At 38.8% G+C, this 576,716-nt stretch overlaps 1 protein-coding gene across 2 annotated transcripts; it reads left to right on the top strand.

The window, feature by feature from the left end:
* Nucleotides 1-105,341: 105,341 nt before the first annotated feature.
* Nucleotides 105,342-566,291, top strand: DSCAM (DS cell adhesion molecule). Of its 2 annotated transcripts, none has more exons than XM_057426358.1 (33): nt 105,342-105,412; nt 178,794-179,111; nt 184,629-184,775; nt 386,781-386,927; nt 392,933-393,211; nt 395,319-395,594; nt 397,283-397,579; nt 398,395-398,670; nt 412,507-412,785; nt 422,296-422,415; nt 426,944-427,117; nt 461,364-461,560; nt 464,610-464,706; nt 466,177-466,305; nt 471,235-471,402; nt 475,233-475,303; nt 482,240-482,480; nt 483,954-484,100; nt 485,864-486,019; nt 493,097-493,230; nt 506,199-506,352; nt 513,353-513,470; nt 514,281-514,444; nt 517,062-517,160; nt 517,728-517,916; nt 518,713-519,003; nt 523,676-523,852; nt 529,848-529,878; nt 535,520-535,635; nt 538,117-538,266; nt 542,009-542,206; nt 545,609-545,911; nt 565,324-566,291. In XM_057426358.1, the coding sequence occupies exons 1-33, from the start codon at nt 105,361-105,363 to the stop codon at nt 565,662-565,664; spliced, it is 6,036 nt and encodes a 2,011-aa protein (XP_057282341.1). In that variant the 5' UTR covers nt 105,342-105,360; the 3' UTR covers nt 565,665-566,291. The 2 variants fall into 2 exon arrangements, with proteins under 2 accessions (XP_057282341.1, XP_057282342.1); XM_057426359.1 differs by lacking the exon at nt 105,342-105,412 and adding an exon at nt 109,430-109,539.
* The last annotated feature ends 10,425 nt before the right edge of the window (nt 566,292-576,716 follow it).

The following is a 576,716-nucleotide window of genomic DNA, read 5'->3' as shown; positions in this document are numbered from 1 at the left end:
GGGCAGTGGAACCAAACCTCACTTCTATCACATCATTACTTTACTCTGCGTAATACGCTACTGTCAACCATAGCTGTCTTAGTCTTTTGATAGCAGAAAGGTATACAGGTGCTGTTATCTAGGAATAAAAAGCTTTTGTAGGCAGCTTGATTTAAAAAAAGGAAAGGTTCATGTCCACATGCATTTCTTGCAATACGCAAATGAAGGCTTAAGCAAATTCCTGAGGATAAATTTGCTATTGACTTCAATAAGGACAGTACCAGAGTGAGAAAAGTGTAATACATAGGTACCCTCACAATACAGGTACCCTCTGGAGAAAGATGCAGTGGCTCTCAGAGTAATTGTGCATAGCTCTGTTTTTTGGTTTTGGTTTTTTTTTTTGTTGGTGTGAAGATACAGACCAGAAAATAAGGGTTTTCTATTGCAAATGAAGAGAAGATCAAGAATGCAGTTTTCACTGCTCATTCTTCTCCCCAACCCAAAGGACACACATATCCATATGTGTATCCATGTGTTCTCTCCAAAACTGTGCACATGTAAAGACTTTGTAAGTCTAAACCACTACTTTCTCTCTTTCTCTAAGCACGCTGCAAGGAATAAATTCAATATATGTTTAGTTCTGATTTACTTTTTTCAATGGTTAGCATTATACTCCATAGCAGAACGTTAACCATCTGCCATGAATTTTCTTTACTGTTATTCCAGCTTTAATGAGGTCTTTGAAAGATTTTAATTTGAACTTAAATCACCCTCAAGTTATGTCCCTGGACGTTCCAATGTAGGTTACTTACGCTTCACACTGAAATGAGCAGTGCTGCAACCAGGTCTTAACTGGAGAGTTGTACCTGTACACCACTTATGTACAACAAACTACTTTGGCACCCATCATCATAGAAACATGCCAGAGGAAGTGATGTCTAGGGAGAAGTTCATTTTTCTGGTGCATGTGAGGGAAACAAGAAGTGCATTATTTGGAAAGGTGCAAGTTCCTTCATTCTGAAATGTCTCACAAACCAGGGAACCATGAGCTCCCAGAACACTTGGCAAATTAGCTAGGTCTGTATGCAAACCTTGCCAGGGACTAAAAATGAGCTGAGGAAAACTGAGATCTCTTTCATATCCCTGATATAATAACACGTGTCCACCTTCTGAAAGTTTGAAAAAGTCTCCTTATGGAGTAAAGAGGGTGGGGAAACCTAACTTCTAGCCCATTCCTTGATTTTCTTCATCTAATTTTCTGCAGAGTTAAACACTACTTTTTTGGGGGGGGAACAGGGGTTCACTATGTCTTCACACTATTTTCAAAGAGAAGCATGCCAGCCCCACATCTCCTTTTCAGCAGAAACCCATCTGGGAAGCTTTGTAGCTCTGTCACCTAACTTGAGGACCTTCAGCTACTCGGACTTGGAGACCCCATTTTTTCTGTGTTAAGGGGGAAATCTAGAGCTGCCTGTAGAGGATGATACTAAAGTATCTGTCATTTGCAAGTTCCAGTCTCCTGTGCTTTCTATTGATGGCACTTCTGGATTCTGGACTAGCAGCTCTCAGCATCTCACCCTCCGCAGACTTCTTTAGCTCTCAAAAATAGAAAATTGCTCTGAGATTTTTCCTAGAAGGCACTGTGAGTTTGCAAAAATGATTGCTGCAGAGGACCTCAGCTGAATAGCAACCCTTGTGAGTGTGCTGCTAGTCAAGAAAAACAGCTTCAAAACTGTTGTAAAGTGCAACTGTATTTCACTTTTTTTTTTTAATGTATTTCATTATACTCATAAATGCCATGCAGTATTACAGGCATAGATTAGTTAGTAAAGTCAAAAGTGGGTGCCCGCTGTGGCTTCTGGCACTTGTTTGTTATGTAAACAATGAACCACAGTAGTAACTCACTCCTAAAGGTAATGGCAACATATATCAGGCTCCTTGTTCTGTGTACTGTCTGCTCCTCAGAGCTGTCTGCATCTTGGGGCTAGTGTCAGTGGAAGACACTGATTCCAGCTATATACATGTAATATTGAAAAACATGGAAGCTGTAGATGACACCTCCCTCTTCACTGTCAGACCTTCCTCCTGAATATAGCCAGTACCATTTCACAGCAAGAAATGGCCTTGTTATCTAGCTTGAAGAGTGGCAGTGATACAGCCAAGTTGCTGCTTGATCTTCATCTGTTTGTCTTAGAAATTGTTCAAACTTTAGGCTGGGTCCTGCTACAGATCATCCTGTCTCTGGTCCTAACTCTTGAGGGCACAGCTCACATGAGTAACTTCTGTGCCTGGCTTGCATAGACCCACTCCTGGAGATGTGCTTTTGGGCAGGGGAGTTTGGACACTTGTTCGGAGAGGCTGAGACAGCAGCGGACTGGCTGTGGTCCTCACAGCTGCTCAAGTGTACAGATCTGAGGTAGTCCCTGGAGCTGGTTGTTGGAGCCTCATTGGGGCAGGATGGCTCTGCAGTGCTGAGATGTGTGCTGAACACAGTGCTGGCCTCTGGGAGGCTTTGTGGAGTTGTCTGGTCCATTCCTCTGGGAAGGGTAGCTTTAACGTGAACTCATGCTTCTTTTGATTTTGATCACCCCAGGTGTCCTCTTCTGGTGGGAATATAGGTACTACAGTGATGAAGGAAAGACTGGCCTTTAAAAGCTATACCTGACACTATCTTGCAGAAACATTTTTGTCTTTAAAAATGAAAACTGTCTCTTGAGCCAGGATGAATGAACATGGGCAGAAAGATTTTTGTCTTGAAGACCATTTTTCTATGAAATCTCCATGCCCAAATTATCATCAGTTTTTGCAAGAGGCTGGGTCTTTAGTATCCAGTCCCTGGAACAGAGATAAAATGGAGGAACAAATCTCAAATTGAGGAGCTTTTCTTTTCCTTTCTGATCTTCCCCTACCCAGGCAGATGTGGCTCTGTTTGGCTTTTCCTTTATTTTCCGAAAAACTCTACATGAAAAGAGTTAAGGAACCAGCTTTTTGACTTTGGCTTGATTTTTTCTCACTGTCATGGAGAAGCTTTTACATCTCATTTCAGATCCTTACCAGTCATCCATGTGTATTTCCTACATGGGCTGAACATCCCTGTCAGTGAAATGGATTTGCAGGGCATTTGCTGCAGGCCAGATATCAAGCCTTGCAGGTCAGTTCCTCATACACAGTTTCCAAGCTCACCTGGGAAGCAGAGCGGCTGGCCCTGCGGGTAGAGCAGGTTGCCCTTTTTCCACTATATTATTTTTTCTGAGAAGAGCTGCTCCATACCTTCATGGGTAACAGCTTGCTGGTCCACAGAGGTGACCTTCAATGCAGGCTTAGGCCTGGGGAGGCCACTTTTGTGCACAAGCTCTCAGAGAGTGCAAGCTGTCACAGATCAACCAGGTTGCAAACTCCTGGGTGCTACAAATTAGTTTTTAGCGCTTCAGACAGACTGGTCAGGTGTTTTACTTAGCTGTTATCTCCATATCTGAGGTTCTACTGGAATGCTTTGTCGTCAGAAAGCAGGATCCTCTAAATAACCTTGTCCCTGTCTTCTGGAAGTCCCTGTAAACAAGAGGCTGGCTGTGAAAGTATGATTTTCAGTGTAAACAGGTTCACTTTCTGCATCTCCTTTTACAGATTTGATACATCTTACTGTCCTATTTACTCGCAAATGAGAATGAGGCCAAAACCACGCATTTCTTTTTCAGGGTCTCAATGACCTGTAAATGCTCAAACTTGGTGGAAACTGAGAACATCTCATAGGAAAGCAGTTCTGTAGCAGGTCTTTTTCCTGAAGGAAGGGGTATGGTCTATTACAGACTGTTCATGGTTTATACCAGTAATGGCTGGCTCTGCTGATTTAGGTCTGTCTCTAGGTCCCTCTTTATCTGGTACATAGATTTTCCTGCTCCCTCCTCACAGTTTTGCACCTCAGTGGGAAAGAGAATGACGACCCATGACATCGGATGAACATCCTGATAATGTCCACCATCCTGCCTGAATTAACAACTTTCTCATGTGAAAAAATGCAAATGGCATTTTCCTCCTTATCTCCATTCTTCCATCTTTCCATGTTTGTATCAGCTCACGTCCACCCTTATGTGTGGTATCTCTGTTTCACACTATCTGACTACCTGTCATGCAAAGCTGAAATCAGCAATATTGTGTCATCTTTGCTAAGGCATTAATTGGGTAGTTTGATCCAGCTCCTGATGAACCATTTCATGCCACCCACACAAGATATGTTTAAACTAATTCTTGTCTTCCCCACAACAGGGGATGTTAGTTCAGTGCCATGCTTTGCAATGGATAAGAGAATGCAGGATACTGTGGGAACAGGGTCAGGCATGGTCTTTGTCAGCAAACCCCAAACCTGCCCACAATCACGCCATCTTATATCAAAAGAGTACCAAGTCTGGAAAAGACTGACTAAAGGCAGCTTTTGCTACCTGCTTTCTCATCCTGTACAGAGAAAGCTTATAGATCAGAGTATGTGATTGCATAATAAAAGCTACACATGAATAAAGAGCTAGGCAGATTTATAGTTTCATTGGTCCTTTTTGTTCTATTTTTTTTTGTTTGATTCAACAGTGCAAATTTTTGAATGTAATTCTTTTAAAAAAGTCCTGGAAGATAGAAATCAAGTCACATGAAGCCTTACTGAATCCTTTGTACCCATATTCATTTAGATTCCCTTTTCAGATCTCATCCACATGAGCCCCATGAATGTCAGGGAGCAGTAACTGCCTCTTCTTCTATTATCCATAAGAAAAGACTGGAAGACAGGCATTGCTAGGGTGTCATATACCATCTGCCAGCTACGAATGTTTGAAGGATATTTCTCAGATTTTATTTCTGACTTTGGGGAGTGTGGTCACTTAAGAGATGTCACTGACAAGCACAGAAACTTTTTACATTCATGTGCAAAGACAAAGACAGTATGAGTCATTGATGGAGACCTGCCACTTTACAGCTGAAGTCATACTTTCACATCTGCAGGGAGTGAAATATACAACTGGCAAATGATCCCATCTTTAAAATGCGCAAAAGATTCTAACAGGCCTACTCCTCTTACAAAGAATGAGGTTTGAGACACAGATTTGGAAATCAGGCAAGTAACAAGGAATTCCTGTGTTTGTCTGGAATTTCTAGTCAGTTGTACTTTCTTCTTCAAAGAGGGACCAATATATCTGCACATGTCCTGTACACTCACATGGCATGTTGAACCATTCATCAGAAGCTACCACACATCCAGACAGGTTTGCAAGCCAGATGCAACTGTGCAACCTATATGCTTCATTAGGAATTTTGGAGGCTCTTGCCTTGTCTTTTTCTCACTCTAGGCATGTGCATAACTCTGAGATTTTCCAGGAGGCTGAGTGCATGACAAAACCTTAGACATGCACATACACTGTGTCTACCTAGGATAACCCAGTCTGGCAGAGATAGGTAGTCTATTTCCTGTCAGACCTCCGTGTTTGCATTGACTATATACAAAGATCTGTGAAGTAAATGCATGTGATCCACAAAACTGATGTTTGTCAGGCTTTTAAGAGTAAAAGTCTGAGGAACTTAGCCATGCACATGCAAATGAAGATATGGCTGTTTCTAGGCTAGGTTGGAAGCATTAGCTGGTAGCAGTGGTAAGCAGCCCCTCAGCTTTGGCACTGTACCCAAAGCAATCAAGTCTGAGTGTGAGATTCCTCCCCCTTAACAAGAGCAAATACCTACTTCCTGTGTCATGTGATAGATACGATAAATATCTGACTGCAACAGTCATTTGTTCCTGTTCTACAGAAATAAATGCTAGTTTTGTTTTCTATAATAGCTTCTTGAGTGAGCATACACTAACAAGGCAATCAACAGCAAGCACAGAAAAATAAATTCAAGGCAATGTGAAATGATTTAAAGTAATGCAGTTCAAAGGTATGCACATGAGAAAGAAACCAGTCTGTGAGATCTGTGGACAAAGGAGGTGCAGGTGCTGCAGACTCCTGTCTCACCCACTGTCATGATGTGGGATGTGTGGCATTTGGTCCAGTGCTTTAAAGGTCTAACAAAATCTCCTGCTGTACCACATAATAAACAAGAGAGGTGTTGGCTGACTGTGTACTGATTGCAGTTTATGAAATGAACAGCAGGTGGGAGAGAAGCAATATGCATCCTCTGGTAGACCTCCAGCTAACAATACTACATCTGAAAATATGCAGCATGCTAGTATAGAAATCAAACCTTTTATATCCCACTACTTGGAAACAGGGAGAGGTGGGAAGGAGCAGAGTGGTGGGGTAGAGGAAGGGGGAAGGTGGAATAATGTGATTTGTGTAGAAAATTATTTTTCTTTTCAGTATCTGTGGTCCTTCTTTCCCATTTCACATTCATATTTCTCTATTGCATGACAGTTTTGTCAGTCGTCAGCCTTTTCCAAGCAGTCTGCCTCCAGATGATATCTGCCCACCTTGGTGGCAGGCACCTCCCTGACTACTCATCTGTCTCTTTCCTCCTGCCTTTATGTTTTGTCAACCTGTTTATTTCATATCAGTTTCTCTGTGCCCCATCTTGCTCCTATCCTTATGCCTATCCATCTATCTCCATTAAAATCTAAATATTGAATACCAATAACACAGACTGTTTAGGGAGAAGGCAATTTTTGTGACACTTTATGACTGACCGTTGATTTGTGGTCAAATGCAACGGTCATAAAAGAAAGGGCTGTGAATCAGGCAAATGACATAAAATGCACACATCAGCAATTAAAATCAGCTGTATTATCTGGGCACCCAGCAGGGCTGCCTAGTTAAGGCCCTGCCAATGTTTAGATTATTACAACTCTTTACAAGAATTCATGCTGTTCCTCTCTCCTCACCCCCACATCTAATATTTAACCCTTCCTCTCTTTCTGTATGGCTTAGCTGCTTACCCAATGTTTTGATTCTCCCTTGCAAGATACAGCTTCCTCCATCTTTCTTTCCCTCCGAGTCAGTGCAATGCAATGCAAAATTGTCTCTCTCTCCTCCCTAAATGTAGACTGCATTTCTCTACTTTGGGATTCCTGCCAGCAATGTTTTTCTACCTGCCGTGCCCATTTCAAACACCTTCTCCTGGTGAAACCCCACCTGTCTCTATCTCTTTTCCTTTCATTTCCTAACCCCTCCCTAGGTCCCTAGGGAGAGGAATGGCAGAGGAAGCCCTTCTCATCACCTGAGCACTGCAGGCTTCTTTGCAGCAGGTGGGAGGACCCTAGGATTTGTGTGGAGCTTATGGACTGCAGCAGCACCTTACAGGAGCACCGGCTCTGCCTGCCTGCAGCTGCTTGCAGAGAGGCGGCATGGATATGGTGTCTTTCTCTATCACCTTCACGCTCACTGCACGCGCTTGCATCCCTCCTTTCAGCATGCCTCATGTTTCTCCCCTCTGTATTTGACTCCCTCCCACAGGCTCTTCTCCCATACCTTTTTAGTCTCTCTGGCTATTGAGCTCAACCACAGAAATGTGCCTGGAAGCACACGTGCAACCTGCTGTGGGACTGTCCTCTCCATGCTGCAGGGCATTTTTTGCTGCACATCTACCACTTATGATACATATTGAAAAGACTGTGTGATGCACAAATGTTGAAAAGTTATAAAGTACTCAACTGTCTCCTGTCATGATAACATTCCTTCATTGTAAAATCTTAGGCTGCTTTTAATGAAATGATTTAAGAATGGAAACTCATCTAAAATAGTATTTATTGTTGTGGGATGTTTTGATGTCTGGCCACTATACAGTCTTCAAAGTAATTCTGTGCCTGTCATTTTGTGATGTAGATTTCTTTTTGGTTGAGAAGTTGCAAAAGGGGGAAGAAAAAGGGTCTTCCTGCACTCCTTGTGACCATCTCTGGTCAAGGAGTGAATCAGAGATGGCGTCACCTAACCACAGGCAGGTAATGCCATTTGAGACTCTCTAGGGTATACAAAACACTAGCCAAGAGCTGTTTGATCTGATACAAGCCTTAGAAGCAGCATGCACCTTTCTGGTGAGTCAGCTTGGGGGATAGTGACTAAATGATTTCTACTGTCTCTTGCTGCTGAATCCTGCAGTGAGTGTCAAAAATAGATTGTCCTGAGAACATACCCAGATTCCATGCTACTACTTTCCCAACTGGTAAGAAACTTGCTTACAAAGTGCAGGTATGAGCGATTTTAGATTTTTCAGCTGCTTTCCCCATACTAATCAGAACCCCCAATTACCATCCATGTAGCATTCGAACAACTACTGGTCTAGTACTTAAGGGAATGAGAAGGAGGGAACTTTTGAGATGTTTTTAGAAACTCTGGGTGACTTTGGAGGAACGCTGGAGAAAAGCCACCTGCCTCCCAGCAGAACTCTTGCAGGCTCTGAGATTTGAGCCTACATTGATACTCTAGTAACACTCACGGTCTTTGTTAAGGGCAGATCATCCCACTGGCAGAACAGCATAAGGGAACAATGCACCTGCTTGTACTGCCTGTATGGTGCATAATGAAGAGATTTTATTATGTGTTTTGCATGAAATGCTGATTTTTGAATGCAAAGAATATATTTTACGTGGTAAGTTCCAACCTTTCAACTCCTGATCTGGCTCTCGTAGGTATATATTTTACATAACGTACAATTTTCTGGTAGGAGTTTTAGAACTAACCAAAGTAATTAAGGAGGAACACCAAGGAAAAAAATATTTGTTTGTTTGTTTGTTTGATTTTTTTTTTTTCCCTACCCTCTCCTACTATCTAGCATGCAAAGAAATAAAATCACCCAACCAGCTGTGCACCCCTAACCTCACAATTCCTGTAAGTGTATTCTTCCCTTTATCCAGCATTGTGCTTGCATTTCCAGATTTGTGGCTGTCTGTGATGCCTGGCTTCATTGAAATCAGTGCCAAAATACAAATTAGCTACAGTGCTACTGGATCTGATGTTGATGGCAAATACTTAGGTTCTGAATGGCTAGGAAGATTTCCATTTTCCATGTGCATTATTTCCATATTTTGTAGATTCACAAACATATTTTGCTTTAAACTTATCTGTGGTATTTGTTTTGTTGTAGTAGTGGACAGTAAATTATGCCTTGAAACAGATATTTTCAAAGCCCTGAGACCAGCTTTAGAAATGTTTCATAATGTTCTCTGTATGCTTGTTTAGTGTTTGTTTAGATTAAAACTGCTTGTATGAGCTCAGTATTGTGTGAGGTCAAGCCAGAGAGGTGAGGTTCCTTGCTGAGGCATCATTAAACAGACAGGGGCCTTCCTTAGTTTATACTATGTCAAGATATGTTTCAGCAATTTATTTTGGTGTCTTCTTCTCTAGTCCTTTGGTAAATGAATAGACCCCATTGATACAGCAGGTTAAATTAGGTGTATTTCTCTTGAAGGGAAGAGGTTGGCTATCCTGGGTATGTGATACAAACCTGAACAAGTGTTTATGCATCTGCTACGTGGAAAAGTTAACTCAGCATCTGACTACAAAGGGGATATGTTAAACAGTATTAGCTGATACGGCAAAGCAGCTGCAAGGCCCACCTGGCCAAAAGTGTTTCCTGCTCCTTTCAAGTGTACAAGGTGATCATGGCCTCATACCTGGGGATGTCTTGAGGGTGAGGCATCTGTAGCTGGCAGTTTTGCCTCATTAGCATGTAGTTCTACTGCTGTAAAGCAAAGAAGGAGGAGGTGGGGAAGGGGAGGATTAGGGAAGAACATGGCCAAGGAGGGAAGGATGCCAGGCAATAACAGAAAAAACAATTCCAGGGCTTAACTGAAGTCCCAGGAAGACAGGGAGATGATGGCATGGAGGGCTTGTTCTTAACTGGCAAAAGCCTCTATTCCATAAACTAGAAGGGTACCTACCTGGGGAGGAAGGCAAGGAAATGACACTTGACATGTGGTATCATCAGCATGCCAGTCATGAGGCAGGGAGTCAGCAGCACGGTGATTTCAAGAAACTTGCCTCTCTTTGCAACCTTTAGCAGCCTCATCTACACATCGCACTGTTGCAGAGATTGGAGGTACGTGACAACCCTGCTGATGAGGTGACAGTTACACTGATTGGCAAGTTCAGTGGTAAGATTCTTTTGTTGGTGTGCAGGTGGCTGTTGATGTTCCTGACTGTTATTTGGGAAGAGGTGCTTTGCTCCCCTTTTAGTTTAAAGAGGTGGCCAAGTACAAGAAATTAAAAGTCAAAAATGCATGTCAGGAGAATCCTAGATAAGATAAGCCAGGAAAATCAGGGCTACTTTCAGCTAATGCTATAATTTTTACCTGGCTGGGGAGAACAGGGAAAAGGTTAGTCCCAAGGTCACTTCAAATCAGAGGGCTTTGTGAAGCATTGCTACTGTTAGCAGAAGAGTTGAGCTGGCAGAGGAGAGCTGCAGAGGTACAGGCCTATAAAAATACATTATTAAAGAAAATCTGAATGAAATGGCAGCCAGACTGGAAAATAGCAAATAATACATACAGCGTTAGAAATTCATTTCAGTTTTATGGAATATAGCTTGGATATAAATATAAAGCATTACATTAAAATTCATAATAACAGATTATAGTCTTCTTCCCTATCTGTGCCACTGCAGACAGTGTGCTTGCAAGAGAGCTAAGATGAGCAATTTAGGGACAAGACTGATAATTCATGTGGCAGTTATTGGTGACTTCCTCCATTCACCACTTCAAAAGTGGCCAACAAGTAGCACCGCCATCCCTAGTGACAGCCATCCAGACAATTCAGCCTGACATGGAGAATCAAACTGCTGCAGGTCCTGGGCAACACTGAAAGGAGCTGTGCTGATGCGTGATCATAGAGTAGATGGAGACACATGGCTGCCTCAACCTGAACTTCATGTGACCACCACCTTTTGATCTTCTACAATTTTAATGAATTATTTTCTACAGCTGCAATGCATTCCAATATCTATTTAAGATTACTCCAGCTGACCTGGACATGTATCTACGTAAAACAGAAGTAGCAGTGGCACACCTAAGATTTTGCCACAATTTTTCTCTTAATAGAGCTTTACTAATATTTTTGCTCTGTTGCTACCAACCAGAGTTTTTGTACTGTGTCCTGTGCGAGACATAAGGATTGCTTTCTATTTCCCAGAATTTCCTGGATATCATAACTAAAATTGTCAAGATGGGAGGGGAATAGATGATGTAACCCTGTATGTGGGGGGTACTGATGAATACAGATACGTCTTGTTACTGCATTTCCTGCAGTTATGAATTTGAGAAACAATTATTGTTTCTAAGGTGCAATGATGACAGGTGTAACATTTTCAGCTGCCTCTGATTGGACATCATTTTTTAGTTAGTTGACAGATGTGAAAAACTTGCCTGAGGTGTTTATTATATTGGAACAATACTGTAAAATACATTTTATATCCAAACTGCATGATTGCTGGCGTGAGCTCCAAGCTCATGTGATGTTTCTTGTGAAGCTAATATGCAACACAGCTGTTTTTCATTAGAATACTCTTTGATTTAGCAGTGTGAGCAAAGTGCTGCTGTAGGTAATACCTGGGCAGAGGAGTTATTTGAGTTTTCTTTCTCAAAAAAAGACAACAGTGTCATAGAATCATAGAATAGTTAGGGTTGGAAAGGACCTTAAGATCATCTAGCTCCACCCCCCTGCCATGGGCAGGGACACCTCACACTAAACCATGTTACCCAAGGATTCATCCAACTTGGCCTTGAACACTGCCAGGGATGGAGCATTCACAACTTCCTTGGGCAACCCATTCCAGTGCCTCACCACCCTAACAGGAAAGAACTTCCTCCTTATATCCAATCTAAACTTCCCCTGTTTAAGTTTTAACCCATTACCCCTTGTCCTGTCACTACAGTCCCTAATGAACAGTCCATCCCCAGCATCCCTATAGCCCCCCTTCAGATACTGGAAGGCTGCTATGAGGTCTCCACGCAGCCTTCTCTACTCCAGGCTGAAGAGCCCCAACTTTCTCAGCCTGTCTTCATACGGGAGGTGCTCCAGTCCCCTGATCGTCCTTGTGGTCCTTCTCTGGACTTGTTCCAACAGTTCCATGTCCTTTTTATGTTGAGGACACCAGAACTGCACACCATACTCCAGGTGAGGTCTCATGAGAGCAGAGTAGAGGGGCAGGATCACCTCCTTCGCCCTGCTGGTCACACTGCTTTTGATGCAGCCCAGGATACGATTGGCTTTCTGGGCTGCGAGCGCACACTGAAGCCGGCTCATGTTCATTCTCTCATTGACCAATACACCCAAGTCCTTCTCCACAGGGCTGCTCTGAATCTCTTCTCCACCCAACCTGTAGCTGTGCCTGTGATTGCACCAAACCAGGTGTAGGACCTTGCACTTGGCATAGTTAAAATTCATGAGGTTGGCATCAGCCCACCTCAGAAGCGTGTCAGGCTCCCTCTGGATGGCATTCCTTCCCTCCAGCATATCAACTGAACCACACAGCTTGGTGTCATCAGCAAACTTGCTGAGGGCGCACTCAATCCCACTGTCCGTGTCACCGGCAAAGATGTTGAACAAGACCGGTCCCAACACTGATCCCTGAGGGACACCACTCATTACTGGTTTCCAGCCGGACACTGAGCCATTGACCACAACTCTTTGCGAGCAGCCATCCAGCCAATTCTTTATCCAGTGCGTGGTCCACCTATCAAATTGATGTCTCTCCAATTTAGAGACAAGGATGTTGTGTGGGACAGCGTCGAATGCTTTGCACAAGTCCAGGTAGATGACATCAACTGCTCTACCCCTGTCCATCAGTTCTGTAGCCCCATCATAGAAGGCCACCAAATTGGTCAGGCAGGATTTCCCCTTAGTGAAGCCATGCTGGCTGTCACCAAGCACCTTGTTGATTTTCATGTGCCTTAGCATGCCTTCCAGGAGAATCTGCTCCAAGATTTTGCCAGGCACAGAGGTGAGACTGACTGGTCTGTAGTTCCCTTCGTCTTCCATTTTCCCCTTATTGAAAATGGGGGTTATATTTCCCTTTTTCCAGTCGTTGGGAACTTCACCTGACTGCCATGATTTCTCAAATATGATGGCCAGTGGCTTCGCAACTTCATTTGCCATCTCCTTCAGGACCCGCAGATGGATTTCATCAGGTCCCATGGACTTGTGTATGTTTACTTTTTTAAGATGGTCTTGAACCAGATCGTCTCCTACAGTGGGCCCAAGGTCTTCATTCTCACTTGTTCATTCTCTTTCTTCAAAAGACAATGATTATTTTGTAGTGAGCATTTCATAAGACAGGAACAGTGCTAGCATTATGATCTGGAGAGGCAGGAAAAACTCACATTTCTGGTTGTCACAGGTTATGGCATGGGTGTTTTCACTGGAGAACAGTCACAGAAAGGAAACTGCAGCATTTCTCCCATAAATACTGGGGTTATTTATGTATCCTGTTAAAAGCAAACGAACATAGAGGACATGTTTGCATTCATCAGCCACAGCAAAAGGTGCTGTGCAAAACAGGTACAGCGAGTTGTTATTTAAAGTTAGTTGCTATTGCTGTTCTGAATTCAGAAGTGAAGATCACTAGGGAATTCTCATGGGGACCTCCCAACCTTATCATTCATAATGGCATCTCATGAGCTCTGAGATAAGTTCTACCAATTCCTTGTCTGTGTGCACTGATTAACTACTGTGGCTGCAGATATTAACAGTGGAGGATGGAGCCTTCACGCCGAGTCAGGTAATGCTTGATTCCCACCTCGAGCGATGAGCTGGCTCTGCCTGTGCCTTTACACTTCCAGTTTAGTGTCCAGATTCATCAGCTCTCAGTGGATGTTAGCCCAAGGGAGCTCCAAGGGCATTCAGTTTCTCACTAGCAGACCACTAAAGGTCTCTGGAAAGGAAGGCAACTCTCTCCTGCCTATGTATGATGAGCATGCACGAGGCTTTGTGTCTTTGTGTTAGTGTTTGATATGATAATCTCGTATCATTCCATGTCAGTTCATGCATTTTACTTGCTACATTCAGTGAGCAAACATCTAATGGTGGCCAGTTTTGTGAACATGTACGTTAATATCATAAATAAAAATAGCTATTACTGTTTAATCAGCAATAATAACCTTAGAATGAACTGCCTGGAAGATATGAGCTTCAAATGGGTGGGCAGCACTGTGTTGATGAAGAGCACGTGCAATTTAAAATGTTAGCATTGGCTCCATTGCTGGCTATGCAGCTGGGTACATTTTATACTGGACAATGGTCCTTTCTGGGAGAGGTAAAAAGAGTTAGTTCATCATTCAGGGGCTGCATTCAGCAGCACACAATCCACAGTGAGTCACTACCGAAATGTGTGGCAGGGCAGGAAATCACAGCTGTCGGGGGTGATTGCCTTCCATGCAGTTCTGAAATATTCCCCCCACTGCCAGAAACAGCCACTCCCAAGAAATCAAGAGGTGATTTTTACCATCTACTTTGTCTAGGTCTGCATGGCTGAATCAAGCCCAGTACTTCAAGCCCCTGTAGCTGTACAGAGAGCTTTTATAAAATAAAAAAAATACCATGAACAATGGCTGACTGGTGTGTTGACAGCTCCTGTAGGCAGTCATCAGACAGCAGCAGTAGCAATAGCTCTGAGATGTATGAATTGCTCAAATGAATCTTTTGGGTCAATTTGAAACCTAAATTTGAGAAAAGCTAATGTAGCTAATTTCACTGTTAATCAATTTAGAAAAAATATCCATTTAATGCACTTATGTCTTAATACTAAATAATTTCCCTGAACTTCACCAAGGGCCTCCAGTATACTGTACTCTGATACTAAAAGCTCCGTTTTATTCCCCTTCACTTTCAACTTTGAATGTGCAGTTCTGCATTTTCAGAACTGCAGCATGCAGACCACTGATGACATAACGCAGATTAAAATAAATTTAATTTAATGCAGTGTAGATAGTGCAGTGGATACTGCATCTTTATTTCTTTTCATGTTTAATCCTGAAAGATCCCTCCACTCAGATGATACGATTCTTCTCTAGGTGATATTTTGCAGTCTTCAGATATCTGGCTATTTTGCTGGGCATATGCAATTACATAAGAGCCTTGATATAGTCTTATAAATGAAGTAAATATATTTGAGGACAGAAGTGGGGAGAAATTCATAAATACAGGGAACTCTACCTGAGAGTCAATGATTTGATGCGTTACCTGAGTCAGTCATCTAGATGTGGAGGGGCAGCTGGGAGAATATGAGTATTTCTCTACTATTTTTCTACATACATGAAAATGTAAGGATTCACTTATCTGAAGCCCTGGGTGAGTGGGACTACCCCAACTAATGGACAGATGCAAGTAATATGGGTATGACCTCCAGACCTTCTCTTGCTCTGAAGCTCTGTAGCAGAAGTTGCATTAAGAATAAGCTATTGTGGACCAAGCTGTCCATCCATTATGGGATGACTGTACCCACTGACCAGGTAAATCCTGTAATACTGAACTGATCATGTCCTGGTTTTCACTGATTCCAGAGCAGATACATGAGCTGTCAGAAAGGCAGAGACTCATAGCTCAGAAGTGAATATGAACATAAGGACTTTTGGAACCATTGTTAGTTACACAGGATTTGTTTAGCTATGGTCCTAGGAACTTTCGTCATTCCTTTGGGGTATGAGGAGAGCTATAGACATGTATGGATATGTTATCTCCCATATGCTTTTTCAGTGTTATGCAGGCATGGGTAGAGAAAGAGAGCAAATTAATTTGCTGGATGTTTGTTTTGAAGGAATTTAGATCACTTTCCTTTCAGCCTGACAAAATAGCTTACAAATCAAAACTGGAATGTTAAAGGGGATAAACACGTATACTGTCCTCCCATATTACAGAGATGGACTAAAATCATAGGAAATTAAGGGCTAAAGAACACAATGTAGAATGAAGCAAGTGTTGAAAAAATTGTGGCCTGGGAGTTTTCTTTTTGGATGATCAGAGAGGAACAGGACAGGATGGTATGCACACACACTCTGAGAATTAAATCCTCTCTTTTACTCTTTATCAGAAATGACTATTTCTGGAGAATGAAGGTACTTTGTACAAAGAGAAGGGTGACATGATGCAGAATACCTGTAAGCAGAAGCTGTCATGTGGTTTTGATCATTTTGCTGCCGTAAAAAACATCCTAATGCATCTTGTCTTTCAGTAAATAACAATAGTTGTGTCTCTCATTCTGTCTAGTTACTTGCTAATGCTCACTTCTCTTGTGTTTTTCCTGCTGCTACAGATGGGTAAGTTGTGGTGCCAGGTGCCCATGTTCTGGGCTTTCCTGCATGGAATGAAAGAACATATTGAGCTTTAAAGGGGAACACAACACAGTGCTATATAAGAGACAACAGAGTGGGTTTGTGAGGTTGGAGAAGATGTATTTCTTCACTAAGACTCAGAAAGTTACAGTGCAGAAGTAAGCCATACTGTTGATCTGGACTCTGTTTCTTCAATTTCTTTTATTACCCAGTAGTTCTGAAGTTTTTAAGAATACCAGCAGAAAACAGTTGGTTCACCAATCCAATATGCAGTTTTTTTGTAAACATGTCAGACAGTGACCAAACTGCGTGCAATTCCAAATGCACCCAAGGAAACAAGAAGACACCTACTATAGAAACCGCAGGCACCATTTGTCTTTATTTAAGAAATACAGTCTTCCCACTTCTTCCCCTTCCATTTCCACTCCCTTCCTCTTCAAATGAATTCCAACTATCATACTGTCCCTGATTCCATCAGCAGATTTCAGCACAACAAAAAAAAAGCATGTTGTTATTTTTTATGTGAAGTTATTCAGCAACCAAAATGAAATGTCCACCATTCTCACACTGTAAAATTACTTTTCCCTGATAGGGAAGTGAGTTGGGGAAAACATCAATCACAGCCAATATTGCTTAGAATACTTTTTATTCAATTAGGCTGTTATTAGTGAGAAAAACAAGCTGTTATTATTAATAGCAAAGAATTATTCAAACAGTATATTCACTCTAACAGTTAACTTGCACGACCACTTATCGCACAGCTCCCAGTTGGAGCAGCAGCTTTGAGGCCATTTACTCAGAAGCAGAGGGATGTACTGATGTACTGATGTCCTGGTGGCTTCCAGGTAATTTCTTTTTTTTGGGGGGGAGGTGGGGTGGGATAAGTCACTCAGAAGGTTCTTTCTTTCAACATGCATGCAATAATGTTGTAGTCTTTGCATATAGCAGCTGCCACACTCTTGGACGTGGTGTGACTTACATAACCCACTTTAATGTTCATGTGTGCAAAGTGACCTTGAACAAATGCATTGGTCCTGGATTTATCAGTTCTTGCAGATTCAAGAGGACCACTGCCTCCACAGCTTTTCAGTTCATGGGAAACTTTCACTTATTATATTCTCAGTACGTACTCTTTTTGGTGTGGTGGTGTTCTGCAGCTTCTTTTTCCATCCCAACTTATAGGTTCCTATAGTGCCAACTCATTTGGAAAAGTCCTTTATTATGATGAAGAATTACATTGTAAAGTTTAGTGCATATTTTATCAACAGGAAGAAGAACTACATTAATGACATAGATGTAAAATGAAATAGTGGTAGTTATTACATTCATCTATCACTTACACAAAACACTGTGCTGCAATAAGGAGCATAAGCTGACAAAACATTTCTTCAAGCTGTGTTATTTCAGTTAAGTTTCTGCAGGTTAGCATGGCAAGATCAACCCCTTGACTGCTTTCTGTGAGGGCCTGTAATTAGTCCTGGATGAAATGGTCAGATCAAACATATCCTCCAATTCCTCAACACTTTTCTCCTTCCTCAAATGTGAGTCAAATCCAATTCCTTTTTAAGGTTAAAATATAAGAATTAATGTGAAAAGCCAGACAGAAGTGATAATCTACCTACTCAAATTTTGAAAGTTTGAAAAAATTGTGACTGGAAAGAAAAATGCTGCATTTATCTGTACCCTCCAGGGAAATACTGCTTCATTTCACATGTAAGTCTCCTTCCAATATGAAACCACTTCTCTTGGTGAGACTTCCTCAGTGAGAAGAAGTGGGAAACCAGGGTGGTGCTAATGTTTGAAACCATGAAGAGTAAGAGGAGACCAACAAGGTGACTTTCCATAGCAGAAACACTGCCCAAAGTTAGAAAAAGGTGGCTGCAGGACGTAGTGACTCTCTGATCTAGACAGGTCAGACAAAGGAGGAACAGTCCTAGATGACACTAACTATACTTCAAGTTGTCCTCAAGATTGATGTGCAAACTGAAGTCAGGGAAGGTATTGCAGTGTTTATCTGGTTTGTCTTGTTATCTGTGGTAAAGGGCACTTGTGCTAGAAATCCCTGCAAAGTACATATACAATATGCTTCCTCTGAGAATGTTTGTTCTCGGAAGATAAACTGTGTCAGAGCATGCTTTGGATTGCAGTACTAGGGAAAAGTGTGCTTGTTTCCATGCTGCTGCGGTCTCTACAGATGCCAACAGACCCAGATCTATGGGTCTTTGTCTAGGAAGTAAAAAAGAGAACCTGAATGAACAGGCACTGCTGGAGTGTTACCAGAAAAGGAGAAACAGATGAGTACAATTGTCTACAAAACAGGTTAGCCTGATAGGGTGTCAGCAGAAGATGAAGGACCAAGAAGGTGAGAGTACTAGGAATTAGAGAAAAGCCACTGATTTAAGCATGGGAAAACATGTCCCCATAGCACAGATTTGAACAGCTGCTACGTTTTGTGACTACTGAAAGACAAGGCTTGTATTTTTTCCCTGAGGTTTGAGAGACTACTCAAACAATGTACATTTCACTGTCCTTGCTCATCACCAGAACATCTTGACAGAATGACGATCTCTTAATCTGCCAGTCCTTTCCCTCTTACTCTATTTTATGGGATATGTTATTCTCTGCAGTTTTAGACTCAAAACCTAGCAAATGAGTATAGAATCCACTACTGCCCTTTTCTTTTTTTTCCTGCAGATGTACTTGCACACCCATGAGGTAATTTTGAACAGACTGGCTCAGAAGAAAATGTTGCGCCTGTGAATATACATCATGATGTATGTACATTTTCTTAGAATCATGGAATCGTAGAACAGTTATGGTTGCAAAGGACCTTAATATCATCTAGTCCCAAACCCCTCCCATTGGCAGGGACACCACACACTAAACTGTCTTACCCAAGACTCCATCCAACCTGGCCTTGAACGCTGCCAGGGATGGAGCATTCACAACTTCCTTGGGCAACCTCCTCACTATCCTTATACGCCCTCTTCAGATACTGGAAGGCTGCTTGCGAGGAGGTCTCCATGCAGCCTTCTCTTCTCCAGGCTGAACAGCCCCAACTTTCTCAGCCTGTCTTCATACAGGAGGTGCTCCAGCCCCCTGATCATCCTCGTGGCCCTCTTCCGGACATGTTCCAACAGCTCCATGTCCTTTTTATGTTGAGGACACCAGAACTGCACACAATACTCCAGGTGAGGTCTCATGAGAGCAGAGTAGAGGGGCAGGATCACCCCCTTCAACCAGGTGGTCGCACTCCTTTTGATGCAGCCCAGGATACAGTTGGCTTTCTCGGCTGCGAGCGCACACTGAAGCCGGCTCATGTTCATTTTCTCATTGACCAACACCCCCAAGTCCTTCTCTGCAGGGCTGTTCTGAATCTCTTCTCTGCCCAACCTGGGATTGCCCTGACTCAGGTGTAGGACCTTGCACTTGGCCTGGTTTAACTTCATGAGGTTGGCATTGGCCCACCTTTCAAGCATGTCCAGGTCCCTCCAGCATATCAACTGAACCACACAGCTTGGTGTCATCGGCAAAATTGCTGAGGGCACAGTCAATCCAACTGTCCATGTCTCTGACAAAGACGTTGAACAGGATCGGTCCCAACACTGATCCCTGAGGGACACCACTCATTACTGGTCCCCAACTGGACACTGAATCGTTGACCACAACTCTGTGTGCTGCCACCCAGCCAGTTCTTTATCCACTGAGGGGTCCATCTATCAAATTGGTATCTCTCCAATTTAGAGACAAGGATGTCAGTCTCACTTCCGTGCCTGGCAAAATCTTGGAGCAGATTCTTCTGGAAGGCATGCTAAGGCACATGAAAATCAACAAGGTGCTTGGTGACAGCCAGCATGGCTTCACTAAGGGGAAATCCTGCCTGACCAATTTGGTGGCCTTCTATGATGGGGCTACAGAACTGATGGACAGGGGTAGAGCAGTTGATGTCATCTACCTGAACTTGTGTAAAGTGTTTGACACTGTCCCACATGACATCCTTGTCTCTAAATTGGAGAGACATCAATTTGATAGGTGGACCACGCACTGGATAAAGAATTGGCTGGATGGCTGCTCGCAAAGAGTTGTGGTCAGTGTCCGGCTGGAGACCAGTAATGAGTGGTGTCCCTCAGGGATCAGTGTTGGGACCGGTCTTGTTCAACATCTTTGCCGGTGACACGGACAGTGGGATTGAGTGCGCCCTCAGCAAGTTTGCTGATGACACCAAGCTGTGTGGTTCAGTTGATATGCTGGAGGGAAGGAATGCCATCCAGAGGGACCCTGACACGCTTCTGAGGTGGGCTGATGCCAACCTCATGAATTTTAACTATGCCAAGTGCAAGGTCCTACACCTGGTTTGGTGCAATCACAGGCACAGCTACAGGTTGGGCAGAGAAGAGATTCAGAGCAGCCCTGTGGAGAAGGACTTGGGTGTATTGGTCAATGAGAGAATGAACATGAGCCGGCTTCAGTGTGCGCTCGCAGCCCAGAAAGCCAATCGTATCCTGGGCTGCATCAAAAGCAGCGTGACCAGCAGGCTGAAGGAGGTGATCCTGCCCCTCTACTCTGCTCTCATGAGACCTCACCTGGAGTATTGTGTGCAGTTCTGGTGTCTTCAACATAAAAAGGACATGGAACTGTTGGAACAAGTCCAGAGGAGGGCCACAAGGATGACCAGGGGACTGGAGTGCCTCCTGTATGAAGACAGGCTGAGAAAGTTGGGGCTCTTCAGCCTGGAGAAGAGAAGTCTCCGTGGAGACCTCATAGCAGCCTTCCAGTATCTGAAGGGGGCCTATAGGGATGCTGGGGATGGACTCTTCATTAGGGACTGTAGTGACAGGACAAGGGGTAACAGGTTAAAACTTAAACAGGGGAAGTTTAGATTGGATATAAGGAGGAAGTTCTTTCCTGTTAGGGTGGTGAGGCACTGGAATGGGTTGCCCAGGGAGGTTGTGAATGCTCCATCCCTGGCAGTGTTCAAGGCCAAGTTGAATGAATCCTTGGGTAACATGGTTTAGTGTGAGGTGTCCCTGCCCATGGCAGGGGGTTGGAACTAGATGATCTTAAGGTCCTAACTATTCTATGATTCTATGTTGTGCAGGACAGTGTCGAACGCTTTGCACAAGTCCAGGTAGATGACATCAACTGCTTTCTCCCATTCATCAGTTCTGTGGCCCCATCATAGATGGCCACCGAACTGGTCAGACAGGATTTCCCCTTAGTGAAGCCATGCTGGCTGTCACCAAATATCTTGTTGTTTTCACGTGCCTTAACATGGTTTCCAGGAGAATCTGCTCCAAGATTTTGCCAGGCACAGAGGTGAGACTGACTGGTCTGTAGTTCCCTTCGTCTTCCATTTTCCCCTTCTTGAAAATGGGGGTTATATTTCCCTTTTTCCAGTCGTCAGGAACTTCATCTCACTGCCATGGTTTTTCAAATGATGGACAGAGTCTTAGCAACTTCATTTGCCAGCTCCTTCAGGACTCATGGATGGATTTCATCAGATGCCACAGACTTGTGCTCATTCAGGTTCGGAAGATGATCTCAAACCTGATCCTCTCCTGCAGTGGGCCTAGGGTCTTCCTTCTCACAGTCCCTGCATCTGCCTTCCAATTCTTGAACATTGTGGTCAGAGCATTTGCCGGTGAACACTGAGGCAAAGCAGTCATTGAGAACCTCAGCCTCCTCGAAATCCAGGGTAGCCAGTTCTCCCGTTAGCTTCCGGAAAGGGCCTGCATATCTTTCGTTTGCTATATACCTATAGAAGCCCTTGCTGTTATCTTTCACATCCCTTGCCAGATTTAACTCTAACTGGGCCTTAGAATATTTTAGCTTACTGACAGTGTCCTGCAGCTCAGTCACCTGCTGCAGGAGGACCTCCACTCGGAGGACACACCAAGTGCAGCCTTTCCCATTCTGCTCCCTTGCCTCAAGACACAAGTGGAGGCACTTTCTACACTCCAAGGTCTGTGCTGCAGCCTCCCCTCTCACTGGTTCTGTCTGGGTGTCTGGTGTGTTTCCAAGAGGTGATTAAGCTCACTTACTACCAGAACTGGGCAGAGGCAGTAGCATTTTCTACTACTGTATGTGAAAAACATGGGTGTATTGCCTAAAAGAACAGTTTGCTCAGACAGACACAGAAGTTTCCTCATTTCAGACAGGAACTCAGCTGGGGCTGTCTTCTGCAGCCTACACCAGCACCTCCGATAACAAACTTGGTGACTTTCCCTTTCCCCCCTGATAGACCACTCAAGAAATAAGCCTGTGGGAGAGAGACAGCGGTCATTCTTTATTTCAGGGATTCTAACAAATGTGCTGGGGGGATTTGTTGCCAATCTCTAAATCTCTGCCCTCTATACAGTACTCTTACGTGATACTTAGCTGAGGGTTTCAAAACTGTTCTACACAACTGGGTCAGTTACTTGTTTTTCCTGAGCGTTGAAGGGAAAAGCTGCTCAGTCCACATGGTTTAAACCAAATTGGGATCAAAACACTTTACTGAGCTATCAAGAACACTAAATTAGTCAGTGAAACGTTGCATTCAAGTAGTAATACAAGAGGTAAACCCCAAACTAGACACATGAATATTAATAAACATAAGCAAATATCTAAACATCCTGTGTAACAAATGCAGAAGAGATTTCTTCAATTTTTCTTCTTTCCATGAAGAAGACCTTACCATAAGCAGCACAGTAGCAAATGCCACTTGGTGTTTTGGTAAGGAATGGTGAGGAAATCCTGTATGCTCTCCACTTTTCTGCAAAGTTCATGTAGAGGGAACCAAAACCCCTTTCTTTCACCTATGGGATCACCACAGTCAAACAACTGTGCATGGTATAAAAGCTTTTATTGACACATCTGAACATAGAGATTAATGTACACGGACACTCCGCAGTGGTGCCCAGTGTTTGGTCGCCATGGGCAGGGACATCCCCCTGGGCCTCCTGGGCAAAGGCACTGCCTCAGGTCAGCTCCCCAAAGGCCTTTCTCCAAGGGATGCGGGGCGGAGGGGCAGCAGCAGGGCTGCAGTGGGCAAGGCTGTGGGAGCCCTATCTCCGCAGTGTCGTAGTGCCAGCACCCAGCAACGCAGCATCACAATGCTCTGGGGCAGTATAAGGCAGTGTCCTCCCGTGTCCCACTGCCAGAGTGCCTGGCTTTGCCACCAGGACAGAGCTGGCAGCCTGAAGACACCCAAGAGGAAGTCCTTGAGGCACTGGTGGAATTACTTGGAGGGGCAGAGGGGGAAGACTGCCCGAAGCTGCGGGAGGTTCTCTGCTGCAGTTCCAGCTCCTGGAGGGGCCAGGCTCACAGCTCATCTGATGGATGGAAATCCTGCTTCAGTCTTTGAGGAGCTCGCTGCCCTCATCTTCTGGGGAGGTAGTGGCAGTAGCCATAAGAAATAGGATCCACAGATGGCTCAGGGCCCTCCCCCAGTGCTTTGGAGCTCCCACTGCCAGGCACAGGAAGGATTCTTGCCCCCAGGGCTGATCAGGCCAGCGGCATTTTGCTGCTCTCGGGAGCCCCTCAGATGGCTCCAGGCGGAGGCAGAAAAGGCAGAGCCAGTGTCCCCTTAGCCCGTGGACCCGGAGCCGGCCTTGCTCACATGCTCAGGGAGTAGCCGATCGCCAGTGCTGGGGTCAGGAAGGAATTTTCCCCCGGGGCAGATTGGCACCGGTCCCCGGGGGTTTTTTGCCTTCCTCTGAGCACTGAGCATGACCACTTGTCAGGTCTCCTCGGGTCCTGGTGCTCTGGGTTATCGCCTGGTGCTCATGCACCACAAAGGTGGCCCCTCGTGTCCTGCAGCGGGGGGGGGGGGGGGGGGGGGCTTTTTTGCCCCCAGGGTGGACTAGCAAGGGTCCCCGGGGTTTTTTGCCTCCTCCGCAGCCGAGCACAGCCCCTTCATGGGGCTCCTTTGGGATATTGTGTCCCAAAGGCAGCTGCTCGTGCTCCACGCAGGTGACCCTCGTGCCCCCCATCCTTGGGGAGGCAGCGTTCAGCACTCCCAGGGTGGCCCCAGCATGGCCCCGGGACTTGCTGCTGTCCTCTGTAGCACTGAGCACCACCCCTGGTCAGGTCTTCCCTGGCCCTTTCTGGCCAGGTTCTTGCGCTCCTCTCGCACCACCACGGCACCGCTCCTGCCCCGGCTTTCCTTTGTCAGGCTGCAAAGGATGTTCTTTTCCAGCTAACCTGAAGGATGCATAAGCCTGCTGCTGGTTATGCCATGTGCATCGTGTTAACGCTTGTGAGCACCAGCTCTGAGGGATTTAGAAAAAGGAAATATAATCTAAACTAAACTAGACTAAAATTAACTAAAGTAAGATATATAAAATAACTTTATTTATAAATAAATAAAATACACTTTCCACCTGTAACCTCTATTTGTGTCTTTGAAAGTGCTGAAAACCCCTTGACTTCCTAATGTCTACTCTAAATCACCCTGGGCACAGCTCTGAACCATTCCCACACATCCTATCAGTGGATCCCAAGCAGATCAGCACCTCCCTCTCCATTTCCCCTCCTTGGGAAGAGCTGTAGAGAGCAATGAGGTCTCCCCTCAGCCTCCTTTTCTCCAGACCAGGCAATCCCAGTGTCCTCAACCGCTCCCCACAGGACACGCCTTCCAGCCCTGTCACCAGCTTTGTTGCCCCTCCTGGTTGCATTCAAGGACCTTCATATTCTTAATCGGTGGGACCCACAACTGCACCCAGTACTCAAGGTGAGCCGGCACCAGCACTGATTACAGCAGATGATCACCTCTTCCTCCTTTTTTTGCTGTTTTTTGTAACTAGCTGCCAGCTCCCTGTATTACCGCCCTCCTCCTTTTCTGTATGCTCTATGGTGGACGCCTGTGGCCCCTGTTCAGCTCAGGCCTGGAGCAAGCAGCCCAGCTCTCTCAGCTTCCCTGACACCTTTCAGCTACCGCCAGCGTCCCGCAGCTTAACCCCTGCTGCAGGAGGGCCTCCACCAGGGCACCGAGTGCAGCCCTGCCCATGGGGCACCCTCTGCTCACGACTCCGGTGCAGGCGCTCTCTGCACCCCGAGCTCCGCGCTGCAGCCCCCCCTCTCATCGGCTCTGTCTGGTGCCGACGCCGCCACCGCGGGGGCAGCCGGAGCAGAGCTCCCAGAGCGGGCCCTGGCCCTGAGGCGAGCGCTCCCCATCCCTCCCGCTGCCCGCTCGCGCTGCCGACGCCAACCGCCGCGCCACGCGCCCCCTGTGAGTCCCTGCTCGCCTCCCGCGCCCCCTGGAGAGGGCTCGAGGCTCCCTCGGTCGCCGTCGCCGCTCGGAACTGAGGCTCCGGGACGCGGGGTTTCCCCTCGCTCCGGTGCTGAAGGCTCCTCTCTGGAGCCGCTCACCTCCGGGAATGCGCCACGGTGCACAGCAAGGCTCTGCTTGAAGTCGTTTTGGAGACAGGCCGTGGAGCAGAGCGGCTTGCACCTGTGACGTGGTACCGGGGTTTGTTTTCATGAGGGCTTTTGCCCTAGAGCAAAGCCAAAAGTGCCAGATTGGCAACAGGATAAAGTGTTTCTATCGTGTTTGTTGGCAACTCGGCTTACAATGATTTTCTTCAGTCCGGAGATGCTTCTATGAGACTCTGTGATTTGAGAGAAAACAAAAAACACGTTCGCTGCATTGAGGATCAGGCAGGAATGACACCGGTAGAGAAAGGGTTCTGTACCTTGATGCTCCTTTACTTCAGATCCCACGTGCCACAGCCAGCATTCAGTTAAGTAACAACCTTAGCAGTAACATTGACAATACATAGGACAGTGCAGGAAGTCACTCCTTTGGCTCAAAGTAGTTCCAGTTTGCTGCTGAGCAGTTGTTACAGAGAATCTCCAGCACATGGCTGAAAACAGTATAACCTTCACATCCTATGGTGGAAGAGGCCAGGAACAGATTGGCCGGGGAAATATAGATTGCACATCCCTTACGTAGTTCTGTTTCTTGTGCAGTTTGAAATGGCATCAGTATAACTTTGGTATTCATCTGAAGAAAGGCTTAGCTGGGAGAGCAGCTGGCAGTCACTGCTCATCCAACGTAAGCTCTGTCCAAAAAGGCATCAATTTCCAACATCTCCAATCAAAATTTGTTTGAAACAAAAATCAAGCAAAACGGTGTTTTCAAGTTTTTCATGTTGCAGCACATCCAAGATACAGTTGTGTTCTCACAGGGATGTTAATAACAGCAGTAACAATAAAATCACACCAAGAGACGATGAGGTACCATAGCAATGGTTGCACGGAAAGTCAAGATCATTTCAGAAAGGAGTGCTTTGGGAAGATTAGCTTTTAGAAACCTCTCCATTGCCCGGCCTAGACAAAGCCCTTCCAGTGGTTATAGTTTCCCCTTCTAAAGCAGAACAATATTTATAGTAAGAACAGTCACCCACTGGAACAACCTCTCCAGGGACATGGTAGATGTGCCATCCCTGGAGGCATTCAAGGCCAGGCTGGATGTGGTTCTCAGCAACCTGATCTAGTTGAAGATGCTCCTGCTCATTGGAGGGAGGGGTGGACTAGATGACCTTTGAAGGTCCCTTCCAGGGGAAATTATTCTATGAGTCTATGACATGGAAGAGTTCCTCCCGCTCACTGGTGATTTTCCAGATGCAATTGGACATCTGGTGCTAGGTAACCTCACCTAGGCTCCCTTTCCCAAAAAAGGCTGGACCATATGATCTCCAGGGGTCCCTTCCAACCCTAATGATTCTGTGATGCTGTGATGTGTTATCCCTGATATGTATGGGCTGAGGGAGCAGATGGCATAACTGACTATGTCCTCTGTCTGCATCAGCAGAGATGTTAGTACTATCAATAGTTCCTGGGAAATTAAGCTGACAGCAAGCGAAGTGTGGCTTCTGCATTGTTCTGTGAGTAATACACTTTATTGATTAGATTTCTTCACTAAAACATTGGTAGAATGCCTAGTGACATGTCTGAAAGCGGGGTGCTTGATGTCTGTAGTCCCTCCTGCATTGGACTGAAATGCCCTCTGCAGTCAGAAAATCTGAAGCACTTTTCATGGCTGAACACAGTCTGTAGCAGCTCTTTCAAACATTTTTGGTGTGTGTGTCTTTTTGTGATTCCATGAAAAGAGCATGAGCAGCATTTTTAATGAAGCCTTTGTTTTGAATGCAGCATGTTGTATAATAAAGCTGAATATATATATATATATATATTGTTTTTTTTCTGGGTCTGTCATTTCTGCTGGTTTCCATATTACTGCTGATTCCTGTGAGAATACTGAAACTATAGAAAGTGCGCTATATAAATAAACAGATCAGTCAGGTCACTTTTATTAAAGATTTAAGGGGCTCACTTACTGCAGGCTATGTAACTTTTCCTGATACTGTACTCTGCATTTTCCTGCTCTTGGTCCCTCCTTTTCTTTAGTCAGTCTGGGTGAGTGATCCCTTCCACTCCTTTGTCTTCTTCTGCTACTGGCAATCTGCTTTCCCGTCCTCAGCTCTTTCTCTGTATCTTCATTTCCTGGAACACAGTTCTCATGTGAACATTTCAGTCTGACTTTGTGTTTTGTGGAGTTAAAGTCATATATGTCTACAAAACTGTACTCTCAGTTACAAATCCTGCACAGTGGTCTCTCTACAAGACCTGTACAAAACTTTTATAAAAAGCAGCCTTAGGATACAGAAATGTAATTTTCCCATGGCTCAGCCTTCTGGTTGAATCTAAATGAAAGAATGAATGTCAAAGATGATGGGTATGTAGCTACAGTACTTAAGATATTGTTAAAAGAATAGGTGAAGGTAGAGTAATATATGTGTTTCTCTCTTTTGTATACAATTCTACATAGAGAACCTGAAATGCCAGGCAGCGATGTCGTGGTTCAACACAGAAGAAAACAGGGAATTTTTTTTTTGACAGCACTGCCTCATGATCCATTTCTGATAATGTCAGGAGATCCAAGAGGGCTGCAAATCCATGGAGTGATGAACAACCTGGCAAAACCCTGCTGGTGTCTATTCTGTAGCAGGAATAGACATAGGTGTCTATTTCGAAACACTGCATTTGTGTTGTACCTTTCAAGTTGTTATATCTTCACTCCGGGAAGACATTCTCATGGCTCATTTAAGAAGTGGCCTCATGCTGCCGTGGGAAGAAGTGCAAGCTGATAAAGTCATCTGGCAGCAGAGTTTGCTCTTTCACAACTGCTGCTGCACTGGGCCTTAATCCTGTAATTTCTGTTTAGGAGTAACTGCTGGTGAAACCAAAGAATTCATTCACTGGTAGGAACTAGGTGATCTGGTCCACAGTAAAACAGATCTGATTTAGGAGGTACCATGAAGACTCTGTAGATAACATGCCTGGTGTGATTTCTTAAAATCTTATTTCTAGAAGAACAAAGTCTGTAGAAGTAAAGATACCTGTGAAGGTTTCTTCAGTGAGACTTAGAACAGTGTCTATATGATTTACTTTATAGGACATTCATACATAAAATATAAAATGTCATATTTTGATCCAAATTTGATTTGGAAGTGTGACACAAAAATCAGCTTGCTAACTCCCATTAGGACTCTCATTCTTTTGCATCTGCCCTTTGCGTTTCAATAGATTGTCTAGGCTGAAATTTCAGTCAGATCAATCTGAAAGTGCTTAAAAAAAAGATTAATGGAGTCATTTAGTTGTGTCTAAGAAACCGACTGCAAATTTCAAAATACTTTTCATATTTAGATGTAGATATCAACAGTTTTCCTGGGATTGCCACTAAGGATCATAGAGAAGCTGGTACATTAATTCTTTTTCCTACAATCAGAGTATCTTTAAGATGGTGATGTTTGTGAAAGTGTTCAAGAGCCTTAATTAGCATCATGACTGCATTTGACTGACAGTGAAGATGCTGTTTGCTTTATCGTCACACCATCCGTATTCTGTCCTTCAAGTCAGTAGTACATGGGATTATGAAAAATCTAAAGGAAAGAGTTTTCTGACTTTTTTCGTATGGAGACAAGTTCTTTCTAATTAACTCCTGATTATGTGTTTTGCCCTGTTCTTGACAACTTTTTACAAAATTTGACAATTTTTGACATTGTTTATATTTTCCTTTGAAATACTTGACTTTTCAGTACTCAACTGCTAGAACTCCTCCCATCGCTTTCAAGTTTAAGCATATTTAACTGGATGATACTGCCTGGTATTTTCAGGATTACTGTGAAATACAAAAGTTTGAAATGCTAATAAAACCAATCATTTTCTGTTGTTTTTTTTTTTTTTTTTTTTGGTCAACATTTATGTCCCATTACCTAGTCCCTCTGGGGGATACTTTTGAATTCCTTACAGTTTTGTTTGGGGGAAAAAAAAAAAGCAACTTAGGCTGTAGATATTATTTTAAGGGACAGCATTTTCTGTCTTTCTAACAGCTCTTCTGTTTGCAATTCAGTGATGGTACGGATCATCAGCTTTCACTTTTTGCACAGTAGACTGCAAAACAGCTACTCTTGTGTATTGAACACTGAAAATTCAGGCTGGTAATTGTTTTTATAAAGAACTTCATTTTGAGATGCTGTGCCTACCCACCAGAAATTTCTGGTTCCCCTAATAGTTCACAATTCCGTTTCCATTTTCCTGTTATGTATCTGGTGGCTATGGATTTTATTTACTGTTTACTTCGGCAAACACAAAAAGACCCCATCATTCTTTTCCCCATTCATGCATCTCAGGCTTTGTTTTGATTTTTTTTCTTAACTTTCTCAGGAGATGCAAAAAAGATCTCAATATTGTCAGTAATACCCTTTGAATTTTTTATAGTAACTTTCATTTACTAAATGAAAAGATTTTAAAGCATTTACCTGAGTATATACAAAGAACATTAAATGTGTTTTAGAGGGATATAGGAATTCAGCAAATTGGGACGCCAACAATAAATCAAATTCTTATAATCTTTATCCCACTTTATCAATCACTTCTGTGTTTTCTTTTTTTAAGAGAATAATATATATGACTGTGTAAACACACACATGCACACACACACAGATATAAAATCATGGAATCATAGAATATTTTGGCTGGAAGGGACTTTTTATGGTCATCTAGTCCAACCCCCCACTCCAGTGAGCAGGGACATCTTCAACTAGACCTGGTTGCTCAGAACCTTGTCCCAGCTGACCTTGAACATTTCCAGTGATGGTGGCATCTACCACCTCTTTGGGCAACCTGTTCCAGTGTTTCACCACCCCCATTGTAAAAAATGTCTTCCTTATATCTAAGTCTAAATCTATGTCTGCAATCTAAACCCAGCCTCTTTCAGTTTAAAACCACCTGTTTAAAAATGGCAGGGAGGAGTGGGGAAGGGAGAAAAGTAATTTTACCTCAGCCCTGTTCATTCAGAAACAAACCTAAATGTTTGTCAGTGACAGGAGCAAAGTCAAGGTCAAAGGCAGTGGCCACCATATGGGCCTGAGATAGGGCTCCATCAGCATTTGCCACCTGTGCTTGTTTCTAAGTTGTCACACCAGAATTATTACAGAAAGTAACAGCTTTATGTAAGCAGGGGGGCAGAGATGATATTCCTAAAATCAAAGCTGTTGTGTTTTTATCTTCCCATGGTTGGGCAGAAGCCAGAGAGAGAAGATGGGTCTAGGTGCTGACAAATTATCAAAGTAGATGGTTTCTTAGAGAAGTGAGTGCCTGGCCCCCCTATTCAGTCCTCCCAATTCTCCTAGTTGCTTCATCATGCCAATGGTGAGAGCATGGGAAGGGAAAATGGAGAGGAAGGCATTGTCTACCTGGGTCTGGACCACTTCACTCCTTATTCTTGGACACCTCTCTCCAGGGCACAGCCACTGCAGGGGGGCAACAGGGAAAGCTGGCTGGGCACTTGCTGGCTGAAGTGCTTCTGAGGTGCTTTTAGGGAGGCAGAGAAATTTAGTGACAGATGGAAGACAGAAAATGACAAGCACAGCCCTTGGAAACCTTGATAGTACCCCCGAACACCTCCGTTTCACCTTGTTTCTCTCCTATCATCCAAATCCCCTCTTTCCCATTGACCTCTCCATTGGATCTTTCTCTGCAACCGTTACACAATGGAGTCTTGTCAACATGACTGAAATGGACAAAATCAGTTGGTTTGTTCCATATTCTCATGATGGCAAATATCAATATTGCATATACTATAGAAAAGACTTGAGCTTGGTCTGGCAGGGTTACAGGATAAATGTCACCCAGCTGAAAGACTCAAGGAGCCAATTTGAAGGAGCTTTGCTGATACCTTATTATACCCAGTTCACTATTCCTATCTTAAGCCACTTTTAATCACATTGGTTAATACACTAGAGTACAATCATTATAGAGTATACTGATTTCTTTTTTTTTGCAAATGACTGTCAGCAATTATTACTGTACCAAGATGTCCATGTTTTCTTATTCTTGTAACTTCAATTTGTGTACTAATCAAATACACTTCAGTACTAACCAAATACAGTCCTAGTAAGCATCCCATATATTCCAATGGAACAAATATCCAATCTTTATGCTTTTTCTGAAGAAACAAGCAAATGTCTAAGGCCTCAGTTTCCTCTGCTTGAATCTCTGCAAAATTGAAACAACAGAACTAATCAAAGTATCTTAAATTTTGTAGTTTTATTTTTCCATTTCTTAATCTTCACTTGCGTTTACCTTTAAATTAAAGAGGTACGCTGAACAAGGTATTTCAAAGTGAACTCAAATACTGGAAGCCTGCTTTGCCTGTTCTTTTTCTCAAATTACAGATAAAGTAGCTTTCTCAACAGCTCTACTCGCTGCAAAAATTGAAATCAGATATCCCTACAATGTGTTTCACTTGATAATGAGCATATCCCATCTGAAGGACAATGCATGTTCACATTCACATTTTCCTAGTTTATATTGCTTTATGGTATTTTTGTCTTATTCCAGAAATAATGTGGATAAAATGTGAGTATAATTGGTTTAAAAGCCTTTGTGTTAGAACACGTCTGAGAAGGTGGGGTATAACTGTTCGATATTGACCAGATTCTTCTGCTCTATAAGTTGGTTGCTTCCTTCAAGCGTAGACATCAGGGTCCTGAGGGCACTAAAAGGCCTGAATAGCCTCAAATGGCCTCATCTGGGACCCCCACTCTGTGTTTATGGGCATGGAAATCAAAATTCAGACCTACTACGAGGAGAGGTAAAATCCTTTCACAATAAGGAGCAAAAGTCTTGTCATTTGCTGATAGTGGCATTTGCTGATTTTATAACCATTCTGCGTTACTGAAATTGTGCAAACTGCTCTAGCTAAAATATTCCTTGTTATTATTACTATAGCACCCAGAGGTTTAAATCAGTAGTTTTCTGGGGTACTGCTTACTACGTGAACATGCAGTTGGAGACCATCTCTTACTCTGAGACGTTATATGCAAAGTAATGAAAAGTCGAGGAAAGGGACAATCATCACCTTTGCAGGGAAGGAGCACCAAGATATACAAGGTCAAACTGATGCCAGTCAGAATTATACAGATTAAGTTGATCCAGCATTGACTTGAAGAAGCAGATGAAATGAATTTTTCACTCCCTTTAGGCCCTCTTTATAATGTGGGGATTTTTGTTTAGGTTTTTTTTTTTTTTTGTGAATATTTTGTGTGGCTGTTTTGTTTGTTTGTTTGTTTTGTGGGGTTTTTTGTTTTTATGCCTCTTATGCCTTTTTTTTTTTTTTTTTTTTTTTAAGGTTTATACCTCTAGCTCTCTAGATTAGAGAACTCGTTGGAGTGTGGAAATGGAGATGTGGGAGGAAGTGGGAGAGGCCAGGGTATGGTGAAGTCCTTCCTTCAATCCCAGGTGGCTGTACAGCTGGTGAACTTTGCTGCTAGGAGCACAAGAGTGATTTTAGGTCCACAAGCTTAAAAAAAGCCATTGAGTGAACACAGGAGATTTGTTGCATTTATTCTATTTTTCACCTACAGATTTGGGTTAAGACAGTCTTTGTTCCTGATTTGGCAGAAAACCTAGGCTGACTCTGTCAGCTTTTTGACAAACATAGCAAGGTCTCTCTGTGACATAGTGTGTCAAAACTGAAGTGGCAGTAACCTCTGTCAGTGGGAGGTTTGAGACATTTGCTTTCTCTACATGTATAAGGTTGCAAAGTTCAGTTTAACCATCCTCTGCATTGATTCTTCTGGCAGACTCACAGCACACACAAAAATAGGTTACTCAGACCACTTTATTCTTAAAAACCTCCCACAAAACTTTCACTGGTGTACATACAAATATCTGAATGATGCACATCTACCACATTTTCTGAAGTTTCACTCATCACTCAAAAAGCTAAATATTAAATGAGCTTGAGTTTTCTCCTAAAAATTCACTATTCATAAAGTTTCCACTGAAGATCTTCCATTGCTTTGGATCCCTTGCCTGTGCTACTTAGGAAGGTATCTCCATCACTTCTGTCCTGGCTCAGATCAGGAGTCACTTAGTCAGTGACTCCTGATCGCTGTCACAAGTCAGTCAATAACTTGCCTTTCTAGGTTGGGGTAATGGCAAGTGTTTGCAGTGCTAGAGCAGAGGGAGCTGCTGTTCCTACATGTAAACCTAGAAAATTTGCTGCTGCTGCTACTGGGTAAAATTGAAGTCAGCTCTGGTGCTTTGGTTCACAAGGTTGTTGTAAACTTACAATGTTTCTGTTGCACACAAAGAGCATTCTTTTATTGCATAGAAAGCAGGAGAAAAAATAGTTTAGAGAGCTGTTGGTGATGCCTTCTCATGTCAAGAATATATTTTCTCTACCCCAAAAGGGTATATTTTACAGAAGAAAAACAACTCACTTTGTAACGGGTTTCTGAAGATAAGGCTCTGTTTCTTACCTCAGCATGATAAGCCAAGCTGAGCCGTGCAGAAGGGACAGAGAAGTTGGGAGCAGAGACCTGAGCTGACCTTCCCAAGCCCTGTCACAGTGAGGCTGATCCTGCTGGAACTCTGCAAGACACAATACCTGCATGGCTGTATGTGTGTCCTCCTGCAGCCCCAGCAGCAGCCACTGAGGGTGGCCTTGGGAAGTGTGCCAGCTGATGGAGGAAAGATCATTTGGTAGGTGTTGCAGAGGAGCAACTTTACCTGTTACCCGGGACAGAGCTGTGTAGGGCAAGAGATGAGTAATTCTTTGCTGCTGTCGATCCTGCATTGTTAGTTTGGTGGACTGAAAATGGAGGAGTTCTTGGGGGCCAGACCTAGGAGCTGATTGTTCAAAATCACCCCAAAGGCTGCCCTTAGCTTTTGTATGGCTTTCAGGCAGTACCCCTGGCTGTTTGCTGTCATTAACCAGGGCTTTGATGGTTGTTTTCAGTAACGTCTCCTTCCCTTCTGACCCCACAGCCTGGTCACTGCTCAGTCTGTGACTTTTGGGCTTTTTAGTCTTTTTTTAGTCGTCCTGCATTTTCTAATGAGAAAAGAAAGTTCTGTTGCCTTGGTGGAATCACAGCGTGAATCGCTGCCATTATGTTCATCTGTACTTTCCAAGAACACTAAATTTACTTTAAAAAGCGCCAACAAATTTTATGAGAAAAGCCAATCCTTTCATAGGTGCACCAATATACAGAAACTGTTATTTCACATCTGGGATTTCTCTGTATGGAAAGTATACATAATTTTATAACTCATCAACTTTAAGAGGTGCCCAAGAATGCTGAAAATAGGACCATAAATTTATAAGAGATAAAACATTTTCATAGAAAAAGAAAATTCCAACAAAATAAGAGATGCCTGGAGTGTTCTGCCATCCATTAGAAAAAGATATTAAAAAACCCAGTCCTGTCTTTTATTTTATGACTGTGTATAAGAAAGCTAAAAAATTCCCAGCTTCCAGAATAAGAGAAAAGATTAAAAATACACTCCTCCTCATTTCATAGAAAACTGCTCTGTTAAATCTAAAATTTAAATCATAGTGTTTGATTATCAGTGCTCACCAAGAGGATTACAGAACACTCATTAAATCTTATTACAAAGCGAAGTGCAGAAAGTAATTGCACATATTTGTAAGTAGCTTAGAATTGATTAAAAATGCATAAAGAAAGACTGCAAACTTTTCTGCAGGCCAAGGCTGCTAACCCCTCTGGGTAAACACACATCAGTTCATCCCTCCAGTAACCTTCTCTGTTTCCTCCCGGTGTGGCAAGAGAATGAATTCTCCCTGTTTTAAGGATGACAACATTGTACATGTGATCATTTGGGTTGCTGTGAGCAGTAGGAGATAGGGAAGGCCTGCATTCATGTTAGGGTTAGGAAGCTTTAGAAGAAGTTTAATTTAAGCTGTTCCTCAGGCTAAGCCTTTTTCTTCCCTACCCCCATCCTTCACCGAAGGCTGCTTTAAGGCTGCCTTTTCAAAGCAATCTATGGGGAATTAAGTGCTCTGGTTCCATGGATGTTAATGTGATTTTGTGAGCAAATATCCTTTACTCCAGCACCATGCTGAAGCTGTACTCCACTGTGAGGTTTTATAGATTCCTTTCATGCAAAGGAGCTGTGCCAAAGCAAGGTAACTTTAGAAGCTTGTTAACTGGGTAAGTTAGAAGCACACGGGGCTTTCTGCTGGCTGTTAGTTTGTTTGTTTGGGCTGGTGAGTGAGACGGTGTTTCCTTGCAGAGACTGAGCAGGAGGTAAGGCTGGGTGAGGTAAGTGCACTGGCCCTTTGGATGCTACTCGATGGGAAAGCTGACTTGTTGGGGGCACATCACTCACATCAAAAGAGAGTGTGGAAAGTTGTTTAAGCTTAAACCTCTCTATTTGCTTAACTGTGTAGTGATGTGCCCCAAGCAAGGCAGCCTTTGCCTAAGCTGCGACAAATTTGGTGCATAACAATGCAATGAGTAGTCTGAACCTATGCAGTCTGGGTCTCAGCATGCAACTTTGCATTTAAGCAACTCGGATATCTCTTCTGGTAGTGTTCAGAGTATCCCTGAGGTGCTTCATTGTGTTATGGTTTCCCTTTCTTCTTGGATTCGCTTTTTTATTTCGATAAGAGTGGTGGGTGGTATTTAGGAGGAGATAGAGGTTTACCATATATTCTGCTTTTTTCTTTCTTTTTATAAACAGTGTTTTCTCTGATGTAAATCATGCAAAATTTGGGCCTAGACTTTTCAGGAACAGAGCAGTGCCAGTGCACAGGAGGAGAAGAGATACAGTTTTTCCATCATCAGTTTCTTACCACTCAGTAGCTGGGCACATTCAGAACTATGACTGGTGTCTTTAACCTCTGTGAATGAGGCAGAAAGAGGCATGGCCTGGAACCTAGTGTGCAACCACAAGGCAACCTACAATGCATTTTCTCTAGGGTCACCTTTTTGATCACAATTCCCAGAGGCAAGGCAATTTGGTTATGCGCTGCTGTACCTTTTTTCTGGGGATGTGGAAAGGAGGGCACGTCAGCTTTCTTATCACCAGTGCCATATTGACAAATTTACATCATTTAATCTTATTTTCCTCTTTCAAGTCTGACAGTCATGAGAGAACAGAACTGGAGAGATTACAAAAGCTTTTGCTCTTATGTATTCATTTAGAACATCTATAAGGGCTTTTGAATATTTGTTTGTAACTAGGAGGAAAATGCACATTAGTCAACTTCTCTTCAACTCACTGTTGGGGCTAGACCTAGGTAGCTGTCCTTCAATTCAATACAAATTTAAGAACTAAAGCAGGACATAATGAGTTGAGAATATATCTCTTGGAGTTTACTATTGATTTACTGTCTAACATTTCTGAGAATTACCCACTGCATAATCTATAGAACAGAATTATTTCATTGCAGGGTTGCTGCTATCTCTTAAGGTTTTATATAAAGCCTTGAGAATGGGTATTTTTTTTGTCAAAGTCACATAAGAATCTTATCTTGCTTTCTGTAGCAAGAAAGTTTCCTGTTACAAGAAGTGTGGAGAAAAGTTAACAGATGTGCACATCAGCGAGCAGTGAAGGTGTAAGAACCAGGGAGGTGGGCATGGAGGTAACCATGGCACTGGATGTACCCACACCAGCAGGCACTATCCTAAAAGGTCTGAGCACAGTAGGCAGACCCAGGAGGTGATGTCAGAGCAGCCTCTGACAGGCCAATGGGGTGAACCAGGGCCAGGAACCATCCAGATCCAGGAGCTAAAGGAGATGGTGCTGAAGATAAGGCCGTGACATGGAGCCAGTTATGGCCCTAGAGAGAGCCAAAGACAGAGCACAGGCTACAGTGTGTGTCTGAGGGGTCCATCCACAGTGTGAGTTATCTCAGCATAGGGCTGAGATCCATGCAGGAAGCAAGGTCAGAGGGAGGGATGGGGACCTGCTATGGTGTTGCTGGGGCACAAAATCACAGCCTTGGGCTGAGCTGAACCTGGGTGCATGAGAGGTGGTGGGATTCCTAAGAGAAGCTGGTCAGGGACATTAAGGACTACCAGTGCATATAGGTCTCTGACACTGAACCCATCAAAGGCAACAACAATCAGAATATAAATTGAATACAAATGTGGGTTTTTTTCTGCATTCATGATTTTTAAGCAGGTTTTATCAATAGGGAAAAGGGTTACTTCCCAAACCACAGCCTGTTGAAGAACAGAGGCTGCACTAGAAAAGGCTCACTGTATAATTTCATTGCATATGCTTTGCCTTTTTTTTTAGGTAGTGTAGGCTTCAGTGTTGGTGTCTGCTGAATCCAGGTTGCTGCTCTAGACAAGCCTTCAGTCCGACCCAATGTGTCCATCCATATATTCTCATGTCGCTCTTGGATAATATTTAGAAGTGACCTGAAAATAACAAATGCATTGAAATCAAGGAAAACTCATTCACTGAATTTTCTTTGCAGACTATTTACACCAAACAGTGGCAGGATCAGTGATTTTCTATTGAGCTTCATCATGGTGGTTTAAGAGAGATGGTACAAGTCCTGCATGGAGAATGGGAAGTGGAGTTCAGCCCCTGAAGCCTGGGAGCCCAAATGTCCCTTGCAAGACATCCATATCATCCCAAAGTCTTTCTGTTTCCTGTATTTATGTAGTTGTAGTAGTAGCTGGGCAATGCAGGAAGTTCTTTGGGGGGATTATGCCAGTGGGAAACAACCTAGTAATGTGGACAGAACTGTGGACTCTAATGTCATTCGTATGGGTTGGTGTTTGCTACTGATTACATGCAGCTACATACAATCTCATGCTATATCCACACACTTTGGTTCCCTAGGTGTGGGCACTTCAGACATGTGGGCCTCTGTGACCATGGTCTGACTCCACTTGCTGGCACATAGAACCCCATGTACATTAAAAACATACAATAGACAGTCTTCCACTCAGGAAAAGAGTCAGAAAAGGAGTTTAATAAGAAGACAGAACAGGTTGCACTGATTAGGTGCAGCATATGGCCGGCGAGTGTACTGATCAGCAACCAGTTTATACATGACTGACCAGTTTATCACCTTATCTCTCTGTTTTCTCATGATTGTTCCAGCCCAAGCCTTGCTGCTGTGTTCAATTTTTTGCTCCTGCTCACAGGCTAGGAACAGTAATTTAGGAGTGGTCAATGTGAGTATAGCCACACAAGTAATGGTCGTACTATTAATTGTAGAGAGAGGTGAAGTTTTCCCTAGGAGCTCAGTCTTTGTAAATGAATGACATTTAGCTGAGATATATATCATAAAGAGGATGCAGAGTGGTTTTGTGGGTCAAACAAAGGTGCACCTACAACAACTCCCTTCTGAGCTTGGGACTTAATCAGGACAGTGACTATAAGCCTATTCACACATGTCCAGCTTGCCTTAAAACTTCATATTTTGTAGCAGATCAGAGATTTCAGTGGTCCTTTAGCACTTTCAGATTGTCACTCAGTAATGCTTAAGATGTAGAATCATAGAATCGTTAGGGTTGGAAAGGACCTTAAGATCGTCTAGTTCCAACCCCCGACTTACCTTCCTTTCACGTCTCAAAGCAATGAAAAGGCTTCCATGAAACCCCCAAACTGAGTTTGTTTTTACATACAGCTGTGAGAATCCTCAAGCCAGTTGTTGTTATTGAAAGGGATTTTTTCAAACTGCTTTTGGTCCTGATTTAGGAATACTTTTCTATCCAGGAATCTTACTTCGGCATGTGTTTAAAGCATGTGATGACAGGCCATGGAAGTAAGAACTTTTCTATGCATCTGCTTCAGGGTGATTCTAAATCTTACCTTTGCTGGTAAGAGGTGTTCTTTGTTATAGTTTTCACTGCTTTGCATTTTTCTATGCTCACTTATGCTATCATTTGTTTATCAGCAGCCAAGGAGAATGGAGGAAAACTGCAGTTAGTTTAATCACTGCCTGGAGAAAACTAGAAGCTGATCCTGGTATAAATGAGCAGGCATGAGAATTTGCTTCAGTAGTTTTCAGTCCCTTTGGTAATGCAGAATTTTTTTCTGATTTTTGCCAAGGTTTTTTTTTTTCCCTTTTTTTTTTTTTTTCCCTTTTTTTTTTTTTTCCATAATGTTTTTACGTAATCACTTTTTAGATGGCTTATATTTCCTTTTTTCTCCTTTCCAGGAGATAAAACCAGTAAAATCCTCCCCTGTTGAAGTCAGTGGTAAAACTCCCACTGAGTTCAGGATTTTATTCAGGCAAAGAGTTTCTTGCAAATAAGGTATTTAGATACTGCACTCTGGGGTGATATTCATAAATTCAATTCTGTTTCCTCAAAATAAAAATTCCTATATATTAGTGAGCCTCTATGTGGCTCTGACTGACATGCTTCTCCTTGAAAATCGATTCTCTGTCCTGGAACTTGATGCTCTCACCAAACCTCTTAAGATGGCAGTGAACTCAGCTGCCCTGACTCCTTTACACAGTGCCAGTAACACCATCACTGATTTGTAAAGCAAAATCAAAAAAAACCCAACCCATATGAGAGCCTGACAGGACACGACTTGTTCCGTGGCAGTGGAAAGCTCAGGTGACAGAGTGCGATGGCGATTGTCCTTTCTGGCAAGGATCCTTTTGGAGGCAAATGTTCATATATTTGGCTAGTTTACATGGACTGGAATAAGTAAGTTATTTAAGAAGGAAGTAGAGTTACTTTGTGCTTAAAAGAGCTCCCAGGAACCTCCACTGCCATGGTGGCTATTTTTGTGCTGCCTGGATGACATTATACAGCTAGGGTTATCGTGATGCTGATTAAAAGAAGCATCTTTGAAGAGATCAGGCACATTTCAGCTTTGTATGCCTGTCTTCCGTGCAGACTAGTTACCATGCACAGAGAAGTGAACAATGAAAGAGATATGGAAAGAGAACTATAATATGACTTAACCTTTAAAAAATGATGCTGAGTTTGAATATCTGTGTGGCTGCATGCGTCTATGGACAATGCTCAATACATCGTGAAAATGACTCCTCTTTAAGGTCTCTCTGGGTAGGTATCCAGAATGAGAAGGCACACAAAATCATAGGTCATATATGCAAGATAACTGCAATTATAGAGATATGCATTTTCACATGTGCTTACCTACACATACATAGTTCTGACTGCTGATTTAACTGTAAAGCAAGCAGGTAAGTTCTAGCTATTGTTAAACTGCATGTCAAACCTACATAAAATGTGCCTAATTATGCCACATGAGCTATAAAAATAAAATATTAAGTTAAAATAATACTGTACTCTTTATACAAGTACTTCAAATGGAATACATAATACAAAATATTGATTCAAGAGGGCTGCCGTATTGAAAATCAAATGAGTTTTTGCCACTGCTGAGAGCACACAAGCCCAGTGGAATCAGCCTGTTCAACTAATCGTTAACAGCAGTGCTGTTTGTGGCACTCTACTTAACAGTCTGTCAGCAATTCCATTAAAAACCTTATTTTTCAGGGATTTATATTTTGTTCATAAAAAGTTGCTCCAATTTAAAATTAGAAATACAAATACAGGTGTTAAGGAAGAGAACTACCCCACCCAAACTGCTTTTGAGAGATCTGATCCTGGGTCATGAAAGACAGCAAGAATTTTGCCTTTTATGTCAGTAAGAGTAGAACTGGGATGAAAGGTCTTCTGGTGATTAATCGCAGTTAACAGGAGCTTTGTTTTTGACCTTAGCTGAGCTTAGGTTCGCTGATATTTTAATCAGCAGTGTAAGGAACTCTAAGTTCCTCAGTGAGAGGAACTCCTCTCTGGTGCAGGCCTTGGAAAAAGCTTTTCTGATGTGACACTTTAGTAAATTAAGGCCAATACTGCAGCCCAGACTTCAAATCCAGTACAAGTTGTTTAATTCGGTGCCAAAAAGGAGCTTTCCTACTGTAATGCTTATGCTGAAAGTTGGCACCAGAGGCAGTAGACTTCAGGGCAGTGGAGTAATATATTATTTTGCACACTCCTGACTACCTGCAGTGTAACATTCATATGATTTGGCACTCAGCTGGACCAGATCCTGAGCAACCTGATCTGATACTGATGTTGGACCTGCCTTGGAGGAATGAAGCTGGACCAGGTACCTCCCTTCCCACTTTCATTACCCTTTGTCTCTGGGGAGTTATGCACAAAGCTGTAATGTCTGCTGACACAGAGAACTGATCAGATTCCAGTTTAATGTCAGATATAAATATAAAATTTTCTGTTGTTTTAGGACATTTAGAGTCACAGTTTGCTTTGGTCCATAATAGATGTGATTAAGCTTGCTGGAGAAACAGCTTGGCTTGCTGTTACATATCCAAAGTGAGAGATCTATCTGACAAGATGTGGATTTAACTAATTAGTATTTTCTCTCTTTGGGGACCACTTAAAACTTTATACAAAAATTAACTTGAATGAAAGTGTAAAAGTGCTTCTGAAAATTTTGCCCTGTAGCATTACATTAGCAGTAGCACTAGAATTGTGTTTCTGTAACACCAAGCTGCTAAAGTTGCAATGGTGTAATTGAGGTTATCCAAAGGTATTTTTGTTATATTTCTTAGATAGTGACTAAGAAATAGTATGGTAGCTGCAAGAAAGTGATCAAAATTAAGGGACATATAAACAAACTACACCAAAATGCCATAAACCATGCTAGATCTTAATAAGATGCTAATTTACTATTTGCAGTCATACATCACACCAGTCTCTTTGTTCAAAAGAAAGTAAAACTATCAATGTGATGAAAGAAATATCAGTTGCCAAGTAATGAGTTTTTGGGGGAAGTTGGCAAGCTCTCTGAGATAGAGGGGGGAGAATATGACCCTGGGGAAAATTTGAACTATGATGACTTGGTGAACACTATTACTTTACTTCCATTCCTAAAATAGGACTGCAAGCTTGTATTCAAGTTATGACAGATATTATACATCATAGTAAGAAGCTAAAAACATACATAAAGCTGTGTCACTTTGCAATATGGAATATATTAACAATTTTACCTATGGTATAAAAATAGTAATAAAAAAGATGTATTTAGATCTTTTCCTTTTATATTTATCTGTTTACTGTCCCAGAAAGTTTCCTGCATACAGACAGACATGTAGAGAAGTCTCTAAATTTTCATACCACCCTTTCTTCCTTGTCTGCTTGTCTGATCCCTTGAGTACTGCTAGCTCCTAGCCATCCTACCTACCTTTAAAATACTTATTTGCTGCCATCTTTGCTGCTATAATTTCAGTGACTACTGTATAGCTTTGTTGGATTAGATGCTATCCTTTGGTCAGTGTTGAGGTAATTTCTAACCTTGAAAGAAGTGACTGCTTATAATATAAAAAATATAGTTTGTGTGGATTTAATAAACAAATAAATAAATAAACAGTAATTCTGTGCTCAGCCACTTTGCAGTCTTACACCTTCCTCCTGAGTCAGCTACCGTGCTTGTTTGCTCCATCATTATCCTGGCTGAAAAATGTCAGAGTGATGGAGTACCTATGAGCAGCTTCCCAGAGAAAAAAATAAAGGGATTTGCTGAGTGAGCATGAGATGCATTCCACAGAGAATCCTAATATCTGACGGCAAATCCAGGACAGACACAGATTCCCTTGCAAAGAGTTTAACCACTGATGGAAACACAATTGTCGCAGAAGCTAAGGAGCAGAACTGCTTCTTACAGTTTTTATTTCTCTGATGGCTGTGGCCCACATATATATATGTGTATATATATATAAATGTATGCTTATATGTATATATCAGAAAAAATATGTTTATATACACACACATATATATTTAAAAGAAAACCACATCCCCAGAATGTTAGAAAAATTAAAAGGCCCTGAAGTCAAGCCCACAGACCTTACAGGATGCCAGAATTAAGATCTAGTGGTACATATTTTAAATAAGGTTCCCCTCTGTATGTGGAATGATATAATCTTTAATTACATAACTGCATACTAATTTTTCCATGGGCAGGCTTTGCCCTTCAGCACATGTAAGAAGCAGAGTCCTTGGATCGAGGTGAAATTCTTTTCGATTTGGCTGATTTTGGTGGGGATTTCTAGCTGCATTGCTGAAGAATAGTTAACATTTGAAAACCAAAATTACCTTACAAAATATTTCCCTTACTCAGCCTGCCTTTGCACTTCCCATACACAAAAAGGTCAGCTGTAGGGTTGAGATATAAATCAACGATTCGACCCTCTTTTAGTGGAGGGCTACAAGCAGGTATGCATAGCTGGTGCAAGGATAGCCTGGAGGCACCACCTTGCCACAGGTATTGAGTGGGCAAGGAAGAGAAGCAGAGAATTCTGGGTCTCTGTCATAGAAGCCATCATCTTCTGGGCTTGTAAACACCATCTCTCCACCCTTCCTCCCTTCTTCTGTTTTGCCTGCCTCGCAGCTCCCTTCTTTTCCTATTTCTGCCTATTTCTTTATTCCCACCCCCCATCTCTGAGAAGCTTCAAGCCCTGTCATGCGATTTGGCATTTTTCCCTTTTCTCAAGGCTTTGAAACCCCAGTCAACTGAAGTTTTGAGAACAGAATAGAGATACTACCCCTGTCTTCTGTTGCCATTTCTGCTATCTCAGTACCTCAGTAGGAGGGCTAGTAATTTTACGAGGAAATCCCATTCATAACCTCCATCCATATAGTGACATTTGCTCAGTGTCAGTGCAAGCATTTATTCCACTTGGCATCAGGAGCCTGCAAAGAGATGCAGCAGGCTTAGCCCACATGTGGTAATTGTCCAAATGTAACATAGATCATGTAATTTTGCATTGAAATTTTCATTTTTCTTTTGAAATTTTCATTTTTTTCTTAGCCAAACTCAACTCCACAACACATCACTGAGGCTAGAGCAGGTCTACCTTCCTTTGCCTCACCATCATATTTCAGGTTCCTGGGTTTTAATACAAGAATACTTAGAACTTCTAAAGTAAATGGTTACATGTTTATGAGGTTTTGTTGTTTTTTTTTCAAATGGTCAGTTGTATTTGGCTGAGAAATGTTCAAAATGCTTTAGCTGAAACCTCTTGATAGTCTGTGAAGGCTGTAGCCTGGTCATCACAGCTTACTAACATCAAAAGTTGCTAAAAATGGGCAGCTTAGAATGGAAAGTGCTGGGAAATCTTCATTATCTCTAATACTGAATTACCATCCTGCATCCAGGATGGTAATGCACAGCTGTTCAAACCATGACCAACACTGGAGGGAGAGGGAAGGCTTTAAGCATATCTACTCCTGATAGATGTAGGGCTTAGGTTACTTATACATTGTCAGAAACAAACCATTGCAGCCATGGAAGTGCATTCGTCATCGTCATCACATCTTGTGTGCCAAAAAAGAAGCAATGCCATTACTAGGAAGCCCTGAAGCCCTGTTTTACAGCTGTAAAACAATGGGAGTTGACTTGTAATTCATACTGTGTGTAGCAGGAGTGTATTCACATCCTCAGATATCCTTTTCCATGACAAGAGAAGATTTAAGATTTGTGTCCCCCTTTACTTTAAAAAGTAAAAAATAGCAGTTTCCTCTTCTCACATTCATCTGAAATGTAGAAGAGGTGTTCTCTTGTGTGCTGCTTGGTTTCTAGCTTATTAGTTTCTCTGTGGACATTGGTTCTTTTTACTGACAATTACTGTGTTCCACTGATGGCAAAACTGCCAAAATCCTTTGTGGAGGTGGAGAAATTAATTATTTTTGCTCAGGTCTGAAAGCATAAAAAAGGGAAACTTGAAACCTTTGTTCTGCGCAGTTTTATTTCACTCAGCTCTGAAGAATACAGAATGATGCCGTTCACTGGAGAGAGATGTACTGTATTATTTCAGAGGTTTATTGTTACCAATATAGCTTGGGAATGTGCTTTGCTCCCTATGGAAAAAGAACTGTTTCACGATGTACTGTACTTTCTCTTCTGATGTTCTTGGTCCTGCTGGATGCAAGCAGTTTGGATAGGACATTCATTCTCCTAAAAAGTAGATAAAAATTATTCAGTGGATGTCTCCTGGCTGCACACTGATCTTGTTTCTCCCACAGTGGAACCCACAAATAGCTATAGCAATGTCTGCCATCTTCCATGTCTCTTGTTTCCCATAATACCAGGAATCATGCAGGTGAAGGGGAGCTTGCTAGCAAGTTTGGGGTTGAAATTTTGCGTAGAGCAGGGTACTTAAACTGTCTCTGCACTAAAGCCTTCACAGGCAAAAACTGGCATAAGAAACCTTTCCATAGGGCTTGTTTTGGAAGTGCCTAGGAGATGAGGAGGCGTGTCAGTATCATGGGGTGATGTAAGGGAATATGGGATGTGCTGAACTGAATATGAACCTTGCAGAGGTCAACCTGGCCCCTGGGGACATCTGATTCAGGGACAAGACCCACTACCTGACTACTGATCCCACTTTTGGTCATAAACTACAGCAGGGTGATTGACTCTGAGTGCCATGACACCACTTTCAGAGCTGTCCTTCCAGGCGTAATGAGGTGGTCAATGAAATGATGAGGGTAGATGGGGGGTTCTCAGACATATTTTCATGCTTCTAGAAGTAAAGAGGGGTTCTTGGTTTGGTTTTTGTCACCCTTCAGACTATAATAATATGTTTATTTCTGGTTATGCTAGCTTTAATTGCTCCTAAATATCATTTCCAAGAGAGAAACATGTTCAATACAAATAAATGGAAGTTCCAGGTACTGTTCTTCTGTTTTTCAACAGGAACACAAAAGAAAATTTTTAAAACCCCTTGCTTTTAGCCACCTATGAATAAGGAATCTCACCATTCTATGGCTGTGCAGAAGTACTTCTACCAGCTCCTACCCACCTGTCCTTTCCCTCCTTATATTACTCCCCAGGCCTTGCTGTTCAGTTCTGTTCAGCTGATGACAGCAAGACGGATGTACTGCAGCTGCCCAGCTGCAAAGAAAGATCCACCTCTTAGCAGTTGGCAGGTGTCTGATTTTTATGCCTTGTAGTCACATCACAGTGGTGTTGCACACTGTAATGACCATGGCACCTTAAACCTCTAGCCACTGAAAATGAGTTGTGGGCAACTAAAAGATCAATATCTAGTGAGGTCAGATGCCCTACACAAGACTTTCCTTTCTGATATATTAAAACATTACAGACTTTGGGGGTGGGAGGGAGGGAAGACTACTTTCTTATTGTTCAGGGTCTGAGAACAGCTATCTGTCCCCATCAGCTCTTCCTCACAAATGCAATCAATATGATGCTGTTTGTTTGGGTTGGAGTAGTCTGTTGGGAGAAGTTACCCCCAAAGAGTGCTTCTAATTGAGTATTACTTTAGTTAAAGTGGACAAATGCTCATATTCCAATTATGTATTTTTTTAAATGATTGAAGTTTCATTCTAGTTTTCTTAAGCTAAGGCTTACCCATGTTCCCACATACTCCTTTATCAAGCTCTTTATTTACATTTAAGAGCATTTTTATTTCTGATTTAGAATAATTATAGAAATGAAACATTTTGTACTGCTCTAAGAAGGGGGAAATAATATTTTCCTAAAACTGGAATATTCATATCTTTAGAGTGAAAGTAAAAATTAGATTGAAGAGAGGGTTTAGAGCAGTAGGTACACAAACAAGGAAGGGAAAGTAATTTTACAGGGCTTTTTACTTCCAATTGGAAATTATATCCCATAGAAGAAGCTTCATCCTTTCTCTTACATTAGGAAGTTTGTCAGAAAAGTTTGCAGAAGCAGAATTGTATGCCTTGCTCCTCTCATAAATGAATCTCAATCCCTTGTAACCTTAATAGCAAAGGTTACATAAGGATTTTTCAAAATTCAGTTTTCATAAGGAAAAACCCTGGAGAACAAATGATATTAGTCCCAAGGAAATTACTTTTACTGCATGTATGTGACTGTAACAGACTGAGAACAAAAATCGATGGCTTATCCGTACAACAAGTACCCTTGAGATTATAAAAAAGCAGGGCCTGAATAACTTATTTTACTTTCCGGAAGAGCACTGGGACAAACATAAAACAAAGCCAACAAAAAATACCAACCCATTCTTTGTGCAACATTCAGTATTTGCTGCAGCCTTATTTCCCAATGTATATTGCAATGCTGCAGAGTACCTGTTTCTAAGGGGGCACCAATCTTTTCCTCAGGTGCAGAACAAGAACGTGAGAAATGCAGATTTCATGAGTGATCTTCAGTAATTCATTTAATTTTACTGTGCATCAATTCCATACTATAAAACCTGGCTGTTATTTCCCATTCTTTTAAAAAATGTGAAAATTTATCATAAAAATTTTAGAAGGTAAACAGCCATGGAAGGTATATGTAATTATATAGGTATGTAAATCATCATTCTCCCCTTTTTCTGTTTTAGATGCCCTTGTTTGTGATTTTAGTAGAAAATAATGATGTATATGCCTGGACTACTCTGGAGTGTCTGGAGAACTAATTGCGTTGGCGTTTTTTTTCTGTGTAAGGAAATTGGGTTTCTTTTCTGGCTAGAAGCAGTATATAGATAGCAAAAACCCCTAGAAAGTACAAAGGCTGAGTGGCTTGTAATTTTACATGGTCATTTGACAGGGGAATATTGGTCTGCAAATTGTAATTTAGGTCAGTTTCTATCATAAATTCTGTTTTTACTGGCTGGTCTGGGCAACAGATTAATTTTAGTTTTGAGTTTCTGTACAGATGATTCAGCTTTGCCAAAGTAATTTGCAGTGTCCTGCATCTTCTAGGTTTCTGTTAAGTCAAGTGAGTGATTTTAAGGCTGTTCTTTTGCCTAGATCCATTCACAAAAAAAATCCTGGCAATTGCTGTTGTGCCATGGAGTTGTTAAATCAGGGATATTCAACCTGCAACTACTTTTACTGTAAGCACGTAAGAAACGTTGTGCACAAGTTAGTGACTTTTCAGGTTTGACTCATATAGGTGCAATGGATATTTTTTGTTTTTTTTTTTTTAATTTCTTTTTTTTGTTTTTTTCACTGGAAGTTACATTGGTGAGGGGGCTGGCAAAAGGCTTCTGGGACCTATTTGAGACTCTTTAAACATTCTTGCTATGTGGGGCACCATACCTTCACAAAATGATCAAAAGATTTTATTCCAACACCCCAAACTCATTTTCAGTTTGTGGCCACCTAGGAGCACCCAGCATTTGGCCAGACAGCCAAGTGAAATCATCACATGACAGTGACTGGCAGCTTTAATCATTTGAGGTGATGAGTGCGTGTCAGCCTGTCACAGCACACACCAACACTGGGTTGGAATTACATTGGTAGCCCCGTTCCCCCCACCCCCCCCACCCCATTTCAGCTGTTCCTTTTTAATCGCAGGTTTCCTCTTTTGTCTTTCCCAGGCAGCGTTGCCATAGCAACGGTGTCTCTTGACCATCCTGCCTTCCTTCAGTCAGGGCTTACCCCTGTCAGCCTCCGATCAGCAAGGTTTCACCCACCTCAGAAGCTCTCCCTTAAAGATGTTTTCCCAGCATGCACATGAAAAGCTGGTGTACTTTTCTGTTAAGGTGTCTCTGGACACTGCAAGTGGAGCTGCCAGGCTGACACCTGGTTTTATGTTCCATACTGGCACAATTTTCCATGCAAGGTGTCTGAAGCAAGCTGCTCCTGAATAGTTCAGTCAAAACCATAGGTATCTGTCAGCATTTGTAGGCAGTGGTGCAGTATGGTAGACATAATACTCTGGTTCCTTCAGTGTTTGCATCTGTCTTCTTTTAATAAGCCAAGAGTTTTTGTTTTCTGAAGTGACTTACTTATGAGTTTGGCTTACGGAGCACTTATCTCTTGAAAAAAATATGCCTTTCAATATTTATTAGAAAGATCAAATAGAAACAACTGCCTTCCCCTTCCCCAAAATCTCCTCTTTGGATTTAGACTTTATCCGATCCTGATGCTTTTCAGCCTCACTTCATCAAAGGTAGACCTGCAACTTCAAAGCCACTTCCTATTCCCAGGACAGAGTTTTTTCCCAGGCAAGCCATATAAAAATTTATAGTGGGATTTGCAAAAAAATTGCTACTGGTTGCCCCTCATGCATCTTCCTAAAAACTTCTTGATTTATTGCCCTTGTGATATAGATACATTCAGCAGTTGTAAATCTCTCTTCTCAATATGACCCCAGTGGGTAAAAGAACCATTTATAGGGTTTGCTGAATGTATTGAAAAGATTAATTAAAAAAAATTTTCCATAAATATCTAAATGCATAAATTAATATGTTTTGAATGAATTATGCAGCAGTCTGTCACAACAGGCTATTTATACAAGAGATTTCTATTTGACACAAAGTAATGCATCTGTTTATTAAAATAAGTATTAGTCTCATATGTATTACGTGTGTACCGTTTTATAGCTTTTCATGAAGAATCACAAGTTCAGACTTTAATGATAAACTTACATATGTGGTGCAGCTAGTGAACACATAAGTGGGTCTGAGGTGGATGGAAAAGCATATCTAGACAGAAAATATCTGGGGAGACATGATATAATCTATTCTGGATATCCTGTTATTGAACAATAATTTAGCTGAATCTAAGCTGAAACATCTACCAGGGACAGAATTGAGACTGTAAAAGAAAATTATATGCATATCAAGATGTGCTAGTTAACTGAATTTACTGTGTATGAAATGTAGTCACTGGATATATGGGCCATAGATGCTGCCTGACATTGCTAAAAGTGCTGTCCCAAGATACTGCTGTATCTTGCTGTCCAGTAATCCAGTAGATAGTAAATGGAAGAATAGTGATAAAACTAGTTAGAATGGTAGCCTACTACTCTAAGTGGTAGAGTGGGTAGGATTGTACCCAACAAATCCAATAATTTGAAGTGTCGAAACATAATTATAGACTCTAAATTACCTGGTAGAAAAAAGTCCTCAAGGAATTTATTGTGAATAATCCTCTGAAAGCGTCATCTGTTCAAAGAAGAAAGCTGGATCAGAAAAAAAGATTAAAAAAACCCCAAACAACTGGAAAGAAGAACCTTGTGTCTGTACTAAACTCCTTGGTATATGTATATCCTGAGCACTTTACAACTGTAGTAGCTCAGAAAGAACCCCCGGGAACAAAAAAGAGAAGGAAAAGAAAAAGAAAGATGTCCAAGGATGTAGAATAATTTGCCTATTGAGTGTGAATAGTCAAAGAACACTATGTTTTATTTTGGAAAAGAAATAGGCACTAACCAGGGTAACAGAACACAAATGCTGTGACCAATGTGGATAGGGAACAAGTTTTGCTGACAAATGCTGTGACCAATGTGAGTAGGGAACAAGTTTGATCTTTCTTATAATAACAAAACTAAGAGATATCCAACAAGATGATAAGGCTATGCCTTTCACAAACAAACAAACAAACAAGGAAACAAAAAAAAAAAGGAGTTCAAATGTGGCTGAGGTTCTGCTTGGTTTGGTGAGACAGTCCAGGAGAGGAGCATCTCCCAGAGCACCCACCACTTTAGTCAAAGACCTTTCATGCTGCATGATCCTGTGATCTGGTCCCATACAGCTATTCTAGTATACCCTCTGATGTGATGAGATGGAGATAGTGTGTTGCCCTGTATAGGCAAATGTGCTTTTCTCAACAATGTTAAATAGACTGGGGAAAGTGCTCCACTAACTCAGCTCTAATCCTCCATTTCTACAGAGCTAGCCTCAATTTTTATGCTGGTGGCCTTCTTTAGACATAGCCAGTTTCCAAAGTACAGATCTAATTGTTCTTTGAAGATAAGTTTCACAATAAAAAAAAAATGTTTAATGAATTCTAGTATTTCATTTAGCCATGAACTTTAAAAAATAAATTATTTCAATAATTTTATTTGAGAGCACATAAGGTTTCTGGTTCTCATAACAGGAATGTCCCTGACCTATCAAGTAGTGGTAATAAAATGAAATAGAATAGGTCAAATTCCTGTATAACTATACAGAGGTTGAATTTGATTTTAAATAATGCTTCACATCTTTTCCATCAAAGCTCTCAAAGTACTTTGGACTTACATGGCTTAAATCTCAGTTGGGTTTGGGAAGCTTTTTTCCTAAAATGTATCACCATAAAATGGTATTTTTTCAAGTTCATTTTTATAGACTTTTTTCCCCTGTTGCTTTGGGCATGAATTACTTTTCCATTCCTGGAAACTAAAGTCCTGGGTGGCATTCACTGTCTGGAAGTAGTTACAGGAAACAGAAAAAATACAGTTTATTCTGTTACAGTGGGGTACCTATGAAAATATTCATATATGCTGCAGTCCTATTGAGACTTCAGTGAACTGCTATGCTGTTCATTAATTACAGAAGAAAATCAGGTCAAGAAATGGATTCCAGCCCCAAAGATTATTATATTCCTCTTATAGCCATGTTGTGCTAAGAAATAGCATGCCCATCTTTTCACTTTGGATGAATTTCAGTTTGCAGTGTCAGATACTGGTATGTGGTGTGGAAGACTCTAACCTAAGCCAACCTGTAGACAAAAATTCTCCAGGAAGACATAAAATTATACGAGGAATGAGTCCCCTTCTTGAATATTTTTCTGCAAAGCTAATAAGGATTTTAGTGTTGTTTAGAATAATGGCAGTGTAACTTCAGTAGTGATATCTGCTTAAAGATGTGGATGTTTTTGCTTCCTGATATAATTGTTCTCTGAATGAAGATGTGAATGACTTTGGATCTTCATTTTGCATTCAGTTTGGGGGGAGCAAAGGAGAGAGGCAGATGGGAGCTCTTGTTATGTTTCAACTGTTTATGCTGGGGAACTGTAAGTGGGATGTCACATCCTACTTCATCCGTCATAATGAGTCAACGTATGTGAAGAGTTCAAGATGTTCCCTTCAGCAAAGCGAGGCAGTGTGTGCTGGGGAGAGCAACTCCGTGGTTTAGTGTTCACAAATAACTGTAACTACTTAAGGAAATGACAGAAGTACAAACCTGAACAACATAGCACTCTCCCAAAGTCAGATAGCAGTGTTTGGTGAATAATAATGAAGGGTACAATACGCTACCCTCAACTACTGCTCAGTTTTACTTGTTTCACCTCAGCAAGGAGGAAGAAGTAGGAAAGAACCAGAAGTAACAATGAAAATAATTAGCAGTATGCTAAGGGTTTCTTGAAAGAGGAGATTAAACAAGGTAACAGGAGTTCATTCCTTGAATGTATAAGAGAAGGCATGGTAGGTCTGTAAGAGACTGGTCTATAAGGGAAAGTCTGACAGAGGCAATGGACTGAACTCTTTAGTTTAATTTGTTATTATACACTAATGCACTGGCTAACTAGAGTACTATGTAAATAACAACTTACAAATTTCTACCAGGTTCTTTTTTGTTATACTATGGAGCACAAAAAAACGGATGAAACTTACAAGATATTATTAAAACAATGTCCTGATAGCAGTCAAAACAACTGCAGTAGAGTATGAAGAATGGAAGCACTTATTTTCCAAAGGACACAGTTCTATAAGAGCTCAATCCTTGCACATCAGGATATAAATCAAGAACTAATTAAGTGAGAACACAAATTAACTTTCATTTTAGTCATAAGGGTATTAATTGCTTGCATTTTGTAGCTCTGTCTAAAGCCTTGTAAGTGAGACATTGGCCAACGCTGGTGGTGTGTTACCTGAGACATAAGCCAAGGCTGGTGGTGTGTCAGACAGTGTGCAACACTGGCCTGATCCAATATGAGAATTTTCCCAAAAACCAGAGAGCAGTGGGGTTGGGTTGTTCCTATATGTTGCTATGTAATACGCTTGTCAACCAGAAACTTGATGAAGTATGAAGAGGTTGTAGTTCTATTAAGCTTCACGTCCTGAACTGAGATTGAAATATAGAGAAAGGCTTAGAAGGCAAATTCTTAGGATCTGAAGTTTAAGTAAAAAGAACAACATAATTGTTGGGATCTAACTCCAGCTGTCTGATCCATTCTGCATCATATGGAGTTATTCTCAATAAAATATTCTCTAGAGCGTTATCGAATGATACTGTCACTGGCGAAAAAGGCCGTTAGTTAGTCAACATAAATATACCAGGACTGCTGTCCACAAACAGGTGAGCTTGGGTTTGGTACTGAACAGCTGACCTCACAGCTCAGTCTTTTCACAGATTAAAAATCTGAGCATTTACCAGGTTTGTGGACAGGCTTTGCAGACTGCACTGAACAACTTGTTACTGCAGCGACATTGCTGCAATCTATAGAAAGCAAAATAAGCTTGGAGCCAGCTCAAGGTTTCTCAGCAGTGTTGTCAAAGCTGAATGAGGACACCCTCAGGGAGAAGATGATCAATTCTGATGGCAGTGGAGAGTGGAGGAAGATGAACCACTGAGGAGAACTGGATGATGAAGGCTGGAAAAGGTCCACAACTTCAGACTTACAGGTAAAAGAGGGAGAATTGGAGGGGATCCCATGGTTTCTATGTCCCTATGAGTGACCTATGGGGTTCATGGGGGTTGTACAGACTTTGGAAGGCTGTCAGTGCTCATGGGACTATTTCTCTCTCTCTTATCCCTCAGCCTGTCATTTTCTGGAAGAAAATGTCGTACCTATTTACCTGTGACTGCTTCCTGTCTGGTACTAGGTCCTCTTCTTCCTGCCCCAGATGACCATGTTACCTGTGCATCCCTGCCAAAAGTCTCCTCTCATGTCTGTACTAGCGTCCTGTTCCTGACAGGGTCTTGGGAGCTTTTGCTCACCTGAGTTGTTGCTGCTGTGTGAGAGGGAGGGAAGGAGACAGAGCAGGGGCAAGGCCTTCTTCTGAAAGAGGGAAGGCCTTGCACAGAAAGGGCAAACGAGTGAGAAGAAGCCAGACAGGAGAGCAGTGGCAGAGGACTTAGGAGGTTGAACTCAGAGGGTTAGCATAATGCGTTGCTCTAACACCAGACCTTGTCTCTCCCCCGTTTCTCCAAAGCAGAGACCCTGGAGTGCTCAGCTGTCAGCTACCTTAGGCAAATGCTGACTTTATATATAAATCCAGTCTTGTACTTGGCTACATTTATTTGAGCTACAGTCACCCCTTTTGGCTTAAAGCAGTAGTCTAGTTCAACTTACCCTGGCCTGGAACTTTTTTGGGGGTGGGTGGTTGGCTTCAGAAAGGGAAATTAAGGGGAAGGATTACTGCTGCACCCACAGAAAGCTTCTGCACATTGTCAAAGTTGTTTGTCTGAGACTTAGACAAACATCTTGGGAAAATCCAGCCTCCATACTTGTGTGCATCCCACAGTCAAAGCACAAGCACATATTTATCAGAAACCTATCATGTACCAGATGGTAGAATAAAATGGTTGTTTAAACACACTGTGACTTAGGGTAACCTGGCATAGCACATTCTCAAAATATGCCGCATGTGTTTCTTCACAGATCTCAACTAAAGTGTAGCAATGAATAACTTCTTAAAAATCCTGGTACAACAACATGCCTTTTGTTTCTTACATGTTATCTAAGAGTTGCTGCAGCAAACACAAGAAAGGAATCAGATATGGAACTGAGCTTCACTGAATACAATGCTGAAAGAGGAGTTTTCTTTTAAAGCATAGTCCTACACCTGTTCAGTGGGTGAAGTCCTGAAAGACTTGCATGCTAGAATCTACCCAAAGCACTAAACCACCATCGGGTTACCTGGCTGCTCTCCTCTGCAGGCCAGATCTGTGCCCTTCATAATATTCTGGCCCACGATGTACACGAGCTCTGCCTATGCATACTTCTTGGTCAGATGTGGAAAGAGCATGGCTTGTCTGTAGTGGGTTCACATTCCCCTGTTTTGGGCCAGCCTGTGTGGTCAAAATACTCTTTGCATAGCATCTATGCATGAAGAGCAGCCCTCTCTCTCTACCTTATTTGGCTGTGTTGGGCCTGCTTCCATTCATGGGTTATGAATAAGCCACGGAGCTTATTCATAAACCATGGAGCTTCATAAGGCAATGATAGTAGCAATTCTCTTTAATAAGTAAAGCAAAATAAACTGGGGAAAAGGCAACTTTCTCTCTGTTTGCAGCATACCACTGCCTTGTATTAATGGGTAAATATCCTGTGTTTAGGACATGCATATACCAGTTCAGAGCCCTGGATGGACTCCCCAAAGCTTTTTGAGAATCTGCAATATATTAGGCATCAGCTTCCTTGGGGGTGAACTTCTCTGGGCTTTTGATCAAACCAAGTACTCCATAAGAAAATGTTTCTTATAAAATTTTGATATGTACACTTCTACAGTTTCTTAGTTATTTTTCTCAGTTCCTAAATCCTTAAGTAAAAAGATAAATAAAAACATTGCACATGAATATTTGGTACAGGTTTTATTGTTTTCATTTTTCTCTCTATTACATAACTGCTTTTCTCTTCACTTGGAAGAAGCATTATTACTCACCTGTGATTCCTAATCATCTCCCTCACTTCCCATCTCTGCTTTCACTCCTGAGCATGATCAACTAAATTTTCTGACAATATTTTTTGAATTACTTTCCAGGTCTGCTAATGCTGTGGAGGGAATAATGCTGGGAAATAGCAGAGATCAAGCACTTTTCTGTTATCTGAAGAGCCTCCACTACAAATAATGGCCAAATATACTTTTACACCTCAGCTGGTCTTCCTTATAACAAATTTTAGTTGCCAGATTTATTGATGTGATGCCCATGCCAGAATCTGCAAACTCGGCTCATACAATCCAGCTGGTGACAGTCAGAACAAATCTCTCTCTAAACCGAGTGGGCTGGATCTAAATGCAACTGCAAGACAATAAACACGCAATTCTCACTGCAGTTACTTGTACACAATATCTCTCTAGAGAAAAAAAATCCCCAGTTTAAATCTGTCAACAATAGTTTTATCAGTAGGCAAGATTTCTTGTGAGTTGTACCCCATTCTGTTAAGCATATGGTCAACAACTTGCTATGTCGAAGGAGCAATAGCATGTGTCTGTGAAATGCAAAACACCACAGGATCAATTAAAGCAGAAGAAATATTAAACAGGCAGAAATGTATTAGAATGTTCTCTTCTGCCTTTGCAGGGGCCAGGATAAAAGTCTGGATTTTCTTGGATCCATTTAGTCTTTTAACCTACTTGATTACCTTTTTTTCATTAAAAGCACTTGTCTTTGTCTAGTTAATTGCATTGTTTCATAGAATTAATTTTTTTTTAAAGCTGTGTGTCACAACTGCTCTTTCCCTGTAAACTAGTCATATGTAGTGTAAAATGGCTTGGTGCTGTCTGAATGTATTTTTTTCTTTCCCCTGGCTCTGAGAATTAGAAATAAAGATATATCTCGTTCAGGTGATTGCCAGAAGTCATGTAAATATGGTGGCTTGGGACCAGAGGACAAAGAACATCATCTTGATAGTCTCCCAGGCTTTTTATTCTGTGGCCTCCCTGTTTTCACTTTTCTTCATCTGTAACTACAGTGCGGGAGAGGAAAACGTACACAAAATCTAGCAATTTTGCATTTAGATTTTAAAGTGATGATGACTGGGCACTGGAGACTCTTCTCAGGTTCGTGCTCCTTAGGGTAGGCTTTTGGAGCCTAAGGAAAGGGAAAGCCTAGCAGCTATCAAGGTAGACACATTGGTGGGGTAGCCTTACAGACATCTGTGATCTGATGTCATGTCTACAAATTGAAAATCACAGAGTGGAAAGTAATTCATCAAAGGGCAATTCATGGTTAATTTTCACATTAATTGTACCAGAAAGAAAAGAAAAAAGTAATATTATCAAGATCAGTAATAGGATGGAATTAACTGATTGTGTCTCACCAACCTAAGTCGTAAACAAATGTAACACATGGAATTATTGACAAATGGCATTCATGTGATTCATACTCTGTTCCTATCCTATTTTGGGTACTAAATGATGTTGCTGAAGTAGAAAAACAGAGCTACTACAAAGTTTAATAAAGTAATTTAAAATAAAAAATAATTAAATCCAGCAACTTCTAAAACTGTATAGATGAATAACACTTCATGAAATGAAGCGTAAATGAGTGTATGCATATGTGTTATTGAAATATGACTGTCACTAATTTTAACATTATTTCCATTTTTGTCTGAAAGGATAAACTATTATTTGTTCAATATTCATATAATGCAGAACATTCGGGTCTATGATTAGATCTCTTGAGAACTGCAGTAATTAGTAATGGATCAGTAAAAGAAATTATGAGGAATGTAGAGGCCGATGTCTTCAATAAGAAGGATTCCATTGTGGCATTATTTAGGTTATTACTAAGAACACAGAAAACTTCAAACAATATCTTTATTCCACAGTTGTAAGACAAGAGTAGATTATTATTAACATACTTTAGTAATCAGACTTAAAGGGATAATTCAGTTATATGTTTATGTAGTAAAGAAACACTGTCTCACAAAATATAGTTGTCGTAATATCAAGGAGCCTTAAAAATAAAGAAACAAAAGTAAGTAAATTGGATAGTACAATATGGTTACATTAGTAAATATTTTCTTCTAAGAAATATCCTTATTAAATCAAAATATAGGGTTTAGAATGAACATTGAAGGTCATTTCCCAGTTGCTGCTTAAGGTCATACAGTATTTTTATGTGCATATTCCAGAGAAGGCAGAATAATTTTCAAGAAAGTTAGGTTACAATAACTCTGTATTGTATGAATATAAGATTTAATTTAAAAATAATGAAAGCTAAACAATCAGTCCTGTTAAGTACCATATAAAGACAAAGATGAAATAATTAATGTGAAGATTGATCAAATTCTTTCAGTTATTCTGGAGATTAGAGATACTTTTCCAAAATTTTTCAAATGCAAAGCCCATATTACAAAAAGGAGTAAATTCTGACCAATTTAAGGTACAGAAAAGAAAAAAAATAAAACCAAAACCACAAGCCAGAACTCTGAGCTCTTGGTATTTAGTTAGGGTAATCGCTGTCTGGTTTAGTTGGTGAACCAGAATGGAAATATAGCAGAATTCAAAAGAATGTGGTGTTTGCATAGGTTGAATGGCTTCTATAAATAGAAACACAGAACACATTGAAAATTATATTACAATATATTTTACTCTTTATTCAACACAAGCATGAAGGTTTAAGCAGAACTAGAAATTATGAGTATGCAGTCCTTCTTTTGCCTCTTAAGCACACAGCCTGACATAGCCTTCTCAGGCTATGAAATGAGAATTCTGCACAGAAATCTGTTGAGGCATGCTAAAGGTATTGATTTTGATTGAAATCAGAGCCTAGCAGGAATCTGAATTTTGGAAAGAGGGATTTGGATTCCAGTCAGGTGGCTGTTCCAGAAGAATGTTTTTTTTTCACTCTTCAAGGACAATTTTTTACTTCCTTTGAAGTGCAGAAATTCCCAAATCTTTTAATAATAAATGTTGATTCACCTACTCCCTGTCCTTCAGAGTTAATTGCAATAGTCTCTCGCTTGTTTGACCTTGCATTTATCATATGGTTGCCAGTTTATGTTGGTACCTTTGATTGTCAGAAAAGCACCAAAGTCACTAACTCTGCTAGACAAAGTCCTAAATAGGTTTTGAAGAAGGTGTCCCTTCCTTAGAGAAGAGCGTCAAGGGACTAAACACTTCTTATTTGTATTTGGTAGCAATTTGAAGACATTGTCAAATCAGAACAATTCTGACCTCAGTGTCTTTTGATATTTAAATAGTGAAATTGGGAATATCCATCTATTCTTGAATCACTTTTTAAATTGATCTGAATTCAACCCAGTGGTATCAAAGCATAGCTCTTCCTTCAGCCTTTCTGTATTGGTAGTTTTAATTTTTTTTCAGTTTAGCAGTGAACTCAGTTTGATACTGGATAGTGTGTCCACCATTTAGTCAGGGTAGGTGGCTCTGCATATTACCTAAATCAGTTAAGTGCCATATAACTTTCAGAACAGTTAAACTTTTTATGCATTACTCTTCTTTTCCTGTAATGCTTTTAAATCTATTTTAATACTGTTAATTAAATTATTTGAGGATTGAAATAGCATTAGAAAATTATTTTTCTGTGGGAAAATTTGGCTCTGATATTACATAATAATAACTGCTTGAAATTCTAGCATTTTTCTAAGTTTATATCTACCTTTCACTTGGTGCAGCACCCTGCTCTTTAAATTAGAAGTAGAAGGGTTTAATTCCATGAACTAATTCTGATCTCAAGGAAAAAACTTGATCCTGCCGCCTTCTTTTGGGGTAGAAGCCCTAATTCACCTGACACTCTTCTCAGGTGCTTCCATAGTTTCTAACATATCAATAATCCTTGTGTCTTTGTTGCTATGTGGGTCTCCATCCCTTAGCAAGCCATGATCAAAGAACCCAGAATTCTGGGTGATAGCAGGCTCACAGCCGGGTGCTGATCTGTTGGCTCTTTCTGTTTCTTCCCTCATCGTTCCCTGCAATTGGAAGGCTAGAGAAGTACAATTCTTGTGCTCCTGATCTCTTAACCAGTTGTCCTAAGGCCCTGAACTCTCTCTTGCTTGCTTTTGGTCTTCCTGTTGCAACTTCATCACTTCCTACCTGAAAAATCAAGAATGGATAATGCTCTGAATTCTGTACTGGGTTAGGGAGTTTTCTCTTCATGTCTTTAACCCTGGGACCAGAAAGGCAGCAGAATTCCCTAAGAAGTGGGTCTGGTCTGTATATTGGGCCTACTGTTCCCCTCAGGAGAGAGGATTCTACGACAGTGACGTGTCTTTTTTTCTTTATGGAATCAATTTTGTCACAAGGCACAGGCCAACTTAACCTCAGTGACTCCTCCAACCTAGATGAACCATTGCCCCCATCATTCCACTTCCACTGGAAACACTTAGCATTACAAAATGCTCTTGGCAGTATCCTAAGTAACTTGGAAAATGCCTGCAACAATGTTCTTATTTATGTTGCTAATAATATCTCCTAACTCAAATTCTCGGTTTTTACTCCTCATCTTCATAAACGTTCCTGTAGTTAGTACTAAACAATTTGTACCGAAATCCATATTCATCACTTCACCTAGAAGGACCCGTTTGCTGCAGTCTGATGAGCCCGTCTTTCTGAGGCAGTAGAAACATACATGTTTCTACAGCCAAAGGCACACAAGGGAGTGATATTACTGTTCTCATAACTAGTGCTCTTAACTCCTCATCCAGAATGACAGGTATCTACTTATGGCAGGACTGACAGAGGAGCTCAATATAAAAAGGAGACTGTCCATAGCAAGATATCTGCATTCTCTAAATTTGCATCCTCTGTTTAATCATGTAAGCATTATTATAAAATTGGCATATAGCTTGCAGAACCTCTTGCAGTATTACATCATGGAGCTTTGCATGAATGTATAGTTCTTACAGTATAAGAATTTGGGAATGCTGGCTGCTCTCTTAATACAAAAAAACATTTGTGCTTCTAGAGTTGTGTGACTGTACAACAAAAAAACACTTGAGTGTTTACCACACTAATCTAAAAATTTGGGAACTTCTGTGGATCTAGCACTTCCTTGCACGTGTTTTGAATCAAAGGGAGAGTGGCAGGCTGGCTGATTAGGCCATAAAGAGAAAAACTTTCCATCAGATAAAGTAGAATGACTATTTGTTTTAGCAGTTCCTAGCAGCTTGGAGGCATGCCTGTAGCCAGTCACATCATTCTCAGCTTCCTGGGTGCACTTGTAAACACTCATCACAAAAGGTCTCATTCATTTTGGTACACAGAAGATTGAATCAAAGCATTCTTTATAGAACTCTTGAAAAGATGCTGTTGAAGTTGAGCTCTAAGAATAATTATCTTTGAATCTTTGGGCCATTATATATTATCAAAGTATTAATGAAGCAACACAGCCACCTAAACAGTGAGAGCTGAAATTTAGGCATGGAAAGGAAAGTGGAAGAGTGAAAGACTGTCCTTTCTTTTCTGTCTTCTGGAATATTTTAAAGAGACTATTTTTGATCAACAACAATGTCTTTTTCTCCTAGAAAAGAAGATTTACAGAGGTCTAAGCTTTAGCTTAGGTTACAAAAAATCCAAACTAACAATAAATGTAACAGTAACCTTTAAGTGGAAAGGACAGCTGTGTATGAGATACAGTTTGGTAGAGAGGCATACATGATTTAGGTCCAATTGTCCACTAATATAGCTAGTTCATTTTATAGTAAGTAGAGAATGGCAAAATTTCATATTCATCAAAAGCTTTTGTACCAGGAGCTCATTTCATGACAGTTTTGCAGCTCTTGAGATGTGCTGTTCCAGTGACTTCATAGGCCATATCCATTCTGCATCCTGGGCATTGGGTAGACTGAAACCACTGCACACAGAGATATCACATGAATAAGGCATGATGTAACATGATGCAGGCAAACTGACCTCGTGGGCTTCAGACAAGGTTTCCTCCAGGTCAGATTCCATCACAGACTTGCAATAAAATACCATCTTTCCCCACGGTGTTTGGGATTGAAATAAGCCTGGTAAGCTGATTATTGAGATGTGTGACCGCTACAGGCTGTGGCTCATCACTGGCTCAAGAAACTAGGGAACTTGTAAGTAAGTGCAAAGAGTCTTTGAAGTTGCAAATCAACTGGTCCCTGAACAAATGCCATCAATAACAGTGCACACTGCAGGAGAGGCAAGACCTGTGGCATGTCTGTCTTCTCTTTGCTGCATATTAGCTTTGCTTGTGCTATGATTTGAGCAGTTGTTTTTTCACATATTGCAACTGGAGTGACTCCAAGGAAACTGGGAGGTAGTCTTATTGACATCTGGTGGCTAACACATTAGCAAGGACTTTGGCTTCCATTTCTCACTTACCTTCCTGAGATCGTTGTATTGTCGAATAGTACCAGCAAGGAGGATCAGCAAAACTTTACAGGTTCCCGTGAAATCAAGAACTAAGAACTGAGTGCAATTCACAGTGTGTTTCTACTCCATTACATGATAAAACATACTCTTCTCCTCATATTTTTTGTGCAAATGTTGGTAGAAAAAGAGCTTGTGGTTTGATTCCTTTAAGTGTTTGTGTTGGGAGAGCTCTTGTCGCATATGTTCACAGAGAGTGAACATAAAAGGGGCCTGAGGATAGATAAAAAATCTGTTTGACTATCTGACAAATAGTTACAGAAACATTTTGCATATTTACCCATCTTCTAAAAGAAACATATTGCTATGCAACAAAAATGTGTTTACTGTAAAATGACATAGACAGTAACACTTAGAACACACTTGAAAGAGTTGGATTTTGTAAGCAGTTCATTTGCATAGAAACACAAGAGTATTTGAAGCTTAAGAGACAGCATCAAGGGATAAAAGACATCTATGGGGACCAGTCTCCATTAACCTTAGGTTTATATAGTTTTCTTTTCCTCTCAGGATTGAATGTTTAACTACTGAATCAGTTCATGAAATCATTCTGTGTCCTTAAAGGACAGTAACTGCGTTGTCACCAGATTAGTCTAAATTCCTCTTGAACTGATGTTGCTAAATTTATGTAACTTTGTTATATCACTGGCAACTTACATTTCTATCACTTCATGCAAAATAAATTTGTTCTCACTTAACGGGGTAGTGCTCCTTCTCAGTTACAGCCTGAGACCTGCCGATTTTTTACTTAGTTATCCCAATAGCTAGTTGGCATTCATATTCATTTTTTCTCTCTTCTCTGCCAGGCTGTGCCTCAGTGCGACATCACACTGAAGCCAAATTGATGCAGCATATTCAAATTTCAACCTTGTTACAGATGAGAATGCCAAGAGTTTAAAAATGTCAGACCTTTGAGATTGAAGAATGAGATGCTGGAAAAGGAAACTCAAACTCAGCAAGATGATGACTTCTATCTATGGAAGTTCTATGTAAACATGTCTAAGTAGCTAAATGAAAGATGTCTTCAAGCACTAATGACAATAGAAGGGTAAATGTAGGTATTATGATGTGTATAAAAACCTGAAAATAATTTAATCATGTAATTAACAAAAATTCTTCTTCCCAATCTAATACTCTAAAATGCCACATTAGAAAAGAGGCTTTGGAAACCCAACCTTTGTAACAAGTTTAAGTTACTTTTAGTTAATATGAGATTAAATATATTTTGCTCAGGGATTCGTTAGTAGAAAGGAGATTGTCACCTCTGGATAGCTATGTCAGATCATGCCTGGTTTTAGGGTAGAAGGTTGTTACCCTTTCTGTTTAGCTGTACAGCAGTTTCTGTAATTTTCTGCATGTTTTTGTGCAGAATGCAAGCTTTTTCTGCTGGTTGGAGTGCAAAGAGGTTAAGGTTTCCTGTTGATTTGATTGTACAACTCATGGACTTTCAAAGTTGAACTCGAACATAAAAATAGAAATCTCTCTTAGATATCACCCTTCCAGGAAGTATCCAGATTCTTCAATGGTATTTGCTGAGATTTGGGCTATCCCTGCTCTGTGCCTTAGAAAGTGACACTAGAGGTGTTTTAGGCTAAACAGGAGAGTGAATGTGAACCAGGTCTAAGCAGGTAAAGTACTGAAATGGTACATGGTGGATATCCACATTGGAGAAGGTAAGAAACAGCAAGTTAACATTTTCACAAGAAATATTTGTGCTGGCGAACATGATATGATAGCAATATTCTGACGATACATAGAATGAAATGGCTGCAAAAGCATGCCTGTCTTTAAAGGTTTGTAAGAACAAATGAAATTACCATCTATTAGTAGTCACAAGGCATTAACTGTGACCCCATTTTGGAATAGTGACAATCAATCAAGTGGATTACCTTTTGTGTTACTTTAAATTTGTGTTTTCCTACGATTCAAGGTCATCTCTGTTCACAGCCATGTTTTCTTAATCCTTAATATACACACAACAGTTGAAAAGGATGTTGAGAACTGATGTGTCACTAAGATTGTGGTGGCAGTTTAAAGCATAAGGTAAGAATATATGTTGATAATAACAAAGATGAAACATAGGTAATATAAAATTAGGCTAAGGAAGAGCAATTATCACCTTTGTTAGTAGTAGCACCAGTATGCCAAGGGGCTTTCTTTTTCTATTTACAGGGTACATCTTGTCTGCACCAGCAATATACATGAAATGGAGTTCTAGCTAAGAGACATTTCATTTAGAGCAAATACTGAAACTTTACAGATGCTTGCCTGCAGCTGTACAGAAAAGACAAACAGCCTCCAGACAAGCCAGCCCCATAGAGCTTTCTACTTGCTTAGCTTTAGCAAGATATATGAATATCTAAGCAGATGGAAAAAGAGAGCTAGGATGAGACATTAATAGAACCTACCGGGAATCAGGGTCCTGAAGTTGCCAGAAGCGAAGTCTCTTCAACTCTCTGTGTAGTAGGGGAGACATAAGGATGCACAACACTCTGCTGAAACAGGTCACGGAGAACAAGATCCATCAAAGCCCCATCTTGGCAGTGTCACAGGCTGGAACAAAGCGAGAGGGTTGTGCAAGTAGATATAGAAATAATGCATGGAAAGAAAACAGAAGGGAAAACCTGCTCTGTCACAAAATGCCTGAGACATATGCTATAGAAGAAATTTTGCTTCTGTAGAGAACTGTGTGTTTGCACCCCAGAAGATGTTTTGGCCCTGGAATAGTCTAGTTGAATTTTTCCTGGTGTGGATAGACAACAGAATTACCCTAATGCAGTAAGCCTCATCCTCATCTTTATTTCACTTACACTGACTGGACGCAACATAAAGTCTTCGTGGGCATCCCATCTTATTCAAGGTTTGGTTGCTGAGATGCAGGGCCAGCTTACACACAGTGCAGCTGAGGGCTGCCCCTGTGAGGGTGCTGTGATGGCTGATGAATCCCCGGGGTCCAGAAGCATTGGGTGCTCCCCGTGGTGGGTGGTAGGTGTCCCACTGTCCCACTGCCCCAGCCAGGAACAAAGGCAGCCTGAAGATTGTAGGGGACAGCCCCAGGCATGGATGGGCATTGGGCACCTCTCTGTGGATGCAATGGGATGTGTCCCTTGGGTAGGATCAGGATCAGGAGAAAACTGGAGTCAGAACCAGCCCCTCGCTCATCACCACAGGCTTGGCCAATGCCTGGCTGCCAGGCCCAGCCCTGCTGCCCATGAGAACCCACAGTCCTGGCCTGTGCTGCTTCTGACACTCAGCCTCTCTTTACCTCATGGTAATAAAGTTCAAGTGGTTACACAGCTCTAGTCTCATCCAACTGGTGCTTAAAATTTGGAAACTGTGACCTGAAATTCCTCTGCCCTCTTCCTTAGTAGGAAGCCAATGGATACTCAAACTAATTTCTAGCCATAGCTACATAAAGGGTCACTGCTTGAAAGAAACAACATGATCAAATGTTCTCTTGTGTTCCACTTTTCCATTCTCTTTCCTCCTTTGAACTTGAAGACTGTGGGCAATATGCATAATATTTCTTTGTGTAAGTAGAAAACACCTTACTAAGAAAACTAATTAGTTCAGACAGAAGTATCTATGTGCCTTTTTCTATAGATACAGAAAATCAAATGCAAGGTGGAGCGGTAAGTGGAAAAGGAGGGTTTTCCTTGATTTCAGCTTATTTCAGTGAAATTCACTGCTCTGCCAGAAGTAACATCACAGTAATGAGTAATGTCATGGAGGTCTCAGTGAAGTGCAAATTTTGGGTGAATATCATGCCATATTTATTGTGAAACAGAATCGCTGTCTTAGAAAGACTGAAAATGAGCTCTTCTACAACAGAATATTATTTTCTTCCCTTGCAAGTATCATACATTTTGACACACTGAAAGTTGAGAAGAAAAAAAGACAGGTAGATGAGGAATATATAACTTCATTATATCATTTCTGCCAAAGAACATTCTATATGTCAAGAACATGCTATATACCCCTTGAGTGGCAAGAAGAGAAGAGTTCCTTGGTTGAGTTGGAAGTAATCTATTGGAAGACTTCTTCACTGGAGTTGCAGTCAAACAAAGGTAATTAGGTTTCAGAGACAATGTAGTAGATTTTGAAGTTGTGCTATATGCATTTAGGGGACTTTTGGCCTCCCTTTATAATCATGCCTGGAAGATCAGCATTTTTTTGAGTCTCAGATCCATGACTTCCTCTGTGGTCAGGGATTTTTAGGGCTTATATGATTCTAGTACAGGTCAATGACCTAAGTGCTGAGGCTGATTTCTCTCTTAGAGATAATTAAAAAAAATTTCAACATGAAATAAAATCAAATTTGAAATCATTGAAAATACTTACTATCCATTCAACTTCCTAAAAATCTTGTTTGCTGTTTTCCCATGGTGCTATCATTTATTCAGCAGCAATCTAACAGATACTGTGGTGAGCTGGTTTTCAATGTGCCTTCAAGCTGCTCTGTGTTTGTGTGTGTCTGTAGGCATGTGCGTGTACACTCATGTGAAATTATCATCATATTTGGTGTGTGAGCATCATCAGAAACATAATGCATTCTGTCACCTATGTGGGAAGCTAAGTAAAGTATGTGTAAAAACCTACTGGATAAATACATTTTGTGCCATGAAATTCTATCACCTGCGAAGGCATGTGTTAATGCTTCAGGAATACATGCTAACCACAGATAGTGTTGCAGCCTCTAGAAACCTGGAACATGTTTGTGTTCCTGTAGCTCTTTCATTAGCATTTCATTATTTGTTCAGGGCCAGTGTGTTGCTGCTGCTTATCTATATATTGACACGATTGGTTACATGTAGAGCATTTATTTGTAACCAACTTAGTTTGCAAAGACTATTTCAAGATGATGCCAGTGGGGGTGGGGCGTGAAAGGAAGAAAGAGAGAGAATATTTTTAATTAGTCTTGTGTAGGCAGGAGGGAGAGGACAGATGTACATTGTAAATGTATCATTTTTTTTTTTACATTTTTCTTGTGATATCAAGCAGCAAATAGACCAATCACAACTGTCCAGTAGCTTTATTTGTGCTGGTTTTGGGAGACTTTGCACTGCTAAGCACCCTTCTGATGCCTTATTGTTGTTCCTGCTTGACATTCCTTGTCCTTGACATCTCCCTTCCCTTGAATCGATGATGACTGCCATCTTAGCCCTCAGGCTTCTCCACGGCTGCTTTCAACTGAGCTAGCCTCATCCATTATTTCCTGCTGCCCTACTTTTGCCCCTCACCACCCCCTCTTTTAAAGTCTGCAGCAACTTTAATTCAGCTTGCAAGCATGGCTGCTGTGGAAAGCTTTTTTGAAAGGCAGGAGGTTTATGCACACAGCTGAATCTCTGGTGGAAATTTCCTTGCTCTGGTGTGCGGCATTGGCAGGGTATCAAGGGGGCTGGCTGCAACCAGCCTGCACCCTTTCAATGTGGTCTGACACAAAATGGCAGCTTGAGATGAGCACAGTCACTTGCCTGGATAATACATTTAAATATAAAAGCGAACAATTCATGGTAGCAATGTTGTTTCTCGATGGATATGGCTATCATGAGGTAATCGCACCCATGGGGGATTAAAAGCACTTGTTTATTCTTGGTGCTTGATATACCCCAAGGACATGATTATCCCATGCCAGTAGTCATATTTCTTGTTATAGCTTATTGCTTAATTGCAGCATCATACCAAAAAAAAAAAAAAAAAAAAAAAAAAAAAAAGGAAAAAGGAAAAGAATAGAGATGAGGTGAGATATTGCTGAAATCATCATAAGAGCTTATGATAGTTTCTGAGCTGCTAGCTATGTATATTAATTAACCCTTCTCAGAGAAAATCCACAGAGGCATACTTTCAAGAGAGATTCCCCCTGCTTCTCACACAAACAGATATGTGGTATAGTCTCTCTCTTGGTATCTCATGCACTGCTTCAGGCACTTGATGTCAAAATATACCAGCTGAGAATGTAGGATAAGAACAGCCGTAGGCTCTCCTCTGGTCCTCAAGACATTTCAAATCTATACTTTCCTGATTAGTATAATACCCTGTTTCATCAGAAGCACAAATATTTTTTCTCCTAGTCTCCAAATGTGCAACTTTTACAGCAGTACATGAACAGGCTTAACATGAAGAAAACAGAAAACAGAAAATTCACCTGGGAGTCCGAAGATCTAACCTATATTTACTTTTTTCCATTGTGAGAAACATTTAAGCAATTCCATAACATTTATAACTGCACATCTATTTGAAATAATTGAAACAGAAACGCTAAGAGAAATTACATTTTGCTAATCCATTTACAATGGTATAAATTGCTTCTCATAGCCAACTGCCAGGCTGGCTGTTTTATTTAATAACTTTAATACTGAGGTTTCCTGAGGCAAGGAGACAGTTATCCCACCAACTGCAGAAGGTTTTACTGAAGTGTCCCCTGGCTATTGTCCAGGAACTGTGAAGGAGCTTGGCTAACAGGTTCACTTGCATTCCCTGTCTCTGACAAATATAGCTGTTATATGTTTTAATGCAAACTAATTCAAAGTGAAGGAGAAAAAGTCATAAACAATGCATCCCAGCAAATCAAATTGTTTTATTAGTATACAACTGTGGCTGGGTGGCTAATAATTTATAATTATAAAATATGTTATTATTACACTTTGAGAACCTGGGACTGAGCAAATATGACCTTACTCCCCATCAGAATCACAGATATACCTTAAATTTAAAGGACTCTCAGAAAGAAATAATGTGTAGAAGGATAACTCACAAGCATGGTTATTTGATAGTCATTGCTGTATACAATGCAACTGTATCTATAGAATTTATTCCCATACTCAGTAACACCATGGAAGATAATTCTTTCTCCCCTATCTCCATGATGACCTGCATTTGGCTGACTTTCTTTTCAATCTGTGAGTAAACATATTTTCTCTGTCTATGATCCCTTTCTTTTTTTGATGTGTTGGTTTAAGTGGAATCACTCAGCACTGAGATCAGGATCCAGCCAATTTTCCCTACTGTGAACTCTGCAGTACTCTTGGTTTCTTTTGCTCATCATATGAAGGACAGTGTTAGATTCAGGCTCAGCAGCACTGAGCACAGAACTCAACAGCTCAGCACACTGTTAATTGCTTCAGAATGAGATGTGTTAGAGGAGCCCCAGGTTTCTCCAAAGATTGAAAAGTTGCTGACTAACCCAAATGAATCCTCTTTTCAATAGTAAGACTGTTCTACTCTACATGTTTAAATGCTGCAAAACGTTATTTGTTTCTGAGGCTTAAAAGAACATGCACTTTCTTATAATGGGGAAGACTGAAGAGAAAAACTAAATGTGTTTTTTTTCATAAGTCTCTGAAATAGAATACAAAGAAATTAGCAAAGTGTATAAAAATATGTGGAAGTCATGTTTTTGATTAAAAATAATTAAACATTATTGAAAATAGCAGAGACATTACCAGCTATGTTTGTATTTTCAAATTGTATTGATCATAACTGCTAACCATCTATGAATTATATAGGATCATGACTGGTTGTTTGTTTTTTTTTGTTATTTCTCTCAAAGAATTACATTTTTATTTTCAGGAAAGTTGCCCTGAGGCGGACTTGAAATTGTTCTCAAGCAGATAGTATAATTAAGGATTGATCTGCACAGTGGGGAGAAGTTGGATGAATCAGAAACTGACATTTCTTTTTTTTCACTTTTTCCTTGTGACTGAAGGTCTGGATTCCTCTCAGATAGCATAAGACACTTAACTGTGTAGAAGATGTAGAGTTAGGAGTTTAGATATACTTGATTGTCAAGGACTGTCAAAGACAGATAGGTACTTCCAGCTGGCAATTTATCATGTATCTTGTCATTGACTTTAGCAGAAGCCTAGGGCAAATATTCTCCTGACTTAAGACACCTCAGGTAGGTGCCTGAAGTTGAAATGGGATGAAAGCAAGCTGAAAATTTTGGTTTACCTAAGCAGAGACTACCTGCTCTAAGTCACCTGACATGGAAACAGTGAAAAATATTCACACAGCAAATCAGTAGTCACAGAGGGAGGTCTTTGGTTTGCCTTCAGTACCTTGATTTCCTCCTTTAAATGTATTTTTTGATTAAGAATTGTTCAGCAGTATGTCAGGAACTGGGCTTGGGATCCCCATCAAAGGCAGGAAGACTCTAATTTACATGTCTGTAGTTTGATCCCAGCATTTTTATCAAAGTTCATGAAGAAATGGGTGCCTTGTGCAGTCAAAGTCTTTTCTGCAGCAACTTCTGGGCCCTGAGGTCATAGTGTTTCAACATATAGGGATATATATGAAGATTGATATCTTGTGCCTTGTTCCTTCAAGCTACAGTAGAAAATAGTAACTAAGCAAATTAATCTGCTTTACCATGCATTATATATGCTTTGTTGAAAAACTATTTCCATAATAAATCAATTAAAGTGTACATTTAACAAGCCATATGCATTGAGAAAAATATAGTAAGTCTTTCAAAATAGTATCTGGTTGAGATGACTTAAAGATACACCGCAAAAAAAAAATCCAAAAATTGTTTGGGTTATGTGTCACCTATTGAGCTCTTTTTGTGCAATATGAAGCTCTCTATCAATTATGTACAATCATGCTGCCACATGCAACAATAAAATGCAAAAGGCCATAAAATAACAACACAGAATATCATAAATAGCACTTGAGCAGCTTATCTGACCCAAGACAGAGGATCAACAGAGAGATATAGGTCATTATCTACAAATGCTTATGAAATTCACTTTGTTACAATGAAGAGGAAACAGGAAGATATGTCTCAAAATAAACTGGAATTTAATCCAGTGATATTCTGTAGAGTGACCTGATTTAAGACAGTAAACCTCTTGTGCTCAGTGAAGCCCCAAAAACCATCATCAACTTGATACATCTGGTGGTACTCTTGAGTAATACATCTAAATATTGAACTTTAGAAAATATGTGTTATAAATGGACTTTTTCATCAATGGACCTAAGTAAGTATTTCCTTGTAATACCTTTTTTTTTTTTAATGCTATGAGAATTGATCATATCAAAATATACTAAATCTGCCAAGAAAGAAAATTCATGAAGAACAGCTTTTCCTCTGAATGAAAGGACATTTTCTCTAATGGGCTCTTCACAGGAAATTGAGGGAGAAACTCAGTTTAGAACTGTGCAGATCAAAGAAATTGAGGTATCCTGAAATCCCTGTTGTGAACAGAAGCCCAAAGTTTTGGTATTACCTGTTTGACTTCAGAAAACTTCAGTTCTATGAAAATTGGTTTTGCAATATTTTGGCATTCCTGATTTTGAGTTCAAGTTCTAAGCCTAATCTGGCTTTAAAATGAGACAAATTAATTTTATCTAAGCAAAGAATTTACTTAAGAGACTAAGATTATGATTTGGAAAATTGAAATCTCAATCACTTTATTCATTAGCTTATTCAGGTAACAGTTCTCCTCAGTGCATGACCAAGCCCTCACTTGCATCTTCATTACCCAGTTTCTTTCTGGTGGTGCCTCTCCTCTGGCAATGCAAAGTTCTTTGCACTTTCCAGTAACAGTCCAGGCTTCTGCAATAGCCAGGCTGCCAGCTAAACACTCCTTCAGAATATGTTTCTTTAGTGCCATGGCAGGTTTTCAACTTTTTTCCCTGCCTTAATTCATTTGTTCAGTTTAAGTTGCTTTTAAAGCTAAAACCCTTCTGATAACTGAACCCAAATGAAAAATCCCCTTTGTTGCAACTGTTGTTTCATACTCTAGAACAAACTACTCTCTGCTGTTTCCCCATTTTATATATACAATAATTCTTGTGCTGTTTCTTAATGTCCAAGTTCCTTCTGTCTATACAGATGCCCCAAATTTCTCAAGATGAGCATGATATTTAGACCTATAAAATGGACAGAGTTCCCCAAGGAATCACATGTGCCCCAATGAAACCAAAATTTGTCCTTTCACCTTTAGACCATTGATCCATTTAAGTTGTGAATTGAGAGGAAAGAATGGTTATGTGAAAATGACACAAATAGAGGACAAACCTCAGTTCTATGAAGAAAGGATGTGTTGCTGGAGATGCTGTATCAGAACGGTAAGCAGCAGGCCCAGAGAATAGTGGCTATTGGATCACTCTTTGCCACTAATGCACACTAGCTTGTGAATCTGTTAGTTCTTGAGAAAATAATCAGAGATGGACTTGAAAAAAGCTAGAAGTCTACATTTCTGCATCCCTTTGGCTATATTGCAGAAGAAATATTTAGCAACTCTCTTTTTTTCTACTGAAGACAAGCAGTTCTTATATGCTGATTTTAGTAATTTTGTTATTATATACCTCTTTCATGTTCTTCAATGTAATCCTGACCTTCTGAATATTGTGAATAAATTTTGTAACTGTGTCTGTATGACTGCTTCAAATGCAACGCTATAGCTCCTTATTAAATCTTGTGGAAAAAAGAGACCAGGAGAGACCTGATCCATTATGAATGGAGATGTTCTGAGCCATTAAATCAGCAGAGAAGAGAAAATCTGAGGCTAGTGCAGAACGAAAGAAAACCTTGTCACAAATTTGGGGAATTAATTGATTAAGTAGGAAGCTTTTCTAAAATCCTTTGATAAAAGGGATTTACGAGTAATATGACTTGTAATATTTCAGCTAGAAAGTATTTGGTCAAGGAGAGCAGTCCAGTTGTGCTAGGGCATTGGGATATGGCCCTGCACTGAACAAGTGCAACATGGGGGTTGCAGTAGAAGCAAATTAAAACACATCTTTCTGGAATCCAAATCTCAAAAATCTCATAGGAGACATTCTCTTTTAGAATGCATTTCTTTGTCATTCAGTGGGTGTTTACTGAATTGCCATTTTTGGTGTAATGGAAATGTCCAGAGGAGATTTGCAGTACAGGAAGTCTTCCAGCAACGGATTGTCAGGAGTAAGCTGTGGTGTGCAGGGGGTCCTGGCTTTATGCATGGCTTGCTCAGTGCATCTGCTGCAGATCACTTTCCTAGACAGGACTTTTGGTTCAGTTCAGGGACCTGGTCTTATTAAGTAGACCTTCCTGTAATGTAAAAAATAAAGGATGACACAGACTGTGCTGTGGCCAATCTGAAATTTTGCAAAAATAGTAAAAGGAGGCCTGTGTTTTATTAATACACAATTTTTCATTATCAGATTTTTTATTCTAGTTGTTACTATAACAAAAAAATAACTTGTACTGAACTGATATATCTTATTCATATCCAGTATCTATAATAGTTGTAGCCCTTTTAACTGGGATAGATAAATCCATATGCAACAGACTTTGTATGATTCCCTGTACTCTAATATGCTCTTTTAATTGTTTTCTGTGGTAAGATCAGATAAGAGCAGAAAAATGTTATATAGAACTAATGGGAAGGTCTGTGTCATAACAGCCTGTAAATCATGTCAAACATTTTGCTGTGGAACAAGCACATTACATAGTTTAGGTTATCAGTGGGGTTTGGATGTCAGATGTGTTGATGTAAAAGCTTGAGACCCTGGAAAGTCAATATAACTTAGAAGTGGCAGCAAACTCATAATACAGGGGTGATGAGAGATGTTCTTTTGGGTTCCTTTTTTTTGTTCATTGAAAACAAAGAGTTTTGTAGAAATTAATAAAATAAATTATATTTCTGCAGTAAAAACTAAGCAGGTTCCTTTGCTAGTGCTATGACCATTTGTCCGAAGCATGTCTTACTGATCTTTCCAGAAGAGGTCAGGATAGAAAAAACTTTCACCTTTAATGTTGTTTATCATACTAGTGTCTTATCTTTACTACACATGGATCAACCTCAATATATTTTCTAATCTTGCTCTGCAAGGCAATTTTTATTTTCCCCCACCCCATTTATTTTTGGAGTGGACAAAAATGAAGATGAAGTTATGGCATGCCTTATAAAAAAAAACTTCTTTCTTTTAATAAGTTATTTTAATTCCCTTTTATTTAGCCCATGCTGAGAAGGAGGAAAATCCAACTTATTTTTCCTGAACGTCATGTTTCCCTGAAAGCTACTTATAGTGAAGAAAGGTATGATGGTGTAGAAGTGTCAGCTTAAATCAAGGACTTTTTTTGTTGTTCAACCATCAGGGGACAAAGTGCACATATGCAAGGTAATTTCTGGGGACAGTCTTTGTATGGAATTCCCTTTGGAGCAGTTAGCTGTTGCTTACCACAGGGAGAAAACTAATGAAGAAGTCTCTGAATCTCAACATGCTAAGGAGGAAGCATAAATTTACTGTACACCTTAAAAATTAATTTCTTTTCTTTTTGAGGCCTTAAGCAGGCAAATTTTAAATCTGTACTCAATCATATCAGAACATGCAGCTGTGTCTGATTGGTAGGAGAAATTATGATCATCTCAGCTAACGTATTCTGACATAGTTAATAACCCCAATGAAGGCAGACCCAAGGTGACTTACTCACTGTGTATTTTTGCTCACAATATATTAATCAGAAAAGCTCTGCTTGTAGACCAGCTTGCAATTCATCATTATGTTGGACCCAGCAACCTCAGTCTCCTGCAGAAAAAAAAAAAGAAAAAATCTTTGGGGCTAGGTGAACAATCTGGTTTGAATTTTCACAATGCAAATGCATTTTGACTTATTACAATGTGGAAATTGATCAGGGGAATATCCCATTTTCTCTGGTGTGAATGCCATGAAAGCAAGAGCAGCCAAACCTCAGAGAAGGAAGAAGGAGAAAAATACTGGGACAATTGTTCTCTCAGCCCTCTCTATGACATTGGGTGGTATGAGGTGACTAAGCAATCACCCATAAAACTGGGTAAGAGTTAAGTGGAAAACGTGAGAAAGCGTGTGCCCAGCTCATAAGCTCTGATATTTTATGGTTACTGAACACTGTCACAGGGGTCTTTAGAGGACTTATAACAACTGTTGAAGCCAGCTGCCCTTTCAGCTCTGTGGCCAGAAACAGAATCCTTTCTTCCTACATCTTGGTATTGCTCAGAAAATGGTGCTAGAAGATATCAGGCTTGATCTATCTTTGGTTTTGGCTTTTTTTGGTTGGTTATTGCTTGTTTGGTGGGTTTTGGTTTGTTGTTTGTTTGTTTGTTTTTTTTTTTGTTTGATTGTATGGGGTTTTGTTGTTTTTTTTTTTGAGGGGGGTGTGTTGTTTTGTTTTGTTTTGTTTTGTTTTTTCATGGGATTTGTGTGCAGGTCTATGAAGTAAGATTTGCTTAAAAATGTGGATTTTCAAGAGACATTTCAAAATTTTTGGTCATCAAACAGAGACGTGTAGAGTAAAATGTTGCTTAAAACTGCATTTTCAAGGTCAACTCTTATTTCTCTTCCCTGAAACTAAGAATTCTTGCTGGCTTTCAGTATTTCCTCAGCTTCTTGAAAGGTTGAGTTTGAAGTTAGTGATCAGCTCTAAGAAGAAAGATGAAACTTCTTAAATTAGGTGAGGTCAGAAAACTGTAAAGTATACTAATTTTTCAACCACTTTAGCATAAGATGTATCTGCTCTAATAGAAAGTCTAATAGACTCTAATAGAAAGGCTTAATGTAAACCATAGGGTGCTGTTTTCAGTCACTCAGATTTGGCCAAACTTTGTTGTCCTTGAAGGAAATGAGAGTTTTCCCTATAACCTCATTGGAAGCAGAGTTTAATTCACTACTTTGCAGTCCTAAGTTTTCAGCAAGAATTCTAATTTCATGGTCCTGAGAGAAACTCAGGAAAAGTTATACTTTTCATATATTGATATTCTTGGCCAAAATACAAATATCATTGGGTCTACTTAGGGTTCTTTGCAGGACATTGGTGTAAAGATGTGGAGCAGTTCGTGCTGCCTGTCATTATCTACTTAGAGTTTCTGTCTCATGAGATGTAGGGCTGCAAGATTTCAAAAACACTGAAGATATATTAATGTACTGTTTTAAGGCAACTTATGCAGCCTCCTCACTGTCCTGGTATCTCAGGAGTGCTTGATTGTCAAAGCTTTGCAGCTGACCTTCAGGAATCTCTTGAGCATTTAGATGGAGCTGTGATGTGCAAGAGCTTCCTTCCTTAGATGTTGTTTTGACACAACTTCACCCTGAGTGCTCTTAGAGAATGTTTCAGGACAAAACAACCAAGATGGTAAATTCCATGCTTTGGGTGTCGCTACTATTAGGATTGTCTTGGCAATGACAAATCAGCTAATTGGAATATAAAGCATGGTAGTTGAGAAAGTAATTTTCCATGGTTCAAGGTAAAAAATGATTACATAATCCTGTCATATTTATTTAAGGTAAATTATATTGCTGACCTGCTACTAATGTATGTTCTAAGTTCCATAAGAGATAATTTCCCAGAACCTATAGTAAAATTATTGAGAGTTCAAATCTCTAAGGATAGTCATTTCGTTCAATGTAGTGAAATTTCAATGTTTGCTACCACTGTAAAATTTGATTTAAGGAAATTAAGGACCCTAGGATAGAAACAAATGATCCTTAAATAAAGCATACAGTGTCTCAAGATAAAGATGAGATACATTTCTGTACTGGTTTGTTAATAGGTTTATAAATTCTTCATATATTTCACACTGTGCAGCAGCCAGATAAAAAGATGTCTGTTTTTCAGGAAAAAAGGGCATCAACATTCTATTGTAATTCTATAATCATTTTTTCACAACTGTATGAAGTTATTGAGGAAATTTGCCTATTTACTCTCAAATATTTTTCTTTTACTTCTCCCATCATTTCCATACCTGGCTTTGATTATTCGAGTGTTATTTAGTCAAGCCTGTAATTGCTGGGCTTTGCTGAGTACTGTCAAAATAATAAGCATACTGTTATTTCAGAAATCAGACCTGCATATAAAATAATGATTTTGAAATTAAAAAGAAGCTTATCAACAACAACAACAACAAAAGAGTATCTCACTGGTAGATTGGTGAGCTTTCATACAAACATTTTACATTAGTTATGTTTTGGAGGTTTTTTATATTGCCATGTGAATGATGCAGCCCATTACCCAGAGTTTTTCACACATAAACTTTCATCTCTTAGGTCTGAGCTTCCTTTGAATTACTGGAGGTTTATGAAAGAGTGATTCCATTTGCTTAGTTCCTCATGGAATCATCTGGATTTAGGGAAATTTAAAGTAAAATCTGTAGACTGCCTGGGGAATTTTGATGGAAATCTTACCATGGTGAAGACTGCAGACTACTTGACCTGTGACAGTTTTGGTTTGTGTGTTTGCTAAATTTCAAAAGATGTTTCAGCGTTTGTTTTTAACCATAGAAAAACCTCTTTTTTTACAAAAATGTGATTATAAAATTAGTTAACCTAATGTTTGGTCTGAACTTTATCTCTTTCCTCCTTTGTCATGTTTGATTGCTGTCATAGGATGCACTTCTGGCATTTCTTTTATTTCCTTTCTCTCTAGTAAGCATATGTACAGATGTGTTTGCATGTGTGTACGTGTAAGCATTCAAGGTATCAAGAATGGACTTGTAAATCAGGCAACAGAGGAGAGACTGATTATTTCCATCCGTATTGTTAAATATTCTTCTTTGGTATATTCAGTATAAATATATAATGCTGTCTGTTAACTTTTTTCCTTGTCATTTCTTGAAGAAGCATTATACTTTTTGTTTTCAGGAAAACGTAGCTTTGCTTTTATTTTGTAAAGGTACACATCTTTCTGATCTTGTGTTAGTACTTTCTTTTGTATGGTGTATTTCAGTGAAATCATACCCTTTTGATGAAAATGTTTTTGAGTATTTTCCTATAAAATTCAAAAATAAAGAACAAATAAAAGGCTAAAATATTGCGAAGCAGTTACTGAACAGACCATTGCAATAAGCAATATTGGTTTTGAAGCTGATACATATTCTCCTTGACATCACTTTACAGATTTCTAATCCAAACAGACTCATGAACTTAAGTGGAAACTTTGTCAAAAAAAGAAAATTTCAATTATTTTCATGCCTATGCTAAAAAAAACCAAACAAACCCAAAAAAACAGTTTGTCAGATGTAATCAAGATGGAAGTATAAATTAGTAGGTAACTGTGAGCTAATTTTTGAATTCTATGGGTGTTTCGGTGTTTGTTGCTTAAACATTTTGCAAATCCTTGCATCATCAGGGTTTCTTTGTTGTCTTTTTATTTTTCCTAGATTAGCAATGAAACACCTAGTTTCACATAGTGCCTTGAAAGAAACTTAGTGCAGTGTGTTAGTTCATGCAAACCTATTGTTAAAAAGAAAAAAAAAAAGTGGAACTATAAAAAGAGGCCAGTTTAGAAGAAATCATAAACAACAGAACACTTCCTAGATGAACTAACCTGTACTGGTTCAATTAAAAAAATGTTCAACATACTAAAACTTTTGTAAGTTTCCATTTTGTAATGTTCTGAAGTAAAGTAGTTATTCCTTCTTGAGAATCTAATTATTAAGCAAGAAAAAAATAGAAAACTTTTGTTTAGAACACACAGTTAAATCACAGTTCTACGGCTTGGGGGACTCAAAATTTTAACCCCAAATCTGAACAGGCCTGGAGACTGGGGCAAGACTTTTTGACTTGCATTTATTTCTACTGTTTCCTCTACTACAATCATATGACTACTGTCTGTGTACTGGCTTTTTTAAATACACACAATAAGTAAAGCGATGCCAATGTACAGTGCTCATGTACAGCCTTTCTAAGTTTAAGCCTTGATCATGAACTTCTTGTGCCACTGGTAATTTCACTACAACCTTCCATGAAGATCTTCCTGTCTGCCATTAACTTACACTCGTGAAGGTTGACCAAAAAGAAAATATCCCACCTAATTTGGTTGGATATGAGGAATGCAGTACAGGTTGAACCAAGACATTTAAAATAACTAAGATTTCCTCTTCAGCAGATGAAACATTTCTGTCATGTTCACTGTTTCCAAAAGAGACTCAGATTTAGGCTTCACTGCTTGCTTTGGACCCTCTAAAAGGAGTGATGTTCCAAGTGCAGGCAGAGATTATAACATAGCTAATACCTCTGTCGGTTTTAGAAACATGTTTTTGTAGTTCACAGGTCAGTGAGTGCTACAATCCTTCCTTTGTGCCTGACCTCAGAACCTGTGAATCCAACCTTACATTTGTCTGGAGCATTTCATTAATGTTTAGTATGATGCCCCTCATTCAGTCTTTGAAATACTGGGCTTGTTTGGACTCCTTGGAAGAGCACAAAGCTACGCATGCTAGGACAAACACATTTTAGCTTCTATTCACAGGCTCCTCAGATTCACTACAGTCTCAGGAGGGAGACTTAACATATATTGAAAAGGAAGAACTGTGTTTGTCAATACCTGCTTTGATAGGTAAGATGAACCTTAATCTCACACCTTAGTTCCACATTCCACCTCAGATCTGATGAAGAAAGGGTAGCTCATTTTACTCGAGCTGGCTGAGGGTGGCTACAAGGTTAACTCCAAATACCAGTGTAGGTGAATCTTGTGTATCTCCTCTGACAGAGACATGTGTACTGATTTTCCAGCCATGGGTAAGTCTAAATAAGAACTGTGATGTATATGGGGAATCTTCTTGAATTTGATAGCAGTATATCTCATATTTCAGCTTTTTGTCTAGTTGAAACATGCAAACACTGATCAGTGTGCTATGTGTCATGCAGTTAGAGAAAACATGGATCTATCACAAATCTTCATTTGAGGGCCTGTCCATCAGCTGAAGGTGCAAATACTGCTGCTTTTAGTTTTCAAGTTTTCTGTATTAGTTCTTGAACTTGATACAGGTGATGGCCCTTGAATGGATGACACATTCCAGCTATTTGTGTAAGATTTTCACTTGTGGCTAGAAAAGACCACAAAACCACAAGGCATCTTTGTGTTTAGTTTGTACTGTACAGGCAAACCATGTGAGCTTGAATCAACTTCTTAGACTAACTGTAAAAGCCCACTGCTGCCTCCTCTTGGCTGCTGTAACCCCTCTGAAGACAAACCATGGTCTGATATCTCTAGGCTGGAACAGCAGTGCAAAAATTGTGCCACAGGGTGAAATTTGATGGCCCAGATCCTTTAAATCTTTGCGTATCTGTTTAATCTTACTTATCTGAGTTAAGCACAAAGATGCAGAGAAGAACCTAGGCATTAGCAGTGAAAAGGCAGAGTTAAAAGTAGCTAAGTAGTTCAGCAGTTACTGGTGTATTGATTTTAATATTAAAAAAAAAAAATAGATAGGAGTGTTACTCCACGGAGACACAGGCGCAGTTTTGCCTTATCTGGTTGCAAGAGTGTATGTTCTTGGGTTTAGCTTGTTCATCTTTGCCTTCTGACACGCCAAATCACAAAAAAAAAGTGTGAAGTCAAAACATTCAGGCATTTTGGAGGCTGTAGGTTTGCATGTCAGTCAATGACTGTCAGTGGATGACTACGTTCTTACTGAGTGATTACCAATAAATATTCCTGTCACAAATAGTGACTTGAATTTTCTGGAAAGGAATTAATTGCACGAGCAGTCAACTAACAGTTGCAGCTGCAAGACACAACTTAGCCTTTTCTGACTAATAATAGTGCTATACTTAACTGTTCTGAATGCCACCAACATATTTTGAATGTCTGAGAATAATATTCTCCATCCCATCCAAATTAATGTTGGTGATTTCTATAAGCACCTTATGCTGTAAGGAAACTGGGATAAATGATAGGGGAAGGAACAATGTGGAAGAGGGGAAATGTAGGGATATGCTTCTGTTCTTTACGTGGCAATCTGCTGTTATTTTTCAGTTGTTCAGCAGATTGTTATGAAAAGAAGAACGTCTTTCAGTTATCAGCTTTGATCTTGGTGTACTCCACTATGTATGATGATGTGATTTGTAGTAAAATATGTAGTAGAAAAATGTAATTGTGCCAGTTCCTAAAGAAAAAAACCCCACTTTTTTAATTTTTTTTTTGTGATTCCCATGACTATATTCTTAGTATATTTGCTTCCTCTATTGTACAAACAACTCTTAAATAGTATTACTGGCAATAGTACTGTGTAATACTGTCTCTTACACAACACTTCATGTATAGCTCTCCAAACACACTTTGCAAATCAAATGGAGGTTCTCAATTTCTTGAGTAAAATGTAAATGGAATATTGTTTTTGAGGTAAGAACATTGTTGCATGTCTTTTCAGTATGTGGATATGGTAAATCTATATTACATCATATTAAAAATATATTAAAATTAACAGTGCAAATTTTATTTGCAATCTCAGAGACAGCATAAAGACCTGAAAGATTGTATATTCCTGTTCCCTATAATACTAGCATCTACTCCTAAACAAATTGAAAGAATCCACTTCTAAAAAGCAACCTAAATGCTTAATTCAGGTCCCTAATGGCAGTTGTTCTATTTTCATCAGTCGTTACGAGTGTGACCACAATTCTTTTCTCCGTCTTTACACAAAGAAATCATAGCTTCTAATCAAATCTTCACTTAAACTAAATAGCTGAGGAGAACTACAAGAGCTAGCGCTTCATCCCAGGGAGTAGCTCAATATAGCTTTTGAGAAAAAGGCTGATATTTTTAGGGAAAGAAAACAAAGAAAAAAATTACTGGGAAAAAATCACCACTTCAAATGCTCCTCAATAAATCTGGGCATTACTACCTATTCGCTAAGTATACCGACACTATGAGTTTGTTCTGCTTGCCTTATTGGCCTGATAATGACTTGCAAATAGAGAGCAAGACACAATTCAAATTGACAGTCTGAACAGCACATGCAAGGGGGGAGTAATTAATTGAAATACAGAAAAATTGAGTTAATCTTATTTCAGATTATGTCTAAAAATGCTTCCGGGAAAGTAAGCATCTAATATATGTTCTGATTTCTTTATTTTGGGAAAAAAAGAGCAAAAACCAAAAACAAAAATAAAAACAAACAAAACAAAAAAAAAGGGGGGGGGAGGGTGGGAATTGAGAAAGAAAAAGCTTATGAAGTTGAAGGAAGAACAGTCATGAGAGAGATGATGAGCAACCTATCTGGAGCATTAATGGACATCTGTAAGAAACTGAGACACTTTAAGAGATGCCACAGAAGGCACCAGAAAATGTAGTCTTTACAAAATGAGAAACAACCCTTTCTTATTACAGTAGTTTAATCCCACAAATATGAAGGCTACCCATTTGACTAAGTACTAATAAGCAGAGGCAGCCTGTGGGAGAAGGACCAAAATGCCTTTCACTACCTCTGAAGACAGTTATGCAAGTTCTGCTTGCTCAAGAGACTTGCATAACAGGCAGATGCAGGTGCTGCCGCAGTGGTGAGGAGAGACAGGCTGAAATTATTGTGTCACCAGTGAGACTGAGCTGGCCAGGTGAATTAAAAACTTTAATTATCACTCAAGCCTTTAAAAATATTGTTTATAGTAAAGGAATAACAACTAAAGTACAATTATTCAGGCAGTAGCTCTGCTTCCAATGAAGTCACTGGGTAAAAATCCCTTTAATTTTGGTGGTACTAAACTAAGGTACATTGATCATTGTCAATTCACCTTTAATTCTTTAACACTCCCAACCCATAGCTGCACACTCCATGTAAAGCTGGCAGCAGTAGGGAAGGAACTGCTGTTACTCTTTTCTGTCTATTGAAATAACAGAGGATTGAGCAGACTGGAGGAGAAGGTGCCTGCACTTTCATGACTGATACATTTCAATCTTTGTGTTTCAAAATCAGCATCTTCATTGTGCAGCAAGTCCCTGAGGGAGAGCAGCAGGCTTCTGTTCCAAGCCTAGTTCTGTCCTGCTCTGTGTTATAAATGGACTCCAAAGCAGGCTCTCTCCTTTACTCACTGTCCTTTGAATCCTGTGACTTAACATTCATAAAAGCTGCCTTGGCCTTGCAGTAAAATTGCTGCCCAGCTCTCACTTCTGTGTTATGGAGCAGCCGGGAGGAAGGCAAAGATACGCAGCTCTGTAACCCCGCTCTACCTGTACACTGTCAAAACCTGCCAACCGCTCTTCATGCAAATGAGTTTCCAGCTGGCAATGTATGTTTTTAATTTAGCTCACACGGTTATACATGGGCAGGTGAGAAGGGCCCATTTCCATTTTTCATTTCTTTCCCCCCACCCCCGTGCTGGTAAATGTATTTCATCTTGTAACTCTTGCTTTGGATTAGAAAGCTGTTGCCTTTGGCACTGGAGCTGCACAGCAGGCCGAGGAAAGTAAAGCTTCCTTTCATTGCCATGTTTGAAACTAAAGGAAGTCATCATATTACTTTAACAAGCAGAAATGAATGAAAATGTTTAATATGATTATGCAAGCATGAGTAGCTGTATAGCTGCATTCTAACTGCCACAGGTTTTGCCCTGTGTGATTCCTCACGCTGGTGGATAACGTGATCATCTATTTTCCACTAACAGTCAAGCTAGGATTTTCTTGTGAAGAGTCTTGCAAAGTGAGCTCTCCAGTGATCTGATCCCAACTTTTCAGAACATCAGGTCCTTAAAGCCAGGCTGAGCTGTAGATCTGGCATTAGGTTTTGCTGTATACAGGAAGGAGTACCAGTCTTCTGGTTTAGCTTCTGTTCTGGTAATGCTAAGAATGAAAATCCGCTCCTGCCTTGTGACAGACCAGAGCAGACCAGACCACTCAGAATAAAGCCACACAGCAAATGGCACTGCCACAGAGACAGACCTGAGTTAGCTTGGGTGTCAGAAGCAAGGTTACCTTGTTAGGATTGTGTTCCTCCAATTAGTTAGCTCTGGATATATGGCACTATATTGTACCACATAGCACATCTTTGATACCTGTATGTTTCACCCCTGTCAGCAGCGTGGGTGCTGATTATGATTTGGTGAAGAAGGCTGGAATTCATCTTATCTAATTATGGATGTTGAAGTGAGAGCTGGCTGAGCTTTCTTTGCACTGGGGAGAAAAGGTGCACCTCACGATATCAGCCCCATTTCTGTCTCAGCATAGAATGAATTTCCTTTTAGTGTTGACTATTTTTCTCTAGTGACTAAAATTCTTATAAAAATTATTTTTATTCTGGGGGAAAAAAACCCAACCCAACCCAGAATTATGGAATTAGAAAATAACTGATGTTAGAAAGGAGCTCTTAAAATTTTTCAGCCCAGTTCCTCTGTTCAAAGCAGGGTTGACTACAGCAGATTTCTTAGGACCATGTCCAGTCAGATTTATAGTATCTCCAAAGGTGAAGACTCAACACTCTGTCTGTGAAACTTGTTTCCATCATTTGATCACATTTATGACAAAAGAAAAATTATTGCATTTAAATGGAATCTAATGTATTTCAGCCTATGCTTATTTCCTCTTGGCCTTTCACTGGGCAGCACCAAGAAGAGTGCCTTTGACTTCTTTACACCTCCTGTCAGGTGTTTTCACACATTGATGAGGTATTACCTTGAACTTTCTCTTCTACAGATTAAACAGTCCCAGCTCTCTCAGCCTTCCTTCATATTCTTCAGTCCATTAACTTTCTCTGTGGCACTTTGCTGGACTCTCTCCCGTGTGTCCATGTCTCTTGCACTGGAGAGTCCACATCTGGACAGGTGTGTCTCAGGTGTGTCCTCAGCAGAGGGGAAGGATCACCTCCATCAAACTGCTGACAAGAAACTTCCTAATGCAGCCCAAGGCTGTGTTTGCCCTACAACCCAAAACTCTTCTGAATATATTCTCAGTTGCAGAGAGCACACAAAGTGCTTCAGCAGAAACGGTTAGGTAAGCAATTTTAGGAAGTTTAACCATGCCAAGTGCAAGGTCCTACACCTGGGTCAGGGCAATCCCAGGCACAGCTACAGGTTGGGCAGAGAAGAGATTCAGAGCAGCCCTGTGCAGAAGGACTTGGGGGTGTTGGTTGATGAGAAAATGAACATGAGCCGGCTTCAGTGTGCTCTTGCAGCCCAGAAAGCCAACCGTATCCTGGGCTGCATCAAAAGGAGCGTGACCAGCAGGTCGAAGGAGGTGATCCTGACCCTCTACTCTGCTCTCTTGAGGCCTCACTTGGAGTATTGTGTGCAGTTCTGGTGTCTTCAACATAAAAAGGACATGGAACTGTTGGAACAAGTCCAGAGGAGGGCCACGAGGATGATCAGGGGACTGGAGCACCTCCTGTATGAAGACAGGCTGAGGAAGTTGGGGCTGTTCAGCCTGGAGAAGAGAAGGCTGCGTGGAGACCTCATAGCAGCCTTCCAGTATCTGAAGGGAGCCTAGAGGGATGCTGGGGATGGACTTTTCATGAGGGACTGTAGTGATAGGACAAGGGGTAACGGGTTAAAACTTAAACAGGGGAAGTTTAGATTGGATATAAAGAGGAAATTCTTTCCTGTTAGGATGGCGAGGCATTGGAATGGGTTGGCCAAGGAAGCTGTGAATGCTCCATCCCTGGCAGTGTTCAAGATCAGGCTAAACAGAGCCTTGGGTAACATGGTTTAGTGTGAGGTGTCCCTGCCCATGGCAGGGGTTTGGAACTAGATGATCTTAAGGTCCTTTCCAACCCTAACTATTTTATGATTCTATAAGCACAATAAATTAAATTAGGGTGTTTTGGAAAGGTAAGGGAATGTTTAGAAAATAATCCAGCAAAAGTTACAGGTTATCTTGTTCCAAATTAATAAAGCACATCATCATATTATCAGCAAGGTATTGTGAAGAAGGACCTAAGAACAGATTGAACAGAGGATGGTTTTCATAAATCTTGCTGGTTATTTTTCCTTCAATAGGAAAGAGAGCATGAGAATAAGAATACAGGCATATGATACCATATGTGGATGAACAAGACTTGGGGAGCATGAAAAATAGCAGCTGATGTTCTGCTGACTGGAAGTGAGAAAATGGCTTCATATTCAGAGTTCTTACTGGAAACAAAAAGGAGTTTTTATTTTGTTTGGGGTGGGTTTTTTTACACTAGAGAGTTATGAATGTATATAAATAAAGTAGGCTTCTGTGATCGACCTTTGATGAAGCATGGTACTAAAATGTTCACTTGAAGGCTATTTTATGTTGTGAAAATGGACATATTTTTCTGCATTCTTTGGCAAACTTTATTTCATATAGTCAATTATTTTATTTCCATAATATATTGGATGTTAAATTTAATTTTTGTTAAACTTGATCTTAAGTTCATGTTTTCAGATTTTTTTCAAGCCTTTAGACCTAAAACACCTCTGTTGAGAAAGAAATCTATGTACCTTGTGAGGCTAGAATGTATTTCTGGTGATGAAACATAAGTCCCTAATTTAAAGGATTCATATCGATCTGGAAGACTTATTTTTATCACTAGAAACACGTTAGCTTATGTAAAAGCTGTTGCGTGTAAGTTTAGCAATTGTATACACCACACTTTCGATTTCTTGTTATAGATGATTTTTTGTTTTACAAAGATATAGGACATTTTGAAAGCAGACAGTTATTTAGTTAACTAGCAGTTACTAATAAAACAAAGCAGTGCAACTCTTGCTATAGATGTTTAAATTAATCAGGCACAAAATCAGGCTTTCCATAAATCAGTATTTAGCTATAGAAACCTCGGTGGAAAAGGTGCTTTAGGGATATCACTGAAGTTTTTTGTTTGGTTTTTGCAATATACAAGAGCATTTCACATACGATTTCTCAAAAATGGGAAGAAATGGAGTTTTACTATCAGATATCATTCAGAAGCCTGTTGTTTATCTGTTTTTCCTCAAGAGATATAAATTAAGACATTACCACTGCAATATTTGTAGATGAATCTCTACAGCATTTCCTTGAAGACGTGAAATAAATCCAAACGATTTGGAGAAAACTCAGCATTCATAAATAATATCAGCTAATCCACAGATAACGATACCGAATGCAATTTGAACCATTTAGTACCAGGTTACAAATCTTTGGCAGCCTGTAAATTAGAGGGGTGAGTTGTTTTTTTTTTTCAACAGTGTTAATTACTGTGGCTTGATTTGTTTGGGTTCATATAACCTCACTGTGTAAAATCTCCCAATTTTTGTGACATGATTTTGAAAAGTATATTATTGAAGGAATCTGAATGTTCAGTATTTCTTGATGCCACCAGCTTGTACTCATGCACTGTCCAACATGCAGCAACTAGTGAAAAACTTTGAAAAGTTAGCTGTAGTCTCAAAAGCTTGGCTCTTGCAATGCATTTAGGTGAGGCAAAGGCTCTCGTTTCTCCCTTTCTTTCCCACAACTTAGCACATTTTAGCAAGATCCTGGTTAAGTCAAAGCAATTGTGCTCAAGGACATGGAAAAGGGTAGCACAGAGCTGATTGTGGGCCTGAGTAAGATTTTACAGGCTGGAGGGAAAATGTTTTTCTCCTCATGTCACCACATGGAAACTGTCAGTGTGGCATATTTTTCTTCTTGGTAGAACATTAGGAATGTGATGAGATGTGTGAAACTCTTGTTTTCTGATATTTCTCCAGTGGGAAGAAAAAGAGGGAGGGAGAGAGACAGAGATGAAGTCAGGAAAATATAGGAGTGTAAGGGAGTGTAAGCCTTCTCATACTAGATTGATCCTAGTTTCATCCATGGTGCACTGGAAGAACCATATAACGTGCAAATATAGAAGTTTCACCCCAAGTATGTCACTATGACTTCTAATAATTACAGAGTTTATTTAGACTGTGGAATTAATTACCACAGGAAGACATTAAGGCAATTCTAAGCTTATGTTCTAGAGTTCAAGACTATCTTTAATTATGGGAGTATGAAGCTTAGGATTCCTGAGATCTGTATAAAGTTTGAACTGTATGGTGAACACTAGCATCTTGGCCCTAGTGACTTGTAGTGGCAATGAGTTTCATGGTTTAGTCACATGTTGTGTGAGGAAGAAATCCCTCTTAGCGGTTTTAATCACAGTAACGCTCAACTTCCTATGTTTTCTTCCTTTCTTTCTTTTTTTTTTCTTTGAGATACCAGGCCTACCTCTTTTTTCTTTAGTAGTTATGAAAAATAAAAAAAAAAATATTGTTTTAAGAAGCAGAATACTTTCACATGTTCAATGTCTTTTATACATAACTGCTTTCTCCTTGAGAAGGGAGAACATGCCAAAAGGGAATTTTAAGAGCAAGAAATATTATTTTAAAGAATGGAACTGAACTGAGTGACACAATTAAGTGTTTGGCAAATGTTTCTGCCTTTGAAGCAATATCAGTGGAAACCTGAGGGAGACAAAGTTTCAAAACATTAGAACCATGAACTTTCTTTTTAATAATACATGAAGTTGCCTTAATAAATCCTTATAGAAACTAACAGCTGCAGTTAATGACTGGTTTTAGTTAATGACCCATTAACATGTTAGCAAAGAAGCCACTAACTGTGATATTTGGTAAGAATCATTTTCAAAGGGGTGATTAATATTAAAATCTGATGTAGATTTATTAATCAATACATTTTTAATGTATTACTTTCTATCTGGAGCAATGAATGCACACTGCAGTGGCAGTTTTGGTAAATCTGTATTTCCATAATCTGTTTTGCTCCAATCAGGCAACAGAAAAAAGAGATAGGTGTCCCTCCCCATGGATGTTTTTGATGACATAAATTTCAGTCTTGGATGATGCTTTAAAACAATGTTCCTACTGTGGGTCTTAACAGGACACCTAGAAATCCAAGCCATGCAAAAGCAGCAGATATGAAGACCTAGTTTTGCCTAATTAGGCCAGGGAAAAGGACCTTCCATCAGTTCTTTACTGAGGAGGCCAGTAAAACAAATAATATTAAAAAGGCATGGCTCTCTTGCAGCCACGGAGCTTCATCAGCTGAGATAACTAAACCCACTTCTTTAATGTAATTACTTTTTGTGCATGTTTCACAGGCCAAAACTTGAAATTCTATAGTAGAGAGATTCTAAGTGTGCATCCTTGTGGACATACCTGTTGTTGGAGTCAGTGCTGTTTTGGCATGACTAGTATCTGTTATGTGCTGTTAATTCTCTACGTGTATGACAGATTTGTGTCATGCATATATTTGCTTGTTGGTTTGTTTTCACATCTGATAAGGTAAAGTCAAAGAAATGCACCCTGCACTTAGAATGGAAGGTCGCAAAGTCTATGTTGGTATTCCTTGAGGAGCAGGTTCCATGTTCTGGGGTGAACCTTTATGAAATGGCTGTATTTTGCACATTATGTTCAATGTTGTTGAACAAAATTTCAGTTATTGATCATGGACTTCAGCCTCATTGCTTCTCAGAACCAAAGCATGTATATTTCCCTGAGAAAACTTTTATTGAGAACATGGAAAACTGAAAAACAAGCACATTCTTGGCAAGTTTATTAACAAGGCTCACCTGCCTGAACAGTCACCTGATCTCAGGAGATGTCATTCCCTCATTCTTCTCTTGAGTTGGTCAGCCAGCACTGCATCCCAGATCCTCATGGCCTTTCTATCAGGAGAGCTCCTCTGCTTTACAATGAATGAAATATTTTTCTCCTGCAGTTCTGCAAGAGGAGTCACTGAGGTACAGAGACTCGAAATGTGTGGGTGTGGGCTACTAGTTCTAACCTCTCCTAGGGTTTTGGTCCCTCAGGACCAAATTTGGTAGTTAGATCTCTTTCCCTTCATAGTAAATAGCATCGTGGTAGGGTTCAGGTGCTCAAACATTTCTCTGTGGGGTACACAGCAGCTGAAATTACAGTATCAGTTATACCACTGGAACCAAATAAGAGGCAAGGTGCACATCCATCACGGTGCAACAGATGGTAAAGACACGCCAGTAGGTACTTTCCAGCCTGGGCATGTTCAGGCACAATAAAACATTACAAAGTGGTCAGGTAATAGCCGTTATAAGCTAGCTATCATTCTGACTGGCATCCTGCCAACGGTATTTTGGCCAGTTAACCAAAGAGAGCATTGATTTGGTGTTGACCCATGGCATTGTTTTCCTTTGTGGTTTGTGTGTGTAAGTGTGCATTTCTGTTTTGAACACCTTGACTATTTGCTAATCAGTTTGAGATGCCTGTTTACTGAGCAGTGTACTTCTTCTGAAGCCACCTGACCAAGAGAAGGTGAGCTGGTCTGCTCACAGACCTCTGAGCTATAAGGCTCCACCATGACGGCAAGGGCAGATGGAGCTGAAACAGAAGCCCAAAAACAATTTGTCCATGGAGAAACATGTTCTCCTGAGTAATCTAAAATCCTTTGTATTCCCCTGAAAAACTTTCTACACTAACAGCGTCACTGTAAAAAGATAATGTTAATAAATGCAGACCTCATTCATGAATCAATTACTGATCCACCAACAATTTATTACTGAGCTATTAGTCTTGTCTGAGTGAGCCTTTGCATGCTGATTTTTTTCAATATGAAACCAGAATATGAAACAACTGACCCAAATGAAGGTTTCCCAAAAGCAGTACTGTCTTGAGCTTTGCCTTTTTGAAGAGAAAGCAGACTTATTTGGGGTTATTGCCATGGCTAAGGAAATTAGAAGTTCGATCATGCTGTTTCCTTATTGGTAACACCTACTGTTTCCAGCTGCAGAGAATCACTATTAAACACTCTGGATCTGCTCTTTGTTGATCTGGACAGTGTTTTATTTCAGGAGAATGAGGTTAGACTTTTTTAGGAAAAATTCTTTTAAACATCTGCTCAAGAAGCTGTCTTCTGTCCAAAATGTTTCACCCTGGTTTTGGATCTCTCCTTCTCCTTTCCACGAATCAACTGTGGTAAGACATATAACTTGAGGAGTTCACTGGGACGATAAAGGGAAGCAGAGCCGAGGCATACACAGAAAGTCAGTTCTGCACTTCATAGCAGTAGTAGCACTTTAGGAGCAGTTTTTTGTGACAAAACACCTAATACTGCCTGGTCTGAGATAACCTTCCCATGTCACTGATAGCACTATGAAAGACACTGGTCATTCTGTTTCAAACTTGAGTAAAGCCTGAATATGAGCTGTGTATATCAGCAGTAGTCAGGTAGAAATGACAGTGAGGGATTTTTGTTCTGCTTTGGGGTTTCTTTAGGCTTCTTGGCCCAGCTTGATATTGCTGATGCAGCCTTTATTTGTTTGTTTATTTATTTATTTGTTTGTTTATTTAGGAAGTGCTAGCAAAGGTCACATGCTGTTGCGTGTCATCACAGGGAATGATACTATGCAGTTCCTCACTTGTCCTGAGTCTCTGATGAGAATTCACAGGTCTGAAGTGATCCCCCCACCCTGTATTTTTAATGTGCAGCTACAGCAGGTAGGTAAGGTGGTGAGTTAAAACAAATGCATAGGCTGTGCTACCTTCAGCTTACTTACAGCTTTGATGATCATTTAATCCAGCTCTGATACTTAGTATGAACAATTTGGTTGAAGCCTAAGTGAGGCTGGGGCTTGTATAAACGCCAGCTTGCCAATCCTTCGTCTGTTGAAGACTGAGGAAAACAACTAGAAGGTTTGGCAGAAATTGTATCAGCATCCTTGAGTGAGAGTGTGCACCTGCCACTTGCTGTTCAGGTCTGTAACCCGGGTCTTTCTAAAATTACATCTGCTCCTTTTGCACATTTAGTTAGAAGCTGCTGACAATATTGTGTTTTATCATCTATGAAGCCACTTTTTTTTCCGAATTTGGGCCATCAGGCCTCAACATGATACTCTTTGGAACTTTGGCTAGCCTGCATGTGAGGAGACACCTCAGCATAATCTGTTGCTTGCTCAGACATATTTAATTAGACCCAAATACTCTAGGTAGAGGGGAAAGATGACAGCCTTGAGCATGAGAATGAGCATGGTTGCTGAAAATATGCTCATTTGGGGATGGTAAGGGGCCTTGGTCACCTACTTGAATTAGCTTTTTTTCCAGCTGGCTCCAAGTTTTAGATGTTACTATCCCTCTGAAAAGTATTTGAATCCAGGAATTATAGCATAAATTTCTGCAAGAAAGAATCCTGGGGAATAACTGTAAGCAGACTACTAAAACGTGTTGTAATACACACAGACACTGGGAGGACTTAGCTGGTATGGACTATCCTTCTTTCTATACTGTTCTCTTTCTTCCCCTCCTCTCTGCTGCTCACATTTCATTCCTTTAACGTGTAGATTTAGAACCAAGTATACCTGAGTTAGCAGTAGTGCATGTTGTTCATCCAGCCTGAAGAGAAGGTTGAGGTTATTTTAGGGAATTAGAGGGCAAAACTGATCCCCAGTTACCTTTGGTAAGGTATTAAAATAGCTTTCACATGAAGATAAGATTTTTCATAAGATCGTTCATAATGTTATCTCTTAGAACTATCTGCGTAACAGTATATACAGTATTAGAGGTACAAATGTATAGTTGTGCTTGCATTTGTAATGACTTAGTTACTTTCAGAAAAAAAGAAATTGCCGGGCAGATGACAGAAGTACTTGAGACCAAACTATGAGAAGGTTTTCATGAATTAGAAATTGAAATTTATGTTTGGGAAATCACAGGGAGTGGGAGTCTGAATTCTTGTGTTATTATGTACCTTGCTCTATGGTTCAGTGCAAAAAATATTAAATAAATAATTCAGCAGCAGAGTATCATTGTAGAACTAGATATGCCTACAGCCACCTCCAGTCATTCTTGAGCTAGAGCATGCATGAAGATGATCATGTCTCAGGTGCTGGAGACATGAAAACCCTGACTTGCTCTCTACCACATGCTAGTCTGCTGTGCCAACAGAAGAATGGAAATGGAGCAGAGGAGCAGCAAAAGTCCTTCTTGCCCCCTTTGTCACCCCATACTCAACTATAGAGAGTGCTAGCTTTGCGAGTGGGAGATCCATAGAATCATAGAATTGTAGAGTCAACCAGGTTGGAAAAGATCTTTATGATCATCAAGTCCAACCATTACCCCAGGACTGCCATGTTCCATTGCATCCCTGCTTGCTTTGGAGAAGGACTCCAACTCTTTTCTGTCAGAGATGATGAGGTTACTATGATATTATGTGACATCTTGTAGGTTGATCTTGGTCTTGCTATGTGAAGAAAATGTGGAAAAGTACTACTCTGGAAAAAAATAGGAGCAGGGTTTAAGTCTTCTAGACAAGTGAACTGCCATGAAGATAGGGTACCCAATGAAATACCCAATGAGGGTTGACCTTTTCTTTGATATTCGTCAGAGAATACTTTGAACCCACCTCTCTCTTTGCTGGGTGTAGAACAAGGGCAGAAGTCAACTGTCTCCTGCTCCTGAGAGAGGACTGACGTGGTGTCAGCACTCAGCCAATAAACTCCTCTGGGCCACTTCCCAGAGAATGTGAGGGCACCTCTCTTTTAGGTGTTTCCCATGGGTCGACATGTCTCTCCACTTATTTTTCTTGAATCTCATTCTGCAGTACCTAACTTTTCTATATGAAGTACCAGAATACTGGGTACTACACAGGGTTGTGAGCTCCAGTACATATGAGCCCACTTAAAATTTGGCTTTTGCAATATTAACTATTTCAATACCTGAATCCCTTAGACGATTAGCCCTTGGCTTCCCTGTGCTTCAGTTCTTCTTTGATATAGGAGTAACAACACCCTCCAAACTCACAGGGATGCTGTGGTAGATAAATGCACAAAAGGTTGTCAACAGTTGAGACATAGCTCTGAGAAGGCAATAGAAGTAGCTAAGGTAAGTAAGTAATGAGAAAGAGTCTGAATCACATCTCTTCATAACAGAGGTACAACTGTCCATCCATCCTGAGGAAGCCCAAAGCACTCCCTCTGCAACTGGATTCCACATATTCAGATGTTACTCAGTCTTTTCAAGAATGCTTATTACAGGCTTAGACTGTGCATCAGCAAGGACTACTGGGAAGTCTCTTTCAAGAGAAATGGGGAGCATGAAGACAGTGAGAACTTGGAAGGATCCTCCTCTCATTAAAAAAAAACAACTCTGCAGAAACCTCAAGTCTGGCATTACGATACATTCCTAGACATTTGTTTCTTGTCTGCATGAATGCATTTGCAGTACAACTTCCAAGATACATAACTAGGAAATCAACAGCAAAAGTATTTAGTACAAGAACCAACAATGAAACCACCTAACAAGGGTTTTTTTTCCCTTTGCTTGTTTAACAAGACATTCTGATAATTTCAAAACAAGGGGGGAATAATTGTCTCACGACTGATCATTATTTCTTTTTGAGCAAAGTATATGTAATATACCAAAGAAAATATTTCTGTATACAAGATTTCTGCTCTCCATCCTATAATAAAAAAAGGTATAGTTTTACTGAAGGTTTGCAAATATATTAGTTTATTCAAATACGTAAGAAGCAAGAGGAAGCCAAGTCCATGTTTAGAGTATTACAAATAATTAATTCAGTGTTTTTGCAGTTTGCCTTAACTTGAAAATTGATGATTTTTCCTTTTCTTCTTCTGACAGACTTTTTTTTTAGCTGGTATTGTGAGGCACTACATTTGCTTGCAGGGCCACTCATATATTGTCAGAGGAAGACTCAACTCAGGGAATTCCACTTAATTTATTGCAAGTGAAAATAAACTTTGAGTTACTGATTTGGATATTGAGAAACAAAGAAGGCAATCAATTAAACAAACACTTGGGGGAAACAACTTTCCGTCCCTTGCCAAAGCTCAGATTCAGTCCAGACACATCTCCTACCTTTTCCTCTTCTCCCCTCCCCTTGTTTTGCTGCAGGTTACACTCAGTCCCTTCAGTTATGGGATGGACAGCACAGGAAGCAGGGGTCAGTGTGTAGTGGTTCTTTTTTGCCACTCCTTGTTTCTTATTCCTTTCTGTCATGGCTCTCACCTTCTTGCTCATTTCTGCTCTAGCATGAACTTCTCCCTGGGCTGCAGTCACCCTGGGGGAGCTCCTACCCTGATGTGATGTATCCACTGGCCACAGACTCCTAAGATGCATGACTTGTCTTTTGTCCCTTTCCTGTGTCCTGAATCTCCATTTTTGTGTGATAGGTTAGTGCTGCCCATTTCCAAGTGGCTGGACACAGCTGTCACCAGCATGGGGCACTTCTTGCCTTCCTCCCATACAGGGCACCATGAAGCCTCCCGCTACCCAAAACCTGCCAGATGTGCTTGTGACATGTATAGTGTGGATACATAAATCATTTAGCTACATCTCTAAATATCTTGTTGAGAAGCTAATCATATTGACACCAAGACCACATCCATCTTTTCAGTTGTCTAATTTTCCTCCTTTTTCACTGTCACTGCCAACATTTTCATCGTTACAGCTACTTCAAGCCATTCTTTGGAATTTGCTTTTGACAACTCTCTCTCACATCTCTCATACCCAGAAACTTGCTGCCTTTTACTCAGCATAAGCATTTTTCCCTCCCATTAACCACATCATATGTCCTGCTCTCCACTACAGGTTATTTCCATCACTGCAACACCCTACTCTCCATCCAAGAATACACATACTGACCTGTTCCCTGCAAAATGTATCCCAGAAGATAATTTTCCTTGCCAGTCTGAAAGTTAAAACAGTAACTAATTTCATAATTTAAAAGCTTTGGGAACTTTGCAGCTACTACTTTGCATCATTCATTGCTTCTAGTTTTTTCTTTTTGTTACTGTTGCTTTATTGCAGGGTTTTATTCCTTTATCACAGTCTCTTGTTCAGTCTATATATAAGCACTTCAAGTTTTCTTTCATACAGGCTTTTCTGCGCATTGTGGTGTTCCTAAGACCCATCCCCATTTTACCTCTGAGTCTACTTTAAAGGCCTGTTTCTGCTTTGCTGCCAGTGTGACTGTAGTTCCCTTCTAGGGAAAGTAATTTTTAGTATCCCTTCGCTTCAACCTGCTGCCCAGCTGTGTGAGCATGTAAAGAGAAGACACTTCACTTTTCCCATTAAGAGAATGAGCTAAATGTCTACAGGATCGAGGTCTAGGCTCTGTGGTCTGGATCACAAGCCAAATTAGAGCTGTTTCCTGTCTAGAAGAGAAGATTGCAATCTGGTGAGCGCTAACACACCTTTATTGAGTCATGTATAAGTGGAAAATCAACCTATTCCATTCACTGAAAGATTGTCAACTCAGCAAGGATTTTGCAAGTAAGATAGGTGAATAGAATACCTCCATATAGATAAAATTTTGTATCACTGATCAAAAGTCCTCAAGAACAGATAAATGCTGTCCTACATACAATCCAACCTAATGCTGTTTCCCGCTTGTCCCTCCAGAGTGCCTTCTAGAATGTGTTGCTCATAACGAAGCACGCACTCTCTGTGCACATGCAGTTGGCACTACTAATGCCGTTATCTTACAGTAAACCAGGTTGCAGGTTTTTTCCTTCTGGTCTTGCTTTCTCTCCCCCTCTGGAGACTTTGTGGTGCTTTAAGACTGCGGAGGGCTAGGGCTAACGCTCCCCTCCGCTGCGCTGGGAGGCAGGAGGGGGTTGTCAGAGGGCTCATCGCGTCCAGAGCTGCCGGAGAAGGAGGGAGGGAAGGAAGATGCGCCCGCCCGCCCGCCTGCCTGCCGCCGGGCCGGAGGGCGGTGTGTGAGGAGCCGGCTCGCCGCGGCTCGGGGCCGGCCGCCGCCGGGGATGCTCCTGTGCCTGCGCCGGAGGCTCCCGTCACCTGTGGCCCTGCCCCCGCCGCGCCGCGGGCGCCTCCCCGAGCCGAGGACACACCTGGGCGCCGCGCCCCCGCCGCCCGCCGCCGCCGGCTGCCTCTTCTCCCGCCCGAGAGCCGGGCGGCGAGTGTCGGCGGAGCCGCGGGGCTGCAGGCGGGGCTGAGCGCTCGCTGGGCGGACGAGCGGCCCCGCAGGCTCCGCGCAGGCACCGGCCACCCGCCGGCCGAGGGAGGCGGCGGCCGGACCCGGTGCGCGCTGCCCGGCAGCTCCGGCCCGGCCGTGGCCGCGGTCGCGGTCGCGGTCGTGGGCGCGGCGGGCGAGGGCGAGCCCGAGCCGGAGCCCCAGCCCGAGCCCGGAGCGGGGAGCGGGGGAGCGGCGGGGGCATGTGGATGTTGGCCGTCGCCTTGCTCCACAGCATCTCGCATGGTGAGCGCTGCCGCCCCCCGCCGCGGGGCTCCTTCCCTTTTCCCCCCTCGGGCAAGGGAGCCGGTCGCGGTTGTGCCTTTTGTGTGCGAAGCGTCGCGCTGGCTGCGGGCAGCCGCGGGGAGACGGGCGAAATTGCTCTGTAATCGCTTCAACTCGCTTACCTAGCAAAGTGACAGCCCATAACTTACCAGTATTTGTACAACCACCGAGCAACCTTCGCGGGAGGCGGGGTGGGGGGCAGAAGGCGCTAACGACATTTTCTTTCGCTGTCGCCGTCGTGTGTCCCGTCCCTGTCCCCTTCATTGTGTTCCCGTCCACCCCGTCTCCATTTAGCAAAAGAACACGCTGTTCTGAAACAGAAGACATAGGTAACTCTATGGCATTCGTCACCCATCATTAGGAAGAAAACTAGTATTTACATTATATGATATGTGGAAGGTCTTAGTTTCTGCTCTCCTATGTGTTTAAAAGGTTGTATGTGGTAGCTATGTGCGTTATTTCTGATGTGTTCTACCTAACAGTTTCCTATTAGTGCTTCCATACATACATCTTCCAAGAAACTGAATTTAGAATTAGGTTTGAAAATTATTTATTGCACTCGTGGAAGATACTGGGTACAAGAAACGATTAGGGCAGACTTCCAAGGCATGGAGGAAAATTCTGTTTCATTATTAGTATTGACTTTTTGAGAATGCACCTCTTAATATTAACTATTGAAGACAAATGAGATCTCCCTTAACACACACGCCCCCCCCCCCCCCCCCCCCCCTTCCTGTCTTGTAAAGCTTGTTGGGAGGAATCTGATTATTACTTATGTCAAAAGTCTGTAACGCTTCAGGTGGACATATGCATGTAGGCATTTTGCCATTTTCCCACAAAGCTTTGCCAGCTCCCATCAGTCATGACCTGAAACAGCTGCTGATCACTCTTAAAAACTCCAAGTGCAGAGATTTGTGTGTGCCATGGTCTATGACAATCATATGTTCAAAGTGAGATCACCAGCCTTCTTTTTGTATGTATCAGGAAGAAAATCTAAATACAGAAAAGAAAACTTTAAAAGCCTGTCATTACAGTGCTAGATGAAGATTTTGGCATGTGAATTAGAACTATTTGAAAACCAGAAATGTAATTTAATGACAAATCCTAACATGCTATAATTTTGTTGAGTTCTAAACTGACAGTAAACCCAAACTTCATCTGGAAAAAGGAAAAAAATATCAGATAGTTAGGTTTTCTTAATCTCATTTGTTATTGTAATTTCGAGATGCTAATCAAGAAACCATTGAAATTATGAACTTTTGAAGCAGAATGCTTCAAATATACTGAATTTAGCTTTTTCCAATAAGGAGGTATCATGTTAAATAACTTTTTGATCAGCCTTAAACTTCTACGTAAATACGAAAGCTAGTGAAAGTCAGTGAAACAGCTTTGAAATACCTTTGCAGCAGTAACTGAAATGAGGAGTAGCCAATTAGGAAAACAATACAGTATTCAGTCAAGTGAAATCAAACACTAGTTTTATATCATACTAGGTTTATATCATATCCTATGAACATATGCATGTGTTGCCCTTGAGGAGTATTTTCTTACCTCAGCATCTAGCATTTTCTTTGGCTTTTTTCTTTTTTTTTAAAAAAAAAAAAACACACCTATTTTTGTAGAAGATCTCAATCTGTTTATTGACTTATAACCAATTCAGCGTAACTTTCTTTTTTAAATCCATGTCTTGGGCAAAAGCAGGGAGACCAAAATAGTAAGAAGTTATTCTTTCAACATTGTTGTGTAAGAAAGACAGGAGATGTTATGCAAGACAGATGTATCCTTTGAAGATTTCTAGTTAAACTTTCAGCTAAATATGCTTAAAGCCCATTGTGTTCTGGTTGTATCATTTCAAGGAAGGAGATAGCAGAAACAGTCAGGATCCATCTATATATACAGCAGAAGTGACAGAAACAGGAAGGAATTCTGTGTGAGAGGAGTATAAGGTGGGGAGAGAGGAAATAGTGTGCTTAAAGAAGAGATGAATCAGCAAGGATGTGATAACTGTACAAAACAGGCATCCCTATTTATTTGCTTTGGAGACAAATGTTGGTATTCTGTGACGTGTCAAATATCAAGGTCCTCCCCTTCATATGACAGTGGCCTGCCCATCACCTCTGTATCCTGAGGCGTGGGGTGACGTGGGGATTTTTTTTTTTGTCTGTAGCTTTGGAAGAACTATTTCAGAGTAGTGGCAAAAATGCATTTTCCACCTACTTTCCACTCCACTAAACTTTTCAGGTAAGGCAGGAAAGCTCATTTTGCCCATTTTATATCTTGCAAAGATATTAATGTTGTTTACTTGGTAGCAGTCACTTTATAAGCACTTAAACTCAGACAAAACCCAACTCTTTGTAAACTGCTGGTAAATGTAAGCTTTTAAAATGAGCCACCATTATCTAAAAATAAGTGTTGGTGGTGAAGAGACTACTTTTGAAAGGCTGCTGTACTTAAAAAAAAACAACAACCCAACAAAACCCCTAAATCAACCAAGGAAAATGAATGCGAATTACCACAGCACCAGTCTGCATTGGACCTAGATCATCTTCTCTGTGGAGAATGAAGTCAGTGGTTTTGACACAGAATCCAGGAGGTTACCTTGGGATATTTGACAAACCCTGCTGCTCAAAGCAGAGTTAACTACTACAGCAGGTTGCTCAGGACTGTGTCCTGTCAGGTTTTGAATACCTCCAAGGATGGAGACTCCACAAACTCTGTGGGAAACCTCTCCCAGTGTCAGACTACCCTCATTAATATATAAATAATTTTTATTTGTATGTACCTATATGCACATAATCTTCTGTTTCAATGGAATTTTACGTTTTCTGTTTGTATTTATTGCCTTTTGTCTGGTCACTGGATACCACTGAGAAGAGTAAGGCTACATCTTCTTTACACAATCCCACCAGTTATTTTTACACATTATTAAGATCCCTCTGAGCATCGTCTTTTTTGTGCTAAATAGTCCCAGCTCTCTCACCCTTTCCTCATGTATCAGTCTTCAATCCCTTAACCAACTTCATGTGCCTTCACTAGAATTGCTCCAGTATGTCTGTGTCTTTCTTGGACTGAGGAACCCAGAACTGGTACAGAGGACTACAGATGTGTTGTCACCAGTGATGACATGGCAGTTATGACTTTTCTCCTTCGATACTAGTCCAACATACTCATGTTGTCACTCATGTTTACTCAGCCTTTCATTTTACTGAAACCCTTCACTGGAGAGGATAACCCATTCTTCTCTGTCACAGGTTGTTCTCCTCTACTGCTAATGTCCTTCATAACGCTGCCCTACCAAACTTCTCCCATGAGGTACCTGGAGCAATTTTCCATCTCCAGCCAGTATATCAGTTTCTACTTGTTAGCCAGACTTACAGCCAAGTACTTTTCTGCTGTTCCGTAGAAGAATTTCTTCACCAAAAGACGAATTCTCCATTAGCTGCCTTCAAATCCTGCCTGTGGGCTTGCTGCTATTTAAAAATTCGCAACAGTTGGCTGCTATGGACATTGCTCATCTCGCTTAATTTAAAGCGTTTATGGTGCAAGTCACTGTAGCTTCTCCACATAATAAATGGAACAGAGGAACAAGTGCTTCAAGGGTGCAATTTCTGTTCTACTTTGGACAGCCACTTTAAGACACGAGAAATAACCTCATAAATGTGTTTACTCCTCCATTTTAACTATTAAAGGGGACCTAGATACTTGGCTGAGAGAGAAAGAAAAGTGTCTGCTTTATCTATCTTATGTGTTTCTCTGGATGACCTCATGACTTGAAGGCATAAAGAATAGATCTATCTTATCTGTTAACAATTTGCATTTGTAAAATTTATGTTATGTACTCAAAAGGAAATGCAAATGCAGTTTCTTTCATGGTTTTCTGTTTCATTTGTATGTAAATGTGAAAAATGATAGTCTATAGAAAGTGCATTACGGAATCAAAAGTATTTGTACAATGTTGGGTAAACATTGTTTCTTGGTGATCTGTGATTATGTGCATCAAGTGTGGATGGGGCAAGAAAGGGTTAACAAAAGAGGAGGAACACAATTTTTTTTTTTTGCGACTCTACCTGTAAGCATCCAGTTGTCCAGGGAAGAAGCAGAGTACTGCAAAGCTTTACAACTGGAACTGGTTGCCAGATGTGGAGAGAGGTGTAATGCGGTGCATGGCCTTGAGGAGCTGGCTTAGTGGTAGATCGTCCTTGAAGAGAGGGCTTTAGGATCCCTGAGGTCAGCCTGTGTGAAAGTCTTTTTGTTATATGTGCTCATGCCCCGTGAGCTGTCAGGAGTTTTTATTTTTGTGTTTCCCATGCCCTCTCCTAATTGGTCCCTCTTCATCAGAATACTTCTTGCCTAAAGCTTTTGTGAAGGTCTCCTCCTCTGATGCCATGTGATGACAACAAATGTTTATGGCCTCACAGAATATAAAGAATAACTTTATATGAAAATAATAGAGGCTCACTTGTGACATAGAAGTTCTGTATAGTATAAACAAAAAGATCTCCCATACATAGTGCATGTTTCTCTCTAAGGCAAATGGTGGTGTACCAGAAGGAAAATCACTGATGCAGATGTGTGAATGAGGAAGGTCTAGTTTTATTTTTTTATTCCCGAGTCTTGGGGCAAGTTGTCTGATGAACCTATGACAACCCGCTACTGTTCTTGCTGTATTATCCATGACAACAAATTGGCAAAGAAAGTATTCCTTACGATTCTCCCATTGAAACCTTCTTGAGGAACTGACTGGAGCTCATGATGCAGGAAATATTTGTGGCTGAATCCTGCCATGAAATTCACACCCGTAACTGTGTGGTAGCAGAAAGAAAAGCAGATGGAAGGGCTACCATTGCTCCACATGAGCAAATGCAATTTATATCTGTTTCCTTTCCCCGTTTTAACGCCCCCCACGTGGTAGGCTGTTGCTTGGCAACCCTGCCTCTTTGCTCCACCGATGCTCTGTGGTTCTGCTGCGCCTCCTGGTCCCCTCCTTTGCACTAGGGTTGGGAAGAGCCATGCTTGCATGTGCTTGCAGTAATCTGCAAGCAGACCTATTGCCTCTTCATTCATGCTTGGAAGCAGGTGGGAGCCACACGAGGAAGACGAGAATACGGGGGACACTGTTTGGTGTTTGAGGCTTGGCAAGCTCTGGTCTTCCTGGTGCCTTCTGTGTGTTGACTCAGGTCAGAGGGGTATTGGCTCTCAGTAGCTTGATTCTTGTTTATGTGGCTGCTATTCTGCATAAGCCGCTTGCATCCTGGGCAGGTAATAGCAGAATTTGGCTCACAACCAGGGATAACCTTCTTCCCACATAATTACAGTACTTAGTGGGTTGCACTGTAACAATTATTAAAGAGAGGTCTTCAGAGCTTGGAAACCGTCATTCATTAAAAAAAAAAAAAAAAAAGCCTTATTGAAGCTGTGATATTCCTTCAAATTTCCTTTTTTCCCATCACATCATTTTAATAAGAAGTAGCTATGTATATAGCTATATATACATGACAATGTCCAAACCCAGAGTAGTCCTAGATCTCTTGTTAAAAGCCCTCACTCCTAATCTAAATAATGGAAAATCAGATTTAGAAATGAAATAGTACTCTTGAATCAGCCTTTTCATGCTAAGACATTAAGATATGTACTGTGCGGCATAGCTATGTCTATGATTTTGGTATATCTTGGCATTAAAATAATTTAATGCTGTGGTCTTTAATGTCTTATCTTTATATATACACCAGACACACAAAGCAGTTTAGCTCAACTTTATTTGGAGACTTTTAAATGTGTATCTTCAGTGCCATAGTGCTTGTTTGTCATGTTATGCTACTTTCTCTGATGAGAACCAGTTAGCACCAAGGGAAGCCTTTCTGCCGTGTGTGAACCCAGATTTTTGCCCAAGACGGTTGTCTGATATGTTGTGTCCCATGTTCCTGGCCTTCATCTTTAGCTGTTTTACACACTTCTCCTCTTTTCCAGGGTAGGAACAAACTTGTCTGTATAAAGATGTGAAAATTAAAAAATGATTTCTCCTGGCTTCTCCCCTCTGAAAAGGAGTATTTTACCTTTACTTGACTGTCAGTTCTTTCAACAGCCAAGAATCTTATCTTTTCTGTTTGTTTGCAAGGTGCAATGCAAAAAGAAGTCTGCAGCACAAAAGAAAAAATAAAACAAAAAAAAATCACTGCCCCATGTTTTGATGATGTTGTTTTAAATAGAAAAATCTGATATTCTCTCCAGAAAACATGAATCACACACAGGGGTTCAAAATCCTTCCCACAGACTGGATTTTTCCATGCCTTATTCTAACATGGTTTTCTAAGAAATGTCTTTGTCAGCTCCTCTCCTCTTTTTCTCTAATACCTTTTGAACCTGCTGGCCAGTTTCTGTCAGTTTGTTATGTGGGTGTAAGTAGAGTATTGTTCAGTCATTGCTTTTATGTGTGTATAAGTGTATAAACATTCACCTGGGCAGAGAAGAGAGAGACTAATCCCACTGGTAAAAGTAATAGACATCTAAGAATCCACTTAGGTCTTCAGTCTTCTGACCAGAAATCCAGAGGAAATTCTTCTTTCCACTGATTCTGTGCTCACAGAATGACCCAGTGGAGTAATTTTGCTTGTTAATGTCTTCCAGATGCTACTGGAACCCCAGGAATGAGCTGCAGAAGAAAAGAGTAACTGCAGGCAGGGGAAAAAAAAAAAAAATTTCAATTTTATTCTTTCAAGCTTGCTATGTATTAAGCCATCTATACACTGTTTTGAATGCTGCTGCTTTAACTCATGAGCATGACAAGACTGAATGGTTAATTGTGTGTATAGTGTAAGGGCAGGTCATGCGAGAGAGCACATTTTTTTGCCAGGTAAAAATGTTCTTGCACATTATCAGCTTGGAGTAGTCAATGGCTTCAGATGAAGTATGGGAAGCAAATTGTACTTATTCTCTTGTATTTTGGGGGTGGATTAGGTAGTTATCAATAGTATAGATGCTTTTGCAGGTAACTGCAAAACAAAATCTAGACAGACATTTAGATTTTATTTGTCCGTCTTGAATATTCCATATTACTGAATACTATTATTCTATCCTATAGCTGCATAATAAAAACCAGAGCATTTCAACTAATGTCTTCATAATGGTACTTAGAGAACTAGAAATTGCTTTTAAATTCTGAGCATCTCATGGAAAATATTTAATTTTTACAGCTTGCTCTGATAAAAATGGCTGACTGTGAGCTTATAGATATAAGCATTAAGCTTGGTAGCCAGTGAATATCAGAAGGTTTAGCGATTGGTTTTGACAAGCATTCAACGTTTATCTGAATCTTTCCAGTATCAAATCGGGCATGAAGTCTTGTGAGGAAAACCTGTTCTCACAAGGCTTTTGATTCTCCTGTTTCCAGACCAATGGAAACTACTGAAAAGCTTTGGCTCTTCTGCTCCTCTTTCCTCCTTAACCCGTGGTCCCTCTATCACTCTCTGAGTTTATTTTCATTATGGGTTCAGTGACAAAGCTTTAGTTCACCTGAAAATTTGGTGAAGAGTTATAGAACTTGTCATCTTCAGCTTTAAAATAGATTTGAATCAGAAAGAAGACTGTAAATACTTGATTCAGAAAGTTGAGGTCTGAATGCTTAGGAGTGGTATTTATTTCAGCAAAATATTCACAAATCCTTTTCATGATGCCTCTTCATGTGTTTTCACTAAAAGAAAGGAATAGTTGCTTACTGAAATGTTCCAAGTTTTATTTCTTTCCCGTTATTATCCTAGGGTGGTGTACTTCTGTTTTGATTTCGCTTTTAAGCTAACTGGGACTACAAGTCCTTTCACACTAGAATAAACGCATTGTTAAATCCTACTATAAAATGAAAATCATAGATAAATCTATGACTGAAACTAGTTTACTTAGTTGATAGCCCCTAGCAGTTATCTTTACCTAGTCTGCAAGCTAGTAACTAATATTTTTCTTTCAAGTAACTAATCTGAAAGAACATGGTCAAGAAGACTTCACTTGAGGAAAGAGGTCAATAATAAGGAGGCACAGGATGATTTAGAAACTGAGGGATGACTGAGCCAAGGTATCATCTCTTCCAGAAACTGGGCTGATCAGTCATTTAGATTCTGGTTTCACACACCTTCATTTTTTATATATTTATTTATTTTTTCTCCAGGTCTTCTGACTGTTGAGGACTTCCTCTCTCGCAATGCTTTCTCTTCACTTCCTCTCTGCTTCCCTCCCATTCTTTCTTCCCTCAGGTACTTTTAAAACCATTTTCAAAGCTGAAATTGCAAATGAGATTTTTGCGTCCTGAATGACAATGAAGGGCTCTGTTTGAATAGTTGAATGCTTCAGTGGCAGATATTTGACTGAGTTCCCTAAAGCCCAAAGCCTATGAAACCATCCATGATCTGAATAGAACCAATTACTGCTGCTACTCCCAGCCCAGTTTCTCCTTGGAAGATTCCTTTGTTTTTTGTTTTTTGTTTGGTTTTTTTTTTTTTTTTTAAGTCCAAATCAGTGCAGACTTATTGTAGACAGGCCATTTAATCTTTTTTTTTTCCTTTGAAAAAAGAATTTTACTGCAAGACTGGTTGCAGAAGTTATAGACCAAATACATCATCTTCCAATATGGAAATGTGGAACATTCAGCCAGTTGGATCATTATAGCCTACTTAATTTTCACAAAGGCACTTTGATTCTATCTTTTATTTGGTGTATTGGTCTGCTGTGGTCATTCCTTGTGTATCTGCTCACTTAGTATGAGAATATGGTGCACATGCACTGTAAAATTGCTTTGCAGATTGTCCTGGGTTTGGAGACCTTGCCATTTAAGCCTTTCTGTATGCGCTCAACTGAGGGGATTGTTGTCAAATTGATCATGCTATTGGTATTTCTGTATCTATTTTGTGCTGGTGGCTCAAGGGACAGCTTGAGCTTGTGTGGTCTGAACTGTCAACAAGTCTATTGATGTTCTAGGTACTCCATTGCATGGTTCAAGGGCATTGGTGTTTCAGTGAGATCCTAATACAGAACTCTTCTCCTTGTGCTTCCTGCAATATAATGTAATCTGAAATGCTAAGTGTCTGAGGCACATTTAGGGTGATCATCAGCTGATGTGTACTGTTGCCATTTCCCTGTTAACTTCAAGAGATCTTCATAGAGTTTGTGTGCTAGCTGCAGAAAGCAAAAATGATCAACCTGATACAACCAATATAAGATCTAAGCCCATTTTAAGAATTTAAGCCTGTTTTAAGATTTTTGACTCTTAATCACAGTTACAGTAACAGTTGCATAGGATCTTTCCTTTCCTTTCCTTTCCTTTCCTTTCCTTTCCTTTCCTTTCCTTTCCTTTCCTTTCCTTTCCTTTCCTTTCCTTTCCTTTCCTTTCCTTTCCTTTCCTTTCCTTTCCTTTCCTTTCCTTTCCTTTCCTTTCCTTTCCTTTCCCTTCCCTTCCTTCCTTCCCTTCCTTCCCTTCCCCCTTCCCTTCCCTTCCTTCCTTCCCTTCCCTTCCCTTCCCTTCCCTTCCCTTCCCTTCCCTTCCCTTCCCTTCCCTTCCCTTCCCTTCCCTTCCCTTCCCTTCCCTTCCCTTTTTTCTTTTTTCTTTTTTCCTTTTCTCTTCTCTTTTCTTTTCTTTTCTCTTTTCTTTTTTTTCTTTTCTTTCTTTTTTTTTCCTGACGAAGATAGAATTAGGTGCAAACTGCAATTGAGAGATCTTACTGGAAAATGATTGAATTTGTTTTAGGAAGAATTTGATAATTTCCAGCCACTTAATCTAGAATATTCTATTGTAATCAAAACAGAAAAGAGAATTCTCTTTAACTAGACTTCAGCTAGCTTTGATTGCAGCTGGTCATGCTTCATTTTTCAGACTTGAAAACTAGCATCCTGACTGATTTCATGTATTCTGTGTGGAAGTTATCAAATAGTCTTGTTTCTCCCCATTGACAGACTGTTTAATTTAGGTTTCAGTCAAGTTATTTCCTGAGCAATAGAACTAGTGAACCCTGCTTTTATGCAAAATTGTGTCCTGTCTTCCCGTCCCTTCCTTAAGCCTAGCTCAGGACTATGATTATGATGCCTAGTTAACCGGCTGTTGCTAAAAAAAGGTTATGTACCCACTGAAAGTTGGTCCCTTGCCTTTTGGTGCCGCAGAAGGACAAATTGAAAACCTACTGTTTTAGCCTGCAGCTGCTGTTGTTGTTTTGAATAAACTGAAAAGTACAGAAACTTGAGACTGCTTTAAATGAAACTAAAATTTGTCAAGGGCTACAGAGTTATGTAGGTAAGGAAGCAGAAATGAATGAGAAGACAGTATATTTATTCCATGTGGTACAGCATTGTGTCTGTTAAGACCCAAACATGTTTTCAGCTTCAAAACCGGAAACAAAGCAATTCTGAAAGAACTGCCTGAACAAATCTGTCATGAACTTCTTAAAATTGTTCTCAAATCAATATTTATGCATTTCTGCTAGTCACTAGCTCTCTTCTAAACAAGGAGATTAAAGTATTGTCATTTTTAACATAACTTCAATTCCAATAAAAGCAAACTTCATTCCCCTTCCCCCTTCCCCCCCAAGACATTTGTACTTCTCTCTAATTTTTCTTTAATGGCATCAGATTTTCCACTGAACAGCTTCTCCTGTTACCCATGTATTTTTCTTAGGGGCAACCACAAACAGCTAGTCTTTGCCCAATATTGGCCTCATCTCTCCTACTTCCACTTTAGGGCTTCAGTTTCTCCTGGCTGATGTCCCAGCCACAATGGGATGCAGGGAACTAAGCACTTGCAGGATGGCTTTCACTATGCTTCAGGTGCCACGATGGTGCCACTTTGGTTGTGTCAATAATGAAAATGAAGAGCCTTATACAGTGCTTTGTTCCATTCTGTATGGCTTGGCTTTAGAAACATCTCAAGGCAGGTATTCTTCCCTGTCCAGCTGTGTGGCTGAGCTTTCTGCATGTGTTCATCCCAATTTCTTTTTGAGGGACATCCTTTCTCGGGTTTTATTACAGTGAACAAAACTGCGTATTGGCAGCATGGCAATCTCTGGTGCTATAAAGCAGTTAAAGGAAAAAAAAAAGTCCCATGAAGACCCCCAAATGTGAATGTGATCATGTTTGGTAACACATTGGGGATTCTGCAGGTTGAGATTCCTTATTGCTTTGTTGTTTGCTTTTCATCTTACAGGTTAAAGTCAGTTGCCTGAATGCTGTTACATATATCCCAATATTGATTTTTTTCTTTTCTGTCCGCATTTAATTTTTTTCTTTTTTTCTTTTTTTTTCTTTGCCTTTTTAGACCAACCTTCACATCATAGACATGAAGAAAGAATAAGCACAGAAATTGCTTTTAGTTAGAGAGGCTGAAATTTACACTACGGGGGGAAAATTTTGTTACCACAGGAAAAGAAACACATGAAAGGCCAAACAGTATCTGGAACTGTGGAAGCACAGGGAGATGTAGATGTATTTTTTCTTTTTTTCTTTCAGTTTCACGCAGAATGCCAGTCAATTATTTGATGTTCTCCGCTGTCTGGGCTGTGACCTTCTAGAAGGGCCCCCTCCTCCAGTCCCCCTACACGACTTGTCAACACATTAGTCATATACAACTCAGCTGATGCTGAACGGACGCAGTTCAGCCAACTATTGAGAGGCAGGGCATTCCGCTGCCGCCTTCTATTGGTCTTGGTTTTTTCCACTGTGGAGACTTTGTGGTGCTTTAAGACTGCGGAGGGCTGAGGCTAACGCTCCCCTCCGCTGCGCTGGGAGGCAGGAGGGGGTTGTCAGAGGGCTCATCGCGTCCAGAGCTGCCGGAGAAGGAGGGAGGGAAGGAAGATGCGCCCGCCCGCCCGCCTGCCTGCCGCCGGGCCGGAGGGCGGTGTGTGAGGAGCCGGCTCGCCGCGGCTCGGGGCCGGCCGCCGCCGGGGATGCTCCTGTGCCTGCGCCGGAGGCTCCCGTCACCTGTGGCCCTGCCCCCGCCGCGCCGCGGGCGCCTCCCCGAGCCGAGGACACACCTGGGCGCCGCGCCCCCGCCGCCCGCCGCCGCCGGCTGCCTCTTCTCCCGCCCGAGAGCCGGGCGGCGAGTGTCGGCGGAGCCGCGGGGCTGCAGGCGGGGCTGAGCGCTCGCTGGGCGGACGAGCGGCCCCGCAGGCTCCGCGCAGGCACCGGCCACCCGCCGGCCGAGGGAGGCGGCGGCCGGACCCGGTGCGCGCTGCCCGGCAGCTCCGGCCCGGCCGTGGCCGCGGTCGCGGTCGCGGTCGTGGGCGCGGCGGGCGAGGGCGAGCCCGAGCCGGAGCCCCAGCCCGAGCCCGGAGCGGGGAGCGGGGGAGCGGCGGGGGCATGTGGATGTTGGCCGTCGCCTTGCTCCACAGCATCTCGCATGGTGAGCGCTGCCGCCCCCCGCCGCGGGGCTCCTTCCCTTTTCCCCCTCGGGCAAGGGAGCCGGTCGCGGTTGTGCCTTTTGTGTGCGAAGCGTCGCGCTGGCTGCGGGCAGCCGCGGGGAGACGGGCGAAATTGCTCTGTAATCGCTTCAACTCGCTTACCTAGCAAAGTGACAGCTCGTAGCCCAGCCACGTTGCTGTATGTCTGCCTGGTTCGGAATAAGACGGTGCTTAGAGGGACAGGGATAGTAGTGCTTTTTCTTCCTTTCTGAGCTGGGAAAGTGCAGAAATTTGTCAAGTACCGTATAAATCCGTCTGAGTACACGGGGATAATTTGGAGGGATTTCACCCTGAGCGGTTGCACTGAGATACTGCTTCCTTTTACGTTTTGTTTTTTTTTTTTTTTAATCCCCTTCTGCTTTCACCTCACATTTTTTTTTTTTAATTTATGTCTTTTGTATTTGCTATTTTAAATTTATTTCCCTTTCACCGTAAAAGTACCTGTCCTCTGTTCTCCCCCCCTCCCCATTTATGTAAAAATATGCAAGGATAAGCATTACATCATCTGAAAATGTTGAAGACTTTCAGTCAATTATAAAGTTAGGAAGGGTAAACCTGTCCTAATTTTTTGTTCCACCTCTTCATTCTGCAAACTCTTGGACTGACAAACATTTATTGCTGTTTCTGTGTGTCCTTAATAGTGGATGGGGATATTCTGGAGCATTTAGTCATATGTGATTGAAAAACATGGCATATGTGAAAATAGTTTTAAATTGCACAACTTCTATTAAAATGCATATTAGCATTAAGGACAAAAAAACCCAAATTATGCTGTAGTCTGAGGTTCTAGCAGTTCTATTACGTTGCCTCCTTCTCAGATCTGAGAATGTAACATTTGCCTGTAATGCATCACGTCCTGACAGTTAAATCGGAAAGATCAGACATGCAATTCTCAAAATAGGCAAAGCAGGTAGAATAGGGAAACGCTTCTTGTATCGCATCCATGCGAGAGAAGCACAGGGCAAAGTGTAAGATTTTCTTGGATGATAGAAATAATTGAACCTCTAGCAGAGGGTGAGGTATGAATGCTGGTAAGGGTGCCTTCACATCTTCTAAGTATATACTGGATGAGAAAATAGGTTGACAGGCATGGCCAGTCCAGTGCAAATAGCCGGATAGATAGTAAACTAGGAGGTGAATCTTGGTGTGTATTTAGGGCTGTCTTAAAACGTTTGCACTTTATGAGTGCCACAGATTGCAAAATGATTGAAACCCTCAAACTCTAACTTCAAAATTGTGCATTTCTCCTAGCAGTATGACAACTGCAACAAGTTCTAACATTAAGAAATTATCTTATTTATTTATTTATTTATTTATTGGCAGGCAGCACTGTGCCTTTTTATCTTCTTCAGCCAGATACCTTGGAGGGAGAGATTTGCTGTTAATAAGACTGACAGAATCAGCCTGAAAGTATGCGCTCTTACTGGTGCTATCCATCTAAAACTAGATTTGTACAGGGAAGGACCCTGTTTCTGTCCAAAAATCTTATGGCTTTTTAAAAAGGAAGAGGCATATATTTTGGTCTACTGTACTGATGCTTTAAATTTTATGTTTGAAGCTAGTTAGTCCCTCTTCCAGGGGTTTTTGAAAAACAGAGTAATTTCAGGTTTATGAGGCTGAAATACTGTGAAAATCACTTTCATTTATTCCTTGATCTATAAAGTCAGTAGCAATTTCACTTTCTGTATTCATGGTTTTTTTTGGATCACATTCAAACATGAATTTGTGTCACAAAGATTTTTCTAGGGTTTTTTAGTATATCGTGTAAATGATAGATGCATCTGCACAGGTTCTGTACTGACACACGGCATCACCTGTACATTTGTGAATCTACATTGCCCAAATAAAATGTTTTTGTGTTTGGTGATATTTAAAGATGAAGGCATTGTAGAAATATCTAATGGATGGGTCAATGATTCTTTTCAACTGAAGAAGTGTGTTTTGACATTATACCTGATGTCAAAATGCATATGTATTTAGGATCTTTTTAAAGGAATTATTTTTAAGTGGCGCCTACCTTCATGTTAAGACTGAATAACTCCATTTTGTTTGCTAGTAACCCTTACCTGGACTATCATATCACAGTCAAGAATCAGAGAATAATATTTTAAAGGAATTCAGATTTTAATGCAATGTCATATCAGATATATATATAGCTTTGAAGAAAATGACTGCATAACTAAATAGGTATGTCACATACGCATTTATTTTAATTATTCCATCTATATCTGAGCTCCATTGTGTGGAGGCAGTATTTGTTTAGGACTATATCTGGAGAGGCAAGGGGGCAGGCTTTTGAAGGTTGTTTGCTTGGCTTCTGCCATTGCCTTTTCTGAACCCCTTATGGAACTATATAACATTTACTTACAACACAAGCATGTGTATGATTGTTTTTTAATTATGCGTTACATTTCATTCTGATTTTAACTTTAGTATGTGTAAGATTCTTCATGTTTATGTTCCTGTTGTTGGTTTTGGCTTTTTTTTTTTTTTTTCCTTCTTTTTAAGGGAGCAAATAGCTTAAAAAAAATAAATCCACATGTTATGGGTTTAATCCTATAGTTGTCATCTTGGGCTATATTTCCATTGAAGATAATGGAAACCATCTGAATAACAATAGCAAGGTTGGCCCCCATATTGCTCTACAGTCTGTCAACACAAATACATTTTTTCAAATTAGATATGAGCAGTGTCACTGGGTAGGCTTTATGTTTGTGAAATAACTTCCTTCTGGGGACAATAAAATACTGACATGCTGTTACATCCAATTAGTATTTCTGAAGCCTGAAAGAAAACCTTTCCAAATACCTGATTGAACATTTAGATTTTGTAAGGGCTTTAAACTCTCATTGTTGTGAGTTTCTTAAAAATACAGGTATCTATTAACCATAAATACATTGCAGCCTTAGTAAGCGCGTGGGATGATACAGACATCAGTGGGAGCTATGCAGCTAAATTCACCACTTTGAAAGCCTGAGTCATGCAGTTACAATCCTGAGCAATACTTTTGAGTTACTTCACGGTTACTATATCTTTACTACCTTCCACGTTACTATATCTAAGTAGTCCAGAAGCAAGTGTGTAAAATTAACAGTGAAAGTTAGTGTAGCCTGTTTGTAATGAGTAAGGTGCCATTTCACTTATTACAGGGAAAGAAGGAGGGGGAAGGGAGGGGAGGCTGTGGAGGGAGAATGGCCTCCTTCAAAAGCCTTGCTTTTTATTGAAATAAAGATAAATGTGATAAAGTTAGGTCAGAATTAGGATGCTATTTTCAGAAACGAGTATCTTCTGGTATCATTTAGTCTCTGCTGTAGGTATGCTGATCCCATTTGCAAGCTTCTTTCTGGCTAGGTTTCTTGTATGCCTGTTGTTCACAGATGTTCTGCTGAAATCAATGGAGCACCAGGAGGCATCCAATACAGTACAGATGAAACTAAAAATAAATTTCCATTAAAATTATTTCCTGTTTGAATCCTTTCCCTGCACTATATCTATCTATGGGTTTTAGCAGCATATTAGAAGTCTGGGAAGGATCACACTGAACTGAGAGCAGGGGTTAGGCTGGAGGACGAGTAGTGAAAGTGACAGTGGTACTAATGACACTCTCCAAAGAAAATGGTGACTCTCAGTGCAGGGGATGAAACTCTTAAGGAAAAGAGCAAGCAGCTCTCTTTGTAGAAACTTACTGTAATACATGCATAGCTTATGCGGAATTGTGTAACCAAATCCTTAGCTTAGAAAGTTTAATGCATGTGCAGAAATCATTTAGCTTGGTATGTGCTTGTGGATGGCACAGTACAGCTGATGGTGTTTTTAATCTGGTGTTACTCAAACTATGAATGGCTATTAATTAATACCAAATGCCAAATAAAGAATAGTTATAGCTAGACACCCGGAGCACACCCCAAACAGAAAGATCTATTTCCATTTAAAAAGAAGTGTTTCTCCTCTGCTCAGGGTGAACCTTCCCCAGGCTTCAGGCTGGCGGGCTGTAGTTTTATCACTGTGGAGGGGAGAGCTGGAGCCACGCGACACTAGTGGGCAGCAAACCACACGAGTCTGGCTGCGCTTCGGGGAGCCGTGGTGGGAAGAGGCAGTACGCGATGAAGGCGTTTGAGCTGCGGTTTTCTATCCACGGTCACTAAACTTTTTAACTGGTGGATGCTGCGTCTCCTTTCCCTAGCCCGCAGTACTAGAAGTGTGTGAAAATTAAGGAATTTTTGGTAATGGTTTAAAGTGAAGCTGGTTTCTGCAAATGATAAACTTCCAAACCCTGTTCAACAGCTAACAGCTCTGCACTGTGATTTCATATAATCATAGGATTGTTTAGGTTAGAAGAGACCTTTCAGATCATCAAGTCCAACCACTAAACCACTTGCCTAAGTTGCACATCTACATGAGATGAGTGCCTTCAGAAGGCAATTCAGCTCGTCTGAGGTTTAAATCTCTGCAAAAGCCGCCTCTGCCTCCCTGAGGGAAGGGGACCAATGCAGTGGTGCTCAGATGATGGCCCTGCTGTGGTAGTAATCCATTACTTCACATACTGGGTCTGCAGTTTCTCTTCCCCAGTCTGCAAAGTGTGCGTAATTAACTTCCCATTTTCCACGAAAGTGGTGTGGGTTTGAAGTAATCAGTCTTTCTGAAATAGTTTGAGGTCTTCAGCAAAGACTGGGACCAGCTTGTTTGAACCGTATCCTGGGCTGCATCAAAAGGAATGTGACCAGCAGGTTGAAGGAGGTGATTCTGCCCCTCTATTCTGCTCTTGTGAGACCTCACCTGGAGTATTGTGTGCAGTTCTGGCATCCTCAACATAAAAAGGACATGGAACTGTTGGAACAAGTCCAGAGGAGGGCCACGAGGATGATCAGGGGACTGGAGCACCTCCCGTATGAAGACAGGCTGAGAAAGTTGGAGCTATTTAGCCTGGAGAAGAGAAGGTTGCCTGAAGACCTCCTAGCAGCCTTCCAGTATCTGAAGGGGGCCTATAGGGATGCTGGGGATGGACTCTTCATTAAGGACTGTAGTCATAGGACAAGGGGTAACGGGTTCAAACTTAAACAGGGGAAGTTTAGATTGGATATAAGGAGGAAATTCTTTCCTGTTAGGGTGGTGAGGCTCTGGAATGGGTTGCCCAGGGAGGTTGTGAATGCTCCATCCCTGGCAGTGTTCGAGTCCAGGTTGGACAGAGCCTTGGGTGATATGGTTTAGTGTGAGGTGTCCCTGCCCATGGCAGGGAGGTTGGAACTTGATGATCTTAAGGTCCTTTCCAACCCTAACTATTCTATGATTCTATGTCTTTTAAATATCTCCAGGGACAGTGACTCCACCATTTCCCCGGGCAGCCTGTTCCAATGCTTGACAACCCTTTTAGTGAAGACATTTTGCCTAATATCCAGTCTAAAGCTCCTGTGGTGCAACTTGAGGCCATTTCCTCTTGTCCTACCACTTGTTACTTGGCAGAAGAGACCGACCCCCACCTTACTACCTCCTCCTTTCAGTTGGTAGGAGAGTGTGGTGAGGTCCCCCCGAGCCTCCTTTTCTCCAGACTAAACAACCCAGTTCCCTTAGTTGCTTCTCATAAGATCTGTGCTCTAGAACCTTCACCAGCTTTGTTGCCCTTCTTTGGACATGCTCCAGCACCTCAATGTCTTTCTTGTAGTGAGGGGCGAAAAATACTGGTAACAGTATTCAAGGTGTTTTTCAGTGACATCTCTTCAGTGCTGCTGCATCCATAAAAGTTTAAAGTTGATTGTAATTTTGTTTGTTCTTGAGTAAACTTTTTTCATTTAGTATACTGATAAATTGAGTTATTTAGGGAAATCTTGCAGGCTTTGATGAGTAGCTCATCCAGAAAGTTGTTCTAGCTTATAAACTGTGCAAGGCTTTGGTTACAGGAGCAGATGGGCTCAGATTGGACGTAAATTTTTTGTGGTTTTGCCTGTATAATTGTCTTAACAAACATGCTGCTCTCTCAGGTGCAGGGCTTGTTTGGGGTGGGGAAATAATCTCTTTTACTTACTTAATAAACGTTGAAGTGACAAAAAAAAGCAAAAAGCAATGAAACTAAACATCCAGTAGGTGGAGGTGGCCAGGGTAGTGAATTGAGGAACAAACTAGATAGAACTCCTTACTTTACTCTTAAAGTTTACTCCCCTTAAAGTTTAAATTCCTCTGAAAGTTTTCCCCTTAAAGTTTACATTAACAAATTAAGATGTGCATAGGATTATGGCCTGTTTGAACATACCAGTCACTTAGCCTTTGGTTTTAATTGGAACACACCACTTGTCAATCTCTAGAACTTTTTCACTTTTGCAGTGGGAAAGACACTAACTTCAGCTTTCACTTTAAAAGCTGGAGAAGGCTGAAAAAATATTATAATCAATTTAATTATTCTGAGCTATAATTTTTTTCTTTCTTTAAAATGTTATTTCTTTGGAGTTGTTGAAACTCTGAAAGGACTAAAAAAAAATACATTTAGCCAATACAGGTCTGTAGATCAGAATACTTAATTATTTGAAGGTGAATGTGTAGGTGTATGCGGTTAAATTACTTGTTTCACACTATAGTTTGAGATATTTTACAATCCTTTTTAATCAACACTTTCTTTTCCTTTAACCTGCTATGAAATCAATGAAATTAGGGTTTCTTTTGAAGAGCAACATAATTTGAAATCTTATCTTCTCAGTCTTTGCTGTCTCTCAAAAGCATTTCATCAAACACTGGGATTTTTTTTTTTAAAAAAAACAAAACCAAAAAAAAATACCACAACCTAAAATGAGAAGCATTTCATAAGAGCCTTTCACAGCACAATATTCTAGAGCACTGAAAAGAACCTGTTTAAGAGCACACCACAGATTCCTCAAGTACTTGTTAGCGCCATGAGCTTTTCTTGCCATGGCTTTCTTTTTATACTGTCATTCACAAAATAATTTCTTGTTATCGCATAAGCTTTTTTTCTTCTTTCTTTTTTTTTTTTATTAGGACATTAGATTAATCATCAGGAAAAGAGAAACTAGGGTACATCATATATAGCTTTCATAGTGGAGTGGGCAACAAAAGTTATGATACAAACCGAGGAAACAAAGGCAGGCAAATGGATGGACAAACAGGATGGCAGAGATGAACAGATCTTCCCAGAATCCCTATTTAAGCTATTTTTACTTAGAAGGCAGGGAGTGAAATTTAAGAGTGAGCCAGCAATCCTATTTATAGAAAACCATTTTTAAATGCAAAGGCTTTGAGAGTCACCTCCATCCTAAACACCAGCCTCCCTGGAGCTCCCTAGTAATTGAGGGAGAGAGCAGCCCAGTGACCCAAGCTGAATCACTGATGTGCCTCTGCGGAAGCTTCCAGACGGACAGTCCCTGCACAACAGCAGGAGCATGGGCTGTGGGGCAGCCTGGGAGCATGTCTGAAAATAGCATCCTGCTACATGTCGATGTGGCAGAGACAAAGGCACATACAAGGACCACCTGAGAAATTTTTTGCCTGGTTAGCATTTAAAACTTCTACATGCATGTCAATGTGTGAGTTGGAGATCAACCATCTTGCTCATGTGGTTCTTAATCTAGTATGTCAGGGATAGCGTTCTCTCTGGGATCTTAAAATATATTTATATTTATACACACACATGTATATAAAAAAATCTGTATAGCTTGTAATTGCTTAAAAGTTTCTGTGTACGGAAAATCTGGCATTTGCTTTGCTGTCCAAGTATGCTGATACTATTTTCTTCAAATTAATTACACAGTGATCCCCTGCAGAAGATTTACAGTTTAAAATTCATGTTTGTACTAGACTAAAAATTATTCTTAGTCATCTTTAGATGACTATTCTGTCATCTATAGTATTTTTTTTAATAAATTTTTAGGAGCCCTCCAATGTCTTAAGTATATCAGAAAATGTTTCTTGGAAGGACTGGGGGTCTTCCAATACAGCTAGAATATAATTGTATTGTACTGTAGTTGCGAATTGTTGCCTGTCTACATAATCTGCTCGCAGTGATTTTATAGATGAGATTGTAGGGTTGCTCTTGTCTATATAAATATCTGTTGGTGTGAAATTCTCCCATGTGGTTTTGCAAATGAATGGCTTGTGCTAAGCCTGCATACTATAAGGGTGTTTGTCTCTCAGTATTTGAGAGTAGCAGCCCTCCATGGCCCCAGCTTATAGGTGCTACAGAATTAAGGAACTTGATGGATGTGTTTGTTTTCAGTTCTGTTCTTTAGAAGCATCTCTGCAATAAAATGTTGTTGTTCAGTAGAATTTCCTAGAGGTTTAGTAGTTAGTATGGAGTTCAAATGCCAAATGTAAGTCTTTGACATGTGGCTCTTGTTTAAGCTGACAGAGAAGGCTAGCTGGGATAACAAAATATGTAGGCTTGGTAGATCCCATATGTTGTTGTTACTGGACTGCAGAAATTGCATGGTAGGATTTGAGTGCACCAAAATGCTAGTTGGCTGCTTTTTCCCAGACTCTGGAAAGGTGATGAATAAAATGTAAGCTCTGGCTTTTACTACATTCTCTTGTGTGACTGTTTTTTTCCATCAGAAGTCACTGTGTGAGGTTGGTTGGTTGGTTTTGTTTTATAGTATTACCTTCTGAAGTCTTTGGGGTTTTCTGTGGGAATGTTGTCATTTGGAATTTCGGCCGTGACTCGGGAAAATACTGTGAATGCATGAAGTCACTTGAAAACTAAGAAATTAGCATGTGACATGCTGTTAGACTACTTTTCGCTTGAGCTAAGGACAGTGGAAGTCCTTGACAAAGTCCTTTTTATTACAAAAAGCAGATTCTGATGTCCCTGGGGTGGGGTCTTGATGGAAAAGATGTAACTCAAGCAAAACAGGCTTTAGGTGAACCTCAGCTGGAACAGAAAAGGCCCCTTGCAGTTTACCATCCAGAAGGTCCTCCATGCACTGCACGTTCTTCAGCTAAGCCTTTTCATCCTATTAGGTGGCTTTTCTGTGGGGCAGTTTAAAAGTTTAGTGACCTCTTCCACTATGAGAACCTTACCCACAGCCCCGCTGCGTAGCGGTTCTAGATTTTTGTCATTGCAAGGGAAAAAAGAAATACAGAGAGTAAGGTTCATCTCTTTATGGGATTTGAGTCGTAGGTGACACTTGCCGTGATTTTCTTGTGTTAATTGTGGCCACAGCTTTTTGTTCTCAATTTTTTATAAATATATATTTTTAAAAAATAAAAATGGTTTCTTAGAGTAAGGAAGGGAAAAGGGTGAGCTTAAAACTGCATGGGAATTCAGACAGCACTGCAAGGTGTGATAAGAAAAGGAAGGGCACTCAAAGTGCATGAATCCTTGTGGGACAGCAGGAGAGCAATCTCAAAGGCCAAGTCTGAGCTCGACAGCTTATGGCAGGAGGCTCTGAAGTCTTGACTGTAGTTTGCAGTGGGAAAGGCAAGGTTGAGCCTGTTCCCCTGTGAGCAGGAGCTGTGGATGGGGAACAAATCAACATGTGGCTTTGGGGCTTCCAAATGCTGGTCCCTGTAACTCCTTCTTGGTGCTGGTTTGTGCCAGGGAGGAAGATGATGCTCTGCATGGATCCTGCTGTGTGGCTAGGGAGGAGGAATGCAGACTCCCAACTGCCTTTGTCCTCGACTTGCCTGTATTCAGATGTTTCCTTAATTTGTGTCTGCTCATGCGATTTCATCTGTAATATAAGCATAATTGTGCAGGCCTACAACCCCTCTTCTCTCTGCCTTATCCTTACAGTTATTTGTATTTATTTTGGTAGCGAAAGTATTTATCCTGTCCTTAAAAGCTTTTCTCCTGTGGCAACAAATGGATTTGGGGAAGTAAGGGGGATCAAGGACGGAAAGCAACCCTATGAATGTCAGTGTAGCTGTAGGGTAGGATGCGCAAGTCCCTTGTTTGAGCGACGAAGGAAGGAGCTGAGTTCCTTTATTGGGCAGGAGGGAGATAATTAATCCTCAGAAAAAGAGGCTGAGCTGTCAGGCTTCCAGGGAAGCAGTGGCAGTTGTGATTTGCTGTTCAGCTGTTGGGAGCTGGGACCGGCAGGTTTGGTGCAATAGCGTTTGCTCAGCGCATGTGCCTGAACACATAGCTTTGCTCCTGGGGACCTCTCTGGATGCTGCCTCCTGAGAGCACTGTTGGGTGGAGGAGGATGTCTCCAACACACCAGGTTGCTACCCCATCAGAGAGCAACTCTGCCACAAATCGGAAAGCTGCTTGCTTAGCAAGTCCTGAGGAAAGCTGTATTGATGTGGTGGGAACACACCCTGGAACAGGCAATGTGGACTTTTTTTCCTGTTCCTGGGCAAGAAAGGAAGGTTTAGGTTTGAGCTTTGCTATCCTGGTTTGGTACAAAAATCCTATCCAGACTCCTTTGTTTCACACTTTTTGCCTTTAGCTAGTGAATTCATGCTTGAGAAGGAGCAGGTCAACCTCAGAGAGATGTGGCTGTCCTGTTAAAAGTGCTATGTGTGCTCAAGCTGTGTTTGCTCCCCTAATGAGAGTGATAGAGGGCTTTTTGAATGTCTTAGCCAGTGGCACATGTGAAGGCAATGGAGAGGAAAAGAAATGCCTGGCTGAAGACACTACACCTGTAGCAGTTCAGTGTATATTTATGTTCAAAAGTTTGTCCCCTAGTGGTTAAAAGCAATTACAGTATTTCTACCACATCTCAAAATGCATTTCTATAGAAGGAAAGAATGCTGATTTTTAATAATTACAAAAGGAGCAAAAATTTATTTTATTTTATTTTAATTTTTTATTTTATCTATTTTTTTAACATTTTCCACAGGTAAATAATAGTAGTCTGACTGTTTTGAAGTCAGAGAATTTTTGAGAACTTTTTGGATCAGTACATTGTGTTTCTGTCTTGGTCATATTCAAAATAACAGCCTTGTTTGACCACTGTGCAATGCAGTTACTCTTCCCCACATCCTCTCTGCTGTTTTCATAACTGGTGTGGATGCACATTGGAATAATTGGTATAAGGGGATAAGGCTGGTTGAGCACCTTAGCTCTGGTGTTTCCTAAGACATGTGCATTTGGTCTTGGAGAATTTTATTTTAAATAAATAGCACACATTAAGTAGCTTGCAAGTGCAAAATGAAGGCATTTTGACATGGCACAGTGCTGGTACTCTTACAAAGTTAGAAAGTGGAAGATATCGGGAGTCGCACCTCCGATGCCAGCAGGAGATGCTGCCATTTGGCTCAGGACTGTCAGAGGCTGGAAACAGAAAACAGCCTCTGACAGGACCCTGTCAGAGGCTGGAAACAGAAAAGAGATGTAGGGGTGGGTTTGGCAAGATGGTGGTTATTTGTCTTACGTTCCAGCCTGTCTCTGACAATGGTGTCGTCCCAGGTAGCGTTACCAGTGTTATGTTGCTCCTCTCTCACTTTGACATAGCCCTTTTTTTGTGAGGTCGGATGCAAGATCTCCTGGGTTTCCTCTCAGGTTTTTGCTTGGAAAGAAACAAACAAGAATGTGAAGCTAAATATTTTCAACATGAATTTTGAACTTTTATATGAAATTACTTTTTAATTAAGTGGACTTTACATATGCTGCTATATGGTTTGTCTCTCTGAGCTGTGCATGCTGTATGATGGTTCTACCTTTATGCCAGTGAGAAACTAATTTATTGACTTTTACTAGTTCATCTATCAGTGACTTTTCTTTTTAAAAGTGTGATAATACTTTAAAGTGATATTCATCTCTTTGTTGCTGTTGGAATGTTTTCTGGAATAGTAACCTGCAGTGGAGAGTTGCATATTGCCCTCATGAGAATTTCCAGACTGCTCGGATTGATTGCACATAGCAAGGTGCCCAGTATGGAGAAATCCTGGGGTAAAGTGGCCCTACATTGTAACTTGTTACCTTATTTTATTAGTGTGCAGACATTCTGAGAAGATGAAAGGATTATTAGTAATAGCTCTGTAAGAGGGATACAATCAATTTAAATTAGCTCACAGCTGAGCCTGTATGATCTCATGTCTTTAAAATATAGGTAAGCAGCTCATCATTTTGCTTCCCTACATAACATTGTAGGAAACTTTTTCCAAGTCCAATCTTATCTTTAAATGTTGTGGTTAATAACATTTAATTGCTTTTAGTGTCCAGAAGAATTATTCATTTGAAAATCTAAACACTTATTCAATTACATTATTTTGTGTAAAAATTCAAACAAAAGACACCTCTTAAGATCCTCTCCTCACCCAAAGCCCTGTTTCTCCCCTTCCTCCTTTCCATGCAGTCTTCCGCCTTCTTTCTATCTGTCTCTTCCTGTCCATTCTTCAGACAGAAATGTCATTTTATTGTATGGATAAACATCCAGGGTGATTTTTCTGGTTCCTCTAGGTTTGTTTTTTAAAAATGGCATGATTTTACCAGGAGAGATAGACAGTATATTATACAGAAAAGCTCCCTTAATATCTCTTGCTTTCCCATTCTCCCCCGCCCTGAGCCAAAAAACCCAGCTGATTTAGACTAATTACTTCAAATGCAGTTTGTAAAAGGATGCTAATACTTTGCTGTATCCCTGAAGGTCATCTAAGCGATCTATAGTTAAACATTCATGTGGGAGACTCTGGGGGAAACAGTTAGGGATGATTATAATGGAAACGCTGTGGGCTAAAATGTGTGCTCATGCTCTAGTCTTCATGTGGCAACCAGGGTAGCATAGTGTTCCCATAGTTTTACAGCCCTTTCGTAAATCTGAATAAACCGTAGATTGGTGACCCAGCTTCAACATTGTCTATGCTGGAGAATTGCATTTGATCTAGGAGTGGAGTATTTAAACTGTTTCTTCGGCACTACAAGCCTTAATGTCTGTTGTGTTTTTTAAAGCAAGAAAAAATAAAATCTGTGCATGATTTCTCGTCATTAAAATGTGCTGGGTGCCCAAGGTGTTTCTTCGTCTGTTCCTCTAGCAGCTTTTCCCCTCAAGTGATTATGCTAATTAGTATTTGATCAGATGATTAAATTATAATTCGATTAATCCTATGTGCTAAACGCTCTGAATGCATTTCCATCGCCTGAATGCCTTGTGCTTAAGCATTCCTATTTTCAGCTTGATACGAGGCTCTTGCCTTTTCCCGTGCCTAATAGATTTTCTATGTTAAAAACACTATGGTTCCTTTTGATGTTGGGAGACAGAGGAGAGGGCTTTTTGTTTTCCTACTCTACTGAACAGAACTAGAAATAGGTTCCCTCTAGATGATCTGAATGCTCCTAGTGATTAAAAAAAAAAAAAAGTGAAAAAGGAGTCCAAGGTGGTTTGTTTTTTTTTTCTGTTAATATACACACACCTCACATCCTATTCCAGATTTACCAAGGCTAAAACCTGTGGTACAGCTAAATCCCCTATCTGTTTCCATTCTGAGTGGTATTTTCCTCAGATAATTCCCCCTTTTTAAAAGCTGAAATGTATTTTTGTCCAGAAGACTTTGCAGAACAAACTGTTTTCTGTGTGTGTGTGTATGAGAGGGAGAGAGAGAGAGAAGGTTGTTTTTCCTCCTGCTACCTGCTTTCCCCTCCCTTTTCATCCAGGTTTATTTTTGCACGTCATCTGTAGGAGATAATCTCCAGCTATGATGTAAAATGAAGAACATACTGAATTTATAACCTTGATGCTGCTAGGAGATTAATGTTTAACTGCAGCATTGCTTTCTTTGTATTTGGGGCCCTGCATTTTTAGGTTACCTAACTTCATGTGTCTAGGTTCTACATAATGGAGAAAAAGAAAAGCAAAAATAACAAAAAACCTTTTAAGGTTAGGTACTATGGCTTTCAATATTAAATATAAACTGGTGTCATGCAACTAGATGTGTTAACTGGCTTTCCATTTTTGTGGAGGTGTACACCAGTGTCTTCCTTTGTCAGAGATTATTCAATCGTAACAAGTGGCCTGAGTTCAGAGAGAGGATTCCAAATTTAAATCATTTGATTTGTCTCCATTCTACATTGCAAAAGACCTCATCATGGAGCAACCTCCCTCTCCCCTCCTGAATTTATCTCAGGGGAAGTGTGAGACAGATTGAAAATGGGGTTGCCAAGAGCCTGTCTAGGGGGATTTTGCCTTTCTGTACCCCAGGTGTGGGAAGGTAGAGCAAGGGAATAGGGATGTAAAGGATGTTTTCTCTTCCCTTTCCTCCCCTTTGTTTACCTTAAAAGCTGTCAGGGATTCGTAGAGCTTGTGTAACATCTTATTTCATTCCTTTCAGATGGTCTGGGAAACAATTTTACATGTGAGGTGACTTGCATACTACAATCTGTTACCAGCTATAAAATGACATGGGATAGACTAGTCTTCGTAATTCAAGTCATAGAGGCCAAAAGCACCTTCATGCTATTGGTCTTTAAAGTGCAGTTGCGTAGCAGCAATTGAATATTAAGATCTCTCTAAGTTTATGGTTTAAGAAAATATATGCTATTTCAATGACTTCAGCCTCATCCTTTGCCAGGGACCCAACCCTGTGAGACTTGCTATCACCCTTGGCTCATCAGTTCACACTTTTGCTTCGGTTAACTGAGTGAGTATCCCATGCAGTCGTCCCACTTGCTTATTCCCTCCAACCAGATTGTGCGGAAATGTTTGTCTCTAAACATCTGTTCAGATTTAAGAAGTTACAACCTAAGTCTGTCTACTGCTGCATGTCTGGGAGGGTTTATTGTCCCTACAGGTTACCCCAAGAGTAGTGGTTTGTGTGAGTGATCCCTGATCACTTTCAGTAAGAGGCCAGATGAATGCAAACCTCCTGTTTTAAACTGTAGCTGATCTGGTTGTCTGTAAGGAGGACTGCTCACATAAATCACTCTGATATCATAGTTGAGTAGGGTAGAAATATCCATCTGGAAAGCAGTGATGTCTAGCTGGAGGTAGTAATGCCTTCATCTGATTCAGATAAATAGATCTGGAAGCAGGCTTGTGTCAACATCCCCATTTTAGAACTGAAAGAATTAGGCTAAGCTGAATTAAGGCTCTAATTCTAAATTAAAGTGCTAGCTTAGGATGCTGCTTAGCGCATTCTTTTTTTAAAGTTTAATTTCAGATTCATTTCCTGAGTATCCCCATGTGGACTGGCCCTCAGACCCTGCCTAGCCTTGGGTAAGCTACTTAAGCTTGTGACCTGAGGATGTTACTGCAAAATAAGCTAAAATGTGGGTGGGAAGTGCATTAGATATTTTGTGTGTACTAATTGTATGCCTGTTCTCTAGGGCAAATGTCCTCTGTGCGGCCTTCCATAATAGACAGAGGTCAGCTTTGTAAAGATGATCTTGAAGTAGAGGAGGGATATTCAGGTAGAAAACTAGCCAAATAGCTGTGGAGGATGAGATACTCCAAACTATTCCCTTTCAAGTCTTTAACTCACTTCCCTGTCTGTGTAATGGGCACACTTTCTATGCCCACCTAGCAAGTGCTCTTTTGGATTCATATAAACATCCTTAGAGCTTTGAACCTCTAGATGTAGAGGAGTTCATATTCTGCAGCATAAATACCCTTTTGAAAATGCCTTCTTTGTGTTATTGTGTAGTCCTTGCTCTTTCCCTAGTAAGTACACATGCTGTTAATCTAGCAGTAGAGGTCAGTACTGATTTGCATTAGAGAAGCAAACCTAAGATGAGAAGGAAAGGGCAACCTCTCCAAACCTATGTATACAAAGATACAGCACCCTTCTTTCTATTGGCATCACATGCTTAAGTCATGTTTTCCTGTGATGTGTTCATATAGAAACTGATCTCAGTGGATAGATAGGATGATACCTTCCAGGTCCACAAGACAAACTGTCATGGTTTTAGGCATATAACGACTTCCTAAGTATATTGAATTCTGCTTCAAATGTGTCTGCCCTGTAGTTTGATTTCCTACCTTCACGTAGCTACAAACACATAAAGAAGGATTCTGAAGAGGGTTTGTCTTCAGGTGGGAGGGAGGGGCATATGTAGGACCTCAGTAGCTCTGACTTCAGTTGTAGTCTCCCAAGTCTTGTGCAGAAGCTTGAACTTTCTCTTCCTTTTTAAACTTAGCACTGAAGTTTTCCATATTCTTTGTTGCAGGCATACGCCAAAACAACCCTTAGTACTAGCAGATTTGTCAAACCATTGGTGTTCTGCCTGACACACGTATTGTCCTTTCTGGAAAGCAGTCATGCTTCCTTGACTGGTTTTAATGGATGTAAATTTTCTCTTTCTGTGATTCCCTCCCTGACCTTCATACTTTCTCAATGTATTTGGGGTTAGCTGGTTGGTTTGATTATAGCTGAGTACGCTGATTTAAAGTTACTATCAGCCAGGTTGCTTCAGATCAGGTGGTTCTTAGTAGTTGCTCGAATTGTGTTAAGATGGCCAGGGCTGCACATAATTGCATCTGATAGGGATGAGAAAGGAAAGAACAGGTCCTCAAGCTGGACAGCCTTTTACCTTTCATAAGACTTGAAGCCTTGTGCCAACACTGGGGAGATCATCACCCCCAGGTGTCTTCTTGGTACTCTTATCCCACTCTCCAGCCTGCCTGTGTATCTAGCTTGCACACTGACTACTAAACCCCCTGCCCCTGAAATTGCTGCATGTGTGTTTGACAGTGAGGCACGTGCCATGCTCAGGGAAACATTAGTAACCCCTTCCCCATCCTAATTGTGCTTGCGAGTATGGATTGTATCAGGTGCAGCTTCAGGCTGCCCTCAACTCATGTGAACGTATAAGCTGGAAGAAGTAGTAAGAGTCCTGTCCAGTCTTACCGTCTGAAGCCTTCTGTATCTTGCAGGTGTCTCAGTTCTCTGCTGCTTGCAATTATTATTCTATGTATGTTTTGAGAGAGAGGGTCAGGAGAGTATTAGAATGAAAAAATTGTCCTATGGCACAAGCCTGGATATTTTATTTTAAAAAAGGAGCATCTTAGATTTGGTCCATGAGCAATTGATTACATTTACTATGGATGACAATAAGTAATGCCTCGAAACAACAACTAAACAGAGCAGAAATAAGATTGTCTGGGGAGAGGGGAAAAATAACAAAATCTACTGGATGACCCATATGCTATATTTTCAAAGTGGAATTAGTGAGTCAAAGCTATTTAGCTACTTAAACTCATGTGTGGAAGATTTTCTTGGCTTGAGGGCACAGAAATTAAAATTTTCCTGTTTCTTGCCTTTTTGTCTTGTGCTAATAGCTAGTGCAATACTAGCTCTCCCTTCAGGAGGAAAGCCTGCTTCCTGCTGCTGTCCTTCCCTCTCCTGCCTAGGGCTGTCTCTGGTGCCATCTCATAGCACTTGTCAGTCTCAACAAATTTGTTTGAAAGTTAGGACAGTTATTTATCTGTGTTTCACCTTATTTTTCTCCTACTCTTCCCCTTTCTGTCCTTCCCTAATCATACCAGAACTATTCAGGGATGTTCCATCCTCAGAGGTGACTAAAACTGAATACGAAATTTTACTTTAGCTTTGCCAGAAAGAAGCTTGGATTCAAATACCTGGTGTGACTGACTTTTATTCCCTATTGGAAAAACGGACTTAATGAAAATAAATGTGCTTCTACAAAGTCGATATTTCTTTCAAGTTCTGCCTCTGCTTTCATCAGCTTGGGGTGGGTATGTGGAAGAATGGTTAGAAAGAATATTCAGAAAAAAGCTTTCTGGCAAAGAAAGAGATCAGAGATCAGATCAATGAAATTTCCACAGAAAAGGGAATTGAAGCGATTTAATTTTATCAACCAGAAATCTTACATCTGGGAGCAGTTGTGTTTTACTGGCAAGTCTAGCAAATAAACATCTTTGAGAAAATATCACAGAAAAATAACTTTGTAAAAACCTCAAAACTAAAGTCTGGCATGCATTTTCAAAATGAATGTTATGTCCTTCTGTAAGCCCGTTAACACAAATAACTTTTGATCATGACAGGCTATGACAAATGTGAAGGTCCTAGCCAAGTGGTGTTTAATTAGTTGTGCTGTGGTACATGATTGTAATGTGCAAATGTTTGAGAAAACATGTTGTTTCACAACTGAAGTTCTTATAGGACAAGTCAGGTCAGCAGCCATGCATTAGCAAAATGGTGAAGATGTACAAGTCCAGAGAAGGGCCACGAGGATGACCAGGGGACTGGAGCACCTCCCGTATGAACACAGGCTGAGAAAGTTGGGGCTGTTCAGCCTGGAGAAGAGAAGGCTGTGTGGAGACCTCATAGCAGCCTTCCAGTATCTGAAGGGGGCCTATAGGGATGCTGGGGATGGACTCTTCATTAAGGACTGTAGTCATAGGACAAGGGGTAACGGGTTAAAACTTAAACAGGGGAAGTTTAGATTGGATATAAGGAGGAAATTCTTTCCTGTCAGGGTGGTGAGGCTCTGGAATGGGTTGCCCAGGGAGGTTGTGAATGCTCCATCCCTGGCAGTGTTCAGTGCCAGGTTGGATGAATCCTTGGGTAACATGGTTTAGTGTGAGGTGTCCCTGCCCATGGCAGAGAGGTTGGAACTAGATGATCTTAAGGTCCTTTCCAGCCCTAACTATTCTATGATTCTATTCTGTGATTCTATCTACATCTTACTTGAGTTATTTTTAACTTGTCAATGTACCCAAACCATTTTAATCCTCTCATTTATGAGACCCTAGCCAGTTTATTATATCTGATTAAAAGTGGCTGCATTAGTCCTTAAACCCTGCATAATTTGACCTAAACCCCATGGTTCCTAAAGAATCTGTTAGGCTTGTCCTCCTCTCTTGTAGCCATTCAGGAATAACAACTGTTTTGTAAAAAAGATTGGTGTATGAAACATCACATTTGCTATCCTGCCCTCCTCTTCATTTAGAAAAGGAAAAAGTGCTCATTGAGTAATCACATTTGATCAATAAATAAAAAATGTATTTTCTGACCATTTCATAGAACTATTAAAAAAGAAGGCACATAGGCTTTTGCAACTTTGTGTTCATATTCTGTGGTCTAATTTCTGTAACTGAAGAAAATACCCCACCACTTTACAGATATACTTTTAGACATACTGATTGACAAGTCATAAGTAGTGCTCCCAGCAACATTTTAGTTCTGTGGATTTACAGCTTGTTATCACTTATGCTCTCTGGTAAAGACTTAAAGGTAGTACAATTTTAGAGCCTGTAATAGGAAAAAATGTGACTAAAATAATTGCCTCTGAAATGTGTATTACTACCATTACCAAATCCTTATTTTAGCTGAAGTATGCATTGGTGTTTTAAAACTGAGCAGCAGATGACATAAAGTTTCAGTGGAAATATTTCGGCATTGATTTTGAAACTTTATTTGATCTTAATGGCTCTGTAACTAGGCAGACCAACAATGTTTAGGAGGCTAGGTATTAGAGCTTAAAAGAGCTAAGCTCAAATCCCTGCTTTGCCAGGTGTTTTCGGATGTGATTTCAGGGAAATTTGCTTGGTTTGTATGAGTGCTGGTCCCTCACCATTTTATAAAGAGGATGTTCTTCCTCAAAAAATATTAGTATAATTTTGCTCAGGAACATGTGTATTCCATGCTGGTGGTTGTTATAGGGAAGGCTAAAAGAAAAAAACAAGTATTTTACTATTGAGTGAATCATTGCTAACAAAAACAGCCCACAGAAATGCTTATTTTAAATAGTATTAGCATTGTTCAAACAGGCAGTTTGGAAACCTTGGAGGTGAATGAAGAACAAGTCATAGGGATGCAAGTAAATACACTGCTTCTGTGTAGTTTAGTCTGGAAAACCTAGAAAACCTGAGAGCATGTGCAATACAATTCACGGTTTAGAAGGAAATATGTGCTATTCAGGTGAGAAATAAGCTCCCAGGTATCCATTTTATTTTTTCTTCTCTGGATCAAGGGAGTTCTTTCAAGGTAATCTGATTTCAGCGTTAACTGTGAATTCTGCTGGCTGCCTCTGGAAAGCTGTGCTCTCTGCGCCAGGCAGTAATTGCGTTAATCATCCATTTTTAAATAACTGCATTTGAAGTTAAGTTGAGAATTGCTTTTCAGATCTTTAATTTGCTTTGGAAAAGTGAAATAATTCCCACAAGGGTTGTGCTAATCAATATTCCAAAGGCAAGTAACCTTTGCTAATACTTGAACATGGGATACTCTACGTTCTTCTGCTTAAAGAATTCTGGGAGAAAAATACACCAATTCCATCTGTAATTTGGCAGGTTAATAACTTTCCTGACTGCCAGGCATAGGGGTTTTTAGTCAACAGGAGATTCATCAAGTGCAGGATTGCATTGTATTATCTTCCTTTCACTGTTGTTTTTATTTTAAACCTTCTTGTTAATATAAATGATGACAAATTGCATAGCTGTAAACTTGAAAGTCCCTAAATGGTGTTTTTGTCAAAGCCTTTACACTGAAATGCTTAGTTAGAAGGATTTTTAAACCTCAGGAGCCGGGGGAGGGGTTTTAATTATTATGCATCATGACACAATACATTATGCATCATGGTTGCTTTTCTGCTTTTTAAACACTTGTATGGATGATGAGACTAATATAAATGGACATACAGGGAGAGCTTCTGCAAAACCTTCTTATGATGTCATATTCAGTTTCTAGGAAATTTTAGTACTGCCTCGCTTGGAAATGAGATGATAAGTGAATTTAAAAAGGCACTTGGAAGCACACTAATAATTAGCTGACAGGTACTCATCAAGGGAAAGTCTCACCTTTCTTCAAAAGTGCCCTCCTAGTAAACTGGATAGCAAACTCAGGTTAAAAATTAAGTGATAGAATGTGGGATGTTGCTGTCTTAAACTAGGAAATATTTGAACCCGTCTCCTTTGAAACCACCTGCAAATTGCTGATGCTCAAAATTTGCTTTCTTTACCATGTTTTTTCCACCCAGGTATGCACATTACTGAAAAATACATTGGTAGTGGGACAGATTAAAGAGCTAGGGGGATACAACTGTTTGAGTGCTAGAGCTGCTTTTTCTTCTTCCCTCTCCCCCCAAGTAAACATTTGCTTATCCCTTGAAATCAACTTGATATTTAGGTATAGCGCAGGTAGAAGAGGAGTGAAGGGGAGAATTGTGCATTCATTTCTTTAATAAAGACTATTTTTTAATAGTCATGGAGATTGGCTAGGCTGCATCCTGTAAAAATTAAGGGAGAGAGAGGATGAATAGATATTTAAGGAGTCACAGCAGGCAGTGGATTGAGAGAGAAGAAAAACAAATTGCTGTGCTTCACCAGAAGGCAAGTAGAATACAATATTTGATATTTGAGGGCTGGGGAAATGAAATTTCAGTGTCATTGTGGACACTAAAGATGATACTTTTTGGTGACCCACAGATAACTGGCAACTGCGTTTGTTTCCCAAGATGCTTATCAGGAAAGTCTCAAATCTGTCCTGCCCTGCCATCCATACAATCAGAATTAGTTTGCTGGTAGTTGCACCTTGCTTCCTTTTTAGAGGAGGAAAAAAGAAAACCCTGTTCCCTCCTTCCTCTATACATGCTGTTTTAAATGCTGCTTTGGTACCATGTCAGCTGCTGCTGTATTATGTTAGTGGGAGGTTGGTGTCATCTTCACTGACCAAGCTTCAGCTGTGAAGCTGAGTACCTATATTTAAGGAAGACTCTAGCTCACCCTAGGGTGGTGGTGCTTCATGCTTTGCAGCCAGCAGCAGAAATCTACCTCCAGGCTGAAGCCAGGGTGGATGGTGTGGGGGTATTGCAAAGAGACACTCCAGTCAGTTTGGATTGTTGGTTTTGGTTTGTTTGTTTGTCCCCCCGCCCCGTATTCACTATTCCCAGGTTGGTTTTTTCTTTTTATTTTTTTTTAAAACAACTTTGTGGTTACAGAATGGTAATTGTCTCTTCTCCCCTGCCTCATGCTGCCCAATTTTAATGTAATGGTAATAATGTCTTTGGTCTTATGATTTAGTGTTGTTGCTCTGTAGTAGATTTGGATATAAAATCTTACTGTTTTCCTCTTTGCAGGGAGCCCAGTTAACCTTCTGTAAAAATGTAGGAGGAAATGCTTGTCCAGTCCCTTTGATTTATGGTCAGGGCAGTGCATGGAAGCCCATGGAAGCAGGACAACACGCATTTGTACCTGGTCTCGCCTATGTTGGGCTAGCAAAAAATTCAACTCTATGATCCTATTATCAGTTGCTTATAGACCTCATGTCCTTCTCCCAGCATTCCCCCTCCCCCCCCCCCCATGTATTTTAAATCAGTAAGAGCTCTGTTCTGTATCTAGGGTATATGGAAGTGCCTTTGTCATGTCAGCTTATGTGTTGAACTCTTGTGGACTTCTACCTTGCTACTGGGTCATGAATGATGATGCTTTGTTTCCATTTCTGTTTTTCCAAATAAAAGCCTTTGAAACCTTCATTTATCTAATTTCCCCACATTCCCCATGTACAATCTCTCCTTGGCTGTCCTACTGAAGTTTCCTAACATACTGTCCTGGTTTCATTTGGGATAACGTTAATTCTTTTCCTAGTGTCTGGTACAGTGCTGTGTTTTGGACTTAGTTGTTACTAAATAGTGCTTACTGTAAGTCAAGGGCTTTTCAGTCCCTCATGCTCTGCTAGTGAGAAGGGGCACAGGAAGCTGTGAGGGAGCATGGCCAGGACAGCTGACCCTAACTAGCCAAAGGGATATTCCATATGATAGAACAGCATGCTTGGTATATAAACTAGAGGGTGTTGGCCAGGAGAGGCTGATTGCTGTTGTGGAATGGTCTGGGCACTGGTCAGTTGGTGGTGATCAGTTGTACTGTTCATCACTTGTCTTGGGTTTTATTCCTCTCTTTTAGGTATTTCCTTTTTCATTATTACTATTATTATAATAGTAGTAATAATAATAATTTATTATTATATTTTATTCCAATTATTAAACTGTTTTTATCTCAACCCATGAGTTTTATCTTTTGTTCTTTTCCATTCTCCTCACCCCACCGATGGTGGGAAGGATGTGAGGGAGCAGCTGTGTGGTACTTAGTTGCCGGCGATTAAATGGTACTAGCTTGACCTAAGGAAAGACAGAAACATGGGCTATCTCTGTTTTTCTCTTCCTTGTAGGAATTGCCGAAGAGATTTTTCTCCTTACTCCCCCTCTCTGCATCCTCTTATTCTGAAAAATGGGTCTCATTTTTGTTTGGTTTGTTCTTGTTGTCCCCCTTCTTAAAAAAAAAAAAAGGCACATTTAAAAGAAAAGCAGTGACACTTTATATTGAGCTTTATAAATAGCCAGGTTTTCTGACATATCTGTACACTCAGCTCAAAACCTGTCTTTGAATGCAAATGCGCAAAATATTCATTGATGGGAAGATTCTGGATAATACTGTAGTCTAACATGGCTGCTGTCACAGTGGTACATTTTCTTCCACCCTTCTTTTTAACAGGAGTGGTGTTTGTTACCTTTTAGCAACTCCCACACGAGGTTGCTCAATTCTGACATACTTTGCTTAACCCCAGGTTTCTGCATGTGTCCTGTACAAAACTTAAATTGTTGCTGTTCTTAGGCACTACAAGCTGAGCCAAAGGAAATGCCAATACAGGGGAAAAACTTTTGCTAGATTGTTCCCTCTTCATTGTGCCCCTGCTGTTTAGATATATCTTTTAGACTGTAAGGAGATTTGAAAAGAAAGTATGTTGAGGTTGTGTTGTTATGCTGCTTATTCAAACCTGAGCATGTTCAGCACATTGTTTTTGTTAGTTTGGTCTCGGTCCTATTGAACTCACAGGATTCTTTCAATCAGCTTCTGTGGGAGTTGGATAAAGCTGGTGGTGGTAAATGATTTTTCAAAGAGCTATGCTGTTTTTGTTTGTCCTTATAAATATTTTATGGCATCATAGCTCTGTAAAAATGCTGTAGTTTTGTGCAGTACATCTAAATAAGAATAAACCTACACAAGATATTTTTTTCTTTGTGCATCAAAAGAGAAAAGAAGAAGGGAGAGTTAAAATGCATAATGAGGCGCAGCAAGTTTCTGGTGCTGGGTAATCTGTGTTGTTAGATTTAGTAGATAGATATACTAGGAAAAAAAAAGTCCCTTCTGCAGTATTTAGAATTGAATGCTAACATGGGATGTTAAGCTATTGTGTGTGATATTTGGGCTGGAAATGGAAAGATCTGTGAGTAGTAGCCAAAGATTAAATGGCATACCAAGACTCGGAATCCTTTCTTGACCCTTACAACTTTCTCAACTTGGTGAACTAACCTTTTCCATTGTAAAAATTGAGTAAGACCTCTTGTGTTTTTTTTCTTTTTGTTATTGTTTTAACCATCCAGGGAAAAATGAAGTTCTATTGAATTAGTGTTCCTTGATTACTTTGTAACAAACAGCTTTGTTTCAGAATCTGTCTATATTGAGCACAACATGGGAGTGTGTGACTAGAAGTGAGGCCTGAAGAAAGGTTCTATCCAATTCTTTTTGATTAAACCAAAAAATCCACAGAACTTGCCAAAAAAAAAAAAAGGGGGGGGGGGGGGCAACTAATTTGGAAAATTAGAAACTTTTTCTTTGTCATGTGCAAAATAAACCCTCCAGTTGTTATTAATTCCTGACTAAGAATTATTACCCTCCATTTTAAGAATAATTCCTAAAGTTTGATTCAGATGAAAATGGCAGATGGAGCATAAGTGTTAAATAGGTTTTTACATAATTAAGAAATGAGCAGCAGCCTGTGACTTTGAATGTTTGTATCACAGAATGAGGATTCTCCCATTGCTAAGAATCTATTAAATTTGACAATCAGAGAATTCATGGTTGACTTGTGCTTGGTGGTCTGTCAAGTCTGAAGCCAGTGCCATTTATTGATGTTTATAAACTCTTTACAGAATCTAGATATCGCTTTGCACAGAAACACTGGTACTAAGATTTATCCATTTTATGACTTATCACCTGTGCAATTTATGTGTATGTGTGTTTAATAACTTTAAACATTAATTCAGTAGCAGCAGTTTATGTGCTCTGTAGTCTCTAATACATCTTAACTTAGCTCCATAGTTTATTTAATTGAAAAAGTAGAAGGCTTTGGGAGATGCAAAATAAGTACCTTTGCAAACATATCTGATATTGTTCGGTTTGCTAAGTTAAGCAAAACACTTTTAACACGGGGAAATAAAGGAGGAAAGCTGTTTTTCAGAATATAAAATATCTGGATGCACTACTTAAGCAAACAAAGAAGAGGAAATACTGGTGGTTTGAATGTAATTCTGAATTTATTTCTTTCTGGAAAAAAAAGGCTAATCTTAATTATTTATTTGCATGGAAGTCTTGAGGTGCTCCGCAATGTATGCAAGGGCTGGGCAATTTTATGTATTACTGATGAATTTTGCTTGCTTGTCAGATGTTCTAAACAATTATAATTGAACTGAAGTTATTATACTTAAAGTTTTAGTTGCAGGACATATACATTTCCAGTAAAACTACATTTTATTCTTTAAAATATAGTTTTCATAAGTTCTGTTCTTTATCAAAATAACTGTTTTTCTTTTCTAATTTCCCTGTAGTCCTTTTCTTTTGACCTCTCCCTTCCTGCTTGGAGAAAAAGGCCTTTGAAGATGAAGTTAGGGGACACTCATGTGGAATTGAAGGTTACTGAATGAGCTAAAAACTAAGACAGATAAAAACTTTGTTCATGTACCGATAGAAAGGGCAAAAGTAGTCTTTAGAATTAGAAAGGCTCCATTATGAACTTCAAGCTGTGATACTTCTCGGTGTCTAGAGAGTGAAAGGTTCATCAGTGTTAACAGGCATAGATCCAGAGAGTACTGTTGGTTTTGGCCCTTAACTTGCTTCTCCTTTGCAACTACAGCTGTATGATTCTGTCATCATGTTTTTACATACAAACCTAATATAACTTAGACTCATGTTCTTGTCACCTGAGCAGCAAGCGTAGAACTGACATGCTTTACCAGTCCTCGGAAGTGGGAATCGTACAAGCAGTTATTCTGATGCCTGCCAGTCAGCTGACTAATCTGGTTGGGGTTTCCGGGTTAGTGATGATCAGCCCCAGCACACAGGCTGATGCCACCACAAGGAAGGAAGTGGGCTCTACTGGCAGGCCTCTTCTTGCTATTCTGAGATGCAAACCACAGTGGGACTGTTGCCAGACAGACAGGACATGGCAGCTGTGGCTACCACCTGCAAGACTCTGTTATTGCTTGTATGCAATGTCTTCCACCTTTTCACCTGTCTGGTATTAACATGGCCACATCTAAATGACTCTATGATCATAATTTTTAATACACTTCTGTTTAAATGGGAACACTTCCAAAGCATGCACTATCTCTGGTGACATGTTCCTGTATGTGACACTTGTTTGACATGTATTTTGGTAAACTTGGAAAAAATGACTTGAAGTATTTATATCCTTTTAACAAAATCCTATCTTTCTAAATTGATGATGTTTTTATACTTTAGTGTATTTTGCTTTTTAAAAAAGTTTATATCAATAAAAATTCTTTGCAGCTTTCCAGTCTCAAAATGTGGCAAAAAGCTATATGTATATAGCTGAAGAGAGAAGAGGAAGATGGGTTAAAACTAAACTGCAGTTTTGATACACAGTAGCTCTTCTATTAGCTATCCAAATTATATATGTTTTGTAATAATGTGCCTTGGTTAATTTTGACAAATTAAATGTATTTATCAGTGGAAGAATTGACTGTTTTGTACATCTAAGTAGTTTTATGTTTCAAATGTATATTTTATGATCTGTAGAGGCAGTATCATGTCAAAATTACAGAGTGGATGAAGGATGGATGATTCTTCTGGAGCCTGTAATATGCTACCAATTAATTCCTTATCAGAGTGACTCTTAGTAACATGAAGTTGTTCCTCTATGATGGGAAGTCACTGCTCTGCATCCTTATTTGTAGCCTTCACCCAGCCCGTAGGTTGTGAGTCTTTGTGGGTGCATCCTAAACAGCAGGATAACTGGAAAGTTGCCACTGGTGATTAAAAAAAATGCCTGTTTTCACCAGGCAATCTAACTCTTGACCAGTTTGGGCATTTGAGAAAGCCAAAGTTGTCACTAGGATGCCTGCATCCTAGGTGCTTGCAAATACATCATTTCTCCAATGGAAACTTTACTGATTTGCTTTAAATGTTGTTGGAATTTAAAACAATGGTGATTTGAGCTCTTAAGTAGCAGCAAGGAAAATAACTGATTGGGGTGTTTTGATACTTTGAACATACTTGGGCGCAAAAGGGTGCGGAGGATCTGAAGAGATACTGACTTTTGCTGGGGAGTGGATTTCCTTCCCGTCTTCCCCAGATGCTTTCCTCTCTTTTTTTTCCTTATAGCCATAGAATTTGAGCCAGCATGAAGGATCTTCTTTTTTTCAGCACTTAAAAATCTGTGAGAAGACTTAAAACCTGCCAGTTGTGGTCCCATCTGTATCTATTTGGACTGCAGGTCAACTGTATGATCTAATTAAAACAAACAAACTGACAATCAAGCAAAAAGGCTTTTTCTTCTAAACCTCTCTAGTGAAAGTGTCCAGACATGGGGAAGCAGGATTGCAACAGCGATCCACTGAGCTAATGTTAGTGTTGAACACTATTTTGTTTTGCCCCAGCAGTTAATGCACTCTTTGATAAGGTGCTTTCTGAGTTTCAAAGATGCTTCCACCTGTTTGGACACTGAAGTGAGCTGTACAGGTATCACCAAGTTTTTTTGACTGCACAGTTGCACAGTGCTATTTCAGTCTATTTTTGTTTGAAAGTGTCTTTTAAAAGGCTGAGAAATGTAATGTAGTAGCAGTTGAAGTCCGGTACCAATATCAAAGACAATTATTTCTTTTCCATCTTGCCCTACATATTTTTTTCTTCTTTACCCCCCTTTTTTTTTAATGCAAGGCCAAACATGAGTGGCTGATCACCTTGAGCTGTCCCCTTGTAATAAACAGGATTACACTTATCACATACAAATCAATATAAAACCTTAATCCACCAGATAGGGCTACTTGCCAGGGAGTCACTGTGAGGGAGGGCAGCATAAGTCTTCTTCCCTAGCAAGGGGTGCTCTTCAGTACTTGAGGGTGGCTCATGCAGCTGCTGTGGTAGAATGTGAGGGTCAGAATCAAGCACTAACTCTGTGCCAACAAAAATACCTGCAAATGATAGGAGAGCACTTGAAATCCTTCCAGTGCTGTACACCATAACCAGGCAGACTGCCAAAGCCATAGCTTTTTAACTAAACAAACAAACAAAAGAAGCCCTTAGGCCACGGAACAAGAAAGTTTGTGCTTCTAACAAAGAAAAACAAAAATTTTTTCTGGAAAGGTAGGGTTTGTGTAACCAACCGAATTAAAACATTGTAGTACCTGAGGGCATAGGGATCCCTATGGATTGTTTGCTTCAAGACTTATTTGCATGAGGATCTGTGAAACTATTCTTGACCTACATAAAAGCTTATTATGGTTGATGCTTTATTTTAGGAGGGAGATTGTATAGGAGATTGTCTGCTTCGAAAACATTTCTGATATGGTGAGGGAAACATCAAACAAGATTACATGAAAAGGTGAAATAGACCCCCTCTAAGGGGAGGAAGAGCCACATGCAATTCTATACATCTTTCATATTAAAAATAAACAGTGCAGCTTTGCATAGAAGGGCTGAAAATCAGATTTATTTTTTAGAAGAATTAAATTGCTCTAGCATTTCAGGTATGGCAGTATCATGTATTGGTCGCCTTGGGTTCAGATTTAGTAATGTCCCACAGAGCTGTCCTCCTCACGTTTTCATAGTTGCTAAAAATTCCAAGCCAGCTGTGCCAGGAAAACAAACACTGCAGAGGAAAGATGGGTCTCCAAATCTGAAGTGATCCATTTCCATTGTTCTTCAGTTTTTATTTGGTTTGGCTGCTGACCTTTTACCATCCTGACACTCGATGGATTCACTGTATTGACAGGATGTGTTTGGAAGCTATATTAAAAAGATGATAATGGCAGGAATACAGCTAAGCTTTCTTTCTCTCTGTGTTTTGAGGAGGAGTGAGGTTTGTATTTTTTTTCTTTTTTTCCTGTGTGCGAGATAATGGTGCAGTGAGCCTTTATAGGCAGCAAATGTCAGGGTTTCAAACCTCTTGAAGACCCAGTGATCCCTGGTGCTAGGGAGTAGCCAGCTCCCATGGAGAGCACCTGTATGAGCTCTGATGTGCTGGTGAGCTATGGTGAGGAGGAAGGCAGGCATTGAAAGAGGAAGCTGCAGGAGGTTTGCTGTAAAATGCTTCTTATTAGCTCAGGTCCTGGGGCCGTCTTGCATGAATGATGTCAGATGTGGCAGGGGTGAGGACTGGGGATGTGTGGTCTTGTGGAGCTAATACAGAAGTGGTGTCTGTGGATAGCTAATGTTTGAATCCAGCAGATGAAAAAGGAGCTAATTTCTCACAGGACAGAGAGCAATTTGAGGGGATCAGAGGGATGGCATAGGGAGTGCTCAGGTTATTGTTGCTGTCTGCTGGATTTGTACGGCCAGGGTCCCTCTGGGCTTGCTGCCAGCCGGGTGAATATGAAGCTGAGTCACCCCCGAAGCAAACCCTGTTTTTCACTCCTCTGTCCTCCAGAGCTCAATGTGCTGTCTGGGTCTGCAAAGGCCACCTTCCAGCTATATTGGGATCTCTGCCCACAGCCTGCCTTGAGTTGTAAGTGTACCAGACTGCTGCTGCTTTCCCCTTGGCTCAGCTGATTTAGGATCAAGAAGCTCAATTCTCCTCTCCTTTGCAGGAGAACAACTATCCATTTGCTCACCACAGTCATGTTTGCTGGCCAGGGAGCTTATACCCTAACTGTGTGCTTGCAGCAGAAGGTATTGCATCTTCCATCATACCCCATGCATTAATTTTGAGTCAATCCCACATGTCTGGTGTGTTTATTTCCTTAGAGCAGTAGTGTGCATGGGGCACTTCCTGGTGCAGAGGGAAATAGGAGGTGCCAGCCCAGTGAGTATTGGAGCTATGCAGCTTTGCTACCCCTTCATGCTCCTTTCTTAGCTATAGCTGGAGCTCCTCTTGCTCTTTTGACAACTTCTTATTTCTTGACTCATCTCTAGCTTCTACAAGATGTGGCTATCTTTATTATTCTTTTGTAATGGTTACTAAAAAATCTTGTTTTCTCCCTCCCCCCTTCAATGGTGCATATTTTAATACACATTTCATTATTATTTTCTAACAAAAATCTTACTGGATTTAAGTGAATTGTAAATTTAGGCACGGTATTGTAAGTGCTAAAAAATCTTAAAATATCTCTATATGAAAACTAGAGTGTTACTGCATGCTGAGATCTTACCAGCCTTACAATATTTGCCTCTTTCTTGAAACCTCAGATTCTGAGTTCAGCGGCTTATACAGGAGAAATACAGCTTTTGTTGCACTGTTACTAGACACCTTGGGAGAAAATGAAGCTTAACAGTTTCTGAACCCTTCTTTAAAATAACACATTTGTGAAAATTTTCCATTCCCTGCTTTTTTCTTGGTAGTGTTCTCCCTTCTCCAAATGTTTATCTTGATCCATAAGTGCAACATCTTTTATTTGTATCTTCAAAAACCCCTTTTAAAATTGCCTTGGATTTTACTGCACAGCATAATACTTTTCCTTGAAAAGGTCCACCTATGTGAGGAGTGCTGTGATTACATACACATCAGTTTTTGTTTAAAAAGAGGGATGACCCTTGAGACCAGGGAACAAATCTTAAAAAGATGATCTCTTGATTTTAAGTGTGTATATATGTATTATTCTTTTTGTCCCCCAGGTGAAATTCCCGGGGTTAAATTCCAACTCTGATCAATTATTCTCTCAATATCAGTGTGTGAAAAAAAAACCCTTCTCACTATTTCCTTCCGGCTATGACAAACACAGTAGAACAGCAAGCATGGTATCTAGTGCTCGGCTGGGCTGACATTTTGGTGCAGGCAGCTGTGAGGAGCAGCTCCCACTGCCACCTGCCCGGGCCCGTCCGTGCCATGTGGAACAGTTCTACTCTTATTCCCATTGCATACAGCATGGGATGGAACCATCTCTGGAGCTCTGTCTTGGGAGAAGAACTACCTGGAAGACCTTGTTTTTATTTTCCTTCAAAAATTCTTGCCTCTCATGCTTTTTTTTAAGCAGTTCGCCCTATTTCCTTTATTCTTGCTCTTTAGATGAAGAAAAGAAATTGCTCACCTTGGTCAAAACCAGAAATGTCGTCGAGTCTGTTCATCTAGATACAACTATCTTCCCTTTTCCCTCAGTGGAGAGGAAGAGGAAAAACTTATGTTTACCTGGGATTTATCCCAACCTTGCCCTCTTTATTTAGAGCAGCTTGTATGTGTGCAGTCTGGCACGCAGCTCTGTTTAACACCTCTTATTAATGGAAAGGTTCTAACTGTTTTTTGAGACTTGAGAGGGTTAATGCATTAAAGCTGACCAAGATGTGAATGGGAGTTGTCTGAATCTCTAGAGCAAACTAAAACAAGAGTGACATGAGAAAAGCAGTCATCTATTGTTGCCTGATGATAGAGAAGTTTTAAAAAATCAAACACTCTAGTATAGCCTGACTGTGCACAGAGAAAAACCTAATTAATTATAAATAAGATGAATAAATAATTTAAATATATCACTTATTTCTCCTTTATAGTTTAACTCATGAAAAAATCATTTCAATTGGAAATTTCAACTCAATCTGAAACATAGAGAGGCATGATGGTTCAAGATAGATGTGAAGTCCTTTATGATTTTCCTTCAAAAAATATGAGCTTTTTTATTCTTTTTTTTTTTTGTGCAAGTTGGGTGATTGAAAAAAAAAAGAAAAAAAGACAGAAGCAAAGTTCCTTTGATAACGTAACAGAATGTATTTTTAATTTATGAATTAATAAGTATGTTGTATGCGATGTCCAATTTGTCAAAAATGTCTTAGTTCCCTTAGCATTCATGTTACATGCATGAAATAGATGGAGTTTTCCCCATTAATTATAATATCCTATTTTCTCAAGAGTAATGAAAAATGATTCATTTCTCTCCTGTGGCCCTAACTGGATCCTTGGTATTACTGATGAGGGATTTTTCCATTTATTTTTGACCTTGTGAAACTATTTATGTTGGACTCAGTCATGATGAATGCAGTGGGAACCGGATAGATTAAGGGTAAGAGCGTAGAACTGGTAGGCTTGTATCCCTTCTACTTGGTGATGCCACCTTGCATGCTGCTCTTAATATCCAAACATACTTGAGTTCACTTGGCTCTACTGGAAGTTCTTGAACACTGAAAAACATGCCTGTTGTCTATAACTATAGAAATAATTGATGATTATTTTTATATGATTCATGATATGCCTGATGTGATTTTTTTTTTTTTACTCTCCCCCCCCCCCCCCCCCCCCCCCCGTGTCTTGCTTTTACAAATTTCAGTGGTGTTGAAGTTAGATCTATGGAGAAATAAATATAGGCCTGTGTCTTTATGCCTTTCTATTTATTTTCATCATGTTTAAAGAGGGATATGTAGCATCTGTATGCCGATGAATCTCTTAAGCACAAAATATGGCCTGATTGATTAAAATTACTGCTTTCCCTTTTAGCAAATATTCTCCAGTTTTGTTTTCCAGTTTTCGCTATGCAATCTTCCTGTTCACTGGTAACTATCACTGTAGTATATGCAAAATACATGCATGCTTACATCTGGACGATTGCAAGTAAGTTATATTGAATGTGGTGTGAAACAAAGATCTTATTAGAACTCAACTGGAATTATGCCAAGAGGAGATCAAAATTAGCAGAGATAGGATCAGAGCAGCAGCATCTGGTGACCATTACTGAACAGGAAAGTGTGCATAACTATGAGACTTAGGAAGTAAGATGAAGCTATTTATACAAGTGTCTTAAGGGCAGAGAGCGTTTAGCATACAGACATGTATTTCAGGTGAAATCTTTGCTACTATTTACCAGAGGGGTGGACATCTCTTTTCTGATGTTTTCTACAGGGTGACTGGCAGGGAGATGTTTGACTATGTTCATATATATCTTTTTATTTAAGATCATATATTAAGATCACAGGTTCTGTAGACCATTGGTGATAGGGTGGTTTGATTTAATGCAGTCTAAGGTAAGGAAGGAGTGATAGTTGATTTTAGATAAAAGACATTTAGGTACCTGTCAATATGTTACTGTCCACTTGCTAGTTAGACAGGTGATGAGCTCTGACGGTACTCTGTGGAAGCCAGCCATTATAGCCAGTGGGGACCAGAGAGCTACTCAGCCCATCCTGAGGTAGACCTTCGGCTGGGGACTCAGTTGCCTAAATCTAGTGGTTAGTATTCCTTTGAGTTCTGCGACATATCCCACCTTGCCATGAGCAGCTGTTCTTGGAAGGTTTAGGTCCTCCTGCAGTTCCTGTAGTTATCTGCCAGCTTTATATGGGTGTCTTATAGAGCACTAGATTATTATCTTTAAGCAGCTGAGTTCTTTCCCCTTCTCTCCTCCCCTCAGCTTGAAGAGGTCAGCTACATCTCTCCATACATACACTGGAAAGTTAGTTAATAAGCTACGATGTGATTTAGAATCTTGGATTTTGGTGTCTTTGTCCAAAATCGAGTTGAAACCTCCAAAGAATAATACAGCTTTTAATGAGTCTTTTTGGTGCCAGATCACCCAAGAAAGACCTGGGTTGTTCCCAGCCTGCTCTCAGGTGCTGGAATCCATCTGAGGTTGCAAAATTTTTCTGTGGTCTCCAGAGACCCTACACTAACTAGTCACTGATATTCCAAATAAATATTTTAATTTCACATTCAGTGGTACTGCAGGTGTTTTAACAGATCAGTTAGTAACCGCTTTTTGAGAATGGTAGTTTAGCAGCAAGAGTGAATACTTCAACCATTGGTTCTGTCCTTTATGATCATGCAAAACACTGAGATCTGTTTGTGTATTGAGGAATTTCTATATTCTTAAGATTATTTTATCATTTTGCTGTAACTTTTTGAAACAAAAGACTTAATTTAAAAATTCCTAATATTCCAGTTTCCATTTAAGTCTTGTGCTGTCTCTTCAATGCATGGAAGTCCTGATGCCCAACAGACTACATGTGCACATCTATGTTTAATGATTTAACAAGCCTTTTCCACCTTCTGTTCTGAATTTCCTGAGAAGAGCTTGTGAGTGTGCATTTCTGATGAAGCATTTGATGGAAAAGCATTGTGATCCCCCCCCCCCCCCCCCCCCCCCCAAGTACATTTTTGTGCAGATCTGGAAAGCCTAATTTTCAGCTTATAAAAGAGTCAGACAAGGAATGGAAAGAGGAGGGTGTGTGTGGGGAACTAAGGCTTTAGAATTAAATTGAGTCTAAAGGTGTACTGGAGAAGTACTGATGAAACAAGCTCTTTGCTATTAAGCTTCCTTCCACTTTTATCTGTTAAGGCTTTTAATACTAAGGGCTTATTTTATTACTTGGAGGTCTGAGATTTTAGTGTTTTCCCATGGCAGCATTATAAACTCATGGATGGCTTGTTAATGATACAAATATTTTGTTTTGTGGCTAATAAAACAAATGTCACTTACGGTAAGTTACCCTGTACATTTATCTAGTTCAACAGCTGCTTTAATGTCCTCTGACAATCATATTAGCTGCTATTACTAGCTAGCGCATGAAAAGCTGCAAAAACCTCTCTTGAGAGATAGTACCACTTCAGGTCATCTGTTCAAGGGCCCATATGCCAACAGGCTGCTCTGCAATGCTGGTTTTATTCTGTGGTAAACTGGCTGGAGAATAGTTTTCCCCTCATATTCTTCTAATTGCATGGTGCAAGGGTTGATTGGTTGCTGTTTTGGTAGTTAGTTTGTTTTTTTGTTTATTCTTTTGTGGATTTTTTTGTTTGTTAGTTTGTTTTGGTGCGGGTTTTTTGTGTTTTGTTTGTTTGCTTGGTTGGTTTTTTTTTTGCTTTGAGGAAAAATAAAGGAGAAAAGCCTTCATTGAAGAATAATGTACACAATATACAAAATCATGTAGCTGAGCTGTTTGTTATGAATTTGTTTGCAACCTCAGCGAACAACCCAACTACAATTTCTGAATAACTCTGGAAATGAACTTCAGCTGATAGTTTACCCAAACTAATGCTCATCACTCTTGCAAATCCAGTCTAGAAGTCCTAACATGGTGAGTCTCCAAGTGGAATATTTTCAAAATGTGGTGTAACCAGAGATTTTGTATGTTGAAATCTTGCTATTAATAAGAAACACTGAATTGCTAAATTTCACAGAAGAATCTTCCTGCACACTGGAAGAGAACAGCAGTGCTGGTTACGCTGGGAGAGATTGACGGAACAAGACAGAACAGAAAAATCTCCTGTGGAATTTTTTTCTTCTCCCTACTGGACTTGAACCAGCAACTTCAAAGCGAGCATGGAAAAAGAAAACAGAAAAAAAAATTTTTTTTGAGAGTGTACAAACTGAGTAGTCTAGGCCAAAATCTTTTCTATAACAAACATTAAATGGAATGGATACAATAAGAATGGATAAAGATTTCATGAAATTAAATCAAAGCACTTGGGAAGCTGGAGATACAGCTTCCCAACTATTGTAGTGTAGTAGAAATAAATAGGATGATGTGAGAAAACTTCTGAAGTTCAGAAAAAATTACTAACATTTTAATAAGGAACAGTTTACCTTTTTATTTTGTCACCTTATCTGTTTAGTGTACTTTAAACATTGTATAAAGAAAGTCTTGAATGCCTGGAGATATTGGAAGCCTTTGTTATATACACCAGCTTCTAATCACTGCTATAATTTCCATCCCCATCAGGGTTTTTTTATTTTGGCTTTTGTTTTTTTTTTTTTTTTTTGTGGTTTGTTTCTTTGTTGTTTATGTGTTTTGTTTTTCCTTAAACACGTGCTCTCTTTATGGAAAGGTAAGATGACCTCTGAGTAATATGGTAAAATGTATTGAATTGGACTTTTTTCCTAGTGGGTGAAGGAGAATATTCTCCAGTGGATGCAACTGCTACAGACCTGCTTGGATAAAGTGGCAAAGATGACTGCTAATAGGAAGGCAAGCAGTGTTACTGAGTGCAAGAAAAACTCTAAATTATATTCAAGATTTCTGCTCCATGCTTCATTGAAAAATAGATGCTTATCTGAGAAATGCTAAGGTTGGTACGTTAGTCCTTCGCTGCTTGACCTCAGGCCCTGCAGCAGCATTAATGCTTGGAGAAGTTGTTTTTCTTGTTCTGTCTTGAGGCTCTTTCATAGGCAGTGAAGAGAGCTCCTAATGCCCCTTGAGTAATTTTATTCACAGCTTTGATGTGAGGCTGCTGCATGTCAGGCAGATTTCCAGCCCATAGTAGTCCAGGTTCTAGCTGCGGTTTAGGACATCATTGTATATTGATTGCATGCTATTGCATATTTAGAAATAAGTTCAGTGTAGGCCAGATCCCATTAACCTTTCAGGATACTGGAGATTAAATGCATTCATTGCCCGCTTCCTTTTGTTTGTTCATTTGCTTTCAGGGAAGTATTTCCATGTACTCATGGTTTAGTTCTGGTGGTGAAATGTTTGTCTGAAGTTTGTCTGAATCTAGATTGTTTGGTATGCAGAGTACTATGGAGTATGTCGCTAACCTCAAAATGCTTCCTCCTTGTGCTTGCTGAAGTTTAAAAAGGTTGTTCAGTTTGAATTAAATGTAGATGTTACTTTTGTGTGGTTGTTTCACTTGCGACTCTATTGTCATATTTTTGTGTGATATTTGTGAGAACATAAAACCTGAAATAATTCGTGTTTCTTCAGCTCCAGCCCTTTGTGACAACAGGCAATTGTAGTAACATCATTTAATCTTCATCTTGAACTTACTGGTTAGGTTGTTTGTCCCTTTTAGTTGCATGGAGAACTTGCTTTATTAAAGGCTTTAAACCAGTCTTGTAATTTCCACTTCAAATATTTTCACAGCCAGCTTTTTTCTCCTACCAGTATTATGCTTCAACTTAAATATGTCTCCTACTTCTTCAGCGCGCACCTGTCTGATGCAATCATTCTTGGAGGAGGACAGTATTTTATGACTCCACTGACTTCTAAGCATTAGAGATCAGGTACAAACATAATTGATCAAAATTAGATTAATTTCCTTCCAGAGAGTATCACAGAGTAAAAAATGAATAATTGAGCATTTTATTTTAGTTCTGTGTGGGATTTGCCTGGTACCTTTTGACATTTAATTTTGTTAAATATGACATTGAAATATATATGAAAATTCTTTGCTAGAACACTGTTCTCTGCTATCTTTCTATTGCACCTTTTAAAAGAATCAACTCTTTTGTTCGTGTTTATAACACTTAATGTCCCTTTATAAACAGCTGTTTCAAAATGCAAGCGCAGACACTTATTTCATTTAGTAGTATGTAAATATACTGTTTCGATTTAGAAAGGTATGTGTCACTGCACTTACAATTATTTCAACAGTTATTCTGGCATTGGGGCTCACCTTTTTAGTGCAGGGATGAATATATAACCTCAGGAAATAGGGTGGAAAATTTGCCTATACCACTGTATTGTCTGACATTGTAATCACATAAGCAGTTCATCAGTGCATGTTAAAGTAGTGGTTGATTTTTATCTTAAAATATTCCCAGTTTTACATCTGCGTTCATTCCCTTATCGGTCCCCTACTCTTTAGTACTTGCACTGCCCTTGACATGATCACTTGTTTTACACTGGAAGAACCTGCAACAGCCTCTCTTTGCCTTCATCTTGCATCCTTTAAAGGGCACAGATGCTGCATGAGTCTGTGGAAGTGTTCACAAAGACAAAAAATTATGTCTTAAAGTTATGTTATGAAATTATCACTCAAAAGCTGTCCTACTAAGATCATTTTACATCTTGGAAACATGCCCCCATTCTTCTCCATTCTCCTGTGTCTCAATTGCAGTTTTGAAATAGCTGTAAATGTTAATATCTCCCTTAAAATCAATCCTTAATGTTTGTGTTCATCAGGGGAAAATACAAAACCCTAAAACACTGCTAGCACTGAGCACTAGCATCAGGAAAAAATGCACAAGTTCTTCTTAAATGTATATTAAAGGTTGTAATATTCTTTTAAGACAACTCACTGGTGTATATTCTTGTGCTCTGTAGCTCCAGCAATTTTTGTCCACATCTTGCATGAAACCTAAGCTATATTTTTGATAAATTTTGCTGTTAATTCTAGTATTCAGAGATTAGTGAAACTTGAGTATTCAAAGTAATGGGCATGTTTAAAACACTCTATTAAGGTGTTAGGTATAACATATACTCATTATATCATAATGTAACACTTACCTTCATAATGCAACAGCATTAACAGTATAATAATGTTTTCAAATCAGGGTAAGGTATCTAGCATCCCTTCTAACCTCTATATGTAAATTGAATATTGAGTAGATGCTTCTCTTGTCTATATGAATATTTCTTATGGTATGTGAGATTCTGGTTGACCTATATACAAGTCCTTCTCTCTGGTAATCAGATTTCTGTCACTGTACATCTGCCATGTTCATCCATGAGCCTGTACTTTGCTGGGATTGCCCATGGAGTTTGAAGGCTCTAATAAACTCCATATTCTTAAGGTTACTCAGTTTTCTGTTTTAGATAAGTATGTAGTATTTCAAACCTGAGTCCCTCCCAGAGGCAAGAATTCTTGTGGAATAAAAGATGTCAAATAACAGCTTCTTAAACTAACAGCTTCTAGTAGGTTTATACTTAGAAATCATTGTCTCTGCACTTGGAATAACTTAAAAGTGTTTGTTAATATTTGATGGCATGGTGAAAACACTTGTTATGTAGATTTATGGAACACACGCATGTTTCATCTGGGCATAAACATTCTTGTCCCCTATCCTTTAGCCAAAGCTTGGTAGGTGTAAAGGCAGGTCTGATGAAGCACATGTGCCTCCTAGAAAGTGGCTGCCCTTAAGTGAACTCAACTAAGTATTGCATACTTAGATGGTGTGCTTAGGTGACCTTAGCTTAGGTGACACTGGTGTGAGAAGAAAGCCTTTATATTTTGTTTAGTAAACAATATGTCTGGCAAAAAATTTGTAAGAATCTCTGCAGTTTTTAACTTATTACCTGAATCTGTGTGCTGAAGAAGGGTTTGTTGTGTTTTTAACAGCTAGTGGTAACATCTGTTAGTATTTTTGATAGGAATGCACTCTGATTTTCTAAGCTAATAATTTGTAAGAAATTAGATTTGGGATCTGGAAAATTTGGGCTAAAGAAAGGTCAAGGAATTAAAATATTATTATAGGCAATAAAACCCATATGGAATACAACATTATGCACTGAAGAGGAATTTCTGTCAGGGCAGTGCATAGGAAAGGGAAAGGACAAGGGAAACAATGAATGTAGGTTTTGGCATTAAAAAGCCAGTGGCAGTAAACAACTGGTTTCCATATGAAACAAGCATGCGATACCTTCAGTCTCTGTTTCTGTCATGAAGGACTAATAACTGATCTCAGACGGACACCTGTAGTGCATGCTACTGTTATGTGCTGGCCTCAGCCATACTGCTTGCCTCCACTAATATTTGCCAATCCTGGTGAGGAATTCAATTTATGTGCATAAAACCAAAGTTGAGTTACCAACCCATGCAGCACTGTGGCATAGCACCCTGACCATGCTTGTCTGTAAGCTCACTTGCCAGATGTCTAGGCTAGCTGCCTTTAACCTACCCTCTTTAACCTTTGTGTGGGGTATGGGACTGAGTGGTGCAGTTGTGCTGTATGTGTGTGTCTAGAGGCATTGGCAGCTGAGTGAGATGTGGCAGAGCTGAGCTGTAAGATCTGCCTAGTCTGAACATCATGCTGGTGCTGGCCATGATGCTCAGTTCTACACTACTGTGGGAGAGGAGGGTGAAGGGGTGGAGGGAAGAGGGGGTGCAACATGGGTAGGCACCCCTGTGAGCGAGCATTCACATGCAGGCAGCACCAGCAACCAGGCAGCCTGTAGACAGATCCATTAATCTGTTCAGCCTTGCTGCCTGTCAAAGATAAAAGTCAAACTTGCTGTGGGAGTGCTGCCAGACTCGGGTCATCGTTGTGCATACAAGACTTGCCCTAGAGAAGATTGCAGCTTGTCCTGAGAAGATTAGGCAAGAGTGACAATTGTATTTTTGTTCTGGCTGTGCTACACAAATATTGCCAATTACACATTTGTCCTGCCATTTAATTTGGTCTGATGATGAGATGATGTGTGTTGCTCATTCTTAATGGGCATGTTTCCTTGGTGCTTCTGCAGGAAATTATTAGGACTGTTACTCTCCAATTATGTAATGCAGGTTACTTAAGCCTATGTATGAGTTGTTGGCTATAATGAGACCAAGGATTAAAAGCAGTATGTGTTCCATGATAAATAAAAAGCTTTGGACTGACCCAAAAATAATTTATTGTGACCTTATCCAGCAATAGAAGAATTTAGATAAAGATGACCTTTTGCTGGTGTTAACCTGTAATGTCTCTACTGACTTCTTACTTGCAAAAAGAGACCTTGCTCTAATCAGTAAGAGGACAAACTCTCTAAGGCAGAATATCTTGTTTCTAAAATGGACAAAACTATATGCTGAAACAGACATGTTACCAATTTGTATACCTGTTCATTGTAATATGGAGGAGTCAACACAAGTTGTAGTAATGCACATAGCATCATTGGATTAGGTTAAAGATGCCCAAAGTGGGGCATGTGCCCCACTGGAATGCACAGGGGTGATGGCTCCTTGCTCTGCAACACATAGGTAAGAGCACCCAGTGAGTTGGCAATGTGGAGAGCTCAGTGTGATGCTGCACACAAGGATGCTTCAGCCTCTCCATGGGATCTGCTAAGCTGAAATCCACATCAGCTACCAAGAGCACGCCAGCAGTGCAGATGAGGAGAGGTGCCTGGGCATCCATGCCCCGTGAGGCTGGTGATGATGTGGGATGTGCCTAGAGTTGGGATCCTAAACTGCAGCAGTGAAGTAGGCATACACATATATGTGGAGAAATCTTGGTGTGCTGGGCTGGGCTGTGAGTTGGGTTCCTGTGACACAGTTGGTTTAGGTGTCCCTTCTGAAGGGATAAGGGCATGAACTTTTGTCATGAGGAGAAAGGATGAGAACTCCCTCTACCCCTTCACATGCATGGAATTTACTGCTAGTGCTGATGCTCAGATTGCCTTTCCCACAGCTTGTGATATTCAGGCAGACAGTCTGGACTTGCCTCTTTAAAACTCAGTAATGAGCCTTGCAGGAACTACCTTAGCGTGGTCATTTTCATGATATGAGGTGGTTTGTGGTGGTAGTTTTGGGTTTGGTAGTTGTTTTATACAGTTTTGGTTTTGTGTGGTGCTTTTTGGTTTTTCCTTTGTTGGCTTTTTTTTTTGTGTGTGTGTGTTTATTTATTTTTCTTTTTAATTTTAGGAGCTGCAAAAATTGAGGGAAAAGAAAATCCTGTAACAAATGCCAACGTGTCCTTTCTCTGACTCTTGCTAACATGCTGCCACTTTATTTGCTTAATTGTCGTTGTTACTGAGGCTTGTTCAAGGTGCAACTGTGAAAACTTTGTCAAAATAGTTTTCCACCTTGATAACATAGTCCTAATTAAACAACATATTCAGTAAAGTTGCATTTTGTTTCATATCATTTTTAAAATAAAAGCAATAGAAGAAACAAGCACAGAGGAAATCTTATGTACGCTTTCAGAGAAAAGTTAGCAGGTTCCATTGTGCCATCTATAATACTAAACTTTATTATTCTTTTAGTTCAGAATAAAAATGTTCCTTATGATTTTTTTTCTCCTTGTGAGCAGGATAGATTTTTTCCCTTACACCCTCATTTGGGGACAATAAGGGTTTGCTTTTAAAATTGTTATTGCCTCTTCCATTATTTAATAACACAGAAGATTTATTTCCTGAGCACCTGAATATTTTTTTAATACTTTTTTTCTTATATTCTTTTTTTTTCTCACCATTCAGCTAATGCATGTTTATCAGTGGCCCAATTTACATACGCAGCCAGTCTTGACTTAAAGACTCCAAGTGATTAGGAGTTTGGTAACCAGTTTGGTGCACTGTCCTAATGGCTAATGATTCTTGGTTTTTTTTGTGGCTTTTTTGTTTGTTTTTTTTTTTTGTGTGTGTGTGGTTTGTTTGTTTGTTTTTTTTTTGTTTTAAATGTATCTTATTTCTTGCTTGAATTTTGCTGACTTACACTTTCAGTACTGTGGCTCCTTAGCTTGAGATCCTATAGTAGAAAACGTATGGTGCAGCAGCCAGGTCTCCATCTCAAATTAATATTGAATGTCTCCATATTTCTTGCTTGAGGAGGTTCTTGGGTAAGAAGACTAAGAGCAATAGTGAGATTAAAATATATTTGCCATTCATTTTCACATCAAAACTGTTGAGGTCAGGCTTGGTGGTGGTTTTGTTTTTCAGGCGTCTTTTGAGGACTCCTAGGTCCAGGCATGAGAAATGGCAGTGAAGTAAAGGTTTTGATTTAATTCAGTTGGCCTAAGTCTGCAATTCTGGTCTCTGTTAGAATTAAAATCAGATAGAAATGTTATATGCATTTTCACAGCAACTACTCTGTTGCCCTGTTTTCATTTTAACTTCCTTTTGCTCCTTTTCCCATCCTCTTATTTTTTTTTCTCCCTTTTGGTCTTGTCTTTCACCTTCTTCCCTTTTTCTTCTTTGCTTGGTAATACCCTTCTTGATGATGCAGCAACAGAATAAAATTGGATGAGTTGTGAGCTCTTTATATTAAATCAAATGTTAGAAATGAGTAAGTTCATCTACAAAATCTAGACAATCTTTTATTCAAAGAAAAAGGAGGTGAAATTAATTTACTGATGAAACATGATAAATTTAATTTGAAAATTGTCTGAAACTTGGGGCCACACAGCTTGGATTTATGGGGGGGGTGGGGTGGGGATAGTTCCTTCTTCAGTCAAAACCCTTTGAAATACTCAACTTAAGCTATTTCAATCCCTTTACAGCTGTCTGCTTCCCCAGAAGGGGGGCCTTCCTGGCACTGTTGTGTGGTAAAGGCACTTTACAGCTCAGACAAAGCTGCTTTCCAGCTGGGCAGATCTCAGCGCTTATGTGCTCATGTATGAGGTTGTTCCTTCCCAGGTGCAAAACTTTGCACTTCCCCCTGTTGAACTGTATAAGGTTCCTGTTAACCCATTTCTCAAGCTCATTGATGTCTCTCTGGATGGCAGCATGACCTCCTTGTCCCAGTTTTGTCTCATCTGCAGAAATTATGCTCTGCCTCACCATCCAGGTCATTGTTGAAGGTCTAGCACAGGACTGGACCCAGTATTGATGCCTGCAATACACCACTAGTTACTGGCCTCCAACTAGACTTTGTGCCACTGATTGCCGCTCTGCGTGAAGTCGTTCAGCCAGTCATCAACTCGCCTCACTACCATACTTGATCAGCTTCTGTATGAGTATCTGATGGGGAAGACTGTTGAAAGCCTCTCTTAAGCCTAAACAGACAATATCCCCTGTTGTCCTCTTGTCTACCAGGCCAGTCATTTCACTGTGAAAGGTTATTGGTCTGGTCAAGCATGACTTCTCCTTGGTAAATCCATGCTAACTATTCCTGATCACCTTCTAGTCCTCCCTGTCTGGAAATGGCTTCCACTATTAGCTTCACCTTACCAAGGATGGAGATAAAGCTAAGTTGCCTGTAGTTCCCTGCATCCTTCTCCTTGCAGTTCTCAATGATGAGAGTCACATTTTCCTTCCTCTAGTCTGTTGTTTCCCAATTTCTGTGACCTGTCAAATGTTATCAAGTGAGGCCAACCAGTCACCTTAACACTCATTGGTACACCCCATCAGGTCCTATGGATTTATGTATGTCTGGTTTGCTTAACTATTCCCTGGTGGATTCTCTTAGATCAAGGGGGTGTGTTCCTTGCTGCAGACTTTCTTCTTGATCTTTAGGGGTTGGGATTCCTAAAGGCAGGTCTTACTAGTAAAAACAGAGGCAAAGAAGGGATTTAGTGCCTCAGCTTTTTCTAATGAAGGTGCACACTCATTTGACAGCATGCCTTTGTAAAAATTCAACTTTTCCTTAAAAGTAAATGTATTTTCAGGCAAATATATTTTTCTAGAAGAGACATTTGTGTTTAGAGATTCTGCTGAGAAGAGGATGCAGCGAGTGGTGGTCCTGATGCAAATAAAAGCATCTGTGCTGTTGTGCATTCATTTTGGGTTTGGGTATTTTTTTGTTGTATGTTCCCTCCTGCAGGATTTTGCATGGTACTAGAAGACTTATGTGTGACACAGCCCAGATTTAATACCCTTCTTCCTCTTCTGCTCTTTTCTCTCTCAAATTGGAAGCAGCACTGCTCTGACTTTGCAGACCTAAATATAATGAAAATGAGTCAACCTGTTCACAGATCCTGGTTTTTGTTTCCACTACTAGTAAAATGAGGACATTTGTACTAAGTGTCTATTGGCCGAAGAAGTGTTGCTCTGACAATGTGGCACTCTCAGTCTAATGTGGTGTTTATTTTCTGTTAAACACATTTATTCTATTTTCTCCTAGTACCTATTTCTATTTACCTCTTTCCCATTACCCTATTTTCCATGTGAAATCTCTACCTCTTGCAACTTTTCTGTATGGCCACATGCAGAAATACTTGTTTTTTCTGGGACGTTTGGATTCTAAATCGGTCGTTCTTTTTTTTTTCAATTCATGCTGAAAGGAGAGTTGCTCATTTACACCTGTGAGGCAGTGTGCTATAAATATGATCAATAGTCGTTTGCATCCTATTAGTTTTATTCTGGCTATATTCCTATGGACAGGTTGTCATATTCAGTGTAATGTAGCATGTTGTCTAATCAATAATAGTAATGATAATACAGCTTTTTATCCTGATGGCAGCTTCATGAAAGAATTTGGAAACCATTTGTTATCTGAATAGTGATATGAAATCTTAATGCCAGCTATGCTGCATGTTCCTGTCAAGATTTTAGTGCTTTTTGTGTCACCTTCCATTAAGTTTAAACATGTCATGCAACTGCACTTTAAAGTGCTTAACTTGTTCCTATGTTAAAATTTTCGGGTGGAATAATAGATTTTGGTTTTCCCATGCTGCTAGTGAATCACAGAAAGAATCCAACTTTCCTTGGAGTTGTGGTCTAATTGTTACTTATTAAAAATAATGAACTATCTTTCTAATTGTACTTTTCTGCTGCAGATTTAATTAGTGTTCACCTCCCCCCCCCCCCCCCCCCCCCCCAACTCCTTTGCCAGGCAGACAGAGCTGAGAGGAGGGAAACTGAAGCAATTTGAAACCTTGTTAGAAATTTATGAAGTGATAAAATGTTTTATTCCCAGAGGCTGGTTTGCCAGCTGTCACTGGTAAGCCATTCGCTGCCTGTCTCAGAGTGAGTATGCCTGTGATAGCAGGGAGAGGCAGCAGGCCACAGCCAACATGAGTGTGTACATCGTTTGGCAGATTATACACTCTGTAATTAGCAGGAAGTAGAGTGAAACTAATTATTTTTCTCCTCAATTGGGCCAATGACATTTGAGAGGAGGACGGATGTAGCTCTGCATGGGGAAGTTGTGGAGAGGCCACAGAAGTCCCCCATCTCCCGAGCCACTGCGCTGGCACCTTCTGTGCCAATGTTGATCCCACTGGCAGCTGTGCTATGGGGCAAGGAATGCACCTGTACCTCTCCCTTGTTCAGTCTGTGGCCAGCAGAAGAAAAGATGTGTATTTGCTCAGCAAACCACTTTTTGTGTTGTGTATCGCTAGCACTGGATGTGGAAATGATCCCTTTTGACCATGGAAAAGGTGGGCAGAGTTCATTGCAGTGATGCTGTGTAGGACGCGATGCAGGTCTTAAGAGGAAAGGCGCATTTTGCTGTCCTCTCATTAAGCCTACAGTGGCTCTGTACCTGAATCTGAAATGATTGATTTGGCTGGAAAGTGCGCGTCCAGTGGATTATTTATCTAGGAAAGTCTATTTGTGGCAAAGGGATAAGGAGTCTATTAGGATTCTTAGTATAGATTTCCTTAACTAAAATGAAAATCAGTCTGCTTCCATTTTATATCTCTTGTTTGTAGGCAACCCAGTCACCCTTTACCTGTATGTATAAATTGCAGCCTGAAAAACAGATTTTTTTTTTTCCCTCCTATATAAGACTGACCTTTAAAGTTCATTTCTATCTGTGCTATTTCTAAGGGAAAACTTTACAAGGTCGGTTCAAAGACCATATTATTTGAGTCCCTTGAAGTACAGTGCATGAAAAGCATACTGCTAGAAGATAACCAGTAGAAGATGCATTAGGGTTTTTTGAAACACAAAAATAGCTACTGCTTTCTGCCTCTTACACCAGGTGAGCTTCAGTGTTCTGAAAGAAGAGTTACTGTTTCTTGGTTTTGTATTTGTTTCTTTCCTACAGCTAGATAGGTTACTTTACTTTTTTTAGGTTCTGGGCCTAGATTCTGTTCTCCACCTCCAGGTCATTTGGTCTGTCCTTTAATTGGAGCAGTAAGTACGGGGTTTCGTTTGGTTTACTCTTTTTGTTCTTTTTCAGTCCCACTCACCCCATCTTGTGTTGGTCCCTCAAGTATTGCATCGATCATACTCTTAACACATCTAATGACAGTCCTTCAGTTCCCTCCCTAGGCAGATCATTTCTTTGCCTAACTGCCACTGAAGTTACTAAAAGCATAATGTGTGTATCCTTATTATTTAATTCCCCTCATTTGATTTTAAAGCATTTTCTCATTATGCCAAATAGGACTCAGGAAGTATTTTTCAGTGAGATATTAAGACCAGGAAAACCTATGTGTATACTCAGAAAGGGAAGTCAACAGTAACAAAACATTCAAGTGTCTGTTCTGCATAAATTAAAATGTGGACAGTATACATCCTTTAAGAATGATTTGTAAAAATTAGTATTTTTTTTTTTAAACAAGTGTGTCTTTCTTAAAAGCATTAAGTATTTTTTCAAAGTAACCATGCTTTTGTGTGAAAAATGTTAGTTTATGTTGATTACATTGTAAAATTACAAAGAAATTGAAGCTTGAAGCTTGAGTCATGAAAGTATCAAAAAAGTAATTCTTCATTTGCATTAGGCTGATATTTACTGGGCCTTCAAAAGCCAAAACCTCAAAATGTGCTTAAAGACCCCCTTTTTACCTACCAGCTCTTTGTATATGGACTGCCAGGTCTCATGTATGGAGTGCTTTTGTTAGTTCTCAGCTACTGATGTTTGTGTTACAACTTCTCAGCATGATCCACAGAGGAGCATCGATTCCTCAGTACTGTGGGCAAAACTTTCGTGGTAAGTCCTCCTACTTCAAGCAGCAAAATTCAGTTTTGCATCACATCATCTCTCAGACACCTTTAAGTGTCTTAGGGTGCCCAGCCTGGGTGACCTCCCCATCCTTCCATGGGCACCTCTGATGCTCTGTGCTCTTTCTCTGTTTGGCTCCACAGCCATCTGCCTGGTTAATGGGATGGAGTTGTGATGATCAAGTAGAGGCAGGTATGCAATGGATAGAGGCTCACCTCCCCATGTTGTGAGCCCCACGGGGTCTGTGGGAGGAGGGCAGGAAAGCTGGCACTGTTGGGTAAACCACTGCTAGTCAAGCAAGGAGTCCTGCTGCAAAACAGAGCGTGTCTCTTTTGCCTAGTTAACACTGTGCATTCCCTGTCCCTGTTCTTCTGAGGAGCCCTTCCTGTGTATTTGTGGGGTCCTGACACTGGTCCAAGGTGATGCCTGCAGGATGTATAGGGAAACATAGTTCTGAGCACTGTTTCAGTGAGTGATCAAAATTCATGCTTTCCCACTGAGGAATGAAGTTATTTGGAACTTTTTCTTAGCTCTAGCAGTCCATTTACCTGCACCTGTGTATATGCCTCGAATTCAGATTACAAAGTGGTCTCTAAAGAATCCTCCTGCCTAAAATTCTTGGCTAATGTTTGTGAGGATGCTAGCTGACTGACTTTCTGTCACTTTCACGCTCCAGGATGTTTGTTTTGTTCCTCTCTTGTTATGCTTGCTTTGCTTTTATTTTTCTTTCTTCCCCCTTACTGAGCCTTCTCTGTACTTCATCCTTCACTGTTACTTGTGATAGCGTTTGTATAATATTCTTTGGGCAAAGGTATAAGTACTGTATAGTTAAAATCTTAACCTAGCTTTTAAGATTGAAGATTGTGTAGATGGTGCCTGAGGTGACTGTGACAATAAATAAAATACATTTAGCAATTACATTTTGTGAGAACTTCTTGAAATGCTTCACCTTCAGCACCTCAGTTATGTACTGAATCGAAATGTGGAGTTTTTATTAGTGCAGAATGAAAATAAGGGTCTTAGTTCACCTCTTGCTCAGCAAGACAGATCTTTTATGATTTGCCACCAGAAGGGTGGCACCAGTAGCTAGATAGTGAAAGGGTTGCCACCAGTGGCTGAGATTCCTGTAGCAAAGGTACACCTGAAGTTAGGAAATAATTAAGTGCAGACATTGCAAAGTAAACTTTTAAATGGTTTACTTGGTAGCAGAATGGCTCCGTGGTTGCAGAGTAGCCAGGGCATAGGTGAGCTCCAAGAGCTAAACCTGCTTGAGCATCAAAGCATGCTGAACACATAGTTGTACTGCAGCAAAACTCCTGCTGCTATGCGACATGGCTTCTAATGAGTTTTGCATAGGCTTGTGCAAAGCTGCAGCTGTGACTGCAGTGGAGGTACAAAGCTGTGCTATTACTATGCTTTGTGAAGGCTGATGCTGCCCTGATCTTAGGGAAAAGGGAGCTGCATTTCCTGTGTCAGACTGGTCAGTGCCCACAGTGCACTACCTTAGTCCTTACAGTAAATCCTCACACAATTCATACAGTTTTTGCTTATCTGCCTGTTCCACTCCTTTACACCCATTCTGGAGTCTTTATGTAGACCTGAAAACAGTGCTGCTTCTGAGCTTATTTTTTCCCATTTAGATGGTTACTTTCAGGTTGCTTCATTTGAAAGAACTTTGTGGTACCTGCTGCAGAAAGCTGTGATGTCCAAATACGTTGCATCCTCCATAGGGAAGCCCTCTTATGCGATTAAAACATATAGTTGCAATTGTAATACTGTTCTGTAAAGATATGTTTTCTTTAATAATGAAGTCTGTAACAAAAAACTGAGGTTAAGACTTTTTCATATATTTGTCTCCCTTATTTTCCCCAGTTTAAACATAAAATATTTTTTTGTCCTTTATGTGGTTAGTGAATCATCCTACCATTCTATTGAAAGTTAACACACATATGCTTTGCAGAAAGTCTGTATAAAATTCTAGCATTTGCAGAGAGTTGGCAGAATGTAGTTGCTAAATCTGCTGTTTTATTAATATTCTGAAATCCACACAAGCTGTTTAGGTATTCATTTGCTTTCTGTTATGACTGTTACGTGTGCTTGCTGTGAGGATAAAACCAAATTTCAGCCGTATAAACAATACCAATGATCACTAATGCATACTGTAAAATTGTACATGCAACAAAGTATAAGTAACTTAGATTTTCCTGCTTGCACAGGTTGTGCTGGGAAATTTGGGCTTACTTCTTTCTGACTGTTTTTACTTCCTTAAATCTAAGATCTGTTCTCCGAGTTTAACATTTCAGATGAAGAGGCGCATGATGTCATCTGAGGATAGGTTGCTGGGAAATATAAAATGGGGCTCTCATACTGTCCCCAAAGTAGTTCTAGTAGTTATCTGATGATTTTTTGTGTGTGTATTTTGAAAAGAGAGAAACTAATTATGACTCTAACAGCAGTATTCAGTTTGGTATAGTGCTTGTGATCTGTGTAACATGATTTGCTTGCCTTTTCCCCATCAGATCAATCACATTTGTTTATAGTGAGTTATATGCGCAGAATAAAGATCTCAAGGACTGGAATCTGGAAGACTAGTTATTTCTAGACTTCTTAAGAAGACCCGGGTAATTATAGACCGGTCAGCCTTACCTCTATCCCTGGAAAGGTGATGGAACAACTTATTCTTGACACCATCTCTAGACATATGAAGGATGAGGGGGTCATTAAGAGCAGCCAACATGGTTTTACCAAGGGGAAGTCATGTTTGACCAACCTTATAGCCTTCTATGAGCAAGTAACTAGGTGGCTGGATGATGGTAGAGCGGTAGATGTGGTTTTTCTTGATTTCAGTAAGGCATTTGATACTCCTCTCCCACAGCATCCTCATAGATAAGCTAAGGAAGTGTGGGCTTGATGATCAGGTGGTGAGGTGGATCAAGAACTGGTTGGAAGGAAGAAAGCAGAGAGCTGTGGTCAATGGGGCAGAATCTAACTGGAAGTCTGTGACTAGTGGAGTCCCTCAGGGGTTGGTGCTGGGACCAGTGCTGTTTAATATTTTCATCAACGACCTGGATGAGGGAACTGAGTGTACCCTCAGCAAGTTTGCTGATGATACTAAACTGGGAGGAGTGGCTGACACACCAGAAGGCTGTCTTGCCATTCAGCGAGACCTGGACAGGCTGGAGAGTTGGGCAGAGAGGAACTTGATGAAATTCAACAAGGGCAAGTGTAGAGTCTTGCATCTGGGGAAGAACAACCCCATGTACCAGTACAGGTTGGGGGTTGACCTGCTGGACAGTAGTGAAGGGGAAAGGGACCTGGGGGTCCTGGTGGATAGGAGGATGACCATGAGCCAGCAATGTGCCCTTGTGGCCAAGAAGGCCAATGGCATCCTAGGGTGCATTAGAAAGGGTGTGGGTAGTAGGTCAAGAGAGATCCTCCTCCCCCTCTACTCTGCCTTGGTGAGGCTGCATCTGGAATATTGTGTCCAGTTCTGGGCCCCTCAGTTCAAGAGGGACAGAGAATTGCTTGAAAGAGTCCAGTGCAGAGCCACAAAGATGATTAAGGGAGTGGAACATCTCCCTTATGAGGAGAGGCTGAGGGAGCTGGGACTCTTTAGCTTGGAGAAGAGGAGACTGAGGGGTGACCTCATCAGTGTTTACAAATATGTAAAGGGTGAGTGTCAGGATGATGGAGCTAGGTTTTTGTCAGTGTTGTCCAGTGATAGGACAAGGGGCAATGGGTGTAAACTGGAGCATAGGAGGTTCCATGTGAACATCAGGAAAAATTTCTTTACTGTGAGAGTGACAGAGCACTGGAATGGGTTGCCCAGGGGGGTAGTGGAGTCTCCTACATTGGAGATATTCAAGGCCCACCTGGACAAGTTCCTGTGTGATGTACTCTAGGTTACCCTGCTCTTGCAGGAGGGTTGGACTAGATGATCTTTTGAGGTCCCTTCCAACCCTTGGGATTCTGTGGGAATTTAAGACCCTTTTAAAATCCCTTTTGAAACTGTCATATCCACTGAACAAAGAAAACATTAGGTTTCTATATACAGTACAGCTGCACAGTATGATATATCCTACTGTTGTGGTGTTACTGTTTTAAATAATGCAAAAAATAGTACTTTTGTGTGTGTGCGCGTGCATCTTGTTCAGTATGAGGAGGTGTTGTGCTCATGAATCATTGACTAGAAAAACCTAAAAATACCTGCTGACATTGTTCTACCCTTCTGTAGTCACCTGTATTTACAAATTTGTATTCTATTTTTTATTGGATAATAATATTCCAAATAAAATCATAGAATCATAGAATAGTTAGGGTTGGAAAGGACCTTAAGGTTATCAAGTTCCACCCCCTGAACACCGCTAGCCTTGAACACCGCCAGGGATGGAGCATTCACAACTTCCTTGGGCAACCCATTCCAGTGCCTCATCACCCTTACAATAAAGAATGTCTTCCTTATATCCAGTCTAAACTTCCCCTGTTTATGTTTTAACCCATTACCTCTTGTCCTATCACTACAGTCCCTAATGAAGAGTCCCTCCCCAACATCCCTATAGGCCCCCTTCAGACACTGGAAAGCTGCTAGGAGGTCTCCATGCAGCCTTCTCCAGGCTGAACAGCCCCAACTTTCTCAGCCTGTCTTCATACAGGAGGTGCTCCAGTCCCCTGATCATCCTTGTGGCCCTTCTCTGGACTTGTTCCAACAGTTCCATGTCCTTTTTATGCTGAGGACACCAGAACTGCACACAATACTCCAGGTGAGGCCTCAAGAGAGCAGAGTAGAGGGGCAGGATCACTTCCTTTGACCTGCTGGTCATGCTCCTTTTGATGCAGCCCAGGATACAGTTGGCTTTCTCGGCTGCAAGCACACACTGAAGCTGGTTCATGTTCATTTTCTCATCGGCTAACACCCCCAAGTCCTTCTGCACAGGGCTGCTCTGAATCTCTTCTCTGCCCAATTTGTAGATGTGCCTGTGATTGCTCTGACCCAGCTGTAGGACCTTGCACTTGCAAAGTGCATATGCAAAAAAGTAAGACTGTTCCCCAGTCTTGGGGAACAGTTTGTTTCATTCAAACACACAGTCCCTTTATTTCCCCTCTTTAGAGGGTTAAAATTCTGGGAGGCTAAAAAGGATACCTAAGCTCATGAAAAGTGATACAAAGGTCAATTTATCCCCTTCCTCCCCACAGAGTCCTTCATGTAATTAAATGTGCAGTACTTGAAGCTTACCTTACTTGCTACTCTTTTTTTGTCATCTTGATTAAACATGACAACAGATCAATGGGAGAGTAAAAACAGGTCATTAAAAATACATAGGGGCTTAAGCCATGTGCTCAGTTTCACTATGGAATAATAAAGCAAACCCAAATGTTCAGAATTTTGCTGAAAACGTTATTAAATTAGCTGTTTATATGCTACAGTGCCTGAAAACTTAGCTGGGAATGTTTGAGAAGATTTTTAATTTGACAAATCTGTATGTAGGATGGGGTGGTTTGGTTATGTGGCATTTTATTTTTGATTATAAAGCTGGGAAACTTCAAAAATTGAAAAGGGAGTGGAATTCTCTACTGGTAGCCAAAATATCCCAAGTTGTTGTAGCTAATGCAACCAAATTATGGAGGCAATATAAACTTAAAATTCTGTGGCTTAACTACAGAGAAGAAAATATAGCCATGGGCTTTGTGGGGGTGTGATAATTCTGCACCTGTATGCATGTGGTGTCTTGCACTGTCATCTCCAGCCATGCAGCACCACAGATGGGCCACTAGTTTGATCTAGAAAAATAATCCTCATGTTACCAAGCATTGTATATTCAACTATTAACTTGCTTTTTTTAATGTAACAGGTGTTTCGAGTGTACACCTTTGCAGGTGATACATCAAAGTGAAAAATTCCAGACCTTTTGATGAGGAAATTAAAGTATTTGTGCTTTGTATTGTTTTGGGTTTGTTTGTATTGTTTTGGGTTTGTTTTTTTTTTAACTCTTTCCTCAACAAGTCTTTCACTAATGGATAATATTATTATTTCTTACTTTCTTAATTTATCAATTAGCTCATCTTATCTGTATTTTCAGTTCATGCAAAGAAATTGCTTAGGATGATCATACCCAGTAACCAGATACCTTCCCACCAACCACATTACCATTCCCAGAATGAGGGGGTTTAGATTTTATCTGTCTTTTGGGGTATGGCTTTTGGGGGGACAAAAAGTTATTCCAGTTCTGCCATCCCCATTTTGAGATATGGGGGAAAGGGGAAATTTCTGAAAAATCTGGATGACGAAAGGGGAGAAAGGAAGAGATGAAAAAAATTCTCTGGATTGGCCCTCAAACTCGAGGTGACTATGCTCTGAACTACACTGATGCTGCCGTACAGTCTGATATTTCTAAAGGTTACATATGGTGTTTTCTGATTAATGTGTACTTTGTCTTCTGTTCCTTTCATGTAAAGTTTTGTGTGAAATGACAGCATGGAAGTTAATATTTTTCATCACTGATTTTTTTCCAGAGTTTTATTTACTTTGTTTTTCTCATGCTACTTTTTCAGTGCTGTACTGGAATACTGGTAATACCACTTTCAGGACTTGATCTTCTGGGAAACGCTAGTCATAGAAATACTTGCTGTCAAGAAACCCATTCATCTCAATGACCTTACTGATAGTTGCAAACCTGGAGCCTGCTAAGGCTGTGATGATGGAAAGAATGCATTAATCCATTAGTTATCTTTTGAACTGGTCATAAAATAAAAGCATTTACAAATATACAGGGAATTTAAAAGCAGATAGAATTTCTCCTTGCTTTCTTCTGTTCTGTCATGATTTGTTCTTATTAGGTCTGTTGCAGTAAAGGAGTCTTACTCTTCTTTCATCTGCCTCCCCTTTTTAAACAGGGTTTGTGTATTACTTTGTCACATCTACTTAGTGGCTACCCATATATATTAGGTGTGGGTCTGTTTGCATGATAGGATAAATGATTCCTATTGTAGCTTTCCAGTCTTAACTTACAGATTCAGGAAGTTTAAAAGAATATTAGAATCTGCCATAAAATGACCTCCTCATATCTCCTGTCCATTGCCACTGCGGTTGGCTTGGATACTCTGTTTGACCCGCTAACGATAAAAGAAGACTGATGTTTTGTTAACCAACTGGGACAAACATATGGTTAAAAAAAAAAAAAAGTAATATATCAGACACTTTAATTCCTGTTCATATTTCTGTTCCAGCACAAAATGTCATTAAATTGTGATAGTGATTACACATAATGACTACTTGATACTTTGATTTTGCTCAAAAGATCTCTTTTATCTCATTATTATTTACACTTTAAACTCTGCCTCAGAATCTACATTACTGTCAATTTATATGATGCAGATACTTAATTAGCGTTGATTAGGAGAAGGAATGTGTGTGGGAGAAGCTATTTTGCCACATGCAGTCATTTTATTAAGCCTTAAATATTATGATTTAATGTGACTGCTAAATGAAAGAAGTGAATTTACATCAGGTTAGGGTTAGCATGGTCAAACCAATCTGAATGCTGTCCATGAAGCAGATAACTGAGAGGTACATGCCATGGTTGGGAGCTTCCACAGAATATGCCTCCTCACTGCTTTTGCCCTGGTATGACATAAGACATAGGAGCTGCAGCTGTAACATTATATGTACTAGCAGCAAAACAGGAAACAATAGGGAAATGCTTACTTGAAGTAGGTTGCTTTAATAATGGGCTGAACAGTAGGAGCTCTCTGCTTAGTCTTTTCTTGTAGGCTCCTGCATCATCTGCTCAGAAAAAAAAAAAAAAAAAAAAAAAAAATTTTTTGAAAGGAAGGAGTAAGATTTGCTGGGGGGGGGGGGGGGGAGGTGGGGGGGGGGTGGGGAGGGTGATGCAAACCAAAACAGGACAAGGAAACAGATGATTTGAAATTTAAAGATGCAGTAGTTGAAGTACGGAAGAATGCATAATTGGTGAGAATTTGCCTTCCAGGACTGAAATTTTGAAGACCATCCGTGTTCAATCCTGGACAAATGGTGATACAGTGAAAGTGAGAATTAGTGAACCTAAAAATTCTTAAATAACCTAAGTATTTGAAAATGGCATCTGGAACAAAGCAACTTAATCCCTAGAGAACTAGTGCTAGAAAATTAATTTAAAATAACATTAAGATCTTCTAAATATTAGAAGACATTAGATGTATTCTTTCCTGCACATCCCACTTGAATGTGGTTGAGTACACAGAGGTATTAAAAGCATCTTTCACAATGTGTGTTGTATCCCAGCATGCAAGACAAAAATGAAGCCTTACCAAATGAAATCCCTGTTCACAATGAAGCAGACCAAAACAGATTGTGAGAGTTAGCTCACCTTATTCATAAAAGATCAGGTGAAAGTGATAAAGGAGTAAAGGAAATATTTAGGGAGGTAAAGGTGTTGCAGAAAAGCCACAAGAATTCTTTGTGTTCCTTGTGTCTCAATGGGGATGTGAGCCAACCTTCTCATGTTGTCATTCTCTTAGGAAGGCAGTTCTGAAGAATGATCCAATACTGCATTGCAAGTGAAAGAAATTCTAGAAGGAACTAATCCACTGAATGCAAATGAATCACCAGCCATGGATGAGATTCCTTCTAGAGTTACAAATAAAAACAGCTGTATAATTACTTGGAGAAATGCTGACTGTGCTGTAACCTTTTGTTTTTATTGACTTAGAATTGCTATTTTTCTTTGGTTACTTAATGTCAGAGTGTTTTGTTGTTTTAAGAGACTAAGGTAGAGAACTATAGGCTAGCAGGTCTTTTTAAGAGGAGACTTTTTAGAACACATACGTAAATGCAATGTACTGGGAAAAGAAGTCTGACACAACCTTAGCAAAAGAAGGCTATGCTTTTTTGAGGCAATCAAAGCAGGTGGCAAGGAAAATGTAGTCAGTATAATGTAACTAGATCTTTAAAAGGAGTTCATCAAAGTGTCATATCAAATAGTATGAAAGAAAGATGCCATGGGGTAAGAGAGGTCCTTGTGTAGATTAATGATAGGCTAGAAAAGAAATAGGAAACATATAACTGATTTTCATGCTGAAGAGAAAACACTGTCAGGGATCTGTGCTTGTTTATGGGTTGTTCAACATATGCATAAATCAACTGAAGAAGGTTATAAATATTAAAGTATTCTGATGGAATAGTATTGAAGAAAGCCCAACTTGCACATAAAGAGAGTGAGAAAGATTTATAAAGATCATGCAATAATGAGGACTAAAATGGCATGTTGGGAAGAAAACAAGTGCAGAACACTGCAAACAAAAAAGGTAATTCTAGTTAATTGTGTAATATTGGCCTTGAAATTAGCTGCCACCACTAGGAAAGGATTGTGACATTCTTCCCTGAAGAACATCTTTTATCAGCCACTTTAGGAGCAAAAATAATGGATATATGGACATTTGGCAAAACATTCTGTTCTACTGTTATGCAAAATATGGTATTGATTTTTGTTTGTTTTTAAAGAAACTGAAAGCTTAAGGATTGTTTTTCCTTTCACTAAGATTTATGTAGAACATTGTCATCCTACTGCCAAAAGTGATAACAAAATAAATGAGTGCAGCTGTTCTTAAGGCATGGTCTTTCTGAAGTATTCGGCTTTCGGCTAGGGAAGCTGGAAGGGAACAGATTTGTTTAGACTGAGTTTACAACGATGTAGTGAGAGATACATATTGCTGTTACTTTAGTGGTGTAAGTTATTGAACAAGCATTTCACTTGTGTCAGTCCCTCACTGTAGGTCATTGATGCTACTTGCTATGTCTTTGGATTAATTTATCAAAAAGCTTCTGTAGACCAGGTATTTTAGTGTGTATAATTGGAGAACAGAGATATGCTTTTCATACAAAATATGCTTTCCTATGAAGGCTGGGTCTGCAAGGTAAAGTTGATAGCATTACACAGTGGACTGGTAGACATTTACAAGATCAGCTATGGTGCATACTACTTTATCTAATGATGTTATAAAACCTAAGAGATTTTGCTGTAAAGAAGGTGCAAGGACTTTTTTTCTCACCGCACCCGAGTGAAGAAGTGGTATGTCATTATTTGTATTTTAAATCACTGGAAAAAACAGGAAAGGCCCAAGCACAAATTGTCACTGATATTTAGGTGTTCAAATTTCACTGAAGCTCAAAGAAATCTGGGTTTTGCTAATGTTGGTCTTTGAGGCTCATCATTGCTTTGATGTGGTGCTGAAAGCCTGATGGGGGAACTAAAAGAGAACCCAGGAATTTCCAAGTCACAGCTCAGCATTTCGTGTGCTTATTTTTCAAGTAGACAAAGAGGCTTTCATTGCAAACTAGCCTGGCATTTTGTCAAAGTATCTAAAATGTAAATGTCTGTTCTATGCTCATTCTGTAACCATCTTCGTAATATTTCCATATGTATTTCTGTTCCTCAACTGATTAGCATGCTGAACTTGCCATTTCCAAACTCTGAATGTTATCTGGGGATCATTCAGAATGTTAAAATACTCTTAGAGAACTTATTTTTATGTTGGTAGTATCTTGTCTTCATTTTAGATGCTATAAAAAAATAAGAGAGATGTTGTCATTTTAATTTATTTTAGATATATTTAATCTCTTCCTAAACTTTCAATCCTCCAGCAAAACCCATCTTCGATGAGATTTTGTTTCTCGTGGAGTAAAAGAAATGTAATAGATTGTGTTTACTTTGAAATTCTAATATTTTCTGTGCATGCTACATTGTAGGAATTATATAGTAAACTCATGACAAAAGAGAGTACTAGACTGCAGTTGTTCAAGTACTGAAGTTATTCCATAAGTTATAATTTGTTTGGTTTTGTTAAGAAACAAAATTAAATCCTGAAAACTTGTTTCAGATTTCTCACAGTTCTGATCTTCTATAGCAATAGTCATGAATGCCAGTACATTTTGCTTTTTTTTTTTTCAGATCTCACTAAATGAAAATTAGTACATCATGGTGATCTCAGAAGCAGTTTAGGAAAAATGCAAGCAATAACCAAATACTAATGATGATTCTTTTCTTCATTATGCCTTGTTGTATTGTAGTATTTGAGCTACTTAGTGCCTGCATAAGTACTGGTTTTGTTTTGATGCTTACTAGTGGTAAATCACTTGAGGAATCTTTCAGCAATTTCATTATTAAAATAGTCAGTATGATGTACAAGTTTTGTTTGCTTTGTGAAAGTAAGACTATCCGCTTACATCTGTTGGATCTGGCTGTTCGTGCTGACCAGAAGTAATTGTTTTGTGGGTTTTGTGTTCCCCTCCCCCTCTTTTTCCTTCCTCTCCCCCCCCCCTCTTTTTTTTTTTTTTTTAACTCTGCATCACTTGAGATCTTGTCCTTGAGCAAGACAGGCAGCTATGCCCTCTCCACTCCATGTTCCTCTGGTAGTGTTTTGTATGGTGCACGAGGAAGGGCTGCTCTTGTTCTTCAGTTAGGCTGTAGCTGTGACTCAGCCCCAGCCAGCATTGTCTAATATGACAGGCAAACTGTCAGAAAGAATACAGTCAAATTAAGAACTTGTCCCCATGGGTGGAAAAATCTAGCACAGTTGTGAAGTAGCATTAGTGAAGCAAAATGCTTAAGACGTGCCGCATGTTCTACAGAGGTTTGAAAATGTACAGCAGACCAGGAAATCCAAATATCAAGTGGCCATGCTATAGAAGGGGTTTCTAATCCAGGCAAGAGTTTGCTCCACAGAGACATTTCTAGAGCTCAGGAATTTTTTCCATTTGTGTATTTTTCACATACCCTAACTTGTTCTGCTTTTGCAGACTTGTGGAATAAGAACTCTTGGTTAAATCATTTGCAGTTAAGATTGAGATGAAAGGGAAACAATCTGGGGGAGGGGGGAAGTAAACTTATGCTTCCTGAATGGAAATGCTCTTATACCACAATATTATATGACGTATGATGCAAATGATACACCATGTTAATACTACATTTTTGCCCTTGATGTGCTAGTGGTGATGGTGGTGACTTGGGACCATTAAGACTACAGGTTTTGTTCAATGTTTTCCTAGTCAGGAAGTACAGTAGAGTTAAGTACTACTAGTCTCTTTAGTAGTTTCTGGAAGAATGCTGTTTTCCAGGCAGTGCTGCAGAGGTTGCTCTATTTGTACTGATGCTCTGTTTACATCCATGGCCCTGGTGGGCAGATTTTGTGTTTTCCTTTAGCAGAGACAAGCAAGTGAGCAGAATGGTGTCAGTGTTGGAAACAGCATACCACCAAAGCTTTGACCTACTTCTTTCTGCATTTTTTTCTAACGCCAAGGTATTTAGCAGTGTTTCTGTGTGACTTCTTACAGTAAAACTTCATGCTTTATATGCTGATGCCTGTCAGCATGCATTTCAAACTCTCATGCTTGTACTTACTGGATTAGCTCGCTGATGGTATCTAGGTAGAAGCTGCATACCTTCAGCTGAATCCCAGGCCTCCATTTGTATCTTTCTTTCAGGATAATTTTGTTTGTTTCTCCCAGCCCTGAGTCCATTCAAGGAGAAAGCATGTTTCCCCACAAGAGACTGAGCATGGAGGGCGAGTGAGATACAGCTGGGCATTATTCAGATCTTTCCCTCTGTTTTCCTTCTTTTCTCTCTTGTCATAGTTTTGGAATAGATCTTTCTGTGGTACATATTCAACCCTGTTTTGGATTTACAGAAACTTTTACCAGAGTCAACTTTCAGCTGTGAAACAAAGATTGCTTCCAGGTTGTAAACGCAGGAACCCACTGAACATGTAATTGTTGCTGCTGATGGCAGGAGGCTTCTTGAGCTCATGAGAGGAATTAGCTGACTTAACATTTGCGGGCCACTTTAGAGGATACTCAGTAGTAATTGTGATGTAGTATAATGCAACTGAGAGGTTGGGGTTTGCAAGTCTCTTGACATTTTTGGGTTTTCAACTCCTCTAGTTTCTTTTAGCTTAGTGGTTGAAAGGTTTGCTTGGTTTGGTAGGAGGCTAATTCTGGCAATAGGGTTCACTCTCTCACCGCAAGTGGAGGGTCACCCACAGGAAAAAAGACAGAAGGGTGTCCTGGCTGTTTTCATGATGTAGGTGGGCAGCGGGGCACTATGAGGAAGTATTAGGTCAGCTGCAGCATTTGTAGGCAAGCCCCAGACTGAAAGCTGCTAGATCTCAACCAGTGAAACTTTGGAAGTAATGACTCTGTGTTTTTGGAAAAAGCGATGATTTTGTAAATCAGTCAAAAAAAGCAGATCTACAAATATTCATTCATTCATTCAGAACCCTGTGACACAGTTAATCATCTTTATTTCTCTTGCTCATCAAATATTTTTGTGAGAAAAAATAAATCGAAGGCTCTTATTTCTGTCTGGTTGCTTTTGCTGTTCTTGCAATGTGTTCTTTATGATAGGAACAAGTTGGAGTTGGAGTTGGAGTTGAGGTAATGCATTGGCTCTTGCTGAGGAGCAAAGACACATATTTTTTACCCCCAAGTTGAAAATTATTTATTTATTTTGTTTTTCAGTTTGTTCCGATGCACTTAAATAAGGGGAAAAACCGTACCTACACATCTCACTCTGGCAGTTTTAGCCCAAACTGCAATACCTATCCCACATAAATATCTGCTATTTCATTCAATCCATTATTGAGCACAGAATGAAAAGTAAGCATTTAAATCACAAAGTGATTATACATTTTTAGCTGATTTAAGGCTCCCATCACTCACATATATTGCCACTCAGCACTTCTGTGTGCCCTCATGTCTCCACAGTGCACTCCACCAAAACCCACACTTCTCTCCTTTCCAGAGGTCCAGCTCATTTGTGAGTTCTGCTTCTTTTTGTGGTTTCACCTGAGGACCTTTTCTTTTAATTGTGGGTGACTGTTTTGATTTAATGGAAGTTTCTGTCCTGTGAGAATGATAATGTAATACTATGTGCTTTTTTCTGTAGAGATAATTTTTTGTAGGCAAAAACAATTGCATACTTAATTATCCTCATTAGTGGTTCTGATTTTGAAACTGATTCAAATGAATACCCCATTGGAATAAAAGGTTGAGCACTGGCACACTGAATCAGAGTAGCGATTTGAAAAAGCATAATTTATTTTTTTTGTTCCTTTTGGTGGACACATTGTAATTTTATACTATTTAGCCTTAAAATGCTGGCTACTATTACACAACACACTACATAGGAAGCAGTTCGACACTGGGAAATTATGTACTGTGGAAATAATTTTGGCTTTCTGAATGATACCAATTATGCAATTATATACATCAGAACAGTACAAAAACTAACCAGCTCATCCATGCTTGCTGTAGACTATATTCTTCCTTTGACTTTTTTCCCATTGCTTTGTACTGCAGTAGCAATTGTAACAATTTACAAGACCGTTTCAGCATTAAAAGTCAAACATCCAAGAAACGTTTTTTACTTCAGATTTTTATTTTACCACATATTAAGCCAAATCTCTGGGATTACCACTCAAAGTAGGCACCTGCTAGAGTGAAACTAGTGAATAATTCAATTTCTTTGTACAGAACAATTCTGGAATGTTACATTTTGCAAATTAACACTCTCCTGATTCTCTCAGAGCTTTTCGTTATACAATGAAGATGTAAATAACTAATAGACATGTGCTTGTCTTTCTCAAGGGTCTCCATCCCTACGATATTACCAACCCTTTCTTGCTGCATTACGCTCTTCCCTCAGAAGGTGGGAGGAGGAGGAGGTCCAGGGTCAGAGGGAAGGCTTCTGCCTGCGACTGTCCCTTATCTCCTTATTCCTGGGTTCCATCTTCCCCATTACCTCTGTCCCGTGCACTCCTCTGCCACTACACCTGGATGTCAAGTCTGGCAGGCAGCAGCTGGCATTCACTCTGTCATCTGGCTTCACGATGGTCCCTGGTAGCCACCACAAAGAAAAGTCAAGAAGCAATTTAGTCAAATTCAGAGATTTCAGGTTTCAAATTGCCACTCAGAAGTGCACTGGGTCTCCCTGCTTCCCTGTGCTGACTGAGGCCTCTGCAGGTGCTGGTGCTCACTTCAAGCCCAGCATCTGAGCCTGCCAAGGACTCAGCAAGCAGCTTACCCATGCAAAGCTCACATTTGCATGAGTGTTTTGTAATCGAAAAATTGGTGAAAAACATTCTTCACACTTTTATGAGGCCTGTGTAAGAATTATCAGAAAAAACTCTGTTATCAGAACAATGGATACTTCAGCATTTGCTGCTGGAAGATACATATTTCTGGGAGAAACACAAAGATGTTTTTCTGCCTATTGTTCTCATGAACACCTGTGATATGACCAGTGCAGAGCTGCCTTCCTTTTTGCAGGAGATGACTGCAGACTAAAATTTGGGCTTTTTTTTTTTCTGCCTTTCTCAGCAGTTTCCAAGAAAGTACCACTTAACAAGAAGATCAAACTGGCTGATAGAAAACAAATGTTTTTCCTTTGATTTCATTGTTGACTTGACTTGAAACTATTGTACGTGGTGGTGTTTAATTTGTCCTTTTGTGTTTATTTTTACTAGTGTAGTAGTTTAATATAATCATCTTTTGTTAATTATATTTGTAAACTTAAATCATTTTGTGCAATTGATTTAATTTTAAAGCTGTTTTGTGTTGATTTTAACATGAGCTCATTATTTTTCTTTGGTGCTGTTTTCTTTGTTCTGTTAGTTCTTTCAGACTTTGGAGTCTGGTCAGAGCATCTCTATCCAGTGTTGTTTCCCTGTTCTTAAAAATACCTATCCTGCCTCCACCTGAAACTTATTCCTTCTGTGAGTTGTGTTGTACTCTTTCTTCCCTCAAATGGTGAGGAATATTCAGTCCTTACAGATTTAGAGGGGACTAATGAAATTTCAGTCTGGAGTCAGAATCAAAGCCAAAGTTGTAAAAGGACATTTGTTTTACATTTACTCTAATAAAATTCATGATATTTATCAACCTTGTATGTTAGTCATTAGATAAAACCCCTAGAGGGAGACATGATCACAGATGGATTATTATAATGCCTCATCACTCTGATCTTTTCACAATAGCTGAAGTAATTTCTCTAGGTCACTTTGCATAGCCTGTTACTTGATAATTGTGGAATGATAACAATGTTACTGTTTGTAGGTGTCTAATAATTTTTTTACTTCCTTTTAAAGCCTTTTAATTTATTAAGGGAAGATGTATTGAAGGAAAGGAGAAAAGGCCTATCTAGGTTTAAAAAAAAAAAAAATAAAAATCATCCTAAACCATCACATAGTTTGGTGGCATTGCACCCTACCGCCCACCCAGACTGCCTTTCTCTGGCTTTGTTCTGCACCGAGTAATCTGCATATTTGCGGTTGCATTTGTAATGCTTCTTCTACTGGTTTTAAAGGCAAGGCACTCTGAAATGTTTCATTTATCAGTTCTCTATGTGTGTTTATACAAGAAAGATTATCCTAGCAAACAAAATTGTTTGGATGTCGACAGCGTAATTAACCTGCAGTATGATCCTGTTAATTCAGTTTCCTTAAACATAATTTATTGTTTAGATGTCTTCAGCCATTTTATTACAAATGTTTTAGGGTTTTATTGATTGCTTTTTACATTAATTCCATTAAATTGTTTTACAATATCTTTCTTTTGCCTTGAAAGGAATGATCAATATTTCATTTTCCTCTGGTAATGAGGATTTCAGTTTTTTTCCACTGGCCATATGGAAAATGGGACTTAAATTCTGCTCTTTAAATGTCTCAAATATTTTGTTATATTTGGGTCCCAAAATTTCACAGAGTAGTTGCACCTCTACAAAATAAATGCATATTTTAGTAATGCCAAGTAGCATATTCTGCTGTAGATGTGCATATTTTTTTAGCTTTAAATAAATAAATAAAATGAGATGCAAAATTGTTCGAATGATAATTTCTACCTAATAGCTGTATGCTTTTAAGGGTTATGATCAGTATGATGTTTTCTTGCCTGACGATGAAGGACCAAGCGAAGTGAGTGATTTGCCCCACCAAAACGGGGTCTAAATTGCATTTTAGGCTGTGTTTGTTGTCTTAAATTACCTGTGCAAGAGGCTCAGAAAACCTGCTCTCCTAACCTAAGCATGATTTTCCCAACTGTTAGCTTTTGCTGGAGTGTGTTGTCCCGTCAATGTACAAAGTGGTCCCAGGCATCTTCCATTCCAAGAGCAGGCTGTAAGAGTCATTACCAGGAAAGAGTTTTATGAAAAATGAGTGTTCTTGGGTCACTGATTTCCAAAAGAGGCAATGTTTATTTAGACTTTGTTCTATACTGGCTTTTTTATTATTATTATTATTACTATTATTATTATTATTAATGTTTTCCATTGTATTCCTTGGGTTTGCTTCTAGGTTTCCTCTACATTGCTGGTATTTAACAGTGAGTAATTCTTAAATTTTAAGGTGACACCTTTTGCAAGCTATTAAATCTAAAGAATATACTTGATCGTTGCCCAATTCATCAATCGCAACATCACTGAGGGGAAAAGTAGAGGAAATATTAATGTCCGGGGCTGTGGCAAACATGATATTCTACTGTAAGACAGTTAAGGCTGTTGCTATAAACCTGTTGTAGTGCAAGAGAGCAGTCAACTGCTTAATTACATAATTTATCTTTTCTACTTTGATTTTTATTTTATCTAAATAACCTCAGTACTCTCTTGGCTCTAGACTCACTTTGATTCATATCTTTTTTTTTAATCTACATAAATATTTCATGCATGATTTATCAAATGAATGAGAAGTAATTTTCCCATTGTTTTGAAATTGTTATTCATTTAGGACCAAACTTCCACCTTGCATAAGCATTGCAGGGATAGAATTTAGCCTTTGAAAAGGACAGGGAAGCAATTGAAATATAAATAAGTATCAATTAATTGTCCAGATACAGTTTTGAATATGTTGAATTTTGTGTTGCCCAAAATTATTTCATTTTCTTTCAGGAACTGAAGAGGAAACTAGAGCTTTAAATGGTCACTTGCAGATTATGGAGTGAGGGATTTGGAATATTGTGAGGCATAAAAAGCTAGCTTCAAAAATCACAAACATGTTATTTAAACTTACTAAAACATGATGAAGTGTACAGCACCAGCATTGCATTCTGACATCAAGTTGAACAGACATAAATTTTTCTTACGGTTACATGCAAATTCTGTGAAAGTATTCACTTTTGGCATCATTATAGTAAAGATTCTTAAAAGTGGAGCAGTCTGAAGGGGGACATAGAAGTGGAGAAAGGGTAGAGGAGGATTTCCCATGGACAGATATTTCCAGTTTGCTTTTGCATGTCTTCTTTCATATCTTCATTGCAGCTGATGCTGATCCCTCCAGGGCACAAGATCCTACACAGACCAAGCCCAAGCTTGATCCAGTAGGTAGTTTAAATGTAGGATCTTCTCTCTTATGTTTTAGTGACATCTCCTTCTGCCCATTAAAAAGGATTGTAAAGCCTCAGCTTCAGCCTATTTTGTCTTGTATAATATACAATGAAGTCTTGCTAAATGACACCCTTACAGGCAGAAGTATCTCAAGCGTTATTTGCTAGGACCTTGTAGAAGACCTTTAAGTGCACAGCGTATATATATATATATAGGGGCTGCAGACCCCTGGAGACCTGGAGAAAGGAGTGACATGCCAGAAGACAATAAAGGTTACCTCAATAAAAACCAAAAAAGCAAGTCCAATCTTCGCTATGCCAATAGGTACAGTAAATGCAAATCCCAGCCTAGATCTTAGTACCTGTCTCTGTCCAGTCTGGTTATATCTATCCAGACTGGCTGTATATTGCTCAGTCTCACTTTCTGAGTGTGATCGACCTGCAGCCTCACCGACCAGCTTGTCTTGAGATAAGCTGCTTTACTTGACAGGAGATTTCTCAAGTGCTGAAAGAAATTTTTTATCAGGGTGACATATTCAGCACTTTGCTAGGCACAGTGCAGCAGCACTATTCTCTCCTGAAAAACGGGAGAAAATTTCTTGGCTATTATACTTTGTCAGTTCCCCTTATAGCTTCAAGTAGTTGGATCTAAGGAATTTTGACTAACCTTGCATAAAATGTATTTGACCTTCCACTTTGTCACCTTGGCATTTTAGTTCGGGCATCCACTGAATGCCGATGAGGTAAAGGCTTCCTCCTGTTTCCTTTACGTATTATTTGTTTCAGTAATAATAAACCTTATTAAGGAGGAATCTTTGACTTTCCTTCCCTTGGACTGCTAGCTGATGTTATATCTTTGAACATACTGCTGTCATCTCTGTTCAGGCCAAGTGTGGCCATTTTGTTTCTGTCTTAGAAGTGTTGTAGAGGTCCATTCCTGCAGAGCAGGTTGTGGGGAGAGTGGGGTGGAGAGGGCCATGCCTGTGCCTGTTTGCCTGGGCCCTTAGAATTTAAGCCATTGGTCTAGAGACAAAAGACTTCAAAAATCTTGTTTTCAGAATATCCTTTAGGCAGTTGGTAGAACCTGTCTGATTCTCCTTCCCCCCCCCCCCCCCCCTTCTGTTTTTACTCTTTTTTTGTTTGTTTGCTTGTTTTGTTTCCTTGTATTCCCCTTAGGTATTTCTCTTCACTTTTTAATATATATATGTAACTTTCATCAACTTTCCCTGTTGCTCTCCCTTTGCAACTTTTAGTCTGAGCTTGCTTCTGCTTACTACAAAATATGGTGCTTAGTTGGATCATATTTTACCATTAAGTAACATATAATTACATATCGTCTTTGACTTGTCTAAGTTTCAATTAGCTTTTGATAGATCACTGGTTCTGTTATTCAGCTAATCACTTTCTTCCTATGTTATAAAGAAATATCTTTTTAATAAAAGATTCTGAAATCCCATTTTTGTTGTTGAATGTATCCAAGTAGCTCAGACATTGTTTTCCAGCACAAAATGCGTCTGGATTGTGAGCATTGTGTATATGTGCGTGTATTATAGCACTACAATTATTTTCTAGGGATCTTAGTGTGTTTCTGTCTGCCATTAAGATGAATGTGTACCAGATGCTGGTTTAAAATGAACCGCTATTGCATAGGCTGATGGATGGAAAGTTTGTCAAAAGTAGTGAAAGCTTCTACAGGGGATACAAAGCAGCTGGAAAAATTCATTGTTATGTGCTGCTAGTATGAGTCTCTAGTTCAGCTGTGCTGCATTTTGATTAGAAAGCTAGATTCTATGGAAGTGTCAAATATAGTTCCTGATATTCTCTATTTTTATGGTATTTGCAATTTTGTATTCACCTCTTTATTCTTGGCCAGCAAATCTACCCTTTTTACATGAATGTCTACTAAGAAGCAGTATAGTATAATAACAGTTGGCAAATGTGAACTGTATTTATTACTTCTATGTGAATGTCTTGTTGGCCAATGGAAATTATAATGCTCTGTTGATTGTTTCACTTGTGTTTGTAGAGAATAGCTTGTACAGCAGATGAACAATGCCAAATTTTATTTTTTTTTTAGTTCTCTATTATGTTACCAACAATACAGTTCTCTGCTTCAAAGTATGACTATAATTAGAAGTGTGATTATGCAAAAGTGGCACCATCTTATTCAGCCCTGCTTCTTCCTGCACTTAGTTCTATTATGCCTATTTTTACTTTATAGATAACCAAGTTTCCTCTAGGGCTGCACTAACTAGGAAGAATTTGTTTCCTGCAAGGGACTTTATTCTCTACTAGCACCTGTCTCATCTATATGCAGGGACTTGTCAGCTCCAGTGCTTGAAATTAATTCTTTCCGAATCTCCAAGTGCCTTTCATCCTGCCCTATGCTGTCCATTTACCTGGCTGCCTCCTGCATGCCAGACATCCTTCCCTAGCTTTAGGAGTGGCTCTCTTACATTTTTGTTTCTAGGAATTCACAGTGCCAGTTATGCTGTCTTTTGAGGTGGTTTCTCCTGATGGCCAATTCCAAAATGATATTTAGAAGATGGTATCTTCCCATTTTCTATCTCCTCAAGATGTCAAAAGAGAGAAGGAAAAAATAATTTTGTACTTCAAGCTTTTGTACAAGGCACTTCATGACTTAGTATTAGGATTGGAAATTATTGTGCAAATGAAGGCTAACCTTGAAATGCGTCTCATTGATGCTCACTTGGGTCTGATGCATTATGATCACTTTTTCAAAACCTTACTCCTGCATATGTACAGCAGAATGGTGGTATTGGTAATATCTCCTGCCATTTAGTGAAAACCAGAAATTGTGCCTTACCCTGACATGCTCTCAGTCAGAGAAGGCTAGGAAAGGGTTTTGAATGAAATGTTTGGGAACCTTCCAGCCCTCCAGATAATAGCTGCATAGCCCATGGCAGAAGTGTTCAGAAGAAAGAGGGCTAACCTTCTGCTCTGGCCAATACAGAGTTTTTTCGGTGTTATGGAATCTGCAGTTTAAGGTTGGGTGGGGAACTATAATCACATGGATGGCAGAACCAAGATTATAATAAGCATGCTTTGTACCTAAGTCTTAAACCAAATTACATAATGCATTTATTAAATTGTGTCTGTATTAATTATAGATATGTATTATTATTAAGGAATTATGGATATTTTGTCATTGTTTGCTCAGTTCTTTTTATTACTTTATTTTGCCATGGAAAGTCTGTAAAAAAACAAGTTTAAAATGCTAACAGAAACTACCTGTGTTTCAGGCAGAAATTTAGATGCTAGAAATTTCATGAAAGTAGATGACTGATGGATTTTTGGTGTCCTTACAAAGAGCACTGCAAACGTTAAAGTGTTCAGATCTGTTTCAGTTTACTCTATATAGAAAGGGATTTTCCTTTTTATTTTTGGATGCAAACCATTTAATCTGCATAATCCAGTGGCATTTTCTTAAAAAATGAGGAACATTTTATTAGAGCTTGCATTAAGATCCAGATGTTTTGATTACCTTCCTTAGGCATTGTGATTGATTTTGTGGCAAATAACAGTCAAATTGTTTTATGTGAAGCTGAAATTTCTTAGGTTTTCAAGGTTTGTTCTTTCTCTTTTTTTGTCTTGCAGTTTTCAGTGAAGATCTACATGCCAGTCTATATTTTGTCAATGCATCTCTGCAAGAGGTAGTGTTTGCTAGCACCACAGGGACATTGGTACCCTGTCCAGCAGCAGGGATCCCCCCTGTGACGCTCAGATGGTACCTAGCGACGGGCGAGGAGATTTACGATGTCCCAGGGATCCGCCACGTCCACCCCAATGGCACTCTCCAAATTTTCCCCTTCCCTCCTTCAAGCTTTAATAACTTAATCCATGATAACACTTACTATTGCACAGCTGAAAATCCTTCAGGGAAAATCAGAAGTCAGGATGTTCACATTAAGGCTGGTAAGTATAATCTTTTATTGGGTTCAAATAGGCTCGAGGAGGGAGAAAATATGGGTGTTTCAGATAAAGAGTAGCAGCAGCTGTGAATCAAAGAAGACAGGCCAGAACTGTAACCTCTGCACTCTTTACAATATTAAGTAAAACAATGGTTTCTTCCTACTCCTCCCTGATTTGATTTGTTTTGGGGGTGAAAAGTTAGTTTTCCACAGATTGTAATTAGTTGGGCTTCTGCACAAGTATAAGTTAAAACGAACTGATAATGAGTAATCAGACCATGCTTACTCATTAAAAGACTGTGAGAGAAAAAGAGGCAGTCTTTGGATTTTGTAAGGGGCTGGAAGAAAAGAGGAGTTCTTACCCAGTCACATCCCTTCTCATTTGCTCGTATTTGTGCTTTGTTTTGAGAGAAAAACCTGTGTCCTGTGTGATGATTCAGCAACTGATTATTGTTCCTATAGTCAGTCCTTTCTGGTTAAACTAAAAGATGCAAATAAGCATAATGGTTTTGCCTCTGTTTTCTATACTGACTGTGTGCAGACTGGGTCAGCCAGCAGAGAATCAGAGTGTGATCAAAATCAGGTCTTTTGTTGCAGCATATAAAACACACGATTGAATATTTCTTTTTAAAGTTTTGTCTATGCATTTCAGTTAATTAAAATATTTAAACAAATGAAAGCAAGTCTGGGAGCTGACCCTGCCTAATGCAAATCCTCATAACCTCTTTTGTTGATGGAGCTATGCTAAGGTTTTTTGAGGTTTGGTGTTTTTTTTTTAGAGAAGTATCTTTCCTTCAGAGACAGGCCTTCACAGGAGTTACATAGGGAAAACTGAACAGTTAAGCAAGTAGATTTGTCTGTGACTCTTGAACTAAGAGAATGTATTTTCTTCTTCTCAACAATAAATTAATATTCAGAGATCTGTAATTTGTAGACAATTAGAAGGCAAGAGTAAAAAATAGGTTTCATAAATTCATGTCTTATTAAAATTTTAGTCTAGAAAAATGGGTTTTCAAGTGACTAGTAGAAGCAAGTGAACGTTATGTATATTTGAAGTTTCTATAATGATCCATGCTCCTTTTGAAAATGCTTAGCTGTCCACAGATCAAAAAAATCCAAATCCCAAAGATTTGTAAGAATACAGTACAAATATGTTTGGAACTTGGTTCTGGTTTTTGTGCTTTTGATTTTACTTCAATGGATTTGTGGACAAGTTGTTCACTTCTGCCAGTTGTTGGCAGAATTATATTAAAAGAAAACATAATATTTTCTTATCCTTTGTGGATTTGCTAATGTATCTCAAGTTTGAAGGCCCCTTTCGTAGCATTTTTACTAGTATTAGTTTCGATTTTTAGTATTTCTTAGACAAAAATGGAGTGATGTAAAGGAGGCTAATATTTCCAATGTTGCTAGCTACAGCTCTGAACCAGTGTTCATTTACTTGTGAAAGCATATGATATGGTTGACAGGATACAGCTATGTTTGTTGCTCAGCATTGGTCCAATGGAACCCCAAAAGAAGTCTTCTTCCTTTGAGAGATAAACCTCACAAATAGAAGAAGGGCCTGAAAAAAAAGGCTTTGCAGTAGGTGTCTGTAGCTGCTTGACTCATAAACTAGCAACTCTTTTTGGCCAAGCCAGAAATGCCTTTTTTACTCCTTTTCCTTCCATTTTTAGCCTTTTACCTCTGATTCATTATTTCTCCATATGTTTCAATTTCTCAGTTAATTTAAGGTTTGGATAACAAGTTAAACAAGTCCGCTTCCTTCATATAAACTGACACTGTATGTCAGAGCTGTCATTGTTCCTGATGGCAGACAATAGCTATTAGTGAGTATCTTTTCCAAAGGCTTGTGTAATTCCCTAATATTAGGAAAATACAATTCTTCTGAACACAACAGAAAGTGTATTTTTATGTTCAGATAAGAAATTCTGTGTTGCTCAAATTTGAAGTGATAAACTTCATTTGTTTGTGTGTTACTTCCAGTTAGATTTCTGGTCATGTGAAATCTGTACTGAGTTTCAGATTGCCCCAAAATAATGCTAATTAGGGCCAGCCTTTTCAAATCTGTTTTCTTCTCCATCTCCTCCTTCTTCCTGTGCCCACCAACAGCAAGTTTTCCTAGAAATACAAAAGTAATCAGTGGAGGATCCAATCATAGAAGAGTCATACAAAAACTAATACAGCTTTGCCTATTTTCAGTCAGCTTGAGGAAGTCTGAAGCTCATTTATGGGCTTCCCCAAAAATATGAGTAGGAGATGTAAGGGTTCTTGCTCACAGTGCTTGTAATTGTGGCTTTGCATATAATTTTGCGTATAATGCAACACACATTGCCACCCCCCCAAAAAACATAACCCTGCACCTAGACACCCAACCCAGTCTTCTTCCAGGCCAGTCACACATGTAATTAAAGGTGCATATCTCCATTTCATCTTCAAGCTATTCTCTGTGCAGTCATGGCAGGGAAGAATATACCTTTTAAATAAAAGCTGAAATTCTCATGAAAATTCATGACTCGGAAATGTGGGATTTAAAATAAAAAAAAAAGATGAATCAGCAAGTCATTCATGGGAACTGACAAAACAATGATCTCAAAATAACCAAGGGGCCTCTGAAATCAGAGTAATGTAAAGTTTTTAAGCAAAGAAATAAAGTAACCTCTTTCCAGTTTTTGTGCCCCACATATGGTTTCTCTATTTGCTTTTACTGAAATGATCAACCAGGCAGATTTTCAAAATGGCTAACTGTTCTGAAAATAAAAAACAAAACCCCTTAGCAGTGTGTTAGAATATTTCTGCTAAAGAAGCCCTTTCTGTAAACTGTGATTGGATCATGAGCCTCCTTAAGATGATCTATGTTCCATTCCTGCCAGTGTAGAACAAGATTAGGGGGCTGCTTCATCATAGGGCAGCATTTTATCACAGGCAGTGTTTTAAAGTCACTACATTAAAGATGCTTGTGACATCAGTTCATCACTCAGGATTAAGAAACTTAACCATTAATTAAAAAGAAATTATTGACTTTTAAAAAACCTAATGATGTTTATCATATCATAGAAATTAATTATTTTTTATTTTATTTTAAAGATATGCGTGATAAAATTGTGTTTGTTTACTTTTGGTTAGAGCTCCTGTTATTTTGCTACATTCTTGTTTGGGATGGAGAACTTCAGTCTTCCTTTTTTTGCAGTGGTAGCACTGGTTCTGAAAACTCGATGCTGTTTGTGAAAACTAAAGTTATGTTTCAGTACTCTACCTTTTTTTCTTGAAATACATTGTAAGTGAGGATGACATTTAGAAATTCCAGTGCTGTTGGTGCATAGAAATACTTTCATAAACTCTGCAGAGGTTTTATTGACTCTTCAGTCTAGAATCAATGTGCTTAAAAATAGTTGTTAGAGTCTGGTATATGTTTGTGCACAGGATATGTAGGCAAAAAGTGTCATTAATGTGGCAGTTCAGCATGACTTACTTGCTTACACTGCTGCAGTGGTGGTCTTCTTCCCAGTTTCTTTTACCCTCAGGCATATACATGTCTCAGACACACGTCATTTTCCAATACATTCATCCTTATTTTCATTGAAACTGTCACTTAGAATCATAGAATCATAGAATAGTTAGGGGTGGAAAGGACCTTAAGATCATCTAGTTCCAACCTCCCTGCCATGGGCAGGGACACCTTATGCTAAATCATATCACCCAGGGCCTCATCCAACCTGGTCTTGAACACCGGCAGGGATGGAGCATTCACAACCTCCCTGGGTAATCCATTCCAGTGCCTCACCACCCAAACAGGAAAGAATTTCCTCCTTATATCCAATCTAAACTTCCCCTGTTTAAGTTTTAACCTGTTACCCCTTGTCCTGTCAGTACAGTCCCTAATGAAGAGTCCCTCTCCAGCATCCCTATAGGCTCCCTTCAGATACTGGAAGGCTGCTAGGAGGTCTCCACGCAGCCTTCTCTTCTCCAGGCTGAACAGCCCCAACTTTCTCAGCCTGTCTTCATACAGGAGGTGCTCCAGTCCCCTGATCATCCTCGTGGCCCTTCTCTGGACTTGTTCCAACAGTTCCATGTCCTTTTTATGTTGAGAACACCAGAACTGCACACAATACTCCAAGTGAGGTCTCACAAGAGCAGAGCAGAGGGGCAGGATCACTTCCTTCAACCTGCTGGTCACGCTCCTTTGGATGCAGCCCTTGATACAGTTGGCTTTCTGGACTGCAAGCTCACACTGCCGGCCCATGTTCATTTTCTCATCAACCAACACCCCCAAGTCCTTCTCCACAGGGCTGCTCTGAATCTCTTCTCTGCCCAACCTGTAGCTGTGCCTGGGATTGCTCTGACCCAGCTGTAGGACCTTGCACTTGGCATGGTTAAACTTCATGAGGCTGGCATCAGCCCACCTCACAAGTGTGTCGAGGTCCCTCTGGATGGCATTCCTTCCCTCCAGGGTATCAACAGAACCACACAGCTTGGTGTCAAGACACATAACTTTGTTCACCACCTTAAGATTTATAACTCTGTTGGCTGTGGTGATTTCTTGTTTTGCACCTTGACCTTATGGTCCTACGGTCTATGTTGCTGCTTGTCCTTTCTTACCCATATACTTTTCATAGTAGACAGCATCTGTTTCTTCTCTGCTCTACCACATTCTCCATTAACTGTTGCTCAGAAGATTTTTTACCACTCATTATTCACTGAAATTTTTTGGTGCTAGGGTTTTCCTTCTTTCCATTTTCCTACCCAATGCAACTCTGTCTCACCCAAGCACCCAAGCAGTATTAGTTCGGTGTGAAGGATTTGTCCAGTTGTTCCTTTATCACTGTCCATTAAATTAATTGTTTCAGATGCTAAAAAAAAAATAAAAATCATATCCTGGATATAAGTGTCCCTGTGACATTTTCTTAACACAACTCTGAATCATAGTTTCTGTTTTCTTACCACTAACCTATTTCTTTCAATGTTTGTCATTTGTATGTAGCTCTTTACTTTACCTGCTATCATTTCTCTGTGTTTCTGAGACACCTCACTTTCTGGCTGTCACCTCCATCGATTTTTCTCCTTCAGTTCTCACTTCTTCAAAATCCTAAATGACACTGACCTTCTTTTCTACCCTCTGGATGTCTAATTCACACAGAGTACTTACATGTACTTTGTACTCTTTGATAGAGGAGAAAACTATTTGTGATGAGAAACATAGCATGAGAAGCTAGACAAGTAACAGAACACCACTTGCCCATATAAATATGCAGTCCTTACAAAAGTCTTTCTCCTGTTCCTTTAGAATTAGGCAGGAGAATGATACAGAAATATGGAAAAATGCAGATTTTGAGGAAACAAAAGGACTTGCTTTCATATGATTTTGCAATTGGCCTTGCAAAACTGTATTATTTACTGAGCGAAAAGAATTCACAACCTGAGAAACTTTGCAAGACTAACTAAGGAAGTGAATGGGATGTGTGATTGGGATGGGATGTGTGAATGGGATGTGTTTTAACAAAACCTCTTCTTCTACCTTCAGTTTTACGGGAACCCTATACAGTCCGTGTGGAGGACCAGAAAGCCATGAGAGGCAATGTAGCAGTGTTCAAGTGCATTATCCCCTCCTCTGTGGAGGCATACATCACTGTTGTCTCATGGGAGAAAGACACAGTCTCGCTTGTCTCAGGTAGGTTGTTATGGCTTTCTTTTCCAATTGTCAATGGCAGCTATGGTTCCTGTTTCCCCCCCACAAATGCCTGAAGTTTATTTTGAGTTAATTATAGCTTCACGGTATGTCATTCTTCCAGTAACGTGTTGCACATTAGCATTGCTGCATCCCTATGCCTGTGTGTGACATGAAGGTTTCAGACAGCCCTGCTTTTTCTAGCATGCTTGAGGGGAAAATAACATGTTTTTTTGTTTTATACCAGATAAAAACCAGCTTCCTGGTGCTGTGGCAATGGGTTCACATTTTAACTTTAATAAGGAATGCCCACATGCCAAAGAAATTTTGAGTGTCATAAAGCGTGTGTTGGGTTGTAATTGTTTTTCAGTAGTAATATGTTACTCATGGATAAGAAGAAATCCCGAATTTAAATTTGATTGGTTATGTTTTAATGGGGTATGTAATCAATATTTATACTTTCATGACACTTAAAGCTGAAATATCTTCATAGATAAATGTCTTCATACATAACACTGGAAGCTTAAGCACACAGCAAACTGTGTTGTAAACTGAAAATATTGAAGTGAAACAATCTATTCTAAAGCAGTTATATGCATTAATCTATTTACTGACAAAGTGAGAAAATGTGAGGCACTGTTGAAGAAGTACAGGGAATTCAGGCAAAGAATATCCAACATTTTAAAGTACAAACATTGTAAGAAATTCATGGGAGAAAGTGTATGTGGGAAAAATATTTTCAGTATAGTAGATATCTAAATTATATATTACACACAGTGCAGCTGTTGCTACACATACAAATGATTTATGTATGCAGAAATTTGAAATATATTGTTCCAGGGTAATGCAGAATGGAAAAAAAAATAGTTTGAGTTAAATATTGCTGCAGAGTATATTTAAAAATGTGTTTGTGTTTATGATCTTACAATGTTTGGAAATGTGTTTATGCTTATCAGTATATTAATAACCTTTCTGACAGATGTGGCATTGATGAAAATGGCTGTGTTTCTATATAACTCATTTATAGATTTTGTTTCTCTTTGTGTTTTATTGATTCCTTACATAAGCTTGTTTTGTTTTTGAAATATAAATATGTACATACATATATATATATCAAATAACTTTCTAAAGATTTGGTAGATATTTAAGCACCATATAATTGATGATCAGTTGTCCTGCACTACTGGTGCATGGTTTAGCTTGACAAATTCACTTCCTTGTTATGCTTTTGGAATTTAATATGGCATATTATTTTTTTTTCATTGAGCAACTGAAACCAAGTGTGTTTTCATTGAGAAGTCTTTAATACCTGAATTTTAGGACTCACCAACACTTCAGGCAGTATAGTCAGGCCAGAGCTGTAATTAAATATGCAAATAAGCTTTCCGTTATTCTGTATATAATGATACACAACTATGCTTAAGATGATCTAAAGTACGGTTAAGATTATGTAATGCAATAGTGGATGGGTGTGTTTGCTTTATCTTAAAATAGGCTATTGCATGATGCATATCTGTACGAGTGGAAAAGAATGTGTATGCCTGCAGGGTTATTATCTTAATATTTTTTAAATGTTTATTCATTCTGTATTATAAGAAAACATGCATCTTTTCTCTTGTAAACATAGATTGCATCCTCTCAATCTGTTTGTTTTTAAACTTGAGCTTTAGTACCTACCACCTATGTGGTACCTTTGAGTGGCTCATTCCTGCCCTTCACCCTGAATTAAGTAGTATAGGACACAGGTCTCTGTAACCCTTCTTTAGGGAAGAAATTGTGGCATTTTTACAGATTATCATGGCTATTATTTTAAGATTATTTAATTCTGGTTAGTCTGTATTGATTTTAACCCCAAACTGATTTTAAACCCTGACTGTGGTTGATTAAATTACAATCATTAAAAAATCTATTGCAAATTTCAATACTTAAACCCCAGTTTTTAATCATCTCGCAATCTCTTAATTCAACAGTTAGAAATCTAAATGGAAATAAAACAGTTCATTAAAACTGGTGCTACTAAAAATATCAGTTTATCATACTGGATCACATCACAGAAAATATCTAGTTTCAGAGGTGAAATCACGGGTTAGATTACAGGTCACTGCTATCTGTCATGCAAGGGCAAAAGTGAGGCAGGAAAACATTGCTCCAGTTTAACCACAATAATTACAAGATTTGTTTGTTTGCCACTTATATGTTTTAGCTGCTGCTTAATGGCAAGAGCATTTAAAAAACAGAACCCACTCATGTTTCATAATACGATTGCAATGAGTTTTACCCATAATCAATTTTGCAATAATCTGGCCATAAACTCAGATGGTAGATATTGATAAACCTGTGTTAGAATGCCAGAGCTGATGAATAGGATGCAAGACATAACACAAATATGGAGCTGTTTTCCACTAATGGTCAACATTCTGAGGAAATGACTATGCTAGCTTATATAGCCGACCGCTAGTGTGGGTGTGGGTAGCTTTCTTGATGGTGGTTTCCTTTACTGTGTGCTAGATCAGCTTCTTTGGTATGTTTGTTATCTCACATTTAATATTGGAAAACATAAAGTTCTGATTTGGTTTGTTTTTTTTTTTCTTGTTTCTTAATATAATTAATTTATTGGTTACTCATTAACATCAACAAAAATGAGAGCCATCTTGAGGGAAAACCTCACTGTAAAAGAGCAAGAATACAAAAAAGATATGTACTTGGAGTTATGATTATCATGGTTTGAGGTGGATAAGGCATTTTGTTGGAAACTGGTAGTGTTTGCTTGAAAAGGAAGAAAAAGAAAAGAGAAGGAAGGAAGAGAAAGGAAAAAGGCGAGAACAACTTTTTGCTGAATTGATTTATCTGTTACAAATAGATGACACAAATATCCTAGGAAGCTTACCCCTTACAGGAAGGAATGGGAGAACCCCTATGACAGGAAGCAGGGCAGCTTTTTACTGGAGAAGGTGTATATGCAAGTGAAGCTTTTTTTTTTTTTTTTTAGTAAATATTTCATATACCTGTCCATCTGTAGTCTCTGATTACAGGATTCTAACACTAATTTTGATTATTAGGATAGAGAGATTTGTGGATGAACCAGAATCCTTTATGTCAGCTGCTAGTTACTGATGTAGGCATCAGTTCTTTTTTTTATGTAAATTCAACATTTTAATTAAAAGAGCAAAGTGCTTTTACTTTTCTAATGTAAAGAAAATATCTACCTTTTTAGAAAGAGTGTTTAAGAGGTGTATTCCTTGATTAAGACAGAATTTTCTGCTCTTGTAGTATACTGTCCTGGACAAAAGTGCTTTGTCTGTATGCTTAGTTCTCAGGGAACACAGTGATGTCCATAGTAATCAAAGTGTGCAATAAATATGGCTGGGCAAAAGTATCTTCTGTTTCCTGGCTGCAATTTTATGTCATGCCTCCAGGTTCTTGTAAAGTAATTGGGAGTTGAAACATATTAAGACATATTGCTAGAACGTTTCCAAGGAGTGTCCAGATAGGTCAGACTCCCTGTTCAATAAATGGAAGGGTGCCTGTGTTTGGAGCCAGAAATACTGAACTCTGTGAAGTTTCTGTGTGCAAGGAGAGCTGTGGATTGAAAAGGTGTGCATGTGTTTCTCTGTTACGGGGACAGCTTAATAATTAGGGTTGTGCTCCTACATTGTATCTTTCAGTGTGATATCTGAGACCAAAAACCCTTTCCAGGGTGTCCTGTAGGGGCCAAGGTAGCTGATAAAGGATTTCTAAAGCAAGGCAAAACTGATTATTTGGGTTAATCTATTCCAGGGAAAAGTAGAAAACCTCCACTTCCAACAATAAATATGCATAAATCTTTTCATACTGGAGAGAAATATTCTGAATAATAATTGATAGGCGAAGACTGTAGCCATCCCCACTAGATACAGCTGTGTTACAGTCTAGTGATAGACAAGGAGAGCAGCAGACCTCTGCAGTTGCCGCATTTTATGCATTTGTGGCGGATAATCTTATTTGTGTACCTGTGTCATCTAGTAAAAGCAACCGAGCTTTCCAGCGGTGTGTGTCTTGCCTAATGATCTCTGAGAGGCTGGCAAAATAGAAGGGCCAATGGTAACTGTGAGAAGTTTTAAAGGGCTCACAAAGTACAGGCTACTGCTGTATGGACCTCTGCATCTGTAACTTCAAGATCTCTTTTCTAAAGATCCTTCTTTGCTGAAATGTTTATTGTCAGTTGAATTGAAAATGAGTCTGAAATTCATTTGAATTGTAAAAAGTAACGGAATGATGAGCAACTGAATGATGTGCACTGTAATGATGTGCAGTTTTCTTTTGTATCAGTAACCAGCTTTTAACACATTTTCATTAGATGACACTGAACATAAAAGTTTAAATACTCCTAGAGTGTTGTGTGACTGATAGCTGTATATGGCTTACTCAAAGGTCAAGTTGTCTTTCCTCCTTACTGGTTTCCCTTAAAAGCCATTCCCAAAGAAAGAAACTTTTTGAATAAGCTTTGAGCTGACCTTGTAACCTATTTTTCTAGGCCCTGCAGGACCAAGGAGTGCAGCGAGTATACTGTTATAACAACAGCCATAAAACCAAGAAAAAATAGTATAGAAAAGCACCACAGTGCAAATGGTGCTTTTCCTCGTGTTGAGGTAGATGGGAGGCTATTGCTTGGCTTGTCGTATTTCTTCTTCACATGCAGAACAGTGAAACTGGACTGGAAGGGAAGGTAAAGGCAATGTAACTGCTGATTCTACTCTGCATAGGTGAAAGCAAAGACCAGAATCTGTGTGTTAATTAGCCCATGAGAGAGCGAAGAGTTGGTGTGGTTATAGGGGAAGCAGGACAGAAAGGGATTATTAAAAATAGAGATCAGTGTAAAGGATCAGCAAAGACACAGAAAAGAAGAGAATAAAGTGCAGATGGAAACAAAATTAAAGCTGAAGGATAAAGTGTGGTCTGTCACTACACACTGTACTTCTGTTATGAACGCCTTTTATCTTGATGCTGGTAACTACAAGGGATTTTGAGTTTTTCCATATATCTGAATGGAAAGCTTAGTGCTGAGAGCAGGATCATGCCCTGACCTTTCTGAATTTCCATTTTCCTGCCTAATGGCATACCATGCAAAAATTTGATTTATACATGTGACTGCTTAAAAAAAGGTAGAAAAGGAGATAGATGGATAATAATGACTGTGCATAATGGCATATTTAAATCTGCACTGAAACAATAGCAGCTTTGAGGGAAAGGTGTGTAAGCATGAACAGAAGACGGTTCCCTGAAGGACTGTGACTGATGTGCAGATGGCAGCTGATGAGCCTTCAAGCCAACATACTTTCAGCCAGAAATTAAGCACACTGGACCATGGCTTGAGAAGTGTCACTGATGTACAATGACCTACATTTGATGTAATGAATGACATTATTTATTCACACACAGTTCCTCAAGTCTTGCCTTTAAAATGCTCTGGGGCTTTTGGATCTCTTTCTGTACAGAGGGTTTTCCTGAACTGCTGTTCTTGATGGTAAGCAGTCAGTGTTTGCCAGTAGTTATCACGTGGTGGGATCTAATATATAGCACTGCATTTTTTGTTTGTTCTGGGGCTTGGAGATTACAGCAGCGGTTCAGTTTACACAGAGAACGATCACTGTTTTTTCAACCATGAGGTTTGTACATAGTAGAAAAAAAAAACCATCTCTCTTTTTATGGAAAGTGGTCCTGTGTGTAGAGTTCCATGTTCAGAATGAGATTATTGCTGATGATCATGGGGATTAAGTCCAGCCATTTGATAGAGTCTGTGTCTAGTAGAGATAAGCTATGATCTTTCTTGTTTTGGTTTGATGTCAGGGGTTAATCATGGTTGCCAATCAGCAGGCATTCAGCAGACACTTAACCTAGGCCACTGAATGGTTTAGATGACAGATTTTTTCTGATTCCATGTAGAGTGGGATGAAGTATCTTTTATGTTTAAATATTAGCAATATATATAAAATACAAACATTCTGAATGTAAACTACCTTCTAACAGAAAGACACCAGAGACATTTAATTCTGCTATTTAGAGTTGTGACAGCACACAGAAAGTAAAGCAGTCAGACCCTTAGATCTGCTGAGCTTCCTTGACTCTCTGGAAAGCAAATGCGAGTAGTGTTCATTAGTGCTCAGGTCAGGCTGTAGGCTTGCTGTTACAGTAATGTGTTTTCGAAGCTTCTTGAAGGCACGGAAAGGGCATCTCCAAAAACAATATATTGCTTCCTCACTTTCACTTTCAACAGGGTTATTTTCCCAAGGGAGATAGGAAAAAGTAATACTACATTATTTAGGAAATGTCTAGCATCTGCATTTTTCCTTAGAGCACTGTTCTTTTAAGAGAAGAGGGTGTCTTATAATCCTAGAAAGTGGAGATGGTAAAAACTTAGCAGACCCTGCTTGTGCAAGCATTTTTGACACTTTCTTTTGACTCACTGTAAACTAAAACTGTAACTGAGTAAGGCAAGGGACTTAAACCTGCTCATTGGAGGACCTTTCCTCTGGCTACTCTGCAGCCTGTGCTCCATGTTTGCTTCCTATTCCATTACACTGGAGTATTTTAATCAGGTGAATCATTCTAAAATAATGGCGGTGGGATTGGTAGTATTAGATGCAATGATTTCAGCAGCTTTTGAGAGGGAGGTGTTCACTGTCCAAGGCAGTGACTTGAAGGGATGAAGACAGAAAGCATCTGATCCTTATGTCAAAGAATCAAATTTTGATAGCACAGAGAAAAGTGAGCAATGTGATTGCAGGCAAAAGAGTGGTTTCTGATCATTAAATGAGCACAGGGAAGCATGCATATGAAATAGAGATGTTAATATCAGAGAGACTGTCATTTTCCTGTAGAAATCTTGCAGATTTTCCTCAGCATGACTGGATATTTTGGCTGCTCTGAGGATGTAGAACATCGGTGGCTGTGAGAAATGGAGGAGAAAAATGTATTTGAATGGGGTGCCTTTTTGTTTAAAGTGCATGAAGCCGAATCACTTCATCCAACAGGTTTAATACTAATAGGATTCACAAATAGTAGCAGTGGTTTTGGCATTTCAGTAATGAAGTGTGTCTAGGAGACAAGTGTATCATACTATTTTTCCCCTCTGTTGCTGCTCTGTTTTGGACAATCCTCCATTTCCATCCATTGGTGGCATCCTTTCCTTATACTCACATTAAAACCAAACAAAAAAACTCACAACAACCCCACAGTCCTTTTTATTTTTTATTTTTTTTTAACCTTTCTCCCCACTTTTTTTTTTTTTCTTCTCTACTTACACAGTTAAAGCACATGAAAAAATTTGTTAGATTCAGGCCCTCTTCAGAATTGCTGCTTGCAGTCTTGTGAATTAATGAAGGAGAGGAGAAGGACATTGTAACTCTGCTTCCAGCATTAAGGCTTCAGATATTTTGATTTTTTCTTTTAATATATGCTTTTCTCTCCTTTTCTATATTCATGAGTGTGTGCATACAGATACACACACATATACATACATATGAGCATTTATCACATCTCCATACAAGCCTGAGGGTCTGTAGGACCATGCATGACATTATCCAATCTGATGCCCTAACTGTGTTATTTTACCACCTTGTTACTGATGTTGCCATTCATGAAAAGTTTTCTTTCAGCACGGTTGACTTCAGTGGCAGAGTTAAGTCTCTCACCAAAAGTATCTCTCTCACATTCTTTTCTTTCAAGATGTACCTGAAATTTCTTCCATTTTCCTGGGGTGAATCCCTTTGTATCATCTGGCCAGTTACTTCTAGCCCACTCAGTTCCTGTAATATTAATTCACTCCTGGTTTTGTAAAGCCATCAAATAAATATAGCCTGCATTTTAATTAGGTTGATGTTTACCAGATCTTTATTAAAGATGAAATAAGGGCAGACTGACTGTTAACCTTCACAGGTGTTCACTCAACATTTTTCCGTTTTGTCTTTGCTCTTTGTTTACATTTCTTCAGGCAATTTTTGGTTCAAATATATTTTCTTGAATTGAATAGTTCTTTGCAAAATTTTTCTGCCTTTGTTTTGTTATGCATGATTTTGGGGAGTCTGATTTGTCGTCAGCAAAGCACAATGCTATCAGATTTGATATGAAAAAGGGCTAGGGGCACAAACATACTTAGGTGAATTAGTGTGCTGGTTTCAGGTCTAAGTTTGTTATTTATTTAAATTTTTACTTTTTGAAGCAGTAATTGTAGCATCGTTTCTATCCTTGCAAAACTGCTGTTAGTGGCTTGTCACCTTCCTGAATGGCAGTGAATAAGTAGATGACCATATTAAGCGCTGTATTCTTGAGGTTTCCCATCAAAACTTGGTCTAACCTGAGCAAACAGCCAATGAGCTCTGACAGTTTTGCCTGACAGACAAAACTGATGCATGAGATACATTTTAATGAGTGTGTGCCTTTTACCCAGAATGTTTTATACCCTACAGGTTTTGCCTGTGTATGTGGTTTAGTTGCACTTGAGAGAGGTAGAATGTCAGAACTGCCACCAGCTGTGATTTTTGGTTACTTTTAATTCATCAAGGAGATACAGGTAGCAATCAGAAGAAACAGAAACAGTATTTTCCAGTGTTGTGTGTTGTACTAGTTAACTGATTTCAACTGAAACATTATTGTGGAGTATAGAGCTATTAAGTAGATAAACCCATTTTTTAGGTCTGTAGATGGCCATACAGATGCTCACTTGATTTAACTTCCCTGTTGAGAGTCCATTTTTAATTGAAGCCTCATTAGGAGAATTGCTCATTAGAAAGAATTGGGAGTACCTATCTGGTAGAGCTTTGTTTCATTTGCAGTGACATCAGTGCTGTATCTCCATTGCTTTGCCTGGGTTGCTAAATTGTATCAGCATATTCTCATTACATGTCCATTTTCTCTTCGGAGGAAGGTTACAATGAAGGCCAGGTGATCTTTTTAGTTATAATCCAGTGATTTATTTAAAGCCGGTGATCTGGTGTGTGAGCTAGAGCTGTGTAACTGCGCAGGGGTGGATACTCTGTCCCGCTGCAAGAAGGTGATAGATGCAAAAGCTAAACATTTTATGTTATAGGGAGTTACTGTAGCAAAATCTCTTTGGTTTTGCTAGAAAACTTTTAGCTAGTGAATTTCTTATAAAAGTGAGAGTACAGGAGAAGAATGATTGAATGATTTAGTTGTTCTCTCCCACCATCAAAATCACATTATAATTGCAATTACAGATATTTTTCACAGTAAAAATAGCTTACCAGTTTGTTATTTCATGTTTGGTTTGGTTTGAAATAAGCTCTGCACTCTCAGTTGGTGGTGAATGAGTAGGAATATTCACTGCAGGCCATGGAGACCAACATGATTCCGTGCTTTCAGTGGGCAGAGGATTGTGATCCACACAGACCTGTCAACAAAAGCAGGTCAGCAGGATTGAGCAGGAAAAAAAAAATAATCAAGAAATCTTTGAATTAATCATGCAGCTGCCAGACCGAATTATGGCTGCGTGAAATGAAGGATGTAGGTATATATCTATGGCAACTTATTCTCCTCTACCTTGTTGTGTCTTTTTCTTCTCCCATAAGTTTTCTTTCCCCTACTGCTATCTGAACAATGTATTTACTCGGATACTTTCATGGGATACTCAGCATTCATTTTTAAGGTAGCTAATTCAATACAGATCACAGAAATCACTCTTACTTTTGTCTCTCCCTCACTTTTCTCACTGCCTGTTGTGCGCACTCAATATGAATTAATACAGGAATTTCACCTCCCCATAAAAGTAAGATTGCACATCTTGTGCAGTGAATTGGACTGAAATCAACTGCTGCTTCAGTGAACAGAGGAGTTAAAAATTCATGGCAGTGCTGCTGACATCTCAGGTGAGAAGCCATCCTTGCTGAGCCCTTCTGCAGCAGCGCAGCTGAGGGATGAGCCCAGACCTGGACAAGGCTAAACCACACAAACTGGGCCAGACCCTCCTCCCCACGGCTGACTCCTACCTCTGCCTCACAGGCAGATGTGGTCAGTAAACTTCACTACCAAGAGGGAGTGCTTCACACCCAAAGTTGGACAGCAATCGGATGCAACCATGGAGAACTAAAAGGGCAGCTCAAGAGGGACACTAGAGACATGCTTGAGAGGACTGTGTGAAATTATGAATGAAGAGATGTATTCTGTGTATCTCTCTGTGGTTTCAGTTCTATGCTTTTGTTTTGTTCTCTCCTCCTCCTTAGAAGGATTTATCCTTCATTGCAGCACCCTGAAGGGATTGTTCTCTATAGCTTCCCCTTGCAAAACTTGAGTGGTTTACTGCTTCTCTGCTTCTGGGTCTGGTAGTGAGGAAGGGTGGTAAAATCAATGCTTCAGAGTCTTTAGATTTTATTCTGCTCTGAAGACGATGCAGAGGTCCCTTCTCTGTGCCCATCTTAACTCTGCAGCTGCAGAACTTGGTCGTGCACCATGGAAATTATATTTCCTTGGCTCTCTGCCCAGGGATCAAGTCTGGCTCTCTTCCAGTTAGGCAGCAGCCCAGGACTGGATGCTCACTTTCACTGCAAATTCAAATTCATTTTCCTCTTTTATCCATGGCTTTCTTTGCAAATAGATAGTGATATTCATAAAATCCCCGAGAACAATTACCCTGCTACTTGTGGAAGGTCAGGGCAAGCTCTGTTCAGGGATTATGTATTCCAGCAGGGAAAACAGAGCTGACACACAGCACTCTTGTTTTTCAATTGCATGCTTAGGGAATTTTTTTTTTTTCTTCATGTTTTTCCCCTTTCTCCATTAAAACAGAGAATTAAATTCCTGACACACTCAGAAAATACATTTGGGTTCTGCTGTGGAGCTGATTTTTAAAATTTTGATCTAATGAAGAGATAAATAGAATATAAGTTTCTAGAGGCAGAGATTTTTTTTTACTGCCCTCCCTTTGTAAAACATCCTGCTCAACTGCATTTAGATAAATACCATTTTTTAGTAAACCCATGTTTTATTCTTTAAAGACTCGTAATCCATAAAGAAGTAACATCTTTTATTCTCCTGATACTTTTCTTGCAACTGATCCTCTAAGCAATACTTGAGTGACAATGATGGAAAAAAAAATATTTTGCTCTGTTTCTAACATTTGTTTTGTGCCGGTAGAAGTGTTTTGTCTGTACTGAGGACTGGGAATCATTCCCTATGCTCCATTTTCCCTTCCTGTTTTTCACACAACACTGACAAAAAAACACATTTGTAGAAGGACAAAAAGGAACAAAGGGCATCAACTGAAATGGTAAAAAATACCTATATGGAAATAAACAACTGTACTGAAAGTAAAACTAATCCCTTAAATATAGAAAATAGTATGCAGATTAAAAAAAATAATGAAACTATATTGATGTATTCTGTGCAAAGAAATTCTTATTATAGTCAGTGAGTTATGAAAACGAAACATTTCTGTAAAATAAATTGTTGATATGAAATTTCAAGAGTGCAAGAGTCTCAACAAGCATAACAATTTTTACATGTATGAGCAACATAATTTAAAATCTTTTGAGATTATAATGTATTTATCAGAAATCTTTTGCAATTCATTCTAAATTATAATAAAATATGGTAGCAGCTGCTATTGTGAGGGGAGATGTTATGAAAAAGAATATAGTGGGGAAAGAAAACCAACAGGAAAACCCAAATGCTAACATTGTATTGTGTTTATATGTGGAAGTCTTAGGAAAGAATCCAGAGAAATACAGAGATTAATCATATGCGCACTACTTTTTGTTCTGCTAAAATGTTTTTTGAATTAATAAATGTACTGGGCATCTTAAAATCTTTTTTTTGCTGAAAGCAAATAAGACATGGGTTTTCTTGCAAAAAGTTCAGTTAGAACAAGAGAAGCAAACCTGATTTTCTTTTCAAAGTGGACATTTGTGATTTGCTGAAAAGCAATTTGAGGGCTGGGAAACAAAAGCGCACCCATAAATAAGAAGTGATGGGAAAACGCATACTGTGTCGCAACATTAATTCAGTACTTTTATAGAATGAATGAGAAGAAGAGAACCCCTCTAAATGTCAGTGGCCTAACAAGATTTTGTGAGATGCTGTGTACATTTTCAAAAAGTATTTAAGAAAAAGAAGTTATTCACTGGATTTTGCTTTCCTTTTCTTTCATGTCTTCTCCTTCCTTGCATGAGCTCTATTTGATTGTAATTCTTTGCCTCCTTATCAATAGTTGTTCACAGCACTGTCTAGAGCTGATTTTTTTTTTCCCCCTTTTTTTGAGTTAGGTATCATGAACTCTGTAGAAAATCTGGGAAACCCTTATTCCTGCCTATTTTGCCATCTCTTTCCCTTTATGACAAACCTTAAGCCTCTTTCAGTTAATTAGAATTATTACCCTCATTTTACAAAGAGGGAAACTGAAAAACAAAGACTTTTCAGGATTTGCTGTTTCTCATTAAGGCTGCTGCAAGCACTCAGGGAGGATCTCCTATAACATAGTCCTTTGCTTGCATCCAAGCTTTTTGCTTGGAAGAAATCTGTTTCTTCCAAGTACTAGAATAGGAAAAGGCATAGATCAAGTGTGAAGGAGGTTTAGAAGCCCTTGTTAATTTGGTGGAAGTGTTTTATGTCCTCATTAATAAACCCAATACTGTATGTACTCAGTAGCTCAGATTTCTGTTTATGGAGTGCTTATTGCCTTGGACTGCAGCTCTCTGTGTGAGGACATGGAAGGTGAAACTCAGTGGGAGAGGCGTGTTTGGAAAGCATTACTTATAATTGTAGTCACCTATAAGAAGATGAAATGTTTTGCCTTTGCTGTGTCACTTTCATTTAGATTTATTTTCTTATTACATCTGATACCAAGTAACAAATTGTTGGAAGGAAACCACAGAAACATAAGACCATAAAATGAATGCCTTATTTTTTTTTTTTTTTTAAAAAAAAAAAGAAAGGAAGGGTGAGGTGGGGGAGAGCCCCCACCAACTTTGTGTGGTTTTACTCAACAAAAATTGTGTTTAAAATCAGAAATCTCTTCCTCCTTCCTGTCTCAAGATACTCTTTATTCCTCTCATGATTGATGTTATTTGTAGGAGACTTGTGTATTTGAATCAGCTGGGCATTTTTTTTTTCTGTCAATTACTTCGTTAGGAAAAATGTGTACTTGCTTTGGCTGAAAATGATGTCTTCCTATTTCCTCTTGAAAAAGTCGTGTTTCAGCCAAAAGAAATAAATGGAAGTCTGAAAGGGATGCAGAAAAGCCAGAACTTTTACTCTTCAGTATTTTCAAAATGAAACATTTTGCTGTTTCATTTTGAAGTGAAGACTGTTTGAAAACTGCTCATGTATTTATATAGGAAAACAAAATAATATTAGGATAAATACATTGCATGGTTTTTGGTTGATCATTTGGTTCCATAATCAATCTTTGCAGTGTTTTTTGATGTGCTTCTTATTTTTCATTTTCCTCTACAAATTCCTATTTTGGGAAAAGGAGTAGTGAATATTTTGAGTTAATTAACATATGGATACTAGCAAACTCCTCCATAACAACCACATAGGATACTTTCTGTGAAACAAAATTGCCAAAGTTCAGGAAAAAAAAATTGTGTACAGCTATTTAACTGCATCATTTATCTGAGATGCTCTTCTTAAGTAAAATCAATGCTATTTTTGCATTTCCCTAATGGGAACCTATTAAGCTAAGTACACAGGCATTTTTAACCTCAGACACATTGCAGGGGCAAATCAGTACTGGATTCAATCCAGCGTATTAATGAGGAGCATGAAAATACATGATCCCGTGTCTGGGTGGCTTGGTTATTGGATTTGGAAGTACTTTGTTGGTGCAATGTGTCACATTGAGATTCTAATCTAGGGGATAGTTTAAGTACTTCCCTCTTTTATACTCTACCTAGTATCTCTCTGACTACTTGACAGTTATTATGGAGCATCTTTTAATGCTTCTGTTCAGAATTCTTGCCTTTTGGAGTTCTTAGATGCCCATTAAAAAAGAAAAAAAAAATCAGTGTTGAAACTTGGCTCCAAATTTCTTTAATTTGAATGATGAACAATCTGTTAGGCCATTGAAGGTCTACTTGCTTTAAAGTCAATACAGATGCAAACAACAAAGCAGTCTAGACAAATCTGGATGTATGACTGAATACCATGTGAACAGAACAGAGAGAGAAACTTGAAGATCAGAGAAAGAAGTAGTGGTTTAGATTTATTCTGATTTGGGAAGCAGCTTTTTAGAACAAGGAATAGAGCGATCAAGTTCAGAATGGAACAGTATCAAAATGCGAAGAGACACAAGCCAATATCCTGCTAGCAAAAATAAGGCAACTTTGTGCTTCTCACACTGCAATAAGTGTCCCATTAGTTTTCTGCCACCTCAGAAACATTAGAAAGACATTAGTCCAGGTCTCAGCATAACCAGCTGCATCTGACACAGTCCAAGTGTGTCCATGTGTTCCCAAAAGAAAAGAGAATGTTTCTCTCTACGTCCAAAACATCTGGGGTGAGGTCAAACTACAAGTGTTGGGGGCTCAGAAGAGTAGGGGATTCAAATACATTTGTTTTTCAGTTAAAACATTTTCATTGAAAACTTTCAGGTTTAACATTTCACATTTTCTCACTTTAAAAATATTCCTCACTTCCTTTCTCTCTCCTCTCCCACAGTGTCATATTAGCTTTTTGTTAGCTAGAAGTCTGAATTTAAGCAAAGTTACTGTTGTAACACCACCCCACCCTATGCCCCTAATTAAGGATATTTTTAAAAATAACATGTCTGCAAATGGGAAAAGAGAAGTTGTGAAAGGGGTAGGAAGAAGAAACTACACACACATTCCATAGCAGACAGTAACTGAAAGCTGGAGCAGAAAGTTGGGATGAAATCACTGGGATATCCAAATTATCTCCCCTTTTGTGTGTGTCTTGTGGCTGGGAGAGAGAGAGTGAGGAACAATGCTGAGGAGACCTTTCTGTGATTTTTTCATTTACTGAACTTTGTTTTTGCTTGGTGGTGTCAGTTTGTGCTTTCTGGGTTTAATTATTTGGGAAATCTTTGGCTTCTACACTATGTTAGAATTCCTAGGCAAAGAGATAAGTATGCGATTCCCAATCACCTTGGCACTTTGGGAGAGAAAAGGATCTAAACATGAGACTGTCCCATTTTTTTTTGTCAATTTTTCACACAAAGTGACCAACATGTGTTTAAAAATTACTAAAATAATAAAATTCAGATAAAATATGCTGAAACTAGTGCACCCCCTCAAAATATTACATTGCTTAAACAGCATAGACTCATGTGATTGAGTTATGAGCTGTGTTAAAGCACCCAACAAAGCTTTGAATCAGCTTTTTAACCTGCTGCTCTGTTGATGAATGAACATATTTCATCAGTAGGGCTCAAACTGATGAAGTATATTGGTTTACTCTTCCTCTAATCATTATGACACCTATCATCTGTGAAAAGTTGCTAACACTGTTACTGTTATGTGTAGGGCTCTAGTTAGCCAGATTGGAAATCATTAGTATTTAGGAGGAAAAGGTGTTTAACATCGCTAAGTGTAAGAAAGGTACTAGATACTCATGTGAAGCTCTCCCTATTGATCACTGTAAACCAAGAACCAGCAGTGAGATAAAAGCAGGTTCCAACTATTGCTGCACTGTGTACTTCTTCAAGCACATGTACTGCCAGACCCTTCAGAAAGGACAGAGGAGTGTCGCCACTTGTTCTGCAAAAGGTTTCTTCAGCTGTCCCCTGGCAGCTGGAGGTTTGGCCCTTGGGAAATGGTTAGCCCAGGACTCCAGAGAAGACACCACAAGGAGTCACAAGGAGTTTGTAGGACTCAGGCCACAGATCTGCAGTGGGATGCCTGATCTGTGTTTGATCTGTGTTCTGATTTATGGTTTTTTTTTTTTTCAGCTCTGGCTCATGCAGGCAGGGAGCTGAAGTGGCTGCAAAGAGTTCACCCTCAAAAAAGTTTATGGCCTGTTGTCCTTATGGGCCTAATGTGATAAATATAGGGCTTGCACTATGTTTTGCCATGTAGGATGATGGCTATGTGAGGAATATGGGAGTAATTTATGGATAGCAACATGACATTTGTTCTGCAGCCTTGGGAATGGTATACCATCCTTGGAGGAGTATTTACCTGTGACACAGCCACTCCAGAACTCCTCTAACAGCCACATACGTGGGTGGAAAAGGTGAGTGGGGCTGGATGTGTTTTGCCATCTGTTGCAGCTGGCTACTTGCTTCCCACTATCCTGCCCAATAACTTTTTCACCCTGGTATTAAGTGGAGTTTTGTCTAAAAATACTTTTTCTTTTTTTTTTTTGGGGGGGGATATTTTTCATTGACTGCTTTATGATGCTTTCAGTTGAAGCCTGCATCTCTGAGCATCTGGCTAAACTTCAGGAAATGCCCCTATAATATGCCTCTATAATATGGAGAGCAAAGCAATGGACTAAATTTCAATGAAGAGGTTTACCAGTGCTAATGATAGTAGGCAAAATTGGCTGAAAAGCCCTTCAACGGACTAGCTGTAGCTCAGTTAAGCAACATTTAACATTGTCTTCAAAATGGCATTGGATAAAACTTGAGCTCCCATTCCTGGTTTTCTTGGGCTCTTGTCAAGATCTAGAATAGCTATGAATCCACCAGCTTTCCTGTGTTCATGTTGTGAGCTGTGTCAGACACCTCCACTCTTGGGCCCCCATGTAACAACAGTGAACATGATTCAGTTTTTGTAAAAATAAACAGACTTTTGCATTTGATCTGTTGTAATTAAAAGGATGGCTGTAAAGTTACCTTAGAACATTTAAGGATTAAAAGTAGTCAGTCCCCTTCCTCCTCCCACTTGGACACCAGTGCAGATAACTCCTTGGATGTATAAAATGTTGAATTTGTAGAAACATGCAAATATTTTGATAAATCACAAGCATCTTTTGGTGTCTCAAAGCATATTAAAATGTCACAGTGAAGCAAATCAGCATTCTCATTCTTTATTCCTGGCTTTGAGGATACACTTTGCAAACTATGGAGAAAACAGATAATTACATCTAGGAATTAGGAGAATCGGAATATTGCTGTACTGAGGTGAGCAATTAATTATATTTATCTCTCACATAAGGCTATACACTTTTCCTATATAAATCTCTTCCTTTGCAGTACATAGTAATTCAGTAACTGCTATCTCCATTTTGTACATACAGAAACTGAAACTCTGCATGAGCAGGGGGAAAACATCAAAACTGCTTCAGTTTTTGCTAGACCTAAAGTTCTGTATGTAGGCAACATCTAGGTCCCCACTGCAAGAAATTTAGGCCACATGTTCATAATGATTCTTTCACTAAGTCTGTGATTTTTGCTTGATTTTATAGAGCTCTCTTGATTTTTGGATTTTTGGGGTTTTACTTCGAATATTGTAAGGCATGAAAAAGTAAGAAACGACCTATTTTATGTCATTTGCTGCCACCTGTAAATTCTGACTATTTATCAATCTACCTAAGCACTGCAAAATTATAAGCAAAGCAAGGAATTAGAAAACAGAAGCTTAACTGAGGGGAAGAGGAAGTGGGTAAATTAAGGAAAAAAAAAAAGAGGTATACTACTATTTTCGTATTTCCTAATTGACTTGAAAAGTGTCAAACAAATACACATTTCAAGGTTTTGTGAGCACACTGTAGAAAAATCCTCAGCTCTTTTAGCAAAGGGTAACTTTTATGTTTTGTCAGCACTGTACTATCTAAAGATGAATAAACGCTTGCTCCTGGTAACTTTGCTTAGCTGTAGCCTAAAACCTGGTTTAGAAAACAGTAGATTGACAAACTTGAAACCATTTAAGATATTTGGGTTTGGATTTTTGGCAGGAAGCTCTTCCTTACACGCTTGCATTAAAAAAAAAGTAAAAAAATAAACCAAACTCATAGTACCTAAAATAAACGAGAGGGGTATTATTTTACAAAATAATAAAAGAGTAACTTGCAATGTAACAGATCTCCCTGTATATAGGTTGGGTTTTTTTTTAATCAGCACTGACCTTTTCAATTGGTTGTCTGTGATTTAGAGAAGGAGGACCTTTGAAAGACCATGGACACCCATGATTTAAGAGACTTAAATGACTTACATTTATAAAAACAATCACGTTATATTACTGTTTGAAAGAGTTCCAGCATAAACAGAAAGCCATGATTTAAACTTTTTGCAAATTGGTAAACATTCAATATTGATGGCTTTTCCTTTGTTTTTGTAACTACTGTAACATATTTCTTGACATTGTAGGTGACATGAATAGCTTAAGCATTGAGTTTAGATACAACTATTAGATGCCTATGCTTTTGGAAAAGCCTCAGCCTGTAAATAAAGATAACATATCAGGTATTTAGTTAGCTTTCCACCTGTTACATTCTATAGGGAGCGATCCTGGCTATAGGTTGAAGATCTAACAATGAATAGATCAGTAAATGGCAATTACTGCTATAGCTGTTTGGCATTGGGCCTCCCATTTTAAATGAATGACACAGCCACTCAATTTTGTGGCACATGGCTCCTTTTATTCTCTGCCTATCAGGAAAAGCAGCATGCTCCTTCATTGAAGAATAAGGAGCCTTTGGAGGATACTTGTGTAACTGAAGTCAAAATTCATTTCTGGGGACAAATCCAAGTCTCTTCCTCAGAAATTCTGGTGATGACAGATGAAGCTTACTTTTCTGAAGTGAAATTCTGAAACCTGTCTCATCTCTTTCAAGTGGAAAGCACCTAGATCAGGAAGCCATGGTGAAGAAAATTATCCAGTTATGTTGGATTTTCTCTTTATATACCTTGCTCTAAGCTGACTGTCTGGATGATATTTCCAGAAAAAGGGGTCTGCTGTCTGAGGAAAGAATGTTGTTTCCTTACAAAAATAAAGATGTGGAAGAAGGAAGAGGGAACGACACATTCAAAAAAGCAGGCCTCAACTGGGCAGTACACAGCTTATTCTTCAGGTAATACTGCCAGTTCACACACGTGTAAAGTCATAAGTTGCACTATGTTTGCTTAACTAGGTTTTATATTACCATTGTTTGGTAAAGCTTTTAGAGAAACTCTGCTGATGTCAGTTAAGGAATCTGACATTTTTATCTGTAGTGTTCCTAATCTGAAAGATTTAGTTGTCTTGTTTTCACACCTAATTTCTGAAAATACTGTGACTGGACAGGATTATAAAAACCACTGTAATATAATACCTTTTGATAGAGCTGATTAAGACTGAAAGCAAAGGAAAGTAAGTAGCCCAGTATGTGTCAAAGGTCACTGAAAAAGTGTATTCAAGGCTACTGATGTAAAGCAGCTCGATATTCTCCTATCTATAGATGTTTTGAAAAGTGAATTGCTCTTTAATGGAATTCTCTTTTCATTGGTCTGTCACCACTGACTGCTCTATTATCTGTTCAATTCTTATGTATTTCCAAAAACATGCCTTGTTCTGCAGAATGATAGTTTAAAAAAATTGAAACGATGAAAGTTTGGAAAAACATTGTAGCTGTTACACAATATGCTAGCTGACTTTCTTATTGTGAACAAAAGCAGTTATTGTAGAGGTCCTATTTTATGCAAAAGCACAGTTCTTTTCTTTTGCCTCAAAGGATGGATAATTTCTATCTTAAAAGGAAAGGATACACTTGACCTCCATAATCGTTTTGTGTTGGAAAGACTGAATCATCCATATTTAACACTGCTACTACCACTTCCTCTTTCGGGAATGCATGAATTTCTCCATTTTTACTGTGTGCCCTGTATTTTAGTTTGTGCAGAACCTGACTTCACAATGATAGCAAAATTCCCATTAGCTGTATAGAAGAGGGAAGAGGAAGTCAGAAAAGAACAATAGGATTATGTATACTGAACATTTGAGTACCTGACTTGCCTGGGTGCAGCGTCATGCAAATATATTTCTTTGATGATGTGCCCCATAAAGCCTCCTTATTGAAAGTGTCAAACATTTTTTCCTGTGTAAAAGTGATTTATTTTTGGTTTGTTCAATGTAATCTGAAAAGATGTATAAAACCTCCTCAGGTACTTAATATTTGTGTTAAAAATATAGTTATTAATCAGACAAAAAATGAATAGAGTGACCTCATTTTGAAAACTTCTCAATAATTTTGTTGTGCAATGAAAGTAATTACAGCAGGATTTTCTTCCTGTAGTAAGAATGGGGGCATGTATTATTATTCACCACACTATCCTGATAAGACAAGTTAGTCTCTCGGCTTCAGCAAATGAGGCAACTGCCTACGGCAGGGACAGCTAGAAGGGCCTAAATGTCCTTGGCTGTACTCCCTGTTTTCCCTCAGCACAGGTGAGTCTTGGGAGGGATTGCATTCCACAATCACATCTAGCACCAAAGATCTGCAGTGCACACATTTGCTTTTTATTATGTAATGTAACAGTGATCACTTGATATGTTCCTGCATGACAGGATAGTCTGGATGTGGACCATAAAAGAAATGTTTCTGGACACCACCAAGGTCTGAGGCATGTTATCTTCTGCAGTCTCTCTGCAATTCCTGTGTTTCTTTGTCCTACCTCTAAGGAGCAAACACAGCATGCTTTTACGTTTCTCAGCTCAGCCTGCTCTTTGGGAAGGAAGCTGTTGTATTGCTCTTTACTGAGCAGACCTTGAGAAAAATTACCTAGCACTCCTTACTAAAGATTAAGTACCATGGGACTGTGACCTATGCATACAAGTGTGTGGGTAAAAATACAGATAAAGGAAAGGCAGAGGAGAGAACGATGAATAGGAAAGTGTATAGAAACACTAATTCCTCCTGTTCCTCCTTGACTAGTAAAGTCTACTTGGAGAGATGTTTCAGCAATAGGTGACTGCACTAGAATATGAATGGGTACAATATGGTCTTTATGTTGCCCTTTGTAAATGGATAATTGCCTTCTGGCTGTGGTTTACTGTCACTAGCATGTTCCGCTTGTAAGCAAAAGGTTCTGCCTTCCAAGCAATTGTCTAAAAATGGAAAAACTCTCCCTTACATATCCGTATTTAAAAAAAGAGATACTGGCTGGTTTTATACGGACAGAACATATCAAAGGTAGATGCTGGCTTCATATAACAGTTATATTTGAATTTTGCTTTTAAACAAAGCAAGCAAAATTTGAACCATATTTCAGTGTGGAGGTCAGGAAAATGTGTGTCTATCTAATGATAAGTAAAGGACATCTGGTTATACCATCCATCAGTCTATCGCCTAGAGCAAGAGATATTCAAGTTTGACATGTCTGTTCTGGGAGGGGGGAGGAGAGGGGAAATAGCTGGCTATTTTATCAAAATGCAGGAGCTGAAGTTGTTGTTTTGTTTTGGTGGTGTTTTGTTTTCCACCCCAAAAAAAATTTTAACTGCATGTACTGTGTTCACTGTTTGTAGATGCTACCAACAAAACTAATCAGGTAAAACTTCCCAGAAGAGAATACTGAATTAAAATAATTTGAACATTAAGAACGTTTGAATATTTTTTTTTAATATAATTCTAGCTTTAAGTTATTGAAGGTTCTCTAATGAGAATTTTCTTCTCATTAATATGCAAAAAATATCCTAAAAGCTTAAATGCCTGTATTTAAACTTGAAGATATTGACAGTGCTCTCCTGGATTTGAGCATGGGTCTGAATTACAGTCTGGATTGCCTGTGATTAATGGTTGCTGCTATATTGTTGATTAATTCACAATATTCATATTGTGTTGCTAATCCTAATGAAAATGAGAATCATTGGGAATAAAAAATAATTTACAGTTCTGAAATAGTATTATGCATTACTAAAATAAATTGTTTTCTAGCTTTCTGATATTGCCATGCAATCAGTTCACGCAGATTTCTAAATTTTTGAAAGCAGAATATTAATATTGAATTGTTTTTTGACACCAAAAAAGTTGTTTGTTGCCTGGGTTGTGTTGTTGTTGTTGTTTCTTTTTATTTTTTCTCTTCAAGAAACGAATATCTTTCAACTAAGCTTTCTGGTTTTATATCTAAATCTCCTTGAATGCTCCTGATTTATTTGGTGGAGTTGCTTACTACAGGCTATGTTGTCTACCTTGTTTGAAAGAGACCTAGGAAGAAAATGTGTTTAGTATATGAAGAACAGCTGATAACTTCCTTTGATTCTTTTTTGATTATAGACTTGTACTTGTCTATACAGTCTCTCTGGTGATGTTGGTTCAAATCATTGTGTTACAAGTAACTGGAATTTGGATAAATAAAGAGGTAGCTTTGTTGTAATTTCTAAAAGTCTACTTCTCTGATACATAATGGATATAGTAGTAGAGTTTTTCATTCTGTGATTCCAAATTTTATATTTTTCAATTATTAAACTTGAAGCATTAAGTTTGATTTCTATGTATGAAATCTGAAATAAGTCTTTCAGGAAAGTTAAAGTAGATTTACAGTTGGGATTAAAGATTTGAGCGAGGGAAAATATGTGAGAAGTTATTTTTATGAAGATGAATAGCAGAAAGAAATTGATGCTTCAAGAGAAGAAAGTGGGAAGTGTTTTTTTTTCCTTTGCCTTGCTTTGAAGATGAAATGAATTATTAATAAACCTAAAATGGTTCTGTGATTGGAAATCCTGCCTGTTGCAGATTAGAACAGTTATTCTCAATTTTTAAGACCAAGATCTATAACCCTAACACTTGTGAGGGTCATGACCCAAAAAGACTAGCCACCAGCCATCTCAAGGGCAGAAGAGAGGGAGAAACAGCCACCACTTCATTTGTGGAGCCACCAGAGAATATGAAATTCTACCTCTTGCAGAGCTGTGGCTCCAGTGCAGCAGCTGTGCATCCATGGTGTCACTTGCTCCATCAGCAGATACAAACCAGACTCACTCGTCCAGCAATCTTTCTGGAGAGGGAAAGTGAAAGGTCTGTCCATTCAGAATATTGCCACTGGTCCAGCTCTTGCAACCTTTGTGAATGGAAAGAAAAAGTACAAATATGTGAAACATGTTTCATTATGTGTATTCACTAGGCATTGTTAAAAAAGGCATATGTCACACTGAGAACCAAGCAATTTGCAATACTGATGCTCTGGAAAAGTAGTCTGCTTTCCATGTTATTGTCCAGGGTGCCTGTGCTGTATAGGCAGGGGAGTATCAGAAATAGTTCTTCTGGACATGCTGACTGGCATAAAAATAAACGATAGAAATAAAGAAAAAACCTTTCCTGTATGATGACCATAGAATCATAGAATGATTTGGGTTGGAAAGGACCTTAAAGGTCATCCAGTTCAAACGTATTGACACGCGCAGGGATACCTTCCATGAGATCAAGTTGCTTAAAGAGCTATCCAGCCTGTCCTTGAATATTTCCAGAGATGGAGCATCCACAACTTTTCTGGGCAACCTGGTCCAGTGTCTCACCACCCTCATAGTAAACAATTTCTTCCTAAAGTCTAATCTCTTTCAGTTTAAAACCATTACCACTCATTTTGTCACAACATGCCCTTGTAAAAAGTCCCTCTCCAGATTTCTTCATGTACTGGGAGGCTGCTGGAAGGTCTCCCCTGAGCCTTCTCTTCCCTAGGCTGAACAATCCCATCTCAACCTATCTTCATAGGAGAGATGCTTCAGCCTTTGGGTCATCTTTGTGGCCCTTCTGTGGACTTGTTCCAGCAGGTCCACATCCTTTGTATTTTGGGGGCCCCAAAGCTGGACGCAGTACTCTAGGTAGGGTCCCAGGAGAGTGAGCAGAGGGGGAGAATCAATTCCCTTGGTTTGCTGGCCACACTCTTTTTGATGCAGGCCAGGATATGGCTGGCTTACGGATGGCTTTCTGGACTGTGAGTGCACATTGCCTGGTCATGTTTTGATACTCATCAAACAATGACTGAAAGTCTTTCTTCATAGGACTGATCTCAAACCAGTCTCTGGCCAGCCTGTAGTTGTTCTTGGATTGCTCTGACCCAGGTGCAAGGCTTTGCAGCTGGCTTTGTTAAAGTTCATGAGGTTCGCACAGGCCTACTTCTCAAGGTCCCTCTGGATGGTATCCCTTCCCTCCAGCATGCCTACTGTACCTCACAGCTTAGTGTTATTGGCAGACTTGCTGAGGGCACACTCAATCCTACTGTCCATGCTGCTGACAAAGATGTCAAGCAGTGCTGGTCACAACACCGACCCCTGAGGGGCACTGCTTGTCACTGGTCTTAGACATCAAGCTGTTGACTGCAACTTTTTGAGTGTGACCATCCAGTGAATTCCTCTTTCACTGAGTGGTCCATCCATCAAATCTATGCCTCTCCAGTTTAGAAACAAGGATGTCATGATGCGCAATTAATGATAGCTTCAAGTTTGTGATGTGAGCAAGTGACTTACATATAAGTTCTCTTTGGGCAGTTCCTATCAGGTCAAGGGGCTGTCAGTGTGGAAAATCTATTGTGTTCAGTTTTGTGGAAAGTTGCATCAGAAATGGGTGTCATTGGTTATAAGAGAGGTTTTATTCTCAAATGTGTTAGTTATAAAAGTAAGTCTGCAATTATAAGTGAAAATTTTTGAGATCTTATCGTTTAAAGGTAACTATTTTTTTTTTTTTACAGCTGAGATTTTGTTTTTGTCTGTATCTTGGTAGAAAGGTTAAATAGAAGTTTATACTTGGCCATTTAATAGAACCAGCTATGGCAATGACTGATTTGGTTCTTTAGGAACAGGTAAAAAAAGTCTGTAACTAGGGCTTCTGTTGCAGCTGCATGAATAACTTAATTTTTGCTCAGCTTGGCTACAAAGCCAAATAAAGATATATTTTTTTCCCAATTTTTCCCTTGACTTGGGGACAGAAAATAGCATTCTTCCTGTGAGCTTCACAAAGTATTCGAAGCATTTATCACATTGAAGGAAAACCTTTGTTTGCCATATAAACGTATTTTTAGCTAAAGCAATAAACTACAAAGGATTAAATTTGAACACAGCTGATTGATCTTGGTATCTGAGACACAAAATGTATTACTGTATATTATGCTCTTCAGTATTGCACTAGTTCTTTTGCCTCAGACCCAGTTTGAAACATAATGCTATTTGAACCATACATCTAGTCTGGTTTCTCTGTACTAGGTAGCAAGTTACTTAGGCAGATGTATGTGGGTTCATTTATATTGTAGTGAGCACCTAGCACTGTCTGCTGTGGGAATGGGTTTTTAAACATAAATATTATGGTCTTCTGTTTTGCAGATGTAAAAATTATAACAAACAAAGACCAAAGCTAGCCTGTTTTGTTTCTATTCAGCACTTGCTACTTGAGTCAGTGATTTATAAAATCCCCCTCAAAAGATAAGTAATTTAATTTCTGTCTTTTCAGAGCTTAATCGCTGCAGTTTAAATGCAAATGTTGTTATTTCTTTTATATTTAAATGAAAATTAGCATTTCAATAACAGGTGTTGCTGCTTGGGAAGCTGAGGTTTTCTTTTTTCCCAATATCTGAAGTTACAGAACTGAAAACCTTGAAGGTTAGAAAATCAGTATTAGAAGCACCCAAAACCATTACTGCTCTGTGTGTGTAATGAACTCATAGGCTTTGTGACTCAGATTTTGTGAAAGAAGGATGGTTTTTACAATATGCTGCATTTCAAAACGTATGTAGTTCACGGTTTTTCACTCTCAGGTTTAAGCTGCTGAAAGTGTATCTTTTGCATTGCTCACGTTACTAAAGTGTAAAAGCAATGCTGAATTCAATAGTGGAATATAGGTGTGTGCGGGGTTGTTGGTAGGTGGTTTTGGAGGAGAAATTAAAAAAAAAATAATGCATTTATACGTAAGTGAAGATACACACACACACACCCCCCCCCCCAGCTGGCAAAAAAAAACAAATATGAAGAAACGCCATTGGAGAGGTCATATAAATGTAAATAGAATTTAGCCCCAAGATATATATCATGGACAAACTTACATGACTTACAAGCAAAATTCCACCTAGAAACCTGCAAACTCTAGGTCAGTCTAAGAAAGTAATTGGGTTGGACATTAGAAATTTGAGTGCTTCTGAGTAAATTAAAATTATTTAATTTCCAAGGGCAAATGTTTTTCTGACTTGTATTACTTATTTAATCAAAAGTCATTTGCAAGCTACTAATACCTAGCTACTCTTCTATAAACTCAAAACCAGCAGCATCTAGTGTGCTAATAACACATACAGAAAAGCTGAGGTGTTTTAAGTAGTACTGTTATGTTGTTGCAAACACACAACTAATCACAACAGTGACAACTCAGAATTTTGTTTCATTAATGGAAGTAAACCTGGAACCTCCAGGACCCAAAAAATGTCTCTGAACCTCACAAGTCTCCCAGTTGTATGGGTATATGTGCTTTGTATGCTGTAGTAGTTCTGGTTTCCTATAACTGAGGAGAGCACTCGGAGAACTGGATTGTGACAGATGTTTGGTAGGAAGGAAGGCCTTTCCTCAAACCATGGATGAGCTTTAGCACTGTGTAAGTGCATACCTGATGCCATCTCCTGCCTTACATAAGTCACTTGAAGTGTTTCAGTAGCAGTTTAGATTTCAGCAGAAAAGCAAATAATCTCCAAAGCAGACTTTTGTGTGAACATCTGCCTTCAGGCTAAGGAGGAGTCTCTGAAGGATGGACAGAAGCAGAGATTAGGGCAAAAAGGATTGCTAAGGCCAAGTGAGGATGAGACTCTTGCAAAGATGATCATGGTGTTTGACTTGAAGGTATCTGGTAAGAAAAGAAAGCTGAAGCAGGAAAATTAGCTTTGAGCTTTGGATGAGGGTGTTGCTGGACACTGGTCAGAGCAAGTGCAGTTGGATGTATGGTGAGAAAGTGGCAGGGAGAATATCTGGGGTGAGGACAGGAAGAGGGAAACTCCAGCCATGACTGTAAATGATGCATTTGGACAGCTTTTGAATTAGAAGGTCTCCAGATGGAGAGAGCGCTAGATTGTGGATTTTACTGAAATGATAAATGGTGTGAAGGGACTACAGGTAATTTAACTATAATTTTAAAAGGTGAGCTTGTCCCTTCGGGAATTATGGGTTTTATGGTTAGTTCTTGCAGGTCGTCTCTCTGATGTGTAGGCATTTGTTGGGATTTTTTATTCATTCAAAGGTGTGATCTCCTATGTAATTATTTTCTGAAATTTCCTTATCTATAATAATGTAAGGAACAGTTTGTTAGTTACATTCTAAAGAGAAGATTTGAGTGATATTATGGGAATAAAAAAGTACTTCTAAATTCTTCTCCATCTTTGCAATTTCTATCATTTTTTATGGTAATCTGCCTGAAGGATTTGCTTGGGAAGGTGAGTAAAGAATAGCATGTTTCAAAACAAGTAAGGAGGAAATAGTCCCTTAGGGGAACAACAATTTCAGTTGGTTAACCATGGGTTAATGAAATATGGATTGAAATCGTATAGTCAGTGTTCCTTTCCAGGACCTGGCGTGCCTCAAAGAAATTTAAGTATTTACTACTTAAAAGCATTTGCTGTCCAGAGATCCAGAGAAGTGTGAGTCGTGGAGTTAGGACTGGATATAGCATTTTTACTGGTTACTGCAGAGAAATTAATCTTAAACCTTTTGGACAATGGGCCAGTTGCCAACCCTTGCAGATAACCATTCTCACCAAGCGGCTTTTCCTTGAAATCACTTCCATAGTGATGGAGTTTTTCTGTTCCACCTGAAACAGAGAGGGTGCTGCCAGGTGAACATTCTTTCTTGGTGTCCTTCTTGATCATCATCCAGTAGTGGATCAAAGGAAGAAGTCTTGTGGATCTACTCATTCCTTCCTCTTCCCTCTTTTCTCTGCCTTCGTCCTGCAACTAGTTTTCAGGATATCTGGTTATTTTCTGTATTTATCCACTGAAGTTTTCATAGGTTAAACGTAGGTAAACATGTACTCTTCAATACCACCAAAGTTTGGCCACCTTTGGTCACACTTATTTCTCATGTCACCATTTATATCTCAACTTTCTGTTTCACTGTGTTCTCTACTTCGTATCCAGTGCCTGGATCCTGGGCTGAGCTTTCTGCCCTTTGCAATCCCAGATTCACATCAAAGCTGTCTTCTTGGAAGCCTCTGACCTACGCTTTGCTGCCTTTACAAGGTCTTCAGTGGCAAACGAGTGTGATGGACTCTCTGCTCCCACCTTCCCATAATGTATACTGGCAATGTATTTGCACACCTGGTTTAATTGTTCTGTCTTCAGTCTGAAATTATGAACTTGGGCTGGGAGTTTCATATTGACTCTCTGCATATTAATTTCTACATCCTGGCTAAAATTGGCAGCATCTGAAGCAGTGGCAAAAACTGATGAATCACCAGGGATGACATAATATGTCCTGTTTGACCACTGTTTCAGAAAATTTTACTTATCAGAAGCATGTGCCCGCTTGCTATTGCTACTGGCAAAGAAACACATGCTCTTTGACCCCTAGCATTTTGAAATCTTTCTGGTTTATGCTTTACTTGACGGTTTTTGTGATAGCCAGGTAACATGCAGTGCAGCTTCTGTAGACTTTGTATTCTATATGGTTATACTATATTTTAAACTCTCTTAATTTCCAGATGTATGTTAATTCTCTTCTTGGCTGCTGCTCTGGTTCTTCCATGTATAGTATCTGTTCATCTGCCTTTTTTGATTTTTGTTTATATTTGTGCCTCTGCACATCTTGTAGAGGCATCTCCTGGGAAACATTTTCTCTTTGTTCATGTTTTAGTCTTGAAATCAGTACTTGAATGTAGCTGTATTTTACAGATTGGCTATTTTGCTATAATTAAGCTTCATGAATATGAAGATTCATGTAGTATTCCCATGGTGTCCTACAGTTAGGTTTAGCAGTAGGATTTTATTTCATCTCACTGTAACCCATCATCATGTCACTTTTGCTAAATTGTAACACCATATTAATTCTTAAGAAATGCAGAGTATGTACTGGCTAATTTTATATTTTTTTATTTTTAAGCTTAGGTAGAGGGACTGCAGTGACTGTTTGCTGAAGAGTTAGGATAGAAGTTTGTTGGGGGAGAGAGGGAGGAAAAGTGTTGATAAAATCTTCAAAGTAATTTTATTAGTAAATTTATTGCAAGTTTGGAATTTAATAAAACCTGTAATGGTAGATAGTTTAGTTGGCTAAACAAAGCTATTGACTGAAATTTTTGAGACTTTTTTAGGACTACCTTTGACTTTCTGTGTGTTTATTTTAGGGAGAGATCTTTACATCTCTTCGCCTGTGGCCTTAGTTCCACCTTGCTCTCTTTCTCTATCTTTTTGCTCTTTTTTTTTTTTTTTTGAAGAGTATAAGATTTTGAGAGCAGGTACCACCTTTCATTACTTGTGTGTACAATATGCAGTACAAAGGACACCAATCTGAGCTGTCTTTTAGGCAGCAATATCATGCATATACTGATTATAACAGAAAAAAATTAGAATTAAGTTTGTAAAAGTGATTTTATGTTTTCTATATGGTGGAATGGTTGTTATTTCATTGCTTGCAGCAGAAGAATAAGTAGAAATCTAAGCAAATAGGACACTGCTTCAGGTTGACTGAAGACCTCTGAGTTCCAGCTGAAGTCTTGCTGGACTCTTGTTGATGAAAAAATATAGGATTATCACTGGTTTTTGCTCTATTCTTTTGCCTATATAACTGTTTGCTTTGCAATTTATTATTCTTGTGATATTTTAGCGATTACTGTAAGCTCTCCCTTGAAAATGAATGCTCTGTAATACTTGGTTCTTTGGAAAATGATCCTTACATTAAAGTTGACTGAAACCTGGGCCAGGTATTAGAATGGCATTTAAAGTTTTGTAAAGCAAATTACTTGAGTGACCAAAAGGTCAGTTTTATTTTTTTTTACTGAGAGTGAGATTCCTTCATTCAGGTCCAGAGAAATCTCTGATTATGTTCAGCAGAAATTTATCCTCTGAAAAGGAATGAAGCAGACCCCAAGCAAATACCTGCTGAGAAAAGATGTTTTCTCTCTAACAAACTTTCAATGAAAAGGAGAAAGAGGTTGAGAAATACTGTCAAAATATTGTATCACGTAAAAGCTGATCACTTTCGTAAGTTTCAGCTAGTTTATATTCCAGATATAGTTGTAACTTTCAGCAAAGTGCAATTGCAGTGTACGATAGGGAGGCCTCATACTAATCATCAGATTTACTTATTCCCTTAAAACATAGTACAGAACATTAATTTCATGCTACTTCAAAATGTATTAGGCAAGTGCCGATTCTATTCCGAATCACAAAAAAGGCTGATCTGGAATTAAAAACATAATTAAAAAAAACCAAACCCTGAAAGATAGCAACATTATTTTCAGTTTTATGGAAACTAGGTCTTGTCAGACAAGCTGATCTTGCTCTTTCTTTTTCTTTCTTTTTTTTTTTAAGATTAAAAAGTATGCTAGAAAAGGAGTACTGTGATAATGGACTGCAACATTAAGTAATTGACTTACTGTCATGAGAGTAATTAAAAGCATTTATCAGCATTCAATCCCTACACAGAACTTTGTTAAATAGTTTACAAAAAAACACAAACCAGGCCACCTGACGTACCTCAAAAGTAATGTGTTCTGTGGGTCTAAGCTTAGTGCTTGACCATATTTTTATCTGTCACCTAGGAAAAAAAAAAACATGAAATGGTTCTTGGCAAATTGTTCAGGCAGCCTGAGGGCCTGAATGCTAAGCATTGAAGAAGGAAAGTATTGTCCTGACAGGGTGGCATTTGATAACATCAGACATCTTATACACAAGCGTTACCCTAGAAGAAAACAAGCACAAGCTCCAAATGAGTGTTAACAGGTATTTCCATACTCATCCATCTGTGAGGACAACCTTAAGAGTCAGGTAGGGAGGGTCAGAATTTAGATGTCAGCTACCTGCTCCATAGTGATAGCCCGATGAATGGAAGCTAGTGAGGATTTGCAAGCTACCAGCCATTGAACTGACCATGTTTGGAAAGAAGAATATCAATGATGATTCAAATTATGCAGAGCACCTATGTTCATCTCAATAAAATAAGCTTCTTCGAATGCTTTTGCTGCTTTAACAAAACTGAACACAGGATCATGCTACTAGGAACAAAAGATGTGTGACAAGATTATAGACTGGAATGAGGTCTCACTTGGAAGGTGAACTAGGGTGGTGTTCATACAACCTGCCTTGCACTGGTGTGGTGAAACAATTAAGGTGCTCTGGGATTAAGTGAATATTAAATTGAATTGAGGAGATGATAGTATTTTTGCTTTTAGCTTTGGTGAAGCATGGAGCTGAGCTCTGCATTCTAAATGATGAAGTGTCTCAGAGAGCTTAGAAAATGGTCTGAGTTCTGGAAAACCTATCCCCAAGTAAGAGACTGCAGGAGCTTACTCTTCAGCTTCTTACTGTTTATCTAGACAGAAATTATTTCTTCACAGCTGGTTGAGTATAGCCAATGGCTAGAAGAGCTGTGAAGATAAAAATGCAAAAGCTGAAATTAGTTATGACTGTAGGAATAAATGCAATATTTTCACAATGAAAGCAACTCTTTAACAATTAGCATTTATCTCAAGGTTAGAATGAGTTGCAGAAAGATCTGCTGTAGTACCACCACAGATGATGAACTTGAATCAGTGGTGTGTAGCTATGAGTTGTGCTGACACAGATTATTATTTCTGTTTTTCAAAACAATGGGTCTCTCTTTAGGGCAAAATGAGAAACCCTGTGTTATGCGTGCGCTGTCCCAGGTACTGAACACGAGAGTTGCTTTTGCCCTCCAATGGGAAAATGTTCAAAACCTAAAAATACGACGTCAGTTTAATATAGAAGTACACAATGAAAAAGGAAGTGGTGATAGTTATTTTACCCTCCCATTGGTTAGTATATTGGTTTCTATGAATGTTTTGTCTACTGTGAGACACCCACCATCCTTCCTCACTCCCCTGTCTTACTGTCTTCCTTCATGGTTTAGGATGTTTGCTTCTGTGTAACCATATGACTATTCATAGGCCAAACATGGAAAGATGCATAAATTGTGCAAAAAAAAAAAAAAAAGTCATCAAAGTAATAGCCTTATTTCTGTCCTTGAGCAAACAAATTCTTAAAGGCTGATTTTGATGTATTATCCATGTCAGCTCTAAAGAAAGGTTTGTAGAGAAGAGATTGCCCAATCTGTAATGCTGTATTAAAAATAGGTTGGTTTTTGGTTTTTTTTTTTTTTTTGTGATGCGCACTGGTGTCCTGGAGGGGTGGAGCTGAGACTTTTCCACTCATTCTGCTCCTCTGAAAGTAAATTCTAAACTGAATTGCAAAAGTACTGCCTACTTCTGAAAAGATCCTTTTCAGACAGTAATTTCTGTATGCAAGTTGGAACGCAGATTGTCACAGAAGATAAGCAGTCTGAAGTCCTGCACCTAATGTGTCTCATCTTCTTGTGAAACTAGTAATTATGTTCTTTTCAGAAAAAATTGTAAGAAAATGTTCTTTTGCTGATTTGTGATCATACTTCAAATATATTTCATACTGCTTATATTTGCCTTTTAACTTTGCTGTCTCTTTTTGGCTTGGGAAGTCACAATGTCTGAGAGCACAGAGAAGGTCATGCTCTATACATGTGTCAGGCTTGATTCTAATACCATGTTTCATTCCCAACTTTTCTTTACCCTGAGGACAGACAGGCAGAAAGACCATATTTAATATCACAATTAGCTTTCCTGAAGCAATCATGCTGGAAGAAAGATACAGGCAATTGATGGTAGTGATGTTGTAAAAATAAACTGCCCTGTTCTCCATGTAGGAAACTGCAGGAATTGTTCAGGCCATCTTTTTGCACTGAAGTACATAATAATGCAGTTTAGTTTAATCTTGTCAGCTTGAGGAGGTATTAAAAAAATAATGCACCTTCAGCTTGTTTGACAGCCCAGTGACTGATAGAATAAGTGACAATAGCTTTTTTGCTCAATGCACACCAGGGAGTGTCTAGAAACTTTGTGGAAATAGAAATGCAGTAGTATCAAGTGAGTTGGGGAGCTGAAGGGACTGGTGGTGTTAATGGGACATAAATAGGGCAAATAGAATTAAGCTTGTGAAGCAATGAAACCAAAAGTAATTAAAACAAAAAATACCATTGTTTTTTTTTTGGCTGTAAATGACCAACAGCATGAGAACATGATGTAGTGGCCTGAGTTTGATCTAACTGATTTAGACAGTCAGTAGCTGTGGATGAAGTTTCAAATAGCAGTAAAACTAATGAATAAATAGGCTGACTTCATAGCTGCTGAACATACAAGCCTACAGCTTAATAAGGATATTTTCCATATGTTGCCGACATAGGGATTTTTGGGTGAGTTTCTAAAGAAAGCAGACATTTTAACCTGAAAAGAATCTAAATTTTAAAGTAATTATCACAAATTGCAGTAATAATTTTTTGATAAAATTATTTCAAGGGATTTTGTTGTTCAGGCTAATGATTTAGGCCAAGAAGATAGTTTAAGTACAGAACTTTCCAGATTTCACACTATTTATTAAACTCGTTATGCAAATGTGCACTGAGTACTATTACAAGACTTGATGTGAGAGTGTGACAGTTTGTGTCACCTCGGGTACGTAAATGATGTTATTTTCCTTCTTAGTTGGATGGAAAGGGGTGAAATTTAGTCACATAGACCTAAATACATCCATCAAAATGGAAGAGTTGGATGAGCAGGCTTGATATATCATGAAGACAGCTTAACTTTTCTAAAAATAAGACTTGGACTGTATGGGAATACCTCAAAGACCAAAAGGAGATCTTATTTTTGTGGAATTTTCCAGCGTGTTTGAAATCTATGCGCACAGGACTAGAGCGCTTTTACAGACATTTTGCAGTACCTCTGTTCTGCAGTGTCAGGCAGCAAAAAGCAGTTTTCAGTTCATTTTTAACCGTACTTCCACTGACATGTTCTCAACACATTGCCATAGTGCTTGAAATTGAATAACTCCTATGATCTGGTTACAACCCTAACAAATCTCTGAAGTGCATTAAAGAACATTTTGAGCTGCTCAGTGTTAGGAATGCATAATTACTCCCTAAAAATCTACAACAGCTGCACAGTCTCTAAACAAAATGGGTCCTCATTCTTTGCTGAAAATGACAATTTGTGCGCACTATGCCAAGGATTTTTGTCATTGCATTAGCAATGAAGTGCATGAGGGTCACTGAAGTGATATGAGCTTTAGATTTGTTTATAGGGCTGTATTTAAACTTTTGTCCCTGAGTTGCCTGCAAATGTACTCATATCATTGTTTAAATATAAGTATAAAATCTAAGCCAGAAGTTCATGTGTACTGGTGGGGGTTCAGTAGCATTTAATTGGTTAGCTTAAATGAGAACTTCACCTGTTCTTCAGACAGCCGCCACTGGAAACATAGCTACATCTCATGTCTTATGATGTTCTTTGTAAGATAGGATGTTGATTGAAAGGGTCTGACTGTCTTGAATAAGCTTGGCTAAAAGCAACTCCCTAAACAAAATAAACATGTAGCATCTGCTACAGGAAAGTGAAAATTTTTCCAGTATTTATAGTTGCTTCAGGTATACTTTGCTTTCCTCTGACTTTCTTACAGGGAATAAATGCTTGCACCCTTTTAGAGATAACTGATGTACGTCGAGTTGTTGATGCTAATAGAGCTTCATAAGGCTGGTTCTTTACCATACAAGACAATGAACTTTTCATTGGTGGAGGGAGAATTGTATTATGTCAAACACCCTGGGCTGTGCAGTGGTGGGGCCAATGGCTCACAGGCCACTGAAATGTGGGATAGTGGATACCATGTGGCTCCCTTTTGCTGCTGTCAGGGGACTGGTACTGCAGTGATCTTAAAATGGCAAAGGGTGAAGGATATCAAGGGCTGGAGGACAGGGGTCCTTGGTGCCAGGAGGTATAATGGGTAGGTGGGAGGGAGGGTCCTGGGACTGCTTTGGAGTGATGCAATGTTAGTGCGCAGTTGTAAGGGGGTAACGTGCACTGGGTGAAGAGTGGTTTGGAAATCTGCAGAAGGGATGTCAGGAGAGTGCAGAGAGGGTTGACTCACGTAAAATTTTGGAGAGCCTTATAGAGATCATGGTTTTGCCATCCCTATATATATGTGGTACTAGATCCTTTCTATTTTTCCTTTTTCTGTGCCTAGGATAATGGTATCACAAATAGTTGTTCCTGATGGGATATTAATGTTAGCAGACTAGTTTAACAGGTACCCTATTTGTACTTTGGTATTTCTGGGAAGTCAACCAGATTCACTTTCATTGACAAATACTTACATAAATTCACCTATAAATCCACAACACACTTATTTTCTACCATCAGTTCAGTCAGTGCACATTATTTACCTGATAGTCAGCCTTTTTTTTTCCCTCGCTTAACCTTGTCATCTTACTCAGTTCTTTCCTTATGAAGTATGTTTGAGAGCTGATTTATTCTGTACTGGGAAAGGAGTACATGGAGACTCCAATTCTATGCATCATCTAGATTTTTTTTATTAAATCAGCCATGTACATCAATAATCAAAAGAAAGACAATTTTCTAATTCTGTGGACTGAACAGCTGAATCCTCAGCTATATAATCCAGTCTGTGTCTTCAATTTCCCAGGATTCCATTACCTTTGAAGCTAAGAAGCCTTCCCCAGTTTTGTGTCTTTATCTAATATCAACCTCTCGGTTACCCACAGCCCTGAGTAAAATATGGAATACATTTTACCTTTTAAAATAGACTATTTAGCTTGACTATCTTTGTGTTTCTTCAGGCACATATTTGTATTTAGCCATTACTAACTAATATGACACCAGTTTATGCCCAGACATGCCATATTTACCAGGTAAGGCATTAGCATATGAATTTTCCAACGCTGGAGAGAGAATGCTGTGATTCATTCAGAAATACCAGATAGACATTGTGTGGCTTTGCTGACTCAAGAATAATACCTTGCTTTTGTATTTCTGTTAAGTTCTAGAAATGTTGTGATATCCAACATCTTTATCTGGTTTAGATCTGGTCTGTGCTACCAAATGTTGTTGCCATAATTTTTATTCTTTTTTTTTCACTGCAACCTTACCAAATCAATTTCAAGCATCATAATCAATGTAGAAGGACCTTCCATGTTTTCCTCATTACCCCCCAGACAAGCTCTCCTGTGACAGTTGATCAGTGATAAGGTGCTTGTATGGATGAGTTTTGGCAGCAAAGCTGTGAAGCCAGCCATCAAAAGCTGTGGTTGTGAACATTTCTAATGTACTCCAATTTAGAGGAGGACACTATGGAATCAGACATTAAATCTTAATCTGAGCGTAACTATGACTTTGCCTTCTAACTCTTTTGCACAGGAAGTGTGATTAAAATTCTGTTTGTGCTTGGCAGGGAAAGTTCATCCACAATAATTCTGTTTTAACCTTGAAGAGCAAATGAGCCAAGTCATATATATCTTCATGAAAAATCTCCATTAAAAAAACCCAACTGATGATAATGTCTTTTTCTTTTCTGAGACAGGGCTTATAGTTCAGTTTTGATAGGCAGCAAGTGAATCAGCAGAAACCTTCTTCAGCTCTTCCTAGAATAGATGCTATGCCTTTGATAAAGGACCTTATTTTATTTAATCATGCTGGAAATCTCTCAAGTTGCTTTTTGTACTCCAGGGCAAAAGTAGCTAGCTGTTTTTCTTTATCTAAGAACACTTCTGCTTATAATCCCACCAAAAAAATAAAATGACCTTTAATACTCAGCTATATTTCATAGCAGTGAATAGTACAAAATGCTGATTGCAGGGAAAATGTACAAAGAGTCATCATCTGGTTCAAAACAACTCAGAAGATCTGAGCTCCGTTCCAGACTTTTCCACAGGTTTTATCTATGACCTTTAGGTAGGCAGTTAAATAAATGGGACACAAATGCCTAACTGCCCTCCAGCTGTTTTGAAAACCTTGGTAGTTGTGAGCTAGTATCTCTAGGTGCAAGATAGGATAATGTTTCTGGAAGTGTTAGCCCCACCACCACGTGATTGATTTCTCTTTGGGATTTTTGTCTGTTCTTGTCGTGCATATGCTAGCTACTAATAAGTGGAATGAAAAATGCCTCTGTTCTACATTTTTTCCTATGTCTAATTATTTCTTTTTCTTTTCTCGTATCAGACAAGGAAATGAAATGCTCTTATGTGTGAGAGTGGACTAGTTCCTAATGAAGCAAGTTTTTCAAAATAACATAGATTTTGACAATTTTTCCAGAGAATGTCATGTTAAAATGCTACTAGATGGCTGAAAAGTACTGAATTTGTCAGAAATTTCTTCAGGAACCTGACAGAACAATGGTACAATATGTGACACAGTAAAATTAGTAACATCAATAACTTTATATTATCTGTTAGTGGCATCTGTGTAGAGCAGCTATTACAAGAGTCAGTTGGCAGTATCTGCCCTTTCAGTATCTGTTCATTTCAACATTCACCTTTAACCAGTTGTCTTGCTAGTAAAATTATTATTTTTTTTTTTAAGTAATGTTTCCTGCTGCCCATTCTTTTTATGTGACATCTATTAGTATTACCTACACCTGTTTCAAAATTTAGAATAGAATCATAGACCAATAGAAGAGTTTGGTTTGGAAGGCACCTTCAAAGGTCATTTAGTCCAATCTCCCTGCAGTGAGCAGGGACATCTTCAACTAGATCAGGTTGCTCAGAACCACATCCAGCCTGCCCTTGAATTTCTCCACCACCTCTCTGGGCAACTTCTTCATGTATTTTACCACCCTCATTGTAAATAAGTTTTTCCTTACATCTAGCCTGAGTCTCCTCTTTTTTTAGTTTAAAGCCATTACCCCTTGTCCTGTTGTAACAGGCCCTGCAAAAATGTCTTTCCCCATCTTTCTCATAGGCCCCTTTTAAGAACTGAAAGGGTGCAACAAGGTCTCCCCGAAGACTTCTCTTCTTCAGTCTGAACAACCCCTACTTTCTCAGCTGTTCCTTATAGGAGAGGTGCTCCAGCCCTCTAATCATTTTTCTGGCTCTTCTCTGACCCTCTCCAACAGGTCCATATCTTTCCTGTACTGAGGACTCCAGAGCTGGTCTCAGTACTCCAGCTGGGATCTCACCAGAGCAGAGGAGAGGGGCAGAACCACCCCTCCTGACCTGCTGGCTGCTAACCTTTGAATGCAATTGAAAAAACAACTGGTCTTCTGGGCTGCAAGTGCACATTGCCAGCTTATATCCAATCTTTCATCCATCAGTATCCCCAAGTCCTTTTTCTCTGGAGTACTCTCAATCCCTTTGTTCTCCAGCCTATATCGATAGTGGGATTGCCAGTATCAATACTCTGCATTTGGCTATGTTGAACCTCATGAGGTTCACATGTTCCCACTTCTTGAGCCTGTCCAAGTCCACTGATGAGGGTGCCTGCAGTAGTTTACCTGGACTCAATATGACTAGTCAGACAGCAAGTGGGTGTAAGGAGTTGTTAGAAGCATCCTCTCATGCTCTTTCTTCACCTGGGGTGAAGGTCTGCAATGGTCAGTACTCAAGGGAAGAGACCATGGGCATCGTCAAACCCTAGTGTTTCTTTATGTATTGTAGGAGAAAAAATTTATATGAGGAGGTAAGGGAGAAAAATTTATGTCAGCTTAGTAGTGGAGGTGAGTGCCTTTTCTTTCTGAGTGTAGAGATGGAATTGGGTTGTAAATGTCCTTTGACTTTAGTGGGGACATAATTCCATCCTTTTTTTGTTAGTTAAACAATGCTGTTGATTCACAAGGAGGTCACAACACTTGAACCCTGGAAACTCTCTGTACTAATAGTGTCTTTCATTCATATACACACTTCAACTGAAACGAATTGGCTTCCTTGACAGGAAAAGAAAGAAAAAATAAAAAAATCCAAAAATCCATCTGGAGTGGCAAACAGGATTTAATCAAACTGTCTTTTCACTTCAGCTTCCAACAACCTATGTTGCTGACATTAACCACTCTTTTAAAATACAACACATGTATTTAGATATATTAGTGCAAGAATTGTTGCAGACACATGCATAGCAGAGTCTAAGCTTAAAGCTGTTGAAACCCTTTCAACACCTTCTAAACTGTGTTAAAATGCTTAGGGCTAGGGCTTTTATCTGAGGTGGTCAATGGAATTTGAAAGTTAAAACTAGCCATAACGAGTTGAGCGTGAATTTCCTGGATGTACCAGAAGTTTTTAATAACCACCTTTGTTTACTGAATGCACGAGTAACTGATGGATGCTTTTCCTCTCATTCACTTTATTTTAATTTTAAGAAGAAATCTTGAATACTCTTTAATTTGAATACCCTTAAGACACAGTCTTCATGGATAAGAGTTAATAATTAAAGTTGACAAAGCACATTAATAAAACAAACCGTTAATGGTGTTACCTTGGATCAATCTTTGAAAGGACAAAAGTTGGCAGTGATATTATGTTGTTCATCTATCTCTTTAATCATTGGAGAATTTATTTCACTCAAAGCTGAGACAGAACAGGGAAAGGGAATATATGCTTTAATATTGGAGCAATCATTTGTTTAGTTTGCTCAGCAAAGAAGTTGGTGTTCCAGCACACTCAGCAATAACTGGTTCATAAATAGTTGCGCTGAGCACATGTGGGTTTGCTTAGAAGAGGAAAGGAAAATAATTGTTTCATGCTTCTGCTGAAGTTAACCTTATTTGTGAATATTATTGGGTTGATGACCTCCTGTTTTCTCTGGTCCTGCTATTTTCCCTAACAAACTGCTATTCATTCAAGTTTTCATGTTATTTAAAGCACTTTTCCACATATTTGAAATTGAGATAGGCGGTCATATTTTGATTGTTTGGGTTAGGTTGGCCCGATTTACGCTTTATAAATGCTGTATCTGCATAAATGTTTCAATCAGAAAAGGTGAACTAAACTATCTCTAAAATGCTCTCTAGTAAGCTTCCATTAAACATCTAGGAAAGGATTCTGTTTTATTGTAATCCAAGTTTTTAACTGTACATTTTCATTCATAGTTTATCCATGCATTAGCTTTGTTTTTACATTTTTTTTGCTTGTAAAAATCTTGCTTGGCCCAATAACATAAAGTTTCAATTTCTGTGCCAGGATTTGAAATCTATTTGCCAAGGAATAATTTGGTTTCTCAAAGGTTGTTTGACTTGTAATTCTGTTTATAATGATGTGGGTATAAACTGTGTCTCTATAGCTTTTGTAATGAAAGCGAAAGTGAGGAGTTTTTCACTTTTGTAAGCTGAAATACATTGTGCATTGTTGAAATTCTTGTGAAGGAACCAGACGGTGTCTGCTTATTTCCCAGATGGTTTATTTATCAAACAGATTATGTTAGCTGGGTTTGTTCTTTTTATCTTTTTATTTATTTATTTATTTTCCAAGCCAGGGGGATGCTGTGACTGCTGTTACAGTTGTAGATGGGATGGAAGAACAAAGTAGTTTTAGGTACCTTTTCATTTCAAAACACACATAAAATCTTTATAAAAATGTAGTATGTTATTTGGCTAGGCGCAACACAAGAATGTAAATTCCATTTTATCCTATGCCACCAAGATACAAGAATTGAGCACCACAAATCTCAAACAAAATTCTTTCTCTAGAATAAAATTTCAACTTCCTCTTACGTGTCCCAGTGCTGTTGCTGCAAAATCTTTACTAAGACTCTCTCATTGTTGAGTTTGCCTTGTCTCACTCTAGTGAGACAAGTCCATACCGCTAGTACTACCTTTAGAAGAAAAATCCTGCGGTTAAAACTGGTCACTTCTAATGGACTTCTAATATTCAAGTTTGTCTTCCAGGACATAAGTGGCATATTCAAAAAATTGCTCTGAAACATTCAGGAATACCAGTGAAATGTTATATAGCACGTAATTAGTAATGCCGGCTCCTGTGGACGTCCTGATGAAACACAGTTTTGATGCTTTAAGCATCTCCATTTACATAACTACTCCATATTGGAGCAGAATATAAACTAGAGGGTTATAATATGAAAACATAAGTAAGAGAAGTGCCTTTGGGGTCTACCAGCTAACAAGAAGTTTGTCATACTTCTCTGAGTCTTATTGAGGTTTATTGAATGTTATTTATAGCACTAAATTATTATAGCATGTTTATAACTATTGTTATTTTTATTAAACTATCCCTATGTAGATCCAATGAGCAGTGTCTGAAATCTGTGCTTCAGCCTTTCCTGGTGCAAAATCTTAATTAGGGGGAAAAATAAAAACTTGCAGCAAATGTCACAGGACACAAAGTACTTAGAGCTCTCTTTACTATTCTGTGTAATGTATATATGTTATCAGCATACTTTTGTGCTGAGAGAGTACAGTAAAGAAATGAAGCCCAGATATAGATTCATAGAATTTATATAGATACAGACATAGATTTGTGTAGATGTACAGATGGTTGAGTTATCTATACATTAGTACCAAGGTTAAGCAACTCTCAAAGCCCTAGCTTCAAAGTTTTCCACATTTATGTGCACATTAATCACCTGAGTAGGAAAATCCTTAGAAGCCAAAGGTGGAGAGTGCCAGGTGTAATTAAGCGTGTGTAATTAAATATCATTAAGAGCAAAGCTTTACAACTAGACAAATTCTTTCTCTTCTGTTACAATGAGGATAATGCTTTTTTCTATATTTTATTGAAAATGAGAAAATTGAAACTCTTAGTTTATTTTATTCCTCTAGAGGACAGCTAAAGTAAAATATAACCTACAGTTGTTATGAATGTAGTATATAAAAATACAGTGGTACCTTGGTGTTGTACCTAATGGTTGACCAAAGTGTGCTCCCAAGTGTTCAGATAGTGAATAATATTGCAAAAACAATTACCAGTTGCTGTTTGTTGGACAGAAGCTTGACTTGATGTAGTGTCTCAGGTCTGTTGGATCACATTGGTTCCAACTGCAGAAATAATGGACAGTTAGTTAGCTTCCAGTTTCCTATCTGGTTAAAATAGCTTTCCATCGTAAGACTGAATAAATATAAATCTATGCTGCACACTTGTTATTTTTTTTGTCTTTTTTTTTTTCTTCCTTCTGCAACAGCTGCATGTGTAACACTTGCCTAATACATGAAAGTCCCAGTTATGATCTTGCTACACCATTTGATGACCTCTGTTACTGCACAGGCTTTGCTTTTTCAGGCATTTTTCATGGTTTCCATTTCTCCACCATTACTATTTTGTTGCTTTCTCCTACAAATCTTGTAGTGTTGTCTTTCATTTTCCCTTATAATCTCTGCCTTTAGGGCTTTTAGAGTCTCTGGTCATTCAGCTGGCAGTATAGAAGAAGTAAAGTGCTCATTACTCTGGAGAAACTCTTGAAGATCTAACTAATGGCTACTCAGAAAAGACTTAAAAATCATATACATTCAAATCTAATCTTACTTTCTTTGGGAAAATCTGTCTCAGGATTGCTGTGTGTTTCAGGCCTTGCAAATGCTGCTTCATGTGATGCCACATACTGGAGAGTTTCTGTTCTTTTAGTTTTATGGTATGATAGAGAATCCATTTACTTTCTCAGCTCTGAGAAAACCACTGTCTCTGAGTAATAAAAGGGAGAGGTAGATACAATGCTTAGCAGCTTTGTACCAGACAAAGGAAAGCCTTCTCAACTATAAGGTTGTCCGTATTTTTTAATGGGACTAGTTCAGATTTTTGTAGGATTTCCTTAGCATCATAATTCTTTCAGCTGGTGTAGGGTTATATGTGGATTTTGACGGGCCAGTGAAGAAAATTGTGCTGGAAATATCTGAAGGGAAACATAGGATGTCTTCATATTAAGTGGTTGATTGGACCTTGGCCTTTAGATCTATTAAATCACTGAATGCATTTTTGAGGCAAATCAAGCTTTATCTACCTCATACTCCCTAGCACTTTGTTACAGGATGTGTTAAGTGTTAAGTCTATGATGTCAGCAGGATATATTCATATAAGCATTTGTATTGCCTTTTTCCTATCCACTACTCTATAAAAAACATCCTTATTAGCGAGATCTGGGAGTCCAGGTCAGGGCAGGCAAGGGCTGTGCATGCACCTCAGTGATGTGTGATAAAGCAAGTGAGCTGTGACCTGAACACTTCAGTGTGTTTTTCTGTATGTGTTTCAGTTAAGGTTTTAGAAAATCTTCTCATGAACAGAATTAGAATAGGAAGTTGATGCTTTGTGCCAGGGACAACAATACTTCGAAATCTCTCTAAGAGATTATCCTGGTTTCCATTCTGGATACTTTGTTCTATAGCTCAGTCTACCCACAGATGGCACCCACACATTCATTTACCTTACACTATCCCCACAGATCAGGAATAAGGCATGATTTGTGCAACATAAAGACTCAGAAGTCCAGAATTAGGTAGGAGGGGCAGGGAAGCAAGTTCCAACAACTTGACTTAAAGAAGGTCTTGCCTCCAGCTCCTTGTGTTTTCTGTAACTTCTTAACTGGTGTAATGGCACTGATGGCTCTTTGCAGTTCCCACCCTGCTGGCTGTGATTCAGCTCAGATGCTGCTTTTGACTAAAGTCTAGTATCTGCGATAAATATAAACCAATTTGTGCAATAGCTTAGCAATATGGAGCGGTGCCTACTATGTAGCTGACTGTGACCCCATCAGTGTTTGAGCCAGCCACTGGAGAAGGTGGCCTTTCTGCACTGTCTTACCTTGCTTTTTTGCCAAGCTTTGTGAGGTGCAGCCTGATTTTGATAAAGGTTTAAAAAGAGGGTATGTTCATCTTGGAGAAACTGGGGGAAGAAATGGTTGTATTGCTTTAAAGACGTAAAATGAAAAGGCTGTTCATTTCTTTCATATTTTTCCTAGCCTGTAATTATTCCTAATCAAACTACAACAAACAGTAAACACTAAAAATGAAATAAACGCAGTGACAGTTTGCCAATAACGAGCAGAAAATGTTCCATCTGTCTAGCAGTGAGTAAAATGTGTGTAATTACTGCTCATTTTTCTTCTAATTGCTGAGTTATTAGTTTAAAGCTTACGCACAACTGGTGAACAGTGCCGACTACCCATTCTCTAATTACATCCCCTGCTTTGCTGTGCTTGAAATCAGAAAAAGTAAAAAGCAGAAAATTTGCATTTTAAAAGAGTTGTCTGAATTAACCCCTCTAGTAAGAGCATCTTTTCAGTTTCAGCCTCACAGGTCAGATCCTTGGCTGTCAGAAATCTTTAGAGAAGACTAAAGTATACTCTGAAATAGATGGTAGGTCAAAGGAAGTAATTACAATGAGAAAACAAATGTTATGTGAGCTATGAGTTAGTAATACTTTCTTCACCTTGTGCTTCTTTTTCTTTATCTGATTATCTCAAAGTGGGTCAGATGTGAGGGCATCTTTGTTCTTCAGTCTGCTTTTTAGCACTGAGCTAGCTGAGCCACCGCTATCAGCTCTCCCTAGGATAACTCTGTTAGAGGTAGGCTGTGCCTGCATTGATGGAGTGATAGCCACACAATCATGTGCTACCTCAGCCTCTGTCAGGTAGCAGAATCCATCCCACTACAGGGACTTTGAAGTCCATGATGGTTGACTTACCTTGTCTGCAGGCAGCTCAGTATGAGAAGTGAGGGATGAAGAGTGCAGTTCTGGTGTCCTCAACATAAAAAGGACATGGAACTGTTGGAACAAGTCCACAGAAGGGCCACGAGGATGATCAGGGGACTGGAGCACCTCCCGTATGAAGACAGGCTGAGGAAGTAGGGGCTGTTCAGCCTGGAGAAGAGAAGGCTGCGTGGAGACCTCATAGCAGCCTTCCAGTATCTGAAGGGGGGCTATAGGGATGCTGGGGAGGCACTCTTCATTAGGGACTGTAGTGATAGAACAAGGAGTAAAGGGTTCAGACTTAAACAGGGGAAGTTTAGATTGGATATAAGAAGGAAATTCTTTCCTGTTAGGGTGGTGAGGCACTGGAATAGGTTGCCCAGGGAGGTTGTGAATGCTCCATCCCTGGCAGTGTTCAAGACCAGGTTGGACGAAACCTTGGGTGATATGATTTAGCGTAAGGTGTCCCTGCGCACGGCAGGGAGGTTGGAACTAGATGATCTTAAGGTCCTTTCCATCCCTAACTATTCTATGATTCTATGATTCTAAGAGTAGACACAGTTTGTCAATTTTCAAAAGCCTAAAGATATTCTTATTGCGCGTGATTTTGATTCTTAAAAATAATGGTAGAAAATACAGAATGAGAAGAACAAGAAGACTGAGGAAGATTCAGAAATCCTAGCAACAGAATCGTCAACCTAGCCATGTCTGGGATGACATCTTAGAGGGTTCTTAGCAGGAGAGCAAAGCAAGGCAGACTTACCAGCCGGTTGACTGAAATTTACAGCATGGGATCTGCGCTTTTAATGGGTGATATTTAGGGGCTCACAAATAGGCAAAGATTAAAAACTGGTGTGATAAGTTCATGTTGCAACCCTTTTAACTGCTTACTGTATTTTGAGGGTATTGGTATTGGGAAGTAGGATGAAGCCACAGGTCTAAATTATGAAATTAAAGAGTAGAAAATCCGATGCAGAAGTGTTAACAAGTAACATTACTTTCTCTGTGTGAGCTCTGAGCTGATATGGTTTAGGTGAGGACATCTCCCACTTCAGAAGCTCAGCCCTGAGTCATACCAGCAACAGGACAGGTGGAATGCCCATAGCTGCAGAGTAATTAGAATGCCTTTAGACCGCTTAAACACTGTTGATGTCCTATCTGCGGTAGCATGGACTTCAGTGCAAATGGCAAAACCCCTTTTTGAAGCTGAGAGGGTGTGTAGGCTTCATGCTGTCTTGATCTGATTGCTATCAACACACAAACCACTCAATCTGAAGTCTCCTGTTTGAATTTGATTGTAAAAAAACCCCTCATTTTTCTCTAGGTAATGCTATTGCTGGTGTGAGATAAAATCTGAGAAATCCGACCAGTATCAAACATGACCAAAATCCAACCAGCTTCCATGCCTTAATACAGGATTCCTTGCAGAGTTTTCAGTCATGACCTTTAAAAACAAGCCATCTGTTTCCAAAGAGTGTTGTAAGGCGGGATATACCCACCCCCATTCACATTCATTGAGGACTTCTGTCAATGGAGTGAAATACTTAAGCAACACTACACATCATAAAAGTTGGAGTTTGGGCACTATATCTAAGGGACTGTATTGGCTGTGGTAATACTATTTTTAAAACAGTGATTAATGATGCAAAATATTAATTGCTTGGGATAAACAGTTATAGAAAGGTCAGCAGCTTTTTTTTTTTTTTTCTCTGTAGCTATAGTTTCTGGGTTTGCACATTTTCTTGTCTGGGAATAAGTTTGAGGAAAATGAATTATTCTCTTGAATACTGGCAGATGTGAATGCACAGCAGCCTTGTCTTGATGGGCGTCTGTAACTCTCACAAGAGCCAGTAACAAATGCTAACCTAAGGAGGAGGGAAGTAAAGATCTGTTCATACATCTAGTTTTAAGAAAAAAAAGCATCCAGAAAATACACCTCCTCCCCACTCTTTTTCAAGTGTATATTGTTTTCTCAGGAAGCAATGTGGTTTTGATGATGCTTTAGCCTTCCCATAAGAATGGGGGTGCTGGTAGCAAGAGGTTTGGATTTGAGGAAATGGATGGAAATAAAATAAAAAATTACTTAAACATTTTTGCTCTGTGGCTGGAGAACTGAAGCTTTCCTACTTCTTTTCAGTTCTGAATAAATGCTTTTGCTCCATGGGCTCACATGCATATTATGCATAATCCTTTAGATATGCTTGCCAGCTGTGTGGTAGAGATAGGGGCTGCTGGGACTTCACTACATTAAAAATGGTGGCGATACCCCAAAAAAGAGCAGAAATGAAATAATTATTTGCATAATCTTTCTAGAGTCACCTAGTTTTTTTGAAAGCAGCTTACCGTGTTTAGAATATCTATTAGAGAAATATTGAGGGGAAAAAATAACCCCTTTTCTTTCTGACCATGTGCATTTTGTTTTTTCTCTCTTAGTCTAACAGATTTAAACTGCTTTATACTCATTTTAAGAACATTTTATTTCACAAGAATAGCTCCTATTTCAAATACTGTAGGTTCATTCTCCTCCTGCAGAACAACAGGGAAAGATTACATCTTTTTGCCAAATGAGCTCACAGCAACTTCTTTAGCCATAGTTATTGTGCTTCCAAATATTGTTTCTTTTCCACTTGGTATATATGACCTTTTGTTCTTCCTTGAACTGTCTGAGATATTTTACCTAGAAGAGAATACCCATGCCTCTGCCAAATCTCAGGAAGGAAGACAGGGCTCTGTGAACATAATGCAGACATGTAATCTCCTCTATATTTAGCTAGTCTACTTTCATGCAATAAGGACTGTTTGTACAAAGATCTTTATTTTTGTTGTCTATCTCAAACATCGTTTTGTTCCATGTCATTTGTCTTTTTTTTTTTTTTCCTTCTTTCCCTCTTTCCTCCCAGCAATTGAGATGAAAATTAAGTCACAGAGGAGAGATATTTTTCTCTGAGATATTTAGATCCCTGTGTACTTTTGGGTCAGAGCTAAAGAGAACAGCTGTTCTTTCAGAAAAGAAAATAAAAAGCAAACCACCAAGTGACAAACCACTACACATTTTCTAATATTTAGGGTCTATTTTTATGCTTGCAGTGTAAATATACAATATTTACAGTGTTAGTGTCCAGTACAACACTGTAAATATCCAATGCAAAATCAAAATAGGTGTTGCTCACAGATGTTTTTTAATGAAAAGGAATTCAAGCAATTTTCTGGTGCATTGATAAGACGGCGTTATAGTTAAAGACAAAATATTTTGTATGGCTTTCCACAGAGCACCTTTAAACTGAGGTACATTTGAACATTATGTTATTGCATTATATTTGTATATTCCCATGAAAATAAGAATCAAAAGGGTTGGCAGGTTCCTTTTAATTCATCTCTATATGTTCAAAATCAAAGAGCTCTTTAATATATGTTAAATTCATTGCTTTAAAAAGACTTATCCAAGTGGCTAAAGCTGATTAGACCATTCATAAAGTATCATTTGCCACCAAAATAGATCTACTTTCAAATCACCCTACTTTCACAAATTAAGTGCTTTTCATATCTCATGGCTTTTCAGCCATGTACATCTAAATGGAAAGCCGGAGCTGGCACAAAAGGCACCAGGGAGCAGGTTATGCATTGCAAAGAAAGTTCTTGGAAGGATGAAGCAATTGTCTTTATCTCCATTGGAATAGGCTTTTATTGTTTTTAGCAGCCGCATCATAGGCTTTACAGCTTTCTTGTGCCTGCTTGATTTGCCAGGGTTAATCTATAGCTTAATTCATAGGCTACAGTTTTGTTTGCCCAAGAAAGATGTATTTATCTTAACATCAAACATTTTAATATTATTTGGCTTTTCTGATGTTTAAGACCATTTAAAATGTGTTTATTTTTATTCTAACTTGAAGTGACCCTTCATCACTTTGAATAAAAACAAAATAAATCTGATTTAAACTTATAAACCTCACATTTCTTGCAGTTTAAATAAAACAAATATGAAATAATGTAAGTAAAAGTTAGAGTTCTATGATGATATCATCCACAAGAAACAAGCCTTGAAAACAGCTACAGCAGTACTTTCAGCACTATTGGAGACTGAGGAGGAGTGAGGAATTTAAAGGTGATCAATATTTCTATGCTAGTGCAAAAAAACAAGCAAACCCAAAACTTAATTAAGGAATTTCAGGCTTGTGCAGTGGTGTAGAAACCATACAGTACTGAAAGCAGTAATAAAAGCTATAAAATGTAGATTTGTTTCTTCATAAAATTTTAAGAAAATAGATTTGCAGGATAATTAACATCCTTATTAATACAAAGATAGTATCACTTTTATTGTGACTGTAACATATGTGAGGATGTTTGTTTAACTCCCCATTTGTTACACGAGGTTGAAAGTTTTTAATAGCCTCTGGGTATCAAATCTATAGCCTCAGGCTGCTGTTTGTAATTTAATATGAGTAATTTATTATGAAGAGAGGAAAAACAAGAATTGCCCAGTAGCTATGACAGCACATTTACATTATAATTATTAGGCACATAACAGCTCAAAAATAGATAAAAGGAATTTTAGAATAGCATTGGCAGCAGCAATAGTATCATCTGCTAAGATAAAGCAGAGAAATATAGCTCTGGAGAAATTACTTGTGAGGGGAGCAATGCATATAGTCAAAAGGTCATCCTCATCTCTGCTGCTGACTCGGTTGTAATGTAAGCCACTCTTGGGAAGTTGTATGTAACTTAGAAACATCATCTTTCTAAGCTCTCTGAGGCTGTGTGGTGATAGCTCTGCATCAGTAAGAGTAGGGTTTTTAGGGCATACTGCTTTGGTATCTGTAGGTGACTTTTAATTTTGCCTTTTTTTTTTTTTTCAATCTTTCCACTTTCAGTAAACTCAATTTCAAAAAATAATTCATATTATGAAGTATGTAGTTGTTCTCCCCTGAAAACTAAATCCTATGAATTAGATTTCCCAGAGGAGGTTGGCACTGAGGAGAGCCCCAAGTAACAGATCATGATTTTTCCAAAGTGTTGGTGTTCATTGCTCTCAGGAGGAGAAAGCCTTGTCTACGTTATACAGTGACTGAATCCATGGTGCAACTAATTACTCCTGAAGAGTTGTGTGGGCATTTCCATGTATCTTCTCCACATTTTAATGTCTTGGTAACTAAGATGAAATCATACAGCTCTAGCCATTCAGGTAGTTAAGAAGTTGTCAAGGGTTTGCTTTCTGTGTGTGATGCAGGTTTACCTCATCTGTGACATCTTAAATAACCACAGATGTGTGTCAGCCTGAGAGTTTCTTTGACTGTTCCCTGCAGTGATTTCTCCCCTCTGCCTCCCCCACCTCCCCTTCTTTTTCTTGTTATTTCTTCTCCTAAGGACTGCCATTCATACTTCATAGTCCTGTGCCTATCCACCAGCATATGTCCTCAGAAGAACTCTGAATGCTTGTTTGCTCTATTTGCTGTCTTTCAAAGTCCCATGGTGCAATCCACCAGTTCATGCAAGTTGACATTTTTGTTCTCACCCTGCTCCCCACCCTGGTGACTATCACTACAGCAGCTCACCGGGGCAATCCTTAAAATGAGTCCTGCTTTCTGGAGCTAATATACCCAGGACACAGACAAAATTCAAGAACAGGAATATGTTTCTAATCATGAAATAGGGTTGAGAAATGGGAAATTTTGCCAGTAATTTGGAAAAAAGTGTGTCTTTCCCCCTTCCACACCCCCCCCCTCCCCCCCCTTTCCTTAGAATGGGAAAAGTTCCATGAGTAGGGGGCAGTTGTGCTCACAGATGTGTGCCTGTCCAATTGTAAGCCATTTATCCCATCCCTGGTGCACTAGGCAGGAAGGTTGTCACGTCCCTTTCCAGGTCACAGTGCTCTTATGGAGGTGCTGCTGACCATATGCCAAAATAACTTCTGTGCCAAAACTCTGATTTTTCTGCAAATATAAGTATTGCAATCTACATATACCTGCTCCTGTCAGGATCTGTCAGAGACAGGCTTGTAAGCTCTCAAGGTCCTGTGTGATTTCTCAGAAATATTGTACACAATGATATGTATGATATGTAGCATTGCCTGGTTACAGCAGTAGAGACTACTCCTTACCAAGGGCATTTAAGTAGGAAGGATCAAACCTATCCTTAAAAGGTATTCAATCTCTTAATTGAATTTTATTTTTGCACTTGATCATAGACAAACTCCTTTTTTTTAAAGAAAAAATTATTTTTTTTTTTTTTTTAGCACTGGAAGAGCTAGAATGTGTCCCTTTTATGTCTGCAGTGAATCTGTCCTTATGCAAACATGACCTAGGGGAAAGCATATCCAACAAAGCAGTGGAATCTGAAAGTATATATCTGGGAATGGCAAGGGGACAATAACATTCAAAATTACCAGAATAAAATAGGAGGCTGTGGCAGAAAGATAAGGTATATAATTCAATTCAGAGTAAGTGAGAACAGTGAAACTACAAAGGAAAAACCAAAACCAAATAAGATTTTAAAAAGGTGCTTATCACAGAATCTTAATCAAGATAATGGAAGTACTAAGCAAACCCTTAAAATCATTCTCACAGATATTATACACCACTTGTCATACCATTAAATGCAATTTGGAAATAGCTGTCACATATACAGCAGGATCTGTGTTTTCTCTGTCTACACTGAATACTCATGCTTTGAGTAGAGTAAAAACCAATGCTGCTATTCAAGACATAGAATCAGATTAAGGGAAGAAGCCCTAGCCACTGCAGGCCATTAAATACATGCTTAAATGTCTTTCTGCACTGGAGCCTCCATTCTTTAATCCAGCTTCACTTTTATGAACAATTGTAAATACTTTCATATCTGCATCTTTACTCTGCAGCCTTAATAGCAAAGTAGTAGTTGTAAAGCAAGGGCTTTTGTCAAGAACTAAAGCATATTTGTTCCAGTTTATGATGGTTTAATGTTAATCGTGGTGAAAATCAGCAATGTAGAATCATTTTTCTTGAAGTCCCTTCTTTTTTACAAGTTTCCAAGACATGTGTGTCTTAAAATATACAGTTGCAGTACTATATCATGCTAAACAACTGTTCTCTGTTCCTGCTAACAGATACATGAACATACTTCATGTTGACTGAATACTTCAATTACTTAATTTGCAACGTAGTGAAAAAGATAAAATGTGTACCATGACACAATGAGTTTTTTGAACCAGAAACACACTCTACACCTTTCTAAACAAGATGAAACAGTACCTTTCTACTACTTTTTCTACTGCTTTTCTGTAGTGGTAGTGTTGATTTGCATTTTTAGAAGTCTGATTAGCAGAGATTTTGAGTGTTTAGATGGACCCTTGATGAGTGATTTTAGGGCATGCTGCACTAAACTGAAACACTTCCTTTCATTTGAGGTACATCTTACTGTCATAGGTGAATTTGATCTGCTCACTGATGAGCAATAGGCTCATTCTTTCCTTTTACAATGGAAGGAGTATAAATAATAGGATGATCAGACATGTGTGTTTACTTTAAAATATTAGATTGTTTTCTAGTGTCTGGTGAAGGACATGAAATTCCGTATTTCCTGTACCCTGTGGAAGCTCACTGGCCATATCCAGCTGGTCTGATGAGTGCTTATTCTGTGTATTTGTTAAGTACTGATTGCTACTGTCTTACCTCACAGAGAAAGCTTCAAGACAGCAGAAGAATTTTGAACCATGCTTGCTGGCAGCACAGGGAGATTCAGTGCTGCCTATGGGGCAAAGCTTCTTTTGTGTGTGTGTTTTTTCACTGCAAAGCCTGCTACCCCCAGTGTGGTGCTGGTGGTGCTCCTGGAGTATGGAGACCATTGCTTGCACAAGCCGAGTCCTGTCAGTGGGATAACCTTTGATTACTGTAGGGATCTGAAGCTTTTCCTGTGTATGGTGCTGCTCTGTGCCCCCTGGCAAACCAGTTGTCCAAGGTTCCTCTGGCTTGGTGCTGAGCTGATCGTTTGCAGAGTGTGGAGTTTCAAAATCAGAATGGATTTCTATCTATCAAGTTTCAGCACCACTTGGAAACTAAAGAGGTTTTAGCACAAGAACGTATGTCCTTGGGCTCATCCTTTCTGGTGTCCAAAATCTCTGTCTCTGTTGTGTTGTTGCAAGAAGAGTTTTAGTTCTCTGTGTTTCTATTACGGTCTGGAAATCCCTCTAAACAGCATTTTTTCAACAGAAGTTGCCCTGCTCTCTTTGATCATTTATGTCAGTAGAAGAGACCCATAAGTACTCACATTAATCTGATACAGGGGCCTTTATAGTGCTTCAGCAGCACCAAATCAGCTGTTAGACTACTGGATTTTGGTGGTTTGCCTGATGGTGGGAAAACAAACCATGACTTTTTTGTTCATGTGTGCTGTGGGAGAGTATGGAGCCACCAGTGAAGGACCTGCTCTATTGGGTGGTGTCTACAAAAAAATTCTGTGACTCTCTTATTGGCATAACATACGACTTCAGTTGGTGACATGGACAAAGATGTAAGGAAGGATGTCAGCAATACGTCATACCAGAATTTTCTGAGGCATCCCAAGGGAAGTGGAGTGTGCCTGTATCATATTGGGAAAAAATTATTGTGTCAGTAAGCTACTTTAACTTTTGTTTGAATTAAGTTGTTGATTTGTTAACATCTACTTGCCATATACAGAAGGTCATCATATTGCTCTAATTGGGCCCTACCATATAATTAGCTGCAACTTTTTAGAAATACTGATGTAAAGCCTTTGTCTGCTATGGGAAGTTTGTCAATGCTGAGTTAATCATGTGCAGAAGAAGCTTTATAATGGTAACCTCCATAACACTGTTTTTACAGTGTTTGAGACTATTTTGGGTAAAGTAAATATGCTTAATTACCTAAATAAATTACCAAAAAAAGCACCTGGGTGCCCAAACCAAAATTTTAATGAGAATCAAATTGTTTAAGTAGAAAAAACCAATTCAGATATAAGAAGATTTTTTCCTTTTATGTGAATAGCTATGAAAATAATTTACTTGATCTAATCATTATAGGTGAGGATCAAAATGTGAGAGGTACTTCAGAGTATAAAAATAGATTAAATTATTAAAAAAAGAGTAATTTGTGTAAGAGCAGCTTGGGACAGAGGAAGTTGACTAATGTAATGGCACAGAATTGCCATTATAGGATGATTACTGTTAATTTTTTGATTACCCAGTAATAGAACAAGCAGTACGGTGATTAACTGGCTCATAGAAAAATAGGGCACAGTTAATCTGAAGTAATGCTGTCATAAAATCCAGAAAAACTCTGAGCTGGATTGCTGCTGATAAGTAGCTGTTGCATATGCTATATAGGGGATATGAAGTAAGGATTAGCTTCCAGTAAAATGAATGTAGCCTCAGTAGTGACCCAGAGCAAAAGAATTAAATAGTGCCAGGCCATTATGGTGTACTGTTGTGTCAGAGGTTTTAAAACAGTTGCAGTAGACATCTTCATACAGTCTTCTGTGCATACCACTTTAACCAGTCTTTGATTGCGGAACAGAATGGACTGTATATGCAGAGCTAATCCTTTTGCATGTCTGCCTGTTGGGCTTTCTTGCATACTGATCAGAAACAGCGTGACAAAATCAGTAATTCCTACTTGACCATAGTTTGATAAGCAAGATGGAGAGAGGAAAGTGAAGATGAGTACTTAGGTTTATTTTTGTTTTCTTTTAATTTAAGGAAATAAATTCTTTCGTATTAAGTAAGTGCTTTGGACATAAAGGAGTTTCTTTACTTTTTCTTCCCCCATTGAGCATCATTCCTTGTATTTGGATAAATGGCCATATATAGGTCATTGAAGCAGAGCTGAGAAAAAAGATATCTTTGTATGCCAGAGGTGAACCATTCTACTGGCAATAAAATGTTCTTGGTGGTTACTGTTCCAGCCCAAATGGTGGTGAGAATCACCTGAAACGGCAATCTTGCTTGATTTGTGTACCTTGTGCAGGTGTTATTATGACATAGGCAGAGGATGTAGCCCCCTTCCTCCTCCCCATTGTCATCACTAAGTGTTCCACCTCTTGCCATACATAATGGGACAATAAATAATTCTGCCCAAAATTTCTCCTGAATGATGGAACCACTGTTCAAAACATCACTGATACTCCCACCTCCCATCAAAAAGATGACTTATGTGTATACAGGCTGATGGCAGCATAGTTACTAAGAAATTATAGGACATAACTCTCAATGTCCAAATTCGTCCCATCTTAGTGCCATAAACCCGCAGTATGTAAGTCTAAAGCCCCCAGGTAATGGCAGAAGACAGTAAAGATACAGCTGACATTTCATATGATTTACCTTACCTCATTACAAGTGTCTTGCTTTGGCAGCTGCAAGTCTGAGGGGAATTCGTACTGTTAAATGAGCTTCACGTGGTGTATCATTCAAAATCACAATGAGGACTGCAGCTTTAGACATTGTCTGCTTCAGAGGTGTGTTATGTTGGTTGCTAAGGTGAATGTTGAATATTGAAAGAATGGTCTCTTTGTATACCCAGAGTTAGCAGCTACTGATACCTGTGTGTCTATTTATCAAGCACTTATACCTATGTGTACTAGAGACAGAGTTTACTTGCACAAAACTCATTTAGAAATACTGCGGACTGAATATTTACCTTTGGTAATTCATATGCTTGGAGCTTAACATGGGAAAGAGGGAGGAACAGGTGTTGGTGGGAACACCACCGCTCACACCACCACACATGCACAAATGACAGCTTGGCTTGGAACAACCTGAAATCATTTTGAGGTTCATATTTTGATGGTATTTACTTTTTACAGTCCTATATGAAAGTAAGATGAAATAGGTTTGATTCCAAGAATATATTTTTTATAGTTTGTCTTCTATCTGTCACACTTGGAAAAGATGAAACCCTTTTCCTTTTTTTTTTTCATGGTTTAAAACAGATTTTTTTTTTCTTTTTTTTTTTTCAAAGTAATGCAACAAATTGTGAAATATACAGTACATAAACATTAACCTTTATTAACTGTTTAAACTAGGAAATAAATGGAGAAAAAAATATTATCTTCCAGCAAATTCTTTACAATATCTGTACTTTGCAACTTTTCTTGTGTTTAAATCTCTAGGCATCTGTTATTGTTGAAAAATACATATGCATTATTTATTCTGATTAACTTCAAGTGATTCTATCTAGAAACACCTTCAGAAACTATTTTCCCGTTGTTGCTATGTAAAATAGTAAGGAGCAAATTTGATAAGACAAAACAGTATTTTGAAGTACCAGGTTTTAACATCACAGCCAAATTTTACTTATTTTAATGGAAAAAAGCTAAGATTAGGAAGGGATTTTATGAAGATGGAAGTGCCTTTGTCTTTCTAAATTGCAGTCTTATTGCAGAACATATGAAAGATGTTTTTTCTCTTAACTTTCAAAGTCTGTATCCATTTTACAGTTGGTCTGAGATTCTGCCAACACTGCAAAATATCCGTTGATTTAATTTAGTTACCCCGAGTGCAGCTAGTAGTGAAGCAAGGTTTTCTTCAATTTACAATACCTGCAAAACTCAGGTAGTGTCCTATGATCTCCCTGAAGTAGTTTCACCTGGTGCCAGTGCTTATGACCCTCAAAAAGAAAGAAAATAATAAATATGCACTACAGTGTTATTAAATAAATCATGCTAGGCCAGGAGGGCTTGTCTGCCTGGCTTGCCAGGTGAGCATTCCTGGAAAGGGTGGGTTACCTTCCCTGTCTGATGTGAGAGCCATCTGGGAGCTTGGTGCCCTCAGAGGAGCCACTGACACGCACTCCCCCAGCTCCCAGGGGTACAGGGTTGTTCCTGAATTTCACTGTCAAGGAGTCAAAGTCAAGCACACCCCCCACAGCCAGACTGTATTTGCATGCCTCCGATGCTCTGCTTTGAGGAGGGCATGTGTTACTGCTCTCTCTGTTGTCCAGGACCTCCATGCATTGGAAAGACTGAAATGTGCTTGGGAGTGTCCCCTGCAAACACAGAAGGAAAGTATGACAGTGTTCTGCTCCTTCTCTGCTCTCCTCTGTTCCCTTTGAGTGATTTTGATCATCCTTCGATCACTATATTGCATCATTAAGCAACTCCAACTGCCAGTGCCAGCTTCATGTGAGATAATAATATAGAAATCAAGTGGAGGGTGCATACGAGCCACATACGAATAAATAGTTTTAACTTGCAGTTTAAGTACTTTATTAAGGTAGTAAATAGGAAATCAGTATACGATGAAAGTGCAGGGAAGCATAGAAAACTTGATGGCCTGGCAAATTTATACTGAGTTACACAAAGGGTTTTATCAAAATTTTTCATCATGCGGTTGGCATTGAGCCAGTTTAAAGACCTTTATTTTAGAGCAGGAGGAGAAGCTGCATTTTCTACTGTAGTAATGTTAAATGTTGGGCTGTATGGAAACTGACCGTTTTTGTATGGTCACATAGCAGCTGGGATGCCATCTGCATAAAGTAAGATGGCAGGTGACCAGTGAGGGAAAAGCAAACACTCTTAGCAGCAGCAGCAGCAGTAGCAGGAACAGCAGCTAGGACCTTTCAGTTGTGTTTGCTTTACTTTCCCTAGTGCTTGTCAACAGCAGATGTGCTCAGGAAGTTTCAGTCTTGGAAACTTGACTGGAAGGGAAGATGTGAGACTCATTGTGTGACTATTGATTTATAGCATTGAATGAAAAAAAAAAAGTCCACCTTGCCAAAAGCAGCATAATAGGAGAAAATCCAGGCTGAGAACACACGGATGATCTATTTCCTTTATACTGCTCTTATGTTTTTACTTAGAAATACATTAATGTTTACCACTGGCTTGTCTTATCCTTCCAATCATGCCGCTTAATCTGTATATTGAGAATTTCTTTACTATCATAAGAGTTATTCCTGTACCTTGAATATTTCAACACATATATTTTAAGTTACTAACTAAAAGCACAGAAAGCACTACTGCAACCTAAACTAAGTATATTAAAAGAGGTTTATCATGGTTCTAGTCCTTGCAAAATTTGTATTAACCGGTATCTTCACCTCAGGGATTCTTTCAGGGAAACTCAAAATTTTCCAGTTTCTTTTTAATTATCATATAAATTAGCTGTGCTTTTGGGAAAGGTGGAGTTGGAAGGTCAAATTGTAAAGGTTTTGATTATTTCACTCGGTTGCTAACATTTTAACATTAAGTACCATCCACAGCAGAAAATGAGAGTGTAAATACTCCTGTTGAGGCATATTCAAATGCTTCAGTGACAGGTCAAGAATAAATATCTAATATATATTTAGCCATTGCAAGACCGTGCTATAAATGACAAAATATTAAAAGGTACAATCTTCTTTGTAACAAGACAAAAGTAAATATGAATGCAGCAATTAAGGAAATAATGTGAAAATGAAAAAAAAAGTCTATTTCAGCAGCTCTTATTGCAAGCAAGGGTAATAGTAGAAATGTCACCCACTTTATGGAAAAAGTTACCAGCTACACAGGTTGTAGCACTTTTCAGTACTGATGTGTAACCTCATTTAGAATAATCTGAAATGGGGCTTTGGAAGGGGGATGTATTCCTCTACCAAAAAACCTAAAAAAAAAGAAATAAAGGATGAAAGAAAAGGGCAGGACCTGATTCACCTTAGTGATTGTTCTTCTTGTTAATATTAGACATGAAAACTTTCTGCCTTATGACCACAGAAGGAATAATTTTATTTCACACAAAAAAAAAAACAACATCTGTTGGCCAAAGAATCTCTGTTCTTTGTGATCCACAGCAAACTTCATGCACAGTTTGTCCCCCAGCATTAATTTTCTAGTATGAATGTGAGGAAATTGTCAACTACTCACTTGGTTTGTTTATTTTTGAAGTATATGGCTGGTTAAAGAAACAGAAATGCTCCACATCTTTAGGGAAAGGTAAAAGGACAGACTTGTGCCTTAGGGACAGAAACAGTATAAAACTGTCACTTTTTTCTCCTCCCTTTACCTCACTCCACATTTTTTCTACTGTTTTCTTCCTCCAGCATCCTCTGAAATCCTTTAAGGCAACTGAAGGCTGGTGGTAAAAAGGAAGCAATAGAAAAAAGAAAGAGGAGTGTCTAAGAAAGTTTTAAAAGTGATGACAAGAAAAAGAAATAAACCCATAAACTGGCCTGCCATGTCAACACGTCAATGAAAGCATGAAGGTTGATACTACTAGAGTAGAAAATGGTATCCATTTTCCACTGGAAGCTAGGGAATTTTGTGCAGAGAAGTGTGCATGTGCACAAACCCGGAGATGTACCATATAAACCAAAACCGTCAATTTTCAGAGACAAGGGAAGAAAAGCAAAAAAAAACAGATTTAAAGAGACGTATTTTTCCCTCCTGGTTTATGAATTCCATGAGAAGTGTGCTTTTTTTATTTTTTTTTTTTCTTTTCCTTTTGAAGCTGTTAGATTCTACAGAGAATTGCAGGAGCTGGTGCACATATATCATGTTACCAAAATACAGCAATCTGCAAAGCAGGATGCCTAGACTGATTTCATTTATCACATATAAACATCTACAGAGTAAATACCTATCTCTGAGCTAGTCATCTCATTAAAAGACAAGAGAAGCAGAAATTTCTAGGATGTGATTTATCCTTTCAAGAGTAAGACATTTTTGTTTGGTTAGAGAAATCATGCTGTAAATGCACCTGATTTTATCCATTTGCTTTCGAGCAAGCCTGGATTGAAGAATTTCAGACATAGATATTAACAGTGAAGATGTATAATATTAGAGGAGCTGAATCCTGTTTTTGCTTTTAGTTTTGATGGGTCATGGTTAGCACATAAAGAAGGGATCTCCTCACTCTCTCTCTGAAGCACTGTGAGGGAAGACAAAAGGACAAGATTTTCTGATTCCAGTCCCTGTGGGAGCCCTTATGTGCACTCGTGCAAATAAGATTTATATGGCAAACTACATTACTCCAGAAAAAAAAGGCACTGTGGAAAAGAGAGGAGTCGGCCTTGCCTGGTTTTACATCAGTAACTTGCTTTATCAGTAGTCCCTGAATGAATGCAGTGGGAAAATGTTTTATTTCCCATACTGCACTATTGCTTAGAGATGCAGAAGGCCTTTGAAAACATAATTTGATTGTGTAACCCAAACACATCTTAAGGATACTGAGTTGCCTTGCTACTTTAGAATAAATTATGAGGCAATGTGGTGGCCCTAAGCCATTATCATTACTTCAAAAGGAAAAAAAATAAAAAGTCAAATTCCCAGAAAATTTGTAATGCATCATGGTTATCCATAATGGTTTCTTGTTTCCTTAGCAGTAATTTTTAGGATGTAGTTTTATTTGTAAGAGAATCTTCTGAGTAAAGGATGGAAGAAAAAGGATGTCCTTCATCATAATCTGTCATAGCTGCCAGATATTTCTGGTCAACCAGCAAAACACCTACTACAGAAAAGAACCACTTTTGCTTCTTGCTTTCTGTTACTCTAAACAAAACAGCGCACAAACAAAGAGATACAGTAGTATAGTTAGGGACAATTCATCGATTTCTGTAATGTGTGGCTTGTCAGGCCTTTGATAATTTATGCTGTCTGAGGATGTGACCTGCACCTTTTATAGTCTCTTAAAATTTAAACAAAGCCTCTTGTTTCAGATTTAACATCTCCTTAATTTGAAAAATGTATTCATCTTTTATACTGCTAGTGAGGGAAGCATTCCTCCAAGTGTGAGACCTGTGGAAAACATCAGAGAACCTCTCCAGGGCCAGCTGAAATCCCATTCTGCATTCAGCATATATTTGAATCTGCTAATGCCAGACAGAATAAATTTCCCCCCTCTTACTCATCCCTCAGAGGCAACCACTGATGAGTTACATTTTTCCTATTTTAATGGAAAGGTCCTACATTAAAGACCTCCTTCTCTCCACATTTCCTTTCTTTTAAGAAGCAAACCAATTCAAAGAAAGAGTCCTTACATGCAAAACAACATTTGTTTGCAGAGAATAATTCCTCCCCGGTGTTTGGCACATATTTATTTTGTCTCAGCACTATAAAAAAGGGTCTTGTTGCTGACTCAGAAGGAGCTCATTACAGAAAGACTTCACCTTTCAGTTGCAAAAGATGTTTCCTTGAAATGATAATGTAATGAGTGTTAGATCATCCGTATGTAGCCGTTAGGCTATTCTTTTGATCAGTTGGAAATGCATTTGTTAAAAAGCTGCTTTATTGATTTCCTGGCTGGTTTTTATGCTGTTTGGATCATCTATACACACACACATGCATCACGTTTTTACCACTTCAAAGTGGTTAATAAATTCACACTACTCAGGAGATTGAACACGAAATGGAGTGAACCCTTTCTATGGAGAACTCTGTTGTTCAACCTTTGATAGAAAGAGTCTTAGCAGCATGCTGAGTGTCTCCTTTAAAATATTTTTAAAACAATCTGCCACAAAGAGAACAGCACACACTAAAGCAAAAGAATATTGCTCCTGGGGATATAAACATGGTGAGGGTTGTGATTAAGATTTCAGTAACTCCAGATGAGAAAATATTACTGAGCTTATGTAGGCTCAATGAAGATGTTCTTTCCTGATAACCTATACATAGTTACTATTTCCACTTTGTTGTTTTTATGAAGTATTAGCAGTAAAAGTTTGAGATGTTTAAGTGTTAAAGTGAAACATATGCTTCTACGTATATATTGCTAGAACTATGCAGAATATCTGTAGTTAAACTAAAATGTCGCAGGCTCAGTTGGTCTTGGATACCTCTTGAATCACAGTTTTAGAAGTAAGTTATTGAATTGTGGATCAACATTTCTGTGTGATTAAGTTTAAAGATACTTTCTCCCTCTCCTTCTTTCTTATTATTTTGGTTTGGTTTCCTAACCTAATACCGTTTTGTGATCACAAACCTGAGGAGTTTTAACTGCTCTGTTGTAATTAGGCTTTTGACTCTTATATTTCCTTTTCTCTCTCTGAGCAAAGTTGCTAACCTGTATTTCATGTCAGTATCATGCTTTTGTTAGTGGCAAGTTTTTACACCTCTGTCTATGAAATATAATCTACAACTTGACTATGTATATAGCAGGCCATTCAAATGATCATCCTACTTGTTTAAATGCTTAGCTTTGGCTGCGTACTGGGTAGGCTATCAAGTCTGAAAATGCTGTCTTGACAGGAGTTTTAAGATTTTTCAGGTGGTTAAATTAAAAAATGCCCAAACTGAAGCTTTCTAGTATTGTGAATTTTTTCAAGTTACCAGGTATGAAATTATGAAAATGAAATTACCCAGAAGGACTTGAGGATATTTTCAGTATTTTGTGCATAAATGTCTACATATATGCAGCATCCAAGGAACTATGAGCGCAAGGAATAGAATAGAAATATTTAATAAGAAACATTTAAATTTCAGTACCTGAGTCCTCTAGCTATAAAATAAGGATAATAGACTTTCTTGCTTCTCAAAAGGATTGTGGAAATAAATATATTAAAAATTGCAAAGAACTGGAGTATTATGGTAATTGATACCATATGCCCAACTAAGATAGCTGGGAACAATTTCTGAAGAGGCAAGAGTTTTATTCATAGACTCCCAGAATCATTAAGGGTGTAAAGAACCTTAGAGTTCTTCTGGTCCAACTCCTTGCTCAAAGCAGGGCAGACAAATCTTTTGTTTCTCAATTTAATTATATGAATAGTAGGTATCTGACCTTGGAAAAGATGGAGGGTCACTCTGGAAAGCTCATTAAACAAGTGATTTTTTATTTTATTTCGTTGGCAAAATTGAAATGAAACCAGTTAGAAAATAAAACATTGCTTTCTATTCTGGAAAAGGTATGGTGAGCAAAGTTTGATATTTTTTAATTTAAAAAATCTTTAATATTAAAATTTTTAGATTAATAATAACTTCTTTAATTTTTTACAATGTTAAAATTGTTTGTTTTTTTACTAATTAATTTGAGGAAAGTCTAGACTGATGAATGCAATCTCAGAGCATTCTGTTGCCAGAAAATCAGTATTTGTCACTGCAAGATTAATGCATTTCACTTGAAAATACCACGAGTTTCTGTCTTGTTGTTTATTCCTTTCTTCTAAAAATAATTAAGATCTGTTTTCTTCAGGGATGCTCCTTCACTTACCTAGATTCAGATGCATATACAGAATCAAGAAAACCCCTGTTGTTTCTGAATGTGTTTATTTCTGGACTTCTGGCAGATTTTAAGAGGTAGATTTTCTTCTTTGTTTGACAGCATATAATTTCTCCTTGATCACAGGAGTTGTATCTTAAAGCATTTACAAAAAAATAAGATTAGCCTTTTGGCTAGTGAATGGCTTTTTGCCAGTCAGTCTTTAAAGTTTATCCTTTTGCTGGTGTGAGGACAGCACAGAAAGGCATGTTGTTATCTGATTCCAGATCTCTGCAGATGACAAAATTCCCTTCTTGGATGGAATGCAAATTTGAGTCTTGAAGTTGTTTATTTGACTGCTTTGGCCAATGATTAGCATAAAATGACTTCCCCAGTACATGGAGAAGGCAATTATTCAACAAATGGACAGACTCAGTCATGTGTGGTGTGTATAGCCTGTACTTCTGTTGATGTACTGAAAGCCTGTACTGATGATGTTTTGTCTTTCTCTCTTTCCATTGAAGACAACTATTTATGTGATTAGCTTGATAAGAGATATGTAAAGGAGACAAAGTGGATATGAGTTTTGTGTGCAAGCAGTGGTAAGTGCTTTAGACAGCTGCCGTGTATTTGTCAGTATGTGAGAAGGAAACGCGAAGGCGTCAAATACAAGATAGAAATCACTCAAACTAACCATACATATGCTCAGTAGTAATTCAGTTCTAGCAAATTGGTATGTATCTTGAGATAAGTATTTAATAATTGTTTATTCCTTAATATTTTCCTTAAAATTTTAAGATAAAGCTATGCTTTCTGGTTTCTGTTTAGCCCTTGGCAGACACTGAAATGTGTCTCAATGTCTCTCAAACACTTATGCTGAAAATGCTGCCTATTCTTTTACACTGTGGATCCAGCTGTCTAAGTGGGTCCAATGTTTTACTCATTATTTTGCAATCAAAGTAATTTCTAAGTTAACTCTCACATTAAAAAAAAACCAAAACTAAAAACAAAGCAAAAAAAAGCAAACAAAAAACCTCAAATCTAATACTCAATTTTAATAACTACTTTCCTGAATATTTGTAGTAAACCAGCATAATTTATGAGAAAGTTATTCATCTGATGGGTGTACTTTTAAAAACATATCATATACCTACCATGTTTTGAGCAATAGATCTGTTTGTATTCTTTCACCCTTCAAAGACTGAAACATCACTTTTAGAATTAATATTTTTAGACTTTGATCAGCTGTCAGTCTCATTTCTCTGCATTTCTTTTTGGACCATTGAGTCTTTTGAATGCTTAGTGGTCTGCACAGAGCTTTGGCCTCATGTTGCAAGCTTTGCTTTCTATTGGTATGCCTCATTAAGCATGTAAAAATGTATGAGTATATTTTTAAATACATGTAATGTTCTTAGTCTTACTTTTCCATATAACCAGTTGCTTTTTTTGTGACACGTGTATCATGAGTGTGAGGGGAAGTATTTGATCCTAGGATTAATGACCCAAGAGACAATTTCTCCCTCTTGCATGCACTGGGTAATACCCACACTGGGAAGAAGTTTTTGAACCAGTACTTCAAAGCAGAGGAGTTCATTAGCTTTGGAAATCAACTCATTCAATATATAATGAATGGACCACCGCATTCCAAGGCCCAATGGTACTCATGATCTGGCTCTTTATTATTATTTCTTCTTAGATTTTGTACTACTGCTACTCCATCATCTTGTTTATTCTCTTCACTGTTTTAGCTATGCAGGAAATGCTGTGCATTTCCCATTGCAATTAGAGAGGGGGTAAGGTCATGTTATCTTATTTTTGTTAAAACTGCTGTTTTTTTTGTTCTGACAATGACAATTGTGATGCATCTGATCAGGTTACAAGCATCCAGGAATGTTTATGAATGTGTGCTGTGGCTTGAAAATACAACGTGAATGCTAAATAGAGTTTCAGGTGCATGTGTTAACTGACAGAGAGGGAGGGAGTGGGGGAAAAGTGCAAGGAAAGTTAACTGCTTTGACTGACATGTGAGGACTGCTAAGAATTGGAAGCTGGCACGATCAGCTATGAGCCTGCAGCCTCAAAATGCGTGGATCTCAAGGGCTGCAAAGTTCTGAGTGCTCAGGAGGAATGAAGAATCAAATGGCACTGAGTGCATGGTGGTGATTTAACTGGGGACTGCTGTCATTTTCAGAGTCTAAATCATAGTATCATAGAGAAGTCTGAGTTAGAAGGAACCTTCAAAGGTTGTCTAGTCTAACTCCTCTTCAATGAGGAGGCCATCTTCAACTAGATCAGGTTGTTTAGACCCCATCCAACCCAACCTTGAATGTCTCCAGGGTTGAGGCATCTACCATCCCTCTCTGAGCAACCTGTGCCTGTTTTTCACCACATTCTTCTTAAAATTGTTCTTTATATCTGATAATTTTTGTGGCCCTCCTCTGGACCTGCTCCAACAGGTCCATACTGAGGACTCCAGAGCTGGATGCAGTACTTCGGGTGGGGTCTTACTGGAATAGAGTGGAATAGAGGGGCAGAATCACCTCCCTGAGGAGAATCTGTAAGTCTCTCTACTGATTTCTTCAGCAGTTGAAAGCTTTTTCTTCATCTGTGTTAAGTGTGCATTTCCATTGCACACCAGTGACAGAAGGAACTGTTATTTTTCTTGAATGACTCCTAGGTATAGCAAAAAGCAGTACCCTGCAAGCCGCATGGGTGAGATCATGGCTGAAATTGCATCACAGTCTTTGTGCCAAAAAGGATGTTGCAAATAGAGCTCAGATAAAAGTTCTAAAAAAAGCTCCCAAATAATCTGACATCCTTAACATGTACCTTACTGTGAATGAGTTAAAGAGCAGGATCTGTTTTGTTTATCAAAGACAATGTTTATGTATCAAGAATGATTTACCATGAGTATAATCAGGTACCTGATTATACTCAGGGAGAAACTGCTAATTCCACGAAAATGCAACAAAATCTGGAAACTGCTGACTTTAATATTAAAGTGTTTACATTTATTAAATTTTAGAATGTCTCCTAGCTCAAAGGTAGCCTTGGTGGTATAACCATTGGAACACATTGTGAAGTGTTGTGGTCATTTCCCTACTCTGGTGTCTTTCACTCCTTGGGTAGCCTTCTAAAATTTAAGTCTGGGACAGCTAAGAGGTAGTGAAGACAATGCTGAAATTATTAAGGCAAAATTTCTGTGCCCTGTGATAGCGTGGATGAGGTTAGATGTTGATAATGTTCCTATGAAATATTCTTATGTAGATTAATCCTCTTTCTTAAAACACAGGTGAGAATGTTTCTTAGTCCACCTGGCTTTTTTCAAGTTTGCTTAAAGTAACCAAAGCTTCAGCAGAGTGAACAGAATGATTGCAGCCAACTTAATGGCTGTTAGATAGGGCTCAGTGGCCACATCTCTACTGATAAATACAACCCTATCAAGGGAGTGAGCTCAGTGCCAGACCGCCCAGTGCTGATTGAGCGAACATTGCCTGGTTGTTAGCAGGTTCTTGGGCATGATTTTGGTCAGTGGCAGCCAGATGGCCTGCAGTGCTCAGAGGAGATCATGTACTTCCCAAGCAAGTGGAATGGACAAGACTGCATCAGGAATGGGTCCTGCCATCTGATCCTGTCATCACCTGTATGTAGATGGCATTGGGATTGGTAGACCTCTGATAATACTCAGAAAGTACATGAGAAATCCCATTTTACATTTGTTTCACTAAATCCTGTTTGTCATTTATTACCGAAATAGTAAAATGGATTATGGAAAAATGTTAGGTATGGCCACAGGGCAGGTGGAGCACTGCTGGTGGGCAGCACAGCAGCAGTGCTTTAGCAGCCCATGTCCTGTTGCCTGAATATAAATATACCAGCAGTGCTGAGATTCTAATAGTGGACCTGTCCAGAGGCTTGAAGGGAGGCAGGCTTTTCCTCTATTTGTATTTCAATGCTGGTTTTCATGTTCTATAATTGTATGTGATTCCATGATCAAAATTATGTGTTTTCTAACCGTCTTGACAATAGCTGAAGCTGCAGTAGAGAGGTGCTTGTATATTTTGGCTTATTTGATGATTCTTGGCTCAGTTTGGCCCTTCATAAAGTGATTCTTGAAATATCCCTTTGACTGTTACTGGGAGAGTTGTGCACTGGCAGCTGATGTTCCTAATGACAGGTGAGATTTCATACGGGCAGCTTTCCCTCATGCAACTGGACCCTACCTGTCCTTATAGAATGTAACAAGGCTGTAGTACAAGGCCAGTGTTTCCATCGTGCAGGAGCATAGTGTTATCAGCTGTACATGCTACCTGAAAAAGGGCTGTTATTCTACTTGCCTGAAGTACTGCAGTGGTGCAGATCTGTAAGTGTATCAGACTGGCACTGTAAAATTTACAGACTCTGCTTACCTGCTGTCATTTTGATAGAGATGCCTCTACCACTTCACAGAGGCAGACAGGCAAATAGCATATTTGTATTTGTTCGGCATTGTTCCTGCTCTATTTCCTCATGGAGTCATTCCTTGCCAGATAAGAACTAGAGAAAGGATGGAAGTCTAGACAAATATGTCTTCAGGGAGAACAACTTTAAGACTCAAAGGAGTTACCTACAGTCAGTTTAGCATGTTCTCTGGTTGCAAAATGCAGTTAATATGTGTTATAGCAATATGAATATTTTTCCCTCCGTTTAGCCTTTCTCTGCATCTAAAGTTGGTCTTATAGAAATAAGCACTAAATCAAAAAGGCAAAATATCTCATTTTGTAAACAACAGAATAGAGCAACCAATGGCACACTGAGCAGTGGAGTTGCTGCCCCTTTTTCAGCCACAAAAGTACTGAAGAAAAGACTGCAATTATACGTCTGATTATTCTTTAAGGCATATGAAGTCTTGTCTAAATTAATGTTTTTTGACAAGTGGTGGAGCTGAAACACCTAATTTAAAATGTTAAAGACCCCCACCAAAAATCCCACAAAAAATAAAATAAAACAGCGACTCAGGGAATCTGATACAATTCATTATCCCATAGAGACTTTTTCTGTTGGGGAAGATGTTTTATTAATGAATATGTTTAATCCTGGGACAATGTAGTTTTTTAACTCCATTTTTGCATTTTCTTTTCGCACACAAATGTATTACACACTTTTTAATTCTGCCATTCAAATTCATAGGACACACTAGAAATAAAGAATAGAGCTCAAGGCCAGAAAACTGTCAGTGTTATAATGAGGAAATGTTTTGTATTTCCTAACTCTTTCTGTCTCCAAGGGAATATTTTCTCATCCAAGGTGAAATTTTGAAAGTTGAGTCCATGTGCATGTGCAGACATATATGTTAACAACAAAGACTCTGTACCTTTTTTTTTTCTTTTTTCTTTTTTTATTTCATTTTCCAAGCTGAAGTACACTGGATTAATAGTCAGTGCTCTGTTACAGTTGGTACTTGCCTGGAAAATAGCCACATGTAAGAATTCACTGACCCAGAAATGGGAGAAACAAAATCAATCAGTGAGTCGGTGGCAGCAAATCTGACAGACCTCTGAGCACTGTTAGCATGGGTGACGTTTTCTGCTTACAGGTTCAGCCTTAATGATAACATCAGTAGGAAGGCAAAATTAGAAAGGGTATGTCATATCTTTGCTCACTCTTCTACCGTGTTCTGCAATCACTGGGAACATATCTGGGTAAATACAATTCTCATCTCTAATCTATGTGTCTGTACTGTCTCAGAAACTTTGCAAAAGGCAGGAAATAGCCTCTGTGCTTAATACCTTGAAAGGTCAGTGAAATTAAGTGGCAGCATCCTCAACATCTTGTTCCTTTCCTCTTTTCCTCAGTTTTATGGGGTTTATTTCCCTTGCAAGTGACTCACAAAAGCATATTATACATGTATGTATACAGCACATATGTGCACAGAGAGGTTGCAAAGTAGGAAGTATCCTACATCATACACGTGGCATCTTTTTGAAGAGATACCTGTTACAAAGAGCCTTTATGTGTGTAGTAGTGCAATTTCATGCACCTGTATATCAAAGCATGGCTCATGCCAAGAAGTCATCAGATAGTACCAGGGGTATTGAGGAGCTGCAAGTATTTAGATGCCAGATTGTAAACACAGTCTGTATGACAGTACTGTAACTACAGCACTTAATAACCAGCAAACTCACCATGTACTTTGTGAGGAAAAAGAAAATTATGTTGGCAAATTAACCTGTTCAGTGCCAGAAAAATGAAAACACACCTTTGTAAAGAGTCAAATAGGTGTTCTGATGCATATAAATTTCCTCTCTAACTTTCTAAAGAGAATAGGGATTGTGGCAGGTTTACTTTGAGACTGAAAAATGCAGCATATAAACATTATGCACTCGTGTACAATTTTTTCCCCTCAGTGCCACTTTTTTTTCTGATACTGTACTCTCATTTTTTCTTATTAGGAGTGAATGAGCAGTGTTACCTTGCTCTGGCAAATAGCTTCACACCTTTTCACCTCTTACTATGGTAAATTTTGAAGAGCTGCGTGCTTTTTCCCATGCCGAGTAGATGCTAATACAAAATAAATAAAGAAATTACTGATTAACTTTGCAGAATCAGTGAAAAACTGCTGCTGACTCAAACGTTGGAGAAATGGAATAGCTCTTTTTTCTCTCTTTCCCTAACTTGCAAATGTTGATTCTTTTGAAGAGGTAAATATACCTCTGTTTGAAGTTTTCAACTTTGAGGAAAAAATTAATTAAATTCAGTACCAACATAAATGTTTTCACATGAAATTGTCTGCTTGCATGTGCCAGGAAAATGTGTTAAAGTGACAGTAGGTGGCTAAATGCATCACAAGAAATAAGATTTGATATACACTGAATTATTATAGCAATGTGTTAACTTTCTATATAGTTGCTGGAAGGGGAAGAGATCTATCGATGTGCAAATTGAGTTAATGCTAAACCAAGTAGCTTCTAGTATGCAAAATTAAGCGGTGTGTATGAGGGTTGTAGTCCTGTTCAGGTTCAAAAGGTTACTTTGAAGTACTGTGTATTATATGAATGGAAATTATAATGCATGAATAAAGAGCAAATATCTGCCTGTGCCAAGTTGCAGGGAAGGTAGGATATGTCGGTATATTTTATGAAGAAGCAAATAAGAGTAATTTTGGGAAGACAACTAAATGCTTATTAAAATATTCTAATATATCTACAGAGTAAATAGACTGGGAACGTTGATAGCTAGAGTGTTAGCAAAAGGAGCAGAATTGGGATATGCAGCAGAAGTAGCGCTTCAGCTTGTGTGGAAAAGGTAGCTATGTATTCAGAATCTACTGCATAAACATGCTGTGGTCATTCAAGCACATGGGAAATCCTAAGTGTACAGGGGCTTTATGAGTGAGGAATGCAGAGATGAAGTCAGGGATGGGATGGAGCAAATCATATTATTGAATGAAGCCGTGGCAGAAATAAACACAGGAGCTTATGCATGATTCTGCCCACCTCTTAAACTCCAAAGAAGAAACAGAAATCAAAATATTCTTTGTAGCTTTTCTGGCCTTGCAGATGCTAAAAGAAAGAGATTGTATAGCCTTTTGGAGTCTGAATATTTCCATTCTGAGAGTGGCAGGGAAGTATTTACTGTCAGTTTAGCATTCACGAAAGCTGAAGAATCTCACTGTGGTGGCAACTGACTGGCCACATGCAATATAGCCCACAGTCACACATCATAACTGTTTAACTCAGTAAAGTTATTTCTGGACCTGTAATGGTATTTGCCTATTCTTGTGCTTCAACATATCTAATGACAGAAAGATGGCTACAGGTTATTCTGTATGCATATGTTTCGAATGTGTCAAGAGAGGATGCATGGAGACATCATAGCAGCCTTCCAGCATCTGAAAGAGAGGAACTCTTCATCAGGGAGTGTAGTGATGGGACAAGGGATAATGGATTTAAACTGAAAAGGGGAAGTTCAGAATACATATAAAGAAGAAGTTCTTTACTGTGAGGGTGGTAAGGAGATGGAACAGATTGCTCAAAGTAACAAATGCTCCATCCCTGGCAGTGGTCAAGGCCAGGTTGGATGGAGTCTTGCATAACATGGTCTAGTGTGTGTTGTCCCTTCCCATCTCGGGGGGGTTGGAACTAGATGATCTTAAGGTCCTTTCCAACCCTAATATTCTATGATTCTATGTCAGTATAACATTCTCTGTGCCCCATATGACTCTCTGTGCCTATATGAGAGTGCTATCTAGTTGTGTTTTATTTTAAAGCAGTAGGGGAGGGATGCACAGCATGAGTGACATCAGTTTAATACTGTGTTTTGTTTGTTCAGCTGTCCTAGAATATACTTCAGAACTCCCTTCGTGCAGACAAGGAAGGACAGACTCACTCAGCTATGATTTTTAGAAGCTGCGTCTTACAATGCACAGGGTGCTGTGGGGAGCAAACTTTCTGCAGCTTCACTTTTAGGTCAGAGTAGAGTTGTTATCCCATTTAACTGCCTGTTCTGACAGCTAGGCATGCCTGTCTCTTCTGGTAATAATGATTTGTTTTTATGGCACCTGCTTTGGGAGATAGCCAGGTTACTTTCTATTGGTAACTGTAACCTTTGCCTAGGGTGTGTCACATCCAGGCATGAGATTTTTTTTTATTTTTTATTTTTAAACAACAAAGCAGTCTAAGACAATGATTGATTTGCAAGCAAAAAAGTTATTGCCAGCAAGTGAAGTGTTCTAGTTATTTCTAGTGTGGATCTGTGTTCATTAAAAAATGCTACAACACTGCTAGGAAAGATAAGCCCTTTCCCTGCTTTTCTTTATGTTTTAGAAATGGCTATATGCCCACTGGTTACATGACTCTAATAACTTCACCAAGCATCCACTCACTGTGTAAATTTAGGAGTAGCAACACAGATTAAATACAACTGTTACTGGATGATTTAATAATTTCTCATATTACTTGGACTTGCATTTTAAAAGGTACTGGCAATTCAGAATATTATCTTCCTTGTTTGAAGGATAGCATTGCACCAATGATGTTTCCAAGCCAAGAGCATAACAAAGTACAAACAGAATATAGACCTTCACTGACTGTGAACTGGGGGTGTGTTGTATACAACTTTAGGAAGGGAGACTTCTCTCTTGTTGCAAATGGTATGCACATTTCAAATTCTTTTTTCTGCCTAATGAAAAATACCTCATCAAACATGCTTTAGGTCTAAGATCAGTGCACATATAACAGATTTAATTAAGTTAACAGGGTTTAGAAATGAACATAATGCACGCTATGGAATTTTCATTCTGGCATGATTGAATATATTTGGCTGAAATATTGCATAACTGGCAAGCACCAGGAAGGTGTTTTGCTCTTTTCATGCTGTAAATGAACGTTAACTATGCTCAGGGCTTTGGATGACTTAATTGGCTATTTTTTCCTGGACATCCCTAGAGGTTGGGTTTGTCCAAAATTAAAAAGGATCCAGCTGTGGAGGCAGCCAAAGTAGTAAGAGATTACTGGGTTAAAAGCCAAGTTTGAGGAAAGTAGGGAGGGAAGATATGCAGTCTGTGTGTGCATTTAGTTGCAGAAGAGTCAGTAGGAAACAGAGCAGGAGTGAGCACAAACTCTGTTTTGCTAAGGGCCAAATGATGGATTTGGATTTACTCATTAAATAGAGGCTTTTTACTCATCTTTGAACCTTTAAATAGACACAGAATACTGGAAAAAAAATGTTTGAAATTTCAGACAATTCTATTCAGTATTTGCCATGTTCCATCATTTCTTACATTATTGTACTTCCGTGCAATAAGCAAACCAATAATGAAATTGTGATGTCCTGCCAAGAACGTGACAGACTTTGCTATTATAAAACCCAGGAACATAACATGGTATTCACTGCCCTTCAAGGAGACCTAAGGAAGGCTCTGAAGGCCCTTTTGCATGTGCACATGTGCACATGACCACATGTGCAGCCTGGCCTCTGAGTTGGGATTAGTATTGAGTATTGGCAGCATATGATGTGGTTAATGGCACTTTCTGTCAGTGATGTACATCAGGGATGCCCAGGTCAATCAAAAAAGAAAATCCAGGTTATCAGAACAGGTCTCAGTTTCAAACTCTTACCAAAGTCTGCATCCTCATTTCCCTTTTGCAGTAATATTCTTATGGCAAGGTCCTGCCCTATTGACCTTCATGTGATCTGTCTTCTCTCATGTTACCCATAACTGAACAGTTTACTTATCAAGAGGCGAGAGACAGCTTTCTACTGGGAATTTCTGCTTTAGGGCAGGTTTTGTTTGCCTGTTCACACTTTGGCCAGCTCACCTAACAGCCAGCCAAGAGTGCCCTTCTCCTGTGTGATGGGAACCAAAAAGATATCTCTGCCCTCTCCAGATGGGCTACAGGCACACTGCAAGGGTGTTGTTGTCTGTGCAGAAGACTCTTCATCCCTGGTCAGGAGCAAGCCAGCATGTAGGATGTCCCATGCTGTTAGCAGGCTGCAGAAACTACTTTGTAATTCTGAGTGCTGCAATAGGCAGGAGTGAGTGCATCATGCCATTGGTTTGTGATTGTGGTTATATTCAGGTTTTTTTTGGGTGTCTGAGAGCATTTTAAAGCTGCTTTCCTATGGTTGTAAAGTTTGTAAACAAATAAACCCAAAGCCAGTTCCATGTGCAGAACTGCTATTTTTGTGCATTGAACCCTGCATATTTTGTTGTTTATCACTTTATATTTTTCCTTACTCTTTTTATTTCTGGTTTCTTTGTGTTTACGGTCTCCCTGGCTCATTAACTCTGGAGTGCCATCTTACTTTGCTTGTGGTGACAGGCTGTCACACCGCTGTAGATTTCCCCATTACAGAACCCTGTTAGTGACAAACACTGACTCATTGCCCGGCACTGGGCCAAAATCACAATGGAAAAAAATCAGAAATCCAACCTCTGAAGCTTCCCTCTGAGGACTACCAAAAACTCCTTCAGCTCTCGCCATCCCCCTTCTCTCTCTGTCTCTTCTACTCACTGCTGCTACCACAACCGCTGTTCCCAATGTGTCTGAATACCAGTCCCTTGACTGCAGTGGCAAGCTGCCGGGGGCTTGCTGGAGACCGTGCAACAGAGCAGCCATTAATGGACGTTAACTTTATCTGCCTTTTTCTTTTCCCCTAGTTATACTTTTTGCTTCTCTCTACAAGGCTGGGCTCTCTAGGAATACCATCATTCCTGATGTGTTAGCTGTAAGCCTATTGGGTACTCAGAAGATTGTTGAAATTGTGCGTTTTGTACAGGAAGGGTTACAGACAGGGACATTGTGGCTTGGTAGATGTGTTACTAGTACTGATGCAGAGAATAATGTGGCTTACAGCAGCTAAAAAAATCTGAAAACTTTATTGTATTCTGTGTCTTAAAAAAAAAGGATTAAACCAGTTGTGTGATTATTTCTCTAGTGAAAGTTATGGATGGTGAACATACTGTAACAGAAAACACTATATCAAGTTGATGAGAACCTGGAGGAGGTGAATAATGTTACTTGCCAGGGGAATTAATTTTACTTTCCAAAGATGGAGGAAAATAATGGTCATCCAGTACAAAGGTGGGAAAAGGCAGAAATTGTGCTTTGCCACTTAATTAACAACCAGCCGACCTATAGCCTGTAGCTTTCCTGCAGACACACAACTGGGAGCAGAACCCATACGCTTTGACCTTCAGACCTTCCGACACATGGTATGAGGCATCAGAGTGTGACAAATTGCTAGCAGAAGATGCCTGTGTTGTCACATGTGCTACCTGTAGCTGATCAATTTAATTCCTTAATTAATTATTTATAGATTCTGATGCCTCTATTGCTTTTATTTTTAAAATTTATGTTTAAAAAATTTTTGGTGGAATGCAGTTGTCGATTTGGAAAGAAAAAGAGAGATAAAAAGAGGTTTTTTTTAATTAAGTGTGTTATTTGGGTTTTTTACTGAAGCATCTGAATAAATATTTCAGAGGATTATATTTTTTTAAAAAAACAAGCAAAATCAACCCACAAAATATCAGTCTTATTACAAAAATGGAAGAAATGCTGGTGAAAAGCACTGAGAAAGACAGGGGAGATGAATATGGAGGAAAAAGCATTTCAACAAATGGATCCCTGTTCTCCTTAGAAGGCATGCTTCTTAACCTGCATCTGCAGGCAGTGCTAACTGGAGAAATGAGATGACAGCTTTTCCCTTCCCCCTCTGACTCTGCCCCTGAGGACTGAAAGATGTTTAATTTGATATGCTTTTCAGTCCTCCCTCCCACCCTCTCAAGTCTCCAGGGATATTTTATCACTCAACACTGTTAACATTTAGATGTTGTTAACCAACTACCTCAGCTGAGCTTGTACTTTGCTACTTCATCAAAAGGTAAAGCAAGTAAAGGATTCAAAACACACACAAACGTAGGTTTTTATAAGCAAGCTATAAGCAAATATAGGTTTCAGTAAGCAAACACTTCTCCAGGCTTCAGATTCTACTTTTCTATGGATCACTGGGTGAACTAAAGCCTGTAAGAAGGCTCTCAGTCTCCTGATGGCTGTGACAGGTATTAGATTGGAGGGAAAAAGAGACAAAAAGATCCATCATTCAAAATGGTGCAAGGTTGTTGTTTACAAAACACAAGAAAATTCCTGAGCTTAGAGGGAAAGTTACCCCCAGTTTACTACCATTTCACAGCATGGATAGGCACTAGTAAATCAGTTGGATGCTCAGCTTTTCTGTTTGAAGATTATTTATTAATACATTTTGAAAAAATAACCATCACTATCTCCCAAATGAAAAAAAAAAAGAAAGAGCTAAAATTAAACCCAACAGAAAAGCATTTTTTTGGGTGATCATGAGCACTTCCTGTTATTTATAACTTTTCAGAATAATCAGCGATACCATGAAATTCAACTTATGGATACCCTTAATGTTCTTCGTTGAGCCAATATTTAGGTGGGCATTTCATTACAGGAGGAGCTGGTGACAAACAGGAGAATGATGCACTGTAAAAATAATCTTAATGAAGTTAGCAGAAGAGGCCTTAATTTTGAAAAGCTGGCAGTCCCTGCCCTTGCTGCAATTAAGACCTGTTTGAGTGGCAGTAGAATATCAACCCCATTTACCATTCTCTTTAATGCCATTGCATACTGACAAGGAAGGAGAGAAAGTGGTTTCTCTGGTGTAGGGTGAGCTGGACCTAAAATCTGCATAAAAATTACTGTACTGTGTGATTTTCAGCTGTGGAATTTTGCCAGCAGTTTATTTTACTTGAAATAAAATGGAGGGTGGAGGGGAATTGTATAAGAAAGTGATCAGCAACATCTTGTGTGCAATCCCATGAGGTACCCTGTGCGTTCAGTTCCAGTCTTGGTATTACGATTTCATAATTTCAAGTCTCTACACTCTAACGATTTTTGTCTGTTGAGAATGCAAAGCTGACTCCTATAAAACCACAAGAGAAATCTAAAGATAGGGAAGTTAGGGCTTTCAATAACGAAGAAGACCTGAATTCGCATGTTAGGTCTGCTTTTGTGGAAACAGTTTATCAGTGATGCTCTAACAAAGCTCATATTTCACTATCATTTTTCCTGTTTAGATTTAGCACCAAAATGAAGTGACTAAATAGTCATATGGCCATTCATACTAGTTCAATACACAGCAGAGAGGACCAAGATTAGTTAGCATACAGATTTTACAATTTCATTATTATTTTTTTCATTACCGACAATATTGCAGCCTTGTTTCTAAATTCTGCTATAGTCTCAGAAATGACACTGCCTGAGTTTACAGTCACATTTCATTTTCCAGGCTGTGTTCACATGCTAGCAAATAATTTAATAATGAAGCTTTAGCTTTAGAGGCGATACTGCTGTAGGGGAAAGATTCAGCAGCAAATTATGCAAGCGTGGGGTCAGAGCATGCAATATTTTTGAGCTTATGCTTAATTTTTAGGAAGCATAGAGGTATAGGAAGAGATGCATAGTTGAGAGACTAAAAAGAACTCCTTTATTTGTTTTCCATACTTCTGTTAGGGGTTGAACCTAGGTAGATGCACAAGCTTCTTTTTTCTTTAATGCTCAAGTGTTTAGTGTTTAGTTGAATCAATAGGTTCTTTTGGAAACGCATGGTGCGCAGGCTGCAACCAGTAACTGCTGTGGGAGATGCAGAGAGAAAAAGCTCTGCATTTGAATTCCTCTGGCTATAGGGACCGCTCAATGTGAGCTGGTTAAGGTTTTTTTTTTTTTCTTGGAACATTGCAGTAAGGAGCCTCTCTCCTTTTTGACAAGATTGACTTGCAAATGGATTAGTTCGAAGAACTAGGAATAAATGAAATCTGTAAATCTTTCCTCTCAGGGTTAATTTCCTACCCCATCCCTTTATCCCCCCTTCATTTTCATGCTGCAATATCAACAAAGACTACACTACACTAAAATCAAAGCAGCTGGGGTGGGGGAAGTAGGGGAAAACAAATGGAAGGTCAGTAGTTGTATCTATTCCCGCAAACATATTTCTCCCCCTCTCTCTCCTTATATTTTCCTTAGATTTTTTTTAACAGTTTCCATCAGGTAGTATATTATCTGATGCAGTGTCATTACATTGTAGAAATTGCAGCAGTTCTACAGTTTTCTAGATGTCATCCTGCCAGATATGTGAGCCTAGAGCAGTTTGCATTTGTTACCCTTTCTGGTGTGCTCAAAATATCTTCTAGTATTCATGTATAGATATGAAAGATTGCTTCACATAGAGATGACTTAAACCAGCTTGTCCTATGTATAAAAATCAATGCATTTTTGGAAAGGGTAGACATACGAGGAATAAACCAGAATCTGGGAATTCTTGGCTTCTCATAGTGCTGTCAGAACTCTGAATTATTACAATAGAAATCATGGATCTTAAAATGAGCATATTCAATATACTCTCCATGTTGTTTAAAGGACATTTCCAATTAGGAAGGGTAGGATTTGTATTTCCACTGATAATGCCTGCTGTTCACATACATACCATGTCTTGTTCCATGACACCTGGCTGTGATTAATCACTGTTTTTCTTATGTCTCAGAAAGAAATACAAATGTCTGAAAAATAAAAGGTGTTTTCGCTTATACTTCCCCATTCTCTAGGTCTTTGCAGAACATGTAAGCCTTCATTTTTTGTCAGTACTGTATTTTCTGTTACTTATTACTGATGCTATTTTACAGTGGTAGTTGAATGCACAAGCACTGCAAAGCACCTGGGGAAAAAACCTCACCTGCAGTATGCTCTGCTAGTGCTCCCTGCCTAACATAAAACTAGAGGGAAGCTGAGAAAAAGGAAATAAAGAAAATAATGTATTTTACCGGAGAAGGCAGTTTGTTGCAACAGATATATCCCATTAGCTCTGGGATGACATTAGATGCCAAGATATTCCATTTTAACTAGATCATAAATTTGACTTTGCCTAAAGTATTTATCATCAGTGATGTCTGTGTCCCAGTCATTGCTTTATGGTTTGCAATCTCAACTTCGGCCTCTCTCCTAAGACATCTTTTATCTAGAAATTTGAACTTGGTACTCTTGTAAATTGGAATTAGAGTGCAAAACTGGATTTTTGCTGCCTCCCTCCTGTTGACTAATGTTCTTTCTTTTAATCTAGCTAGCAGACAAGGAAATGAATTAAACATTAGCTGAATTGGTGAGCTAAGTGTTGGAATCCTTATGAAGGAAAAAAGCATCTCACTTAGCAGGTGTTTAACAGCCATTTGGTTGGTCAAGACTGAAGAAAAATAAGATTATTTTGTTTCATTAAAAATGGAAGAAACCAGCACATTTTTTTGTTGATCATCTTTTCTGTAGCAATTTTCCCCCTTATAAAAATCTCATTCTCCCTCTGTAGCAATTACAAATGTCATTTTACACCAGTCAGGAATAAAAGCAGAGAGACTGAGACACAAGAATAACTACTCTAAACTTGGTAATTAAGTTAAATAGAAGTGATATATAAAAAAGTTGGATACTGGTCAGTTTACCTTACTACTACTACGGAACTATTGATAAAACGTTTGAATATTTATCAGAATTTTATTTTATCAACTGAATCTCATGCTAACACTATTGGTTCAAATGCACACTTGCTTGTATAACTGCCTAACAGGGTGGAAATGAGGTTCATGACAGGGGTTTTCCTCTGAAGTGGGATCTCACAGCGATTCTTTAAACCAAATGTTTGATTAATTTCAGCTGATGGACCCGGACAGAGGTAGATGAAATCTTTTCCTTTTGCCATGAAAAGAGCTGGATAATTCTAAGATTGTAGATGTAACATAAAAAATTATAACAACAGATGAGTACACGACTCCTCTTATTTATTTTTCTGAGTGATGGTTTTCTGGGGAGTTAGACATACTTGCCTGCTCACAGTCCAGCAGGGTTCTTTTTTGGTTTGTTTTATTCTCTCATCACTTCAGCAAGTTTGACTTCTCCAGGTTGTTCACGTCCTTCTTATCTAGGAAATCCCAACAGATGGAAATTGCACTGGAATGCAGTTTCCCTTGGAACAGAGGCTAAGTTTCACACCATAACAATCCAGATTAGTATAAGGGAAACTCTATGAAGCACAGCCCATCACCATGTGAGGCTGTGTGCATTAATGTCGTGACACCTCCTTCCAGACAATATCAGCTCTGCTAGGTCCTATGGCAGTATTTCTTCCTGCAAGAAAGTGAATCAGTGCCTCAGTTCTCTATGGGCATATGGTAGCCTCCAATTAAGATATCAGACAATATTTCAGAGAAAACACTGATCTCTGTACATAAGGGAGAGAGCTCTTGGCAGCTGAATAACAATAGCTCCTCAGTCCATTGCCTTTTGAAAGGGAAGCACAACTTTCCTTCTTATCCTTATCTGAACTGTGCTTATGAGACAAGAAACATCCTTTCTGCTTTTATTTTCTCATGTACTCAGCGTAATCTGATAAAAGTGAAAGAATCAAAATCCATCACCTGATGTGGAGAAGTATCCTTTACTGCCTTATTGAGCTCTCAGTATTGCAGCTGCCTAGACAAGCATTTCCTTAGGAGTTTTTAACTTGTGTCTGACTGGTCTTTTCCCTCCAGATGAAAGGTGTCTCACAGTTTGTTGTGGGGATAGTGGTCTTCAAGGCATTGCTACCTTTATGCACGTGAACTGTTTAAAAAAAAAATTAAAAAAATTAAAAAACCCCAATCCTGTCAAGCATCTTACTTGGAATTGGATTCTTTTTAAAACACATAAACACATTTGGCAGTGACCCTGCTCATCTTATTTCCCAAACTATCTGATGGGCTACGGACCTAAGAACCATGAGGGTAAGGCAAGTTGTATTAAAATGTGCCCTGGCATGCCAGCTTCATTCTTTTGCATGTGAAAGGTTGATTCATGGTCATCTACCCCATTCCATACAGAACGTGTTCATTTGGCATGTGCCTGGCACCTAGTAAATCAGTTATATACAATCACGATCTTTACACATACAGTTAATTCCCTCATTTTTTCCCTTCTATCAGTAGATTTGTTTTAATTATCCAGACAACATGCTGAACCTTGTGCTCTTCTGCCTACACCAAGTGCTACACTATTGAGGGATCTCCACTGAGTAGGATGTACACTATAGGTATCATCTATGGATGGATGCCTACACTCAGTGTCATCCATTCTTGCTAATTGTATATGCAATCCTACAATTAGAGTAGTTTGGAAAGGATCTTGACAGATCACCTGGTACATCCACCTGCCTGAAAATAGGATCACCTGACATTCGTGCCATTTCTGAGAGATGCTGGGCCAACTTGTTAAAGAGATGCCTTCAGGTCACTTGTTTCTCCACCATGTGTCTTATTCCCAACTGAACTGTTCTCTCAAACTGAGCCTAAATCCAGCCTGTCAAGCCTATGGTGGATGAAACAAAACTTTTACCTTTTCTGCTTTCTACCTGCCTTTCACACATTTAATGTGCTTAGAGACTGCTTATTTTGTCTTTCAAAATATTTCCTTATTTAGATTAAACAACATCCACTCCTTCAGCCTTTCTTTCTGTGTTCTATTTTCTAGATCTTCTGATGTTTTCATTAGTCTCATCCAGAATATCATATCCTGCTTGGTATATTAGTTACTTGTTGATCCAGGTCAGTACTCTCAGCATTTTGCTAATAAATTTTTACTCTACATGTCCAATTTTAGATATGTGTTCAGGAAGAGATGAAAAAGAATAATGTCTGCAGTTGTCTCTGGTACAATTTCCATATCCTGGCAGGCAAGTTTCTGAATGCTGTTGTTTGTGCTTGTTGTGTCTCTCAGCACAGAGCTGCTGCTGCTATGCTGTTATAAAGCCATTTTCTTTTCAAGGTGTTAATAACCACACAAAACTTCATGTGGTATCTGTTGCTCTAATCATCCTTTGGTCAGTGGCATGTGCTATAGACTGTGTCTTCAGTACAGAATTATGACTTCTGTGTAAAATACTTTGTTTTGTACTCTGAGAAGTATGTAAGAATGTTGTCTGCCTTTTTTCCACCATTTCCACTGGTCCAACACCCAATAGAAACCATTTTTAATTCTGCTACTTTGAAATTTCCAACATTTTGATGCGAGAAGTTTCAAGATCATGGACAGAGCTACGAAACTATCACAGCTGATCAAAATATTGAAAGTGTTCATTATATAAGATAGGCCTGCTTGGCTCATGCTCTCTCTTCCCCAATCTTTCCTGGTGAATGACTTGGATTCATTTTGGGGTCTAAGAGGTTAATGTGTAACTGCACTGTGCATAACTGCATCTGCTGGTTAAGCCGAAGAAGCTAAAGAGGAAACAAGAAAAAACATTCACTGATGCCTGCTGGGTGATTAGGCGGGCCATAGACGTGAATTAGATTTTAAACTTTTATTTTTAGAGCCTTGAATGTTTGAGTCGAACCTGCCATGGAGATAAAACACGGTATCTTCAGCAAGACAGATGCTTGCTGTCGAGAGAGGGATCATGGCAGTTCAGCAGGGAGTTCTTTGCCAGCCTCTCAGGAGCAGTCAGCTTTCTATTCAATGACCACCAATCTAGCTGATAACCAGAAATAAGCAGGACAGAAGAAATTTTTAGTGAGACTGAGTTTTCATCTGGCATGAACGTAAATATTATGGGTTTGTGTATAGTTTCCAAAATGTCTTCACGGAAAATAACAAAAATGGATACGTTCTGCTTGAGTTTGGCTGCTGCATTGGCTGAAAAATTCCTTTCACATTATATTTTTGCACTAATATTTTATTTAATCATCTGAAGAACTTAATCCATTTTGGATAAATAAATGGCAGATGACATTTTGGCTTTTCTTGGATTTAGTGCCTTGCATCTCAAAAAGATCGTACTGCTGGAACAAAAAGTGTTTGTTTTTGCTGTAGTTCTCCTATTGATAAATGTTCTGTCTTTTCATCTTGCTTCAGGAGGAAAACATGAATTAAACATTAATTGAACTGTATTGACTGCCAACATGTAGAAATCTTATTGTAGACATTAGAGAGTGCAGAAGGCTGCAGGGCAGATTGCTGTTTCTTCATTGATTATTTCAGCGGTAAAAAAGATTTGTTGACAGTGCTGTTCTTATGTGAATGATATTTATTTCCCACAGTATTCCAACAGAGGTGAGAAGTATAGGAAAGACACAGTATGTAATATATATTCTGAGTGACACTATGGGGTAGGAAACGATCTTGCCTTCAATTTTTCTTTGGTTCTAACTACGTGGAGGTTTTCAGCTTTTCTAAGAGAAAGATATTGTGCAAAATTATATCTTACTAATGGCTGTGAATTCTCTTCCACCTTGCTTTTTTTTTTCTTTTTTGTTAGTGCTACAAATCTATGTGCCTTTCCTTTCTTGTGGCTCTTCTCTGTGTACAGTAATAGGCTTTCCAGTACCCATAGTAACGCATATTGAAGGTGATGGGCAATGAATCCCAAAGCTGAGATCCTTGGCCTAGATGACAGCAGTAGAATTTAAATGAAACATACAGTAGACTCTATATGAGAGACCCCTTAACCACCGAATCAGGGGGATGAATGGAGAATTTTAAAATATACTGAGACTTGAAGACTTCTATAATGTATCCACAGAAGAGAATCTGTCTAAAGTGATGCTTTTGCTTTTGGGATTGGACAGTCAGATTTGCAAACAGCCTAAAAGAATATACCGCTCTGAAAAACTACTAGTGCTCAGAGCAGGTGGTCATATACTGCATACATATAAAGAACAATGAAACCTTCACAAAAATTACACAAATAACCTTTTCTGGATGAAAGTTCTGCTTTCCTCTATGAGGGCTGTTGCTATTAATCCTGTATGCTGTAGGAGCATTTTAACCTAGTAAAGCACATAGTTTTCATTGTTTCCCTCTACAATGCAGGCTACTAAACAATCTTTCTTTTCCTGGTTGTTTTTTGTTTGTTTGTTTGTTTTGTTCTGGTTTTTTGTTTGTTTTGTTTTTACATTAATATATAAAAATTAATATTTGAAATTTTGGAGGAATTCTGACTTTAGTGGTATTGAACATTTAGCATACTTTTTGTTGATGAATCCTTTGGAGCCATGGAAGGAACAAGTCTTATTTATTTTTACATTTAAGTTGTGCTCATCGATGCCTTGTTTAAGCGGTAGCAAGTGAATATTGAACCTTGTATATCTGTACATGCTTTTCATATTACTGAGGCTGGATTTTTTTTGTTTTTCTCCTCCCTCCCTCACATTTTCTGATTAGATTCACTTCTTGCTGAGTTGCTAGAACACTGGCTGCACACATTTGCTGTTAGGCTTAGGCCAAGGATGTTGCCTGAAACAGTGTAGTTAAATTTCCTTGTATGTTTCACAAAATCAACTCCAAGTGTAAGCAAACATCTGTAGATATAAGAAAGAAAGATGGCTTTCTATATCCATGTCTACATTCAGAGAAGTTCATCTTTCTGGTTTGTCAGCAAGGTTGACAAAATTCTATAGTCTCATATGTCTGAACTGCGCTTGGTATAACTCTGACATACCTATATATTATCCAAACCACATGTGTAATAGCACTTAGTGATGCAAATATATTTCCACTAAGGTGCCACTTCTACCCCATGCTCATCTCAAATTTGCTGTAGCACCTAGTGGAAAATAAAATGCCAGAGCCAGTTAATTTTTTTTCGGAGAATGTCATTGAGATACGAATGGCCTCCTATCTTGTATTCCCTGCTAGAGAAGAAAGAGCACAGATTACAGGTAGATCCAAATGTACCTGATGCAGACAACAGATCATGTCAGTCTATATCCAGTTCTGACCAAATCATTGCATATTCCCCTTCTTCAAAACATAAATCCCTAGGCTTTAGGTTAGGTGATTCAGCTTGGATTTGATTCAGCTTGGATTAAAACCAAATGCAATCCAAAACTACAGGTTTGAGGGATCTAGACCAAACCTGATTACTAAATTTCAGCTGCCTTAGGGAAGTGTTGAAACATTACTGAAGGTGAATATGTACTGTTTTTCAGTTGGGGCCTTACTCTGAAACATCAGTGTGTTACCAGCACAGGTGCTAGAAACTTGTGTAGCAGACTGAAAGCTTGCCTTTACCTAAGGCATTTACTGACATATGGGGGTTTCAGTCAAACTTTTGCCCTGGGTTGTTTGAAGATTCAGCTGTCTAGAAGAGGTCTTTCCCAGCTGAACTGAACTCTGAGCAAGCCTGAGGTCTGCAGCTGCTCAGTGGTGCTCACTGCATGTCTCCCAGAGAAGTGGCTGCAGCGGGGGACGTTCAACTCACAGTGCATATGGACCAACTTCTTGATCTCACCACAGTAAACGTATTCTAGGCTTGTGTGCCTTCCCAAGAGGCACTTTTGATCATATCTGCCAGGGTATATTTGTCTTTATTTGTGGTTTGAGCCAATGGACCTTCAGAGGCAGGAAAAACCTTTGTGTGGATCTAGTGACTCCTCACGTACTTCCTACCAAAGAGATGCAGGTCCAGCCAGAAAAAAAAGCTCTTTTGCTGGTTTACCTACACATCCCCCACCCCCCCAAATCTCTATAGCTAAAGGGGGTTTTCTTCTTGAGATGACTGACATAAAGTAGGCCTCTGCCATTGCAACTACAGGTTTGTGATGTTTAACTCTAGCAGATCTGCATTCAGAAATGACTTCTGCAAGCCTGTCTTTGGTGAGCAAACTCTTGTTATGCCTCAGTCATGAAACTAAATTGTTGGCTCTTATTTTTAAGGTTCCTCCTTTACCACCTTTTTTTCTATCTGTTTAATTAGAATATTTAGTTCTCACAGGTGTTACACCAGTGTCAGGATTCAAATGCTAGTACGGAGGTCCCTGCACAAAATAGGAGTCAGCCTGTCAGATTTTACACCAGAGGCAGTATGTTTGTGAAATATATATTGAAACCTCATATATCAGTATCCCAGATTGTGCCATACACTACTTTAAACTTAAAAATTGGGGGCCAAGGTAATAATCTAGACATCTTGCTAATTAGCAGTATGAAGAGTTTGGTAGGGTGGCAGATCGAAGGGAGCGCAGGAAGGCTAGGGTGCTGTACTGGGAGGTAGGGAAGAAACACCTTTCCCTTGAACATGATAGGTAGGTAGGTTTGCAAACCTAGCTTTGCTTCACCATTTCAGCCAGCCCTTTGCCTTTGCCTCCCTTTCAGGGCATGTCTGTGCTGCCAGTGGGGACCATGTTCTGTGCAGCCATGCACCACTACATCTTCTCTCTGTAACCATCTACCGTGTGTGGCTTTTTAGTCTAAACAGGGAAATTTAACCTGAACTGAAGATAAACCCTTTCCTTCCAGCTACCCACCTTATTTCAGCTTTTGTACTCTTGTCCTTGCTCTTATTTAAATTAGTGGTTGTCTGATAACTCTAAGTACTTTGTTTATTCTGTATAGCAAAATGGCTGACTTCATTCAATCAAATATTAGTTCAGTCCTCAAATGATATTTATGTTATGGATTAATGGTATAGTTTGCATTAAACTAGCATACTGGCATGGCCGCAAACTGATAGAAGCAGCTGCTTTTAAAGTTGATTTTGCAATATCAGGAATATAGTTCTTACATTGAGATTTTTTTCCTGTTAACTGCAAATGCTTCACATCAGGTTTAAAAAGGACACTGAATGCAAAGTCATAGGTTTGGCTGCATTTTAGATATGACATGACTCACCATTTTTCCAAAGTCAGTAACTCTATGATACAAAGGAGTCTGGAGATGGTTTTGTATTTTGACCAGCATTAATTTTTACCTGAAATAAATGTTCCGGATTGTGGTATTTCTTGGGCATATTTCTTTCTATTACCTTGAGGACTGTGGAATGTGCTGTTTTAATTTGAGAAAATAATTATTTGCTTTGAGAATCTTGCTCTAATTAGTCGAGATACTTCGCTGTGGTTAGTGTAAGGAAAATGGTGAAGAAATGATATATATATATGTCACAGGCCAGCAAGGTTCCTATCCAACTACAATTCTGTGTCAGGCTATTTTAAATACAATGATTAATAATTTAAAACTAAATAGTATTTGCTGTAATTTCCCAAGCGTTGTTAATGATTAATGTCCCTACGTTTGCATTTCATGGACTAGTCCTCTAAATATGCATTTTTCTGCTAAGACCTTTCAGTTGTGTTTGCCTGTCTTCAAAGCCTAAAAGGTACAGAAGCTTGCATTCGGTGCATTCGGGAGGCACTGGACAAGTGAGCAATGAAGCTGGCTGTAGTTTTCCTTGTGCTGGGATGAATTCACCTCTATACAGGAACGTTGGGTTTTCTTTCTTTTTTTTTAATTTACTAATTATTTTAGTAAGGCTCAAATACCAGTTTGTCAGTATAATGTAATGTACATTAGATATGAAAAATGGAAGAGATATGTGCCTTTGAAATTCTGGCTAGGTAGAAATTAAATTAGTGCTCTTACCTTATGCCTGTTGTATAGTCTGCTCTCTGTGTATAAGTGCCATTAGTGTTTTTTTTTGGTTTTGTGTTAGAAAGGTATAAACAGGCACCTTATTGCAAATCCAACATGGAAAGAGTTCATAGACCAGGTGAAAAAATTTAGCTTCAGTGTTGAAAATTTGCTTTCTTAGTGTCACCAATCTTTTAACCTATTTAGCAATTTGAACATTCCATAAAACCATACTATCTCTGCAAGGAAAATGCTTTGTGCGAAGTGAATCTGCTTGTGATCAATGCTTTTGGCTTTTTTCCTCCTTTTTTTTTTTTTTCCCCACTGCTAACCTAAAAAAATTAAAATATTTTTCTACTTCTTCTATTGTAATTAAAATTTTCTCTTTTTTTTTTTTTTTGCATTTTGCTGCATATTCATTGCAGTACCTCCGTTACTTTCCAAGGTTGCTGTGGTTTTTTGTCTCATCTTTCCATTTATAGGAAAATAAAACATGATCTAAACCCTCAGCATTCTTAATTGGCTAAATGCATTCAATTGTTCTGTATTGAAACACTGCTCTCCAGATCAGATTCATTGCAGGTATCTGCTTCTGCCAGTGACAGTTGAAGATTCCCGATCTTTTGTGTTTATTTTTCCTTCTCAGCTAGGTAGTGCTATTAAACATGGTTTGGTTTTTTGGTTTGGCTTTTTTTTTGTTTTTTTCAGGCAGCTTCAATTTGCAAAGGCTGAGCAGGTCAATCTATTGTCCTTGCTGGAGGCCCAAGATGCCGCTGGCCTGCCGCACAATAGGGAGCCGTTGGAGGTCAAAGCCTGCATGTGGCTGATAACAGTGCAATTCTTGGCTGGAAAACACCATGATTAGTGAGCTTCAGTTTGACTCAGCGTGAGACTGGAGCTCAATGGCAAATCCTAAAGATGCCACATTCAGGGCTCTCTTCTGTCCCTATTATTAATTTTTTTTTTTTTTTTTAATTTCAGAATAGAAAGTGCAAACTCAGAATAAAAATCTGCTTTTTTGTTTATTTAATTTTAAAATTATTTTTGTTGAGACCTAGAATAAGAGAGTAGATGTGTTTGAGGGGGGCAAACTCCAGATTCCCTGCCTCATCTGTATGCATAGTATCCCTATAATTCTGCTATCTCTGAGAAGTAGGAGCTGTGCTTCCTGATTACTATCTGCATGAACCCATCTTCCTCTCCCTGCCCCTGGGTTATGGATCAAGTCATCCAAAGTTAGGTGAGAACCACAGAGGATCTTATAAATGGGATTTACAATGTATGGTCATTCGTTGGATGACTTTAATGTGGGAAATCAGACCTTCTGTTAGGCTTAGAGAAGGATTATATCATGACCATCAAACAACATAGATTTCAAGCAGAGGTAGGAACCGTCTTGGACCTGCAACTTGTTAATAGAACGTTTTGTTAGAAATGCAAAATTTTAATGTCAGTACCCCTACGTTCATTAAATGCAGTGCACTGAGACTGATTACAGTACCACAGTAGCACAGTATAAGCTTTTGAGAATTTGAATAGGCAGAAATGAATGAGTATAGGAAGCATGTGTGGTGTAGTGGAAAGAAACCTAAAGCACTCTCTGATTTAGTTATTGGTGTTTCTACAAAAGAAAAATTAAAAAAAACCACCCAATGAGTAATAAAGTAACTGCAAATGCTGTTGTGAAATCAAAAGATAAAGCAGGCAAGAAATAAAGAAAAGTGACTAAAGGGATGGGTTTTAAAGTCTTCTGTGGAAAGATAGTATATAGAAGAACAGCTTTTACTGGTAGGAAAAAAAAGATCAAAAGAAAAATAAAAGATCAAAGAAAAATTACCATATATTACAGAAATTTATAAATACAGAAGCATACCCTGCAGAATAGAAATCAATTGCAACATATAAGCAAGCATGCCAGAAGAAAAATAAATTGAAAGTATTTTCTTTAATAAATGAAAGAGGTAAAATGTTTATGATTTCAGATATTTAAGCTAATTGAGTACTTAAAGAAGTATCTTCATGTGGAGTAATACTGAATGCAAACAAGAATGAATTAACTGTATCTAGTGTTTTGGTCTAAGGTTATGCAAAACTGAAAAAGTCTGTGTCTGTTCTGTGGGTTTTACACATTGCTATTCTCTTCCCTACTTGTTAGGTATGGTTAGGTAACCCAATGTCTTTGCAGGAACGCATTCCCAAGTTTCTCATTATTTTCCAAAAATCTACAGCATTACTATTACACTATAAAGCCAGAGAATTAAAACTGCCACACTGGTCCAATAAGCAGGGAGAACAATTCATGCTTGCCGTATTATTACTACTGGGTGGATTGTAACTTTAAGATACATAGAGCTTTTCTTTGTGTTTATATGCTCAATAAAGCTTCACCACCATAAATTAGACAAAAAAAAAAACAAACAAAACCCAACAAAACACCAAAAAACCTACCAGGATTATTGCAGACTCTTCTAAGGAGTATAACTTATAAACTGGTAGAAATCCTGAGAGCTGCTTACCAATGGATGGAGCTGTAAAAGTAAAACTAAAAGATATTTGCTTCACAGAACTCCTGTTTTATTAATACCTTTGATACACTTACTGAGCAAATTAATCTTAGGGGATTTAAATAAGAATTTAATAGCTGATATCGTTCTACATATGTTCCCCTAGACTCCTTTCTTTTTAAATGGTGTGTTTTCTTTTGAATTTTTATGATGTTTCATTTTCAAAAATACTGATGAGATGCAGTTTGGCATGATTTGAAGTTGGAAGAAGAATAAGTACAATAGTTTAGTTACTCTCGTGCAATTTTTCTTTTATTTAAATGAATGCCGGTGACAGACAAGTACTTCAGCATATGGTTATTATTCTTGAGAAATAATTTCAGGATATTATTCCTGTTAAGGCTTCTGGTTCTATGTTTGTGGCAGAGGAAGCTATACTATATAACCCTAAGTTGGATTTTTGTTAAAAAACTTTCAAAGAAATGTTCCAGGTAGTCAGAGCCCTGGCATAAGTAATTTGAACAATAAACAGGAAAGGTATATTGATAACAGGCTGTTTTATATCAGTAAGAAATTTTAGGAGGAATTACAAAGTTAGCGGTTGAAATCTTAAGTAAATCTTAATGTATTTTTTTGGGTGGTCATTGAAATGGCGTTGTATGTTACAGCAAATTTACTGGTAATAAGAGAGAGAGAGACAGACCATCCTTTTCTATAAAATGAGTGGACTTGAGTGATGTTTTTAGCCTTTTTGTCTAACACACAGTTCTGTCTGACTGACATAGTTTTATACCTTTGCTACTATGCAGGAGCTAAAGCAAAGCTTCCATTTAAATGTCGTGTGCAACCTAGTTTATGCTAACTTTAAAACAATAAATCCTTACTGACTGGATTATTTTCCATCTTGAGTAGCAAATCCATTAGAAACTTAACTGATGTTTGGAACCTCTGATGAGTTCTCATACAGTGTCAGCCTCCTGGTCACGTTTTATCAGTTTTCTTTGTGTTGCTGGTTGAGAATCAGCAAGGAACGTAAATCCAATGTTATATATATGTCCTCATCATGTTTCACCTTTCCATGTTCTTCTCTTCTGCAAAACAAAATATCGGCTGAAGGGAGAAAACCAAATGGCATCTTTGGAACTTTCAAGGAAAGTTTTCCTTGAAATCTACTGAAAGTTTCCTGTCTGAAGCACTTACCCTGTGAGGATTATTAACTGGAGGAAGGAGGAAAATGTGTAATAATATTAATGTTCAATTACAGTCTCATTTAATTAGACAGAAATAGCAGTACTGAGTTAAGAGACCAGCAGTTAAATGATATCTAATTTCCTGGGAAATAAAGTCTAAGAGTGAAACATCACTAGCAAGTGGAAGAAAGTATATTACCTCTACTGGAGCAGAAGGTGGCCTATTACCTATGATGAGGAATCTTACTAAGCTAAAATGAAGTCAAGGAATGTTTTCTTGACTGTGTCTAAATAGAATCAGCACAAAACCTGTTCCAAGACCACAGCTGAATAATTATGGTATGAATTTTTGTGTTCAAAACCTTCAGGTCTAATAGCAGAACATAAGGCAAAGACCAGCTGGCATGATTTTGTTCTCCCTGGCATATTTCTTTTTACACTAGACTAATTTTTATTTTTTTATTTGAAGCTATTTGCAAACAGCAATAATGACAAGTGAAGGACATCTATAAACTTAAAAATACCAGCAGATACTGCTTAGTCATATTACAACTTTTCTGCCTAAAACACAAATTACATATCCTTGTGGCAGGAGGATTGTGCAACTCTCGTATAGGCAATGTTCTCAAGTGAAATCTTAGCACTGCTGAGACTGTAAGAAAGATTTGTGTGGGTGTGTAGGTGCCTTGAGCTTAATGGTATTTTCAGAAATACTCTACTATCTTACTTATCTGCATCTTTCCTATCTCAATACCTTTACAAATATGACACTCTGTTCTGCTTCCCCCTGTTCCCAGTTGTTTCTAAGCACAGACTTAGTTTTCGGGTGAACACTTTGAGCAGACTGAAAAAAAACCCCAACCAAGTTTCCTTTTGTATGGTACTTCAGCTTTTCAGAGAATAGTGAAAAACAGAGCTATATGTGAAAGGAAAGCACTCACTGGTAGGACTATGAAACAACTGCAGCAAATCTAATTTTCTCCGAGTACATCTCCACTTTATTGTTCTTGCCCTCAGTAAATATTTAGGTTCAGGCTACGCTTCAAACTTGCTGAGTCAGATTCCACCTGACACAAATAATTTCCTCTGAATAACTAGCTACTTAAGGAAAAGGAGGTTATTTGCTATGTGGTGGAAGACTGCTCAACCAAAACTAGTAGTAAAGCAAGAGCAAAGAAGCTCCAGATCATCACAAGTCATCAAACGTTAATCCTGCCATCATACCCACTAAACAAATGACTGCTTGTTATTGGAGTGCCATTTTGCAGTACAGCTGCACTCACCCACTCAGGGCAGCGTAGTTGAGGACTGTAGTTGGCCAGATAGGTATTTCTAGCTCAGTTATCTATTTGGGTCTCTCTTAGTTTCCTGTCTCACTTCAGGGTTGTCTCAGCTGCTTTAGCTCAGTGCATGAGGCTGTGCATAGTAGCAGGCTACTATGAAAGCATGCTGCAGTGGGATTGACTGTCCAAGAGTTTGGTACCAAGGGGGGAACTAGTCCTGCCTTTCAAAGTAAGCCATCCTTGCTCATCATAGTCTTTATTCAATTTTTCCATCTAGTTACTAATCCTTTAAGTAGACCAGACGAGTTTCCCATTAAACTTTCTTCCCGCTCTCTCCAAGTGACTTCTTCCTTGTCACCTCCAGAGATTACTCACCACTTCTGTTTCTCTTATGTGAGTGCTAAGATCTGAAGAGTAAAATTATTTCTTAAAACATCTACAGCTGAACTCCCAGGTTAGGTTTCTTCTCTCAGCTGATCACTTTTCAGAGGAATATGACCAGCTCTGTTGTATGATCAGTTTTGCATGATGAGACTCTGAATATGAAATTTCCTTTTTAAGTAACAATAAAAAAGGCGTATTTTGGTATTAGTTTGTTTTTGGACATGATAGTGAGTAGAACCCATTATGGACATGGCAGGAAGGGAGTAAAACCATCTGATAGGGAGGATTTTCTAAACTAGATCTAGTGACAGAGGAGCTATAATGTAAAAATGGCATTTGGTACATGTAGAAAGGAGGTGGCATCAACATTTTAAGCTTCCAGCTCTTCCCTTGTTTCTCCCTTATTGCTAGGCAAGTTTGTCTTTTTCCTTAAAATCTCCCCAAATTCCTTTTCTTCGCAAACATTATTTTGTGAGTCTTCACTGTTATTTTCCTCTCTATTCTTCACAATACTATTGTAAATAATTACAGAAAAACCTTTGTGACTCTGTTCATATGGCAACACATACAAGAATTACAATCGTTAAAAAAAGTATTTTTAGTATAGAGTCGTCAGGTTCTGATGTCTCAAACCATATTTACGAGCAAGGTGTATTAACTGCTACAAGCACACACTTTGATAGAAAATATCAGGTATCTTTATTAAAAACTGTACTAATGACACATTTGAGACCACCTTGATTAATCTAAAAATGTGATTGAAGGGAAATCATCATGAAAACTTCTGACTTTTCTATTTAAAAATCCTCAGTATCAAAGTAGGTTTCAAGATTTATTTCACAGAAAATATTTTTGTCAAATTTGTCTTTTTATGAAACAAAAAATTAATAACTGTTTTGTTTCTGTTATCCTTTACATTCTAAAGTAAGTCAATGTGAAAAATCTACGTAAAAGTCACTAAAACCAAGCACCAACTGCAGGCCTTATGCTCTTGTCTAAGGTGTTGGATTGGTTATTGTCTTGAGAAATGTAGTTGTCCTTTAATCCAAACACCATTTTATGCACATAATAAAAGTGATTTCTACTCAGTAGTCACATCTAGCCATTGGCTCATAAATTCTCACCATCCCCATCTTGTTGTCCCTGATGAAGGACATTCCTTTACTTGGAGCCAAGAGCAATCAGGTATTAAGATCACTTCCAGCAGGCATTCACCTGGTGAATTATGTAATTCACCATAATCCACTTGGTGAATTATGTAAAAAACAACTATAGGCATCAGAATTAACAGAGAAGGGCTGTCTTCAACAGTTAAACTAAAGCAGACTTAGCATCTAAGTATTTACTCTGCTGTGATGGCTTCTGTAATAAAATATAAAATTGTGTGTGTGTGCATTTGTATACAAATAAATGTGTGTGTGCATGAAAACACAATGCTTCTCAAAATATTTTAGAGCATATTTTCACTTGAAAGACAGATTAAAATCTCTTGGTGATTTTGTTCACCTCTCAACCATTACTAAATGAAGAGTGAAGTCAGGTGATAGTAAATAATAATCATCATACTGCAGACTGATTACTAGACAACTACTCAATAAACCTGGTTTATTGCAGCCCAGAAACTACTTTCCTGGAGAAGTTATGACGGCTGATAAATCAGTTTTCTAAGTAATGTGTCAACTCAGATTCCATAAAACTGTATTGCTCTGACTCAGAACATAATGTTTTTTAAGGATGCAGTTAAAATGTGGCCAGATAGGGCTGACTTTCCTTAGAAGTTCATTGTCTTATAGGACCTTGCACAGTTTAAATTGAGCTTAGAAAGTCCTCATTGTCATTGCCTGGTTTTATTACAGCCAAGCAACATATAAAGTTCTGTTAATGCTTTCTGCAATATATTTTTCCATCTTAGGTAGCCATCTTCTGCTTTATTTGGGAACATTGGAAGATTGGACTGCTTGCTATACTGGGGTAGGGTCTCAAAGCAGGAAGTGGCACACTGTCTGTTGTGGAAAGGGTCCCCCTTCTCCAGTGATCTGACCAAAACTGGCAATCTTGGTCTCTTCTCTCCAATGAGCTATAGAAATAGATGAGTAATTTTACCTCCCTGATGTAAGGCATCTTCCTTAGAACAGGATACATCCTCTTTTGGAAATGTCCTACTCTCTCTTTTTATTAGAGGGTGCTCACCTGATCAGCTCAGGCTGCCAAAGTTGGATGAGGTGAATCTCATTATAGATTTGCATGATTTTGAGGTGGTTCTATGATGTAACTACATACAAGAATGCAGTTAGAAGATTTATTCTGAACCACTTCACTGGTGGTCTCCAAGTCTGTAATTTGGTCTTGACTGGCATTTATGGGGCAATGGTTTCCCCACAGTTTTGGTCAGTTGGGATGGTCCCTTCCTTAGGATATTCAGCTCCTGCAGTCTTTTTTTTTATTTCCCTAAGACAACTGTCAGAGTAAGCAAACAGAGCTTCCCTTCACTTGGTCTGCGCTCTAGCACTCTTCAGTATTGCTTAGGCCAGTTATGTAGACTATCTCATCTTCCCTCCTGGTTAGGAAAATTATCAGTCCCTTTGGTTACATGAATTACCCAGCAGATGGATGGAAACAAATGGGGAAGAATGACTAACCCTCTGTTTCCCACCTCAGTAACAAGCAGCTCTTGAGGAGAATAGACACTGGTCCCCTGGTCAGTGCTCTGTATCTTATTTAGGAAATATGATATAATTTGATTGATAAGTGTGACAGGGCCAGGGAGACAGAGAGAGTCATTAGGAGCAGAAGTTTGAGTATATATATATATATATATATATATATATATATATATATGAGGGAAGGAATTCAGTGCCTTGGAAAAAAATGCAGGAATATGGGGAGCAGGGGAAGGGGTGGTAGTAAATGAGTTCAAAAGCAACAGGAAAAAATGATTAATAATTTGGAAAAAAAAAAAAAAAAGAAAAGCAAGAGAACAGGTAAGACCAACCAGAATGAGCTACTGAGGAAAGGAAGAGTTTTAAGTAGGAGAAGCACCTTTGGGAAAATGAGAGTGGATGGGTAATGATACCAGTTCCTAAATCAAGGAGAAACTAATCAAAGGATAAAGAATTTCCCCCAAAAAGGCAGGAAGGCTCAAGAAAACACATACTAAATGGAAAGACGAAATGAACTGCAGCATTTGAGTGTCTTGAGAAATTGCTGTTAAAACTTCCATAGACAAGACTACTGGTGTGGATATCTCTGATTCTCCTTAGTGCCAAGATGCTAAGGAAGGCAAAGTCAGTCCTCAAGCTTTTGGCAGTCTTTTAGAGATTTCAGCTGCTGATCATTAAGCAGCTTGAAGTTGACTGAACTCTTATACTTGACATGATAGGCAGTAGGGAGCCAATTTAGAGAGCAGGGGGCAGGTGCATTATGTCCAGGCTCCAGCTTCCTTCAGGCTGATACCTTTATGCCTAGGTTGATTGTGTTGTTCTAAGCCAGTCAGGAGATAATGATGACTTTTATAAATGTGACACTTTTTTTTTTTTTTTTTACTTTTTTTTTTTTTTTTTTTCTCGTCTGAGGGCAGTTGGTGTCAGGAACTAGTGAAAAAATCTGAGCTAGTATTTAGGGATTGTAAACTCAGATTAGGAGTAATCACAGCTGCTGAGGGTGATGTTTACATTGGTATGGTAGTATAACCAGGTAGTTGGAACTGTTGTTCTTTACAGCTGTTGAAAAGATTTGCAGTTTATGCTTTTTCTTTTTTTTTTTTTTTTTGGGGGGGGGCTAGTGGTGTTGAGGAATGGGGTTGTGGGTATTATTTTATGGCTAAAAGATAAAAATATCTTTTAGCCATAAAAAGAGACCTCTCTTTGTTTAATTTTTATAAAGATCAACTTCATGGCTCCATTGCATTGAATTCCAGAACCTAGGAGGGAGGGTTAGAAAGCATACAATATAGGCAAGTTAATTATTAAGTAAATATTCATGTTATTATATTCAGCTGTATCTGCAAAACCTTCATTGTTATGTAATATTTTAACCCTCATAACAAATACTGGGTTATTTGTCTCACACTTCATAGCTTTATAAAATTTTACTACTTCTGTTCTGTAACCTTTTCTATGCATAAATAGTGTTTTCATCTTATTGGGATCACAAGATCGGTCATTTTATGACTTTGAATGCCTGTGCATCTTTTTATAGCAGAAAAGAGAATAGGATCCAGCTGGTATACTTAGTAATTATAAAGATTATAAGAGTATAACAATACTTACTTATTATAAAGTTTGACAGAATAGGTTAACTCTTTCACAGTATTATGATTGTCTTTGTGGACCATCTTTCCTCTCAGAGTGTCATCTTTTATAAGGCAGGAGGATAAGACATTGACATGAGCCAGCATGGTTTATCCTATTAGATGTATCAAGGACTGCAGGTCCTGCTTTGGAAAGGAAATAAGAGGCATGCAAAACCCTGAACTGTGTCAGTGCAGCTCAAATACACCCCAAGCAAAGCAAATTCAGGATTGTGGTCATTTTAAAAATTATTCTGAACTGCCTGCTCAGGAAACTCTGTCTTGCCCAGAAGGTATGGACATAATGCACCTTTTTAGAATATCCATACAAAATTGCCTAAAAATACTTAACAGAACAGTTTTACATGTGTATAGCTATAAAAAAGCTTAAAAATTAAAATTAAACAACTCTGAAGCAAAGAGGTTATGAGTCTGCAGACATTTGCCCTGGAGGATGTGCTGCTTTGTGGGTTTGCACATTGAGTCTTTAGCCTTTAAAATGCAGTCTGAAATCTGAATTGGACTTTTGAGTTGGGCAAGCCAGTAAGGCAGTGGGCTGAAGCAGAGCACTGAATCTCAGCATTAATTCTGAAATAATCTTCATCTTAGTACACAGATAGTGTATAGTAAACTCCTATACCTGAAACTGGATCACTTGAACTCTTTCTTTTGTCATCTGTTCAAATTAGAAGAAAAAAAAAAAAAAGCTACCTTTGCTTAAACAAAAATATATTAAAAATTGTTCTCTATTTTTAGAACCATTGCTAATTTATTGAAAGGTATGTAACTAAACTGAAAATAGAGATGTTAGCAGCAGCTGGTAATGAAAGTCTTTGAGTAGTGGAAAAAATTCTTTTTGTTAAAATGATTGAAAAAAAAAAATTTGTTATCTAGCATTTGAATAAAACCCAAATAAAGCAATCTTAAATATAACTCTTAACTGAGAAAATTTAGAGATTGTGTTGCTCGTTATCTGTCCTAGATGATATTTGAACTTTTTTTTTTTTTAAAGTAAAAAATTAACACTTAAAGAAAACGTTTTGAAGACAAACTTGCAATCTGGACTCAGACAATAATATGCAGCTCTTGTAAGATTGGAAAACTGCTTAAAGTAGTCTGTATGCCAGGCCCAGAACTATTTACTACTATATAAAAAATGTGTATGTTTATTTTAATTAGTAGATTATATAGTTGTAACATCTTGCTCATCTTTAAATATTTTACCAGTTATTTTTAAAGCAAATTAATTTCATTTACTTCCTAAGAGATCCCAGGGGGCATGCCATTTAAAGCTTATTCAGAGGTTATGGTGTGGTTTGCCTAAGGATTTTATTCTCTCCCTAAAAAAAAAAAAAGTTCTCTTTGAAATAACTTTGGAAGATTCTGTAAAGGTCTTGACTGTTGCAGCACATTTCCTGCTCTGTTTATCAGTTTTACAGCATTTCCTTTTTTTGAAAATGATTACATAGAATATTAGAGAATGGATGAGGAGAACATAAGCAGCAGCAGCAAGGGTGATAAGTACTGTGGTCAGTTGGGATAGCTAGATCTGGTAAATGAAAGGGTATGGCTTGTAAAGGTATAAAAATAGAGATATAAGAAAAGAAAATAATTTAAAAAAGACCTTAAAGATGTGAAAAAAGAGACCCAAAAGGAAATTGGCAGATAGAAAGGTTTTTCTGTTCTGCAGGTATAGATTTCTTTGGAAGATATACCAAGTGATGTTTTAATGAAGCGTAGTGTAGCTGGCAGGTAGGCAAACTACTGACTTTGACTAGTAGTTGTTATTCATCTTATGGATTGTTATTTAATTTCATAATATTACTTTCTATCCAGTTATTGAAATAAATCATGCCTAGGAAAGAGAATAGATGAAAAAGGATGCAGGCATAGAAGAATAGGCATGAGACTTGAAAGATTTTTGGAGCTGCTCAGTTTATTGAGGTATTCATCAGCAGGCGATTGACATGATGCCATTCACACCAGATAATCTGTTCTTGGGCGACCCATTTAGTGACCAATGTCTCCATTTCTCCTCATCCATCCCATTGTAAATAAATTTCTGTTCCTCATTCTGTGTAAATAAAAATATTTTATTTTCTGTACATGAAGCGTGGTATACAAAATGCCGTCCATCCTACTCTACTGGCCCAGTTTCTCCAGTTCTGGGAGTCAGTGGAGCACTGGAGCTCAGCAGTAGGTCTTCTTGCCTGGCATGAACCTTAGTAGTAAATGTCAGCAAGCTCTTAAGCTAGGAGTGGATTTCTCATCAAAGTTTAAGACCCTTGTAAACCTCTTACTGAAGCTGTGGCAATGATCAACATGCTGTATGTATTTCCATTTTTGAAGAAGATAAACATAAGGTCTCTGAAATAAGACAAGTACAGAAGAAGTGCTGTGATCTTAGCAGTCTTTAAATAATACAAACTGTCCATAAGAAGCTTTGTCCTCTTAATCCTCTCTGGTTTTTAGACAATTTGTTGTCTTACAATTAAGTACAGATGGTTTGGAGCTGTAATGCTGATAAAAAAAAAAAAAAAAAAAATTAAAGGTGCTTAGGATTGCTTCAATTTCCGGGTTGGATTTTAACAATAATCCATGTCTGAAACATAAGAAATCTGGTTTTATCTAATCTTTAATGCTCGTTTGCAGATAGCTGACATATTTCAGTGATTACAGTATGTATATAAAATAATACCATTATCATATTTAGTGAAGTAGTAAATCTGTAAGAAGGCTGTATAATAGCATCCAGCTCTTCAATTTGTACTACTTGTGGCATAACTCGGTACTTTGTTTAACCATGCAGGAAGGGTCTTCCGAAACAGGGGAGGTTTGATTTTACAGTTGGAATACCACTGTGAAGAAATTGAGTAATGTGGGAAACTCTTACATGTAATTATTTAATGTGGAAAAAATAGCTGAAGACTCCCAGAATTATTCACTTGCCAACATCTTTTTAGGAAGATCTGTCTTTCTCTTCTGAAAACACAAACATGAGCAAATGTATAAGTCTTAGTCTGTGTAATACTTTTAACTGTTTCAAAACAGGATGGGAACTCCTGACAAGTTTCAAATATTACCTTTGCCATGAGTCTAGCATTTTTTCCAGCCTTTCACTCTCACACTTCTCCCTTACAGTGGTGACAGTACAGGCTTAAAGAAAAGGTGCCACATTATTTAGCCATGGACAGGCCAACAGAGTAACACCTGCACAAATCAGTCCCTTTGGAAATACTATCAAATAGAAGCCCTAAATGACACCTAGCTTAGGATGAACCTTTTATTTTCATTATTACTTTTATTTGGTATTCAAAAGCTACCTGCCATAGAGGAGAGAAGCAATGGCTGATCTGTGTCATGGATCTGGTGCCTGAATATCTTTCCCAGTATTAGCGGTCGTGTTCACAGATGTGTACTGACAACAGAGTACCCATTGTGATGCCATTCTCCAAATCTGGTCAAGTCAGTGAAAAATCTTCTGAAAGGAATGGGCAGAGTCTGTGTTTGGATGTAATTCCTGTGCATTTCTGTAATTTCCAAATGGTGAATCAGAATTAAAACTGCATGCAGAAAGAGGTACCCATGTCCTTCCACTGAAATTATCCTGCATGATTTTGTCTAAGGAAAAAGAAAAAAAAACAACAAATCACTTCCCTGGCTTTGCTTTCTCACAGTAACTAAACAAGCCCTGCAACACGTGAGGGAGTTGATAGGTAAAGAAATGTGTGCTTAATTTTCATTTTAGTTTTAAACTGAAGAAATGGTCATGTTTGTAAAACTCTGAAGTACTCTGGTGAGAAACACAATATAAAAATAAAAGCTTAAAGATGAGTAAGAACTGGTTTCATTCAGCTACAGTTCACACCTTCAGAAAGCCAGTAACTATTTTAAGGGCATTCCGGGTGTTTGATGCATGATAACTTTCCCTATAAATACAAATAACAGAAAATAAAAATGAAGAAAATTAACATTGTAGCAAAATGTTGCCGGAGGCCTGCTACCATAATAACCACACATCCATAATTCATAGGGAGCCTGCGATAAACTAGCTTTCTTCTTTCTTCTGAAGATGGTGAATCTGTGGTGAACTCCATCGCTTGAAAGAGAAAGTGTTTTCTGTTCTCTATTTTAAATAGAAGTACTTTTATTTAGCCCAGAATATTATGATTAGAGATTTTATATTCTGTAACACAGTGAAAGAATGTGCTGTCTTGTAACAGTTACAAGAAACTTCATAATGTTTATATAATTATATGCTGAACAGTTTCATTTTAAGTTCAGATCTAAGCTTCTTCAAAACCACTGTGGCAGTAGAGCCTGAATTTTGTTTCTGAAGCCAGGCACAAATCCCAGAGACACATTCCCAATATCATTTGCAACATGTGCTGAACAGTACCATATAAACCACAGCCAATGCCTAAGCCTTTTGAAATAATGAAGTGCCATGATTATTACTCTGGTAGTATGTGCCAAAAGTGGGTTATTTTTCTGTTAGCAAAGAAGTAAGGTGAAACAGATCACCTGGTCTGTTCCTTTCCAGCTCAGTAACAGCTGTGTATGCTGATTTGAAGTGTAGATGGTGCAAGAAGTGTATACATCATGTTTTCACAGTTTGCAACAGCTCTCTGTTATTTTGTAGTGCTGTATTTGCTCCCTGTTTCTTGGTTTCCTGTGTGACTGGCATTTGGAGATATCTGCTGTATCATAAATTATTGTTCACTCCTCTCTCACTGGCTTTTGTTTTGTGTTCTTGGTGCCACTGTTTATTTAGCTAGAGGATTCTAAGAACTAGGATAAACTTTCCTGTTTGTAGCTGCTTTGAAATACTGCCATCTCTCCGAAATCATATCTGGTTGTGCCATTTTTTTGTTATTTCCTCCTTTAAAAGAAAAGTATGTTTAAATTCCTGTTTCTATGCACACTGTTAAGAAGTCTGTTATCCTCTGTGTCTTGCCCAGTAGCTTGACTTGGTACAGAATTAAAAGCATTTGTTGACCTGTTCTAAGTCTTGGACATTTAATTAAAGGGAATTAATTGTTTTATAAAACTACTATTCTATTATAGACAGAGGTGACGGAAAAAAATATGGAAAGATAATTTGGAGGAGTATTGCAGCAAATGCAGGCTGTACAGAGTGCTGTAGCTGTGTAAGACGGATGGTGTAACTGGGTAGAAGCAGCTCTTGTTATAGTGCTATATGTCTGCCTACAGGTAATGATGTAGGTTAATTGAGCACAAGAAACAGCAAAGGAAAAAAGTTTTTAAATTTTTATATCCCCTTTCTGCTTTATATCAGAGATAAAATTTATAACTGAGATCTCTAAATTCAACATGGCTTGCTGCCACAAGATGCAAATCAAAGCCTGGATTCTTGAGGCTCCAAAGCCGGGCAAAAAACAAGACACTGCATCTTTAAGAAGTGCTTATTTGGCATTCACTTATTTAGTTAAAGATCACTGCCAGGCAGAACTCCCGTGGGAGGAGTGGATGGCTCATTGGGCCTCATGGGGAGGGCGGTAATTAAACTCTGAAGGCAAGCAATGATGTTAAGCTAAAAGCTCATCTTTAAATAGTAATACACTTGCAATGTAAAGTGGAAGGCCCTCGGGTGCCTGTTGACATAGTGTTAGGAGCTGGCACATTTTTATATAAAAGCTAAATTGAAGAAACTGTTATGAGCTCATCTGCATAAAGCAATATGATTCTGCCTGAGGGTGTGGGCAACAGGGAGTGATTAGCAAAACGTCTTTTTCTCTGCTACTCTGTTGCTCTGCTAACATGCCACTTGTCACTGAGAAATTTGAGATACCATATGCCAACCTGCATCTACAGAGACCCCCTTGCTGATTGCACATTGAAGAATTCCTCTTCAACACATGAGGAGCTGTCAAAAAGCATTTCGGAGACTGCATGAAACATGCTGGAAAGAAAAATCTTGTGTTCCTTTCCTATCTCTTCCTCTTGTGTTGCATCAAGCCCTTACTAGTCATAACTGTAGATGTGAAGCAAAACACATTTACAAAGAAAGAACTGGATATCTTTGCTGACCTTCATCTCCTCATCCCATGTGGGTTGAACTTGCTTATTCAAACTAGCCTTCAGCGCTTTGAGGCTACGGTTCCCATAGCAAGGGATGAGCCAGCTTGATTTCCATGGAGATGTGGATGGGGCATTCACTTTGCTTAACAGCAGTTTGAATTCCTTGTAGCTACACCTCCTGGGACAAGGAGGGGGTGCCCACTGGAATGATATTAAGAGAAAATGAACATCAAGCAATAATATAATCTCCTGACATACCAGTTGCACAGCTCAATTACTTAAATGACATAAAGAATACCATAAACTTTTGTTCAAGTAGTAATCTTTTGTTTTGAGGTAAAGATCACTTTTTCTGTCATAACAAAAAAAACCCTAATTTTCTTCCTCAGCATTTTGATTTCCATATCTGGTATTGAGTAGAAGATTTAATGAGTATGTATAGTACGTGCATGTAAGTGCACACAAAACTTTTCACAAACATGTTTTAATATAAATTTCAATATCCTAGATTAGCGTCCTATCTGTAGTTCAGAACTGAAAAAAAATCAGGTTATTTTGGTTTTGTTTGAATGAATGTACAGATGTGGTAAAATGCAAGGGTCTCTTAAATCTTCTCCTCACAAAAGATATCTTGGTGGTTATATTAGAAATTAGCCTGTGAAGCCATGGAATTATTTATTCAGGATTGTTGCCATTATTGTAAAATGCATCCTATCTGTCAGCTAGTGTACAGATTTTAATATAGACTTGAGCTGTCCAAACAGTGGTTTTTGCTAGTTGACTCAATGTAGACCCCAAGTTATTTTGGATGCATCCTAACAGACTGCCTCGCTGTGCTTGTCTGCTGTGGAAATGTTAAAGTTGGTCGCTTCTAGCTTTTGGTACATGGAAAGAGGCTGGCTTTATTGTACTGCATACAGTGAAGGTAATTTCCTAAAACAGTCCCTTGGTCCTTTGGAACACTCTGTTTCAGAATACAAGGAAAATCCCTTTTTTATTCAAGTGACCATCCATACAGTTGAAATACCAAACACAGCATGACTCAGTAGTTCAACAATGATGCTAGCACATTGACAATTAACTCACTGATTCTCATAGAAGACTGATATGGAATAGACTCATAGAATAGTTAGGGTTGAAAGGATCTTAAGATCATCTGGTTCCAACCCTCACTGCCATGGGTAGGGACACCTCACAGTAAACTGTGTCACACAAGGCTCTATACAACCAGGCCTTGAGCATCGCCAGGGATGGAGCATTCACAACTTCCGTGGGCAGCCCATTCCAGTGCCTCACCACCCTAACAGGAAAGAATTTCTTCCTTATATCCAACCTAAACTTCCCCTGTTTAAGTTTTAACCCATTACCCCTTGTCCTATCACTACAGTCCCTCATGAAAAGTTCCTCCCCTGCATCCTTATAGGCCCCCTTTCAGATACTGGAAGGCTGCTAGGAGGTCTCCACGCAGCCTTCTCTTCTCCAGGCTGAACAGCCCCAACTTTCTCAGCCTGTCTTCATACAGGAGGTGCTCCAGTCCCCTGATCATCCTCCTGGCCCTCCTCTGGATTTGTTCCAACAGTTCCATGTCCTTTTTATGTTGAGGACACCAGAACTGCACACAATACTCCAGGTGAGGTCTCACGAGAGCAGAGGAGAGGGGCAGGATCACCTCCTTCGACCTGCTGGTCACGTTCCTCTTGCTGCAGCCCAGGATACGGTTGGCTTTCTGGGCTGTGAGCGCACACTGAAGCCAGCTCATGTTCATTTTCTCATTGAGCAACACCCCCAAGTCCTTCTCTGCAGGGCTGCTCTGAATCTCTTCTCTGCCCAGCCTGTAGCTATGCCTGGGATTGCTCTGACCCAGGTGTAGGACCTTGCACTTGGCATGGTTAAACTTCATGAGGTTGGCATCAGCCCACCTCACAAGCGTGTCAAGGTCCCTCTGGATGGCATTCCTTCCCTCCAGGGTATCAACCAAACCACACAGCTTGGTGTCATCAGCAAACTTGCTGAGGGCGCACTCAATCCCACTGTGCATGTCAGCGACAAAGATGTTGAACAAGACCGGTCCCAACACCAATCCCTGAGGGATGCCACTCATTACTGGTCTCCAGCGGACATTGAGCCATTGACCCCAACTCTTTGTGTGCGGCCACCCAGCCAGTTCTTTATCCACCGAGTGGTCCATCCATCAAATTGATGTCTCTCCAATTTAGAGACAAGGATGTGGTGCGGGACAGTGTCGAATGCTTTGCACAAGTCCAGGTAGATGACACCAACTGCTCTACGCTTGCCCATTAGTTCTGTAGCCCCATCATAGAAGGCCACGAAATTGATCAGGCAGGATTTCCCCTTAGTGAAGGCATGCTGGCTGTCAACAACCACCTTGTTGTTTTTCATGTGCCTTACAGGAGAATCTGCTCCAAGATTTTGCTCCAGCTCCTTCAGCTGGTGAATAAAACCATTTCTTTCTGTTCAGTACCAGGGGAACTGTCTAAAATGATCACATAGAGATCCTGTCCATACTGACAATGTCTGTATCTCAGATCTGCTACGTCTTGTACTTTTGTTGATTGCTCCAGTAATATATCAAAAATACTAGTAGTATGCTGAAGAAAAACAAGGTTTTCATCTTTTGGAAGTTTGGTTCAAGCACTTAGTGCCAATTCAGAGAATCCAGGGCATGAAGTCAATCTGAACGGAATGTGAAAGAGGATCCCCTGATAAAAAGGACTGAAACATAATGACAGGTTAGATTTGGAAAGCTGGTGTAGCTAGCATGCCAGTGCTTTTTCTAGCCCATGCATAGTGAGTTTCAGTGCCCTAGGCTGCCTGTATGCTGAGTGTGAGGGGGAAGGCTTGTTTATTCTTCTTCCCCTGTCATGCCACTCATGACAAGAAGAGACATGAAAAGCTCAAGGGGCTAATCAGTTTTTAGGCTCTGACCCACATTTTGAGTTAGCAGTAATTATGAATTGTAGGAATTCTCATGTTTTATTACATCCATAGAACTGCACCACTTCCACAGTTTCTCCAGACTTAAATCTGTATAAATGGGAAGTTAGAAGGCACTGTATTTTTGAAGGAAATTAAACTGTAGAAAAGAATGAAAATGACATGCAGGCGATGATGGGAGTGAAAAGGTTTTGGGGTGTTTTTGTTTGTGGTGTTTTTTTTGGGGTGGTTTCCTTTTATTTGGTTGTTTTTTGGTTGTTTGGGTTTTTTTGTTGTTTTTTCTTTTTCGGTTTGGTTCATTTATTTTTTAAGCAGTGCGATGCACATTGGAGGCAGCACGGAAAAGAAAGACAAGTGCACAGGCTGGCCACCAGCACTTCCAAAATATGAGATCAAGTTATTTTTGGCAACATGGTAGAACAGACCTGATAATCTGCTTTGCACTCTGAAACATAAGAAAACACCTGCATTTCTTGACCTCTACTAATGATTTCCCTTATTAATAAGGGTCTGTTTGGCACAATCAACGCTGGAAAAAGTAAGCAAACAAAAATTCATCCATTGCAATTCCCAATGAATGGGATTGCTGCCACAGTAAGATTCCCTGTTCTGTGAATATAGAAAACTCGTGAGGCTGGAGTAAGCGTGAAGACAAAGCCCACACAGTCCTGAGGCCTCATTCTCTTTGCAAGGCTCTTTAAATATAATCTTTTCTCAGTGATCTTGGGGCATGGGCTGAACAGTCCTGAAGTGTAGGAACCAAAAGTGCTCTGAAACATGACAAGGATATTTCTACTTCATTTATGCTATAGAACTGCTAATTTATTGTCTGGGAAAAAATCTAGGAAGAGGCAATATCTGCTGTGGCTTTTGTTTTTGTGTTCTATTAGACTTGATTTTGGGGAAGATTGAGAAGGACATCTGCTCATAGTACTTGTAAGCCTAGGACATTTTATAAAAAGGAAAATATCCTTTAATGTATCATGAGACATAGCTTAAAAAAATCCTGTTAGTGTCAGTGATGGTACTTATTTCTCTTGTTCTCCCTCTCTCTGTTCTTCTTTTGCTTCTTTAGCGGCTTTGACCATTGATGTTAATTAGTAGTGAAAAGGACATTTTTGGCAAGGCTTTTAAATACAGCTTTTATCTTCTCTAGCAACAGGCAAAGTTGTATTTAATGGTATTTGACATCTAAGAGTGACTGCAAGGTCTTTTTTTCTGTTGATTTTTTTTTTTTTTTTCCTAAAGGAGTTCCTTATTCTTCTAATTTATTAAGAAATCAGACTTTTATTTTCAACATACTTCTATACATGGATGAGAACATGCTGCACTTACATGAGTAAAAAGCAAATGAGAATTATATCAGTGTTGCACTGAGTTTCTAACATCAGTAGATTTCCTATTATTAGGTTTACACTACATATTCTGTTGAGCTACTGATTTTGATATACAGATCTTTTAAAATTATGAAGTGATGTATTTTCTTCTCAGCATCATCTAGTTATTGGCTCGCATAGTTTAGCTGATATACAGTTGCAGGAAACTCATGAGAAATAAGTTGATCCAAATGATTGCTGTAGGTATTCCTACTTGCCTATCTGTGATGGTATTTTTGCATCCATCACTGTGACAGTTTGGGGTTTTTTTAAAGGGTATTTCTGTGTAGATGTTAATTTTGGTCAGGCAGCATTGCCGGGTGTAACTGTGACAGTGTTACGTTATAATATATATGCAGTACTGCCATTGGATATAAATTTCTAGAAATAGTAGCAATAACATTACTATAGCCTTCAGAAATAATGAACTGACTAGGTATTTAACATGAATCCTACTCTCAGATGTCTGGTTTTGTTTCATCTTAGGTGTGTCCCAAATCTTGGCAATCTACTTCTGCTACAAGCCATTAAATTTTCCTACTTTTAATCATTTATATTGTAAACTGCTATAATTCCTCTGAATGGGATGCAGAATGCAGGAAAAGCTGCTCCTGGAAATATACCTGACTTAGACATATATCAGATTCTGTTGCAGACTTGGTTGCAGGGTGGCAGTCAGTAGACTGTAGAAATAATTGCTTTCTCCTTTGGCCACCTTTCTCTTTCATTGTTTCCTGTAATTCTTCTAGATTTCTAGAGCTTATGTTATGGCAGGATTTTGGGAGGCAGGGGAAATGCTTTCCATCTCCACTGGAGATGTCAATTCTGCAACTTGTAACTCTATCAAGCTACTTTCAAACTCTTTTGCCTTCTGCGTCTCTCTAGTGTTTAGCAGTCCAAACCAAAAGTAATGCAAAACTTCATGTGCACTTTGTGAACTTTTGTTAGGGTTCTTGGCCCTCCAGGGGTTATAGCCATCTGTCATCAGAGAATGATCTAACTTACACTGGCAAACTGGCCCAAGGAGAGGAAATATAGAGATGAGCTTTCTCTCATTTTTTTCATTTCTCAGCTATACAGAATGCTCTGCCACAGCCTAGAGGTATGATTAAGGCCTTAACTGTTGGACTAAATCACAGATACGGAATGTCAGCAAACCTCAGGATTCTCCCCACCCAATTTTCTGTGTGCAGATTCAACTTTTGAGACTGGTTCCTCTGAAATAATTTTCAGTTAAATTATAATATTTTCCTAGAAATACTTTGTTTCACAGCAGTTAAGCAAAACGCCATTCCTTAGCTCTGCACTGCCTTATTGGAGTTACAGCTTGAATGCATCTCCATGGGCCAGGCTTGCTTGACCATATTTCTCAGAAGACAGCAGAGATTTTCATTTTTTTTTTTAAAACAGGTGTTTGGATTACAGCACATACAGCTAGATTAAAAAGCTCTGCACAAGAAATAATAATGCCATTCAGTTCTCAGTTTTCAGTTTCCACAGGGCAACATGTGGACCCTGCTGGAATAGTAGTTACATTACCTCTGGGAAGTGCAAATCTTCAAGGAATTGATTTGCAATTGAGAATGATCCAGCTTCCATAAGACCTATTCCTTTTCTTGAACTGACAGAAAACAAGAGTTCAGTCTAATTTAAAAAAAAAAATAAAAAAAATGGGGCTACTGAAATATTTCATTTTGATTTGAATCTCAAAGTGATGTATTTCAGAATCTGGAGCTTTTTTTTCCATTAATACCTGTTCAGTAAAGAACATCGATGCATCAGCTTTTAACCCATATACAGCATTAACAGATGCTGAAATATGGTAATTTCTGTTGAGCTGGGAATTCAGAATCTTTCTTACTGTCAGAAGAGGGCTACTTTTTGTTAGATTTTATTTTTTTCATTTTACATAATACATATGCCTGTATTAACTGTGTGACACACCAGAGGCACATGCTAACTGATGCACGTGTTAACTAATAACTGGCAAGTTGTACATAATTGTTCACATACTGAATTAGGTATAAATTACTTCCCATATGAAATGTGATTACTGTGACTCAATAATCAGTGTGAAAATAATTGTTTTGCCTTTCTATATATAGAACTTTGCGAATGAGAATAATATAATAATCAGCATTTGCCAGCTGGGACAATTCCTATATTCTGAAGTTGAAATTTGTGGCAGTTAACATCAACTCAGAGGCTTAAATGAATATTGGGATGTTGCTTTTGGGAACAGCAGAATTTGGGATAATACTGTTACTACAGTGAAATTCTGTCATGAAAGACCTTTAAATTAAGCTTTTTGAGCCCAACCCAATAATTTAATGGAGTTACTGAAAAGTCTCCCATTGAGTTGACTAGGCTTTGGGCCATTAACTTTCAGAGCAGCAGTCCTGCACTGGAGCTTCTCAGGGGTGTGATAATGAATATATTCTCTGCTTCCAGATCACAGAGCCAGCTTTCATCTAGCTTTTAGTCAGGACCATATTTTCAAACAGGTGTCTAGAATATTCCTATCAAATCAGGACACAGAAACATTTCATATACCCAGTGTAGCTGCCTGCATTTGAGAACTTGTTTCTAAGAGCCATCACTCTTTGACTTGTAATGATTTATATATAAATCAAAAAATTGTCTTTTAGGGTTATTCTTTGCAGTCAGCATTATGACATCCAGTCAGAAAAAGCTGAAGGAACAAGAAGTCAAGTATTTGAATATCTTTTCACGTCTGTGTTCTGCTCTTCAAAGCCAAATGTTCCTTCTGGATGATGAGGCATTAAAGGGAGAGACCTTGTAACTTCAGGAAGTAAAGATATCTCTTCTGCTTCTAAATATCAGCCATTAGCATTTATATTTGTGGTTTCTGCTTTGCTCTTTGTTTGTTGTTATTTGGTTTTGGTGTGTTGTTTTTTTTTTGGGGGGGGTGGGTTTTTTCTTGTTTTTTTTTTTTTGTTGGGACTTTTTTGGGTTTTGCTTTTTTTTGAGTTTTTTTTTGTTTGCTTGTGGGGTTTTGTGTTTTTTGTGGGTTTTCTTTTGTTTTTTTTTGTATACATCAAATATTTTTTTTCCATCACTTTTAACTTCCTGTCTTTTTTTAAATCCTGCTAGAGTAAACCCATAAAGCCATTTGGTCTTAGGAGGATATTGAAGGAATGAGACTATAAATGCTTTTTTTTTTTTTTCCCTAACTTTCTTTGTGGTTTGATGGAATTTTATCTTTTTGTATTTCTAGCATTTACATATCTGCTAACAACATTACCATTTATTTCATGCTTTTTTTAAGCCTTGTTTGAAAAGGTTTCTCTTTATGTTAGTTTGACTGCAAAGATTGTTACACCTTAATCACAGAAGCCTGATAGGCCACCTAAGCTTGAGATTGATCTTTGACCTTGTCCCTAAACTGTTGCAGGGTTAGATACAATTTGATTCCTGACATTTTCACGCGTTGCATAGTAGCAGAGTGTCAGTACCTGCAGCAGAAACATAGAGTAGACTTTCGTGGGCAAAAAGGTCTTCAGTATTACAAAGGGCATTTGGAGCATGGCAGTAATCTGGTTAGTTTTCAGCTATCTTTTGAGAGGGATAAGGAATTTTCTGGTTAAGTTTTCATAGCTTCTTTTCTGGAAGTGTTGTTTTGCCTCATTCAAATGAGTAAAGTATTTGACGTTCAGAGCACTTGCCTATACAATCAACTGGAAAACATAGATGCCTATTGGTCTTCTAAAAGATTGACTTAATTGTACACATTGATTATTTAGAAGAGTTGAAATTAGAATTGAAAGATCTCTTGGGATCACCTCATGATAAGATAAAATTAAATGCTAAGAATGTAGAAGATTTAAGGAACCAATTTAAATAATAAATAGCAAGAGAACATTTTGCAATAGCAATATGTTGTATAAAATCTCAGATAAGTATGTATTTGAATTCCTGATTTTCCGGATCTTTGGCAGATATCACCTGACTTTGCAGTGAATTCGTCAAATAAAAGAGTTCTAGCCTTATATATTATGCATATACATAAGTTCATCTATAAAATAAGAGGGTAATTAAGTATGTTTCTGGAAAAAAAAAAAATCTTACTTTCCAAATTTTGTTATTTACTCTTACTGAAAATACCTGGTATTATTCTTAATGGTAATGAAGTTATTTGCTTTATCTAATACCCAGAATTTTTGCATAAAAATGAGTCAACCTATTTTATGTTTCACCTTGAGAAGAGATAGAATATAGCAAATAATCATTACTATCAGCAATAACTGATCTAGACTGAACCTGTAGTTGCACTGAAATAAAAGAACAAAAATATTTTTTTATGTTCTTTTCAGTGTTACCATGGTCTTTTCTCAGAGCTTTTTCGAAAGAACTTCCACTGCTCATAGGAGGTAATAAAAGAAAGTACAAAGTATGAAGACCACTGTCATATCAATCAGTACAATTAACATGAAAGAAACAAAGCATAAAACATGTTCTTTTTTATATTTAAATGAGACACACATTCCTAGAAGGCACGGACCAACTTCTTCCAAGTGTGCGATGCCATGAACAGCTACAGAAAATAGGAGGTGCTAGAGGGACGTACATGAATATTACAGAGTACTGAAGAGCTTTTATTGCTCCATGAAATGTAATGCCCAGTGATTTTCCATAAATCCCACCAAGCATGCAGTTCAGTTACCTGTTATAATGTCACTGGGAAAACACCAGTGGGTTGCAAGGTGACATAACTTTTGTCATGTATACAAAAATCTAAATGTGTTTTGACTATTAAAGATATCTTCTTATTTGTAGCAGGGCAAGGAGATAATCCTGAAATCACAGAGGATCCTTCTTAATGAAAGGCTGCTCAAAACTGGCTAAACTGTAATCTGTAAAACTTACTAGCTGTAGTAAGTTTTATACTCCACAGAGCTTGTTAGATCCTTGTTAAGAGAAAATGAAAACCTTCTGTTTTGCACTGAATGTGCCTCAGCCACCCTAAGCCTTTGCAATGACACACCCTACAGCCAATGGTCTCAGGTGTTTCCTTGCAACTTTTTAGAGGTGTCAGAGAAAACTACTCATATGGTCACAATAAGACATTGCCCCAAGTTTGCTGTAAATTGTCCCCAGCTTTTACTTTTTGATTATGTCTGGCCTTCCTACAACTTTGGTAACCATCCTTCCAAGAAATAATACATACCCTATTGCTTTCCAGCTAATCCTTCCTAGATCCAGTCATACCTGTTTTCGATCTCGCCTAGAGCTGCTGGTGCCATTTCTGCTATGCAATCAAAAGAAGATTGCTTAAAGTGAAGGCAGAATCTAAGTGTAATGGCATTTAATGGTGATGAAGAACTTGAGGACATGAGAAAAAGGAAAAGAACAAGATCACACCAGCCATTTCATCTCTGGTGCTGTCCAACTTCTGGTTGCCTGTTTGCTTTTTTTAACCCAACTAAAATGTCAGTATAAATTTTGAAGTGCATTTTCCTATACAGAAAAGAAAAATAGTATCTTTATCATATACATCACTTTAGGTCTCATTTGAGTTATCACTTGGGCTTAGGACATCTAGCTGCACAATGACATTTTCCTTGAATTACTTATTTGGGAAAAGGTAGAAGCAAAAGGGTATTCTTCTTTATAGGATTTCAACAGATAGCTAGGCATTATGAAAATCCTGTGTATCGATAATTTCAGAAAGAAAACATAAGATACATTCAAATTCAGAGAAAGACCTTTCTGCACCATCCATTTCTGTTTCTTTTCTGGTTTCGCTACATTTTGTCCTTTTTCTTTTTGCTTGTGCCCTTTAGGTGATCCACCTTCTATGAATCTTTCTGTTCTTCAGATCTCTGTATCCAGGTCAACTGTTTTTCCCCTTATTTCCACATCTCTGGGATAGAAGCAGAGAGGAATATCAGCTACAGAAATGATAGGGTCCCTACCTAACCTGCTAGCATATTGCTCCCATGGAGGAGCTGTCATAGGAATTGCTCTGTTTGTCCCCAGATTACAGAACTCAGTACAGACTGAGTACTAGAGACTTTTGCTACCAGCTTCTATTGACCATAGGTATGTCTATTTTGGTATAAGTACAGAATAGCAAACATTTATTTTCAGTGACAAAGAGATAATTGTAAATAGCAATACAGAAGTAACTGTACTGCAAAATATTTTTTGTTGCATAGTGAAATAGTGAATTTGCCTATTTGCAGAGAAGCTATTGTGTTTCAACATCCTAAGACCATCATTTTGTTTCCTTGTAGCACCACTCCTACATAGAATCATAGAATCATAGAATAGTTAAGGTTGGAAAGGACCTTAAGATCACCTAGTTCCAATCCCCCTGCCATGGTCAGGAACACCTCACACAAAACCATGTCACCCAAGGCTCTGTCCAACCTGGACTTGAACACCGCAAGGGATGGAACATTTACAACTTCCCTGGGCAATCCATTCCCGTGTCTCATCACCCTTACAGTAAAGAATTTCTTCCTTGTATCCAATCTAAACTTCCCCTGTTTAAGTTTTAACCCATTACCCCTTGTCCTGTCACTACAGTCTCTAATGAAGAGTCCCTCCCCAGCATCCTTATAGCCCCCCTTCAGGTACTGGAAGGCTGCTAGGAGGTCTCCCTCCATGCAGCCTTCTCTTCTCCAGGCTGAACAGCCCCAACTTTCTCAGCCTGTCTTCATACAGGAGGTGCTCCAGTCCCCTGATCATTCTTGTGGCCCTTCTGTAGACTTGTTCCAACAGTTCCATGTCCTTTTTATGTTGAGGACACCAGAACTGCACACAATACTCCAGGTGAGGTCTCACGAGAGCAGAGTAGAGGGGCAGGATCACCTCCTTCGCCCTGCTGGTCATGCTCCTTTTGATGCAGCCCTTGATGCATCCTTTTTGATGCACCCTTTTGATGCATACTTGTTTGCATATTGGTAAGAACATTTACACAGCACACAGAAAGATTAAAAAGAATAGAACGATTGCAGAATATTTTCTTGCTTTCTTGTTGCATATACGCAAATGTTCAGGCTTCTTGGGGTTATTTTCTACTTCAAAATTTATGAAGACCATATAAGAGGCATGTATTATTACTAGAGAAAGTCAGTTGGGCCAAATCTTACGTACTTCTATTTTAGTCTCGTTTCGGCATTCTGTTCTTGTTGCTGATGTAATGCTGTTCTAATTTTCTTTGGTTGTAAGAATAACTATCATTTTGGGCTATCCAGCATATTAAATAAATAAGGATGTCAAATGAAGGAAAGTCAAAGAAACTAGGCAGGAGGAAGCATTAAAAAGGTTGGTGGTTCATATCAGTAAATCTGTCATGTAAATTTTGATAATTAATTTGCACCATGGTTGAGTTTTGCACCTGGATCTCTAAGTCACTTTTATTAGAGTCTAAATGGATATCCTCATGCATCCAGTTTAGGTCTAATTTTAATTTCAAATGTTATGCTTTAATGGGAGCCCAAAACAATGCATTTTGATATAGGTACAAATTACAAACTTTTTATTCAGTCAAGTGATATCACTTGTGTGAAAATTGCAAGAATTGTGAAAAATTGAGAACAACTAAATAACTGAAACAGAAAATATTCTCCGACTCCTCTGTAAATAGATCACAATCTCCAAAGCTGTTAATAGCTATTCACAGCTTGGTTGTCACTATTATTTGTTTCTCTTTCACTTGTGAATGCATATAGTTTTAGAATGTCAAGCTTGTTCCTAAACACCATCCAAATATGATGGCATTTTAGGAAAAAACTAAGCTTATTCCAGAGGAGGGAAACATTTTCCTTAGATCTTGTTCCAGTAAATATAGACAAGCATAGGGGAAAAAAATCCCAACAAGTAGATCAATTACTTATTTATTCCATATTTTCCTGTGCAGATTCTGTTTGAATTTCTGTTCATTTGGTTTAACTCTTCAAGCTGGGTTTGTATGTAAAATCCTAATGTTCATAACAGCTTTTAACTTTGAGCCAAGGCTTTTTCGTAGTTACACAGCACATATTTTTAAATGGGTAATGTTTTGTATTAGTTTGGAAATTACATTAGAAATGCCAGATCTTTCCCTCCTTTTTATGTCTCACAGAATCATAAATTATGTCGAAGGGGTCCTCTAGAAGCTAGTCCAGTTCAACACCCTCTTCAGGAAAGGTCTAATTAGATCAGGTTTCTCAGGACCATGACTAGTCAAATCTTGAACACCTCCAAGGACAGAGGTCTCACAACTTCTTTGTTCCAGTAATTAACTGTCATCAGGGAAAAAAAAAACCACAAAAAACATTGTCATTGCACACCTCCAAAAATATGCAGCTCCATTGTCTGGAGCAGGTCTAGGCAGCAACAAAATCTCCCTTTCACCTGCTCCTCTCCAAGCTGAATGGGCCCACTTCTTTCAGCCTTTCCTCATGTACCATGTTCTCTAGCTCCTTGACCTCCACCAGGCTCACTCTAGTATATCAGTATCATTCTGGTACTTTGGGCACCTCTCTTGAACTTTATCTATCTGACAAACTACAAGGTCATCTCAGAAGAAGAAACTTAAGATAGGATGCATTATATATTGCGTATAGCTAGGAACAATAGCTGTTGCTGTACAGCAACGTGCTGTGTGTGGGTGGAGTAAAGATATCTCTCTACCTGCTGAAAATTTCCATTAAAAGCTTCCAAGCACATGAGAATTTGCTCGTTTATTGCCATAAACAGATAACATCTCCTCCTCAGCAATACTGGTATTAGAATTGTGCATTTAAGTTCAAAGGGCCTAATCAAAACTTTACTGCAGTTTAAAGAAGCTGATGTCAAACCATATTTTTAATCCCCCAAGGGGCCTGCCTCTGACTCCCACTTTCGCTTTTTTTATACTCAGCGAGAACTGTAGGTGAGTAGTAGTTCAGAGTTTTGCTGACACACTAACACCTGTAAAACAGTATGTTGTACTGATGCATGAAAAGCACTCAGCATTAAGTTCTTGAAATAATCAATTATTTAGCAGCTCATCATATTTACTGTCCACTGAAGGATCTTTATAGCCATAATGAGGTCACAGCAGTCAGATTCTCTGCTTTTGGCATTTCACCTACAAAGCCTATACACAGCCACATTAAAACTCAAAAGACTTCAGTTTGGAATCTGGTCTAGTCTCAGCAGGAGATGACTGCTTTTTGATTCTCCTTATCTGGGCATCTTCTTGTACAATAAAGTGCTCTGACTTGCAAAAGAGAGGGCCCTCCAGTCATTAGAAACAGTGGCTGTGTAGTGACTTCACTGGCCTTGAGTCAGGCCTGTGGAATTGTGTTAGGTATTCCTTACTAGGTGGAAAAGGTAGCTGAAAAATTGCATCAAGGAAGTTTGGGAAGCAGCCTTTCTAAGTTAAAAAAAGGAATTCCCTTTAAGCATTTAGGGGGGTTGGAACTAGATGATCTTGGGGTCCTTTCCAGCCCTAACTATTCTATGATTCTACGATTCTATGATTCTATATTTCAAAATGCTATTTTTAATTCTGCCTTAGGAAGCAAGCTAATAATGTAGTCCTGAGATTCTTTATGAAGCAGAACTCTTTCTAACTCAGTCTTTACTGGGTAGCCATGGTCTGTGCCCTCTTTACAGCAAACATCTGAGGGCATGCTTTACCTTACGCTGTGCCCTGGCTCTGTCCACACAAAGCCCTCTACAGCGCACCAGTTTCATCCATAATACAAGCCCTGTGTGCAACATGAGTGTTTTGACTCAGGTCAGATTTCTTTGGTAACTCTGGGAAGCTAAAACTAAAACACTTGCTGGTAGAATGGATGAGGTGCAAGAGACACAAGTTATAATAATGGATGTTCTTATTGGACATTAGAAAACCCCACAAGCACTTGAAACAGTTTGGCTAGAACACTCCCAGAATCTTTAGAGATTTTCAATGCTTGACTGAGCAAGGCTCTGAGCAACCTGATCAGTGAGGGCCCCGTTTTGATCAGGGGTCAGTCTGGATGACCGTCACAGGTAGTGACAAGAGGTAGTGCCCATAAACTAAAACATAGGAAGTTCCACCTAAACATGAGGAAGAATGTCTTTACTGTGTGACTGAGCACTGGAATAGGTTGCCCAGAGACTGTGGCGTCCCCTTCCCTGGAGATATTCAAGAGCTGTCTGGACACACTGCTGAGCAATATGGTCTAGGTCACCCTGCCTAAGCAAGGAGGTTGGACTAAATGATCACCAGTGGTCACTTCCAGCCTCAAACATACTGTGACTGTGATTACATGACATACCTTCCCTGAAGGAAGAGATGCTTGTGGAAGAACATCAGTCAAGAAATTAGTCCAAAATATTGACATTTACATATTTTTCTGAATTTTGGGGGATTTTTTTTTTTTTTTATTTAAAAGAAATCGTTTTCAAGGATATATGATTCACAATTATTGTTTATTTTGCCAAACTTATTAAGGGAACTGCATCAAATGTTAGTGAGACTATAGGGTATTGGGGAATTATCCTCATCAGAGTGGGTGAAGAATTATTTGATATTAATTGTTAGATGAAGGGTATGAAAATCAGAGAAATTTGGAGAGGGCTTTTGAAATTACAAGGTCATTTACCGTGTTGCTGTGTCTTTGTGCTTTTCTGCCGATAGAGACACGCCCGCAGTGAATTACCAGAATGTGCAGGTGCAGACACGTACCCACGGTTTCCTTTGTGATATATGAGGAAGGTTTGAAACTTGGTTTGCTCTAATCCAAGATAGTTTTCATCCTTTTCACAAAAGGAGTTGAAGCATTTGGTGCAGCGTGGTTGATAGCTGCAGGAGCTCTAACAACAAAATGGTGTGGGAGATGGAGATAGGGATTTGTTAAACTCAGAAAAAGAGAAAGAAAAAGGCATATTTTGAATTACTGTTTATTTTCAATTTGTGTATAGGAATAGATACTCTAGAGAAAATTGTATTTGTGAAAATTTTCATAAAGTTCCAGAGATTTTCTGCAGAATAAGCAGAGCCCAAGTCAGACTTTTCTAAGTTTAAAAATGCAAGCAGAGGCGGGCGTATTAGCTTGTAGTCCAACAGACTGATAGATTGACAAAAAGTGTGGTGTATGGTTGCGATGAGAGTTCTGCATTGCACGTCAACAAAGAAATATTTATTGGCACTACATTATATTTATGGATGCAATAACACAGCCTAAATACAGTGTCATTTAAAAATGCAGTGCTAGAACTCATTAAATGCAAGTAGAAAATTTAAATACAGTTTACTCTTCTAGATTTCTTGCTATTCACTAATCCTTCATGTTAAAACCATATTAAATGCAGGAGACTGGATCACCACCATGGAAGTCAGCTAAAGCTGATGAATTTACCACAGTATTACTTTGGCCCTCAATCAGCCTAAGCACAAGAGTTGTTGATAAATGTCAGCTCGAGTTTACAGGTCACAATTTTAGAACCAAAGCAAACACTTATGATGATCTGTGGAAAGAGTGACCTTGTTGGTAAATAAATTTGAGATAATATGGCTCCTGTCAAGGCCTGAAAAAATCTTAATATTACATAGCTGTGATAAATGCAATTTCTTGTTAGACACAATGGGCTGAAATGGCCCAGGATCCTGGAAGGTCTGATTGGGTTGAATTACAAATATGACCCCTAGCCTTTGCAGAAAGCAAAACCCCAAATTTGCATTTGACTTCAAAATACTGGTTTTAACTAGTAAAATGTGCAGATAACTTACATAGATTTGAAACCTAAACTGAATAGTGATGGCGCTTGTATGTACCAGTGTATAACTTCCAGTCAGACACACCAGCAGTTCAATAAATAAGTTGAATTTGTATTGAATTAGGAGTACACCTGAACTGACTTCAGTTACTCAAGAACTAAAAGTACAGCTTCATTCTTAAGTATTGCAGGTCTCAGATAAGTTTGTGGATTCTTCTAAGGTTTCATGGGTGCTTCAACTAGACAGGTTACAGCCGAACCAGTGATGCTTAGGCATGCTGCAGTCATGCTTTAGTCTGCAGAGTCAGTGTGTGTACGGTGCTTTCTTTGTCCTTCATGTGGCTGTTAGAAAATTTAGGCCTCATTTGTATATTGGACTGTGGTTTCAATCTTTTCACTAGTTTTCATAAAAGAAAATAATGGAAGTCGGTATGCTTCTTTACAGGGGAAAAAAAAGCAATAACCAAAAAAGGAACAAAATTCTTGTCCTGCTGAAGACCTTGGCTGTTTTCCTGTTGATTCCAGTGTGATTTCAATCAACATCATAAATGAGTCAGAGAAATCTGCTTTCCTCATCTCTCTCTCAGTATTTTCTGACTCTTAGGCTAATACGCAGTTGTGAAATCTTCTACCCCATTAAGTACATTTGATAAATGTAGTTGTGTCTAAATGCATGCATGAACAGAAGGATTTTTCCATGTTTTAAAGCTGTTTCCTTAGACATCTGCATTAAGCTAAAGAGAAAGTAAATGGGAAGTGCTGGTGCACGTAGTTAAATATTTATTAAAGTAGATGTGGAACTAAATGAGGAGAAGTAAAGAAAATGTGAAGACCTTTAAGGGCAACAGTGCTTAGATTTTTCTAAATCTAAAGAATAATTCATCAACAAGAAAAAGCTTTATTTTCCTTCCTTGATCAGTCTGTAGCTTTTAAAATGCTGACAGCCAGTATATAGGAAGATGTTGCCTCTCCCCTCAGATGTGAATGGGAGATAAAATTACCACAATGGTGAAGACAGTGGGATCTAAACTACAGTTAAAAAAAGAAACAAACAGACCAAGAACCTTCCCCCCCCCCCCCCATACTGTGCCAAAAGCGCTTATCAGTTTTTAAGTTCTTATACGAAGGGCACAAACCCTACTGGCTTCTAGTAAGGCTTGTGTTTCTAATCTGTCTAGATGGAAATCCCAATATGTTGTGGATTTGTTTCTCACCAGCATCTCTGCCTCCAGAAAAAAACATGTATGTGTTATATTCCTCTTAGTGTAGAAGTTATATGAGAACTACTTGTACTTAAACCATGCATTTTAAACTTCTTATTGTGGTTTGTGTGTCTGCAATGTTTATAGTCGCACTCTGTCGACGTGTTCTTGGCATCTTTACTGAAGTAACTTCTAAGGTTTATAGGTCCTTTGCTTTTTTCCTGGAGTCACTAAACTAGTACACAAACTAAACATTACTGACTGTGTCAATACTGCTTCCCTTTTCTAAAACCCTTCCTCTGAAAATTTGATTTGCAGCACTTCCAGTGACTTCATAGTTCAACAATTTGAAGAGTCCAAGGTTAGCATACTGTCTGATAAAACAGTGATGATTTTATGACTGGATGGAAACATCTCCTTGACTTTCTCTTAAAAATGGAGACAGGCTGGGGTGGGGAGGTCTGTCTTGGAACTGTGTCATCTCAAGGCACATAAATTTCATTTCTAGGGCTACTGCTATCATGTAGATGGAGAGTTTCTTTTGCAGAGCTCTCTAGCTCAGGATCATACGCAGAAGTGTAAATTCTTTTACTACAAATTTGTAAGCCTTATCTGTAGTTATTAGATAACTTTTTTTACAATACAGATTGTGTTAAAGAAAACAAACAGAACTATCCCCACTGCCTTTTGGAAAGGCACATTTTGTGAAGTTTGGTCAGTATGTAAAGTGCAAGGGAAAATATATGGCAGTCAACAGCAGACAAGGATGAAATGTGGATTTTTATTTTTCACCTCTTTCCCATTTAGGAAGAGAAAATCAAGTGTTTGTTGTTTTTGTTGGCTTGTTTGTTTGCTTTATAAATGACCATTAGCTGAATTAGATGTGAATTACTTTTGATCTCTCTCCAAGGGGCCTCCTTGTCTTTCATTCGGTTCTTAAAGATTCTTCCCAAATTGAGTTATGTACTGGGGCAAATCCAAATATTCAAAGTTGAGAAAAAAAAAAAAAAGGTTATTCTATTTCCTTGGCAACATCAATTCGCATTCTGCAGGTACATCAGCTGCCAGTTAGTCCACTCACTAAATGAAAGCTCCTGAAGGCTCTTTATGCTGTAACATTTGGCCAAAAATAACTTGGCATGCTACAGTTTTCCCACAAACCCACAGAGAGAGTGCGATTAAACTGACTGGCAAGCAGACTGTCAACTTGTTTAGTATCTTCATGTTAAGAGGGAGAAAACAGTCTCTCTAAATATTTGAGAGGGAAAAAAAGGGATGTTTATGGTTGGCATGTTATTTTTATGGTCTAAAAGGTAAAATATTTATGCTGTTGAAAGGAATATGAAATATCTTCTGTCTCATTCACCCCGAGGGCACTAGGTAATTTGTTTTCCAGCATAAATCTATTATAATTACATACATTCTGCTTTAGAAATAATTAGCATTTTTTTGAAGTTACAGTGACAAAACTAGGCAGTGACTTGAAATGACTTCTAATGGAAATAAATCAGTTTATCTTAGTCAGACTTGGACTTTCTTGTGGTATTTTCTGAGGGAAGCATAAAATTATTACTTCCATAACCATTTTATGCTGAAGTTCTGCCAGTAATTAGATATTACCACATGATACTAAAATTGGTATCACTGCTACCTGTCTTGAGCTGATCTTAATGTGAAACAGGTGTTGTATAAACTCCATAGGAGTATTCAATATGAGGCAGTAAGAAAAAAAATGTGAGGCTTTTTTTGGCAAGTGCATAGGCAGTGTTTAGACCTGTAATTATATCTGATTAACTTAATTAAAACTGGGACAGACAATCCTGAGTTGATATTTTAGAAACCTGTGCAAATAAGCCATCATCAAGAAAGAGTTGGTGTGATGTGTTTTTTAATGGTAGTTTTGGGAAAGTGACTGCAGTATACTGAAAATCAGCTCCTGCTGAAGGAAAAGTGGACATCTTACCTTTTAAACCTTGGCAGAAATAAAAGGATTCCTGAAGGAAAGTGGTTACAGTCTTTGAAATTTAAACTTGTAAAGCAAGTAATTTAAATTAATGGTAGTATTTTCTTGAGAGATTTTGCCTTCATTTATCTCCAAAGCTTTGCAGACCTGCCAGCCTATTGAGTTTACTGGTGGGTTACTGCTTCGGGAGGTAGCCAACCTGACAGATGAGTTAGATCTGGGTATAAGTTAGATTTAGGCCTACAAAGCAGGCTGATTTAGATTATGTGGGAATTAGGATTTTAAAACCTCTCTGACCGTGTTAGCAGATTATTCATCATTCTGAGCTGGCATTGTAAACTTTAAGCATGCCCACCATGAGCATGCTCAGGTAGTTAAAAGGCTACATTCAAACACTGACATTTTCCACAGCCGCAGAAAAAAATCATAAAAATATGTAGCCCCATGTTGTTTTTTTTTTATGTATTCATCACTGCTGGTGGATGATATTACCCTATTATACAGTGTATATAAACTACTACAAGTGACATTTCGAACAGTAATGTATCCACTGTGGGTTTCTTGGCTTAACTGTTGAGTTGCTCACTAATTTTCATAATATTTGATGGTTTTGATAATGTAATTTTTATATGTAATAATGATTAATATAATTTTTTTTAATTTTTGACTAATTTATTTCTATTTTAAATTTTACCTATAACAGCCAATAGTAGGAACCTCACTTTGCTTTAAAGATTCAATGTGAAATGTGCAAATATTGCCACGTAAACAAAATCAGATTATCTGAGGAATCTTCTGTACTGGAATATCTTTCAGTTAATGTATTTCTTTGGGAACACTGCTTTTGAAATTCTTCTCATATGCCTTGGGATTGTATCCAGGAATACTAGTGTGCTTATTTTAAGAGCTAAGTATACAGTGACCATATTTTAATTAATTTTTTTTTTCTTTTATCTGTGGCTGTGTTGCAGAGGGTGTATGATATATCCTTTATCTGAATATGAGGTGCATTCAACACAAGCCTTCTAGTATGACATCTAGTGGGCAATCCATGTCGATAGTCCTGGAATACTCTTCACATTAGGCAAGGATGATTAACTTTTAAAAAATCCACAAACATGGCATGAGAGAATAATATGCAAAGAAGGCATAAACATTTCCAGGGGATCCTTACTGATGGCGGTCTGTCCATGGCCTGTAACGCAGCACTCTTCTCTCATTTAAAGGAACATCAGGTATTTCCCATCCTATTCACATCATTAGATGTTACCATTGGCCATTAGAACACACATCATTGCAACCTGGCTGCTTTTAATGGTATCTCTAAGTACAGGAGAAAGTCAGAGAAGGCAATTCACATTTTAGTAATGCACCGTTAAAACACAGAAAGAGGTATAACAGTGAAAAAAGTAGGGCCATTCATTCACCTAATTTTCATTATGTAATACATTGTGATGCATTTTTGGTCATTCTGAGTTTACATTCTGAGATTACATTACATATGGTTATTCAGAAAGATTACAGCCTCCCTTTCTAGTTTCTGCAAAACCATAATATTTGTATTTTTCTAACATAACTCTTTCCTGGTTTTTATCTTATTTACCAATAGTATTTGAGGGACCTTACTGTATTTTCTGTATTAAGTACTGTATTTAGCCTTCCAGTGCTTTGAGAAGAAGAGGTGATCTGTAGACCATGCTGGAAATGGTTAATTTCCCTTATAAATGTTTAACCAATTCAAACAAGTTAGTCAACTGCAGATGTTAAAATACATTGGGGGAAAAAAAAAAAAAAGACAAAAAAAGAGAATTCTCTGTCGTCCACAGTAATAGAAAATAAATGAGCCAGTAGAAAGAAGTTGACATCTGGAATAATTGGAAGTAGGGTTCCTAATAGCAATTTAGAACTATACCTGCACATGTTCTCCCACCACCACCTTATCTGGTACTGTGAGTGGGGTCAAGTGAGGTTCTTCTCTTGCCTCTCCCAAACACAAATACCACATAGAAATTGCCTCTACTACCAAGCAGTTTGCAATCTTTAGTGAGAGACTGACCTAGATTTTCTTGTGGATCTTCCTGCATAGCATGGCTTAAGAGCTGTAACCTCGTCGTCCCTCCCTATGCTGCAGATCCCATCCTTTTTGAGGCAGAATGTCTGTCTAAATTTCTCTAATCTTGAGCTCACAACTTTTGAAAGCCATTTTTCTCTCCTTGTTTCTCTGCCACTGCAAAATACAAGCAAGAAAATAAATATCCTAAATCAGTGCACTTTTAGACATGCAAATTGTTTTAATGGAACTCATGGATTAGAAATGTGGCTTAAGTGATGGGCAGTGAGGTGCATTTAGCAAGAAATAAAAATATAATCTTATGACAGGTAATGCAAAGTTAGATGCAAGACAGATAGAATAGATGGATGTAAAAATAGGAGCTTGTACCATGAAGAACAACTGCCTCAGCAAAGGTGTCATTAACATAAAAAATAAAACAAAAAAGAAAATTTAAATATATTTGTCTTAATAAACCCTGACATCAAATCAAATTATGCTGATCTTACGATCCTCAAGTACTTGGTGTTCTATAGTCTATTCTCCACTGACCGTCTCATTTCCCCTTGGAAAACATAATTTTAACTGCTATTTCTTCCAAAGTTGATTTTTTTTTTCTTCCAGGGATAAACTAGTTCCTGCTAAACTTCTTACATCCCACATTTCTCCCTTGGGTCTAATAAAATAATCATAGCAAATCACGATAATGATACACATTACCCCAAACAATTAAGAGCACAGTTTAATTTAAACATAGAAAGAGTGGTCATAGGAAAGAAGAAGTAGAACATATTGTACTACAGTATGCACTGTTAACAGAAAGCAGATGTTTTAGGAAGCACTGAAAAAGTAATTGAAGTAATATATTGGCTTTATAGGAATAAACCAGGTTTTGTTACTTATTTAATATTATGTTTCTGTTCAATATACTCTCCAATATAGCCTTTATTTCCATAACAAAAATGAAATTATTTTTCTTTGTAATCTATTTTTCTGCTCTTTCTGACTGGAGGAAAAGTGAAAAGCTCACTTTATTTTATAAAACATGTACGTTGGTAATTTGCAACTTACTAAAACAATGCTGTCTGCCTTTCTTGGACCCAATTCCACAAATCTTCCAAGTGCTTAGTTGACAAGATGGTAAGCCCATTCATGTGATGTGGACACATATGCCACATGAAAATCTGTGCTCTTAGATAAAAATTTATGAGAGCTTGATAACTTTTGCTCACTACAAAACAAGGCTGGACTTGTAAACTGCAAAACCTGTTCCCAAGAATTTTCAGTTCCCTGCAGTCCCAGTGTATTAACAGAGATAGCTTGGGGATCTATGTGAATTTACTTTCTACGTAGTTGACTGTAACCCAACTACTTGGTGTTTAACCAGCCCTTCCTGAACTTTGACACATCACTCATGAAGAATAAAACAGACAAGTGTAAGTGTGATGAAAGATGATCACAAGAGTTCAAATGCAGTCTGCAAGACTTTCCTTTTCTTTTTTCCTATTTTGCAAAGCCATCATTTTTGGTGCACATTAATCTGATCTGACCAGGAATTGAGCTAGGATTAAAAAAAAACAAACAGAAACCCAAAACAGCCTAAGCATATGAACATTGCCATTAAACCAAGTTCTCTGCAGAGCAATGTGTTCATAAAGCTGAATCTTTCTCAACCTTTGACCTTTTTACTTCTTACAGTTTCTGTAAATTTGTTTCTTGATGAAAGGAAGAAGCTAAGGAAACTGGTTAAAAGTCCACAATCCCATACTATCTTTAATTGCTTTTCTCACAGGGTAAAAATCTCTAGGTTAGCAGTAGTATTTGGTACTTCCAATGACTCATTAGTGGAACACACGGTACCAGCTCCTGGAAAATAATCAGCTGTCAAAATTGAGTATCATCTTTAATTATCTGGAATATTCATTCTTCTTCCCCAAATGCAATGTTGCTATTATTGTCTCAGAGCACAAATGCTGATGGTGTAGATAAGTCTGTAACAAAGCCCTGACAGTAGTTGCTCACTTCAAGATTAACGGAGCAATTCAATACATTGGTATGTATTAACAAAATGTGAGTGTGGTGAATTGTAATGAATGTTTCTGTATCAGCCTGTAAAGATGCTCTGTGGCAAGGCAAGTCCACCAAGTGTGGTTGTTTCTATTTACTGTGAGAGACTATCATCGGTACTCCTAATTTATATGAACTTATGTAACCATGCATGTGAATGAAATTAAGGCCAAATGTTTATTGGTGCTTATCCTCATTAATTATAAATATATGTTTATTTCATAATGATTAGCAATGTGCGAGGTTAAAATATTTTTCTTACTGGTCCTTGAGAAAATGCAAATAGCACAGTGGTTTGGGTTTCCTTAATTAGAAGCGCTGTTTGTCACTGTTGCTAGGTAGACCCCAAGTGACCTTGTTTTGCTAGCGGAAGTCTCAGGGGAACAGTTTAATTGGAGTATTCGAAACTGAAAGTTACTCTCTGAGCACCATCTGTACATTAGCCTATCAGCATAGGCTTCCGTGATTATTATAAGGAGGTATGAAATGATGGAAACTCAACCAGGATAATGTTGTTATAGTCAGTATACTAGTATAAAAGTAGATGTTACCTTCAGTAAGACTGCCATACTTTAACATGATGGAAAAGCAACTTAGGCTAAGTTCCTTGTCTCTAAAGACTATAAAGTATTTAGTGTGAAATTCATTAACAGATTTGGGAAACAGCTGCCACTTCTCTCAGGCCAAGGGACTTATGCAAAGTATTGTAACAATAAGCAACTTATAAAAATTAAAGAGGCAAAATCTCCACAATGCACCATAGAAACTTTAAGTTCCAACATTTTTGAAAGTTTCTAAGGGATTTGACTTGCTGATTCCACCCAAAGCCCTCTACCTAGTCTTTAAGATTAAAGAAATACAATATCAGTGAAACAATATTTTTTTTGCTTAAGGATTATGTGATTTTTCTTCTTTTGGAAAGAAAATAATTTCAGAAAGAACGCTGAATGTTTCAGTCACTGGTGTGATATATTTAAATCCGCACTTAGCATCAACATGTATCACTCTAAAAGTATATTTTCAAAATAACAAAAATGGGAAAACTCTGGTCTCTTTCCAGATGTCTTCCTAGAGTTGACTGATAATGTAAAAAATATCCAGCCAGGGCTATCACCATATCAGCTCTATCAATAGTAGCAGTATTTGGGGAAACCCTGTGCATACATATATAACTTGTTGCTATCATATTAATCATGGGCATGACAGAGAAAAAGTTCTGCTGTAATATGAAAACACTTTCAGTTTGTAGCTGTATGAATGAGACACGTTTTGGAAAACAGGAATGAGTTGATTTGAAAAAGTGAAAAATAGTCAGACTATCCTCATATTAAAAATAAACATCTGCCTTCCTTTCCCTTCACTAATTTTGATATTCACCCAAAGTGAGACAAAATTCTTGAATTTGGCTGAAGAAGAATTCATTGTTTTAAAGCAGACATCCATGATGCTTTACATCTTACAGCTTAGGCAAATACATAGTCATTGTATCTGCAAAAGTCACTGGGAGAGCTCTTCTATTGACATTGGTTTTATTTGAATTGTGCTGTCTCAAACTTTGCAATGTCTCAAGCTTTCATTTGCTTCAGGCTTTAGACCTGTAAGTAAGGGAGCAGAAGGTTCAACCAAAAAAGATTCCTTGTCCTGCAGTTTTCACTTACTAGATGTCTGCAAGTTTCAAACAACATTTCTACAAGCATAGAACATCATAGGGTTTTAAACTGAACTTGAACTTTCTTTGGAAAAGTTTTCCATTTAAAATTTCATAATCCTTGTAGGTATGTGACACATTAAGTAACAAAGCTTAGCTGGGTAAAACTAAAGACATATGTCAACTCTGTGAGAAAATAAGCGCTTGCTTGCTTATTCTAGTTATTGCATGACAGTGACAAGAGGCAGTATTTTCATGTCAGAAATGTGCTAATAGTTTTCCTTTGGTAATTCAGAATGGTTGACGACTAAAGTAACTAGAATTTGCCTGTCAAAGTTATAGACCCAGCCAAGGCTGCTGTGTCTGCAGTAAAGCAAAGGTAGATCAAGTCAAAATAACTCAGTTATAAGTTACTGATGTTCTGATGTAAGCCTTCAGGGCCAAAAAAAGACAGTGAAAGATGAAAAAGAAAAAACATATTAGATATTATATGTCAGAGGACTATATATTTTCAGAAATAGTAAAGGCAGAAGGAATAAGTGATAATCTGATTTGCCCTTATGGATAGCATAAACCATATAACTTCATAAAGATCTTGATGGCTACACAGTTTAACTCAAGTATTGAAATATCCTTGACACTATTGATGTTGAGATAACAATTCTGTTTCCCCTTATATTTCTGTGTAATTACTTTTAATTTACATTTTCTAAGCTGTTAAATGCAGATATGCAAATATACTGAAATCTAACTTACAGTGCTAAATAACCGTTAATTGGAAAAACACTGAAACAAGGCAAATTTCTAGTGTTTCTTCTGTGAAAACTGCTGAAATTAGGGCTAAGGTATAGTTGTCTATTTGCTTGGCTGAAGGTTTTAAAATGGAAGAGGGGCAAAAACTTAGTCCTGATTTTTCTTTTTTTTTTTTTTTTTTTTTATCTCCCACAATCTTCTATTGAAATCAAACTCAGGAAATAATCTGTTGGACACATAATGGAGTACCAGACAGAGTAAAGTGAGACAGTGCTTTTCCTGAACTCTTTGAAGCATGGTATTACAAAATAGGTCATGTTGGTATGAGTGTTAAAGAAAGCTTGGTGTTAATTCACATCATTAAAGTAAGTGACACAACAGGCAACAGAGATTGAAATCCCAGACCTAGAAGGCAAAGCAAGGCTTCCTTGCTGCCTGCACTGCCACAAACAACTAATTCATGGATGGAAACCCAGGATTGGAAACGTCAGCCTTCCCTTGGGCCTGAAGCTGCACAAGCACTGTTCAAAGTGCTGCTGACACAGAGGTGCTCCTTGCAAGGACAGATTTCTATCTGTCCTTGTAGGAGTGACAGTAGCCAGAGCTACTGTCTGAGCTCTGTGTGTGAGCATAAAGGGAGCTCCAAGAAAAATGAGGGATCACCTTAAAAAAGGAAACTAAAAGGGGCAGCTGAAAGTCCAAAATCTTTGCAGGTAACATGGTGTCTGCTGAAAGGCCACATGTTGGAGACAATGTCATCTGTGAAAAAGCCTATGGAAAGACTATCAAAAGCAGACGTGGTCAAACAAGGTGGAGAGGGAAGATAAAAGGAAGGCATCCTTCAGAAATTTGATGTTATGCCTGAAATAGGAAATAATTTAACCTCTGGCAGTTTTTATTGTGTAGAAACATAACATGTCAGGCTACAAAGATTTTTAGCAACAACTTGAAAAGGTATTGAGAAAATAATGCATCCACTTACAGACACAACAGAAACAGGCATTCTCCCAGTGTATGAAGAGGTCCAATAGACTGGGAATGTGTGAAAGGACTGCTAAGAGAAGATAAGACTGCAGCAAAAGAACAAAAATGGATCAGTTGCCAAAGAGAAGGTCTGTGGAACAAATAGACAAAATAAATGAAAGCAGAGTTTGGTTCATTCCACCTCAGGAATGAGGCAGTGGATTCAGGACAAACTCAGAAAAAGCTGACAGAGTTGGTTGGTATGGATCAGCTTGTGAATACAGAATTATTATTAGTGTAAGACTTAATGTAAGACTTCAGTCTGGGAATAAGACACCTGAGGCAGGCACATGACAGAAGACTGCAAAATCCCAGATGCCATGGAAGATGTGGTAGAGGATGCTCAATCTCTTTCTCCTCTCTTCTCTCTCCATAAGAGCAAGCTATCACATTGCATTATTTGGTGGTAGATTTGAATAAGCAATAGGATGTATACCCTCATAACTCACATAATTGAGAAACTTACTTCACAGGATGTCATAGATAATACAAATTTACATGGATTTAAGAAGTGGTTGGACAAATTCATGGCAAGAAACATGCCATCAGGGACCATTAAATACAAAGATGCCATTGGAAGCTCAGGAGGTGCTAGGAAATGGGAAAATATTCTGCTGAAATATCAGTATATGCTTGCTGCTTTCTTACATTCTTTATTACACACACACACACACACACCCTTTTTTATTTAATGAAAATCCTGGCTTTTATTATGATTTTTTTTTTTTGTTTTCCCAATACTGATGAAAATGTCACCCCTTTATGCAGTAGATCAGATATAAATCATGTAGGAGACATAGGTCCAGATCATTCCCTGGAATATCAAACCCATATTGTCTACCTATTCAGGAGGAACACTATAGTCACACAGCTATAAGTTTTTTAGGTTCAGAGGAAAGCAAAGTGCATTCTCAGTCTCTGCTCTTGACACTTTCATGTTATGTAAATAAGTTAATGTGCAGTAGCACAAATTCTGGAACAATTAAATCTTCCTAAATTATTTTTAAAACTACCAGACCAGAGAATTACTCCCTCCCTCTCCTCCTCTCTTCAGTTACTACTTTAATAGTTCAAGACTAGAAAGAAAGAGCCACCTTAAAAAAAAAACCACAACCAACCAACAATAAAACCCAACAACAAGAATGGATAGGATGCTTATTGCAGATGTGAAAGAATTATCACCTTCATTTAATCAGTTATGCAAAGTGGAGAAAAAAATCAAATATGCTAACAAGCTGTTAGTCAGGATCCTCTCCAAGAAGGGGAAGATTTGTATATTGAGCTTCTTCAGTTAGGGAAGAAATTGATCATCTGTGTACTGAGATGTGCTCAAGCCGCTAAATTATAGTTTTGTGAAAATCTGACTTTAGCACTTTTTTCCATATAGTTGAGAACCTTTGGTGAATTTCTGCTAAATTTGCAACCAGCTTGAGTCTGACTAAATGTTTTTTTTTCTTTATTTTTTTTGTTTTTGTTTTTGTTATGGTGGATAAACCATTTTCAGAAAATCCTTGCTTATATCTATTTGGAATTTTTTTATTCAGTGGTTCCAGGATGAAAGAATCAGATTTATTTTATTAGGACTGGAGAGCAAACCTAAGCTTTCCCCTAAGTTTTCTATGAAGAATTCCAAAACAAAGTTCTGGCAAACTGATAAAATTGTAGTAACAGCACAGAAAATTTCTGTAGCATCTAAAATTTTCAAAGATATAAACAAGGGAAGTGAGTAGTCCTCAGAATTGTGTGTTAGGACTTGTAATACTGATTTCATGGTTTGAAATTTGTCATCAAGTTGTTAAGGGGTTTTTACTTGCTTGTGCATGAACACTGCAAAGTTTTGAAGCTTCATTTATTTCAGGTTCTGCCTTAGGTTATCAAAATATAAATGAAAGCAGAATTTGGCTTCAGGTGAAAGACAAATGCGCTTTTTGATGTACAAATCTCAGCATAACCCAGGACATTAATCGTGGCTGTTTTGACTGTCCAAGGTTAGCCAGAACAAAATCCAGAACAATCCAGGGTTATTCCCTCCTAAATTAAGTTTGATGTGGAATCATATATAAGGATCTACTGAGAAAGGAGATATCATTTCCTGATAATTTTCTGTGTAGCAACCCATGATAGTTGACTTTGGAATTATTTCATATGCCTGTTAGAAACTGCTAGACTAAAGTGAACACTTACGTACAGAGCTGGACATTGAAGTGCAAGCATCATGTTGTGGCAACTCTGAGGGTAGCTCTCAACCCCTCTTAGAAGGGGTTGAGAGCTACCAATTGATGAGAACCATTTTCTACAGTATAACAGTTGTGATCCCTCTGCACTGTTTGAAGGACTTTTGCTGTTATTCTTAATGCAGAACTCAGGCATCAGTGAAAATCTTACCTGGAAATGAGCCTAAACTATATGCTAGTTTATTATGTAATGGCCATGTACCCTTCTTGGGTTTTGTAGGTGCTGTTTGTCTATACTTATTGAAGAACATATTTTGTACTTCTTTGTTTTGAAGACTTGAAGAAAGGATGCTCAATTACTGTACGTGTAAAAATACTCCTTATTATAACAGAGCCTTGGTACTGATGGAGCCTTTCCAGTAATGCAGTATTTCCCCAGCATAACTGATGATTTATTCTTCAAGTGATTTAAACTACTGTATAACTTATCATTTTATCTTTTATACTGATTCACCTTGACAGGGAAGTAAGAGAATTTCATGCTATGCGGTCTGTAGATAAAGAAAATGCAGGTTGGGGGGGAGTATTAGCAAGATGGGAATGGAGAGAGTGTGGACATATAAAGGTTCTTCTCAGGGGCAGGAACATTTTTTACTCACTGCTTCCAAAAGATAAACACACTGTTCTTGATATGGGGAAAGTTTTATGAAAGATGCACGTGTTAATTTCCTAAATAATCTCACATTACCACAATGCTTGAAGCCTTTTTAGTAGAGGAAGTCAATAAAAAGGGAAAAGCAGAGCTTTGTTTGCACACATGAGCAGGCACAAAGCAGGATTTTCAACTGGCAGCGGGGTGATGAGAGCAATCCCTGAAGAATGCTTCCTCCGGACCAGTCCTTGAATATTTAATAATGGTGAATTACCAGAACTCTTCAACCATAATGAAGGAATAAGTAAGCAATTAGAACAAACTGCAAATCCCTTCAGCCTAAAAACCCTCCAGCCTTTTAACTCTCTGTGTGCATATACCATTCCCTTCTGATTTCTCGCACTTACTTAAAAACCATTGAGAAAAGGCTTTTTATCATCTTTTAGAAACCCTCTTCCATTCTGCTCCTTCTCAGAAAGAAACTGTATTAATATCTTCTCTTGCAAAATTCAAAGCCACTACCATTTACTGAAATTTTTTTTGTAGCATCTTGAGTTGTTATCACAGTCATTCTCATATGAAATGCATGATATACTTCAAAAACCCACTTTCATCTGTATAAAGTGCAATGTTTAATCCTTGCAAGGTATCAGTAAAGTAACTCATGTTAAGAGCACATAAGGACATGAAGAGCCAGTCGTGTGTTGGCCTTCTTTTTGGTAGTTAGTAGTTAGTTAGTGTTAGACAAATCTGGCAAAGCTGAGAAGCAAATGATTGATGTCACCAGTGATAGCTACATACTTCAAAAATATCTCATAATCCTTAAAAGTGAGGAATAGTCTGAGAAGTTGAATGAACATTTTGATCTAAGCCTGAAAAAGAAGTTTCATATATATTTTGGCTAGTATCATCTTTTATACCATTTGAAGAAATAATTGTCCAGTGTATCAGATTTAGAATATTCAGTGCGATCTGACCACCTAGACTGCAGTCTTAAGATCTACTGATACATAGATGTAGAATGTAAAATAAGCCCTCATGGCTTATGGATGTTACTGAAATGGAAGTTGAAGCAAATAATGAGAAACTCCAACCAGACTGAAGAGGATTTGGATCATTTAGGTAATTGGGTCAACAGATGGTAAATACAGTGTAGTATAGAAATATGTGAAATAATTAGTCTGGGGGAAAAAAAAACAACATCCTGGTACACTGATGAGGAAAGAAATGTTGATTATTGTTATTGAAATAATCAAGACAATGCACAGCAGTAGGGAACAATGCAAACAAGTCATTAAGCTGTTGTAGAAAGAGGATAAAGTAAAAACAGGTGATCTAATTTCTGTTTGAAAGATCTGGCTTTTACATATGGTCATAGGATTAAGAAGCAAAATCAGTATTTCCTTATAAGTAATGCTTAAGATCTTATCTTAATAGAGAACTAAGTATTCACTACTGAGAAGATGACATATAATGACATAAGAAATTTTTGGACACAATGTAGTATTTTTTATGTGGCATTGTTCTGTGGATGGTGGGAATGATATGGTCTTGGAATGACTAATGGAACAGAGTAGCACAAATAATATTATGCGATACACAAATTACTGTAGATAAATTTATTCTGTGTGGTTTTAATTGAACAATTTGAGATTCAGAATCATGGTTGTTGTTGAAGTACCTTGTTTTTCACAGATAGGTAACAAATTTCTTCACATTCAAAGAAATATAAATTAAGAGTAGTGTTATGACAATTCCTAGTATTTACGTACCCCTAGATGGACCAGATTCTCTGCTGTTGTAAATTCTTGAGCTGTCAAGAAGCTCTGTAATTTGTATTAGCCTAGGTTTCAGCACTGTGCCTTTTGCCAACTGAAGAGATCTTGTTTTCAAAATGCTACTTTGACACAACTTCATCTTTAAAGTCTGCAACTGTTTCTGCTCCAGCCTGATAAAACATGGACATATGGGCTTAGATCTATCCATACGCATCTGAAAAGTCGTTTCTTCTGAGAGGGAGGAAGAAAGTAAACTTTGGTGGGGAAGGGAAAATGAAGGAAAAGAAACAAAGGCATGCGGCTGGCACACACAGTGGTGGGAACTATAAGCACACGGTAGGAACTTTGGGGTCCATGGCTCCCGTATCGAATAGATTTTAGGAGTATCAGCAAGAAAATAATGACATATAGGGCAACGAATTCAGGAACCTAGTACTAGTCCACAGTTCCAAAGAGGAAACAGCCACCTAAAATCCAAAATGCCTCATTTCCTGGGTTATGGTGGAATAGTAGGTATCAAAATAGCATGATATGTTACAGTATTAATAATTATTAATAATTGCTGGCCTTGACTTTTATCCCCATTCATATGTTTGAAATGAACTTTTCACTAGTAATTTTTGAATACTTTAATATGTTGTTGAAATGGTTACCTCTACATTTGTATTGCATTCTCAGGGTCTTTGGTTTTCTTCATTCATGTCTGCTGAAGGAAAGGAAATCCCAAGGAAAAGGGATGTTTCTTTAGAAAACATCTTCTGTTGACTGCAGCTTCTGGATTATCTATGATTTGCAATTATAACTTTTTATGTGAAAGGACATTTTTGAGTTCTAATTCATTCTGAAAATCAGATACAGAAATTGGCTTAAACTGCAAGTTTTGTAGCCTAGAGAAATGCAAATAGTTATTAGTGTAAATTCACTTTCTTACATACCACTTTCTGTTCTCACGTGAAGTTGCATTTCATGTTATATTATGCAGAAAAGAAACACAGTGGATTTCAAGTCAGATGAGGAGATGGGATCATTGAAGTTTTTTCAGAAACTGGAGTGATAATATTCATGATTTGAGAATTGCAAAGCATATGCAACATTTATTAGAAATTAATTTTATCAGTCAGGACACTGCTTTCAATAAGGAGTTTGGATTCTTCATCTTAAACCAGCACACACACAGGAACCTTATCTACCGCCTTCCATAAAATGAAGGGTCTTCCATCCCTGGTCATTCTGTTGATTTGTAATATAAAATCTTATTCTTTAAGATGCAGTTGCTGTTATATATGTGAATTTTTGTTTGGAGTAATTTTTCTAGACAGTGGATTTTTCTTTTTTTTCCTTTTCTCAATATATTAATCCTTCCCATGAGTGTATTCCATGGTGTTATCTAAAATAACGGGACTAATATTTTTTTCCGCTTACTTTTATTGTTTGATGGCTTGGCTTCGTGAGTGAAGATTTGGGAAGGGCTTTAACCATGCTTACTACAAGCATGATGACCAAGGGCATGTGGGATATGCAAATCTGGCTGGAAAGAAAAAGGGTGCTTAGGCAATCAGGAAGTGTCTGACCAGGACTGTCAACTCCTGAGCGGTCACGAGCTACCCATGCGCTGGTCTGCCCTCATGCACAGTTGGATCTGCATCTTCCCATGCACCTTGTCACCTGCTGTTTTGACCCTCACCTGTCCATGCAGACAAGTGAGTGACCCCTTCTGTCTTGCGCAGTGGATTTTTTAGCTGAGGCACAGCTTGCGCAGAACTGGTCCCACCCTTTACACCTGAGGTTTAACTGCCACGGCCTAGCGAGGTAGGATGGTGATAGCAAAGTCCCCAGGTCGTAGGTTTTGTAAGAGTGTCCTTCAAACTGTGTTTTATAGTGCACAATTCCATCTTCTTCTTTAGATAAATAATATAATATGTGGCAAGCAATTATTTTGAAGTAACATTTTTATTGTTTCAGCAAAGAATTTCTATTCCTTTCCTGTTTAATTGTCCTCTATTTGATATCATATTATTGTGGTTATTTCAACAAGTTTTTGCAACAGTATTTTGCTAGAAATTATATTCCATTTAAAATTGGTTTGTTCAGGGCTCTGAATCTCTCATTTGATTATAAAAATAGAACAATAAACAGTTTTACACATTTCTGCAGCTTGTTTTCATGTTGCAATTGCCCTCAGCTTTTTTTGCATCATATTGAGATGTTTCACACCTTTCACTGTTTTGACCATTAAGTATTGGAAATCAAAATACTTATACTAATTTTCTTTATTCTTACACTTTTTTTTGAACCTTTCTTCAGAACTCTTGTTAATGGAGAGGTAATGAGAAATAAAAAGGCCATTAATGAGACTTTGTTAATGTTGACACAACTCCAGGAGATTCTTCCTATTGCTTGAAATAAATGAATTTATAAATCTGAATACTAATAATGCTAATACTATTCCTTAACATTTTAACATCTAGCTACTTGCTGCTTCTCCTTGCTGTTTTGTAACTTGTCAGACTGGAGTAATGATACTTAAATTGCAGGAGACTCCTCTCTTCTCTTCCAATGGCTAAGCAACCCAATGTTGCTATTTTCAATGTATAGCTTATTAGCAGCATGTTGCCACAGACAGACCTGTACACTAAAGCTCAAAAAATAGTAGCGCTGCCAGTAGTGGCTCCACCGTGTCAACAAAGTGACTTTAGACAGTGGTGTGACCTTGGACAGGTTGTCTTCTGTGTAATTCAGTTTTCTATCTATTTCCGTCACTGTCCTGTCAATTTAAATTGTCCATTTAAACTCTCTGAAGAAGATTCTGTGACAGACTGTGTATGTATTTATACAATGTGGATGACAGTGGTGTCCTCCTTATCTACTGCAATGCCTAGGAGCTACCCTCTTATAAATAATAGTTTTCCGTTTTCTTGCATTTTTAGCATTTACAAAAATAAGTGTGGGCTGACTTTTTTTCTAACACACCCCCTCTCCCCCAAAGAAAGAAAAAAAAGCTGCTACAGTGCAATTGTACTGGACATAGGGAAGACAAGGAGAAAGCTAATAGTTTTCTTGAGGCCCAGGGTTAATGATGTCTAAGGCAGGGAAAGAGAAAAAATGACACATGGCAAAATTAAAGATCATGGCATGTGCTTTTGCGTGACTTGATTCATCTGCAGGTGTGTGAAAGCCTTGAAGTCACAAAGCTTCCTAGCACCCTATGTAGCATAAGGTACATGATACATAAGGTTCTCTATCCTTTTTTATTCTTTTAATTCTTCTTCATTTCACAATTTATTCTTATTTTTTAATTGTGCAGTGGTAAAATCATAGCTACTTTGACATAGGTAGCAAACCTCCCTTGCATAAATTTCAGTCCAGTGAGAACTATACATAAGCTCAGTCTGCAGATGGGATATTTGGAAGAGATAGGAAAATTAAAACACATTTTGTCAGTGATAAAACTGTGCCATGTATGTATGAAAATGGTTATTGTCCTTTTTCTTATAACTATATTTAAAAAAAAGTCCTATTTATTTTATCTAGAATATGTCCAAAAATCCCATTTGTTTTGACTAGAGCACTTGTAAAAAAAAAGAGGTTATAAAAAAAGAGGACTCAGCTTTTGAAACCATTTGTTTATCCAAAGAGAAGCTCTTGTTAAATTGATATACATGAACGCTAGAGAGTCTTCCTTGAAAGGAACATTGCCAGAATATCCTTTTACAAAGGAAGGGAATGGGGATCGCTCAACTTCAATTTTCAAATAAAAATGGGATAAAGCATTTAATTGTTCTTATTTCAGTAACAGTAGAAGGGAATAATAACAATGGTGAGATAAGCTGTGGTATTAATCATTTTATAACACTGAATAAGCAAGGTGTTGTACACATGGTCTAGGTCCATTGCACAACCTTAGTAATATGATACATATTTTTATTTGTATTAATTTAATAATAATCCAGTCCAGTGATTGATTGGCAAGGCAGCTATAGAAAAGTCTCGTCTTGAGAACTGAAGCCATAACTTTCAAAACACAGAGTACACTTTATGTTCATATCACATTTCTTCTGAGTTATGCAATGTTGTACTCTGGATTGTCCTGTTGCACAAGAAACCTTAGTGATTCAGTCAATAGATTAACAATCTAGTGTGTAGTGTTATTCCTATATTTGCACTCCTGTAAATCAGGAATGACTTTCCTGCAGTCAGTGAAGTTGTAGCAGTACAAATGATTAGAGAACTTGCACCGCAAATGTTGGCTTCAGTATCTAAAACCAAAAATTTATGTTAAAGTACAGTGTCTAAGTCCGTTAAATTACAGAAAAGAAGTTTTCATTCCTTTTTAGGTGAACAGAGCTTCCAAAACAGTGCGATGAAGCCAGGGATGGAACACTAAATTGAGAAAGGATAGAGTACAGAAAAAAAAATTAAAATTCAGGAGTAAAAGATGTTACATTATCAGGCTACCAGCTGCAATCTTTATAAAATAACACGACTTCAAATTTTTGTTTGTTGAATCAAAACCCCCCAATGGAGTTATAAAATATTTGAGGTAAAAAATTGCAAAACATGAGCAGAATCACAGCAGCAGGTCATAGAGAGCAATTACCTCAATCTAAAAATGTTTTAGAGGCTATAATTAATTTTTGTTAATGTAAATGCTCTTGTAGTTTGTTTTATTTCCCTTCATTTGGGGAAGTGAAAAGAAGAAGAGAAAAACATAAACAAGTGTGAAGTGTATTTGTCCTTGAATGGCTTGCTTCTGGTCCATTCAGGACTCAAGGTGGTCAGCAGTACTTCTTATAAGGTTCCGTGACTCACTTTTTTTTCTATCTTGGCCATTTTCTCTCTTACAGCAAGACTTTAGACCTTCCATGATGACAAAGAGTTTTTCAGCTCTCTTTTTATTAAACCAAACTTATTAAATTCACTAGTGAATGATCCTATTTCACATATTTATATCATGCATAATGCCTTTGCAGGATCCTGATCATTCATAATGAGGAGAGAAATTTATGGTTCATTCTGTTCTATTTGTCTTCCTAAGTGCAATCTTGTATGGCAATATGGGGATAAATTATAATTGCGAATTACTTTTCTATGAAATGATTCTTGAACACTGAGATTTTCTGTGCCATAAAAGGGAATTTTACAGACTTATAAGAAAACAGAAATTATATTTATGGTGCTTACAACAAAGAAACTTAAGGACACTTTTCCAAAGGAATAAATCTGTAAACAGAACAGATTGGACAGCTTGGTCCAATGCTGCATTACTCTACTGTTGTTTTTTTTTTCTTTTTTTTTCTTTTTTTTTTTCCATAAATCATCACTGATTCAATATACTTCTAACTCCTAGTGATACAAATGAATTAACACTATAAACTTTGCCTTTAAAAGGAAAGAGCTTATGCTAAAACGAACTTCATAGGGTCTAAGTCCATTAAATTACAGAAAATCAGAGAATCCTCTTAGAACACATATTCGGGTACAGAATAAGGTAGGAATGACCAGCATGGACTGACACCTTGTCAGTCCATTCTTTCGTGGACAACCTGATTGACTGCTATGATAAAATGCCTAGATTCATGGATGAGGAGAGTGTCAAACATTGTTTTCCTTCACAGTTTTATCAAGGTTTTCAGCAGTATTTGAGGAAATGTTCCCATGTCCAAGTCAGGACATCATGGTCTGGACATATGTGCAGCAGAAATCATTGCAACAGGTTGGCTGGCTGGGCTCAGGCAGCCATAGTTAATTAATGCTTTATACTCTAATTGAAGGCTAGTGAAAAACGGAATACCGCAGAAGTCACTGCTGGGACCTGTCCAGTTTGCCATTTATATCAGTGACCTGCAAGTGGTAATGGAGTGCACTCTGATACTGTCTGTAGGTGACACCAAACTGGAATCAATACACTCCAGGACAGGACTGCCATACAAAGGGACACAGACAAGGTACAGTGATGGATCCGCAGGAACCTTGTGAAATTAAATAAGGACAGACGGAAAGTTGTACCTCAGGAGATTCAGGTGGGGTATTAGGACAAAAAAGAAAATTAATGACAGGGAGCTACAAACACATCTGTGTTGTATACAGTAGAGACTGTCAAGTGACTATACGGCTGAGTTATTCTTCCAGGTGTAGAAATTACTGCAGTTTTTCATGGTTTCATGTTAGCTGTCCCAAACCCATAGCAGAATAATCCTACTAGAGATCCTGAGTAGCTTATACTGAAAGGTTAGTACTATGAAGCACAATCCTGAAGTTTGAGCAAAGTCTTTTATGGACACTAAAAGTGTCCATAAAAAGTTCTATGTTTCCACAGGGTCTGTTAAAGCAGAGTTACAGTACACAACAATGGGTCTGTACCAGAGTGGCACTACATTAGCAATAATTACACTTCTAAATCATCTTCATTACTGAAAAAAAAAAAAAATAAATTAATGAAAGGAAGTATGAAAAAGGTTTTACGCTACATAGCTTTTTAACCATGGAGTATTTACTAAGGCAGACATAATGAAATGTACTTTCCTAACAAAATCATCTTGAACTCCAAATTGAAGTTCCACTGTGAATAAAGAAAATAAAATGTTGACTTATGTTAGGAGGATCATGGCCATTAGTGTAAGGGAACTTACTATCCCTCTCTGGCTGGTGGTGGTGAGGTCACAGCGGAATACAGCTATGGAGGTCTATGTGGAAAAGCTGAAAATTCTCCAGTGGAAGGCAACCAGGATGATCAGGAATCTAGGGCTCTTTAATGTAAAAACTTCACCGCTGGAAGATAAAGTTTGAATTTCTTGAATTCTAAGAATGATTTATAATTAGCAATAAATTATTTTCTGCATTTAATTCAGTAACATGATATAGTCACCAGTACTTAAAACAACTCTGGAAGAAAACTAGACTTTATATAAACTCCTTCTTTACTGCATCTGCTATATTTATAAGTATGGGTTATTTTACATTTGGACTCTCTGTTAGGGAATAGAATAGTCAAATCATAGAATAGTTAGGGTTGGAAAGGACCTTAAGATCATCTAGTTCCAACCCCCCTGCCATGGGCAGGGACTCCTCACACTAAACCATGTTACCCAAGGCTTCGTCCAGCCTGGCCTTGAACACTGCCAGGGATGGAGCATTCACAACCTCCCTGGGCAGCCCATTCTAGTGCCTCACCACCCTCACAGTAAAGAGCTTCCTCCTCATATCCAACCTAAACTTCCCCTGTTTAAGTTTGAACCCGTTACCCCTTGTCCTATCACTACAGTCCCTAATGAAGAGTCCCTCCCCAGCATCCTTATAGCCCCCCTTCAGATACTGGAAGGCTGCTATGAGGTCTCCATGCAGCCTTCTCTTCTCCAGGCTGAACAGCCCCAACTTTCTCAGCCTATCTTCATACAGGAGGTGCTCCAGTCCCCTGATCATTCTTGTGGCCCTTCTGTAGACTTGTTCCAACAGTTCCATGTCCTTTTTATGTTGAGGACACCAGAACTGCACACAATACTTATGACTCTAGTTTTTTTTAAAATGTACAGAAATGAGTAATACATCCCTGGAATTATGGTGTAAATACTTGTGTAAAGTTTATTAATAAACTATGAGAGTCATAAATTTTACCTTAGTCGTGTCTTGTGAATAAAAAAGATGATTTACCATAGGGCTGGAAGAAGGAAAACAAGTCCAATATATTTCTGTTACTTAGAGGTAAAAGGCTGGTGCACTGTAGATAGCAATAATTTAATGAGCTATGTCTAACATGGCCCAGTTAAACAGTACCCAGCATTTGTCAGGGTGTGGACGATCTATAAGTTTCACAGGAATCTATATTTGAATTTTGCCTTTGATTGGCCACTTGCCAAAGATCCCAACTGATTCTCAGTCCTGGAGACATAATCAAAAGCTGTGAATGTATGCAAACATTTCTCTCCTCTGTTGCATGTTGTGAACACAATAACAGTGTTTTTATGCAAGATCCCTCTGGGGTTGCCCAGAGCATTCTTCCAGGTCAGATATCAGCCAGTACACTAAGATTGCAGACATATCAAGGAATAGGATGGTAGTAGTGCTGCCCCAAGCTGCCATTTGCCTACCTGTTTCCTAACACTACAGATGGGACTCTTACATAGCTGTGAGAGATCTTGCAGTGAATATACATACTCACCCATATAAAAATTTGAAGGATCAAGCTATTAGTTTAACTACATCTGAATATTTAGAAACAGTAAGGCTTGGATGGAGACTTGTCCTTTTAAATTTATTGGGAGTTTTGTCATTCATTTCAGTGGGGCCATATTTTTACCTTGAAAATAGAAGTAATTTTGCCAGTACAAGCATATCCTGTTTATGCCACTTGTTTTACAGACAAAGAAAACAGTGGAACAAATTTCGTATCACACATAATATAAAAGCTGTGTTTGGGCAAGTTATCCTCTCATAAAGAGGCTTGCTTCACATAATAAAAAAAAAAAAAAACAAACAGCTGCAATTTCTCCATTAGCTTATTTTGCAGCTCTCCTTTTCTGTGTCCAGATTTACTTCCCTCTCCCTAATTCTGTCTTTCTGTTTTCCCTGTGGAAGTGTTGCCTGAGATAAATAGGATGTCTAGATTTACATACAAAAACTATTTAAATTGCAACTGATCCTAAGAGTTGTTTCATCAACTGTATAGCTGTTCTGCTTTCTTTAATGGCTTCTGAGTTGAAGGTATTTGCAGACTGTACAAAAATGATTCTTTTCCTTGAAACACATTCGGAAAACAGAAGAGACAGGAATCTTTTTTTTTTTTTTTCAGTTTTCTGAAATAGAAAGGTATTTTTTCATTCTGATTTCATTATGAAATTTTAAATCTCACTGTGGTTTTACCTAGAAGGAGAAATACTTTTAAAAGACATCTTCCTTTTGCAAATACAAGAGAAGTAAACCCAGAATTTTTCTAAGAGTTTCCCCTTTTCCTTTTGCTTAAACAAGTCATAACTAACTCTCCTTCTCAACACTTAAGGGAGAAAAAAATTGTCTTCCATTGCAGATGTCCTGGAGTATGTGATGCCTGCTGTTGTTAGATGAGTTGTAAAGTTTTTGTGAATCCAAAAGCCTGTTGTGGCTTCACAGTTTACCAGTGGTGTCTTGTGGGAAACTTGATAACTTCTGATATTTCTAGCTATATTTTTTATTTGGAAAGAATATGGATTCTATCTTTGATCAGCAGAGAAGGACTCAGAGGAGAAGAAATCAGTATTTAGATTAAACTACAAAGTGTATTTTTTCATTAGCTCACCTATGGACCACAGTAGAGCAAACAGCTATTTCTCCTTCTCCCCAACCCAAGTACTACATGTCAAGCATCAAGGGCACTGTCAGAACAAGTCTTAGGTATCCCATTTCCTGTCACTGGCAGAACAGCAAGGAAACAGGAATTGCCCTCAGCCCATGTTGACTAGCCTTTCAAAGGTTTCAAAACGCTGATTCTGGCAATAATTTTCATTCCTACCTGAACTAGGACATATCATGCCAGTTTCTTAAGACAGATTTTTGTCAATGTTAGTTCCTAATCTTCTGGTGATTCCACAAGCAGGCATGCACAGTCAGTTGTGGTGGCATTTAACGTGGCACAGTATGAGTGGAAAAAATATGGCCATCACCAGAGCTCAAAGGCTACCATAGATTTTTTTGCATGACTTTAACAAGCTAGGAAGAGCTGGAATGAGGCTGGGTTTCTTTTTTTTAAAAACTTGATGTGCTGAGAACAAACCCTCTCAGACCTGTTTGCAGAAACAACAAATGAAGGAAGTAAGAAAGGTGCAAAAAGATATTTTGGGGTTGAATACATTGAGATTTCATCAACTTTAGAGTGTACATGTTTATTAGACACTAAGTAGTGCAAGTATAATATTTCTGTAAAACATGAACAACTAAAGACTCAATTTTTATATTTCTTATTGAATTCAGCTGATGAAAAATAATTCTGTAAGTAATAAAGAAGACTTTCTACTGTCTTACTTACTTTTCTTACTGTCATACTTTCTTAAACTATGAAACTTGTGCAATCTTTTTATGCTCAAGAGCAGTCTTTAAATCATGCTCTCCTTGGAGCTATCATTACAGATGCTGAAAACAAGATGTCTTAACAGTCTTAGATTAAATTGGGTTTTACAGGTCCTGTGTAAAGTGTTGAAGGGGTGAGGAGAGTATGTCTGAAAGACAGTGTGTGAAGGCAGAACAGTGTTTGACAAGCTGAAAATGGAGAAAACCTTAGGGGGATGCTCTTTCTAATGTGCTGAATCAATTAATCCAAAACACAGAGTAAACAAAAACTATCAGTTTCTTGAAGTGGAATCACTGGACAATCTAGTGATTAGGAGTAATGAATTCCATTGCCTGTAGGCTACCATCTCAAGCCTATAACTATAAAGATAGGAAAAGACTTCTAACATATTTCTGTGGCCTATGTAAAATGTTCGGTTTGTCCCTTTCCCTCCTTGGCTATAAATATTATTCGCAGCACCAAAACTGAGCCAAACCTTCTGTAAAATTCAGGACCACTGCTATATTTTCATTTCTGGTTATTAGCTAGAATTAGAAATGCTGAAATAACTAGGAAAGATCTAACTGTGATTGGGAGAAAAAGGAATGAATATCACATGTGAAATGATTAATAGACTTTGAATAACTATCCAAATGACTAATAGTTCATATACCATCTGCTGTTAATTTTTGTTATTGCTTTGTTCAGAAAAAGGGAAAAGAAACTTTTGCTCCACTGGTGAATTTTGCTTAATTTTAATTGGACAGTGATGGAATTTATATTATCTCTTAAGTAGCTGCATTTGGCATACTTTAAATCAGTCTATCTGAGATGCTTTTATTAAGCCCTATTATGTCCTTAAAGCTTTGGGCCACTCAGTGGCAATACTGCAAAGCAAGACAAAGATACCCCTGCCTTACAAGGTTGAGTGTGGGTACAGACGTGTTTTTCTCCATGAAACTGCTTTCTTTCCATACTGTTGTCTGCTAGTCCATCAGTAGCGCAACCTCAAGGTGAGCATATAGTTTTTAAACAGAGAAAATTATGTGTTAGCTACTCCGTAGTATGTTTGCTTTTCTGCTACTGATATGGGCTGCATCAAAAGGAGCGTGACCAGCAGGTCTAAGGAGGTGATCCTGACCCTCTACTCAGCTCTTGTGAGATCTCACTTGGAGAATTGTGTGCAGTTCTGGTGTCCTCAACATAAAAAGGACATGGAACTGTTGGAACAAGTCCAGAGGAGGGCCACGAGGATGATCAGGGGACTGGAGCACCTCCCGTATGAAGACAGGCTGAGGGAGTTGGGGCTGTTCAGCCTGGAGAAGAGAAGGCTGCATGGAGACCTCATAGCAGCCTTCCAGTATCTGAAGGGGGGCTATAGGGATGCTGGGGAGGCACTCTTCATTAGGGACTGTAGTGATAGGACAAGGGGTAACGGGTTAAAACTTAAACAGGGGAAGTTTAGGTTGGATATAAGAAGGAAATTCTTTCCTGTTAGGGTGGTGAGGCACTGGAATAGGTTGCCCAGGGAGGTTGAATGCTCCATCCCTGGCAGTGTTCAAGACCAGGTTGGATGAGGCCTTGGGTGATATGATTTAGCGTGAGGTGTCCCTGCCCACGGCAGGGGGGTTGGAACTAGATGATCTTAAGGTCTTTTCCAACCCTAACAATTCTATGATTCTCTGTCCAGATGATGTGTGATTTTTGGATGTATGGTAAGATAACAAGTACACTTGGGCTCTTCCATCGCAGAAACATGCAGAACTGTCTATCTGTGTCATTCATGCAGAACAGGTGACAGAACAAACCTAAACCTGGATTTAATTGACAGTCAAAATACCCCATGGCATAAAGGTATTGATGAGGTTAGATACAGTGCAAAAGATTTGTTCTTTATGAAGAAGGAAATCAGTGGAGAGAAAGGAAAGGGTCACGTTAGGACTTCTGAGTCACACTACAGCAAGTGGATCTTGTATGTTTTAATGCTTTTTGAAGTGAAATGCTGATGAAATTCCTTGAGCATAGCAGATACTAAGGTTGCCACAAACTGGGCACCAAGGCAGTAAATGAATATTGAAAAGGGAATTAAAAGGAGAAAGGGCAAGTGCTGATGTTGTCATGCAGGTCCGTAGGTTTTGAGGTGACATCAGATACAAGAAAAATGCTTCATTTGAATTAGCTAGCAGTTTTCAAGCAAAAATTTCTGGAGTTTGAGGCCAGCCATATATGTGTCCTTCCAATATGTCTTGTATTTGAGTTCCACCAGGGAAGATTGGATATTGGGAATAGACTGAAAGGAGGAACTTACCAGGAATTCTTACCATCTACTTTAGTTTCTAGATCAGGTTTCTTAAGATAAGATTGGTCCCTGCTCTAAATTATTAACTGAAGGGAGGTATGTAGCTTTTCACTGATGGTGCAAGGAGCCTAAGAATATTTCTTCTCTATACATTAGTCTCCTGGAAGTCAGGTTCTAGTGTGTAATAGCTATCAGCTAATGCCAAATAGCATATGAACCTGGTTAGAGTTGCAAATATAATTCAGTGTGAAAGAGCTGGGAGCAGCTTTAGAGTTGTCACAAGCCACCTAACCTTATAATAAAGTGTTGGTGTATTTTTTTGAGTTTTTCATTAATCCAGCTTTTTTGTCATTAATGAAATCTTGTTTACAAAAATTTCAGGCCCTAAGTGTCTTGCTGAATGGGAAGGAGTTAACATATGATGTGCCTATGAAGCATCTCAGATATGCCATTTTTTTTCTTAACTCTATTGATATACTCTCAATCCAAAGTAATTAAGTAGATTAAAATATTTATATGACATGCTAAGATCTAGACCTTTTTAAAGGTCTAGATTATGTTATTTTGAAACAGCATCTTGATCTGAAACAGAAAGCCAGCTATTCTCTTAATAATTGCAACAGCATCACAGCAGCTCTGTTTTAATTAAATCTTCACAATTAGACAGGCTTGTTATTGAATGTCATTAGTCTACTTAATACCATTTTACCTATTATCACCTCATTTTCAAGCATGCATCTGTCACAGGGAAGCTACTTTTCCACCTCACTTCATTGCTTACTGATTTACACCTAAAAAGCTTTAGGCAATTATGTTAACAATTATGAATTGTCTTGGTGAAAGTCTAACAAATAGAAAAAAATGCTCTGGTGCATTGAACTGAATATAAACGTGAAGAACAGATTCTGGAATTCAGTACACTTTTTCGTATTGGGGCTTGCATTGCCATTTTACTTAATTCTGTCAGAAATGTCCCTCCCAGGAGACATCTCAATACAAACTCTTCACTCAGTTTGCTTTCTGAACACAAGGGGTGCAGTGAAGTTGTTACATTCATTACCCAGAAAGGTAGCTGAGCATCAGTGGTTTTCTCAGTTTTATATCTCTGGAAAATCAGTTAACTGTACGTCAAATATTAGGCAGTCCTTGATTTGTCTTTGTGTCTGATAATCAGCTTGTGTAGAATTTTAAGATACATTTGTGGTGTGAAAAATGATCAGAGTTATTGTTTAGCCTTACCCTACATCCTTTGGGGTTTATGATCTTCCAGTAAAAAGTACAATGCCAGTTAGAGAATTGTAGAATCATGGAATAGTTTGGTTTGGAAGGTGCCTTCAACAATTATATATTCCAACTCTTCTGCCGTGGACAGTGACATCTCCACTAGACCAGGTTGCTCAAAACCCAGCCAGCCTGGCCTTGAGCACTTCCAACAATGGGACATCCACAACTTCTCTGAGCAGCATGTTCCAGTGTCTCACCATCCTTATCATGGATAATTTCTTCCTTATGCTCAATCTAATTTTAAAACTATTGCCACTTGTCCTGTCCCAAGCCTCCTTTGTATATTGAAAGGTCACAATAAGGTCTCTCCAGAGACTTCTCCAGGTTCAACAAAACCAACTCTCTAAGCCTTTCTTCATAGGAGAGGTGCAATTGTGCAGTTGTGCTCTTATTTTATTGGCACTAACTGTCTTCAAAAAATTGAATAAAATAGCAATCCAGAACCTGCTAAGTAGAGTGCTACAGTGCTGATAACTGTTTTCCCACTTGAAAATCTGTAGATATTATTCCCTGTTTTGCAGGAAGAAATTCTTTGTGTTTATCTTTCTTACAAGCTGTCTATTGGTATAGTTAAGTAGCAATTTTATGTTGTTGGTTTTTTTTTTTCTGATGGAAAAATTGCAATAGTACAATTAAAGTAATAATTAAGTTGTTAGATTATGTAACTCTCAAGCAACATATCTTGTAGCTAGTAAATAAGCAGTTTGGCAGAGACTCTAGTAGGAGACTGAGAAACGATTGTCATTATGACTAACAAAAATGTTACAGGTATTTTTCATTTTGTGTAGTAACTGTTCAGCAATTGCATATTTAAACTGAATTTCAGTCCCAAAAAGCAAGTAGTGAACCATGGCTACAGTATCAATTTCAGTGCTACTAATGTCATCTAAGCTTTCAGTCTCTTTGTCAACACTTTAGAAATTCATTAATCTTCTGTATACAGAAGATACATCCTGTATGTCATAGTAAACTCATTCTTGGCTGCAAAACTATATTGGTGGTAACTCCATAACTTTGAAGGGAATTTCCCTGCAGTAGTGAGCCCTGTCCCATGCTCAAATCATTAATGCAATCTGCAGCATCATGAAGCCTAAGGTTTGAATACCAGAACTGTTGAAATTGTCCTGACCTATCTTTGTGGATAAGCTGTTACTGTTGTGTCCTATTGCAGGGTCCAAGCTCATCCTGCCTAATGATGCTAACTCTGTGTAGAAACTGGAGGTGACCTCAGGCATAATAGGTGGGTTTTTTTAAATAAACATGGAAAAAATAGCCACTAGTTACCACCTTACTCCAACCTCTATTTGTTCCTCAGAGGCAAACTTCATTTTTTTTTTTTTAGATATGAAAACTTTTTTTTTTCTATATGGAATTTGCAACTTAAGGGGATATTCACTTCCTTTATACCCCAAAACTTGTCTGTTTCTTCCATTTATTTCAGTTGATCTAACAATGACTCTCCTTAAAATCTTTGCTTCTCTGAGGCTTTGTACAAACGTGGAGTAGCATGATGGCCACATAAGACAAGGCAGATAAACTGGGGGAACAATGAAGCAAGGAGCCAGTACTGGTCAACCTGGCAGGTGCTGCATGCAACAGAAGCTAACTTCTGATAAGTTTCAGTGGGTGTCAGAGCAGAAGGGAGCCTTAGGAAAAAGGCTGAAGGAAACTGTTGTTTGGAGATGGCTGAGGAAATCCTCCCAAGTATGAGTTTGCAAGAGGTGTAGAGAGTTGGCACTACAGGGCAGATGGATACTAAAATTACTCTTATAAGTTGCAGTGAGAGGTGATTGGGGAACATGTGGATGGGAAATTAAGTGCCTGGATGGAATGACAAGGAACTTCTGTTATGACTGAGAAAGGCAAAGTGACACAGCTAAAGCAGCAGACAAAGAAAAGATTTCTGTCAGTAGCACTCTGATTAGATATGAGAAAGGCAAAGTTATGTTTGCCAAGGACAAAGAAAAGCAACTGTAATAATTACTATATGAAATGATGGGAACCTGGAATTTGGGTGAAGAGAAGGTTTATGAAAATGAAATTGGAAAGCTAGGAAGGGAAGAAAAGCCTGGAGGCATGGAATTGGAGAACAGCAGTGCTACAGGAAGAGGAAGAAGATTGACTGGTTTTGCCAGAGCTGCGAGGTCAAGGACAAGAAGGATGAGGATATAGACCTGATTTTGTTGTTTCTTTATCTTGGAATTTAAGAAGTCAGATCAAGGCTTAAACATGTTGCTGTTCTGTGTCACTAGTTAGCTTAAAAATGTAAGTTGTCCACAAAGTTGGAATTGAATTGTTCCCACTGCCCACTTCATACTGTCCTTTTTTACCCCAAGATCCACTACTGGTAGGCATAGAGCTATGCACTGGTCTCATCCCAGCCAGTTTGCTGCTGTCCTGTTAATTAGCAGTTCCTTGGCGTCCTCCTTGGTCACATCAACAGATATATCTGTGGGGTGTAGGACCCACATATAGGTTATCCCCCACATGGGAATTTAATGGTAAGACACAAACTTCCTGCCACTTGTTAAGGGAATTCATTATCAGCTATTGTCCATCTTTCAAGATCAAGTTGGGAGTGTAGATCTATAGAAGCTCTTTTAATGGCATTAGAAAAAGAGAACAGTGTTTCTTCCAGAATTTAGTTTTTTACAAAACCTTAATGTATAATTACATGAGTTAACGACTGTGGTTATGAAATACCTGTTTTGTATATAATGCAAATTTAGTGGAATCAAGAAGCAAATGAAAGAAATGCAAAGTCTAGTTCCATACAAGTATTAAAGAAAATAAACAAAGCTCGTGCCTGCTCTTTGGCAAAAAAAAAAAAGATTTACTTTTTTTAGCAAAAACCTTCATCTGAAGAGTTTTAAATCAAGAGATGTTAAACAACTCAATACCAGTCAGTCTCACCTCTGTGCCTGTCAAAATTTTGGAGCAGATTCTCTAGAAGACATGCTAAGGCACATGAAAAACAACAGGGTGGTTGGTGGCAGCCAGCATGGCTTCAATAAGGGGAAATCCTGCCAGACCAATTTGATGGCCTTCTATGATGGGGCTACAGAACTGACGGACAGGGGCAGAGCAGTTGACATCATCTACCTGGACTTGTGCAAAGCGTTCGACACTGTCCTCGCAACATCCTTGTCTCTAAATTGGAGAGACATCAATTTGAAGGACAGACTACTCAGTGGATAAAGAACTGGCTGGATGGCTGCACACAAAGAGTTGTGGTCAATGGCTCAGTGTTCAGTTGGAGACCAGTAATGAGTGGTGTCCCTCTTGTGGTTAAAGGCGAGGCTGTAAGTCAGCCACTCCACCCCTTTCTTCCCCCCCTCCCCCCCACCCCCCGTCACCCCACCCCCTGCTCCTGGAGGGATGGGGAGAAGAATCGAAAGAATGTAACTCCCACAGATTGAGATAAGAACAGTTCAGTAACTAAGGTGTAACACAAACCACTGCTGCTACTACCAATAATAATAAGGGAAAGAGAACACAATACCACCTGTCCATACCCAGCCTGACCAAGCAGTGAACCAGCCCCTCTGGGTAACTCTCAGTTACATCCCTGGCATGACATGCTGTGGTATGGAATATCTCTTTGGCTAGTTTGGGTCAGGTGTCCTGTCTCTGCTTCCTACCGGCTTCCCCTCCTCCCTGGCAGAGCATGAGACTCAGAAAGTCCTTGGTCAGACTAAATATTTGAGCAGTAACTAAAAACATCGGTGTTATCAGCGCTGTTCCCAGGCCAAAAGTCAAAAAGACAGCACTGCACCAGCTACTAAGAAGGAGAAAAAATGACTGCTACTGCTGAACCCAGGACAGTCCCTCAGGGATCTGTGTTGGGACCAGTCTTGTTCAACATCTTTGTCGCTGACATTGACAGTGGGGTTGAGTGCGCCCTCAGTAAGTTTGCTGATGGCACCAAGCTGTGTGGTTCAGTTGATACGCTGGAGGGAAGGAATGCCATCCAGAGGGACCTTGACACACTTGTGAGGTGGGCTGATGCCAACCTTAGGAAGTTTAACCATGCCATGTGCAAGGTTCTACTCCTGGTTCGGTGCAGTCCCAGGCACAGCTACAGGTTGGGCAGAGAAGAGATTCAGAGCAGCCCTGCGAAGAAGGACTTGGGGGTGTTGCTCGATGAGAAAATGAACATGAGCCGGCTTCAGTGTGCGCTCACAGCCCAGAAAGCCAACTGTATCCTGGGGTGCATCCAAAGGAGCGTGACCAGCAGGTCGAAGGAGGTGATCCTGCCCCTCTCCTCTGCTCTTGTGAGATCTCACTTGGAGAATTGTGTGCAGTTGTGGTGTCCTCAACATAAAAAGGACATGGAACTGTTGGAACAAGTCTACAGAAGGGCCACGAGGATGATCAGGGGACTGGAGCACCTCCCGTATGAAGACAGGCTGAGGGAGTTGGGGCTGTTTAGCCTGGAGAAGAGAAGGCTGCGTGGAGACCTCCTAGCAGCCTTCCAGTACCTGAAGGGGGCCTATAGGGATGCTGGGGATGGACTTATCATTAGGGACTGTAGTGACAGGACAAGGGATAACGGGTTAAAACTTAGGGGAAGTTTAGATTGGATATAAGGAGGAAGTTCTTTACTGTGAGGGTGATGAGGCACTGGAATGGGTTGCCCGAGGAAGCTGTGAATGCTCCATGCCGGGCAGTGCTCAAGGCTGGTTAGGACAGAGCCTTGGGTGACATGGTTTAGTGTGAGGTGTCCCTGCCCATGGCAGGGGGGTTGGAACTTGATGATCTTAAGGTCCTTTCCAACCCTAACTATTCTATGATTCTATGATTATAGCCTCTTAAAAGTTAAAACCTTTTCTATGGATGTAAAAAACCCTTGCCCAATGCTCTAAAATAGTGAGTTTTAACTGTTGTAAAGAACAGTGTCTTCCAAGAAATCGCAACAATTTAAACAGACAACTTTATGCCAGATCTACCTATGCTCTTAAGAAAAGTCCTGATAAATCACCATCTGGAAACTCACATCAATAGCTAACTCAGTAAACTAACCATCTGTACATCAGTGCTTCAGATTGGTAGTCTTTGACTAAAGAGATTATTACTGGTCCACCATATTTATACAATGCCTGAGAGATATTACATTATTTAGGCCCAAACCCCAGGGGAAAATACTACTAATAAAAAAGCTTGCTTTTTTTATTTCCACAGTATTGGTAGAGGCCAATCCCTATCTCATTTCATTAAATTGTTATCTCTTATTTTATCAAATTCAGTCTTTTTGTTTGTAAAAGAAAAACAACGTTCAAAACCCACATTCAAAACTCATATTTTTTTGCCTTTCTATTTTAAACAGGCACTTGGCAGACTGAAAAGGCATTTCAAAATGCCAGCAACTGAACTGTGTGAAGTATAATAGAGTAGACAAATAATACACTCATGAGAACAATGCTTAAAATATAAAAAGCTGACAGAGCACATACTGCAATGACCTGGGTAGGTGCCATAAGTACAAGGAAAAACAGAGTATAAATATGAGCTGCAGTGCTCTTTTTTATTTATTTATCTATTTATTTATTTTTACATTTATTACTAATCTACTGAAATTATGAAAAAAATATTAAAGAAATATAGATGGCACTTTTGGTCTTTGATAAAGCTTCATCTAGTTTACCCCCTGTTCCACTTCCACCATGGTTTTAGGTGGAGGTTAAGAACTTGACTTCAGTCTTTAAGAATATCCCTTTTTTAATTGCTAAAACTTAAATTCAAGGGATTTGACTACTGAGGTATCAATTAGAGGCTCTGTCATATCAGAATGAACCTGGAGGTTCCCAGCCTATATATATATATATATATATATATATAAAAATGCTGATCATTCTTCAAAGGTAAGATTTGGGCCTGTGTTATGTCTCTTTCTTGAAATCTTCCTCTTTTAAATGTGAAGCATAGAACTAAAACAGTTTTGTTTCTTTTTCTATCCAATGTAGTAAGAAAGAATAGGGAAGCTTTAACACATTAATTAAACCCCTTAAAATAAAGAAAACAAGCTTCATTTCAACTAATAAAATTCTACAGGGAAGAAAAGAGAAAATTGGAGAGAAGCTGGAGAAGCTCTGTAATGTTTTAAAGCTCCATGAGGTCATAAAACTTCATAGAAGGCAAAAAAAGGAAGAAAATATTTTTATTGTTAGTTGCAGACATTTTGTAATTTGCCATTCATTTGCCAGGAATAGGGAAAAATATCCTCACATTCTAGTAGTCAGATTGTCAAAGCGACCTTTTTTTAATGTCACACGTCACAGAATTTCATGTCACACTAAGATAACATGACAGGGCAGAGCCAAGCTTTTCTAATGTTTCCCTTTCACCTTCTCAAAAGTGCTTGCATCCTAAACAAGAAGATGAAAGTATGGTATATTCATTGCTTGATGATTCAGTGACCACTCTAAAGACAAATGTCACACAGCAAAACAGCTTGTGCATCAGATTTATGTTTTTTTAGAAAGAACACTATAAAATTGAAAAAAGTGCTTTAACATTAGGTGACAAGGACAAACTTGAAATGTAAGAGCTGGTTTGGAATGTCACTCAGATGTGTTATGCAGTTATCACCGTGCATCTAACAGATGCAAACTAAATGAAAAATCCAGCTCCAGTTTGCATTTGGTGACTGTGAGAATAGAGAAAGACATGGACTGTGCAAATAACAGGTTCATTTTCAAAGACACAGAGTATGGTTAACTTTATAACAAAATGCGGAAATCAGCTTTCATATGTCCTACTGTTGACACTGAAGAGATTAGAGATACACAGATTATAAGAATTTCCATTGAAGATCTTTCAGATCTTTTTGTTGTGTTTAAACAGTAGCACTGAAACTATGACACAAAGAAGATCCTTGATTCGGTACTTAATTTTCATGTTATTCACTTTAATTCAAATGTGCAGCAGAACACACTTTAAATGAATAATGTTATGATAGGTTTTTCCTCTTCTAAATGTAACAGGCAGATGGTCATTTTTAACCATGATTTCTATACCACATTATAACTGTTTCTTCAGTTAGTGTAAAATTAGTTCATAATTCACACACAGATGCATATTATATTTGCATTGTCAAATGTCTGGATGTAAGTAGGTACAGCAGAGATAGCACACTTAATAGAATTTCCTACTTTTTTCTAAACTTGACTTGTGCTATTAAAATATTTTTTCTCACCAAGGAGAAAACTCAGCCCAGTCCACATACAAAACAAAGGAATACTTTTAAAGATTAGTTTCCAAAGAAAACAAGAGCTATCTGATTTTGCTGCTGATATTTCCATCCATACGCATGTCCTCCTAGGTCTCTCTCCCAGGCCCAGCGGGTTTTGAACCTTCTGATTGACAGGGTCTGCTACATTTGACAAATACAAATGACCCAGAAATGCTATACATCCCTACAAGTTTTGAGGAAATACAAGCAGGGCAGAAGCCATAGCCAGTGTTATGTTGAGGAGAGGCATATACTGTGTTAAACTCTTAGTTAGACTCACAAGGATCTGAATGGCAGATGGTTGCTGTGAATATCGCAATGGTGGGAAGAACTTCAGTCATTCCTGATGCTCTGTTACGCACCAGAGAAAAAAGTAACAAGTAAGAAAACTGCTTTCATTAGTTCTGCTGTTCATGTAACATATTGTCAACTCTGATACTGGCTATATTTTCCTTCTTGTATAACATGTTTTTCTGTTTTTCCACCACTAAAGTCAGAAAGCCCAGACCCTCAGATAATACAAATTACCAGCAGGAACTTCTTGTTGAAAATCTAGATCTTGATCTTTCCTCTGGAAGGGTTCAAGTTCAAGTCCATGTTCCTTAAATGCCTTAAAGGATTATGTAGTTGTAGGAACACTTCCCTCAGACAGGGTATTATTTTCTTTGAGGGCAGAGGCAGAGCAGAATTTCATTCCTGTGGGCATGAATAAAAAGCAAGAAGAGTCTCATCCCGACTGAGTATCACACAACGAGGCAGGGAGAGCTGTGTGTCACTTTCCAGAGTCATGGGCTGATCAGGGCTGCTGAGGAGGAACCCAGAGAGCAGAGAATATCTGAATGTTAACTGCTTGTTAACCAGAGTGTTAGAGGAGCTGGACATGGTCTCTGTACCTCAACGGGTCTGTTCAATGGTGCAGATAAAAAACCAACAAAAACTAAAGTACAGCTAGCATGTAATGTATCTGTCCTCTGATTCTACTTGTCCTGTGAGTTTTTTGTTTGGAAAACCCTCTGATACATGTCATAATTAAAGCTTGTGGAAGTCACGCTCATATGATCTTGGATGCTAAAGGAGGAAATTGGTACACAGCAATTGTTAGTACAATTGTTAATAGAATTCTTTTTCAGTATTAGCTCAATACCTTAGTTGTATATTGTATAACATTGGTTTATATTCACAATATTCATAGGGAGTTTTAGTGTTATTTTTGTTAAAAAACCCTCAAATTTTATTTGAAAGAGAAGAAGTCATTCAGTTTTTAATTTGCCAAATTATGATGACTGAGTTATAGCCACATCTGGGAGTGAAAATGATAGCAAATTTCCAAGGATCCATCCTAAGTCTAGTCATGCCATTTTCATAAAATCTTAGAATGGTTTGGGTTGGAAGGAATCTGTAAGTCATCTAGTCCAACCCCCACTTTCTTTTCAGTGGTTCTTTTCACTGGTTCTTTGATTGAAATTGTCGTTCTCTGTTTCCTGTGTCTGCTATCACTTCCCTTCCCACATAGAGTTTTGGGATGTTTACAAATGCTTAAACATTGTCAGAGCAGAAGCATGGAAATGTTTTTAAATCTTAACAACTGGCTTTCAGCTGATTTGCAAGGAGGGGTGCCTTCCTACATGTTTATTCTTATTCATCCTGTAATTATAGTAAGCTGACTATAGGATCTTAAAAAAAACAACAAAAAACAACAAAAAGAACATTTTGCATGTGTAGCAAATAATTTCTAGGCTTTAAAAAGAGCAGGCTTTATGATTTTGGTTGGAATTGAAACTTTTAAGCTGTAGTTTATAATGAAAAACTTAGAAATATAAAGAATTTGGGTAGTTTTATGAGTTGGGTAATTTGCTTTATTTGAACTAGGCTTGGCAAAATACAGTTTTTAAAATATGTACTTTGTTTTTCTGTGTTTTCCCTTTAGTATCTGCATTTCAGTAAAGATTCTGTTTTATTTTGAATTCAATGGTAAACTCTAGGGAAACAAAAAAGCCATCATGTTTTTAAAAAATTGCATAAAACCTAAAATTATTTGGCAGTGGCTCAGCAAGAAGTCACAGAAGGCTGGATATGCTTTTAAAATGTTGATTTCAGGAACAGATATTCTGGGATCCTGAGAGCAGATCTCAGTGAACTGACTGACCTCAGTCCATTGGATGCTACAGTCTGAGCTGCAGATCACAGAATCATATAATCATAGAATGGTTAATGTTGGGAGGGACCTTACAGATCATCTAGTTCCATCGCCCCTTCCATGGGCAGGGACATCTTGCATTTGATCAAGTCGATCAAAGTCCCATCCAACCTGCCTTGAAGACTTCCAGGGATGAGGCATCCATAACTTCTCTAGGAAACCTGTTCCAATATCTCGCCATCCTCACAGTAAAGAATTTCTTGCTTATGTCTAATCTAAATCTACCCTCTTTCATCTTAAAGCCATTCCCCTTGTCCTGTCACTACATACCGTTATAAAAAGTCCCTCTCCATCACTCTTGTAGGCCCCTCTCGGTACTGGAAGCCTGCTATAAGGTGTTGTACTGTGTGTTGATCAGTGCTGGTCACAATACTGACCTCTGAGGAATGCCACTTACCACTGGTCTCTATTTGGACATTGAGCCATTGACCACAACTCTCTGACTGCAGCCATCCAGCCAATTCCTTATCCATCGAGTGGCCCATCTGTCAAATCTATATCTCCAAGGGTGTCATGCTGGACAGTGTCAAATGTTTTGCACAAGTCCAGGTAGATGATGTCAGTCACTCTTCCCTTATCCACTAACACTGTACCTTCATCGTAGAAGGCCACCAAATTTATCAGGCATGACTTGCCCTTTAGTGAATATGAGAAGTGACTGGTGGTAGCTATTTTATCACACCCTTTGCAGATGGCCATGCTTTGAATACGGACATCTGTAGTACAGATTGCAGAAATACCTGTATTTATATTAGTGTATTTATATATTCACTAATTCAGTGAAAACTTGCCTTTAAAAGGTGAGCAAACTAAACACTAAGTCGGACAACCCCAACAGCTGTGACAGAAAGAAGCAGTATTGAAAATGTATTTATAACCTTCTGTGCGGAAGCACAACAGCATGGTTTGATTATAGCCTGGGCTGCTCTTATAAGAACCAGTTGCAGATGCAGCCCTGACCAGTGACCTCACTCCTGTGCCCAGTGAGAAAGGTCCAACTTTCCCTCCTAATTCAGCTTTTTTGTGTTTATCTAAATCTCAGCTACCTCAGGACTCAGATATTGTACTTTGCTTAAGAGAGATTCAGTATCACAAATAGCTGCCAGAGGTGAGCTTCCTGCTTGTTTAGTGAGTTATCAGATGGGGAAAATGCAATGCCGGTTTTTCCAGGTTCTGTGTCAGTCCCAGTCTATTTCTTGATTACACAGTTTTGCATGTGCCACAGCTGAAGCATTAATTTTTCGGTGATTTGAGGAGTTACTGCTCTCTCCCAGTGATAAAAGCTCAGTTGTGATTCAGTGAAGCATGCTAGACTCCTGAATATAAAGAGGTGCAAACTGCTGATAGGATGTTATCAGTGACTACTTGTCAGCATCCCTTGTTGTTTGAACACTGGACCTGTATATTGGCATCACAATCTATAACGTTCAGATTTTCCTTTGCAGATTTCTGATTTTGAACAAGGAGGTGGTAGAAAAAGAAGGTGAGCTCAGATAGTATCTTACAGCATGTCCAGGATTTCTACTAGGACAATCTGTACAGTTGTAAAACTTCTGATAGAAATCAGGATTATAAATTCTGTGAAATCACTTTTTGGCCAGTAAGAGCCTTACCATGCTCTAGGAAATCTGTGTGGGGAATCTATTTTCCTTTAGCCACAAGTGTTAGGCTAGTACTTCGGCTGCTACCTGACACACTCTTTTTCTTACAAATGTTAAAACTCCAGACATGAAAGTAACCTTCTTGGTATTATGTGAGTAGAGTTTCATGAAATACGTATGCACTGTTCCATTTTTCTGTAATAAAAGTATTTCCCAAATAACAGTGATGTGCAAAGAAGCAATGCACTGATTTCTGCGGTGTTGTGTTGAGTAATGATACAATTCTTTGCTTTGATGCTTTGCTTCAGTATTTTGTAAGGGAACTTTGTGCTCCAAGTTTGAGAATGACAAGACTGCTAGACTCCCAGGAGAAAAGGGCTCAGAGCAGTCACTCCTTTGTGTATTGGGGTAGCTTGGAGGAAGTTTTAGGCATGTGAGTAAAGCAAGCAGAATTGAATAATGCTGGCCTAAAGATGAAGGACCTGAATCACAAAAAGTGAGTAGTGGCATAAGGAAGGGGCATATGACCTCACAGGGTGCTGAAACAGACTTCTCTGCAGCAGGGAAGGAGGCAAGAACAAGGAGGATCAGGACACTGCTGAGGTTTCCTTGCAAGTGGTCTCCCTGTACACCCCAATATGATGGTTGGGAGCATTCAGCAGTTATTCTTTAGCATACATTATGAATAGCCACGTCTTTGCATTAAGTCTAAACAGGACTCAAAATATATGAAGATTATGGTCTTGGTCTCAAAGACCCTAAAATGTTAATAGACTTTACTAATATTGTTGTTCAATAATGAAGCATAGTTGAATGTAATAATTCTAATTTTCAGGCAGACTTAAATTGTTGGAAACAAATTCTTGCTTTGTCAGTTTTTTAATTCTACAAGGGACAGGCAAACAGCTCTTATTATAAGAAAACTTGCTCTGTAAGCAAATATATTTTAGTATAAAAAGTGGAAAATTATGGCAATGAAATTACACTATAAATTTTGAATGTTATTGTAATTGTCATTTTCCTCCAAAGGTATTTGAGTTCTTATTTTGGCTTATTGCTACTTTACAGAAGAAAATCAAACTAAGAATCACATCCATTTCTTCCAGTCCCAATTTTTATATACATTCTGGCTAAGGAAAAGAGAGTTCAGAGTCAAAGACAAAAAAGTTCTTTTACTTCTTACTTTCTGTACATACATATGTATAGGAATTTTTGCGTAAATAGCTGAAAGGCTGTACTGTACTTCTTGTGCCCTTCCACTTTCTCAAGCTTTTAGACTTGCAATAATCTATGAGAGGCAGCATGATGTCATTATAATCACAGAACAATTTTCTTCCTGCTGGAACATTTTTCCCCCTCGATGAAAGAAAATTGAAGCTTTCTATGTTGCAAATAAAATAGAATACATTTAAGTTGCTATTTATCCTTAATTACTGTAGGTTTATGAGAAGCGAGCAAGAGATGTTGCATTTCAAAAGCAAGTATCTTTCCCTAGTCTTTGTTCTATTAAAAACTGTGGGTTTGATTTTGTTCCTCCCCACTGTCTGCACAAGGGTTGTATTTGTTTGCGTGCATGTGTGTAGATTTTTTGTTGTGATCCAGGCAGCACCAACAGAGCACCTGGGGCTGTTTCAGATAACAGGTTTGACTGGTCCCCAAATGTCTGTGGGTCAGGTAATCTTCATATATGAAGTACGTAAGTAACTACCTGGGGTGACACACAGTGTCTCATCAGCGTTCAGAGCCAGTGCTGAAGTGGGAAAGGGAAGGGGTATAGAGGCTAAATAGCGCGGAACTAAGACTAGATAAAAGGAGCATGCTGAGAAGACAGTTGTTTCCTAATTGAGCTGGGGAGGAAAATGAGCCTGTATCATGCTCCTTCTGAACCATCCTTCTTCCTTCCTTTGCATGGAGAGAGATGTACCCGGTAAGTTGTCAGCCTAGTGATAATACATAAGATCAGCCACAGATATGTTGCAGGTGGTTAAAAAATGCTATCAACCTCCTCTGCAATGTTTGCTATGCAAGCACCAGTGTTCAATAAGAGATTACACATATGGTATGAACTGTCTGTCTGAGAGGGTTAGTTTCTTCCTCATACCAGGACAGCTTTTGTATGCTGCGTACAGTTGGTATATGAGGTGTGAGGGGTTTCATCTCTCCTTCTTATGAGGTAAGTGATTGTCATGATGAAAAACTGAGAGCTTAGCTGTTGACATGGTGATGGTGTTTTGGCTGTAAATTACTTACTCTGAGGCTAGCTATATGGTTTCTTAATTTATATCTGAACTGGAGGTCCAAGGCTGGGTGAACCAGCTGAGTCTGAAACAATGGGTCTCCATGGTCTTTGAAGTACTCCTTGCTAGAGCAAGTACCTTTCATCCAGCATGAGCCTGTGTGATGTTGTTGCCACTCCTTGGCAAAGCACAGCTTTAGCACCTCCAGTTTATGATACTGTAACTGTATTTTATTGTTTATGTACACTGCCTTTAGGCATAAATTTATTCTTGGCCACTGAGAGGCTTTCTGTTGCTCTGAAAATCAGTGGCCTGCCTCTTGCATGGGACAAACTGCCTTGACTACAGACTGCACCTCCAAGGAAAGCTTAGATTTTCTAGATGGTGCTCAAGGAATTATCCAAGACTCTTAGGTGGATGACAGATCTAGAACCTACTAATTTGACTTGCTGTTCTCCTTGATCTTATAAAGAGATTACAGCTGTGTGTAACACCTTCATTACCAAATCAGCGTAATTATTCATTCTCTGTGAACCTGATTTCTTGTTTTCTGGCTGTAAAGAGAGATCACCAGTCTGGGAATTCATGTTCCTCTGTGGCTGAAATTAATGTCAGCTCCACAAACACAGAACATAGTCTTATTTGAACATGACAGCTATTTCCTTACTCCTTTGTTATGGCTTTTGCAGGCTGTAGTGAGCTGTTGGCACCTATTGTTGCTTGGAGCTGCTGAAGATAAAGAACTTGTTGCTTATGCAGCCTAAGAAGGGAGGGCTTTAAACCTGAAATACAATGTGCATGAAAGTAGACCAGCTAAAAAGTGTTTTCAGAGTAAACAAGGCTTATTGTCTGCAAAAATGAGACCTTATTTGCAGTAAAGACCCACCAGTTCTGAGCTTACTCTGAAATGCAGAACCTGCAGGAAACTCTGTTCAGGGTGCAGAATTAAGACCTTAGAAATACCTTTCAATCCATATTCTAAGAGAGGCCATATAAATTAAATATATAGCATGCTTTGTAAAAGACAAAACAAAAAAAAACCATACCAACCAAGTCCACAAACAAAAAGCATGCCCCCCCCCCCCCCCCCCAACAAACAAACAAACAAAAAAACAACAACAACCAAAAAAGAATCATGCTGTCTCTTAGCCAGGACAACACAGTGACTAGTTTTACATGAAGTAAGAAATTAGTTTTAGTGTGTCTGAATTTTACCTCTGGGCAAAATGTGCTGCAATTGCAAGCTAGTAGGGCGCAGGTCATCTCGTGTGTATTCATAAATATACAGAGCTGCTGTTCTGACAATGTAATACAATATGCCCATATTTTTGTACTTGCTGTGAGATATTAAGTTTACCAGATTTACAAGGACCTGTCTTCATATAAAATAAATACCTTAACTTGTCAAAACTGTTAGGGCTGTATAGATGCTGGAGTGCAGAATTTATGATGGCAGAATTCAGATTTATGATAAAGAATTGGAAGTATTCAGTGCAAGAACCTGTAATCTCTTGGACCGCATAAATAAAAGATGGGATATTTTGTTTAAATGCAGAAAACAAAATATGCCTTGATGATTGTATAGCACTAATTTATTTTTATTGCAAAGTATTCAAAATCTGCAGAATTCCTGTAAAATTTACAGGTCATTTGTTCTTTCCTTGTTTATAGGAAGTTTTTCTGTAGTTAAAGAAATGGTTCGCAAAACAATCTATCATGAGATTTCCCTCACTTCATTACAATGTCTTTAATATTTCTGTGTTACTGAAAATAATATAAGAAAACTGTAAAGATTTAGTTGTTTAAATTGGACTCGTGTTTTAATCCCTTAGAACAGGTAAGAATGCAAGACACAATCAGCCAAGCCACAGAAACATAACTAAATTTCCAATTTAAAAAAAGTGAAGTGCTTCGAATTTTATTTTAATGGGTCTTTGAAAACGTAGTTTTTGTAATTACAAGCTCAAACTGGCTCCAAATAGTTAAATGACATTTTCCTTCATTTTTTTTTTTTTTTTTTTATCTTCCCCCTCCCCCTCCTTATTCTCTTGGAATTACAGCTGCAGTCCTTTCCTTGAAACATGACTAAAACATTAGAGCTCCACAATTGTCCCCACCTTACAAAAGCGGTCTGTTTTTTTAACCACTCCCAACATGGTGCAACTGCAATTGCAGCATCATTCTCTAATTTGGGGGTTTGGTTTTGTTTTAGGTTTTGGTGAGGAAGTGGGTATGGGAAGAAGAGGCAATAAACATGCTTTCCCTTATTGTCTCTAAACAGCTTGCAGACCAGGCTTCATTAGGAAGCAAGGAGGTTGAAAAGAGCTGGCTGCAGCAAGTTACTTGTTGCCTAGTGACACCATCAGACCTATAAACTCAAGCTTACCTCCAGTTCTCTTAACCCTCTAGAGTCCAGAATCTGCATTTTATTTTAGGGCAATTCCTGTTTTGACCAGTAAAGAATGTGCATTTTTAACAAAAGCAGTACTGTACCACTAGATGCCACTAAGAATCAGAGAGAGAGGGATGGAGAGATTACAAATGAAATTAGAAAAATAGTTAGTTCTTTAATGTAGGACTGAATAATTACGTCTTCTTCCAGCACAACCGAATCTGAAAATGACATAGAAATGTAACATGTAAATGCAAGTGTAAGGCTGTTTCTGCAGACAACATCCTGTCAATGAGAGATGAAAGATGAAAGAAGCATCATCTCCTACACTGTGGCTTGACTCCTGATAACTGATAATACATGTTTCTCTCCTAGCCATATGTGTGATAAATAGTTTTCTGTATTTTTGTTGCTTGGTCATAATGTGCACATTGTTGCTGAGGGCAAAATTCCTTTTTCTTTTGAAGAAGTTAGAAAACTTATTCAAACCCATCCTAATTAATGAATGGGGTGTCCATTAGAGGACAGTTGCCAGGGGAAGGTGCCAAGGCAGAGATGTTGTATTTATGCTTCATAGCCATTAACTGCCACTGCTGCTGGTTAGGCTGTAGAAGCTAATAGTAAGACATCAGTATTTTTATAGGATATGCTTTCATATCAGAATATCTTAAATAACTGCAGGTTTTGGTATTTTTGCTTTTGAGTTAGTTTCAGTTTTTCTAGTAAGCTCTATTTTGGAAGATTGTAGAACATTTAGAAACATGGCAAAAAAGTGAATAGCTCAATGTCTCTCCCCAGACAAGTATCTTTGAAAGTGATTTTTGACACTAATAACTGTTGCAGCAGTTGGTTTTGGAAATTCTTTAAACTTGAAATAAAAAAAAAAAAATCACAGTGTTAGTCTAAGTGAAGTTTTTCAGTCAGTATTGACAAAAGCAAAGAGACTTAGAAAATCTGTCTTTTGTTGGAAGAATACATAATAGATTCATATAACAAAATACAAAGTTAAGGGTTACCAATCTGTTCCTGTCGCCTGCAGAATATCTGAGTTATTCTGTCAGCCTTTAAGGTAGTTGCAATGAGGAACCCACTGGCCACATACTCTCAGTACCTACCACAAGGTTAACCTCTGCCCTCTACCAGCTTCCCTGAGCCTTCTCCCCCAGGCTACTTTGTCCTGAAGTGCTTTTTCCCTCCCTGGAGGGACCAAAGGACTTTGCTCCCAACATACTTCTCCACTAATTGCCATTCTCCACCATTTCTTGCTCAGCACTTAAACAGAAAGAAGCTTTCTGAGCTTGCTAAAAGGATGGACGTGCATGATATGAAAAACCTTTCTGAGGCCTTCTGTGGGCCAGAGGAGCTTTTAAGTGCTCTGATACATATAATATGCATTTGGGTAGAAATAATTTGCAGCTGGGTAGAAAGGACAGGATTGGTATCTTATTATTTGTTTTACTTTGTTCTCCTGAAAACCTATTTCCTCTATAGGATTACTCAGGAAGAGGGCTTTTCACTGGCTTTCCAAAGCACAGAGACGTGAATTTTTGGTACCTACCTTACTGCTGGAAATTGTCACACTGGTACCATGCCAGAGTTAAAAAGCCTCTGCTTCACCATAGCAGCTCAGATCCAGAGAAGTATAGCATGGCATTGATTTAATAGTGTAGCTGTGATAAAAAACACAGGTTGGACATAAGCAATTGGGAGACAATTTTTGAACCTACCACAAACCTGAGTGGGGGTGTGAAAATCCAAAGTTCTGGCCTAGACTCACTGAAAAATTAAATATTTCTCAGATTAATTTCTCACAGTATTACCTGATCCAAGGGCTCTGAGCCTTCTGTAACTTAATGGATTTCACACAATGCAAGTCAGATAGTAACTAATGGAAATAAAACACAAAAGAAGAGAGAAACTGAAACTTCTGCTTAATGATTTTTATTTTCTGCTTTTGTAGCCTGTTATTTTTTGGTAGGGTCTGGTTAGCAATTAAAATGTGATTAGCGCATAGTGGTAACTGTTAATGTGGAAATACTGCAGTTCTTTGTCCCAGTGGGACAGAGAGGAAGCACTGGGGCTGGCGAAAGCCCTTCGGTCAGGTAGTGGGAGAGGAGGAGAGCAGCATCCAGGGATGGAGGTTGCCCTCATTTTAGGTCCCAACTCTTCCCTGTGCTGACTGGCAAAAGTGAAAGGGTTCCCATCAAACAGGGTCTATTGCTGCTGGTGAAGGCACAGGAAGAAAGATCCAAAGGCTTTGTCTCGCTTGGAGCAATATTCCCAGAAACAGAGCTTGTAACGAAGGCTAAAGGCTGCAGGAAGAGCTGTGCTGCTTTTCTTTATGGGAGATGTCCATCCCTGGCAGAGTTTAAGACCAGGCTGGACGAAGCCTTGGGTGAGATGGTTTAGTGTGAGGTGTCCCTGCCCATGGCAGGGGGTTGGAACTAGATGATCTAAAGGTCCTTTCCAACCCTAACCATTCTATGATTCTATGATTCTAGGATTGCTTTCTCATTAACAGCAAGAAATATTGTGTATTTTAACTGCTAGTCAAAGCTTAGGAGCCATGGAATGCTGAAGTTTCCTTTGAAATCATGGAAATCAGTGATTTTTGTGTCACAGATGTGGACCTACAGAATGAGTAGAAGTGCTTTTCAGTGACTAGCAGGAGAGGAGAGGAGATGCAAAGACAATCTCCAGGCTTCTGATGGGACAATGCCATTCAACTTCATAAAGGATAATGTTCCAGTAAAAATAGATACTTTTTTTAACTCCAGAAATCCTGTGACTTCCAGACATCAGAAAGCCTAGGTTTTTAGGCATCCAGCAGAGTACCATCCATAGCACAGAGAATAGTTTGTAGAAGTTGTATTTCCAAAAGAGAGATGGAACCATTAGTATTGTTATGCAAAGCAAAATACTATTTCATTTGGAGTGTTTTCTTCAGGCAGGTCATCAACAGAGATAAATTTACATTGGAATAAATTTAGAGAAGGCCTACTGACAAAACTTCGGGATGGAGAAAAATTCATAGGAAACATTGCTAAAAGAGCGTGGTTGGTTTAATTAATTAGAATATATACGTCAAGGAAGAAAGAAATACCATTGCCTTCTCTAAAGAGAGTAATGTGAAAATGTCAGTGAGGGTGAAAAGCTGTTTAAGCTAAAGGAAAGCATCAATTTAAATTGATCCCAAACACATTTAGCCTGGAAACTGGAAGAAAGCTTCCAGGCATTCGCAGAAACAGAGTTCTGAAACAGCCTTTCAAGAGAAAGCAGTGTGGTCACAAACAAGATCTGTATGGTGCTTCTCTGATTTATGAAAACAGGTTGTATGCTGCGTTTGCCTTCTAAAGCAGAGGCCAGCGGTGGGTTACACAGGAAAGATCCTTCAATTTCTACTTTCTTCTGAATAATTTTTAAAGAACTCTCGTGTGAACTGAATGAAAGTGTACTTTAAGGTGACTCATGGTATTTCAAGTTAAATAACTCATTTTCTTTATTTTAACTGCAAGAGAGAACGTCGTAAATATTCAAGAGAGAAATTACTAGTTAAAGAAATGGGAAGAGCTGGAAACTTGATACATGCAGATTATACCATTATTTAATATGTAAACTCTACTGCTGTTGCAAATTTAAGATGTGACTTAAAGGTTTCCATCTTGGCTTTCTAAAGGATTTACTGACATTGATTATAATTCCAGATGTTAAAAAAGCCCAAGGTTATTAATCAGATAACTTCAATATTTAACTGTGATTTTCAAATTAGGTATTTTTCTCTTTGCCATTATTATGTTCCCCATTTCCTTGGCTACATGAAACACTCATTTGAAAAAAAGAAATCATTTTTATATCCTGGAAAAACTACAATTTAAAATTTCTTCTCTCATCCTGTAATAAGATACCTGTTGGATATATATCTTAATCTACACTGAGTTAGTTTGTGTGTGTGTCATCCCACAATACTTAAATAAATTACAACAGTTATCTTAGGTTTTAAAATGAAATAACATTTTGAAACATGAATTTCTGTTTATTTTTTAAATTATCCATTTGGACAGGTTCAGAACACCCCTTTTGAGGAAGAAAAAAATAAGAAGAAAGATTAATCCATGTCAAGTTTCTGAAGTTTGTTTTGCAAATTATTTTATTCCAGTGAAACATCATTTTCATTGCACAGTTGCTAACTGCCTCTATCTTTATCAGTGAACAACTCACGTTGCTCAAATAGTTCTGCCTTTTTTATTGTCTGGACCATCTGCTGTGCTGTGAGCAGCTACTATTTTGAGCCTTTTGCCTTTAAGTACAAGTTTCAGATTAAATTAAACCTTTGTAAAAGCTGAAATTATTGCCAAAGCATGTTCATAAATGGTGATGTGCTTTTGCAGTTATTTTTTTTTTAAAGCCTTTTCAGAAATTTCAGGCAGTAATGATAGCACATCCCTTCTAATGAGAGCAGCATGAAGGACGGAATGATGTAATCATTGCTGAACTGTCTCTGAGGATGCATTTTTATAAGTTGGTTACAAATCATTTGTTAAAAACTAATATTAGCTGAAAATAATAATAAAAATCTCAGAAAAGTGTTTTGAAAACTTATCAGGAGTTTAGTTATTCATGGCATTACCATAACAAATAAAAACCAGAGAAATTAAGGTCAGGGCAGCAATTGCCATGCATATCTTATGGCACCTTGGCATTTACAGGCCTGCATGCCTTCCCACAGAGCTAGGAAGTCATTTTTCATGAAGAACTTTGAGACATGTAATGAAGGAAGAACACATGGAGTCCAGTGGCAGCTTTCTGGATGATGATCTGCCACTAGTAATACTGCTAATATCACTTGTAAGAGGAACTCTACATTGCCCAGTTCTGTGATGTGTGGGGATGAGTGAGCTTGTCTGAATACTGGAAAGGTTATAACCTGCTGAACTTGGCACTTAGCCAAGACTAATTTACCGTCCTTTTTTTGCTCAGTACTCTTTCCAGCGTCTGGATGAGTTCAGGTACATGGCAGAATACTGAATGGTACATGTACACCCATAGTAAGCAGAAAATCTTTTTCAACACATGTAAAGAACGAGTAAAGATAGGCCTTACAGGTGCAGCAACAGATTGATCACAGTGGGTCCATTTAGGCAGAAGAGGGAATAAGATAAAAGGAATGAGAGAATTCAAGCCTCTAATGTAAGTCAGTTAAATTTCCAGTTTGATATGTTGCATTTTCGGTCAAAACTGTAAGCTAGTTAACTAGATTCACCTGTGATAAAATAGCATCATTACCTAGTTCCCACTATTGTAACTAGAAAAATTCTTTTATTTCATATCCATGGAACTGCACTGGGGTTTTTCCTATAACTCCAGTGACTTGGGCTGAGAACTGGGATTTAATGTTCCTTATACCCTCATTTTAACCTACATCTTAGTGCAGCATAAAATGTGAGCTTCACTTTTCAGATTTTGTTTGGGTTTAGGTCTTAAAAGTCTTCATTTTTGCTCCTGCTAGCTATGTAGTCTCTCTGTGGGGTGCTTCAAGTAGAGGATAACAACAGCCTCTGCTCTTCCCTCTTCCTTTGCACTTTTCAGCTACACCTAGAAGCAGAGTGGGAGTACCTGCACATGTGTTCCAAGAAATGACTGGTGTGGATCTGATAATGTATGTGAAATAGCGTGAAGATTTTGGTATAGCTGTTGTAACAGATTTTGTCTGAGAAGATATATCTGGATATGAATTTGAAAGTCAAATTAGTATCTGCTTTTCATTTTTAGCTAATATTCCATGTTAAAGATGCATGGCACAAGAACCCAGCCTGAAACTGAGGAAAATGTTTGCCTGCTAACCCATGGAAATGTGTGCTACTATAGCTATACAGCACTTGTAACCAGAAAAAATGCTTATTGTAAATCATACTTATGTTTATGTCCAACCCTGGGGTAAAATGATGTCAGCAGAATTGTTTTAATGAAAAGTGTATCTTTTTTTTTTTTTTTTATGTGGGAGCTTTATTTTACTACAGGGTTCCCTTCAGATTTCTTCAGTACATATATATGTATTGATTGTCTTCTATTTGATGCATTAACCTAAAACTCAGAGAAATACTGCCTGTAAAGAGAGTATATCCACCAGTTCTCCCTTTACTTGAAAGCTCGAAGATTAAAACTGTGAATTACATAAACAATACCAACTAATGCTTCTTACAGCTGTCTGTGAGCACTGAAACAGTGTTAATTTATCCCTTACTACTTGAAAACATTGTGTCTTGGTTTATTTGCCCCATTTGTGAAATTGTCATTGAATGTTTTGCAAATAAAATGCTGTCATTGTGATTTCAATAACTTAGTGATACACAAAAATATAGTTTTAACTACTTTCTCTCTATGTAAGCTCCCTAACCCCCCCCCCCCCCCCCGAAAAAAAACCAAACAACAAACAACCCAAGTGGGCAAAATATGCTAACCAATGTATACTCAGTAAGTCTGTTTTTAATATATATATGTTAAACTAATTCAGGATTTGCCAGTAACACAGGCGAGATTAGCGCACTAAATCCACTAAGCACAAGGGTATGGGCTTTTTTGTTAGTATCTCAGCTCTGTTAGTGCTGTTGTGTTGCTATTTAGATCTGTTGTTGCTGGTACTGTTGTTCCACCTACACCTGTATGCGGCAATATGTAATTGTTTCTTCCAAAAAACTTGCATCTCTTAGCACTTCATCTGCTTCAAATCTTAAGCAGGCGTGGTGCATGTCAGTACTCAAGCAGGTAGCTGTTGAAGAAAATCAACACTTATGCTGTAAGTAGAACAGTTGAGTTTATAGATGAGTTAAACACCTGTTTCTAGACCTACACTCCATCTGAATGATGAAACTTCTGACAAGGCACTGTCTGCTAAGAGCACAGCTACAAGCTCACCCCATTTTGGCTGCTGCTGTGGGGACCTAATTGAAGGGATTAACGAGTGATCTAGTAGCTTTGCATTTTGTTATAGTCAATAATTTTTGTATTTTATGTCAGTTCCAACTACTGCAATTTCTTCAAAAGCTTCAGTATATAATTTTAAAGGTAACCTGGCAGAAGAAGCACTTCTTCCAGACGATAGCTTGTAAAACATGATAGAATTCATTGACATTGCTAATGTTACATATAGTGTAAAATACTGGTAATTATTTCTGGGTTCTGACAAGTTATGTTTTGTCCCATCTACATGCATCATACTTTAGCAAGCAGTTATTATTGTTTAGCAACCATATTATTAAGCATTTTCTGTGCATAATTTTGACTGTGAGACAAATAGGATAGATAGGGATTTGGGGCTGTAGAGCAGAAAGAGGGAGCCCTCCATATTCCCCGTTTCTCATGTGACCTGTTAGTCTCCCAGTTTCCTTTCTATTTTGGTTGCTGTTTTCAAGAGATAATAAACAGATGAGATCTAAGTAAATAGCAATGAGTGGCCCTTGACAACTTTATTATGGCTATTATGTTATGGTACATTAAGGTTTTAATGAAATAAAATATGGCAGATTGCCAAATTATGTGATGATAATTTTAGGAAGCTGTAAACAGGTTACTCAGTAGTTTGTAATTGCTGCAGGTAATTTAACATTCAGGAAACTTCCACCCACTGACAAAATTAAAATCGCATTTGGGCTATGTGCATGGATTATGAGTATCTGATCAAGAGAATCTCTTTCTTTCTTTCATGTGGTATTTCACACTTAGTATTTTATTCTGCTGGCAGCAAATCTTTCCTTTTTATTTCACCTCATGGAATGTGTCAGTGGAAAATATTGTAACAATATGTAATCTACCTGTGAATAACCTTACTGCATGTACTGTCAGAGAAAAATGCACTTCTGCTTAAAATGAAAATTTCCTTCATGAGACTGCGTGGTGGAAAGTTGTCATCTGGAAAGGACACCTTTCAGATGTAGTTTGGCCAACACAAAAGCCTTCAGTGCTTCTAAATCTTACATTAAGGTTGTGTGAGAGAAATCCAGCAGGCACATAGGGATGCTGTCAAAACAATGAGAAAATGGAGGAGCTTCCCACTTGCCGTGGGACATGTGTGGAAGCTGGTTGCAGGAGGGCTGGCGGCAAGATGCCAGAGAGCATGGTCCAGAGGGAGCATCACTAAGGATGCAGCTTCAAGGCTGCTGATAGCAGGGAAACCAAGGCAGGCTTGAAGCTGGGGAATGTCGCACCTGAGCTGATCATCGCAGTCCGGACCACCACCCCAAATTGAGCCCCAGGAATCCCACTTTTGGTAGTGATAATGTAGATCCTGTGTGACCCAGTGTGGGGAAGAGGGTAATTGGGTTACCACAGAGGAGCACTCTCTACCTTCCAGACTTGTGTAACTTGCTGGAGAAACAGCGCTGCCGCATTGCCATGGCAACGCCAGGGACCTGTCAACACCTCTCTCCCTAATAGTGACAAATGGTACTTATTACATCAGCACTAATTTCATCCGATCCCTTTCAGATGAAGATACTTAGTCCTTGCTGATCAAATTGTGTTGCTGTAATTACTGAGAACAGACCTTATTAAATGACAGGGCTCCTTACTCATTGCCTTGTCTCATGCCAAAACTTATCACTTCCCCTGGTTAGCTACTTTTGGTGGTGAGCTTGGTTGCCCTCAGGGCATCCTTCCCATCCCAAAGCAATGTCATTTCTCCTGGGTCACGGGCAGTGCAGGTGACAGGTAGAAGTCTGCGTCTGGTTCTGTGTTTCAATATATATGAAAAAAAAATAGAGTCAGACCTTCATAGCATATGAAGCAAAACTGATAAATGAGTGTGAAACTGTATGGTCCTTGCTGCAAAAAGAAAAAGTACTGGTCCTTGCTGCAAAAAGAAAAAGTACTTGTATATGTGTTTGTGGAAAGTAGGCTAACTTCAGGTTAAGCTAACTGCATTGATTGGAGAGCACATGCTGCAGTTGTCTTCTTATTGTACTACTTGATATTCCAGCTTTAACAAAAGACTTTATACACTAATTTCTGCCATTGACCTGCCGGCCAGTGTCATGTATATGGATGTCCTCCACCAGATCCTAACCACACAGAACTCTCCCCATTCTGCAAACAACTGGGAAGTCATATGCAATGAAGATAGTGATTTGCAGGGTATCAAGAAGCCCTACACATAGATCAGGAGATCACGACCCCCTTGTCACACATAAATTTGAAGATGTGCTCTGATCCTGCAGACTTCTGAATTTAAATTGGCATTATGGTTTTCTTCCTCTGTTTGGTAGTGTTTGATGAAATTGTTTCTAGCTTCAGGTTCACTTTTTGATTATTCCCGAAGTTGGGATGGCAGGTTTTAGTTTGATGCCCTTCTGCTTCAGAATAAACAAAGCAGTGATTAGAAGAAACCTTTAGAAAAGGATAGCCTTTTATTGTGGAGTAAGTAAACTGGGAGGAAAGGAAAGTTAAGTGACAACCAAGTTTCTAGTAAAATTCTAATGCTATTTTGAAAAAGATGAGTCTGAACAAAGTGTGACAAGTTACATATCAAGTCTCAGAGCAAAGAGAATTTTCAGTAAAGATGTCCTTCATTTCTGACATTGTTTTTAAAGGGAGAGTTACTTCTATTTACAGATGTCATATGACAATGAATGTGCAATTATTATTTTTCACAATGTTATCACCTTTGCCTTGTACAAAAAATTCAAAATTGTTATTAGTATTGCTTGGTCAGCTCATTAACTGACCAAATCATGCAAGACCTCTGTTTCTGTGCTTTTCAAGCCTATGTAATTCTGAATATTTTCTTAAGGGATAATAATGTTCATTTTGTTGTTATATAATATATAACCTGCTCACCCTACATCTGCAAAACTTGTGCAGAAGGATGCCATGAGGGCCATATCAAAAGCCTTGCTGAAATGTAGAAAAAATACATCCACCAACTGCCCTTCACCCACATAAGCGGGTGACCTCATCAGAGAAGGATATCCAATTAGTTAACTAGGACTCGCCCATGTTGACTGTGTCTCGTGATTTCATTACTCTTTAAATGCCATGAGGCTGGTGTAAGTGGGGTAAGGGATAGAACTCGATGTTTTCAAATATCTGTAAGATAGAAGCAGCTGTGATTTGTATTAGGTCAACACTTGCAGAATTTTTATGTAGCTCATTTTCATTTGTGTTTGGGAAATTCTCTTGTAAGTAAGTGTGCAGGTATTTCAGAATGTTGAACACCACGCACAGATTCCATGCCTACCATATGATTTTTTTTAAATCTTCATTTAATTACCAGAACATAAGAGTGGTATTTCAAGGCAATGACATTTGGTTGGTCCTCTGGGAAAATGCAGCCACAAATCATTTCAACACAAGAGTAGGTCAAATGGTAATAATCAAGTCATATTCATAACTCATTGGAAAAGGACTCTTCTGAAATTGCTACCTGATATAGAACTAATGCCTCATTAATCAGAAATACATCAACCTAGGGACACTACTTATGTCAGCCAGAATTACAAATAAGATTACAGGGAATGCCATGTACGTTGTTACATTTAAGTAGATATAGTGCTGCATAGCCTGATACATGCTTAGAGGACTTGTTTTCATCATGGAAATGTGGTATTAACCTTAAAGTATGCAAAAAATGTGTGAGAAATCAGGCTACGAAGTTTTACACACTCAGTAGTATAATTGGCCTAATAAAGCAGCTCTCTTTAGGGTATCTTACAGCACAGTGAATGATTTAATTTCAAATGAGAGAATCCCAAAATCCTCCCTGTGGTAGAACTCACACTGGAGAAAAGGGGGAGCTCAGCTAGAACAGAAAAAAAACTCAGAACTATATATATATGCACACAATAATATGTATTTGCCTAAACTGCCATGCACGTAGTCCAGAGTTTGCTTTTTTTGTAATTTGGGCAGCATGTAATTGAGCTCTTGTACTCAAGCCAACCACTTATTGTGTTTGCATATGCTGAGTCTGATTTAAAAGCATTCAGCAAAACTTCAGAAAAATCATGCAGCTACTAGTTCAAAGGAAGTCCAGTTATCTTAGAATACAGGTAATACTTACTTTCACGTGCAATGGTCTAAGCAGATGGACTGCAAGAACGCTAGTCCTGAAATCGTTTAGTTGATTGGTGTTTCAGGCCCAGCTCTGAAATATACCTCTGATGTCCCTTAAGTATGGAACATGCAACTTACATGTGTGTATTTCAAGCTAGAAAATTGCGTTTTTCTCAAGTCCTAAGACAAATAATAATACTAAAAAAATAACCTCACCCAAAAAAAACTTCCTGTCCTGACTTCCTTGTAGACATTTTGGTAACTAAAATGAAAGTAGAGCAAAGTTGCCTTGATTGCTTATGTAGTTAGATTACCTGTGTAAAATCCCTCATTTTTCACTCACAAAGTTGTCTAAACATTTAAATTTAATTGTGTACATGTCCAGAGTTACCTTCCATTTCACAGCAATGAACAGTCTGGTTCCTGGATTTCTCCTGACTTTCTCAGGATCTTCAGTTGAAGACCAAGCTCTCACACTTAAGGCATCTTGAAGCCTCTACTAAAATATAACAACCAGAGCCACTTTCACACAGCTATAGAGAAATGCTGCTCTTGTTCTTAGGGAATCCTCAGGGTTGCCATGCTTTCCCTCAGGAGACTATATACATACATAGCATGATGCTTTCCCCTTGCTTCATCTGGGCTGCTGTAAAACTTTTTTCCCAGTCACTTTGTTTTTTAGGCAGCTCTGGACTGAACAGTACTATTTCCATTTATCAGTGGGCTCTGCTATAGGACTCATTCATGGATTAGGTTTTATGCATCTCACACGTCACAAATTCTTCTGACATTTCCTTGTAATGCCGAAGTTGAGCTTAGAAAGAAAGATTTTTCTTAAGAAAGGTAAATGACTAATTATGTAAAAATTAAATGCTTTAGTAGAGTTTTTATGTAGATGTCTCATCTGTATTTCATTAAGACCTTCCCACAGCTGTGCACAGGCACACATAAGGTACCTCTTTTAGTGTGTAGCTCATATAAGGACTTGTTAATTGCAGCTTATTTCTGAAATTCAGCTATTGGTATTGTGTTAGCTTTTGAAAACACTCTCAGGTTATGTCTAAAATATGGGATAACAAGTGTTTCTGAGCTTCTGTGTTTCAGGTGCATGTCCTGGTGGCACTGACTCCAAATCAAGGCTATACCCAAGTGCCTGTAATTGTCACTTTCTTCCTGCCCCCAATGGTTTTTCCTTGGAAAAGAATATCAGTTAGGACCTTGAAGTGCAAAATAGCATGATCCTACTGCATATTCCTAGCATAGCTTGAGGTGTGCTGTGATATAAATCCTTGTGTATGAAAGAAAATTTCTTTTTAATAGCATTTCAGAACCATACTAATAGCTTGAAGACTCACTATGGAGGGCAATATCAGTCAATATAACAAAATGGTAGAAAATAGCTAAAGTTTAGAATTACTGTAAGCTAAGTACTATAGCCTTTGGTTTTTAAACCGCAGGAAGATCATTCCAGCCTTTAAGCACTGGAATAGCAAACTCTTCCATTTCCCCATAAATTCTTTAATGGATAGAAATACAATATTGCTATGGACATGTACTATTAAAACAATATAAAAAACAGATTGATCCTTTTGCAAAATGTAATCAATTAACTCATTGATTTTTAGTCTCAATAGTGAGGTAATCTAGCTGTGCCCTGTTAATTCTTCGGTCTTCTTACCAGTGCAATTGCTTCAGAAATATTTGTAACAAAAATTAAGCCTACTCTAATTAGTATTAAACTTCTGAAATTCCTACAGTATCATGTATCTTGTATATTCCTGCTTAACTATTTGCAGGCGTAAGACTGTGGGGTTTTTTCTGAGATTTTTAGTCTGTGGTTGCAAGTAAGTTTTCTTGGAATATGATAGTATATTTGGTAGCAGAAGGTAAAAGCAAGTTATGTTACATTTCCGCTTTTCAGGAAATGGTCTTCAAAACTGTTGACAGCCCTTTAATGACACAAAAATAGTTTTTGTGTACCAACTCTAAAAACCATGGTCCTTGTGTGTTTTAATTGTTGTAGAGATGGTTAGTTTATTTATAAACCTGTACTGTCTTTGTGCCTAATAAATGAAAAAAATATGGAGGATTTCAAAATTCAAAGGACCTACTGTTTCTTCCTCTTTTCTTCGCCTTTGTTATCATATGTCAATTTAATATGCACTTCATGCATGTTCTCTTTATGAGCAGCATTTCTGAGGGAAGACATTATGTTTGGCAAATATGCATTTTCAAAAATATATGCACCTTAGTATATATCATAGAAAAAGGGAAGCACTAATGATAAATTGAAAAAAAAAAAGAAAAACCACACACAAAAACATTCTGAAAATGCCGTCTTTTTGTCTGAATGGATGAGATGGCTGATGTGAACAGTTTTGTGCCCTTTATACATATTGCAGTATATAATGAGGTTTATGCCATTTAATATGCATTCTAATACTGATGAAAAGTAGAAATGTTAAAAGTAGCATGCAGGCATAATTAAAAGGTATTCTACTGTTGGGGAACTACAATTATCAATATTGCAACAACTTTTAACACTACTTCACGAAAGAATTGCTGATAAAGCATTTGTTAAAGGTCTTCAGCCCTTGTCATTGTTTTCTGTGTAGCCCTCAGGATAATCTTCAGAGTGTAAGATGCTTTTGTTTCAAGGTCTGCATTGCCTGTTTTGTGTTCTTAGACACCATCCAGCTGTGATAACTGCTCACACAAAGGATTGTGTTTAAATGAGTTCTTAAATACTCAGGATTTCAAACATTTCAGATTCCATATTCATACTGCATTATACCAACACATACTTCAGGAGGTGTAACTAGTAACGTGTAAGTTAGGTACTGACACTAAGCAGCTTGGAGAAAGTTGCCAGTACATGGGTGGTGAAATGATGCGGCTCTACATGCAGTCAGCTGAAAAGAATCATAGAATCACAGAATGGTTTGGGTTGGAAGGGACCTTAAAGATCATCTCATTCCAACCCTCTGCCATGGGCAGGGACACCTTCGACTAGACCAAGCTGCTCAAAGCCACATCCAGCCTGGCCTTGAGCACTTCCAGGGATGGGGCAACCACAAAGTGGGCAACCTGCTCCAGTATCACACACCTATGATACACTGCACAAATATGGCACTTTTTCCTGATGTCAGAATGGCAGCATTGAACTGCAGGGACTGCAGCTAATGTCCACAGTCATTCCAAATATCCCCCAAAATGATTCATGCGCATTTGAAATACTGCATTTTAGGAAAATGTCTGTGCTATAGAACAGAATGGAAGACACCCCACTTCTGGGTTTCTCAGAAGAATTCATTTTTGCAAGGAAAAGTTTACATGCAGAAGCAATCGTTACTCTCAGTAGAAAAGGAATTCAGTAAAGAAGAGACACTTCTGGTTGAAACAGATATAAAAGGCCTTAGTAAGAGGGGAAAAATGTCTCTGACTTTCGACTTTGTGTTTGAGTGAGACCTTTGTCAACTGTTGTTAACAGCTGAGGGTGCATCTCACATACACCTTTGACCATGGTGGAAGAAAGTTCTTCTGGTACCCCAGATCTAGAGCTCAGCCAGCCCAAGGGAAGCACCACAGCTGGAAGTAAACTCAAAGAGACTGCTTTCTAAGTGACGCACTGTGCCCACAGGTGCAGGGATGTGATCTGTGACAAAATGTAAAATAACAACTAGAGAACAGAGGAATAAAAGGACAAGTTTAAATTGAGAGCCAAAGGGATATGCACTTATCGACATTTTTCCATGACTTAGAGATATGCGCTACTTAGACATCTGATTTTCCTAAAATCAGAGTGGAATAAATCTTAAATATTTACATATTTACTGAAGGATATAGTTTGGAAAATAATCTTAAAAATACTAAAAATATTTATATCACAAAATTAGGATTGAAGTAAGTTTTCAACACTGTAAAGCTCAAATAAAGGTGCCTGGTTTAACTATGATTCTACATAATTTACAAACCTGGTAAAAATCTTTTTGAAAAAGAAACAAGAGAAAGCTTTTAATCTTTGAAAAGGAAAAATCATGAATAATTTCAAGTAAAGAGTCAATTCTAGTAGTGTGGGATCTTGCTAACGCATTGTGAGCAGGAAAACCAATGAAATTGAATAAATAAATGATTCATCATAAATTATTTGCTGGGAATGATGCATCTTCTAGTTACCTGTTTGGCTGGCTGTCTTGCATTTGTAATGATTTCTTCTGCTCTTGTTGTTACAGGACCTCTTAATTTTGTGAATATTTCTTCTGGTTTCTCAACCAGGTGAAGATAAGTAATCTTGGCATATTATGCTCCAATTATACAATGTAAAAACACATGAAAGACATTGCCCTCACAAATAAATGAAAAGTTGGTCGTTAGCTCAACTGAATAATATGAGAAATGGTTGAGAACTGAGAATTTCTGTATGAGAATGGCTGAGAATTTCTGTAACAATATTCATGAAATTTCTGTTTCCTACATTTAGTTTTCAAGTACAAGCTAAGCAGGCGGGGGGCTGTTCAACAGTATGTCTCCCCCTTACTCCTCCTTCCCCTTCTTTGTGAATGAGTCTGGCAGTTCATGCTAGGGTCATCCAGTGGCATTTACAAGCCTGGGTAGCCAAGCTAGGCATCTAAATCCATACCGCCATAGCTTTAGAAGTGATGGGCTTAAACAGTTTCCATGGTAATTGTAATACTCCACTCTTCAAAGTCATGTATTTGTGTGTCCTCATCTAGATAACAGCACACAGGTCAAGGCGTAGCTATCTTTGAGTCTGGACCATGATACAGAATGATGAAGAAATACAAGGTTTAACAAGCAGATAAACGCGTGCATCTGAAATATATAGAAAGTCTATGATTAAATGAAATATGCTTTTTGAAAAATAGAGTGCTCTTCTTTGAAGCTGTGCTGAAAATGGCCATTTTGTCTCCAAAGAACAATAAGAGGGTGGAGCATAGATGCAGTATTTAATTACCACATAATAGGTGGATGTACATGGAAGAGAAATGTACAAGTGAGCATATCTTTGAAAAAAATCATAAAATAAGGATAATTTCTGAAAATTAAACAAATTCAAACTTGTCTTGGAGATTCAACATCACCAATGGTATTCAGAATTGTAATGAATCACCACATAAACACTGAAGCATTGGTATGGTAGATTTACATGTACATAGGGAAAAAAAAAGACACAGCTTTTTGATCAGACTAATGGCTTGGAAGCAGCTTCATGAAGAGTCCTTGTAATCACATTTGACAATCTGAATTGATGGCTGTTGGCTTGTAAAGGGCAATGCATTGGGGTGATTTCAGGGAGCTTTTAATAATGCTTAGCAAATGATCAGGCTGCACAGTCAATCATTTTGTAGATTCCAATATTCTTTTTCCCTCCCAATAAGTTCAAAGCATAGAAAAAAAAAAACAACTGAAAGCACAGTTCATACTCAATCAAGATAATCACAGTATCCAGAAGAAAAACAAACAAACGAAAAAACACATTTAAGGAATGAGCTTGATATAGACAAGGAATAATTGTCATTTTCTCTTGAGATTCGGATGGTTCTTCTGGATTTTTCTAGGATCTATTTCTGTTTATAGTTACATTGTAGTAAGTTTTAAAACCTACCAAATCCTAATTCATGACCAATATTAAGACAGACACAACCAAAGCAGGAGGGTGTTGATGAGCAGACTCCAGTTTCTGCTTCCTCTCTGTAAATGGAATGTTGCAAGATTTTTCATGTTCTTTTCCTTTAGTGGCAAGTTGGTAGAGCTTATGGATGGCCATATGTCCTGGATTCAGAAGTAGCAGTCATGTTTCCCCTTCGTGGTAGCTGGTGCAGTGCTGTGTTTTGACTTCCAGCCTGGGAACAGTGCTGGTGATACCGATGTTTTCGGTTGTTGCTAAGTGAAGTTTACCCTGACCAAGGACTTTGTGAGGCTCATGCTCTGCCAGGGAGGAGGGGAAGCTGTGAGGAAGCAGAGACGGGGCGCCTGACCCAGGCTAGCCAAGGAGGTATTCCATACCACAGCACGTCATGCCCAGGGTGGGGGGTAACTGGGAGTTACCCGGAAGGACAGGGGCTTCCGGGTGGAACTCGCTTTCTTGGCCGGCGGTATTGTATTCTCTTCCCTTGTTATTTTCTCTTATCATTGTTGTCGTTGGTGGTAGCGGTGGTGATTTGTGTTGTACATTGGTTGCTGGACTGTTCTTGTCTCAACCCGTGGGAGTTGCAGTCTTTTGATCCTCCTCCCTGTTCCTCCGGGAGCAGGGAAGGGGAGAGCCCCAGAGCCCCGGGGGGGGGGGGGGGGCGGGGAGGGCGGCCTCAATTGCTCTCAGCCCGGCACCACTCACTGGGAGTGAGTGAACAAGCTGTCTGGCTAGGGTTTAAACCACGACACCATCACACCTTAAAAGTAGGATCCATTCCCTCTCCATTCCCTCTCATGAGGTCTGGGAAGAGCTTTCTGTCTTTTTCCATTCAGTTACTTTCTAAGCAAAACTTATCAGTGTAGCTGAAAAGCCAAACCAAACTAGGTCAGTGACTTTCCCAGAAGATCCAAGGTCAAGAATATTTAAAATATTAATGTCTGAATGTCTCTACTTCAAGACGACTTGTAATACTCAAAACAAGATTTTTAGAAGTCAGAATGCTCAATGGAAGATTGACTTAACTGTACGTATTATGACTATTTCATAGCATGCTTTGCTCTCACAGTCTTAGTTTTAACTTCCTAAATAAGATCCCGCTTGCCAAGAGCAACATTAGAAAGACTTTCGGGCTCTTTATTACCTGTAGGGAATGGTTTTGGGGAATAATACTGTAAGGCTCTCAGCACAAAGGAGCTATGGCTTTATATACAACATGTAATATTTTCCTTTCTGGCATATAGAAGGTAAAGAATTTTCCGTGCAGCAGTGATTAGCAAATTGGACTTTTGCCACTGAATGAGGTAGATTACTCACTGACATGTGAACTGTTGAGACCATTTTCCTTTCAAAAAATCAGTAGGAGATGACCTAGCTTTGTGAGTCATTACTGTTCCGGACTTATTCAGCTGATGGACTACTGGGACATTACATATTAATTTTGACTAGCACCTCATAGCATTTAAATGATTTTATGTTCATCCATTTTGCATAGTTTATATCTTTGTTCTGATGATTCTGAGGGTGGAAGTGTCTTTTTCCAGAGGTAATGCCCCCAGTAGATTTCTTTTTCTCAAAAGCTGAAAGGGAGGGTCCAGTGAAGATTTCAGTTTTCAGGGAATTGATTGTGAATACTTTTTAGGTGCAAGACAAAACTAACAAACATTGTCCAAGAATCCCTTAGGTAATTTCAGAATCATCCATGCCAACACTTTGTGTTATTGCTTTGACTAGATAAATATAATAGTTTACAGTCTGCTTTTACACATGCTTTATGTCTCTGCAGTGCTAAGAAAACTTGAACAAGCCTCTGTTCTGTTGTATTCGTATTTTCCTGAGGTTTACACTTGCACGTTGGTGATAAGATGCATTGTCTTCTTCATCTTATGTTCACCTGCATATCCAGCAGATGCAATGGCATTAATTACAATTGAGAGATATTAATAGAAGGGTTGTGAATAGACTGGAAATACATTTTAACTTTCTCTGCTGGTAAAACTGAGTGTTTTAAAATAATACTGGCTTTGTTTTCCTTTAATTTTATTTCTTAATAGTCTGAAGCATAGTGTCTTATGGTCATGAACAAGTTCTTGACCATTGACTTCAGTCAGCGGTTTGGGTACTGTTTTCTGGTGAGATATTTTATACTGACAGAACTTCAATGAAAATCAGAGAAGGAATAACCCTAGAGTTTACTTGCTGACCAAACTTGTACAGATAACCTTTCACCAAACTATTCCCTGATCTTCAGGTAGTTTAAGTTCTTCTTACACTGTTGTATCTCTAAGACCTACACTATGTTATTACTGCCTCCTCTGAATCTAGCTGTTTCTCTACTTGCCCAGAATTTCCTTCTATCTTGTGATACAAAATAATTACTCAATTCTTGCCTTTCAGTTTCCCTGTTTCCTCATTGTCCCTTGCAACAGTAAACCCACCACATGAGTTTATGTTCATTTTATGTGACTTAGATCTTCAAAGTTGGAAAATTTACTTTAGCTTATTGATGGTTTTGCTAATGTTTTTATTGGTAGATATAAAAATAGTAATAGTACTCTCCAAATTTGTATTTTTGGAACACTTTGAAGGGCAATTATTTTTATTTATCTCTTGGTTATATTTCTTAAAGGACAGACCTGCACCTTCTTCTCCATTACATATGCATAACTTGCAATTAATATGTTTTATTCTAAGTGCTCCTTAAAGGTATTTGGAAATCAGGAAAACTGTCCTAAGAACACTGAGCCCAATACCTGTTCAGCAGAAATATTCTGGTGGCTGATTTTTCCAGTGACACTGTGACAAAAATAGCCACAGTATCCAAGATGTAAATTGGAAAAGAAAGCAAGGATTTTCACTGAGTGACTTGACAAACCATGTGGTTCTGCAGAGTATGACATAGTGCATGGATAGAGATATTCATTATAATCCTCCTTGTGCATACACTTCACAGCATAATCTCCATGTGAAGATCTTGTACTTATTTGCAAGAAGTACCAGATGGTTTAATTTTCTGTTTTCAGGGTGCATCACTGTTAACTCACTGCAAATAAATGCAAGAGCTATGTCAAATTAGACATTCTTTTTTTTTTTTTTTTTCCTGTCAGAAAGTGAAGCTCCTCCACCAAGTTCCAAAAGAATTTTGTCCTGGTAATTCTTTACACAGAACTGGAAATGGGAAAAAAATCTTACAAGAAGAAGAAAACTGATCTTTTGCTTTATTCCCAGCTGTGAAGCCTGCCATGGCCAGAAACTCAGTTGAAATGGGGACATAAAAGTAAAAAAATATCTGCAGCTTCCATTTGAATTTAGGAAAAGAATGACCTGGGTCATCAAGTTCAGTTCCATGAACATAAATACATAATACCAAAGAGTTCACAGAACTTCTATTTCTAATCTCCCCCTAAAAATACAAACCAGAAGGCACTCCTTGAAATTACTTTTGAATTTCTGGTATACAGAATCTAAAAAACCAAGGCAACCTGCTGTATGCTTAGAAGACAACAGATATATCAAAGAAGAGTATGGAGAAGAAATCTTCCTGAAACCCTAAAATTAGTGATCAGAAAATCTGAATCATAGGATCAACAAAATATGATACAATGTGTGCTGAGGAAAACAGACAACTACCTTCTTTCTTGTTTTTGGTTTTCTTTTTCTTTTCTTTTCTTTTTTTTCCTTGTATTTAATGGCCAAACCTTTACCTCACAGGCTTTCCGAACTCCCGGATCATGCACACAGTCACCTCAAACTCTGTCTCAGTCTCCATCTTGAAACAAGTAGATTTTCCTACCACTCTCTTTGGGAGGTTCTCCATCATTTCCCAATCTTCTTCTAGTCTTCTTCAAATGTCTAGACTAAGTTTTATTAATGGATAATTCAAAGCCATTAAATCTCATTCCAGTAATACTCTATGAACTAAGTAATTCCTGTCTCTCTTTTCCTGGTACATACACCCAAAAATATTTCCTTTCTTATTTGCTGTAGTTTTATTATTGACACCTTTATTACTACCTTAATTTTTGTAACATAAATAAGCCATTTTTTTTAGGTCTCCTCTAAAAGAATGCCTTCTCTTTTTTGCATAAGCATTTAAAGAGCTGATTTTTTTTTATTCATATTTGAAATGTCCTTTGTGAACAAAATCAATTTGGATTACAGATGATATCTTAAGTGAGCTATTGCCCACATCTTATTCAGTAATACTACTGCTTCTCTGTGTCTATCAAAACTCATTTGCTGTTTAATCCTAGAATCTTATTAGGTTTTTTCATGGCTATATCTCACTGGTAGTTCACACCTGTTTTATCATCCATCAGTGCATCCATATTCCTTTCTTTCTCTGTCCATTTCAACTAATTGAACTCTATCTGATTTCAGAAAGAAAAAAACCCAAAGTCATTGTACAGTTAGTTACCTGCTCCAACTGCTCCCTTTTCAGCATTCTCTTTGTTTTCCTGAATAATGTTCTTGTCCTCCTCAAATTGAACAGAAAAATAATGCAGCTCTTGCAACCTAGCAGAAGAAACACAGACAAGGTGGAGAAATATAGATTCATATAGTGCATTCTTCTGTTACCCTCTGTAAGAAAATTTGAGAAAGGTAGTAGCACATTAATGCCTCCCCTTTGGGATTATGACATTTTTATAGAGTGGATATTACTGGCACAAGATTGTGGTGTACATACTGCATCATTAATGAGAACTAATCTTGTTCCTGACTCCCCTAAATTTAACAGATATTACTTCAATCCCAGAGAGTGCAATTGAATACCCACATGTTCATTTCTTAGTTTCAGTCTGATTTTAATCTTCGAAAGCATAGAAAGATCCTGGCCTGGAAAATGTATTCCAAAATATTTTCATTCTTAGATTTATTACACAATAACAGGATCAAAAATAAATGGGTGATTTCATAAGTTTTAAAATAAAGCTTTCTCACATCCAGAGCCTATGTGGGGAATTAATTTTCATAGGAAACATCAAGGATATTTTTTTCTTTAAATGCACACATTCTTAAAGAAACCTCTGTGATTACTCCTCCACAAAAATGTGAAGTGGACCAATGTGAAAAAAATGAGCAAAATATGGCTTTTATGTTAATGTGAAAACCACTTATAAGCTGAAAAAGAGAAGAAAATAAATACTTTTGTAATTTTTAAAGAATGCATAGTAGGAACTCGTAAGTACCTTTACTAGTTTTCTAACATAGATTAGGTCTTAATCCAGACTGACATCAGCATTTACAGAAATCATCATGCCTTTCTCACCCCTACCCATCCAAGTCAGAAGAAATTTGATTGATGGTTCGTTCACATTGTGCTTGCATCAGGCTATCAGCACCTGTTAGGATCAATTCTTTTTCTGTGTGAAGAAGTTTGCTATTGTGTGCATTTTTTATACTTGCTCTGTTCATTTCTTGAAAGGTGCTGCTTCTTTCAAGACCCCGCCTGTTTATTTTAGCATATGTTATTGTGATATTGTTGTGTGAATAAAATACACTCAATCTGGTTAGAAACCCAGAAGTAATGATAAAGTTACAGAAATGGTTGCTCATGCATTCTAGGAATTTGTTTATTAGGTGGCTTTTTAGCACAGAAGGGGACGGATGTGTCCAGCAATGTGCAGAGATGTAATTCCAGTATGAAGTTTTGATTAATTTAGATTAGAAACCAGAAGCAAGTGTCTTCAAATTATTAGCTGACTTTACATGAAGGAAGCAAATTCCTCTGAAGAAAGCCAGCCATAATGCTGTGCTTCCTAGGTGCCTTCCAGGCGCACAAGTAAAGTGGCCAGTTGCTCAGAGGGAGATGGTGGGGACAGAGTTTCAGTAGTAGTATGTTCTAATTCTGCCAAAGCAGTGTCTGATTCCTACATGTCTATAAGTTCTCATAGGAAGGACAAATGTTCTGCTTTGTTCTAAGCAATCTTTTAAACTGTTTTGACCTTCCATGTTTCTGCCTGGAATTTACTGTAGAGTTCCTATACTCACTTTGTCATTTCTGAATGAATTGTGGATACCCCTTTGCTGAAATTTTCCATCTTCTCTCTATTCTGTCAATTTAGTCTTACCTTGTCTTGACCTGCTAATTTAAAAGTTTTCCCTCTCATCAGTCAAGCTGTTATTATGTCTCTTTATAAGCTCATTTTTCATAATCAAAGGCCTTTGGTTCTTAAGGCTCCCATTGTAAAATTGTACTTTCAGTACTCGAACTGTTCCTGTAGCTCTTCCCTGATTCCTGCCAAATTTTCAGCATTATTCCAGTGATGTGAGATTTACTTTTTTCGTATTTTTTTCCAGTTGCTTGATAGAAAATGTTTCCACAAACAGAGCAGAGAAAGCTGCACAGTTATGAAATCTTCAGATCTATCTTTCTGAACTAAAATTTTAATTGTTTGCCACCTCTCTCTGGCAGGTAGTGGGACTTCGCTGAATTCTGTCCCCAGCTTCTTGTGTATGAATGATTTTTCCTGTTGTTGACTTTAGTTCATATATTATACATCTCATCTATAATTTATCATAAAGAGGGACCTTCACTTATTACCTTCATGAGGACATGCATGTGCACACATGCATATGTGGGATGCTTCCTTACATAAAACTAAAGATTAATGTATAAATATTTAACTGAGGTTATAGTTTAAGAAAGTATTGCTCCTAAAAGTTTTGGAAAAGGCCTTTTTCAGCAAGTCTAATAGGTAACACAGGGTACCATCTGGTAAGAAGCGGGTGATGCCTTCTCACAGAATATTATTTTAAATGTGAGGAGGAACTAAGGTAATCTAAAATTTTAGTTTTTGTTAAAGGTGCTCTACTTCCATACTTTCTTCTTCAAAACTTATTGTCTTAAAAGCTAGTATTAGCCTTAAACATAAGACATATTTTAAAGAAACAGATTTTTATTTTATTTTTTCTAACTGGAGACTATTTAAATTCTGTATGCTATATGCTATGCTTCAGTGTTAAGCTGAGACTAGAATACAGTGACATGATTAGGACTGTCCTGAACAAGCATATTCTTTCACTTAAGTGGTGTCTGTTGTTTAGAAGACAAGCTATCAAACAAACTTTAAAATATACGCTCAGTTTCCACCCTTCCCATACACAGTAAAACACTGTGAGAATTTTGTCTGAGTAAGGGGAGAGAGAAGCTCAGGTCTCAGAGAAAATATTTATTACCTATCGCTGAAAAAAACTCAGTTTCCCAAGGTACATTGTATCAAGTGTTTAACCATTAACTGTAGTAAATACTCCTTCAACAGACAAAATCAGCATTTAACTACATATTCACAGACCTTGGGCAGCCTAAATAGCAGTCTTTCTTTCTCAATATTTCCTTCATATTGAAAGGCCTATATGAACTTTAGCAATCAGAAATTATCTGGTACATGCTATTTCTGTTCCCCAACTGTGGTAAATGGTGGTTAAACAAAGGCTTATTGTGCATAATGTCAGGGTTGTTGATGCAGAAAAAGCAGCATCTGAGTTAAAAGACAATGCTATATTGAATTAATTTTAACATTATTTTAATACGTTATGTCCCCAGGAAAAGGAAGTGCTGCTTATGTTTGAAACGGCATTAATCACACAGATTGCCTCTGAATGTTCCGGTGTTTGCAGCTTTGATTTAAATGGGAAATTATTCTAGGAAATGTGTTTTTTTTAAGATAGGAAGAAATCAATTAGTGAATAGGTGTTACCTTTGGTAATGTCACTTTCTTTCCCATTGGCGGTGTCTTGCAATGACTGCATCTGTACAGTAGAATTTATAAGTACTATAGATAGAGACCAGGGAGGCTTGCTAACAACTTACGTGAAGTCTGGTCTCTCTTTTGGCACCTGTTGTCTCATGGGTATACTCTGCAGATTATGCCACAGTCTGTGTATGGAAGAGTTTCAGGTTTAATATCTCATCTTGAAAGATTAGGTCAAAGCAAATAAATCTAACAGGTTGGTCACACAATCAAATCACATCCAGCCATTTCCAATTAATTATTCAAGCCTTTCTTTGTGCTCTTTTCAATTTGAACAGAAGAGCTGTCAGCTGTTGAGTCTCTATTGAAGACCACCCTTAGATCATTATTATTGAACTGCTCCTTACTAGGCTCCGGGGCCAGTGTTACTGTCAGAAAGAAAAATAAATGAAACATGGTATATTGACGTTAGGATCTTTTGGATTTTATTTATTTATTTTATTTACTATTTATTATTTCTTTATTTCTTATCTTCTGTGTTCTTTGCTCTGCAGTGTGCTGTGCTTTGTACAATGCTCCTTTTGCTCCAGCAAGAATGTAAAGTTAAAAAGGCTCAATATACAGGAGTTGCATATGCGTTCTACCTTTTTAATGAAAATGCTCTAGGGAGGGAGATACTGTGTCTCCACTGGACATGGTGTAGAATGCAAATTCTAGGGTCAGTGATTCAAATTCTTGGAGCTTTGCCCAGGAGGATTGGAGTAAAATAAAACTGGCTTTCTCCTGGGAGCTTCTGAACTATGAAAGCAATGATGTTGACCCAAATAACAGTTGCTCAAGAGACAGAACCAATGCAGAATTTGCTTAAAATAAATGTCATATAGCTGTCAGATTTTACTAAATTAATTTTCTTTTTATAATATTCTTTTATGGCTTTCGCATCCCTAAGCTGTTTGCTGCATAAAAAAGTATAACTAAATTAAAGTTGAATATCAAGGAAAGACAAGAAAAACAGTTTTAGTTCAGAGCTTTTTCTTCCTTGCTTTTTTGGTACCTGATTTTGAAAAATAAGGATAGTTATTTAGATATGTTCTTATTTAACTAACACTAGCATTTTTTAAATGTTCACGTAAAATGTCCAGGCCTCAAAACTGCATTGTGCTTTCTCAGGAAAAATAAATACATTGAAGCAAATTGTGAGAATGTCCTTTCTTTAGATGAATATATCCTAAAAAGGAGTACTTTTAGACCTTATGCATTTAAAACACTGTAAAGAGAGTCACATCTCTTTTCAGGCAAATATCATGCACAAGCAAGAACAATAGATCACTTGTACGTGATTTTAAATCCCTTTGAAGCTATGTTATGATAGCTTTAAAGAGACATACGTATACAGTTCACAGATTTCATAATGCTCCTCTACTTAAAGGTATGTTTTATCCCAGTGTGCTAATCCTTTAAAGACATATTCTGTGCATGCGGTTGTCAATCTACGTCTACAGTTGTGCAAGACATCATGGTTGTGTCTGACTTACATGTATGCACCACAACAGTTCTGCACCAATCATTGGTGCAAAGTGTGCACTTCAAATTCTGCACTTCTTGCATAGACTGAACTTGCTGTATGTGTGTAGGCATATCTGTCAGGTCAGTCCTGTTTAGGCAACTTTATGCTGCTTGCATTTTCTGGGAATGCAAGAAATGTCAATTATATAGATCTTCATGTATAAATGTTATTAGCGTCATCAAGACCATCTGTGCTAATGTCATATGACACTGACAAGCAAGGTCGTTCTGTGACTCGACATGTACTTTATAGCCTGTGTAGATAAAGAGAGAATAACTGCTTCAGAACATTGCTTAAAGACCAGGTATTGCTGGTGTCTGTCTGACATTTTTATTTTGTTGTTTTTTTTTACCTAATGCTCTAAACCCAAATCTGCCACAAACACATAAGATAAGGTTAGGCAACACAATTAGCTTTACTGTGCCTCAATTTCCCAATCAAATAAAAATAGGCAAATTACCTAAGAAATGTATTTGGGCATATTTGCATAATGTTCCTGATATCTGGAAAAGCTTCCAAGCCATGATTCTCTGAACAGTTCAGAGAAAGCAATAAAAACCCCTAAAATACTTACATTTATTCTTAAGGAATGATGTTTGTTGTGCTTGCAATGATATTTGTGTTTCTGTTGACAGCCTAAGGAAAGTAATAGTACAGAATCAAAGCAGTCTTTATGAGAGAGTCTGGAACTACACATCCTTCCAAGCTTTATCTCACATACGTCTTTGAAATTAAGCTGTAGTGAAATATTCCATAATCTTGAGTTGATGCTTAGCAAGAATCACACTGTGAATTTAATCCATGCTGAAAAGTTATATTTACCAAACTCTTTTTTTATTGTTAAAGTTAGTTTGCCAAAGACATCAGCAAAGATCCTGACTTGACAAAGCACAGAAAACAACACAATAGCCATACCTACTTACAACATTATGCTATAACTCACAAAGTTTCTCTGATCATTGAAGTGTTTTAAGAATTATAAATCTTTGTAACCCACAAAAAATGAGGTCTGCAGGCACGAAACACTAAATCGCCGTATGCTAATGCAATACATTCTGCAATCAGATTGTCAGGAACTGCTTGTAGTTATTTCAATTTAAAATCAGCGTGTGATTTTCTTTTTTTCCAGCAGTTGATTATACACGTGACTTATCTTGTATAATACTTAGGTGCCATTTTTCTAATATTCCTTTACGGAGTAATTTCACTGGATCAGGGTCTGCAGGAATTCTTTTGTTTCATTATACAGCATGGAACAGTCTTTACATGCTTCTGCTCGTACTAATATCATCCTGATGTTCTGTCTCTTCTGTTTAAAACACTGCTTCATCAATTGTTCTACTGCTCTGCTGTATAGAAACCCAATGAAGGTTCCACACATTTCTTTACTGAGGAAAATGTGTATCGAGTCCTAAAAGATGGTACCACCTTGTCAGACTCTTTTCTTAAAACACTAAGTGTACAAGTGGTAGTCAGAAATGAAAGAAGTTAAAACTACAAAATACATGAAATAGAACTCTGTGTCTCACCTGTGTTGTGTGGAAGGGTAAACTAGAGACAGAAGTAGGTTCCTATCGTATTCCATAGCTGGGTATGTTCAGTGTGGGAATTAGCATGGATGAGAGAGGACAAGTTCCTAGAGGAAAAGCAGTATGCAGCTAATGATAAGGGAAATTTTAAAAATGTTTTGATATTTAAAGAGCTGTTGAAAAATGAATCCATAGACTTAACACTATTTTCTCATTCAAAAAGATAGACATACACATCATTAATTGCCATTTCTTTTCTTTAAAATTATTCACTGAAAACGGGCCTCTTTCCCCAGGGAACTGGCCAAGAGTCTCCAGGGGAAGCTAGTTTAGCTCTAATTCCTAGTGAAGCTACTTCTTCCCACAGTGAATATTCTGAGTATTTTTTATCCAAACAGCATAGGTTTATTTCTTCAAATTGAGTGAGCAAGGTAGTAACTCCTTCCTAAGTCATTACCCTAAAACCAAATTAATCTTCGAGGTTTCCCAAATTTTACACTCTCAAGTAATTTTTGAAAATACTGCACTAGAACATACCGTATGAGGCTTTGTCTGTTAGTTACAGTTTATACTGTAAATAAAAATTCTGAATGCTTAGATATCTTGTGAGTATTTGAATAGATTTTTTTTCATGAAGGGAAGTGAGTACTGTTCTAAATTTCCCATAAAACTGTTCCTTCAGTTTGGGATGCTTCATTACCTTCACAGTCACCTGTATAATAAATGTGGTTAAACACTGGGGCCACAGAGCTGCAGCTGCTCTAATTAATGTAGCTTAATATTGATTATTTGCAGTTTCTCTAAATAATTCTGCCGCTGGTGGCACTTGTAATTCTGTGTATGCGAGGCTGTGATTTATTCTGATCATATTGTCTATAACAGCACCTATTCTACATACACAATGACTTTGAAGCTATAAACCATTAAGGTGCACATTTGATGATAGCGACATAAACCAACTGCTGTTCTGGCCAGAGAAGGTGGAGATTCTTCCTTTACTTAGCAAGCTTGTGTTTAAATTTACATGCAGATAGAAGGAGAGATAGGTTATGTTCCTGGATGTTGTAAAGTACAAAGCATAAGTTTATTTGTGCTAAGCCACTGGTCAGCTCTAGGCTATTTATTTACTTGGGGTTCAACAGCAAAAGCCCGAGAGAATAAATTTTAATCCCCTAGACAGCTCCATATATCATGGGCAAAGCTGAATCCTCTTTAATCAGAGCCCTAAAACTAGCTAGTGACTTAAAATTATCTGCTTTCTTTCTAGCTAAAATAAGGAAATCAGCTTCTACTACAACGTGTGCAAGGACTCAAATAATCCCAAACTGGAGTATTAAAGATTATGGAAGTTTCATTTAATATCCTGTAGGACTGACAGTTAACAACAGCGGGTAGAAAACTGTAGCTTCTCATATCTAATATATTCATAAAAGATTAAGAGGGTGAACATTTAAATATAAACATTATGTGATCAGTCATGTTTATACTATCCAATCATGAAGTAGTAACAATTAATATAACCTAGTCTATGTACACATAAGCACAGCTCCTGCATCTATTTATGCCTTTAAAAAAAAAAAAAACAAAACCCAACAAAACAACATGCCTATTCCTCCCTTCTAAAACTTGAATACTGTATACATAATGTAAGTGGAATTGATATGGACAAGTGGCATGCATTTTTGCAGCCTCAGAAACATCAAGGAGGTGATAAAATGTGTTCTGTGTGATTTCTCTAAGAGTCTAACATTAACCTAGCATCCAAACTTATTCAGAAAATGACAGCACTGCACATGTAATAGCACTAATGCTCATAGGTCTTTCCTTATTCTATGATTACAGAAATGCAAAACCAGAAACATTCATGTTACAGTTGAATTTAACGAAACTAAAATTGGTTAGTTATATAGATACCACCAGCTTTCAGAACGTGTTTGATTTTGGAGCATTCTTTTCAGGCTTCAATTCCCCTGAATGTGAACCCAATATGGTACCACAAAATTTTTTCCTATGGTAAGGCTGTAATTGACTCAGCAGATAATCTCTCAGCTCAATTTATAAAGCCAAAACTGGAGCTTCATTTCACTCCCTCCTCTCTTACCCTTTCTTTCTCTTTTTCGCTTGTCTTTTCTTTTTTTTCTTTTCTTTTTTTTTTTGTCTTTTTTCTTTCTCTTTGTTTCTCTCTCCTCTCAATTTTATTCATGTTATGGTTCTGTATGCAAGAAACAGCCAGGTTTGGGTTTTTAGCTGGTACTATTGCATGCAAAACATTAAGGGAAATCTAGAAATAATATTTTCACAGAACATCAAGTTATGAATGACAATAAGTCATTTTAAAATGGAGGAGTAAACACTACAGGATCTAGCTTTCTCTAAAGCCATTTTCTTTGGAGAGATGCAGAAAGATACAGTTATTCCCTAAAATTCCTTAGAGCTAGAGGTACCAAAATAATAACAGTTCTATGTTAACCGTTTTCCTCTTCAAACTTTTCTACTTATAAACATCAAATGGAAACTATTTCATGACCTCACTCCTTTTCTCAGTAACAGATTTACTTGAATGCCATGTTTAATACTGAGCTCCCACCACAGTAGATGTTTCTTGAGGAGGGACCTGGTTAAGTAAAGGAAGTGGGTTCAAGCTTAAACACGGGAAGTTTAGGTTAGGTATAAGGAAGAAGTTCTTTACTGTGAGAGTGGTGAGGCACTGGAACAGGCTGCCTAAAGAAGTTGTGAATGCTCCATCCCTGGCAGTGTTCAAGGACAGGTTGGATGGAGTCTTGGGTGACATGGTTTAGTATGAGTTGTCCTTGCCCCATTACAGGGGGGTTAGAACTAGATGATCTTAAGGTCCTTTCCAACCCTAACTATTCTATGAGTCCATGATTCTAAGCGGGAGGGCTGAAGAGTGATGATGTATGAAAAGATCTTAGTTATGAGCTATCAGTTCTGTATAAATTTTGCAAAGTTAAGAATCCGTCTATGTTACAACTGGAACCATGTCAGGCCATAGGATTGGAAATGTTTATAAACGTCCTTAATTCTTTACAGAGAGATAACCTCGGTTACTATTAATTGAACTCAGATTGCGTGCCTATAGAATAAAAGGATACCTCATGTAAGGTTGCTGGCTTGTTTTTAAATTGTTAAATTTCATTTGGGGAAAAAAACAAGAAGACAAACCAACCAACAAAAAAGGGGGAAAAAAAAAAAAACAACCCTTCACAAAATAACCTACAAAAATCCCCATCAAAGTCACATAACAAACAAGAAAAAAATCTTCCCAAAAATCCACCCACCCCTGCCCCACAAAACCAGAAGGAAAATGAAAAATTCTCTGTCCTGTGGAACTGAAGAACACTTCAGACCTGCAAGCTCACTCTTATGATGGAGATGCATCTCTGTGAGCTTTAAGGAGCATGGACCAATAAATCAAACATGGCAGCAGCCTCTTTTGCTTCAGACAAACACTTCCTATGCCTTTTATGCTTATTTCTTTCCTTCTGCCAGGAAAAACTGTGAAAATCAAAGACCTTAATTCCTCATGAGTAACATCATACAAGTGTGACACCTGAGAAGCTTTACTGCTGATTCACCATCATGGTGGCCTCTCTAGTTATCAAACCCCAGATCTATGAGAGACAAAGACCAGGCATGTAATGTAAATAAGTAATTGGTTCTTCAACAGGTGTGACTGAATGGTGGAGGTGATAATACAAGGGAGGGCTAATTTCATTGTAATCGAAAGTGATTGATTAAGAATGATCATTGCCCTACTTAAGGAAGGGCAGGGGTGTAGGTTTACTCTTTCCTTCTTGTGTTCTCCTGGAAGTCAGCTTCAGATTGTGTCCCAGACAGGGAGGGGGTAGTGAGCAACACTCTTCAAAAGGGTAATTCACAGAGCTGAGGGAATATGAAGAACTAAAAAAAAAAAAAAAAAAAAAATCAGTTTCATCCTCTCTAAGGTCTGCTAGCAGGGCCTGTGAGATTTAGCTACATCACTAGGGGCAGGTTGGGCTGCTCAGAGGGGGGGTGCCATCATGTTTTGACCATCTGCACCACCTACTCTGAGCAACACCCCAGGTGTCTCAGGTAGGTAGAGCAGAGTATGTGAGTGCTGCTTAGAAAAATGAAATCCTCACCTCCCTACATGCTTTTCTTTCCTCATCTAATCTTTGGTTTGGAATCAAAAGCATTCACAGGATTGTGACTTCAGGGCAGTTTAAGCATGACTGCTCTTAGCACATTTTCCATGCCCAGAGCAGCAGATTGTTTTGCTTTGAGAATGATGTTCTAGCAGTGTTATAAAACTGAGTTATAGGTTACTCTCTGCTTTGGCTCTATGGGGAGGTTTCTTCCCTTTCATGCACAGGTCACACTAGAATCATGCTTAGCAGAAGTAGTTCTATCCAGAGGAAGGGACAAGTAGAGCTGATAAAAGTTTGTGTTCTATGTTATCATTTGGTACACTATTAGAACAGCCATCTGTTCTCTTCATTTCTATCAAGCCAATTTAGACTGCAATAACATAACACCATTAGATGTGTTTCCAACAAAGTGAAAATCAAATATGATATTTTAAATGATCTTGAGGATAACATTACCCCTATTTAAAACTACCAACATGCTGGAGTAAAAGGGCATGATAAAAGAATAATTAATATTACAGTTTTAAAATATTCTTATTTTCATACAAGAATATTAGGCACAAATTCAACAGGAAAGTGTTCACATGTTCTTATGAATTATACATGAGAACAATTTCACATAGGAAACCTAAACAGAATCTTTTTAACTTATTACTCAGACCTGTAAAATTTTATTTTAATCTCTGATATTATACAGTCTAATGGAAAGCATTAAAAATCTTATGTAAGTGTAATTTCATAATCATTAATGTGACCTCTTCTCACTTAGAGAAATGAACACATGATTTGCTAATGCAGCTCAACTTTAATGAAATCCCTAGGTTATTTAGGGCACTAGTCAGCAGATACTAAAATGAGGCGTGTGTTTCTAAAATGTCGTGGGATTTGGGGCCCATAGTTCAAATTGGTCAAACCTAGGTAGGACCCAGCTTCCTCCTCCTCTTCCTGTTTGCTCTCTTCAGTGTCTTACTACTTTGAAATATGTATCTTCAAATCAAGTGGCTTGGTATTTCAGATGAAGACAGAAGTTTAAAGTTTCCATTAATGAGTGAAATTTAGTCAAGAGAAGATATGTTGATAAAGTATGCAAACTGTTCAAATGTTTATGCAATGGCAAATGATGGTATGACTTGGTGAGCTGCACAGGGAGATTGGATCATGTAACAAAGAGGTCCGATTTGAACATGCAGTCTTTCATACAGCCAATTCTTGTGTCAAGGCAGAAAGACAATAGATTGCATCTGCAGAATGGGGGAAATCTATTCTCTAAATCTATGACTTTGAAAAGGAGATCGCAATTTTCAATGAATAACTGAAGCATGTTAGCATTGCTAAAAAGACAACTAGTTGCTGGATGCATAAGTGGAAGCAAAATTTGTATAAAGAAAGAGTGGTGACATTTTGCATCTGTGATTACCATAAACATCACTGAACTTATGTGCACATTCCAAATTTTAAAAAGAACTTTAAAAAGTTGTTACGGTTCTGGGCAAAACCCAGATTATTTCAAGATATGGATAATTCACAGTAAATGATTTAGGAATTTCAATCTGTATAACTAATTAAGGAGAAAGATGATTTAAGAGGTAATTTCCTCATGTTTTTGTAAGTACTTAAATGGGCAGAAGATTTCTGATTGCAGAGGAAATCTTTAATGAAGGCACAGTAAGATCCAATATCTGGGGTCAAAACCAGATAGACCACAAACAGTACACTAGCTTTCAAGAGAGAATAATTAACCGTTGGAATAATTTAGCCAGGGGTATCACATCCTCTCTGCTTACAATAAATCTTTAATCATGACTAATGTCTTTTTGAAAAAGTTATAGCTTAACTTCCAGATATGGATTTGGTGCAAGAGTTAATGGGTGAAGCATGAACGGTGAGAATAAATGACTCTAATGGTCTTTCTAGTCCTTCGGTCTATACATTTTGTTTTCAGTTTCACGTTGAGGCATGGGATGTTGGAGAAAAAATCATGGGTTCCATTTGATGGTTTTCCACTGACTTATGTACATTTATCAATGTACGTCAGTAAGCTTCTCCGTGAAACATTTAAATTTTAAATAGTAATATGTTACTATGTTTGCCCATCTCACCAAGGCAGAAGGTTGTAAGGGTTCCTAACAGCCTTTGAACTCTTTGAATTAAATAAATACTACAGATATTGGACAGGGTTTTGAAAGGCAGCAAGCGTTGACAGCCAAAAAAGATGCAAGCTTTCAATGTCTCTAAAAATCTGGTGCTGAAATTATTATAATCAAGTTTTCAAGGCGTTAATACAAACACTACTGAGGAGGAATAAGAAATGGGAATGATGAGCTATATTTTGACAATGTTCTTTTTAATTGTTGTGAAGGAGGCTTCTCTGCCTTCCTCCCTTGAAGCCTGCTAAAAGCCAAACAAATGAAAAGCTTCAGTTTATGTGAAAGAATGTTCCATTTAAAAAAATCCTTATTTGGCATATTAAGTAGGTGAGTCAAAAATACTAAACTTTGTTACAGCAAAGCAGGAGCAATTAAATTAAATAAGCCTCAAAAAGAAAGCACTCCCCTAGATCAACAGGGCAATAAGAGCTTGTCGATTCCCATCCTAGTGCATTTCTAAACACTTTTTGAAGTACAGAAGGCAGAACACTCAACACTTTGGTTTTGTCACAGCTGACAGCCTGTCGGTTTTAATGAAAATGCTCTCCATTTAGAAGATGACAGAAATTACATGCATTTCCCCTTTTATTTTTCTGTCAGCTTTTCTGCCTTGCATTTTTACAGTAGAAGGAGGTGCTGTTTATTAAAGCATTATATAAGTATGCAAAATATATTAAGAAGAAAAAGGAAAAGGAAAAGCTTTAGCCCTGCAATTACACACAATGTGTGTTGGTGAGAAAAGTATGCTGTGGCATAACATCTAATGGGTGGCAATAACTATTTATTTTTAGTTATCTATCTTTAAAGAGGGTGAGGCAAAAAACTCTAGATAATGTGTTAAGTGAAGGTTTTATTATGCGATTGCCTGAGTAATTTCCTACAGGAAGATGATCTAAGCAGTGTTAGATACTCAAGTATGTTCATAACTTCTCTAAAAAATATAGCAAAATAACACCGAACAATTTCTTGGCTCTGTGCAGTTTTCACAAACCTCTTTTATTAAGTGGCAGGCTTTTAATAAGTGTACCCACTATCATTGACCCAGATGTATAACCACATCAGAGGAAACTCTTCTCCAGGACTGAGGAGGGAAGGCTTCACTTGCAAACATAAGTCAGTGCTATGGGATTTGTAATAGCACATAAATATATATATTCTTCAGCCTGTCAATAGCCACTCCATGGATTTACCAAGACTCAATTCCAGGGCAAATGTTAGCTGCAATAATATGTACAAGGTAGAAGTACTGAGGAAGTGAGCTTTTGGCAGTTTTAAGGAAAACTCTGCATTTGGTCTTCTAACTTAATTTCTGTGGCAGATGTTTTGTGCTTATCCTAAGAAAAGGCACAAATTTAATTACTAGTGATGGCTTATATACAGCATATCTGTGCAGGGGTTCTGAAAACAGAGAAAGTTTAAAAAAACATGTAGAAAGGAATTATTTTTTAAACTTTGGGCACATTTTGTATGATCTTAAACTTGTTCATTCTAGTAAGCTCCAAAGGCTCCAAAAGTGTGATTCTTTGTAGAAATGGAGTTACATATATATAACAAAGGTGAATCTGGATCCCAGAAAAAGAAAGCCACATGAAGTCATGGTACAATGAACACATTTCTGCCGCTCAGCTGTTTAGGTTCCACTTACTTGAGACAAGTGCAACAGCACATGCAGGTTTATTGCAGGGTCTAAATAACCAGAACTTACACGCATTCCCAGTCCTGTGATGTGTCAGCAGTAGAGCAGCCTCTCTGCTGACATCTACCCTGGCACAGTTTGTTAGCAGAATTACTCCCCGCCTTGAAAAATCTGATATACGTCTTGAACAGGCTGCAGAGGCCATGTCTGCATGGTTTATACAGCGCCAGTTCAACAGCCTGGCAGGTTTGCCAGGTGAGTAGCGCTGCTGTGGGCAAGCATACATCTGAACCGCCTGTGCTGTCTGAAATGTAGAAATGGTTAATGGTCACACAGCTGGAAACAGAAGCAATAGATTGCCTTTGCTGCATACTGTAAGTGAAGTCCTTAAGTGTGATTCCTGTCTCCTGCAGCTGTCATTTTATGTTGCCTACAAACTAAGGAAGACAACTGTGCTTTAATTACCTGTAGACCTTATAATGTATTTCTTGGCAAAGATAGATTTGCTTTATATTTCAGTAGTGCAGAATATGCAAGAGACACACATGTAAAACAGCCCATGGTTTTCACACCAAAATTCTAAATATCCTTCTAACCTGGAGTTAGGGGTAAAAGTAAACATTATTAAAGGGTACAGGTGTTGGGCGCCTCTATGTATTGAGGAGATAGGATGTAACAGGACAAGTGTTTATGTCTCAGTAACTGGGGACTGTAAAAGAAAAAGGAAGAAATATTTAGCATAGGACATTCTACCATATCTAGGAGTTACAGTGTGAGAATCAACTCAGGGAAGAAAAAGTATTCTCTCCTCAACAGGAAGTACTTCTTCTGTGTGAATCATTAAAAACCTGCCTCCCTAGGAGGTGGTAGGATTTCCATTGCTGTGGGTTTGGATCTGGGCTGTATGACTGACGGCAGGTAAAGAAAAAATCCTATGATTGCTAAGGAGGTTCACTAGGTGATTGCCTGCATACTTTCAGGCTATGCTTTCTGGTTGCTAGTAGGTAGTTGTTAGCTGCCTGGTATTTGTAGAAAACCTCATTAGAATGTTTGGTCAAGTCAAGCTATTTTGCGACTAGCAAATAACTTAGTAATTGAGAAATTAACTTTATTAACTTTATTCTTATTAACTGTCTATATAATTTAATTTATTCTTATTAACTGTCTATATAATTTCTGTCAAACATTACAACTGCAGTATTAAAATATAAGAAGCAAGATAGCTTTGCTTTTTCGCTTGTAACTTTTTCAATGTCATATTTCAGACACCCAGTTGTGAAACTGAAATATTCCCTTTTCAGGTGTTTTTTCTAATACACTCAAGAATACATTTGTAAGAAATCTGTGTTGAAACACAAGTCTTCTGTATGCAAACACTTAAGTTTTCAGAGGCACATGAAGTCAATATGGGCCCTGTATAAGGAGCCTCTCTAGTTTGTAAATCCAGCCCTAGGCTGGAATATAGTGTTGCTCGTGGCTGAGGAGAGTGCTTTGCCATCCAGTGCTTTGCCTCCTCCTTTGCATCTTCCTTTTCCTGGTTCTTCCTCTTCAGAAGTAGGAAAGTAGCTCTTTTCAGGGGATTTATTTTGTTCATATACTTCTTAGCCATGGCCCATGTTATTTGAACAAAGTACTTCAGAAGGGCATGTGCAGTATGGCTTATGTTCTTCCAAAGTAGTGACCTGCTTCCATGCATGTGCCTTGACTTTCAGGAGAACAGGGTCAGCCAAGACAAGTCACCACTGTGGTAATTTTATAGTGCAGTATGCATACAAGGATGAGAGAGGTGGGCTGGTTTTGCTTTGTTCAGTATTCTCTGCTCTAAGGGTCAGTCCTGTCCTGTGACATTAAATATTAGGGGGAACGGGGGGGGGGGGGGACGGACGGACGGACGGACGACTAGTTGTTGGGGGGGGTATTTTTTTTTTGCTTTTAATTATTATTGTTTCTATTTATTTTAGATTGGAGTTTAAAGGAGATTGCCCTCTGTAATGATATAATTTCTTTTCTGTCTTTTCTCTGCTGGATTGCTTTCCCACTGATGTATTTGTGAGCAGGAACCCTGGTTACACTTAATCATTAAAAAGTCATTGCTCAAACAGAGCTCTGAAGAAAAGGAAATATTTCTTACTGCGTGTTACTGAATATTAGTCATAATGGGTTTTGTCTTTGTGTCTTTTTTTCTTTCTTTGGGAGCTGAGTGTATTTTATAGTACATTGATACAGGTTTTTATATTGTAAGAGCTATCAAGTAATAGAGAAAAAATAGGAGACACAAAAAAGAGGAGTTATGAACATTTTCTCCAGTGTAAAAGTTTTAGAAAAGCATTACATAACTTAGACTGCACTATTTTTTAAATGGAAAGAGTGGCCAGGTGAGACCCAAGTTTGCAATGCATTCTAACCAGGTTACTTCCATTTACTGAAATATGGGAAAATCCTCAGAGTAAACATGTACCATGTAGGTGTCAGGTTTTTTGTGTCTTGCTTTAAAACATGCATTTACAACAGAATAGAGGCATTTGTGATTGCCAAACAATCAAAACTGCACATGTACATATGTACCTATTCTAGAGTTAATAACAAAAAAAATATGCATTTGAAGTAAATTTCAACTATATTATTTTCAATTTGTATGAACACTGGGAGAAATGCTGACCATGAACATGTCAGTCTTGTTCAGTTTTAGAGGAGCAGTCACTTTGCTGGGTTTAATTTTCTCCCTGAAATAAACCTTTCAATGTATAATTTAAAAATAACAAAAAATACCTTTGGCTATTAAATAACATGTCCTGTGCAGTTTAGTTAAGCCCTTCTTTCAGACACGGAGTCTGTCAACCTGCTTACATTGTGCTTTTCTAATCACAGATTGTAATATTATTAAAAAAAGAAAAAAGAATCCCCAACAGAGCAGATAATGTATTAATTCATCTTCTGCCAGTAGCTTGGCTGTGAAAGTACTGAGCTCCAGAAAGCTTAGCTCATACTGTGGAGGCCTGAAGTGCACTAACCCACGGGAAGTATGGGCAGGATGGGATGGGACTCTTCCTGACACTTGAGCTGTCTATCTTGCAGCTAGTGCAGCTGTGTATAACTTCACTAGGGTCAGCAATGTAGTCAGCATCATCAAGGCTGTGTTTGTCGTCTTCATTTTCCCATCACAACTGAAGCAGGATGTAGAGCAGGGCTGTGTAGTACATGGCCCTTATGGCCTGAACCCTTCAGGAAATATGTCCTATATTCTTTAGGGAAAAGCCTTCCTTTTTTGTTTCTCTTTCTTTTACTGATCCCTTCAGTTTTACATTTTGTGACTTTTTTTTCTCAATTTCCTGGTGTACTTGGACAACAAATGCCATTTTGGCTAAAGTTGTTTAATTATTCATGCCATCCCAAACTGTCTTTCTAACACATACAGCTCTGATGGTGAATTTCCATCATATTCACTGTAAAATATTGACTTAAATGGGATTAAATTCTGCATTGGTTCTTTACCCTGTATTTTGTTTGGGATGCCTCTTGGGTGTTGTTATTGGTTGTGATATGTACTAAGACATGTTTCTTTCCTTCATTCCTCACATATTACTTACAGAGACCTACCATTTTTTTTAGAAGAAGTGCACATGAATTAACGTCTTTATATGCATTTGCAGTCAGTACTTATTAAACTTATAGTTGGCAGCTTCTAGACTGGCAAAAAGAATCTTCAGGACCTACTGGCTCTGTCATCCATCCATTAGTGTGAGCAAGCAGAACACAGTAGCAACTTGCAGATATTTTAAACGCTGCAAATTCTTGTGTCTTTCAGGACCTAGATTTCTCATCACATCCACGGGAGCCTTGTATATTTTAGACGTACAGAATGAAGATGGACTGTACAACTACCGATGTATTACAAGGCACAGATACACTGGAGAAACACGACAAAGCAACAGTGCAAGACTTTTTGTATCAGGTGCTTCTTTTTATATCATGTTAAATCGAGTATTGTAAATGCTTCTCTTTAGTGTGTTAAACTGGCCAGGAATGTTCTCATTCCTGGATGCAAAATAAAGTGCCCCATTTTAAAATCCTTCCCACCCCCCCAGCCAGTTTTTCACCTCCTGTTAGATATTCCCAGAGAGCCTGTAAGAGTACACTGGCATTTAGTACAGTGATTTTTTTTTAGTATTAAAGTCCTTTTAAAAGGACTGTGGATGGGATTCATCTCATTAAAAGTAGACTTCTACTGTGAAGGTATCTACTCACCTTACCTTTCCTTTGTCACCAAAGTTGAGGAACACTTTTAAGGGCCAATGTAGCTTACCTACTTCAGCTGCCCACTTTGGGGTGAGATGAATTGCCCCATGGTGCCTATTTCTCTATTAACCATAGCAGGAGTTCAGGAAATTTAGCTCAGCTGTAGATATTTCCACTGCAGGAACCTCAGGCTAGCTGAGGTGCATTTCAGCCTTTCTTTTCAATCATCACACTCTTTCCCTGGGGAAAACAGGATGTTCCCCTGATTTCAGAAGGGATCTTTGCCAGAAGGGGTGCATGACCCATCCTAGTCCACCCAGGTGCTGCTGGCAGACAGGAGTTTAGGCAGTGGCTGTTCATGGGCAGAGCTAAGTGTCCCAGGGCAAAATGTTTTGTGCAGCAGATAGATAAACAAGAAGGTAGATGGGGTATTTTAACTTCTACTTGTAATTGTAAATAATTTCCTGATCGTTGTGTGTGTGATGGACTGTTTGGTTCCCTCTGCACACACTCCAAAGACTTTGGGCCATCCGTACAGTGCTGCTCCAATCGCACCTTCTCCTGACTTTGTCTTGGGGAGCTGCCAGTTGTGGGAGAGGTAAAAAGGAGGAACAGATCCCAGAACTGCGTTTGGAACTAGCTCTCAAACATGTCTGTGTAGGATTAGCTCTTCTCCATCTCCCGTTCCTCTCCATCATATGCTGAGTGTCTCTAAGTGCACCCTATGTTTGAGTATGAGTAGATCTGCAACTACATTCCCACATCCATTGAGTTAGCTAAGACTATATTCCAGACTCTCTGTTCTTTTTCTCTGTATCCTTGCCTTACTGAAAACATGCCCAGCATCCCACTGAAAGCCTCACTGAGCTTCTTTTCCTTTTCACTGTTGTTAAATTGCCCTAAAGATCCTAACCCTAAAGATCAGTCAGTGTATAGTGACCTTCACAGTCCAACAGTCAGACTCCTTTTCTCCCCCACACACTTTTTTTTTTTTTGGCAGGAAAAAAAACCATAATCTAGTAATTAAGTCTCAGCTTTCCACCCTCTGTTTGAGAGCCCTAAAGGAGGCAGACGTGGGCACGAGGTTTTGCATTAGTAACATACTTCCTGCCCTCCTCCAAGCTAGTGATTGCTGAAGGATCCTGGAGCCCTCTGAACACACAAGTCAATACTTAAACATACTAATGATAAAAAAATCAGTGTGATTGTTCAGGTCAGAATCACTTACCAGGTAGATCCAGGAGATTCTTCATTTGATATCTGTCCCCTGTGAGTAAAACTCTTGTCTCTTCTTTTCCCAGCCAGATGAAGAAGTAGTTTTCTTGAACAATAATCTGCCTGCTTTGGTCTTATAAGGATAGGCAGGGTCCTATCCTTCTAGCTGGCTCCACAATATGGTCTGCTTCCGTATGAAATCATGCTAAGGCTGAGCCAGTGGTAACATAAATAAAATCAGGCTTGTATCTTGGTTACCACAGGAAAATTTCTAGTTATTTCACTGAACAAAAGGGGGAAAATGAAAGCTCTGTCTCCTTTGTAATTCAGGACAAGCAGACAAAAAGATGTGCTCTGTCTGGAGTTTCCTTGTCTATTCTCTGCCACAGACCAAATCAATATAGGAAATTTTACCTGTGTGTAATAGTTGGCATTTTTAATTCAATGGGGTTAGTTATTCCCTATAAGAACTATAGTGGGCTCTGATTTCAAGTCCTGTTAGTCTTCTGAACAAATGCAGCAATTGTCATTAGAGCTTGTCTCTTAATATTTCTCTAACATGTTTTCTTTTTTCTTTACTGTATATTTTTAAATAGTCCTTTAAGAACTGAGATCAGAGAATCCATGAACATAGTTGTGAAAGGACTGCTTGCATGAGACCTATGTTTTTGACTTTTACATTTGTAAAATATTTGGAGATGAAATAGTTTGTGGTAGGTATTGATCATAGTCTCTTGGCCACATTTTTAACATTAGTTAAGCTTTGTTATTTTTTTAAAGAGTGAGAAAGGTAACATAGATGTAATAGCAAATACATGTGAATAATTAGTATGCTTATGACCAAAGCAAAGTTCCAAATTTCATTTGGAGTAAGAACATCTCCTTGAAACCATGTGGCCTTCCTAAATAAAATTAAAACTAAGGTTATTAACATGCTACAGACTATTCCTCTAATACCCATTGTGGTGTGCTTTTCCAGAAATGATTTTGTCCACTGGTGAATCCCAGCTCCCAAGAATTTTACCTCTTTAAACCCTCACCCTTCAGAAAATCATGATTTTGATAGCATTTCTTGCTCTGTCCTTCAAAGAAGATCCAAAGTAGAATATTTTAAAATAGTATTTTTCCTCATTTTTTTCTGCTGTTGTCCTTGCTAGTAGTCATTTGCAGCTGACTGTTAAAGCATAATAAAATAATAATTCAAACGAGTGTGTACTGTGTATTGGAATCGGGTTATGAGACTTCTGCTATTTGCCTCATTGAAGACGATTGCAAATGAACCCTGGGATTTCTTTTGGTTTCTTTTTTCTTGTTTTTTTTTCTTGTGTTTTTTTTCTCTTTAACTGAAGTATATATAGTGTAGGAGCTCTAAATAGGAGTCTGCTCCAGGTACATCCCAAAGAGATGTTTCTACCACCCATTAAGTGTGTAAGTACAGGGTGCAGGAAAGCAGGTCACTGGAATCATATTTTAAGTAACCCTGAATTTATTTTAAATACCTCCTATATAAGAACCAGCTCAAGGCTTGTCAAGGGCATAGGAAAATCTCAGTTTAGCTGGTCTGCAGATGGAGCACCCACTTTGAGGTGGAGAAAAAGTGAAGCGAAGTGACCTAGGGACTGGTGTGCTGTTCTTTACAGGTAAAAAGGGAGCTGTGCTTTCCACAGCATCTCTTGCCATAGCTTCCAGCTCCTAAGGCACAGTCTGCCTGGCTTCCTGGGCTTCTGCCTAGGCAAGGGGGCAGAAGGGCAGCAGCTGATTTGCTTTTGCTACCAGCTTGTTGTCCAAGGTGGTTTTGCACTTTGCTTGGGCCTAGCATTGAAGCATATGCAGTTCTCTGCCACAAACTAGGAAGCTGTCATAATGTGATATTTACTGCCCACTACTTTTCCTTACCATTGCTCTAATTCCTTTCCAGTGGCCCCATCCCGTTTTGAAGTCCATGCAGTACTTTGTATTTTTGTACTTAATGGTTTGCAAATGGGAGCTCATAAATCCATCACAAAATCTTTTGATGTTAAAAGCATATGGAGACGATACAAAGCTGCTGTGAGTTTTGACTAGGAATGCATAGACAATACCTCTAAAAGTCAGTTCTACTTCTTTATTATTTAATAATTACTTTCAATTGAAGAAATTGATTTCATGCAAGTGTAGCTTTCCTGAAAGCCAGAGCTATAATTTCTTGCATGCTTATTTTTTTTCAGAGTTACTTCCTCAGGCTGCACAGAAGAGCCTATGCACTGAAAACATACATGCCCAATGATCCAGAAGGCAAGAAAGGAGCTGGCTAATCAATTAGTCAAATTGACATTGGCCTTCCCAATGGTGTCCTGGCAGATTGTGCTTTCACTAAGCCAGACATAAACGGCATGACATCTTGATGCCAAATATGGACCTTGAGGCTACTGATGCACGCAAAATCATTTGTTTAACTACTGGCTGACACGTTTCTAATGAGACAAACAGAAAGTTTCTGTAAACTGAATATGGCTGTGATGTCAATGGCTTCACTTTTTACTGGCACCTAGAGAGCAGAAAAGCCTCAGTGGTCATCTTTCATTGAACTTGGCACTTAGGGTTTTATCAAGATATTCACTTTAAAATTTATTTAGCCCATTTGTTTACCATCACAATTTTAGTTTCTGGATTGATAAGAGAACTTGCACAGTGTGTCTAGCTATTTGCTCTCAAGTGTACCCTCCCAGGTGTGACTGCAGTTCATGAAGATGTAGCTAAACTAGATTTAAACTAACTAGGCTCAGGTACTGATCACACATTTGCTTGAGTAGCTTGAATTCAACAATTTAATCTCTTCAGCTTCTAAAAGGAACCTTCTACAACTACCCTGTGTGGAGTACGTGAGCTAGCTAAGTCAAAGACCACTTGAAAATGTCAAAATAGTTACAATTACACCTACAGCCAGGCAACTATGTAGGTATACCCAAAGAGATACGTTTGTCAGATAAAAGGAGTTGATCAGCCTGTGGAATTTCTTTGTGATACAGAAGTCTCAGTAAAGTGGGTGTGATGAGAAAATATTTAGATGAATATTTGTTGATTTATTGTTCGGTGCTTATGTTGCAGTAGCTCCAGAATGGGCTTTCATCATACTTTTCATCATGCTGCACAAAACTGTAAATCATGTCAGCTTCTTCCTCCAAAAGTTTTGAAATCTAAAAAGCTGAAATCACAGAGTACATTTCTGGTGGGGTACATGCACCTCTGCTAAGGCATAGAAATGGACAGTAAGCACGTGACTGGAGACATCCAGTATGGCTTCACTAAGGGCAAATTATGCCTGATAAATTTAGTGGCCTTCTGTAATGGGGTTGCAGCGTTGGTGGATAAGGGAAGAGCAATTAACATCATCTACCTGGACTTGTGTAAAGCATTTGACACTGTCCACATCACATCCTTATCTCTAAATTGGAGAAACATGGTTTTGACAGATGGACCACTTGGTGGATAAGGAATTGGCTGGATGGTCATACACAAAGAACTGCACTCAATATCTCTATGTTGAAGTGGAGACCAGTGACAAGTGGTGTTTCTCAGGGTTCGATGTTGTGACTGGTACTGTTCAACATCTTTGTTAGCAACATGGAGAGTGGTATTGAGTGCACCCTCAGCAAGTTTGCCAATGACACCAAGATGTGTGGTGCGGTTGATGCAGGGGAGGCAAGGGATGTTTACTGTTTGATCTTTACTGCGAGGGTAATGAGGCAGTGGAACAGGTTGCCCAGAGCAGTTATGGATGCTCCATCTCTGGAAGTGTTCAAGACCAGGCTGGATGGAGCTTTGATCAACCTGGTCTAGTGGAAGGTGTCCCTGCCCATGGCAGGGGGATTGGAACCAGATGATCTTTAAGGTCCTTTCCAACCCAAACCATTCAATGATTCTGTGATACACCAGGTGCTACACAAGTGTGTTGGTCTCAGAGCTGTTATAAAAACTTGGAGTATTAGGTGGTAAGTTGGTCTTGTCATGTTAATTTCTTTTTCCAGGAAGGAAGAAAAGGTTTATCTATCAGTCAGACTGCAGAGAGAAATTCCTGTGTCTTTGCCTGTTTCTCTCCTGGCAAGGGACTATATTGTTCCTTTAATTCAAATCCTTTAGACCACGGAGAAGCACTGAAAACATGTTGGCTTCATTTAGTCAAGTAGTGCTGGAATATCAGTAATAATTGTTAAGGTCACGCATTTCTGGCTTTCCATTCCTCTTATAAGGGACATGAAGGATGACCAGAGAAATGGTTGCCACCTGGAAAAAATCCATCAAGAAAATTTCTAAGTAGTCATGAGGTGCTTCAGTATTACGTGCTGCTGGATCCCAGCCATTACGGCTGAGATATTACTGAATAATTGCTGGGTCATAGTAGCAAACTAATATGAAAAACACTAGGCTACATAGTAAAAAATTGCAGGAGAGAAAAATACTGGTATATTGCTTAGCAAGTGAAAGAATTTTAAAGCTCCCATTGAAAACTGCTGTTTATTCTTTCAGATCCAGCGAATTCAGCTCCATCTATTCTAGATGGGTTTGACCACCGTAAAGCCATGGCAGGACAGCGAGTGGAGCTGCCTTGCAAAGCATCAGGGCACCCCGCACCAAAGTATCGTTGGCTGAAGGATAATGTTCCCTGGGAGCCTGACAGCAGGTTTCGTCAGACAGTTACAGGTCTGCTGATAGAGAACACACGTCCCTCAGACTCGGGCAACTACGTCTGCGAGGTGTGGAACAACTATGGGACTGCTGAGATGATAGGGCGACTGTATGTAAAACGTAAGTCCTGGAGAGAGTGAAGACCTCAGAGCACTTCTTGTCTGGGTTTGCATCAGAGAAGTTGTTGGCTTGCCTTGCTATATCTCCTGTTTTGTTACTTTATCTAAACAGTGCTTTCTTAAGTTGTGGAGCAACAGAAAGTAGGCTCTGTGGAGATGAGTTAGTTGGACAATTGAGCGATCAGAAGTGCAAAGAGATGCAATTTCTTATGTAACTATATAATTTATCACATGGAGGATATGTAATTTAGAAGCTTGAACTGGATACTTAAAAAGAAATTGCAAATGTTCTCATGAATAAAACTGCCAAACTCTCATTGCGATGAGTCATGCTGTTCAGTAATATTGAATACTCATACCTCCCCTCAGTTGAGTATTCATGTGTGAATATTCTGAATGTTTCACAAATTCTACAAAGATAATTATTGCTCAGAAGCACTGCACTGCAAAAGTGTTATTCTTCTATTGTTTAAAAAAAAATATTTCCTAGAATAGAAAAAATGCTTTGTGAACTAACATTTCCACCTATACAGCATGACTAGAAAACTGAAAAGGGAGAAGTTTGTGAACAGTTCAGGCCATAAAAATGTCTTCACAAGTAATTTACACATAATGTATTTGGGCAAAATAAAACCAAGATCAAAGATCAGTAGTTCATGAATTATGACAGAGGAGCTTTGCTTCTAAAAGTGTTCATAAAAATTAGTTGAATTCAGTCTGCCTGGTGTAATATAATGTCAGAATTTCCAAAGGCATGATGTAATTGTATTGTTAGTGATACCAAAAATGTCCTCAGTGCCTAGTGCTACGTTTTACCTAGTGACTTTATGGTCAAACAGCCATATTTGCTCTGGGCCATTGTAGAGGAAAGGTCTGTTACATACATATCTGTGAATGACTGAGGCCACTGACCTGTGTCTTTTTCCAAGCCTCTGTTCTGAGTGGGCCACTAAAGATTTATTCCAACTTGTGTGTTATAAAATTTCACTAAAGTATATGAGTTAGCTGAGAAAATTTTTATGTGTAAGTGTGAGTATACTTATGTCTGTATGTGTGTATGCAAGCTGGTAAAAAAATATGATGGTATGTGTTTAGTATCAAAGATGCTATCAATGATGATAGTAGTCCCTTATCTTTATAAGGAAGTTTCAGCAATATATACAGAACACAATGTGAGCTCTACATTTACTGTGAGGGTGGTGAGGCACTGGAACAGGTTGGCCAAAGAAGTGGTAAATGCTGCATCCCTGGTAGTGTTCAAGGCCAGGATGGACAGAGCCTGGAGTGACACGGTCTAGTATGAGGTGTCCCTCCCCATGGGCAGGGGGGTTGGAACTAGACAATCATCAGGTCCTTTCCAACCCTAAACATTCTATGATTCTATGATAACTATTAGGTGTCAGGATAAAGACTGCTTTTCTTGCATTTATATTTATGACTTTTTTTCAACATTGTTCATCCTGGGTTTTTTACAATATAAAACTTTACTCCATAAGGGGCCTCCACAAAAAAAAAAAAAATTCCATGTGGACAGATCTGATAGATATCTACGGGTGTACCTGTGTTAAAATTTTAGCATGAATTTTCCACCCTTAAAAGCTAATGTCCTGACCATTGGCATTTATTGCACTTGTTCACATCAGGGAGTGGTTTTGGAACATGCAAACTTCCTTCCTTTTGCAGGAAGTTAAACCAGATGAGCTTCAGGAATGCACCAGTTCAAAGGTCCACACTGAAATAATGTGCATTAGTGCCCTACCCTCCCAAAACATGTGCAGTGCCATTGTTAGGCACTCAGCACCAGTGTTATTCATGAAATTTGCTCCTACTGTTCATTTAGGCATGGGATTATGTCATGTGTTGGGTAGGCTTTCCCTATAGATCTATGTTTTGTATCATCAGTGTTGGTGACAGAAATGCTTGTTAGAGCAAACACAGTCTCATCTGTTGTTTGGTTGGGTTGCTTTGGGTTTTTTTTCAGAAGGGTATGGATGTGATTTTTGTTGCCCTTCTTAATTTTGATTTAATTTGTTACTTGCATATAAATGCACGTGTATACTTAATATTTTCTATTTCCCTTTCCTGCTTATTTTGATCTAAATCCTCAGAACCACTAAAAGCCACAATCAGCCCACGGAAAGTAAAAAGCAGCGTTGGTAGTCAAGTGTCCTTGTCCTGCAGTGTGACGGGAACTGAGGACCAGGAGCTCTCCTGGTATCGTAATGGTGAAATCATCAACCCTGGTAACAATGTCCGGATCACTGGCATCAATCGAGAGAACCTTATTATGGATGGCATGGCCAAGAGTGATGGTGGAGCTTACCAGTGTTTTGTGCGCAAGGACAAGATGTCTGCTCAAGACTATGTTCAGGTGGTACTAGAAGGTCAGTCACTACCTGTTTAGTGATTCTGTTCTCCATAATAATATATATGTTGTCTTTGGTGCCATCATTGTATCGTGAGGGATAATGAATACTGAACAAGAGAAAAGGGTACTCATGAACTGTCAGTGGGATTTATTGTGCCCCACTCTGAGTAAAGGCTTGTAGAATGAAAAAAAAAAATTAAAAAAAAACCAAACCAAACAAACAAAAAACCCTCTGAAGCAGTCTTTCCAGTCAATATTTTATTGTTTTTCTTTTAGGAGCAGAGGGAGTGGGTAGTGTGATACTGACTTCTTACCTTAGTTTTTCAGCAGGACACAACTCCAAAGATCGTCTGGGCATGGCTTTTCTGGTTGGGTGTTTTGACTAAAGGTTTAGAGATAACCTTAACTACCTGACACAGTGTTCTACATGATAATTAAATGAGGAAAGTTATCAACTTATATAGAGTCATCTCACTAATGAGGCTGTAGTACAAACATGGCATGGACACTATTTTTAGAGTCTTTATAGAAAAATAAAAGATTACCTTCCTGGAATGAGTTACCTCGGCAACCATCTCCTGTGACTAAGAAAGGCTAAAGAGCATATTGATAATCTATCATGATGTCGAGAGAATGCAGGCTATCACAGAGCAACAGCAGGAAAGATTTTAAAGACACTAGGGTCTCACTGGGAAAATAATGCATGCTTTCATCTCCAATAAAAGCCTGTCACTTGAATTAAAAAAAGAAAAGAGGAGGAGGGGTTGGCAGAGGCACATAGTGTGACGCTCACAGATTTATTGGTGCTGGGTCAGATTTCTTTCAGGACAAAAAGCTTTTATTTTTGTTGCTGTTTTGTTTTCTGAGGTCTGACAATATCTAATACACAGAGAATGTCAGAACTCTTTAATATTATCCCAAGAAACTCTCCAAATAGGTGGATATTTAATCCTGCTCCCTACTTACAATCTTAAAGTTTCTGTCTCCATCCACTCTTACTATTCATTTGCTTTGATAGAGGCTGAGTAAATTGTGCCACAGATTGCAAGAGAAAGCATTTGAATGCTACCATTTCAGAAGAATATTTTTCTGTATCGCAAAATGACCACAGAAAGAAATTGGCATCACTGCTGTTACTGGCTATCTGTATTCAGAAAAGCTTAATTTAATACTTTTCTAAATGGGTTATTGCTGTGGGTCATGACTAAACTGTCAGCTGTATTGGCACAGCTGTGTGAAATTAGCCTGTGCAGGTTATGCCTGGCTCTTGCCAACAGGATTCATTCTAACTTTCCAAGGAGCTGAAAACTACCAGGAGAAGGAAAATTCAAAATGTGTGGAGGTTTTGCTGTATGTCTTTTGTGACGCACTGTGTATGGCTTTAACACTTCTCTGCAAGAACCAGGCAGTTCATATAGCTGTACAGAGTCCTGGCCCATCTATTCAAATGCCTTTCCTGCAGCAGAGTCAATACCATGTTTCCCAGAGGATGAAAAAGAAACCTGCAGTAAGCAAAGGATCACTTTAAGTACTTTACTACCAAAATTTATTTTCCTCTCTCAATAATTACAATTATATCCTGTAACACAATTCTTTGCGTCACTGATAAAAAAAATATCTTGGCTCATGTGATTGGATCCAGGATAGAAGGAACAACCTTTACACCATGTAACTATTATTCTTCTGCTTTCTTTCCCTTGGCAGATGGAACTCCCAAAATCATTTCTGCCTTTAGTGAGAAAGTGGTGAGTCCAGGAGAGCCAGTCTCCCTTATGTGCAATGTGAAGGGGACTCCTCTGCCTACAATCACTTGGACACTGGATGAAGATCCAATTGTGAAGGATGGCAGTCATCGTATCAGCCAGATTATCACCTCTGAAGGCAATGTGGTCAGTTACCTGAATATCTCTAACACTCAGGTCCGAGATGGTGGAGTTTATCGCTGTACTGCCAACAACTCTGCTGGAGTCGTCCTGTACCAGGCTCGAATAAACGTAAGAGGTGCTTGTCAAATCAGCTCCTCAAAAAAACACACATAACTCATTGTAGTGAAGAAGAAGGCTATTGCATGTGATGAAATGAGTCTTGGAATGCCAAAACCAACTTATTGTTTTTCCTCTCCTTTTCTTCCTCTCTCTCTTTTCTCACCCTGCCTCTCCAGCCCCATCTAGAAAGTGTATGGTATGGTTAAATGTTGGAAGAACCCTTTGGCTTGTGTTATATAGTCTATTTTTCCTATACTCATCTCTATTAGTTCACAATTTCTTTACTTTAGTCCTGCTGTGCATGTTTGTTGTTTTTTTCTTTCCTCCTTTACTTGTCCAAAATTCATTGTAATTATTCATGTATACAGTACTTTAGCTTGCATTTCTAGCTCTACATGACATAATATCCATCCTCATGGTATTATACTTTCTATATGTCCAAAAGAAAAAAGCTAACTTTGTCAGTGTTCTTATGTGTAACAGGATTCTAGCTTTGTATCAGGTTTAGTATGTCACATTAATTAAATCATATTCAGCCTTTTAATTTTTAATGTAGCAAAGATTTTATCAGGCAAGTGTTGGATAATGCAAACATATACCCCCACATAATTAGTATGTATGCTGCAGGGTGAGAAAAAGTAGAGCATACAAAGATTAAGGAAATGGCTTAAGTAGCTCTTAAACAGAAAAACTGTCAAATGTTAAGAAGTGTTGTGCAAGCCACATCTGTAAATGTCATTAACATTTGTATATTCAGAAAAATTATATGCATGTTTCCTCAAGCAAATGTGCCTTTAAATTGTTTTCAAGAATTTCTTTTTACCTTTTTAGGGCCAGCAAGCATTCGACCAATGAAGAACATCACAGCAATAGCTGGACGGGACACCTACATCCACTGCCGTGTGATTGGCTACCCATATTACTCCATCAAGTGGTACAAGAACTCGAACCTGCTACCATTTAACCATCGCCAAGTGGCATTTGAGAACAATGGGACACTGAAGCTTTCAGATGTGCAGAAAGAAGTAGATGAGGGTGAATACACGTGCAATGTCCTCGTTCAACCCCAGCTTTCCACCAGCCAGAGCGTGCATGTGACAGTAAAAGGTGAGGTTAACTCGGGAAAACTGGATCCAAGCTAATGGCTGTGTATGTTATAGAATACAGAATTGCACACATAGGATTTTCCTGAGAGATAATGAGGACTTCAGAATGTTAATCCAGATTTGTGTTTATTTTTAATGATGGCATAGATGCTAATCAGTCACTATGTCTTGTTCTTCCTTGACTTTTACCCTCCTTCATTCAGCTAGCAGCAGGAGTCTTACAAAAGCAAGATTTTTTTGAACTGTAACAATTAAGTCAGTAGATTAATGGTTTGCCACCAAATTTTGACTGGTGACTGTTTCTCTGCTGGATGACAAAATTCACATTTTCATTAGCAGGTGACTTTCCAGCTCTCAAAAAATGAGAATTTTAATGTCTGTGTTTCTGTCAATAAGCAGAGACAGGAACAAAAAACATTAACCTTGCTTTCTTCTTATTAAATGTTCTTTTCTGAGTGTTCTTGATGCTTAGAAAGCTAGCAGTGTAAAGAAAAATGACTTGAAATTCTAATAGGATACTTAAAATCTATTCAAATAGTCCCAAACAAGGATGTTCAGATGGCCCTGAAGACTTCAGCAATAGATGAGAATAGGAATTTTTTAGCATTGTGTTCTATTGACAATGTTCAGACTTATTCACAAGGACATAAAAGACAGGAAAGCTGATTGCATTAGCACCTAGTTTTGAGCAATGGGGCCACTAAGTAGTGTACTTCCTGTAAGCCTATAGGAAGAATTAAGGTATAATTTCAGTGTTCCTGAAATTCTTAGAAAATTTCCTGGGCTTCTGGGGAGGAGAGGAAATGAGAGAAGGAAGGTTGATTCCTGTATTAGTTCTCAGATAAGATACAGGGAACAGTAAGGTAAAATGACTTTGCTACAGACATATGATCTTTTAACTTCTTCTTCTGTTCTGTTTAGTCCTTGTTTTCAGTCTGGAGTGATGTAACTTCTAATTATTTCAAGAGGCTAGGGGATTAGCTTTAAGCCACTAGCAATTTGGACTCTGAAAAACATGATATTTCACACACCTGAGACCACCAGGTCACTGATCACATGCAGTGACGTAAAGTGCTAATGTCACCATTTTTTTTCATGTATGTTTGATATTACAGCCATATTGCAGATTTCTTGATACAGTTTAGGAACTGAATAACAAATTAGTAATTATATGGTTGCTGCACTAACAGTTTGCCATGGTATATCTGTCTCTTAAATGATACTGTTCTTCAAATGACTATTGAAAATTAATGTAGCATACAAAAGCAACAACAGAAAACCAAAACCAACAACCAAACACAAAAAAAAACAAACCAAAACCCACAAAAAATCCCTTAAACCAAACCAAAACAAAAAGCCCATCAAAACACAGAACAGAAAACAGCTTATTATTACAGCTCAGGCATTTAGATCAAAACATTGCTAGTCACCAAGATTGCTAGCTGAGACCTCAGGTGCAATACTGGTTTTAATTCCATTAGGTTGCAATTTCAAACTTGACAATTCCTCCCCAGAAAGCAGATTGTCATCTCTTATCAATTTTGATTCCTTGAAAGTATTCTTTATATTTCTGGATATTCAGCTGGCAGGACAATGGTCTTGGCTGGTCAGAAATCTCAGAGTGACAGAATATGCCCTAAATAACTTCCATAAACATGTGGCACATTTGGAGACGGCCAGTGAGCTGACCTGCTGCTGCAACTGTGATGCTGCCCCATCCTGCTCCATAAGGCAGATGTGTTGGAGCTGTGCAAGTTGTAGTATGAAAAGCAGCTCATGACATGCACAGTAAATGTCTCAGTGTGGCTTTTATCTGTTGATCTGGAGTTTCCAAAGTTGGCTTCAAAGTGTTCTAGCTAGTTCATCGTGCCCTGGCCTTGACAAGACACTGTTATTTAAAAAAAGGTTAATAGCCTATCCTCATATGCTAAGTCTGAAATGTCAAAGGTGAGCTTTGTATGTCGGACCTGAACAATTCTCAAGGTTCTGCTGTTGCAGCTGGAGGTCAGCATCGCCATAGTGTTTCTTCACATGGTTATGTATTGTTTTCTTCCATAACTACATAGTGATTTTTATCTAACATATTGATGGAGAGTCAAAAGTGGCATGAAGGTTTAAACTATTATTATTGCTTGCATTGCAATTTGTTTTATAGATTCTGAAGTTAATGTGATGCGTTTTCAGACATTTATATCTGATTCCAAGAAATATGAAATATGGCCCAGCTTTCATACTAGAGGTTAAAAAATGTACTCTGTAATATAACATTGTAAGGGAAGTTAATATCAGACCCAAATAACCTTGTTTATAGTTCAGCTTCTCATACCATTGATATACATATTTCTTCTCCAGAGAATGAGGGAGAATTATTGCCCATCTTCAATATCATAGGTCCTTTGGTTTGTTCTCACTTCTGCTACAAGTTTCTGGATGACCTCAAATCAGTCATCTGAAGAGTGATTCATAATAGAGAATATCTAACGAGCTGTTATTTGGAATTTTGTTTCCTCCACATTCTGTTCTGAAGACATAATTATGAATTTCCTCATGAAATTTCGAGATGATAATCTCTGCGATATCAAAGTGGTTTAGAAACAATGCATTCTTTCCAAAACCCAATTGGGTGATCAGGAGTATTTTGGCAAATGGCAATGAGGCACAAATTGAACTTAGAAGTATCCACAAATTTTTGTACATTCACTTTCAGAAGCCTACAGCTTGATTTATTCAGTTCATCTGCTGTTATATAGGAACCACATGTTAAAAGCTCAAGTCCCATTGAAATAAAGTTGCTTCTGAGAGTTGTTTTCCCTTCTTCAGATCAGTCACATCACCCAGCTTAGAAACCCCCTAGGACAGACAGATTTAAGTAATAAGCATTATCTGAGAGATCTGTGTCAAAGGTGAATACAGAATTTGGCTCTACAGGTGTCCTAGCTTTGTCTGGGTGAGAGTTAATTTACTTTACTTCCTAGTAGCTGGTGCAGCACTGTGTTTTGGCTTTAGTTTGAGAATAATGCTGATAACACACCAATGCTTTAGTTCTTGCTAAGTAACACCCTGATCTGATCAAGGACTTTTCAGTCTCTCATGCTCTGCCAGTGAGGAGGGGCACAAGAAGCCAGAAGGGAGCAGAGACAGGACATCTGACCCAGAGTAGCCAAAGGGGTATTCCATACCACAGCACGTCATGCAGACTATATAAACTGAGGAGTTACTTAGATGGGACTGATCACTGCTTGGGTCAGGCTGGGTATCAGGCAGCAGGTGGTGATCAATTGTACCATGCATCACTTGTGTTTATTGGTTTTTTGTTTTGTTTTTTAACTTTTCCCCTTGAATTTTATACCTCTCTGTTATTCCCCTTAGTAGTAGTAGTAGTAGGATGAGTACTGTTATATTTTATTTTTATTTCAATTATTAAACTGTTCTTATCTCAACCCTCGAGCTTTACATTCTTTTGATTCTCCTCCCCATCCTACCTGGGGAGAGAAAAAGAGGGGTGTGAGTGAACGGCTGCATGATACTGAGTTACTGGCTGGCTTTAGACCATGACAACAGGGCAACATTTATCTGCATTATGCATAGAACTGGTCTTTCTTGTCTGCAGTCCTCTGCCGTGTTTGCTGGTTACATTTCTAACTCTCCAGTACATGAAGCATCCTCATTCTGTCTTGAACAAGAGCTTGCTAAAAGCAGCATCTACACAAAGATATGCAACAACATGAGCATGTAATCAAACACGAGTGGGCTGCCCATTCTCTACAGTATTTTGAGATTTACAAACAGCCAAATTAAAGCAAAGATTTTGAACATCTTCAAGGACATTCTTTGGAGATCACTGTAAGATCTCCGATAAAAGCATAAAGTTTCTTGACAATAACTTCAAAATGAAATCCTGGCTGCCAGAGAACCCAAGAGTGGATTGTATAGAGCCTTGCTGTGCAGCTTCCTACCTGGCAGGCCACCAGGAAGCCAAAAGCCAAAAGCTGGGTACTTACATACTATTCAACCTTAGGCTAGCTACTTCTTTGCATTGCTGATCAGAAGAATCAGTTAGACACCACATGAAATCAGTTGTCCCATTTTTTAGGAATAACCGGTGCCCTTGTCTGCATTGCCACCTCCCCCACAGGTCTGTGGACTCCAAATAACTGTCCCACGGAAACGTGCAACCTGCCCATCATAGCTGTCCCTTGTCTCTGTCCCAAAATCTGAATCTTGAAAGCTAGCAGTCCCATAAACTGGCTGCTGGGAGCTGACTGGATAAGCTGGCAGGAAAATATGCAGATTTCTGCTTGGCAGACATAGCTGATTGGAATTGTGCCTGACTCCTAATGGAGCTTTTTGGAAATCAAGCCATCTTGGTGTCATTTTTTATATTTGGATAAATAAATTGGTCAGTTCCGAGTTCTTACAGAAAGCCATGCAAACTACATACCCTGTAATGCATACTTATTGGGGGGAAGGCTACAACTGTTCTTGCATATTTAATTTCTAGTATTTTACACCTGTTGACCATTTCCCTTTGCAACTGCAATAATATCCTTTCAAAATTTTTGCTTTGGCCTTGAAGTAATCACCAAGATTAGCCTTGCTAAGGATGCTGCATTGGTACTTGCCAAGAACAGAATTATTCTTAACAGCACTAGCTTCTTACTCTGCATTTTACCCAGCTCTACTGGTTTGCCAGTGGGGTTCATATATATCTGTGAGCATCAGAGGAGTATTGAAGTTGCGCATCCTAAGAATAGCCTGCAGCAGATGTAGGGTTTTGTGTTCATTCTTTCTAAGTATGACCTGTCTTCCTCAGTCTGCTCCAGCTTATCCTTGCCCAAGTCCTGGCTTTTCTGCTCTAGGTTCCAGAATGAATCTGTCCTCTGTGTCTTTCCCATATCAGTCCTCATTTTCTCAGAGCCTCGTTCTCATGACTCAAAACTAGTCTTTCCCTTTAGAGGTCCCAACTCTCCTCCCAGTCTCCAGTTACAGTGCTCTCTGCTGGTCTTCACTTTCTCCATCTGCACCAGGCCTGTCTCTCCTTCATGTGGGTCTTCGTTCACTGTCAGTGCTGTACCTTACCCCACTGCTTCTTTTTCCCAGTTTTGCATCTCCAGCCAGTTTCCCAATTGCACTTTTTCGACCTCCATCACCTCTGCAATCCCACCACAAGACTGTTTCCAACTTCTGACTTCCCTTTTTTCAGGGAATTCAGTTTTATAATTCCTTCTTGTTATCCTGAACACTGCTTGCTATCCATCACTTGCTGCTACAGTTTACGTGCCCAGAAATGCAGGGTGGTTGTCTGCTCTGGTCTCTTGGCCCACACATCGCATTTCTCTTTGCATTGAAATAACCTTTTTCATGCTTCCTCAGCCTGACACAGGTGGTCATATGAGAACTAGAGAGACAAATCTGTCTGCTCTGATTTCTGACATCCCACCAGCCTGCATCTGCCCCGCATGGCTTGAACAGACTCATCCGTTGAGAATAGTCATAGGATGTGTTCAGTGCTGTTGGAACCCTGGGAGCTCTTAGCTATTAGTCACTGGCAAATATCTTCTCCGGAGAGCTGTTATTTACTTGGTTTTGCTTAGACTGAAAAATTTAGGCATGCTTGTGAAGACTTTTCATAGGAACAGCAAGAATGTCTGATGTCAGTGTCAGTACCTGCTGAACTTGAAATCCATCCTGCTAACCATGGGGCAGGTTAGACTTCTCAAGATTCTCACAATGCCTTTTGTTTTTTCTTTTTTGTTTCTTTTTTTATTTGTTTGATAAATATGTACTGCATCCCTATTTTTCCACCCTTCCCCCTTTTTCTTGATATGGCCAAACAATTGTAACTGAATTTTTCCAGCTGAAATGACTCAGCCTGAGGCTGGCACCTGGCCTGGAAAAATATTGTCCAAAGAGAAGTCAAACTGCAAGCAAGCGAAAATAGTCTTATAATGAGAAGTGTTGGTAAACAAAGAAAAAATTATATTACACTCCCCATCTGTAAGTTTCAGATTTCTGTTGAAAAAAACCCTTCAAGTGTCAAGATGGTATAATAATAATAGCAGCATCCCTTCTACAGCATTTTAATATATCTCAAAGCATTTTAAAAACAGGAGTGAGTTATTATTTCAGGGGAGTTTTATTATGTAATTTATAGTAATAGTTTTCTCAGCTACAGTAAAAGCTATCAGTAGTAAGTGATGATTTTCTTTTCATCAGTCTCATGGGACAGACTTCTCATGTAAACAGCCTGCTGCTATTCACACTTCTCCAACAGAAACTAATTGAAAAAGAAGCCCCTGAGAGGGAAGGGTGCAGCATCATTAAAATAAAAAGTGCGGTGTTTAAAAGGACTGTTTCTGATCTTGTAAAGCTTATATGTATCATTTGGTTTAGAAGGCTTCTTATTGCCTTATACCAAAGTGATAACACTTCACCTGTTGTGAACCACATAAAAGAATTTTACCAGCCTGTTTCTTTTAAGAAAACAAGCAAATCAAACAGGAGCTACTTCCAAATAATTTCATGTTGCAACTATTTGAATAGGTTCTCCTTGTTTTTCCTAGGAATTATCTAGCTTTTTCTAATAGCTAAAATGTTATTAGCAGATTTGCATGGCAGATCAGTTCATGGAGGGCTGGATTATATAATGAAAAATATGCAGAAATAAAAGGGAAAAACCATCAGGGGAAATCTTTCAAGAGCTCTTAGGCCCATGGTGCATGCTATCATCAAACAAATTGCTAATCATTTTATTCTTCAGTCTATGGCATGGATTATGTCAAGTTTGAATTCAGTTTCTTACATGTATCTAAGACATTCAGTCCTACTAACTGAACCTTTCTAATAATTTGAGTCAGAAAAAGCTTATGGCCTTCATGTCCTTCAGGTAATTCTTTCTTTATGTCCGTTTTTGCCTTTCACTCTCTTTTGCAATATCTTTTTTGGATTCCTCCAAGCTTGTTGCAACTTCTTCAAGAAGAAATACTCAGATGTCTCAAAGTGACTGGAGCTGTCATATGCAGAAATCACGCAAGGGCCATGTGGTGAGAATGGATGTGAATGTGCAGTTGTGCAAACGATCCGGCAAAAATCCACCTAACAGTCATTCTCAGGTTACGTAATGGGCATGAGGACTTGTTGCAGGGAGCAAGCAGTGGCAGCAGTCTGATTTAAGAAAACATGCACTTTGATAGTGATATCTCAAAATTGAGACCCCTAGCATTTATCTCATAGAAGTATGTCCTGGGTTCAGCAGTAGCAGTCATTTTTTCTCCTTCTTGGTAGCTGGTGTAGTGCAGTGTTTTGACTTTCAGCTCGGGAACAGAGCTGATAACAAGGATGTTTTGGTTTGGCCAAGGACTTTGTGAGCCTCATGCTCTGCCAGGGAGGAGGGGAAGCCGGGAGGAAGCAGAGACAGGACACCTGACCCAAACTGACCAAAGAGGTATTCCATACCACAGCACGTCATGCCCAGGATGTAACTGGGAGTTAGCCGGAAGGGCTGGGAGACTGCAGGGTTGGAGGAGGTATGGGTCGGAGCTTGGTTGGGCTGAGGGGGGCAAGTTATCGGTCGGCTGGTGCTGAGGTGTTGTATTCTCTTCCCTTGTTATTTCCTTTATCATTATTATCATTGGTGGTAGCAGTAGTGATTTGTGTTATACCTTAGTTACTAAACTGTTCTTATCTCAACCCGTGGGAGTTGCATTCTTTTCGATTCTCCTCTCCGTCCCTCCGGGAGCAGCGGGAGGGAAAGAAGGGGGGGGGGGGGTGAGTGAACAAATTACCTGTCTGGGTTTAAACCACGACAAAGTACCTGAAGAAAAGACTAAACTAGTCTGATATTCAACATGTAAGACTTGACAGGTCTGTGTGTACTTTTGCCATACAGCAACTCAAGATTAACCTTAAATTAAAATAGCTAATTTGCATTCTTCAAAAGTTCACAAATGTCATGTGGATGCTGCAGCCGAGTGTCTTATTTTCTAGCAGTGCAATTCTAATATACCATACTCCTAAGGACTTCATCTCTGACATTGCAGAAAATGTTCACGCAAAAATGTATGCTAAAGTTGTTTCATTATTATCCTAGTCTTCATGATGAAGAATTAGCATGCACAAATATAAAACCTTTCACTTAAATCTAAAATGAAGCTCACTAGCTTTGCACATAGTCTTGTATCTTTCAAACACGATTAAAGTTGGTGTATGAATGTGTTTATGAATTACATAAGCAATGTGAAATGAGCCTTAATACTTGAATAAGACCCTAAGCTAAGTAGTTCAAGAGTATATGTATATTATCTTTGGGTTTATCAAAAGCTAGTCCTCTTTCCTCTCTTACAGTGCAGCTTTATTTACTTTAGTTTTAGAAGAAGGTATGTTCTTGCTCTTTATATATTTTGCCAATTATATTTTGAATACCTATATTTTTTTTACAGTTGCTCTTAAATTTTTAGGCACTTTACTTCATCAAGTTAGTATGAGCTATTAGCACTGCATGTGTAAGCACATACAGTAAGCATATATGCAAAGTGCATATCTGTGCACATGATACTGCAGGTCTGAAGTATGCTGCCCTAATTACAAATCAACATGTATAATACATAGCATGCAAAAATAAAAAAGAAAAAAAAAAAACTATCAACCATGTGGAAATGGAAGTGTGATATAAAATCAGCCTCTTATGTACAGTCCTAGGATGAAGGTAAAAGGGAAGCTAGTGTGAACCAGTCAAAATACAGGAATGATTTTCAGGGAAAGAGATCATTGTGGTCATTAGCTGCAGTGATTTAGCTGATTTAAACTTTTCACAGTGTTACTTGAGGATCACATTCCAAAAGCACAATAAAAGTAATTGGTAAGTTCTTCTGGCTACATAGCCAGAAGGCTATGTGAGGCTTTTTAGCAGGTGACACTTTAACAATGAAGGTAATTGCTTGTTGTGTCAATATACTCTTGCAGCTGCTAACATCAAATCAAGGTTTCCTCCTTTAAAAGATAGGAAATGCATCCCCTTGGGCAGGGAACTGAGCTTTCCACCGTCCTAGGTTTGCAGGGTGTTTCATATGATAAGGACATGCACTTTTCCGCTCTCAATGGAGGCTGAAAGGAAGTGGTTTGATAGATGGATGAGGTATAACATAAAAGCACTTTTAGTTTCTATGCAACATTTTGCATCCTCCCTTATTTTGAAGGAGCTCCTATAATGGTATTAGGGAGCCTGTCAACTAACAGTGTTGCATTGCAGGAAAAGGGAGGGAGGGTAAATGTGAAGGATGAAGTCTCTCTCATAAGCTCCCCTGAGAAATTCATGCCACAGCATTTGCTCTGCCACATTTGGAAACATTCCTGATAAAAAACCACAGTTTGTTGTGGTAAGATCTTGAATATTTGAATACAGGGTTAATTTTGGTAACTATGGAACCTACAAGTAGAGGGAAATGTAGTGCAACAGCAGGAGCATTGCAGGAATTAATTTGGTTTGGCTTTTTGGTTTGGTTTGGTTTGGTTTTTTTTTCAGGGCATACACCTAGGCCCAAAGAATATGACAGTGTTCCTTCTTTTAAGACAGGATATATTAGTATAAAACAAGGGAGTGGGGTATGAGGTTCATCTCAGTAAATGCTTTTTGCTGAATGACGTGCCCTATCAATAAGGCTCAATACATAGAAGAAAGAAGCAGAAAAATCCAGTGCTTCAGTGACTGTACAATTGCTCAGACCATCACCCACAAAGGGATGGGGCGGTTTAGGTGAAACAGTTGATATTTGAAAAAACTCACAAATGACTAGACTGTGGCTAGGGTTTGTGCAGAGACAAAATAGTTTTGGCTTTTGAGCTCCAAGAGTGTGAAATCAAGGGGTTAAGGGCTGCCTTAAGAGGCTACATAGTTTGACGATTATTACTATGCATCAGCCAATGGGCCAATGTGGTAAGTATTCATTGCCAAAGGGGTTTTATACTATGGGCAACAGTGTTGTTGCAAGAAAATCCATTAGGGAACCATTTATAATGATAAAGCAGAGGACAACTTTCATTCTACTATGCAGAGCCACGGGAGAGGAATACCAGATTTATGATGCTACTGCAGGAGTCAGACTATCTGCAGGAAACACTGTTTTAGTGTGTCTTTTCAGCAGTTTCCAGCACAACTCCCATGGAATGGAGGGCAAGAAATTAAGGATGTTCCCCTGCTAATGGAGAGCAGTGCGGAAGCTCTCCTTGCCCTCCTTTACAGTAATCTCCCAGTGGTACAGAAGACCTTGCTAGGGCACAAAACCATAATTTAAATCTTTCTGTGTTAGCACTAATGAGGCTGGCCCATGATCCTCTTCTTAAATAGACACTTAATTCAAGCACTCATCAATAAAGCAGTCCCAAGACATCGCACTTCACTGCATGAAGCAGAGATTTTTCAATCTTCTTCCTGTTGTGGGTAGAGAAAGAAATATTCCTTATATATACATAAGCATACATACACAGACAGCCCTCTCTGTATACAATTAACATGTAACGCCTTATATAAAAAAGGGCATAATTTAACCAAAAAGAAAAAAAAAAGAAGCTTTGAAGTATGATCAAAGTAGAGCTACGTATAGGGAAGGAAAATACTTCAACACACCTTGAGTATTTTAAACACATTTTTAAATACATCTGTCCTACTGTAACTTTTCTCTCTGAGTTAAAGGAGTATACAGCCCCCCTATGTTTTTAACGCTGCCTGGCCATGAAACAGCTTTAGTTTAAAAAAAAAGAAAAAAATAAACCACATGCTACTTAACCAAGCTTGATTTTTTTTCCTGTCATGGATATATATCAACTTTTTACGGCAGAGATATATAGACTGACATATATATTTATGCCAACATCAGTATTTCAAAAATTATTTGCCTGATGTCAGGTATGCTTTAGTTTATGTTTTTAATAAGTGATTTTTTTGTGATTGTTTCATTCTTTACACTGGCAGGAAGAAAATTTATCTGCTATGTTAGGTCACCAGTAACTGCCTTTATCAGACAAAACTGGTAAATACTGTGGCTGAAAAACATTCAATACTTCAAAGTTAACAGTAGACTATTTACTTTTTTTAAGTACTAATTTTAAAGTACAAGCTGTTTTTAAAAATAAGCTACTTGTCAGGACTGCAAGCTGCTGTAGGTTGAATATGCATTATATTTTGAAGCAGAAATAAATGTTGGTTTCCTCTGTATCTTAAAAACCTGATTAGAAGGAAAATGTGCTTTCGATAAATATTTTAGCCAATTTCTGAAATGCTCTGCAGGCTGCTTCTTAAATTTTAGAGTTGGTAAATGCAGCCTTGCAAATCAATATTTGCTGAAAAATACTTCAATGTGATCTAACGATCTTGCTCCTTGTTTTCTGCATCAGGGAGATGGAGAGTGAAAATGTACATAATAATCCTTCAGATATATGTTGTCTGACTTTTTATACCATTTTGACCATGAAAGATTGGTTCAAATTTATTACACATTCAGCAGAAAATACAGAAGCAATTTCCCACCCTGTTGGGAATTTTAGCATATCTTTCAGTAATGATGTCTGAGATTAAGAAAAGCATTTGGGCAGAAATGTGCTAGCCAATACAGTAAGGGGGCACTTGGCATGGAGCAGATATTCACAGTCATCAAGGAAAAAGGTTATGTCAAAGCCTTTTGACAGTCTTATTCTAGAAATTTCATATTCCCACTTATAAATTGCTTGTCAATAAATGCTAAGAGAAATTTGGCCTCTTCCTGGGGATGTACAAAGAATCTGAAATATCTCATGTGAATGCGTTAGCTGTGCTAAGGTACTTAGAAGAGGCAGGCAGACATTTTGCTTCACTTCCTAACACTAGGTCCCCAAGTGAAAAAGCAGTTAATTTCCAGTGCTCAAAGTTCAAATAAACACACTAATTTATGCAGTGTTTCCTTTCTTCTGTATGCCTGATCTACCAGATTTTCCAAACAACAGGTTTTAGCGATTTGAGAGATGGCAGTCAGGAAAAGGTGTTACAGTATGTGAGAAAAATTGATTGCAGTGGCACTTCTCACAGCCACAGACAGCAAGCTGCTCTCAGAAGTCAACAGAAGCCTATAAGGATGACTTGTGGTACCCTATGCCTGATGTTACCTCTCTGTGACAGCTGCACATGGTCATAACTGCTTCTCATCAAATGGCATCATGGTTATACTGGAAACAGTGGAGTTAATGTCTGATTTGCGTCATTCATCTCTTGCACCTTGATGTACGCAAGCATTTGAACATGCCTTTGAACAATGCCTTAATCCTTCAGGGGGTTGGTATCATTTCCTTAGTGATAAACTTTCTTACTCCTGATGCTCCTCCTGATGGAGGAAAAGCTATCATACGCAGAGATCAAAATAAATGCTTTTGGCTAACATAGTAATAGTCACAAAAACCTGTCCCTGTGTCCCAGAAATAGGACACCGGCAGAGGAGAAAAAATGCTGCTGGGGAAGTCAATGAGCTAGCATACACTGCAGTCACTTTGAAGAGCTTTTCTGCTTCAGGTCTGGGGAAAACAGCCTTAGATTTGCTAAAGGAAGAACGGACAGAAGAAATACAATTAGATAAAACCACCAACTCCATTTTCTTCTGAAGCTAGTTAATACAGAGCAGTATAAATGTTCTGTTGTGAGTATCCTTCAATCTTTCCTGTTAAAGATGTTCAAATGTACTACAGAGTATATGTAAGTAATCTCTCAGGGAAGAAAAGGAAAATGCACTCCTATATCTCAGGTACATGACCTCTAGGAACCTTCTCTTTTGATGAATGAGTATTTGAGTACTGCTTGCAAAAGTGGTTTTATAGTCTTTTCAGGAGTGATTGATAGAAACCTATCTTAGATCAATGCCCTGGCTGTTACAGTGCTCCCATGAGAAGGGGAGAAGATTTCAATTCCTTCTTCTTGGTAGGTATTTGAGTCTCAATTTACCAAACTGTTAGTAATGACAAATTCTTCCAACCACAAGCTGGAGCAAGTGAGGCACCTCCATTAATTCTTGCTTTGTTTATTGACTCCAACCCACTGTTTCCTTTGCTTTTATTAAAATATCTGAAGAATAAATGTTATTTAAGAAGCAGAATTCTTCCTCATGATAGAAAATAAGAGCATTTCTTTCATATCTTTTTATTCAACCACAGAATAATAAGTGAAAAAAATAAATAAATTGACAGGCAAAAATGCTTAGCAGGAATTAAACACCAACTTGAGTGTTTTTATGTACTACCCCTCTGTTTAGAAATCATTTTTAACTTAGTTTGCTATAGCACAAGTATATGCGTTTCACTACATGCCTCTATTCAGTCTTACTGAGAATTGTGACTTGAAACACTAAGAAATAAGTGCAGCAACAGTTAGAGAAGTTTACGCTCCCTTTCATCACATCACAGAATCAAAGCTGGACCCTTTTCCAGGTTTATTCCCTAACCCTAAGCAAGGCCCTTGCACCAGACCTGGAAAGCTGCTGAGCTCTTCCTGGACTGTCCAGGCAGTGTCGCTGCTGGAAGACATAGAAAGTCACAAACTGGCAGCATGATTTCTTGAAGAGGTACTCAGTACACTTGCAGGAATCTGCCGATGTCTGATGTCCTAGAAGCCAGGGATTTTGCTGCTTGTGATCTCTGCTTTATACATTGGTTACTTCAGAAAAAAAGAGTATTTGTAAAAGACTTAATTGTTTTAGCTAAACAATTCTCTATGGCTGTCAAAGGTGTTGATTTTACATATTCAGGACAGTGCATCTGTTCCATTATAGTCTTTTCAGAAATGAAACCATAACTGCAATAGCTTCTCTTTCCTCTTTTGTTTCAGTTCCACCTTTTATTCAGCCTTTTGAGTTCCCGCGGTTCTCCATCGGCCAGCGGGTCTTCATTCCCTGCGTGGTGGTCTCCGGGGATTTGCCCATCACAATCACCTGGCAGAAGGACGGCAGGCCAATCCCAGCCAGTCTTGGGGTGACGATTGACAACATTGACTTCACCAGCTCCTTAAGGATTTCTAATCTTTCACTGATGCACAATGGGAATTATACCTGTATAGCTAGAAATGATGCAGCAGCTGTGGAGCACCAAAGCCAATTAATCGTGAGAGGTAAGTAGATGTAATTAGTTTGAAGGGTGCCAATTAAGCAGAATTCATCAGTATTTTGTAATGACATCTGTTTGATGGGAAGTATAAAAAAGAAAAAAATATGGTAATCACTCTCTTCATCACAGAGAGCACACAGAGCAATGAAACACAGAAACTAGTATGACTTTTCTATCCAAAAGTCTTGAAACTAGTCAGAAACCCTGGAGTGGGTTTCCCCCTCCACAGGTGGATGGGTGAGCTACAAGACTGACCTGGAAATTTTCTAAGGCACAAGCCTGTTCATTGGGATCAAGCCTTTAAATTGGTATTGAATTCCTCTCCATTATTATTTTACTCTGATTACGCCCATTTTTAATTTAGCTCAGTCTCTCATATAACATTATGTCAGTAGAAAGCCGAAGCATTGATGCTGATTTCATGGGGAAAAGACTCTCTCCTGTTACGATGTTGTTCTTTTCCTTAGTTGTGTTTATTATGCAAGTAACATGATTGATGACTTCACAACATTTTGCTTTGAAATAGATGTGAATATAGTTATAGTAAAGAAACATTTTATGAGGAAAAGTCCTTTCAGAGAGATACCTTGCTTTCAATAGCTTTTTCCCTTCAAATCGCAATTTAGCCAGATTACATAGAAATCATGCCTTATGAAAGATTTTCTAATTTACTTCAACAAAAATAAATTGCTTCCTTTTGTTTCTGAAAGTTTTTCAAAGTGTTTTCGATTTTAATATTTAAAAAATTAGCATTATACTCTTTCATTCCCACCATCACTTTCTTGCTACGAAGCCATTAGACACCTCAGAGAAAGAGGACATATTCCATAATCCAGCAAGTAACTCTAGTTATTTCTGCCTGTTGCTGATCACTACATTTTATATTCCTTTATGTAAATTTACCAAGATAAATCTTAAAACGTCAGGGGCTTTTGCCGTCTTTTCCAGGCTTTTTTTTTCCTGCCCTTCATAAACTCATTTGAAGCAAAATCTTCTGAACAATTCTTCCTTTTATGTCAATCTTCTCACTGTCCTAGGACTATCTCTAAATAGATTATTCCCTAGTTTTCCACTTACGATATGTGTTTGCTCATGGGTTTTTATGATAGTATTCTCAAAACTTGGTAGCAAATAGGTCCATTGATTTTTCAATCATTTTGATATAAATATGATTTTAACAATGTGGGGTTTTTTAAATTTTTACTGTTTTTAATCTTAAGTATTGTTCAGTACAGATATCTATAACTTTCCCCATCTATCTAGTAGTTCCTAAATAAAGTATTCTAAATAACTACATGCATAGAATTATTCTTTTCCCAAGCTGTTCTTTTAGCTTTTAACCCTATTAATAATTCTAATAATAAAAGATTTTCCTCATCTTTTGCTGGAGAAGGGAAAGTTGACAACTTCCAGTCACAAGAGGCAGTCCACTGGCTATGTCTGCCCTACAAAGAAGTGTTGCATCTAATAACAGCGGAGGTTGTACCTGATCTGCAGTTCCACTCAGTGCTTGAAGTCGCTGGAATGAATCACTGTAGCAACTCCGTACAAGTTCCCATAGGCATGTCATTGAAACAGGAATGGAATGATGATCTTGATTGTACCACTGGAAACTGGCTCTCTGCAAACACTGTCTTTTTTTCAGCACTGAGATCCATGACACTGTAACAGCTCAAGTGAGCCCATGTGTAGGGTTTTCTGCTCTGTGCCCCTCTGATCAGGTCAATCCCTGCTTTCCCCTAACTTCTCCTTGCCTTGCCTGAATTGCAGTTATCCTGGCTCCTGCTGTCAGTGGGCAATTCCTCTTCTGGCAAGCCCCTGGCTGGCCTCACCTCTGTTCCCTGAACATGTTTGCCTTTTGCTGACTTTTTTGGCACCAATTAGTTTTCCCTCGTTCTCTGAAGGAGATGTGCTGGGTAGCCTGCTCTTGCACTCCTCTCACACTGCTGACACCTCCATTTTGCCCTCATGTGCTGGTGCTCTCATTGCATCTCCTGGTGAGGGCTCTGCCCCAGTGGTGGGATGGCAGCTGTTGGGTTTATGTGACTGAAGGGTGTCCTTGTAAATCCCTGGGCACAATAAGGGTAGCTTTTCACTCTTTTACACAGAGGCTTGCAGAAGACTTCTAGAGTCTAGTCCTGCAACTTTTTAGGAAGCTGTGAGGGCTACTTCATTTTTCCCCTCTTGCTTACTTTTCTGCCCAGCCAGTGCTCTGCAGCAGCCTCCTTTAAGCCTTTGTCCTCGCTTCTCTCTCAGTCAGTTTAAATGATAATGTCTTAATCAGTTTTGTGTATTCATCTGAGATAATAGTTCTCCCTCAGAAGAAAAGGGGGAAATACAATATGATGTTTGACCTATATTTTCTGCCAAAACCCTGGACTGACCTCTTTTCCTTATATTGAAACTGCTCCATCTGTGTCATTCCACATAGAAGACAGACAGCCATCAGAGGGTTACTTTTGGTCACTACTCATTTGCATCCAGCCTGACCTATACACATTAAAGTAAAGGCTTGCTTTCCTGCTGTCTGTTCCTTCTCCAAGCTTTCTGACCCTCCTCACCTTTTTGTTTATGGGTGCCATTTAACTGAAACATATTCTTTTAATAAACCAGCTAAGTGGTTTTTTTCCAAATAAAGGGAGAAAAATAGTGCTTTAACTCCTCTTGTTTCTAATGCACGTTGTGTGATGGCTTCTCAGCAGTGTACTTAAAACTTAAATGTTGGCTTTCCTAAACGTCAGGGGATGTGTTCTGGGAATATCTTATTTATGTGAAGTTTGTACATTTTGATATGAGAGTAGAAAGTGAATGGGAAAGTAAAGGGAGACATGACTGTTCACGACAAAGTTCCTATTTCCTTATCTATATTGTCCTTGTATTCATTTTAAAAGCAGACTTGAACATGATGAAAGCTATCATGTTTCCAAAATAAGTGGGAGTCCATATCATTTACAGTACTTGGGTAGACTTAAAAGTAGAATCTAAATCCAGTCCATTCTTAAGATGAATGAAGAAACACAGGCCAGCTGCTTGTTGCCACATTTAAAGTACTAGTGAGTATGCAACTTCTGCAGAATCCATGCAGCCACATAAATTTTCAGCTTTACAGCTTGAGACCTTTTCCTCAATATTTTCTCTGTTGGATTGCATGTATCTGCTATTTTTTAGCATTCACATGTTCCTGTTAAGTTTTAAGTTTGTTAAATAGCTTTCCTATAATCTTCCTACAAATATTATTTTTCATACCTAAACTGCACTGCCATTTTGCCAGGAGTATTAAGTTGAAAAAAAAAAAAAAAAAAACCAAAAAAAACCCAAAACATTAGGCACCGGTCTTTGTGTGGGCACCTTACAGTAACTCTTCACTGCTGTTTCTGTTATTTGGGGGTCTATGAAAGAAACTGAGGTAGGCAATCCAGGGCAATCTGAGCAAACACAGACCTTTCCTTCTTAAAATCTTGTTCTCTGACATATCCCAGCCTGCAGTTCCTCTGGAAATGCATTGAAAATTTGAAAGCTAGAAGGGTTTCTCAGAAACTCACCAGTCATTATTTTGATTATTGTATTTCTTGTCACACTCTTGTTTTTCTAGGTATGCTGATAAGAAAAAAGAAAGAATAGGATCCTGTCAAGGAAGCAATCCCTAAAAATTAGGAAAATATCTTCTCTGTCAACTACTTATATCACCATGTGGAATTAATTAGGGCTTTACTCATTAGTATTGTCTTCTAAAGAGTGATAAAAATCTATATATACTTTATCATGTAGTATTCATTTCTGTAGAGTTTCCTAAAATGGGAACGAAGTACTTATGAAATAAAAAACAGTGAAAAATATTTTAATTGGTAACCAGAAAGAAAAAGCTCATAAATGTATTATGAGTTTAATTTTTTTCAGACACTGCCAGAATAGAGAATTCAAATATAGTACTGGGTGCATAAATCATGATTTTACAATTCCTATTAGTGAACACATCATAAGTTAAAACTGAGATGAGGTAAATACCTAATAACACCTCTTAATGCATTTAGTGCATTAGGTGTAAATGTGTTTTCATTTTTTACTTGCCAGAAATGTTGAATATCATTATATTGTTAGGCACCCAATGAGGAGTCCCTAAGCCTTGAATCTTCCAATTAGGAAGTAAATATCTGTCTTTTTTCTAATGTTTGGTAGTGCTGGTGTGACGCAGCAAATGCAGCTTGTGATAGAAAAACAGGGTGAGAAGATTTATGGTTGCAGCTGGAGTCAAAACTCATTTATTTTCTTTGCTGGCACTTACACTGCGGCTTTGAAGGTTACTCTTGAAAGAGTGACTTCCTATTTTATGTCCTAATTAGACAAACCTGGTCAACACAAACCACTAGGCACTGCCTCATTTTGCAAAAGTACATCTTTTTTCTTGAACTGCATAGCAAATGGTTTCACTAAACCAGATAAATCGACCCCTTAGGTCCAATGACCAAATTTAATAACTGTTCATCTTTGCTAAAGTACAGTGTTTAATGATCTCATTCATTAATACATCAATGGTTGCTTTGGCTGATTAAATTTCTTCCATCATTTTGACAGTATGATCTAAATGTAAAGTACAAATATTCCATGTAAAAATGAAACATTGTGTTCTGGGCCAATGTCATAGATTATTTCTTAACTCACTCCAGTAGCCCACCGGAGGAGCTTGTCTTATGAGCCTTCAGAATTGCTCTCTGGTGTGATATACTAATCGCTCTACTTGGGAGCCAGAAGCACTTGCATAGATTTGAAGTCTAGGAAGACGTGTGCAAGTTTGTTGTCTGGTGCCTGGCATAAAGCACAGTCAGAAAGGATTCTTGGATTTACATAAAGCAAAATTAAGTCAGAGAATTTTAGCCATGAACTCATAAACAGATTTTTTGTTAGAAGCTTGTAAAGTCCATTGAGACCAACAGTGGCACTTCTAAGCAGTAACTTCGTAGGGTACCATCTTATATTTTACCATTTTATCAGGATTATTTCAGATTATTTCACACAAGGAGCTAATAAAAGGATTTTCCTTCCCCTAAAATGGCACTGTGACGTTCATGTTATCTTCAACATCCTATTCTGATTGCTATCATCCTTTGTTTTTCCTTTGTGAGAGCCTGGGACTGCTAGTCATAATATTGACTGAAAACACCTTTTTAGGTCCTTTGAGTTCAGCCATTAAATAGTTTGCATCTGTCACCTTATTGCTCTTACACTAAACAATTCAACAGCTCATTTCTCATCACAGATCCGTGGGCTGCATGAAATGAGAAAGCCTAGCAGAAATTCACTGTTAAAGGAATTTTAAATGCCCTCCTTTACAGACTCAAAGGACTGTGCTGTTGAAACAAGAGTAATAATAAATGTAGAACTGTTCAATCATATTCATGAGCTATTTAAGAATGTTTCACTTCTAAAGAGGTAGAAGAGGCCCACATCTTTACAGCTAAAGAGAGAGGAGGGGAACTAATTGCTTGCTTTTCTCCACTATCTCCTCTTAAGCATATCAGACAAATTAACTTTGTTAAATTTTAAGAAAATTTTCTTTTAGGGCTAATGAGTTCCTGAAAGATAAAAAAAGGCGAGTGTACCTTTATAACCAAAAGATAAGTATCAAAATCTAGATCAAATAGTAAGTGCATTGTCTTCCAAAATATGGTAACACATAGAACTGACCAAATTATTAATTTGAAACAAAATTGAGAAGCAAACTATCAGTAAGGAAAAAATAAATGTAAAGGTCTCCTCTGCTTATTTTTTAAACTTTTGTATAAGAAGAAAAATCCTGTGGTTTACCTAGACAGCAATACAGAAATAACTGAAAGGTCATTGAATGAGTAATTTTGTTTCACTGTAGCATCTTTTCTTATTTCTATTGGCAATCTTAAGACTAAGTGTCAAGGGTTCATGTCTTTAAAATCAGAGCAGCACCTGGCATTTTTATAAGTAGTTCTAAAGGAAAGCCAAAGCTTTATTGAATATAGAAATTGTTTCTATTACTGTATATGGGCAGAGTTTTTGCCAAGTAAGGTTGAAACATGCTTTGTTTATGGAACAGTATAAGTAAACTGTACAACTGCTAATCATACATCTGGCTCTGTAGCTTATATGGCAAAATTTAATTTCCACAGTTACCGTTCTGGTATCATTCTGTATTGAAAGCAATGAGTAGAATATTTGAGCAAAACCTTAAGTTTTACATATACCCAAAATACAGTGAAATCAATATGATAAAATGCTGTGTTCAGAGCTTGTGAGCCTTAGTGGGACAACACATCAAGGATAGCTAAATGAGTTCATTAAAATGTGGAAGGATGCATTTCATAGACATGCTCAACATTTATACTTGTAATCCATCCATTTTTCTCTATGTATGCCCCAAAGAATTAAACAAAACAAAACAAAAAATATTTTAACAGGAAACTTTATTGCAAATAGCGTTTTAAAGGCTGATTGCCTTTTTCCATACTGGGCAACCTTTCTTAACTTCTCCAGAAATTTCTGCATATGTCTACCCGTTTAATATAATCAATTATTTCTTGAAAAATTATCACTTCTTGTTAGTGTCATCAATAGCAAATGAAGAATATAATGTTTTTTTAAGAAGGGAAATAAAATGAAGAAGTTGTATACGTTTTGAAAAGTACGAGATTTTAGAAGGTATTGCAGTCTCTCTTCACACTTTTCAGTGGTAGAGGAGGCCAGTAACTATCAGTCACTCCAGTGCATCATTTGTAATCATTAACCTGTAAGACTGATACAGCTGAGATGGTTCCATGATTTAGGTTTGCTGGGGTTTTTTTGGTCTACTCTTTTTGTGGTTAAGTAGCTTGTCAGTGATCTTTCAGAAGCTGTGCATACAAATGTACAAAAGCATACTTGCATTTACCGAGGTGAAACAAGCTGATGTCACCGTGCTGAGTCGTGTAAAATCAAATCTATTTGTGCAACTAATTGTACTTTCCACCTGTTTTGAAAATAAGTACTTAGGACTCCTTTTGTGTTTCATTGTGATAAAATGGACACAAAACAAGGAGAAAAGAGCTACAGAAGCAAATGTCTTCTGTCCTCTCTAAGTAGATAATTAGAACAGGGTGGGTGATTCCACAGAGGTGCTGTTGCCAGGATTTCATGTTTGATGTTTACCTATCATGAATAATGTAACATATGATATACGTTGGTCAGTATGACAGCCATTTGGAAAGCCAAAGTGTTTGATAGCAGTGTAAATATCTCCTAGTACAAAGGTGTCTCTTACCTCTACTACTGTTAATTCCTTCTGCTTCTTCTAGCCACATTCCAAACAGCAGTGGAGCTTCTTTGTACATAGTTAGGCAATAAACAGCTGTAGGATTCAATAAGAAAAAAGTCCAGTTAAAGGGCTTGTATACTCTCCAGAAGATTGTTCTTATCTTTTATAAAATGGTTGTATCTATGAAGATGGAAAGAGAAAGTTGGAGTCTGGATTATGGAGGCATGGAGAGGAAGGCTTGAGCCACTGTGAGGAGGGTTATCTGAATATGTAGACAGTATGTCTAGATACCTCCAATTTTTAGCAGTCCTGTCTGTACCAACACTGCCAGCTCAAGTTTCTCCTTAAGGAAAATTCTCTGGTATAATGTAAGGTGTTATTTGCATAAAATATGAGAGTGTTTATACTGAAAAACCTTTAAAGTCATGTCTTATAACACTGGTGCTTCTGCTGAACAGTTTTTCTGATATATAATCAGTACTGTATTCATGGCCATTAAGAGCTGTTTCTGGTCCAATGTCAGTCACTGTACTCTTGATCCACTTCTGTTCTGCTTTACATTTCCTCATGTTACAGCCTTCTCTCATAGTTCCTTTCTTAATTTCTGACACTTCTGGAGAGGCAGGTGGTGGGGTCTGATCAAGGTTTGGATCAAAGCAAGGAGGGCTGGTTGGGCCCTTTGTTCTGTCTCTCCCAAGTTTCAGAAAAAGTTAGCACTGGCTGGACCTGTGGAGCTGTGAATCCATTAGGTTGCATTTATATCTGTGGGCCCGTGCTGCTGTGAGGAAAGGAAAGCAAGAAACTATTAGGAGTACCTGAGTGTTTTGCTGCACTTGAGAGGAAAAAAATCTGCCCCAGGCTCAGTCCCCTTACTACATTTTCTCTGTAGCACAGACAAAAAGAATAACATGTGGGATAAGGACACAAATAATTTACTTTTTTTCTCAGGTATTTACTTATTCATGTTGTGAACCACTGAATAGGATGTCAGTGAAAACCTTGACCTTAACTGACTTCAATATAACCATCAAGTGCTTTTAATATTAAATAACTTCTGTGGGGCTTTCAACATTCTTTACAATTTTCAGCTTTTCTTTAAAACTTTTGTCAAATCTCCATGTTTTATTGAGCCTTTGACATTTAGTATTGGGCCTTCATGGTAAGCAGTAGTTTTAAACTACATTGTCTTAAGTTGATTTCTTTGCTGTGTATCTATATTTGGAAGATGTAGAACTTTTCCTTGAGATAAGCAACTCTTATTTATGTATAAATAGATACATATGTCTGGAAGACTCAGTGCAGTGGTTTTATGCTGCCTTACAAAAAGTCTAATAATACTTAGACATTGATGCAAATGCCTCTATTCCAGTAACATTTCTCCTCCCTCTTCAACCTAATGCAAACAAATTCTGTTGAACGTTTCTACAGCTGTTTGGAAAGAAAAGTCCCATCAGAAGTTATGGTTCAAACACTCTCATTTTAATATGAAGTGCATTGATTGCTATTAAAAATGATGGGGTGTTTTTTTTTCTAAGATTGCAAGGGAAACTGGATTTAATTTGAAAGAGGCTAAATTTAGATTAGGAATTAGGAAGAAGTTCTTTACGTGAACCATCATGATGGTGGTGATGCACTGGAACAGGTTGCCCAAAGAAGTTGTGAATGTTTCATCCCTGGAAGTGTCCAAGGCCAGGTTGGATGGGGCTTTGAGCAACCTGGTCTACTGGAAGGTGTCCCTGATATGACAGAGGATTTGAAACTGGATGATCTTTAAGGTACTTTCCAACCTAAAACATTTTATAAGATTCTGTGTTTATTTACACTAAATAATTCTTGTTCTAAAGCTTACTAGTTCACTGTTATAAAAAGCAAACACAGAAAACTTCAGTTGTTCTTAGACATCTGTCAAACCTCTGCCTTTGTTAGAAAGCATTTCTTTTTTGACCTTAGTAGTATGATTTATCTCTTGGTCCATTGTATAACCTCTGCTATGGAGAGACTTTTATTAACTTGTTTTTATATCATGAAAAGACCACAGTTTTTGTTGTGCTTGTCAAGAAATACATTGATATTATGCACAGAAAGTCAATAATCGTGTAAAACCAACTTTACTATGACACTGGATGATCAAAAAGCTGGTTTTAATTTTTGCTTTCTGCTATGAAATTTTATGCCTCCTTATTTGACTGGTCTGCCGTTTTGAGGTACCTGGTAAGTTGTGCAAATTCTCAAGGCTCCTTTTGCTTCCTCCTACAGTGCCCCCTAGGTTTGTGGTTCAGCCCAGTGACCAGGATGGGATCTATGGAAAAGCTGTCATTCTCAACTGCTCTGCAGAGGGTTATCCTGTTCCTACCATTGTCTGGAAGTACTCAAAAGGTAGGATTCCTCCAGTGATCACTGGTAACAGATTAATTCTGGTTTACTCAGCCTGTGAGTTCCTAACTTAATCTTCATATTGCAGAGGCTGACTGGATGCAGTAAGGGAAATATCAGTCATGTTTATACTCTTCTTATATAATTTCTCTAAGCACTTAGTGCTGGCCATTGTCATAGACACAAGGCAGAACTAGATAGACTTTTGGTCAGCCTTGAAGACATCCTGGAGCTGTAAATTTGTGCCTGGGTTAGCTATGGCCTCAGCAGGCAAGTGATAAAATAGATGACCAAGAGAAAAGAGGTACTGCTTTAATTGAAACACCCTCAGAACAAGGTCCGCCAGCCGCATTTGGCTGATATTTTTTTCCCTTCAAAATTCATGATAACCTGGCCAACCATATCTTTTCAGCAAAGAAGAAAGGTCAGGTAGCATTAACATAAGCAGTAGTTCATTATGCGCTTTACATAATGCTTTAACATTTTCTTCTCATGTAACAGAGTATTAAAACTGGCCCCACTTGACCCTCAGTAACCATAAGAAATTGACTGCTTTTTAATTAAAATGTGCTGTCTTTTAGATTGCGTCTTTTGGCCAATTGTCTTCTGGTAGATTTTAGCAAGAAAACAAACTCTCTGAACAATGTATCCAGTCTGAATGAGTTAACTCTTAAAAAATAAAAAATAGGTGCTGTTGAGAAAAAATCCTTATATAATGTTCTATGTAATTTTTTATTTCCTTGGGATCTATAATATAATTATATTTGAAGATATACATTTATATTAATGTTGTATTTTATTTATTATCATATCATTATATTTTCAGAAAAAAGGTGAAGGAAGAGAAATGTTCATGTTAAAGACTATGCTTTTATTTGTAAATTCTGGTTTATGGGAAGAAGGATGCAGAGCTTCAAATTCCATTAATCTCAGTGGTATAAGGGGTTTTAATTATGAGTATAGGTCACGATGAAGTAATTCTGTTTTGTTGTGTTTGCATGTTGAAGGAGGAGGCCAAGCCAAGCTAGCTGGGTTGTAATTAACTGTGAAAGACAAGTGGCCCATCTTAATAAAGGAGAAATGGATAGTAGTTTGATTTTGATTTAGTTTGTTCCTGGAGTTTTCTCCAAATCAATTCTCTACTCTCAAGTGACTATTTTAAAGGTTTTCCACTAACAGCTCTGAAATTTTTAAGTCAAAGAAAGTTTTAGTATAAGTGATGTAGGCAAAGTCATCTAACAAAATCTTACCCAAAGTAACTCTAGGGGGAAACATCAGTATTTTTACAAAAGTCTGTATATTGCTAATGGATGACTGCAATTTCAGTACCTAGTCTAGGGTGCTCTACAGGTCAATGGGATATATGCTACATCTTCCTTTAAAGAGAAACATTATATAACTAGTTTGTGAGCAAGGTTTGTGCCCAATTCTGAAATAATTACTGAGGTGAGGCCATTGGAGTAAAGCAATTGGACCATAGTTCGTTTGTAAGTACCACAACAGAATAGAAAGGGCATCTGTACACCTGCAGGTAACTTTGTGTAACTGGCTTTTTATGTTGATGAAAAATGGAAAAAAAAAATTCATTTATTTGTACATCAGGATAGACAGGTAATGGAAACGGACTTACTGTCTGTAATTACAGTGGTCAATAATCAGCAAGAAGATGTTGATTTAAGCCCTTCAGATTTAAAGAGGCAATGGGCACGCGCTGAATCATAGAATCATAGAATAGTTAGGGTTGGAAAGGACCTTAAGATCATTTAGTTCCAGCCCCCCTGCCATGGTCAGGGACACCTCACACTAAACCATGTCACCCAAGGCCTCGTCCAACCTGGACTTGAACACTGCCAGGGATGGAGCATTCACAGCCTCCCTGGGCAACCCATTCCAGTGACTCACCACCCTCACAGTAAAGAATTTCTTCCTTATATCCAATCTAAACTTCCCCTGTTTAAGTTTGAACCCGCTACCCCTTGTTCTGTCACTACAGTCCCTAATGAAGAGTCCCTCCCCTGCATCCCTATAGGCCCCCTTCAGATACTGGAAGGCTGCTATGAGGTCTCCACGCAGCCTTCTCTTCTCCTGGCTAAGCAGCCCCAACTTTCTCAGCCTATCTTCATATGGGAGGTGCTCCAGTCCCCTGACCATCCTCCTGGCCCTCCTCTGTACTTGTTCCAAGAGTTCCCTGTCCTTTTTATGTTGAGGACACCAGAACTGCACACAATACTCCAGGTGAGGTCTCACAAGGGCAGAGCAGAGGGGCAGGATCACCTCCTGTCGACCTGCTGGTCACATTCCTTTTGATGCAGCCCAGGATACGGTTGGGTTTCTGGGCTGCAAGCACACACTGAAGCCTGCTCATGTTCATTTTCTCATCAACCAACACTCCCAAGTCCTTCTCTGCTGCTCTGAATCTCTTCTCTGCCCAACCTGTAGCTGGGCCTGGGATTGCTCCGACCCAGGTGTAGGACCTTGCACTTGGCATGGTTAAACTTCATGAGGTTGGCATCAGCCCACCTCACAAGCGAAACACAGGAGAATTCTGTCTGGGTATGAACAAACACATTTTTACCGTGAGGGTGGCTGAGCACCAGCACAGGTTGCCCAGAGAGGCTGTGGTGTCTCATCCTTGGAGATATTCAAAACCCGTCTGGACATGGTCCTGGGCAACCATTTTTTGGTAGCCTTTCTGGAGAAAAAGGGTTAGACCACATGACCTCCAGAGGCCCCTTCCAGCTTCAGTCAGTCTGTGATTCTGTGATTCATGAGGATGGAGTCCTCTTGCAGATTCACTCATGCATTTGTGTTTGATAAGCTGCTGTCGCTGCTCAGGCGGGACTTTGGATGTAACAGCAGTGCAGAGTAAGAACAGTGCAGAGTAAGAAACAGTGAAGAATAAGAAGCCTTTGCAAACTGGTATGCAAAATTTTGCCCAGTTGTAGCTATCCTCAGGAATATCAGCCCTTTCATTTCTGGGAACACAGACTTTTTCCTAGAATTTTTCATGTGAAGAAAAATATAAGAAGTGAGTGCTTGCATCTATCTACTTGGGCAATCACTTGCAGACAGGTAGAGTTTGTGAAGCATAAATGTGGCTTCCAATTAAATTACAAGGAAAATGGCTTATTAAAGAAAAGAAAACAAACAAAACAATAAAAGGGGAAATGTGATATGCATGTGAATAAAATAGTTGAAAATCAACAGTCATGATTTATTTTTATGAAAATACTCTGTCTTTAACATTCCTTAGTTCACAGTATTGGCCACCAGACCTTCAGGGTAACTGTAAGTCTCTAAAGCAAACACTTTTAGGACTAGAAGGACTTTCAGTATGCATGGGTGGTCTTTTTTAGTATTCTAGATGTTCTACTCACGAGTCATTATAACTTGCTATTTTATACTAAATCATTCCCATATTTATTCATTGTATTTTCTCCTGGGCTGACTCAGCCAACTGCCAACACTAATTAATGCTGACAGATATTAACTTCCTGTACAGAAAGATGTATAAGAGAATTCCATTGAAGAAGACTAATTAATTATTTCCCTGAAAAATCCTGTCTCCTGCTGCCAAAGTAGGTTGTGAAAACCTTTGTTACAAGAACCGTACCTTAGTATATACTTAGAGAGTCCCTAATGATGGAGGAACCTGAACTTGCGGTGAGCCTCTGGACAGTATGGCATGTCAACATGGCAGCAATCCAATCCCTATTTCTAAATCACCCAGAATTTTATTTCCAAGGAAAAGTGTGTTTTTTCTTAAAACCAAAGTTGATACAGAAATCTTTGGCTTCTTGTCTCTTTATAGACTTTCATTTTTACATTACCGACAAACCTGGCACCTCATGTATACTTAATGGTCTCAGGTTCTTCTTTCTTTTTCTGTATTTTTTTCAACAATCCAAATAAATACTGGCTACAAATATGACAGAATAGAGATTTTATGTGTCATCAGTCAGCCAGCTGTAGGAGGAAACATGCAACACATGCAGTTTTCCATGTTACCTAAAGTTCTGTAAACAAGGTCCTAGAGGTCTCTTGAGTATACCATGTTTACTACAACAGAAACCCCTCTTAGTCATAAGAAATTCATTTGGTGTATGCATTACAGATGCATACTTATATGACTGTTCAGCTGTAATTGTCAATAATTTATCAGCCTCTAAATCTGAAACAAATGTTGTTTTTTACCCATGAACAGTCTTAAAATCTTCCTTTTCCATCTCCCCACTTCTGGTTCTTACATTCCAGCTTTGTGTTCCTTTTGCCCCTTTACCTTTAACATGGGCAAATTACTCCTACAGTTACATTCCAGAAGCCTGTCTTCTTTCCATTTAATGAATTCAATTTTGGCAAAGAAACATTCTGTTTGTTCTGATGATGTCAGAAGCCATTCATATTTTTATTGAATTAAGCATCTAGGAATAGGATGCTACAGTTTCTGCCTTTGTTTTTATTTAGAAAAAAAAACAAAAACAAAACAACTTTAATTCCTGACTAACCTATTTCCATGGGGGTCCTCCTTTAGGTGCTGGGGTTCCACAGTTCCAGCCGATTGCATTGAATGGTCGTATCCAGCTTCTCACAAATGGCTCCTTGCTGATTAAACATGTGCTAGAAGAAGACAGTGGATACTACCTCTGCAAGGTCAGCAATGATGTGGGAGCAGACGTCAGCAAGTCCATGTACCTCACTGTTAAAAGTAAGAACTAAAACACTTCTCTGTGACTCAGATTACCATTGAGTGAAAAAGGCTTGTCTACTGCATCCTCAGTTTAGAGGGACAGCAGGTGGGGAAGGAAGTGACAAATTTGTTTTGTTGGTTTTAATTTAATGTTGGCATTCAGCTGCATGTGGGAGCACCTGGAAGTTAGTACCGTTAATAAAAAAAAACATTGCTTAATAGGAGGAGAAAAGGGGACCTAAAGATGGAAAGGATTAACATCTCGTTTCAAAAATTTGTATGATGTCTATGAGCTACAGCTGAGTAATGAAGGGGAAGTAAGAAAATTCTTTGGTCCAGGGTAAAAAAAAAAATAACAAAGGAGAAATACCTGCAGCAACTATTAAAAGTCTCAGAAGTTGAAGAAAATATGAATTTAAAACTCCCTTAAACAATTCCATAGGTAGCTATTATAGGTATAATTACAGTTGATACCACAAGATACCATAACATACTATGAAATATTACAGATGCAGCCACAGTAGTCATTTTGACTTAGTCACTGCAAGTAACATCAGAAAATGCATCCAGCTCTGTTGAATTTGTATTGCGTACACAGCCTCAATTTATCTGTACTTCCTGGGCACAAGAGCAACCTGATTTTCAGGTGCGTGCTAGCTATAACTCCTCCAAACATGAACACAGCTAAGAATATAGAGGAAATATTATGAAAAAAAGAAGTTGTAGAGATAATATAATTCTCACTAAAGAAGCAACTAATGACACTGCAACATAGAATCATAGAATAGTTAGGGTTGGAAAGGACCTTTAGATCATTAGTTCCAACCCCCCTGCCATGGGCAGGGTCACCTCACACTAAACCATCTCATCAGCCTTCGTTCCTGGCTGACCTGTTAGACTAGTATTGATGGAGGTCACCAAGCCATGCACTTTCATGTTTGTAAGGTTTTTGAAGATAGACTGAGTGCTTTGAAATTTAGAGATGTCAATTAGCCTGAAAAAGGTTTGCTCTTGAAAGTGAAAATTTTTTTTCTTTTTTTTTTTTTTTTTTTTTTTTAAAAGTAAAATCCAACTTATTCTATATTGGTGAGCTGTATTTTAGACCATCAAAGTTTAGGTTTAGGGTCATTGTTTGTTGCAATATCAGCGAATGAATAACTAAATTATTTGAAAGGAACAGTGTTAACTTTATTGGATTTGAAAGCCTCAGTACCTCAGATGTCCTCTCCACTCTGTTATACCACAGTGGCTTTGTCTTCTGAAAAATAACACAATATCCCATTATCTCAAGCAAGTGCATTAATTGCATACCTTTTTTCTGTTGATCAGTAGAAGTTCCAGCTTCTGCAGTTTCCACAACTGGCCATTTTGGGGCCAATCTTCAACTGTAGTAGCAATACACTGCTGTAATATGCTACAGAAAAACAGCTTTCCTCTGGTTGACAGCCACACACACTGCCTGTCTGATCACTGCATGCAGTTTCATGTGTGATAAAAGAGCATCCCTTATCAAATAGGAGCAGGAGCTTCCCTGGAGAGTCAGTTGCTGTTTCAATCTAATGAAAACCCCTCCAGCTCTGAGATAGCAGGCAAGCATGTCTATACACCCTCACACATCCACACTAACACACGTACTGCTCCCAGCATGGATGTTAGAGCAAATGCCATTAGCGTGTTAGTGTGTACACACAAGAGCATATGTTGGCTTTAGCTTTATAATCAAGCACACATTAAGGAGAAGCTGGTCTGGGGAAGTGTGCCATGGTGGGCTTCAGGTATAGCTGGATCCCCTCTTCTGGCATTGTGATTATAGCACATAATATGTCAGGTGGAGTGACACCAAAGTGAAAGCCTGGACATTTATTGTCTCTGATACTCTATCTTATAATTTGCCATTATCTTTTTCTGTCTGGCTGTTCTGGCTCTTTTACCCTCACTCCCACAAGCCTGTTTCTGGACCCTAGTCCTCAGGTTCCTACTACTAGATAAAAACCTTGGACTTCCTTGTGACAAATTGGTTTCCCTCCCTCCTTCAGTCTACGTATGGGTTGTCTGTGAACAGTAGCTCAAATCATCTGATGAAAAAGTAAAGTGGCTTAGATATAATCACTGATTGCGAAACTAGACTGCCTCTCAGAAAGAAAGACATGGCAACAGTGCCTTTACAGCCACTTCCTTTGTATCTTAACTGTCCCTTGTACCACAGACACCTCAGGTATGCAGATGCTAACCATTGATAGCACCAGTGCAAACTTAAGAAAAGCCAACCTCTTATGCATAGGTGATTCTTCTCCTCCATGTTTGATAGAAGTTTTCACCTACTCTGTTAGTAACAGAGCCGGATAAATTTTTTGCCTTTGATAGATCCTGTGACAAATCTCTTAAATGTGGCTGGATGCTTTACTCTTCCAGAATTTCCAGTTTCACCTGTATCTAAACAGAAAAGCTACTGACCTTTGATGTCAAAAAAGGATAGACAAATTTTTGTTTTGTTTGTTCAGGAGTGGACAGATTAAGCATCAACATAATATATTTCCATGACTTGCAGCCTCTAAAATTGACAGGCATTTTCTTAGTGAAGCCCATCTTCCCACATTACCCACCAAGTATATCTGCGTTCCTGAGCAAAAGCAATCCCACGAATGGGTTTGCCTTTACCTGAAGCAAGAATAACACAGATTGTCTTCCCCAGCAAATTTTTTATGCGCACCACAGGAGCTTTATCCCCTTCTACAGCATGCAAAATTTCTGACTGGGCTGGGCCAGCCCTGTTGGCAGATCCTCTGGCATTGACCAACCAGCTACAGCTATAAACTGACTTGGCCTGATTAACAAGACTTTTAATGCTGAGAAGAAAATGGTAGTAATTCCAGATACATGTTTATATAGAGCCTCATCATTTGTTACATGACACCTTCATGTCAGAGTAGCTGGTTCAATTTATATGCTGAAGGGAGATTGCATGAGGAGGGACTGCAAAGCAAAAAGATGAGAGCAAAAGAAAGATGCTTCAGGAATGCTAATAGAAATGTGGAAAGAAAGAGCTGTCAGAGTCAATGCTGAATCAGGAACCATAGGGCTAGAATGATAGCCATGAAAGCAGAGCATCTTCACTTAGCAGCTATTATCCTTCTCCTTTTCTTTTCAAGAAATGGACATAAAAATCATGATCAGTGATTTTTTTCCTCTGAACCAATGATAAGTTGTTCTCAAATTCTGTATTCACTTAGACATACAATATTAGAAAATTATGAGAGAGATCTGGAATAAGGATTCTAGTGCTGTCTTGAGAAATGACTCCTGGGATGAGAAGGGTTCTAAAGAATTTCTATAGAGGATAATGAGCCTTTAGCATGAAGGGAAGAGCTAAAATTATTTAAAGATTGCCTGGAAGTCACAAGGGAAGAGATGTCTGCTTAAAATGGACTGCCTGCCTGCCTTCATCTGAATAAATGTCACACTCCCTAATTCCACTTTAGGGGCAATATATAACACAATAGAATGGTATTGTGAAAAAAATTCCCTGCTGAAAAGCAAATTTCATTAAGGTATGTATGTTCCTATGTAAATACTCTGTTGAAGTTAGTCATGTTAGCCCTGCCCCTTCTCAAATCTCTCACTTATTTTCATGTCAGTGTGGAGCCTGAGAAGTTTTAATCTGATAACCAAAACATTTCCAACAAATCCTGTCTGCCAAGAAAACAGAATTGCTCCATTCACTTACCTCCCAAACATGCTTCTTAACTATTGCATTATATGTGTCTAATATATAAACCTGAAACTGTTAGACAGACCCACACCTTCTTCCAGAAGTAAAATACTAATCCCAGCTAATAATTTTAATGCTAAGTTTCTTAAACTTTTTTTTTTTTTTAACTTTAAAAAATTATCTATGAGAAGACCTGCTGGAATAACATAAAAGACTGTTTGGGAACAGAAGACTTGACAGTGTACAAGTGAGTGTAGTGCTCTGTTTCTGCAGCTACCTGGGTCTTGGTTGTGGTAATTTACCACCCTGTACGTCTGCTGCCTCTGCTTCCCTTATAGGGCCTCTCGTCCATGTTGACCACACCCTATATCCAGCACAATCTGTTTATTTCCATCTTCAGACAATTCATGGAATAAAAAAGCCCCAATCACACAACTAGCTACTGCAGCAAAAGAAATAAAAAAATAATAAACACAAATAAACCCAAAAGATGCTTATGAAGGAAGATCCTGGATCTAGTGAAGATGTTCCTTCCATTGCTAGCTAACAGTTGTTCCCCAGTGTGGTTGAAGCACTGCAGCATTTGTGTATTAAAATGCATAGAAGTCTATGCATGGCTTCCTCTGTGAAACTTTCTAGGGGTAAGATAAAAGCACACTTCCTACATGGCCAGTCAGATGAGTTTACTTTGCTACAACACCTGCAGTAAAGCCAGCAAGGTGTGATGGAGAGCTCACTGTGCTCTGCTCACCAGAGTGCTTCTAGATACTTGGTTTAGCCTTGTTGAGAATATAGGAACGTTGAGATCTCTCCAACTGCTACTTTTCCTTGTATGTGAAAAGAATCGCCTTTATACATAGGTGTTAGCCTTCTGTTTATGTTCAATTTTTTATTAAAAATGCATATATCCCACAAGATGTGTGGCACTGGCTCTGCATTTGCTAAACTAGATTATCCATGATTTGTTGTAAAGGAAGATTAAAATCACTGTCTCCGACACCTTCAAAAAATGCTTATAGTAAGAACAGTAATCATACTATGTCAAACTCACCTGAACCCAGTTATTTTGATATTTATTAATCTATCTGTTGTGGTTTAACCCCAGCCGGCAACTAAGTACAGTGCAGCTGCTTGCTCACCATCCCCAGGGAGAGGGGGAGGAGAACTGGAAATAAGGTAAAACCTGTGGGTTCAGATAAAAACCTTTAATAATTGAAATAAAATATAATAACAATAATAAATCATAATGAAAAGGGAGATAACAAAAAGAGAGAGTAATAAAACCCAAGAAAGACAAGTGATGCACAATACAATTGCTAGTCACCGGCTGACTGATGCCCAGTCCATCCCCGAATCAGCAATCAGCCAACTCCCGCCAATTTATGTACTGAGCATGATGTTCTATGGTATGGAATAGCCCTGTGGCTAATTTGGGCCAGGTGTCCTGTGTCTGCTCCTGCCCAGCTTCTTGTGCCTCTCTTCACTGGCACAGCACAGAAAGCTGAAAAGTCCTTGACTTAGAGTAAGCACTACATAGCAATAGCTAAAGCGTCAGTATGTTATCAACATTATTCTCATACTAAATTCAAAACCACAGCACTGTACCACTGTACCAGCTACTAGGAAGAAAATCAGCTCCATCCCAGCTGAAACCAGGACACTGTCTTTGCTCCATATATTTTTACAGTTCCATGATCTGTAAATATTTTTTTCTGTGGGAAAAAAATGACACCCAAAAAAAACAAATAAAAAAAACCCACCAAAACCCAAACAAAAACAAACCTAAAACCAACCAACCAACCAAAGCGCCCTGGTCTGTGTACACTGCTTTATTGTTTTATCTTCCTGATATTCTGCCATTTTTAAACAAAAGTATTTTTGATTTCTTTGCTTTTTCATACTTATTTTGCACTTATTTCAGGTAGAGTACATTTTTGACCAATGAATTTGGCTAAAATTGTAGAAATGTCTAGTTGGAGTACTTGCATATGTCCTCAGAATTAAAGAGTAAGGGAAAAGGAAAGAAAACCAAAAATAACTTCAGTGAAGTGAAAGTACTCTTGTATCCAAAAGTCTCCTTTCTCATAAGCTTGTGAGCTGCCGTTTTCTACCTTTGCCCTTACCCTCATGACAGATAGCTCTCTATTTCACCACCTATTTCTTGGCAAACAAAGGCAAAAACTATGTTAAATATGAGTATATGAAAGAACTACAGTGCAGCTCAGCTTAAAATCCAGTGGCAGTGAATTGTAACACTCTATCTCTTTTAATTATTTATTTTCATTAAATACACAGTCTAAAAGATGCTGTAAGAAAGCTACAGTAAATCTTGGAAACACAAAATTCTCCCTAGACACAAATACTTTCTCTTTTTAGTAAAACAGCCTTCCCCCCCCCCCCCCTTCACTATGGGAGGTCCTCCCACTATGAGAAATGAACAGGGTCTGAATGCTGTTTTCTGTTTCTTCAGACCACTGGCACAGCTTTGATTTAGGGACTTGCACTTTAATCACCCATCATGTGTCATTACCCCAACAGGCGGCAGCAGCCGCAAGATACAAGCTCCAATAAATTGCACTGAAAATCGCTGAAGCGATCCTTTGTTGATTTTCCTTTACAGCTATTCAATGGCAGATCAGCTGTCATAACAACACAGTGCCTGTGGCAACAGGGTGAAATTAAACGTGAAGTATGTTCAAGGTAGCTGGTAGGAAGCTGGAATACCCCTTTTCCTCTGTACATTCAAATGCTTTCTACTTCCCTCAGTAATGCCAAGCCTGTGGCAATTGGCTAAAACGAATGCTTTCTCTTGTAAGATAATTGCCAGATGTACTGCAGTACAAATGCTTAAGTGCTTTTGTATGCAAATCTTTGCAATACTCTAATTTAAGGAAAAGAGGAGAGGTAAAGACTTCTCTCTTTTAAAAAAATGTATTTTTCTAATTGGATGGAAGGAGAAAAAGAATATAGCAGCCCTTTTTCTTTTCTTCAAGGCTGTTTGCACAGCAGTGTTTCTAGCAGGAAGGTGAAACAGATTTCTCTTTAGCTAGCTAGCTAACAAAAAAGTACACATAGGTTCTGCTGTACCTTTTCTGTTTGTGGGCTCTTTTTCAGAATAGCTGTATATCTCAGCCTTATACTGCCCAAATAGCAACATTCAAAAGGAAGCAAGAATGAGATTTATTTTCAGAGTTTTCTTTCTATTGAAATGTTCATAGTAGATGCAGAATATTGAGTCTTCCACGGAAAAACTGAGCAGTTTAACAAAGTTGTGATGATTTCATCTTTTGAATGCCTTCACATCTTCACATTACTTAGAAAGCCTTCTAAGGGGTATGATTTGCAAGGTATATACTCTAGTTTTATTTTCTCCCTTTACTGAACACAGTAATAATTACACACAGAAAAAACACAGATATTTTAATTGTCCTCCTTTCTCAATCTGAATACCTCTTGTGTGCTGTTAAATTAGTAGCTTGTTCAGAGAAGGTTTTATATGGCTCTCAGATTACAATAAACTCTGTGGCCAACTTTGGCCAGCTGTGGTCAGTAGACTCCAAGCAACAGAGTTAATTTCAGATCAAGGATTACAGCTCCTATGTCTCCAAACACTGTTGAAACAAGACTTGAAAATAACATCTGCTGTGCTCTCCTTTAATTGAGACGGTAGCGTTGCAGTGATTTATACAGGCTAGATAGATTATCCATTCATAATAACCTTAACTGAGAAAGTAAGCTCACAAATTTCTGTATATTGTATTTGGCAAAAACTGCAAACCCTACTGTGCTAGAATACAATAAACGGTAATCCTTAAAAGATTCTTATCTGGGAGGAAATATTCTAGAAATTATTCTTTCTGATAATTTAGAAGGTCATTTTCTTGAAAGAGAGTTTAAAATGTAACTATTCAGGTTTAGGGTTGCCTTCATGTGAAATGTGAATGAATACTTCTGAAACACAATATGTCCCAATAAACTTTTAAGAAACTTATGTGCTGGTAAGCATAGGATGCTCGACAGACAGGTTTTCAGGATTACTCATCTTGAAGTTACCTATTACTCATCTACCAGGTTTAGTTTAGCAAACATTACTCCTCCTCCTAGTTTGATAGGACAGGTGGAAGATCTTCAAGTCTCTGATGGTTCATTGTTGTCTTCCTTTCCACATCTGACTGCAAAGAAGTTGAGCGCCCTTCTTCTAGCTGTGCCACTGTGCCCCTCCTGGGCTCTGTGCTGTTTCTAAGCCTTTTTTGAGAGTGGGAAGAGACCATCTGAGGGTGTGAGTCACTGATAGACCTGCAGTAGCTCAGCTGACTCCTTTGGGTGCAACAGCTTTGCAGCACACACTCAGAGCATCATATTCAGAAGCACAGCAGTGGACCACTTAAGTGGTCGGAGCTGGATGTGATGGCTTTAAGAGGCTGTGGTCACATCTATCATATGAGACCGCATCAACTAGAATATAGGGAGAGAAATGAATAGACATGGTAATTAAATTTGAACACATAACTCAGAAATTCTCATCAGAACACACCGCTCATGCAAAACAATTTTTTTTTTCTGGTGTTTTCTAGAAATTATGAAGTGGTTCTAAATCTCAAAGTCAGCTACACAAATGTATGTCTTCATATAAATAGAGTTAGGACAGTGTCCTGATAGGTTCTTTCTTTTTTCCCTATAATCTGTGTGGTAATGGAATAATGACTAAACACTAACCATGCCATATATTCAGTAGTGATGTTTGCTGGTTTATCTAGAGTTAAACTGATTTCAAATGCAGCATGTATGTAGGTACAGAGTCTCATTTTTTGTTTAATATTTACCTTAAGGAGCATTTAATGCTCATAGAGTATATAATTCCCTGGGTTATCGTGTTTGTTTTATTAAGCCAAGTAATTTTTCTGAGTAACATTTTACAATACAGATGCTGCTGTGAATATATCTGTTTCATTTGTGTGGTGGGAGCTGTATGCACTGTGTTGCTGGGTTTAATATTTGCTTCTAGTGGAGGATGTACACGCGTGATCTATTGTTGCTTATTTTTACTTTTGCTATGTCATCAAGAATTGGGCCTACATCTCACTAACAAAGTTTAAATAAACTTAAATCAAGAGAGCATTGTAAAACAATATTGAGATATAAATTAATTTAGCTGTGTGTGTCGTATATGTGAGTATTCCACTTCAGAAAAGCTATCTGTTATCGTACTATGGTTTTCCCTTCCCTTTTTCCTTTCCCTTTTCCTTTCCCCTCATCTCTTTTCTCTGTGTCTAGTCATGCTAGCTTTAAGGTACTTCTCATTTACACAGTACCTATATTCCACCAGGACAAAGCCTGAGGCTCAGAGAGGATGGTATTCTTGTGTCTCACATCATTTTCCCTTCACAGACACTGGTGCTTCTTCCTCTTCCTTGCTGTTGCCATTCCGCAACCTTACATCTCTGTGACCACTTCCTCTTTTTTAAAAATCCTTTTCCATCCATATTCATTCTTCTATTTATCCGTTTCAGAGCTCCCCATTATTATTCTCATATGAGTTTAGGATTTGCAGAATACCGTTTGAACAGCAAAAATAGTGGACAGTCTTAAATGACAGTATTTCATTTTACATACCAGAGGTTCTTCTGTACTTTGAATGACCCAATCACATCTTTTTCAGGACAGGAACTGTGTTTCAAAAGGTTATTGACTGTTTCTCATTATTGAATGCTGTTGTGGGACCTGCATGGTGATTCTTCATAAATTTATATTGTATCTATTTATTTATTTAATGTGGCTGATTTTTTATCTTTAATTCAATGTATAAACCTGTAGTAAAAAAAAAAAAAAAAAACAACAACAAAAAAGTAAATAAGGTAGTTTATATACAAATATTTTATGCTTTGGATAAGAGTTTATTTCTTTTCAAATGTATCAAATGTCACTATTAGCCAAAGACAATCTTTTACAACTGCTTGCATCAGTGCAATTTAAAGCCTTTTTCAAAGCAAGCAATTTTGCCTTGAAATATAAAGAGTTGTTTTTTTTTCTCTTCAAAATAGTTTTTCAAGAATTGAATGCTAGCTTTGTTCATATGCCTCTGTGAAAATCCTACGATGGTACTCAATATAAATACTGTGTATAGATTCTGTGATAATCAAGATAAAAACAAAAAATAAATTCAAATCTGGGAGGTGAGAGACAGGAACAGAATATACAAGGTGTATATATATATATATATATATATATATATATATATATATACAGTAGAGCTGTCTACAAGCTGAAGAAGCTGTATGCAGGAGAATTTAAGGGATTGCTTCCCATACCTCTTCCTGCTCTGAATGTCAGGGATAATCAGAAGAAAGGATTTGCAAGTGCAGATTTTCTTTCAGCAATTTAGATGTATTTGGTTTGTGGGAGACAGGTTTTCTTCCCCCTAGACTGTGTTCCTAAACATTACAATTCATCTTCTGCATCAGTGTCTGAGCTCCCTTCAGATTGTTCATTCAGTAATTTGCTTGATATGTGATGCTTGAACATATCTTAATCTGTCACTTTTATGTTTCTTGGAAAAAAAAAGAAAGTGTCCATTTATGGCCACAGCAATTGATTCTGGAGTGTCTTCACGGTGTAGATAACTAAAGCATGTCTCCATTTTTAGATAAATCTTATTAGGATCCTGCAGGGTTAAGAAATGAATTGATTTAGTCTGTCAAACCAGGAGATAATGAAAGAATGAGCTCTTACTGTTGGCCTAATTACTTATGATTAATCTAACCCAATCATTTGTTTTTTTTCTTTTAACTGTCTCCATCAGGCCACAGAATAATTAGTCTTACATTCACTTTTTGTTTCCTTTTCCATAGTGAGATAGAATATTTGATCATGTAGGAATTGGGTTGTCTAGGCAGTATGTACGTCTTTGAGACATTAATTTTACCTTCTCTGTCATAATTTATTCAGTGCTTAGCTTCCACCTGGCAAATTCCTGGTAGCCCCTGGGAAAGCAGTGTTGTGAAACTGTATGGATGTAAGGTGAGCACATGACCAAATTCAGAAAAGAGAAAAGGTTCTTCAGGGAGGGAATAGATGCTGTAGTTCCAGCTACAGTTCTTGACTTGTGAAACAGTATTTTCCATTAATATTTTTACCTTGTTTAGAAATGTGCAAACCTTCCTGCTGGTTTTTCAAAAGACTAAGCAACGCAACAGTATCCATGAAGAATTTAAATGTTTATTGGAAGCTGTCCACTGTATGCATTTATTAGAACATTAGAACAGAACTCCCTGTGCAGGTGCAGGTGGGTCCACGTGATTTAAATTGTTTTAGCTGTGACGGCTGTGAGTCTGCATCCTGCCATATTTCCCCGTGCAAGCTGATGTGTTCTCAGGCAAACAAGAAAGCAGCCTAGTTTGTCAGTTATTGGCAAAGACATTATTTAAATTTCTAGCTTTTATGATTGAAACTTCTGTTGTAAGTTTCTGTACTTCATTTTCCAAAATATCACGTTATGTCATTATGCTGTAAAAGTCCAGCAAGATCTCTTTCTCTTATTTGATCTATGTAAATTAATGGCCTCAGTTGCCAGTATCTCATTGTGCCCGTGTGCATGAACATGTTTGCACTCATATAAACGTGTTGTTTAATGCATACTGAAAAGAAAGAATGCAAAAAAGGAACAAAACCCATCCAGATCTGATCAGATGATAAAAGTTTTTCCTGATTGTATTTCTTATGCTGTTTACTTAGCTGTAATGAAGCTGTCAGGGACACACAGGAAATGACTGATCTTTGGTTCATCAGATGGAGGTTACAGATTTCAAATGTTTTCAGCAAAAAACAATTACACATCCTTTTTTTTAGGAAAAAAAATAGAGCTATGATGGGATACCTGCTTTCATTAAACACAATTCTTGTCTGTGACATTCCCATTTTTTTTGTTTTTTTCCCCACTACATTTAATTCTTTAAGTACATCCCAAAAAAAAAAAAAAAAAAATCTAAGCTTTATATTTCTAAAGCCATTTCTTCATTCTTAAAGCAGAACCCTGATTTATAAATATAGTGCACATGCAATTGTCTTTCACATAATCGGTGACATGCTAAATTATACTTAGCAAAGCAGATGGCTATCAAGGAATTTTGTCATATATTGCTAGGAGTTGGTTTGGGGTTTTGTTGTTGTTGTGTTAAGGTTTGATTTATACTTTAAAGGAAAAGGTTCTGTATATTTATTGTATGCCATGCTCTGAAAGTTGACGTAATTAAGCTCCAGCAAATGTTGTAACTCTTTGGAAACGTAGCAATTGATGTCAATAGTCTGGCTTTCAGTCATGTTTACAAGTTCTGTCAGTTAGTTTCCCTATTCTGAACTTTTCTTGCATTAATGTTAGAAATAAGAGGCTAAATCATATTGCCAGTGACCTAACACGAACATCTTTCTACTAATTGTTGTGTCATATTGAGAGATAAGTGAGAAACAATCCTGTTCTCTTACCTCGATCTCTTTCTTCACAAAGGTTTTCAAAGGATCAAAAGTCTTTTCTAAAAGATAAATTATATAAACTTATGACCACAAAATGAGAGAGAAAAAAAGAATACCTCAGCAGAGCTATTACATAAGCACTTTTTTCTGCAAATCAGTAAGTGGAAAGAGCATCTGTTAGAGAGTTATTTTTCCTGACTTTTAATTACTAGTCATTGATTTCAGTAATTGCACACATGTACATACACAATAGTGCAGCAGGATTTCACTTCTGTGGTCTTATCTCAAAACTGGCTTTTAAAATATGTGCCTATTACTGTAAGAGCGCCATAAGAAAGCAGTGTTCTGCTATTTTTGTCTTACTTTGCAATGCAGCATAACTGTTGCATTTACAACTGGTACAAGTTGGCTTTTTGCCATGCACTTAGAGCTATAAACCCCTACTTTCAGCACGGAAAATCTCCTGCCATCAGACTTTCAAGTGGAAACTTGCCAAACTGAAATAAGGAAGAACAGACTTTTCATAAGTGGTTGCATATTGTTGTTGAAAATCCAATTACCATTTTCTAAATGCCCATCTCTAAGATTTAAATAATAGTCAAATGAAGTGCCTAGCTTTTAAGGAAAAGAGGCATGCACCTAAATGATGAGGAAGACCATTATAGGAGTGCATAGCAATACTGGGTGCCTGCAGGAATTTTGCTGATGCCATGTAGCAGCTGTATTTTAGGTAACTCAACAGAGAAGGCAGATGTGAAAGAGAACTTCTGTGTTTTGATTGTTTATAGTGACCCTTGCCTTTATGGATCTACTTTGGTTTGGCATTTCTAACAGAATTATTCATTGCACAGTGGTGCCAACACTCTTCCTTTTTGCTCCTAAGCTTTTCAGTAAGAAACTGGTAGGCCTCCCAAAACACTTAAAGAGGTATACAAAAGCTAAGAAAGAATGACCTGCCCAGAAGATGTAAGGCTGGTGCTACCCACTGTTGTCTTGGCTAGGATGACTAGGGCTTCTTCCTTGGCTGTGATCTGCTTTTAACTATTGCTGTCTAGTTATTTTGCCTGTTAAGGTACAGTAGCAGAATAAATTGGTCTCTGTTCTGGAAGAGCAGGGCTTAAATGTACAATCCAGTGAGCATGGATGAGCAAGTGGCTTGGCATTCTGATGAGCTGTGGTAGCTGTCCATGAGTCTGCTTGGCACAGGGGACATCCAAAGAGGTTGACAGTTGAATTAATCGACAGTTAAAGACATCGAATTTCCTCCCATTTGCTGTGGGGCAGGAATGTGGACTTGGGCAATTACTATGGCTCTGCTGACACAGAGAAATTCTGTGCATGCTACAATTAAACAGTATATTTATGTGCTTATATGCATATATGAATACATGTGCATGCTGTCTTCTGCAATAGCCAGTAAGTTCCTTGCATCTTGTCCATATACAAGATTATTTCTGCTTTTGCTAATTATTCTAGCACATTCTAATAGTAACATTACTTTTCAGTAACACTAAAAAGCGCGATAGACCATCTAACTGGTTTAAGTCAGGGGAATATGTGCTCTCTCTTGTCTCCTCCCATAAAGCTAGTGAGGGCATTCACCAAGTACCACAGGATACCTAAGCAGACATATTTGTCGTATTTGTCATACTGGGTTCAAGTCAGGGTCCTAAACTTACAGTGAACTCTGGCATCCCTGTTTTGACTTTGTGGGTCTTTTTCATTTGTTTTTTGCTTTTCCAGAATTAAGCATGCGAGCTACTTGAATCTAAATACTTAATATATATTCCTTGATTGTTTCTACATCTCCACTTGTTTTGTATGAGTGCATAAATTTTATTTACCTTTTGGCAGTATTTTCTTTTAATGTGCTGTTATAAAGGATGTTATAATCAATAATTATAAAAAATACTGCAATTAAAAAGTGGACAGTATGTGAACTGTAGATTTTAACTCATAAGATTGCTGTAGGTCAAGACTGGGAACTTTCCAATTTTTATGATTTGCGTGGCAGAAGAAGCACACCTCGTACTGAATCAGGAGCTTTATTTAGGAGGAACAGTCATTCTTATTTTTAGTATAACCACAAGCATTTTTGAAAGACAACTGTACAAGATGGAACATACATGTACAAATATACATATAACATTTTTATGAGGTAGAGAGAATGATTTCTGAATGTTAACTCCTTTATTATGTCTCTCACATCAGCTGGTGAAAATACTGCTCTAATTTACTCTTCCAGAAATTCTGATTTTGAATTTCTTGAGTTCTTAAATATCTTGTAGTTTATATCATTAAAATAAGTATTGTTATTTTATTCACTTGAACTTTAAAAAATGTAGTGCACACCAAAGTAGATACAGTGATGATTATTCTGGAGTTACAGAGTAGAAAAGGATACTATGTAAATGTATATTTAATGTTTCAAGCCTCAGAGCAAAATTAATGATGCATATAAATTATTATACAATATAGTCATATAATTCTTATGTTTACTCTATAGAAACAATATGTAAGAGGCAACAGTAAAGTCACAGATATTGACATTGTATAGTTAGCAATGAAACAGTTGGACAGGAGAGGTATTCTTGGGTCTCCCAGTACGCTCTCCTCCAGTTACACAGGAAGAAAGAAAGAACCAACAGAAGGCGCTGATGTCTCTCAAAACAAAACATTTTTTTTTTCATTTTTGTTTTGGAGGAACATATCCCACCCCCTCTATTCTGGAAAAGCCTCTCTAGTGCTTCATGAGCCTTTGAACCCCATTCAACATTTGTGCTTTGTGTGCTTCTAGGAGAAGCAGCTCTGCTTACAGCTCCCCAGCTCCCTCCTGTCATGTTTTAATCTTTCTGGAGGATTCAGCATGATGCAGTCTTTCTTGGTTGTAACTTCCATGAGCAGTCTATTTTCAAGCATCTTCATAGGCATCCAGTCTCATTCTAATCTCTTTTGACATATTGTAGGCAATATTCCTGAGGACTGTATCTGTGGCAGGTTGGAAATTTCATTCACTCCCAGCTATTTTGGTGTGGCTGTTCTGTATGAAAATATCACCATAAAAATATTCTGTGTGCCCAAACAAAGCCTTCTGGAAATCTGAATAAAACAAAATTCTCTGTGGCATTTTATTAGTCATAAGAGAGAATAGTGGATTATCAGGCTTGAAAACAGATTTAGGGTGACTAAATAAATATGTATATTATTTTAGGAAGCTATAAGCAGCAAAAAGCAGAATTGAGTCTGTAGCAAAAACACAGCAATTAGACATTTCAGTATAATTTAGACATTATACTAAAACCATGGTGTTTTTCAGGACACTGAACCATCAAATATATTGGCAAAAATTCGATGGCAAAAATGAATTATATATTAACTGCTCAAGAGGATGCCCATTATAGCAAGAGGGATAGAAATTGTTAACCTGATATAAGAAAGCTTCATGTGTCTGAACTGCCTTAAGACAGATTGTTTTCTATGTGACATGCAGGCAAGGATTTAAGAACTATGCTTTTCTGTCTTAGACCTTACAAGAGAATGAGGAGATGGCATTAATGGCAGTGGGTTTGCTGTCTACATGTCTTCAGCTTCATTATATTATCTATGCAGGCTGATGAACTGTAATTGTTTCCTGGCTACCGCTGGTAGCAGATAGGGTGACAAAGGGTTTTGGAGCACTGCTAGGTTCCTGTTTCTCTCATTGATCTCTATGAGAACAATCATTATGATAATGATTCTAATCCAAGCTTCTGTAATATAACTGAGAAATAAATGCTTCTTGGTTAATATGCCTCAATTAATGGGTCACTCAGTGTAGCTGCAGCAGGTTGCAAGTAAGTAGCTTTCAGGATCTGAGCGCAAATGATTATAGGTTTTCTTTCCCTTTTTAGATGAAATGGATTCATAAGCCTTACTCAAATGAATCGCTCTTGTAGTCATTAATTATAGTATACACATGTTAATGACATCATTATCAGGAGATAACATAATGTCCTAAGGACCACGTGCTACAGTTGTTTCCTGTGCAAACAATTGTGCTTGATAACACAGCCTGTCACAAAATGTCAAAAAACCCCACATGGTGTCTTGAAATGATTGTGAAATTATCATGTGTCACAGCTATGTATGTCATAAACAATACCATCATGACTGAATTTTTCATTAACTTCTTGGGTGAGGGATACTGAAGAGAACAAACAATTAAGATCTTGAACATCTCAAATGCAGCACATAATGCAGAACTGAATTGTTTAAAGCACACCCTGTGACTGGATTAAAATGCATTAGTCGTGAATTGAGGATATGAATAGTAATGGGCAATATTAAGGATCTTGGGAGATTTTTTCTCGTTTTTATTAAACACAAACAGGAAGGATTTTTCTTTTTTTTTTTAATATTCTACAGTTAATTCTTTTCTAGCACCTCCCTGTTAGCTTGTATGAGGACTAGATAATAAGATATTAAGAGTTGCCCATCTAACTCTTATTTTGACAACTAAACTCCTGGTCAAGTAAAAGTCAGTAACAGAGCTCCTCTGGACTTCTACAGGACCAGGATTTCACCCTTGTGGTCTATTAAGCTCTGAAGTGTGAGCGATCTCACACCCCTTTTGTGATAGAGCAGCAATTTCAAGCTCATGGTTGGCATGTGGGTTTCACTCCTGACTGTCACAGGAGCAGAAGTGCTCCTATTATCCAAGGCAGCAGGGCCAGTGGGTGTCCCACAGCACTTAACTACGAAGTCCTCCCTGGCTTTGTCTCTATTTCCTTAACCAGTGAATTTCAGAAAGTGTGTGCTCCTGATGCTGATGCTGCTTTATATGAAAAATACATAGGAGCTGACCAGCCTCCCTGAAGCACATCCAAGATAGCTGACATGCAAATATTTTAGAAAATTTAAAGTTGAAAGACTTGTCTCTAAAGCAACATCTTGGTTCACATTTTTATACTTGGTGGTTCTAGGTGATCCCAGAACAGAAAGAGAAAACTTTCTCAGAGGCTGCTCTTGAATTATATCTTTCCTTACCAGTAATAGTTCTTGACAGATCGCCTGTTTTTACACTTCCGGAGAGGTTTCAATGAGATTAGTATAATGATTCTAATTCCTTTCTGTTTTCACCTGAATTGAAGTACCAAATCTTCCAATGTTTCCTACAAAATTAATTATTCAGGTTTACAGTCTTGCTGTTACCAGCTAGCTCAGCCCTAATACACGCAATAAATTACCAGTGACCCTTTCTTCACCTCTTTGCCTCAGAGTCCCATTCTCTGCAAAGGACACTATCTAATTAAAAACACAACAGGGGCCTGCTCAGGCAGGAGGGTAGACTTAGGTGGGGGCAAAACTGTGTGACATTACAGGGATTTATTCTAGCAAAATCCAAGGCAAGGAAGGTAAGCTCTGAAGGGAGAGGTGTAAGAGACTAGTGAGATTTATGAGAGACTGGCAGAGTTGACAGGAGAAACTGGAAGAGTTACTGGAGCTGCCAGCAACTGTGCAAGCTTCTGGAAAGAAAATCAAAGGATTGTTATTTTTTAGCAGCAGTGTTAAAAATGTATTTAACTGACACAGGGAAGAGAAATTTTTTTCCTTTCTTCAATGCTGAAGTTATGATTGCATTTATTTTTATTTTTTTATTCACACTTCACTAGAGTTCAGCTTCTTGAAAAGCTGTTCATTGTAAGACTGGTTCTAGGCACTCTATCTCTTGGCTGATGTCACTCATACAGAAAATCTGAGTCAAGTACACGGCATAAATACAGAAAAATTTCAGGAACCACACAACTTCAAGCAGTTTTGCAGTTACCCTTGGGAAACCTTTGTGAAATGTGAGTTTGGATCTTTTCTAACTGTGTAAGTACCTCAGAAGACAGCAAACGTATGCCACATATTATCTGTAGAAATAATTCACTGGTTAATCAGGGTGTATTTTTAGGAAGACTTCAACTGCATTCAGAGATATTCAGAAATTTTGCAAAGCAACTTGAACACCTCAAATTCAGGGAAGGAACATAACATCTGACAAAGAGGGTGGGAAGTAACCTTCTAGGAAACCTTAATTATGCCACAGAAAATGCCCATGTGGCATTCACCAAGCCTCGCCAGAAAGGCAGTTTTCTTTCTTGCTTAATTTCCTTTATTATATTCTAACCAAGTGCATGATCAATAATAAGGCAGGAAGAGAAGCAGCAGCATCACCAACTGCATAATCCTGAGCACTGTGTACTCTGAAGACATTATCTTGTGGGAAAACAATGTTTGTGTAAGTAAAGAATATCTCATCAAACACGATAACAAAATAGGAGAGTACTGGGAAGTTTCAGTTATTTATCAAAATTTTGGGTGCTTTTATTTACCTTTTTTTTTTTTTTTTTAAACCATATAGGATTAATCCAGAGTGGATATCTACAGTTCTGTATATACTTTAATTCATACATATTTTTAAATCTGCCATCAGTAGAGTCTGAATACTTAGTATTCAAAAGAGACTTCTGTCATTCAAGTTGCAGGATTCAGTGCTAATGGAAGATGGAACAAACTCCATGAACCATTTGCTAGATATGGAGACTTGGACAAAGCAGCCTGGTTGAATAGTCCCCCATTTTCTTTCCTGGGAATTCAGGGAGAAAACCTGTTATCTACAAGATCTCCTGAAGATATCTTATATGATCAGTGATCCACTTAATAGAAGGAAAAGAAATAAAATAAATTGGTGTGGAGAAGCAATCTGCTTTCATCACTCTTTTCATTGCATATGTAGTTGAGATGACGTAGGAATCTGGTGGTTTTGTCCCAGTTTAAAGCTGTAGTTGCTGCTGCTTTGAACAGTGGCAGCATCTTTTTAAAACATTCATATACAGTTATTAGTTTGGCATCGTGCTGTTATTGTTATTACTTTAATTTATCTTACTAGTAAGGAAAGTTAAAGTCATGTCATTTTTCAGCATCTTTCAAATGTGTATTCTCAGAAATAGTGTGGGACAATGGTGTAGCACTTCTTTAACAGCAAAGGATTTTTCATGCCAAATTTCAAAGAACAGCCAGATTTTCCATCAGTTAACAGGAACAGAAGTGCAAGAGCTTCTCAAAATAAACTGTCAGGATTTTTTTTTACAGGATCTTAGGTAATATGATAAACCTTTCATTACAAGCAGCTACCGGAAAGAGCTTGGTTAGTTATTTGCAAAGGAGAAGTAGCATGGGTATACAACACTAGATTTGTCCTGTCCACCAATCTCGCTGACAGTTTTTTGCAAGAAACCTAGAAGAATTCATCCATGGGAAAATTCATTAAGCCAAAAGCTGACTAGAAATTAGTGTTAACTTTACTTCATGGTAAACAAGAGATGTTTTACCTCTGATTCAATAATACCATAACCTTGTATATTGTATTTTACTTGGCAAAACTATTCTTTCAGTTCCTCATAGAATTAAAGAGTCAGGAATCTATTCCCAGGTGATCACCAGGAAATCTGTGTTCCCTTAGAGTGATTTTAGCTTCATGATTTTGAGCAATTTTACTAGTATTGTTTGGCTGAAAAAAAAAATACTTATTTCGTTTTGAGAATTTTCATGAGTTTTCTTAGGTTTTTGGTTTTGTTTTTTTTTTCTGTCAACTTTGCATTTTAAAGATGTTTGTAAGGATCTTGGTCTGATTTTTTAGCAATTTCTGAACCATAATACATATTTTGTCTTCTCCTACCTTTGCTGTTATGGAATGTAATTTAAAAAACATAAAAAGAGAACCCAAATCCGGAATCACCAAATCAGCATTCAGAACTCCTGGATTTCCTAAAGCCAAACTCTGTATGAGGGTAATTTAATAATTTAGGTATTAAGTTTAGATCTAAGTACAGATTTTGTGTGTGTGTGCGTGTTTCAAGGATATGATTAAAAAGAAAAATTTGTCAATCTGTTTAAAAAAAAAAATCGAAGAAGTATTTTTATATTGTCCCTGAACCTAGCTGATTCATTTGTCATATTCAACATCCATCATATACAATATGTCAAACCATGCTTAGAAGCATGACTTTCTTCTTAATTTGCTATTTGTTACATCATCACCACTGACATTTTGGTTGCTCATTCTGTATGTGGAAGCGTGAATGGGAATTCCTATTCCTTCGAAACACTATTTAAAGTTAAAACATAAACCAATTCATTTGAACTCCTTATAACATTCATGCTGTGGGAAGGTACTGTGGAGGCAAGTGACCTGCAGCCTTGTGCCGTGTGCTTTGTTCATGAGATGGATGGCTATAATTTACTCCTGCCTGAAACACTAGTATTTATGATGCCTTTGCTTGGCTGAGGGGTAAAAGTGGTCTCCAGATAAATAGAAGCATTTTTTTTAAAAAGCATATTGAAAAGAGAAATCCACAGGACAGCTGAAGGTCAAGGGAAGAAGGCAGTGAGGGTTGCTTTGTCTTCTTTTCCAGGCAATGAAATAATTCTCTTTATTTGAGTCCATGGAGAATATTTACTTTTTTATTTCCCGTTCCTGCTCACACACATGCATACGCACTGATCATGCAAGCGCAAGCACACACACAAACCTTGACCTCAGTTATATAGGAGGACCCCAGTTATACAGCAGGACATGGTCAAAATCAGAAACAGTAGTGTAAAATCTGGCTTTTCAGCTATTCTCTGGGTCACAGCTGGATGAGCATACTGGCCACTCTAAATAAGTCAAAATAACTATAGCTAGTTCAAATTAAGGTCCTCTTCCTTTAGCCTTATGTATTTGAGTACTGGAGCCAAATTGTCAGCCATTGCTTTTGTCTGGAAGCTTTGTTAATTGTTCAGTGTAATACTCCCAAAATTCTCAGTAGAAAAGCCTAGCTTTTAGATTTGACAAAACACTGCAAGGACGTGATAGCAATGAATGTAAAACACACCAAAAAAGAAAGAAAAATATCCCCAAGGGGTACTAATTTTAGATTTAATCAAAGTAAGTGAGAATTTTCCTTTCTGATTTTCTGCTGCAAGAGCTGCTGCTCATTTACAGGTAAATGTAACTCACAAAGGTATTATACTGAATATATTTACTTTAGAAATATTGTGTTTATCTAAGCCTTCTTTGTTTTTCTTTATTATTAATTCTCTCTTTCCATCAGACATGCATGAAAATATATTGTTAAGCACACAGGTTACTTATCAGCTTTTCCTAGACTGCATAACCTTTAAGATGGCTCCTCACTTTTCTGGAAATTTTCTCCTTTTACTGACCAGCTTAGGAGATCAGTTTCCCCTGTAGAAGCTGCTGGAATGCTGAGCAGCAAAAGTAGAAAACAGTGGGAACAGTGGAAAATAAAAGATCAAATACATTAGGAATCAAGTTTGCTTTTTTTCATCAACAAGCAGGGTTAATACTCCATAGATAGTCAGACCATTACCAAACCATGCCCGAATGGTTTCCGTGACAAGGTGCAAAATTAGCATTTTGACTGGAGAAACCAGACTGATGTCCATTAAAAAAAAAATGTCTTCAGAGCTTTTTATTAAGATCTGATTCTCCCCAGCTGAATCATCTTTCCTGTCTTTCCTGAGATAGCACCATTTACTGACCTAAATCTCCTTAGTTAAGAGAATGTAGACTTTTAAGATTAGACCTTTAGCACTGGATTTCCCTGACTTTAAGCTGGACTTATAAAGGTGGGTTGTAAAAGTCTAAGCAGCTCACCCTGAGGTCCTTTTATCATCAATAAGAAGCCATTTGTCATCTTTAAGGCAAGACGAATGGTCCTCTGTAAGCTCTTGTTTCTCCCCAAGGACTGCTATGGAAGAAGTCCTCATTTGACGGTCTGAAGGCTTGGATGACTAAGTTTTACCTACCTGAAGTTAGGTTGAGATGAATGCCATTGGTTCTATGGTTGTCCTCTACCTCCACGCACAAATGAATGCTTTTGTGTATACGTAGAATGCAATAAGACCTTTCTCTTAGTATGACTATGCAGGATGTATGTATTTATATTGTTTGTGCATATGTACCAATGTAGACAATGTCTACAAAAATGTATAGAGAGCTGTGTCTTGCTGATTTTAATATATTTGAGTTCTGTTCCCATCATCAGAGTATCAGGTGCTATCGGTCTACCTGCATCTATCTGGACAATAAAAATATAATTTGCTTTGAAAGGCTAGCTGATACTAGTTCTACTGAAGCTCTCTTTCTTATACACCAGTAGGTACTATTTCATGGCTTTTTAACTCAGTACTGAGCTATTATAGAACCAAGTCACCATGCTTAAAAGTATACTTACTTGCATGAATGAGCAGTGAATGAAAACCATTAATGTCCCAGCATGCACTGCTCACAAATACTTATTTTTGTTGTAGCCAGAGTTTCTTAGTGTGTTTCTGCTTCATTTAAACCTGTCAATACCTCAATTAGTGCTTGCTTCTCTTCCCCTGGGAGGGACATTTACACATGTCACTTCACAGCCTCCAAAATCTAAAAGGCCTGTGGGAATTGCTGGGTCATAAATATTTCCTGATTAAAGCTTGTGTTTTCTGGTGACTTCCTGCACCTCCCCCCCCCCTCCCCCTTTCTTTTTTTTTTTTTCTTTTAAACTTGCAAACTGTTCAGGTATTTTTAATGAAAGGGCACAAATGGAAAGTTTAAAGCATAACAACTTGTAAGAAGCCGAGCGCTCTCCCATGTGACTCTACAGTCTCTGATTTTTACTGGTTTGCATTCAGTAAGTAAAAAATTAGAGCACTGTACTTTACAACTACAATAGCAGTAACCTTCTCATTTAACATTAAAACTTGATGCCATCTTGATGGCAGACTGAATTCAATTTAAGATCAAAGCATTGGAGAAGTTATCTAAAATTATATTTTGCTAGTTTTAACTATTTAACATTCCTGCTCCTTCCAGCCTGACTGATGACTCCAGAGTGATGAAAGACCATAATTGATTTGGAATAGAGAGTGGCCCAAGAAATTTATACATAATGGAGACATGTTTCTAATATTAATTTTTAGGCATCCATAATTTTCAACAGTGGTGACGATGGTAACATTAATGTTGTCCATTAATTCATTGTGTAGAAACAGGGTCTTTGTCTAAGTCTTCATAAATCACAATTATATACATGCTAATGTAATTTTTTATAGGTCTTTGATCACTTTTGTTTTGACAATTAGCCAAGCTTTGATGAAACTGATTTTCCGTTGCCTGACATGGGTTATCTTAGTTTGTCACAAATTTCCACACGCTTTTGCTATAACTGACTGCAGGGAACAAAGCTATCAGCTTATCATTTCCCATTTTCTTTCTCTTGTTATTAGGAAGTACAGTTAGACAAAATGGATATTGAAGCTGCATAGCAAAGCAAAAGAAAGTCATATTCATTTCAGAACCATGTCAAAGTCAAAGGAAAAACCAAGGCTGCTTGTCTCATGTGTATCGTTTGAAGACAGCAGTTTGTGCTGTACAAATAAAGAACTAATGCAAGAAAAGACCTCACGAAGGGGACAGAATTGCCTTTGTGATTTGAGAGAAGAGACCTTTTTTATTTTATTAATGTGTCTTTTGGTTAAAATTCTTAGTTGGCATGCAAAATAAATCAACTTCTTTTCCTATAATGTGATCTGAAACCATTTCTGAGTGAATAAGGTATGAACCCTAAATGTTCACAGCCTTTGCCATGACATATTCAATCCGATCATGAGGTGCTGGTGAAGCTGCCAAGTACTCAAGATATCATTGTCATTCTTATTAAAGCTTAGCATCAAACAAGGACTGTTCTAGCTTAGAAACATATGTTTGAATAATACTTATAATCAAAGTAACTTCATGTATATCAGTGGAATAGCTAGATGAAATGGTATTTTAGAGTGTGCAGAGTCACATTCCCACTCTGATTTATTTTTAGATTTTTTTTTCTAAGAATACTTTGTAAGATTGTCTTAACATTCTAATAATGTCTTAATATTCTAAAATTCATACCACAGAGTCTCTTATTTTGATATGGGATTTATAATGCAACCTTAGGTAGATGGGATATAGACTGGTCATGTCTCTTTAATTTCTCTCTATTATTTATATATCATAATTCTCATGAATGTCACTTTTCACTAAATGAAAACATAAAGATGTGGTTTTTGCTCTGCAGTCTCTTTTTCCATGGTAGTACTGTTTTTCATACTGTTTTGTCAGAAAATTATTTTTGCTAATAGAACTGCTAATGAAGTTCATGCCTATTGTCCAGAAATCCATTACTCTACCGGTTATAAATGGAATCATATAAAAAGCTACTAGCCTTCCTTTTAAGGCAGCCTAGAGGTAGAAGGTAATTTGATTTGCTTTGCTTTGGTTTAAAAATCTTTTTGGGAACATTTTTGTCCATACGTTTTCTGAATTTATTTCATGTACACTGTAAATTCCTAAAACTGAAGCTGAGCAAATAATTCATTCTGTCGTATGAATTCATCAAATTTCTACTTCTCAAATTTCTCAGGTTTACGTTTGAAATAGTTTTTCCTAGTCTGGAACCTCAGCAGCAATTAATTTCAAAACATTTGCTTTTTGAAGTTGAAATTCTTACCATATTGATTAGTTACATAATTCACCCAGTATTGTTTATGAAAGTTCCTTTGCTTACACAACAAATTCTGAAAAAAAAAAATAGTAAAATATTGCCTTCAAAATCCACTTCCTTGTAAAATTTAAATTGAACTTTCAAAATATTTTTCTGATGAACTTGAGTAGGTAACAAAGATTAATTTCATTTTCAAAATTAGTGAATATTGATAGAAAACTGTTGTAATTAATTCTATGTCTATTATTTTTTAAAAATTGCTGTGTTCATAAAAATGGGGTGTTTATTTGTGTGTTAACTTATTTCTTTCACCCTTTGAGATATGCAGGTGTTTTTCTAGTCCTGTGCCCCTCTTGAGGATGAAGACTGGAGAACACAGTTTTACCAAGGAACAGCATACTTAAATAGAAGTATTTAAGCAGTCCTATAGATTTTAAATTTCCTGCTACATTCAGGACACCATTTGAATTCTGGGGAGATGCCACTTAAGTAAGCAAAAACATCATTTATGAAAGGAAAAACAAAGTTAAGAAAACAATTATAGCAATGCGCACACTGACTCCTGGAAGTCTACTAAATTTAAAAATAAACTAACAAATAGGTACTGACTAATTATAGTGTGAGAGCTAGGCTCCCTTAAATGTAAGCAATGTACTTGCATGGGCTTTCTTTGCCTGAGCAGAAGTGGATTGAGGAAGAGGAAATTTGGTTTTGAGGTAGAAAAATCTCATTTGTCATGGACAGAAGAGATTTCTCACAGAAGAGAGTGGCTGACCAGCATGAAAGGACATGCTAAATTTGGCTTAAATGTTAAAACGGAATTTTAATGTATTTATTTTTTTCAATATATATTCATTTCAACTTTAATGCAGTTTTCTCTTATCTCAGCTCATATCCTCATGATGTTATTTTTACCCAAGGTTGTTTACACTGAGTCAAAGGACCATAGTCCTCTGTTCTAGAAGCTGTTCAAGAAAATCAGATGGTATTCATCTTCCCTCATTACAGCATTAGTGTGCACACCTCTGCAGCTAAGCAAACCATTGCAAGTTCCTGAGTGATCAGTGTAAAGAAGAGGCTTTTGAGGGCACAGATCTTCTGTTTAGATATGTTCAGTTATCTACAGATCATTATCTGTACCATTAGATTTGCTTATCTACTGCACCTTTTACATCCTCTTTCTCAAGAACAACTTAAATCTTCATTGTTTGGCTATGATCAGCAATCTGACTATCAATATAGCTCAGAACACAACCTACAATGTCACCCAACATCTCCCATCTATTGTGGTGTTGACTGTGCTGTATTCCTCTCTTCTCACCACAGCCAGGTAGCTAGAAAAATACTATTTTAATACCCACAGTTCTTAAACATACAGAGAATTTAACAGTCTTGGAATCATTTATGTATGTAACAAAGACATTTAGTGTTATTGTTCCAAACAGAATCCCAACTTTAAACAGAAATCTCCAAGATTAATGGTGCTTGTAACCATATGCATCCCTTAAAAATGGAAATTGCCATAATCTGTAAACGGTAGCTTCTATTTTGTCTAGTTTTGATCAATACACCTTTAGCAATGCCCAGCACATGCTTCAGAGAAAGATGTTGGAGAATCCCAGAGGAGAGATAATTGAATTAATTTGTCCCATAAGGAAGCCGACTACAGAGTCCTGGAAAATGATGCTGTGCATTCCTTGAACATATAGAGCAACATGCCCTTCTCTTCCAAAATTCTCTTATATAAATACATATCATTATATATGTGTGTATATAATGTATATTTGAAGAGCTATAAAGGATACACACACTTAATAGGGCATCTGAATCATCTTGTTATATTTCTAAACGCCTTCACTCTATTTTTAAGACATCCTGAGAGAATATCTCATGCATATGTAGTACAGATTTAGTTTGCTTATTTACAGTTTTCTAGATTATTTTGTCAGTAAAGAGCCAGCATATTTATCTCAGTTATTTGCATCAGTAATTTGATTAAAGATAGTTTGAGGATGAAGAAATACGTTGCCTAAAATATCCTTGGGAATGTGGTTTTGTTACCAGAAATCTTTTGACATTAAAGAAGATAAAAAGAAGAGCTTATAGTTTAGGATCATTGGAGATAAATTGTGAAGAGTATAAAATCAGCTTTGGAGGAAGGGGAAATATTTAGCTGTGAGGCATTGCTATGGCAATAAAAAATCCGTGTGGAAGATTATGTGAGAAGGAGGGAAGGATAAGCAGGGATAAAGCTGTATCTGAGGAATAAAGTCATCTTTCTTTACATGTTTTTATGCTGCTCTTATTAAGAAAGTTTGTTGGAAAAAAAAGAAAGCATTTCAAAAGCTAGCTTTTGTTATTTAAGAAGCAAGCAAGATAGTCACAGTATTTGGATGGCACCCATCAGGGTACTCTTGGTAGACAACTAGTGAGGAGTTCTGAAAGTGAGGAAGGAGTCTCTGAGACAGGTTCCTTGAGGTCTGTGGGGTTTAAATCTATATCCCATTTTCTGTGGGTACACATTTTGTGCTCATACCAGTGAAGCAGGAGGAGGATAGACCTGCCAATGCAAGGCCCAACAGCTCCAAACCTCCTGCCCAGGGATCACGGGCACCCAGGGAGCTCAGGTACTTTGTGGAAAGGCACACGCCATCCCTCAGCCTCTGGGTGGGCTAAGCACATGCTCCCTCCATCACCAGAGAAACTTGAAGTAGGACATACTGGTGGGAAAGAGGACTGAAGCTGTAGAGAAAAATCACTTAGGTGACTTAGAAAGCATGATTTAATTTGGGATGGGAAATGGTGTTGGAGGAGAAGAGCATTGCTGTAGGGGTTAGGGAGCCCTATTCGAGTTCGTTGTGTAATTAGTGCAGCCCATTTACTCCATGTAGCATCAGTTGCATGATGTGTAGAGGAGACCCTGCCTTTGAACATCCAGCCCAGCACGGGCAGCCGGGGTGCCAGGAGGAGCTGTGCTTCAGTGCCAATCACTTCCGAAGCAGCTCGAACCCATTCATAGGCTGCCAGTATCTCTTTCTCAGTTGGGGTATAGCTGGCCTCAGATCCTTTGTATCCCCGACTCCAAAAGCCGAGGGGTCGACCTCGAGTCTCCCCTGGAGCTTTCTGCCAGAGGCTCCAGGTAGGACCGTTCTCCCCAGCTGCAGTGTACAGCACATTTTTTACATCTGGCCCGGTCCGGACTGGTCCAAGGGCTACTGCATGAACTATCTCGCGTTTAATTTGCTCAAAGGCTTGTTGCTGCTCAGGGCCCCATTTAAAATCATTCTTCTTCCGGGTCACATGATAGAGAGGGCTTACAATCGAACTGTAATTTGGGATGTGCATTCTCCAGAACCCCACTGCACCCAAGAAAGCTTGCGTTTCTTTCTTATTAGTTGGTGGAGACATTGCTGTTATCTTGTTGATCACATCTGTGGGGATCTGTCTACGTCCATCTTGCCATTTTATTCCCAAAAATTGAATCTCCTGTGCAGGTCCCTTGACCTTACTCCGTTTTATGGCAAAACCGGCTTTCAGCAGGATTTGGATTATTTTCCTCCCTTTCTCAAAGACTTCTTCCGCTGTATCGCCCCACACAATAATGTCATCAATGTATTGCAGGTGTTCTGGAGCTTGCCCCTGTTCCAGTGCAGTCTGGATCAGTCCGTGGCAAATGGTAGGGCTGTGTTTCCACCCCTGGGGCAGTCGGTTCCAAGTGAACTGGACACCCCTCCAAGTAAAAGCAAACTGTGGCCTGCACTCTGCTGCCAAAGGAATGGAGAAAAATGCATTGGCAATATCAATCGTGGCATACCACTTGGCTGCCTTTGACTCTAGTTCATACTGAAGTTCTAGCATGTCCGGTACGGCAGCACTCAATGGTGGTGTGACTTCATTCAGGCCACGATAGTCTACTGTTAGTCTCCATTCTCCATTAGACTTTCGCACTGGCCATATGGGGCTATTGAAGGGTGAGCGGGTCCTTATTGAAGGGTAAGCGGGTCCTGCTGATCACCCCCTGACTCTCCAGTCTACGGATCAGCTGATGGATGGGAATCAGGGAGTCTCGGTTGGTGCGATATTGCCGCCGGTGCACTGTTGTGGTCGCAATTGGCACTTGTTGTTCTTCAACTTTCAGCAACCCCACAGCAGAGGGATCTTCTGAGAGACCAGGCAAGGTGGACAGCTGCTCAATTTCCTCAGTCTCCAAAGCAGCAATACCAAAAGCCCACCGGTACCCTTTTGGGTCTTTGAAGTACCCTCTCTTGAGGTAGTCTATGCCGAGGATGCATGGAGCCTCTGGACCAGTCACAATAGGGTGCTTTTGCCACTCCCTCCCAGTCAGGCTGATTTCAGCCTCCAGCACAGTCAACTCTTGGGATCCTCCTGTTACTCCAGAAATATAGATGGGTTCCACCCCTTGACAGCTTGATGGCATCAGGGTACACTGTGCACCGGTATCTACTAGAGCCTTATACTTCTGTGGGACTGATGTGCCAGGCCATCTGATCCACACAGTCCAGTAAATCCGATTGTCCCCTACCTCCACCTGGCTGGAGGCAGGGCCCCTCTAATGGTCGTCACAGCATTGGACACTTAAGTCGTGTTGAAAGGGATTAGTCTTCATTATCACAGGAGCTGGAGTAAAATCAGCTCTTCCACTCCATCTGGGAAACTGCTCACCAGAGACTGAAGCCGTAGCTCTCATGGGACGATCAGTCTTGGCCCTTGCTCCCCTCTTCAGTTCACTCACCCGTTCCTCCAAAGCTGAAGTAGGTTTTCCATCCCACTTTGTCATGTCTTCTCCGTGATCCAGCAGGTAAAACCATAGGGTACCCCGTGGCGTATACCTTCTGTATCTCCTCTCTCGAACAATAGGACGTCTTTTGTTAATAGCTGAGACGTGTGTTGGTACACGTGAGGAGCTGGATAAATCAGATACATCGTCCCTCAATTTGTCGAGGTCCTGGGACAGTTTTTTCACAGCTGAGATGATGGAAGGAGTGAGATTGTCTTCGAACTCTCGGAGTTTATGAACCATTTCATCCACTGTTAGTGGTACTATGTCATTCCAGGTCACTGTTGCCAATGAATGGGCATATGATGACGGTGCATTCCGTGTAAGTTTTCGCCACATGGGTCGTGTACATTCAACTTCATCTGGATCTATAGGTGTATCCCTGTTATTCGGCTTGATGTGATAGATCATCTCTACGATGGCCGATTCCCTCAGAGACTGGATGCCTTTGTCTATAGTAGTCCACTTGGCCGAACGACTCGTAACATCATCCTTGTACGGAAACCTTTCTTTCACAGCTGCCAAGAGCCTCCTCCAAAGGCTGAGGGACTTTTTCTCTCTTGCAATTGCTTTGTCAATTCCCCCTTCTCTAGCAAGTGATCCCAGCTGCTTGGCTTCTGTACCTTCTAGTTCGTGACCATCGGCCCCATTGTCCCAGCATCGGAGTAACCAGGTGATGATGCTCCCCTGGTTGACGGGTAAAATCTTTTCGCATATTCCGCAGCTCGGTTGAGGTCCGAGGTCGAGAAGTTACCTCTTCTTCTTCTTCTTCGTCATGTGATGATGACTCCTGATCAGATTCTGGACCGGGTGGTGAATTCATTGGTTCTTCATCTCGCTTCACCCTTTTTGCCTCCTTTTTGCTTGTTCTCTTGCGTACAGGGGCAACTGATATTGGTACGAATTGGTCCTCTGGTTTGGCTGCAGTGATTATCACTGTGGTTTGAGTAGCGACTGTACTTGTTGCTGGGGGTGGTGTAGCTGCTGTGCTTGGAGCTGGGGTAACCGCGCTGTCTGTTGCAGTTGAAGTTTGAGCAGCTGCTGTACTTGCCACTGGGGTAGCTGTGCAGTTCATTGCAGCCAAAGTTTGAGTAGCGACTGTCACTTTGCCCTCAAATCCGCCGACATTCTTTTCCTTTTGAAGGTGCTGGATAGTGTTGAACAAGGCCCTGTAAGCATAGGCCAAGCCCCAGCACGTTGCCGTGATTTGTCCATCTCTGGTATGGCCAGAATGACCACACACCTCATTTAAATGTTTTACTAATTCTTCTGGATTTTGCAGTTGTTCGGTAGTGAAATTCCAAAATACTGGAGGGGCCCACTGACCTAGATACTTGCCCATACTATCCCACACACCCTGCCACTCATGGCTGTCCAGCCTCTGGGAAAATCTCTCGGTCCTCCTACATCGTCGTTTGACCCCAGACAAGACCCAAACCTGAATCTGCTTAACTCTTGAAATCAGTAGTGGGCAAAACACACTCTGTATGCGTGTTAGCATGGTGATTCCCATCACCATCAGCAAACAAGTCTCAACAGCATTAAAAGGCCATTCAAAAAATTCAAAACTCTCAAATGTAAATGGTCTGGGGGGACGACTAGGAGGGTAAAAGGATGTCTCCTTCACAGGTTGAGCACCTGAGAAGGAGAAAAAAGATGTGTAATTGCTAAGCACCTCCATCATATACCTCCCAAAGTATAAAGGTGGTGACCACACTGGGAACATAAGCCAGGTCAGTTTCATGATCAATGATTCTATTGTATTACAAGTCATTACCATAAAGTACAATGGGATAAAAACCTTAGCCCAAGCCCCACACTTGAAAAACACTAATACAGCCAATACCGGATGGACGTAATATATGGTATACTGAAACTGTGAGATCAAGAGGAAAAACCTTGAGAGCCAATAAATCAGCATTGTGACGAGTGACTATCAATCCAGTCAGATCTGTTCTTATCTCAACCCCTCGTGCCCCACGTTGGGCGCCAAAAAGAACTGTCGTGGTTTAAACCCAGTCAGGTAACTTGTTCACTCACTCCCAGTGAGTGGTGCCGAGCTGACAACAATCAAGGTCCGTGTCCGTCTCCCCCCCCCCCCCCACCGGGGCTCTCCCCTTCCCCGCTCCCGGAGGAACGGGGAGGAGGATCGAGAGAGTGCAACTCCTACGGGTTGAGACAAGAACAGTCCAGCAACAAATCACCACCGCTACTATCAGCTAAAACAATGATAAGGGAAAATAACAAGGGAAGAGAATACGATACCACCGGCCAAGAAAACGAGTTCCACCCGGAAGCTCCTGTCCTTCCTGGTAACTCCCAGTTACCCCCCACCCCAGGCATGACGTGCTGTGGTATGGAATACCTCCCCGGCTAGCCCAGGTCAGGCGCCCCGTCTCTGCTTCCTCACAGCTTCCCCTCCTCCCTGGCAGAGCATGAGCCTCACAGAGTCCTTGGTCAGGGTAAACATCACTTAGCAACAACCGACAACATCGGCTTCACCAACACTGTTCTCAAACTAGAAGTCAAAACACAGCACTGCACCAGTTAACACAAAGGAAAAAACATGACTGCTACTGCTGAACCCAGGACAGAACCTAAGGAGGTTTCAGCAGGAAGAAGAGAGGGAAAGGTGAAGGGGACTAGAGCATATTACACTGAGGAGAAAAGAGAAAGGAGTGTAAAGGTGCAGTAAATGAAGAAGAAAGAGACCTGTGGGAGGAAGAAAGGTGGTGGCAAAAGCTAATGATGGTAATCTGGTCTCCTTAATAGCATGCTACTCATTTGAATTTGGTCTCTTATTAATGAACAAAATGCATAAAAGGATATATTGGTCTAGTTCAGGTATTGCAAATAAAAGCAAATATATTCAAGTGCACATACCTGTAAATATAGGGCCCATAGGTTTGCAGCTGTGTAGGTCTAGCATGCTGCCTTCTGTGTTTAGAAGCAACAAGTGGATGGACACAATGAACTTTCTGAATTTAACCTCCTTGTGGGTACTAGTTCTTGGACAGACACCAGATAAAACTGAAGCTACTTTCATTCTCTGGAAGATGGAATCAGACTTGTCCTAATTTTCCATTCTGATTATTCATCATTTTTTCTCTTTGAATGCTCCTCTCTGACAAAATTAATTGATATGTATTATCCAAACAGTTAAACAAGATGTGCTTCATCAGTAACGCATATCAGTGCCTAAAAAGCCTCATGTCTCACACAATCTTTCTAAGAGTTCTTCCTGTAATTAGATCCTGTTTGTAACTAACCACAGGTCTGTTAATTTTCAAATTGGTTTGTTTTGGTTCAGGAAGCCTTTGAACGTAAAAAACTGCATCCTGACATATTGTCATATCTGAACATCAGCAGCTCTGGCATGAAAAGGTCATGCCACCAAGCATTAACATTTCAGAATAGCGATTATAGTAACTAATTCAAATAAGGATTATGTTTTTCTTTTTTTCTGTGTGGTAGCAATAGATACCATATATGCAAAAGGAAAGACTGTGGAAGCCTCAAATAAGGTCCTATGCCAATGTCATCTTAAAATAAAGACCTAGAGAAGTTCAGATGAAACGAGTGAGTTGTTCTGATAAGAAGAGGCAAGTGTTCATGCATAAAAACAAGGAGAGTGGGGCTATTGTGGGAGGCAGCCTTGAAGTGAAGAAGGGAGTTATGCCACCTCATATGCTTTGAAAGGAGTGGACGGATTCGTTCAGAAGAGAGCAATTCTGTGTGCTGTCCAGGGGTTTCCAGCGTTAACCAAGAAGGGAACAGGCCAGAACTGAAAGATAGGCTCATGGGTTTTGATACTCACAAATGCCCAGATGCTATTCATTGGTGGACAGATAATATGGGAATGAAAGGACAGACATGTCATGATTCAAAAATGTCAAGTTTTGAGGGGTTTACATTAAAACACTCTGAGGATTTTCGCTTCCTATTTCCAGAAACAAAATTATTCCAAAATGTGAAAATACTTTGGGTTTAAGCCTATTCTTGCTAGCAAGGGTACTTTTTTCAACATTTTTTTTTTTTTTAATTCCTACATGATTAATGAAACTGACAATTATGTCCGAACTTTTTTGCAAATACCTTCTGAATACAATAGAACTCAAATCTAGCTAGGTTTATTGTCAGTTTAATTATACTTTTTGTTTAGTACATTTAGTGCATTTTAACTATGTACTTAGTGTATACATGGACTAAGCTCTTTGGTGCAGAGCCTTTCTTTTACATTTGTACAGCTCTTGGTTTTAATTGAGCCCTCATTTTGATAGGTCATTACTGTCATACAAAATGGTAGAGCATATAAATGTCAGCAAATAAAACAGTAGCTCATCAGAAGAAATAGGAAATTTTTATCAGTTTGTAATTGGCCCCATATCTGAATGCTTATACTTACAGCACTTTCATGTACTGTGAATATTTTAATTATGTTACAAGTGGTCCTGTGAGCAGCAAAATAAATGGAGTCAGGCTCTTGTTGGATTTGCATCTTCTCATCTCTACAGCCTCAGTGTCCAGTCTCAGCTCCCCTCTGCTAAGTTCCCATTGAGGCACATCTTCAGTCTTAAAAATATTCTCTAACACAGGAATGAAAGCAAAATAATTTCTCACATTTTTGGCCATCTAGTCAAATATGGGCAAGCTGAATGAGACCCAGACTGAAGGGCCAACTGTGCATCATCAGATTAGTCAGCTCACTGGAGAACAATCTTTTGTTTTGTCTGGTTTTAGTTCCAGCTATGATAACTTCCTATCCAAATACCACCTTGGCAACACAAGGTCAAAAGAAGGAGATGAGCTGCACGGCACATGGAGAGAAACCCATCATAGTCCGCTGGGAAAAAGAAGACCGAATCATTAACCCTGAAATGTCCCGTTACCTTGTTTCCACCAAGGAAGTTGGAGATGAAGTGGTCTCTACTCTGCAGGTAGGAAAACAAAGTGGTCCATGACTCATCTACATGTGTGAGTGTTGCTTGATTTTATTTTGATGGGGATGCACAGCTACCTCTGCCCTAAAAAATCAAAGCCCCACCACTTGCTCCACCTGTGGTGCACAACTGGAGAGCTAGCTGCAAGAGATAGAGGATGCCTCTTCATCCCAACCCCTAGAAAAAAGTCTCCATCCTCCCATGCTCCAGAAGCAAGAAGAAAGTGAGCCTGGCTGTCAGCTCCCCATCCTTTCTGTTTCAGGAGCAATGTGGCTCATGCATTAGCCTGCCCTTCCTGGGCAGCACAGCTCAGTTTGGAGTACACTGATGATAAGCGCTGGGTCCATATCTGACACCTAGCTCTGATGTGTGTCAGGCTTACCTTTGCCAAAATCCTTAAGCTGTTTTGAGATAAAAATGCTGTCTTTTTAAACTGCCTTTTCTTCCTCCTTTCACTTTTTGGAGCTTGTGATACTCTTACAAAATCAGATTAGTCATCAAATTCAAAATGAGGTGGAAGGAAAAGGCAGGTGTAGGTGTGTAAGTAGTATACCCACTGCTGCCAGTATTCGGTATTTCTTGTACACAACAGCAGAAGTCACCAAGCTACCTAGCAAATTGTTATAGTCTGCATCTTTACTTCTGCTTCTGTGATAGGTAGCTGTTTGGTGGTGTGGGCACCATGAATCTCTACTTGCATGATGAATCAGTATATGGTATTCTGTTAACTCATAAGTGGCTGACTTGGGTTAGTTTGAGGGGCTACATGAATGGACCTACTGTTTCAGGAACTTAAGTTTCCCCAAAATGCCACAGAAGCACAGGAAACTCATTGTTGTGGTGTCATCTACAACAGGTGTGGTTATGACATTGCCCCCAACTTACCAGTGTACAGCTTTTTTCCACTCATATTTTAAATTTACTAACATGAGCATGTCCATTCCTTTATATTTTTAAATGTGCCTTTATGTAATCAAAAAGCTTAAAAAAATAAAATCATACAGATTCTCAGTCAAAATTCTTGATTTTCCATTTTTCAGTCATGTTCTTAAAAACATTTTTTACCAGGCTCAAGGAAATAATTTTCTATCTCTCTTGTGATCGTCTGGTGACATTCTAGTGTAACTGTAAAAGTATATCTCTTTCTTTAGTAGCAAAAAATTGTGATGGATGATGGCCAGTAAAAATCTGGATTTGCTCTATGTGAGGGAGCTTTGTCATTGATTTCTGTAAGAAATAATAAGTTCTATGTGTGATTTTGTTCATATTAGTGTATTTGTCTTACAAATGATATTTAATTATAGGATAGATCCCTAGACTTCTCTCCCTCATTCATCCTACTGACTTTAATAAGATAATGCCTTGATGCACAACAATATTTCTTTCTGGGAGGCTGGAGACCTGCTTAGAGAATTCTTTTCCAAAGCAGTTGTGTAGGGTAGTGGCATTCTACAACTATATGTATGTTACATACAAAACCTTTGACTTCTGAGAGATAAAATGACCCAAAAGTAGAAGATGTCAGGATAAATATTGTCTCTGAAGCTTTTAACTCAGTATTTCTGCATGTGTGCATGATGATGTGATTTTTAGTTGTGTATTTGGCTTTTAGTTTTTCTGCAGGACCCCTGCCTCAATGAGGCATGACTTGGATTTTCTTTGGAATTGAATTAGGGTTGAGTAATGTAAGACACTGTGTGATGCAAGGCTGATCATTGAAACCAAACTTTTCACAGGTGGACAATAATTGTGTGTTCTTTGTTTTCTAGGTACTTGCCTTGAGCCCTTGGGGTCTGATTTGCAGAACTACTAAGACCTCATAGCTGCAGCTTAACTCAATGGAAGCTGTTATGAACACATGAAAAGCTATTTATTGCTAAGAACTCTGAGCAGGGGGGGAAGAAGGCCCTAGATGTATCAAATTGGGCTCAGAAAAGTTTTGTTTTCCTATCTTGAAGCTCAGCCACATGTGCGACTTAACACAGCTTGACAAGTTACCACATCTCAGATGCTAACCCTCCAACATCCTCATAGCGAGTGGGAAATTAATCCATTTATCTTAACTCATGGTGAATGAGAGCTGTGCTCACATTACCTTGGTTTTGCTAAGGAATAAAGAGCATGTGGAGTTACTATGGCTCAGCTAATATGTGGCAAATTGTCAAGCAGCCGCAAATATTACCATATGTCTGGTTCTTTAATTCCTCATACAAAATGGTGGTAATACTTTATATGATGTCAGGGTTTATGAAAATAAATTCACTCATGTTTCTGAAATGGGTATTGCATAGGTGAATCCACAAAAAAGGCTATAAGAAAATGAATAAGTCTGTCTTCAGGGCACAGTTTGAACTGTGTGCAGTAAATAAAGTGTGGAGCAGCACACTGAACAATGGGAAGAAAATGGTATTTGAAATATCTGCTCATTTAAAGAAATACTCTCCCTATTGTATGTGGAATGAAGCAGTGGTCCTGTAGAAAAATATCATTATGATCATGTACATAAAGATTGTATGCAACTTTCTACTTTATTACATTATTAAATCACACATTGAAAAGAAAGATCATTCAAAATTTTATTATGAGGCACAATGCTTAATACTGCAGGGTTCATCACCAACGTTTGAACCTTTATTTCCTCCACACAGACCTCACCCATTTGAGTTACATTTAGAAATTACTGGGAAAAATGGAGGTTGCAGGAGGCACCATTTTGCATGGAAAATTTGAACTGTTAAATACATGGCAAACTTAGGAAACAAGACTCCCAGTGAGAAGCTACAGGAATAGGCAGTGCTCCAACTCCTGACTACACATGTAGAGCAGACAGCCTGCTTCCTCAGCCCAGGTGTTGCTGGTTTTGATAACTCTCGGTATTCTGGATATTTTACTATGCATATGTATGTATGTGTATAACACACAGTATCTATTTATTACTGTCAAGTAAAGCAATTTGTCCAATTTTTCTTGCACTATACAAAAAAGCTGTTGGTTTATTTTCTCTATGTGCTGTTCAATCAATTACTTCTTTTCAAATCACCCATAGATTTTGCCAACTGTGCGTGAAGATTCTGGCTTCTTTTCCTGCCATGCCATCAATTCTTATGGGGAGGATCGTGGAATAATTCAGCTCACTGTGCAAGGTAGGAAGAGGACAACATAAGGAAAAAAACACAGCTATTGTAGTACAGTAAGTGTATGCCATCTCAGAAATCTGTTGGGGGAGGGAGGCTTTGATTCCTAATTAAAATTATTCCTCATTGTCAAAGAAATGAGGAACTGCATTAAGGTGCTCAGTTTTTCATTTTCCAGCATCAAAGATTAAATCAAAATACAGGATAAGCTTCAGTCCTTCTAGATATGTACAAATTGGTAAGATTTTTTTTCTTAAATACACTAGCCGACAATCTGCTAAAGGTACTTAGGACTATCATCTTCAGTAGGGACAGCGGATATGAGGAGGCTACTTTTTGCAGGGAGAGGGATGCATTTGCTGTTAAAGAACAAATGTATCTAAACCTCAAGATTGAAATAAAGCAAAAGTGATCTGACTTTATCTCTAGAGAAATGCTAAACCTACTGTGGATCTTTAAAAAAAAATATTTCAAGTTTAATCAGTCAAAATAAATTGCAATTAGTTTGCACATTGCAAACTCCAGGAACCTATGTTTCCTGCGGCTGGGGCTCTCCTCCTTCAGGGTGTCATTCAGGCAGACAGCAACAAGTCCTGGTGGTGGAGGTTACAGTATGCAAGATGCAGAGCACGGGCAGGACTCAGCCGCTGACTACTGCTTACTTCTCTGGGCGATGATTGTCACTGTGCTTATATGCCTTTGAACATGCACACAACAGATTTTTAGGACTTGCAAATTTCTTTCTCCCCACTCTTGATTTCAAACAACAGAAACCATGGATTTCAAGAAATCACTGAAACAGCAGATTTCAGTGAATGCCTATGGCAGATGTGTCAAATTCAGGTGGAGTTTGGGGACAGGTTCTTAGTTACACCACTGCTCATTTAAGCTTCCATGACAATTTAAAGGGGCATTAGAATGGCAATAAATGCTGTTTCCTTATAACCTTAATTCTAAATGCAGAAAAAGGGTTTAGTGTAGTTTCATACTGTTATTAAATTATTCTGCTATTAAATAAACACTTTTAAACATACTCAATGAAATAGAAATTCTACTCCCTCCCCCTACCCAATTTGGCACTTTTAAGGTTAGTATTCATATTTCTACCATCACTTTTTGTTTAAAAACTGTGGAAGTATCAGTGAAACATAGGGGTCAAGGCAAAAATCTTTTCTAGCATGCGTAGTCCAATCTGGAGTGCTTTTAGGCAAACGCAGCTCTAAGTTGCATATAAGAAGGTTAAACAGAAGTCAGTATTCAAGATTACATCTGTGACTACTAGTTGAAAATTGACCTTTCTTCACTCTTCTTGAGCATTCTTCAGCAGGTGATTAACTGGCTCAGGGTGCTAATGAGTGACCAGAGAAAATGCCATGAGAGCTCACTACCAGCAAGCTATGCCAGTGCCACGCTCATTAATGTTACCTCATTAAGAGTACAGGCTTCCTTCTGACTAAAACTGTGTGTGTGTTCACTCAGAACCCCCCGACCCTCCTGAAATAGAAATCCGAGAAGTGAGAGCACGTAGTATTGCCCTCAGATGGACCATGGGATTTGATGGGAACAGCCCAATCACCGGCTACGATATTGAGTGCAAGAACAAGTCAGGTAAGAAATTATCTTCCTCTGAAGCAATCCCCGTCACTAGTCATTCATCACTGAGCCTGTATCGTAAAAGATAATTAATAAATTGAAACTGCCTGATGGAAAATTTTACCATAGTTTATTTAATCTTCCACAGCAAAATTTATCTTCATTTGTTGTTGCTTTTTTTCTTTTTTTTTTTTTCTTTTTGAATCAAGGACATTAGGTTTAGCAATCACTACTTTTTCTTTTTACCAGAGGAAACTTACAATTAAGGGGAAAAAATGTGTTGTAAAATAAGCCATTCTAGGTGATAGCTTGATAGCTGGTATGGTTTTGATAGCTGATTCTTGGTCCCTGTTCTTATCTTTAATCCATTTGGATTTTTTTTTTTAATTTTCAAGTTCTATCTTTTCCCTATAGAAAAGGCCACCCACCTTTACAAGTTATCTTTTCCCTTAGTGCTGATTTTTAAAAGCTGTTTTCTATCAATATATGAGTACATGGCATCCTCCCTGGAATGTTAGCAGTGGAAAAGGTTATTTAAGAGAATCTTAAGATGAAGAAAGGCTTCCAGGGGTGGGGCATCCACAGCTTCTCTGGACAGTCTGTGCCAGTATCTCACCACCCTCATAGTGAAGAACTTCTTCCTAATATTTAATCTCAGTCTACTCCCTTTCATGACTTGAGAAGGGACAAGCAAAGAAATTGCTATGGAACAATATTTCATATTTCAAGTATTATTAAAAAGACACTGAGAAATTATATTGTACTACTAGTTGGAATTTTTGAACTATTTGAAAGGGGATATAGTTCACTAATAGGAGGGCTCTGTGTGCTTATCAGTGAAGCATTCTGTTTATCAAAGCAACTACAGTCCATTTACAGTCTTCTCCCTTTAGTTCTGAGATGGAAAAATGTACTTGTTCATAAAATTCTAATATTTGCCAAGTTTTTTTTCAGAAACTATTCTACTACTCATCTTTTATATTCTTCTTTTGTCTAAATTGTGTATTTCCTTTGTGCTTCACTTAGGCAAAAATTTTGAGATGCTCTATCTACTAGATAAAATATTTTTGAGTGTTAAATCATCAGTTCCATTTTTACATTTGCTTTGTAAATGAAGTTGATAATGTACAGGTGAGCATGGTACCTGAAAGATTACAGAGCTCTAAAACATCTTTGTTAGATTTAGTTCAATGTTTTCAAGCGATAATGCAGAATGAAGGCAAACATGAAGTGGTAATCACTATGAGCTTGCATTACAAAATTATGTCTCTCTAATATGGCATGATAAATCACTAGCAAGACAGCAAATGAGGCACTATCAGACTGAATGAAAACATCAAGACAAAACAGTGATAAAGGTTAAAAAAATGGAAAGAAAGAAAAAATAACGAGTGGCAGAATTAGTGTTGCAGAAAGTATTTCTTTGTCTGTATATGAAGACAAATACTGGAGTTCATGTCCTAAAAAGAGCAGATTTCCTTCCTCTCACTGCAAATAATAGAAACATAATTTTTTAGAATCTAAGGCTGAATCTTTGGAGAAACTAGGATCGGGTTTTTGAATTCTTGCACATGATTCTTGTCAGTAATTAAATAATCAAGAAAATGAAACATCAAACTGGTTACTGAAGAACTTGTACAGGGTAGTTAACGGAAGCTAGAACAAAGAAGAGGGAATTAAGAAAGCTCCTCACAATTTCCAGATTATTACAGGCACAGAAGAAAACTTAGGTAAAACATTCACATCCAGATGGTAAGCTGAGGGAACATCCTGCCAAGGCCGAAGTAAAGCTGCAAACTGCACAGCTGTATTTAGTAAGAATTTTCCACCTACGTTGCTTACCCTGAGGACTCAGAAGAGGGTTTACAGCAGGATGCAACATCTAGGCTTCTTAAAAAGGAAAATTGCAGAACTTCTCAGTTTCAGGGGATGTGCTGGTGACCACACGTCATGCATGGACTTCACTATATGGTGCTTCCTTCAGGTATCCAATTTACCCCTGCAGTCCAATTAGACAAAAAAAGGCACTCTTTTTTACTCTCAAAAAGTACTGTCGTCTCTTTTTAATGTGAAAAACCTTCTAGAAGGAGCACGGGAGGTGCCTGTCATTTGGGTAGGTGGTAGCTGTAGGGTCCAGTTGCCATGCAGGAGCAAGATGAGCAGTGGGAGCTCAGCTTTTCAGGCTGTTTCAGTACTTAGGTACAATGCTTGTCTGTACAGAGATGTACCTGTAATACCCCTCACTGAAACCACTGGTGTGTAGCCGTCAGGCATTTCCAATGGAGGTGTACAAAAAGGTTTGACATTAGTAAAAGGTGTGTGTGTCCTTCTTTGTGCCTTTCTCCTTATCCTTTTTATTTTTCACATCATGAGGGAAAGCTGAGGGGAAAACTTAACATCAGTTCCGCGTAAGAGGTGACCTGAAGGGAGAGGATCGTGCTTTGCTCTTTCTTGTGCTCACTTGTGAGTAGAGAACAGAGACGCCTTCGCAGAACTAGGGGCTCCTACCACGCCTGCCCACGGAGGTGCGGTGTAGTACCGTAAGTGGCCACGAGGCGGCAGCACCAGCACTGCTCTAGCTGCAGCCGCTTTTCTGGTCGCAGCACAGTAAGCTCAAAGTTCCAGGTCTTCCTTTTGGGAACCGGTATGAAGCGGCTGGTTTTCCTAAAATCATAATTTTTTCGTAGATCAGTACGCCAGTGTGCATTTTATATAGCACAGAGTAGTGCCTGGGTATAACATTTATGAGTAGAATAAAAAATAAGTTAAAATCTCCACTCTTTTAGCTGTTTTACTTTTTTTTTTTCTTCCAAAGACCATTGCTGCTTGTCTTCTATGCTTTTTTATTCTAAGTAAATGGATTTTAGAGCTCTCTGAAACAACAATAAAATCCAGAGGAGCCAACAGTCAGTCTGAGTACCTCACTCAATTCCTCACCCCATGGACACTACCAAATATTTTTAGGGTTTGCCAGAAGAAAACAAAATTAACTTCTTTATTATTTCCCCTCCTTAATTCTTATAAACACGATTTTCAAAATTGAAAACAGTTTTGGGAAGAAATTGGTTAATTTCCGTCTGGGCTGGTTCAGTTTGGAGGGATTGCTTTTGTTGGTTTATTTTACCCTTCAAGAAGGGGACACATGTATCAAAATATACACCTGAAGTCCATGCATGAGTTGTAAATAAACACTGGAGGCCTATATTTTCATAAATCTCTTTCTTCATGGTGCGTCATTACTTAATCTACTAAGAACCCCCAGAATTTTTCAAATTAATTTATTTGATTTCAGCAGCTAGTATGTACTATGGAGTCCTTCCACTCAGGGGTTGGTAATTAAAACAACCAAGTGCAAACTTAAGCAGTTTGATAATATGCAGACTAAATTTAAATAAATTCTCATCATCCTCAAGGGAAATTCAACACAATTCTCCATACAAAGCAGGTCTTTTGTTAAATGTGTTTCCTTTGGTGTGGTACACTGGAACAGGGTCTCCACCTGCGCTAGCGCAAGATTTAACACAATGGAGTGTAACTGCTGGTTAAAGTTCTTTAAAGTTTAAGAAAGTCTGCAAAGCTGTAGCAAACTGAAACCAAGCTGTTGCAGGGCTGCCTGCAGGTAACTCCTTTAGAGCTTCTGGAAGTATCCTACAGAGGAAGCTGTGACAAACTCAGTCACCAAGGAAAAATATATTCAGGTGAATCTGGTTAGCACTTTAATGTCTGCTTCCTAAATGCTTACTGGGTAAACAAAGCCACACAGACAAGCAAACAGGCCCTATAGCCAGCCAAGCTACAGATGTCATCATGACAACTTGTGCATCATTTAGCAAGCTCATATAAAATAATTTATACAGTATGTGCAAATATTTTGTATCTGTGAGCTTTCTGTTTTTAAAGTAGTCTCTTATCTCCTGAGCTTTCTCCAATCCTGCCTGCAGTGACCCACACTGTAAAACATTCCTGTAGAGTCTTCAGTGACATCCCCCATAGGATGCTGCAGAGGTTAAAGGAAGAACATCCCCTGCTGTAAGAAAGAAATTAAGGATAGCAACTCATAAAAGACATCAAGATGCTTTAAACAGCTACATTCTATTATTTTGTTTGCAGCAATTGAATGCTTGGATAAAAAGGAGGAGTTACTGCGTTCAGTCAATCTCTATCCTTTTTCCTATTATATGTCTGGAGAATTTCTTAAAAACATAACAGGCAGATGAATAGTAAGCATGAATAATAACAATGTGCTCCTCTTTTTACAGACACATGCAAACAGGTAGGATGGTTTGACATTCCCCTTGTATTATGCAGAGTATTCCCCTGCTTCTGCATCCTAACACAAGTCAGGGAAATAGCACCAGTCCTGGAGGATGCTGAGCTCTGTGTTTGAGTACTCTAAGCTTGCCCTCACTGTTTCCCTATGGTGTGAGATCCTGGAGTTTGGGATCAAAATTTCTGCCTGATCTCCCTGCTAGTCTGAGCCCTACATTCCTGTTTATTAACTCCGTTTCCCCCCTTTTTGGAGCACAGCTGACCTTCTCCTTGAGTGAGGATCTCTTTGGGGCAGCAGCTCCCATCTTTTTCACAGTTGTTCCAATGTGGCAATGGTGAAAAACCAGTATGTACGCACACAAACCTGGGGTATCTTTGCTGCTTTCACCACCCCCCTGAAAAAAAAGGCAAATGAGTATCTTGTTTCCTCAGATATGCTGATGACCAGAGAGCTAAGATCCCGTTGTTCACAGCACCACGCTAGGAGCAGTTGGGAGTGCAGGAGGGAGGAGCAGGAAGGGGATCAGTCGATTTGCTTTTAGCAGCAGGCGTTTTCTGGACTAATTCAGTGATGCCAGTATCCCGCTCTGTGAGACAGTTTAACTGCAAGCTTGTGTTAGTGATGTTAACATCATCTTTTATTTCTCTGTTTTATTTTAATCTCTTATTAAATAGACTCTTGGGATTCTGTTCAGAGAACCAAAGATGTTTCCCCTCAACTAAACCAAGCCACTATCATTGACCTCCACCCTTCCTCAACTTACAACATTCGCATGTATGCCAAGAATCGCATCGGCAAGAGTGAGGCCAGCAATGAGCTCACCATCACTACTGATGAAGCAGGTATGATCTGGTTTTGCAGCATTTAAATCAAGCTGGGAATTACTGCTCTTCAACATAAGGAATCTTTACCTGAAATGATGCTTGTGTCGCTGCAGCTACATCAAAAGAAATACCGAATTGTTCCCATAAAACACTGTGACTTTTGCAACTTCATTGTGCAGGCCCATAATTAAAGCTGTTCAGTGGCATCTAGTGGTCAGAGAAGACATTGTGTTCAAATTTTCAGCCTGGTGTACTGGAAACAGCACACCTATATCTACAGTTAGGCAACTCAATCAACATCATCTTGGTTTTAGTGGTGGTTCCTCCCCTGTGGGTTGTGTGGTTTTCCTTAGAGGCTCAGATATTAGTATAGGTAGTTAATGTAAACTAACCCATTGAGAACATTGATCTACATGAATGAAATTTTTCTTGACTATTCCATCCCCCAACCCACTCGCCATTTTGCTTTCTGATTGCTGTAGAAGTCAGTTGGCTGTCATCAGTTAAATGTCATCCTCCTGTTCTTTGTTGCCATGTATTCTTCTACATTGTTGTAGGTTTCGGTACCAGGAGGGTTGTGTGGGCATTTTTGCTTTGGTGGCTGGAGCCACTCTTTCGTGTACTCAAATTGCTGCCTTCCAGTTCTGTCTTATTTTTATTTCTCAGACCTACCTGAAGTGGCAGATGGATAAGGCCAGCATAGCCTTGTGCATGCTACCATGTCCCAAGTCCTGCTTGTTACCTGTGGGTGAAAAGTGGAGAGCTACAGCTCTCTATTTCAGAAATTAGGAATGAAAATGCTGAATGGCCATGAATACTTCTGCCAGGCACACATTCCAATTGCATACAATATAGAAAGGTGTTGAGAGTAACCTAAGCAGCTCCAACATCCTTAGCCCACTAAAACTAGATGGAATTACTCTGAAGTCTTGACCAGAAAGGAGCTAGCTCACTTGTTTTTGAAAACACATTTTTATCTTGCTAATTTTATTTTTCCTGTTACATTACGCTTCCTTCTTTAGGAATTTCGAGAGGAAAACTGTAATGCAAGTATCTGGGTAGCAGTCTTCTAACAGTGAAAATTTCTACCTTTTTTCAAGATTCATGTTGGTCTAGGCTTTGAACACTCAGTGACCAGTTTTTAGTTCAGCTCTTATGAATACAGCTGTGTAATTCCCACACATTTTCTCTGTGGGTGAATTTACTACAGTGAAAATCTACCCCTTGTCAGGAGAACATGTTTTTGTCTCCAAGGGACTTGCTGAATAAGAAGATCCAAGGGCTCATGGTGAAAAGCAAAATAAGCAGGAGACAAACATCAGCTGCATTTGTTTTTTCACCGGGTGTTTTTTCATCCCAGGGAAAGGAAATCCTTCAGTGAACAGCTTTATTAATGGTGAATAGTTTGCAAAATATTTATCATTTGGTGAGTATTTTTCTTGTCCTTTGTTCAATGAAAATGTGAAATCACTACAGAAAACAGACTATCCTTTCTTCTGGTCAGCATCACCTGTATCCCCAAAATGCACATTCTTTCTTGTGCATATACATCAAAGTAGAGCAATAGGTCTTATTTACCTATGCTTGGGATATTTCTTACTTGCTGAGTTTTCCCTGTCTGTTAATTAAGTTGTCAGGATCAGCAGCTGGCCTTGAAATTAAAAAACAGCTTCCCTGTGAACAGGGTGGAACCTTAACACCACATTTTATTCAGTTCTTTGTAACCAAGATTCAGAATAATTGGTCCTTTTTGTTACTGTCTTTAAAGGAGACGTCTATTTGGAGAAAAAGACTAACAGTGTGGAACTGTATTCAAAAGTCACTGATCTACCTAGGGAACAATTGGAAGAGAGCAGGTCAGGCTTAGGCAGAGCATATGATGTTTGTCTCCTGGATTTTTGTTTCAGATGGTATGTGATGTACAGGAGCACCATTTCTTTGATCACTGTTTACTTCTGTTCTCTGCTTTTTCAATAGAAAATGGAGAGCAGCATGGGTGCAGGGAATGAGAGAGAAGGTAATGAGAAGGGAACAAAATAAAGGTCCAAGAAAGACAATATAAAAACTGGACAACTCGAACCATCCTATTAGCAAGGGGGTGCAGCTTGTATATGACATATTACAGTGACCTGAGTCAGCCAGCACTAGCTATTAGAAAACTGTTAGGGGTCTCTGTGGCAAAAGGGTAGTCAAGAATAGCATGATTTCAAAGCTTACAGACCACCTCTTTCACTCTATGCAACCATGGTCAGCTCCTGTGTTGGAAAATAGACTGTAAGCACCCACTTGCACTAATGCCTATCAGGAATACAAAAGCATCATGGCTTCTGTTTAATACTGAAATCAATATAGGAAGCTGAGATATCTTGGCTTTCTTTATGTCTTTGACACAAAATCTGTATGACATTAAATATATTTTTTAAATTATTTCTTATTTAATATTTCACTATGGTATGCTGGGAACACCTACCTGCTCCAGTCTGGAAAACTTTTGGGGTCTTTCAAGAAAAAGTCAATATTTTAAGAAGCACATTTTAAACCCCATTTTTGAGCTCAAATGCTTTTCTCAAATTCCACTACATTATAATGTACCTGGAGAAATGTCATTCATGTTTGTCAACAGGGGGCCATAATCAAGGACAGGGTTAAAAAAATTCAGAGTGATCTCATTTTTGCCAGTAGGTTTTTTCCCCTTCTTCTTCCTGTACAGTAATGCAGGAAGAATGGAAATAAAGTGTTTTCAACCTTTGGAAATTTCCCATCTGAAGGACAGTCAAGAATGGCACAGAATAGGGCATATTTAATAACTTAAACATATTATAGGCTGTATCCAGGGTCTCTGTGCTTTCATCAGTTAAAGCAATATGTTCTGGTTCCTTTCGCCACAGCTGTCATTTGCTGCTGCTCCACCTCTAACAGCCCCATCTCACCCTTTTTATTGCTTTACTTCCTTTGTCATGCTATTAAACTTAATTTAATACCTTTTACTGAGGCCATATTCTGCATCAAGGGAACCCTCTACAGCAGCTCAAGATGACTCCATTCCTTTCTTCAGATCTTTCTTTTACAATGATTTACATCACTGAGCAAGCAATTTACTTCAGATCTTTCTGTTCAATCCCAGCCAATTCTTGATCTGCTTTGTAATGGCCCAGCTGACAAGTAGGTTTCCCTAGACTCAGGGTCTTCTTTTTTTCATTTGCCTTTAAAGCATCATGCACACCCTTGGCAGCATATTGATACTAAATGAAACTCTTCCTAACTCAGGCACGCTTTTTGTCTCTGGCAGTTATTTTTTGTCTGATTTCCAGACTGAAATACCTACAATGGGGAGAGAGGGTAAAGTGTGCTGCTTTTTGTGTATAAAATATTTGATATTTGGATGAATGTACTCAGTCGCTAGTGAACAAAGCAGATCCCACTGGAAAGTGTGCAACATGAAGGCTGGACAATGAGCTCCTGTCTTGCTTTCAAATAGGTTCTGCTGTCTTTCTATCACCCACAGGGTTCTGACTCTTGAAAACATGTCTTGCCTACTTACAAAACAGAAACAGCATTGTGAGAGTATCACTAAACATGAAAAGTCACTATCATTCATTCTTATTTTATTTACCATGCTATATTTTCGCATGTGTTGTATTTCACTGGTGGTCAGACATGACCCTAAATAGGAAGATGCTATGCTCTGGTTTTGTGCAATGAAGTTGTGTCTGCAGTTTTCCATATGAAATTGACTCAGTCCAAATCTCTTTAATGCTGCTGTGTTGAGATGGTGACATGCTATGTGAAGTGCTGAATTCTGTGGCTATGAGGGACAGTTTTGATGCACCTCTCTTCTCTCTTTCTAGCTCCAGATGGTCCACCTCAGGATGTCCAACTTGAACCTATATCTTCACAAAGCATTAGGGTCACCTGGAAGGTAAATATGCACACATCCAAGGATTTTGTATTCTGGTGCATTCAAGGAGGTTTTATTGAGGGGAGTATTATAACAACTGGGGATTAGTTATTTTATTTGGGAGAGTTCTTGCACATCCTTTGCCACCAAATCTTAAAAGTATTTGCCATTAAGAGTGGTGCATTCTGAAAAGCATGAACCTTCCATTGGTTAATAATAGCAGCAGCTGCTTGCCTGTGCTGATGACTAGAACATTTCCTGCTTCTTTCTTGAAAATAAGCATCAAAGAATTTCACTTTGATCTGGGGCAAAATTTCCCCAAAACACTGAAGCCAATGGCAATTTTTTCCCATTGCAATGGACTTTGGGACAAAGCCTTACTGTAGGCATGTCTGCACAGAGAAAGCAGTAAAGTATCTCAAAATGAGAATTGATCAATCAGAGCAACCAATTTAAAAATATCAGCAACAGATATTTAAAAATCTGGCATGTCTTATGACTCAATTCAATTTTTCTAGATTTTGCCCAGTGTTTTGACAATGACAGAATGTTTTAAATGCTTTTGGTATGATATCAGAGGTACTTAAACCAAGCTTTAAATGGTTTTTTAATATATACTCCTTGTACTTTTTAGCAGACAGAATAAAGCTATCTAATTACAGTAGCATAATCTCAATATGAATGGCAGTTTCCAAATTGTATTTATAATTCCATATATTTAAAAGTCTGAAATATGTAGTATTAAGTGCTGGAGTGGGATGTGGCATAATAGTGATGTTAATTACTCCTGCAAATGTGGATGATGTGTCTTTCACCCCATTATGCAAACCATCCAGAAAGTCAGAATAGTAGAAATGAGCTGCTGCTTATTAACCATATAAATAACTGTAGGCTGCTGGTTATTTATACAAGAAATAACCAGGATGATCTTGTATTAGGTTTGAGCTGGTTCCTGGATAGACAGGTTTCTACAGTGCATGATCTCTGTACAGCACAGGTGGACGTATAACTACAGATATTCTAACTAGTACAGAGGGATCTCAGCTGCCAAGCATTTTGAGTAGTTCATTGGTGCTTTATAAATGGTGCATTAAAATTTCTGTTTTGATGGGAAATTTCAGCTTTAAGCTTCAAAAGCAGTAGTCTTCATCAGACCTGTCAATGCAGGTCACAGATACAGTGCTGATTTTGGATCTTGTCCACAATTTATTGATCAATTGAGTGCACCCTCAGCAAGTTTGCTGACAACACCAAGCTGTGTGGTGCAGTTGACATGCTGAAGGAAAGAGATACCACCCAGACAGACCTTGACAAGCTTGAGAGGTGGAATAGCACAGACCTCATGAAGTTCAGTAAGGCCAAGTGCAAGGTCCTGCACTTGGGCCAGGGCAGTCCCAAGCACATCTACCGGCTTAGCAGAGACTGAATTGAAAGCAGCCCTGAGGAGGAGGAGTAGGGGTGTTGGTTGATGAGAAGCTCAACATGAGCCAGTAGTGTGTGCCTGCAGCCCAGAAAGCAAATCTATAACAATGGGTTGCATGAAAAGGACCGTGGCCGGCAGGTCACAGGAGGTGATTCTACCCCTCTACTCTGCTCTTGTGAGCCCCCCATCTGGAGTACTGCATTCAGCACTGCAGCCCCTAACATAAGAGGAACGAGGACCTGCTTGAGAAAGTCCAGAGGGCCACAAAGAGCGCTGGAGTACCTCTCCTACGAAGGCAGGCTGAGAGAGTTGAGCTTGTTCAGTCTGGAGAAGAGAAGGCTTTTCTCTTATAGCAGCCTTTCAGTGCCTAAAGGGGGCCTACAAGAAGTATGGAGAGGCACTTTTTAAAGGGCATGTAGTGACAGGACAAGGGGGAGCGGTTTTAAACTGAAGAAGGATTGCTTTAAATTAGACATTAGGAAAACATTTTTCACTATGAGGGTGTCTCACACTGGCACAGGTTTCCCAGAGAAGCTGTGGCTGCCCCATCTCTGGTGGATGGGGCTTTGAGCAACCTGATCTAGAGGAAGGTGTCCCTGTCCATGGCAGGGTAGTTGGAACTGGCTGATCTTTAAGGTCCCTTCCAACTCTAACCATTCTATGATTCTTGACTTTATATCTGTGTTGGTTTTCATCAAATGGTTTCTGTCGTGGTTTAAACCCAGTCAGGTAATTCGTTCGCTCACTTCCCCCCCCCTTTCTTGCCCTCCCCCTGCTCTCGGAGGGATGGAGAGGAGAATCAAAAGAATGCAACTCCCACGGGTTGAGATAAGAACAGTTTAGTAACTAAGGTATAACACAAATCACTACTGCTACCACCAATGATAATAATGATAAAGGAAATAACAAGGGAAGAGAATACAACACCTCAGCACCAGCCTACCGATCACTTGCCCCCCCAAGCCCGACCAAGCTCTGACCGATACCTCCTCCAACCCCGCAGTCTCCCAGCCCTTCCGGCTAACTCTCAGTTACCTCCTGGGCATGACGTGCTGTGGTATGGAATACCTCTTTGGTCAGTTTGGGTCAGGTGTCCTGTCTCTGCTTCCTCCTGGCTTTCCCTCCTCCCTGGCAGAGCATGAGGCTCACAAAGTCCTTGGCCAAACCAAAACATCCTTGTTATCAGCTCTGTTCCCGAGCTGAAAGTCAAAACACTGCACTGCACCAGCTACCAAGAAGGAGAAAAAATGACTGCTACTGCTGAACCCAGGACAGTTTCCAAAACCAAAAGGCACATAGTCACTAGCCACAGGCTTACATGCTGGCTGAAGTGAAACAAAACCTTCCTGAAAGGTTACTGCTTGCATAGTCCTACCTTTACTAGAATTATTTCCTGAATCACAGTTTGCAACAGCTAATCAGCTTCTTAATCAAGAAGTCCTGCTAATTAAGAAGTCCCAAACCAGGAGTGAGCCGTTTGCTTCCCTTGAATTATTGCAGTTTTTACCCAGCCAGAGCAGTTTTAGTTCATTATTTAAAAAAAAAAATACTTTAGGATAGTTCCAAAGACGTAATATAGTTCAGTCCCATTCTGAATCCTGGCTTCTGGGTAGGTCCCTATGATGCACTGCTGTGCAGAAGACACTCACTGCATTGTGCAATACCAAGTATTTAAGAATAGCAAAATAGCCATGAGATCAATCATGAAGGGGAAGAAAAGGAAGAAAATTAACTTAGTAATAATATGGTCATTTTTAGTTTGGAGGCATGTGGAGTGTTTGCCATTATACAAAAGGGATTGTGTTAAGAACCATAGTTATATTTAAAGTTGGCAAACCTCATTTAAATAAGGACAGTGTCAATAACAGCAAAAAGAGAATAGCACACCAAATATCTTTCATCTTGTATTAAGTTTTATTTCTCCAGCTTGCTACAGTCATTAATCTACCCTTTAAATTTTCTCTTAGCCCACCTTTAGAAAATCCTAGTTGAGCAAAGTTTTATAGGTCTGTGATATATTTAATCTGATTTCTATGCATCCACATAGAACATGGGGTTTAGACTGGATTTTTAAATAGTACTCAGCACTTTTTAGTAGTTTAAAATTCTGCAGAGAGAATATGAATTAAACAGGAATTCTCATTTAGTAAAGAGCATAAAGATATTAATTTTTACTTTTTTTTTGGTAGTATTTTACAAGGTAAATGAACCCATTAAATTTAGGCATGGGAAATATTCCTTCCCCTCTTTATGCGTATACACTTGCACAGAACTATAAAAGGTCACACTTTACAAAAGTCACTGATACCCTATTTTACAACTCTTAGATTTTGTGACACAAGCAGTAAGATCAGGGACTGAAACTTACTTTTCACTGCTGTTCTACGACTGCAGACAAGGTTAACAATATTTTTTTTCCCATGAACATTTAGTCATGGACAAATGTTGCTTTACTGACTTTTCTACCAAAAATGAGTATATATACCAGAAGGCGTATATAGAAAATATGATTTATTTATGAAAAAGTCTATCCAAAAATGAAACATTTAGATAGTACTAACAAGGAATATTTGAAGCTTTGTGGAGCAGAACATTTCAACTCTACTGTTCTGACGTTACTTTGAGCTTGTTTTATATTGTATAATGTTTTAAAGCGGAAAAAAAAAAAAAAAGAAAAAAAAAATCTTGACCTAAAACAATTATAAAGAGGTTTCATGAAGAATGCAAAATTTGCCATTTTATTAGAGTTCAAAATGAGAAAGTGTATAATTGCATAATTCCCGGTGAAGAGGCTATGCTGGCTATAGTCCTGCTCTGAAACTATTACAGTGCATGGTAAATGTTTGATTTAGTTTTAGTATTCTGTTCCGTATGTTTTACAGTATCATGTATGTGTTCCAATACATGTTCTGTATGTTTCTGTAATCAATTATGCACCAGGTTTGTGCTCACTTTTTCTTGGTATACAGTGCATGCCTGATGGTATATAGCATATGTACATACAGGATCTTATGTGTGCTGTATTTGGCAGTAGTCAGTGTATACCATTCACAAAACAATAAATGCACTACATAATGTGGTGTATGTTTTCTGAGCATGTTGCTTGTGATTTCAATGTGCAGTGTGTGTTGCGGCAACAACTTTTGCTCAAAAACCACCTGCGGTAACTCATGGGAATGTTCCAGTTGCAGCCTTTAACTAGGAGAGGCTTTAGATCTTGAGATGTGCAACCATGAGCATGTTAATGTTTGAGACAAGAAATCTCCATGCAGACTGTTGAGGATTTGCCAAGCTATTAGCATCCAACACTGATGGAAATATCTGGTGTCCTGGTATGATTAAACTGGTGCCTCTACTCTCATACATATTTAGAAAATGGACAGTGACCTGCCACATTGTTTGAAAGCAGTCCTCCCTGTAACACCATCTGAGTTGTCTGCTGCTTTGTCCAAACTTTTTGTCCTTTAAACAATTTGAAATACTTAGATTATATTGAATTATTTTTTTGCCCCTTCCCATCGACACTGCCTATAAAAATGAGCTGTGCACAATATCATGGCTTGTAACAGAATCTAAAATCCTTCAACTAATGAAACAATTCACCCTGAAATATTTAAATTATTTAAATATGATAAAGTTATTTTCTTCTAAAATGGAATGAAACAGCTTCACCTTATGACGATATCTGAATCTCAAACGAAAAAATAATCTGCCCTTAGTTTCCACCCCACAGTCCAGCTTAAAAAAATACCTTTTCCAATCATTGCAGGATCATAAAGCTGTTCAGAATAGTGCTTGCTCTTGCAAACAAAGTATTTTGATAATAAAAGATTAAAAAAATATATATTTGTAAAGAAGTTGAGTGGTTCTTTGAGGTTTGGTTGTTTGTGTTTTTTTTTTTTACAAGAAAAAAAAAACAGAAATATCTGAACAGGAAACAATTATACCTCTAGATTCCAAAACCACAGTTCTAATCCTGGCAGTATGCCTTACAAGGTGCTCAAGACTGAATCTCCTGGTTTGCTCATCTACCACTGAAAGGACAGCCCCATGCTTGCAGAGAGCTTGTTAGCACCAGAGGAACTGAAGTAGTACAGCGGAAATTATATCCTTGCTTCAAGTTTTCTTTCTGTTTTTGAAGGCAGGAAGGAGGATATGAAAATAAAATTCAAAGAAAACATCTGAAGGTATAAAATTCAAGCAGTCAGATCCATCCAGTGACACATTTCAAATACAGAGAGGGTGCTGGCTTTTGCAGAGCAATGATTGGTTGATAGTGGATGGAAGGCAAATCCCACACTGGTTTTATTGGCTTCAGTGAGACTTTGGCAGAGTGGACTATAAACTCACTCAAACAGACAGGTCCTGTGACAGAAAATAGTATTCTTCTTAAGAATGTATTCCTCAGTAGATTTAATGGGATATAGTAACAACAGAAATTGCTGCCTCTGCTTGTTTAACTCATTGCCAATAAACTACGTCACAAAGACCTTTTTCATGGGTCAGTGGAACAGATGAGCTTGTGAGCACCTGGTGGGAATTTGAAAGAAGTTTGGAGGATTTGAAAGAGCTTTTTCTCCATGGATTACAAACTGTGCCTTAAAATGTTTATACTAATCATACCTCATATATGTAGCAAACCAGACAGGAACATTATCACATGTTGGAAATAGTCCAATAGTATTTAAATGGAATTTTAATGGGTATTTCTATCAATAACAGGCTTTTACCTGAGTTGTCAATCCTTTACTCTAGGCTATATTCTATATTGCAGAGTACAGAAATTATTTCCACTAGTCAGGTACAGGGAATCTTGCACTGTGACTGAGAAATACAGTGCATAATTATGGCCAAGCATTCTGTACTCTCCATGCTCTTGAATGCCAGATATTGTACACCTTGTTTTAGTAGCTATTCAGTATGCAAATCCCTGCTTTTCAATTCATTATTGCCTTCAGCACTCATTATCTAATCATCTTTCCACATTACAGAAGCATATTTCAAAGCACAGTGTAAAATTTTCCTAAGCATCTAGCTGAATAAACTTATGTGGCTACCTTGAACAGATCAATAAATGACTTACTGAAAATTTAGTGAGCGAATGGTAGGGGTTTGTAGCAAAACCACAATTAATAGTGAACAGTAGGCCTGTAATGCAAGTACAGCCTTATCAACTGAGCCTTGTTTGATTCACCTGATAAGAGAACAAAACGTTATGAATTCAAATTATAACTCAAGAATATCCCCATATCTATTTCTACTGTGTATGAACCATTTAAAGGTCTTTCTTTTAGCACAGGAATGCACAAATTAGAACAAAGTGCACCTGAAATTTATGTATCAAGGTAAAAATTTTTTACTTCATGCTCATTACTTTATGTGTGGGGAAAATTTTTTAGTTGTTACCCATAAATAGACTTATGTTCAGTAGGAAAAAAAAATGTTGACTTTGTGTATATTTAAAAAAAATTTAAGAGGAACAACTTTACTTTGGAGACACATACTTAATGTGTAATCTTTCATTTTCTATTTAGGCTCCAAAGAAGCACTTGCAAAATGGAATTATTCGTGGATACCAGATAGGTTATCGGGAGTACAGTGCAGGTGGAAATTTCCAGTTCAATATCATCAGTATTGATACCACTGGAGACAGTGAAGTCTATACGCTGAATAACCTGAAGAAATTCACACAGTATGGCATGGTAGTCCAGGCTTGTAATCGGGCTGGAATAGGACCTTCTTCTCAGGAAATCATCACCACTACTCTTGAGGATGGTAGGCCCTTGGCAAACAGCTATCATGGGACATACTATTATTTCTTAATTTCCTTTTACCTTCTTACATTTATTGCTTGAATAGTGATTATTATAGTGGGGATAATAGAAAACCAGACTTTACAGGCATTAGATACAGTAGACAGCTGGTGGGAAGAAACTGGCCAATGAGCATGTACAGTTTTCACTGCAAGAGATGCAAGGTCATACAGGTATATAAGTATAACTCTACTAACAATATATCCTGCTGTAAATGATATTGACTAAGACTGTAGATTTCATTCAGTAGCCTATTGCATTGGTGTTTACATATTTGCAGATTTTGTGATGCTTAGAAGTAAAACTCTGAAGGGTGAAGTGATATTATTAATGTTGTTGGCTTTCTTTTGTTTTCAAATGAATCCACTGTGAAACCTAGAGATCTTGTACTGCACAATCCCTTGTCTTGTCAGCCTAAAGAGAGATATGTGGTTTTTTTTTCAAGGATATTCAAACTAATTGAGAGAAATATGATTTTGATTTCAGACAAAATTCAACCTGTCTAATCCAAGGAACAATACAGGGTTTGGATTTTTTTTTTCAAACTGTATAAAAAGCACTTCTTAAACAATGAGAGGGTGTCCTCTAGTGGAAAAAGAAAATTATTCCATATCCTAAAAGAGACCCAGTATTGTACAGGCATATAAAAGCAAATAAGTCGTAAAGGATAGTGTAGGTCAGATTTTCAGCTGCTGTAAATTAGCATCAGCATACTGAAGTCAGTGCCAGCTAGGAATCTGACTTTTTACACAGGAGGAACAGAGTAGGACACATCTAACATTCTCAAGAGCTACAGATTTTGAAGCATATGCCTCATGGAAGACTGGTGTTTTTCATTTACTCTAAACATTTCTAGGCCTAAACAGATAAGTGCAAGGCCTCAGAAGGCAGTACACTCATACATGCATATATTTTTTATTATAAGAAATAGTAGCTTTTCTTTTCAGAATCCTACATGCTTACTTTTCCTGGCAACAGGGGTTTTTTGGTCATTACTCAAATTTGCATCATTCATTAACATTTTTTGCAGTATATTTAAAGAACTGCCTGCTTTCCCCTCCCACCAATTTTAAAGGGATATTAAAATTGTCCAGAAAGATGTCAGTTTGGCTGCAAACTTTTAAAAGAACCCCATACTTAAATTGCATACAGAATTATGTTTATTTCAACACTAGGACACATTTCTTTTTCAAAAGAAGTGACAAAAAGCCTATTAAAATAATAGTCAGTAAGTGGGAAAGCAGTACATCAAAAGTCATTCCAAGAAAATGGGCTGCTATTTGCAGATTGTAGCAAGAATAAAGGTTTGCATTGGTAAGAGGGTATAACTGCCAATTAAGCAATGGGTGGTGGGATAGCAATGAAAATTGAAAGAGGAGCATTGGTAAGCATTGGGTTGTTAATGGAGTTAAAAATGGTGACTATCTTATTCCAGTGCCCAGTTGCCCTCCAGGGAATGTCCAAGCCACTGCCACATCACCAGAAACCATCTCCATTTCTTGGTCAACATTGGCGAAAGAAACTCTGAATGGGATTCTGCAAGGATTCAGGGTTATCTACTGGGCTAATCTCTTGGATGGAGGTGAGAGAAATCCAGCTGTTACTAACTTAAAAGCCGTATGAGGCCTTTATATCATTTATTCTCTTTTGTGAAGGCATTGTACTTCCTTTTCTCTTTGCTTTAGAGAAAGCTTCATCTATTTGTGAAGGAAAGCATTTTCCCTAGAGCTTTAACAGAGCAGTGGGCAGCAGCTGCCTGGTGGCTCCCCTGGTGAAGACTTCCACTGTGGGACTGCAACGCTCCATAGACCTACCATAATATCCCAAATGACCTGAACAAATTTCATTTCAGTTACAAATTCCAGCAGGTATCTTTTATAAAGAATGATGATATGAACCTAGAAGACACCTGCCCAAACCTGTATTTTATTTTAATTTAGTTGGTTATCTGTTTCCTTAGCTAGTTTCCTACTTCATAGGTTATTGTTTATTTTTTGTCAGGTTGCGTTTCGTCTTCATAGATGAGGGTAAAAGAAGGAAACATTTTTGGAAAAGGCTTTGTATTTTCATGGCAGCCTCCTCTGTTATGCTTAGGTTTTAGTACTCTGAGCACAATTCCTAGGGCCTCCAAAGCAGAGAATGACTGAAATGATCAAAGGAGGAGTGAAATACCTTACTAATCTGCAATTTGTCACGTGATGATAATTATACCTATCGTACTTCCTGGTAAATTAAATATTTGTAGATTTGAGATGCACATGCCTTTATTCCTATTTGCTTTACTGAATTTTCACAGCCTTAGGACAATCAGCTGGCCCACTTTTTTTCCTTTCATCCATCAGGATCATAGCTCACACTAATATGCCCCTGTCTTGCAAATCCTGGCCTCTGTTAGTGTGGCAAGACGAACTCAGAGTGGAAATGTAAGCCGGAGGCCCACTGTTACCACTGGTACTGTTAGGGTCAGAAATATTTGGAAATAAAACACCAATTCATTTGTACATTTAAAAATAAAGATAAAAATTGTATGAGGAGCATACATAGAAATGTACACATGACAGACATAATTTTTTTTTTTTTTTTCAGTGATGCCTGTAGTCTTTGGGTCAGATCCTATGTGAATATAATCTGTGTATGTCTAAACTCCTATGTGATGTCCTACAACATGACAAAAAATGATGTTCATGCAGTGCTTAAAACTGGATTTTCTTCATCTTTTTATCTTTACTTTCTGCCCCAAATATGTTTAAAGCTTTTTTGCCATATGGGTTGTACTTCTTAGCTTGCTGCAAAGAAAAAAAAAACGGTTCATATGAAGTGCATCATCTTTCTGCAAGTAAATCTGATTTTACTGTGTTTAAATCTATTCTTAGCTGGTATTACTGCTATCAAGTGCTTTAAGGCAGCACTTATTACATATTTTGAAATAAAGGGGACTTTTTCTTGGTTTTCCTTATGAGAAATGGTATTTCTCAAACCCAGAAAATCTTTATGAAGATAACTGACTTTCCCATTTTTGCTTTAGGGAATGTTTTGCAATAATCTCCTCCTGTTATCTATTCTTTATGAAAATCTTATTACTTGAAGAAATTTTCAATTCTCTTCCCTGTATTAAAAAAAAAAAAATTGCAAAAAAAAAAAGGTTGAAGAGGAAAACTGAGTCTGCTTTGAATGGTAAGAAGTCAGAGGAATTTATTTTAATTTATTATAATTCATTGCTGGTTTATAATAATGAAACATTACTTCTCTGGTACAATCTTTAATCCTCAAGATTTCCACAGTAGGTATCAATAACTGGGAGAAGACTGAACTTTACAATAACTCGATTTCCTCTTCATTCTATAGAGCTAGGAGAGATAAAGAACGTCACCACTACACAGCCATCCCTAGAGCTTGATGGCCTTGAAAAATACACCAACTACAGCATTCAAGTGTTGGCTTTTACACGAGCTGGAGATGGAGTGAGAAGTGAACAAATTTTCACCCGCACTAAAGAGGATGGTAAGGAGTAAAACATTTTCTATTCCCACTTCCACAAAATATTCATATGTGTCAGGCTTTCAAAATAGTGTAAATATTGTACAAACATGCAGAGTGAGATTTCTGCCTGGAGGTCCTCAGTTAGGAACATATGATGCGGAAGGAGCATGGGTTCACAGCTTTGAAAACAATCTGACTGTTTCCAAGAATCCGGTACAGGTAACACTAATGTGCTGATGATCTGAGCAAGTTTGAGCAGTATTTTGGGGTTGTTTGTTTGGGTTTTTTCCAAATACTTTAGGATCTTATTTGAGAATTTTCAGGGGGTTTGAGTTAATTCTTTCAAAATGACTGAAAATGGAGAAAGGAGAAGAGACTATTCTGGGATGATCTTATATAACTTATATACTTCTAGGATTTTTTTCAGAATAGATATATTAAAAAAAAACATCCAAACAGCTGTTCCCCTAAAAGCAAATTTTAGAATAAAAATCTCTTGTCTCTGTTCATAGACCAAAGCATGGAGAATTTGAGTCCTAATGCTGAAAGTTTACTAAAGTTTTAATCACACGCACACACAAATTTTCATAATCACTTCCTTGTAACTTTAACTCTGAAAATCAGTTCAGGTTCCCAAATACTGGCATCAGTAGGATGCCAAATACTGATCTATTTCTCAAGGACTAGAAGTTCAAATTCAGGGGGAATTTTGTCTCTAACCTGTTTAATGCCTTGAAAACTCCATGAGATAAGTAAATACATCCTGAGATCCCTAAACACTTTTGAAAATCTGGATCAAGATTTTTTTGGCAGAAGCAAAAACCAGTCCTAGCAATGAAGTTACCTAAATAATATTCGATTCGTAAATTCTCCTGTGAGTTATGTAATGTTTTCTTCAAGAAAACTAGTCAATGGATTTTTATGATCCAGTTTACAGGTCATTCATGAATGTGCAAATATATTTGTCAAATTTGTTATCTGTAATGAAAGTGCCAGGAGAATAGGTTGAGTAGCTTAACTGACTTGAGGGATGTTTGGTGGTTCTTTTCTAATAAAAAAAAAATCCTTTATAAATTTTATTAATTTTTTCCAATAAAATATTAAGGGATTCTTTCTAAAATTTACATACATTGTAAGGTCACATGGACCCAACTGTGTCTAGGTGATGCAGTACAAATGAAAATTGGATTTCTCTTTTTTCTAAATTTTTTTCTTACATTATCAAAATGAGTTATTTTTCCTTGTTCTATATTGTAGCTGAGAAATATGAGGAAATATGGGCATATAGCAGTGCTGGTTAACGTAGGTCTGCTTCCTGGTCTTGCTGAGATCCTGCGTCAACTTGCAATAGTGGCTCTGTTTAAAGAAGTCTCAACGTACTGCACTTCATCTGAAACTGTCAAGGACAATTTGCTCACCTATAGACTTGCGTGTCTTATATGCTGAATGTTAGTTCATTCTGCTCCCACCCTGAAGTCCTTTAAAATCTACTTTAGAGCACCTGACACAAATGCTCTTGAGAACACCCATTGCTTGGATATAGGTGGTTTTATTTCAAAGAATAAACTAGAAAATAAGAGAACTGTGAGATCACCTTTTGCATTTTTAAGTTACTTTTTGCCAAATAGATCCCAGTATGGCAACTTTTCCCTGAATACTCTCTGAACACAAAGGTTCTCATCTTGGGGCCTTGGGACTAGGACTTAAGCCGCCAGCAGCCAGAGGGGATTGTCCTACATTGTCCCGGGAACTCAGGGACAGGCTGGTCTTGGAGATATACAGTTTGTGTCAGAAGACTCCTGAGGACAGCAACTTATGTGCTTGATGGTCTATGCCTTTGAGAAACATTGGAGCCTGCTGCTCTATGTGTCAGATCTGCCAGTCAGTTCAATGTCAGGGGACAATAAGGAGCATTCTGCCAGATAATAAAAATAAAAACATCCTGGGCCTAAACATCCTTAAGGCTGAGAAAGGTACATGGCATTGAACGTGTGCCTTATTCTTGGAATGGACATTTCATCTGTAATTTTATAAGGGAAAGTCTCCCACAGAGAATTATTTAGTAGGACTATTTTCAATGCACCTAAAAGATCCTGCCCTAAATTTAGTTTGAACTCTCTCTCAGCATGTGAAATAAAATTAATTGCAATCTTACTGGAGCTTAGATCTGGAAACCTTTTATCTGCTCCCACACCTTCTCTGGCTAAAATTATGACACAAGACATTCCACCCTTCTTAATAGAATCTGTAAATCTGAGATATTTTTAAGTGGTGCCAGGCCCTCTACACTGTTATTACCAAGATGCCATAGCACACCATTAGTTCCTTTTTCTTCTTTCATTTCTTTTGCATTAGGGGAAACTTTTCTTTGTAAAATCAGCGGTGCAGCATGTTCCACTGCTGCTGTGGAAAGGCAAATTGTGACTTCCTGTGACTTCTCTGTTGGTGTGCAGCTAGAAACATCCGGCCGAAATGCCTTTAGCAGGCTTGAAATCTCCAATGTGGCAAAATAAAAGTGACCCAGGGAGTGAAGCAGTCAGCCTGGATGAAATTAGTTGATGCTTTGATTTCATGTAATGTTTGATACTGATTTTAGACACCAGAGGTCAGACACTGCTGCTGATCAGCTTGGGAAGTGGGAACAGCTCTAGCAAATAATAGGAAATGAGCTTTTAATGTGATCATGTTTATGGGGTTTGTCTAGCATTTTTTTCCCCCATTAGCCTTCAGAAAAAAAAACCCAACCTCCTCTTCTTGAAGTTCCTCCTGACAGAAAAATAAGTGGAGCAGAAATATCCATTTTTTAAGAATTTATTGTGGTTTTGTCCCCTACTTTTTCCATTTACAGTTTACAGCTGATTGTCCTCTTCACCTGAGGACTTAATTTACTAAATCATTAAAAATTTAAATAGTCCTTCAAATTCTCTTCATCACTGAGTTCAAAATACAGTTTTGAAAGCTACTCCATTTTGTAGCAACGAGGAGAGGTGGTGGTGTGTGACAAATTCCCTCTCTTTCTACACTGCAAATACAATATGAGAAACCTATAGCTGACACAATGAACGTGCTCCCCACACAAGGCTGACCGCAATGAAGCACGTTGGTTGGCAGCAGCACCTCTGACCTTGGGCAGAACTGGCCAGCAGAAGACATAGCCCCTTCCTAGGGAAAGCTTCCTGCAATTGGGAATTTGATCTGGTATGGCTGCTTTTTGCTGAGTGTCAGGCAGAGGTTGCTTCTGGGGTTTCCTGTGACACAGGAGGATGCAAGTTTCTTACTCTTGTCAGTTTCTTTTGTGAAAATGCATTTTTATGCACAGAAAGCTGATTGTATATCACAGAAAACTACTCAGTGAAGCAGTGCTGTCCTTCCAGCTCTCCTCTGCCAGTGACGTTGATGTTCAGAGCAAGGGGAGGCTGCCGCATGGGAGCAGCAGGGAACTAGCTGCAGGGAGGAAAGTGAAATAACGCTAAAGTCCTTTGCCAGCCTCACTGTAAGATCCTGCCTGAATCCAGAAAGATTTTCCTCCTTTTTTTAATCAATCTGGACACCAAGCTTCCTGGCAATTGGCATGAGAGAGGTGGATGTGCAGATACATCCATCTGACAAAGCTTTATTCTAAAATGAATAAGCATAAATCCAATCAATCGCATGTTCAGTGCTCTTTGGAGCAAAACTATTCTTGGGCTCAGTCAGCTGATGAGAATGGGTGTGCAGTTCATCACCTAGGTGCTATGATGGAAAATTGCCCTTAATGACTCCTTAATGCATTTTTTCTATTGTCAGAGATCTCCAATTTTATCTTTTCTGACTAACAAAATAGTAGCTGTTCCACTTGTGAAACTGGCAGAATTTGGTAGAAATGGTGTGAGTTCTGAGTAAATGAGGGGTGGACAGTATATGTGAATGCATTTTGGCAAGCATAGGTCTAAATTGTAGGTGGGATACCTGTTTGAACAAAGGCACAACTGGCAACAGTCAGGAGTCTTATTTTTTTTTGGTTTTTGTAAATGTAACAGTCAGTAGGATAGTCCTGTGAAGTGCAGAATTAAATATGTGTTATGGAACAAAGTTCAGTTTTCTGATATATGGGTGATGCTCTTTGCATTTGCCTCCCTGCTGTTCAGCACTGTGAAGAAAAATTGTGATAATCTCTCTGCTTATGAAAAGGGGATTGAGAAAGTTCCTGGAGCTCCTCTCTATTATCTGGCACATCTAAATGCTGTTTCCCAGACCAGTCGTATCAGTATAATTGCCTTCTCTGCGTTAGCATTTCATTTGCCCAGTCAAGAATACAAAGCGTTCTCCTCCACATGAAAGCAGCATGCTATTTCCGTGTCTTTCAAAGCCTTGCTAGCTGGAGAATGAGGCCATCTTTGATGTTAAATTTGCCGAATCTACTCCCTGGGAGGCTGCAAAGTTGGCTAGAAGCAGTCCCATCAGCTTCTCCGTGCTCAACCCTGATTGTTCTCTGGCTTCTTACCACTATTTTACCCCTGGTGACTGTGGAGAAAAGGAAACTATGGTAGTGTACAATAGCAGTGAGAGGAAATACCTTCAGTTAGCATAGCAAGACTGGGGTCTTTCCTATCTAAGGCAGGAACTGCATTCCCTACTGCAACTTCTTCAGATTCTCATGGGACCCATGTTTAGTAATAAATCTTTCATCTAATGCTAAGCTAACTCATAATAACCTTGTTAGGACCAGGGTATGAGTTTGAACAATGACTTTATGCTCTGGACAGAGGACAGTGGTGGTCTGAAAGGCATTAGATGACAGCAGGATTCTAGCTAAGGAAATGTAAACACTCCCCCAAGCAGTCATTTCCACATGCACAAAATAGCAAACAAAGACACTGTACCAAAATGAGGAGTACTAAATGAAGATTCAGAATTATTTTGATACCACTGCCTGATCCCAACTCCTCTACAATGTGGTGAGGGACTCTTGAATTAGAAATTTAACTATGTGGCTTCCTGACTTTCTTTCTAGACCCTCTTTCTGCTGGTCTGTATACCACACATTAATACATCCATTCAATGACAAGTAGTGTTTCCACATATATACATTGACTAGAAAATGCTAGATGAATTCTGAGTTAATCCCTCAACAGTTGACAGCCATGACCAATTACCATCAGAACCTGTCCCTATAAATCACACCCTAATTTAACAATAAATTACTTTAACCTCATACATATATTTGCAGTGATTTCCAGAAAACATTACTAACTGTAAAGCAGTCCTCCCATGGGTTAGGTAATTACCCTGGAGAGCTAGCTTTCACTCTTCAGCAGAGGGAGCAAATAGCATTTCTAATGAGCTGGGTATAGATAACAAGTTGAATGCTGTCAAGCATCAATATTTACTCTGCCTTGGGTAGAACTGCTAACTGAATTAGCCCCTTTGCAATGAGGGGCTGGGTTCACATGCAATTATAATCATGACATTCTCACTTGATGTCTTATCAGTTTTCTCAACACACTATAAATAGAAAATGTATATTCAGAAATGTTGCACTGAGTGGTGCCTGTCTGTCTGGTTTCTTACATCTTCCAATAGTACCTGTACAGATATAAAATTGAAGTTTTTCTAATATGCTTTTTACAACCTGAATTGGCTAGCCACAAAGCTAAGCAAATTTAGACCCCAGGCTGTCTGGCTTCTCTTTATAGGCAACGTTTTGTGCCACTATAATATCTACTTGCTTAAATGAAGTAAAACAAATATTAAGGATCCACCTACAAAGATCAGCTTGCTGGACAAGGGTTTTTCCATCTATATTGCACAATAACTGTTTTCTGTAAAAGTAAAGAAACCTGATCAAGTATTGCAGTGGTAATTTTATCAGAAATTCTAACATTTTGGTTGTTTAGCTTGAAATTAGACAAAAATATTAGATTCCTCGTGAACCAAAAGTTCTGTAGATAACAGAGTCCATCAAAATGTTTCATTTTGTCTTTATACCACATGTAGCAATTTCCGAGGCAACATATCTATTTTATTAAACATGAATATTCACCACATGCAATATTAAAATATATTTAAAATTACTTATTTTTATTGTTTAAAAAAGTACTTTTAAATAATGACAAAAGGTGTTGTTTTTTTTCAGGAAACTTTAAAACAGTTTGTTCTGATGTTTAATATAGAGCTTGGTATTTTGTTGAAGTATAAGCTTACGTGCAACGTGATATTCCAGCATGCACTTTTTTTTTCATAGTAGTATAACAGTGTTTCCAAAGTTGAAGAACATTGTACAGTGTAATGTGAGTTTGAAAAAATAACATTATCAGGAAATTAAAGCCTTTCTCAAAATGCAAGAATGCAAAGATAGATGGTTGCAATTATGTACCAGGATTTCATCGATTTCCTGACTAAAGATTTTTGCACATGGTTTTAAAGAGTTTTGGGGTTTCTTTTCTTCTCCGACATTTTTGATGGCTTATATAGATAGCAGCTGTAATTAGAGAAATAATGGTCACACAATGCAGTGCCAGAGAGAGGTCTGAGCTGTTGAGGGCAAGGTTGGGGATATGGATACTGTGTGGCTGTTTGTCTGCTCACATGTTCCATCAGTAGCTAGACCTGGGTCACGTCAGGCCGTGCTAACAGCATGGAGCTGCATCTCATTTACTCCTTACTTCATTAAATTTACATCTCTACTGTGTATATCCATTAAACTGCTCACATATGTATTATTTATAAAATGAATAATAATTTGCCATGGGTTATATCCTCAAAACTGAAACTTTGTAATAATATGTTGTCTGGCAATTTTACTGGCCACAGCCAACATATTTTCATGCATGCAGGCTGGGGGTGATACTTCACAAAAGTTTAACCACTGGTGGCAGCTTGTGCTTTGGGGACCTCTGAAGCACAGCCTCTCTCCTCTTAGGGATGGGGGAACAGCCCTCCAAACCCTTTCCACTGGTGTGGGCAGCATGGACGATGCTTCCTAACACAGTGTCCATCTCAGTCCATCGAGGCACGGTTACCAAAGTGACACGCTCCACTTTTCCTTTTTACTCCTCCCTTACACTAAGGTGACCAAGTGCCTGCTATGGGCCATTCTAACACATCTTGGTTTTCCAGTTCCAGGTCCTCCTGCGGGTGTTAAAGCAGCTGCGGCTTCAGCCTCCACCGTCTTCGTCTCTTGGCTCCCTCCCCTCAAGCTGAACGGCATCATTCGGAAATACACTGTCTTCTGTTCACACCCCTACCCCACAGTAAGTCCCGCAGGGTGACCACAGACTGGCAGCACTTACTTGCACAGCTGAAACTGTGTGGTTGCAAATACTCGGTGCTTGATGTTCTCCTCGCCACTTCCTTTCACACTAAGCAAGGGTGAAGGGGGATCCTGGGGCTATGGAGATGACTGAAAGTTGATTTTGTTTTTTTCTCACCTATCAGAATTTTGCACTGTCTAAAACCCATGAGCTGTGACTTACAAGTCATTTCAAAACTCACAACTGAAGTTGAGTATCTTTTAAAGTTTTTTATTTTAGAATAAAAAAGGAAATATTTTTTAGAATGTACTGAGTTACCTTTTACAGAACCAGCTGAGGGCAAGAGGGATCTTTTTCACTCTCTGAGTTGCAAAGTAATCCAGCTATCTTTAAACACAAGGGCCAATTGTAAATACCCATGCATATTTATTTTTATGTGCATTGAAAAAACGTACTTATTTAGTTTTTATCCAAGGTTTTTATTTCATTTTTAACCAGGACTTCCCCTCAAAGTTAGCATTACAATTTGCAAAATGCAATTTTAATTAAGCAGACAAGGAAAATATTGTTCTGGAAGTAGAAGGAGTTGGACAGGGAAATTTCTAAAAGTGCCTCAGGCTTCTTTTCAAAGATTGATGAGAGAGAGGATGGCCTGAGGGTATGTCTGAGTGGGACACAGCCTCACACAACCCACTCTGCCAGCAAGTGATCTAATTCTGGAGGTACTCAAGGGGAAAAAGGGCAAAATGCACAAGTCCATTGATGGCTATGGCTAAACCGATACATCCTACATAAGCAGGATTTATGAGTCAAATCCAGAGCTAAGGATTGGAAATCTTTACCTCATTTATGTTTGGGGTCTGCTGTCTTCTAACTCCATTAAAAATTGCAAAACCAAACTGTCTTGAGCACACCGATTAAATGTAAAATAGCCAGTGTCTTTACCATCATGGTTCATACATTTCTGTGGCACACATTGAGTTAAAGAGGTTGGAGTTTACAGAACACGACCTTGCTGTCAGGGCTCTGGTCCGAACGGGCACCAGGCACTTCTCAGGAGGGTTGGAGAGAACACCAGGTGGTGCTGCTGTCTTTCGCTTGTCACTTCCCATGCACAAAGCTGCAGTGTTTCTTCCTGAGGCTTTGCTAATAATTGTAAGTTTACATCACTAGGAAAAAAAAATATCTGCAGCTATTTTGTTTTTTCTTTAATGTGCAGTTCTCTCATGTACATTTATGTACATTTTTTTTTTTTAATACTGCATATTGTGTGGTTACCTTTTGGAGTACCTCAGTGATGGACAATGACAATGACAAAATGGCAATGCCTTTGCTGGTCTTGGCCGGTACTGAATTTTACGGCTGTATCTTTGTGGTGTTTATGATGTGGGGGTATCACTGGATACCTTAACCCAACACAGAGCCTCTTGGAGGTCTTTTCTGTTAGTTGTTAATGTGTACATGGATAGTTGTCCTGTTGGTACCTCTGCACATGAAGGGGTGAATGTGTCTGTGTGCATATAAATATGTAAATACACATATGTGTATCTATCTATATGTACAATGTGTCCTATATGGATCAATCCCTTTACCACTTCTCTCTAGTGTTTTGCCGATCAGCATGAGTTGTGGCTTACAGAGCAGGTCTTCCATATCGGTTCCATATGGTGAGCGAAGGAGTGATAGCACTCAGTAGTCAGTTTCCACAAGCGAAGTTGGACCCACTTCAATAAGTTCAAGATGTCAGGACACATTTATAGATACATAGAACCCACTCCCCCAACATTTTGTCTAACAAAATGCTTTGTTATTTTTTACTCTTCAAAGGATAGTAAAATAAAAAGTTATTTTATTCAGAACTAGTTTTGCAGTGAAGAAGCCTGTTGCAGAGGTACTTGAATGCTGACACTCCTGTGCAGATAGGGTTTATATATCCCAAGGAAGTTCTTGTATGAGTCACTCTTGCAAAGACAAGTAGTTGACAAAGAAAGAGGTCTTTCTAGGGTGAGGAGAGAAATAAATAGAAGACCTGTTTCTTTACTTCTGCCACCATAAGCGCTGTAGTTGAAAGTATATAGCCATACAAACTCCCTGAATAGGCTTCTTCCTTCAGTCAAAGCCTTGGTCACAAAATAACTTTGCTAAAAGTTTACTATTTAAGCAGAGAGGCAGACTTGCTTTTTAAGTATCAGTGAGAAGAAAGAGAACAGGACAGTGGTAGAGGTAAACTTACAGGAAGGCCATATTGTCTGCAGATTGCATTTTACAAGTAGTATGTGTTTACAGAGAACGAATCAATACAGCACACTTTGAACACTTAGGCTAACGAGACAGCTCTTTACACAAAAGCACTGCTTTGGTGTTTAAGTCACCAACAGAAAAACTAATTAACTCGGTTGGTAATATTCTGCACATTCTTATTATGAAACACAACCCTCATATGACCCTGACATACTATAAGATGAAGATTTGCTGCCTTTTGTAGAGTTCAGTTTGCTTCACAATGGCAGAACCTCTTAAAACTTCTGCTGCCCCTGTACAGAAAAATGCAGACATTTCCTGTTTAAGTATTTTGAGTCCTACAAACAGTATATTTCCTTGGGTGTTTCAAACCACAAATATGTGTGAAAAATAAAAATTATTCTCCAGTGAAAGAAAAAAAAACAACAAAAAAAACCCAAACCACAAAACAGAATAACAGGAGGTATTTCATAGTGCAAACCATTCAGTCACCCCCAGGTATCTGGCAGTGATATGTGTCTGAAAGAATCTTTGAAAACTGTCATCTACAGTCCTGGGCTTCTCCAAAGGATTTAGAAAGACACAAAAGCTGAAAGCCCAGCAAAATTTCATCTTGGCCTGGAAATGTTTTTGTGAAATACTTGGGTTTGTAAAATGGGGGAGATGTGAAGCAATGACGGAGAAGAAGGAAATTATCTTATATTGGTCCAAAACACAATCAATTTACTTGAAAATGTAATTGATATTGAAAACTGACCAACATCTGGTGCTGTTTCAAACAGATGGTCACTCATCTTTTTGTATACTTATTTTATTGTGAGAAACATACTCTTAAGCCTGTTAGACTTCTGTATTTGTGGGTTTTGCTTCTGGTTTAAACCTACTAAATGTAAAAAAAAAAAAAATAAATAAATAAAAAATGGTTTAATGTGCTGTCAAATTAAACAACAGGCATATGATGTCTGTACAAGACACCATTCCCATGTACATTCTGTCTGCTTAGTCTTGTGACAGGATAACCACCAGCAGCAGCAGAAGTAGCGGTAGTAGTGACTAGACTGTTCATCTGTTTCTCACATCTCTCTGCACCTTCTTCTGTCAATCTGTAGAGCACCATACCAAGAGAAAAACTGCAGTCAGATTCCCCAGTGAGGGTGTATTAGATTGTTGGGGTTTTTGGCCTGCACAAAAAGTGACATGAATCAGACTCTCCAGGTTTCCTTCCTCTCTTTCACAAATGCATATACTGCAGCCTCCCAGCTATACTACAGAGTTTTCAAAAGGTCCCTGTGGAAAACACTCCAAATACCTTGTTTTCTTACATGTTTGAGATATATTCACCAGTGCAAACACATATGGAATCTTCCAGTGGAGGATATTCTTTTCAATGTAATGAGATCCTTTCATTAAAGAAAAGCATCTAAATGTCTGGAAGCAGCTGGATGAATCTTCTTCCTAAAGATTACCTTCTCTTTGTTTATTCTAGGGAAAGTATATGTGGTTATCTTAAACCAGATGATATGCACCTTAAACTAGATAATATAAAAGTATATACAAATATCTTAAACTAGATCTTTAAAAAAACAGAATTAGCTGACGTAATTCTAAGCATCCAGGTATTTTCCGCACAATTCTTTCAGGCAGACCAAAGTCTTTGTCTTGATTTTGCATGGGATCTGTCCAAATTCTAATTCAATGTGAAACAGCTTTGCTTCGTACTTTGACCCCAGTTTAAAGACTTGAATAAAAGGCATGAGAATAGGGCAAGAGCAATTATAAGTCAGAAGTGATTCATTGTTACACACTGTAGAGGCTTCAGTGATTAAAGGGGTGCTGAAAGTCTCTTTTAAAGAGGGGAGAGGTAGCTGGCAGAAGTTTATTAAGTTACTGTTGAATGGAAGCTTTTTTAGAGCCAAAATCTGTAAGGCTTAATTTAAAATACATGCTCGTTAATTTGTGTACTACAAGCAGTATTTATCACTATGTCTATACACTATTTTTTCCAACATGAAGACATTTGTGTTTATTAGATTTTGTTCTTTATATAGCATAGAACTAGTATATAATTTGGAGGTTATTTTAAAACTTATTTTGAATGACAAAATATGTCTTAACATAACACATGTACTGTTTATGCTTTTCATAGTCATTTCACAACTTTGTTACCAGCTCCCAAACACAGTACATTCATTCTTCTAATTGCTTTGTCAACTTTACATTTTTTGCCTATCTTATTTTTTGTCACAGAGCAGATCTCAGGAAGGATGTGACAGAGTGTAAATAATTCTGATCATGTGCTGTTTTATTTAATTTTCAAAAGGTTTCCTTTCAAAGACCTACTAAAATAAATTTTATGCTGATTTTTTCATAAAATCTGACTTTGTCTCACTATCTGGGCTCATATACAGTATATCAATATAGTCTAACAATAAGTCCTCTATGTCAGTTTCAGCGTGTTTCACAAGGTTTAAATTCATCCCATTCCCTTCTGTATCATATAGGTGACAAAGCACTTGGGACCAGGTGATGTCATACAATCTGAGTTGACTGAAATGCTCTGAACAAACCTGGTGACTTCTTGGGGTCACCAAAAGAGGCAGTAGAACCTCTGGCAGCACAGAAGGTGGTCTTCTGACCTTACCGTGGTTGGTCACCAGCCTGTGACACCCCATGCTCTTTCCCTGATCATGAGCCCCAGAAGGCCAAGGGACTTTCTGTGGGTTGCTGCACAGGGGCAAGCAGGTGGTGTGCCAGCTCTCTGACTATGTGAGCTACCTGGAATTCCAGGCAATGGGCTGTCTTCTGAGCATAATTCCCAGAAATGTGTTTGCAAGATTTTCCTGCAGGTGAGAAGGCAGGCGAGTGCCTCTGTTTTTTCCAACATTTCCATCTTGTATTTTCTAACATTTCAGTTCTGCATTTAAGAAAAGAAAAAAGAAAAAGGAAACTGCATTGTGTTCTGCGCAGCTTCTGTTTACAACAGTTATCTTCAACAATGCTGAGTGAGAAATGAAATGCCATGTTTCAAAACATAAGCCCAAATAGCAAGACTTGAACAGAAGCCATTATGATCAAAGTGGTATCCAGAGTCTTACTGAAAACTTGGTGCAGGATTGGTGGTTATTTGCAGCTCTGACAGCTTGTCCATCTGTGAAAGGAAGTGAGGCAAAAGCCAGCACTTCTGGAGAAAGGTAGTAGTCCATGACCTCACCCAGAGTTTGACATCTTTAGGGAGTTCACATCAGTGATCTGTCTACTCTGTTCAGGAATGCAGAACCTGATGTTCATTCTCTATGAATGCAGTAATATTTTGATTTCATATGAACCCAATTTGCTTCCTAGTAAAAACAACTTGTTGTAGCGCTCATTACTGTGTCTTCAGATAATTTCCAGGAGCAACAAAGGCCTGAAGTAGAGCAGGGAAGACAGCTCTCTGATAGCATCTGCGAAAAAAGATGGAGATCTTTGTGTTTTGACCTTGTAGAACTAAAAGCTAGCTTTAATTACTGATGAGACTCAGTGCTCATTGTGGGCCTCATCTGCACTGTTGATTAAACAAAGACCAAAGAGCAGCTTGTGGCCCCAAGAGTATGTGTTTTCAACTGATGGCTGTCTACAACGCTTAGCACTAGCTCATCTAAAGCAGATTTGTTTTGAAGACTGCTTTCTAGAGTAGTGCAAAACTGAGCTAGAGATCAAGTTAAAAAGTGGTGTGGATCATTGGTGTTCAGTGCTCTACACAATCCCTGGCTCTCTCCCATTTAGCAATGGAGATAAGCCTAGAGGATGAATGTTTATTGAGAGAAACCTTGCTAGACAAACACAGTTTCACTTAGGAAGCTCAAGCTAAATATAAACTTGATTGCTGTTCTGTGAGAGGCTATGAAACCAGTGGTTCAATGTTGTGGGCAGAAGGGAGCAGCATAAGTATCTCTCCTGAGTCCACTTTTGTTCAGTGGTTCCATTAGCATCCTGGAAAATGAAATAGCAAGAGTGCCTATTAAATTTGCAGGAGATATAAGGCTGGGAGGGATTGCAAGTACACTGGAGACAGAACTAGAATTCAGACAGATCTTGATGAACTGGGAAATTGTTTTGGAAAATGTTAGATAAAATTTAACTTGGGCAAGGGCAGAAAAATGGGTACTGTGAATAATCAACTACAAAAGTACTGGGTAGATAGCAATTTGTTAGACTCTTCAGAAGAGGATTTTGAGGTTATTTGGCATCCCAAGATGAAAATTAGCTAACTTTATCATCCTGTTGTGAAAAGCTAAATGCTATATGCTGGGACTGTTGAATACAGGTTTGGAAACTGTATTTGAGAAGGCTATGGACCACCGTTAGAGAGTCTGAAGGATAACAGCAGATATTATTAAAGAAACAGACAAGATGTGATTTCTAGAAAGTGTTGAAAGCATCAGGGTTATTAAATTGTAAAAAGATAAGGGTACTGGTGAGGAAAGGAATGATAAAACTTCATGCAGATTCAAGATTGGTGTAAACATGAAGGTAATAATATATTCTCCATGTTCCTAATAGAGTGGGAAATAATCCATAGGTTTAAACGGCAGCAGAAAACTCAAGCTAGATTTCAAGACTTCCAATAGTAAGATTAGTAAAACAGTGGATTAGGTCTTGCAGCCTAGGGATTAGCAAAATCTTCGTTCATTGTAAGTCTTCAAAGTCATGTTGGACAATTGCACAGTAGTTGAACCTGGTTTAAAGAATAGACTTGAGTGAGCTGTCAGGGTCCTTCCAGCCCTGTTATGATGTTGTGGCCATATTCTACACTCAAATTCATAGTGAAGACACACATGCCACTCTAGGTAGTGTATATATATGTATGTATTTTTAATTTTTAAGATGATGCACCCAGCAGACAGGAAACCAACCTGTAAACACTCGTACTTCACATGCCACAAATCCGAGGTGTTTCTTGCTTTTCACTCTTGTCCTTAAAGTCTCCATGTGGCTTTCCCAAGTTTCCTGCAACTTGCAGATAAAGATCTTCAGTTCAGCTATCCTATAACAGAAGTTTGTAGACGCAGTTGTAGGCAAGGTGCAGGCTTGCTTTTGACTGAATAATCTTCCAGTCCACAGTAAATGCTACCTGTTATCTTACTTCCCTGCTTGGGAAACTCCCTGACTGCTTGGAAAACTTATATTTTTCTTCTAAGGTGCCCTTTTGAAGTTTTCCTAGGCTACTTTAAAAATCACAACAAACAAAGAAAGCAAAAAAGCAGCCAAAGGGGTCAGAGTTTATTCACATTACCTAATTGCTTTATAAAGGAATTAGAAGCGCCAGGAGGTGGCATACTGCTTCAGAGCATACAAAGCAATGTACACCAATAGAGCTGAAGTTGCATAAGGGGAAAATGATGCTCCCTGAAGTGGCTGTTCCTCAGTATCTCTTGCTGTCTCCTGTTTGAGAAGTAGATTGACTGCACCCTCAGAAAGGACTTCTTCAATTTCATTTTATTCTTCACTGCTCTTGCTGGCTTTTTAGAGATTTGGCCCTGTCTGTGCTTCTTAGACAGTGAGATAAAGACAGAAGAAAAAATTAACCCATCATCTGTACGATGAATAAAAAAAAACGAACCAAACCAACACAAAACAAAAACCCAGATAGACAGAAGAAAAAGAATCCCTTGAGCAAGCATGTTACTGCTTTTGGTATAGAACAGCAGTATATGTTTCATACCAGCACATTCAAAGATCAACGTATGACAAGGTGACATTCCTCTATAATATTTCTCATTTCAATTGTTTAATCTCTTCTTTGCTGACAAAGCTCTCTTTTTCATTCTTGTGTAATGAGAGTCTCTGACATGTTAGTCTAATTGAAATGACATGCAAAAGTTAAAAGTAAAATCAGTTCTTTGTCACTAGAGCGTTCCCAAGTGTTTAAAAGGTAATGTTAGCTGAGGAAAAAAAAAAAAAGATGCATGCTAATCAGTTAGAAACCAAAATCTTTTGCTATAGCAGTTTGTTTTAAGAAAATGAGGTTTTAATTTATTAATATTGAAGATACGTTTACCAGATTCAATTAACAAATTAATTCCATGTATAATTGAATTTATATTTGTAATAACTACAGATGCAAATGTGTGAATGATGCTGGTTCTTTGTGGGTGAAAGAAAAGAACTGAAGACAAGGCATTTTAAAAGGCATTAGAGAAGCTAATTTTGTGATAATTCCATCTTTGGAGTTACAGGGAGAGAGAACTCTTCTGTTTTGAGACAATATTGCCTGCTCTTCTAAATGACCACGTTACAACCAGAGGAATTTGGAGGGTTGGGTTTTTTTCCAGTTTTGTCTTTAACTTTGGTCATCAGAGCAGGAGCACTCAGTGCTAGCACCATATCTTCAAGGTTAAGGTTTTCCTTTTGTGCTTAGCTGCTCACCTTATCTCAAACATAAAATCTCAAACCAGATATCTCTCAGCTGTATTTAGCAATTGTATACAGGGTGTATGTCTGCCCAACTGTCCCAGTCTGCCACAGCAGAAGGGAGGGAGCAGCAAGGCATTTCAAGCAGGAGGTCTGCAGTATCAGAATTAGCTTCCAAAGGCAGCCATATGCCCCTTTCATAAAACATGGGCATCATAAAAAAAAAACCTGGGGATTCCAGCAAGGACTGATGCTTGCTGGAATGAAAGTTGAGCAATGAGGATATCTGTAATGTTCAGCTTTTCCTAAACGCTGTATCCATGTCCCATGTTAATAGGTAGTTTAGAAGTAGCTTGTGCCAGATAAATGCATTAATGAGTGGAGCCTAAATGCCAGAGACAGCCTAGACTGTTTGACTTTCAAATTAACCCTAGGAAATGCTGCCTCATTAATATTAAAATTCAGCCTCTTGTGCCATGATCAATAAATTAACTTTTATGTATGACCTCACAAAGATCCAGCCTGTCAAGCTATGGTCATTTGTCCAATATTCTTGTGTAAATGTCAAGACAGATGGCTCTCAAAACCTGCTGTAATATTTCACATGATAATAGAAGTATCTGCCTGCTCTGACCTCTTCATATCAGAAGTAGAAACCCAAGCAACCACTTGCTAAATGAGACAAACTGACTTGGCATTTTGACAGGAGCAATGAGATTGGCTAGAAAGCATGGCAAGGTCCCTAGCTAAGCTTGTGTTGAGCCTAGATAACTGTTAGCTGGAAGAAATCAGTCTCCCCAGAAGATCAGGAGAACTGGCTACACAGGATTTGGAGAAGGCTGAGGTTCTTAATGACTTCTTTGCCTCGGTCTTCACTGGCAAAGGCTCTGACCGCACCACCCAAGTCTTGGAATGCAGATGCAGCGACTGTGAGAATGAAGACCTTGGGCCCACTCTAGGAGAGGATCTGGTTTGAGACCATCTTAAAAACCTAAACGTATACAAGTCCATGGGACCTGATGAAATCCATCCATGAGTCCTGAAGGAGCTGGCAAATGAAGTTGCTAAGCCTCTGTCCATCATATTTGAAAAAACATGCAGTCAGGTGAAGTTCCCGATGACTGGAAAAAGGTAAATATAACCCCCATTTTCAAGAAGAGGAAAGTGGATGACCCAGAGAATTACAGACCAGTCAGTCTCACCTCTGTGCCTGGCAAAATCTTGGAGCAGATTCTCCTGGAAGGCATGCTAAGGCACATGAAAATCAACAAGGTGCTTGGTGACAGCCAGCATGGCTTCACTAAGGGGAAATCCTGCCTGACCAATTTGGTGGCCTTCTATGATGGGGCTACAGAACTGATGGACAGGGGTAGAGCAGTTGATGTCATCTACCTGGACTTGTGTAAAGCGTTCGACACTGTCCCACACGACATCCTTGTCTCTAAACTGGAGAGACATCAATTTGATGGATGGATCACTCGGTGGATAAAGAACTGGCTGGGTGGCTGCACACAAAGAGTTGGGGTCAATGGCTCAACATCCAGCTGGAGATCAGTAACAAGTGATGTTCCTCAGGGATCTGTGCTGGAACTGGTCTTGTTCAACATCTTTGTCGGTGACATGGACAGTGGGATTGAGTGTCCTCTCAGCAAGTTTCCCCATGACACCAAGCTGTGTGGTTTGGTTGATACCCTGGAGGGAAGGAATGCCATCCAGGGGGACCTTGACACACTTGTGAGGTGGGCTGATGTCAACCTCATGAAGTTTAACCATGACAAGTGCAAGGTCCTACACCTGGGTCGGAGCAATGCCAGGCACAGCTACAGATTGGGCAGAGAAGAGATTCAGAGCAGCCCTGCAGAGAAGGACTTGGGGGTGTTGGTTGATGAGAAAATGAACATGAGCCGGCTTCAGTGTGTGCTTGCAGCCCAGAAAGCCAACCGTATCCTGGCCTGCATCAAAAGGAGCGTGAAAAGCAGGTCGAAGGAGGTGATCCTGCCCCTCTACTCTGCTCTTGTGAGACCTCATTTGGAGTATTGTGTGCAGTTCTGGTGTCCTCAACATAAAAAGGACATGGAACGGTTAGAACAAGTCCAGAGGAGGGCCACAAGGATGATCAGGGGACTGGAGCACCTCCTGTACGAAGATAGGCTGAGAAAATTGGGGCTGTTCAGCCTGGAGAAGAGATGGCTGCACGGAGACCTCATAGCAGCCTCCCAGTATCTGAAGGGGGCCTCTGGGGATGCTGGGGAGGGACTCTTCATTAGGGAGTGCAGTGACAGGACAAGGGGTAATAGGTTAAAACTTAAACAGGGGAAGTTTAGGTTGGCTATAAGGAGGGAGTTCTTTCCTGTTAGGGTGGTGAGGCACTGGAATGGATTACCCAGGGAGGTTGTGAATGCTCCATCCCTGGCAGTGTTCAAGGCCAGGTTGGACGAAGCCTTGGGTAACATGGTTTAGTGTGAGGTGTCCCTGCTCATGGCAGGGGGTTTTGAACTAGATGATCTTAAGGTCCTTGCCAACCCTAACTATTCTATGATTCACATTTCTATGATTCTATGATTCTATGATTTAGTCTCCACAGAGAAAACAGAATGTATTGCCATAGAAGCAAATAGAAGCACACATTTGTGTAAAAACCAGGGATGTAATTATTTTAGTTAACAAGAACATTCACTTCAGATGCCTTCAGCACAGTTAATTGTACCTGCACTAGTTATATGGACACTTCTACAGTTGGTGGGGAAACACAGCTATGTTGAGACCACGATTCATCCCACTGCAGTGTATATGGCTCAAAAAGGCCAGAAGAACCTTGCCTTAGAAGTTACCTGTTTTTCACATGGTCTCTGATGGGAGTCAAGGTGGCTGGCTTAGGTGCAGCTGTCTTCACTCTAGATTTAAATAATGAGATTAACTCCCCTTTTCTCCTGTTATAGGAGATGCCAGCTTAAGAATAGCGAAATGCAGTGACCCAGTCAGTAGCTGAAACTAGCTACCAGTTCACATTGGAGAGATGTTTAATGATATCTCAGAAACATCCCTTATTTATCTGTAATTTACTTTGAAGTACTACATATTCCAATGCTTTCAGGTCAACCTGCCTTTTGAAATGCTAATGAAATTGGCCTTTACCACCAGCAGATATTTGTATATCAAAGAGATTCCTTGCACAATTCCTGTCAGTCTTTATCAAGTTTAGATTACACTGATGCATTATTTTTAATGCTGATTCCTAGTAAAATCTTTTCTATGTCACTAATGTTCTAAGTATTTTTAGCCCAGTGTTAGTTAGCCATTACCATACACAGTATTACACAGGGAAGTGGGTATTATTCATTCTAATGGTTCACTACCCCTCTATTTTTAAGTACAAGAATCACAAAGCCCATGTCAGAAATAAAACTGGCTATATTGAGCATAGTAATACCTTTCAGGGCTGGCGACATTTCCCTTCTCCTCCACCAAGGAGACAGGCTTTCTGTGGAGGATGTGCTGAGGTGCACATAGCCCACGTCCCCTGGAGGAATCTATATATTCCTCTGCACCTTTCCTCGTACAAGTCACTTCAAGCAGACTGCAAAGCATCTTACCGATAAGCAAGTACTGCATAGCAGCACCTGGTCAGATTCACTGCAGCCCATGGCCAAGGCACTTGAATGACAGTGCAAGAATAGACTGGATTGACATTTCTTCCAGCACTTTTCCTTCCCTACTAATGCAGCTAAATAGCTGAGGTGACCTTCTGCTGGGAATCATTGAATGGAAGTAATTTTGTCATTAAACAAAACTAGGCTCGGGGGAAGTTTGAACAGTCTTATTACAGAACACAGGTTTATTTCTTGATTTACTCTATTACTGAAGGAGTAAGCCACCCAACCTAGGGGTAAGGAACACCAGCATGACAGTTCTAGGTAACCAAATATGTATCTTGAGTAGTAAACTCCAGATTTCATAGCAGATGCAGGACTGAATCCTCTGTTGGGAAAGGTCTGTGTAAAAAAAAATTGGTTTTGCAGAACTATTTATGGTAAAAAACAGGCAAACGTTCACTTAAATTATTTATACAACCCTGTAAATTTAACAGACGCATAAAATTCCTGATCTAAAAAAAAACAATTTGTAAACAAGATATAGGCCAAAATTCACTGAATATAAATTGATTGCAACATGTTATTGTGTCTGGTCTGTTTATTGCCATCTGCCATCTGTTTGGAGCAACTGATACTCATTCAAAGTACCCTGAAGTAACAGGCTTTGTATCATTCAGCTTAGCAGAGTTTCACCAAATGATGTTCATTTTAGTCTGGAAACGTTTGTCTCTCCCACCACAGGTAATCAGCGAGTTTGAAGCCTCTCCCGACTCATTTTCCTACAGAATCCCCAACCTGAGCCGGAATCGCCAGTACAGTGTCTGGGTGGTAGCAGTGACTGCTGCGGGAAGAGGTAACAGCAGCGAGATTATCACTGTGGAACCTCTAGCTAAAGGTAAGGTGGCAGGGCTTTTTAAAGCAATCCAGACCTTTATAATGTTAATTACTGTTATAATCAGCGCGTGGCTTCTTTATGCCTCGTTGCTTACTGGAAGTGGGATTTGTTGGGAGTAACTTCAGCTCTTTACAAAAGTTAGGTGACAGCTCTCAGCTAATTGCCCAAGCTTTTGCTGTAGTCAGCAGAGAATGACGTGCTCCTCTGGGGGTAATTCATCCCACCTACCTTAGAAGGAAATAAATTGCTTTTTGGAGGAATTTTTATCTTCTTTTGTGGGTTACAGAGGGTTTTCAGCTGATCCCTCTCCCTTTTTTTTTTTTCTTTTCTTGTCATACAAGATAACTTCTTTATTATTCTTTTCCTTACTAATATCTCTTGTGTACTTCACAAGTACCAGCTTCTGTATAAAATTGTCTGATTAACATAGCTAAACTCTGAACAATTGTTCTCAGCTTGCATTAGCTTTGAAGTTTGCTGCTTCTATTTTAGATGTGAAGAAGGGATAATGTGTCTCAAACCTTGCATATTTTTTTCCAGCTGTATTAGTTGTTCTATTAAAAGATATTGCTTGGGCCTATTACTTCTGCCTTACCTATACTGTGAGATTTGATGCTTACAACACTACAGCATCTCAGCTTGGACTTGGAGACCAAATATTTTAGACAGCAAAGTCTCATCAGTACTCAATCTCTACATGGGGTCTTCAGGCTGAATATATTTTTTTTTGTACACTCAAATTTGTAACCTCACAGCATGTGCCAGTATGAACATTGTATTGCACAGATCCCTAGAGTTGCAAAATCAGATGCATTTGATTGACTATGCAATTTTACAAGCCTGCTAATTCTGGCTAATGTTGTAGTAATGTAAAATAGTGTCTAGTGTTTCATGATAACAGATACTTTCAAACAAAGCTTTGCAGAACTTTAGATAAATGTCACCAACCTGAAAGCACTTTCTGCATGGAAGAACATATACCATTACAATGGGAAAGCTTGCTGTTCCTACCTTTCTTTGTGGTAGATAACCAGTTTGATACTGGTAGATAAATCAGTTATTGTCATGAATGGCACTGATGGTGTTTGAAGGGCACTGTTTCAACACATGGCAGAGCTTCCCAGAACATGGAAGTTGCAGATAGGGCTCTTCAGGCTTGTGGCTGGAACTTTCATGGTTTTTTCCCTTCTCTAGGCTAAAGTTTTTATCATAGGAGATAGATATATTTCAGCCTTCCTGTGAGAAGCTTGTAGTAGCTACTATGTTACTACTGTAGATCACAATGATCTGCATTAGTAAGTGTGGGGAGAGTCTAGCAAGGCAAAGAGGCCCAGGTTGGAGCAAGCAGCGTTATGCTTCGTCCCCATACCATTGCTTGCATGTTTTTTTCTGTCGACTGAGAAAAGTCACCTTCACTTCCTGATTTTTTCTGGCGTTATTTGTACAGTCCTTCAGAAGATCCTTTCTCTTAGTAGCTACACAGTGTTAGTGGAGTGACCTGAAGAATGTCTGAAAATTACCTGAAAAATCTGCAGCTTTTCCACTGTGGGATTTCTTGTAGGATCACTGCATACTACATCATGAGCATCAGTGAGACCAAAGTCGAGATCTTAAAAGGTGAATGAGGAGTGTAAAGGATCTCTATGAAGGAAGATTGCGAAAAAACACCACAGGGAAACAGGGCAAAGGTTTCAGTGTGCTCCTCCTTTTAGGCCAATTGCTACATGTGTGTAATAAATTTCTGGTGATGAAAAAAAAAAAAAAGAAATAAAAATAGGCATACAAATAGATGCTTGAATAAGACTGTCCTAGGTTCAGCAGTAGCAGTCATTTTTTCTCCTTCTTAGTAGCTGGTGCAGCGCTGTGTTTTGACTTTCAGCCTGGGAACAGAGCTGATAAGAGTAATGTTTACTCTGATCAAGGACTTTGTGAGCCTCCTGCTCTGCCAGGGAGGAGGGGAGGCTGGGAGGAAGCAGGGACAGGACACCTGACCCAAACTAGCCAAGGGGGTATTCCATACCACAGCGCGTCATGCCTGGGGAGGTAACGGGGAGTTACCTGGAAGGGCACTCTCGTCTCGGTCAGGCTCATTTCAGAGGGTGGTATCGTATTCTCTTTCCTTGTTATTTCTCTTCTCAGTATTATTATTGGTGGTAGCAGCAGTGGTTTGTGTTATACCTTAGTTACTGGACTGTTCTTATCTCAACCCATGGGAGTTACATTCTTTTGATTCTCCTCCCCATCCCTCTGGGAGTGGGGGGGGGGGAGGAAAGAAAGGGGGGGGGAAGGAAAGAAAGGGGGGGGGGGAAGGAAAGAAAGGTGGGGGGGGAAGTAGAAACTCTGTGGCTGACTGGGTTTAAACCACAACAAAGAGCAAAACCAACTAGATAGCATGTTGCAATACTAATAGATTGAAGATGTAAGCAAATCCAAGAGTGTGCAAGAACATCTGCGTATAATGTACTAGAAGTTATCTTTCTTCATGTCTTGCACATTTAAAAAGAGGGAAGTGCTCAGACAAGATGAACGCAGAGCAATGCAGAGTCTGTAAATACCAAGATTCGTAACCTCTAGTTATGAGGAAATGTAGTATATGATTGCTCTCTGCTTGCCAAAATTAGAAAGAGATGACCCACATGTACTTCTGGTAAGCTGAACAAGCTTACCAGAAACCAGAATTAATTCTGCTCCTCCAGACCCTCTGTATTTAATATGATCCATGATGACAAATAAGTGAACTTAATAATAGCTTGCATGAAAAATCAGGAGCAATTTTAAGGAAAAATTTCTTAATTAATTACTTCAATATAGACAAGTCAATGTGAACAGGACTTTATTTTGCAGGACAGTAGAATGTGTCCAGTCAATGTCAGAGATAGCAGTGGTTCCCCAATATAAAGTCTGCATTAGATTATGCTCAGGACAAGCCTCTCTTACATGCACTTGGGACTGAAAAAGTGATAATCCATTTGTGAAGGTCATGATGGACACTAGGGATACTGATAGGTACCGATTTTATGACCTTTGGATGTAGCCAAGCTAGAAATTATTGTGTCATGTACAAGATTACCTGCGTGAATGCATCCCTGGGCCTTTTGGAGAGCTGAGAGAAAGTGATGATCGGTGATAAGGGCAGTAGACGCACAATGAAGAAAAGTAGGCAGAGCTAACCTTGAACACCTTTCTCAACCCCCAGTACATCTGAAGCAAATAACACATTGCAGGGTTAGAAGCAGTTAAGTCCTGATTTTGCCACAAGTCCCTAGTGCAAGAGCATCCTATGGGCCATTATTGTGAAACTGTTTGCTTCCTTTTTTCCTCCACTTATTTCACAGTAACTGTCCAAGTAAGGATGCCATCATGACAGCTAATGAGAATTAACTTTGAATTGAATTATGTCAACTTAATTATAACCCCTTTAATAACCCCTTTGAGAACAATGAGAATGTCTAGATAGGGGTTTGATGTGAAAGGGATAGTACAATTTAACTGAAAGCTTAATTCAAGTTAACATTTCTTTCTTTAGTGTCTCCATTTCTCAGAACAGATTGTCATTCTCTGTAATTAACTGGCAAAAATAAGCAAAAAAAAAAAAAAAACAACAAACAAAATAATCACAGCAATAAAAGTTCACTCTTCACATAAGCAGTCTATGCCCTTACACCTCAAATTGCACTTCATTTCTGACTTGAAAGTTGTGAATTTAGCCCATCAAATGTATCTAAAAGACAGCAACCCTTGGTTTTACCTTGTTCTTCATATTTCCTGACCATAGCTGATAGAGAAGAGCATTTGTCAGCAATATGGCTATAACTGATCTACATCCACGGCAATCTCTACCTCTGGGGAGAACTCTGACTTTAACATTTTATTTCCCCTCTTCTCGCAGACCACCAGAGCATTAATGTTGAACAGATTTGCTACCTAGTCCATGTGGTTTTGTGTGTTTAATGTTTTTAAACAACATGTAGGACTCACATGATAGTACACACCCCCTGTTGGTCTGTTTCGTCATCCTGGAATACACAGGACATTCTTCTCTGAGAAAATAAATGGAAGAAAATCCTGACCCAGGATATTCACCGATGGCCCTTGTGTTAATTTGTATTAAGATGAGCTGCAGTGAACTGCCACAGTCCTTGCTCAGTTTCCCTAGACAGTTTTGCTTTTAAGATTATACAGTGCCCCCTAGAGGAAAAAAGAAAAAAAAAAACCAACACAAAAAAACCCAAACAATACCAAATCAAAAGTGTGTTATGGCCTCTCACAAAGAATTACCCTTTTCTTATTCTATGACAGTAAGTGTAGGTAAGAGGATTCAGAATTTGAACAAAAAAAAACATTTGTGACTCCTCATTAGCATATGAGAGTGCAGTGTTTGTTGAAGGTACCTCTTTATCTTCAATCAATGACAGGGTAGTTTGTAAAAATTTAAGAACAGACAGAGTCCTAATCTAGTACCATCAAACATCAGGCTGGTGGGTAGTCAGTAGGCATGTGAGTACCATCAATAGCAAAGGTAAGCCCTGCAGCTGAATTGCCCACTTGCAGCATAAAGCTCCCTTGGCTCAAAAGGGAGGAGTCTGTGAGATTCAAGGTATTTTAACCTCATGAGTGCCTGTTAGCCTTTCAAACCTACTGTTTTCAGGTGAATTTCACTAGATATTTGTTGGGTTTTTTTCTATTTTTCTTTTGTTTGTGTACCTGTTAGCAGTCTCTGAACATTATTAGAAGTTAAGCTGTAAAGAAAATTGGAGTTAAGACTTTTCATGCTATTTTGCCATCTCTTTTAAAAGCACTCAGTACATGAAAGGAATAGATAATCCATAGAAAGCTGTGGGAACTTTCATGGAAATAGTGCTTTATGCTTTTGTAATTGGCACTTCTGAGTTACAGTTTCTCATCTTACCACTGACTAAAGCTTCTGTGATGTTTGTGTTACTTCCACACATCACAGTAAAGTGGGACACACAGGGTATTGAAAACCAGGAGCTACACATAAATGTGCTTTGAGATCTGATATCCAACCTACGGCTTATGAAAGAATTCATGTTGAAATAGCTATAACATATAAATGGATATCACTGAAAGTTTGCTAACAGCGCTGCTGTCATACTGAAGGCTTCAGCAGGATTCCTGCAATACTTATACTTTGTCCTAAAGTAACTGTTGGCAGTTGGAAATAGATGGATATTTTGAGAAACATTGGAGAGGTGGGAAAGCTAGGGAGAAGAAGATTAATAGCTCATTTTAAATGAGTTTTCAGGTCTCATGTTACAGAAAGAATTTTGGATGGAACAGTAATTCGGGTTTCTAACCACCACTACTCAGAATGCACTGCTGCTACTAGGAGCAGTCCAGATGCTTCAGATGTGCTTTGTAGATAGACACAGCTGACAGCATCTCCTGCTGCTTTTGAAAGATGGCATGAGTATCTTTAGGCATCTCCTGCAGCAAAAACCTAGCACCACTGAGGACCAATGAGCCTTCTAACACTAGCTTCATTGGAGTCAGCATTTCACACCATGTCTCTGGATAGACTGAGCATTTTTCTGTTTCAATTAACTTGGTTAATTATCCCATGGCTTGTGGCAATATAGGCCTATGTAAATCTTTCCTAGAAGATATGGCCTTAAGACTGACACAGTGGAAAACAAGGCTATATCCTGAAACTTACTGGCTGAGCAGTGTCTTTGCATCATTCTGGTGTACTACCTCCTCAGAGCAGCACACGCCACAGCACCCTCCTGCCAAGGCTAACCGACCGATCTGCCAGAATGGGGGAGCCAGGGGTCCTTAGTGGCTGTTTAGCCAGGATGGGACATTTCAGTGCTTGGTTGTTAGGAAAGTAATGTTGTCCTATTATCTAACACTGATTTTGTCTGTTACAGCCACTTCTTGTGGGTTCAGTTAAAATTTTGAAATTTTGACAGAGAAAAGTCTCACAAGAAGCTTAGTCTTCAAAACTGCTTGAAGGGAATATAGGCAACACAGTCCAAACTGATCATATAATCTTTGTAATCTTTCTTTTTTATGAATACTTCATGTCCCACTGCAGCCTACTCAAGTAATTTCCCTTAACTCTTCAAGGCCTGTTCTTTTATGCATGATTTTTTTTTTCTGTCATGAACTGTTCCAGTGATATTTGATGCTGGCTTTCATTTTCATGTTTTTCTAATTGGTGCAAAATGGATTATTAAATATAAATTCTGCTCAGTGTGCATGACTGAAGTAGATCGGGATTAAAAATACAGATTTTTTTGTATCTGTATTCTGTATGTACCTTTGAGATATGTATTTAGAGTTCAATAAGAAGTCTATTTCTAATAAGGGTAATTCCTGAGTAATAATGTACAATGCAGCTCTAACACAACTCTAGTGCTCCTGCATATTGCCAACTGAAACTACAGGAGTGATATTTGTGTTGATGTATTTAGGTGATATGAGAGCTGTTACAACTTAAACTGACTTAAACAGTTTGTTCATATTTGTGGACTTCAGATAGACTGCAGTGCACTAAGATGTTATCCTGGTTTCAGTTAAACCATGACACATGTACATACATGAAGGATTGTTTTGCTTAATACTACAGCCGTTTTAAAAGTGATGATTCAGTAATTTAGCTTTCGTAAGGTGTCTGTCTATTGTGGACACTTCCTGATGGAATTTTGGAGAGCAGAGTCCCTTGGACATAATTTTTGTGCTTAATTCCTACTATGAAATATATAAAACTCAGTAAAGATGATCAGTAGCTGATTTTACTCTTTTACTCCACAGCAACTCTTCAAGTCCCCTGCCTCGTCTCTCTTTTGGTTACTTCTTTTCCAGATACTATAATATTTGTGTTTGAATAAATACCTAGTATTATGAGTTAAAAGGAAATAGTTACCTAAAAGCACAGTTTGAAATATTTTCCACATTTAATCCTGGATATTTGTGTTTTCCTTTCAAGAGCTGTATGAATGAACACCTCATTTCTTTTTTGCTCTCTCTTGCTCAGCTCCTGCCAGGATTTTGACATTTAGTGGCACAGTGACAACTCCTTGGATGAAGGACATTGTCCTCCCTTGCAAAGCCGTGGGAGACCCAGCTCCAACAGTCAAATGGATGAAGGATAGGTAACCAGCAACTAAACGTATAGGTCAGATAAAGGCCATTTACTTAAACTCCTGAGGGTTGCAATGCAGGTGGCCTTGGATGACTGTCAGGAAGGACTGTTTTTTGGGAAGTGCACACAGTGACAGTAGATAAGGAGTTCAAAAATTCCTTGAACTGAAAATAATTGCGGTTATTAGAATATGTCAAAATGAAAGAAAACTTAGAAAGAAAGAAGTAAACATTCAATAAAACCTAGGACTATTTTCTGATTTAGCTTCAGGCACCCCAAATAGTTTCAGTCTGAGAAAGTAAAATGTCTGATGTGTTGAATTGTGCTGTGTACATGTCTTGCACATGCTTTGGTTTTCATTATTCTGTTTTGTTCTTTAGTTTCACAGTTTGACAAAGTCATTTGGAAACACACATGGACAATAATTTTCATCCAAGCATTGTGTAAGCAGTGATACTGCAGTGCTATGAAACCAGCTTGTACATTAATCCAAATAGCTATTATTTCACAAGGATATACCTTATAGCCAGGAACTACTTTCACTTTTATTTTGGCATTTTTATGAAATAGCAGATACTTAAGGAAGGAGTGAATTTCCATTTTCAATCAAGCTGGGGCAAAGATATCTGTGTTCTTTAAACAAATGGCAACTGTTGTCCATCAGAAAACATTCCTTTGCTGTCTTTATTAAAGAGGACACTCTCCCACCCCTTTTTCTTTCTTCCCTTTCTTAGTTGTTTCAAAAAAAAAAAAAAATCCAATTCTGAGTAATTTTGATTGTAACTTCTTTAATGTATGCACTTTGTTTCCCGTGAGGTAGTAACGGGACACCCAGTCTAGTGATGATTGATGGGCGAAGAAGCATCTTTAGCAATGGCAGCTTTGTCATCCGTACTGTGAAAGCAGAAGACTCTGGATACTACAGTTGTGTGGCCAGTAACAACTGGGGATCTGATGAAATAATTTTGAATTTGCAGGTACAAGGTAAGACTATTGGATTTGTCTCATGATTGTTATTATGGCTATAGACCACCAAGCACTGGCAGTGCATTGGTTTATCTGTTTGCAGATGCATGTAAAATATTAGTAGTATTGTGCGTTAATACTAATTTTATTCTTCCAAATTAAGAAATAAAATATTATACTGGTCATTCTGATGCAGCCAGCAACATTGTATGATATAGCAAATGTTTTGGCTTTGGTGGAATGATTCTCACACTTGCAGTTAAGTCTCTGTGTAAGCTCTTGTAGGATTGACAACTGAATGCTTGCAATCAGTTATGTTTTAGTTCCTTACACAGAAAATAGCAACTTCTTCCTTCTCCGTACAAATATTACATGTATCATTTAAATACTGAAAAATTCATAAAGAGATGAAGTCCTTTACTTTAGCTTTTGAAAAGCTGTCAACCACTCTACTGAGACCTTGGACAAAAACTTCATTATGTATGAGCAGAATTTTACTGATGGTGAATATGAGGAAGTATTTAAAATGGATCATCAGCACATATTACCATCTACTTTTTATATGCATGTTGAAGTGTGTATAATGTATCCATTATGGTGTTGCTCTGTATATAAGCAATGATAACATAGGAATATACAGTAACGGTATTATGAAGCGGAGCACATGTATTCCTTACTCACTTATACTAAAGTAGATTCTAAGAGTTTTGCTCACTTATACTAAAGTAGATCCTAGGAGTGCTTCAACTGACTGCAAATTGTTCTACCAGCAGGAAGAAAAAAAATGAGTTGGGAATATGGGCCATTCTGTGGTCAGTCACATTCCTGTTCTTCGATATACAATCTAAATTTCTAGTACAAACATATGAGAACACAGAATGAGATTGTTTTAACTGCAGTCAAACTGTCTCTGGCTAAACCCTTCCACTAAACCTTGAACCAAATGCCATAGCGTGTATTAACTTACCTACAATCCAACAAAGCCTAAAGATGCTCTTCTGCAATGTTTGAAGCATGGCCACAAGAGGAAGTAGGAAAACCTTATATTTTACGAAGTACTTTTGCAATTCCATATCCTTGCTGTTATTGAACTGCAATAACTAAAAGCAACTCCATATTATTTTCCCAAGGGACAGATAGAGGCTGGCATATAATATACGGGACCATCATCTTTTGTAGGTAGGGTGCCGCTGTGATGAAAAGTTTTACATTAGATTTTTCAGTGTAGTGAGTGCAGCCTTTCTCCGTGGAATTACCTATGGGTAAAGTCAGCTCTTCAGTACTGTTTAACCCTTTGAGGGCAGTAAAATTAACTTCCTTTTGAACTAGTTCATAGCTCTTAACCAGCAGCCTCCGTTTTATATTAGCACTCATTATTTTTCTGACTTGAGCTGCAAACGAGCAGCTTTTCCTGGAGTTTCATTCTGCTGGTAGAGCTAGCCCTCAAACACAGGTGAAGCAGGCAATGTCCTCTGACAGCAGACTACTGGACACAGCAGAACATTTTTGACTTCTGCCTTGCTTATTGGAGGGTGTCTTCGAGGAGTAACTATGGCAGGGAAATGGCAGCTCCTGCTAGCAGCAATTGCCAACACCAGCACCCCCTTCCCACACTTGCAATGACAGTGGCTGGACCAGATGTGACTGCCTTGTCATCATCTATTGTTGATTTGTGAAGGTGAAAAGAAAGCTGACTACTTCGCTACTTTCTGCCCTTGAGCACTGAACTCTGGAAACCTAGGCATAGACACTGGTGCAATTTGGGGTTACTTAGACTGAGCCTAAACTGTTCCAGTTCCCAGTCCCATTTCCAATCCCAATTCCCTGTCCTAATTTCTGGTCCCAGTTCTCCCTATCCTGGGCAACTCATTGGGATGTAGCAATTTTTCTGACATTTCATTCTGGGTTTTCTTCCAAAGGAAAGTGCACAGTGGGCACAGGATAGAAGATGAGACCTCTGTCTTATTCCTGTGCTCTGTACTGATCCTGTGTCCCACAATTTAGGCACATAGCCATAATGTTTATAGGGAGCAGCAGAACTGAAGTGTTTCCTGATTTGTTCGTCCATTGCTGATAGAGGTGTGTCTTGTTTATACCAGTAGCCTCAATGAATACATGGTGTGATCTGAAAGAGGCGTGGATATGCCTCTGATCACAGGACTAACAATCCTACCTAGATAGCACTCACAGTTATACTGGCAGAAGCTCTGTTATGCACTATTTAATTTACGTTTGCCATAATAGCCTGCAAACACATGCATAAGTGGGGCATCACTTGCAAGTGGACATCTGTTTCCCTCCACTAAAAATTCAGTTTCTCCCTAAAACAGATATGAAAAATAATGAATAATAATGGCTGGGTAGCTCTTATGCCATTTAGATCTGACAGGACAGATCCAAATAATGCAGAGAAAAGCAAGGGTTAAGAACTGAAAGAAAAAATTGAGTAGAAAATGAAATATAAAAAATGAAAGCTTGTCTGCTCTTAACTAAGGATGTCAACTGAACAGACACTTTGACAGAAATCGCTTGCATTTTTTGCAACTCAAAACAGTTATTTGATAAATGGCTGTTAGAAGTTATTGATGTCTAATCATTTGACTCTATTTTCTATTTTTAACTATTTTCCATGTAGTTCCACCAGACCAGCCGAGACTCACTGTATCTAAAACTACATCTTCTTCTATCACTCTTTCCTGGATACCTGGAGACAATGGTGGCAGTTCTATCCGAGGTAATATAATTCACGTTAATTGCAACTTCTTACTGAATTAGCATATGTTGATAGGATTAGTGTATAATTATGAATGGCTACAAAAAAAGAAAAACAAAGCAATCTGTATTGCTGTCAGCACTTAATGTGCACTGTCATCGTGATAACAGCTTTCAGTAAATTGCCATTTCTCTTTGTGGTAGTTTAATCACAGATTTAATCACTTTCTTCCAGCATACCCTCAGCTGTTATGACAGTAACTCACTCTGATTTTCCAGACATGTATTCTTTAACCATTCATTTTTGAGGGTCCAGGTTTATCATCTGGGTTTTGTTGCTGATTGAAGAGTATTTCGAAATGTCTATCCCTTTCTTTTCCCTTTGAAACAATCATAAAAATGGTATTTAAGCTGTTGTAAGGGTAAGCAAATGTATTGCCTGGTATCTATTATTCAGGGAAGAGCTGTATGTCTCCCCGTGCACGTGATTTTTCTAGTTTTATTAGGTCTTTAAAATGACTTGTCATATTACCTGCAGAATTTGTGGTCTGTGCCTGGCTTACCATTGTCATCTGTGCTTTTCCTCCAGGTTATATTTTGCAGTACTCAGAAGATAACAGTGAGCAGTGGGGTAGTTTTCCCATTAGCCCTAGTGAGAGGTCCTACCGTTTAGAAACACTGAAATGTGGTACTTGGTACAAGTTTACTTTAACTGCTCAGAATGGAGTGGGGCCAGGACGCATCAGCGAGATCATTGAGGCCAAAACACTTGGAAAAGGTACGTTGATGTCCATCCCCTTTTCTCACCTAAAGCTATTGCATTCTGCTGTAAATCTTGGTTCGATGACAAGACAGGCTTGGATATTTTAATATTATTGGCTTTGAAAACATTTCCAATTGTGTCCATGCGGTGACAGAAAAGGATGTCCCTGCAGGACTTGAAGCACACACTGTGAGTTTTTCTATCTTTATTTCTTTAACATTTTATTTATAAGATGGGTTGGTAGATATTTGGGAAGGGGGTGTCTGCAATATCATAGACTATAGCAATTCCAGCTACTGCTATTGCCATGAGGAAGTTATTTCTTCTCTTGTAAAAAATTCAGGGGTTTATTTGTCTGGATGTTGAAAAAAGATGTAGAGTATATTTTTGTGTAAAGGAAATGGAGCGAATATATTTTTTCTCCAAGCTGATACTGCAGGAGCCATGCAAGTATCAGCCTTTGAACAGGATAAGTATTAAAAACCCAAATAAAAGCTCTGCAAGGTGAAACAGTTAAGATTTGTGGAATTCTTAGCTAACTCAGCAATTGGTCCCTTGGTCCTGGTTGCTGAGGGTGGCTCCGCATTGCAAATATGTGTCAGAATTATGAACAAATTTGGCATATGGATCTAAAAATCTATGAGAGTCTAGCACAAAGAGTGAATAAAACTTTTTTTTGGAGGGGGAGAAGTTGAATATATAGGTAGTAAGATAAAGTTAAGATTGCCTTAGAAATTACTCTCTTAACTTTATGTTTTTGAGAGTCCTATATTTCTTAAACATTTCATTTGAAATATACCATTGATTCTAGAGCCACAGTTTTCGAAGGAACAAGAGCTCTTTGCTAGTATCAACACCACGAGGGTGAAGCTGAACCTGATAGGTTGGAATGATGGTGGCTGTCCCATCACCTCCTTCACCCTGGAGTACCGGCCATTTGGGACAACAGTGTGGACAACCGCCCAGCGGACATCCCTGTCAAAGTCCTACATACTTTATGACCTCCAGGAGGCAACCTGGTATGAACTGCAAATGAGAGTGTGCAACAGTGCTGGCTGTGCAGAAAAACAAGCCAAATTTGCAACACTCAATTATGATGGCAGTAAGTATGTATTTTTATTTCCATGTCTGGGATACCGATTTTGCTCTGTTTTCCTATGTGATTTTTTTTTTTGCTTCTCTTTCTTTCCTGTTTCTCTTCCCCCTCCCATAAACCCCTTTTGAATCTGCTAGCCATGCTGACAGAGGGGTAACAGCCTCAAAGGCATAAAATGTCTCCTGATTTCATAGCAACAGTCTGCAAGGCAGAAAAGAGGAATTTATTTGTCCTCAGTGAGGAAAAGCTCCAGCGCCAATCAGCCATGAGACACATAACCATTGGACACCAGGTGTCACTAGTTCCAGTGATCACAGAAGCACTTTAATAGTGTTTCATGCATCTCTTCCATGAAATATGTGAATATTTGTCTCCTGTACAATTGGTTCCTGGAGCCATTCACAAGGGTGACTGGCCTCATTGCTATTCCATGCAGTGTCCTTGTGACACAGAGGAGCAGCTAACCAGCTTGTCTTCCAGGAAAGCCTCCAAACAACATCCTCCAAGGGCAAAGCAACAGCAATGCTATTATCCATATTTACAGACAGGGGAGAGTGAAACTAATGGCCATGACAGATGAGTCTGTCATGCCCAGCAGCAGGGCACAGGGGATGAAGGCATTGCTGTATCCTGCCCTTCTGCCAGGGTTACTGCTTACCCTGCAAAAGCCAGGACAAGAAGGCAAGAGCAAAAGTGCCAATTTGTCAGTCAGTCCAGCTCTTATCCTGTTATGTTTATTGAAAATGATGGTGGCACATGTGTGCTTCTGCTGGCTCTATAGTGGGAACTGGCTGGCAAAAAAGCAGCGCAGATGGCTCCAGATGGCAATCTCTTGAATTGCGGTAGTATGGCTTGCCAGAGCTTTTCTGGAGACATCCAGTGTAAAATGCTGTTCTGCTGCCAAGGATATTGTGCTGTATTGTGCAACCACTTGGCGATATCAGTACTGTTAAATTAAACAACAGAACTAGTGAGCAAGCTCAAACAAGAACCGACAATTGTCCAGTTACAGCACCAAACTGCTAATCATTCATAACTCTGTGTTGGTAAGACATCTGCCTGCCACGGTTTCGTCCCACGCAAACCAGCACTCTCCAGGAGAATACCAATGTATGGCCTGGGGAAGAGCAAACAACAGTGACTGTTCCAGTCAGAAGTGTGGAATCAGTTGGAATCAAGCAAGGTTTAAACCTTAGCATCTTACACATCCTCTAATGCTATCACAGTCTTTGCACTAGGAACTCTTCAGTTCTTGCAGATGATAAATGACACATGCCCTCACAGCTCACTCTTTTGTGAATAGCATATCCTCTCATGTTTTCCTGGGCTACTGCTTCTGGTCAGATAGAAAATTTCTCCTTTATGACATTGGTGGTTTTGTTTGTCAAGCATGCTTTGCCAGGACTATATTGTGCCTTAGAGAGACAGCATGATTTCAAATACTGACCGCAAGGTTAAAGAGGAATATGTGGATGGAAAAGCGAATTTCAAGTTTCAAATTTTCCAAATTTGTTACATATGATGCAGAACTAAAATGATGATGATGATTTATTATCATCATTATTATTTAAAATTAAGGTAGTGTATTCCCACATTAAAGATTTCATAGAATAACTATTTCAGTTCTTCTAATGCAAAAGTTGTCCCTAAAAAGCCACAACTCCCCATTCATTTTTTCCTTGGTTAGTTGTGTTGGCTTAAGGCACTTCAGAGTTGAAAAATGGTGCCTGATTAGAAATCAACATTTTCTATCAATACTTCATGCAGAAATTTTTCCTTTTATAGGGAGTGACTTTCATATACAAAAAGCATTACAATGGAAACTTCTTGGCCAGCTCAATTTTTGAATGCTAACCCTACCTCTACCACTGATTCTTCTTATGATGTGAGATTAGTCCCTTCCAGCTTCCAGGGGTAACAGCTGCCTTTAGAATGAAACAGATACAGGGATAGTACTTTGAAGATTAGATAAAAAAATCTGAAGTATGAAAGTTTGAGGATACCAAATGCTTGTTCCTAACCTTAGGAGCTTTAGCAGCCTTAAGATAAAGCCTTTGTAAACTTTGCAGAAATCCTTGAGTTATGTGGATTTCACTGTGAAAGTGAAACTGGAGTTTCAGTCATTTTGCTTGGACTGCAGTAGCTGATTGTTATCTGTGATAGAGCTCTGGAGAAATACCACGGCTAAGTATTCTTTACCTTAAATCTCTTCATGGTGAATTAGGTCAGAAGGTTAATGACAGATCTACATGAGACTTTTTGCTTTCTGTTCATAGATATTTCAGCTAACCACTTTCTGCTTACAGACTTTATGACCTTCTTGCCCTTTGTTTTTCAGAACATTTGCACTCAATACTTAAGAAGATATTTTTAGCAATGTGCAGCTGTAGCTTGTAGTACTGCAAAGGAGCTTCCTGACTCAGAGATCAGCTACTCAGTAGCCCTGACATTAAATCAGATTAGCTTGCTAGCTGCTCTAAGCTATCCTAATTGATTCTAGCCCACCAAGGGACCAACCATGAAGAACAGTTAAGACACAGGAAAACATTTGGTGGCCTGAAAGTCACCAGGTACAATGCAAGATGCTGGAAGGGCTGCAATATAAGGGAAAATGGAGGCTGAGACATTATAATTGCAACTTCTATGAAGCACCAGTAAAGCAGGCTAACAAAGGAGGATGGTGAATTAACATGGGAAAAATAATAAAATCAACCAAACCTCCCCATGTGTCTGGGACTTTGTCCTGAGAAAAGCTTTGACTATTCCACTCCTAGCCAACACCTAGAATGACAACAAATGTTGAAATGGTGTTTACTCAATGGACAGCTGGTTTATCTTTTCACAATTTCTAATAAAATCACCAAATACCCAAAAATGGATAATGTGAAAGATATGTACATTTGTGGTATGTTTTTTAAATTAAGCTTGTACTGCCTGTATGTAGCATTATAAGGCTTACACTTTACTTGGAAAAGGTATGGAAAATTATAATCACCTAAACGCTTAAGATTTAACTGAAATTAATGCCACTCTTAATTTGATTTTCATCAAAGTATTAAGGAGAGCAAGACATAATTTTAGGAAATCTTGAACCCAACAATCCTTAGCCAATGATCTGCGGGACTTTAATTGGGAGCAAAATTTGGCCTTTTTTTATTCAGGAGGGTTTAGGAGGCTTTAGAGACAGCTATCAGTATTGCGGTCAGGAGCTTGAAGTTCTTTCCATTTTTGTCATTCCTTCATCTGATCATTTTCTTTGCCTTTAAAATAGTGCAAAAACTACATCTCAGTTAAGACAAGATGAAAAATCTGCTGTGTGTAATGTAAAATTAGAAAAATTGGGAAAATTACGAGGAAGAACTGCAATGCAACAGTAGAAAAATATTCAAAATGCAATTGTAAGAGAATAAATTTTCTAAAGTACCTGATACAGGTTTGCATGGTTGTAGCTTTTCTGTTTATCTTCATCCCTTTAGGGGACTACTTTTCTCATCATGTGCAACTCAAATAGCTCTTCTGAAAAAAATATGGCTTAGAATTCTACTTTTGCAGTGTGGTTATGGCACTCACATTGTACTGCATCATATCACTTTTACTTTTCTGATACTGTATTATACATAATGAGATATAACTATATAACTCAATGCAGCAATTACAATGCAAAAAAGGATGTGCCTATTCTTTTATCTCACTCTAGCTAGTTTTATATTTCAGTAGCTGGTTAAAATTGAATAGCTTCTGCCAAAAGTCATCACAGTTCACAATACTTGCGTGTTTCTATCCCTTTTCAACCAAATTTGCATTTTATAGCTTCGTATGTGGTTGCACTCAGCAGTTTAATAGTAATCAGGAAATGAGTGAGAAGTCTGCCATGACTAAACAGCCTTCCAGAGAAAGTGCTACCTTCTTCTCACATCCTTTAGAAGTAAAGAAAAAAGAACTGAAAAGTTCTGTATTATATGTCACCAGGAAGCCAGGTATATTCAAAATGCAGATATGTCCCAAAATGAAAAAGTGAGCTGCCTGCTGATGCCAGTAGTTTTTAGATTCATTTCCTTCATTTCAACCAAAATTTGATTGTTTCTATCCAGTATTACTCTGCTGTTTTACTGATGAGTCAGACACTCTGGCAAATTAGCATCAGGCTGGCTGTCTGAATTTCAGATCAATATCACTGCTGCACCCCTAAGAGGTGATACAAGAATGTTTCTGTGCAAAGGATTTATTTCATGTATGAAGCACAAAATGAACTTTGTCAAATATTGTCCGTCCTTAGAAAAGCCTATCAGAAAGTATGTATATGTGGCAGCGGTGTTATTTTCCTACAGTAGAATAATATACGTAGGTAGTAATTCTGCAATCTGTTGCAGCTTTGTAATGACTTAATATGACTTCAAATTAATCATAGTATTTAACTGTATACTGGGCATGGTTTTCTTTCATCAATGAATGATTGTCTTGATTTCTGATAATCTATGAGTCTCTGCAGTCAGTGCCTTGTTACCAGTGTGACTGGTTATGTGTGCGCTGCCATTACACATGCGTACATAGCATCCACCCTGAACACAATGAATCCTTCTTAATGTTCTGCATGCAACTGAAGCACATGAAATATTCCCTGAGACCTCAATCTTTTGTCTTCGTTAATAGGCATCTAATATCATGACCCTGTTTCCAGGTACAATCCCTCCACTCATTAAGTCAGTTGTGCAGAGTGAGGAGGGGCTGGCAACCAACGAAGGGCTAAAGATGCTGGTGACCATCTCCTGTATCTTGGTTGGGGTCTTGCTGCTTTTTGTGATGCTGCTCATCGTGCGGAGGAGGAGGAGAGAGCAGAGACTGAAGAGGCTGAGAGGTAAGATGAGAGCTGTGGCATTTACTTCTACATATGCATACTCCCTCAACATGAAAGTGCAAGTGGGGCTGCACGTGACCAGTGTTCAGTCCCCAGTTGATGTCATTTTCCTGCAATATGGTACCAACATGAGGCAACAAAGCATTTGTGTTTTCTACAGAAATTCCTTCTTTTTCATTTGGCAGTAAGTTTCTAAGAAATGACTCATGTATCCAATGTTACTATTTTGCATGAGGGAAAAGATATCAGTTGTCATGTATTGGTGTTTGGTTTCCTTTTATTTTTTTCCTGTTGTTTGTTTCTCTTGCAAATGGTCTTGATAACCTAAAATATTTTTTCAAAGAATGAAACCAGGTGTTTTGAAGGGGATTTCAATTTTCCAGCAAATGCCAACCATGATTACTGAGTTTTAAAATGAATATAGCCGCTTGTTAGTATAGGCTAGAAAACACAACCCGCCATTCTCAGATTTGTTACCACATCTTTTTCACTATGATGCGTTAGAACACAGCTATTACAACACTTTATTCTTCAGTGAGCTTCCATTGTTGCTGATCTACGTTTTCTCTAATCCTTATTCAAATTCAGGTGTTTGCCATGTGAATGTTGTAGATCTGATAAATACCCGTGGCTGAACTGCAGTCAGGCTTTGACTCTTGCGGTCACCCACTTCCTGCACTCAGCCCTGTAGGATTTTTACTAGCAGACAACAGCAGATCTTACACTGAAGGTATTTGGGAAAAAACCTTTCAAATCTCACACTGAATAAATATTAAAGCAATTTGTCATCTGCAAAATTAAGGCTAATCATTTCCAAGAGCCACTGAATTGTTCAGTTACTTTTCTTTTAACCAAAATATGATCATGGTATATATTACAACCAGTGTCAACTGTATGAATTTGATCTCACCTTGACATCTACTCACCTCTCTTTTGGGTCTCATTTTGTCCTTTGTAACAATAGTTTGGATGTTTTTGCAAAAAAAGTCAGAGATACAAGGCTCTTAGGCATTGGCAAATTCATAGATCAAAGACAACAAGTAGCCTTATGGTTCATGCATAGCTCCAGAAATCAGGACATATGGACGCTTTAGCTTCGTATTGTATAATAGGTTTTTCATTCAAAGCCTTTTGTCGTTTACCTCTGTGCACTTTTGTTTTTTCATTAAAAAAAGGTTGCTAAAGGGTGAAGAAAGTGTTGTCTTATCTTCTCAGAAATACTGTGGAATTTCGTCCAGTAATGAGTAGGATATTTTGAGCTCCTTGGCTCCAGGAAAAGATGGCTATACACGTTTAGTTTTTCATGATTAGTTTATAAATATTCATAGATGTTTTACTTACGATACCTTAAGGAAGGCTGATGACTGTTGGCAGTATGGCTTTTGCATAACATAAGATTTCTCTGAATTATTTTCTCTCAGAATGTAGGAATTCAGAAAAATATCTGAGCTTCTCTTAAGCATAGGCAGTGGCAAAGAATTCATCAGTACTTTTGGTAAAAGACATCATCATTTAACTAACGTTTCTGTAAGAGCTGCATCTCACTTATCTAAATCTGTTGAGCTGCAGCTCGACATCCCAGCCATCTGGCCTTGTTAGACTTCTGTCTGCTTACAGGGACTGAAGTTCTTTCTTCTATCATATTTTCAACCTCCAAGGATATTCCTTTATACATAGTAGTAACCAAATAATTTCTTAATGTTTTTATTGATAAATGAAACAGATGAATATTCTTCAATTTTTCTGTGTAATTTTCCCATCATTTGTTAGTTTCAAGGATTTTATCTGGTCCCTTTGTAATCTTTAGGTACCATTCCTCATCTGTGTATGGTGGAAATTAACACAGTATTTCACCAACAGATATATCAGCACCACATAGAGAGGTAACAACCTTTCTTCTTTCCCTTTATGGTCTCTGTATCAGCAGGGATCACCTTTCTGAGTGCAACATTATTTTAAAATTTTGTGCTTAACATCTTATCTATTGAGACCATCTGACAGTTATCTGATTACAGTGCAACAGGGTAACATTCTCCATTTTATAGTTATGGCTTGTATTCCTGATGTATGACCTTATACTAATACAAATACATGGCCAACTTGTGGCCAAGCTACCATATGATTCAGGTTGTTATACCTTAGTGACCTGGCATTTTCATTATATTTTGGCTACCTAATTCTTGTGCCATTTTTAAACTTTCATCAAATATTATTTCATTTACTCCAGACTACTGATAAAAATACCAAGTGTGATGTCCCATGGTGCATGATGAAAATAAATACTCTCTGCTTTTAAAATTGTAGTTCGAATATATTGAAACCCCTGTAAAATGGCTGCTATGTTATTTTTTTGCATCATGCTACTATGATATCAATGTATTTTGAGGTATCATAGCTGCTCTAGAGAAATACAAGTATTTTAATGTTATTTAATTGTATCTCAGTGAGAGTTTTTTTCATTGTCATCAATTCCCAATGAATTTTAATCTCATTGTAAAAAAATCAACTTTGTGTGACATGGCTGATTGACCACGAGTCTGTATTGATTGGCATCAATTATTCCATCTCCTTTAATTGATTTCATCAAGCCTTTCTTCTTTTTTTCTTTTTTTCTTTTTTTTCTAGTCATTTTGCTTATTGCCAAGATCAGATTGATAGAACTTCAGTAATTCAGATTTTTTTTTAATTCATTCTTTTTGAAGACTGATCCCTTGTTAGCTCTTTTCTGTTCTTCTGGAAGTTACTTCATGTTCTAAAAGTCTTACTGATACTCAGAATTGCCATTCTAGAGAGCTAAGCTCTGCAAAAGAAATCCTGTGTGCAGGCTTTTCTGATCTCTTAACTGAGAAAAATGTTTTGCTCTAGTACTTTTTGTGTGCAGCTTATATCTGAATTAGTTTTGAAATTGAAATCCTGTCATTATTACTTGATATGTATCACCTGGTGGGGCTTCTTTGAAGTATAGGACTCATTTTTCCTAAATCACAATTTCACCATCAACTCTCTTCTAGTGTACATCCGAAAGAATAGTTTCCACAGTGGGACCTTCTAAAAGAATTTATACAAGTTACAGATGTAATTCTTGCTTTTGTGACTCCAGGAGATGTGTTCTCTTTGAACCTGCTTGACAAAGAAGAGTGGGAATTGTAAATTTATTTCCTATACATTCTGCATGCAAACATTTGTGTCTATGCTTATAGACAGTGGGTTTGTGGTTCCAGTTTCCGTGGAGCAAATGCAGAATAAGAACAGCAGTTTCTCCATTCTTAATCCTTTTACTCCTTGTTTTAGCATATTGGGACAAGTAAACCTTTGTCTTCCTCCTGTTTCACCCCAGTATGATTTATTTCGTCAGAAGTACATACTCTGTTTAAAAAGAAAGCATAGTTTTCATCAAAGCCCTGATTTTTGCCCAATTTAGTAGCTTCACAAGACAATTGACAAAAAGGTCAATTAACTGCTGAAGTTCATGTAGCCATTCAATAGGTCAGCATAAGTTATAAAAAAGAAACCTGATGACTTACCACTCTTTGTCCTTACTATTAACCTAGCTCCACTACTACTGCAATGGTTTTCTCTTTGTTTTTAAATCCAACTCACCTTAATCCAAGCAGAAAGCAGCAGCACAGCATGATAGTTCAGAAGTGGCAGCATGCAATTTAATACTGTATCAGAGTCCCTGATTTCCCAGGTGGCAAGCCAAATGTGTTGAGGATTTTAAAGGCGGCTGCCTCAGCAAATGGAAGTGAAGGCTGTCGTTGGGTCAGTGTCTGTCAGTTTAGTCATGTGTGAAACCCACAGTGAGGAGCAGTTTGTCTATTTCACTAAGTCATGGGCTGACGTTTGGCTGGAGCAGGAGATCACCCCCTTCACTATGTCATTTTTAGCCTTCCCAAGCCCTGTTTTCCCCACATGAAAGCTGGGAGACAGTACACTGGCAGGGATACTGACTCATTTTATGAAGTGCTCTCAGTTTGCTACTCAAAAGTGTAATGTGGGAAATACACATCACAATCTGTAATCTATAGTCATTGATTTGTGAAACTGGCATTTCTCCTCTTGTAGGTGATGGTTTGGACACACTGTTACCATATTCAGTTGGGTTTAGGGTTTGCTTTGACAGCTGCATAAGATCTCTTATCTTCTTGGATTTTTGTTTTGGTCCAGTACTACGCTGGCCTGTGTAAAGTCATCGTTAACTACAGTAATGCTGCTTACTAGTATAATAATCTGCTTGAATAATTATTACTTTCAAACCCTGCTGATGGAGTTTTTTCTACAATACCTCCTGGTTCAGCTTTTTGACACGTAACATGATTTTTCGTGGTGCCTCATATTATTTTTGATTAAAGATACACAATCTCGTCTGCATCTCTTTGACCAAAAATGAATATATGTTAAGCAGCATTTGAACGCGTGCCACATACATTTAATGGTGGGAAAGTAACATTTTTTCCAGATGCAGCATGGAACACGACCATATGCTGTGCTGCACCTGAGAACATGTGAGGGAAGTTGTTTGTTGTTTAATCCTGGTAAACAAATCTAAAAAGCAAACTGAACAACATTGGACCAGTTAACTTTCAGCTTTGTCCCTTCAGCTGTTCTTGAGTTGTGAAGTACTTGCACTGGCATCTATGGCCTTTATTTAAGGAGGAAACAATAGCATCACAAAAGGTGCTAGCTGAATTAAAACAATATTTACATGTTAGATCACTCTTATTATGTATTCTAGAGGGAGAATGGGTGCATAGTCTGTTCATGATCCTTATGCTGCTAGAATAATGAGAAACATCATAAAGTTTGCTGAAAACACCATGACTTGGAATAGAAAATAAATACAAATGTAACCAGAGCGATGCATTGAGATGGTAATTTATTTCTGCCTGAATTTTAAAGGCAGGATATTTAATAGGATCAGAAGCAAGTAAGTTGTTGTAGGTGAAGGATATCCAAGAGGTGATTAAGGAACAAAATAGGTGAGATGGAGAAAACAAAGTCAAATCCAGTAAATGTCTTGGCTGGTTCTGGTAGATTTAGAAGCAGCAGATAAAAGAAATTTAAAGTTTCACATAGTAGAAGACTTGCTTAAAGACTTAGAACTTGGAATTGTTTTCTTCTTGGATTTGCTTCACTTGGTTGCACAAAAGGCTGCTTTGTTGCTGTGTGATAAACTTAAGGACTCTGGAGTCAGCATTTTTAAGTGAGTTTGTTTAGCAGCAGACTGCAGGAGAACAAAGCATAGCTGTCTGCTTTTGCTAAATAATACTATAGAAATTATTTTATTATGTTGATAAAGTTTTACAGAAATCTACCTGAATAACACTGGGCAAAACAGCCCTCAGCTGTGTCTTTGGACCTGATAAGTACCAGAATAACTATACCCCTAAAAGATTTTATGGTAACAATAGCAGCAATAACAAGAACAGGGGGTCTATTTTTCCTACAGCAGCACCTCATTTTGTAGGGCTGATCCATGTGGGAAAGTGCCATTTCCTCTCTTGTAATCAAAAAAGCTGAATTCTTGGAGACCTTGTTCAGACCTCCATGCAGTCAGGTTTGGTTTGGAAATGGCAGGTTGGCAACTGCTGATCCAGCTTGGGTTTGGCTTCTACCTGGAGATGGATGTCGAAATTTTTTCTTGCTTTTTCTTCCTACCTCACCTGTTCACTTACTAACCGTGGCATAAAGGAAAAGGGATACCCATTATTTGCTAAACTCTTCCTTATTCTATTACATTTCTGCAGTTTTTTCTAGTTAAGCTAATGGTAGCTTGTACTTCTGTAAGCATTTCTGGTGCTACTGAGGAATTTAACAGGGATATCTGGGGCATAAATGCAGCTTCATCAAAAGTAGAGACTTTTAGAGATGATTTCATTCTTGCCATTGATCTGAGAAACAACAGTGGTCTTACAGCTGATTCAAATAAATTCCTAATAATAAATCCGTAAAACAGATCTTCTCTTCTGATGACATTTCTTCTGTTTTCTTCTAGATGCAAAGAGTTTGGCTGAAATGCTTATGAGGTAAGAATAGATTTCTTAAAATTTGAATTGATTAATTGAAAAATATCTGTCAACTATGGCATTACATTTAAACATTATTATAGAGACAGAGAAGTTTCTGTTTGAGTTTTTCTGAGAACCTTCTGTTCCTAGATCCTTCTTGAAAGCACACTATTTGACTGTTGGCTAAAAACTAACTGATGGTTAGAAATGGGAGAAAAAAGAAAACAATGTGAATAGTATCTGTGAGGGAATACAATGGTAAAAAACTGAGCACTTGTGTTAGTGGATTAAATTGTAGAAGCAGTGTAGGTCTGTTTGGATATTTAGCCTATTCAGAAAAACATTTTCACAATATGAACCAAAGTAATTGCTTTTCAGAAATCATCTAATTAAAGTCAGTAAATGCTTGGATGCGAGTACCTCTAAACATTTGTTATATTTATGTAATTCACTATTGCTAGCTGTATATACCCAAAGGTACAGAAGAGCACATAAATCCCTGTATTATTTTTCATTTCTGTTCCATCAGTTCAGCATCCAGAAATCTAATTCAGTTGTTGAAATGCAACAGAATAACTATCCTGGCACCACAATTCTTTCAAAGACAGAAATCTCATATCTTCAATATTTATTGTTTTGTCCAAAGTTTAAAATTTCTACATGTATTTGAAAATGGGATCACCAAAGGATTATTTTTAAGTATAAATGAGTTTTGGTTTTATTTTAAGGCAACAAGTTTGAGTTGTCAGATATTTTACCAAATGAACTGTACTCTAAGCTTCCTCACCCATGAGTAATTTCACCTGCTATTGTAAGACTATACTTACCTAAGACATGGTGAAGGTTGGTTTTAGTGTCAACTCAGCTTTACACCAACAGTCTGCAAATACATCTGAATAGTCCCACTGATGGTAACAAGACTGGTCATGCCAGTCAGGTCATACACTTCCTACCTGCCTGTTAGAAACCCCTGCTAGCAGCAGATTGCAGTTTTAAGCAACATCAGGAAGATATGCTCTTTATATTTTTCAGTGTAGCAGAAAGCTACACAGATTAGCATACAGCAAGTCTATTCCTTAAAGAAACCCAGCACAGGCTGCCTGAAACTCCTGGACTAAGATAGTTAATACCAGTGACAACCACACATAACACCTCTGAAAAACTGGTAAATGCCTTAGCCCTGGCTAGGTTCACTATTCTTGTCATTGCCTCTGCAAGGCCATTTCAGTCTCACACCTCTGACACTTAGACAGCTTCATCAGACTGCCAACATAGGTGCCTAACTTTGACCCATTTTTGCCTCTGCCAATGTCGAACTTCAAATTAAAGAACTTCTTTTGCGTCCCCACCTCCAACTCCCACCCAATACGTTCAGAGAGCAGTCAGGTCCCTTCCCAGCCTTTAGTTCAGAGCTGATTTTCTAGGTATCTCCTCTGCCACCCTTTCTTTTTGCTTTTCCATTCACCTGAATTGAAATATTATCAAGTCAGTTTCTCCCATCTCATTTATTAACAAATTATCTTGTTTTTGTTAAATATTCATTTTTTTATATTTCTTTTCTAAAAATATGAACAAAGGCAAATGACTAGTAAAACAAGACTTCAGAGGAATTAGGGGATATAGGCCTGCATCTACACACATGTCATAATTTGGAGCTCTCAAAGTGATGCTGTTTTGGGGAGCCTGCTTTCTACAGGTAAAATGCTCTCTCACTTGTGATAAATCTGGGAAACACCTGCAATGGAAACCTGAGCTACCCACAATCACCAGATGTTCCTGAAGATTTAGCATGTTAATAATCAAAGGATAATAAGTTCTCTCCAACGCAATAATCATATAGTATAAATTTCCTGATAGTTTATATCTTTCTGATTTCACAAAAATGCACTGTGATACAAATATCAAGAATTAGGGTTTGCTGTGGGTTGTGCCTTGCTGTTTAAGTATTGGATAAAGAGCAGAAAAGATGATTCCCTGCTCGGTAGGAAGGTGTGAGAAATGGAAAGAGCTTCTCCTTTGAGGAGATTTTTGTGAGCATTTGTAAAGTGGATTAAGAATTGAGCTTTATTCTTTGCTTTGAAAGTCCCTGACTTTGGCTGTGTAAATCAAAAAGAGACACAGGATAAGCCCCAGAATTTAGCAGTTTAATGGCAGCTGCCCAACTTGTTGCCGATACCTTAAACTCACAAATAAAAATGTCTCCTGTTATACAATCACGGCTTTTTTTATGTTTCTCCTGGGTGGGTCCAGCCAACTTCTTTGTAACATTTCACTGTGAATCAGTATAGTTATTGACTGACTTTTCAAATTTTGAGCACAAGGCAAGGAATCTTTTCTCCACAGATATTCCTGTCAAGCTGATTACTTACAAGATTTAGTTTTCCATATGTTTCTACAACAACCAGCTTGGACGATGGGAAATTGTGACGTAGCTTGACTCTCTGCCAAGTACCCAGAATGACTTTGGGTTAAGAGAGAACCATATTAAATCCCTTAGCATAACTAGCTTGATAAGTTTAACCCTGTCTTGTGCTTACAGTAATTTTCACTCAAGTAAATTATAATATAGAACTACTACTACTAATAATAACAACAACGATAAGGGAAATAACAAGTGGAGACAATATAAAACTAAAAGGGAAAAGGAAAACAAACAATAAATACAAGTGATGCACAATACAATTGCTCACCACTCATTGACACATACCCAGCCCAACCTGAGCGGTGATCCATCCCTTCTGGGTAATTCTCCCCAGTTTATATACTGTGCATGACGTGCTGTGATATGTAATACCCCTTTGGCTAGTTAGGGTCAGGTGTCCTGTCTCTGCTCTCTCCAGTCTTCCTGTGCCCCTCCTCACTGGCAGAGCATGACAGACTGAAAAGTCCTTGATCTGGGTAAGTGCTACTTAGCAGCAACTAAAACATCAGTGTGTTATCAGCATTGTTCTCAAACTAAAGCCAAAACACAGTGCTGCACCAGCTACTAAGAAGGAGAAAAAAATAACTGTTCCAGCTAAAACCAGGACAGCTTCTCATTCACCAGGCTGTTATAATACTTTGATTCCTGAATTTTCCCAGGCTAGAAAATCCTTGGGCATCAAACTTCAAAATTGCAATACTAAAAATCTTTGCCTCACTGCCAAGTCCTAGTGGCACTTAATTGCTGTTGGCACTGTAGGATTTTATAACCTGAAGGTTGAGCTATGGACCTCTGCAGAAAATAATTCAAAATTCCTTGAGCCAGAAAAGATGGCATGCTAATCAGCAGCAACCCTCTTGCTACTGCCAGTTTTCTGTTCTGTTTTTGGACGCTCCATGTCACCATGCTGCTGCATACAGAAGAATTAATTAGGCCAGTAATGAAGGGGACAGAGATCACACAAAACAAGGAACAGCTCTCAAGCATAGTGAGGAATTTTTGTGATATAGAGAGGCTTGTATTCCTGTTCTAGCTTGAAGGACCTTCAAACTTACTTTGCATAAAACTATCCCTGGAGCCAAAAGTGGGATTCAGAATTCTCTCTTAACAGGTGAGCAGAATAACTGAAAACTGGGGAACTGTCCTCCTGCTCCCCATGGTCCAAAAAATAGGTTTTGTGCAATACTTTCTGTGCATAATGTATCTGAATGTATAGTATTTGTACTGCAGAAAAGCTGCTAGATCTCACTGGGATTCTGGGATCTGCATTCTCTGAGGAATTAATCCCTTTGTCTCCTGTTTCTTGGAGCAAAGGAGGGGTGCAATGATGAATTTATTAGACTCAGTTATGTACTGCACAAATTTTGTATGTGTCTGATTGCATTCATGTAGCCTGCAACTATTGAATTATTGATTATGAATTGAAAGTGGACCTCAGAAATTCGGGTTCCTACTTAATCACAGGTTTGCTCTATGATCTTGAGCAAGCCCAAAGTAATACAACTTTTCAAGGACATGTATTCAAGCATATTTGGCATGAAGATAATATATTAGTCTCTAATTCTCTTAGCATTTCAGCAACTTGAATGGGAACCAATAAGAGAGTGGCATTGAATCAATGCAGAGATTTTGCAGAGTCTTTGAGAATGTCAATGTGGAATTTATCTGCATTTTAGGATCCTAAACATCTTTGAAAATTCATGTGCTTAATAAACCACTGTGACTACTAGTCTTCACTGATTATATATGGAGAAAAATCTGGCAGCCTTTGGTTAGCTCTCTTTATATTTTGCTTCCGTAATTATTAAATGAAACGCCAGTTGTAGGCTATTTGAATGCATATCAGCTATCCAGCCGTACATGATGGCAATGATACCACCTAACCCCCTAGGTAAAGACAGAGATGTTAAAATTTGAGATGCATATATAGTCTTAATGCTGGGGAACGCAAAAGCACAGAAAGCCAGAATCAGCCAGAAAGGTGTGCCTGTGTGACTTGAAGATCTCACTCTTGGATTTGGAGCAGAATTACAGACCACAGAAATTCCACCTAAAAGGACTCTAGGGGAAACTCTAAACCTGCAACTTATGTCTTTCTCGCGTGGAGATACAACAGAAAGTTAAGGCAAATTGTCAAGAGATGTGGGCTAATCATACATGCATTAATGTTCTATGTAGAGGCTCATGGTCAGGGAAGAAGCGAGCTCATCAAGCGGGTTAATAGTCCTCTTCTGATTCCATTAACAAAAATAATCCATTGCCAAAAGAGAGTTATCTGTGATCTACAGATACTTTATATTAGAAAATGAGCCTCCACTTGGATTTTAAAGTTCTTTGAAGTGTGAGCACTTGGATCACACTACAGGCTGATTTATCTTAATTTTACACAGCCTCCCTGCATAAGGAAGTATTTGCAAATGTTTTTTCTCCTCCAAAGAGTAATTACATCTAAAAGGGCAAAAAGTTCCTGGGATTTTAGTGCAGTCTCAAGGTTTCTTGTTGAAAGCTCTGTACTAGAAATGATTGTAGCACTCAATTTTACTAACCATTTTCATTTGCTTTCAGTAGACAGCTTATTTAAGAAGTCATTTTCTGGTACACAAACTTCAAAATGAAATTGTTTCAATTTGCATGATGATGGAATAATTGGTTTATGTTCTTTTTTAGAATATTGCATCAATCAATTAGCAAATAATCCATGAGTGTAGATAAGACTTACAATTTTAGTCTTGGAACATCAGTGGGACTAAAACCTTTATTTATTTTATGCAATTTATTAATAGAAACCCTAGTTATTAATTTGCCTTTTCATTTACCACTTCTAGTGGTATTTGGATTCTATTGAATGAAAAAAAGTTAAAAAAAAAATAAACAATTAGAAATTACTCAAGGCATCATTTTCCTACTAACCTATTTGAGCAGCTTTGTGTTTCTTTATTCATATTAATGAGGAATGAAAGAAAAGGTCCATCGTGCAAAGTGTTTTTACTAATTATTTTTTTATGACAACTCTTGAAGCAAATGATACAAAATATTCAGGAGATACTTAACTGATAAAGAATTGTCTAAATCCCTCAACACTGTGCATTCATCTAGCTGCTTGTCATGTGCAATGAATTAATACCATCCACTGGTAATATTTTTTGTTTGAGCTGGACTGATTTTAAATGAGGACATTTGCAAGTATCTCATCATTTAGGCTTAATGTTAATGTGTTTACTTCTCTTTTGTTTTTAGCAAGAACACCAGGACATCGGATACGCTTAATAAGCAGCAGCAAACACTGAGGATGCACATAGACATTCCCAGAGCACAACTACTGATTGAGGAGAGGGACACAATGGAGACCATTGGTAAACTCTTGTTGGGATTGTTTTCACTGGTTAATGTAACAGGCATTTGTAGGTGGACTTCCTTTACCCACACATATTCCCCACTGCACATAGGAAGAAAAAGAGCTACAAAGTAATTTGCCAACTGAAAAGAGAAAACTGATATTTTTCTCCCCTTTGAGTCATTTTGCACTTTAAGCAATCTCAGTACAGTATTTAAAATAATGCAGGACATTAGGAAAAAGAAGCTGTTTTGAAGGAAATGTAAATGAAGACTGGCAGTTTTATGATTTTCATTTTGATTTCCCACTTGGCTCTGACTAGGCAGTTGGATCACTGGCATTACTTATAAGGAAAATGAAATTCTGAAACTAAAATATTGATATTTAAAGACTTGCCACAGCCAGCTTCTGGAACTTTCATATTGCATACTGTATCCACCTGCTATAGCAGGTGGCATTTCAACATTATGATCAGTTTTCAACTTTTGTGTATCTATGTAAAATTCAAATCTAAACTGTTTCACACAACAAAAAACAACAAGGTTTCATATGTGTCTGGCACATAGCTGAACTGTCATAAAAAAAAAAAAACAGAATTGTTTGGTGGTGGTTTTTTTTTCCAAATAGTTTAAACACAGCATGTCTGAAATCTCAACAGAATAAAAATATAACCTGATCTCATGATTGTGTGGGTACACGCTGTGGCAAGACCCTTCAGAATGACTGTTCTTGTTAGACTGCTAACTTTTTTTGGATCAAAATCTGTGTAGAAGAAGCCTGTGATGGCTGAGAATGTAACGGTATCTCAGGGATGGTGTGGCTGAAGAGGAAACTCTGCAAGCAGGGATCAGCATCTCTGCGTCTCCCATCCATGCCCACACTGGGAAGAGACAAGCTGCTTTAGCCCTGTACCCCGTCACATTTGCTGTTAGTCTGGTATGGGGGTGGCTTCAGGGAACATTTCAGTTTGGGCTGCAGATTTGAAAAGAAGGCCCATGCTTCACCTGAAATAAAGATATTTTTTTAATGCTGATCTGACCTTCACAAAGTTTGCCTCTGTGATGCAGTCTTTTGTGCCAGGCTTCATCCTAAAGACAGTTTTTACTTTTGAGTTAGTTGCTGAAAAATAGGAAGTTATAGAACAAATACCATTAGTGCCTTGACTATGTTAATGCGATCAGTGCCTGATAATAGCAAGCTCTCTACACAGCACTCAGACTAAGGAGGCACTTTGGCGGTCTTTGACATAGTTTACTGCCAAGAGGCTTTATTCCCAACCTGAATAAGAGCTCATATTTTGCCAGAGACAGAGTAATTCGATTTCATAATGCTCATTCTGTTTATGGCCTTCTTTGGGTAAAAAATGCTAGTTATGTTATTGTGCAGAACTGTTTGCCTTAATGGTGTCTTGTCAAGTTAAAAAAAAAAAACAAAGCTAAGAAATGCTTAGAAGAGGAGGATCAACCTCTGCTGACTGGTAAATGCACAGAAGCCCCACTGCTGCCCTTAGAAATACATTGCAAATATATACATAGTGTAGCATACCATAGTGTAGTGTAGCATAGCATAACATGAACTTCTTGTGGCTTTTATTACTGTTATGGATGGATGAAAAGACTGTAAAGAATGCAAAAGGAAGTCTGATAGTATCCAAATAGGTGTTCTGCAAGCACAAAGTTCAAGATTTATTGCTGTTAAACCTTCTATGATCAAGTGGACCACTTTCCTCTTTGGCATGAAAGAAATACAATACAGAGATCACAACTGGAAAAAAAAAAATAGTAGTGCTATATAGCACTGGCTCTCTGCAGGGATCAAGGTCGGAGTAGAAATCTGGTGAATGTATCTTACTCCATGGGGAAGCGGTAGGCAGCAGAACCATGCAGCAGTAAAGGTTTTCACTACAGTACTCACATACTTGAAAATAAGCAGATCCCTAAGAACTGTCTTGGGTCATGGCCATCCCTTCCGCAATATTCTGTCTCTGGAGAAAAAGCTGACTTGTAGAGGGGTAGTTAGAAACCTATCAACCTCTTTTTGGGAAGACATGGGCAATTTCATTGAGAACATTACTAATCATATTAATAAAAATAAATAAATATGCTGTTGAAAGGTTTAGCTGAGCTTTCTGAAAATGAAAAGGAAGAGGGCAGTGTTCAGAAGAATGGAAAGAAGGATTTAGGGCCAAAAATAATTACACACAAAGTAGCTTTTTGGAAGGGTGCTTAACAGTCTGTCTCAGTTGCACATCTCTAAGGTGAAATCACAACAGACATGAAAATTACACTTATTCTTTAGTTTTGTATGAACTTTGAGTTTAAACCCAGAGCCTCCCAAGCTGTGGTACACACTTCAAAGCCATCTTGAGACCTGCAGAGAAAATAGACCTGTCAGTGGTGGCACCAAGATGAAAATAAATCTGGAGCCTTGCTGGGAAGCTTTTATGAAGACAAACCCCGAATTCATTACTCATTATCTAATGGGATTTTTTTACTTACAGATGACAGATCAACAGTCCTGCTCACTGATGCTGACTTTGGAGAGACGTCTAAACAGAAGTCACTGACTGTCACCCACACGGTACATTACCAGTCTGTGTCACAAGCTACAGGACCACTAGTGGATGTTTCTGATGCCCGACCAGGAACAAGTAAGCATATAAGAGAATATGTTATCTGAAAAGGAGAAAGCTATTAAGAAAATGAGTACTGTTCTGCTGCATTTGCATCCTCATGGTTTTTTTTTCTTCAGTCTGAAAGTTGAAAGAAATCTATTTAGGTCAGCAGAGAACATTTCTTATACAATTGCATTTCGTAATTCAATATGGTAAAAATTGAATATGCATAGGAAATATAGGTGTAATTTGAAATAATTCACACCTGGCTTTCATTGAACCAAATGCATGCTAGATTTTCATATCTGGAATTTATGGGGTAAATTAACTTAATGGCTTTTAATGTCTAATATATTTTTTCTCAGTGATTAATCTTTATTGTATTTCAAAATACATCTTCCCTCCTTACCTCTCCATCAGTCGAGAAATAAATTTCTCATTATTGCTTTTCTGAAAAGTTGTATTTCCAGTTTTAGTTATGGTAAATTACTTTTCCCAGATATATTAATGCTTAGTTATTCTTACAGTGATTAAAATGCTATCATAAATTAATAAACTGTCTTCTTATTTCTCCTATAAATGTGTTCCTTATCTATAAAAGTGAGGAATATGTATGAGTTAGTAATATTATCAAAGTGTAGTTCACTAGCAGTGTGCAGTTTCTAAAATTTCTTGGAATTTTTCTATTCACTGACCATTTCAGAATTTGTTTACTTGGTGAGTTCAGTGAACATAAATGCTGAAAGATCAGTTGTTAGAATACAGATTATTTGAAAAATCTGAATTTCACCTCCATTTCCATCCCAGTTGTTATAAATGGTAGCTGTTCTAGTCCTGTCTTTGTTGCTTTTCTGACTCTGACAGTTTTAACATATGGGTAGTTATTTCTTGAGGACTAGATTAGTACCACCGTTTTTCATCTATGGAGAGTCATAGCATTTGAATTAGAAAATACAATATTTGTTTTCTTTCTGGTACCACTCCTGTCTCATTCCTTTAGTTCACGTACATGCTGGCTAGCCTGCTCTCCAAGAGCAAAAATATCATCAGATCATTTTTACTAGGTTGGCAGATCACGACTGAGTAAATGACAGACTCTCCATTGTTTTCCAGCACTGCCTTTTTTAATAAGGAAAAAGGCACCACCCCTAAATTACATGCCTGTATCGTACCACAGCATTTTATAGCACTAGCACCTTCCATATACCTAATGTCTTTCCTATGTGCAGTTATCTGCTTCATTTTACTGAAGGCAGGGAGAGACATCCTTCAAATTACACTTGGATTTAACTCATGTCTAAGAATACGATCTATGTCCAGCTCAACTTTGGAAGTAGAAATCCACCATTGCTTTTATTATGCAGTAAAGATCTGATTGCAGCACCTCACAGGACTGGTTCAGAGACTTTTAGGTAGTCTTGTCTGGATTTAAGACCCTAATATAGCTTTGACAGAGGCTGGACTATGAGATTTTGTCTAGACCCACGGCTTTCTCTTGTAGAGAGGGGAGAAGTGACCAGCTGGCTGCCTCAGAGGTTATGGATAATCCATTCTGATCACACTCACGCTCACTTATGAACAAATATTCCCTTGCAGAACTTTTTAAGTTGTTCTCTAGTTTGTTTGTATTTATTTATAAAAGAGGTATGCTCCCTAAACCTTTGTCTTGCTCACCTCAGCTCTCTACAGTTGTGTTTCAGCGTATGACAGCAGAGTTGGCATAACAACCAGGGCACCAGATGTACGCTGTTTTCCATCACACAGGCAGCTCTGAAGCTTGCTGCATCTGTGCTACAGGGTCTTTTATGCAAGCACAGCACAGCTGGTGCAGAGCTACTGCTCAGCACATGCTCAACAGGATGAGCAATGACCTCCTGTGTGCTCTCCTGCCTCCTTCAAATTCCTGACAAAAACCCACTGAGTCACAGGATCAGAGGACAGCTGAGGTTGGAAGGGACCTCTGGGCACTGGCTAGTCCACCACCTCTGCTTAAAGCATGGTCAGCTAGAGCCAGCTGCCTAGGGCCATACCTGGGTGACTTTTTAATAACTCCAAAGATGGAGACTCCACCACCTCTCTTGGCAACCTGCGCCAGTGCTCAGCCACCCCCACAGTTAAGTGTTTCCTGATTTTCAAAGGGAAGCTCCTGCATTTTGCTTTGTGGCTGTTGTCTCTGATCTTGTCACTAGGCACCACTGAAAAGAGCGTGGCTCTGTCCTCTTTGCACTTCACCTCCAGGTATTTATATACCTGGATTAAATCTCTCCAGTCCTTCTCTTATGCAGACCAAGCAGCCAGACCCAGCACTGTGCAGAGTTTTTCTAGCAGCACTCTTCTTCTGTCCTTCATGACTTCTCTCGAAGCAGGCATAAGTCTCACTTTTGGCTACATGACAGCCCTGTGCCAACTTTCCACAGCTGTTACAAGCAGTGGTTTACACTGACAGGCAGGTCAGGTCATGCCAAGTGTGTTTTTGGATATTAACCATGTGAGGCAACTATGTGTTGCACTCCCAAGAGGATCAATTATCAATGGCACCGGCTTCATATTTTTCCACTGCTGTAGGGGGAAGATGTGAAACGGGAGAAGGATCAGACCATAGCTGGTATTTATAAATAAATACCTTGATTCTTTGTAGCAGCAGAATAAAAATACTTACTGGGAATGCTCAGGCAGAAGCAGTGCTGAGTGTCATTATCTGGGTATTGTTTTTTTCTTTAAATTGCTTCTGCTAAAGTCTCTTATCTCAAAGACTGACAACTTCACCATTTGAATGTCAAAGAATGTTTGAATAGATTTGAATTTTTCATTTCTAATACACTTTCTCACCATCGTTAATAATATCCTTTTAGAAGCTTTGAAGATAAATACTTCAGTGCTGATTTAGTCACTTTCTGTTTGCCACATAATGATTTTTCTATTGTACTTGCTGTGTTAGGGAGTGCAAGACTCACTTTTGCAGAAGAGCTATTTGTTAACAAAATTGAGGTCAATTTTGGCACATAGTTTGCTTTTACTCTCGTGGTCACCGTATTATCTCCAGGATAATAAAAATAAAACATCAAACACTGATGACCTTCAACAAGTAGCAGATGGTTTTTAAAGTTTAAGAAATTTATGTATTTATTTTAAACAGACAAATCTTTATCAGCCTGTTCCTATTGAGGCTTTGTTGGGACTATTACAGGTTATGTTTTATGTCTTGGCTACTTGTTAAAAAAAGAGGGAATCTGTAGATGATTAATACCATAATACAGTAAAAGTATTAGTAAAATGTTCAGAATAGGAAATTATGTCACCACATTGCTTAGGATATGTTTTTTTACAAACCGAGACTAGATACCTGTCTGAGGGTGTTTCTACATTATCTATGCTGATAATTTACCTTCGGCTTTTCCTGAGATGTGTTGTGAAATCTCCAGCTAGATCTACTTGCCTTGTGCTCTTTCACATGCTTATGTCTGTTTGGTATTGGAAAACTGCTTATGTTGGAGTAAAGGGATACTGAATGTGTCAATGGGAGATTGGTGGGTCTCTCAGCTCTGCAGCGGCACTCTTTTTTAAATGTATGGTTTCATTAGAAAGCAGGTATTTCAAAAAAGCAAGAGCAGTTTGGTAATGAAAAGCACTTTCAGTGTTCATTTTTCCACCCCCCAAAAAATGTTCTGAGGGTTTTTTTAACCCACATGATTTCAGTGGCCATCCCTTTCTGGCAAGGCTTGTTTCCTTATCTATTCAAGAGTCTAGTGGCAAAGATTCTCTCTATTCTCCATCATAGATCCTACCACAAGGAGGAGTGCCAAAACTGGACCCACAGCTCGCAACCGCTACGCTAGTCAGTGGACCCTCAACAGACCTCACCCCACCATATCAGCTCACACCCTCACCACAGACTGGAGGCTGCCCACACCCAGACCAACAGGGTCAGTGGACAAGGAAAGCGATAGCTACAGCGTCAGCCCCTCACAAGACACAGGTACGGGGCTCTCCGCAGGGCTGCACTGTGAGAATGGGATGGCAGTAGCTGCTAATGGCAGTAAATATTGTGCCTGTGGTTCCTCATGCCACACATGCATACTGGGGTCTTTGAAAAATAATGATGGCAATCTTTTCCTGTAGTTGAAATGTTGTACTTCTGTATCTGAAGGAAAAAGTAGGAGAGTTTGCTGCATGAAATGGCACTGACCAGAAAGGGGCAGTATTAGCAACCAAGAACATGCCTGAGTCATAGGCAGAATGGTTTTAAGGTTTGAGCTACATTGAGGTTAGTATTTTCCTTTTCCCATTCATGTAGTACGTTCACAGCATTTATTCTAAGCAGGGGAAAAAACAAAAAAAAAAAAAAAAAAAAAAAAAAAAAAAAAAAAAAAAAAAAAAAAAAAAAAAAAAACAAAAAAAAAAAAGAGTCCAAGACGATATCACTGAATACTGCAACAGCTAGCTCTGACTTTCCTGAGAAACAGCATAGGTTTTATTCCTCTATATGATAAGTAGGAAGACACTGAATACGTATTCTGCCTGCAGTCTTCATCTCTTCTTGATGTCTTCACAATGTAAATTCAATTGTAGCTGAATAAAAAAGATTTCTCCTCTGCCCTATGCTGAGCAAGTGACAAATGTAAGAAGACAAATAAATGAGTAAATGATTAAGCAGAAGAGTAGTCACAAAGTAAACCTAATAAAGGTTAAATATAAAGAAAGGTAAAATACTATTTGAACGTGTACCTGACAGAAGTGAATCCAGGCTTACTCTGCCCTCCTCAGAAGGAATTACCTGCCTTCTATCCTGATTTTAGGGTGAAAGTGTATGATACATGAAAACGCTTTGCATTAGAGCTAAAAAGCAGTAGATGTGATTGGACTTTCACCATGCAAAACAGTATGACTGTTTTTATCCTGTCTATGAGAGTGAGCATCTGACTTACCTTACATCCACTAATTTATAGGTTAGGGTTCTTGTCTTTTCACAATTCTTCCTCTTAAACTTGCAGACTTGCAAGTTTAAGAACCTATGTTGTCTCCACAGGGCAATGGCGCTCAATAGACACCTCTAGCCAGCTGTCGCGCTTCATCCTGATTTCTTCAGGTAGAATTATCATAAGGCTTTAAGAACCAGCTCTAACAGCTATACAGCAAAATTATACACTTTTTGTAGACATTCCATATTTCACTTTCTTGTGCTCCAACATTTTGTGACGCAAGGATATTTTCCAATGCACACGGCAAAGGGCAGAGATTTCAATTAGCTATGTGGTTTAATAAGCAAACTACATGCAATTTTGTAAACAGACTGTATAATCTGTTTTAACATGGCTACTTTCCTACTCTGTGTTTACCCTTGAAAATGAAGTGATTTATGTAAGGGATAGCAAGCTTTAAATCAGGCTTAAGAACATGATTCTTTGGCCAAAATGTAGCTCTATTATGCCACTTGGTTTCTGGGAAAAGAATAGAGTTAGTTTAATCTAAGTACATCAGAAGTTTAAAATTTCCAAATAAACTTCATAACAAAGGTAGCCAAATTGTATATTCAGACATCAATTGAACTAATGTGTATATTTGATCACTTTTCCAATAAGGAGTTCAAATTTCTGAATCTAGTTGATGCAGTGGATATTTGGCAGAATTTATCACTTCTTATCAAAACAATTCCAGATTTACAAAGCAGTAGGTTTTACGCTTAGGAGACATGTATTGCAGCAGTTCATAGCTGTAACTATGTTCAAATGTTCTAACTAGAAACCATTAGAAATTTTCTGATGAATCTAGGTTTCATGAAGGTCAACCTGGGTTTGGATGAGCTCTCAGCAAATCTAAAGTAGGTGTTAAAGCATATTCTTGCAGGAATAGTGTCCCCAGTGCATGAGATATGGGAAGTTGAAGGTACCAAGCTTCATGGACCAAACAGGTCTTTTGCATGATTATCATATTTACAGACCCTGCTCTGTGGCACTGTGGAACTGCGGCCTTCCAGGACTTTCCAAGCATTCAGAAATTTTGAAAGACATAATTTTTGTCTCATTTACAATTCAATTGTGAAAGCAGAATGATGTTTCCTGGAGGAAACATCCGGGGAGAGCAGGGGGAGGAAGGAAAGGAGGAGAACAAAAAACAAAAACAAAAGAAAACCACAAACAAAATCCAAAGAAAAAAAAAACAAAACACCTACAACACTAAAACGCCTAGGCTAAGTATTGGCCAGCTCAAAAACTTAAGCAAGTTACAGGAGATCATAAAAGTACCTGTCATTTTAAATAATGTATGGTCCTATTTACAAGTGGCAGGAGTGGTTTTGTTTGTGCAGAGTGAAAACAATAGCACATAATAAAAAAGATAAAGATTTGCAATAACAACACAGTTGCCTCTGGCTGCTATAGGAGTCCCATTTTTATGAATTAGCTATTACATTGGGTCTGTTTATTGAACATCTCCAATAATGTCTGAAATTGTGCAGATCTTGTGGTGAAACATGACTTCTGGCCAAGGAACTTCGGAAAGTCCTCTGCTTTTCCAGCCCACTGAAGTAGAAGTGCAATGTGTGCAACAGAGCAGTGATTCGTCCCCACAGAAATGAGCGCTGCGTTTACAGAAGACTTTTTAATGTATCAGTAGCCATTTACACTTTCAATAGTAGTGTTGTTTAAGGAATATTGATAGTCTCAGAAACTCATCAGCAGAAAAGAACAGCTTGTAGGTCACAATAGCCTATGTGTCGAATATAAAGCCCCCATTAGCTTCAGCAGCCCTGAAAAAAGCACCTGAATTACTGCAGGCTGATAGCTGCCAAAGTACTGCATTCTTAAGACCTTTGGTCTGAATGAAATGAGTTAGTATTTTACCTGGTGTCTAGAGAGACAATGCCTTTATATTTGACCTTTGTCCTTAAAGCTTTCTCAAATAAAAAGATGCAAGACTGAAAAAGGTACAGAAAGACCATCCTCTCTCACCTACACATCACCTCACAGAAATGTATCTGAGACGCATTAAAAAGATCATTTAAAGAAGTTGTTCCTTATTTTGCTAAATCTGTTTTGTGGGTTTCTAACTTTTATTTTTTGAGAAATTATTTCTTGTTTTTTAAAAAAGTAACCCTTTTCGTGTATTAAAGGTTATATCTTCTAAACCGTGAATTTAATGCTAAGCTTCATAATGACACTAACAGACTGAACTTCACTTTAGATTATCTGTAATTATCAAGTAACTGGCTAAACTAAAAATTGTGCAGACATTTACAGTGAAGCAGACTCATTTAAATCACCTTGATAACTTCAAGGGCTCTGCATTTTATTAAGAAAAAACATCATTTCCATAGCTTTTCTTCCAAAAAGGACTGTGCAGATGTTTTCTTTCTCCCATTGTGTATATTCCTGATGCTTAGATCGAGCAAGAAGCAGCATGGTCTCCACAGAAAGTGCCTCCTCTACCTACGAAGAGCTAGCGAGAGCATATGAGCACGCAAAAATGGAAGAGCAGCTGAGACATGCCAAGTTCACTATTACAGAATGCTTCATATCAGACACATCATCGGAGCAGCTCACGGCAGGGACTAATGACTACACAGACAGCCTGACCTCAAGCACACCATCAGAGTCGGGGATTTGCAGGTTTACCGCATCCCCTCCCAAACCTCAGGATGGAGGGCGAGTGATGAACATGGCAGTTCCAAAGGCACATCGACCAGGTGAGACATTAGAGGTAACATTTTGGGTCTTGGGTTGACCATTTCACCCCATGCCTAGGCTGGTTAACAGGAGCTGGTATAAGGAAGGAAGAAAGATAGTGTACAATACATCCTATAACTACTTGCAGAGATAACTGCTTTTTGTCCCAGCTAATATAAGATATGCATATATTTTCCCACATACAGAAAAATTAGGAACTTGGAATTTAGGAACAGAAGGGGACTGTCTAGGCCATCAAATCCACTCTTTTACTGCTGTAGCCATTAGGCAATAGACCCTTCTGGGATAAATAAGACCATATGCATGTGGGTACATATGCCCATCTTCAACTCAAAACATCCACCAATAAAAAGTGTCTTACAGCAATACTCTACTTTGCTCTTGAGAGCAAAGGTTTATTATCGGAATAGTTCACAAAGACAAATTGTAGGAGACGTACTATCCCTTCTGCCTTTTAGCTTGTCAAAGATGTAATAACCCTTCAGTTCTTAAGCTGTTATACTCTTCCTTTGACTTCTCCTAATATCAAACTAAGATTATCTAAAGGGGGGAGAATAAAAAATAGAGAAAATTGAGACAGTGCAATAGCTCAGGGGATATGGAGCCTTCTACCTTCAGACAAATTTAAACACACTCCAACTTCTTAGTGACAGAAGGTGCCTGAAGGACATCTATCTACTGCACTCAATCAAATCGTTACTTCACAAATAATGCTGCTTCTAGTGATATCCTGGTGCAGAATAGCATAGGTAGATTACCTGTGGTACTCTGAGATCAAATACGTTATAAAATCTTCTCAGAAAATTTGTCAGTCTTTGCTACAGAATACATGATGTGACATTGTGAAGGAAGATTCAAATGGGAAAAAGGCATAATTATATTTGTGTGCTTTTTCCAAACATTATTTTTTTATATTATTTTAGTTTAGGTTAGGTTTTTTTTTTCTTTTTTTCTTCTTTTTTTTCTTTTTTTAATATGTAACTTTACTAGCGTGGGTGGAGCTATTACATAGACACAAAGTAATCAGTAATGTTTATATATGTAAAAAAGAGTAGTGAATGAAGTATAGTCTTTTGCTTAATATACACCATAAATGGAGGGCAGAGGAATGGAAGATGGACAGTGGTGTTAGGAAAGTCATTCAAAAGCAGGACCTAACACTGAAAAGAAATAATGAACAATTTTGCTAGAGAAGGCTAAAGGAACATGGAAAGAAAAAGACCAAGCAAAGGCAGAAAATTACAACGCACAAGGCAGGAAATTAGTGTGTCATACAGATAGATAAGAGGAAAAATAAAATAGTGAGAGAAATCACTAATTTCTGTGTAGTCATAGAGTAGAACCACAAACCCAGGAGCTGTAGAAATAGATAAAGATAGAAATACTTTTCATTTCTAACTCAAAAAAGTAAGATAAATATTTGCCCTTGCTCTGCCAAAGGGAAGCATCTGTATTCTCAGCTACGTAGAAAACTGCAGCTCTCATTTTCCAGTCAACAAGCATTTTTTATCATTTCTTTAACTAATAGCTTACTCTCTTTCTTTCATGTTCCAAATACATTATTTATGCTTATTTAGTATTTGGAAATATTCTAATAAATTCCATATAGAAATTATTTTCTTGAGGGTATACAACACCAAATTTTGGTGTCTGTGCTTGTGTTAAAAGCTTCCCATGTTGGAGCATCGTATGAGCCCCTCTAGTGAATTACATACTGGTAACTTTTTTCAGCTCAGTTTAAATGGCTTGAATTATTACCTGCTTTTTTTTTGATTAGCCTTCCTTTACAGTCAAAAAATAAAATATATTGTAAAATTAATATTTAGCTTCAATACCTTGAAAAAAATAGAGTGTTCCAATGGAGCAGATTGAATGTTGGATCATAAATATTGAGTGATATATTATTAAAAGCCTTTTATGAAGGGCTTTAAACAAAACATATGGGTAGAAGGAATTTTCAGTAATAGCAGCAGACATTTTTAGTGTTCAAATCAGTAAGGAAAGACTTACTGGGCATCTTTCTTCTTTTACCCACCATTTCAGAAAATCTGTGGAAGTAATTAATAATTCAAATGCAATTAATCAAATTCTACATTTGGGAATATGGAGAAGAAATTAAAAGTTAAGGTATTTAGATTAAGTAGATGAAAACATTTGAGTGAAACACTGACTGTGCTTCTTTAGCACATCTTTATTCCTTTTCTTTCAAGACAACTTTTACTTGTTTTCACGATGCTTTGCTTTTCTTCTACCCTGACTTGATCTCTTAATTGAAAGTGATATTGTACAAGAACTCATGCCTCCTCCATCCTAATTTCTGATCTCACTTTTCAAACTGCCTTTAATGCTACCTATTGCAACTTTTATTGTTGCAATAGTTTAAGAGTCTGCAATAAGTAGTATTTGTTTTTCAGAACAATCCCCAAAAATTATAAGACCATCTCAGTAAGACTGTAAGAAAAAATTATAAATGGGACATTTTAAAACTAATCTACCCAATGGCAAAGCTACAACTTTATTGAAGAAAGGTAACAGTAGAGTTTACTGGTGAAGACTTTGTTAGACCTAACTGACTCAGTTATTATAGTACCTATTTCTTAGCTTGTTGCTACCATAAGTGTTGATATGAGGAAGTAAAATATTAGACCGCCTGAGGCTTGGCTTTAGAACTTCCTGTGAGTTTCTGAGGGCATCCCAACTCATGTCACTGATTGTTGTCTTGCTTTTCGAGCATCTCATAGGATTCTTTTGTAGCTATATAGGGAAAACATCTTCCTGCTCATCAAACACATCCACTGTATCCAGCAGGTTTGAGACCTCAGGATTGCTCCAAACTGAGATGGTTAATGATTAGGAGTAGGGAACCTGAACACTTTTTGATTGAAGGAGGAGAAAGGAGTGATCAAGATTCAATGACTTGTACTCTGGGAGCTGACACCAACATGCTGTGACATTCCCAACTTCCATACCATTTTAATTCAGAAATTGAATCAAAACATTTGATCACCCCATCACCTTGAATTATATTTGGATGGCTCATCAGATGTCTAGGCAAGCTTAGTAATTGATCATTTCTAGCACTAGAACTATGAATTAGGACTGTCTTTTCAGAAACTTCTACATATTATGTACAACTCTAACTCTGTAATTAGCAATGTGTACTAGTTGATTGCCTCATATTCTAGCCCACTGTAAGTCTTCTAATAGAGTTTTTTACCTTCCAGTCAGCTGGTGATGCACATGCACATGCACATCAGCAGGCAGAACTGCTTCTGATTTCTGGATTTATACACCTTTTTCCTGACATTTAGTTTAAAGAAATAAGAATCAGTTTTATGAAGTCAGCTCAGACCTAGAAGCTAAAAATACAAGGATTTTGCAGAAGCAATAACTTTGTAATGAAAAATTGTGGAATCATAGTCATACCTAATGTCACTGTGAATAGTAAATAAGGAAACCAAGTAATTTTGGCATACTGAATCTGAGACATGCACTGGGACTTCTGAATGATTTGGATATTTGTCATGGTTATTCTTTTATAATTCAGACTGCCAAATGCATTATGCTGTAGTACACATCTCTACATTTCTGCTGAAGTTATTGCATCACAGGATAACAGATTGGTTGAGGTTAGAAGGGACCTCTGGAGGTCATTTGGTCTAACTCACCCTGCTCAAGCAGAGTCACCTCTGGTAGTTTGTTCAGGACCATGACCAAATGGGTTTTGAGTATCTCCAGGGGTGCAAGCTCCATAAACTTGCTGGGCACCTGTGCTCATTCACCCTCACAGTAAATACATGTTTCCTGATGTTCAGACAGAGCCTTCCGTGTCTCAGGTTTTGCCCGTTGCCTCTTGTCCTGTCACTGGACACCGCTGAGAAGAGTCTGGCTCCATCATTTTTGCACCCTCCCATAAGGTATTCATATACATTGATGAGACACCCCTCCAAGCCTTTTCTTCTCCAGGCTGAACAGTCAGAGCTCTCTCAGCCTTTCCCCATATGAGAGATGCTCCAGTTCCTTAATCATCTTAGTGGCCCTTATCTGGACTCTGTATCTTTCATGTACTGCTGAGCACAGTGCTAGATACTGTACTCCAGGTGTGGCCTCACCAATGCTGAGGGAAACATCACCTCCCTTGACCTGCTGGCAACACTCGTATTGTAACCCAGGTTACAACTGTCCTTCTTTGTCATAATGGCACATTGCTGCCTCATAGAATCATAGAATATTTAGGGTTAGAAAGGACCTTAAGATCATCTAATTCCAACCCCCTGCCATGGGCAGAGATACCTCACACTAGACCATGTCACCCAGGGCTCTGTCCAACCTGGCATTCATGTTCAACTTGGTGTCCAGCAGGATCCGAGGGCCTTTTCTGCAAAGCTGCTTTGAGGCTGGGTGGCCCCCAGCGTGTACTGGTGCATGGGGTTGTTCCTCCAAAGGAATTTTGCACTTCCTCTTCTTGATCTGCATGAGGTTTGTGTTGGCCTATTACTCCAGCCTGGCAAGGTTCCTCTGGACAACAACATGACCTTCTGGCATATCAGCCAGGCCTCCCAATTTTATGTCATCAACAAGTTTGCTGAAGGTATGATCTGTCCCATCATCCAAATCATTATTGAAGGTCTTGAACAGGATTGGACTCAATATTGACCCCTGGTATACACCACCAGTTACTGGCCTCCAACTAGACTTTTTTCCACTGAACATCCCCTAGATTAGCTGTTCAGCCAGTTTTCAATCCACGTCACTGTCTGCTAATCCAGCCCATAATTCATCAGATTCTCTATGAGTATCTTACAGGAGACAGTGCGGAAGCCCTTACTGAGATCAAGGTAGATAATGTTCACTAACTTCCACTAACCTACCAAGCCATTTATTTCATCACAGCAGGTTATCAGGTCAGTCAAGCATGACTTCCCCATGCTGACTACTCCTGATCACCACCTTGTTATTTATGTGCCTGAAAATGGTTTCCAGGATTAGCTACTCCCTCACCTTCCCGGGGATCATGATGAGGCTGAGTGGTTATAGGTTCCTGTGTCCTCTTTCTTCTCCTTTTTGAAGATAGGAGTGACATTTGCTTTCTTCAAGTCTTCAGACACTTCTTCCAACCACCATGATCAATCAAAGATTATTGAGAGTGGCCTCACAATGACACCTTCCAGTTGCCTCAACAATTTTAAGTTCATTCCATCAAGGCCCATAGATTTATATATGTCTAGTTTCTACATGTCAAGTATTCCCTGACCTGACCCTGACCTGATCCTTTTCCACCAAGGGTATGTCTTCCTTGCTTCAGCCTTTTCCACTGACCTCTTGGATCTGCGGTTCCTGAAGGCTGGTCTTGCTGGTAAAGGCTGAGACAAATAAGGCATTCAGTACCTTACCCTTTTCCACATGCTGTCATCTGGTTCCCTGCTCCATTCAACAGTGGGACCACATTTTCCCTGGCCTTCCTTTTGTCACATATATGTTTATAGAAGTGTTTCTTGTTTTCTCTGACATCCCTGGCCAGATTCAATTCCAGTTGGCCTTTGACTTAACTAACCACATTTCCACGTGCTTGGACAGTGTCTCTATATTCCCTGCAGATTACTTGTGCCTCTCTTTATGGTTGAGTTTTGCTGGGAGCTCCTTGTTCATCTATGCAGATGAACAAGCTAGGTGAAAAGTGCTATTATCCTGGCACTTTTGCCTGAGCTTCTGCTCACTGAATTTGGAGGAGATATTTCTTGAATATCAATCAACTTTCTTGATGTTACTTCTAATTGACTGTAAAAGCAGTTGTAGATGTTTTCTGTCGCACTGTCCTGACATCAGGCCAAAACTTTGAAGTATATAGAGACAGTGTTATTAAAGAGTTTACAATAAAAGTTATTTTAGGAGTTGCCTTCTTCTTAAACTTTTCAAAAGTCATAGCTACATGAAAAAGAACAAGGAAGAAATATTTTTTTCATTAATTCCTACATTCAGTGTTTTGAAAGCATATCTTATGTATCCTTGCATTCTGATCGTTATACCTCCATAGGCAGATTTTTGGAAAAGGATAAGATTATACGTAGGTTTTGCTTTAGCATCAAAAATACCATCATTATTTTCCCTTTTATAATAGCACATTGTAAAGCACTAAGCAAATTGAAATTGATGCGTAACAACAGCTAATGCATAGCTTTCAAAAAAAAAAAAAGAATGGATGCAGGGCTGAACATGGGATTTTGTGGACTTCACAGAGCTGGCAGACCTAATCTGCTCAGGCCTTGAATCTCACCCATTGCAAATGGTGACATTTCTCTGTAAGCCATCAGAGTAGTCATGTGTCCCAGGAGGCACATTTAAAGGGAATATTGAGGCAGTAGAGATAGCACAGCAGTATTTTAAGCACATGGGATAAATCCACCCTTTAGAAAAGTGGGTCTTCAATTCCTAAATTCTGTGCAGTGTTAATATTCTTCATGGTGTAAAAGTTATGCCAACACATTATTAGCACTGCATCTTTCTTGCCATCAAAACTCCCAGAAGTTTGGGATTATGATTACTGTTCCCTTCCCCACAGTTGTCACTAACTAGAAGTTTGTTTAGCAAGACCAGGTCTTCAAGGAATAGGTATACTGGGAAATTATCTCAAAAGTATACTAGGTCCTTCCAGATCAAAACTGAGGCACTTTTTCCTATTCATATTTAGAAATGCAACAGTTGTTACTCAAAGTTTATTTCAGAGGTTGACAAATGAGTCATCCCTTCATCCTCCAAAGCTGTCAGTCAATTCTTGCATTGAGAAACTGGGTGGGACAGAAATTGGAAAGATATATATTCTCTTCCTACATCCCACTGTGTCATCAAAGTTGTAATGTAAAAAAATGGAAAATATTTGTAGAGGTTGAAAAAGTTTCATAATAGTGTTTCTTTTCTGTTTGTTTTTTTTTTCAAATTAACCACAAATTGAGTTATCAGAACTATTATTCTTAACTGCAATAAACATTGCAATAATAGTTTATTAAAAATAGATTCCTGTTATCATAATTTTAAATCTCTGTAATAGCCTCAGTGAAGAAGCCTCTTGAGTTTTTTTCCTCTCTTTATTCCTAAATTGTGACTCTAGAGAAAAGAACAGCTATTAACTGTGAAATATTTTAATATTTCTGTGCTTCCCAAGTGCTATTTACCTCTGGGGTTTCTTTTATGTGGTGTTGTTTCATTTTATTTTTTGTGGAGAGACCATTTACTTGCACCCTTCGGCAATGGAGTTCATGCTTGCAAGAAATAATGTCTGACCAGTGCTTGAATAGAAAACATCCAGAAAGTTTTCATCAGGTCTCTTGCTATTTGCAGAAACTTCCCTATCATAGGAGTACTGCAAAACTCAGACCCACCAGATTATATTTTTCTGTGATGCTAATCAGCACAAAAAAGGACCTCTTGAAATATATGACATTATCCTTGTGAAAGCTTGACTCGGACCAGACAGAAGCTTGTATACCTGATGTTACAAAACAAATGTAAGCTCAATTTGACAATCCCTCTTCCTTTCCTGTTTGGAGATCACTTTAATACGTAAACTCTGGACTAACAGCCTTTCAGATACACTTCCAGAGAAGAGTTATCATTCACTAGGTATATCAGACCAGGAGATTTTTAAATCCATTTAAAACATCACAAGATTTTACATCTCAGAACCTCCTCTAAAACTTTCCTGATGATGAAAGGAACCAGTTTGGATGGCGGATAGGGAGAAAATGCAAAGGCATATTCCTCCTGCTGCCCTTGTGTTGTTGTTTTCTGTGTGAGGGCAGAGCTCCATTCGCTGTCTGTCAACCGTCTCGTTCAGCCTCTCCATCCCAGAGGAGGAGATCTGTTCAGCAGCCACATCCTTCTCATAGCAGCCCAAGGACAGAACACACCTGCCTTCAGCGGGGCTCTCAGTAAGCAAGTATGGATACTTCTTCGGGCTGGGTTTTTACAGGTGGGCACCTGAGTCAGGCAGCCTGAGTCCAGTTCTAAGCCTACTGCATATTTACTAAGAAAGATTTCCAGCCTCTCCAGCTTTGCTGAATGATCAAGTCTTTTCAGTATTTAAAGATTCCTTAATTAGCATTCTTGACCCAATTTACAAGTTTCTTGCTGCTTTGATTAATCCTATCAATTTGAACAGCAAAGTCTTAGCTGGCAGACAAGCCTTAAGCTAGAGAATGCAAGTAGTTTATTAAATAACCATTTACAAGGGTCCCTTAAAATACAGTCTGGACATAACCTGCAATGCATAAGTGCTGCTTTAAACACTCAAGTCAAGAAACAAATCTTCTTTTCCAGTATTCAGTCACTACAGCTAAAAATAAGCTGCTTAGCACAATAAGAAAAATATGAACCAGGCAGTAATAGAAAGCACAGTATATTTCCATTGCAGCCCTGTAACCTGAGATAAAGAAGTGTGAACTCTTTTCCACTCATCTATGAGTTCAAGGGTGAAGGAATTATTTCCCTCTTCTACTTGATGCAGGCAAGTGTGACATAGTGATGGAGCCTATGTAGAGATTTGCTTTCTATTGAAAAGTTGCTGACAGTGCTCTGTAAGCTGCAGCAGTAACTGAATCCAATACAGATTCGGCCACTAGGGATTCAGTAATGGCTGGGACTCTTGACTTAGGGCTTCCAGCTCACCTTTCACCTCCTTTCCACATGCCTACTATATTCTTCTGCATTAGCTAAAAATACAGTTGTACAGTTCTACAATTTCCAGATCCCAAACTGAATTTCTTGAAGATGCAGGGAATCTACATTTTTTTGTTCAGAAATCCCACAGCAAAGCATGTGAAAGCTAACATATAGATTGTTGTCTTTTTTTAGTTCTACACTGCTCCATCTGGTTTCAAATAAAATAGGATATATATATAAAAATATATATGTGTATACACATATCATATATCGTGTGTATGTAGAACAAAGAAATCACCATCGTAACTCCACAATTGGAGACAAGTGTCCAGTTATGAGAAAACTACATAAGGAGACAAATCAAAATACACTGGTGGGAAAACTGCAAGACAGGCAAAACAGTTGTAAGTGGAGAAAAAAGCTTTTTGCTATGCTATTGACTGTAGTAAATACTCTTCACTTGTATATTAACTTACTTGTATGTATACTTTCTTACACATGTGACATCTTCTGAAATTGCACCTGTAGATGTGCATCTCTAATGTTTCCATATTAAATTCTCCTGTGCCTAGAACACCTCCTTTTTATTTTCTATTGCTCTGGTGGAAAACCAAGAATATGTCACAAAGAGACAGACTGTGCCATTGGCTTCTTATCATAGAAATAGCACATTGGTGAAGAGAGTAAATGGCCTTTATCCTGTCTCAGGTTTTATTTCTGTGAATTATCAGGAGCTTTTTCTCCTTCTTCTCTCAAAAGCTAAATGTTCTGCATGGATGAAAACCATTTAATTCCGCATTTAATGTGACATGACTACATACTTGAAATCATTGGCTTGCATTATTTTTCTGGTGGATTTATAGACAAAGGCTCATACTGCAAGTTTTTTAACCTTACCAGTACAATAAAAAGGAACCTGAAAAGGTTCATATCAAAAGCAAAAATATTATGAGATCATAAAGGGAAACTGTATCAGTGTGAATCATGAGTTTAGATAGGGTAGCTGTTCAGTTACAAAGACAAAGTTTCTGTGCAATTCTATTTTAGATAGTGTATAAGATGTCTGGAAGCTAAATACAAGCCATTGATGATAAAAGTAATTTAAAGTATTTTTAGAGTTGTCATCTATAAATCAGTGATGCTGGTGTTAGGAAGATTTTTTTATTATTAATTTTTTTTATTAGAGGAGAGAAACAACTGGTACCATTTCCTCAAGGACTCTACGAGGAGTATGTAGAAGCACAATTGTCTTTTTCTGTTGCTATCTGTCTAACTTATTTCTTATTTTGATTTGAAAATTAACTGTGACATTGGAAAAATACAATAACCGAAACTGTGCTGGTTTGTAATACTATTGGGGTTTTTGTTTTCTTCTAGGATAAAGTTGCATGTTAAGGGAAACTGCCATTTCCTATCTTTTTATTACCAATAAGATCTTTCTTATTAAAAGTGAGATTTTTTTTTAACTTTAATTTAATTTAGTTTTTCTAAAGCTGATTATTTGCTTCGTGGGTGTTATTTTTGTTTGGTTTGGTTGTTTTTTTTTTCTTTTCATAAGCTGCAACTATTAAAAACTGGCAATGTTTTCTGTAACTTCAGAAGCATAGAATTCAACTTCAGTTAGTGGAGAGTTTTATGCCTAAAGCAAAGATTACATTTATCAGTAAATTTTTAGCTAATTTCATGTTCTTACAGTCATAACTGCAATGTTGAATTTCTGAAACTACCAGCTAATGTTCCAAATCAAATCAAAGATGCTGTGTCCACTTCAATTAAAATAATTGATTTTTAAAGTATTTCTGTTAAGAGTCTCTATCTTAAACCTCACTTCTGCAAAAACTAGATTTTGTCTGCTCGTGCCATTTTAATTTTGAAAATGTCAAAGCATTTCACTTTGATAGTGTTGAGGCACAGTGTGTGTGATTTTTCTGTGGGCTTTCAGTCAGCCCAAGGTAACCAGAAGCAGTTGTTTCCATACAGTCAAGACTTGATATAGCCTTGCTTTAAGGTCCCTGCGGTTATATACAGCTGTTACTGCTGTAACTGACATCACACACAGCAGGCTCTGCTAATTTCCTCTGTGCCAAGAGGACTTTAATGTAATCTGAGATCTATAGGAGAACTGAGACTATGGCATCTGAAAATGTAAAATGAATCTTACCTTCAAGAAAGGCCATGCTATTTTTTTTAAAAAAAGCTGAAACTGTTATAACTAGCCAAACAAACTTTTGTTTTAACAGTACATTCTTAATCTGACTGTAGTGGTAGTCTTTCCTATCCATTTAAGAGCTTCTTTATATTCTAACCTTTAAAGCACAGTTGTATGTGCTTTTGGATGTGTTTCAGTATTGTTCACCTTTTCATGCCATCATCCTTAATTTAAATGTAAGAGCTAAACTTCTAGTCCCTACGGATTAATTAACAAAATGCAATGAGGTGAATCAAGCTGATAGACACGTGGAGACCTAGTTACAGTAATTCATCCATGAATATATCTTCAACAGAGCAGCAGGGCAGTGATGATATTGGTTTCCTCATTGCAGCCTGACATCCCTGTAACTATTAGTAGAGTGTTATGCTCACCCATCACTTTGGCACAGTCAGGTTTAGGCATGAATTCATGGGTATGGGGCAGAGCCCATTGAGGTCAGCAGAGTGGCTCCCAGTGATTTCAGTGAACTGTAAGTGTATTTCAAAGTCCTCACCTTCCAAGTCTCTGTGCTGAATATAGGCTCTCAAGATAGCCTAGTAATAAACACGTGAAGGATGCCAGTTTCCATGGAGTCATGATTGATTTAACCCTCAACTGAAGTGATGTATAATTGAACAGTTTCTGTTCACTGCAGCCTGGATCACTAAAAGAGTCTTAAAACTCCAGCACTGCTAACTGGAGGCACCTGAGCAAGGGCTTCATCACAACTTTTCCAGTGGGCAGGAAAATGCTGTCTCTAAGCATGCTTAAAAATGTATGAAGCAGCATGCGTGACAGGGTGAAGACAGAAAAGGAGAGGTCTCATGCTTTACTTTTCTATCATCATTTCATTATTTATTGACAATTTTTCTGGCTTTAGTTTTGGAGTGCATATTGATTTACATGGTGAGGTCCCTTTTACAGGTTTTTATAACTTAGATGTTTATAACTTAGACCTTAGAACTAAGGAAGGACTCTGTTCTGCAGATGCACTGACCCTGTGAGGCTGAACATCCATATGGTTATCTCCGTAGGGTCTAAATCCTGTAGCTTCTGGAGTTTGCTTCCTTAGACCACCAGCTCAACTGCAGAAAGCCCCTTAAAAATATGTTAGTTCTTCTTAAAGTTACTTCTGAAAGGTACAAAACACCTGACAGGTCTGGTATATGGTCTCACTGTGTGAGAGACCAAAGTTCTGCTTACAGAAATAGAAATCAAAAATGAGCTTCAATTAGTGTTCATTAGACCTTTCAGGAGGAGGCAACAATGTGAAGAGTCTCTGGCATTCTGTTAGACAAATGCACAGTGTGTTACATTTATATAGTACAGATGTGTGATCTCACAGTCATGCTTTTGCTTTGAGACACATTGATTAAGGACTTTTTCTTGGAATTAGAAGGCTTAAATCTAAATGGCAAAATGAATCATCTTTAATAAAATGAACATTACCTGGAATCCTCATTTTCAGTCACTTAAACCTAATGTCCAGTGGATATGAATCAATTTATAGTCTTGCTGAAATTGATATAGGTACTCTGATTTATACCAGTAGCAAATTTGGCTCCTGAACTACAGCTTTACTGATACCCTAATGTTTCTTAAGAAATAACTCCAGCAATTGCTGTCAACAGCAACTGCTGGTTTTATTTTGTTGTGTGAAACATAGCTAGCATTTTTAATGCTGGCATAGCTGGCATTTTTTAATGCTTTTATGAAAATGCCAGTTTTAGCAGACTGTAACATGTAACATTTAATTAGGTGTTTCAGATCTTCAAATTATCTGTGAGGGTGCGGTTCTCATGGAGAAAGAAAAATGAAACTTGTCTTTTATAAAGTACAGGCCTGCAGGAATGAGAGAGAATTCTGATTTTTCTGTCTAGAAATGGGAAACTTGGTATATTTTTCTAAAGTGTTTTGGCTGTTTCTTATCTATGTGATCACAAACATGAGCAGCAAAAGGTGTGATTTTATGTCATCTTCTGAAACACTGTGAGGAGCTTAAAAGATGTTATGTGGCATGAGTCACAAAGTCACAGAGGGCAGGTTAGCAGCTGAAATGCATCCAGACAACTCATTGGCCTTGTTCAATGTTATGTATTCAGTTGGTTTAAGTGTCCCCCAAACATTGAGCACTTTGAACATTTTTTGGGGGCAGCTAAGCCGAGGTTGAAGCTACTCTGAAGAAAGGAAGAGTGTGTGCCACCTCTCAAAGCAGCTACTTTGCTAACAAGAAAGCTGTACCCTGCCTCTCACCTTCTTCCTTTCCCCTTCTGCCACTTAGCTGCTTGCTAAAAATGTAATTTAAGGGAGTACTTGGACCTTTTGCCTTTTGTTCTGGGTCATCTTTGAGAATTACAAAATCCAGGTTTTGTATTGAAGAAGTGGGCTCAGATGTGAGCTCCCGAACTTGCCAATTTTGTGCTTCTGTTGACCAAGAGTCAGCTGAGGTTCCCATTTCTTCAAATGGCCAGTAATTTGCATGGGGAGATTTCACCTCTGTTACTGATCAATACTGGCTCTAGAAAGCAGAGCCCTGTTATTCAAAGCATCTTTCAGAATTTTTTTATTGTTCATTTGTGGCATTTTACATTTACAAGAAAATATTATTAAACAGAGCACTGGGAAGGCAGGTCCACCCTGACCAGATCCAGAAGTTCCAGGGAAGAAAAATACAAAAACAAAACAACAAAATAAAAACAGAAAACACAAGCATAAGTTAAAGCCTGCTTTGGTTCTCTTCATTTCATTATCTTCCGAGTTTCCAGCAAGTATCCACCTGACCCTTTGACAAGGTGCTGAGTCAAGGGAGCCACCACAATGCTCAGTGGGGTGCTGGGAGCAAGTGCTTACCTCCCCACTTCAAGTCAGGAATGACTGCATCTGGAAAGGATCCCCTTTCTTCCCTGGCCAACAAGGCAGGAGGGCAGAGATGGAGCAGAAATCTTCACTAAGGCACCATCAGGCTGAGACTTCTGTCAACCAAGCAAGGAGGTGCAGGACTGATCCTTTTTACCCCCCTGCTTGGCTGAGCAGGGCACAGGATCAAGGTAACCAAACAGCTTGCTTTACTGCTCATAAAGTATATTTATATCTGATGTTGTGCTGCAAGCACTGTGGGTCTGATTCTTAGCCTGTTGGTGTGGGAATAACTGCAGCATAGTGCAGACTGTTCTGCAGGTTCAGTGCATGATATATGGACAGAAGATGGGCAGTGAGGGAGCACCAGCAGGTTTCAAACACTGACAGAAGCAATTATAAGAAATGTTATTGCTATTAGTCTGTCTTCAGATCAAACAGCTGCTAAGAAGCCTTTGCCTGCTGCTTTAATGGTCTGTCAGGTTTTGAAGTGACAAAGACCTCTGAACATTACTTGTGCTCTTTTTTTCACCAAACCTCTCACCTTGGCCTTTCAAACCTTCCACCCTTTCCTCATTTCTAATAACAGCTTTTCCTATAGGCAGCCTTTTTCCTGATAAACAGCCTGTGAGCAAAGTCTTCACTGATTTATTTACTGTGCTAGTGACCTGGAAGACCCACTGAAGTTTTCAATCAGCACAAACCTGAACTGCCAGCAGGTCTATCTCCCTTGCTTCCTTTCAAAGGAAAACACAGTATCTCATCAGTGCTTCTGCTTCCAAACTCAAGACAAGCCAAGAGATGCCCATTGTAGTGATAGGGTTTGTACACCTCCCAGCACTGCACAGTGTCAGGAAGAGTTATATACTAGGGTCCCAAATCAACATAACTACATCAACAAGACACCTTCACAATGCTAACAGAGCTGTATGGTTGCAATTCTGGCATGACCTCTGATTCCATGAGATCATGCCAGAGAGAACTTCGAGTCTTTTTTACTCATTTGCCTATTAAAGTAAGCTGTGTGAATGTCCTATTCACCCAGTCTTATTCTTACCTTTGTTAAAATAAAATATCCTGTCATAATCCCCAGTCCTACTTCAAAAGCTTTTCTAAAGTAATCTTTCAAATAGCATGGAATTTCCTTCTCATGGCAACGAAAACTTGAAAAGCATCAGGCAGTCATCGTCACTGAAGGTATCTGTGTTGGAGCATTGTGAAGACAAATTGCTTTTGCTTTAGTGGAAGGTATGATTCATGAGAAAATGCGTATAGCTATCACGTAACAACTTGATAAGAGTATCTTTTTTGCAGTCTGTGATTACCTTGTATTGAATACAGCACAAATCCTTAGATTTTTCTAGAGCAGAGGAAAGCAAAAACACATGCAAGCTCTTTGGCATTTGAAAAACATATGGGGTTGGTCTTTTGAGAGAAAGGAGTGCATCTCAGCATGGTTTAGTTCTGCAAACAAGATAGCCATGTTGAATAAAATCCACGAAAAGTTGAGCAATGATATTTTCCCTTCCATGTAGCCTGTCAAATTCATCCTAACCCTTCCTCTACCTGAAGAAGACCTTCAGAAGAGGGATAAAAATATTTATTATTCTTGAAAAATGTTTTATAGCAGCTTAATTGTACTGAAATAAGGGCAAATGCTTTTTGCCTAGTGATGCATTAACTCAGAAAATACTTCCTTTTTGGTAGAACATGTTGTTTATGGTAAATGTGATACTAAGTGACTTGTAGCATTTGTTTACAAATATTTGTTGAAGCTAACATTTTCTTAAATGTACTATACGAAATAATTCATTAGAGGGTTGGGCACTCAGAAAAAGAAATACGGAGATAACTCTGGCTTAAATTGCCACATTCGGATTTGACCGGATGTTTATTATTTGCATAAAAACTCAGTGTTTCTAAACACAGCAAATTTCCCCTTTTTAAAAATGCATCAGAAAACTATAGTTTTGGAATGTCTTTTGAACTAATTAAGCCAAAATGCATGAATTATTAAGCATGCTCATTGGCAGTGCTCATGCACTTGAAAGGTTTGCTTTCATTACTAATAAGGCACACACACAGCTGAAAAGAGGTAATTAGAGCATCAAAGGCAATGAACCATCCTGAAACTTTGTAATGCTTTGACTGAAAAAAATCATCATTCAGCTGAATAGCAAGAAACAAAAAAAGTGTCTACATTGTTGTGTCCAGAAGGATGAGAACCAAAGTCTTTCAAAGTAACTCCATAGATACAGCAAAAGGCTTTTCATCTTCTTAAAATTACTTTCAGAGTTGATGTAGGAATGGCAAAAGTGAGTCCCTGTGGTTAGATTTCAAAGACTGCATTTTTAAGTTAGAAACAGATTACTTGTTACAAATCAAAGACTTTTTTCATCCTGTAAGTTTCAGTTCTTACAGGATGTTTTCAATCTAGCAAAGAAGAAAACATTCCATTCTCAAAATCTTTCTTTTCTGATGATTTTAATAATCTGCTTTGTTTTGTAAGCAGTTGCAAGGAAAGATGCTCATTGTAGATAAGAAGCACCACTGGAACTTTTTATGGTAGGAAAACTTGTACATCACATCAAATAATGAGTGCCCTGTGTGAGTCATGTCAGAGGTTGTGCATTGTGTATCTAGCTTTGGAGAACAAGTTAAAATCTTTGGTTTCTCATTACTGCAATCCTGTTGGAACTTAACCTCCAGACATTTAGAAAATTATAATAAAATGACCACATATTGTTTACACAGATTATTGACTATGCTTTCCCATGTAGATTTAGGGAGGGAAAAAAGGTGTTTTTTACATAGCCTGAAGCTCTTAAATACACATGGGAAGTGTCTAGACAGCAGTTTGAAAAACAACCTTCATCTCTATAAGGCTCAATACTCAACTTCTTAGAGTCCATGTGTAGACATTGCTCTCAAGAAGAAGCCATACAGCAGCTCTCTGAAGCAACCATGGGGGTCTGCTAGTGATCCACGTGCCAGCTTCTGCTCTGCACCACCTCCTTGGAGAAGTCAACACAAAACAGAAAAAGCAGTAGTAAGAGGGAATGCATGTGAAATGACCTGGCTGGTCTTAATAAAGCAGCACAGATTGTGCCAACTGGCAGCAGGTTAGGGTGACAGACATCTTTGGGAAAAGCCCTGCTGTTGCAAGAAACAGGGATGGGGTTTCAGCACAGAAAATTGGTCCTCTTCTGTTGGGGCTGAGTAGCATCTATTTTGCATGGGGTGCAATAATGGCAGTGCAAAAGAAACCTACTTTCTGACCCTAGCAGTCTTTAAATGTCCCTGACAAGAGGGAAAGCATTACCTTGGTGTTGTAGTTAGTTACAAAGTTTTCATGCCTACTATTGCCATCTCAAAAGTGTGCTTTGCTGCTTATCTTCACTGGGGCCCTGACAGCCATAACCCACACCTGAGGCAACCAGATGAAGGCCCTCACCACCTTCGTTAGCAGACAGAGGCAGGTACGGAGGAGGGCAGCATCATTCATGCCTACACTTGTCTCTCTCCCACTCTGGGGAGGAGTGGGTAGTGATAAGATTCCTTTTTTTAGGATACCACGATGCTGCAAAAGATATAGCCAGAGGGAGCAATTTTTCCTGAACAAGCGTTTCCGACCCAGGCTGTCTCCTCTCTGAACCCCCAGGCAATGTTCTTTGGAGCAAACTGCCCCCACAGCTGTGTTTTGGGCTCGTTTCAAACCAAAAGGGAACCCAGAAGCAAAATAACTGGGCTCCAGTGTGGGTAGCCAGGGGATCAGCGTCTGGGTGCCAATGGGGCAGCAAAGCTGTTGGGCAGCACGGATGTACCCACAGGCAGCTCAATTCAATGCTGGTAGTTAAGTGGAGTGAGTTGGCACCTGCCAGTTCATGTGTCCATATCCTGATATTTACCCCCATGGGAGATTAATTACTGTCTCAGTTGAAATAGTTCTCATAAGCAGAACATGTTTGGCATGGAAGGTACTGTAGGAAAATAAAGTGAGTAAAACCAACTAATGTTACCATAACTCAGTCTTCAAGTGGCAATCAGTATGATTATAAGCACAAACCCCCTGCTCCCTCTCCAACCTTACATAAATATTGCTGTGGTATATCAGCTTAATCTTGAGATGCATGAGTCTTACTCTACAGGGGTTAAATAACGTGTACCATGCATCTTTGTTGGAGATATAGCTAGAATAAAACATATGGTCTCAGAATGCTGGAGGGATTCCTATAGGAATAAACAGTGATTCTGTCCAAATGTAGCTTCTCAGCAGTCGTCTGCCTGTGAACTGAAATTATGGATAGAGTTAGTCTTTTAGGTAAGGTTTGCAGTGCCTTGAATTATACCAGAAAGCAAAAGACCCGTTATATTTTAGATCATTGGACAGCTTTTAGCTTGGTTAGGAAAAATGAAATTGTTAGACACTGGTTTATTACAAAGAAGTGCTTTCCTGGTCTATTGTTTATGTCACTGGCACAGGTCAGCCTTATTTTCTACTGCTGTAAATATGTAGACACAGCTGTAGTAATGCCAACAGTTTTCTACTTTAAACGTTCAGGATGCATTCCATCTGTAGATGAGACTAGAGTTTTGGTATAAAAAGGAAGCTATATACCTGCAGAGATCTGTAAAGAAGGGGAAATACTGTTCTTGAATACACCTGTAACAGCTTTTTTTCTTATATACATGAGATTACATCATCAAATATTTTTAGAAGGGAATGTTATTATGTGCCTGATTGCCTCTCTTTTCCCCTCTTCTCCTTGAAGCAACTTTATGAATACCTAACAGGCAGAGCTACAGTAAAGCCAAACTGATTTCTGTAGGTCTAATACATATACAAATATGTGGAAGGTAACACTCACCCCTGCTTAATTCCAGACAACAGGTCCAAGGCACCTGATTGAACTCAGTAATTATGCAATGGCAAATACTCTGGACTGAGTAGGCTGGCACCAGGCTCACATAGAAATGCCCAGAAATCAGGGGGAATAACAAGAGGTTTCCTTGACAATACAGAACAGAAGGGAAAGATGACACAGGAGCTGAGGTGCCAGCCCCAATGCATTTTGTTGCCATGAACATTGATGGCCATAGTGGTAAAAAGTCATTAGTGATTTAAACACAGTGATGATGTATGGCAGGTAAATGTTATATTAGGACAAGAATGCTTTTCTACTTATTCAGAAATCTCTTTAAAACTATAGCCTTAACACTCATGAATCCATTTTAGGTAATTTAATCATTCTACTCTAGATTAGGGGTCATTACTTGTAATTGTGAAGGTTTTGATTTGAAATGGAAATCTACAGAACCTTCACATTTTTCAAGTTTTGACAAATTAAAACAAAGACCTTTTCTTTTAGGATTTAAGAAAAACTTCCTCCAGTTTTCAGTTTTTTCTTCTTCATGCTGTGAGTGCATGAAGAAGACAAACACATCGCACTTTGCATTATAATCATTCTATTGCAAAAACAAATATTAATAGTGAATTCGTATGGATCTGACCAAAAGGACTTTGCTGACCCTTGATTCTGTAAAATCATACCACAGTAAATGGCTGACAAATAATATGTCAATTATAAATGCTGCAGCTGGATTGACTATGGATACTCTGCTTTGGTGGCCAAATCCCCCAACCAACAGGTAAGCGTGGCACACGCATGACCATGATTAAGGATTTGTTTTTCACTTTTGCCTCCCTAGGTGATCTCATGCATCTGCCACCCTACCTTAGGATGGACTTCTTATTGAACCGTGGTGTGCAGGGCACGAGCAGAGACCTGGGTTTGGGGCAAGCCTGCTTGGAGCCGCAGAAAAGCCGAACCTTGAAGCGCCCCACCGTCCTGGAGCCGATACCCATGGAGACATCCTCCACAAGAGAAGTACAGTCATGGCAACCTGGTGCTGTGGCAACGTTACCTCAGCGAGAAGGAGCTGAGCTAGGACAGGCAGCAAAAATCAGCAGCTCCCAAGAATCCCTGCTGGACTCCCGGGGCCACTTGAAAGGAAACAATCCCTACGCAAAATCTTACACCCTGGTATAACGAAAAGAGCATGGCTGGACAGTGGCTGTAAATATTTACACTGAAAAATAATCCAATGAAAGCTACCTTTTTTTTATTGAATTCCAATATTTATAATTAAAGAAGAAGATTGCCAAAATATTTGACAAAAATATTAACAATAATATGAACGACAGACAGTGCAAAGACTCTCTTGCTTTTTTTCTGTCTGAGTGCGAGCTTCATCTGACTGGACATCTGAATTTTTGGGTAAAAGAGTCCAGTTTTCTGATCTTCACAAGCGTTTGTGTTTTTACTGATTTTCTACGAAGTGCATGGAGACTTAACTAAAACATTTGAACTGGAAATTCCATCAGACAAGATTTAAAAGGGAAAAAAAAATCACACACACAAAAAAATCACCCTATTTGTGAATTCAACAGGAACATTGATTTGGAAAAACAAAAAGTCTTTTGTCATGTTTGCACTTTTTTTTTTTTTTTTAATTAGAAAATGGGTCCTTGATTGTTCTTTTTTTTTTTGTTGTTGTTAATTAGGATGAGTGATGTCAGTGGAGTGAGGGCATTGATTTTGGGTTTTTTTAATATTAATTTAATGAGACACTCTTTGCATTTTGTCTATGCGAAATAAAAGGGTCTTCTGCCTTTATTTGTGATGTCTGCTTCTGTTGCCTTCTGCTTTACTTGATTTTTTTCTAAGTGTAATAACCATGTCAGTACTGTACTCTGACAGTGTTCTTCTCTGAATGTGTTCTTGTACCTTGGGCAGAAAGGAAAAGCGGGGGATCATAGGGTGATACATTTGGATAAAAACCGAGGTCCACATACCCACAGCTTTTTTGCTATCATGAAGCAGAGAGCCAGAACAGGGCAAGTCCTGAGTGCTCTGAATCAGTCACCCAGGACTCCCTGCATCTGCTTCATCTGCCACCAGGAGGCTTTTGTTCAGCTTCAATATTTTTTGGATCAGAAGAAATGCATTGATGTTACTTTACTTACTCAATAGAAACACATCTTTAGTCCATTTTGGAGCAGTGCTCACAGAAATTAGTCACTTACGTAAGGACTGAAGTTAAAAAAATAGCTTTTTCTGTAATAGGAGAAAAGGGAGGAAAAAGTTATTCCAGGTCTAAGATCAAAATGGCATTCTTTAGAGGAAAAAATCTTTTTGCAGGGGAGCTGTCAGTTCATATTAGTTTGTTGTATCTTTTGACTACATGAGAAGTAATATTGCTTGTTTTATACAAGGCATAAATGATTTAATACTACAGTTGGTGGGTTTAACACAACAACATTTCAGCCACCTTGCTAAGTGCCTCCATGTGGGTATTCTGGCTTTTTGTGCCCAGAGTAAGAGAACACGGTGCAGAGCACCCTGGATTAGTGCTAACATGAACAAGCTGTTCAGCACTGGCTGGAAATATTAACTGGGGTCTGAAAGCAACAAAACTCAGCATGCTTGAGGAGGCTGAGAACCTCCTGCAATTTCCCTGGCTGGTGGCAGTGTAGGCACTGCTAATTCAAACATTTATGCACCATGCTCAATTCAAGTTATTCTAAAATAGAAAAATACAGTTATGTATAACTGTTTCATTACTATTAATAATGTAATTATACTGTTATAAGGGCATTAATTTAGCAAAGTACTTAAGTGTCTTGAATTAAGTTGTGCTTGTATCCTTACCTCTGTCAAACCCAAGTGGTAACGTTCTGGAAAGTCCTACAGAAGACGCAAAATGAAGGCATCCTTGAGGTATGTACTTCTTACAGACCTACAGAGAAACGCTGAGATGTCACTCAGATAAAGAACCATTTCCCATCTAGCCTGCCCATGATAAAGCAAATGATCAAAAAAACCCAAACAAACAAACAAAACACCATAAAAAGCCCCAACAGCAACAACAACAAACAAACAAAATCAAACCAATTTTTGCCACCCTAAAAAAAAAAATAAAAATAGTAAGAAATTAGGAATTACCCATTAATTATTTTCAAACAGAATGAAAAAAAAAACTATCTTGAAAAAAAGGTTTATCCATTTGTTTTGGATTGCTGTGCTGAGTTGGGGTTTTTTCATAGAGAAATATTTTTTGATAAGAACCTAATTTAAACATGAAAAAAAAAAACCTCCACAGAAAACTAAAATTTTATTAAAGGGGCAATTTTGGGGCAATTCATAGAATCATAGAATCATAGAATAGTTAGGGTTGGAAAGGACCTTAAGATCATTTAGTTCCAGCCCCCCTGCCATGGGCAAGGACACCTCACACTAAACCATATCACCCAAGGCCTCGTCCAACCTGGTCTTGAAGAAATTCAGTTCTTTTTGATTTCCACAAGAGCCTTTCCGGCGCACTCAGCTTGAGCTGGATAGGGCATTAGTACTGCATTTACAAATAGAAGTTTATTTTCTAGTAGCATTCAGGACTTCTGAGTCCCAGGCTACTTTCATATTCCATTCAAGTTTGCCACTTGTCCTCTGAAAAAAGGTGAAAGATTTTGGGGCAAATTTGAGGCTTAATCCATTTGTTCCCCTGGCTCTTGGCTGCCCTCAAGCAAAGCTCCTGTAGCAGCATTCCCCACCAAAACTTTCCCTCAGTGACAGAAAAGAATAAACATACAATGGAGGAAGGAAATATTCACATTTTAAACTCCTGATGACTGCTGACAGTGGAAATATTCCATTATCTCCCTGAATCTACATTTGGCTGACAGTCTGGAAAGTGACAACTGTCCTTGACTTAATAAGACTTCTTGCTTATCTGTATTCAATATGCCTGGTAACATTCATCTTCCTTATGAAGATGCCATTGGAGGCCCCATATTCAAAGAAATTCATGGAAAGACTCCTGCTGGTTAAAATCAGAGTGGAACTGGGCTGTTGCTTAACACATGGAGGCTCAGACCTGCAGGGTGCCTGGCTTCATACCCTGGATCTGGCCAGCTCTTTAGTATGCATACATGTCAACATGGGTACAGTCCCTCAGCTTGGGGGTTTTATTAGCTTTCATTTTCCAAGCCTCACTGGAGGGGTAGAGCTAGTTAAACATGTAACAAAGCTTTAAGGAATTGTCTGTCCTGTCATCTAGTCAAGCTTTGGAGGTAGAAGCAATCTCTTTTCTCACATCAATACAGCTGGGAGCAGTCAAGTTCCTGCATGATGCACTAGTTCACAGGACCAAGTTGAAAGAAAACGTGCTGATGTCTCTATCAGCACCATTTCAAACACTTCCCTATAAGAGAACCATCCAAACCCATGGATCCTATATGTCTGCATCCTGATATGTGATACGCTTCATGGAAAATGTTCATTTAACTGAAAACAACACTTGGCATCAGCATGAGATCTCAAAAGACAAGCCCTAAAGTGCTAGAAAATCAAGGTATCAGTGCAAGTACATCTTGCACAACACTGTCACTCCAACTTAGTCCTGAGGGTAATAGGAGACTTTACTTCAAAAGATGAGTTTAAGAACTAGAATTCTTCTGTCTACTAAAAATCATTCCTCCTCAAACTCGTTATTTTTCACATTATATTTTTCCCTACTCCCCAACTAACCCTTTAAAGATTCACAGACACTAGTTATCTCTCCCTTTTAGTCTCAAATAAGTTAGTAACTCCTTCATTTTTATAAGAACCCTTTTAGCCTTCATTATTCCATTACTGTTTCACATAAATTGCCTGATTAACACAATTATGTTAAACTCTGTTCAGTTTTTCCCTCTCCTTTGTTTTAGGTTGAAGCATGCTTTTCCTATTGAGAACCAAAGAAATTTTGCTCGTTTAAAAGTTGAAGTTTGTCTTTTTATCAGTTATTTTTTTAACCAGGTGAGCTCCATAGCAGTGTTACGATAGCTGAGTGGAGTTAGGGGTTATGAGCAAGATGAGGTATTACTGCATCAAATAACATAGTTGAAAATGAAACAAAAGCAACCCTGGCTACAATCTGGGACAAACAGAACTTTGTGCTACCAGGTTTCCCGCTTTCCCTAGCAGCTGGAGAGATATCCATCCCTGGCTTGCAGGTGGGTGAATGGCATTGGGTTTCCACCTGATTGCTTGCATTAAATAATTTGGGGTAAATGTCTTCAGACTTTGATACCCAACATCATTTCCCTGCACAGCCAGGTATGTATGAAGAGGGGCTCTTTTGGTTGGTTGGGCTTGGGGGGGTTGAGGGGTTGTTCTTTTTCTGAAGACATGAACAGCAAAGATGTGGGATAAAGGGGGTATCTGGAAAGGCAAGCTCTGCCAGTACACCATTTTCCTGAGTAGGCTGTAAAGCTCTCCCAGAGAAGGGAGCTCTCTTTTAAAAGAAAGGAAAGGTAAAAGAAAAAACAACATGCAGTTTGGATGGCCTGTTCATAGTTTTAGTGTTAGTCAGGTTATTGTAGGTCACTACACCTCCTTAATGGGCTCTCATGGTCGACTATAAGACATTCCAGCAGGAAAAAGAGAGTACTTTTCACCATTAATTTTCTCTGGGCTTGCCTACTCCTCCCAAGGGGAACCTCACCATCTTCCCAGAAGCAATATAACTCTGTAGGAAGTGCACCAGCCCAGCAGACACCGCTAGCACTGCTGGAGGGTCATACAGTGCTCTTTGCTGGATATTTTTGTACTGTCTGTACTATTCTTTCTTCCTTCGCAATGAATGTCACACTCCTTTGTTTCAGAATTTCAGGGCAGAAAGGTGCTAGAATTAACAGCAAAAGGACCTGTAACTATTTTCAGGGTTGGCAAGGACCCTGTAAACTTCCCAGCAGGTCTTCACCATTTAATATGTTGGCTCCCCACCCTGCAGCAACTTCCTCCTATTTCTGCTATAAGCGCCTTTGTCCTCTGAGGTGAATGACTTTCCCCTCCACAGGCACCCGCTGAAGTTGTGCTTGGTATTTTTTCAGGCCTTATGGTAGATGAGGGGACAAGCATCAGGGATGACCCTGAGCACAGAACTGACTGAGCACTGCCACGGCTTGGGGGGAGTGAGGGAGACAAATTTCCTTCCTGTTGGAGTAATTGTTTGAGCGTAAGATGAAAACCCATCTCTCTGGAATGTGCTTGTTGGGAGGAAAGCTGCTGCAGGTATGTTTTCTGATACTGCTGGACTAGAAAAATACAGAATTCCTAGACAGTGATTTTTATCTTTTTTAAATGGGAAATACAGATACAGAGAAGATTTCAAAATATCTGGGACTGAGTGTGAAAGAAAGTTATCCTTACCCTTGCCCATGTAAGAGTAATGCCCAAACCAATTTCTCAGAGTACCCAAAAAAAGAAAAACTAATTTGAGATAAATTGTGGAAGTTACTGGTTTTACACTGAAACTGCCAAGTTTCCATTCTCTGAGTCTGTCAGAAAGCATAAAAGAAACCCCCACACTCTTATATTTAATTGAGAGTAAGAGAGGTGTCTCATAAAAAGATATCATATAATAGTGAGATCGTAGAGAAATCCACAACACAATGGGAAAAAAAAGATGAAAAACCTGGAGAAATGCCATCATTAAGGGAAATTTGTCATCAAAATTGTAACATGCAGTAAGTTATTCAGTTGAGTTAACTTATATAATATTTGCACCTAAAGTTTTTCCAGCATGCTTTTTTTTAACAGTTCCAGTCCCAGTGGGATAACAAAATCAACCTGATTTAACAGTTTGGTAGAGAAAGCAGTGGTTTCAGTGCTATTTGTAATGCAATAGAGGCCTTGGATAGCATGGAAGAAAAGGAAGCATTGCAATCACGGGTTGGAAATACCAAGCAAAGGAAATTGTGATAGATCTTCCAGCAGCTAGAGACTGGCTATGGGTGATCCTACAGCTTTTCCATAAAGAAAACATACCACATTCATGAGGGCTTGAAAAATCCTCTCTCCTCCCATCCCCCTACAGGCCTCATCCTTTCCTGCCATCCTAGCTGCCCTCAATTTTCAGAGGCTTTAGAGATGGCAGAAATTCAGTACATATGCTCTGGAACTTAAGGAACATCTTCCCATCTTCTCTGCTGACAGCATTACCAGCATCTCCCAGTCCCTCTCATGCTGCTGCTCCTACACTGCCCCAGCCACCACTGCTGCCCCATGCTGAGCTCTTGCACCTCTGTGGCTTATGCCCCTTCATGTGGTGGCCACCACCCTCCTTCTGTAAAACCAGAAAATTGGGATCAGGGGGTCCCCTGTGTCCAAGGCAAGTCCCAGTGCACACCATTACCAAACATCTCAGATCCTCAGGATGGAAAGCTCAATTCTGATGGATAAGGCTCTGTCCAGGGGCTGTCCTGCCTATGGTGCCCAGAGTGCCTGCCTTACCAGGAGCTGCTACTCCCAGACCTCCCAGGAGGCTCACATTCCTCCCATGCCAAGGAAAGAGCTCCTATTATATCAGAGAAGATAAATAGGCTGGTAGCATTAAGGATCTCATCTTTGCTCCCAGGTAGAAACAAGCTTGCTAGAGCCCATCTATGCATTTGCACAGCAGTGTTCTGATGACTGATGTCTGACTGTCATCTCCTGTCTATCTGGGCAGCCAGAGGCTCACAGGAAAATGGGAGCTCACTGGAACTAGATTTAAATAAAATTATATTAAAAGCACAAGGCAGGGATACTTTTGCTCATGAAGAAAAGCATTAGAGAGCTGTAAGGCTCTGCTCTGTACCAGTTTCTTCACCTCTGTGTAATTGCTCCAACATCAGTAATAGTAAAATTATATGCTTCCATAAGGAAATTAAAATTAAATGTAACCTAAATCAGTTTGAACTTTGAAACACTGAGCTTGTAACACCTGTCTTTCCTATAGTATGAATTATATTTAAGCCTCAAGGTTGGAGCAAAGGGAAAGCTTAATTAAAGTTGATAGCAGACTACCTAATCAAGCCTGAACCACATACAAACAGATGAAGCACCAAAAGCCATTTATTTTATCCTGCTGTCTCTGCCAGGACTCTAATAAGAATTTTCTTTTAGAATGATAACAGCTTCAGTTGTATTTCATCTTATATGCTCAGAAATGAATGGATACCTTGGCAAGCTGCTCTCCAGCAACCACAAAAGCTCCTTCATTAGTCTCTGACATGTTGGGCCATAGCTCTTTGCACTTCTAATTAAATCGTCATCCTTGAAGGTGAACCCTTTACAGTATTTATAAGCAGAATCACCTCACGTGGAGGAGCCGTGAACCAAAGCAATAGGCAACACAGATTTGATGAGGTGCTGTTAAAAATAACTCTGCAGTTTTCCCCTCATTTCTAAGAGAGCCAAGAGAAAACCTAGTGAGAGGGCAAAGCTAGTTTCAGGGCAGACTGTGTTTGAGGAAGACTTGGAATTTAGGAGCTAAAGAAAAAGTAGATGAGACCATCTGTTTGTGCATTTGCTCCCATGGGTGGTTTGCAACACACAGGGTATGTTTGGGATCTAGGCTGTTCTTCACTGGCCTGGGGCAGGAGTACAGCATAGCTGAACATGACTTGCCAGATCAGAGGGACTTGGTGCACTGGGAACGGGTGGGATTGCAGGTTACATCAGGTCAATCTGGCATTACAGAGCCAGCTGCCACCCGCACTGTGAGTAGCTTATCTGTGATTACGGCGTGCAGAGATACACGTGCATACCCATACACACACACACCCTTTGCTACCTGCACAGAGAATGCCAAGATCAATGTGCAAGTTATCATCACCACCCTTTCACTACCACTACATTGCACTTGGTAGATGGAAGCAGGAAATATGCTACAGCACCATGAAATCACAGTGATCAGCCACTTTCAGTCATATTACTTTCAAGCGTTTGTCTTAGATGTGTGTGGGTGCATAGGCAGATCTTAGCTTTTTATGGCCCACCCTTTGGCAAAAATTTGCCTGTTCAGGAGATGCCTCCTTTTTATAACTTCATATTTTAATCTTTATTCTTTATAACAAGAAGTTGAGCTTCTTAATCCATTTAAGGCAAGAGCACACATCAGAGACTTCTCAGGGAAAATGCTCGGGTCCTGGTGAAGGAAACATTTAGATGTTAGAGATTTTTTCCTTTTAAAATAAAGAAAGGCAACTTTCAGAATTTCCATTATCCTGGCAAGATACACAGGTCTTTTCTCTGCCCTGGGAGGCAAATGAAAGCATTTCCAGCCCTCTCATTATACGAAGATCAGAAAACATTTTTGGCCACATCCAGTGGTTATCACATTGACTTGTTTTCTCCATGCTGTGCTCTCTGAAAAAAAAGGAGCAGCCAGGACAAGTCTGGGTCTCAGCAGGCTTGATGAAATTAGCCAATACTGAGGCCAGGTTAAAAACAACTTGCCTAGCTTCAGTGAGGGTTCCCATGCAGCACTTCTCTAGCTCTGTGTGCTGGGCCTGAAAGAGGCTTGAAACTTTGCCATGTAAATTACTGATTGCTCAACTGACCAGGCAACTGAACCGGCAGAGCAATCAGCTGGTGCTGACATGTTTGAACTTATCAAACAGCTCAAGATCTATAGAAATTCAGGTACATCCCAGCCCCTTCAGCAACTTCCTAACACACTAACAAAATGCACAGCTCCTGAAGGAAATTAGTACGTTACCTGTGTAAGGATGAAACAACTTTCAACAAGTGAACGCTGAAGCAGTCTTTAGTGCTCAGTAATGAACATTAGTCTGGACTGCATGAGAAAAGAGCAAGTCTTCCCCATTTACCTGGCAATACATTGACTTTTTTCTTACATAGTTCAAGAACAGAAATTCATCTTCAAAGTCTACATAGTCCCAGTAAAATACATAGCTAGGTCTGACAGGACAAAATCCTTCCTATTTTTACTGGTCACTGAAGTCCCGAAGACTTTAGTAGGGGGTTAGGATAAGAGAAGCAGGCAGGTGAGTGTGTAATAAAGACAGTAAATGGCGTAATAAAGAAAAATAGCAGAACAAGAGGTAAGACCTTGGGAAAATTTGCCACAACTTTAAATTTGCAAGATCTACCATGTAGACAAAGTTATGCACAGCTGATGTCTGCATCAAGATGACAGTTAACAGTGCAGTTTCTACCTTTTGCAGTTTTAATCAAAATTGAAAACTTCAGCATTTAGTAACAGTGGCAATGTCAAATGCTATTGTGGCTCTGACAGTGACATGCTGTTGCCTCAAAGATAGTAGAATATTAAGGTCAGATGTCTCTGAGCTTTTCATTCATTCTTATTCACACTAAGATAGGACTCCCCCCTCTGAATAGGGTACAGCAACATTTCTTGTTCTAAAGACTCAGAATCTGTATATCTCATAGGGTGAAAGCTGCTGGTACAGTCTTCTGTTGGCTATGTCATGGTTAACACATGTCAGGAGTGTAACTGAATAACTCCAAAGCCTGAAAGTTTATATCTCCCCCAGCCCCTCATCATACCTATGAGAAAGGGAAGGCTGCAGGAACCAGATACTTTCTTCAGGGTCATTCTGAAGACACAAGACTTCAGCCCTCATTGGTTTTCATGCAGGGCTTGAATCTGCTCAACCAAGCTCGGTGGCAAGTTGCCTGAAGAAGTTGTGGGGTTTCCATCTTTGGAGGTACTCCAAATTCGAGTGAGCAAGCCCTGAGTGACCAGAACTATTCTGACCCCGCTTTGAGCACGGGAGGGATAATCCTGGAGGTCTTTTTTTGACTAAATTACTCTTCCCTTTAAAAAACAGAATTTCCCATGGAAGCAGAATTACACTTGGAATTTCTCAGTCATAAGGACCTGCTTTCCTCCTTGTTATTGACAGTAAAACACTGAAGTTTTCCTCTCCTGATCCTTGGGAAGGAGGCAAATACTTCCATGTTTGGAAAAGAACACATTCTCCCTGGTTTTCTGATTGCACACATTTCTGAGGGTCATGGGGAAACTTCTGGCTTTCGGTTTAACACGAGCTACTGTGCAGCCACCTACAAAGTTTCACCTCAGCTTGGCATACATACAATGCTATAAATGTTTTTTAAATATGGTCATAATGTGGGGTCCCAAACATCAAGTGAAAGTTTGTTCTCCATCTCCCTATACCTTAGTTTCTTGTGCTAAGGGGTGCAGGTAGTCGCTACTTCATCTTACCATGACTTCATACAGAGACTTCAAATACAGAGTATTTGTTGGGCACTCGGACACTTGTGACAGCGTTCATGAAATTAGGATCATGAAATTTCCTGGGAGCCAATGAATTAGTTTATGTGCAGTTCAGCCTCTGAACAGTGAACTCTAAATAAAATGCAGGTAGCATAAAAGAAAATAAGGAGTAATTCCCCATGCATAGAAATAGGAGTGGGCTGGGGGAGTGGGGGAGGATATAGGTTTATGAAGTTGAACCCTGTGTCATAACACATTTCATCACAGAAGAGCAAGTACCATTAGTACTGCAGGGGTATCTAATTCTGGCACTTCTCAACTTCACATGGTTGGCTTTGCAACCTAGTTTTTTTTTATGTGCTTCACAGTGTGCAGAACCTTTCTGATGTTTTGCTAACCAGTGACCTTGTTTAAAAAGAGCATCTATGGTATTTTAATGACTTTCTGATAACTTTTATAGCTGATGTTTTGAACCACCAGGGTACTCCTGGATCCAAACTTAAATATATTCTGTTTGAAGAAGTGTCAATTTTTAAGAAACAGTGAAGGATGTCAATTACATCTTAAAATTTCCCAAAGTGCTTGAAAATATCTGTTGAATCAATATATATAAATATACACATATATAAAAAAAAGAAAATAAAAGACGAAAATTAAAACCAAAATGTTTATAACAAACTATGTTTAACCCATAGAAAAACTTGCAAAGTTGACTGATTGATAGAAAATTCAAGTATTTCCAATACTTTTAGCAAAAAGTTGATATTTGTCTCTTTTTGTACTATAGTATTTATTACATGATTTCTACAGACATCATTTTCCTTATGCAGATATTTTTTATGCTGTCTAAATGTCAATGACATTAGTAGTTTTTTACTTCCGGACACCTTTATTCCAAGACTCTTCATTCTCAAAATAACATTTTCACATTCACAGAAAACATGCTAGGATTTTCACGAGGAGTACTGGTCACACTGGAATATATTAGGTATAATCTTAATTCTTCAAAC

The sequence above is a fragment of the Pezoporus wallicus genome, unplaced genomic scaffold (genome assembly GCF_028554395.1).
Source record: "Pezoporus wallicus isolate ANWC-B61680 ecotype Strahan unplaced genomic scaffold, APGP_CSIRO_Pwel_v1 contig_8747, whole genome shotgun sequence".
Lineage (NCBI taxonomy): Eukaryota > Metazoa > Chordata > Aves > Psittaciformes > Psittacidae > Pezoporus > Pezoporus wallicus.
This window is presented reverse-complemented; position numbering and strand designations above follow the sequence as displayed.

Bases quoted from the DNA above. Each gene is read 5' to 3' on its own strand.
- DSCAM (XM_057426358.1), top strand. From the start codon at position 105,361: ATGCTTTCTCTTCACTTCCTCTCTGCTTCCCTCCCATTCTTTCTTCCC. The intron at 412,786-422,295 runs GTAAGTAGATGT...TTCCTCCTACAG, and splicing joins AAGCCAATTAATCGTGAGAG to TGCCCCCTAGGTTTGTGGTT. The intron at 514,445-517,061 runs GTAAGACTATTG...TTTTCCATGTAG, and splicing joins TTTGAATTTGCAGGTACAAG to TTCCACCAGACCAGCCGAGA.